Raw genomic sequence first — 529,445 nt, forward strand, 5'->3', positions numbered from 1 at the left:
CCTGCCCGGGTGGCGGCTCAGGGAGAAAGCCCCAGGGGATGGGGAGATGGCATGGCCAGCTGTGCTTAGATACACCCCCGCCCCAGGTCACAGAGGTCGGGCAGCTGCACCTTCCCCCTTCCCCCCCCACGCCTCCTCCACCTCGGGCAGCCCTTTGGTGGCCAGTCAGGCTGGTGTCGCCGGGAGTGAGGCGCACGTGGCGAGACGCCCCCTGCCTCCTGGCTACAGAGCAGAGGGGGCCGTGCGGGGAGCTGACCGGCGGCTCGGCCGGGGTGGGGTGGGGGTTCTCACTTCCCCTCCCCAACGGCCGCGGGTGCAGGTGCCGCAGGCCGTGCCCTGCAGGCGGGGCGGGTCCTGTGGACACGCCCCCGCGGCCGGTCCTCGCAGCCCGTCGGGAGGAAGCGCCAGAGCCGCGGCTGGTGCTGCGCGGAGCCCGGCGCCGCTGCTGCCCCGCGCCCCGGGACGCCGCCGGGCCCGGCCCCGCGCACGCAACGAGCGGAGCAGCTAAGCTGCGCCCCGCGCCATGGCAGCTTCAGGTGCGTAGGCGGGCCCGGGCCCCTCTCCCGAGCCTCCCCGAGGGCGCGTCCCCTCGCCCGCCGCAGCTGGCCGGCTCCCGGCTCTGCGTCTTCCGCGCGGGATCTGTGTGCTTGCTGCGCTTTCCCTCTTTCCCGCTTCCCCGGCGCAAACCTCCCTCCCCAGCTTTCCCAAGTCCCCCTTCCCAGCCTGTCGCGCGATTCTCTTCTGCCCCCGGCTGCACCTCCCCTGTCCCCTATCTTCTAAGTCTCCTTTCCTCTCTCCGACTGGCTCTGCTTGCCTTTGAGGGTCGTTTCTCCTGTTCTTCCAACTCTGAACCGGGGTCCCGTGGAAACAAGGCCAAGAGCCGACTTGTCCCCTCCTGGGAAATGCTACTCTTAGGGCCCCATTGGACCAATAGGGGGCGCTCAGGCAGTCCCAGGTGGGAGCTGGGTGATCGCCGGCGGCACTTGGGCCACCTTCCTAAGTCCCCTTCCTCTACCCATCCTAGGCTTTGTTTTTCATCTAGAATTTCGATTGAAATCTAGGAACACCATTCCGTTAGCTTTAGTTTTCTTATGGCTTCTGCAGAACTTTGGGGAGTGGGGATAAGTGAAGGCCACTGGGTAATCTACCCATCGAAAGGTGCCAGGAGTCTTTTTTGATTAGTCTTGGGTTCTTCTTTGGTTCATGGTGTGTACACTTGCCAAAGTTACTGTCTGAGATCCAGGACAAACCACGTAATAATGATGATAATAGAAACAACTAAGGAGCACTTACTATGCGCTATAATAGTTGTTGTGCACCTACATGTGTTCTCAGTGGTGACCAGGACAGCCCAGTCAGTCTCTGCTCTTAGGGAGTTTACAGTCTTGTGCAAGAAAGCGATAAGTAAACAGGGAATTACTAGGTGAGAAGATCAGAGTTACTGTATTTGCAAGTGGGTTTACTTGTATTTCCTCACTCATTTTATGATGTTTTAGTAGAGATAACATGTATAAACAGGATGTAAAAGCCTCTTGAAAACTAAAATCTCGTCAGCCAGGAGAAGATACTGTTCTTGAAGGATGTGGACAGATGCTAGAATGAGGAGCCAGCTGTCCCCATATGCCCTGAGGTCTAGTTTCCTAATGGTGCTTTGGAAGCTGGGGTGGGGTGGGGGAGTGTTGGGGGGTGAGGGGTGGAGGGTGGAGAAGGTCAATGGTAAGAGTTCTATTAGATTTGGTAATACAGGCTCATTCTTTAAAGGTAATGGGAAAGTAGCTAGCTTTAGACTTGTGGCTCTCAAGTGTGGCTCTGGAGGTTAGAAGAAGCTGTATTGTGGTAACAGTAGGGTCATAGTCCACACGTTCCCTTTGAAAGCTGAAGCAGAGTTATGTAGAGGAAATTCATTCATTCAACAAATATTTATTGCATGCCTACTGTTTCTAGGCACTGTTCTAGGTGTCAGGTGTATATTCAGCAATCAAAACAGAGACATAAGCCACTTACCCATGGAGCTTATAGGATATGGGGGAAGGCAGGCAATATGCTTGAGAAAGAAATTCATGATAAGATAAACGCATTGGGAAAACAGTAGAAGGGGTAGAGGGGGGTGGGTTTATAATTTATTTTTTTGTTTTATTTTTTAAAGATTTTATTTATTTTTATGGGAGAGAGAGAGAATGAGAGAGAGAGAGAGAGAGCAAGCACAAGTGGAGGGGAGGGGCAGAGGGAGAAGCAGACTCCCCGTTGAGCAGAGACATGACCTGAGCCAAAGGCAGACACTTAACTGACTGAGCCACCCAGGCGCCCTGGGTTTATAATTTTAAAGGAGGTGACCAGATTAGACCTCGTGGAGAAAGGGACATTGAGCGAAGATCTGCAAGGTCATGTGGGGGAGCAGTGCTCCAGTCAGAGGAACAGTAAATGGGTGTATATAGTGTATTTAAGGAACAGGGAGCAGGTGGTAGAGTAGGTGGGTGATTGGGGGGGAGGTAGGAGATGAAGTCGGTGAAGCTCCCACCTCTTTCCATGGCTGAGAACAGGCTCTGGACTGTTAAGTGCAAGAAACAGCAAACTGGGAGAGCCTTTGGGCAGAGGAGACCCAGAAAACCACCCTCGTCTAGTGTCCTGGGTGCGTAACTCCAGTAGGGCATGGCGGATGAGGCTAGAAGAATGTCCTCTCATTCAGATGGGACTCTAGCACAGTGGCCAAACCTGGGGCTATTTATGGGCTCTATAGTGGCTTCTGCAAACATCTGTAATGGTTAGGGCTGTCAGACCCTCGCTGTCAGCATGTGCTGTGGTGAGACACCACTTCAGGTCCTGCAAGTGGGAGTTGGGCCTCTGAGGTCCCTGGGGCTCTCTGAGGTCTGGAGGTGCAAGGACCCACAGTGGCAGTGAGAGTACCTCTTGACAAGATAAGATAGGATGTGGAGTCACCTAGGCCATTCTTCCATGTGACCTTCTGTTTCTTGCCTTCCCCCTCCCTCTTCCCCCCTTCCCCCTTCTCCTCCTTTTTCTTATTTTAAACAGTTTTGTTCAAATATAATCCACATGCCATACAATTTGCCTATTTAAAGTATACAATTAAAGAAAAAACAAAAAACAAACAGAAAGTATACAACTCAGTGGTTTTGGTATCTTCACAGATAGGTGCAAACATCACCATGGTCTATTTCAGAACATTTTCTTCACCTCAAAAAGAAACTCATTTTGAGAAATGAGTGAAGGGGTATACATTTATGAAATAGAAATTTTTTAAAAAAGAGGAAGAAACTGTGTGCTTTGGCTATCACCCTCTTATTCCCTCCTCCTGCCCAGCCCTAAATTTTATATGTGTCTGTAGATTTCCCTTCTCAGGACTTCCATATGAATGGGATCATATAGTGTGTGGTCTTCTGTGTTTTCTTTCACATAACATAGTGTTTTCAAGGTTCACTCGAGTTGTAGCGTATGTCAGCACTTCATTCCTTTTTAAGGCTGAATTGTGTGGTTTTTAAAAATTTCCTCCTGGTGAAGAGTAAGCTTTCAGATTTTTTTTTTTTTTAAAGACATCTTTGCTTATTGAAATCAAGGAGAATCTTGGCTCCCTGTTTTTGAAAGAGGGTGGGAAGCAAGATAAAATGAAAGGGAATCAGCCTACCCTGGAATATTCTCTAGGTTCCTGACGGCATCTCTCGCATTTACACATGAGAGAGAGGAGACGAAGAAGCCTTAAGTGACTTCCCCAAGCGATGGAGTCTGGCTGGTTGAAGACCAGAACGCTTTCCTCCATGTGTTAGCCCTCGGATCTTGGAAGAAAGCTTGCGTACCTTTTCTTGCCCTTTTTCTCCAAGGTTTCTCTTATCTCCAAATTTTTCTACCATCCCTAGACTTAGAGGAAAATAGGGTTTGAAGTTACATTTAATTTTTTTGTAATCTTAACTCCCATCTGATTCTTGAGGACCCTCCATACTCCTGTCAAGTCTCTACGCTTGAAATCTTCGGAGTCTGGAAGCCCCTCATGTGAGCATTACTAGACCCCTCCCTAAACTGGGCACCTTCCCTAGTGCATCCACTTCAGTAGGGTGCTCAGAACAGATGAATGGGGAGCTGGAGTCGCCTACAGATTAAAGAAATGGTCTGGGCTGGGTAGTTTGAAAGGCTGCTCGGCATTTCCTGTTCTTTTCTCAGGTGGATTCTGATTCTTTCTAAGGAAGCTCTATTTCAGTCACTGTCTTTCTTTCTTTCTTTCTTTCTTTCTTTCTTTCTTTCTTTCTTTCTTTCTTTTTTTTTAAGATTTTATTTATTTATTTGACAGAGATAGAGACAGCCAGCGAGAGAGGGAACACAAGCAGGGGGAGTGGGAGAGGAAGAAGCAGGCTCGCAGTGGAGGAGCCTGATGTGGGGCTTGATCCCATAACACCGGGATCACGCCCTGAGCCGAAGGCAGGAGCCTAACCGCTGTGCCACCCAGGCGCCCCCAGTCACTGTCTTTCTTAACCACGACTGTCACTCCTTGTTGCCACTCCCCCCTCCACCCCACGCTGTTACCCACTGCTTTCTCTTACTGCCCAACCTGTTCTTTAAGCTCTACAAGGACAAAGGCCCATCCTCATTTCTGTTTAGGATTTATTGACGCCTGTTGGTTCATGGATTTCATTTTTCTTTTCTTTTTTTTAAGGTTTTATTTATTTATTTATTTGAGAGTACAAGACAGAGCATGAGCGGGGGGAAGGGGCAGAGGGAGAGGGAGAAGCAGACTCCCCGCTGAGCAGGGAGCCAGGGGCTCAATCTCAGGACCCTGGGATCATTACCTGAGAGGAAGGCAGATGCTTAATGGACTGAGCCACCCAGGTGCCCGCATGGATTTCATTTTTCCTTTTTTTTTTTTAATTTTAAAAATTTAAATTCAGTTAATTAACATATAATGTATTACTGGTTTCAGAGGTACAGGTCTGTGATTCATCAGTCTTATATAACAGCCACTGCTCATTACATCACATGTCCTCCTTAATGTCCATCACCCAGGTACCCCATCCCTCCAGCAACCCTCAGTTTGTTTCCTGTAATTAAGAGTCTCATAATGGTTTGTCTCCCTCTCTGGTTTCATCTTGTTTTATTTTTTCCTCTCTTCCCCTATGATCCTCTGTTTTGTTTCTTAAATTCCGCATATCAGTGAGATCATAGATTTCATTTTTCTTAATAAACAAACAAACTGGGAGACTTGATTTGGCACATGTGAGGAAATGATCCATGGTTACAGGCAGGGATTTATCCTTGGCAAAAAGGGGTGTCCCCATTCAAGAGAGAGTTGCTGACAAAGTGTTTGGTCCTGTGTTGTTATTCAGCATATCATGGAGGAACTTTAACTTCCACTTTGGAACTTTTTTTAGAATTTCCCCAGCTTTCAGTTTCCCCAGCAGAGCAAAATTCAAGAAGGTGATAGATTTCATTGTCCTCCTTTACCCCGAGGCAAAATTTGCTTAGACTTCATATACTGGTCTCGAATCCCACCACAAGTAGGTGACCAAGTAGGTTTTGATATTCATAAGTCTGAGACACTAACCACTTCGTTTCCAAGTACTTGTGCTCAAAGGAGTTTGGGGGCCATATCAGATTTAACACCAGGACTCCAGGAATGAGGGGCGCCTGGGTGGCTCATTCGTTAAGGTCTGCCTTCAGCTCAGGGCGTGATCCCAGAGTCCTGGGATCGAGCCCCGCATCAGGCTCCTCCTCTGGGAGCCTACTTCTTCCTCTCCCACTCCCCCTGCTTGTGTTCCCTCTCGCTGGCTGTCTCTCTCTGTCAAATAAATCAATAAAATCTTAAAAAAAAAAAAAAAACCAACAAAAAAACTCCAGGAATGAGACGTTTTCAGTGTTTTCCGTATAGAAGAGGCTAACCCCTAAAGTGGTTTTTAATTTAAATTGTATTTTAAAGTTTTTATTTTAGAAGTTTTAGTTTTATTGAAAAACTGAAGATACATAGAGGTCTCATTATTCCACACCCGGTTTCCCTCATTATTAATATTTGCACTCTCCTTGATGACTAGGGTTCTTTAACGCGCAGCAGATACCATGTTGTGCTGTTAACAGAGAAACGGGTCATGTTGAGGCAGGATCCAGGGTGAAATCAATACCCACTCCCTCAGTGACCCCAGGACTTGTCACTCGAAATTGTTGGTTTGCTTTGGGTCGCTGTCTCCTCATAAACGTGGCATACATCACTCCTGGCCACGTGTCAGGGCATTCTAGAGTTGCTGCTTTCCTGCTAAGTCAGTCATTGTTCCAAGATCTGAGTTGCCTTCTTAAGAGGACTTATTATGCTCTCAGAAATACTCTTCTTTCTTCCTTATTTTTTCACCATCTATTGAAAACATCACCAATGGCTTCATCACTAATGTGTGGGACCACAGCCAGCCTTCCCCGAGATCTGTTCTCCTTTTACCCCATTTGTAAAAATTGTTGACATGATATTTGCTAGTGTATTTGTCAGTATAGTTGGGGGTGTTAGTGGCTACTGCTTTTTACATTTGCACTTTTAACTGAATTCTGAGCACAGATTGCTAACGTTTGATTATTATTATAATGCTTCTATTATAATGCAGTGTCAAGTGTTGTACATTGCCTACCTGGTGGGCCCTGCTCACGCACACTCATATGCATTACAGTTTACGTTTAGAGGAGCGTTCCGCTGTGACGATAAGCGAAGCGTGTAGAAAAGAGGGGCGGCAGGAAGGTGAATGTATTCTGATGCCTTAACTCTACTGCTTTCAGTGCGCTCCATGGTTGTGTGGCTCGGCCAACCTGACTCCTTTCGTAGCCCTGGAATTGTTTCTCCATTGAAGTACAAAGAACTGTGTTACACAGGGAAAAAAAAAGATCAGCAAAGATTTTATGGAAGGCTGCAATACTGCCTTCTGTACATTAACATTTTGCCTTTAGTCTGCTTAAACTTTGGGACCAGTGTAAGCAGACCCAAAATGGACTGTTTTATTTACAGTTGAGGAACGAGACCGTGCTTAGAACTGAGTTTTCTGCAGAGGCACAAAGGTCCACAGGGTGTCAGAATTGCTGACCGCCTTCCCCACCTCCTCCCTCCTCCCTTCCCCCCCATTGCCTTCTAAATCTAACTTCTTTGAAAATTTGCACACCTCCCTTCAGAAGTACTCCCTGGCGGATCAGTGCGCCCCTACTGAGCGCCGGTTGGGTTTTATACCGGTACTGGATTAGGGCTGCAGCAAAGCAGAGACTCCAAAAAGACTCCAAAACGAAACTCCAAACTTTTTCTTTATTTGCTGTTTTTAAAAATTTGGTAATATTATCCCTGGGGAAATCAGAACTGTGTTGGGTTTACCTATTATAGGTCATTGTTTTTACTTTGAATGTGGTGATGGATGGGAAGGTGGAGTCCTCCCATGATGTTTTCAGAGTTTACAGCCTCAGGTTTTGACCCCAGTCCTGCCTCTGACCTTTTTGCCAGGAACCACTCAGTGAAATGTGGTCTAGGGGTGGTGTTTAATTGTGACAATCCACAGCTTTTCATGATTCCCAAGCTCCCCCAGACTTGAGTAGTTTCCTTCTCTGAGTGGGAGGAAGGACCCCTATTGTATTGTGCTGACGCTTGGAGACTACTCCGTGCTCACCCCTCCAAGTCACGGAGAACAGTTTGCTGAGTTAGTGGGGGATGAGGCCTCCTCTAACAGTAGTAACAGGTGTGCTAAGAGCCAAGCTTCTTTGAACTTTGATAATTGGAAGATATGCTTTATTTCTTGTTAGATTCTTGACCGAATCCCTGATGGGAGGCAGCAGGTGGACTGGTGAGAGGACTGGACAGGGGACCAAGGGACAGCCTGAGGTTCAGTCCTGGCTTAGTGACTAGTTTGCTGAGTGTGACTTTAAGCGAGTCCCTTCATCTTCCCAGATGAAATGTTTCTTTTATCTGTAAATGAGGAGTTTGGGCCAAGTGATCCCCCAAAGCTCTTTTTAACTCACTGCTTCTTGGAGGGCCCGGTTCTGGGGCCAAACTGTATGAGTTCAAGTTCTGACTCTGTCATCATGGGTAAATTACGCCACCCGCCACACCACCGTTTTCTCACCTTTAAAATGGGGCTACTAGTATTCTCTACCTTATGAGGTTGCTGCAATGATTAAATGAGTTTACTAGGCAATGTGCTTGGAAGAGCATCTGGAACATAGTAAGCTCTATATAAAGTGCTTGCTCTTGCTGTTGTCATCATCGCGTCGTTGTCATCGCCATCTTCATCATCTTATACGGTATCAGCTGTGGTTGGAGGAGCGTGCCAGCAGAAGTGACAGCTCGTGTAAAGTTCTGAAATGGCATGGTATCTTGGGGCAGAGACAGGGAGACTGGTATGGCTGGAACACAGCCTGGAAGTAGGGGAAGAGGTTTGACGGCTCTGCTAGGGGCCAGACTGTGAAAGATGGTGGGTGCCAGGACCCCTATCTGGATGGTTTATCGTGCAAGTCATGTGAGCCCTAGAAAGGGCAGGTGTGTTAACATGCTTCTGTGCCTCGTTCTGGCTCAGGGGCGGTTGGAAGATGTGATATCCTCATCGTCTACAGCCCGGATGCTGAGGAATGGTGCCAGTACCTCCAGGACCTCTTTCTGTCCAGCCGGCAGGTGCGGAGCCAGAAGACGCTGACTTATAGGCTGAGCCCTGATGCCTCCTTCTCGGCCAAGGACCTGAACTTCTTCCTCAGCGCGCGCTGCGTGGTTGTGCTGCTGTCTGCCGAGCTGGTGCAGTGCTTCTGCCAGCCGGCCCTGCTGCCCCTGCTGCAGCGAGCCTTCCACCCTCCCCACCGCGTGGTGCGGCTGCTCTGCGGGGTGCAGGACGGCGAGGAGTTCCTGGACTACTTTCCAGATTGGGCGCACTGGCAGGAGCTCACCTGTGACGACGAGCCCGAGACCTACGTGGCAGCGGTGAAGAAGGCCATTTCTGAAGGTAAGGGTGTCTTCTCAAGGAAACATAAGCAAGCCCTAAAAAAAAAAAAAAAAGAAAGAAAAAAAGAAGACTCATCCAGGCCGCAGGCCTTTCAGGTGAGACAGCTTTCCTGCCTGTAAGCCGCTTCCATTTTATCATCATGGACCTTAAGATTTTTATGGAAAATGTGTCACTTTGGACAACATGTTTATAGAGAAGTACCCTTCTCTATTTCCCACTAGCCGAGATTCTGTCTTTTGCTCTGTTTCTCTTTTTAAAGTGGGAAAATTCTGCTCCCCTCTGCCAGGGCGAATGACTTCAGTGGCCCCAGGAAGTGTGACATACACTCTGATGAACAGTAACGGAAGATGCGTTCTGGGATGGAGGCATGTCACAGCTCTTCTTCCTCTTTTGCTTTCTATTTTTGCCTCACTGTGGGCTATGAGTGGGCTATGTGTTTATCACTGTTCTCTTGCCATTTGAGACCTTATATACCTGATGCCTGCAAAGAAGCCTGGACAATTACGGGTTGATTTCACTGTGCTCAATTATCCCTGCTGTGACTGGGCTTTAATCTGGCTCAACCACCTGGTCTCATCTGCTGAGTTGAGTCAAGAATTCACTAATTTTCAGTGACCTTAAAAATCTGATATAGCCTCTTAGATACTTTTATCCAGCGATAGCCTGCTCTAAACCAATAAATATGACCAGATCTTTTAACATAATGGGATCCTGGCGAATTTGTCATATAGATGACTAGTGTTAATATAAAAGGTGTCTCACCTGGATAAGAAATTCTTCTAGGGTTTGCTTTTCTTTACTTCAGAAGAACACACTGATAGAAAAAGCACATAATCCAATCTTGGATGATTGCTCTTCATTGCTTCGAGGGAGTTTTGATCTGCCTACACTTAAAAAGAACTGAAACACAAGTAGTTATTTCTGTGGATGGGCTTATGTCACTGCTGTGGTTCATTATGATCTCGTGGGCAGGCCACTGTGACCCACCAGCCCGTCATTCAGGGCTCCATGGATATATTGTCACTGTACTGGCACCCCACGCTGCATGATCTAACAGATTGTTCTTTAAAATATTCCAGTGGTGTTGATAGAAAAAATACATGATAGAAAGTATTCTTTTAATTTTGTTTCAATGCGTCCAATGTTTAGATGCCTGGATGAATCGACTGCCTATAATCATTTACTTTTTACTAAGGACCCTGGCTCCGTGCACTATGAGCCTTTAGCTTCAAGTGGTTCTGAAAGAATGAAGTGTTTCACAGTGGTGTTTCTGTTCTGAGAACAAATCACCTGTCATCAGAAAGAGGTTATTTTAATGAGAGATTAAAATAAGCTTCTTAGTGGAAACTGCAGTTTGGAATCAATGGATAGGTAGGGACAAATGGAGTTTTAGGAAAGAGAAGGAAGAAGGATGGCTTATGGCTCCAGTATAACTTTTTTATCTGGTGTCGGACTTGTGGACTTTGGGATTTGAGGGGTCTTTGTGTGCCAGGATGGCTTAGGTTTACTTTTCAGGTACCCATAGCCAGTGCCCTTGGTTGGCCCAGTAATGTGGTACTATATCTCCGGTTTTTATGCTGGGCAAACATCCTTAACAAACTCCAGACTCAGAGTCTGGCAGTAGGCCAAACAGAGCATTGACCAGGGATAGGGACACTCCATGGCGCTAACTGGGTGCCCACTACTGGGCAAGTCACTTACCCTCTTTGGGTTTCCGTTTCCTTCTCTGTAAGAGGCCAGATTAAGACTTGATCTGAGACACTTTCCAGGGTTGATAACCTATGGTTCCCAAGGCCAGAGAGCCTAAAACACTTCCGAAGCATCACCTTCCTATCATCATTTCATTCCTGCTTTGACTCCCAGGACGCTTAGGGTTAAAACAACGTTTAAGAACAGTACTATTCCAAACTAGGTTTCTGATATGATTATGCCCTTATTTTCTCTATAACGTGATAATTTATTTTAATAGTCCTCTTGTACACATGAGGTTTTCCTAAGGTGCCTCAAAATAAAAGCAAAAAATAAAATTTTCATACACCCCACTACTATAAGGTGCCCTACTCTCATAGAAATAAATACATAAATACATGACACTTGTATTTTTGACATTCTGTGTTAAGAAAGAAAATCCCAGTGGGAAATGTAATGGAGAATTGATAATGAGGTTGAATTAATGGTAGGGACAATAATTATGGGGTTTCTGATTGTAGGGTTGTTGAAAGTTATAGGGAGACAAATTTCAGGAAACCTTTCTAACAGAGCGTGCAAAGATGGAATGGATTGCCTTTGGAGGTGATGAGTTCCACAACCCTGGGAGTATATGAGTGGAAACTGTTGATGTGGCCTAAAAGGATTCAGCTTTGGAGCCGTGGGTGGACCATGTGACCTTCAGAGCCTCTTGACCATAAAATTCCATTACATTAAATTCCTCTTTTTCACCGGAACACATTTCCTCTTCTTTTTTTTTTTTTTAAAGATTTTATTTATTTATTTATGGGGGCGGGGTGCAGAGGGAGAAGGAGAGAGAGAATCCCAAGTAGACACTGCGCTGGGTGCAGAGCTGGACATGGTGCTTGATCCCACGACCCTGAGATCACAACCTGAGCTGAAATCAAGAGTTAAACGCTTAATGGGCTGAGCCACTCAGGCGCCCCGGGAACACATTTTTATTGTGACTCTAGTCTTTCTCCTTCAACAGGTCTCCCTGGGGCTCTAACTTTCCTCTGAAGAAATATTGGTCATGTTCCTACTATGACCTCAGCAGAAAATAGCAGGAAAAAAAGACCTCAAGTTATAATCTATGTAATCCTTTAAAGGATAAAGCTCCCAGCATATTTGTATATATATATATATTTTCTTAACATTGAGGTACCCTTTGAAAAAACATGATTACTTGGTAAGACATTCACTGAGACCATTTGAAATTTAGGTTAAATTTTAGACCATTTAAAACTTAAAATCTTAAAGATCAAAAGCTTTAGAGAGCAGAGCTGGTAATAAGTTTCCAGAATAATTCCAGAAACTTAGAGTAAATGGGGTTATAGGTAGTCAGTTACACTTCTTTTGCTGGTATGTTATTTAAGCAAGTGATTCTCAAACTTCCCCGTGTTCAGGAGGACCTGGGGATCTTGTCAGTATGCACATTCTGACTCCGTAGGTCTGGGTGGGGCCCAAGAGTCAGCATTTCTTTTTTTTTTTTTCTTAAGTTTTGATTTATTTATTCGAGAGAGAGTGAGTGTGTGTGTGAGAGAGAGAGATCACAAGCAGGGAGAGGGGCAGAGGGATAAGCAGATTCCCTGCTGAGAAAGGAGCCCGATGCAGGACTTGATTCCAGGACCCTGGGATCATGACCTGAGCTGAAGGCAGATGCTTAACCAACTGAGCCACCTAGGTGCTCAAGATTCCACATTTCTGACAAGTTCCCAGGTGATGTTGGTGCTGCTGGTCAGGGGTCCACTGGGCATGTGAGCAAGGGTCTAAGCCACCCTTCCTTTACCAGGTCAGGGGTCATGTCCCTCTGTAGTGCATGGACCATTTTCTCCAGTCTCCACTTTTCTGGAAGTAGAGGCGCAATCGCATCAGGGTGACTCCTAGATACCTGTCAGTTTAGGTATAAAACTAGGCCAGTGTTTGGTGCTTAGGCTAACAGACTTCAGGGCTGAGTTCCTGAGTTCTCTTCCTCTGCCCCTACTCACAGATTCTATGTGTGAGCTCTGGCAACTTTTATCTCAGTTTTCCAGATAAAAGTGGTCCTGACATTAGAGTAGAGTTACACTTCCATCACAATCCTTACTGCTGCTTCATTTGATAGGCCTGCTGGTCATAATTACTATTCCACTAAAAAGTGTTTTGGAGGTTTTATTTTATTTCCCACCCCCTCTCCAAATTTGTCAGCTACCTTGAAATTGAGCAGATGTTTTAATTAGAGTCTTTAGTGTGTTGGAGCAGGCAGTTTGCTTCCCAAGATCTTCATCTGTAAAATGATGGGGTTGGACCAACATGATTTGGAAGGTTTCTTCCAGCCCCCAGCACTGTAATATATCATTATAAGTTTTCCAAGAAGATGGCAAATTACTCAGAACACTTGAATTGATTCTGTTTAGTTCCAGAAGTCTGCAGTGATATATACCCAGTGCGTAGAACACGGTACTATTGTTCTGGATTTTTTTTTTAATTTGTCGGGTGATTATTTTAAAATAAGGAAGTGAGAAAAACCCAGGTACAGCATAGAAATTATTTCCTCTTTTTACTGGAGCTGTATTCTTTGTTGCAAATCTCCCTGGAATACAAAAATAGATTGTTAGTCTGTGTGGGAAAGGACTTGTTAGGTGATGCTGAGTTTTATTTCCAAAGTTCTCATTGTGTGTGTGTGTGTGTGTGTGTGTGTGTGTGTGTGTGTGTGTGTGTGTAGGGAGAAGGGAAGCACTGAACCTAATTTTTCTGATACTGTTCGGTATTACACTGGAGATCTCACCTGCTTCTTTATCCGCGTTGTTTTTCCTTTGCCTCCCCCATCCCTCCTCATGCTCCTTGTACTTCCGAAGTTCTGATGGTGCCCAAAATTACAGTGTATTTTGCCTTTTGTTCCCATGGGGAACATTTAGAGGGATATGCCCACATCTGGCCTTCCTTTGTTGATATGAATGTTCTAATCTGAATATTATACTGGAGTTTAGAAGAAAGACAGATATTTAAAAATGCTTTCACCTCATCAAATGGATTCCAAAATCTTTTCCTATATTTAAAAAGGAACATTTTTTTTTTCTGAGATAAAGTAACATAGGTTCGTCATAATGTTTAAAAAAATAAGAAGATACCGTAGATTATTGCCAGTTTCCCCTTTTTATAAATAATGTTGCAACATATCTTCCTGCAGCTTTGTGCCTGAATCTTTGTGAATCTATGGATTTCCCCAGTCTTATCTCTGTAGAGCTCCTGGAGATAGGGTGACATCACTGCTCTGTGCATCTTCCTACTGACTCCCCATAACCTCTATCCATCCGTGGCCCCTCTTACTACAGTTTGTTGTTGTTGTAATGTAATTTTTTTTTCCCCGTATGCCTGATTAAATCAATTATTTACATGTACAGTTTTTCTTGCAGATACTCATGTGGAGAACTGCCCGCACAGAAAGAGCTAGTAATAACATGAATGCTTTTTTGACAGTCGTTAAGAATAATGCAGTGGACACTTTATGTGCATTTGCTCCCTCGTGACCCTGAGTAGGTCGATGGTTTTATTGCCAGTCCTCAGATGAGAAAACCAAGGCTCAGAGAGTGTAAATGACTTTCACAAAGACGGAAGCAGCTCTCTTTGGAACTGAGGGCCTTCAGGCTCTAGAATGCTCTCCACGCGTTGCCTTGCTTTCCCCTAAGTCTCCTCTCGCTGCCCTTGTATTCCACGTGGAGACAAGAGGAATGAGGAAAGCTTGTGGAAGAAACAGGATCAGGGAGGAGGGAGCTTCCCTGAGTTCTCTAGACCACTTTGTTTCAGGGCAGGTGTGTGGGCTGCCATCCCAGACCTACTGAACCCGAATCTCGGGGGGGTTAGTCCCAGGAAGGTGAATTTCCATAAGCCTTGCTTTTGCTTCTGCTGCAAGCTGTGTTCTGGGGACTCTGCTCCTTGCCTGGTGCCCTGTCCCTCGGCTTTCTGCTTAGAGGAGCAGGCAGCAGCTCAGGCCCTGTGGGCTGTGATGAGGCGGGTCACGGGGCAGAGGTCCCAGAGGCTTGCAGCTTGGCCACGGCGTGACTCGCTTCCACGTCACAGGGAGCAGCCCTCAGAGAAGGGGGGAGGGTCAGACCCTTGTAGCAAAGGGGAAGTCACTGCGCCCTCCTTGCTCCTTTGTGCGGTGGCCAGACTCATGGTAAGTCGTTCACTTCTGGGGCTTCTATGTTTGCCTGCAGAGGCTGTGGGGAGAATCTGAACTTTGGCCTCTTGAAATGGACTATTTTTGATCTGCTGCTGTCCTGCCTCAAGGCTGTGGGTGTTTGGATCTGTTCTTTCTCTGCTGTGGGTTAGCCACGCTGTACTTGGCTCCTGAAGGCTCCTTAAATGCCCCCTGCTGAGGGAGGCTTTCTTCAGCACACTTTTATCCCCTTTCTGCAATAGTCTTTGATTTGGAGAAGAAGGTGCCCAGCTGGGATTGCTGAAATCCATCCTGCTGTTCACCAAAAAGCCACAGCCTGTCCCAGGGTCCTTGGATTTCCTTGCTAGGTACCCTGACAGCCCTGTAGAATAAGGTAAGTTCACCCTCCTGGCTGAGCCTGCAACAGTTAACAAGGGTGAATAGATTTTTGGGACTGTGGAACTTTCCGCCCCCCCCCCCAGGCCTCTGAGGCCCCCAGGATTAAGAATTTTCCCACAGAGCTGTGAGCCCCAGGTGGCGCAGTACAATTGGCCGCTCCTACTTGGTCAGCCACCCAGAGAAGGCTGTCTCCTCCCAGTTCATTAGCTTTTCTGTGGCCCCTCGAGGGAGGTATCTGCAAGTCCCTTTGTCAGCTGTGGTTGGTCGGTGAGATGCAGTGAAGAGGGAGTGATGAATGTTCAAGTTTCCATTCCTGGGAGAATCTCCTTTGCACCTGTCCTTGTCTCGACTTTCTGTCATGCACTGGGATGGAAATACTAGATACAGGAATTTCACTGGTTAGTTTCTTGCCCTGTTCTTTCGGTATTTTTTTTACATCTTGCTTCTCCTAGGACTGTTGGTAGTAGAGAATACTAGAACTCAGGAGGAACCCGACATATGTTTTACCCATTTCTGTAGACATTATTTCGTTTGGCCCATGAAGTTTTCCTGTAAGGAAGACCTTATTTTTATGCCCATTTTAAAGATGAGGAAAACAAGGCCTAGGCGGGTTCAGTGACTTGTCCAAGGTCACACAACTGCTTGTCCATCCATAAAAGGATCAGGGGAAGGGCCTCCAGCCATGCAGTCCAAGGCCTACTCATGGCCTATCTACAAACCACAACCAGCTCTTCATCTGGTACATGTTCACTGGGCATCTACTATTTCCAATGCCCTGTGCTGGGATAGAGCAGGGGAAGGGCAGACATAGTCACTGCTGTAATGCCTATGTTCTAGAGCAGTGCTGTCCAAAAAATGTATAATGTGAATCACATGTGGAATTTAAAGTTTTCTTGTAGCTGCAGGAAAAAAAAAAAAAAAAAGGAAACAAGTGAGTTAATTTTAATAATATGGTTTACTTAAGCCAATATATCTAAAATATTGTCATTGCAACATATAATCAATATAAATATTATCAATGAGATATTTTACATCTTTTTTTTTTCGTACCGGGTCTTTGAAGTCTGGTGCGTAGTTTACACTTAGAGAACACATTGCAAATTTCAGGAGCCACCTGTGGTCAGTGGCTACCATATTGGATGGTGTAGATCAAGAAGGGTGCTCACTTTTTGGAGAATGGGGGCCCTGTTAGTTAACATTTAATATGTTGAATGTCATATGTGTTAACAATATGCCTATCCTGGTGTCTCCATTCATTCATATATTTGGTCAGTCAGTCATTCAGAAAGTATTGAATGAGCATCTGTCTGCCAGGTGCTGGCCTGTCTATAATACCTCTTTATCTTTTTGCTTCCTTTCCTCCCTTTCTATATTTTGTTAGCTGTTCAGCTGTATTCCCAGGCTCCAGAAGTTCAGTGTCCAGTTAAGACAAGATTAGCTTTGATTAATAAGAGGATTTCTGTCCTTGAAATGACCCGTTTATCATCTGGACCAGTGAGACTGAGCTCTGGGCTACCTAAGTGGAGACAATCAAACCATGGTGCTTATAGATACATAAAAGTTATGTTTGTACCAAATATGCATAGAGAGCTTTTTTTCCTGGAAGGATACACAAGAGATTTTTGATAGTAGTTGCTTTTGGGTGGATGGAAGACTTTGTCTTAGACATTTTGGTGTTTCCCTTTTTCTACCACATTCATGTTTTACTTTCACTTAGGAATTTTAAAAGAGAAAAATAATGGAGTCATGGAGATTTCAAGGATCTAGAGGAAGAAGTTGGGCTTGTACTTAGCTAATGCAAGTAGGTTGAATTCAGATTAAATTCCTTTATATAAACTCCTAGGCCCTTTTCTCAGCCTCATGGGACTGATCTTCTGGGTAAGGGGGAGCGATAGGGTATTGGTCTGTTTATTGCTGTGATGTCTGCACCTTCACTCACTCCATATAAGCTAATGCCTGTTACTTATCATTGAGTCATATTTTTACTCTTGTCAAATCAAATTTGGGTTGATGTCTTCTTTGGGTGCTACAATCTTTATGATAAGAAGTAAGAGAATATGGGTGTATATTTCACAGACTCTAACACTAACTGCTTTTGCCACCTTGGGCAGGTCACTTGGGCAAGTCACTTGGGCATATCCGTTCTTGTCCTTTTTAAAAAGCTGGGAGGAATACAAGTTGACATCTGAGACTCTTACGGCCAGTGAAATTCCATGTGGTTCTACTGTGTGTGGTTTAACATGGCTTACATTGCATTGCTGGGTCCTAATCTGACAGTTTTCAAAATTTTATCAAGGTATAGTGTTTTATTTCAGCTAACAAGTTCTCCTTCACAATAGAATTTTAAACAGAACCTTAAATGACATCATAATAGCTTTCTGTTTATGGACATTAACCCAAGTTAAGTCCTGGGAGAATATAACATGATGCCATTATCTGGGTAGGAATGAAAGAACCCACATATTTAACATTTTACACGTACTGTTTATTATGGTCTGCGTGTAGGTTTATGAATATGGGTCTATAGGAAGATAGTGGGGCAGGGGAAATGGGGGAAATATGCGTGACAAAATAGGTCTGTTAATTTCCCTATTATTACAGGATGTTTTGACAGCTTTTCAATTTAGTTTCCACTGCCATTCACATGACTGAGAGTGTGTCTGAGATGGCCAAGGAAATAGGATGATTTGTGCTTTATATGACTATTCATCTGCCTGTTGGAGAAATTACTGAAACCACAGTAGTCTTGTCATACGGACTTTCGAGAGGAAGAATTCCTAATTTAGCCATTTTGGTATAATTTAGGCAAAGAGTGGTTGATTGGTTTTCTAAGACACCGAGACATGAGCAAAATCAATAATTGATAAAGTTGTCTTTTCTGTGGGGAAAAAACACTTGGAGGCTATTTTATTTTCACTGTGTTTGTGTTTTTTAATAAAATACTGGTCTCCGCTGCTGATGTTTTTTCATGACAAATAGAATACAAATTCCCCATCACTCACGAGGTGCCTGGTACATGGTGATTGGATGCATGTCCCCCTGTGTGGGAGCATTCATGGATTGTTGTCCATTTTCCTTACTCTTAGTCCCGTTTTTAATGCTTCCATTGGAGAGAAAGGTATCCCTCTCAGGAGTATCCTTCTTAGGGGCCTGTGCTGCTGGTGGTATTTGGATCATCAACCATTTCCATGGAGCAGGTTTGTCTTGTGTCCTGTAGTCAGCATGTATCTAAACAGAAACTTTAAGCTGATTTAAAGCAAGACAGGATTGATAGAGTACATCTTTTTTACCGTGTCCATACTTAAAAATGTACCAGGTATGACGTCCCAACCCACAGAACAATCAGTATGCTGTTGTAGAAACTAACAATCGGAATTGTTTGCTCCATGGGGGGTATGGGTGGGTCTGTTTGTAGCAGAGATTAAATTGGGTGTGTCCTCTTTAAAGGAGATCATTAAAGTGAAGAGGTCTGTAGAGTTCAAAAGAGACCTCTAGAATTGGCTTAGTCATTTTGGAAATTCCTTGGTACTTTTTCTTCTGGGTTTATGCCTTCTGCATATGTGTATCTTCCCTATCACTCTTACAAGGCTAGACTCATACCAGGTTCTTATTTAGAAGAATGCTGGTTGAGCATACATATTTTGTCTGCCAAGTTGCCAGTTTCACAAACAGCCTCCTGGCTCTCTCTCGAACATCTGATAACACAGGAAATAGAGGGGAGGCTGATGATGAAATGAAAGTGCTCTAATTTTAAAATTGGACTAAATAAGTTTCCTTTTACATGCACAGTTAATGTTTGAGGCCATAGTTGTAGTTAAGACTTGCAGAAAGACAGACACCCGTCAAAGCTAGCAGATATATGTTAGCTGCTGACCCATTTTTTTGAGCGTGTAAAATGTGGGGAAACATTTCTGTTGTAGGTTACGGATTTAGCATTCCTGACGGAGTCAACCTGTTATTTCTTCTGAAACAGATGCCCCCTTTCATTTTCTAGAACTTTCTGAATATCCTTTCTCAAAGGCATGGTGTGTAGCCAGAGGTCTCTGGCTGTAATTGTACCCTCATTGTTTGGCCCTCCTAATGGGCCCTCCTAAATGTTTATTTTTATTTTCTATTCACTTGGGAATCAGAGTCCCAGAGGTTGTAGAAAGCCTTCATTCAACATTGTTTCACCCCAGTTCCTTCCATGGTCTAGGGTGTTCATGTGGTTATAACTTGTCCATACTCTGGAAACTACCTAGTCTCTGATGGAAGAACAGGGACAGGGAGCTACTGAGATCACCGGATGGAATATTAACATGAGAAAAGGAAATTTTGGGATTATCCGGCCCAAGCCCTTTACTTTAAAATGCACAAAGTAGGACCCAGAGGAATTAGAAGACTTACTAATGTTACACAGTTAATAGCAGAGTTGAGACTTTATGTTTATATTCAACAAATATTTATGGAGCTATGGAGTGCCTGTCATGGGCCTGGCACTCTGCAAGGTCCTGAGAAGACCTGACGAAAAAGTCAACTGAATACCTGCCCTTGCAAAGTTTCTGTGCCTGAAGGAGAGGGCCATTAAACCACCATTTGTCCCATTAATTACTTCATGCCAGGTATGTCCAGTGTTATGAAGCAGAAGTCTGAGAGCTCCTTACGAGTAATAAGGGGACCTGAGATATCGTAAGGGCCTCTTTGATAGTTCCTCAAAGCATCCATTAAGGAAAGAGTGAGTTTCCGGAGCATCCACCTTGGAAAAGAAAAGAAAAGAAAAAAGAAAAGAAAAGAAAAGAAAAGGTGTGTCTTCCAGGGACGGCAGAAGTTATGCATATGTGGGGTGCTGGGGTGGCTCAGTTGGTTAAGCTTTTTGATTTCGGCTTAGGTCATGATCTCAGGGTCGTGAGACTAAGCATGTAAAATGTGGGGAAACATCGGGCTCTGTGCTGGGCGTGGGGCTTGCTTACGATTCTCTTTCCCTCTCCCTCTGCTCCTACCCACCCCCCTCTCTCTCTGCCTATCTCTAAAAAAAAGTTATGCATATGGTTACCTAATGATAACACAGAGCCCAGTTAACCATGGCTTTCAGGCAGGGTAGTCATTTTTCTCAGAGTAATGGTTAGACTGTCTAAAATTTTAGAGTAGCTTTATTCAAAACACTCTGTTTTAAAATGAACATTTTGCTTCTTTTCTTAAATGTGAAGACAGCAGTGATGTTATGTGTATATATTAATATGTTCCCACAATTTGAAAGTTTCACCTCCTACTTCATCTAAATGTGTGTTGGTTAGACGGGTCGGCTAAAGAGAAGTTGGAAATTAAAAAGGATCAATATAAAATTCAGCACAGGGCCCAAGGAAATAATCGAAGAGTTGTATGAAACAGAGTGAAGGAGTAAATATTTTAAGAGTAGCATTTGTAGGAAGATCTAGTGGTTTTAGTTGGAGGCAAGCTAAACGTGGTCAACAGAGCAACGTCACCTTCAAAACCAGTAAATGGCCACATGAAGATTTTTGAACAAGAATATTGGTGTCGGAGGAGAGGCTCCTCTTCTATCCTGTATTAGTCAGCTGACCTGGAGAAGTGTTTACTCTTTTAATGGGAACATGTACAGATATTCATCCATCTATCCATCCATTTTGTTTACTGTCCCTTCAATAGAATGTAGGCCTTAGGAGAGTGGGGATTCCTTTCACTGCTGTATACCCAGGGTTTCCAGCAGTGCCTCTCACGTAGTAGGCCCTCAGGAAACTGTTGAATGACTGAATGGAGTGAATGAGATAATTTCAAATTCTGTCCGAAGATGAACATTTAAAGGAAGTAAGTTTGTGGAGAAAAGAAGTTTCACTGGAACCATGGAAACTGTCTTCTGAGTTTTGAAGGTCACGTGGGAAGGCAGAGGGGTGAGGCTTTTCTGTTTCTGTGGTGGGTCGAGGCAAGGAGCCACAGCTGAGAGTTGCAGTGATGGCAATGACGTGAGTTTAGTTCATAATCCAAAGGCAGGTGATCCTGGGAAAAGGTCAAGTCAAGTGGTAAAGTGGATAATCTTAAGCAGAAGTCAAAATTTTGTAGTAAATACTAAAAAAAAAAAAAATAATAAAAAATATTGGTCTTTATTTTGAAAAGCAAGACTAAACATTAAGAAAGTAAGTTAATTTGATCATATAACACAGCTTTGATTATAATTTCAACTATATGCTAATTATTAAGCCACACAAAGACTGAATCAGCTGTTGCTGGGTTTTATGCAAGGGGGGTTGAATATAATTTTCTGACAGTTTTATGCTAGCACAAGATAACATTCCTTGGTTCACATTTGACTTTTTAAAAAAATACTGAAATATAATTGACTTTTACTGTTTTCAAAGCCTCCTCTCAATCATTATGTATTCTTGTAATTCACTTTTGATTACTGGGCAGCATTCCTGTGGGCTTTTTCCTGTGGGTTGGTACCCTTGCCAATAGACAGTGGCTTTACGTGTGATTCAGTTTTCCAACATTACGTTCATCAACCTCATAAATTTCTGCATCTTTTGCAAAATCTAGAATAACCCAATATAACAAATCACATTGCATTTATAGTTTATTGTAGAAAAATCCTAAATCTGAATGAGAACAAGTAATAAAAATGTGACTTAATGGATGAGAATATACACCGTGATTAAGCAAGCAGAGATATTTAAGAGGAGGCCAATTTTGTAAATGATCATTTTGTTAGTAAATACTTTTATGTTATAAAAAATTGAATTTCCTGTGTTACCATAACTATGAAGACTTGAAATAGGAATACTCGGAAGATGATAAGACTGTCAGAGTTGGAAGCCCCTAATGTGGGTTCAGAGCCCCAAGCTTTGTTCCACCAAGCAGATAACTGAGGGAATGAATATTCTGGCACATTTGTAACCCATTCCATTTGGAAGACTAGTTGGGAAGCTTTGCTATTGATGATAGAATCTTGAGACACAACAATCTCGATTGGCGTGAACACTGGCCCCAAGCCAGCAAATGATCGTTAACAAGGCTAAGTGTTTGCAATTAGGTCCCAAACCTCATCCCTCCCCCCTACTCCCACCCCCACAACAAAACAAACTGATTTATTCAATTGTAGCGTGGCAGAGAGAAAGTCCTGGCTTCCTTGGTTTACATGAGAAAGAGCTGGGGGTTTGAGGTGGCCATGTGCTCTTTGTGAATCAGCAAGGTGTCACAGCTGCTTTAAGATGAAGTCTTGAGCTGCCCTTCTGAACAGTGGCCAGACTGGACTAAGTGAGAGCCCTCCAGATTCTACTTACCCATTTGGAGTCACTGTTGGCAGAAGGTGGGGGAGTGGAGAGTTAGGTGGTGGTGGGGGGTATATAGGGAGAACAGATAAGCCAGAGCTGTCTTCATTTAAGGCCAACTTAGAAAGGTGAGGGGATTACTCTGGACTTGTTTGCTTGTAAGGAGAGAACCGAAGTTGGACAAAAGAGGAATTAACAAAGAAGAAGGGCAGGAGTGTAGCTGGTCCTCAGAGATAACCTAGAACCAAGAACTTGAACTCCACATTACCTCTTCACCTCTTCTTCCTGTGTCTCTCTGCTATGGGTGTCATTTTCTCCTTTTTTTTTCTCTGAGAGAGAGAGAGAGAGCAGTTGCATGCAGAGGGGTGGGGGGGGGTGAGTGGCAGAGGGAGAGAGAGAATATTAAGCAGGTTCCACCCCTAGTGTGGAGCCTGATGCAGGGCTTGATCTGACAACCCTGAGATCAGGACCTGAGCAGAAATCAAGAGTTGGATGCTTAAACGACTGAGCCATCCAGGTCCCTAGGGCATCATTTTCTGATGAGTCCTCTCCAAGGAGAATTCCACCCCCTAGGAGCTGTCCTACCTCACTCCTTCCAACCTCAACTCCGGAGAGGAACTGATACTTGTTCTCTCTGGTCCAGAATTTAAAAATCCCACAGTTGGGTCTAATTCGTTGAATTTGGGTCAGGTGCCTAATTCTAGGCCAATTAACTGTGCCCAGGGGATTGGAGGACAGTGAGTGGCCCATATTGATAGCCCGGGGTGTGGGTTTCTAAAGCCTTGGCAGCTTCCATTCAGACCATTTGGGGAGAGAGAACGGATCTAGAATTCTTCCAGAGGAGGCTTGCTGCTCTGTACTTGTGGAGCAGCGTGGAAGACACTGGCACCCTGAAGCAGCTGGAAACATGCCCGAGGACTAGGACTAAGCGGGGGATATGGAGTCCCAGAATTACAGGATCGGGGGTGACGGTGAGCTGGAGGCTCAGCGCTGTCAACTGACTTGCCGAGGGACACCCAGCCAGTGAGAGACAAAAGCCCAGGCCTCTAACCCTGAACTCAGAGTTCTATCCGCTGTACTTTATTGTCTCCTCAAAGAAGAAAACGCCAAGCCATGATGACTGTCTTCAGAAGTCTGAAAGACGGTTATGTGGAAATAAGAAATGTCTGATGATGCTCCAAAGGCAGCTGGGGGTTCATGGACAGTACTGACTGACAGCGGAATCCTACTCGAGTTAAGGAAGAAGGTCAATGCCTGGACTGGCGGAACGATGGAACAGGTTGCCCTGGGAGGTCGTGGCCAGAGGCTCTGTCCCTGGAAACCTTCAGGCTAAAGTTGGATAAATATCTGCCAAGGACGCTGAAGGAAGAATCCCTCAAGTCCCTTCCAAACCAGAGGCACCAGAAATGACACCCTGGGCCCTGGACTATGCTGCTTTTTCCTGTTTTCCTCCAGCGTCCACCAGTTGTAGAATGCTTACAGTGCTAAATGCTATGCTGTTTTCCCGTGATCATCTCAGCTAATCTCCATCTATGAGAGAGACACTATTATTATCTCATTCTGCACATGAGACACAGAGGCATTGCCATTTTCCCAGCGGCATATGGGAACTTCAGGTTTGCTCCCCAGCTTCTAGTCTTAACCAGTTCAGTGGCTTCTCAAAAGCGCGATGTTTCCAGTCCCATGTTCACAGTGTCTCTTTCAGGTGGTCTTGAAGTGTGATCCTCAGAATACCTGCGTCAGAACCATATGTTTTTGGTTTTGATGCAGAACCAAATATTTTGAACCTCATATTTTTATAAATATTCATATTCCGCATATATTTGAACCCCACATTGTATATATTCACGTACCTCAGCCCCCTCCCTGTTACCCAATGAACCAGAATATCTGTGTGGAATGGACTGGGAATATGTATGAACAATAATGAACCTGGTGGGTACTAAAGTTTGAGAACCACTGGTCTAGAGCTTTCGGGGGAAGACTGGAGGGGAAATCAGATGCTGAAAACGCTCATATTTATCTAAACAGCTGAGACTTTGCTTTGAAGGCCGTGGGGAGACGTTGAAGGGCTGAATGTTGCTGTCTGACATGATTGGAATTCAGTTAAGTTCAGTCTGGTGGCTGTGGGCAGGGCCGGAGGCTAGAGGCTGGGCAGGAGGTGAATGGAGCTTTGGGCTGGAGGTGAGTGGAGCTTACAGGGGAGAGGGGAATGTGGGCCTGAGCTGAGCAGACGCAGTGGGGGTGGAGAGGAAGGGACACTCTGGAGGGGTGGAAAGCAGGCAGATCCAGAAGGGCTTGGTGCTTGATTGTGGGATAAAAGGAGAGGAAGTAGCTTAGTGTGTGAGTTCACTACACAGGAATGAAAGATGCCAGCATATAGACTTACAAAAGTAAGAAAGCACTTTCAGTAGGTGATTAGTTGAAAACTTTATGGAGGAGATGGCACTGAAATAGACAGTTGGATTTTAGGAGAAATTCGTGAGAATGGGAGGGAATTAGTCCCAAGATGAGGGAGCTCTATGCACAAGGCAGAGGGGTATGAAAGCACAGCATGTGTTTGAATTTGGGCTAAGAAGTGGTTGGGGAGGGACAGTGGGGAAAAGGATTATAAAGATCAACTGGAATCAGTGGGATAAGGGATTTCAATGTCAATATAAAGAGCCTTGGGGCGCCTGGGTGGCTCAGTCATTAAGCGTCTGCCTTTGGCTCAGGTCATGATTGCAGGACCCTGGTCCTGGGATCGGGCCCCGCATCGGGCTCCATGCTCGGCGGGAAGCCCGCTTCTCCCTCTCCCACTCCCCCTGCTTGTGTTCCTTCTCTCACTGTCTCTCTCTCTGTCAAATAAATAAATAAAATCATTAAAAAAAAATATAAAGAGCCTTGCCCCTTTTGTCTCGGCTTTTTGCTCTTGGGGCAGCCGTATGACCAAAATGACATTTGGAGATCGTTTAGCCCAGCTAAAGGACCGACCCTAGTTGTTTGTTTGTTTTTAATTAAAGCACAATTGACACACAACGTAGCATTAGTTTCAGGTGTACAGCATAGTGATTGACAAGTCTGTAGTTATACGGTGGTCACCACAAGCATAGCTACCACCCGTCACCATACAGCACTATTACAGTCCCACTGATGCTATTCCCTATGCTGCACCCTTCCTCTCCATGACTTATTCATTCCATAACTGGAAGGCACTCCCCTTCACCCATTTTGTCCACCCCCCCTGCCCCCTTCCCTCTGGCAACCATCAGTTTGCTCTCTGTATTTATTATAAGTCTGTTTCTACTTTTTGTTTGCTTATCCTTCATTAAGGGCTGACCCTAGTTTCTGAAGCAGCCTTTTCCCCAGTGTCAGTTACATGTAGAGCTAAATGTAAATAGATTCTACTTAAAGGAGAAATGGAACCCTTATTACAACCTGATTTTCTGATGAAATATCAGTACATTTCCCGGGCGCCTGGGTGGCTCAGTTGTTGGGCGTCTGCCTTTCGCTCGGGGCGTGATCCCAGAGTCCTGGGATCGAGCCCCACATCAGGCTCCTCCGCTGGGAGCTTGCTTCTTCCTCTCCCACTCCCCCTGCTTGTGTTCCCTCTCTCACTGGCTGTCTCTCTAAAAAGAAAGAAAGAAAAAAAAAGAAATATCAGAGCATTTCCATAAGCTCATATGAGTATTGTATTGAGGTAGAATCAAGCGCTAATTTCCTCTGATATCTTATCCTTGTCCTCTGACTCTTATCACCAACCCCCCTTTACTGTAGGTAGTTACGTCTGCTAGAGATCTCAGGTGGTATGTTTATAAAAGGCTTGGTCTCTGGCGTGTGTGGGAATGATGGCTGGCTGGAATGAGCAAAGACCCAGAAGTGCAATGTTGCCTATTGAGCAAACAATGGAAATGCTAAAGGGTGTTGGGGTGGGGGTGGGGGGTTGCTCTTAAATTTGCAATATCTCCTGGCACATAAACATACAGAGAGGTAGTCAGGATATGAAATAGTCCTGGCCAGCAGCCACTTCGTTTTGGGGAGTGAATAGCTTGAAAACTATGGGTGCTCTTAGGGGTACTGTGGAATGCCATTATGTTCCCAGGAGGCAGGGGCTAGGGAGGAAGCCCTGTCTTTTTTGTCTCTTCTTTACCCCATGGCCCAAGTTGCTCTTCCTTAGATTCTAGTATCCTTGGTTTTCCCGTTCTCTGGACTCCTGTAGAACTCATTTGCAGGACATCCATAAGTAATACTCATTTATCTAATCGCTTCTTGAATTTCCTGTTTGCTTGTGCAGCTAGTGTGTAAATTCCTTAGGAGTAGGGCCCATGACTGTCATTCCATGGGATTCTCCATTGTGCCTAGCACCGTGTGGGCACACAGAGATCTTAGTAAGTACTATTTGCTTGGTTGGCTGTTTGGTTGAAGTGTTGGAGCACAGATATCATAGTCTCTTTTTAGCTGAAGGAGCTTTATGACAATGATTAAATTACTCTCTTAGTGGGGTCACAATTATTAATTGTCACAAATGTGCATTGACTGCCTACATCCTGAATTGTCGGGGGGAAAATGCTTTCAGAGCACTCATGATCTGAATAAGGACTCAAATGCAGTTTCACCATTTGCTTTGGGTGACCCTGCTGACCTCGCATCAATACGTAGTTATTGAACACTCAGTGAATTTGGTGAGGGCTTGTGCTCTACCAGATGCTGGAGAGGCATTACAGAATCTGTAGAAAACACAGGTCCCGTTCTCAAGAATCCTCCTGAGCTAAGCCGGCCAGTGGGCATTCATCTGTTAAAGGTCACTTTCGGCATCTGGGACTATTTATTCCTTTTTTTTTTTTTTTTTTTTAAGTTGGCTCCACACCCAATGTGGGGCTTGAACTCACGACTCTGAGATCAAGAGTCAGATGCTCTACCGACTGAGAATGGGTGCATGGTTCACCCTTGCCAGTCTCCTCATGACCCAGCCCGTGTTGTCAGAGCTAGCTCCCTAGTGCCTTCCTGCTGCATCGGATGAGGACTTGTGTGCAGAAAAGGCGGTTAAGGGGCGCCTGGGTGGCACAGCGGTTAAGCGTCTGCCTTTGGCTCAGGGCGTGATCCCGGCGATCTGGGATCGAGCCCCACATCAGGCTCTACTGCTATGAGCCTGCTTCTTCCTCTCCCACTCCCCCTGCTTGTGTTCCCTCTCTCGCTGGCTGTCTCTCTCTCTGTCAAATAAATAAATAAAATCTTAAAAAAAAAAAAAAGAAAAAAAAAAAAGAAAAGGCGGTTAAGAGGGCCGCGGATATGAAGTAAATCGGTGTCAGCGTCAGGTGGGTGGGAGTTCCAGTCTCTCTGAGCTCTTGGAGGCTCTGTTTTGTTACCTGTAAAATGTGGTGGAAATGTGCACCTCACGGGACTCTCAGGAGATGTAACTGAGAGGGTGAATGGAAACAAGGCTCTCTATCTGCCCCCGCCCCCCAACCTGCCCCACCCAGGCTCACGTGCACTCTGTCCGCATCTTGTTCCTCGCTTTCTATTCTCATGGCCACGGCTTTGGTTTTAAGTCCTGATCATTTCTTGTCACAGAAACTGTATCTTTCATTTTATGGTCATCTTTTATTTTTTATTTTTTTATATTTCTTTTTAAAAATTATTTAAATTCCATTAGCCAACATATAGTACATATTTAGTTTCAGTTGTGGTGTTCAGTAATTTATCAGTTGCGTATTAACACCCAGTGCTCATCACTTCACGTGCCCTCCTTAATGCCCATCACCCAATTTATTTTTTAAGTTTTAGAAATCTCTTAAAAATGATAAAGATCGGGGGCGCCTGGGTGGCACAGCGGTTAGACGTCTGCGTTCGGCTCAGGGCGTGATCCCGGCGTTATGGGATCGAGCCCCACATCAGGCTCCTCTGCTATGAGCCTGCTTCTTCCTCTCCCATTCCCCCTGCTTGTGTTCCCTCTCTCGCTGGCTGTCTCTATCTCTGTCGAATAAATAAATAAAATCTTTAAAAAAATGATAAAGATCTTTATCATTGTTAGAAACATTAAAACATGTTTCTAACAATCAGAAGTCTACAGAGGAAAAAGCAAAAACTTCTGTCTACTTCCCCAAATCTTTGCTTCTATAGAGATAACTGCTGTAAGCAGCTTGATGTGTGTCTTTTTAGAACATTTTTATAAACTTATAAAACACACACAGGCCTTTTTTTTCAGTACAGACAGAACCATTGTATACATACTTTTCTCCAACTTGATGTTTCAATCAATTGATCCTTTTCCGTGAATTTACAACATATACATGCATGGAAATTTTTTATAAAGTAGATGATTGTGTACATTTTATTTTGCAGCTAGCCTTTTATGTTAGCTCATAGACAACTGTCTTCTAATTGGGCTTCTTGTTTCCATCTTATACCACTCCAGCAAAATGCCACAATGGTTTTCCTAAAAACCCAAATGGGGGAACCTTTGACAATAAGATGAAGTCCCGACTCCTTAATATGACAATTCAAAGCTCTCTGCCATCTCACACCAGCTGATTCACAATTTTTTTGTCCTTTGGAAAAAACCTGAGTACACCCCAGTGTATTCAACAGGTAAACGTGGGGCTCCTGAGGTTGATGGGGGGTCTCCAGATCCCAGCCTGCTCAGGCAGCGTTTCCTGTCTCTCAAGACTTGTTCTCTATCCTGCTCTGTATTCTATCTCAAGGGATGTTAGTATTTCTTGAGATCAGCCTCAAAAATTCAGAGATGTATGCAAACCTTCTTAATTTGTCTTTATGCATTATGGGCTTGCAACCAATACTTAAAAACAAACAAACAAAAAAAACTATTGGAAGCTTTTTGTTAACCTTCTTTCCTAGAGGAGATGAATCTCACACGCTTATTAACTCTTTGTTGACATGTCTTGAATGATTCCACTCTGATTCTGAGATGCCCTGCTTCAGACATCAAAATTTGGGGAGCCAATTTTGAAGAGCTTAGTTTTGTCGCTTTTCTGTCCTTTTGCCTGGTGAACATATTAGGTATTCTCCTATTGCTGACCTTTTTTCTTTGCCCCAGAGTTATTACTATGTTTAGATAAACATGATCCAAAGACTGTGAGGTCCTGGAGGATTGAAGCAGGCCGACCAAGTAGATGATAATTGTATTCACGAGCTGAGATAGAAAGCAAGCTGCAAAACAAAACGTATCCAGGTGGGTTTTCTCCTGTATCTCGCCCAGTGCCTGGCACACAATGAACGCTCGATAAACTTTTCATCCCTAGAACGCGTGTCAGGTGTGACAATTCCATCTGCTATTGGGACAAGGAAGGGATGAAGTTATTTCCATTGCAGGGGATATGGGCCCATCATTTGCGGTCAGTCTGACTTGGGAAGAGGCCCAGGGGAGCGTGCAGGTGAGGAAGGTCAGCATCCATTCTTGCTAAAGCACAACCTGGCAGCCTCTGCTTCTCCTTGGTGCAAGGACCTGACCAGAATGGGGAAGACTGGGAGTATTCTTTCGTTGCTTAATTCACACCAGTGATAGGTTTGTGCATCTTGAGTTTGATGACCATTGAATGACCACTCGATAACCACACTGGGATCATTTTAGATTCAATGCCAGTTATCTAAGAAACTCTGAAAAAAATCAAGACTTAAATAACTCATAAGCTGAATTTGTGGCTTTTGTGGATATATTTATTTATACTTTTCAAAAGCAGTAAGTCTACAGCTCTAAGACACTCAAAATGACATTCTTTGCTTCCTTTGACCACAGAAGCCACACGTCTGCGTCATTACCAGGAGGTTGTGTTGAGGAGGTTGTGATCTTCCTACTGATTTTTCAAAAAAGCAAAAACAAACGAAAAGCCAAAAACTCTGGTGTTGGTTGCAATGCATATATCAGTTAGGTTCTTTAACTCTCACCAAAGGATTTTTACCTTATTCTCAGCTTGTCTTGTTTCTTGGCAACATGGTGGATCTATCAGAAGGTGTCACCTCAAGTGCTCTGATCTCTGATTTCTGTAATCATATTTAGGTTTTCCTTTTTTTAATGTTCCTCGTCACATTTTTTTCTAATATGGCTATTTGGTTGGCTCTTTGCCAGCCATTTGGAAGGTACCCATTCTGTCTTAAATTATGCCAATTGTGCCTCAAAGGTTTTTTGTTTTTTTTTTAAAGATTGCTGACACAGGTTCATTGGTCTTTGAATGCATTGGGGTTTTTAAATTATTATTATTTCTATATATTTTCCCAGGTAACTCAGTAGCATGTATCTCCTGACTCCCCCTCCAGCATAGCCTAAGCTCCCCCTCCCATAGTCTATGTACCATGCAGACTGCCTGATCCCAGATTAGACTTTGCTAATGGATCGTGGTAATTTTTCTCACTGAGCTGGGATTGGACTCAGCACTGGCCTTACTCAGGGTTCTAGGCATCCACCCCCATTCCACTGGAGTCGACACTTAAGATGAAACCAGTATCCCGTTTCTGCTCTAGCACTTTTCCTAGATACCTTATCTTAAAATGTAGTATTTTTCACTTCTAGGCCTATAAAATATTTTAGTGACTATTTGAAAATTAACTCCCTATCTCCCTCTTGCTCAAGTTGCCTAACTAGCTCTGCCATTAGTCTTGCATGAGAAAGAATGACTGAGAACGCTTAAGCCCTGCCTTTCCTTCCTTCTCACACCCAACTGTTCATTTGGGAGAGACTTCGTTATCATTTGGGGTAGAATTCAGCCATATCTCCTAAGTGTCAAAGTTGCATCATTTTTAGGTTCAGCAAAAGTCACAGAATTTTCAGAAATAAATGAATGTCCTCTGGTGAGTTCTACTAGGTGTTAGTAATAAAAAAAAATCAGTGATTAGCCATCAGTATAGTTTCTGGTATCTAGACTGGGGTCATTAAAATAAGTGGCACAGGCATGGGATGGGCATCACCTCCTATATATAGATACAAACCTGAATGTTCATTTTGAGAAAATGTGTTAAGATTTCCTTGACATTTTGGCTTAAAACGTCTGCTATACAATAGAATTAGAAAAGTATAGATCTTGAGGTCTTGGACAAAGTCTCCCTCATCTTTATGAGATGCAGCTCTCTGCATATGGTGGCATCTAGTGCTCAATAAATATTTGATGAATGAGTCAATGAATGATTGGAGTATCATACATTATGGTTTGGCTTTAAATAAACAAGGTCAAATTATTTGGCTTATGGAAAAGGGCTTAATTTTATTGTCTCAATTGTCAGTACATCCGAGTTGCCTACTTTCTGGGACTTTAAGTAGTAAGACAATAGGATGGGTAGCACGGGTGGGATGGATGCTCACTAATTTGTTAGTGGGGCTAGTGTCATAAGTAGACTTTTTTTTTTTGTCTTAGTAAAATTTCGGAAAGGTCTCTTTTCTTACCTTTTCCTTAATCTGAAATATATTTCTGATATCTGCAAATATTCAGGGCCTCTTGTGGCATTGTACTCTAGAATAAAAAGTAGGCCTCTTGGGTGGGGACATACCTTGTTATCTCTAGCTTACTCTCCAGTACCTTTGCATTCTCCCTCATGGCCTTCAACCACATTCCCAATTGAGTATCTGCTTTAGTCAACATGTGAATCTTAAAAATCTCAGATTTGCCAATTGTACATTAAATAGTCAAACCAAACATTTTATTTAAACATGATACACATATCCCTTTGGAAATTAGCAGAATTTTCTGCCGAAGCTCATGGTTGTTATCTTGGGACATCTTTCAAGGAATGGTTGCCCCATGAGTGAAGCCTTGTTTTGATTTTAACAATTCTCAGCTTAGGGCTGAATCCCTGAGACTTCAATGTGCAACCATCAGTTGAGGTAGAAAGCATATGGTGCTTAGTGTCTAGAAACCATTTCAAATGCCTGTTCTTAGAACCTTATTGCAGTCTGTTTAAATGTACTTTTTCAAAATAGATTTTTAATGTTTATTTTCTGAATAGCTTGGATTTGCAACTGAAAAGAAAAGCAGCTCTTAAAAAAAAAGATTATATCAGAGCGGGAAAAGTTGCATCTAATGCTGTGTGATGGTTGCTATGGTGATGATTGAATGTAAATTTCAGTTTATGTAAAACCCTGCTAAGGTTTTGATTGGAGACCTGAGGTGAGGCTTGGTGTCAGTTGGTGAAGTGGCTAAAAAGCATCCATTAATGAGGGGGGGAGGGAAAGATGGGATCACACAGCTCTGTCCCCACCCAGGTATCATGTTGTCACAGACTAATCTCATAATAGTGACTGAAGCAGTACAAATTGGAGCATGGAGCAAAAAAATGGTGCTTCTCTTCTCCCTTGACAATTTCTTCCCGGAGGAGAGCTTCCTTGGAGAGGAGGCAGCTCTTGCAAAGTTGAGCTCCCAGGTGCCCGTTTCATTGGTTTTAAGTAGGTATTTGATTGTGGGAAAGGTGATTGAAACACCAGATTGAGGAGCTGGGCTGAGGACCTTTGTAGACCTTCTAGCCTCAATTTCCAATGTCTGAGGACTTGCACATAGCAGCAAGAAGGGGGTGGGGGAACAGCAGAGAGGTTAATCGCATCATGTTACCCTAAAGCTTTCAGGCATTAGAATTGTAAATCCACCTGGAGAGCAAGCTTTTTTGCCTCTTAAATTAAGCAATTTAATCTAAGAAGGAACAGTTATGGATCCGTGAGTAACCAAGCTGGTTACAAACTAGCATTTTTTTCTCTGAATCTTAATCTTTAGTGCTACCTACTTAAATCTTTAGCGTTTATGTGTATTTGCTCTAACAGTAACCCTCCCATATATTTATTTATTATTTAAAATTGTGTGTGTATGCTTTTTAAAGAGGATAAGATTGAGAAAGCGTACCAGTTGCTTTCCATTCAGCACATCTGTAGCAACCCGGTCTTTAGGTCTCTGGGCAAAATGCCAAGTTATCACTGCCCACCTGGCTAATTGCCGACCAAAATAATGAAGACAGACGTAGATGATCTGTGCTATGAGGTTCAGGATAATTTTCAGTGTAGGGATTGAAGGTGCTACTATGCATGTCCTAAGTAAAATTGGGAAATAACTGAATTTGCCTTTTGATAACCTTCCGGCTCTTTTTCCTTCAACCTGCTCCACAATACTTCTGCTCAGCAGCCCCCTTCATATCCAAAGTCACCCATTCTGACTGTGGAAACACCCTTGTAGAGCCCTCTTTTTTTGCTCAAGTAGAAATGCTCCAATTTCCGGAACAATCTTTCTCTGCAACATTCTCTCAAACCTTGTCAAAATCCTCTCTCCAAAATGAGAAGGTAACTGAAGGAATGGTTATTCTTTAATGGTCGTCATTGAGGAGTGGCTGCTAGATTTTCAGAGCCTCTGGTTTTAGATTTCCTGTCCAATTTTTCTCTAAACTTGAGGTGTATACAGACATCAAATTTATTAGGAGTTCAGTTATTTCTCCCCCAGATTCATTTGTTGAAATCCTAACTTCTAGTGGCTTGGAATATGATCGTATTTGGAGATAGGGTTTTTAGGAGGTGTTTAAGGTTACAGTAAAGGCATCAGGATGGACTCTAATCCAATATGCCTGGTGTCATTATAAGAAGAGGAGATGAGGACCCAGATATGTGCATGCACAGAGTAAAGACCAAGTGAGGACACAGCGAGAAGGTGGCCATCTGCAAGCCAAGGAGAGGGACCTCAGAAGAAACCAAACCTGCCGACCCCTTGATCCTAAACTTCTAGCCTTGATCTTAAACTGGCAGGAAATAGATTTCTGTTGTTGAAGCCCCTTGGCCTGTGGTGTTTTGTTATGGCAGTCCTAGCAAAGTGTAGTGTAAACTCTGACACTTTTTCTTTTCTTTTTTTTTTTTTTAAGATTTTATTTATTTATTCCACAGAGATAGAGACAGCCAGCGAGAGAGGGAACACAAGCAGGGGGAGTGGGAGAGGAAGAAGCAGGCTCACAGCGGAGGAGCCTGATGTGGGGCTTGATCCCAGATCGCCAGGATCACGCCCTGAGCCGAAGGCAGACGCTTAACCGCCGTGCCACCCAGGCACCCCTCTGACACTTTTTCAAGTGCCTGATTTAAGCTTTGATTGCAGGCATCCATTTCAAAGAGGCATCGACCTCAAAGATAGCCATATGAAATAAACACACTGTCGGCCACAGGACCAGATAAAAAGCCACCTCCTCACGCTGAGGCTCCTTTGTTTTAAAGATCTTGGTTGATTTTTGTTAACTGACCGTTTGGGCCACTTGCCTTTTTTCTTCCTGCTTTAAATGACCATTCTTTGGTTTTAAATTCACCATTAAAGAGTAAGTCTGCAAAACTCCAGTGCCCCATCTTCAACCCCAGTAAAAGAAGAACCCCGGGCCTGTGCCGTCTCTCTCTGTCTCTCTCTTCCCATGACCTCACTGTGTGGCCACAGGTGTGCTATGTAATTTCCAGGTCTTGTAAGTAATAAACGTTTATTTTTTCAAAGTTTCCTTCTGGCCATCGCTGAAGGGCATCTTGTAATCATAATAAGAACCACAAAGATTCATCTAGTTGTGACATTGGTTTGGAAAGAGAGAGGTCTGTGGCAAGCTCCTGGGGCCAGGTGAGTGCCCCCAGGCCTTTCTAGCTGATAGCATTGCTGTAGCTAGGCTGAGACCAGCACAAAACACAAACTAATATAGATTTATAGACAGATAACATGTGTCGATGTCTGGGTAGTTATTACATTGGGTGGCAGAAGCATTATTCAAAATTATCTTGGTGTAGTTCAGTAGGGATGATCCTAAGTTCTACTCTTAGGTCCATAAAAGCAGTTTAACTAATGCAGCGTGGCAGAAATCCAGCGTGGCAATAATTTGTGAAAATAAACTGCTGGTTGCCGTTGACTCCTGACTGATGAGGAAGCAGCAGTATGACGTTGCCACTAAAAGCGATCACAGTATTAAGCCACCGTCCTACAGCTCCCCAGTCTTGGAGTATTGGGATTTCACTATATTCCAACAAGGATGGTGTTTCACTCCGGGTGCCACCCTTTTAGGGGGAAACTGGCAACTAGAAAATGTCCAGCGAAGGACAAGCCTGGAGTTTGGGACCCTGGATGAGCCGTTCCATGGAAGGGGGTGTAGCTGTGTTCTGAGTTGCCGGAGAACTTTGTTTGAGGTGGAAGTTGCTGGCAGGCAGGAGGGATGGATGTTATGGTGGAATTTCCAACATTCTTTCTGCCCTGGATGATTAGTGGAGCCAGTGAGTGGATGGCATTCCCCCGTGACAGGTTTTATGCATGTGATAGCAGTCGGAACAGTCAGAGTCAGGGTAAGAGTTTATATTCCATGCTTGGGGAATCTTTCTCTCTTTTCCTCTGCACCTTGTTGTGGCTGAAATGAACCCGTGGACACCACAGCTGTCATGCTTCCAACCTGAGAATGAGGCTCATGCTGCAGGATGATAGGATGGAGGAATGGGTAGAACCTGGGGTCTTGATGATGTCGCTGAACTCTTCTCGGGGCAGCCAACCCTCAAATCTGCCCCGACTGCCTGGCTTTCTACTCTGAGAGAGAAATGTCCTTACCTGTTGAAGGCTTTTGAGTTGGGATTTCCTTTACTTGCAGTGAACCATCTTAACAGACTGTGCAGGGGTTGGGCTGAAGGTAAAGATGAGCTTTCCCAGATAATTTGAAATTCCCATTAGTGAAGTAGACAAGAATGGAGCCTTTTTCATTGTAAGTATTCAAGTAGAGGCTGACTCTGATTTTTAAAAAATCTATTACTGAGTAGAATTTTGATCTAAATAATTCTTCAGTGTGTTTCAAACGTGGGTGATCTAAGATTCAAAAATAATTCTCACTAAGGTGTGAGTGATCGTGAAGCTGAACCTTTCCTCAGGACATTTGCATTATCCCCAGTGTGATAACTCAGATGAAGTTTTTATTAGTAGAATGTGGAGGTGGGGGAGGTTTTTGTGCATGAGAACCTTCCAGGTGCTCCTTGCCCACTTCAGATGAGTGAGCATTCTTCGCTGTCCCTACAGGGGGCCTGTGTCTGCCACCCCCATGTTTGGAAGATTGCTGAACCCTGACCAAAGGGGAAATAAACCATATTGTGACTGCTGGATTTGCAAAACACAACATACAGAGGGCCTACAGTATGGAGAGGAAAAGTGAAAAAGAGCAGGGTCTGGTGGCCTGAGAGCTTCCAGAGGGAGGGGCACTGGGGTTGCGTGGCATGGCGGAGTGTGGACACAAGGGTGCGTGGATTTCAGCATTTTTCTATCTGTTGGAACCCCTTTTGACTTCTACCTTCCATAGTTCATATTATAAAAATAACAGTTTTATTATTTTAAAACATAAAATTGTAATAGAATGTTGACTGTGCTTTATTTGTTTTTTTTTTTTTTTTAAAGATTTTATTTATATGACAGAGAGAGAAGAGAGAGAGAACACAAGCAGGGGGAGCAGCAGGCAGAGGGAGAAGCAGGCTCCCTGCAGAGCAGGGAACCGAGTGTGGGACTTGATCCCAGGACCCCAGGATCTGACCTGAGCTGAAAGCAGACACTTAACCTACTGAGACACCCAGGCATCCCTTGACTGTGCTTTAAAAGCTACACGGTTTCTCCATTTGAATTTATCACCCCGGCAGGACATTTGTAAACACTCCTGCCTCCCCTCTGAGAAGATGTGAATCACTTGGGTAGATTTTTCTGGATTCTGATCCCAATGTTGATTAGGTTTCCGGTGGTTTCTGTAATTAAACATAAAATAATGGTGGAAACTGTATTTTGCTCTTATGCCTGTGATTCTGAAGCAGAAAGTGTGCTCTTAGGCTGTGTATCTCCGAGTCCTGCCCTTGCCCGGACTGGGCTTGTTGGGGAGAAATGTTCCCAGAAGGTCAGAGGATCACATGGCAGGTGAGATGTCACCCAGAGTGTCAGGGTTGGACAGGGCCCCTGAAATCAAACTGTGTTGTCCACTGTGTCTTAACACAGAGGCGGACAGCTGGGAGTGGGAACGCGACTCACCGGGGCCAGGTGGTTAATGGGTCGTTGACCTGAGGGTCGAAGTGTGCGAATGCCCAGGTTTTACTTCAGGGTTTCATTTTTCAAACATTTCGATTTGCGAGGAAACCAAATGTGATTGATTTTTCAATTGGTGAGAGGGATCAATGCAAAGGCAATCAATGCAATGCGGGAGGCAAAGATGATGCGGAGAAGCCAATTACTAAGCTTGTTAATATGTTTATGTTTAATGGCGGCACAAGATGGCCCAGCCAGCATTTCTCCCTGGTGGTGGGAATTCTCTGTCCTGGACATTGGCTATGTCTGGTGTCAAGCTGGCCCTCGTGCTTTCCCAGTCTGGTTAGGGAACCAGAGGAGAGAAAGAAGCCGCATTCAGAGCTGGGCTCCGTGTTCATGTTGGAGTTCATGTGAGCAAGAGGCCAGCCTGTTTACTGCTGGGAGGCTTTCTTTCCTTCCACTTCACAGAGTGACCTTCCCTTCCCTCAGATGGAAAGGCCGGGAAGATTCCACCAGTTCCTTTATTTTGTGCCCTTGCCTTTCCAACCTCTGACTGAAACAAGGCGGCCTGTGTTGGAATCCAGCTCCAACACAGAAAGTTAAAATTTCTTGAAAAAGTTCCGGTAAAATGGAAATTCGTCATTCTGGAAGATACAGTTTGAGCAGCTCTGTCAAGCTGTTAATTATTAAACAAAATCAATATTTTTTTAGTTTAATTTTGACTCTTTAGTTAGAAAAACTGAAGGTCATTCCTTCAAAGACAATCCCCCCAAGAAAAAAAAATCCCAGTGTGTTGTCGGTGACCTTCTGGGAAATGGGGGCTAGGCAAAAAGGCCTCTGAAGTGTTGGTAGAAGAGGTAAGAGTATGTTTTCCCATTTGTCTGGGGGCTCTTTTCCCGGTTGGTTCTTAGTTGGTACAGCCACCAAAGCCTGAGGGCAGCGAGGCTGGGAGAGACCCAGGGAGCTGAACTGGGGCCGTCACGGCTGTGAGTGCTCGAGGTCATAGCCAGCCCAGCAAGTGGACACCCTGTGACTCCAGTCAGATGGAGGGGCCAGGAGCCAGCGGTAGCCAGGCAATGACCGCTACCAGAAAGCTGGCCACGGCTGTAAGAAAACAGTTAAGGCCCCAGAGACAAAGGCAAGCAAACCGTCCCCCCGCAGGTACTCAGAATGCCTGTGGCACTGTAGAGTCCTGTCTCTCCGAGCTCAGGGACGATCCTGTTCTTGGGGGGGAAGGTGTGCTGACGACGGCTTCCTTAAGAGGCAGATAGCTGGCAGGGGGCAGGCTGCAGACAAACCACAGCAAGTGGAAGAGAAGAGGAGGTGTGTGTGGCCATAGGTGGATTCTGGCACACTACAACCCCCCTTGGCCTCCCCTCCAGGAAACAGCCAGATAGGGAAGTCCCCTGGGACCTTTCATTTGTAGACAAACTGGTTTGGTTGTTTAAATCATGATACCGCCTAACCCTGGTTCAAGGCTTAAGTCCTTTGTCCCTACAGTAGACTCGCAAGACTCAAACGCAGGTATGCAAGCGTGGGAGCTGTTTTCACATCCTGATTGCTAACAGAAGTGCTTCATTATTCATATAAACATAGAGAAATGGCAGCTGCCTCTTAGGAAGCACTTACTATGTGTCAGGCGTGGTGTGTACAACAGCAACAATCCTGAGAGGTCGGAATTGTAATTTCCATTTGGCAAAGAAGGAAAACGAGGCTTTGAGAGATTGCACAACTTGCCTAAGGTAACCAGCTAGTAAGAGGTGGGAGTCAACCTAAACTATCTGGACCCGAAATCCAGGGCTGTTAAGGACTACCGTATATGTGGCTGCCGTGAAAATGCGCCTGGCAGGCCTCCGGCTGAGTGGAATTGACCAGGTGCCCCAGGGCTACACTCCGAACCCAAAGCAGCCTTGGCCCAAGACTCCTGCGACACCAGCCCCCCCCCCCCCCCAGCTCCCAGCCAATGACTGAGCATGGCAGGGCTACTGTAGCAGGCTGGCTCCTGGGAGACATGGGACTCGTCTGGTGTCCCCCTTCAGCTTGAGAGCTCCTTGAGAGGCTTGCGGCACTTCCCTTAGACCGCTCAGTGGTCTGGGATGCTCGCACCCATCCTCCCTCCCCCCTCTTCCTTTTTTTTTATTTTTTATTTTTTATTTTTTTAAAGATTTTATTTATTTATTTGACAGAGATAGAGACAGCCAGCGAGAGAGGGAACACAAGCAGGAGGAGTGGGAGAGGAAGAAGCAGGCCCATAGCAGAGGAGCCTGATGTGGGGCTCGATCCCATAACGCCGGGATCACGACCTGAGCCGAAGGCAGATGCTTAACCGCTGTGCCACCCAGGCGCCCCCCTCCCCCCTCTTCCTTATCTGGCCTCGGACCATGTGATGGTTTCCCTGGCTTTCTTCCCCGTTTTCTGCCACAGGTACTTTCCCTGATGTAATCCTTGCATGTTTAATTCCATTTTGGTGTTTGCTTTTCAGAAGACTGGACTAACACAGCGTGTGTCCCATGTTGAATTTCCAGGGCAGCTTGGCTCAGCCTACTGGCTTACGCCGCCCGCTGGGGAGGTCAAACAATTTCCTGTTTCTCTCCAGACGCCCACTAAAAGCCCCAGGGCACAAAGCCCAATGTTGTTCCTCCCTGTTGTATTTTCTCCCCGGTAGTTACTCAGGTGATCAGTCTTATCTTATTCATCGATTCATCCATTCATGTAAGAAGCATTTATTGATTTTCACTATGTTCTAGGCTCTGGGATCAAAAGACGAATGTCAGGGAATCTGCCCTGAAAGGAATCACAGTCTAGTGGAAGAACAATTTGGTCGACAGATCAACAATACTAATTGCTAATGACTCCCCTGTGCTTACTCTCTGTCGGGTATTCTTCGAGTTGTTTTATAGGAATCAACTCGTCATATACTTAAAACTACTGTGGGAGATCGGTAGTATGATGATGTCCCTTTGCACACGGGGCAGCTGAGGCACACACAGGGAAGTGGCAGTGTTGGGGTCTGGATGCAGGCAGAAGAGCCCTTGCACTTGCTGCTCTGCTCCCCTGGCCCTGACCGTGCTGCCTGTTCTGAGTGTTTCCAGGGCTGGGGACGCATCAATTGCCACACGGAGAACCATCTCACTGGATGATCTGGCGGGCCCAGGACGCCTCTTTCGTTGTGGAGAATCACGGCTTGCTGCCGGTGCCTGGGAGTAGCCTGATCTCTGTTGTTTCCTGTCTCCTTGGCTACCAGGAGCATCCTGGGCCGTCTAACACTCACTTCCTGGGTCTGGCTCTGGACAGATGAGAGGTACGCGCCTGCCCGTTTCTACACGGGCACTCGTTTTGTCAAACTCTCATTCGGTAAATGAGTAATAACAAAAACAACAAATACTTAACTTTGGCACTTTTCAGTGTTCCAAGGGCTTCTGCGTTTGTCACTTAATCCCAGCAAGCCTGTGCAGCAGGCCAGGCAGGTATATAAATACTCTCATTTTAAAGGAGAGGAAATTGAAGCTTAGGAAAGTCATGATTACCCAGTCAGTGGTAGTGGTGGGACTTGAATCTAGGCCCCTGTGGTTTTGCTGACTGCAGTCTTCCAGAACCCCACCAACAGGTGCATTTATGTCGCTAGAAAATAGGATCTAATATCTACAGAGCTTTGCCTTTAGTGGTGCACGTTTTAATTGCTAGGGTGGTAGGCAACCAGCAGCCCCTGGGTTAAAGGAGTTTCTATTTTGACCCGTAATTATTTAAGCAATTTGGAGTGCCGTCTTGTTGTTCTGTATCTTTTTAAAGGCGATCACTGAGGAGAAGCCTCACCTTGACCCTACTGTAAGTCCAGATGCAGCCTTTCAGGTTGAGGAGGGAAAGTTACGCTTCCTAAAAACGGAAAGTGAAACTGACCAGTCCGATTTCCAGTTCTAACTGGTAGAATGCTAACGGTCAGCCCCAGCGGGAAAAGTAAACCTCATCTCAGCCTTTCTTGTAAGTGTGATGGCAGAGCGGTAGAGGGGAAAAACAAAAGTTTTCTTCACAATTTCGTAAGCTCATTTCTATTATCAAGGGGCGCTTGGGGGGCTCAGTCGGTTAAGCGTCTGCCTTCAGCACAGGTCATGAACTTGGGGTCCTGGGATCTGGTCCTGAGTCCGCTCCCTGCTCAGCGGGGAGTCTGCATCTCCCGCTACCTCCCTCCCACCCCCGCTCGTGCTCTCTCCCTCCCTCTCTTTCTCAAATAAATAAAATCTGGAAAAAAAAAAAAAAAGGAAGAGTTGCCTTTGGCCTCTGAGTTCTTGGCTGTGTGAAAATAAACGGCATTTTTGTGGCCTGCCCCAGACAAAGCCCATTTGTCTGTCCTCACACCAGTAAATCCAGACGTCAATGTCTGTTTAGATTAAAATTGATTCCTGAACCAGGAAACTCAGAAGAGGCTGTTTAAAGGGTAGTTATTAATGGCCTCATTACAAGCCCGTGTCCTGCCATTTGAACGAAATTTACATAGAGAGAGGAAGCACATTTATAAGTATCGGAAAGAGATGAAGAAAGAGGAAACCTTCATGGGGGCTGTGGTACCTCCTGCTTGGTTAGCAACACTGGGGTTTCCTGAACGATGAAACAGGGGCCTGCAGGCCTCCAGCCCTGAGAGTCCTGGTAGAGACCCTTCTCCTCAGTGTCGCTTTTGGAACACAGGTATGGACAGTGCCTCTTAAGGATCTTGATGAACTTGGCCCCTGAAAGCAGTGTTTGGAGCATTCCCAGAGATGCTGGGTCCAGGGTAGAGGTGGTCTTCTGCAGCCCTTCCCAGATTGATGTCAGAGACTGGTTGAGAGAACTTCTGTCTGTAGCCAGGAAACAGCTAACCTGGAGGAATTATTTCTCCACTGGGGTCCTCTTTCTTGAGATCAGCCAGTCCTTCAGCCAGGGAACTGGTTAGGAGATGGGAACCTTGAGTTCTAAATGTGGTTCTACCATTAAACCCACTGCCGGCGACCAAGGGCGAGTCCGTTCACGTCCTCGTGCGCTCTGTTTGCCATCTGCAAAGTGGGAGATAGTCACATTGGTCACAGGTGCCTAAGGCCACTGAAGGGAAGAAGTGAGAACAAATTAAGCCCTTCTGAGGCACTGAGCAGTGTAAGAACTCCAGATAACCCCTGGCTTCTTGGATGAAAATGGAGCAGGTTGGCTCGAGCACTCAGGAAGGTTTTCTGGAGGTCGAACTTGGAAGAGGGCTAGAGAGGCCCAGCAAGGCTGGGGGGTAAGAGTGCTGTTGTCAGGGTCTCTTCGGTTGTTATGGCAGCCACAGCTGTGGGGCTATTTTTATTCAAGCTGAAGTGCAGGTAGGGTTGCTGTTGGGGAGGGGAAGGGAAGAGCCGTCATCTTTTGCTTTAAAGCAAAACAAAACTAACACTTTGAATAGTTCACTTAGAGCCACCGGGTGGGGGTTAGATAGAGATCTGAGAGACCTGAGGTCTCCTCTCCTCCTGCCCAGCTCCCTTGTCCTGAACTTCAGATACTTGGAGGAGGGCCAGAGGAATTATCTGGTGAAGGAAGGAAAAAGGATTCCTGGTCCATGTGAGTTGGAAAAGACTGGCGTTGATGTATAGTAGAGTCCAGAACCCTCTACCTAGCGCTGCAGACCCACTGATGTGTAGTGAAACCGGGCAGCCTCGGGTACCTGCAGCTGGCACAGAACATCTGGATGGCAAAGCAGGTTGGATGTGACAGGTGAGCTGGCGAGTGTTGGGAAACTCAGCAACACTGACTACCTCGGGCAGCCAGCCTGGGCTTGTGGGAGGAGTGGACTCGTTCTTGCTCCCCCTTTCTAGTCCTTTCTTCTTGTTTCCAGGGAGGCAGAGTGGCCGCCATGGCTTTATTTAAAGTCAAAGTTGGGGATATGCCTGCAGGACTCTGCCTTACCTTTTCGGCATCATGAGGATAATGATGGTGATGAAGGTGACAAGGACAACGATTGATGTCACTTTAATGAACCACACTAACACCACTAAATAATCCTTCCGCCCCTCTCCCCCCACCCCCCCACTTTAATGCCAGTAAGATATGTGGTGGGTAAGGCTTTCCTCTGACTCTCCTACCATCGTTCTGACTGATGACTGTGTTACTTTGCCGGGGTTGGTGACTTGCGGCTTGGGTATACTTGTCACCCTGTTGGGAGCTTTTTAAGTGAAAGGAGTTCATCGGACAGGAAATTCAGTACCCATTAACCAAGGTGGGTAAACAAGGGGGGAGAAAGACCCATGGGTGATGACTAAAATGAATAAGCAGTCTTGATGTTTGCCAGGAAGCCAGGGGGGTGGTATTGAAACTCAAAACCTGAGTCCCACCATCGCAAGCGTCTCACTTCACCCCAGAGCCCACATGTTCTTGCAGGGAGGGCAAAAGCTCCTTCGTTTGGATCCACGCATTTGGAATTTGGGGATAAGGCCAGGCCCGAGGTCTCCCTTTGCGCTTTCTAAGGACGCAATAATAACCATGACACTGATTTTCTAAGCTAATAGCTTAGAAGCAAGATACATGGTGGGAGAAATGTTTAGTCTACTTAAGAATCATTTTTTAAAGCATTTTGTGAACCCTGCTTGTGGTATACTTTCAGACATCGGGTTAATTATAGCATCTCATTTGCTCATGAAAGCAGATAGAGCAGGATGTTGGCTGGGTAACGTTAGCCACTAGTTTATGTTCTTATATATTTGGAGGCACTGTTTGCTCCAGTTTGTTTGTTATATATTTGGAGGGTGTGATGGGTGGTCAGCCACTCCCCTTCTCGATTCTAAGATTTACAAAAAAGCTGACATATTCTGCTTGTGTCTCTGGAATTATTTCAGAAAACAAGCAAAGTTCTTCCACTTTTAGAAAAATAAAGCTATATTTTCAGTCTATATTTTATAAGCTTTCCTTTTCTCATGAATAGTGTTTGCTGACAGGTCTTTGATACACAACTAAAGTCCTTGAATGGCATTCAGGGTCCTCTCTGACCCTCGGGTGCCCTTTCCCCTCTCACCCTATATACAAGGTGCCCCCACGTTGCTTCCTGTAGCTCAAACACATCATTTGCTGTCAAGCCTTGTGCCTTTAGTCATGCCCTCACCTCTGCCAGGAAAGTCATTCTGACCCCATGTCAGCATTCTCTGTGCCTTTCAAGGCCTTACTTGCCATTACTTTGGGGATGTCCTTCCTACTCTGGTCCTCTGGTGGCCATAAACTGTGCTTTATTTATAAATTCCTGCTTATCTCTCATTGTTTGTTTGTTTGTTTGTTTTTAAGTTATTTCTGTTCTCATTTGTCTCTGGAAGTTGAGAGAAGCTCTCCTGTGTTTCTCGCCTGTGTGGTCTCCCTACTGTCAGGGAGGCCAGAAATGTTCTCACCCCCACATTTCTTAGGGGTCTTAGGATAGGCTTTGAATATTTGTTATTTGTGGATAGGCAATGAATGTATGTTGAAAGAATAAAGGAATGAGTTATGATTTATTTTATGAATTTAAATGGAAATGTACTGGGGCGCCTGGGTGGCTCAGTCGTTAAGCCTCTGCCTTCGGCTCAGGGCGTGATCCCGGAGTCCTGGGATCGAGCCCCACATCGGGCTCCTCTGCTGGGAGCCTGCTTCTTCCTCTCCCACTCCCCCTGCCTGTGTTCCCTCTCTCGCTGTCTCTCTCTCTCTCTGTTAAATAAATAAATAAAATCTTTAAAAAATAATAATAATAGATGGAAATATACCTTTTTCATCATCCAAATGCTATTTGACTCAGTGTAAGTTAACTTGCATTCTTCATCCTTCAGGAAGTTTTTTTCAACTTCCTGAACTTCTGTTCTATTTTTCCTGTGCCAGCACTTTTTAAACACTTGGAAACTTACTTCATTGAGGTGCAGTTATGGTCTCACCACACAGGCTGGTGTTTGCTGGTAAGGGATTCCGTAGTTCTCTCAGGTTTTCCACGAGGAGCCTCCTCTTTCCAGTTCAGCTGCTGCTGCTGCTGCTTCTTCTTCTTTTTTAAGATTTTATTTATTTGAGACAGACAAGAGAGAGAGAGCATGAGCAGGGGTGGGGTGGGGAGCAGCAGAGGAAGAGGGAGAAGCAGACTCCCTGCCGAGCAGGGAGCCCGAAGCAGGGCTCGATCCCAGGACCCTGGGATCATGACCTGAATCGAAGGCAGACACTTAACCCACTGGGCCACCCAGGTGCTCCATCAGCTGTAAACGTCTTAAGGCCAATCTATAGAGCACTCACTCTTGGGACTCCCCAGGGGGTCCCATGTCAGACATATTCAGTAGGTACTTGCTAGGTGATTCGGAAGCTTGGGCTTCAGAACGTTTTATGTTGGTCTTTCAGATATCTTTGTTTTACAGTTTCATCATGGTGGCTTAGGTAGGATGGGTGAGAATCGTAATACGTGAGAAGTTTCATCCTGAGTGGAAAAGCCACTGGAAGTTTCTCCAGACATCAGGCAACTTTCTATATTCCTGCTTCATCTGTGTGATAGTTAAATGTGGGTCCCTGACCCAGGATGCAAATGCAGAGGGAACATGGCCCCTTTCTTCATGGACCCTGCCACCAAGGTTGCTTGGCTCTTCATTTCTGTATTCCAAGAAATCTCTGACTCTTCTTCACTTTTTCTTTTATCAGCTGCACTAGAAATCTTGGACTCAGTTGATGATCTTCTCCTGTTTTATTCCAGCTCACGGATATACATTTCCCAATGATCCCAGTTGGACCGGCCCCAAGGATCATTTTTGTTTCATTCCATTTGGGGCGAGATTGTTACAAAGTTCTTCATTCTCTGCTAAAATGTGTCTCCTTGATTTCTTTTTTGTTCACTTTCTTTTTCCTTTTCATCTTAAACTTGAAGAAAATAATTCAACATGTTTATGCTACAGGCCTTCTTCCTCTCTTCCTCCCTTTGCTTTACCTTATTTTAAAAATCACTAGTAAATTTAGCTTAACATAATGGCAACAGTATAGCATAATTCAGCTTTCCTCAAACTTTGGTCATTTGAGAATCATCAACATGGTTTTTGGTTTATCTTTTTCAACAGATTTATGTATGTACGTATGTATGTATGTATTTTATTTACTTATTTATTTTGTTCTCCTTTTTTAACAGTTTCATTGAGATATAATTCATATGCCATGCAATTCACCCATTTAAAGTGTAAAATTCAATGTTTTTTTTGGTATATTACATAACCAATTTTTTAAAGTGTGGCAACATATATATTTGTCATTTTAACCAATTGTAAGCATACAATTCAGTGACATTAATTACACCCATGGTGTCACACAGCCTTCACCATAGTCTATGTCCATTGTACTAGCAACCATATTTTCTTTGAGTCATTTCATGGTTTTTTATTTAAGTAGATTTATTTTAAAAGGAAACTGTGCCACTATAATGGAAAACCAGTTATCTCTAAATATAAAAAGAAGGTAACTTTGAAAATAGAGACAATAAAAATCAAACAGTGATATTAAGTTTTATAAGTGGTATTAAGTACTATATAGCAGTGGTATTTAGTAAATGCCAGTAAGTTCTGCTGGATACTCATGCTTACGGAAAGAAGTCTGTGGGGTTAAGGCCTTGTTCTTGCCATTTGTACAAAGGGAGAAAAAGAAAGCCATGTGAAAGCGATATTCAAGGCATCCTCTCACCATACCAAGCCTTCTTCTCGATATAAGTGGGGTTGAAAGAATTGAAAGGGGGTTGCTTTCTACCATGTGGTTCAGTGTTACTGAATATTTGCTGTACGTTTTGGAATCATCTCCTATACAGCACGTTACATGGTTCACAGTGTGGAAAACACTACCAGAGTGCGTGAGAGCATGGATTTGGGGTTAAAATTTCATACAGGAAGCTCCTATGTGATTTGGACAGCTTGCTTAAATTTCTGTGCCCCAGTTTTCTCATCTGTGAAATGGGCAGAATCATATCAATCCCTTAGTGATAAAGTGGAATCATTTATGTTAAGGGTTTTGCCTGCTTCCCGGCGTATAGTAAATGCTCAACAAATGTGGTTGTTTTAATGAATGATCCTTGTTTATAGTTTTCTCAGAGCTTAGCATTACCTTACAAGACAAGTTAGCTTGTGTATTCTGAAAAAACTCCAAGATCAGCAAACACCATTCTCTGGCCCTCCTGCAGGCTATCAAAAAGCCGTGGTCCTGATTGATTGCCAGACAATGCGCAGGAAAAAGACAGCAAACTTAATGGTCTGAAAACTTAATTGGAAAGGAAGAGAACGCAGCCTTGGGTCAGAGGCCCCTCGAGCTCACAGGACCCCGGCTGGTTCTGCTGGTGTTCAGTGTCTCTTGACTTAAACCCCATCCTTGGGATGTGCCTGTTGGTCCCGGTGGCAGGTTGCAGCACCTCTAACCCAAGGCGTCATGGCTCAGAACAAGGCAGCACCACCGGGCATTGGTGTCTCCTGCACTGCAGCCACAGACCCACACCAGGAATAGCAAGTGACAGCTGCTTCCTGCCCTGGACCCGGCCACAGACCAGGCAGGGCACGGACCCCTGGGCGCGAATCCCCGCTTGCTTGCTTCCTTCCGTCCTTCGGGCACAGGGTTTCCATCTATAAAATGAGAGTACGATATTGATTCCTATCCCCAGCGTTGTCGTGAGTATTAAATGAGATTAAGACTGTCAAGCAGTCACCACAATACTCAATAAATGGTAACTTCTATTATTAGTAGTAGGGAGGAGTCTGTCACCAGCGCTCTCAAGCTGCTGCATGGGGCATGGTGACGGTCCGGGGGCACACATGCGCGTTTCACTCATGGTTCAGAGTTTGTCGACCCAAGCACTATAGACACTCGCTCATAAAGGAAAAAAATTATGAACCTTTAGTGCTGACAGATTATTCTGATGTTTTTAAATACACTCAACTCCTTGTGTTTGGTGTTCTTTCCCAACTCTGAAAGCAAAACATGTGCAAGATACCAATCTAGGTATGAAATAAATAAAAGGCGAACGGACTAGGTTCGTTTTGCCAGATGATGCTGGGTCGTCGAAGCAGCATCATGAGCATGGCACGAGGCTGTGGTGCTCACTCAATCCATGGGGGGGCTAGCTGCAGCTCCCCTGTGTTATTTTGGACCATGGATCTCCTACCACTTTTCTCTATATGAAGTAGTGTACAGGGAAACCTTCTGGTGCTCCTGTGGCACAAACGCCTCCTTTACATATCGCCTGCCCCCTCTCTTCTTTCCTCCCTGGCCCCTGACACCCAGCGTAGCACCACCCAGCTGCAGACACACTCACACACGCGTGCACACACGCAGGCTCCACAGTCCTGTGGCAGGACCCGATTATAACATGGTCATCCTGATAATCTGGAAATGTCTTTCCATCTTATTTTAGGGGCACTTCATCTAAATGAAACCCCGAGCCCAAATTCCCCTAAGGACTATATCTGAGGCCTTTCGGCAGATGCCAGTTTGAGAAACAGGGATTCACACCTTGCCTAAATCCCGAGTATCTGGAGCAGCCTCCAAAATGAAACACAGTATTAAAAAAGGACAGATAGGCAAGACCAAGGCCCTGGATGAGAGTGTAGCAGGAGTTAAGAACCCAAACTGTCACTGAATTATCTGGCAGCGAGGGCAAAAGGTGAGACACACAGGGTTGCCTGTTCTTGCCGTCTAAGAGGAGGAAACCGCAAGTTCTCTGAACAGATGGACTTCTCCTGCCTCTGAATCCAAGGAGTATTTGCCACACGGGTCCTTTATAGATGAGACTTCGGGGAGCCAGATGGACCAAGAAAGTCTTTGCCTAGAATTTCTCCAGAGTTCCTGTGGACCTCATAAGAGCTGAGAGATTATTGTTCAGTTTTAAAGCAGTGAGGATACTATTGGTGTCTTAATAATACTTTACACTGGGGGGATCCTCAAGGTTTTCAGGGTGCCCTCACTCAAACATATCTTATTTGAGTCTCAGAACAGCACGCTATCTTCAAGGTGGGGGTATCTGCACCCTTAAGTGGCCAAGCTTGGTGCTGTCTCTCTCTGTCAGGTGGGTTTCAGTGGTGCTTACGTCTGGGTTAGAATTTCCTTCAAGGAAACCTAGGGTTTGCTGAAGTGAGTGGTGGGGCGGGGTGGGGGGGGGAGGCCCAGTCTGTAGCAGGCCCTGGAAGAGGCAGCTCTGGGTAAGTGGTGGTGGTGTTAGCCCCTCGAGAATCAGCCTCAGGATGAATGGCCTCCTGTCTGACTTCCTGAAATGAATTAGCTGCTGGGAGTGAATTCATTTCAGGTGACGAAATGAATAGACCTACTGGAAGGGACTGTTTATATGGCCCATCTGAACACTGGGAAATATCTGCCAAGTGCTGCACTATTAGGGTCAATCTCATTTGTGCCAAGCTAGTGACACGATTTGCTAAAAGATTCAGTGGCTGCTTTCTCTTTACCCAACCCCCATTATCCAAGTTCTTTCTCCCTGTGTAAATTCAGAAAACGCATGAAAGGTTGGAAGGTAGGAAGCAAGGAAGAAAAGAGGGAGGCAGGGACTAAGGGCCATGCATCAGCCAAGCACAGATTTTGTTCTGACCTTTTAAATGCATTTCTCTTTATATAGTTGATACCCTACACTGTAAGATATATGGTTTTACATCCTGCTTTGTTGCTTAGCATAATGTCATAAGTGTCTACTTAAAACTCTTTGAAAATAATATTTTTTAAAAAGATTTTATTTATTTATTTGTCAGAGAGCACAAGCAGGGGGAGTGACAGGCAGAGGGAGAAGCAGGCTCCCTGCAGAGCAAGGAGCCCGATGGGGGACTCAGCCCCAGGACCCTGGATCATGACCTGAGCCGAAGGCAGATGCTTAACCGACCGAGCCACCCAGGTGTCCCGAAAATAGTATTTTTAAATGTTCTTTCATCAGACAGTGAAGTTGTTTTCCACTTTTCACTTATGGAAAGAATGATTTAGCAGACGTCTTGGTTCATTATCTTTGTCTACATTTTGAACATTTATTTTCCTACTTAAGAGAAATTTGTGGTAGAATTATGTGCCAAAGGATAGGAACATTTTCAAGACTTTCTCTGTGTATATGGACACATGCTTTCCAGAAAGGTCTTAGCAGTGTATACTTCCCCTCAGCATCAAATGAGAGTATCTGCCTTTCCGCATCTTCGAACATTTCCTAATTTGAAAAGGTAGAATAGCAATATGTTATTTTTATTTGCGTTTCTATGGTAATTAGTGATAATGAATGATGTTTTATTTATTTATTTTTTTAGATGGGGAGGTAATTTATATTTCTTCCTTTGTGAATTATCTACTTATTGGGTGTTTTTAAAGAGATTTCTGTGATCTCTTCATATATTAAGGACATTAGCCCCTTGGCATATGTATTTCAAATTTTAAATCAGTTTGTCATTTGCCATTGGATTTTTTGGTAACAACTTTATTGAGGTACAATTCCCATAACATTTCAAGTTACCCGTTTTTTCAAAATTTTATTTAAATGCTATTAATTAACATGTAGTGTGTTAATAGTTTCAGAGGTAGAGCTCAGTGATCCATCAGCTGCATGTAACACCCAGTGCTCGTTCCAGCAAACAAGTTACCGATTTCAAGTGTACAATTCAGTGGATTTTTTGGAATATTCACAGAGTTGTGCTGCTATCACCACATTTAATTCTAGAATATTTTCATACTCTCAAAAAAGAAACCGTGTACCCTTTAGCTGTCATCCCCCAAACCTCCTCCCCCCCAGCCCCCAGCCCTAGGCAGCCGCTAATCTACTTTTTGTCTCTATAGATTTGCCTCCTATGGAAATAGCATATATTAGAATCACACAGTATGTGGTCTTTCGTGGCTGGCTTCTTTCACTCAGCGTCATGTTTTCAGTGTTTAATATTTTATTCCTTTTTATGACTGAATAACATACCGTGTTTTGTCTCTCCACTCATCAGTTGAGGGACATCTGGGTTGTTCCACCCTTGGCGATTACAACGAATGCTGCCAAAGCAATATAATTTAGATTTTAGGTTTTTAAAACTTAGTTTACTAGAAGTTTTAAATTCATACCAACCCTATTGCTTGTCTAGATTGTATTTCTTTAGTTGTTTAAGATGAACAAATCTTTTCCCAAACCAATGGTAAAATTTTCACCTTTTTAATTTTTTAAAAGATTTTATTTACTTATTTGAGAGAGAGCAAGAGGGAGAGCATGAGCAGGGGGAGGAACAGAGGGAGAGGGAGAAGCAGACTCCCCACTGAGCAGGGAACCCCATGGGGCTCAATCCCAGGACTCCAGGATCATGACCTGAGCCAAAGGCAGCCACCTAACTGACTGAGCCACCCAGGCACCCCTCATCTTTTTAATTTTTTAAAAATCTGTTTTATTTTTCACTTTAGTCTATAATCCATCAAAGCTTTATTTGGGGGTATATGAGAGTTTGGAAGCATCCAAATAGTCCCTCTGTGTCTTTAACCCCACCCCAAATAGCTACATTTTCCCAGCACCGTCTACTGAGTCATTCTTCTCACCGACCATTTTCTTTATTCTATACTGATTTTTAATGCTTTCTTTATCACATATTAAATTTTTATGAGAATGAAGCTTGATTTGGGGGTTATATATTGTATTTAATTGCTGTTTAATTTTTTATAAATGTAACACAAAATAGAACTAAACTTTGTTGTTTCTTAAATTTTAGTAAGAGGCATAAAACCTGTACAAATGGAATTTTCCTCAATAGGAAAATTGGGTATTATAAAGAAGAACATTGTTGCAACTATAATTTAAAATTCAATGCAAGAAGAGGGTATGTGGCTTGAACTCTGAATTTTATTTGAAAACTGAGGAAGGTTTTTTTCCATGATAATTGATTTTGTCAGGTTTTCTACTTGGTTTGAGATGATTTTGGTACTTAATATTTTTCTATAAAAATCGTATTGAAATTTTAAAAAATTCTTAGCATAGAGTTTTCGTGTCAGTATAGTTTCTAAAATTCTTCTCCATATCTGTCATTATCATGTCTTTCTCATTGGCTTATTTGTATTTTCTCTATTCTTTCCTCAATATATTTACTAGAGCTTTGACTCTTTGGTTAGCTAATAATAGATCAGTAATTTGGGAGAAATGAGGAGTTTTTCTTTTTTGAATCAATGAAAGACTGTACAATGGGTCTGTCCCAAGGAGCTTATACTGTAGAATAACTTAGAATAGGGAATTGGCAAGAGTTGGTGCCTAGCACTGGGCTGCTCAGGGTAGTGTCTAAACAATTCTGGAGGAATTCCGGGGAACTTCTTGCAGTTTTAGGTAACTGATTGGGTGTTTTAAGTCAATGAGGTTATTTTCTTATCCAGGAAGAACCTCAGAAATGGAAAAAATGGGATGGTCCAGGCATCTAATAATAAAATATTAAAGCTTGATGTGATATTAATTATTCAGAAGAAGAATATCAATTATCACTAATCTTTTTGGCTCTTTCCTGAACAGGCTCCCTTGGTTTGGTATTTGTTGCTTGGGTGGCCTGTACAGCTCTGTCCATGGGAATGGGTCCTGGCTGTTGTAGGAGTCACCCTTCAAGGAAAGAAGGCAGCAAGGAAGGGCAGATCCCACGGAGAAAATGGCAGCCTCCGTTAACATGGCTGGAAAGCGGGGAGGCAGGGAGGCTACTGCAGTTAGCTTTTGAGGGGGATAATTAGCACTGATAAAGGAGTCAGTAGGATTGGAAAGGAAAGAAGGGCTATAGCAGATTGATGGCTCTGATGCCTAGTGAAAACCAGTATCAACCCTCCTTGGAACTCCCAGCGTCCTTGGCCTTGTCTCTTAGCCCTAAATTCTGCTGGGATTCCTGTTGTGCAAGCAAGGTCAGAGACCTGGCTGCCTCTGCCAGGGCTTGTGGAACAGTGAGTCATGGGGAAATCCCAGAGAGGGGGAAAACAGCAGGAGTGTGCCTCCTGCCTGTCACAATCTGGGGCCGTGTGGAGGCATCTGTCAGCATAGACGTCAGGCTCTAGGATGGGACCACTGTCCAAGGCTGCGGGGCTTTTAAGCTGCATATCTTGGAAGCCTCGGTCCTCTCCCCAGCCTGAGCAGGTCCTGGAGGTCGGTGCCTCACACTGAAAGCAGTAGGACACAATGGTGCCTTGCCCGCTTAGCGCAGCTCCCCTACCTCAGCCTTCATGGTCATGGGAACACAGCCTCTCCCCTGGTATGACCTGAGGTCTAATGAGCAAGCCTGTGGGTGCAGCTTTCTGGGGGACAAATCAGTGGCCTGGTGCACCCCCCCCCCCAGCATTCTACTAGGACTGAGTGCTCTGAGCTCTGCCGGAGGCCACCTCCTTCCCTGGGAGGCCAGCCTGCAGGAATCAGCCAAGAGAACCCCTGCCTCTCACTGGACCTGCCCTTTTAGAGTGTGGGTTCTCCGAAGGCAGGATTGATGTCTCATTCATCTTCATGTCTCCTCAATGCCTGACATGTTTGGCTGGCTCTGTAAGTGGTTTAGGAGTGAAAAAGAGCAAGCCCAAGAAGTGGACTGGATGAACCTTCCTTCTCTTATCCATTCTTAACCATTTTGTCCTTCTTGGGGCATCTGATGAAAGCTTTGGACTATCTCCAGAGAAGGATAGGCAAGTGCACACACGCACGTGCGCGTGCGCACACACACACACACACAGAATCTTACACACAGCCTATCAATTGATGGACCCTGGTTAAGCACCCCTGCCTTAGAGCTCTGGTTGTTCCACGTACACCATCTCAGCATCATCTCATTCTGTGCCATGCCCCGCACATCCGCGCCCCTCCACCTGCTCTGAGCCTGTGCACCACATAGGTGTTGGCTGGAGTGACAATCTGGAACCCAGTTACATTGATCCAGGATTTGTTGAGAATGCTTGCTTTTCACTGTTGCTCCAGAGTGGGTCCATTGGCTAGCCATGACCCTGAGGAATAATGGCTTCCTGGACGGCACGGGTTTTACTTGATGTTCAAAACATGACCTTTAAGTGGACAGCCCGTGCTTGACACCCCACCTGAGGAGAAGGAGCCTCCTTCCCTCGCAGCCACCAAAGCCAGCAGTGCAGGAAGCCTGGAGCTTAAGCTTCCAGAAACCTATTGGTTGAGACTAGGCTTGCCAGCCTTGGGCAATATCCTGTTTCAGACTTTTTCACTTTCTTCTCCACAGTCTTCCTCTTACAGTCTACTCTTGTGGCCTACCGGGTAATTGACTTTTTCCCAGTAGGTTGTCTTTCATGATTTCCTGAGTCACTCCCTTCGGCTTGTATTTATTTGACATTCAGAGCCATTTCCTATTTGGTAATGTTTGGGGCTTTCATGGGGTGGAACGTGCCCATCAGTTCTCCTTCCTTGTGTTCCCAGTCACTGATGCCTTTTGTTCTGTAGATTCTGGCTGTGACTCAGTCACCGACACCGAGACCGAGGAAGAGAAGGTCCCTTCCTACTTGAAGCAGCAGATCCTGCCGCTGAAGACTTCGCCTGGGAACCTGATGGTGGTGCAGCCGGACCGTATCCGCTGTGGGGTAGGCACTGCTGGGGCTGGTGGATCAGTGGCAGAATGCAGCCTTTTCAGTAGATGCGTTTGTTGTAGCAAAGGGAGCATCATCTCAGCCTTCCCTTGGGGATTCCCTTGTAGATTAGCCGCCCTGGGAATCCCAGTACCTGGGCCTTGAGCAAACCTCACGCCAGTAAGTAAGAGAGAGGTGAGCTCGGGAAGGTGTGTGTCATCCATCTAAGACTTCCAGTTTGTAGATCAGAAACATAGAACGTGTGGCAGGCATGCGCCCTACGAGACACTTATGCCAACCCTGGAGGTAGAGGTCTGGGTCTGTTCCTGCCAGCCTAGGGCTGGGAGGAAAGAGATGCGGGAGGGCATTTTGAAAGCTTGCTTCTCCATCAACTGACCACTCCCATACCCCCAAGTAAATGCCTTGAAGTTGCTCGCTGAAACTTGCCAATATTGCTTGCTAAAGGGATAACAGCCAAAGCATAATGTGACTAACATTTTCAGGGTGGGACCTATGTTAACAGGTGACTTGAATGTGATGGCCCAGTTGATGGGCCACTGTCATTTGAATTCTGTCATGGAATTGGTAGTTTTTCATTATCTTTCTTGATGAAAAATGTGTGATATTAGTTCAGAGCAGAATGCTCTGTTCTTCCCTGTGGATATGAGCCCTTTACTAAATTTGCCACTGTGGTGTCCTTGAGACAAGAGGGCGTGGGAGCCTTGGCAATGGGAAGTACTAGCTTCCTTGAACCTGTGAGTGGTTTTCCATGCAGTCTGAGGCCGCGAGGCGTTAGGCAAGGACTCCCTCCATGGGGATTGCAGACTGTGGCTAGACTGAGCTCATAGACATGTTTGGTTTAGATTGCACAGTGTTTTAAAAAATTAGGCACGAAAATCGATTCCCAGCTTCCTTTGAGTCAGAATCTGGTAATACCAGGCCTGAGGTGAGTGGCCGGGCCAGCAGCCCATTAGATGATGCATGCATCCCCTAGTTCACTGCTCCCACCACTCCCTTTTCTTTCTTCATGCCCACTTCATGCCCCTTCCTCATTGGCCATGCCTGTGTGGGCATTTCTGTTTCCAGGCTCTCCGTATGCCTTCCTGTCTTCCCCACACTCTTCTCGTCCTAAGACTGACTGGTGGGCGCCTGTGGGGGAGGGAGTTGGGAACTGAAGAACAGCGCCCTTTGCATGGCTTCCTGATTCTCCAAACTTTCGTTCTTTCTCTGGATCCTGGGGTGGCCAGGCTGGGGTTGGGTCCTGCTGTCAATAGAGAGGACATGCTCATTCTCTCTGACTCCCCATGCCACCTGCGAGAAGGGGCAGGCGGGACAGGGCTGGGCCTGCAGCCAGTGGCAGGTCCACCACAAGCACTTTCACATTTACCCTCAGCAGCCAGGGCCAGGCCTCTGCCTCACCTGTTGTGGGATGGTGGCCCTCGTCGTGGAGGGCTACTGTGAGGTCTTTATAGTATAATCTTAGGATGAACATTTGGGGATTAGCAATGACCAGAAATCTCTCCTTTCCCCCTGCTCTTTGGAAGGCTTATCCTTATCAGTTCAAGTCTTAAGAGGCCCATTCCCCCACTTAACCAGCACAGTAAAACAAGATCATCGCATGTGGCGGGGTGGCAAGAGGTCTTCAAGCAGGGTGAAATAGCTATTTGGGTTATTCCACGCCTGGGGAACATCAGTCCTCCCATAAGGTATTGGTGCCCATTCACGAACAACGTAAGCAGCAGAACCCAAGAGGGCTTCTCTAGGCTGGGATCTCTCACATTGAAAGGTGCATGTGGGTCACCCAGGGCTCTCAGTAAAATTCTGATGGTTCAGTGGGTCCAGGAGGGGCCTGGGATTCTGCACTTCAACTCTGCTTCCCATGCTGTCAGTCCACCAGCTGCCCGTCGAGTAGCCAGGCTCGCGTCAGAATAGTGCTTCTCAAACTCTGTGAAGACCCCTTTTATTTTGTTTTTCAAAATTCCCAATTCTGCCACACACCAATGCTTTTATAAAATGCCAAAAAAAAGGAATGCTATAAAAATGAAATAAAAAGAGGTATGAAATACAAGCCCCCGGATTTTAAATTATTACATTAGATTCAACAGACATAAAATTACTCCCATCAAATTGCTGTAAAGGTTGATAAACGTTCACTCTCAGTCTTTGTAACTTGTCTCTTTGGGACCCATGGCAGTCGTGCCCAGCACTGGACGGCAGACCCCCTGCTCTGGGGCAGCCTTACTGGATAGAGCTGGGGCTCGGGAAGCTGGGAGACCCTCTGCCAAGCACCCTGACAGGGCACCCGGGGGGGAGGGGACACTGACTGGTCTCCCGTTCCAGGTGGAAACCACTGTCTACGTCATCGTGAGATGTAAGTTGGATGAGAGGGTGACAACAGAAGCAGAATTTTCTCCTGAGGAGTCTCCCTCGGTCAGGGTGGAAGCCAAGCTGGAGAATGAATACACCGTTTCCGTGAAGGCCCCCAGTAAGTAGCCCCCTCTACCTCCAGAAATCAGGCATCCTGTTCAGGAAGAGGCCCACTCTTGCTTTCTTTTACCTGTCCTGTCTTTATTCAGCAACTGAGAAAAGTGACAGCTAAGATTTGGATCTGGTTGTCATATTCTATTTAAAGGAAAAGGAAGTTGCAGAAACATACATGTGCAATGCGGAAAAAAATGGATATTGTAGAATTTTTATCTTTGTGGAGTTAACATATTAAAAATTTTTGAGGGGTTCTGTTAGTTAAGCATCTACCTTCGGCTCAGGTCATGATCCCAGGTCCTGAGATGGAGCCCCGTGTCAGGCTCCCTGCTCAGCGGGAGAGTCTGCTTCTCCCCTTCCCTCTGTCCCTTAACCCTACTTGTGCTCTCTCTCTCTCACTCACACTCTCTCTCAAATAAATAAATAAAATCTTAAAAAAATTTTATTTTTGAAATTAGAGAAAAGTAGAAAAAAAGTCATCAGACTACTACTCTGTCTTTTGGTCTTTGTTCACAATTTTAAAAACAGAGTTGATTTCAATATTCTGTTTTTCTTGATATAATCTTATATTTATTCCCTCAGCATCCTTTTGGCCCATGCAGCTACATGGACTTTGTAACTTTCCATTTTATAACGTATTTTTTCTATTATAAAAGTTATGTGTGCTCAGTACTGAAAAGTTGAAGAATACAGCCAAGGTAAAGGAAAGTAAATAGAAAAATGCCCATATGCCCCAAAGGAAATCAGTGATTTCTGAATTTTTCTGCATCCATGTACATAGTTTCGTTTAGTCTCATAGGCCACTTTCGTTGCCTGGAAGATATCAGTGAGTATTTTCCCATGTTAATAAATATTCTTTTACAACATATAATGCTTAACGGTTGTAAGCTAATCCATTGTATAGATGTATCATAATTTATAAAACCAGTTCCTTGTGTTGGACTTGTATCTTATAAATCATCTTGTTTAAAGCTGCATCGTACTCCATTGAAAAGAAGTATCATCTTTTAATTTTTCACCTCCTCATTGTTATGTCATTTCATTTGTTATGTTATTTCATTTGTCATTTCTTATTGTCTTCTTATTGTTTTAAATTCTGATATTTTTTTTAAAAGATTTTATTTATTTCTTTGAGAGAGAGAGAGAGAGAGCACAAGGGCACAGAGGAAGAGGGAGAAGCAGACTCCCTTCTGAGTAGGGAGCCGGACATGGGGCTCGATCCCAGGACCCTGGGGATCATGACCCGAAGGCAGATGCTCAACCAACTGAGCCACCCAGGCGCCCCAGAATTCTGATATATCAAGCATCTTTATGCTTGCATGGGTTTAGGAGTATTTCCTCAAGATGGAATCCCTGAAATGCTGGGCATTTTTAAGGATCCAGAAAAATAGGGCTTGCTACTCCTATCAAGTTTGCCGTGTCATCATCAACACTAGGCATTATCGTTTTCAATATCTTTGCTAATTTGATGTCTTTTGAAAGAGTAGCCCATTGTTTTAATTTGCATTTGATTACTAGCCAGGCTGACTATTTTTCCATGTTCTCTACTTGTTGCATTTCCTCTTTTGTGAATCGAATGTTTGTGGTTGGTGTATTTTTAATTTTTTCTTTCCCCCTCAAAACCCCTTCCTGTGGTGGAGCCGAGGTAAAGAGCACATAGTCATGATAGCGGCAGAGCAAGTGAGTCAATTCTCCCAGCCCAGTGTCGTGGAAGCCCTAAGTCCCACCTGCCAGGATCTTTCCCACCTTGTGGCAGCCGCTGACCTTTGTAGAAAGTGCTTTAAGCTCACCTCTTCTTCCTGTTTGTCATGGTCCTGGGCCTACCGTAGTGAACAAAACAGATGAAAATCTTCCAAAAATTAAATTGCAGACCCAGTGAGGACAATTCCTCTGACTCAGAGGCCTCTCAGGTGCTAGTCTCCTCACTTCCTACTTCTACTCTTCCCCTCAACTTCTCTATCTCTACCTCCCAAACCTTTCTTCCAGCCCCCAGTTGATTTCTTTACCATTGAGGTGAATCCGTGGACACTTTCCCCTGGACCCTTGTTCTTCCCGGGCATATTCACGGTAGTTTTTTTCTTCTCTTCAGGCCTTTCATCTGGGAATGTTTCCTTGAAGATCTATTCCGGGGATTTAGTGGTGTGTGAAACTGTGATCAGCTATTATACTGACATGGAAGAAATTGGGAATTTATTGTCCAATGCTGCAAATCCCGTGGAGTTCATGTGTCAGGTAAGGATGGTGAAAGGAGGCCTGAAGTTTCTGGACATGTAGTTTCTGCACCTGGTTCTTCAGCTTCTCCTCTGCTGGATGGGAGATGACTGGATTGAAAATCTGACCTTCGGGGTGCCTGGGTGGCACAGCGGTTAAATGTCTGCCTTCGGCTCAGGGCGTGATCCCGGCGTTGTGGGATCGAGCCCCACATCAGGCTCCTCCGCTATGAGCCTGCTTCTTCCTCTCCCACTCCCCCTGCTTGTGTTCCCTCTCTCGCTGGCTGTCTCTATCTCTGTTGAATAAATAAATAAAATCTTTAAAAAAAAAAAAAAAGAAAGAAAATCTGACCTTCACTTTTGTGTTCAGGCCTTTAAAATCGTGCCCTACAACACAGAGACCCTCGATAAACTGCTCACCGAGTCCCTGAAGAACAATATCCCTGCGAGTGGACTGCACCTCTTTGGAATTAACCAACTGGAAGAAGAAGATATGATGACAAGTAAGTCAAAGTCAGGCCTCAGGACCGGCTGTGGGTTGATGCTCGTTCGTTGGTTTCAGCATCTACTCGCCCGGTGCGTGGACCTTGCTGGTCCCCGCTCTGCAGCTCATCCCTTGAGAATGATTCCTTCACTGGCTAGCTAGAGGGTCTTCTAAATTGTAAATCTGAATACCTTGACCTGCTTGCTAAAAACCCCTGTTCCCATTTGCCTTGTAGATAAAGTCCAAACTCCTTAACATGTTTGCAAGCCCTTGCAAGCAGGGGTTCCTGCTGCATTTCTGCCCTCATCTCTCTCTGCGCCATCCTGGGCTCTGCTCTACAGAAAGGATGAACTTCCTTCACCTCCTGAAAATTCTGGCCTGCCTCTTGCCACCTGAACTCATGGGAAGACAGTTTCTTCTTGTCCTCGTTGGTCGCTGTGCACCTGGTTAACTTCTCTTCATCTCTGCACGGCAGCCTAGGTAGTACTTCCTCAGGAAGACCTCTCTGAACCTTCCGTAGGTTCTGTCTCTGTGCTGTGGGCTCCCCTAGCATGGCGGGTGTCCTCTGTGCTAGTTCTCCTCAGCTGTGTCTGTCTTCTCTGCTAGGCTGTCAGCTCAGTGAGGGCTGAGGCAGTGCCTGGGTGGCTAATTGTAGGCTCGAAACAAACATTTGTTCAATGAGGGAGGAGCGGTCTCATGTGCACGTGTGACATGCTGGGAGCTGGGATAACCGCTCACGTGGGGATGGTGCCTGGTGGGCTGACAGGATGCCTGGTAGGGTGCTTCTGTGGATACCACTTTCCCTTCACGTTGCATGAACGAACCGGCTGCCCTCTGCCCGTGTCCCATAGCCAAGAGAGCCATAAGGATGGGGTTATACTACCCTCAAGTCTTGTTGCCTCTCCCCATTTTTCTACTGTAGCATGTTCTTGCATTACTTCCAGAGGTGTTAATATTCTCTGTTCTTAAACTTGGGGCTAAGGAAGGAGTTTTTCATAGCCTGCCGATGTGGGGTCCTGGGAACATTTTCAGACCCTTCATCCCAGGGATCATATCCTGGTGAATAGGAAGCTGGGTTTGTTTTACTAAAAAAAAAAAAAATCTATGCGTGGGTGTGTGTGTGTCTGTACATAAAAGTATATATCGGTCTATCTGTTTGTCACTGTTGGGTTTAGAAATCAACTTTTATGAAAACAAACAAGAGAAAGATTTGTTCCCAACTCCCCAACAGAAACATATTTATTTTTTTGGTAGAGTTTAACTTGCTGTCCCAGATATTAGTAGGCAGAGGGGGTCACAGGGATCCAGTGACCCAAAGGAGTACTTTGGGTCCCTTGAATCAGAGGGTTAGTGGACATCCTGCGGTTCAGGTGAGTTAGTACCAGCATTCAAAACCTGTCCTAAACAAAGAACTCACTGAATGCCATCTTATAATCCTCCCAGCCCTTTTGAAATAGTTTGGAGATATCTTCCAGTGCAAAATTAAGGGCCATGGGAAGGCTAATTAACATACCTAGGATTACTTGGCATACTTTATGGAATTTGGAATAAGAGCGAAGAAGATGGACTTAATTTTTTTTAAATCAGCACAAAGGAATTGTGTTAAAGTGTTGTGAAATTTGCAGAGAGGGTCAAAACATGATTCCTGTTATACTTTGTGGCTGTTACGTAAAAAATTACTTTAGAAAATCAGCATATTTTGAATTAGTGTTGTTTTTCAGGATTCTTTGATCCTTTTAGAGAAAGAAGGTAGAATATTAATTATTAGATTTGCTAATTAATTAACATATCATTTCTTCCATAATCTGAGGCAGAGTCTTCAGTTGTGCCTCAAAGGAAGCTGTCAGATCTTAGGTCAGTCAACCAAGAAGTAATGATTGAGTGCCTCCTGGATGCCATGGTAGGCTTGCCAGCTTTGTCTCCGTGAACAAGGGTGCTCATGAATTCATTTTTACTTGTCCATTGTTTTCCCGAACAATTTTTCAGATCAGAGGGATGAAGAGTTGCCCACCTTGTTGCATTTTGCTGCAAAGTACGGACTGAAGAACCTCACTGCCTTGCTGCTCACCTGCCCGGGAGCCCTGCAGGCATACAGTGTGGCCAACAAGCACGGCCACTATCCCAACAACATTGCTGAGAAACATGGCTTCAGGGACCTGCGGCAGTTCATCGATGAGTATGTGGTAAGGTCGAGGTGGGAGAGGCCCCAGGAATGGAAACGCACTATGTGCTCCTAGGGCTACCTGTTCACTAGAGACGGTTGGATTTCATCTCTGGCATGTGCCCACGTGCCTCTTCTCTGGCAGGGCCAGTATGTGTGGGCTTAAGAGATGTGCCCTGGAGTCCCACGGACCTGGGTTCACATTTCTGGGCCAACACTTGTCAGCCATGTGACTTTGGACAAATCACGTACCCTCTCTCTTTTAGTTTCCTCAAGTGTAGAAGGAAGATAATGCTAGTTCTGCTCATAGGGTGGTTTTCAGGATAAAAGGAAATAACGTATGTCAAGCACTGAGGTCCACCCTGAGAGAATTTACAGAGACATTTAAAGAGGAAATCCGCGGAAGGTTGATGCTGACCCCTCATCCCCACTCCCAGCCCCATCTCCAAGGCACTTTGGTGGGATGCTCCCAGCTGCCTTGTCCCCTGTCAGGTCCAGGTGAACTGTTAGGATGGATTCCTTCCTTAGCCACAAAGAAGCTCTGCACTTGAGGCCAAGTGTGAGGTTGCCCCTTAGGCTAATGGCCTATCTCTCTCTCTGAGCCTCTACCTGTCTTAAGAGAGCTGTGCCCAGTTTATTTGCTCATCTGGTTTTGGGCCTCCAGATCCTCCTTGATCATTGACTTCTGGGAACTGCTTTGAGTGTCATCTCATCCCGTGCTTAGGCTGTGCTCCATGCCCCAGTATCGCGTCTCTTGTCTTAGAGACTCCTGCCCTTCCTGATTCCACCCTTTTCTGGTTTTTCTTCATCTTCACGAGTCACAGGGGGACTCTCAGCCTCTTGCGTGGGGCTGAGACCTCAAAAGGAGCCATAAAGACAATCTAGTCTTGCTCTCTACCTCCATACAGGAGTGAGCCTACACTGCCCCAGAAACTTAACTCCGGGCTCTGTGTTTGACAGTCTGCAAGGCAGCGACTCACTGAGCCATGCAGGGGGGGCTCCCCACAGTCTTGGGGGTGATTAAGTGTGTTGAACGAGTGGGATAGCGTGAGTGTCTGTTTTGGGCATCACTAACATAAATGAGGCTAAAAGGTACTCACAGTCCGGGAGTATTTACTCAACTTTACTTTGAAGTCACAAATGTATAAAATACAGTGTATCATTTCCACGCCAGTAGTTTTTATTGGGGATATACTGTGTTCACGGTCATGACTACTATTTATTGAATTTATTTAATTGGCAAATGCCGTGTTTCACGTAATGCTCACCACAACCCTTGGCAGTTGACGGTATTGTTATCTGTCTTTAACAAACGAGGAGAAGGGCTTAGGAAGGCAGAATAATTGTGCCCAGGTGGCACTCTAGCAAGAGTGGAGATAGGACACGAACTTAGTTTGATGCCAGTGCTGGGGCTTGTTACTTTACTCCACGTAACAGGGAAGCGGAACGATGCCTTTTCGGTTTTCACAGAAAGTAGTCTGGTTCACATTTCTCATACCTTCTTTGCTCCCCAACCCGAATCACCTTTAGCCAGTGCGTCTTCAGCATTGCAACCAAAGGGTCCCTGCATGTTTTTATGACCTCTAAGAACTGTTCCGTTTCCTCTTTCCCCCACATCGCAACCAGATGCCAGACCTTGAGTCTCCCAACACTTCACAGCTGTCACCTGGGCCAGTCCTTCGGCCTCCTCAGGAAACCAACACACTGTGTCAATAGCAGATTAGCTCTCATGAGGCAGTGATGATGAAAATGAGGATTTTTGCGGGTTGATGCTGAAATAAGGATTGTGAAACACCGAAGTTTCTTACCAGGAAAAGTCGTGTAGAGTTTCAGAGAAGCCAGCTTTCTGGCTTCACCACCACAGGGAGGAAGAAGGACAGGGGCAGCCTGTCTGACTGCAGGGCACTTCAGCCAAGACTATCTCTCCTCTCAGCACACAGCGTATGAAACCAAGGGAGACACTTGTGAGCAGCCTGCTGGAAGGAACAGGAACTAGGCAGTGAGCTGCTGAGGGCCGTCTGACTACACATCAGGGCAAGAACATCTTAGCTGCAGTCCTGTTTAGCCCATTTGGATTTCCATCTGATTGGTCAGTAAGGGTTACAGCCTTGGGGATCATTTGTTTCCTTTGGAGGAATCAGGGTGTAGTAGGAAGGTCAGAAGGCAGGATTCCACGCCCTTGAGTAAGGCACTAGGTTTTTCTGAGCTGTGGTTTTCTCATATGTGAACTAGGGAATATTGCAGCTTTCTCAAGCAGCTGTGGAAAGGATGACATGAGGTAATGTATAGGCAAACACCTGGCATCACACCTGACCCATAATAGGTGCCCATAAGAAAGTCTTTAATTTGTGACCTCTGCTCATGGGACATGTAATGCCCGTCTCTTGTGTGCGTGACTGTGCTTAGCGTTGGGAGAAGATTCAACGGTTAAAACAGAACACACAAAACAAACAGACCAAGACTTGGAGCCTGGCCTCCAGGAGCTTTCGGGCTAGTGGGGCAGCTGAACGCTGACCCGTGTGAACCTTTCCTCTTTGCCTGTCCCAAGCGCGCCGGAGGCCTCCGTCTACCCAGAAGGCCAGAGTGTCTCCGGGCGCCTGTGAGTCCCGTCTTCTCTTTCAGGAAACTGTGGACATGCTGAAGAGTCACATCAAAGAGGAACTGATGCAAGGGGAGGAGGCTGACGCCGTGTACGAGTCCATGGCCCACCTCTCCACAGACCTGCTCATGAAGTGCTCCCTCAACCCCGGCTGCGACGAGGAGCTGTATGAGTCCATGGCCGCCTTTGTGCCTGCTGCCACCGAAGACCTCTGTAAGTCGCACAGCCCAGTTCCGCCTCCGTCCTTCTGCTGACACATGGCTTTCTTCATTCTCGGGGACTGTGGGGGGGGGGGGAGGGAGGGGGGAAGTCCCTTGCTTACCCCCACCCCACCCCAGAGAGATGAAGATCCTGTTTTACACAAAGTTAGAGCTGTCATCATGTGCTGTGATAAGCACAATCCTTCTCCAAACTTCCTCTGCTGTGGCTGCCGAGGGACTGGAAAGTGTAGGCAAGGGCCTGGAGGTCAGAGTCGACGGAGGCATTGCCTTGTGATCTGAGGGGCAAAGTCCGTGGCTCTCAGCCCTGTCAGTCCCAACGGGCCCCTGTAGCGAACATTGCATGATGCCCCCCCTTTGGTACCCTGACATGCCATTCCTGTATCATCTAACGTACCTACATGTGAAAAGATAAGAGAAGTGAAAGGAGAGGAAGGGCTCAGTATGCCTGTGTGTGAGAACGTAATGAAACAGCCGCAGGCACCTACACTCAGAGTCACTGCCAACGTCATGGCCTCAAATGCTGACCGGCCGACGCATGTCTGTTGTATCGGCGACTCGCATACCGCCAGCAACGTTGGCGCCAGTGCCCGGATTTTCCTAAATGGTAAATGATTCTTCACACCCTCCTTTCCATTTTCATACTAATTGAATTCCTGGAAAATTCTGTGCGTTTTAAAACCCTGCAGAAATACAAGTTGTATTTGTATATGAAGCAGTTTAGTTTCTAGGCTCAGAAATTTATAAGCAGATTTTTTAGGTTAGCAGTAACCTAACTTTAATAGATTAATATATAATAAACTTATTTCTAAAATACCATATCTTTAGGACAGGATTTTTCTTGTAAATTGCTTAACAAATTTTGCCCATTTTTTGCTTAACTTCTTTTTACCAATGGTAAAAGTAAGACATTCTTATAATAACTCGAAACAAAGAAGAAATGTGTAACTGAGTTATTAGAAGTCCATATGAGTCTACCCAGAACCAACCCATATAGCGCTCCTGATAGTTTGGTGGGGATATTTGTCCATATTTTTCTTTGTACCTGCTGATATTAAATTAAGAAATATATACACGTACATATGCACAGATATGTACAAATGCACATATATGTGTAAATATATATATCATAAGCAGCTTTTTTTTAACCTATATGTGACTAGTGAAATATTTGGAAGTCACGAGGGGCACAAAACACTTCATCGTCCAGGACAGCACCGCACATGGCAGACTGTCTGCATCTTTCCCGCTTCTGCTAGTTGCCAGGACGGTAGTCTCCCCTTATCTGAGGTCTCTCCTGTGGTCAGCTGTGGCCCAGAAGCAGAGGATCCTCCCTCTGACCTGTCTTCAGAAGGTCACTGCTAGCCTAACTACGTCACAATGCCTGCATCATTTATCTCATATGTAAACGTTTTATCGTCTTCTGTCGTCACAAGAAGGGTAAGTACAGTAAAATATTTTGAGAGAGAGAAACCAGGTTCATATACCTTTTGTTACAGTATATTGTTATAGTTGTTCTATTTTGTTCTTAGTTCATCTCCTACTGTGCCTACTTTATAAATTAGGAACTTTAGCATAGGTATGTGTGTATAAGAAAAAATATAGTATATGTAGGGTTTGGTACTCTCCGTGGTTTCAGGCATCCTCTGGGGTCTTGGCATGTAGCCTCCGATGATAAGGGGAACCATTGTAGGGTCCCTTCTGTCATGACAGCCTAAAACCCCTCTTAGATTTTCCAGGCCTCCCCTAGAGGGCAGTGCCGCTGCCCTAGAGAACCACTGGTCTAAATAATGTTGGACTTCAGTGCACAGTGTTGGAGCAGGAGGACCCGCAATGGGCCCTCAAAGAGCCTTTTTAATATGTCGCTACCGTTTGCTATGCTTACCGTTTGCTAAGCACTCTGAAACACTGCCTAAAACTTAGCCCTCCTTCCCTCTGGGCTGTTCAGCAGATTCAAGAAAGGCAAGACAAATACCCATCCGTGTACCAGCTTTATTGACAGAGGGCTTTCCGGAACGGGCTGGGTTGAGTATTGCCAGCCTTCAGCCTGAGAGGAAGAGGGGCTCTGGGTGCATGGTGTAGGGGGGTGGGCTTGAGTTCCCTACCCATGAACAGAAGAGCAGGTGCCAAGCAGGTGCCTTGGAGTAGGGGTGTGGGCAGGTCCGGGGCCAGAGGCAGACCCTGACACAGCAGGGCCTTTGACATGGCAGCCCCAGCACCTGGAAGCTGTGGTCCAGTTGTTAGGTGCTTGCTAGTTCGATTGGCTGCCCGTCTGGGAGCGGGGAGAATACGGGAAGGCTTGGTAGAGCCTCCCTTCCTGCGCCTGACCGGGAGGACTGGAAGTGCTGGTAGAAATTCTTCCCCAGTGAGCCACGACCCAGCAGGGGGCTGAGGAGAGAAGGCGTCCTTCCCGCATCTACATCCTCTATCTTACTGACTCCTTCAAGCCTCATACGAATGCTCTGATGAACCCGCACTTCACAAATGAGAAAACTGAGTCACAGAGAGGTTGAGCAACACTCCCAGAGTCTCACGGCAGATAAGTGATAGAGCTCGCATTTGAGTCTCTAGGACCATATTCTTTATTCCCAGCCAGAAATCTCCATCGAATGCCATAAGTGTGAGTCCTGGTTTCTTCTAAAGAAGCCATCTAGCCGCCGCAGCCCCGCCCCTGGCCTCTGGCCGCCTTGGCACCTGCACTCCCGTCTCTCTGTGGACCCAACAAGCTTTTTTGGAGCCTCTACCGTGTTTTAGCTGCTGGCCGCTTCTGGGTGTTGGGGTGACAAGAGGGACCAATACACTGTCCTTTCCAATGTGGACAGAGATCCATTCACAAAAGAACATTTGAAGGACAACTGGTACCTACTTAGGAAGCCCAAGACTGTGTATCAGCATTTCTGCCCCACGTCCTTACTGTGGGGGAGTTGAGCGGTTAAAGAATGCCCCACTTCACTCGCTGTTTCGTGTTGATGCAGAGCCCTAACACCTGTTATCCCCTTGGACGCTCCAGCCCAGTGGAAAGCTGCGGGTTATGGTAAAGGCAGCCACAGCACAGCAGTGAACCTGTCCAGCTCTTCCCAAGGCAGTGGAGGGCTATGGAGCGAGCCTGGTTTGTGGCTGCTGGTGACATGTAAGGTTACATGGGGTCAGGGGGATTCTGCTCGCTCTGGACCTAGGAGGCCACCAATAGGCAGGCTGTAGAATTTGGCTGCTTGGTGGATGGGGAAAGGAAGCTCACTGTATTTTTCACTTGCCAGGTCATATAAACTCTGAATTTTCTGATTCTAGACCTGATTTGGTTTGTGCTTCTGTCTCTGTGGTTTAATCTTGAGAAGGAGCCCTTACCTGTTGGCCCAGGAGGAGCAGGAACTTGGACCTGGGGAGGAACCTTTCCTTTTATTAGCAGTGACTCTCTAGGAGGGAAGGCAGTCTAGTTTATAAACAAGCAGGACAAATTGATAAATCTGAGATATGTATTTGCAATACCACCCGGCACAGTAATGACTTGTAACATTTGCCACCCCTTTCCAGTAAGCAGACTGCTTTTATCTCATCTGTTATTTTGTCCAAGTGTCCTCAGGCTTAGTGGATAGAATTAGCTCCATTTCACAGGGGAGAAGACTAAGGCTCCAAAATTTAGTAGCTTGTTTAAGTCCCACTGAGGGAGAACTGGGTCGGGAATCTGGGTCTGCATGTTCCCGGGGACAAGTCTGTCTGCCACCCCAGTGGGATAGAGGACTCTCCTGGCCTGCCCTCCTAAGATCTGCATTTGCCAGCCCTGGGAGGGACACTTAGACAGGAGCTCTTTCTAAGTGTCTCAGTAGCCACGTTGATCAGTGCCACCTTTGTTACCATGGAACCCTCGAGACTGAAAGTAAATGTGTTAAGGAGTGTAGGCTCTGTTCATTCCCGCCTTTGTTCCCAGGACGAGCATATGGAGTGCAGGCTTTAGGCCAGCTCTTTACCACTTCTTTGGACGTCACCCAACTGTGTTGGGACGAATCTGCCTCTTTCTGACTTGAGTTTTGGAAAAGGCTTGGGAATGAGGTCCCCTTCTCCAAGGGGAATCCAGACAACCACTAAGTGGGAAGGTTGTGAGAGAAGCGGCCCCTGTGGAATGAAGGGGGGGGGAGGCGTGATGTTGGCTTCTGACCCTGAGAGCTTATGATTCCACTCCAGGCTCTCCTTCCCCTGAAGTTGCGTGGGTGTACACACACACACACACACACACACACACACACACACACACACTCACGCACACACTCTGCCCCTCCCACTCAGGTCTTTAGTTTAGCTATGCTGCCACCAGGTGGTAAGTCCATGTCTTTGTTATCAGACCATCAACCTTGCTCCCAATTCTCTTGAGAATTTTTTGCTTAAGACAGATTTAAACCATCAACTTCCTAATTTTACTATATAAGAAATAAATCTCTTTATCAAGGGTAAGTGTATGCAGACACCAAATAGAAATGAAGGCTGTCCAGGGTTGAAACCACCCAGGGGGGCGAAGGGAGCCTGAAGGCCCTGGCTGACTTCTCTTACTTCTGTTCCTCCAGCCGTGTAGGAGCTGTGTCAGGGATGTGGGCACTTGGGGACAGCATGCTGGATTAAATGTCTTAAAAGCTAATAAGATAAAATGCCTCCCACCGGCAGTGACCTTGCTCCATCTGGACCTGGATGGCCGTGGGTCGCGCTCTCCCTGGGGGCACTGCAAGCAGACGGCTTGGCACTCTGGTTATGTACAAGCTTCTCTGGTTCCTGGCTCCCACCTCAGTTAGGAAGCGTGTGTCATCCACAGTGATGTGTGCAGTAAGCGCTCAACCGTTTCTTGATTTTGAGAGTACCAGAAAATAGAAAGTCGTCCTGGGTTTTGTGGGGTGGAGTTTTGTTGACATTCTGGTGCAAAGACTTTCCTGATAGGTGGTGGTGAGACATCTGTCAGACGGTCCAGAGCGTGGGATGTCTTGGCGGTAGTGGCTCCGCCAGGCTGCCCTTTCCCTTCCCTGTCTCCTCTAATTGCTCGTGCTGTTCCTGTTGTCTGGATTGCCCTTCTCTCTTCTCAGCTTGGAAAATGCCCGGAGTCCTTCACAAAGCGCAGACTCCTCCCTGTCCCTATTCATGTGTTTACTACTCCCTAATTTGTCCGTTCACACGTTCATTCATTCAACAGTATTTCTCAGCCCTCTCGTGTGTTTCAGTCACTGTGGCAGGCGACAGGGAGTCAGTAAACAAGACGGCAGGACCCCTGCCTCCCGGAGCTGTCCTTCAAGGGGGAGAGCTGGATATGACACAGAAACACCGCATCACTACATATATAACTACAAACCGTGAAAGTGCCGCGGAGGAAAAGGGCACGGTGCCCTGAGGGGCAGCTACAGACGTGGAGAATGAGGGGAGGAGGGTGTGTGACTTAGCAAGTCATGGTGCCCCTGCACCCCACCGCAGACTTGGCTCGTGGACGGATTCCTGCCTGGCAGAGGGTCTGTGTGCTGGCCAGGAGTGCTGTATCGAGGCGCTCGTCTGCATCAGAGATCCTGCAGACTTGTTGCTTCTTCTAGTCTGTACATCCTTAGCCCCTCCTTCTTCATTGCCCACCACTCCTTAGCCCCTGTAATTTCAGGTTGCTGTTTGCTTCCTCTCTGTCTCTGTGTCTCTCTCCCTGTGTGTGTGACCACCGCTCCCTCTCTCTCGCCCTCCCTCTGTCCCTCCCATCACTTCTCTATCAGGGCATGGGGAAGTTGGACTACCTTGCCGACATGGCCAGTGCAAGCCCTTTATTCCACCTGAGTGCAGGTAGAACCAGTCAGGATTCAGGTCGTCGTCAAATGCTTTCCCAGGCTGCTCCTTGCTCTAAGGCTCTTTTTCGGCTATAAAAATACTTGCTGAAAAGAAAATTCTTTTGGCCTGCTTTCAGGGTTTAAGAGCCTTTCCAGAAGAAGAGCCTCTCGGCATCTGACATTTTACTGTATTAGATACTCAGATTGGGTTTTGTATTAAATTAACAACACATAATCTGGATGGAGTTTCCACCACAGCTAAATGATCTAGATTTATGTCCCCTGAGGAGTATCGTATGAGCTTCTTTGAAAATTCATTATTGCTCTTGACTCATTCCTTAATTAAGTGCCTGCCTAGGCTTTCTCTCATCTGTTCAAGCTTCTTCCTTCCCAGGAATGGGTTCTTTCAGATTGACTCCCTAAATCAGGTGTAGCCCAGCTGCAGCTGGTTCTTCCCTGAAGACCGTGGCCCCTGGGTCTCCTTGTTACATACTTACATATTTTTTTTCTCTCTTTCTTTCTCTGCGGCAGTGAAAAAAACTTTGCACTTTCTCCTTAGACCAGCACGTTTCTGGGCTTTTTAGTTTATTTTTAACTGACAAGTGGTGAAGGTTAAGTGCTTGGAATCTGAGGTAAAAACCCTGAGCAGCCAGGAATGGAGGGATTCCTTTACAAAATGTCCTTTGTCTGGAAGCAGACTGCCTTCACCTGCAGAATTTTCGGTGCCTTTCAGCCACTCCTGTATGCCTGATTTGTACGTGCACTTGCAGTTGTCACAATTAGCGTCTGAGAGTGTCTTATGACTCACGAACTCCCAATAAATGGACACTTTCTTTATTATTACAAAGGCAGTGTCTGTTATACTAGGACTTACTGCCTGATACAGATATGGCAAACAGTGTTTGAAAAATAATTCCGTGTGCCAGTGTCAGTTCGTTGGTCCTGAGTGCCTGAAGGGCTGGGCTGAGGATCCTGAGGCCGGAAAGAGTGCTGTGACTAATGAGTGTTTGCCTTAACTATACGGAATAGGGACATGGAGGCCAATGTATATATCTGCTGTTCTTGGTCGAGTTCAAAGATATTTATGTTCAATTCAGTATAAAAAGAATCCTTTTATTTACAAGATAAGCGGGAAGAAAGGCATTTTTAGGTGACTTCATTTGAGGCAGTGTGTAATGCCTACATCAGGCCAGGGCTGCTGAGGCCATGTGTGGCCACGATGGACTTACTTGAGTGTGCCCTAATCCCTGTGTCGTATTGCCCTTGCCAGACCCTTACGGGAGGGAAATTTGGGGCAGGCTAACTGTGCTGATCCTTGGTTCCATCTGTGGTAGGCAGAATAGAGCCCCCGAATCTGTGAAGGGGCTTGATGACCTGGCAATAAGAAGGAAAGTTGCAGCTGGAATTAAGATTGCTACTCGGCTGGCTGTAAGATAAAGGAGATGTCCTGAATGATGAGGGTGGACTCAGTGTAATCACAAGGGTCCTTAGAAGTGGAAGAAGGAATCAGAAAACAAACCACAGGGGGCGCCTGGGTGGCTCAGTCGTTAAGTGTCTGCCTTCCGCCCAGGGCATGATCCCGGAGTCCTGGGATCGAGTCCCACATCGGGCTTCTCTGCTGGGAGCCTGCTTCTTCCTCTCCCACTCCCCCTGCTTGTGTTCCCTCTCTCACTGGCTGCCTCTCTCTCTGTCAAATAAATAAATAAAATCTTAAAAAAAAAAAAAAAAGAAAAACCACAGATGGCTCCAGGAGAAGGGCTCAGTCCGGCTAAGTTTGCTGCCTGGCATGGCTGGCCTCCAAGATGGGGGAAGAGAGCCGCGTGCCAAGGAGTACAGGCGGCCTCTGGAAGCCGGAAGGGGCAAGGAGGCAGGTCCTCCCCTAGAGCTCCCGGAAAGGAAGGCAGTCCTCTCTGATTTCAGCCCAGTGAGACCCAGTTCAGATTTTCAAACTACAGAACTGTAAGGTAATACATTTATGTTGTCTTCAGCCACTACATTTGTGGTTATTATTTTTTTTACACCAACAATAGAAAACTAATACAGTATCTAGGTTGCCTCAACATAATAATGGCATCCATTAATATTTAGTGCCTGGCACTGTTGCTGAATATTTTGTAAGCATTGTCTCCACCGGCCCCTACAGTTTTCCTACGTGGTAGGTACCGTTATTTATCCCCACTTTACAGATGGACATATACAAGCTGAGTTATCTCAGCTATCTTGCCCAAGGACATAGAGCTAGTCAGAGTCAGAGCCGGGGCTTGAACCCAGTTCTCCAGGACACCAGAGTCCATGCAGGTAACCGCCACCTCTGACTGTGATGTCGACCTGCATTGGTCACTCAGTCGGTGACCAGTGCTCTCACCTCTATTGCTTGTCTGGCTTCAGTGGCTGCCTTCCTCTGACTTACGATTGTCCCCTGAATGCAGATGATTCACTAGGCTCCAGCCCTTGTCAGAGTCTTGACTGCCGATCCCCGGGCTTTCTCCTACGTCTGCAGACCACCCTCTATCTCCTCCCTCCACCCTGCACCATCACACTCTTCCAGCCATGCCTTGCATCCTATGGGTTTAGCCTGTCTTTAGGATCAGCCTCTGCCTATGATCTTGGCAGCACAGGATGGGGCCAGAAGGCCCTGAAGAGCTACTAGAATTTCCATGTTCGTTGCTGAGCCCACGAATAAAGAACATGATGGGCCTCAGGAAAGCATAGGGTAAATGGGCATGGGGCCTCCAGCTCGGGTCTGGACTGCATCGGCAGAGCCTTGGGGAAGGAGGAGAGAAGCCTGCAGCTCTGTCCATCTGGGACTCGGTGTTCAGGAGCCACGATCCAGAAAATGCCTGGCAAGCCTTGTGTGTGAGTCAGATTTCCACACATAATTCTATTGTAAAGCATTGGCATTTGTTATCTTAAGATTTCCCCTATGCTTTAATAGTTCTTTACTAGGAATGTAATACATGTGATATTTGAGAATATGTGTGGAAATTCAGATATTAGAGTTAACCCATTAGCATTTATTACTCCGAAGGAGATTGACTTCAAACAAAGTCACTGTTAAGAATAAGTATAGGGGTGCCTGGGTGGTGCAGTTGGTTAAGCATCTGACTCTTGGTTTCGGCTCAGGTTGTGATCTCAGGTCATGATCTCAGGGTTGTGAGACTGAGCCCTGCATCGGGCTCTGCGTTCAGTGGGGAGTCTGCTTAAGACTCTCTCTCTCCCCCCTCTTGGCCCCTCCCCCCCCAAATAAAGAAATAAATCTAAAAAAAAAAGAGTAAGTATAAATTGAGTTCTTTTTAAAAAACTGTTCTCTGCTTAGGACATTAGCTTAGGTATAGAATTTAATAATAAAGACAATAGTAAATGATAGTAACAGTAATAGCAGTTAGCATTATTTAGCACTTTTCTCTGGGCTAGGCACTGTGCTAAGCACTTGGCCAGCTTCTCATGTAATACTCATGGGAAACCTATGAGATACATACTGCTATTACCACCATTTTACAGACAGGAAAAGAGAAGCTGAGAGGATTTAAACAACTTGACCCAAGATAATCGTGGGCGAAGAGTTAATGTAACAGCTATCATTTCCCCTTCTGCTCGAGAATTTGACCTTCGGTTGACTTTCCAGCTCTGTTACCCTGGTAACGTGATAAGAGTCAAATGTCAACTATGTTTCTAGGCAACATTGCCTATGATAAAAATGACCCCTAATTGGTTGGTAAATTGCATCTGGAACTGGGAGGAGCTCTGTGTGGACTATAAGTACCCGAAAGGGACAGCACACTTTGGGCTTCCCTGAGTGCAGTGCCTCCGGCCTGCTCGTGGGGACCCTGGAAGGCTGCCCGCGGAATGACCGCGAGAGATGCTGCTCCTGTGGGCCGTGAGGCTTCTCACCAGGGTGGCCTCTCCACCTGCCTGACCCGGATCTCCTCTCCTTGCCCGTGGACTGCCAGACTGGCACAAAGACTGTGCTCGAGGAGAAATGGCGCCTGGCGCCGTCCTGCTGGCCTGCGTCCTCCTGAACCATCAGATCTAAAAAGTCTGCTTGGTGTCAGACTGGTGGGTGTCATGGTCCTCCAGCCAGGAGTGGGAGAATCAGAATTGGAACCTGTGCAGTTTGACCCTAGTGCCCAAGCCTCTCATCACCCTTCTAGGGTGGCTCAGGGAGGAGAAATGCCCAAGGTCACAGGGCTGCTGTTCAGCAGATCCAGTTAAGGCACAATTACAAAGGAAAAAGATCTGTCTGTCACAGGTGGCCCATTTAGTTCCACCTGGTCACAGCACCCAATGTGCATGGCTCCCAAGTGTCACTGGAAGGTGACGTGGTCCATAGGTGGACAGGGAAGGGTCAGCATAGGTCATCCTTGGGGGCTGTGCTTTTTTAATTTTCCCATTGCATTTCCTCTTCTGCTTTTCAAATCTCCTCCCCTCCTCCTTTTTCTCCTTTCTTATTTCTTAAAAAAAACAACAACCCAGCTTTTTATTTTGAACTACTTTTAGACTCAGAGTTGCAGAAACGCTAGCGTTCCTGTATGCCTTTCGTCCAGGTTTCCCGGATACTAGCTCTTGTGTAACGCAGCATAACCGCTAAAGCCGGATCAGCGTTGGTGCAGTACCACCAACTGGGTGACCTCCAGGCCTTGTTCACATTGCACCAATGTTCCCCACCCCATAGGTAGGGTGCTAGGTGCTGATGGGGGCTTTCTTGGATGCTTAGCCTACACAGCATCCCATAACGCATGTGGTTATTTCTCCTTAGTCTCCTCCAACCTGTAAGAGTCCCTCCGTCATTCCTTGTCTTGAGTGCTGATCTCTCATTTTGTAGAAAGCCCCTCAGTTTGGGTGCGTCACATGTTTTCTGTGAGTGGACCAAGGTTGTGAATTTTTGGAAGAATACCATAGAAATGGTGTTGTGTCCTCCTCAGCGCATTGTATCAATGGATCCTGGTACTGATATGTTTTATTACTAGGGCTCATTCTATTTTTTCTGTTTAATGCTTTAACCCACAAAACCCCCAGCATATTCAGATGGGGTCATCGTACCAGAGGCAGAAGCCTGCATTCTTACTATGTTCGCACGCCAGGTCCAGCCAGGGCTGCCCTTGCTGCTGCCCGTTTCTGTCACATTTTATTTCTCTAATACTCTCTGTAGCTTCTTTAATTGTGCATCTGCCTTTTGGACGTGGACATCAGTTCTCTCAAATTGAACTTTGTTAGTGAAAACAGCTAGGCTGTTGCGTGACTGTGTTACCGTTGTCAACAGGGGTGGCTGGTTGTGAAACTTGAGCTCTGGTGTTGCCAGCCAGGGTGGTTTGGTTATTGGTGATTGAAATTGTCCTGACGCTCCTATGTGGAATTTAAGAAACAAAACAGAGGATCATTGGGGAGGGAAGGGAAAAATAAAATAAGATAAAAACAAAGAGGGAGGCAAAGCATAAGAGACTCTTAGCTCTAGGAAACAAGCTGAGGGTTGCTGGCACGGAGGGGGGTGGGGGATGTGGTACCTGGGTGATGGGCATCAAGGAGGGCACTGGATATAATGAGCACTGGGTGTTACAGGCAACTGAGGAATCACTGAACTCTCCCTCTGAAACTAATAATACACTACATGTTAATTAATTGAATTTAAATTTAAAAAAAGAAAAAGAAAAGAAATTGTCCTGGCGCTGCTCTGCCCAGGTTCTTGGAGATGCTGGAAGGCTCCGTGATTTCCTAGAGGGCGCAGCACCAGGCCTGTGAAATTCCTCCCTCCCTCCATCTCTAGGGGCGTCTGATCCAAGCAAGTCTCGGCTTTGGGATAGACTCCTCCGTATTTTATTGCTGTGTAAATGAGGAGTTTCAAAAGTCTGGGTCAGGGTCAGGTGGCTAGGGGGTGTGGGGATTGTGGTGGGGGTGGCTCCAGGGAGAGTGATACAGTCTTTGTCAGGTAGAGGAGGGTCCTATAGAATACACCTTTCTTCCCAATTTTCTAACTCCGTGGGGAAAGTGTTCCATAAAACCACAGTTCGGTGGGTTGAACAGGAAATCTCAAAGTGGAATTTTTCTGGTCTTCAATTTTTAAAGAATGAATTACATATGAGTTCTTATCAGAAATTTAATTTTTAAAATTAAACCACCTCCGGTGTGTTTCAGAATCATTTCTGTCACCCTGCTCTCTCTGTGGCTTGCGTTATAGAATTCAGCAGGGACAGGAGAGGTTCCTCATTTGGAACTGCAGAGCTTTGGACTAGAGTATCAAGGTACCTTATAGTCCATGTAACGTGTCTGCTGTGTCAGGAAACAATAAACCGAAAAGTAGCAAAGAGGAATTGGTTTTTCTTCTTCTTTTTTGGATAATATTTACGGTAACACAAACATGATCCAAACCTGGTACTTCTTTCTATTATTTTTTTCAGTAGGTTAAAAAAGCTCAACTATAGAAGGGTGAATGGCGAAAAATCCTTCTCTAGTCCTTGTCCCTCAACTTTTGAGTGCTAGGAAACCACTGATCTTAATTCTTTCCATCTATTTCCAGAGCTGCTTTGTGTATATATAAGCAAATACAAAAATAGAGTTTTCTTGGGGGCAATAGATACTATGTTGATTTTCTAAAACATTGTATTTGTTAAAGATTCTGTTTCATCAAGAGTATGCATTTCTTTTTTCTTTCTTTTTTTCATTGTCTCAGTTTTTTTTTTTTTAATTATGTATTACATTACCCTATGAATCCCCTCTGGAACCTGATTGTCCTCCCTTCCTCTCCAGAGGTAACCGTTACCATGAATTCAACGTTTATCCTCCCAGCATGTAATGTTTTATAGGCCTTAAAACTTTATATAAACCATATCATACCAAAAACATTAGTCTGCAACTTTTTCATTCAATGTTATGTGTTTTTTTTTTTTATGGTCACAAAATTTATATTTTGATTATCACAGGAGTATGGAAGTTTGCAACAGGGTCCAGTAAGAGCTGTGCTATGTAATAATGTAATATCAGGTCCCTGGGAAGTTTAAAATCGGTCATTTTTTATAATTAAAAAAATCAATTAATCTGATAATTGACAGGTGAGCCAAAATTTATTTAAAAAAATTTTTTAATAACCTGAAATTATTTTTGCTTTGAAAATCTAATTGTACATATTTGATCATAATTACTTGGATCTTTAAAAAACAAGTGTTAATAAGGTTTTTCTCATTTATGGAAGCCACAGAAGCCATTGTGGATAATTTGGAAGACAAAGAAATGTACAAAATAGAAAATAAAATGTCCAGAATCTATACTATTTCAGAAATAGCTACTATATGCATTTTAATGTATTTCTCTCTAGTCTTTTTTTCCTATGTATATGCAAACATTTTGTTTCAAAACAAGTATTATGTCATATAAAGTTTATTATCCTTCACATTACTTCACGACTATGACCTCTTTTCAGTGACTGTTCTTGGGAAATTGACATAAATAGTTGCATCAAAGTCTTCATACAAATTCACCAGATTTTATTTAGCTGGTCCCCAAAGATCGAAGGGGTAAAGAAATGGCATTATCTATGTATCCTGATTAAATTCAAACCATTTTTTCTCAAAGTATACTATTCAACTTCAAACTACATTTTTTGCCTAAGCAAATAAGTCCTCAGTAATTGTGTGATATGACTTAGTGAATGCAATCTTTGATAATATCAAAACTCTACTTTTATTTTTTATTTTTTTAAAGATTTTATTTATTTTTTGACAGAGAGAGAGAGACAGCCAGCGAGAGAGGGAACACAAGCAGGGGGAGTGGGAGAGGAAGAAGCAGGCTCATAGCAGAGGAGCCTGATGTGGGGCTCGATCCCACAATGCCGGGATCACGCCCTGAGCCAAAGGCAGACGCTTAATGACTGAGCCACCCAGGCGCCCCTCAAAGCTCTAGTTTTAATACAGGGATGAAATTTTGCTCCCAAAAAGCATACTCCAGAGACATAAAGTAATAGGACACTGTTGGTTACTCACGTTAGAATAGAAGCTACCGTGATACCTGAGTGATTTTCACACACGGTTTTGATCTTTGTGGGTTTATGTTTAATAGTGAAAACCAAAGGTCAATGTGCTTCCTCCTCATAAATAATCAAGTCCACGGGTGACCTAGAAATAGAGTTCTTGTGCCTATGCTGTTGAGATGGTACTATTCTGTTGTTGAGATGACACTATGTTGATAGAAGTGGCTCCAACATGTTCTTTTGAACTGTTGCATACTGTTCCATTGTTTGCATAAACCACAACTTATCTATTCTTTGTTATTCCTGTTTCCCATTGGGTTTTGGTTGTTACAAACAATGCTATGGTTATACATTTAAAATTTGAGCCCATTGTTTCAAATGCAAATGAGCATAATATCTATACCTTTTGAGTCCTGTGGTCCTGGAAAGGGCCTGAGGGTTGTGAATGTTGCTCTCCTTTACACCTCACACTTACAGGGGTCCTTATAAGTAGATAGATAGTTGGATGGATGGATGCATGCATGCATGGGAAGATGGATGGATTCATGAATTCTTGAATCTCTTGGTTCAATATTTCTTGGTTTGTCAAATCTTTTACATCCACCTGTAAAATCTCCTTGCCTGTGTGGAATAACAAGGTATAAACTCTTAGTTTCCTTTTCTTCTAGATGTCGAAATGCTTCAGGCCGGTACATCTAATCCAGTCCCTGGAGATGGTTTCTCTCGGACCACTAAGGACTCTATGATCCGCAAGTTTTTAGAAGGTAATATGCAACTGCGAGCGGGGAAGCAAAAAGAGGGAAAGAGAAACACATGTAAGAACATTGCTTGGTTCCATATGATGGTTGTTCCATTAAAGGAATGGGCTGCCACGCATACCTGCATATGGCGTGATTGAAGGCACTCCATCCCTGTGAGCTGCCCCCTCAGCCTGTTACAGTAGGCCACGAGTTCCCACCATTGGAGCCACTCATTTGGGTAACAAGCTGCCTCCAACAAGAGCCATTTTAAAATGCATATGCTTATTTTTATTTGACTAAAATTATTGAGTACTGACTATGAGCAAAGCACTGCTCTGGATATTGGGCCAGAGGACACAGAGAAAAATAAGATGCAATCAAGTGCCCTCAAGAGACGTCTTTCTGGTGAAGGTGGAGAACATAAGGGAATATACACAAACATGGTGGCGTTGAACTGTATTGCGTCATAGTTAAGAACATGAACTCTGATCTATATTTAGTTCCCCCTTCAGCTGGCTGGAAAACCTTAGACGAGTTCTCAACTCCTCTGGGCCTCAGTGTCCTCAGGTGAATATTGTGAGAATTAAATGAGATATTGTCTTGTGGGCCTCTAAGCAGGGCTGGACATAGAGCAGGCAGTGAAGGTTTATGATTGGTGTTGTTGTTGTCATTCTTATTATCATTGAAGGTCGGAGAGGGCGGGTATTAAATTGTGTGGCTAATTCCTTAACTCTGTCCAGTCCTTTACAATTAATGGGGGCAGGGTCTGTTGATGAAGTAGGCATAGAAAGCAGGGTGCTAAGAGGATGGGGTTCAGGATGGGAGAAGTAGTTTTGACAGTGAAGAGAAAAGAACAGTTGTGAGTAGTGGTAGATAAACCATAGCCTGGCTAGCTGCCTGTTTTTGTATAAATAAAGTTTTATTAGAACACTTTGTTGTCTCTGGCTACTTTCACACTGTAAAAGCAGGATTGAGAACTTGTGTGCATGGGGGCAGGCACCTTGGGAATCACTGTCTCTGGTAGGGTAGCCAGCAGCTCTCCCGGGACACTGATTTTGTTAACATCAGACAAGCCTCTCCAGAATTTCTTCACTCCCTTGTACAAGATGTTCAAAGATGAACAGGTGGGCGCTTCTCCACTTGTTGGAAAGTTTCTCGAAGGCAGAGCCTTGGAACTCAGAGCCCCTGGATGAGTTGAGACCCCCCTGGTCGGTCAGTCCTCTGGATCCAGGACACAAGGAAGCCAAGAGCAGTCTCCCCACAGCTCAGAAAAGATGCAACTAAAAAACTTCCGATAAATCTGGATTGGAAATCCCATAGGAAGAAGGCCCAAGCTTTATTCATTCCTGTATCTCAAACAGGCATTTAATAAAGATTTGTTGACTGTGTGGTGCTGGGGAGAAGAAAAAAGTGAGAGGAGAACACCTGCTATGTGTACGCACTGAGCTGGGTGCTTTTCCTTTACCGTCTCATTTTGTCCTCACGGTACTCCTGTGAGTAGGTCTCTCAGGGAAATCAGACTCAGAGAGGTTATGCGATGTGCCCGAGGTCCCCACAGCTCACGTGTATGAGGGGCGATGGCATACGAAATCGGGTCTGCTGAGATTCTCAAAGCCAAGGGGCCATTGCATTTGGTCCCAGCACAGAATATTGCAGCCTGTCACCAGGAAGGGGGCAAGGAAAACCTTACGGCTGTGGGACCCCAGGGGCAGAGGGGGAGCGGCAAGCTTCTGTCCTGAATCTTCCTGGTTGATGGAGGGCAGAGTGGGGGCAAAGGTTGCAAAGAAGTAGTAGAGCATGGAGGTTAAGCACACAAGTTCTGGAGCCAGCTTTCCTGGATGCCGGTCTGGCTCTACGTAACTTGGGGCAAGTTATTTAAATCCCCAAAGGCCCAGTTTCTTCATTGGCAGAATGAGAATAACGAGTGTAGTTCTTCCACAGTGTCGTTAGGCAGTCAAAGGAGGTAGCGCGGGTGTGTACTTGGAATAGCGCGGCACAGAGGGGGTGCACAGCCAGGGTTTGCTGTGCTCATTTTGATATGGGGGAGGGGATGCCGCAGCCGTTGGTGGCGAGGGCTCCTGGCCACCCTCACGCTGCTGCCCAGGCGCCAGGGGGTGGTTCCAACTGTCCTTTGACTTTGGGGGCTATGTGCTCTTTTCTCTAGTTTCAGTGGGATGAATAACTGAATCCTAGCAATAAAATTAAGATGCTAGAGGTTAGTGCTCACTCCCCTTTGCTGCATTGCTGGGTGCCAGATGAAGGTGACATCAGTGTTTTCTCAGTTGCTTCACGTGGGGTTCTCAGTGGGTCATACAGGAGACGGTCTAGGGGAAGATCTTTGCCAAAGGGCAGTACAGGACAAATAAATTATGGTCACTCTCTCTGTTCTTACAACTGTCAATCAGCTGGTTTCTTTGGCCACCGCTTTCAGGCACCTTTCTCTGTGTTTCTAGGTAACAGCATGGGAATGGCCAGTTTGGAGAGGGAGCTGCACCACGGTGGTCAGGAGGAAGATGTGTATCACGTGGTGGATGACGATGAGGCCTTTTCCGTGGACCTGGCCAACAGACCCCCTGTCCCGGTGCCCAGGCCAGAGGCCAGTGCTCCCGGCACTCACCACCTGCCTGACAATGAACCGTACATTTCTAAAGGCAAGTGTGGTAGGGAACGATGCTCAGTGGGGTCTTTGGAGCTTCTCAGTAAGAATTCCCTGGATCCTCTTAACTTCTGAACCATTGCTTGGAGACTGTCCCCTTCTGAATGGTCTCTAACCAGCCCCAGGAGATGGGGTGAGGGCTAGGGCAGATTTTGGAGCTGGCCCACGGGCCATGATCAGATTCAGTTCTGGCTTTCCTGGACGTGCAGTATGAAGACAGAGAGGTAAACAAGTTTACCTCTACTCCAAATGGCAGGAACCCTGGTAAATTTTTATCTCCTGAAACTATTATTATTATTAATTTTTAATAGTTGACATTTATTGAAATCTACCAAGAGTACTCTCTCTGGAACATGACATTTAGTCTTTACAATAATGAATTAGGTAAGGGCTGTTATCATCCCCATTGTACAGATGAGGAAAACGGAGACTCATAGCGGTCACTATTACCACGTAGCAGAGTCAGTATTTGAACTCAGGACGCGCGACTCTGCAGTCCTGGCGTTCAGCCACTATGCTAGGCTCTCCACCTACCTACAGTAACACAAACTGGTGAGAGCTGGGTTCGACGTCCTCATTGTGGTCCCTGGGACATCAGTTAGATGCTGACTCATTGTCAGTTTTGCTCTCTTTTAGGGCTTGATTGTATTGACAGGATTCCAAATACTGTAAGAGCTAAGAACTGCCAGATCTGTGTGCCTGACCTCCATTCCATTTTTAATAGTATAAAAAGGTTGTGGAAGTTGTGATAAAATGAGATCACAAATTGGGGAAGGTAGCCCTCAACCAGAGCCCCAGCTACAGGGTGACCAGCTACACGTGAATTTCAGACAAACAGCAAATAATTTCTGTCCCAAATATTGCACTCTTTTTTTTTTTTTTTTCCAGTTCTGGTTGTGGGTTGTTAAACCCGGCAACCCTGCACTGGGTGGGAGTACGGCTGAGGGACATTATGGATAGCCAGGTGCTCTCCGTGCTTGTGTTTTACCGTCCCCTTGGGTAACATCTCCTGCGGCATGTGTAGCAGACACTATGGGTACTCTGCCCACATCCCCCAGCTCTGTATATTTCTGTGCCCACTGGCTGCACCCTGCCCGTCAGGACCCATGTCTCTTAGTCTGACCGCTTTCTCTGGCAGCCGGAGCCTCCTCTGCGCTTTGGCAAGTCAGGCTGGAAGAGTTGGGGGATTAATACCCCTGAGCCCCAGCAGCCAGTGACGGGTGGGCTGGTGGCTGAGTACCCCAGCATTCCTGCCCTTCTGCTGGGAGAACTCCGAGGTGCGGGTTCTGCATTGCTTTCCAGAGCTCCCCAGCTTGCCCACCCAGGTAACTTTACTGGATACCCACCCTGTATGGCTTTATCCACTTCCCTGCCTCACCTCCATCACTCCCCATGTTGACTCCTTGCACCTGGATCCTTGTCCCCAGGGCTGCTTCTAAGGGAACCTAAATGAAGAAGCATGTGAATATATATTGATAATTCTTAAATGGCAGGAGAGTGTTAGTGTTATGGCTCACTGTGGGGAGCTGGGAAAGGGGCCTGGGTGATTCCTAAAGATCCCTGAAGGACTTGCTGGGCAACTGGGGAAGCAAAGGAAAGAGAGACAGGAGATGACAAGAAGGGCAGTGATCTGGAGGCCAGAACCCCTGGGTTCGTGTCCCAGCCTTTGCATTTCCCAGCCTGGGACGTGAGGTCAGTTGTTTCATTCTCTTTAGCTTTCCTTTCCTCATCTGTAAAATGGGTCTCATAATGATACACGTATACATCAATGCATGTATCATAATAATACCTAAAATACTCTGCAGAGCCTGATTGTGAGGGTCAGATGGGAGAATACATTTATAAACTGTGGTGCACCGTGCAGGTATCAGTCGTGTTAACCCGCATGCCGAAGTACTGCTGCGCTCTTGGCACCTGTCCCAGGGTTTTGCTAATGTTGAGTGCTTCCTTGTGCCAGGCACTGTTCTAAGCACTTTCCAGATTAACTCATGTAATCATCACAACAACTTGGGGAGGAAGGTACTATTAATCATCATCATTCTAGAGATAAGAAAACTGAGGCCGAGACAAGCCGAGCCTCTTGTCCAAGATCACGTGGCTCCCAAGTGGCCAAGGCAGGATTTGAATCCAGCGAGTCTTCTCCGGAGCCCAGGGAGCCTTAATCACTATGCATTCCTACCACCAAGTGAGCATTTGTCACTTCTCCGTTTTCCTGTTGGTTTTGGTGGGTCTGTTGCTCACGACTGACTTCATCTGAGTCCCTTCGGAGCTGTGCGTGCCTGTATCAGCCGCACTGCTCCAAGTTCTGTCTTATGGCACCCCTGATGTATTAAGTGGCCCTTCCTTTAATTCTCCAGCTTGGAGGTATTCCAGTGTTCTGGGGTCCAGCTCACGTCCTTGGTCACGTTATCCTCTTCTTTAATGATCGATCACGTCCTCTGGCTGGCTTTGTCTTTCTGGCGTTGAGACCTAGTCTGTTGGGGCTGTCTTCATTGCATAATCCTGTTGCCTCCTACTGGAGGTGTGATTTACAGAACTGCATGCAGTGGCCCAAAATGTGATCCATCATTACCATTTTTGTATAAGATTTTGGTAATTTTTCCAGTAAATATCTAAAATATTATAAAGCCCCTTGGAAAGAAATCTGATTTGGCTTTTACCTAGAATGTTCTTTATCTCATAGTTTTTGCAGAAAAAAGTCAAGAGCGGCCTGGGAATTTTTACGTGTCCTCAGAGAGCGTCAGGAAAGGTAAGCGCCACGTGCTCAGCTCCCTTTCGTTTGACCTTAACTTCCAGGCGGTAGAAGTGTTCATGTTTCAGAGATTTTCAAGGGTAGCGACTCCTTAGCATTGAAACACAGAGAGGTTCAGGGGACACCTTAGGTGGTGCTGAACTGATGGTAAGGGGAGAGGAGAAGAGATTGGGGCGCCCTAGAATAGTGTACAAATTGATCATACCAAGAACTGTGAACACACTAGAACGTGTCTGCGACAGCACACAAAGCAGTGTAAATAGTGAGATTCGTGCCAGCAGGATGAGAGTGGGCGGCCTGGCACGGAGGCTTTACCTAAGGATACAGCCCCACCATGCTATTTACTTACCCTATCTGCACTGGCTAAACGACACTTTCATTCAGCTTTTATTGAAGAGACATTTTGCTTGCGGTTGGGTAACATTTTTCTTCCCTTTTTTTCCCTCCTCAAAAGACTTTTTGAGGAAGTGTGAGGAGATAAGCACTCCTTTTTTCTTGATTAACTTCCTCGTACTAAAGAGAGACGTTCAATATTATCCCATCGATGATTCTTTTGAAAAGGAGATACGACACGATCTAAGCTTTGGAAGGCATCTCAAGGACTTGGGTGGTAGGAGAGTGGAATTGATTGGTGTATGCATTTTGTTTTCTCCCCACACCCCATCTTCCAGCACAATTAAAGACAGCCTTGAAGAAGGCAAATCTGGGAGAAAGGTTTGTGGGTGCCTATCGACAGATGAGTGAATGGTCGGGAAGAATGACAGATGGACTTCTTTGAAGTCACCTCTCTTTTTTCTTCTTGCTCTCTCCCTAAATCACCATGCCCAGATGGGGATCCTGCTAGAGAAATTTACAATCAGAGATAGCCCTACATGAAATGAGCAGTAAAATGTCAAGTTGTCCTCATAAGCCCCAATGGCCCCATTGTGTCTGCACGGAGCTCATTCTCCACAGAACTTAGTGGAGTCACAGCCTGGAGAAAGAGAGGGGTTGCCTTCATATTTCCTGAGAATCTCCAAAACAGGGAACCATGAATCTGTAATATGGAGGAGAGGTTGGGAGAGGAACAACCCAAGGAGAGCCACTGGGGACCCAGCACCTAATCTATGCCTGGTGACAGTGGAGCTCAATCATGGTTCCGTTGACATTCCAGTCTTCTTGGGCATTTCATGTCCATGGGTCCACAGTCATGGTGCCCATGCTGCTCGGGTGCAGGGAGGACAGTAAAGGGCTGGAGTGTGTTGGGGAAAGCATCCTGTGTAGAATTTTTCTGTATATTCTCTTCTCAGAGTGGATTTTAGTCTAAAGCAGTGGTTTTCAACTAGAGGTGATTTCTCCTCTCCCTGCACTGCCTCTCAGAGGATATTTGCAATGTTTGGGATGTTTGTGGTTGTCATAGCTGAGGCAGGGGATGCTATTGACATCTAGTGGGTAGAGGCCAGGGATGAGGCCGCACATCCTACAGCATACAAGACGGCCCCCCAACAACAAAGAACTCGCCAGTCCAGGATGTCAGTAGTGTCTACATTGAGAAATGCTAGTCTAATGGCTTCTCAATAATTCAGGCTTGGGGGTTCTGTTGACTTGTCCAGTGGATGCTGTTCATACCTCCTAAAATGCTATGGCCTCGTCTACTTTAGTGTAACAGGCTTTGAAATTATTAGCTGCTTCCCTTTCTCTGATTCAATGTCATATGCCCCCCTTCTCCGTTCCACATCTAATTGTTCTTTTGAGACGCGTCCTCTTGAGCCCATGACCGGCCTCATTAACCCCACTCGCCTGCCTGCCCTCCTCAGCCGGGGAGCTGTCACACTGAGTGTTGCCATCCTTTCCAGAGCCTCTCGTCAGACCGTGGAGGGACAGGCCCCAGTCGAGTATATATGACCCTTTTGCTGGGATGAAAACGCCAGGCCAGCGGCAGCTGATCACCCTGCAGGAGCAGGTGAAGCTGGGCATCGTCAACGTGGACGAGGCTGTGCTCCACTTCAAAGAGTGGCAGCTCAACCAGAAGAAGAGGTCGGAGTCCTTCCGCTTCCAGCAGGTAAGGCTCTGTCTGGTGTGTTTCATGTCCGTTTCTCTGCTGGGCCCAGTGGAGGGCTGGGTCCACGCCGTCTTGTGTGCTACTGTACCTGAGCTCCTGTGACCAGGCTTGTGACTGGTTTTTTGAGTGTCATTGTGAATCGATGTGTATGTCTGTCTGTCACCTGTCGTCTGGGACCGCGCGGCTCCCCGGCCGAGAGCTGGATGGCTTTGCTGGTTGTCGTGAGGCTAAAGATCAGGAACAAAGACTCACCTGTCAACCCTAATTTTTCAGCTACCGCTTCCCTCTGCATGTGGCCCTCTACTTTTGCTTTCCAGCTGTTTTTCTTTTCAGAGCCCTTCTCTCCACTCCTAGTGCCGGCACTCCCACAGAACTATCACACCTTTGAACTCAGAGAACTTGGACGGTTCCCAAGAAATACGATTCAGACAACAAAACAAGTCGCAGACCTAAAACCACCCAAGTTAGAGCATACTCACACACAAACTATATGTCTGCGGGCGTGTATACAAAGGCAGAGGCAAGGGTCAGGAGAGGCCACCCCGTGGCCATCCCGAGGGTGACCACTCAGGAGACTGGGGTTGAAGCATATTCATGGTCCAGCTGCTTCATATTAGAAAGAGGAAGCTGTGCCTACAGTGTTAGGAGACATATCCAAGACCACTTACCCAGTAAGTGGTGGGAAAGTCAGGACCAGAATGGTTGCTTTTTCTCTCCACCTCCCCATGGTGCTTCCCAGAAAGTGTGTCCTCAGAAGACCTGACACACCTGCTGTGGGGGGAGGGGCAGTGGGAGCAGCACCCATCTACGGCTGAGACGGGAGTCCTGGCTCCTTAGAGTGGGAGTAGGTGGTGACAAGTGCGGAAGTGAGTCATTGACAGCTGTGCCAGCTGTCTACTGACAATGCTCAGCGTTGAATGGACCTAATCTCTTCTGCTGCTCCCAGCATGTGTGCAAGAGAAGGACCATTGTTCCCATTTTACAGACTTCTGAGGTTCGGAGAGGTAGAGAGGCAGAGTCAGGATTCAGATGAGCTCCCCTTTCTCATGCCAGAGCTGGTGTGCCCTTCACTACACTTTCTGCCTTCTGAGTGCTCCCTGCAAGAGGGTCCCCTGCTCTGCCTGCCCGCCTCCCTCCTCCTGGGGATCTGATGGTGAGATGGCACTCTAGTGCTGACGGGAACCCAGGGTCCTCATCATTCGGGAAATGCAGGGAAGCTGTGGTCCTGCAGGGACAGCCTGGCTCTGGGAAAACACTGGTTTTCTTTCTCCTGGCCAGGTCACGTGCCCACGTAGCACTGTAGTTAAGAGCAGCCAGGGCTCTGGGGCCGGGCAGCCCGAGTTACATCCTTGTTCTGTCACTTGGGGCTGGATGACCTCGGCCTCTGTGTACCTCTGTTTCCCATCTCAAATATGAAGGGAGAACACTGGACAATGTATAGCACGTAAAGGACTCAGCATGCCCGAGTAAACACGTAACAGATGTTAGCTGTCCATCTCTATCTGTATCCAAGAGGCTTCTCCTGGTCCCATGAACTTGCCCAGAACTCTTGGGTGTGGCAGACAACGGGGGCTCATATTGGACATGGCAGGGAATCCCAGGCACTGGGAGCTGACGCTACTCTGTGCCCTGAGGGCCTCTTGGTATTTCTAGAGCATCCCCCATCCAGGCACCGGTGGGTGTGAAGACTGTTCCGGGGGCTGTCCCATCTTCCCTTTCCTCCACCTCTGTCCACTTCTCTTTCTCCTTCCCTTCCCCATGAGTGGGCACCACCCAGGTTCCCTTCAGATCCTTCTCTGTGCAGGTGACTCTTGAGTCCGTGTCCCCTTTCCAGTCCCACCTTTGTAGCCACCACCTGGGTGTGTCCTGCTGAGCTGCCCATGACTCACAGCATGTCCAGCAACAAATCGTGTCTTGAGGCTCCTTCCCTTTCCCGGCTCCCTGTTTCTCTCCACCGCACTGTTATCTTCCAGACACTGAGGTTGAGGCTTTCCATCCCTTGAGCTCTTCTCCCTCACTCCCCCCATCCAACCAGCTGCATGTCTTGCCTGGTCTTGCTCTCTGACGTCCTTCCTCTTGCATCTGCTCCTTCCTGTCCATTCCCCCAGTGCCAGCTTCTGTCACCTTCACGTGCCTGCCACATAGTCTCTGGGTGGATCTCCTTGCTGCCGACTCCTCTGCCTCCACTGTCAGACCTTAAAGCTGTGTCCAGCCCATGCCTTCCAGTGGTTCCCTGCTGCTTCCTGGACCCAGCTCGGTCTCAGCTATAGTCACAGCCCAAACACCCCTCCCAGTCTAGCTTATCATGGCTCCCTCATGGGACCCTTCTGGATGCCTAGGTGTTAGTCCCTGGGGCATTTTCTCTTGGGTGTTCAGACACTTTGAGGTAGTTGTTACTGACTAAAATAGCAACAATTTCGGCCGTCGCATGTCTGTTCAACATTTGTTCAATGACTGTGATAGACCCGAGTGCACGGTTTCGGAAAGCTATGAGGCCCGGTGTCTTGCCCTTTGAGAGTGTGCGGTCTCTCTGAAGAGTCAACACACACACCCCCAGAGCCACACACATGCACAGATGCACTGGCCCTGGCAGCATAGCTCAGTGCCAGGTGGCGTGTGTAGTCACTAAGGACTGCAACAGTCTTGGAGAGGTTTAAGGCAGAAGATGGACCTTGACCCAGACCTGGAACAGGCTCTTGGGGAGGAATCCTCGCCCCTCACGGTCAGAGGAATGGGATGAAAACAGCCTCAGAGGCAGATACGTGCATGGAGTGTCTGCAAACACGTATGGGACTGGCTTGGCTAAAGGAGCCTGCAAGGAGGAGGGCAGGGGGTTATAAGGCTGGGAAGGAGCTGGGAACCAGAGGGAAGGGGAGACGCTTTGTTGTGGGAAAGGGGTCTTCTCGTCAGGCACAACTTCTCGGAGTACTTGAATTTCTCTGGGGGCTGATTACAGAGGCACTCAGCCTCATTTGCATATTGGAGATGTTATTGCAATGGGATGAATCTTGCAAACAGCATAAAATCTGAAAGAAACTTCATGCCCAGAGGGTATATTTCTCGTATATACTTTTAAAATGAACTAAATTTTTTCCAGGAAAATCTTAAACGACTAAGAGACAGCATCACCCGAAGACAGAGAGAGAAGCAAAAATCAGGAAAGCAGGCAGGTATGTAACTTCTTGGGGGGCTGCATTGTTGGGGGCTGTTGGGATCTGTTGTCCCTAAGTCTCCTTTCTGCTGTGGCCTGAGTGGGCAGTGCTTGCCCAGTGCCTGTCCCCCTGTTTACAGATCTGGGTGCCCCACTGTACTATGAGGTTCTTTTGGGCAATGGCTTTGTCTTGTTTGTTCTTTTCTTTTCTTTTCTTTTTCTTTTTCTTTTTCTTTTTTTTTTTTTGAGAGAAAGAGAGCGTGTGGGGCATGGGAGGACTGAGGGAGAGGGAGAGAGAATCCTAAGCAGGCTCCACGCTCAGTGCAGATCCTGGTGCAGAGCTCCATCCCACGACCCTGAGATCATGACCTGAGCCGAAACCGAGAGTCAGACGCTTAAGCGACTGAGCCACCCAGGTGCCCCTGTCTTGTTTATTGTGTATCTCTAGCACCTGGCACATAAGACATGTCAGCCAGTGAGTGAATGGATTGACCTCTGCATCTCCCATCCTTTCACTCAAAGAGGGTGATAAAACTTTTTCCCCAGGCACCTGACTCTCCCTTTGGCATTTAGGAAGACATGTTTTTTGAGCAGAGAAAGGAGAAAATCTCATGCACATAGGCTCTGTTTCTGATTGAAGCAGAGGATGGCATCATTGGTGTCCACACCACACAGTATTTCAGAAGCCAGGACTCAGGGGTAGCAGGGCTCCTGCCGTGTGGAGCAGGGGCTCCAATAGCAGGGCCATATATTCCAGTTGTGTGCACTGAGGACCAGGCTTCTCAGCACCACTAGCCCTGCACAGTGAGGGGCATTTGCCTACATTGCATATTTCTACTGAAAGCCTCCGGCATGGTGGGTCTCTGTGATTTATTTTGGCCAGCCCATACCAAGAGCTGGCAATAAAAGGCTTTCAGAAACTCTTGGATCTTGAGTAGAGCCCCATTAAATAAAGGACTAAGTTTGTGTATAACTTCCATAGTCTGTCTCCAGCTGCCATCAATAACCTGACTTCTCATGACCCTGGCCGGGCAGGTGACACCCCAGTGTCTAAAAATGACATCTTCCTTCCACAGGCCCCTTGCTCATGCCTTTTCTTTCTCACCTGTATGAAAACTCCTGGGCTGCAAGACCCAGCTGGGCAGCCCTGCTCGGGGAGGCCTTCCTGGGCCACGCTAGGCCACTGCACCCCTTCCCCACTTGAGCATTTATAGGACCTACTATCCTTCCATTCATCTGCCACCTCTCTTTTGCTGCCTCTGATTGCTATTACTTCATTCCTGTATTCAAACCATCAGCAATTCCCAGAGGTTCTGCCTTCAGAATGCATCTTAGATCTGATTATTTCTAACTATCTCCCCTGCCACAGCTGCAGGCAAGCCGCCATCATCTCTTCCCAGATGAACAAGGAGCCTCATCAATTGTCGCCCCATGTCCACTCTCACTTCTCTACAGTTAGTCCTCCAGCCTGCAGCCAATGACCTTTTAAAAATAAAGAAATCAGATCGTGCCAGTCCCTTGCTCAAGACCCTCCAGGGGCTCTGATCCCACCAGAGTAAAATCACACTCCTCACTGTGGCCTGAGAGGCCCTATGTGGTCTCACCCCTGAGCTCACCTCCACACCCCCTTAACCCCGTGCTCTAGTCTCAAAGGACTCCTTTTTTGCTCCTCTAACAAATCAAGAGCAGCCCTCCCCAGGGCCTTTGCACTTGTCCCCCTCCACTTTTCCCACGTCTTCACTGACTGGCTCTTTCCTCCTTCAGAGTTTGCTGTAAGTTCTCCTCCTCAGAGAGGCCTTCTCCACATTCCCTCCAGAGCGGCCTTCTGTGACTCACGGTGCTTTGCCCACGCTCTTTTCACGTATCACAGACTGGAATTATCTTATGTGCCTGTTCTCATGGTTATTTTCTGGCCCATCCCCCCACCGCCACCTACCGTAAGCTCCATGAGGGCAGGAGCTTGACTGTTCTGTGCTTCGCTAAATCCCCAGCGTGTAGGACAGTACATTAATTGGGCTCAAAGAATCTCTGTTGGAATAAAATGTGTGGTAACACTATTCATTCATTCCACAAACACTTAACTGAGCTCCAGGCTGTCTGCCAGACATAGAGACCCGTAAGGCATGATCTTCACCATTGGGTAGTTTATGCGTTAGTCTTTTATTTGTGTAAGTCTGGTTTTCCCAGCTGGAGCCTGCCCGACAATGCTTTGCATGTGGTTCTAGCCTAGTGAACATTAATGATTTTGACCGTTTGGGAGAAGAGGCATACAGAGGTTATAACCATAGCAGAAGGTCAGAGAGGTCATCCTAAGATGTCTGCTTGGGTGACTAGATGTTAAATGTATGATTCCACTACCCAGGCTCACACGTTTGCCCTCCTGGCTGAAGGGAGGAGAAAGAAGAGAAGGCAAAAAATCTGGTTGAAGACCTGCATAGTCATCTTAGGGTCAAGCAATAGGTTCTAGGTGGGAAAAGGGAGGAGGTGCTTTCTAAAACTAGAGCACACGAACCCAAAGATAGAAGCCTGGATTAAATGAAACAGTTCATGCTTCTACACATAGGCAGCCTCAAAAAAGCTGGGATTTGGTGGTGCATGAGTTTTTGTGGGCCGGAGAGTTGTTGTGTTGGAGTTGTGAGTGCTGGGCAGCCGGGGCTCTGGAACTGAGCCCACTGGGTGTCATCACACCTTTTCCACCCAACCAGTGGAGATATTGAAGCAAGACACACACACACGTGCTGGGGAGTAAAAGGGTACAGACATGTGCCCTGGGGCCATCAGAGTTGGGGTCAAGTTCCTAGCCGCTGCTCACCCCTAACTAGCTGGGAACCATGGACAAGATTGGTCCCCCAACTGAGCCTCAGTCCTCATCCGCAAAGTGGTGCAAATAAAAGTGCCTCCCCCATTAGGGTTTCTGTGAGGTTCGAACAAGTTAGGGCTCAGAGCTGGGGCCTCGCATGGTGCCTGGCACATAGAAGCACTCTACAAACCGGCCACCCAGACGGCAGCTGGTGTCCTCTCAGGCAGGGCCTCCCAGGGTGCATGTACTCAGCTGGGACTCACCATCCAGGCTCCAGCCCGGGAATCCTGGGTTTTGGAACATTGTACAAAGTTCACCCAAAGCTAATCAGGCTCTGAATAAGTGATACCCAGCAGTGTCTCTACATTAGAATGGTCAAGGTCTACATTTTTTCAAAGGAACCTGGTTAAATACCCTCGCTTCCCTTCCCCTTTACTCTTCAAGAGGAAGACCCTCTGACTAGGAATTTTATCGGGAGGTGTTAAGTATTTTTACTTTTTACATTAGGGGCTTTAATTAATGTCATAACTATTAGAAAATTAAACCATATCTAATTTGACACCAAGGATAACTGGGGACCACAAGCAACCCCACCATAGGGAGAATGTCCTACCCATCAGTTTCCTTTCGTTTTCATTTTTTAAAAGATTTATTTGAGAAAGAGAGAGAGAGCACAGTGGGCAGAGGCAATGGGAGGGGGGAGGGAGTCCCAAGTAGACTCTGTGCTCGTGTGAAGCCTGATGCAGGGCTCGATCTCACAACCCTGAAATCAGGCCCTGAGCTGAAACCAAGAGTCAGACGCTTAACTGACAGCCCCACCCAGGTGCCCCTTGTTTTTGTTTTTTATTGTGGTAAAATACACGTAACATAAAATTTATCATTGGGCCTAAATGTACAATTCAGTGGTGTTAAATACATCTACAATATCATGCAACCATTACCACAATCCATTTCTAGAACTTTTTCTTCCCTGACAAGGATTTGAGAGCAAATAGCTGATGTAGACGATGATCCCAGGGAACACAGGGGGAGGAGGGAAGTGAGAAAGGGAGAGAGAGGTGGTCAGCAAGGTGCCATTACCACTGTGGAGACTGGAGCTTCTTGTCCCTGGAGACTCTGGGAGTCAATGGACAGCACCTCGAAAGGGGCCAGAGAGCTGGGGCATTTCTTCTCCAGCTCTCGTGTCTGGGTGAGGCCCACTGGGGGAGGGGTGCTTGTCATCTAGGTATCAGAGAAAGCCTCAGGCAGTCTGGAAGTTGGACCCTATGCTCCATGGGGAGACCCAAGGGCATCAGATCATCTGCCAAAGAGTGGGCATCCTTGATGGTTGACCAAATATGGCATTTTATTTAGCTCCATAAAATGTGATTATATATTTAGTGACATACTAACTTGTAATGGGCTATTTCACCCTGAGTAGCCCCAGTGCTGCTTATGTGTGCTTGTGGGAGTAAAGGGTAGGCACTGGGGGTGGGGTAGGAGAAAGCGGGGGAAAAGATTAGGATTGTGACAGGTGTAAGGCAACCTACTCTGCTTTGACCATTGTAGCTCCTTTAAAAAAAATCTGTTTTCCACATTGAGTTTCTGTTTTCACCAGAGGAAAGAAATCTGCTTCCCCAGGCACCTGTGTGGCTCAGTTGGTTGTGTCTGCCTTCAGCCCAGGTCATGATCCCAGGTCCTGGGGTCCAGTCCTGCATCAGGCTCCCTGCTCAGCGGGGAGTCTGCTGCTTTCTCTGCCCCTCCTCCCACTTGTTCTCTCAATCTCTCACTCTCTCTCTCTCTCAAATAAATAAATATAATCTGTAAAAAAAAAACCCTGCTTCATCCCCACCCCCGCCAAAAAGAAAAAGAAAAAGAAAAAGAAAAGCATTTAGAAACCATTGACACAGGGTAACATGGATCTGTAGGAAAATTAGGGTTGACAAATGGCATTTCTACTTAAAGGACCTTTTCTAGGAACAGAGCCCATTCTAAACATAAGGGCTGACTCTGTTCATTTAGAAATCTCATTTGCCTTAGGAAAGAAAAATGATAACTATTTTTCTTTAATTTGGGTTAGCATACCAAGGATAATTAAAAAGTAAGATTCTGTTCATAATAACGTGCTAGTCTTTCTTCAGCCTTGGGGAGTTGTTTTGTTTTTGCTGGGATGGTGCAGAACGTTAATGGTGTAGCTCAGAGGGGCTGGCGTGGCCTGTGACGTGTTGAACACCCCCAAAGAAGACAGTCCGGATTTGCATTCTGGGTGTGTCTGGGGCTCATCTGGGGCAGGACCAGGAGGAGCAGGCCAGGGGCCAGGCAGCCTGGGCTCCCATCCCTCCTCTCAAATCACTGCATCACTTTATGATCCAGGGCAATCCCTTTAACCACTCTGTGCCTCAGTTTCCTCATCTCTGTTTGTACCTGACTCAACTTCACGGGGAAGAAGTGAAGTTCAGAGGAGGTGTAATGACCCATGTGGGCACACTCTGGGAGAAGTACCATGCAATACACTGCTGATTACTATTCGTGGCGTTGTTTCTTTCTTTCAAGAGTATCAGGATTTTGTAGACATTTAGACTGGCTCTACTTGATTTTTTTGAACTTTTGACTCCCCATGTGTTTTTCCTGTGTATTTTACTTTCCTTCCTCATCGAACCAGTTGAGGGTAGAAAATTGCTGCATTGAAGTGAATTAAGCAGATAGGAACCTCCCTTTAAGAGAGTGTTGTTAAAAAAAAAATACTAGGTCAAAGCTGAGGGGGAAAAAAATAAAAGGATGACGCCTGTTTGGGCCCCGAGACACTCTGGGCTCACACCCACGTGCAGGTACAGCCAGCCAGCATCTGCCCATGTGGCTCCAGGCTCGGGTGGCTGCTTGCTCTGCTCTGTCGGTCGTAGCGAGGCGTGCCTGAGGGTGTGAGAAAGATCTGTCGCACGGAGACCTAGAAAGCTGGTTTAATACTAGGACCAAACACTGCACTTGGAATTGGTCTCCCCTTGAGGCACGTGTGAGGTCCACTTAAACCACAGGCCAGGTTTGTAACATCCTCCGTGTGGACTGTTTCCCACAGGCTCGGTCTGCCCTGTCCTCGAACTTCCTCTTTCCTACGGTTGTGTAGTTTCCCCATTTGCCCTTCTCAGGCCGACTCTGGCTCTGGCACGCGGAGCCACCTCTGCTCCCGGACTCCCTGCACTCCCGGCCACACCCAGCCCACAGCAGAGGCGAGGTGGAGGAGGAAGTGGTGCCGTGAAGATAAGAGCACACAGCCCGAAAGTACACGGAGCTCACACCTCTCCCAGAGGCCCTGCCCCTGGACTTGGGGACGTTCAGGGCATCACAGGAGCCCTGTGACACGAGCTTACCTGGTGTTCACACTTTCCTGGGGAGAAGGTGGGGTATGGGCACCCACAGATATTTTGTTCTGCTCCATCTAGAACCCAGGGGTGCAAATCTAGAGAGGAGTAAAGACCAACTACTGGGCAGGCCTAAGCCAGTCAAGAGACCAGTTTAGTGCTGTGCAGAGCAAAGGAATAATCTAAGTCTGTCGGGTCCAAAGCTACTGATCAGCCTTGCGAGTCTCAAAAATCTTTTATGGGGCTGATGGACCTCCTTGCATTAGCTCTCTGGGTTGTTGCTATCAGTTGCAGATCACGCACCCAGCACCCATCATTTGTTGAGGGATTCAGAGGCTGTATGAGTAGTGGTTGGGAGCCTGGACTCTGGAGCCCGGGTTCAAACCCCAGCTGTCCCACTTACCAGCCACATGCTACTTCACCTTTCTGTAACTAGTTTCTGTGGGGAATGATGATAATAGTATTTATTTCATTTCACAGAACTCTGCTTGGTGCACAGGATAACCAGTTATTAGGATCAACAGTGCTCATGAGTCCCCCCTCTGAAAGGAAAGTAATCCACATACCACAGCTGGGGAGCGGCAGAGCTGCGGCCCCAGACCTTTCCCTAATTGCGGGCTCTCCGCCCCATGTGGAAGCATCTGTCTGGCTCTCTCACAGGTCTCCACCCCTCTGCTCTGTCACACAGCGATGGCTGCACAGGAGTCAGCGGAGGGTCGGTGTTGAATTGGGCAGGGCCGCCTCCCCCTTCCCAAGCCCTCTCACTTCCCCACCCTGCCCTCCCTGCCAGGTACCCTCCAGGTTCAGGCCAGGGAGGCAGGTGGAGAGGGAGCCGCTGAGGAGTTCGGCGTGTCGCAGTCTGGTGCCTTGACGCTTATCTCTCCTTCTAATTCCAGACTTGGAGATCACGGTCCCAATTCGGCCCTCACAGCCCCTGCCCGGGAAAGTGGAGTTTGGAGTTTATGAGAGTGGCCCCAGGAAAAGCGTCTTCCCCCCAAGGACGGAGCTAAGGCGAGGGGACTGGAAAACGGATAGTACCTCCAGCACAGCAAGTGAGCAGGGGCGGGGGAGGGGTGCGCCTTCAGGGCTGCGATCCGCGGGCACCTCTGCGCTTTGGGAACAGTCTCTAACGTGAGCCCTGCACATCCCAGTGGGAGCCTGATTCGGGTTTGGGGGGTGTAAGAAATGGGGGACATTTAGCCTGTGCAGTGTACCTTTTTTCAGAGGGCCAAAGATCCTTTACATCAATATCCCCTGAAGCCAGGTTGTGTAATAATTTATTACACTGTTCTTTTATAACTAGAAAAACCTAGTAATCACACTAGTTAACATTTATTGAGCATTTACTCTATGCTAAGCCTCTTCTATAGATTCTCTGATTTAATTCTCACAATAACTCTCTGGATAGGCACTACCACCTGTATTTACCGAGGAGGAAACTGGAGTCTTAGTGCCTTGCCCTAGGTTAAGCAGCTAGTAAGTGGTGGTGTTAGGATTTGAATTCGGGGAGCCTGGATCCAGGACCCAGATTCTCAACCACTATCCTGTCTGCTTCTTCAACCATGGTAAGGGGAAGGAAAGGGCTGAAGTCAGAAACATTAGGAAACAGTGGACTCACATTGAGAATTCCAACTTTATGGATGAGTTGAGGATCCAGTTAGGAAATGTGGAAGACATTTTGGCTTGAAAGCTTGATAGAGTCTGATTGCAACAGACCACACCTGCTGATAGACACGCAGGAGGTGGGGGCTTTGTTTCCGTATCCAGGGCGGTGTTAGCGGACCTCAGACGCACCTGCTTCACCAGCAGAATAGATGAGATTGAATTTCCCTTCTTTCGTACAGTTTAGTGTTATCAAAACAGCTAGGAGAGCAATGAAAGAGTAGGAGACTCAGGACTGAATTTCAGGACTCGTGGCTCCTTAAATGTCAAGCAGAGAACCCCCAAATGGATACGAAGACAGGAAGGTCATCTAACCCCAGGGCTTCCTAATCTTTTCTGCATCACAGACCGTTTGAGAATCTGATCTATGCTCTGGATGTGCTTTGCAGAGAAATGCATGGGTGTGCGTATACATATGTCTACACAGAGGGTTGCCCGTCCATGGACTGAGGTCAAGAACCCTGGCACTAGTCTCCCTTCTTACTTTATAGATTGGGTTCTTATAATCCAGAGCAGGACAGAGCTTTGTGCAAGGTCACACAGCCAGTGAAGCCAAGGTGGGAGCAGGCCCAGGTTCCTGCCACTACTACCTGTTGAAACAGACCCAAAGCCTATCACATGACCACAGGGGAGGCCTCAACAGGGCAGAGGAGAAAACTCCTTCCATAATGGGGGTGGTAATGTGCATCCAAAACTCTCTTGAGGCAATTTAGAGAATTCTTGCAAGTTCAGAAATGGAGAGGTTTTCCCAGTGATCCCAGGTGGCTGAGGAAGCACAAGGCAGGTGGCCCGTCTCTCAGATGTGTGGTGGAGGAGAAAAGTGGTACAGATCCTCTCGGGGTGAGAGCAGGGCATTCCGGGGAGGAGAAGAGGGGAAATTTAACAAGACAAATGGAAAGGACTCATTTCAGGTTCAGATTAAATGATTTTATGTGTGTGTTTTACTTTGAGGTGAAAACGGAATGGAAAGCATAAACTGCACTTCTTACCTTATGCAATGGCTTATTGCCCAGGGATAGCGAGCTCATCTGGTTGGAAAATGTCATTAAATGTCAGACCAATGGGTTTTACTCTACTCTGTGGCTGTTGCCTGCATCCAGTCCCTGCTACACAGCTTCCGTTTTCTATTGCTGTGTAACAAACCACCCAAAACACAGTGGCTTGAAACAACCATTTATTGATACTTGATTCTGCACTTGGGCAAGGCTCCGTGGGGATGGTTCATCTCCACTCCACGTGGGTCAGTTGGGGTCACTCCCGTGTGTGTCCTCAGCTGTAAGGCCGGCATGGGTGGGACCATCCCAGGCGGTCTGTCATCCTTCGGGGCCTCTCTACATATGACCTCTAAGTCAGTAGCCTGAACTTCTCATATGGTAAGAAAATCCCGAAAGGGAACATTCCAGGAGGATAGGCCCCAATGTGCAAGTGCTTATCATGCTTTGCCTTTCATCACACTCGCTAATGTCAGATTGATCAGAGCAAGCCACATAGCTAAGCCTGGAAGGAGGGAAGGAAGGGGCTGTTCAGAGGCACAGGTCCTGAGAGGTGAAGGTCTGTGGGTCACCAATGGATCTTGGGATTGACGAAGTGATGGGAGCTGCTGCCGTCAGTCAGATGCTTCCTCTTGCTGGCCCCATGCCAAGCATGTGTCCGTATGACCTAATCCATTCCGTGCAACAATGCTGGGAGTTCTAGATCAGGATATGGACATTTAGAGAGGTTAGGCCCTGAGTCACAGGCCAAGTAGGCAGAAGGTCTGGGATTCACATCCAGATCTTTCTATGCACTTAAGCATCGGCACACACTGCCTTCCAAATAGGTATAGTCCCCAGGGCAGGGAGACAGAATGAAGATGGCCCATCTCTGATCTACCAACTGCCCTTTTCCTGCCAGGGTCACACCCTGAAAACAGTACTATTTTTATTATGATGCAACTGTCATCTCTTGGGAACCACAGAAAAACAGTTGCAGGTTAAATCTGGTCATAACTAAGATTTTAGTTAAGAATATTAATGTTATGTTTAACAGAACACAAATTTTATTACAGAAAGACTTTTAACCTTTTCGTAGATTGTCGGGTCCATGTTTCTCAAGGGTCTTAGTATATTTGGTCATCCCCTTCCCCCATTCATTTATTCACTAAATATTTGAGGTTTGCTCTATGCTTTCTGAGTGAGACTATACACTGGTGACATAAAGATGAAAAAGAAATGGAGCCCATCTTCAGGGGGCTTGTAATGGAGTAGAGAAAATATAAAACTAGCATGATGCTTGTCTGATCTTTCTTCCTGGTGACAGAGGCCTGGAAGGGGTAGGCACTGCCCTCCTCCCTCCTGGCAAGAGGGATGATGATGGGGGCCAGAGCCTCCTACCAACTATGCAGTCCAGAGGGGATGTGGGTAAGCAGGTCAGCCTGGGGAGGGGAAAGGGCCTGGGCAGACGAACCAGGGAGCCAAGGTTCAAAGCCAAACTCTGAGGGTTAAAGATTTAGGAACAGCCAGGGAAGGCACAATGGGAGCTGATGAGCGTGAATTTCTAGGGTCCTGGAGCTGGTGCCTGGACAGCTTTCTGCTCTCTCCCAGCAGACAACCTTTGGAAGGAGGCTGGTGCATTATGAGGGAGTGGGGTGAAGAGTGGTGGTGAATGACAGGAGGCTTGGCTCCACCGGACTGGGAGCCCATGGGCTGGAGGGGTTACTTCCACTGAGGGAATCTGGAAAGGTTTCCACAGCATTTGTCCTGAGCATTGGAGCCTGAGGTTTTAGCCTTGTGGATAGGGGTGGGATGGGGACATTGTTGCCAAGTGGACATTGTTATGAATGGGTAACTGAATAGAAAAGAAAAGGGTCATGTGCTCCTTAAAAAACAAACTCTGAATCCCTTGGCTTATTAAGTATTTTGATATATTATTTTAAATGTAAAAATCTACCCCCAAGAAATGATCCAAAATTATAATCTTAACTTGCTGTATTTCAGCTCACATCTGAATTAATTAGGTCAAAGTTGATACCATAATGAAGTTGAAACTAAGACTATTTACTTATAAATTAGTATGATGAGGAGTGGTTTTAAGTGGAAATTCAGTAAACCTAAGATCTGGCAATACTGCTAGTGGCAATAGTGGTAAATTAAAGTCAGTTTTTGTGTCTTAGTCAACGGACTGTTCTTCTTCTTCTTCTTTTTTTTTGCTCTTGGGTCATCACATATCTAAGCTTGCTGTAATTCTATGCAGTCCAGTATGGTAGCCACTAGCCATATATGGCTATTTAAATTTAAGTTAATTAAAACTAAATAAAATTTAAATTTACTTCCTCAGTTGCTGGTATGCACTAGCTACCAGGATAGTATACAATAGAACATTTCCAGAAAGTTCTGTTGGATAGTGCTATTTTAATAAGATAAGTCAGTGATAAATTCCCAATTCAAAAGCCTTGAGCACCTAAACTCACACAATCATAGTTCCTGCTGTGAGCATAAATTATGCTTTGGAGTTTGTGTTTTGTATTTTGTTTGTATCAAACTGGCCCCTTATTGGAAAATATATATATATCTTCCATATATATATATGTATATATATATGATTATGTGCTTGCTATAATTCCTAAATAAGTAAAAAACTTCAACAACAAGATGTTTGCATATTTTAGAAATACCACTGAACAAGTAAGAAATAGAACATCTCTGCTTTCTTGCCTGTCAAACCAGAGCGCTAATATCAGATAGGATTTTCATAGGGATTAAGTGCAGTCATGTTTTTAAAGCATGTAATATGTGGTAAGCCCTCAGTAAACGGTGACTATAAAGCAAAGGAAAAAGAAAAAAAAGGTAGCAAAAAGGTGAACCATTTCATTTTATGCTGAAAGAAAAACTAAACACTAATAAAATGGTATAAGGTGGCAGCATTTTAAAGATCCCATATTCACAGCTTATGTATTATTTCTATCAGTAAAACTGAGTCAGTGCTGGAGTTCTGCATTTTATTTTAGCCTGAGAGAATCCACAGTGCAGCTAATTTTGTTTGTACCCTTCAGGCAGTGCGAGCAACCGATCCAGCACCCGGAGCCTCCTCAGTGTAAGCAGCGGGATGGAGGGGGACAATGAGGTGAGAGCCGGGGACCCCACCCCCCATTTTCCTTGTCCGAAGGGTCATTCCACTGCAGGAAATAGAAATCCCAGTGAAAGAAGCCAGACACGAAAGGCCAGGTATTATAGGATTCCGTTTATACAAAATATCCAGAATAGGTAGGATCAGACAGAATGTAGATTTGGTGGTCACCAGAGGCTGGGGGGAGGGGGAAACGGGGAGTACAGTGTTTCTTTTGGGATGATGAAAATGTTTTTGGACTAGACAGAGGTTGCACAGTATTGTGAATGTACTAAATGCCACTGAATTGTTCACTTTAAAAGGGTTAATTTTATGTTGTGTGAATTTTACCTCAATAAAAAGAAGGCGAGGGGGAGGGGGAAGGAGGAAGGGAGGAAGGGAGGGAGGGAGGGAGAGAAATAGAAATGCGCTCTGACTGGTTAAGCCAAAAGGGCATCTGTGAGGAGGTGAGGGATGACAGGACCATCAGGGAATCTGGGGGTTGAGATCACATTTGGGGGCCTGGATCAGGAGCAGTGAGAAATGGTGGAGCCAAGGCTGCTGCTCTGTGTATCCCCAGGGCCACGTGTTCTTTCGTCTCTTTTTCCCGTGCTTATCTGCTTTCTTCTCTCCGTACACCGGCCTTTTCTGCTCTTCTGAGTGTATGGTGGCAAATAGTCCCCCGAGAGCCACAAGGCCTCTGAGGAGAGGGTGAGCTGCTGCCTTAGACTAAGGCCCAGTTTGGGTCAGGCTGTCTATTCTGATCCATTGACCAGTGGCTGGGATGAGCAGGAGGGGGTCACATGGGTCACTGCCAACCCAGGAGACTCCCTGAGGTAGGGTCCTCGGGGAGGTCCACCCCTGCAGTGAGCAGCTTATATTCATTACCCCATGGCTGAGAACCACTCACTCACGGCTCTGCTGTCCCAAAAAGGGACTTTGGTTTAAAAATAAAATTTCTCTAGCTCTATCTGGTTATATAGAGCAAGCTTCTCGAACTTTAATATGCGTAAGAATTACCTAGGATCTTGTTAACATGCGGGTTCTTTTTTTTTTTTTTAATTTTTTTATTATGTTATGTTAGTCACCATACAGTACATCCTAGTTTTTGATGTAGTGTTCCATGATTCATTGTTTGCATATAACACCCAGTGCTCCATGCAATACGTGCCCTCCTTAATACCCATCACCGGCTTATCCCAATCCCCCACCCCCCTCCCCTCTGAAGCCCTCAGTTTGTGTCCCAGAGTCCATAGTCTCTCATGGTTCATTCCCCCTTCTGATTACCCCCCCTTCATTCTTCCCTTCCTTCTCCTACCAATCTTCCTGCTATTTCTTATGTTCCATAAATGAGTGAAACCACATGATAATTGTCTTTCTCTGCTTGACTTATTTCACTTAGCATAATCTCCTCCAGTCCCGTCCATGTTGCTGCAAATGTTGGGTAATCGTTCTTTCTGATGGCTGAGTAATATTCCATTGTATATGTGGACCACATCTTCTTTATCCATTCGTCTGTTGAAGGGCATCTTGGCTTCTTCCACAATTTAGCTATTGTGGACACATCTCCAAAGGCAAGAGAAACAAAAGAAAAAATGAACTTGTGGGACTTCATCAAGATAACATGCAGGTTCTGATCAAGCAGGTCTGAGGAGGAGCTTGAGAGCCAGTTCTTGAAAGCTCTCAGGTGATGCTAATTTGATGGCCCACAGAGGGCACTCTGAGTAACAAAGACCATTAATGATAATTTGGGCGCTGTTGTCTCCTCAGTGACCATGGGTGTCAATGGAAAGCTGACCTGGTGTTTCTGGGTTCATTCTCAATTTGTGAATAACCTTTAGCCAAAGCCTGAGGAGGACTGAGGCTTTTGGGATAATGGTGTCCAGTTATGCTTGTTGCTTAATGTAACTTTCCCTTTTCTTTCTCATCTTTTTTGCTGTAGGATAACGAAGTCCCTGAGGTTACCCGAAGTCGTAGCCCAGGCCCCCCACAAGTGGAAGGAACACCCACTCTGCCCCTTGAGAGGCCCCCCAGAGTACCTCCAAGAGCTGCCTCACAGAGGTAACATTGATGATGATAAGAAATGTTTTCCTCACTCTCTGAATTCCAGTCGGGGGAGAGTAGGATTTGGGGACATCTAAGATGACCTAAGAACGAGTGCAGCGTGAACTGAAATGCCTACTTTTGATGCATTTCAATGTGGACTCTTCATTAATTTGACGCTGTATTCAAGTGCTAATACTTTAAATAACAAATGCCATATTTCATCAATGAAGTACATTGGTAAACATCAACTTTTGGAGTAATATGTATGTTTGCTTAGAATTCGGCTCCCTAATAACACATTCCCTTGGCTGTATTGTGGGGACAGTGCCTTTTGGGGACCAGGAGGTGAGAAGGAATCGGGGATGAAAGTAAAGGTGGGGGGCAGCTTGGTGTGGTGGGGAGCATGGCTCCAGTGCCACACTATCTGGGGACAGTGTCCAGAAGTCACTTGTGAACTTGGATGAATTTTTTCACTTTCATGTAAGTCAATTCTTCATCGTAAAACAGTAGACCGTCCTCATGGAGTTGTAAGGGTGGCGTCTTGGCCCATAGTAAAAGCTCAACAGAATGAGTGATTTTTCTTATCCAGGAGAAGAATGAGCCTATGGAGATTTGGAGATGGGTGATAGACAAGTCTGGAATGTTTGTTAGGCTCTGATGTCTGTCTTTGTTTATAATGGTACTCGGGCCTCTGGTAGGAACCTTTTCAAGGTCTCGTGGAGTAACAGGAAAAGTGGTCAAAGCTAGTTTGTGTGTCCGCCCAGGCAGCAAGGGGCCTTGGGAATGAAAGCCTAGGCTTGTCTTAGGCATGTATTTGTTTGATGTCTAAAACGTAATGTGGGGGGAAAATGATTAAAAGGTGGAAGCTTTTTTTTTTTTTTCAACCAGGGTTGGGTTTTCTTTTTTCTTTTTTTTATGTTGAAACTTAAATGAATCTCATCAGTGCAATTTGTTGAGAAAGTGCAACAAGGAGGCTTTTCTGGAAAGAGAAGCTGACCCTGCGCTAGGCGTCTGTCCATTTCTCCCTTTGCTGTTCACCCCCCTTGCGTGTCGTCCCAGTGACGTTCACATACTGACACTCGTTGCATGGAGCCCCCGCAGTCGCAAGCGGTGTCACGTTCCCTGGCATGTTTCCTTGGTGTAGACTAGAGGTCACATAGTAGAATGTTAGTCCTGGGAGGACCCGTAGCGATAATCTGGTCTGGTCCCCCCAGTTCGCATAATGTGCTGTTGCTTGAAAATTATTCTATAGTTGGTGACCGGGGAGAACTATAGTAATGATGCTAAGCTGTATTGAGTGTGTACTAGGTATTGTGTTCAACACACTGCATGCATTGTATCAGTTCCTTCCATAGCTCTCAGAGATAGATAGTTAGGATTATCCCATTTTGCAGATGTAGACACTGGAGCTTGGACTGGATCGAGACTTGTTCTGTGTGGCAGAGCTAGGTGTGCCCGCCTGGAGGCTCCAGTGTCCTAGTCATTTTGCGACACCTGCTCAAGAAGGTCAAGGTGTCAATAGGAGGAGATCCAAGACCTAAGACCTTTTATTCCTGAAGACTGAAGAGTTTGGAGGCAGTTAACTAATTGCACCAAGATGAAAATAGTTGTCAAGATTGAAACTATAGCTGCAAGACTCTGTGGGATTTTGTTAATGGGAGAGAAAAAGAGAACAACCAGAGAAACAGGTTCCAGAAATTAAAGGATAGAAATTGGGATACATATAAACGTGTAAACAGAGATGGCTGATGAACTTTTGGGGGAGTCTGGAAGCATGTTTTGATAAAAATGGGAGCAAAAAGGAGGAAAACACTTTTTTTTAAAATATATATTTTTTAAAGATTTTATTTATTTGACAGAGATAGAGACAGCCAGCGAGAGAGGGAACACAAGCAGGGGGAGTGGGAGAGGAAGAAGCAGGCTCATAGCGGAGGAGCCTGATGTGGGGCTCGATCCCATAACGCCGGGATCACGCCCTGAGCCGAAGGCAGATGTTCAACGGCTGTGCCACCCAGGCGCCCCAGGAAAACACTTTTTACCAAAGAAATGGTGTTTGCAAAGAAACCTGTAATTGATAGAGCTTGGCTTTTGGGTTCCTTTTTGGTGCAAAGAAAGATTTGCAAATATGCAGTTGTTTTGTAAGTATGTATGCAATTCACATAATAAAATGAGATGTTTGAACAAATAATAAGCCAATAAAATGGCTTCCATGTTTGACCTGCTGACAGGGGAGTCTGACCTTGGGGGTCTCGTCTCCTCTCCACTTCCAGATCTGGGAATCAGTAACTGTTCTTTGCCTATGTCTCCTGAGTGCCTCTGCTCTCAAACAGCACTGGGAATGCAGTGTTTGTCACCCCCTCCCAGTCCTGGTCCCTTCCTCTGCTCACTCCACATGCTGTCCCTGGGACTCGAGCTGCCAGTGAGACACATCTACCAAACCGCCACATCTCCCTCAGCCCTCTGTGTTCTACTGTCTGCTGGCGACCTTGACCCAGATGCCCCACAGACGGCTCAAACACAGCGGGTGCAAAACTGAATTCATCCCATCTGCCATTCTCTGCCCCAAACTGTCTTCTTCTGGTGAGTTCCCAGCCTGAGATAATGGCATGGTTCTCTCACTTGCCCAAGTACCAAACCCAGGCGTCGTCCTCCAACCCTGCCTCTCTGGCAGCTCTCACAGAGCATGTCTCCAGACTCTGTCCATTCTCCTGCCCTTTCGGCTCTCGGATCCACCCCGTCTCCATCTGCCAGTGCCTATGTTCATCCTTGTAGACCCACACTTCCCTCCCTCCTCCACATTGCTGCCAGAGCGCGCTTTCTAGATCAGAAATTGCTGGTGATGTCACTTCCTGGCATAAAAGCCTTCACATTTAATGCTGTAGGTTTTAGCATGGTCTAGCCGTGTCTAGCCTCAAGTCCCACCTTCTCCAGTATTCACTGATGTCCCACCCCAGCATGCCCAGTGAGCTGTGCCATTTAGAACCGTGTCTTTGCCCAATCTGTGCGTTTTGCCTGGAATGCTCTCTCCCTACTCCCTTCCAACCTCTGCTTAGAAACTTCCTGTACATCCTTTAGGGTTCAGTCTAGTCATCACCTCCTCTATGAAGCCTTCCCTCATGCAGAATGAGCCTTCTTGTGGTTTTCCAAATACCTTTATTATAATTCATTCCACGTTATGGTCCTTGTTTACATATCTGTTTCCTCAAGTGGATGGTGAGCCTTGAAAGAATAGAAACTGTTTTTGATTAAAACATGTTTTCTACAGTCCCCAGACCCAGTGCTTAGCACAGTAACTGGAACATAGTAGGAACTTAATAAATATTTATCATGTAAGCAAATCAATGGATAGATGGAGAGATTGGTACTGTTTGTGTTAGACTACTCATCTTTTAAAAAGTTAGCTACAGGTCATCTGCCGCAGGGCAGGTGGGTCAAAGATTAGTGGAAAGAGGCTTCACACCCCACCTTTAAGTTCTCAATGTGTTTCAGATCAGGGAAGGTGGATGGGGAACGGGAGCAGATGCATTCTATCTTTGCACAGCATTTCCCTTTCAGGGCATTGGTCCTTAGAGAGTGGGCAGCTAACAGTATCACACTCTTCACAGGTGAGGTCCTGCCAATTGAAAAAAAAAAAACAAAACCAAAAAAGCCCAAATCTTACTGAGCCGTTGCTGCTTTGTTTTTAAACATATCTTGCCATTTACTAGTGATTTGTCAATCACTAATAACTTGTGCACTCCCCATTAAGGCAAAGCCAAGATCCTGTTTAATCAGAACACACTTCCGGAGGCCTCCTACAGTGCCAGAAGGTAACATTTCAGATGCAGACTTGTAAAGAGGTCTGTGGAGTCCCTAGGAAGGGCTGGAGTGGTCAGGGAGTGAGGGTACTTGGGACAGAAGCTATTTACTAATAGGGAAGTTTAAAAATATTTTCAACAATGTTATGATCATACAAAAGCATACCAGCTAAATAACAGTCCTGCTTTAAAAGAACATTAACCAGCATTAAGATTGCTGGGTTCTTGAACCAAACTCATCAGCCGCAAGACCTTATCCTCAACAAGGAGGGGAAAGCAGCTAGTTCTTGGGTATCTCTGGGCACTTGTGTTTCCAACTCCAGCTTCCCAGTGTCCTGGAGAGGCTGTCTCCCTATAGACCACCCCTTGATTCTGATTTAATGCTCTTTACTTCCATGGTTCTGATATGTCTATAATCACAAATCCATTTCCCTCAGATAGGACTTCCAATCCTAGGTTGGGATTGTTCATCAGAATAAAATACAGAAATAATTTGCTGGTAGGCCCACTCCAGCTGCCTGGGCTGGGACAGCAGAGAGAGGAAAAGCGGCCAGCAGGGAATCATGACCGTCTTCATGGTGGGTGATAAATTGTAAGGTTCATGGAGCATACATGGGAAAAAGACTAAGAACAGATCTCTGTTCTTAATAATAACATTATTAGCTTTGCTTCTTGAGTGCCTACTCTAAGCCACAAACTGTGCTGCCTCCTTTCCGATGGTCATCTCCAAGCCTCGCACAACACTCTGATGGACGTATCTGGAGGTACTTCTGTTGGGCAGATGAGAAACATGCTCAGAGAAGTTGAACTTGTCCTCCAGATGTGTGCACAATTACCTTTGCTATATGTTCCCATTGGTTCTGAACTTCCTCTATCAAAACAATGCAGTGTCTCCATTACCTTCTTAGCACTGTGAGGGCAGGATCCATGTCCATTGTACTTGCTGCTATATCCCATGCCCAGGAGTAGACACATAGTAGATAAGTGTTTATTGAGAGGGAGGGAGGGAAGGTAAGAAGGAAGGAAGGAAACAAGCAAGCAAACAAGTAATCCAGGAAGAAGTCTAAGCTTACTCAGGTTATAAGTGGTATTACCTGACTGTCCTTCAGCCTTCTCCTGTAAGCCCTGCTCCATAGGGCAGGTTGGGGAGGCAGAAGGAGATGGTCCATTTGTTTTTTCTGGATAAAGAGGCAACTACACAAAACCATCTACTTCTGAAGGCCACAGCAGGGCCTCCTGAGGGTGTTCGTGGCAGTTCTTTTCTATTCCTGCTTCCCCACCTTGTTCCTGAGACAGCCCCTCTTTCTTCAACTCTTTTGTCATTTCCTTGACCTACGTAAAACTTGCATTCAAGAGACATTTAGTAAATATTTAATCATTGATTCATTCAGTCCTCAACTATGCACCTCCAGGATAGCACAGTTCAGTTACAGCACCTGACAAAGCTTTCTTTCTTGACTTATTGACTTGCTTCCAAGAGAATCAAATATTGGTTTTACAGCACACATGTGGAAACACCAGCCACAATTGTTGAACCTCTCTGTAAATGGACTCACCCAGGTCTATCTGGAATGGCATTTAGGACTGTTTAAAAACCATCCAGAATAACACGGAGGGGGGCTTCTAGGAAAGCAAATGTGGAATTGGGATAACACACTTAGTGATCCCATGAGGAAGTAGTTATGAGAAGCAGACTTTAGAAATTCTTAATTCTTCTCTCAAGGGACCCCCTCCTACAGTATGTCTCTTGCCTGGCTGCATATTTGAATCACTGGTGTTTTAAAACATAGGCATTATTATTATTATTATTATTATTATTATTATTATTATTTTAAAAATTTTATTTATCTGAGAGAGAGGGTGATCACGAGCAATGGGGAGGGGTGGAGAGAGAAGCAGACTCCCCGCTGAGCAGGGAGCCTGATGCAGGACTAGATCCCAGGACCCTGGGATCATGACCTGAGCCAAAGGTAGATGTTTAACTGACTGAGCCCGCAGGCGCCCAAGGCCTTGTTATTATTCCGGTATGGTAAGGTCAACAGATCAGGAGACAACTGCTCTTGAGAAGATAGTTTATTGTACTCATAGATCCCAAAAGGACGGGGCACCTCATGCCACGGGGGCCTGCTGGGGAAGTACCAGGTTTAGTCAGGGGAAAGGCAGTGGAGGAGGGGAACATGGGCCACAGCTTTTATTGTGGTTTCTGCAGGAGGGCACAAAGAAGGTAGGGTAAGCAGATTTAGGATTGGCTAGTTTGATTAATTTCAGTAGACTCTGGGGCAAAGGTCCCTAGTTGTCTGGCACTTGGCGCTCGCGTGATTAGGGCAGATGGATAGTGGCCCAAATGTGAGAGCCCATAAAGGAAGTGGTTGGGGTATAGGCTGGGACTGGTTCGTTTGCATACGAAAGGTGTACTCATCAGCAAGTTGCTATCTGCAGGAATTAGTTTGCCATGGGAGGGGCAGTCCCTCCAGGATTAGCAAGGCTCCAGTTATCAAAGTATCAGAAAATAAAAGACATGGTTAATGTAACTCGTTGGGGGAGGGACAATATTAGAAAGTTGTGGGTGCTTGAGCTTTATCCTCTAGAGGTTTTGAAGGAATGGGTCTAGGGGAGAGCCTGGGAATTGGTATTTTCTCAAGGTCCCCTGGTGATTCCAATGTGCAGCTAAGGTTGTGATCCACAGCCCGCAGGAATGCCACTCTGCGGTCCGAATGGTTTCATTGATTACGGAACGTGTTCTTTGCATAGTTTACCAAGTTTGCAACAAACCATGGATACCTAAGAACTAGTTAATCAAGTTCATTTTAAAATAGTTACTTTATCTTTTCTTTCAGGCCTGCAGCCAGGGAGACCTTCCATCCTCCTCCACCTGTTCCACCCAGAGGTCGCTGATCCCTCCTCCTAAAACCTGCCTCCGTCCGGACTTCAAGACTTGCCATTTCAGCCTGTTAATGATGTCTTCGTGTTGAGTTTTACAGCAGGACTGCCGACCTTAAGACCTGCTCTCATGGCTGATGCTGTTGTGGCCCTGCTGGTTTGGGCTTTCCTTGAAGAAGAGATTATGAAGGCATGAAGAAGTGAAAAACTAAGGACTTTATTCACCATCACCAAGTATATTGATTCATATCCTTGTTTGCCGGAAGGATAAAGACTGAATTGGAATACTTACCTCAAATTTGGCATGTCAGAAGCCTGAAAAGATTGATCAGAAATGTACTTTACAAGTGATTTTACTGAAACGCACTTATATTAAGCCTTACTTACTTGCTAGTCCAGACTAACTTCTAGAAGTGGTTATGGTTTAAGACGTACAGTATTTGGGTAAGGAGATCTGTTCTGATTTTTAAATGGTTCTTCAACTTTTCTGTAGGCTCAGGAGGGTGTCTAAATGCCAGGCCCGGTCACATGGAACAAACTGAAAAAAACTTTAGAGACGGATTAGTCCTAACTCCTTTTATATAGAAGGCAAATCTGAGGTTCCACAGAAGCTAAGAGTATGCAGTTGGTCAGAGGAAGAGATGTGTTTAGAATCTGGGTCTCTTAATTTCAGGTCACCACACTTTCAATCTCTAGATAACCAATCGCTCTCCATCAAGAAATGCCCACATGCAGAAATTTGGTCATGATTATTGACCTTCCAGAAATGTCCTTCTTCCCTATCTCCCAGGCATGGGACTACCAAGTATTTTTTTCAATTTGGGCATTTATACTTCAGTATGCTTTCAAAACAGTATTGTTGCCAAGGGACATCTGTAAATGGTTGGGAACCAGAAGCCTGGGATACCAATGACCACATTTATTGTTCTGCGGACTTTATAGGTCTTATTAGTTCTGGCCATAAGGAGAGAGAAGGATCTTTGACTCTTTCTCTGCCAAGAGGTCAGAAGAGAAAGGAAGAATGTAAAATAGAAACAGTTATCTATTTCCTTATTATTACCACTAGATTTGGGATATCTGTACAGAGAATAGAGAGCCATTAATGTGTCATAATTGTCATATGTCACTATGTCATATGTCACATATGTCATTAATTTTGGGTCACTGGCACAGAAATTTACCTTTAAAGCACAGATCCTTAATTTGATACTTAAACGTACTGTAAAGTTCGTTCAGACACATTTCTTTAAAAAATATCAGAAATCTGGTGATTTTTCATGAAATGTATTCTCTATTCCACACAGATACATACAAGCCACAGTATTAATGATCTATTTAAGTACAGTTTTATTGTGTTCTTTTCTAATGATTAAGGGTTGTTGTTATTTTTTCCAATTTCATTTATTGGTCCAGCAAACAAGGACTGTATTGAAATTAATAGCTTCTGGGTCGTGGATCTTTTTTCTGACATAAAATATGCTATTGGCCGTGGCTATTAAGAGAGTGTTTGTGCAAATCACCCACCACAATGCCTGGCACATAGTAGCCATTCTGCAGCTGTTCCTTTACTCTCCTTGTCACTTATTTGGGAGAAAGAGGGTAATGTGGGATAAAGGGAGAACAAGAAATTATAATGTTGGTATGGTTGTCCTTCCTCTTATTTATAGATGATCTCTTAAGCACATTTGATTTTGATAAAAGCTACACTTTTTTTTAATATTCAGTATCTCTAAGCCCCCTCTTAGATGCCAAATTTAGATTTTTGTACATTCTCTGATTAATAAGCATTTAGATCAATAACATGGCAAAACTTACTGCCGGCTAGTGGTGCTGGCCTCTTTGTATGCACATCACTGTGCAATACCGGGATATTTGATTACATTTTATTCTTCTGTGAAAGTAAGTAGAAAACATAATATTGAAAGTGCTGATTAGAAAGTTGGGTGTGACAAATGTGACACACTTGAGGCATGGGTGGAAATGGTCAGGAGTTCAGTGCACGTCCAAACTGCTCCATGTCATCAAAGAATGTCTCTAATGATGAGGTGAAATTCTTCATTTTCTGGAAACAGAACTACCCATTATACATTTATTCAACTTCCACACACCCAACTTTTAGGAATATATTATGTAACAAAACCATGGGTTTCAATAGAGTGAGGATCAGAAACTAAATTGTAAGTAGGTATCCAAAGGCACTGTTAAAAAAGTTCTCTGTATGATGCTTTGGGAAACAATTCAGCTGCCACCATCCTTCCTCAAGATTTTTTATGAGCTGGTTCAATAGAAAGTGAAGCTATTAGTCGTATTCATGGTCATTGCCTTTGCTTCTAACTGTACCACATTGTCCTCCAGTTGCTAGGCCAGTATTCTTCTTTCGTCTCCTATTAAAACCTGTGAGCAGATAACCCAACAATATAAGCAACAAAGCACGAAGACTGAGAGACTATGAACAAGAGGTTGGTGTTGCAATCAAATAATTTAACTTGACGTATTTAATGATGTGAATAATCCCTAATGCTTTGCCATAATTAGGCAAAGTGATAGTATGTAAATTACTTCAGTGAGTAGTTTTACAAGTCAAGCTAAGTACTTATTCTCCCTTCCATTTTTCTTGCTTTTTACTAAAAAAGGGAGGTTCTAGCCTGTCCTGTATCACCTCAGTAGTTGGGAGTTTTTAGATCCCTCTCCCATATCCACCAGGAAATAAGATGGTTTTCTGTGTTCCTCTTTCAAAGAATAGTGGTTTTACAGCTGGTTGGCTGAGGAAGCATTAATAACAGTTTTATTTCAGTCTGAGAACCAACTGTTGTAAGTGATTCCTTCCTAAAAAGAACTTAGGACAATTACAAAGCTTTTCCCTGCCTAGAACATTTCAGCTAGAACAGAAAAGAGAGGTACAAAGTGATAAATAGCAATGGAACTGCCCCACCCCAGAAGTAAATAACTAGAAAGACAAACATGACAAAGTAGAAATAAGAAATAGAATTTCAAAGAAAAGGTGATCTGAAACTAGCCCCTATACAAGGCTTGTCTTGGGCAGCCATAAGGCAAGTAGATCTCCTCACCTGCCCACCAGAGTCTTAAAAGTTCAAAAAGAGAGGCATATACCGCCCAGAGGGTCTCAACACCTTACTCACTCAAGTCTATGTTCTTGGAGCAGCTCCCACTTTGGAAATGGTGGGCAGAGTATATATTCCAAAGACAGGGAAGGGGGTGAGGATCATCCGACCGCCAGGGTACAGTGCAAGGGCCAGCTGGTGGTCACGTTCACAGTTACCTTCTCCAACAGTACCTGACATTGGAAATCAAAAGATATGTTGTTATTTATAGACCAAGACTTCTGAAGATCATGTTTATCAAAATAAAAGATTGAAATGGTGGGTTTCTGGATCATTTACTGGCCATAAGCCCTATAACCAACTGAGTCTTATAGGACTATCATAAAAAGGCTGTACAGCCATTGGAGGGGGAGGGTGTTCTTTTCACTAGTGTGTTTTTTCCCATCCCTTTTGGTGTCAGGGAATGGGGTTGTTAATCTAGATGAAGAAACTGGTGAAATAAGCTATAGCAATGTTTTAAACTCCCTAGTCTGACAGAACAGCCCTGATTTTTTTTTTTAAGGATTTTATTTATTTTTGAGAGAGAGAGAGAGAGAGTGCATGAGCTGCGGGAAGGGGCAGAGGGAGAAGCAGACTCCCTGCTGAGCAGGGAGCCCAATGTGGGACTTGATCCCAGGACCCCAGGATCGTGACCTGAGCTGAAGCCAACCGCTTAACCGACTGAGCCACCCAGGTGCCCAGAACAGCCCTGATTTTGATGGCGCTTCTGAGTCCTATTTTTTAGTGTAAAGTCATCAGTTTCCAAAGATATTTGAAGCCACACTCCTTTTCCTCTAGCCAGTTATTTAATTCCTATTCCTTCTTTTCATACCTACCATTATCAGACTTTTACCACCTAAAGCCCTTTATCATCATTTCCCAGTACCTACCGGAATTCCTGGCACATAGTAGAGCTTGCTAAATAGTTGTTGAGTTAATGACCCTTTGTGCTCTTCCCCACCATTAAACTTTTCCAAATACTCCACCAAACAGGGTTTGGTAGCACTCTACTTGCCCATTGCTCTTACTGCCCCTTGAACATTTGCAGAGTTGGTCACGTTTTGTGTGGTTTTTTCTTTGTACACTGTCCTGCCTGTTCTCTGTTGTGTGTGTAATTCCCTGGTTTTAAGTCTACGCTGCCCAAATGGATACTTTAAATTTTCCTTGTGTCCTCCCCACCCCCAAGCAATTGCCAGCGCAGTGCTCCCCACAACACCGCACGAGCGCTTGCAGCCTCACTCCTGTGGGGGCTGGTGATGGATGTTCACGCAAGAAACTGCTCATCCATCGAAATGCAGCACTTGCTCTGCTTGTTCTTCAGCTGCGCCTCATCACTTGATTCAAAAGCAGTGATGATTCATTCACGGAGCATTTACTGACTTTCACTATGAGCAAGTCACTTTGCTAGGTGCTCTAGGGATATGCAAAGATGTATAAGACGCCCCCTCTGATTTCTATAGCAATTACTGGTGTGCAATTCATTCAGCGATTAATCATGTACTGCCTTGTGATGTCTCGTAGACTGGCTAGAAAGTATTGTGTAAATCCTCTATGCAGTTTGACTTTTTACTTATTAATGTCTTCCTTCTTTCACTCACCTAATAGTTTGTCTATGATGTGATGAACGCTATTCCAGCAGCTGGGACAGATACAAAGATGAACAAATGATAGTCCTTGCCATCATAAAATGTCAGAACGTAGGGTCGCCTGGCCAACGGTTGCCTGAGTGTCTGCCTTTGGCTCAGGTCACGATCCTAGGGTTCTGGGATCGAGCCCTGCATTGGGCTCTCTGCTCAGCGGGGAGCCTGCTTCTCCCTCTCCCTCTGCCTCTCTCCCTGCTTCTGCTCCCTCTCTCTCTCTCTCAAATAAGTAAAATCTTTTAAAAAACAATAAATACACATCCCTGAAAACTCTACTGGATTAATAATTGTTAAAGCTTTTTTTTTTTTTTTGAAATGTCGAAATGTAGTACAGAAGACGAGATGAAAGGTAGTAACTATGACAAAACACACCGAATGCTTTTGGAATCCCAAAGAAAGGATGCTCAACTTCCTGAGGGGTTCGTGCAAGGGTTCACTGAAGAGGTGATAATTCAGTTAGGTCTGGAAGGAGTATCTAATGGTTGTCCACTTATTTGCATTCTAGGCAAAGGCACACAAGTATAAAAAACATGGTATATTTGGGAAATATAGGGATGAAGCCAGGATATAGAGATTGGTGGGAGGTAAAGTCGGAGTCTGATAAATTAGGGTCTGATTGTGCAGCTGCCTGTTAGCAGGGCTGTCCTTTAGCAAGAAATCTTTCCCCCTGATTACATACATAGCACATGGTCATTGTAAAAAACATCCAAATATTTACAGGTATGTACAAAGAGGAAACTTACCTGGTGTTAGTTGTTTGCGTCATCATCTTTCCGTTTGTTTTCTCTAGTAGACTAATATAGGACCATTTAAAATGGAATTATATTCTAAGCACTGGGTGGCTCAGTTGGGTAAGCATCCGACTCTTGGTTTCGGCTCAGGTCGTAATCTCAGGGTCTTAAGATCAAGTCCCGCATCTGGCTCCATACTCAGCACCGAGCCTCTTCAGATTCTCTCTCAACCTCTGCCTCTGCCACTCCCCCTGCTCACACAGACACACACACTCTCTCAAAATAAGTAAATAAAAATCTTTTAAAAAATAAAACGGGATTATACTCTATTTTTTCAGCATTTAAAATTATCTCTTGGCGTGCCTGGGTGGACAGTTAAGTGTCTGACTCTCGGTTTCGGCTCAGGTCGTGATCTCAGGGTCATGAGATCGAGCCCCATGTTGAGCTCTGTGCTCAGATTCTCTCTCCCTCTCCCTCTACTCCTCCTGCTCATGCGTGTTCTCTCTCTCTCTCTAAAATTAGTAAATCTAAAAAAAAAGTATCTCTCGGGGCGCCTGGGTGGCACAGTGGTTAAGCGTCTGCCTTCGGCTCAGGGCGTGGTCCCGGCGTTATGGGATCCAGCCCCACATCAGGCTCCTCCCTATGAGCCTGCTTCTTCCTCTCCCACTCCCCCTGCTTGTGTTCCCTCTCTCGCTGGCTGTCTCTCTCTCTGTCGAATAAATAAATAAAATCTTTAAAAAAAAAGTATCTCTTAATATCACTGCATGCCAGTACATACAGGTCTATTTCATTTTTTAAAATGGTCATAACGAGGTCCGTTAGTAGTAAGAAAGACTGATTCTGGAACCAGACTGCTTGGGACTGACTGCTCTTTCAGCAAGCCAGTTAACCTCTCTGTGCTTCAGTTATCATACCTGTAAAATGAACATACTAATAGGACCTGCTGCATATGGTTTTTGTGAGGATTGAATGAGTCAACAGGTGTAAAGGGCTCAGAATAGTGCCTGGCAGATGAAAATCTTAGCTGTGATTCCATGATTTATTTCAACAAAATTCAAGGAGTGTTTTAAAAATAATTTTTAAACAGATCATTAAAAGATTAAACGATTTTAAAAGATTTTTAAAAGAGTATTAATTTGAGAGAGACAGAGGGTGCATGAGCAGGGGGAGGGGCAGAGGGAGAGAATCTCCAGCAGAGTCCCCCAGAGCGAGGAGCCGGATGCCGGTTGGATCCTACCACCCTGAGATCATGACCCCAGCTGAAATCGAGAGTAGGATGCTTACTTGGCGGAGCCACCCAGCCACCCCTCAAGGAGTGTTTTAAACAAGAATATAATCAGGTTTCTTTTTAGAAAGATCACTCTGGCACCTGTTGGGGAGAATAAACAGGGAGGGAAGATTCGTGGCAGGGATCCTGTTAGACTGTTGCAATAATGCAGTGAGATGGAGGTTGGCTGTTACCGGCAGAAGAAAGAGAGGAAAAATAAATTTTTGAGGCATTTCTAAGAGACCAAACTCTACCACTTGTTGACTGCTGATGGTTGAAAGAGACGGTCCCACTACAAGTTTCAGCTTTTTGGCTTAGAGACTGTGTAGATGGTAGTGTCATATTTACAAGACGAGCATTTTTTAAGTTCCTACTAGGGGGCCTGGCACTGTTCTAGGCACAGGAAATAATGGCAGTGCACAGGATCTCTGCTTAGGCAGATTCCAAGAGGTGTTTAAGTCTGTGGACAGGAGACCAACAATATAATCGAACAGATAAATGAGTAAGAATTTCAACAAGATCGAGTAGTAGGAGCCCGATAAATAGTCAAGTGAATCTAAAACACTTCTCCACTCCTGGACGAGTCTAACAAGCTCCCATGATGATGAGAGGCGCTCGTAATTCATTCATGGCGGTGACGAGAGCCTGCAACCGGTTATTTGATCTGATCCCCCAAGCTCCAGAGGCTGCAGGTCCCACCCCATCTCACAGCCGAGGAAAATGAGGACCAGAAAACTTAGACGTTTTGGACAAGGTCACACTGCTCCCAGCGCCCGGACGAGGCCCGAAGTGCGCGGGGGTCAGGCACCGCGAGAGGCTCCATGCCGAGGCCGTGGGTGCGCGCCGCCGCTCCCGAGGCCCAGGGGCGGCCGGCCCGGGGCCCCAGCGGGCCAGGCGGGCGACCGGGCGGCGCGCGGGGCGGCCAGAGCAGGGGCCCTGGGCAACCACGGCTCGCGCCTCCCGGGTGGGGCGGCCGGCGGCGGTTGCGGCCCCGCGTCGCGAGGCACTTCCGGCGTGTGCCGGGGTGGCCGGATGACGTGGCTGAGTCAGAGGAAGAGGCTGAGAGGCGCCGGGGGGCGGGGGAGGCTCGGGAGCGGGCGGTGACGGCGGCGGCGCGGAGGAGCCAGCGGCTGGGCCCGGGCCCCGTGCGTCTGTCCGCGCCCCGTGGATGCGAATCGGCCGCGGCGGAGGCGGCGGCGGCGGCGGCGGAGGAGGAGGAGTCGGTGGGCCGGCGCCGAGCCGGTGGGAGCGCGGAGGATGAGGCCGCTGCCGGGCGCTCCCGGCGTGGCGGCGGCCGCCGCGCTGTTGCTGCTGGTGCTGCCCCGGGCCCGGGCGGACGAGCACGAGCACACGGTGAGAGGCGCCCCCGGCCGGCGCGGCCGCCCCCGGCCCGCCGCCCCGGCCCGCCGCCCAGTCCTGCTCGGCGCGGCCTGGAGGGTTGGGCGGCCCGGCGGAGCCCCGCGGCCGCCGAGGACGCCTTCCGGTTGGGCCTGGCGGAGCAGGAACCCCGGGAGCTGGGAGGAGGCGTTTGTGTGCGCTCCCGGGGCAGGACTCCGCTCCCGAGCGCCTGGGCCTCCTTGCCCAACCCGCACCTAAATGGCGCCACGCTCCAGCGGCTGGGGGGCCCGGGGGCCGGGGCGGGAGCGTGGTGAGGGTCAGCGCTCACTTCCCCGGGGAGGGGCCGCGGGCAGCCGGGCTCGGGGCTGGTGCCCCCAGGGAGGAGAGCTGTGCTCTGGCTACTGGGGGCTACGACACAGCAGAAGATGGATGCATCACGATTACCCGTCATACACTAACCAGGAAATATCCACCACTTCTTGGTCCTTACCGGCCTTTATTTTCTCTCCTGCCCAAACCGGATCAAACCCCTGGCGTGGGGACAGCATTAATAAACTTGGGGTGAAGAGCAGGTTACACGTGTACATGCATGCACTCAATCTACACGCACTCAGTTCTGGGCTTTTCTTGTTACTTTCTGCTCACCTTTTCTAGCCCCTAGATGAGGCTCCCATCCCAGTGGTCTCCGGGCAGCTTCTAGCTGTAAGGAGTCTTGGGGTTCCCAGTGTTCCTGTAGGCCGAGAACAGTCCCTTTTGCGTTTGGCTTACAATTGATTGGCTGTTTATTTAGTTGGCATTTTCACATCAAAGCGTGGATGTTAATGACTCTTCAAGTGACTTTCACTTAGGGCTGTAATTCGATGTTTTTCGGAGTGGTTGATGTGGGAAGTCTTGTAAATTGAGATGTTGCTTAGAGAGTAATTTTTTTTAAAAAATATCATAACTCATTAAGGACATGATTTTACGTGAGAGGTAGTGTATGTACTAGATCTGAAAGATTTGGGCGAGTCTTCTGTCATTCCTGATAAGTGAGGAAGTGAAGCGATCATCCTTATTTATTTGGTGGACCCTACTTTAGATTTTATTTGTAATTAACCCGATTTCTTTTCTCTAGTTCCTGGGTTGGCTGGGCTTTTATTTTAGCTAGTGAAAGCTCCAAGCTTTTGGCCATTTTACGTTAAGTCACAGCCAGAAACTTCTTCCTTGTTTTTATTTTAATTTTTTTAGAGACACTAATCTGAAATCAGTGACATGTTTTTGTGCTATATGTGTGACTTCACCTTAAGATAATGTTGTTCACAGTTTAAACAGTTAAATTAAAAAAAACTGTTTCCTGTTGTTTTCTCTGTCAGGTAAAATCTAAAAGTGTAACTGTTCATTTGCAGTGGGCATCCTTTTAGTCAATTGTATTGTCACTAATATTTTTCCAGTTTTTTGAACACTTAAGGAAAGTTACCAAATAAAACTCACAACTCTCTCTTACCATACAGGCATACAAATTTAAGATTAGTATTCTTTTGATCTTGTGTTTTATATAAACTGCTATAAATAGGGAAAACTATTACTATTTCACAAATTGGAGGTATATTAAAAAAGGCCCGAGTTTAATTTATAGATTTAAAATGTAAATACAGATTTCACTGAGATTTTATGGCTGGGAACATTTCAATTTTTTATACCAGTAATTGAATATAAAATACATGAGAAACGCTTTTTGAGAGGATAGTATGTGTGGGGTAATTGCTGGGCAGAAAGATTTAGAATCCGTATCGTTTTATTCATGTCTACATTGAACTGGTCTCACTTGGTTACCTGTTATTAATATACATTATTTAAAAAACAAAAAGGTTATTGGAAGAATAATATCAAGCTATAAGTATAAAATTTAAATCAAGTTTCATTTTTTCTGGCTATTAGCCAAAGTTTTTACTTTTCCCAAGTTTCTTAAAAATATTTCTTGAAAACCAGACGTTCACCTTAGCCAGATAAAAGTACTAAAAAGGTTATGATCAAGTGAGTTTTTTTTCCCACCAAGAGGGCAGAAGTAACTAGTGAAGAGAGAATGATATTGAAGGAGGAGAAAAATTGCCGAGGGAAGGGTGTTGAGTAGGTGTGTAATAAAAACTGTGGGATTGAATTATTAATTAAAGAGCAATTTTCAGAAGTTAGTTTGCCCTTTAGATTAACTTTCTGTGAAGACAGTTTCCAGATAGAAAAAATAACTAATAGGACTTTTGTTGGCAACATGTGCTAGGCGCTATTCTAAGTACTTTACATATATTAACTTATTTTAAATATAAATAACATTGTGAGGGAGATAATATTATGCCCTTTTTATAGATGGGGAAACCAACCCTAGAGAGGTTAAGTTGCTTGTCTGAGGCCACACAGCCAGTGGGGATGGAGGTAGGATTTGAGCTCGGACGGTCTGAATTAATATTCTACACTTTCGTAGGATATGCTCTGCAGCCCTTTATTCTAAAAATAGGACAGTAAAACACTTGGTATTAGAGTAGTTTTCTGTATTGATATTATTTTTAAGTGCTTAAAGAAGTTTTTGGGTAAGTCTAACTCCATCAATGGGTTGTTACTGAGGAGATGTTTGGATTAGCATTGAAGAGGGGTAGTGCCCACTTAATGGGCATTTGACCTGTGCAGTCACATAATTTATGCAAGCATGTGAATATTGTGCTTGCTTTGATGCTCTCCTGTCAGCATCTAAATTTTTAATAAGTTTTTTTTTTTTAAGTAATCTTTACATCCATTGTGGGGCTCGAACTGATGACCCTGAGATCAAGAGTCGCACGCTTCACTGATGTAGCCAGCCAGGCACCCCTTAAGTTTTGAACAAGGAGACCTGCATTTTTATTTTGGACTGGCTCCCACAAATTATCCCTTAAGAAGGGATAACTAGTTTATGTAGTTTCACAAAGCCCCTTATTTCTCTTATTTTACTTACTGAGTTAGGATTCAGCTGACCATTTGGCATAGTATTTTTTATGCTCTTTTTTTTTTTTTTTTAAAGATTTTATTTATTTGTCAGAGCCCAAGCAGGGGCAGTGGCAGGGAGAGGGAGAAGCAGGCTCCCCGCTGAGCAAGAAGCCCGATGAGGGACTCAGTGCCAGGACCCCGGGATCATGACTTGAGCTGAAGGCAGATGCTTAACCAACTGAGCCACCCAGGCGTCCCTTTTATGCGTTTTTTAATGCAAGGCTCTTTTAATATTCTCATAAGGATAATGAGAAAGAAATACGCTATTGACTTCTGGAGTATATACACACCTAGAATATATAAAGATGTGTCCTTTCCCCTTTCTAAAGTTGAATCATACATGGATTGCAGGACATACTGTTTGGAATAAAAAAATAATGAGCACTTTCATGAAAGACAAGCCCTTAAAATGTGATTAAGGGTCATAAGAAGGACTTTTTAGAGTGAGTGAAGGATGTAGAAGGTGTGGTTTATGCTTATTTGGTTTTCTGAAACTCAGAGAATTTGGAAACATCTATAGTTAGATTACCATGTCTCCCAAGATTCCAAAGGACTCTTGTTAAAAAGATTTCAAATTGAGAATCAGAATTTTAGAATTGGAAAGTCCTGAGATCATTTAATCCAACACACTCATTTTCCTAATGACCTGAAGAGGTCTAGTGACTCTCTAGTCCTTGCTTTTTCTACCTGTCTTGTAGGTGTTATTTCCATAGTAATACTGTGTAAAGATGTCAGCACCAAAAACCAATAATGGAGGGCACCAGAATCTTAATGCATTTTATGGTTTGTACTGTAGCCTTGGTTTTATGGGTTCTGTTTCCTCGGGATCACAAAGTCAATTTTTTTCTTTTTGTCTGTTACATACCCAGGTTCTGTGCTGGGCACAGTGGTATTTAATCAGCGCTTGTTGAGTGACTTGACTAATTAAGGAGCTACCAGGGACAAGAATATGCAGTGTTGGAAGCGTGAAACCCTATTGCTTAAAGCATAGTGAACAAATCCAGACCATTGTTCATTTAAGATGCATCGTCTTTGGGATGCCTCTTGTGATTTAGGGCCCTAATTAGGCTAACATCCCATTTTTCCGTGGCCCATTGTACCTCAGGTAGGTAATGTCAGAAGGACCTGATCTGTGCCCAGGGTAGTTTACAATCAGCCTCTGTCATAAACAGTTACACCACGGAGTGATTTTCGGAATAGTTTGTTTGCTTTCCTTTGGCAAATAGCAGCCTTTTGTCTTTGTCTTTTAGAATATAGGAACTGTTGGGGCGCCTGGGTGGCTCAGTCGTTAAGCATCTGCCTTCAGCTCAGGTCATGATCCCAGGGTCCTGGGATAGGGCCCAGCGTCGTGTTCCCTGCTCAGCAGGGAGCCTACTTCTCTCTCTTCTGCTCCGCCTGCTTGTGTTCCCTCTCTCGCTCTCTCTGTCAAATAAATAAATAAAAATCTTAAAAAAAAAAAGTATAGGAACTCTCAAAACTTATTTGAAGATTTTATAAAGAGAACAAGCTCTTACCACAGGTGAATTTGTGAGTACTTAATACAGATCAGTTTTAGGAAATGCCATTACTCGTTGTCCTATTTTCAGCTGTACTCTATGGTAGACTAAAAGTTTATTTAGGTACAAAGCTATTTTGAGAGAGAGGGAGAGAGAGAGAGCACAGTTATCTCAAGAGACTATCCAAAAATATACTTCTATATTTTGTAATTTATTTGTATTAAAATTCTGATGTGTTTTAAATAAATAAAAGGCATTGAAATTGTGATTCTGAAACACTTTTAGAACTAGATTTTGCTTTCTCAGATATGTATTTTAAAACAAATGTGTATCTTTTTTTTTTTTTAAAGATTTTATTTATTTATGTGACAGAGAGACAGCCAGCAAGAGAGGGAACACAGCAGAGGGAGTGGGAGAGGAAGAAGCAGGCTCCCAGCCGAGGAGCCCGATGTGGGGCTCGATCCCGGAACACCAGGATCACGCCCTGAGCCGAAGGCAGACGCCTAACGACTGCGCCACCCAGGCGCCCCTTAAAACAAACGTGTATCTTTTACCTCATCCCATGAAAGTGGTGGCATTTGGGTGCTTATTCTGAGCCCTTAGTCCTTGGTCTGTGTATATAAATTCTCGTTTCTTTATTCAGATTCTACATGAGTACGACAGTACCACTATCTCCTAAAGTGTTCCTCCTGAGAAAATGTAATTCATGGTCTCTATCAAGAAGGGAAACTTCTGTGTCTCCGCTTTCCCAGCACATAAATAGTATTTAAGAGAGGCTTGACATTGGTGACATCTTGAGAATAAAGGTCTTGCCTTTGGAAACTAGAACACAAGTAGTTTCTGAGGAAGGTTTTTTTCTTTAGGGCGGATTAAAGGTTGAAATGGAAAAGTTGTTCGCTATTCAGTACTGTCTTTAGTTGCTTTGTACAACTGTACTTTTGTCGTATTTTCTTCATTTAGTTTTTGGTCTTTAGTTAATGAAACTGACTAGGGATTAGGGAAAGTGTAGTCCCAAGTTTGTAAGCGTGATACTAATTAGTTGTATGATCTTGGACAAATTATTTAACATCTGTGTTCTTTAGTTTATTTTAATGTGTAAAAGGGGGAAATAATAAGACCTATCTTAAAAAATTTTGCAAGGATAAATTTTCATATAAAGACCATAGAACTATGCCTAGCCCATAGTATGTGCTTATTAAGTGTTAGTTAATGATAGTGTCAGAAAAGATGGTGAGATCATGTTAGGGATTGGTCTGTTTAGGCTTTACCTGAGGATCGGAGGGTTTGAGAAACGATTTGAGTAGTTTTGAAGGGTAAGTAGAAATTGGCTAAGTGGAGAGAAGGAGGGCATTACAGATTTGGGGGAATGGCATGAGAAACAAGGTAGAAAAGGAAAGGAAGGGAAGACCGTATTATAAGCCGTTTTGGCTGGAGTGGACAGCTCAGAAATTCAATGTAACAGTGAAACTCTTCTGAGAACTGGAAAATGAATGGAACGGTAAGGTGAAGAACGTAGGTAGTCTGAATTGGCCTCCTGTCATTTGGCTGCTTCCCAGGAAGGCCTCATGGAAGGAGCTACCGCCATGCTCAGGGATTCCCTGATCCACTGCTGTGCCTCCTTGACTTTTTTTCTCCCCTTCTTCTGGTTACACTCTGCAGGTAAGTTATAAACTCCATCTTTCTCAGTGTCATTGGCCAACTCAAGAGTTTTTCCAAGGAAAGGATTTAAAAAGAGCTTGCTAGGACTTCATGGAATGTTTTGAAAATGAATTAGGTTAGCCTTTTGGCCATAGGTAGAGAGAAGAGCCTTACCTGCTGCTCTTTTCCCACAGACTGGTGGAGGTCAAGGACTTTCTCAGCAGCTTTAGGGAAAGGAAAGGCTTTTTTTTTTTCCTCTTTAAAAAGTTGTGTGAAGTCTTCCTTTCGATATTTTCTAATTTCAAGATGTTTTTAAGACACATTTTCTCTCTTGAAAAAGAACTCTTGTCTTGGGAGCACTTACTCTCAGAGATAATCAAGAACTGCAATGAAAAGTAACATTGTAAGTTCATTATATTGACCATGGTCTGCATAAGGAGCGATGTAAAAGAAAAGAAGCATTTTTGCCTTAATATTCACCCTAACCACACCCCTTGTGTGTGTGTGTATGTATCTGTATGAAGGTGTGCATGTTACATATGTGTATATATTTCTAATTATTATTTCAGTCCTTTTCCCAGAAGGACTCTGTGGCTACAGAATGGTATAGGCTTTGTGACTGTGCAGTTTCCATCATGTCATCACAAGTCTCCTGCCCTGTTCAGGTTTCATGAATGGCTAAAATAAGTGGCTTCAGAATGTATGGGTTAACATACACTCTGACCCTTCGGTTATTTTAGTCATACGTTTCAGTTTGTATAAAATAAATGAATGCCCTATTTTAACAAGTATTTATGTTCAAGTTTTTGTGTATTTTTAAAGGAATTATGAGTATTAGAATTTATAAAAAGAGTGTTTTTGTGCTTATTTTCACAAGTAACATTTAAATGTTGCTGTGGACTCAGCAGGATTAATGACAAGGTCCTCATTGATAGGTCCTCTTGTTCATTCTAATCTTAAGTGGATGTATTTTGTTACCTCCGCTTTCTTTCTTCTCTAAAAGGGTACCATTGCAGTCAGTACACATATCAGTCAGTACACATACTTCAAGATTTTTTTTAGTAAGTCGCTAGTGAACTTTACATTTCATCATTTTGCAGTGTTTTCCCATCGTGTTTATTAAATCATTTTTGTGTACATTCTACTATGCAGAGAGCTTTCTGCCTAGCAAGCAGGTTTCATTTCTAATACCAGCTCTGGTCAGTTGATAATCGATTGCTTTAGCTCACTGCTTTGAGAATTCTTATGCTATAACCATCTCTGTTATGTTTAGCAGAAAGGAGTACCTTGATTGATTAGTGCTGTGTGACTATGAGCATTGGATGGAAGAGTGGTGGCATACATAGCTTTGTCAACTGAAAAGGGATGTATGGATATATTCAGACCTTTGATTCATTCCTTCATACGTGAAGATTATCTATAATTGTTTTTCTGAATTCACTTGAAACAGCTTGTGATTTTCTATATTGTTATTCATTCTGACTCTTCTCTACCAAGGCAGAATTAATCATTCCTTTATTGTTGCTACAATAGCCCTTTATTACCTTAATTTTAACTCTTATTCATCATTAATCATTTACTTGTCTGGCTCAACTGTGGATTGTGAACTTAAAGGAAAGGACAGTACTTTATTTATCTGTGCATTGACCCTTGAACAACAAGGGTTTGAATGGCGTAGGTCCACTTATGTGCAGATTTTTTCCATAAATACAGTACAGTATGATAAAATGTATCTTTTCTCCCTTTTAATTTTTTTTAAATATTTTATTTATTCATTTGAGATAGACAGAAAAAGCACAAGCAGAGGGGAGAGGCAGAGGGAGAGGGAGAAGCAGACTCCCTGCTGAGCTGGGAGCCAGACATGGGGCTTGATCCCAGGACATGGAGATCATGACCTGAGCCAAAGGCAGACACTCAACCATCTGAGCCACCCAGGTGCCCCATCTTCCTTTTAATTTTCTTAACATTTTTTCTTCTCGAGCTTACTTTATTTTAAGAATACAGTATATAATACATATAACACACAAAACGTGTTAATGGACTGTTTATGTTGCCGGTAAGGCTTCTGGTCAACAGTAGGCTCTTAGTAGTTAAGTTTTGGGGGAGTCAAAAGTTACGTAATGGATTTTTGACTGAAGGGTGTATTGGTAACACTAACCCTGCATTGTTCAATAGTTAACTGTATGCTTAATACCACTATGCTTGGTATGTGTCTCATATGTTCAAAAAGTAAGATAGTTTATTACTTTCTTAATGACCTGGATGATATCTTATATGAACAATGAGATTGATTATATTTGAAGACGAGGTGATTAGATCTAAGTCATAGGGTGCTGGTGACGTGAATCAAAAGGAAGAGGCAGATGCTCTAGGTAAGAGTACACAAGTCAGTGTTTTTTGGAATACAGAGGGACTTGGGGTTTGAGTCTCCTGAGAGAATGGTGATACCATTAGAAAAACAAAGATGAAAGAAAGGCTAGATTTGGGTGGGATGAGTATGTTTTTGGAGAGGTTGGATTTTGATCAAAAACATTTGTATATTTTAGATGGAGGACTGGAGGTAAGAATTTGGTAGTTTGGTTAGTTGACAGCTTCCTTTAACATGTTCCATAGCACCTTACTTTATTATAATTGTTTGTTCAATGTCCATCTTTCCTCTTAGGCTCTGAGCTCCAGTAGGGCAGGGAACATGTTTTGTTCAAAGCTGTATCCTCAGTTACAAATATAATTATTGGTATGTGGCAGGCACTCCGTGAATAATTAATTGTTCAGTGATTTAACTCTACACTACTAGTTGACTGAAATTCTATCCAGTGTTGTCTTTGATTTTTATTTCTGATTAGGATTACTAGTTTTAAAATTATTTGGGTAATTGCTTTTCATAGAATCACTGGAATTTTAAACTTGGGATCTTAGAAATCTATGGCACATCCCCCAGTTGGATGCTGGAAAGGTGAAGTCACCTACCCAAAGTTATTGGACCACACTCCAGATTTAGCTATATACGTATTTACTGATGGGGAGAGCCATAGTTATTTATTCAAAGAAATATGCGTACAGTGTATGTCTTTCAGGCTAATGAGGGGGGAAGGACAGAATGATGGCTTGAATGGACTGTGGAGATTTCGTAGTGTAGCTTTCTCTTCCTCTTGTTTAGTCATTTCTATCCTTTCTAGTACTTTGACCAGTGGTCATGGAAAAGATTAGAAAGTAAATGAAATTTTATTTGTGCTTGCTAGCAACATTAAATTTTTTAGTTTCTAATGATTAACATGAGTTTCTGGGTAAGTTTTGATCTTCTTTCCTCCTTCCATGTCCATATTAGCATGGTGAATAATGTTTCTGGGTTCATCATTATTTGATGTGCTATTGGACTTTTGTGTGCTATTGGACTTTGTTTATACAATGCCCTCTATAAAACAAAGTAAGAAAAGGTGGATCTGCCTGAGACCACAGTCAGAAGATAAAATTTTAAAACTCGTCAAGTCTCAGGGTGCCTGGGTAGCTCAGTTGGTTAAGCATCTGACCCTTGATCTCAGCTCAGGTCTTGATCTCAGGGTCTTGATCTCCAATTCTGACTTCATTGTCTACAAGTGTAAAATTCACCAAGTGTCTTTTTTAAGGTGTGGACATTGATCATCAGATTACAATAAACTTCCAGTATTTTTTTTTAAAGATTTTATTTATTTATTTGACAGAGAGACAGCTAGAAAGGGAACACAAGCAGGGGGAGTGGGAGAGGGAGAAGCAGGCTTCCTGCTGAGCAGGGACCCCCGATGCAGGCATGACCTGAGCCACAGGCAGGGCACTTAACGACCGAGCCACCCAGGCGTCCCAAACTTCCGGTATTTTATTTTATAGGTTCCCAAAGACGGTACACTTTTGTTTAGAACAAATAACAAATATTTCCTTAATTTGAATTAGATTTTTAAAAAAACATATTACGATTTGTTTTTTTGTTTCAGTATCAAGATAAAGAGGAAGTTGTCTTATGGATGAATACTGTTGGGCCCTACCATAATCGCCAAGAGACATATAAGTACTTTTCACTTCCATTCTGTGTGGGGTCAAAAAAAAGTATCAGTCATTACCATGAAACTCTGGGAGAAGCACTTCAAGGAGTTGAATTGGAATTTAGTGGTCTGGATATTAAATTCAAAGGTAAGTAAATCTTAATAGTCCTTATAACACAAGTTAGATTGAAGACCAGGGTTTCTCAGTTTTGGCACTGTTGACATTGGAGCCAAATAATTCCTTTTTGTGGGAGGCTATCCTGTACATTCTAGGATGTTTAGCAGAGTTCCTGACTCCATCCAGTAGATGCCAGTCGCACTCTCCAGTTGTGACAACCAAACCTGTCTTCAGACATTGATTGATCTTAGAGAACCATGGCTCTAGACTCTAAAAAATGTTTTAATCTACAAGTTAAGTGTATTGCATTTAGAAAAGTATGTTAGTAACAGATTTTTTTGGAATATTTGTAAAATAATAAAGTAAAAATTGTTAAGAAAATTCTACTTCCCTAACCCATTTCTTTCTGAAAAGTGATTTCTGGTAAACCTCTAGTGATTGGATATATGTGGTTGGGGAAGGCCTCATTGATTCGTAATTTCTGGAGGTTCAGGGATGTAACAGAGTATATGGGATACTTAAAATTTTTGTGTAAAGCCTCAAATCCAAACTTGTACCATTGGCTCAGAATGTATTAGTCTGCGTGTATTAATTTACTCTCTCAATTTCTGTAGGGTAGTGTGGTTTTCAATTTTAAGTCAGGGACACCTAGGTGGCTCAGTTGGTTAAGCATCTGCCTTCGGCTCAGGTCATGATCCTGGGGTTCTGGGATTGAGTCCCCCATTGGGCTTCTTGCTCAGTGGGGAGCCTGCTTCTCCCTTTGCCTGTTCTGCCTGCTGCTCCCCCTGCTTGTGCTCCCTCTCTCTCTTTTTCTGACAAATAAATAAATAAAATCTTAACAAAAAATTCAAGGCAAAGACTTGTTAAAATTGGAAAAAATCCTCATCTATTTATTATGCTGGTATCTATTTTATCAGGCCCTTTAAGTGTGTTTAAACTTTTAATTTTCCTCTGTGAAATTTGCCAGAGTGTATTTCCTGCATAGACATTTTTAACTCCACAAGCAGAAGCCTGAGTAATTGAATTTTTACAGGATCTGTGATTAGGCATCTTGATTTTTGAATAGAGCTTGGATCTTGTAATCAGGAGCTTTGAATTTTAATCCTATTTCTTTTACTGTATTGATTTTACTGAAGTTCTTTACTCTAATTTTGAGTTCATTGTCTACAAGTGTAACATTAACAGTAACTGACTTCTGGTATTTTTGCACTTTTGAGAGGAGGATGTGATTGAGAGATTTTATTGATTGATTGATTTTATTTATTTATTTGAGAGAGCGCGCGCCAGTGAGAGAGAGTGCCAGCGAGGGAGAGAGCATTGGTGGGGGGGGAGAGGGAGAGGGAGAAGCAGACTCCCCGCTGAGCAGGGAGACCAATGTGGGGCTTAATCCCAGAACCCCAGGATCACCCATCTAAGCCTAAGGCAGAGGCTTAACTGACTGAGCCACCCAGCCTCCCTGAACTGAGATATTTTAAAAATAATATTTTACAGATAATGTTTAATTTTGATTGGTTAAATTTTATTCTTGTGTTTAGAGTATTTTTTGTTACTGTTGTTGAAAATTGGTATATGTATTTGCATTCTTCTCCCCCATTCCTCTCCACCACTATATTCTTTGAAGCTTAATCATAAAATTAAGTTGTAAATTTAAACCACAGTGGCCTGGCCTGTAACTTTATAAATTATTGTGAACATGCCCTGAGGCTTGCATTTTAATTTAATCAGGTAACCTAAATATCTAATTGCAAGTAAGGGGAAAACTTAGAGTGTGGGATCTTTGAACACCTCAACCTGCATTTATTCACATAACTTTCTCCTTTTTTGTGTTTGGTGCACATTTCTAGTTTACTGAAGAGGAACCCGACAAAGCGAATAGGCAAAAACTCTTGAGTCCTACTTTTGCTACCATGGACAGATTTCAGCACTTTTTGAAATCTTCACCCTATTTACTAAAGAAGAGCTGTCTTCACCTTTTTTCTTTTATGAGTTCCTTGAGGCTGAGATGGAAAAATTGTTTAGATAGAGGGAAACAGTTTTCATGGGCTACAAAAGTGAGGTTTACTTTACTTTCGGACTGAGCACCTTTAGATGAAAAGAACAAGAACTGGCCGGGTGTTATTCCCCAAGAGCTGGCGGTTCCTTGGAGTCTTGTCAGCTCTGCACCTCCAATGCGGATATGCTGCTAAGGGAGCCGCTAAATTAAGTGGTCCAGATGAAAAAGTAAATGCTGATTAGATTTCTCTTTCTACTGTAGTCCCTTGCTTGCCCTGTTCAGACACATAGTTGATCATGCTTTGAAAAATGTTTTATGAGGTTTCCTGGTTATTTATACTGTCATAGAATTTTAAAGGTTGGATGCACCTTAGAGATTGTGTCATCTGATTTCCCCTTAGTGAGGCCCAGAGATGAAATGATTTGCCCAAGGCATATCACAGCATATTAATAATGCCACAGAAACTAGAACCTTCTGTCCCTATGTGAATTATAGAAATATTTATATTGTTAATCTTTTCATCTCTCAAGTGTTTGATTTTTAAAGGTTCTTCTGAAGGCATAAGAAAATAAAATTTTGGAAATATTTTGAAACTAGAAAATACTGTGTATATGTATACATACACACATGCGCACATAGATATACACACACACCTTTCTTTAAATTTAGTAGATTCCATCAGGCTAAATGGATTGGTATATCATAAAGTGAAGGTCACTAAATAGACTTTTAGGGAACGAATAAGAGTTTTAAGTCTAATGTAGGATGCCTCTTACTTGAGATTTTACACACCACTCTTTTCCCCCCTAATAAATATACTACCACTAGACAAAATACAAAATTGAGAACATTTAGAGAAAATTAAGAAGAGAAGGGCAGAATTAAATGGGGTATCTTTGAGGGCGCCTGGGTGGCACAGTCGTTGAGCGTCTGCCTTCGGCTCAGGGCGTGATCCTGGCGTTCTGGGATCAAGCCCCACATCAGGCTCCTCCGCTGGGAGCCTGCTTCTTCCTCTCCCACTCCCCCTGCCTGTGTTCCCTCTCTCGCTGGCTGTCTCTCTGTCAAATAAATAAATAAAATCCCAGTGCCGCCTCTGCCTACCTGTGTAGTCATGGACAAATTATTCTGCCTCTTTGATCTCATTGTCCTCATCTGTGAAATGAGGGAAATAACATCCATTTGATAGAGTTGTTCGATTTAAGTGAGGTAATTTATGTAGAGCATTTATCAAAGTTCCTGATACATAGTTCACATTTTAAAAATGGCCGTCAATATGGATACTGATAGCACATAATGTGGGTCTCTAGTTCCAACTTAATTTGTTACTAGCAATTATGAAATGTTAAATTAGTTTACTGATTTTTTATCTCAAGCTGTTGCACTAGCCCGCTGGGTACTTCAGTTAGTTCTGCTAGGACAGGGACAGTGGCATTCTTGCTCACTCTTGCATCCTTAGCTATGAAGACATTGTAAGCTCTCAATAAACTGTGTAGCACCTGGGCAGTTTGTGCCAATCTGTTCTTTAGGTAATTGGTTCGCTGTGATCTTTAGATGATCTGAAATAGTAGTTCCTTACCAGGGGCGGTCACTGTCCACTCCCCTCCCCTTCATTTGAGAATTCTTACAGTATAATGAAGGATATTGTTGAAAAGTTGATGGCTTCTAAAGGATTCTTTTCTCCCGTTTGTTTTATTGATCTTCATTTGAATTTTCTTTTCCTTGAATATCCCAACTTAACAGAGGGATGAAATTGTTTCATAAGTATTTCTTCTGCTTCTCTGGAGTGAAATGATAAGTTGAGAGTACTACAGATAGAAATGCCAAGGGCCGGTTAGAGTCCTATATATTTCGAATTCAGGGATTCTCAATCTTAACGATTTTCATCCTCAATGTTATGAGGTGTATTATCCTTATTTTTCAGATGAGGAGTTGGGCCCCAGAGGTTAAGTAACTTGTCCAAGGATTCACAGATGGAAAGTGGCAGAGTAAGGATTTGAACCTAGGGAATGCAATGCTAGAGTTTGAGCTTTTAACCACTATGCAGTGTGTCCCTCCAGATAGCCGTCTGGTGTTTGTAAAGGCCTGATGGCCGAAGAGTGGGGAAAGGGCTGAGGAAGTGGCAGGTTCTTTTCATTCAGCCTAAAGATTTTTTTTTTTTTTAAAGATTTTATTTATTTATTTGACAGAGATAGAGACAGCCAGCGAGAGAGGGAACACAAGCAGGGGGAGTGGGAGAAGAAGAAGCAGGCTCATGGCGGAGGAGCCTGATGTGGGGCTCGATCCCAGAACACCGGGACCACGCCCTGAGCCGAAGGCAGACGCTTAACCGCTGTGCCACCCAGGCGCCCCTGGCCTAAAGATTTTTATTTAAGTTAATCCCCCCACCCTGTTTTCAGTTCCTGGATTCTACTCTCCCTGCAGTCCCTAATTCTGCAGCCTCCATGGTGGTGTTCTCTAAGAGAAGGTGCCTCTGGTCTACTGTAGGGGGAGTTGAGGTTATTCATCTAGCTTTGTAATGGGTGGAGAAGGGGACTTGGACATCCAAGCCTTCCATAAACGTATTTTTATACAATTCCCCTGTGTGTTCAGCCCTACATCTGTTCCCTACTTTTCAATGTGTGTCTCAAGTGTCTCTTGTGTTCAGTGACACCAAACCCCTTTCTTCTGTTACGGTTTCCTCTGCTTTGCTATTTTCTGTTCATTTTCAATTTTCCAAAAATATGCTGAGATATTTTCTTACTGTCTTCTTCTTCTCCTTGTGTACTACATCCTTTTTATTCCTTTATTGACTTTTTAATGGGGTTTCAGGAGGGAAAAGACACATACTTGTGGTTAATCTGCCTTGTTTAATTGGACGTCTGGGAACTCGGTGCCATATTTTGTCCTCCTGGTTTTACCCAGTGTTTTAGCCAGACCAAATAATTTGAATCTTGTACGGAATCTTGATTCTAGGTATTTTGAATTCTTGGTGCTAGCAGTTCCTTAAACCTTGTGCTAACTGCAAATTTGAATAGCGTGGGCTTTTTATAAATTCTTATTCAAGCCATTGATAACATTGTTCTACTCCAGATTGATATCTATCTTTTTTCCCCAAAAGGATGTATATGTATATATTTTTTTCTGATTTTGATGTGATGATATAGGATCAGTGTATAAAATTTAGAAACTACAGAGAAATATAAAGAAGGAAATAAAAATCATCTGGATGTAATTACCATTAACATTTTCTTCCTTCCTTCCTTCTTTCTTTACATTCATCCACATTATTTAGAGTTTTTAAAAATCAGGTTCATGTTATTTATCTGATTTTAAAAAATTGGTGTAACATATAGTGTTTAGTATTTGTCAGATACTGCTTATTAACTCTTAATAAGTTATATATAAATTAGTTTTTACTCTTCTTATTTTAACATCTATGAGCTTGTCTTCATATTGTTAATTACTTTTTTAAAAATATGTTTATGTAGTATTCTATAACTTGGATATTGTAATTTTTCCCATTTCCCAGTTATAAGATAATCTGATTATTTTCCTTCTTCCTTTCCTCCCTTCCTTCCTTCCTTGCTTTTACTTTTTACCTCTTTTTCCTGTCAGAAATAATGCATTTGGCTACCCTAGCACATAAATATTTTAATGCGTCTCTGAGTCTTTTATTAGGATAAATTCTTGGAAGTGGAATTAGTGAATCAAAGAATATAAACATTTTTAAGGCAGTTCTTGATGCATGTTGCCAATTAGTCATCTAGGAAAAAATTGTACAGTATATATGGCAGATAGGTTGGTCAGTTAATCAGTACTCATGTATATGCTTAACATGACTATGCCAGATTGTCCAGTCCATTTTTTTTCATTCAGCAGTTCTTAAGTGTTTCCTGCCTTCCAGCAGCTTGGTAGACTCTCTGGATGTACAAAGTTGAACCAGAAGCTCTGGCTTCAGGGGTCCGTGGGTTCTCTGAAATTGTACGCTTAGTTTTGTGTGAATGTACATTTTAGAGGGGGCAAGGGAAATATTACTTTCATTGAATTCTCAGAGGGGTGTGTAGCCCGAGGAAACTTAACACTGTCTGTGAATGTATTGACACTTTTATTTTTTTATTTTTTATTTTTTTTTTAAAGATTTTATTTATTTATTCGGCAGAGATAGAGACAGCCAGCGAGAGAGGGAACACAAGCAGGGGGAGTGGGAGAGGAAGAAGCAGGCTCATAGCGGAAGAGCCTGATATGGGGCTCGATCCCATAACGCCGGGATCACGCCCTGAGCCGAAGGCAGACGCTTAACCGCTGTGCCACCCAGGTGCCCCTGTATTGACACTTTTAATCCTTAAAACAACTCTAGGAAGGAGAGAGCATAGATGTTATCTCTGTTTTATGGCTGAAGGATCTGAGGTTTACAGAAGCTAAATGAATTTTTTAACTCACATAGCCAATAAATAAAGACTGAAACTCTTAAGTTTCTATCTTTTTTTTTTTTTTTTTTTTAATAAATCTGTCTATATTGACTTCATGAAAAACTGCCAAGTGCTGTTGAATTTGAGGTTGAGCATTTGTGATTTCCAGTTTGGTAATGCTGTCAAAAGAGAAAGCTAATAAAGCTAGGCATGATATATTCTTAGAGAACTCAAATAATTACCACATTCTTTTTTCAATGTTTTCACTCTCTGTTTGAGCTTTATTAGTTATTAGTCTGGGATGTTATTATGAATTGATGACAGACTTATTGGCAGGTAGTTTCCAGGAACTACTCTTGCTCTCTGCTTTTGAAAAATCAGTATTAACAGTTGTCACTTTATGCCTTTGGTTTTGTTTTTTCCCCTCATGTAACGCCTTTACACTGGCGAGATCTTAATTGCATCCTCTTCAGAATTGAGAGGTGTGTGTTTCGTCTGAGAAAGGTATGCCCTTTTATAATTTTAAAGCAGTGATTTATGGTGGTAGATTTTTCAGGAGATTTTCCAGTTCTGCAGAACGCTGAATGATGATCTGGCATATTCAGGCACATCACATTAGTTACCTTCAAAGCGGCGCCCTCCCGAGAGAAGCACTGTTCTAGCTGAGCAACCAGACTCTTCAATTATTTGTGATGTTTGTATTTGCCCACATGCCTGCAAGAGGAATTTCATTAAAATATGATCAACTAAGGTCCTTTTTATAGCCTGCCATCAAGATAGGTTTTCCCCTTTGACCACATTTCTTTACTAGATTTTACATCAGTGAAAGATACTCTTCAAGACTTCTTTGTGAATCATTCTGAGATAACTCTGCTCAAAAATTTCATTTGTTTAAATTGGCATTTTCTCCTATATACACACACACGCAGACACCCTAATCATACACAGATGCATGTGTGTATACATACTGTAATACACTTCATGTTTTCCTTTGCCAAATAAATGGAAAATCATGCTTTTAAAATTTGCTAAAATTTTTTGCTTATTTGTTTAGTGCCTGTTCTGTGCAGGGTACTGAAACAGGCATAGCTCAGGGTAAAAAGGATATAATCAGTATAGACATAGCTCTCAAGACCTGATGGTCTTTTGAGGAAGTAAGATACTGGTATGAGGTTATAAGTGTTATAGACCTGGGTACTGTAGGGAGGTATGGAGAGAAAGCCATGGGACTTCAGAGAAAGAGACAGGCTGTGGGGTTGGAGAGGTGTGAGGGGTGGGGAATCAAGGATTACTCTGTGGAGGAGAGGGTAGGGGGATGGGAAGTATTTTAGGATGGGCATTTGTGGTGGACTTCCCAGCATAGGCAAAAAAGTCCAGAGGCCAGGAGAGCACAAGGTGTGTGGGAACTGCAGGTAGTTGAGTTTGGCTGGAGTATAGGGAGAGAGGATGATAGATAGTTGGGTGAGAGAGAGCTGAACACAGTTCACACTATGAGGAATCTTAAAAGCTTTATCAGGTCAGTGCCATATTGTATATCTCAGAACTTCATACATAAAACCGCCACATTGTTAATGGCGATTGTCAGTGACTGTCTGATTTTAACAGCAAGGGATTTGGTGGCTTTGCAGTGTTTCACTGTGAGGTCTCCCACAGCCGTTTGTTGCTACCGAAGCCTGGACCTTCCTGTGGTTCTCTTTTTCCCCTTGTTGCTGTAGTTGCCTGCTGCCCTTTGTGCAGTGTTGCACTCCATGGAAATCCTGTTTGGGGACCTCTTGCTACCGTTTCTCCTAGCTCCTGCTGGAAGAACCCTTTATAGCCACATTGTGGCTTAACCCTCCCTCCATTCTCTGCTCAGGCGTAGTTTTTGCCATTATGAAAATCCTAAATTCCTTGATGCCTAAAAGGGCCTTAATAGAAAGGAAATCTGTATGGGAGCCATTGTTGTTGGAGACAACAAAGTGGTTATCTTCTCCTACTTTGGGAGTAAAAGTATTTCCCTATCCCTCCTTTATGGGACTTCAGTGTTTCCTGCCATCTTCGGTGTTGTGGGCTTGGGGTACCCACTCTGGGCTGAGCTATAATAAGGGGAAGCTGTTCTCTCTTGTTGAGGGTTGGGGAGACAAGTTGGAAGTGTCTGGAGTTACAACTCAGATTGCTGTTTCTCATGGAAATAATATTGTAGTTGGCCACTAATCATGGTTCAGCTGCAGTTTATGTTTAAGAAGTTTTAATCAACATTTAAGAAAGTTAACGTCGTTTCTTGGGGGGAATCGTATTTCAAGTTCTTAATAACCAATGATACAGTACAGGAGAACTTAAACAGCTGTGCTTTCTTTTTGTATTGTTGTTAAGATTTATCTTTTATTCTCATTGTGTAAGTAATATATGAAAACAATTTAATAATTTCAGTGGACATCTAGAGTGTTGCAGGTTTTTTGGGTTTTGTTTCGTTTAGAAACTAATGACCATAAGCATATTTTTCCAGTTTTATTGAGAAATAATGACATATTTCACTGTATAAGCTTAAGGCATATAGTATGATGGTTTGATTTACGTATTGTGAAATGATTGCCACAAATAGGTGGAAAGAAAAGAAGAGAAGAATGAAGAAAAAAATTTTCTCATTGTGATGAGAACTCAGGATTTACTCTTAAAGACCTTCGTATGTATCATGCAACAGTGTTACCTATAGTCACCATGTTGTACATTGCATCCCTAGTACCTATTTATAAGAACGTTTTGAAAGCACATTTTTGAAAGGTTTATAGGTTAGAGACCATCTGAACAATATTGTGGTAGCAGTATTTTTGAAAGCAGTCAAGAGTGGAAATGACTCATCTCTAGGGGACCTTTGGGTAATTTATAAACAGTGACACCTGCTAGATAGAGGTTTGTATTTTAATCTTTCTAATTATGAAGAGTCACTGGGATTCCTCATAGAATCTGTGGCCTCTAGTGTCTTGCATTTCCAAGAATGTTAAAAATGAGTATTGATCTCAGAGATCTTAAAGCTAGAAGTTGTTCTAATTAGGATCCTATTTTTGAGTTTTTATATATGTTAAACAAAAACTTGCTTATGTATTTTAAGTGTTCTTGTTTTTGTTTTTTAAACCAAATCATCCATTTAAAATTATTTTATAAATGTTCTTATATAGTTTTCTTTATATAAAGGACAATTTTTTCATGTAATAAGATAATCTTGGAAAAGGAAGATGGTTAAATTGTTTTACTTTGAAAAAACCTTCAAACATACATAAAAAGGGAAAGAATTATGTACTGAACCCTCATATAGTTATCACCTGGATTCGACGATTATGAATACAAATTTTACCTTAAGGAAATGTTGGTTTTTTTCTTGCATTATTTTTCCTATAACTGTTTTACAAACCAGTGTGCTAATTTGCAGTTTTTATCTTATGCAGATGATGTGATGCCAGCCACTTACTGTGAAATTGACTTAGATAAAGAAAAGAGAGATGCGTTTGTGTACGCTATCAAGAATCACTACTGGTACCAGATGTACATAGACGACTTACCAATATGGGGTGGGTATTGTATGTTCTGGTTAAAGTTTGGGAATATTTGTGTAATAAGCACGACTTATGTCACCAGTCTTAAGGTGATTGATTGTACTCTGAATCAGGAAGTGTGTTTTCAGTGTTTTTCCACAGAATGATTTTAACCGATTTTACGGTCCCCTTTACTTGAAGTGGTTTTAACATTGCTAAGCCTTGTATGAAACGCCCTCAAAATATAACTTTTAGATACAACTTTTCAGATTCAAGGGATTAAAAGGTATTTTGAACAATCTGAAATAGCCTCCCTTCCCCCATTTTTTTCATATCTTACTTTGACTTATTCTGTCAAATACAAAGGAACTAGATAGGATTTTGAAGTTTTATTTTGGCTTTCTCTCATGTGGAGCTGGTGGTATGGTTTTTAGATAAGACAGTCTCCTGAATTCCTTGTTTCACTAGTTCCTATGTTATTTTCCAAAACACTATCTGTTTAAAATTTTTTTCATTTTTTTTTTAAGATTTTTTTTTTTAAGTAATTTCTACATGCAGCGTGGGGTCAGACTTACAACCCCAAGATCAAGAGTCGCATGCCCTACTGACTGAGTCAGCTAGGTGCCCCTAAAAATGGTTAATGTTTTAGCTCTTATTTATCTCTGTTAATGGAGAGGATCTATGGCATAGTTAATACAGACCTGTGCAAAATCCAAACTTTATTTGTGTTGGACATGATTACATTATTTAAGTCGTTGGTTTTTTTGTGTTTTTTTTTAAAGAATATATTTACATGTAGCTTTGCAGGAGAATGATATTAGGGAAAGGAATTACATCTGTGTACTGTTGAAATGAGTTATAAACATAGCAAGTCAGTCTAAAGTAAGTGAATATTCTAAAAGGGGCGGAAAAAAAAAAACCCCGGGTAGTTGCATACTTACTGCAATTGGCAGGGCATTTGGGGACCACAGCTGCTCTTCATCCCTTTGTTTCTCATATGGGTGACAGCTTGCAAGGCACAGAGCTCTGCCAGATGTGTACTAGTGAGTGACTGGGTAGGGAGAGTCCCATAGCTGGTTTGGCTGCATTAAGATGGTGAACTTGTTAAGAATCTGATTAAATTATTTTAAATGCAAAGCACAGCCAACTATCAGCCAGCGTGTTTGATCATATTATTCTCTTAGTTTTTTTTTTCCTTCCCCTTTGGACACCTGTTCTTTGTATAATGAATATTCGAATTCTTAAAATTGTTAGCAGACTACTACATTCATGAGCAGCAAACTGAAATACTGAAAATATCAGACCAGAGTTTAATGTAGTGCCAAGATAAAATTTGTAAGAAAGTCAATCTCAAGATATAATTGTATGCATCATTGCTACTCTGTTGCATGTTAATTAGGTATAAATAGTAAGCGTTTCATATAAATGACTGTAATTAGTATTACATTAACACAGGCATTTCTGTGATCAGCTCCAAGGGTAGCAAGAAGATGTGCTGAATATTCACTCAAGATTTCTGAGCCTGTAGTTCAGGAGAACCCGTTAGTCAGGGTTTCCTCTTTTTTTTTTTGGTGAGAGAGAAGGTTACTCCCGTGTTCTTTTCCATTGCTTTTGGGTTTCTTGTCTGGAACCTTAGGGTTTTTTCAGTCATTTCCGTGGGTCTCCTTAGCAACATGGCAGCTGTGCTTTCCTGTCCTAAAGTAAATCTTTTTTAGCCCTGGGATTCTAGGGTCTGCCATGTTTAGGAGAGTACATTTGGGTGTCCGAGAAGGTCTGAACTATGGGAATTCTTGTCAGAAAAAAAATTCTTGCTTGGCCTTTTTTTGGGGTAAGTGTTTCAGTGTCTTTTAAAAGCCCCATAGAGAATAGCTTCTTATTTGGTGTAATTGTGCCTCCACCCCCAGAGTTTTCAGTGTAGATAGGTAAATAAACCTTGATGAAATTATTAGAAGGATTTCATTATCCCTCTGCAACCTCAAACACAATGAAACTGTATTCCTTGAATTTGCATCAGTTTGAGAGAACGACTTTGGTTAATAAGCAAATAATCCTTAATAAGACATGATCTTTTTTCCCCCTAATACTTTAATGAGATGCACTGACCATAGAGGGAAGGCCCTACGTAGTTACTTGTAGTGGATAAGGCTCTTGGGAAGTCTATATGTTTGGGTAGGGAACATAGAGAACAGCTACCACCTGTTGTCCTGACACTGTTTGGGTCTTCTTTCAATATCCCAAACTATGATCAAAATGATCATTTTAGGGGCACCTAGGTCGCTCAGTCGGTTAAGTGTCTTCCTTTGGCTCTGGTCATGATTCCAGGGTCTTGGGATAAAACCCTGCTCAGCAGGGAGTCTCTTCTACCCTCTCCATCTGCCCCTCCCCTCCTGCTTGTGCTCTCTCTTTCTCTCTTTCATATGAATAAATAAAAAATCTTAAAAAAAAAACAAAACCACAATGATCATTTTAAACTAGTGCCTCATTAACATTTCTCTTACGCTCCTTTTGTTTTGATGATTTCCCAAGGAATAGGTCCAGTACTTGAAGCATAAAGAGGAGGCATTTTAAGTTTTGATACTGATACACACGTATGTGCAGCTTAGTTAGGCATATGTAGATCTTAGGTTATTAGAGAAAGTGCTACATTGGGCCTCTGGAGAACTTGGTTTTAATTTTAGTTTGACTACTACTAACTGGGTGACCATGCCAGATGGTGACCATACTTCCCTGAAATTTTCAGGTGTTAGGAAGTATACACATATAAGGTGATAATTATTACCATGAAGGTGATACTCATGACAAAGCAATGAACTTTGAGGATCAAATTAGTGATAGATTATGTTGAGCTGTTCATGGTATGACCATGGTTTATGTTGGCCAAGTCGTTAACAAAGAGTAGAAGTCTAGCCTGTACTTTTGTCCTTTTCTAACCATGAAGAATAATGGTAATATTGCTTGTTTATAAAAACTTTTTTTATGGGCTTTTAGCTTCTAACATATTTTAAACATTAAGTGATATTACCTTATATAAAGTGTTACTTCTTTTGTAGGTATTGTTGGTGAAGCAGATGAAAATGGAGAAGATTACTATCTTTGGACGTACAAAAAACTCGAAATAGGTTTTAATGGAAATCGAATTGTTGACGTTAATCTAACTAGTGAAGGAAAGGTGAAACTGGTTCCTAATACTAAAATCCAGATGTCCTATTCAGTAAGTATTAAAATAATTGTGTACAGGAAGAAGTGTTTGTGACCTAATAGCAATAGTTAAGTGTGTTTTACTACTTCAGTAAATGAAAATAGGGTGCAACAGAATATTACTAAACCTGTATTTCCTTAATGTATGTAAGTAAGCCTCCTAAAAGCAGGGAGATTTGCTTCAGGTCTGTATTAATACGATACAGTTTACGCACTTGCAGGATTTACATTGGCTTCAACAAAGTTTACCGTTGTAACTGAGCAGTTAGGGCTAAGCCAGCCGTGTCTTTTCATGGTTATATTTTTAGATTGCAGTATACCTTGTTGTTTCTCTTTCCTTTTTACTGTTGCAGATAGAGATGATGCTGTATTGAAAATAGCTGGATTGGTATAGTTTACCATGTTTTTGCTTTATCAGTTGGAATAAGATACTCCTGCAGAGTAAGAGCTAGTCAGAGCTCTTTGCAACTGTCAAGTTAATTCTGTTCCATTAGGATTAAAAATAGTGGAAAGAAGAAAAATCTGATGTAGGTAGCCTCTCTCTTCACCAGTTTTTTTCCTGATAGCTAGTGTGAATCCATTGCTAGTAGCCAGTTTTTGAAAGTTTTTTTTAAGCTTATGCATATGTAACTAGTGCAAATGATATTTATGTAACTGAATTTACAAAGAAGTTTGATAATTGTAATAAAATGAATGCAATCTAAAGTCAAAGATGGATAGATTCTTATTTTAATTGGTCTAGTTAATTCAGTTCTTATCACATTAATAGATCAGAGTATATAAGTCAGCAATAGTTAGTAGTCCTTGAAAACTGAAATGATCCCTCTATGTATTTTGGAAGTTTTGTTAATGCAGAGGAAAGTTGGTTAGTTTTTTTTTTTTTCATCTTACGTGTTTCAGCTTCTCAAATTGGCAGTAACTTTCCACCATTTCTCTAGCTTCTTGTTCTAAGTCTGTAAATCTTGCCTAATTTTGCTCAGGGCTTTATTATCAGCTTATTAATTTGTTTACCGGCCTTTATTTTTTAAGTGAAAAATTTTTTTTCAGGTGAAATGGAAAAAGTCAGATGTAAAATTTGAAGATCGATTTGACAAATATCTTGATCCATCCTTTTTTCAACACAGGGTAGGTAAATTGTGTATTTTAAGACATTCATTATGTGCTCAGTTTAACAAACATTAACAAGCATCTGCCATATTGCAGGGCACTGCACTAAGGCCGTGGAGTTGAAACATTGGGCTTGTGGTGATTTCACCTGTGAGCTCAGAGTCCTAGGGTGATAGAGAGTTTGAGGGGAGCAGTTGAAAGCCCCCTTCATCATGCCTGTGCTTTAAACCAGTTTTGAGTAACACAAGGAAAGATACAACAAACCAAAAGCCAGAATTTTACTTTTATTATTAATGATGCTGATACTGAAAAATGTGACTTATGTCTGTGGACAGGTGGCCTTCTTAATATTAAAACTCAGAATTGGGGGTGCCTGGGTGGCACAGCGGTTAAGCGTCTGCCTTCGGTTCAGGGCGTGATCCCGGCGTTGTGGGATCGAGCCCCACATCAGGCTCTTCCGCTGTGAGCCTGCTTCTTCCTCTCCCACTCCCCCTGCTTGTGTTCCCTCTCTCGCTGGCTGTCTCTCTCTCTGTCAAATAAATAAAATCTTTAAGGGGCGCCTGGGTGGCACAGCGGTTACGCGTCTGCCTTCGGCTCAGGACGTGATCCTGGCATTATGGGATCGAGCCCTACATCAGGCTCTTCCGCTATGAGCCTGCTTCTTCCTCTCCCACTCCCCTTGCTTGTGTTCCCTCTCTCGCTGGCTGTCTCTATCTCTGTCGAATGAATAAATAAAATCTTTAAAAAAAAATGAAATAAATAAATAAAATCTTTAAAAAAAAAAAAACCACCAAAAAAACCCCCCTCAGAATTAGACTGATTTCTCACACTCAGTGCTGGACTTCTGTATATGAGCACCTGCCCTTGAGAAACTTAAAATGTGGAGAAACAAAGCAGAATGTGTGAATCCTCTAGGAAGGAACGGATGAGAGTGGAGTGAGACCAGAAACTTTTGCTGGTGGAAGTCTTTCCACATAAAAAGGAACATCAAGACTGGGAAGAAATGCCCCCACTTCCCACCAGCGATGTAAGATGGAGCTCAGACCATAAGTCCACTGGCATCGTTGCTGGTTTTGTACAGGTGGTAGCTTTGGTTCTTTATAGGAAAAAATAGATTTATTTTAGTGGTTCCCTCCTTCAGGGATGGAGATGAAAGGACAACAGGCATAAGGGGATGACTTTCTTCCTGACTTGCCTCTTCTGTCTTTTGATCTGATCTTTTAGACTGGAATTCTGAAGTTTATTGGTACTCTAAGTTTTTATGGTCTAATATTTGTATCATTGCTGCCAGACTTCATCAGAATCTGTCACTACTTCTTAATATTCCTCTAGGTCCGAGCATGCTACTCCTGGACCTAAATTTCCTCCCCGGGGGCGCCTGGGTGGCTTAGTGGTTAAGCGTCTGCCTTCGGCTCAGGGCGTGATCCTGGCGTTCTGGGATCGAGCCTCATGTCAGGCTCTTCCGCTGGGAGCCTGCTTCTTCCTCTCCCACTCCCCCTGCTTGTGTTCCGTCTCTCACTGGCTGTCTCTCTCTCTGTCGATTGAATAAATAAAATCTTTAAAAAAATAAATAAATAAATTTCCTCCCCAGCCTCCACTTCCCCTACCCCCAGTGTGTTCTCTTCAGATGTAGTGTTCATGCAGTCTTGAACGTGGTTGAGGTATAGGCACAAATAACTAAAATGTTTAGATAATATTAGAAAATATGAGGGCTCTCAACTGACATTTCCTACTGGAATACCTGAGCCTGCCCTATTTCTCATGCCATTGGGTATTGATAACTTGGGGGAAAGGCTGCCATTTGGCATTTTCACTAGTAGAGAAATGTACCATATTTCTCCTTCTAGCAGTTATTAATTGAGCACCTGCTATGTGTCAAGCACAGTGCTATGTAAGTGGACTACATTAGAGAATGAAAGCAAAGATCTGCGCTCTCTTGGAGCTTATCCTCCTAGTAGGGGAGACCTGTAATAGACAAAGTAAGTTAAGGGTGTAGTGTGCTTGAAGATATGTCCTTCAGGAGAGAGCAGTGCAGCAGGAGCGCCACAGGTGAGGCTGTAGTTTGAATATGGTGCTCAGGGTAAGCCTCTGAGATGCACTGTTGAGTAAAAACTTGAAGGAGTTGATGGAAATAAGGAATATGGATATGGGGGGCCAGGGAAGAGTACTCCAGGCAGGGGCAACAGCTTTGAAAAGCCTGGGTGGTGGAAACGTGCGGTGGGAATGCGCTCGGTGTGTTCGGTGTGCTTGAGGAATAGCAAGGAGACCAGAGTGGCTGGAGCAGGGTGAGGGGAGGAGTAGTGGATGAGGTCAGAGAGTAGCGGGAGCCAGGTGATCCATGGCTGCTGTGGGGCCTTTGAATGCAAAGAGGGGCACGGTGTGTTTTCCACAGGGTAATGACAAATCTGACTTCTGTTTTAAAAGGATCATTCAGGTTATTATGTTGAAAAGAGGCCGTGTGGCGGGAGGGGAGAAGCAGGGAGATGAGAGGGTATTGCAGCAGTGCAGTGAGAGGGGAAGTGGCTCAGAGCAAGGTGTAGTGGCATAGTTGGTGAGAAGATATCAGATTGTGGGCATATTGTGAAGGGGAGAGCCAACAGGGTTTCCTGATGGGTAGCAAGATAAAGAAAGGTTGACAAGAACTCACAGAGTTTTTGACCTGAGCAACTATTAGATGGAGCTGCCATTACTGAGACAAAAAGTCTGTATTTGGAGGAGACATGGAGGGGAAGCTCAGAGTACAGCGTGGGATATGTTGGTTTTGAAGTGTCTTAAGACATCCAAATGGAGATACTTAGCACCTAGTCGAATATATCAGTCTGGGGTTCAGGAGAGAGGTCTGGGCTAGAGATACAGATTTTGTAGCCACTGGCGTATAGATGGTATTTAAAGCCATGAGATTGGATGCAATTACCAAGGCAGAGTATGTAGAAATAGAAGAGGACCAAGGACTGAGTCCTAGGGGCAGTAAGACAAGATTAGGGAGAGTAGGGTAGACCAGCTTAGGCTCTGAGGAGATCCCAGGAAGGTAGGGGGGAAAGCTTGTGTGGTGTTCTGGAAGCCAAATGAAGAAAGAGTATCTTGGAGGAGACAGAGATTAGTTCTGTTGCTGCTGGGTCAGGTGAGGTGAAAGTGACTGTCGGATTCATTTGGAGTCATTGGTAAGCTTGACAAAGCAATTTGGGGGTAGCGATGGGGCATAATCTGAACAGAGCTGGTATAAGAGCTCAGAGGAGAGGAATTGGAGGCTGCAAGTTTGGCAGCTAAAGGGAGGACAGAAACAGTGTGATAGTCAGTAGGAAGAATGGAGTCGGGAAATTTTATTTTAGATATAAAAAACTTGTTTATACGTGGAAGGGTTCACCAGCGAGTGCAAAACTGACAGTGCAGGAAGGGGGGGAGATTACTGCAGCCTGTTCCTTAAATAGGTGGGAGCGGCAGGGTCTACTGGCTAACAGTAGGGATTGTTTCTAATACTCCAAACTCAGGCTGAGGAGCTCGAGCTGGATACACACTCAGTCTCTGCCACCCACCATAACCGTGGCCACACTGCTCAGTTCCCCAGCTTCCGCCTCCTTCATAGTGAAGCAAGGATTGTGATACTGTGCAGTGTTGTGATGCTCCATTTGATAGTGTATAGAGAGCACTGAGTTCAGTGTTTGACACATAGCACGTGGCACCACTCGGGTATATATCTCTCTCCAGTGTTCTAAGATTTGTGCTGAACCTGGGGTGCTGCTTTTGGGTTAGCAACACTTAGGGGGGCTGGAGCCAGCAGTTCATAGGATTAGTAACCCCTTTGTGACATCTGGTTTATTCTTTTTAAGAAATATTTCCCGTGCTATAATACTTCCAAAATCATAACAGCATTTTGTAATTTTTGGAATAAAAGGATATTACAAAATGTCTGGTTAATGGCAGTACGTTATAATGGGTATTGGTTTAAAGTTTCTATCTTAGATTAGAAAATAGCAGGGAGCTTTGTTGAAAGTTTGCATTTCAGGTGCATTTTTCTTCTTTTTAATTTTTATCTATCTATCTATCTATCTATCTATCTATCTATCTATCTATCTATCTTATTTATTATTGTATGCTAGTCACCATACAGTACATCATTAGCATCTTTCTCATTACTAAATAGTAACTACATACAACTTCTTTTCTCTTAAAAAATTTGATAAATTGAAAGAAGCTAATTTTTTCTCTCATCCTTTTTTGGGTCATTAATTTCTTAGGACGAGAACAATCAAATCTTTGGAAAAGTATAATTATAGACTGCTTTTATAAGTCTTGAATGATACTTTAATGATAAACTTAAATCTCATATAACCCTTTTTTGCAAATATTTCAAATTATAATGCATTCATTATTTCTTTTATAATTTCAGTAGATATTCAATAAATAAATTATTAAATGTAGGAAAAAATGATTTTATAAAGAGACAGAGGCAATTGGCTATCTCCTGTTTTTCAGGGAGAGTCACAGAGTTTGTCCCTTATCTGAAGCCTTAGGGTAGGTAACAGCTAGGGCTGCCGTTCACCCCAGTGCACATACTTAGCATATTAGCCAAAGTTAAAATCTGGCCTAATTGTACAAGACAGTACGCCCTTCATATTGAATACTCTATGTATGTACCTGTAGACATGTAGAGCAGTACATCTATGAATAACGGGATATGTAGATCAGAGGTTTTATGGAGGAGAGGGTTTTCTAATTGGGCTTTAAACAGTAGATAGAATTTACAGAGGTGGATAGAAGTAGATCCCATGTGAGAAGAAATGAGAAGGAGACAGGTGGAAATGAGTGTGCTGTATTTGTGGGTCATCGAAGGAGGATAGGCCCAGCTGGAAGATAGGACATAATGGAAAGAAAGGTTGGCTAGATAAGGTAGCCTTATCTATTGGGGGCGGGGGTGTTACCATCATCACCGCGACACTAGTTTGAAGTTCTGAGAGCCTGAAGAAGTCATAGTAGAGCAAGCCTGGCGCTTCTGGAAAAGTTCACCAGGGTGGGAGGAGCAGGCACCGAAGATGGAGGAGGAGAAGCAGCAGGCCCGTCAGGGAGGATGGTGTAGTGGCAGCAGAGATGAGATGTGACGGGAGAGCAAGGACAGTGGACAGATAATTGACTGCTGAATCAGTTTAAAAGTTCATTGCAGGCCTTTGAGAGAAATTTTATGGGGCAAAGTGAGATTGTGTCGTTTTTAGGAGTAAGTGGGGGAAGAAGCAGAAAGTGTTGTTTCCTCATTTGGAAAGTATTGGCATTGAAAGAAGGGAGATACGGGGTGCCTGGGTGGCTCAGCTGTTAAGCGTCTGCCTTCGGCTCAGGTCACGATCCCAGGGTCCTGGGATCGAGCCCGCATTGGGCTCCCTGCTCGGCAGGAAGCCTGCTTCTCCCTCTTCAACTCCCCCTGCTTGTGTTCCCTCTCTTGCTGCCCCTTTCTGACAAATAAATAAATAAAAATCTTTAAAAAAAAAAAAAAAGAGGGAGATAGAAGATAGGAAAAATGAGGGGACAAAAGATCATGCAAACAGTTTGAAAGATAATAATAGAAATAACAACTTGTTAATTTTTTTAGTGTTTTCCTATGAGCCTAGGCACTAAGCCATACACTTTACGTTTATTATCTTGTTTGAGCCATATAACCACCCCAGGGTGTGGATACCATTGTAGGTGGGGACCTTTGGCAATTGCTAATGCTAGAGAAAGGTGCAAATTTAGGGGTGCAAAATGAGAGAGGGGAAAGCACCTCAAGGAATGAAAGAGATATAGAGCCTAGTAGAAAAATTGATTTAAGAGGGAAACAACTTCTAGGAGATTGACAGAAGGAATGAAAGGCTAGGAGGAAAATGCAGAAAACTAAATGAAATTGGGGCCTTGGTGAGTGAAGAGAAATTTTGGTACTATCCTTGAGGAACTTTTGGGAATTAAAATATAAAGGAATTTGAGGTCAGATGCACTGAATTCTGAGATGCACTCAGAGATACAGTGTACCTTGTGATTATGAACCAGAATCTGGACATAATTCTGGGGCATATGTGTGAGTGAAATCAAAGTCAAGAGTCTTGGGAACATTGGGACACAATGAGGTATCTCATTGTTCTCTGTACCGTGGAGAGCTCAGGTAGAAGGGAGCGGATAAGGATGGTGACAGGGTGAAGAAGATGAACTGGAGCAAGGGAAGTCTCTCATTCCGGAGGGTGGCCCAGATCCATGGCAGTCAACTATGATGGTTCAGTCTTTGGAATTTTGAGGAGGTTTCCAGGTTGTTGCTCAGTTCGAGGGAAGGAAAGTAACATTTATTGAGTATGTGCTGCCTGTGCCAGACATGGTATCATACTTTTTATACATGTTATTGAGCCATATAAATGAGGATAATATTATTTTCTTCCTTTTTGATATAGGAAAGTTGGGGTCACGTAGCTAGAAATTGGCAGAGTCTGGGTTAAAACCCAGGCCTGTTTGACTCCAGATCCCGTGTTCTTTCTGTGTGATGCTAAATAGCATATGTCATGTGGTCCAGTTGTACTTTATTTGTACAATAAAATTGATTGTGAAAATATGTGTATACGAGATCATGTTTTTAATGCATCTGAAGTTTACTGTAAAGAAAGCCAGTCTCTTTGCATTGTGAATACTCACCACAGTGTGTCTTAAGTTTTGATTTTTATGTAAAAGTTTAAAAAAAATTTTTTTTTTTGCACTGACATGCTACTGTCATCACGAAACCTATGAATTTTTTGACTGAGACTTCATGTCAGTGATATCTTATTTTCTGTTATTTTAGATTCATTGGTTTTCAATTTTCAACTCTTTCATGATGGTTATCTTCTTGGTGGGCTTAGTTTCAATGATTTTAATGAGAACTCTAAGAAAAGATTATGCCCGGTACAGTAAAGAAGAAGAAATGGATGATATGGTAAGTGAACATTTTACATTGTATTTATAAAAATGGTTTAACTCAGTGGTACTTTGAATGTTGGAATGTAGGTTCCATGAGTTTCGGAATTCAGAATTTTCAGGTTTTAGAGAAGTGTGAACTCCCTGAGGGTCTCTAATCAAATATATTAATGTTTTTACATGCTCTGATTACCTGCCCCATAATCAAATATATTTATGTTTTTTTCAGCAAAACATATGAATGTTCACCGTAAGTGAGATAAACAGTACAAATAACCTCTTCTTCACTCTCAAGTTTTGCCACCAAATAAGAATGTGTCAGACTTCTGAAACAAACTTTCGGTTTTCAGAGCTTTAGATTTCAGAATTGCAGCAAAGAAGTTGTAGACCTGTACTGACATCTTTCTAATACTTAAATACTGCAGAAAATTCGGGGAGTGGGTGAAAGGATTAATTTACATTTGGTTTAATAGGTCAGAGGGGAGCTTTGTTTTCTAAATTCTTTTACTGTATTATACACAATGTGGTAAATGAGCAAAAGTGTGTTCTGTAGAATATTAATGGCTGTTCTATGTAGATATGCTCTGTCATTAAGTAAGTTTGGAAAGGAGTTCAACATTAATATTTTAATATGCAAATGTGCATTGTGAAGTATCACAGGGTAGATAAAATATTTGGTGCTTCTCAAACACGTCTGACCAGGATCACCCCCAGCCCCTAAAAAGCCAGATTATCTTAAGGGACTGATATTTCTTAAGAACTACTGCTTTAGATACTTGCTTATTCAGGTTGAAAAGGAAAAATTGAATACTTTTTAAAAAGTGCTATAGACAGTTAAATAATATTTAATAGATAATATATAACTGATATTTTCCTCATGTATTTTCTTAGATTCCAGGGTATAAAGGACTTTTCTGCATTTTTAGGGCATCTACTACTGGCTTCAATCTTCTTTTTCTCTTTTGTTCTCCATCTGGCCCCTTGTATTTGAGCCACAGGTGTGATGTAAATGGCAAGAATAGGAATGTTCAGAGAGCCAGTGTGCTCTTCTCTCATTTTGACCATTTCTTTTATTTATTTATTTATTTATTATTTTTTTTAAATGATTTTTTATTACATTATGTTAGTCACCATACAGTACATCCCCGGTTTCCGATGTAAGGCTCGATGATTCATTAGTTGTGTATAACACCCAGTGCGCCATGCAATACGTGCCCTCCTTACTACCCATCACCAGTCTATCCCATTCCCCCACACCCCTCCCCTCTGAGGCCCTCAGTTTGTTTCTCATAGTCCATAGTCTCTCATGTTTCTTTCCCCCTTCTGATTACCCCCCCCTTTCTTTATCCCTTTCTTCCCCTACCAATCATCCTAGTTCTTATGTTCCATAGATGAGAGAAATCATATGATAGTTGTCTTTCTCTGCTTGACTTATTTCACTTAGCATTATCTCCTCCAGTGCCGTCCATGTTGTAGCAAATGTTGAGAACTCGTTCTTTCTGATAGCTGAGTAATATTCCATTGTATATATGGACCACAACTTCTTTTTTGTTTTTTTATAAAGATTTTATTTATTTATTCGACAGAGATAGAGACAGCCAGTGAGAGAGGGAACACAAGCAGGGGGAGTGGGAGAGGAAGAAGCAGGCTCATAGCAGAGGAGCCTGATGCGGGGCTCGATCCCATAACGCCGGGATCACGCCCTGAGCCGAAGGCAGACGCTTAACCGCTGTGCCACCCAAGTGCCCCTGGACCACAACTTCTTAATCCAGTCATCTGTTGAAGGGCATCTCGGCTCCTTCCACGATTTAGCTATTGTGGACATTGCTGCTATGAACATTGGGGTGCATATGGCCCTTCTCTTCACTACTCATTTTGACCATTTCTTTTTGCTCCTAGACCTTTTCTTTTTTCCATTCTTTGGTATTCTCTGAGCACAACTGGGAGCCACCTTCCTGAGCCTCAGTGAATGCTATAATACTTTGACATTATAAATTATTTAAGGCAGTGATTATTTTAAATTTGAAATGTCTTTTCTAGGTATTTTGAAACACTTTAAATAGCTACAAGTTTGGAGGGATGGAACTTTCAACTGGAATTGTAATTTTTCACTTACTTTATGTATTTTAATTTCATTCTGAATGATTTTCTCTTCTCTCTACATATATATGTGTGTAGGATAGAGACCTAGGAGATGAGTATGGATGGAAGCAGGTGCATGGAGATGTATTTAGACCATCAAGTCACCCACTGATATTTTCTTCTCTCATTGGTTCTGGATGTCAAATATTTGCTGTGTCTCTTATTGTTATTATTGTTGCAATGATAGAAGATTTATATACAGAGTAAGTACATGTATTTAACTTTGTTTTTTCTTGTTCTTAAACATTTTATGTCAATCATAATTAAATATTTGCTTATCCCAATTATCTTAGAATTTAAATAGCATAAATGTTATTATTGCAGATAAATAATGGACAGTAATCTTCAGCTAGACATATATTTTTCTGTTACATGCTAAAACTTACTAGCCTTACTCAACATTTTGGTTGGTTAAAAAGGTTATGTTCCATTAGAGGTATGAGCAGAGTTACTTATAAGCCAGTACTGTTTGACAAAATGAATAGTCATTTTTTTGAAAGCTGAAGATGCAATTACGTTTCTATAAGAAGCACAAGGATTTCACAGTTATTGAATTAGTACTTCATATTTATCTTCCAAACCGGGAGACTCTACAGAGCAGAAGAGAAATAATAATATTTAAGAAATATTTAATATTTATTACATTTATTAATTTTAATATTTAACTGTTAAGTAATAATAGTAAAAAGAGTGGTAGACAAGGCACATAGAAAAATAATTGGATGACTTATCTTACCTTTACATGATTTCTGGTACATTTTTTTCTTTGGGAACAAATTGGTTGCAAGAAAAGTTTTTGGATTATTAGAAAAAGTTGTACATTCACAAAGATCTCCCGTCCCTATTGAGTGGTCCTCTAACCTGTGCTCAAAGAGCTACAACCTCCACGAAGCAGACACATTCTTTTTTTTTTTTTTTAATTAATGATTTTTTATTATATTATGTTAGTCACCATACAGTACATCCCCGGTTTCCGATGTAAAGCTCGATGATTCATTAGTTGCGTATAACACCCAGTGCACCATGCAATACGTGCCCTCCTTACTACCCATCACCGGTCTATCCCATTCCCCCACCCCCCTCCCCTCTGAGGCCCTCAGTTTGTTTCTCATAGTCCATAGAAGCAGACACATTCTGAGCCTGGGTGGCAGGGGTTATAATTCAGGCACTTCAGACACTGCCCCGTGAAGTTCTCTGTCAGAATGACACTTGTTTCCAGTTACACCTCCTCTATTTCAGTTCTTAATGCAGTCTTTCTTATATATGCCTGGCATTTGGTGGACAAACAGTAAATTGTTGCTGAAAGAATGGCTCTTGATTTTTATGTTAAATATTTAACGATAATAAATTACTGTTTCTTCCTCTAGACCAGAAGCTCCTTGAGAGCAAGGACTCCATCTTAATTTATCTTTGAATTCTCAAAATACCTACTTAAACATGTAGAAGGTATTCAGTGCTTATAAGCTGAAGTGAATGTATTAATCAGTAAGGCTGTTTCTCTGTAGTTTCTGCTGTATTTCTTTAATGTAACCATTGCAATTTGTTTACTTTTTTAAGCTTTAAAATAATTGTCCAAAACCTAAACTTCAGTGTTCTGGTGGGTAGTTCATTTTTTAGGATACAGTATATTTCAGAGGAACTAAATCCCAAGTACAAGAAAGACATTTCAAATCTGCCACAAAGGCATGCTTTACTGTAAATACTGGATCAGATTTGTCACTCCTGAATTGACATTGACTGCCCTGTCACAGTCTTCGGAGTTACTAGTGGGCAACCTCTCCTAGAATTCAAGTTTCTGCCTTGTACCTTCTTAGATGTCAGGGTTACAGTTTTGGCAATTCATTTTTTAATGCAGAAGCTCTTTTGCTTATAGATCTTCAACTTCAGAGATAAGAAACTTTCTAATAAATGGTATTAGCAGGCAAGTCATGCACTGTTTAGCCTGTCATTATTAATGGTTTTTCTGTGTTGTGCTTATGTGAGGTGAACATACTTAATTATGTCATTAGTATTAAAGCTATGAGTATTATTTTGATATCAAAGTGACTAATGTTGAGGTTCCATTAGGTGCTTCGTACACTTTAGCTGTTTTAATTTTCATGCCCATCCTGTTGAGGGGCTATTTCTTATTTTCTCCCTTCTCCACACGAGAAAAGTAAAGTTCAGAGAGGTTAAGTAATTTGACTGAGATCGTACAACTGTTTGTAGGGGTGTTAGTAAGCTGGGGTTTGAACCTAGGCATCCTCACTCCACGAGTCGTCTCTTAATTTGCTCTGCTATGGAAATGAAAATAGAGATAATAAAAATACAAAGTAGTGAGAAAATGAAAAACCTTGCACATGACATTTCTAAGACACTCCAGAGTCAGAATGATTCTAAAACATAAAAGGCAGATAATGTAATGTGTGAACATTATTTTGTGTTGGTGATGACCATAGCAATCAGAGAAGAAAAAATAATTAGATAAATAGAGGATCAGTATCAGTGTGGATGCCTGTGAGTGTGTTATTAACTCCTGAGAACGTATAGTGTGGGAGAAGCTGTGGGTAAGTCTGGAAAAATACTGCTGCGCTATAGCTTTGGGTGGACAGTGATGAGCTGGCAAGTGTAAGCAGCTCCTTAGATGTTTCCCGCCTCGAATCTTGGAGAGATGAACAAGTAGGCGGTTCCCTATGTCAGCAGATTTTTCAGTGTAGATGAAGATGGTGTATTTTGGGTGGAAAATGCCCATAGAATATTTATGAACGAAGAGATGAAGGGTATGTCTGATTTTTAAAACGGTGATACTCACACTTCATTTAATGCAGTGTCTCTGGGGATTGCAAGCTTAAATCCCAGGTAGGCATTTTGGACTCTCAGTCACATGAGCATTCCTTTTGAACCCTCTCTGCTAATATTAAAAGCTTCTGACTGGTAATAGACTGGTCTTAGACTAAAGCAGCCTTTCAGTTTTCAGCATGGCTAGGCCAGTGTCAGGCTTCACACACCCAGTTACAGAGAATGAGTCAGATTTTTTAATGATAATCTGAAAGGAAACAGTTTTTGGAGTGCTTGAGTTGTTGAAAAAACAAATTTTGATTTTAAAAACTTTGAGATCCACAGTCTTGTAATTTTTTTTTTTTTTAAGTAAGCTCTGCACCCAACATGGGGTTCAAACTCATGACCCTCAGATCCAGAGTCACCTGTTCTACTGACTGAGCTAAGTGCCCTGAGACTCATGATCTTTGAAACATCGGAATGACATATTCTTATATTACTACCACATTTATATTTAGCTATATATTAATGGGAATTAAATACTATAATGTTTTAACTATTATGTATCCACGAAGTTGAGGATAGGTGTTTGGGCAGAGAAGTGCTACATATTTCAAGACTATATGATATCTTTGTATTCTAAATACATAGGTGTACAGTGAAATATAATAATTATTACCCAGAAGGTGGTTATTTTATGAAAATTGTATATCTTCCCAGTACACACATTAGTGTGAGGGTCTTGTAAATTTTCTTTAGAAGAATATCCTTTAGCTCAAACTGAGGTTATAAGTTTTATCTACAGACTTGACTGTACCTTCCTAGTTATGGTAAGGTTCAAAAATAGTCTTTATTGTTAGTGGTTTAAATACATTTCTATATTATGGCAAATGATACTGTCATTTATCATCTTAATAGTTCTCTTTGCAATTAGGTATTTAAAATATTTTGTTCAGTTTTATTCAACAGAAGAGTTGGTCTGAATTCTGTAGATATCATTAGTAGAAGAAGAGGTTAGAAATTGTTGATCTGAGGGGCACCTGGGTGGTTCAGTTAAGTGTCTGACTCTTGATTTCTGCTCAGATTATGATCTCAGAGTCATGATATTGAGCCCCACGTCGGGCTCTGCCCTGGTGTGGAGCCTGCTTAAGATGCTTTCTCTCCCTCTGCTCCTTTCCTTCCTTCTCTCTCCCTCTCTAAAGGAAGGAAGGAAGGAAGGAAGGAAGGAAGGAAGGAAGGAAGGAAGGAAGGAAGGAAGGAAGGAAAAGAAAGTAAAAGAAATTGTTTATCTGGGTTGATGTTGGTTTGTGGACCTAATGGATTTTTTAAAAATAATTTTTAAGGGGCGCCTGGGTGGCTCAGTCATTAAGCGTCTACCTTCAGCTCAGGGCGTGATCCTGGGGTCCTGGGATCGAGCCCCACATTGGGCTCCTCCGCTGGGAGCCTGCTTCTTCCTCTCCCACTCCCCCTGCTTGTGTTCCCTCTCTCACTGGCTGTCTCTCTCTCTGTCAAATAAATAAATAAAATCTTTAAAAAATAAAATAAAATAATTTTTAATAGTATAAGGAAAACGAAATAGGAAAAGTCTCAGTGTCATACCATTTAAAGTAGTATCACTAATATAGATTGTATTATTTCTACTTTATTTTTTATTTCTATCAGTGGGCAAAAATCTTAAGCAATTAGATTATAAAGAGGAATATTCTAATTATTTTTCTTAACAGATGAATATCCTTATCCATATGATGTGATTGGTTTACAGGGTTGCAAAACAATTTTAGTGCCAGCATCTAATATTTTTGCCAAAGAAATGTGAAATATTTGTTTAGACTGTATTATGAAATTTAACTGCAGATTAAAAAAATTAGTATCAGCCTGTGCAATTTTAACTAGAAATTCATTCACCAGGCAACCTTTTGAGATCCTTTATAGTCCAGGATGATATTTTTTGTGTTGTTAAATTTATCTTTGAAATTAAACTAATGTTAATGTGATAGACTCTATGATATTTTCTTTAAATTGTTGGCTTTAACTTATCACATATGTTGTTTCGCCTTTTTAGGAGGGGATCAATGCTCAGTACAGCCATATTTGTCTATGCTGCTACATCTCCAGTGAATGGTTATTTTGGAGGAAGTCTGTATGCCAGACAAGGAGGTAACTTCCAAGTTATCACTTCGTATTTTTAATTACAGTATTTTACTATGAGGTATTTGGAATTTAAAATGGATGGTACAGCCATTGTAAAATACTTCGTTATCCTGTTTCACATAATCTCCACCAAACCTGGTCTAAATTGCTTTTATGGAATCCTTGCATTTTATTTCTGAAAATTATGAATAATTAATAGATCATCTCCATTGTCCACTGTGAAGTTAGCCCTGAGGCACATGTAGGAAAGGGTATATTTAAGTTATTGATATTATTTTGCTTTGAGGTACCTTACTCCCTAGATGTGCTCCCTGGGAGGCCTCCACACAGAGTATATAGTGTTACAGCTGGATATCAAGGCATGTTTATGGCTTATGGATAGAGTGTCTGGACTGGAAGGAGAATAGGAAGGAGTGCTATCTATTTCTATTGACTCTTAAATGTTTATCAAAGGACCCTGCACAAAGATTTCTGTTATTCGGTGTCACAGTCTTGCTAAGAGCACTTCATCTTAAATAGCCCCTTGCTTTTTTTCTGTTGTGATCGATGAATGATGGGGGATAATACATAGATGACACTGCTCTTTGGTGTTTCTTTCTTTGATGGCACTCAAGGGTCTTCAGGTTTTTTTGTTTTCCCTGTAACTAGGGTCAGAAAGTACTGAAAGTAGTAGATTTGCGTATTTCAGTTTATGAATGAAGGGTTGTTGAAAGACCTTAAAATTATATTCCTAAGGATAGAGACTTTCTCATGGAATTTTCCCAGCTCATCTGAAGCAATGTCAGCGTTAAGGAATCCTGGCTTTTAGTCAACTAGACTTACAGGTTACTACACAGGATCATTTAAAATTTCCCCAGGATATCCTGGTTTACCATTGCTTTTTTAAATTGGTTCTACTAGACTTAATGTGGTCTGTATCTTCAGTATAAATAATTCTTTGCCTGAGGGAGTATCATTATGGAGTCCTAATTATTTTAGTTATCATTTCAGTGTCTATATTTTACCTTCAGATATGGGAAACAAGTCTTATACAGGGCTACCATCCTTTGGAAATAAGGATGCCTAAGTTAACTTTTGCTTTGAATTTGACCTGGAAACTAGTTAGGCTGGACCTTCAGAAAAGTCTTCACAGCAGAAACAAATTATTTAAAACAGGAAATTTACTCATACTTGGACATAAATTTGCTTTTAATTTGATTACAAGTTAGGACTACCCAGCCAAACTTTACTATACTTAACTCTTTTTTTTTAGAGAGCATGCACAGGGGTGGGGGTTTTGGGGGGGAAGGGCAGAGGGAGAAGGAGAGAGAGAATCTTAAGCAGGCTCCACACCCAGTGTGGAGCCCACCACAGGGCTCTGCCTCTGAGCTCATCATCTGAGCTGAAATAAAGAGTTGGACGCCTAACTATTTAGCCACCCAGGTGCCCCGAAAGGTTGTTTTCTGATTGACAGTGCCTTGAGAAGGTGTAATCATGTCCTGACATTTTGTCTGAGCGATCCCTAAAAACCAGGTTAATGTAAGAGGTCAGCTCAGAAAATCAAGAATTTTTCAGAGTTATCTCAGGACTTGAACAACAATAAAGCTCAAGGTCTGCACATTGTCCTCAGCGTACTGGATAATCCTCCAGACCCAGTTTGAAGCTAGGGGTGGCCTGGAACTTGACCACAGTCTCCAAGAGTGTGGTGAGAGCAGCAGGAAGCACAATGCAGATGTCTGGGCTACTGATTGTACCCAGTGGAATGTGTGATTCTTTTTGATTTTGGAGGGAAGAGGAGCAATAGAATTGAATATGAAATTTATGAATACATGTCTGAATCTGAGAAGATAATGAAAAGTGTAGGAAAAGAGAGTGCTAGGAAAGAGTTAGAATTAAGTAGGAAAAATAATACTTTAATTGCCACCCTTTTTGTGTTTTCAAATGATGAATGCTGAGTCTTAGTGTGGAAAGGAGGAGCTCTTTGAACTTACCTGAGAAAGAAATAAAATAGAGGTGAAAGTTCAGAATTAAGGAGTTTTTCTGGAGGAATGTCAAGATTTGGGGTAGTAATAATATGAGATAGATGTTTAAAAGAGCTTTATATAGGACAAAACAGAAGTTAGGGTATTGCTTGTTTTCTTTATCGTACTTCCTGTTTAGGTCCCTATTGCTTTTGGTTGTCGGGTTGAATTTTAATAGTGATCCAGTGTTTTTGTGTTTTGTTTCTGAGCAGTAGGCAGATGTTTCCTCGACAGTGCTCTTGCTTCTATACTCTGCTGTATTAGAAAGATAGCTCCGTGTTACTCTCCTGATCAATAGGAACATGATTTAGAATTTTTGATTACATAGTTTAAAATTGACATAGTTTCCTTCCTTCGAGTATTTAAATCACAGATGCTCACTGTACAGAATTTTGGCAGGTACAAAGAGGATACAAAGAAATAGTGAAACTGGGGTGCCTGAGTGGCTCAGTTGGTTAAGTGTCCGACTCTTGGTCTTAGTTCAGGTCTTGATCTCAGGGTCATGAATTCAAGACCCGAATTTTAAAAAAGAAAGAAAGAAAAGAAATAATGAAACTTACAGGTCTGTAGTTGTAATTGTCGAGAGAGAGCTCGTGAGATGCACTCTGTTGTTTTTCCCTTTGAAACAAACAAATTTAAATATATGTTTATAATCATAACTACAGCTAGAAGTAAATTTAAGGACCACTTACACAAGGGGTTTTTTAACTTTTTTTTTTTTTTTTTTAAAGCTTACATGAAACTCCAATATGTAAAACTGTTGAAAATGGATTTGTTCTGGTTGAAGCAGGGCTTGGGGCTCTTTCTTCACCAGTGACTTCAGGGGCATCTCTAGGAAGCTCCCAGACTCCCAAGTACTAGTTTGAAAACACCTATCTAGGCCAACTTGTAGCCCGACAAGATTGAGTGACTTACCAAGGTTCACAGCAGTTCAGTGGCAGGGTCAGGACAGAACACTGGAATATTTTACTATATAGTCCATTGCTCTTTTCCAGTACACCCACTTCAAAAGCTGTGTTTTCATTAGATATACTTGAATAGCTGGACTGGTCTTTATTAGCTGTTGTCCTGAAACAATTATTAGAATGTCAAATCTTAAGATCTTTACATTAGAATTTTAAATTAATAATTTGATGCTAAATAACAGTTTGGTACCTTATGAACATTAATATATGCCCCCCCCCACTCTGATTTTCATAGTTTCCTCTCTCTTTCAGGAAGGAGATGGATAAAGCAGATGTTTATTGGGGCATTTCTTATCCCAGCTATGGTGTGTGGCACTGCCTTCTTCATCAATTTTATAGCCATTTATTACCATGCTTCAAGAGCCATTCCTTTTGGGACAATGGTAAGTTACTTGCATCTTACTTTGAGACTGGAAAAATATAAACATTCTATGATGAGGCCTGCTATCTCTCCACAGTACCGCTTAGTAAGGAGAGGTTTGGTATATGCAGCCAGTCCCTGCCCAGTCCTAGAAAGTTAGGTGAAGAAAATTTTTTCTTGATTCTGTGAGCCAGTAAAGTGAAAGTCTGACAAGAGAATACTATACTTTTTATCTGAGTTGGGAGGAACTGGTGACTATATTGTAGAAGGAAAATAAAGAAATGAGGGTGTTTTAAGGTGATTGGTAGGTGGGTGCATTGGTTGTGGTAGGTAGTGAAGCTTGTCCAGAACACATTTTCTTTTTTCAGTAGCAGTGTACTTATTTTTAGAATCTCATTAAATATTTATATTGATAATATATGTTACTACAGACTTTAAAATCCTATTTCATATCTTACCTGTAATCATAGACTTCGAAATATTTTGGATTTTTTAACTACATTAAAACTAAAACACACATATATACCAGTGCTTTACAGAGGTAACCCACAGTTTCCAAATTTTTCCTGTTGTTACCTTTTTACTAGAAACAGAATTGTGGGCCTGGAGTAGACATTAGTTTTAATGTACACTTGTGCAGACGTGTGTGCGTACACTCATATACACACTTAGCAGGGTGCAGGGTGGTTACTGCTTTTCAGGGAGGCTGTGTAACTTGGTCAAGGTCATTCAGATGGTGGCAAAACTGTAACTGGACTCTTTCTGAATTTTAATCTTGTTTTGGTTTTCTTTCAGTTATGTGGGAGTTATCAAATGGTTTCACAAAAATTCCGGGTGATTTTGTTTTATAATCCAGATTTTTCAAAGACATTGCATATACACTTTTACTAAATCTTTGATACTTTTTAGTTAGGAATATTTTTGATAATTGCTTCAAAATTGAAGAAGTTTTTTTTTTTTGTTTGTTTTTTTGTTTTTGTTTTTTGTAAGCCAAGGTGAATGATAATAGTTAGGAAAGGGTAAAGTAATTAATTATATTCAGAACTGGAATATAATTTGCTTTATAGTTGTTCCAGGCCATCAGAAAGAATCTGTAATAGAGTCAAGGACTTCTTAAAGATGATCTGCTGAATTAATTATTTTCATAGTGCTTTAAAAATGAAAATTCAGATTCTGCTATAATTTCCTCTTGAAGTTTTGAATAGATGTGGTGAAAATTATATTTTAAAGTTGCTTCGTTGTAAATTGTAGATTTTACCACTCGTAAGTGGGGTTTTAAATGTTAATATTCATGTAATTTGCCTTTAGATAATTTAATAATAAATAACTACTATAATACAGTTTTAGGCTTTATACTGAGCAAGTTTATAAAATTGATCTTTGGTATATAAAGGACTGGCTATTGGTGTTTAACAGGCACCTATAATATCATGTTCTTACTTTGCATTCTAATTTGGAGTGAAGGAATGCTAAGTGAAAGACATTCCATTGCCCTCAAGTTTTAATCAGTTGTGTGATCTAACATCTTTTTTCCTCCTTTTAAAAGTATCAAAATTTGTTTAGAACATGAAATTTAAGAACTTGAGTGAATGTTTGACCTATCTGTTCATTAAGTGTTTTAACTACTGAAATTTGTATTTTTAGTTATTTGACTTGTTGACATTATGAAGGAAGTGGTTATATAGTCTCATAAACTCCATGGTTCTCAACCCTGGGTACATATTAGAATCCTTGGGAATTTTAATAATTTCAGTGCTCTTTCCCAGCATCTGTGAATGGATCTGTCAGCTGAAAGACTTCTAGAGTATTTGTTTCTGAGAAGTTGGGTGCCCCTACTTAACTGAACGCCCTAGTCTGAAAATCAGAGTCTTCAGATATTTCTATATGCTCTTCCCCAGGCTTTAGCTGTTTCTGTCCCCATTCCTTTGATCTCTTGGACATTGAGCCCTTTCTCTGGGTGATCTTGTCCCTAGTACTGTGTTTTCTCAGATATTTCACAATGAGGATTTAAGCCAACCTTGGTAAAAGTGACTTCAGGCTTCTGACTTGCCCTATCAAGGCACCTGAATAATAGGGATTTTGCCCGCCAGGGATCTGGAATTTTGTCAGAATACTGCTGTTGTCACCAGGACTAGCCCAAGAGAAGATTGAAAATGGGAAAGATTTGTCTTCGGACTCCCAACTTTCCTGCTCAACTCTACCTAATTACACATAAAAGCCATTAAATCCTTGTCAGATTAAACTTGTTGAACAATTATCAATCTTCTTAGCTTAATAAAGATAAACATAAGTAGAGGGTGGTGGTAATAATCTGAGCTGATATCTAGTGTCCTAGGTTTAAGGGATGATGCCTAAAGTCAAGAGAGTATTACAAGAAGATTAAGAGAGCATTTAGGGGCGCCTGGGTGGCACAGCGGTTAAGCATCTGCCTTTGGCTCAGGGCGTGATCCCGGCGTTGTGGGATCGGGCCCCACATCAGGATCCTCTGCTGTGGGCCTGCTTCTTCCTCTCCCGCTCTCCCTGCTTGTGTTCCCTCTCTCTCTGGCTGTCTCTATCTCTGTCAAATAAATAAATAAAATCTTAAAAAAAAAAAAGAGGATTAAGAGAGCATTTAAATAAAATTTGGGTTCATGGACTGTCCAGAGACAAAGATACCTGTTCCTGAAGTTGGAGCGTTCTGGCCAGAGGTCTAGCCTGGCTAAAGGGAAAGGGAGAGAATGCACTGGAAATCAGGTTGATTCTGGGAAGATAAAATCTTTTTCTTTTGGGAATTTGTTCAAGAATGATGATCTGTTATACCCAGGGTTTTTGGTCCTGTGAGAGTTTCTTGGGAATAAGGAAGGGTTTCTCAGGATGTTCTGAAAAGAAATTTTAGGCATGAAGTCTTCTGTGGGCTATAAATCTCGGATCCTAGGTATGATGTTATTGTAGGCTTTCAAGGGACAAAGAACTAGTTGCAGAGTTTTAAAACTCAAAGTTGCAAAGTAGCGTAGGAACTAATAACCTCTAGTCTAATATTAAGCTCAGCATGAACTGATTAATCCTCGGCTTATTATACTTTATTGTTTTGTCTCTCAGTGGGTAGAATAGTTGGTGGAGAAGAAACACGAGTCATGAGTGAACCATGGTGTATTTGTCATCTTCAGATCTGTTTTAGTTTGGGGGGGGGACATCTTGAACATTATCAGAAATATGCCATAGGTTTTAGGAAATCCAATTTCACAAATATTTAGGGAAATGCTCTCTCATGAGCCAACTCTTGGACAGTAACTGGGAAAATGGCTTAACAATTGGAGGCTCTCAAAAATGAAATTCATGATATGTGATCAGAAATTACCACGGTGAGGAAAAAATGGAGGCCAAGATTAATGGACAGGTACTATTTTATGATCTCTCAAAGATTGTGAGAAGAATACAGTATACTTAAGTGTAAAAGAATAATAAAGATCTATAAAAATAGTGTTAGACAAACTCTATTAACTAACCTGAACTTTTGATAAATGCTAAGGCAAGTAAGAATTTGTGAAGATATTTTCATAGCAAGACCACAGGCTCATTACATGGGGTCAATGACATAACAGAGTGAAAGAAGAATGGCTCTAACCCATTCTTTCTCTTTTTATTCATTAAATAAAATAATCTTTAAACAAGAAAAAATAAGAGGAAAATAATCCCTGATAAACGGGTAAGTGAAGCCTAGGATAGGTAGGGGGATTGATGGTACAGGAGTACCCAGCCACCTTAGCTGTTAAGTTTGCTGCTTATGTAAGTGACCCTTTAGACACATTGAGAGATCATGCTGATGAGTAATGTTTGAATAACTGTGTAAGGGAACAGAAGCATTGTAAAACTGGACATAAGCAAATTTACTTTTCCGGACGGGAAAGGAAGAAAGTGGATTCTACCTTACAAAATGTGGTGAACTTGATTAAGCACAAGATTTTAGAATGTTATTAAAATTTATTTTTTAAATCACAGAAACAATGAATATTAGGAGCCATTATGGATTTATTAAAGCAAAAATGCTAGAACAACTTGATTTCCCCTTTTTGGTAGGTTTTAGTAGACAAGAAGAATAAAGGAATATAAAGTATTGATCTTGTTGGACGAGATAGAGAAATGTAGGTGGAATAGTACAGTCAGGTAGACGTGTAATTAAATAATTATAGAATTAAAGAATTGGGATGATATTCCTGATAATATGTCACATACTCTTTTTCAGTAGACTCTTGACTTTGGCCGATTCAAGTAATTGTTAATTTGTATAAAGGCATAGTGATTTGATAATTAAAGTGAAAAAGTATGTGAGATCGGGGAGGAAACTAATAATATGGAATGGTGAAGACAGCATCTAAAATGATCTCACCTGACTGAAATGATATGCCAAATTTGACAAGATGAATTATAATAAGGACAGAGACATTTGTGTAGCATTTTGTAGTTTACAAACCTTTTTCATACCCCTTATCTTAATCTGGTTTCAGAAGAACCCAAAGAGATAGGCAGAGCTGGTGATACATGCATCATCCCTGTTTTACAGAGCAGAAACCCAGCACTCTTGCAGGGTAATTGACTTAAATCACATTTTGTTTGGGGTGGTGCTGCTGGCGATGGTGATTTGTTTTTGTTTCTTTATTTCCATCTTCTCTGCCAAGAGAAATTCTAGCTTAATCTGAGAGTGGTGAATGTAGAATGTTTTATGGTTTTTTTTGGTCTGTATATTTTTACAGCCGTATAGAGGTATAATTAATATATGATAAATTATATGTATTTAAAGTATACAGTTTGATGAGTTTGATATATGTACATATTTGGGAAACCGTCAGCACAATCAAAAAAAAGGTATTTTGAAGTCCAGAAGTTTTGATGTGTACCTTTGTAATTCACCCCTTTTATCCTCCTTTTTCCTTCCCTCCCTCCTCCTCAGGTAACCGCCAGTTTGCTCTCTGTCATCATAGATTAGTTTGCGTTACCTACAATTTCACCTAAATAGAATCACACAGTATGTTCTTTTTTGTCCTTTTCCACTCAGAAAATTATTTAAGATTTATTGATGTTGCATGTATTAATAGCTTGTTTCTTTGTATTGCTCAGTAGTATTCCATATATTCCACGGGTATACCACTGTTGTATACCCATTTATCCCGTAATGCACATTTGGGTTATTTCCAGTTTTTGGCTATTACAAACAAGCTGTTATGAGTATTCATATACAAGTTTTCATGTTGGGTATATTTCCAATTGTCTTAGACAAATAACTACAATGGAATGAGTCATATGATAGTTTAATATTTTAAGAAACTTATGCTAAAGTATAACATTGTGTGTCAACTATAGTAAAAAAAAAAAAAAAAAAGGAAAGAAGAAACCACTAAACTTTTCCACAGTGGTTTTGTCATTTTACATTCCCACTAGTATTGTATAAGAGTTCCAGTTGTTCCACATCATCTCCAGCACTTGATGTGGTCAGTTTTTTTAAATTTAGCCATTCTAGTGGATATGTACTAGTGTCTCATTGTGGTTTTAATTTGCATTTCTGTAATAACTAATCATATTGAAGATATTTTTGTGTGCTTATTTGCCATCCCTATTATTTTTTTAATGAATGTTCTAATCTTGGGCTTGTTTTTTGTAGGTTGTTATTTTGTTGAGTGGAAAAGTTCTTTGTGTATTGTAGTTAATAGTCCTTTGTCCTATACTTATTTTGGAAGTATATTCTCCCATTTTGTGGCCTGTCTTTTCATTCTCTTAAGAGTATCTTTTGAAGAGCAAAAGTAATTAACTAATTTATTGATTTTTTTTCTTTATGATTTGTGCTTTTCTGTCCTTTTGCAGGCAGAGGTCAGTAAGCTTTTCTCTTGTGTTTTCTTCTAGAAATTTTATAGTTTTGGCTCTTAAATATGATCCATTTAAGGTCAATTATTCATTTGTGGTTAATTCTGTATATTGTATGAGTTAAGGGTCAAGGTTTTTGTTTTGTTTTGCTTTTATGGCTGTTTAGTTGTTCCAACGCCATTTGTTGAAAAAGTTATGCTTTCTCCACTGAATTGCCTTAGCATTTTTGTTGATCTACTGATCATATAAATGTAGATCTATTTTTGGACTTCCTGTTCTCTTTCATTGATTAATTTTGCATGTTTTTATGCCAATGTCACACTGTCTTGATTACTATAGCTTTACAGTAAGTTTTGAAATCAGTTCTTTTTCAACTTTGTTTTGGTATTTTTAGATTCTTTTTATTTCCATATAAAGTTTAGAATGACCCTGTCAGTTTCTACAAAAAAAAAAAACAAAAAAAAAACAAAAAAAACAGCAACAAACCTGTTGAGATTTTGATTGGGATTGTATTGAACCTATAGATCAATTTGGGAAGAATTGACATCTTAACAATATTGAGTCTTTTAATTATAGAACATAGCATAGCTCTTGACTTACTTAGGTATCTTTAATTTTTCTCTGCAACATTTTGTAGATTTTAGTGTTTAAATTTTGTGCATCTGGGGTGCCTGGGTAGCGCAGTCATTAAGGGTCTGCCTTCGGCTCAGGGCGTGATCCCGGAGTTCTGGGATCGAGCCCCACATCAGGCTCCTCTGCTGGAAGCCTGCTTCTTCCTCTCCCACTCCCCCTGCTTGTTTTCCCTCTCTCGCTGGCTGTCTCTCTGTCACATAAATAAATAAAATCTTTAAAAAATAATAATAATAAATTTTGTGCATCTTTTATTGAATTTACACCTAAGTATTTTCTTCTTTTATGCTATTTGTAAATGGTATTTTTTAAATTTCAAATTCAGATTGTTTGTTGATGGTGTATTAAAAAACAATTGATTTTTGTATATTGGCTTTGCATTCTGCAACTTTGCTAAAGTCACTTACTAGCTCTATTTTCTTTTTTTGTAGAGTCCTAAAGATTTTTTACATAGATTATCATATTATCTGTGAGTAATGACACTTGCATTTCTACCTTTCTGATCCGTATACCTTTTATTTCTTTTTCTTGCTACATTGCAATGGCCAGAACCTCCAGTGCAGTGTTGAACGGAGGCAATGAGAACAGACTTTCTTGTCTTATTCTTTCACTTAGAGGGAAAGCATCCAGTTTTGTGCCATCAAATAGAGTTACCTGTATTTTTTTTTTTTTTTTGTAGATGCCCTTCATCAAGTTGGTGAGGCCCTTCTGCTCCTAGTTTGCTGAGAGTTTGTTTTTGTTTTTGTTTTTGTTTTGAATGGAGGTTGGATTTTGCAGTAGCTTTTCTGCATCTTTTGAGATAATCCATGATTTTCATATTTTAGTCTGGTAGTATGGTCACTTATATTGATTGATTTTTGAATCTTAAACTGATTTTTCATTCCTTTGATAAACCTTAGTTTGTTATGATGTATTTATTTTGTATGTTGCTGGGTTCCATTTGCTACAATTTGTTGGGTTTTATATCTGTATTTATGAAAGATGGTGGTCTGTAATTTTCTTTTTTCCTCGTTTTGGTATCAGAATGATGCTGGGTCATCAGATACATTTTTAACCTCAAATCCAGTGTTTCTTCTGTTAGAGTACTGACGTTCAAAAAAGCAGAGTGGGAAGTTACTTATGAGCATATTGAGAATAATCTCATAAAATAAATAAACTTCTTATGGGCATTTGTGTTTGAGTTGGCGATGCCCTGATTATTAGATCTTATTGTTGAAATGCTTAAACTGAAGCTCAGTAATTTTTATATAGATTTAAAGGCATAAAATGTATGAGGTAGAAAAGTAGTGATAAAAATTGTCTAGTCTAAGCAGATGTTGAAGAAATGCATAATGACTGATAAGACAGTATATTTCCTGAGAATCACCTTACCTAAAAGCAATTACTGTCTGTCACCATAAATAACATTTATATTCTTTAGCATTCGCAAATAGCTCATCTCAGAATGCATTTTCCCTTTCCATTGCAGTCACGCCATGGATTTCGTAAAGGGCCAGTCTGGAAGCAGAGCTAGAATAAATACTAGCCAAATTTTGGTTTATGACTGAGATTTAGAAGAGCTGACCAGTTGGTACATCTTTGGGATATTAAGTACTGATAGGCACTACTTGTTTCTAACTTGCTTTTATTGTAGATAGTGGAGGCCCTCAACCTGGAAAAGTCTTTCCTCCCCCCACTGCCTGTTTTTGTTAGTGGTCCAGGAACAGTGGCTAGGAGACTAGGGGACGGCCCTATATTGTTTTGAGATCCAGAGTTTTCACAGTGTATTAGACTAACGGGTTTTTTTTTAACTTTTAGCTACTAAATTTCATTTATTTATTTATTTATTTATTTGAAAGGATTTTTATTTATTTGACAGAGAGAGAGCACAAGCAGGTTGAGCAGGAGAGGGAGAAGCAGGCTTTCAGCTGAGCAGGGAGCCCGATGTGGCGCTTGATGCCAGGATGCTGGGATCATGACCTAAGCTGAAGGCAGATGCTTAACAAACTGAGCTGCCCAGGCGCCCTTACTAAATTTCATTTTTAAATGAAACTTTGTGGAAGCCCAATATAGAAAACAGATATAAGCATGAATCTTTTAGTATAAATAAATTTTGTAAATTCAGTATTTTAACATTCTCAATTTAATGAGAAGCAATAAAGTGATAAATACAGATCTAATGTAAAAGGGTATGAATAAGAGTCAGTCATATCTTCTTCAGTAACCAGTTTATTTGGTTGAATATCAGTCTTGAGAAAAATCCCGACATCACAGATGATTTAGTTCATATGACTTTTTTTTTTTAACAGCTTGCCTTACAATCTCAGAGTAATTCTTAAAGTAAACCCATCCAGAACTTAACACAAAGGAATAGAAAATTGGTTTCACAGTTCAGTCTCTTAACAGTTTCTAACAAACTGCTTACATTTTTTATCATGTATAAGAAAACAGACAAGAAAAGGGGAAAAACAGTTGATAATGTCTTGATGAAACTCTCTATAGTGTCCTCTATTGATTATTGTTATGCTTTGTACGAGCACACAGGCAATATATGCCCTCACGTCACTTGCCACTTACTGGCTTGTCACACACATGTGCTGTAGTGCATTTGCTTATACAACTTTGAGTGAACAAATGTGTGCAGGCCTGAATTGGATTGGTGGGAAGGGAGGGAGAACAAAAGACCAGTGTAGCATCATGAACCTTCCTAATCAACAGCACATTTGTAAGAAGTCCAAATTTGTACACAGAGTTGTTAGCAGGAGAAACTATTCTCAGATTTGTATGAAAATTAGTTAACCTGTTATGGTAGCTTCAGTTTATTAATATTTGGTACAGAACTCATTTGAATCTGTGTATTTTTTTATGACACTTCAAAATATTTTTTAAGAACACTTTTCAAAAGAATATTCAAATTAAATGGTTGTGGAATTCCTGAAGCTCTTCAGCAGGACCTGAGGGGTCTGTGGAACAATTTGAAAACCACTCTTCTAGACCATGTCATTCCTCATAGGAGTATTTTCTTCAACTTCTCTTCATTTCATATTTGAAATTAGAGTTCTGGTAAATTAAGAAGGAAATACATAGGTCTTATTACAGTGTGTTAGCATTTTGGGTCTTGTATACTTAATGATAGCAAATCTCAATAATAAGAAAGCTGTCAACAGCAAAAATTGAGACAATTCATCCGCCAGATATTTATGAAACAATGTATAATTTGCAATATTTTCTAATGATTAATGTATCTTAAAAACAGCTTATTTTTTATGTTTTACATATTCTTGTCATATGAGCATAAATTCATATTATTAGTAGGTCTAAACTGAGATACCAATAATTTGAGTTCCTAAGCCTACTCCTTAAAACGGGATTCCAGGGCTCTTAACTCTCATACATTTATACAAATTTTATCTGGAAGAAAGATGGTGATTCCCCTTGGCTTGTTTAAGACACACACACACACGGATATAATAAGGATGTGGTTTTATTAATGTTGCTTCAAAATAGACCCTCTTCTTCTCATTTAATAACTGTGGATTTTCTACCCCATGCTTCTTCATTTCTCTTAGTTTCTTCACAATCTTCTTTCAACTTTTCTCACTTTTACTTTTTATTAGAACCCTAAAATGTATAATTGAAAGTGATCTTAGAGGCCGTTCAGTCCTTCCATTTTGTAGGAGTTCAGAGTGAAGTGATCTTAACCAGATGCTGGCTGAAAAGAGCTTCAGTGTGTGTCCTTGAGTACCCGGATTTATATAAAGAAAAAACTCACAGAAGTAATTATTTTCCTAACTGACCACTTTGGTTCTAGAATCTCTATATGGTCTTCCCTATAACTTTAGACTTTGAACTGCTGATGGGCAGGAAAATACCCCTGCCATTTTAGTAATGACCCATCTGTGCGTAAATAGAGATAGGCTTGTGTTGTTAAGATCCTGAGGCATTGTGGAGTGGAAGTGAGCACAGTCTCTGAGACAGGGAGATCGAATCTGAGGTTTTGGTCTGGGTGCTAGCGTTGTGGGCATGGGAGGTTACTTAGCTTCTGTAAGTCTCATTTTCTTCATCTGTAAAATGGGGAAATAACATGCAAAGCTCTCTGAGCTCAATAAAATGCAACCAAGTCAATAAGTTGGTTATAATGAGAAAAGATAAAGGATATGTTAGAAACATGACAGCTGAAAGTGACATCAGGAGAGAAAAAAGGGCCACAGCAGAGAGCACATGGGAGAACGGGGAACGTGAGCAACTGTGGGAGGTGGGAAGCAGTTTGACTTGTATTTAGTTGAATTCTAATATTTTAAGGCACATTCTTTGCCTCTTTTCATTAGTGTATATCTTATACAATTTTAGCCTATATTGAACTTAAACATTTTATTTTGTGGTCAAATTGTGTTTAAATTTTTAAGTGTCCCCTTTATTTTTATTGTTATTCTGAGTAATCATACACGTTTTAATTTAATTTACAGGTGGCCGTTTGTTGCATCTGTTTTTTTGTTATTCTTCCTCTAAATCTTGTTGGTACAATACTTGGCCGAAATCTGTCAGGTCAGCCCAACTTTCCTTGTCGTGTCAATGCTGTGCCTCGTCCCATACCGGAGAAAAAATGGTAAAGAGAATGCTAAATCTTATGTCATTTTTCCTCACAATATAGAAATTCTTAAGGCTATATGTATATATAACTTTTAGAATTGGCATTTATTTATAAGAATGACTGTCTTAAGTTTGAACTTAAGAATTGTCTTTTTACTTTTTCCTTCAACCTATTTTGTAGTAGTAGTAAGCAATTACATCCTTATTTCACTTTCTGAATATTGGTGCCATTTACAGATAAATTAAATGCTTTGATAAGTACACTAGTGCATTTACCTGGGCGGGAACTAAAGCTGCAACAGTTTTGTATATGGGACACAATTGACCTGCTGCCTTTTTTTGAAAGAGGAGTTCTGTTGGCACCTACCTATGCCTGTTTGTTCACGTATTATCAGTGACGCTTTCACACTGCGGCATCAGAGACAGAGACCGTATCACCTTCCAACCCTGAGATATTTACTATCTGAACCTTCATAGAAAATGTTTGACAACCCTAGGCTTATAATTTCATTTTCCTTTCCAGATATTTTATTATTCTAAATAACACTGACACATATTTATAGCCACATATATCGTACCAGTTGAGAGATGAATTAGGACTAAGACCAGTAACAATTTACTGACTTAATATTCTTTGTCTTCACTTCAGGGATAGTATAGGATCTCTCAAATACATTCTGTCACGTTTTATGCACAAAATGTGTTCTTGAGGACCTCCCAGTATTCAAGATTAATCCTGACCAAGGATGATGAGTATTTCTGTTAAACAGCTGAAGAGATTCTTTAATTGCAGCAGTATACACATAGTTTAGAGTTTATCTGACTGATCAACTTTGAAAATATGATTCTTGATGGATTTTTAACTTAAGATAATTTGTATTTTTTCAAATTCCAGACATAAGACGGGATGTCATTAATATGTTATATTTCTAAATTTCATAATTCAAATTTGAACTAAATGTGAACTTGTATAAATATATTGCCATTTAAAATTAGTAAATTAAATGTTTTAGTGCTGATTTATGCTAGTCTGCATTCTTCATTTTCCTGATTCTTAGTAGCGGACAAAAAAGGAACAATCTTACCATATATACACTTATTACATCCTCCATCTCATAAGAGTAGCTGCACATTAGACTCTGTATATTCATAATAAGGGATATATATTGAAAAGCCTTTGTTCCTAGATATTTTACCTTAATAATAGACATAATTTATATTCAGATACTTACATATACCATGTCTTTTGTACACTTGGAGGTCATTTATAGAAATGGAGGCTGAGTAAAAATAGCACGTATAGTTTAAAGGAGGGTGATCTGTTCTAGTCTTAGGATTGTCCATGTTCCTTTTTTTCTTAGATTGGTAATTGTGAGAACTTCTGTAGTTTGTTTTTTAAAGTCCATTTTCTCTTTCAAATCAAGATTAGACTTTAGGTCACTAGGGCTGGTGAAAGAGAGGAAGGAACAACACGTGGCCTTGCAAACCATGGGTCACAGCTAGTTGGAGGGAGGCTCATGTGTATCTTTATTTTCCATATATAGTTACATGGGATCTAAAATCTGAATACTAGATCTGGCTTTCATTGATTGTGTTATCTTGGGCAGATCATTTTTTAACCTCTATGGGTCTTGGATTCCTATAAAAGGAGGAAAGAAAACTAGATTAAGTGGTTTTTAAGATTTGTTTTTTTCAGCTTTCAGACTCTTCAATTTCTTCTCAGTTTTTGTTTGTTTTTTTAGAGAGAGCGTATATGTCATGCATGCACGTGGCGGGGGGGATGAGCTGAGGGAGAGGGAGAGAGAATCTCAAGCAGTCCCAGCATGGGGCCTGATGCAGGGCTCCATCTCATGACTATGAGATCATGATCTGAGCCAAAACCAAGAGTCAGATGCTGAACTGACTGAGCCACCCTGGTGCTCCCCTCTTCTTGGGTTTTTAGTTTGTTTATGCCAGAGATAGTAGTTTCATATCTTATGTGCCAGATACTGTGCGGGGCATGGGGCATACCTAGATGAATAGCTTCTGCCTGCCAGAGTTTATAATCTAGGGAGGTATGATATGTATGTAATTACACAGTTCCAGGTAGTGTGGTTAGGTGCTGCCACAGAGTACGTTCAAGAGGCAGTGTGAGCATGGGGGAAGGACCTACCTCTTTCTGGGAGACTTGGGAAGGGCTTTACGGGGAGAATGCTGGAGCCAGGGCTGACGGGAGAAGTATGACGAGAAAAGGCATTCCAGGTAGAGAATTACCAATTGCATTAGTATGTGTTTGTTGAGTGAATGAATGAGGTTTTAATTTTATTTTTTATTCACTCTTTGGCTCCAGTGTAACCCAGAACTCATAATACCTTAATTGTTGTAATTCACAGGAAAAGAAATTACTGAACCAAGGAAAGCATGACCAAGGAGATGGCAAGGCCACAATTTGGGAAACATTATTTCAGATAGGGCTCTCAGGACTTTTCCTATGGCTTTCTATAAATAAATGCCTATAAACTTTTTAAAAGTTGTTGAGAGATGTAGAACAGAAGCAAATACTTAAGAGTTTTTCCTGAGTTTGTTGGTGGCAAGAATTTCTATTCCCCAAATTCTTACCTGCCTCTTATGCGAGAAAGAACTTTGACTGTAACCTATGGCTGATTTGAAGTGCTACCTCTGTATTGTAACCTCTTTGAATTTTTGTTTTTCTTTTTACTGGCTTGTTTCTATCCCTTAGATTATTTTTAAGTACCAAGCATCTGCTTTCTATTATCTGGATTTATATATTATAATGTGAAAATCATACTAGAAGTTTATTGCTAATTTTAATATTTTCCAGGTTTATGGAGCCTGCAGTTATTGTTTGCCTGGGAGGAATTCTACCTTTTGGCTCAATCTTTATTGAAATGTAAGTTGTGGCAATGTGTTTATGTTTTGAGGGATATGATTGTAATACGAGAATTTAGGAGTTTGAGTAGGTGTAGAATCAGTAGATGGGACGGCATCTAACAGTTAGTCTGCTAATTTCGTGGCTCCCCGAAAGGAATCTAACATAATCTACCTAAAAGCAGTTTTCTGCGTGGTCTCAAGTATTTGGGTGAAATTTATGTTTTGTATTATATTCTAGACCCTTCTCACCTAACAGGAGATCTTAGAAATCAAACAATGCATGCTAAAGACTACTAGACCAGTCTTTGATTACATGCAGATAGATGGAATTACTGATTTTTATTGTATTTTTAAAGTATTTCTGAGGGCCTGGGGAACTAGGTAAACCATTACCTACCAGTCAGTTTAGATTTTGACGTCTTCAGATACATATATTCCCGGTCTCCTTCCACTGCAGGAGTGCTGGGAAATGTGTATGTGTTTGTGGGTGGAAGATATGCCACCTGGTGCCCAGGTACTATGCTTTATACCTGCATCCTTGATCACCACTGCAAAAATTAAGTCTTTCTTTTCTCAGTTTGTATCCCAGTGTTCCTTGATGGGAATGCTCTCTGCATTTTAGGCAAGACACTTCTTTCTCAAGAACTGCAGTCATATACCTCTGGTTCTTGCCCACAAAAATGCCAGTCATTGTGACTACTCTGAACTCCCTTACACATTTCCAGATGCCCCACTGCTGATTCTTTCCTGTATAGTGGACATCTCCTTAACAGACATGATTGGATCTGATAACTGGTTAATTGAAAGTTGGCCCATGTAAGGGAATTATTAAAAGACTCATACATAACATTTTATTTTAACTTAAAACAACTCAAGGTACATCTTTCGCTCATTTTTTAAAAATATAGAGCCAGATTTTTATCTAGTCAATGTTTCCATCATTTTCCCTTTGACATTCATAATGTATCTTCTGTGTTTCCAGCGTTTTAAAAGTGGAACAAGAACATTAAGACCTATCTTAAACATTCTAAGTGCAGGAGCGCCTGGGTGGCGCAGTCGTTAAGCATCTGCCTTCGGCTCAGGGCGTGATCCTGGCGTTATGCGATCGAGCCTCACATCAGGCTCCTCCACTAGGAGCCTGCTTCTTCCTCTCCCACTCCCCCTGCTTGTGTTCCCTCTCTCACTGGCTGTCTATCTCTGTCAAATAAATAAAATCTTTAAAAAAAACAAACAAACATTCTAAGTGCAGAATCCTTCTAGATTTATACATTTCTCTCCCAGATTTTCATAGTTGTCTCACCCATACCTAATTTCATGTTGTTTTTTTAAGTGACTCACCTTATTAAATTTCTCCAAAACTTTCAACATAATGTTCATAGAAATCATGCATCCTTTTTGCTGTCATGTGTATTGGTGTGTGCCATATTCAATTACGCTATCTAATTACACTAACAAGCACAATTGACATAGATTTAGGCCACCCCTGGTGGTCACCTACCAGCTGTGAATGTGCTGTGGGTATTAGTACCATAGAGGGACTGGAGTGTGTGTCACTCTAGCTTGTGGTTTAATAAAGCCAGTTCAGGAGCCTCTTTGGTACTTTGTAGGCTTGTATCCTCACCCACTCTATTTTTCCATTCTACCCCTGTTCCCGGTACTTTCTGGATCACATCTCTTCCTGCTTTCTCAAGTACTCCATTCCATTGGATAGCCTCTCTGCTGTATCCTTAAATTCTCTTCTGTTTTGACCACCCTCAAGCCCATTCTCCTCTTGGTAGCCACAGTGATCTTTTTAAGGTGTTAATCTGATCACATCACTTGTTTATTAAAGACTTTTCTTCATTTTCATTGAGGTAAGGTGCCAACCCCATAACATAGCCAGTAAGGATCTTCATAACATAGGATCTGGCCTCATTCGCTTCTCCAGCCGCATCTCTTAGCTCTCACCCCTTCACTTGAAGTTCTAGCCATACTCAGTTACTCTGAGTTTTTCTAAATACAGTGAATTCCCTTATGTGTAAGCTTTGCCTTTGCTCTTCCTATTCCTGGAACATTCTTCTGGCTCCCCTTACCCCACATGCCTTATTTGATTCTTCTCACCACCTCTTCTCCCCAGAGCCCCACTTAAGCAAAGCAGTAAGATGCCCCTCTTGGGTGCATTGATAAAGCACGTGTCATGGAGCATCATGACTACCTTCTTACTGGTGCTGCCCTCTTACGGTAATGTCCCTGAGGGTGGAGGAGACTGTGTCATCTTCACAGTTCTGTTCTCACTGCTTCTCTGACATGTGGTAGGGCCTCTAAATAGCTGTTGAAAGAATGAGTGACAAATAAGTGAGCTAAACAGAAGAGAACAAGAAAAAGAAAAGAGGCTAAAAGACCCTTTTCTACTGATGACTTGGGGAATGGAATTAGAGTGAGAGTCTTGTTCTTCATGTAAAATGTTAATGCCACCTCTTGGTGTCCTCCAAAAATAGCAGGAAGCTCCTTTAGGCTTCTTTTTCTAATTATTTTTATTTTCGTAATTTTGTACGTTATTACTCTTTCAAACCTACTTTTTAAAAAATTTACTAAGGTGTTTTATAAAGTATAAAATACATTGCTTGAATAGTGTTACATCCAGAAAAAATGAAAGAATGAGGGAATTGTCTTTATTTTACAGATATGAATTTTTAGCTATTTTCATTTTTCTTTGCCACATTTTACTCCTTTAAGCTTCTAATTTATTCAGTTTGCTTAGAGATGAATGCCCTACTAAAAAATCTGTTCTTGAAAGATTATCCAAGAAAATATTTTTGAGAGATTTTTGGAGGATTTAATAGATAAAAAAGAGTAAGAGAGTTGGAAGTTACTTGAAAGAAAATAATTGAGAATTAAGTATGACGAAAGTGAGAACTAAGATGTAAGATTTAGCAAAAGCGGGGTGAGCTTCAAGAATAAAGCAATAAATTTAGCAATAAAGCAAAATAAAGCAAAAATAAAGCAAAAAATTGCATTTTATTTAGGTATTTCATCTTCACCTCTTTCTGGGCATATAAGATCTATTACGTCTACGGCTTCATGATGCTGGTGCTGGTCATCCTGTGCATTGTGACCGTCTGTGTGACCATCGTGTGCACATACTTTCTACTAAATGCAGAGGATTATAGGTGGTAAGTACTTAGGTTGGGGAGGAACCTCAAGGCACTCTGTATTTTCAAGTAAAATGCCATTTAAAGTGTATTAAGTAGAGTAAAAGATCTGTATAGAAATTTTGCTCCTTAAGATAGTATAGGAATTTTTTTTTAGTTATAAAAAAGATGAAGATTTTAGAGGAAAAGTATAATCAGCCAAAAAATAGTGTTTGTACTCATAGTGGTCACTGTTCTGTATTTTTACAAAGTGTTTGATGTGCTAAGAACTTTATGAGGAAGGATTGCTGCATTTTAAACAAAAGAAGACAGTTCTGAAAAAGGCTGTGGTTTATATAAGGTGACTTATAATAGGGTATCTGACAAAATTCAGGATCTCTCCTTCCAATTCTTAGGCTTTCTCCTTGTTGATATATTTAAATGCCATCTGTACCCATCTTTTAAAATATTTATTTGTTTTACAGAGAGAGAGAAAGAGCAAGCTTGAACACGGGGCGGAGGGGGGGTTTTGGAGGGAGAGGCAGAGGGAGAGGGAGGGAGAGAATCTTAGGCAGACTGCACACCTAGGGCAGAGTCCAACACAGGGCTCGATCTCATGACCTGAGCCGAAATTGAGAGTTGGCTGCTTAATTAACTGTGCCACTCAGATGCCCCTACATGCATTTGTTGTTAAATATACAGAATTTTCAAGGATGTTTTTATGAAATTCTTTGGTGTAAAGTCTGTTTCAGTGCCATTCATTCAAAAGAGTTACCTTTTTTTCAGGCAATGGACAAGTTTTCTCTCTGCTGCATCAACTGCGATCTATGTTTACATGTACTCCTTTTACTACTATTTTTTCAAAACAAAGTAAGTGGAGACATTTTCTCACTTTGTATTTAGGAAACTGAAGGTGTCATTTAAATGCCAGAATTTAAGAATACAAGGTAGAGCATGGGGAATATAGTCAGTGGTATCGTCATAAGCACTGTATGGTGATGGATGGTAGCCACGCTGGTGGGGAGCACAGCATAATGTATAGACTTGTCCCATCAAAGTTGTTCAGTCGCTGAGTATACACCTGCAACTAATGTAACATTGTGTGTCAACTAATTGTACTTCAGTTTTTAAAAAGAAATAAATAGAATTTAAGGCCCTGTGTTGAAAGTAAAAACAGATACACTATATATATTTTTTGTCTTATTTCAGAATGTATGGCTTATTTCAAACATCATTTTACTTTGGATATATGGCCGTATTTAGCACAGCCTTGGGGATAATGTGTGGTAAGTTCTGAAATTTTTGGAATATCATGAGTAAATCTGACATTTTTAGAAACAGAAAAATATAGTAGTTGAAAATTACATTCTGTTGCTTGATCAGGAACAACAAAATAAACTCGAGTTTATTTCTTGATTTCAGTCCTTTTGACTATTCCTCAAAAATTCATCATTGACTCTTTTTTAATGTTCTGTTCCTAATAATTCTGTATTGCACTGTCTTCTGTATCACAATTAGTTTCTTTTTCATGTTTAAATTTGGTCATTTTTTAAGCTTAGTGTCTTTGGAAAAGATAATGATGTAAACAGGTTAAGGTATTGGCTGAATGATTCCTGTTTGGAAGTTTCTAAGACTGTTCATAGAGATAACCATGTCCGAAAGGCAGTGTCTGGGTTTTAAGTACACACTTGGGTTTCTGCAGACTGGGCTTAAGTTCTGTCTGTGCCGCCTGTATGTTCTGTATCTTGATCCAGTTCTCCAAGCTCTCCAAACTCTGTAAAATGAGGATAATACCACTGTGTTTTGGGATTATCACAATCTTTCATTAAATAGAAGTAGTAATAGTTATCACCATATGATAGAGTCTCTAGCATGTGTGAAATACCTAGAAAATAAAGTTTGAAAGCAACCTGATAAAAGGAAAGGGCATGGACGTGATAGCCTGAGAGACCCATATTAAATCTCCCTGCTGCTTTTTTGTGGCCATGGGGAGTCATATTGAGCTCTCTAAATCTCATCTTCTCATCTGTGAAATGGGCATATCTTTCACAGTAGTTCTTTGTCGTAGTAGCGTGTGTAAAGCACAAGTGTAATGCAGGTCTGTTATCAGGTGTTAAGAGAGACTGAGTTTTGTGGGAGATATGGCAGGGATTGGGAAGAGCTGGGGCTTTTGGGGTCAGTTAGTCCTAGGTACAAATCCTGGTGCCCCTACTGAATAGCTGTGTTACTCTGGCCAAATTATTTAACCTTTCTTCCTCAACATTCACATTTGCAAAACAGAAGTAACACCTACCTCACAGGGCTGTGTTGAGGCTTCAGTGACTGGATGTGGGTAAACAGGTAGATGGCAGATGCTTAGTGAGTGGTGGCCGCTGCTGTTCTATACTGACGAGGGCTAACAGTCCTTGTGCTTCTTCTGTTCTGGGATTGTGTCTCTGTGTCTGTAGGTTTCTACACCTTTTGTTTCCACCTCAGAACAACCTCATGACACTGAGTTTAAGCAGAGGTACCTAAAGGGAAATGCATACAAGTAACTTACTTTTCTTCTGGTTCAGGTTTTCACTTCATAAATGAGGCTAATTCCCTAGTTACCCCATAGGAATGATGCAAGGCTTAAGGACTAATCACTGTGGAAACATTTCCAGATAGTTTATAATTCAGACCCTTCTCCTTTCTCTTTTATTTGCTGTTGACTTTTTTTTTTTTGGTAGTTCCATCTTTAGCTATAGGGTAGGCAATAGAATAAGGAAGATATAATCTTGTTAAAGGCTAGGTTCTGGTATGACATTTGTGGCCCTTTGGGGTACCAAGATTGCTTTTTTCCTCCACCAAAAGAGTGTGTTCTATAGGTTGGTGGTTACCCAGAAGCAAGGGGGCGGGTGGGTGCTGGAGGATTAGGAGTGTGGGCAAAATGGGTGAAAGTGGGCAAAAGGTTAAACTTCCTAGAGTAAGTTCTAGGCATGTATGGTGACAACAGTTAACAATATTGTATATTTGAAAGCTGCTAAGAGATTAGATCTTAAAAGTGCTCATCATAAGAAAAAAATATCATAACTATGTGCTATGAGAGGTGATGATGTTAATTAAATTTATTGTGGTGGTCATTTCACAATATATACATATATCAAATTACTATGTTTTACACTGTAAACTAAAACAAATGTTTTATGTCATTTAAAATCTGTCCCATATATATATACCGTGTACATGATCATGTGCGCGTACACACACACACACACACACGCGCGCGCGCGCGCGCGACATTGACTATAAAGTCGTAAAACTAATTCCACAAGCTATAAGGAGGGACAGTTCTCTATAATATGATCACATATTTTATTTGTAGATGCTGTGATGACCTTTCCCTGTAATAATTAGTTAACCAACTTTGAGGGAAGAGGACTAGGATCTGCAGATTAAAACTAGATTTGTGGGGCGCCTGGGTGGCACAGCGGTTAAGCGTCTGCCTTTGTCTCAGGGTGTGATCCCGGCGTCATGGGATCGAGCCCCACATCAGGCTCCTCCGCTATGAGCCTGCTTCTTCCTCTCCCACTCCCCCTGCTTGTGTTCCCTCTCTCGCTGGCTGTCTCTATCTCTGTCGAATAAATAAATAAAATCTTTCAAAAAAAAAAACAAACTAGATTTGTATCACATGGGAACATCCTTGTGTTATCGCAGGCAATCAGAAGTTCCCTTTAGGGGCTCCTGGGTGGCCCAGTCGTTAAGCGTCTGCCTTCGGCTTGGGGCGTGATCCCCGGGTCCTGGGATGGAGTCCCCCATCAGGCTCCTCCACTGGGAGCCTGCTTCTTCCTCTCCCACTCCCCCTGCTTGTGTTCCCTCTCTCACTGGCTGTCTGTCTCTCTGTCAAATAAATAAATAAAATCTTAAAAAAAAAAAAAAATTCCCTTTAGTATTATTATTAGCCTTCCTTCCTTCAGAATGTTGCTCCTCGAACTCCTCTTTATTTAATATGAGTTCTTTCTTGATTATCACCAGCATTCAGTGGTGTATAGAATCGTGAGATTATGCAGAGGGTTAAATTTTTTTTTCTTGATTGAATATGTGATCTTAGGAAGACCTAGAGAGATAATATCTTGACATTTACAAAGAAAATGGAATTGAACTTAGCTAATTTTTTAGTGCTTTTCCTGTTGAAATTTCATCTTGCTGCCTGAAAATCTTGGCACATTTACAGTTCCCTGCTGTTCTGGCAGTGTCCCAGCATTTTTTCTTTAATGGGTATATGTGCCTTCAGTGCTAATCTATTTTGGCGGGTTTGGGGGGAGGAAATAGTTCAGATGAACTGTTTAAAATGTCATCATAATACAAAAATTGTACATGCTCATCAGGTATTTATATTGCTAAAATGCTTTTTTAGTCAGTAATTGAAAGAAAAATATTTATTGATTTTTTTTAATGTAGGAAAAAATGTGTTAAGGTGGAAATAATTAGATTGTTATAGTTTTCATATTTTTATCATAGCATTTTAGTTTTAAGGAAATTAAGTTTAAAAGTGTATCTCTATTATTCTCAAGACATTTACATTTCTAGAGAGCATATTTACTATCTTCCTTTTATAAAGTCATATTTTTATACACTTATTCTTGAGATACTCATAAGATTAGGAAAAATGATTCTTTAGGTTGATACTGTTTTGCTTTTAAGCATATCTCTGCTCAGAGCGGAACAATGTTTTATAAGTCTGGAATATTAGATTTGGTTATTGGACTGGTGTGATGTTAGGCCAGTTAAATTTTTGATTCTAGTTAAAATTTTATAGATTTTCTTATGTTCTAAGAATTTAGGTTTCTGTTTACAAATTGAATGGTCTTTTTCCTTGCTTTGTAAGGACTTCTTTTATAACTATTTCTGAATGAATTATCACTATTTCCAAGTATAATTGTAATATAACTACTTAATATTATAAATATTTATTAATTGCAAAAATAATTGGAAATAGGTTTGCTTTGTTTCTTGGTGGGTTTTAAGAATACTTTTATGGGCACCTGGGTGGCTCAGTCTGTTGGGCGTCTGCCTTCGGCTCAGGTCATGATCCCGGGGTCCTGGGATTGAGCCCTGCATCAGGCTCCCTCCTCAGTGGGGAGCCTGCTTCTCCCTCTGCCTTTGCCTGCTGCTCTCTCTGCTTGTGCTCTCTCTCCTTTCTCTCTCTGTCGTATAAATAAATAAAATCTTTAAGAAATATTTTTAGTATTTAATTATGGGAAATTTTCAAATATATGCAAAAAGAGGGACAATTATATATATATAATGAAAAATATGTAAATACACTGAGTCCTCATGTACCACCTAATATCAGTAATTATCAGTTCATGGCCAATCTTGTCTTATTCATAATCCCACTTTATCCCTCTTATTCTGATATAAATCTTGGGCCTCATGTCATTTTTAACTGTAAATATTTCAGTACATACATATGTGTGTGTGTACATATATAATAACTATAATGTAGTTGTATAACAATTATATACTTACATAATAATATTTATAATGATATATAGTTATATAATAATTACGTTTCAGTATATACATGTATATAATTCCTTCATGTGCTCAAATATTCAGTTAGTATTCACAATTACCCCACCCATCCCCATGTCTTTTTTAATACAGTTGTTTGCATCAGGATCTAATTAAGGCTCATGCATTGCTTGGTTAAAATGTTTTTTTTTTTTCAAGTAGGCTCCATGCCCATCATGGAGCCCAACATGGGGCTTGAACTCACAACCCTGAGATCGAGACCTGAGCTGAGATCAAGAGTCAGACGCTTAACCAACTGAGCCACCCAGCCCCCTGGTTAAAATGTTTCTTAGGGTTCTTTTTTTTTTTTTTTAATGATTTTTTATTATATTATGTTAGTCACCATACAGTACATCCCCGGTTTCCGATGTAAGGCTCGATGATTCATTAGTTGTGTATAACACCCAGTGCACCATGCAATACGTGCCCTCCTTACTACCCATCACCGGTCTATCCCATTCCCCCACCCCCCTCCCCTCTGAAGTCCTCAGTTTGTTTCTCATAGTCCATAGTCTCTCATGTTTCATTCCCCTTTCTGATTACCCCCCCTTTCTTTATCTCTTAGGGTTCTTTTAATCTACTGATGTTCTCTTTCTTTTTCCTTGTAATTTATTTAAGAAACTTGAGTTTTTGTTTGTTTTAATTTCTACAGTGTTTTCCACACTCTGGATTTTGCTGAAGTGTCATTTAATGTTTCTCTCTGTGTTTCTTCCCGTATTTCCTCTAAAGGGGTAGGTAGAGCTATAGGCCTGATCACACTCAAGAATACTTGTCCAACAGTACTTAATACGGGTTTGTAAACTTACCAGGAGGCACTGGTTATTTCTGTGAAGTTAGCAGCCATTGATAATTATTGCCTAGTTCAAATAATGCATTGGTGTCTATAATCTAACTCTATTGTTCCTTTTATATTTTTTGCTGGGGTACTTCTATAAGGTGAAACTTCTTTTCATCAGCCATTTGGTACCTTGAAGTACATATATAGGAAAGGCAGAATAGACATTTCTTTCCTTATATACACCAGTTGGGTAAATAAGTGACTAATTAGGGGGGTGTGTGTGTGTGATTATTAACTTATGGAAGATTTACTTTTGGGGTTGGATGGTAAATTTCTAAATCCAGTGGAGAATCTTCTCTATGACTTGATTGACTAGCTGTCTTGTTCTGAGAATCCCTTAGTATAATTTGCAGTGAAGAGCTATCCAGTTCATTCATTCATTCAACAAATATTTATTGAGTATCTTATCATGTGCCAAGTACTCTCTAAGGTATAGAAGACAGATACTTAATTTAACAAAACAGACAAATCCCTTGCTTTCTGGTGTTTTGAGCCTCATTTGAGGCTAATTATTCAAAACATTTCACAACTCCTGACCTACCTACCTGTCTCTTTCATCTACTTCCTCAAATATATCTTCTTTTTACCAACCACAGAGCTTCTATAATTTAAAGATTAAAAATTCCACCAGAAAATGCCTCTTTAGAGCTTCAGATGCCATTGGGCCATGGTTCTTAGTCCTTTTCTGAGAGAATCCCATCACTTCTTACTTCCATTAGGTATCATATGATTTGGAGAACATGTTAAAAAATGGCTTAAATGACCTAGAATAATTTATGCTCAAATTGTAAAAATACATGTTTTTTGCATTTAACAAATTTTTATCATTATCAAATTATTCTTGCTTTGTAAGTGATGTATTTTAATTCATATAGTTATTATACATGTAATAACTGATAACCTAATTATAAAAATATCACATCAGGTCTAACTTGGTATATGACAATAATAGGTGATGTGCAAAACAAATGATACAATTTTAGTAAGTTCAGAACAAGTACTAACATAAAAGATGTTATCTTGAAAAAAGAATAACTTTGCAGAGCAGAGAGCATTTAATATTTGTAAATGATGGATCCTGCCCTGTGTGTATTTGTTTCCAAATGTCTTATTTTATCTTTGCAGGAGCAATTGGTTACATGGGAACAAGTGCCTTTGTCCGAAAAATCTATACTAATGTGAAAATTGACTAGAGACCCAAGAAAACCTGGAACTTCGGATCAATTACTCTTTCATAGGGGTGGAACTTGCACAGCAAAAAAAAAAAGCGCAAGAAGAGATTTGGGCTTTCACACTGGGTACTCTGTGGGTCTCTCTTTTGTGGATGGCTTAAAGTAACATCTATTTCCATTGATCCTAGGTTCTTACTGACTGCTTTCTCCAACTGTTCACAGCAAATGCTTGGATTTTATGCATTAGGCATTACTACAGTACATGGCTAATCTTCCCAAAAACTAGCTTATTAAAGATGAAATAGACCAGCTCTCTTCAGTGAAGAGGACAAATAGTTTATTTAAAGCATTTGTTCCAATAAAATAAATAGAGGGAAACTTGGATGCTAAAATTACATGAATAGTATCTTCCTGGCACTTAGTGTTTCTACGTTATTGAAAAATGATGTTCCAGAAAGATTACTCTTTTCTCTTATTTTTACTGCCATCATCAGCCTATTGTGGGACATTTTTATATATGGAATCTGGGTTCTTTTTGACCTGTTTTTTTGTTTTTCCCAATCCAGCTGCATCCTTTTTTTTAAAAAGAGAATTAAAAAAATATTAAATCCTGCATGTAATATATCTGCTGTCATCTTAGCTGGACCAACTTCCCATTTATTTATCTTAAAACTACTCAGTTCCATCTTAATTCCATCCAAAGAAGATACAGTTTGAAGATAGAGGTGTACTCTCTACAATGCAATTTACTGTACAGTTAGAAAGCAAAGTGTTAAATGGAGAAGATATTTGTTTTTATTAAACATTTTGAGATTTAGATAAACTACATTTTAACTGAATGTCTAAAGTGATTATCTTTTTCCTTCCCCCAAGTTAGTCTTACATCTTTTTTGGGTTTGAATGAAGGTTTTACATAAGAAATTATTAAAAACAAGGGGGGTGGGTAATAAATGTATATAACATTAAATAATGTAACGTAGGTATAGATTCTCAAAGGCATTTGGATGTACAGACTGACTACGGAGTACTTTTTTCTGATGATGATTGGTGTAGAAATGTGTGAATTTGGGTGGCTTTTTACATCTTGCCTACCACTGCATGAAACATTGGGGTTTCTTCAAAATGTGTGTCATACTTCCTTTGGGAGGGGGGATTGTTTTCTTCTGTTTCTTTTCGGAGACTCCTACAGGAGCTAAATTTGTAATTTAGAAACATTTAATTTTGTTAATCCTGTCTGGGGCACTTAAGTAACATCTAAAGCATTACTGCTTTAGGGTGTTAAAATAAACTTTCCTGACCAAATTGTTTTGTGAAAATAGATGTGTTTGCAATTTGAAGATATCTTTTCAAAAGGCAATATTACTGAATGCAATTTTTTAAATATAGTGTAAACTATGCTTTTCTAATACAGGAGATCCATACCTTAAAATCCCCAAACTTGCTTACATCTAGATTATCCAGTATGGTCACAAAGTAAACGATAAGCCTTTCGAATTAGATTGCGGCACAAAATCTGTTCAGGTTGGTGTACTGTGTAAAGTGGGGGTGGGGTAAAAGTGGTTAGCTTTACTATTGGATGAGCAAATAAAGGTTACAGTTTTCTAAGAGAAGTGATTTAATTTTGAATACATCTTTCTGGAACTATCCATAATGTGAAGTTTTCCTAGAACCATTGAGTTTCTAGTTTAATAGTTTGCTATGCAAATGACCACCTAAAACAATACTGTATATTGGTATTTTTAGAAAGACTCAAAACCGCTGTATTTAAACTTTAATGTGAAACTGATGCCATTTATAGTTACATAAGCTGTTTTCATTACAAAATATGTTTCTATAAATTGACTCTGCATCCTATAATGTGGTATGTAAGGACTATAAAGAGTGAAAAGTTTGATTTCTTACCACTTAAGTATGGCTGACATGAACAAACAGGATTTTGATCAGAAGCTATAGGTAAATCCTTCTTCAAGCCAGAATGTTACATTAAATGCAGTCTGCTGGTTCTTCCATTTTCTCTTCTTTCTCACCTGCCTATAAGATCTTAGAAGAAAAGAAACTGAACGTCAGTATTTAGTGGCTTACATAATGTAACGTTTTAACTACATGTAAAGTAATTACAACAACATATAGTCTATCTGATGGAGTATCAATTGGACAGCAAGCTTTTGTCTTAATAAAATGAAATCTGTTTCTCATGAATCTTGCAGGCAAGGTGTAAGGTTTTAAAAAAATAAGTGCTTTAGCTGCTTTCAGGTATACCAATTCCTTTTACTAAATTGAGCTCTATTTCAAGTCCTTTGGAATCTTAAGTGAAAAAAAGTTTTCTAATTTCCAAATATATTAAGTGTCATTAAAATGAATACAAATTTCCTTGAAGTTCCTTTAGAAAACATGTATTGGTTTATGCCTTCATGGAGGGGCTGGCCATGTGTGTGTCTTGAAGAAGACATAATCCACAAACGGTTTACCTCTGTAGGCCTGAGTTACAGAGTGGTAGAATAAAATACTAAGTTAATTAAAGGGTGAGGTTCTTCCACTCCATTAATGCTGTGTATCTGTCTTTCATTTGTTAACATTATTTGCTCATCTTATCAACTGATGCTTTGAACAGTATCGGAAACTAAGGATAAACTTCCTCCTTGTATCTGTAAGCATACTTCTGAAATTTAGCTACAGTACAAATTGGCCTCATTATTCATCTATCCTAGTACCAGGGTAGGATAAAGTGGAAATGGAATGGCTGGAACTATGGTGAAGCATTCTTTGGTATATCATGTTGGGCTCCTAATTTGTACGAAGTTTAACCACAAATCAAGCCCCATCTAGAATTCATTGTACTGTGCTGATGATATCTGAACCTAGTGAATGGTATGATCGGGTGTTTTCCATTGACAGTGGATGGGTCTCTTTATAAGGGTGGTTGCTGCAAATTCCAGTTCTTCCAAAATCCATTTTATTTAGGGTTTATCCATAAATTGTATTCAGTTTGTTAAAGCTTTTGTTTCCTAAATGTTTACAAACCACCTTATGCCAAATGTCTTGCAAATAATATTCCTTTTAAGATTTCCTTGAATTTTTACAAATGTAAAAAAGAAAATAAATGTATTAATATAACTTGTTCAGGAGAAGCTACATACTGAAGAGCTTCTGTATATAAATTCTGGCAAAGAAAAGTATTTGTAATCTATACACTGCAATTCCATCTGGGTTTTAAGTTTAGATTTCAGCATGTCTTAGTGTTTCAGTCTATTGATTTATTGGAACATGTAACAAATAGCAGTGACGTATGAAAACGCAAGTATTAGTTAATGTTTTGTATCTTCGTAAAAATCCCATGGTTAAGAAGCTATATTTTAGCAATCAGGATGTTAAAGAGATCAGAGCTGTGAAAATTTACAAAGATTGTTTGGAAGTGTGTACAGAAATAGACTAGATTTAGAGGTAGGATAGATCAGAAAGTGAACATAAAGCTGCAGAAATTTTATAAGATTTAAACTCAGTATGAGGAATAACTCTAGTTCTCTCTTATGAGCCTCTTCTGAGAGCCGTCTGAGTTGACATTCTTATTGGAGCTGTAGGTGGAATTGTGCAAAGACAAAAGTAAAAATTAAGTTTTTATTTTACTGTGTCAGGAAATGGGAACTAAGAAACTGGTGTGAAAGGTGCTCATGTGTATTGGTGAACTAGGCGTGCAGATAACTGACAGACAAGGCAGTATTTTGTGTGTTTACCTCAGTTCCTCAGGTTGGGTCATTTGAAAGTTATAAATGTTCTAAGTAAGATCTTTAAGGCAAGGAGCAAATAACATGGAATTCTGCTTTGAAGGACAAGAGAGTATATGCAGAAAAGCAGTCCCACTAGGGCTTTTCATCTGTGTCAAATTTGAACCTATAAACCCCCACAGAGCATGGGCAGTTGGTACCAGTGGGAAGGAAACCGTTATTGCTTGAGATTACTTCATTTTGTACCCACCTTTGGTTTGGGTAAGTCATACTCCAACTGGCTTTTTAGTAATAGATACCCAGCATATATACTGTATCAAATACATTTGAGGTTCTAATCTAGTCTGTTAATCTAACTGAAGTTGGATTTTTAAAATAATAAAAAGTTAAATGTACTTTCCTTGGATGCTTTATTTCTTTCCTTTTTGAAACAAGTGCACCAGGCATAAGGAATAACCCATTATTACTGGCATGCATTTGAGGGGATTACTGATAGCCTTCCACAGTTAAACAGGAATCCACAAACTCTTGCTGTAAAGTGCAGATAGGAAATACTTGAGGCTTGGAGAGCCAGATGGCACTACTCTACCATCGTAGCACAAGAGCCAGAGTAGCTAGCACGTAAACCAGTGAGCGTGGCTGTTTTCCAAACCGACAGCAACAGAACAGCCAATGGGCTACAGTTTGCTGACCCCTGAGATGAAGGATTCAAAATTTAAGATTTGATTTTTCCCCCAACTTACTTTGAAAAAAAAATTACAGAAAGTTGAAAGAACGTTACAATGAATAAGGTTTGTCTTTACAAAATTATTTTTCTCTTTTATTTTCATTCTTTTGACTTCTGTGTACAAGCTCTGGTTCCTACACTCAAACCCCACTACCCCCATGCCTGTCGTTCTGATTGGTCATGCATTGTCTAGTCAAAGCAGTGCCACCTGTGTTCCCTCACAACCCTTCTGTGAAGCCGACAGGGTAGACCACTACATATTCTAGAGAAGAAGCCAGAGCAGCCAAAGAGTATATTATTTTAGGCTGGAAGTAATCAGGATTAGATTAGGGTCCTCTTGACCACTGTCACTGTGAAATGGGGATGCCACCTCTCCAGCCTGTGGAGCAGATAATAAAGACCACACTGAAAATGAGTGCTCTGTACGAATGCGAGGGCTCATCTCTACTGCACTATCTCAAGATCAGTAGTTAATTTCTCCAGGTCTATTGGTACTTCTGTTTTTCGTCTCCAGCTTTAACTAGTTACTTAAATCCTTGTCAACCTTCTCAGTTCAGTTCTTGCCCTGATTTTATTAGCTGCCTCACTTAATACCGATACTTGACAATTCCTGTTGGGCAGATCGTTTAAGTTAGTACAAGTTTGGATTACTTTGGATCTCTAATGAACAATTTTTATGTGGTTGGAAAATTGGGAGTCTAAGGGACCCTGTTATACAGCCAGCTTCTGGATTTCAAAGTGAGAACTATTTTATTAAACTGTTAATCTACAGTTTAATATTAGAAAAAGGGGGAATGTGCCTCCAGTGGGACATGTGGAGTCTGGTAATATGGTCTACAAATGTATTTTAAGTCATTTTAAAAACTCTGCATGTTTAAGGTGATACAAGTTTCAAATTTACAAAGTGGAGGAGTTGGTTGTAGGGAGAAGTTGATGTAAGTCATTTTAACTGGCCAATGTCATGGTTATTCTTCGTCTCAGTCTAAACTACTAAAGATTATGGGACTTAACCTTGAAGGTCACTGACAGGAGGGAGGGTCGAGAGAGTGAAATATGGAAGGTGATTCCAGGTTGGAGTTGGTTATAGGTCAGTCAGGTAGGACAGACATACGTAGGTAAGTGTCATTAAGTGTGGTAAGCTATTATAATAGGTGTTGGCGTGAGGATGCAGCCTGTGTGGTTATCAAGTTGTCTCCGGTGGAAACATGGAGGTGTGGAGCATCAAGGCTCTGTTAGGGTGACTGCAAGGTGTTTAATGCAACAAGAGTGGAGAGTGTACAGAGGTGGAAGGAGCCAAGGCTGGAAGTGTGAAAGGAAGGCCTCATGGTGGGTGGTAAAGTCTGGTGTGTCAGAGGAGCTCGGATAAAGGTTTTGGAGAAGAGCTACAATGGGTTTTGAACAGCTGTTAAAGATTGTAACTTAAATATTGTTAATAGCCTGGAAGGAACTCAGAGTGCCTTCTCAGTGGCAATGTAAACAAAGGAATGAGCCAGCAGATGAGAGTGCCTGCTTTATTCTAAAGGTTCTGCTCCCTACCTTGGAGGAGATGATGATGATGTGGAGTGGCCTGGAATGGTAGAATGAGGAGAAAGTGGCCTGTGTGGAGCAGTTGAGGATAAAACTTAGGGGTTGTGGAGGGGTTTGAGAGCTGCTGCAAGAGAACTGGGCTGCTCTGGGTATAGGGAAATAGGGGGAATGAGTTGGGTGGAGGATAGACATCTGACTAAACGGGGAAAAGCTTGTATCCACTTGGCAGGTTTTCCACAGGACCATGAGCTATGGGGGAGGAAACCCACAAAAATTATGAATGATGATGTAATGAAACTACGCTGAGCAGCTTTAGAGCATAAAGCCTTTTATTCTAAATCTACCTCTAGTTTTCCCATGGGATTTAAATTTAAAAATACATATTTTAAAAATTGTGTGCATCCACAGAGTTTAATATATATAAAAGTAGTATGTGAAATCAGGCACTATAGAACCAATAAAAATTATTAACCATCCCTTTTCAGTTCTTCCTACCTAACCTCTTAATACTGTGATCCAAATTTTTGTTGCTGTTTGTTGATTGAGAGCCAAAGTAGCAGCAAAACAAGGCTTCTGACATAAAACTGCAGCCTGCTCATTTAGGAGCACCACTGTCTTCAAAATATTTGGGCAGAGACTGTTGGTGAGAAGACCTGGCAGCTACTCACCACGTGGGGACTAGAGGCAATAAAAGCTCACAATCTCAGGGCTTGTACAGGAGGTCTCCTGTAATGTCCTACTTTCCAGAGGAATTCCCTGCTAATGAGGAAGCCAATTGGCTGTTTGCCTAGTGCCATCTGGAGACCTGGAAGTGTCACAGAAGTTTGTTAGGCTTTTTAGATACTGACTTTGTGGACTTGTCTACTGACAGGTGGTGACCTTCACTGGGTTCAATGCAGGGAACTGTGGCGTTGGGTTTGACTCCTTCTAGCATTCAGGCAAAAATGCCATTCAACCCCTTCCCACACCTATTGCCTGTTTAATGGCCACTTGGCCTCTTCCCTGCCATTTGGTGGCATCCATTCCCCCCAGATCCTTCTCTCACTTAGGAGTTTCAAATCAGATCTTCTTGCCCAATCTGGCTCCATTCTGTATGTGCCCGTTCGATGATGAAACAGGGTCAACTTGGATTTCTTTCTAAGGGTGAAGACAAATTACCCAAAAGCCACCTTCCAGCGGTTAAGTTTTAAACCTTTACTGGTTTGGAGGACTTGTTATCCTAGTTAATAGATGAGACATTACCATAATGCAAGAAATTAGAGTCTTGTATGTAAAGCCCAGCTCTGGACTCGCTGTCAGCTAGTTCTTCATTAGTGACTGTGAAATCATGTGGAAACCCAAAAGGAAGTTTAGTTCATTTTTTGCTTGCAGTTTAAATGAAAAAAGATTCTACTGCGTGTGATGCTGAAAAATCTCTACACATTGGTGTGTTTTACTTGATTAGGACAATTTTGCTTGCATAAAAAGTCTTTGAAATGCCTAATGGTAATAGTACTTTTTACGTCTATAAGCCAAAATGGCTCAGTTCTGACAATTTTTACATTTAAGGTACAACGTGGGAGTGGATTTCAAATATCTCTTGATTATTCTCCTAAGTTATTTGGGCATATGTTTTTAATTGGCAAAAAATAACCAGACTTCAGAAATTGGTCATTTTTATTCCATCAAGTTAATGGTGAGTGGCTTATTTAATAAAAACATGTCTGTAATTTAACACAAATAGCACATACAGCTGTTCATTTGTCAATCTTTTTGCCTGTATGAAGCATCTTAAACAGTTTTGCTAAAAGATAGGGTCACCAAGAGGGGAAATCTGTCATTTAAAATAATTCTTCCCCTAAGGCATTCGTATCACCAACCGCTATGTTAGGTGAGGCGGGTGCTGCAGGAAGCGCCCTTCATGGCTGGACGAGGGATGTTGAGAAAGCTGAGAGAATCGTAATATTCGATTTTTTTCTGAGCGGAAAGCTAACCAGCGAGAAGATAACTTCATTCCTACTGAGAAACGATTGTCCGAAAGCAGAGAGCCGATTGGTAACGACGCGGACCGCTCACACCCGGCTCCTGGTCCAGAGCTCGGAGCCGCAACCCCTGCTACCTGCCTTCGCCCACGTGTGCATCATGGAGTTGTACAGTGAGTTATGCCAATAAAACAAGGCGGGAAGTCCAGCCTTGATATCAGGAGCAGCGTTCTCGGGGGCCAGAGGCCCAGGTGGCGCCCGGAAAAGGGCGCCCTCGGCTCCATGGGAGCTCCGCGGGGCCCCAGTCCTTGCCTTCAGCATCTTCACCTCGCTCGCCTTCCTCGAAGTTGCGGAGGTGCCGGGAAGAGGAGGGGCCTCGCCTCGGGCGCCCGAGTGATTGGCTGCCCGGGGCCCCTGGCGAGGGCTGTGTGGTCCAGCCCGGGTGGAGAGGGGCGGAGCGGCCACTGCTCCAACCACCGCCACCACCACCACAGTCGCAGCCGCCGCAGCCTCGGCCGCCTGGCAAGTAGCTCCGAGCGGCGGCTTCCTGGGCGCCCCGACGCGGACCGCGACGCCGCGCTCTGCTCGCTCCGTGCCCGAGCCATGCCGGGCAGCCGCGCGTAATTGCCGCGCCGCCGCCGACTTGCCCCTGCTCACGGTCTCTGGCCCGAGCGGAGCTTTCCGTGCACGCAACTCCCTCGGTCTCCGTCGGCCCCTCGCAACCATGCCCCGGGCGACTGCTCTCGGGGTCCCGGTGCCACTGCTGCTGCCTCTCCTGCTGCTGCTGCTACCGCCGCTGCCCCGCGGCGCTGGGGGGCTCGCGGAGCTCCCGGACGCCGCCCCGGACTATTCGGCGCTGGAAGGCGAGGAGGGCGCGGAGCAGCAGCTGGAGCATTACCACGACCCGTGCAAAGCCGGTAGGTGCCGCCGCCGCCGCCGCCGCCGGGAAGTCCAGCAGAAGTTTGCCTTTGAAATGCAAATGAGTTGTGGGCAAGCCTGCGCTACCGTCTGTGGGGCGGGTCTCCCTCCCTTCCCCCGAGATTCCCCGGCTCCCCGGGAAAACAATGCACTCCGGCTGGGACGTCCCGGCCGCGGGCCTGCGGCGCGCCCCGGGTGGCAGCCTCGGGAGCGTTCCCACAGCGGAGGAGGGCGGGCGCCCCGCCGCCTGACAGCCAGGTGCTCCGCACTAGCGGCCGCCGCACGCGCCGGGCTGGGCGCGCCGCTCCCCGGCTAGGAGGGAGCCCTGGCCCCGGTTTCCCCGCGTTTGCAAGTTGTGCGCAAAGTTTCCCTAGATCTCGTGCCTGCTCTTGGGAAGAGAAGAACAAAACCCGAAAAGCTGCACGGCGGGCACAGGGAAAGTGGTAGCTGAAGGAGAATGCGCGTGACCCGAGTTCCGCTAAGTTCCCTGTAGCCCCCTCAGCGTAGTCCTGGCCTGGGGGTCGCGGAGATGGAAGCTGGCAGGTGCTCTAATCCCTCAGGAAGCGGCGCCCCGGGACGCGCGGGGCTTTCTGGAGCACATTCGGCCCGGGCGCCGGGGCTCCCTGCCCCGAGCCACCAGCCGGCTCCTGTGTCCCGAGGGGCGTGGCCTCCGAGCCGGAGCGCTCCGGGGCGTCAGCGCCGCGAGGGCCCGAGCGCAGGTTCCAGAGAGTCCACGAGTCTGCGGAGCTCCGAGCCGCCGGGACCGAGGGGAGCGTGGGCTGGAAGGCCCGCTTCACCGCTCCTGGCGGGTAGCCGGCGGCCCGCAGAGATGACACACGGAGTGGAGAGCGCGGCCTCCCTCCTCTCCCAGTGCTGTGGTCTGTTGGGACTGGGGGAGCGCCGTGGACAGTGGCCCCACTTCTTCACTCCCTGGAGACCTCTGGTAGTCTCAGTTCCCTCATCTCTAAATTGGGGACAGTAATTATAGGAGGTCTCATGATTTGAGGGGAAATTTTCTGCAAATGGAATAATGAGATGGTCCTGTAATGATCCGTATTGTTACTGCAGCGGCTATGGGCAAGGTTGGGGTCGGACAGATCAGAACTCGGCGAAGTCTGGGGAAGACCAGGTCGCTAGGAGGTGAGAGGGCCCAGAGGCTGTGAGACCTGAGAATCTTGTGAAGGCTGAAGTTCAAACCAGGCTTGAGGGGCCTGGTCTTACCCTGCAGGAATAGTCCTGCAGAATACCCACCTACTGCTGCACCTGGTGGGGCTCTGAGTTAGGAAGGTGCGCAGAAGTGTTGGTTCCTGGGTCATTTGAGAAAATGCCAGTAGGTACCATTTCCCGACTGAGGTATCTCAGTTCGTCATGGGACCGAGCCCATGACCAGGGAGAAGTCTCTGGAGCACTGTTGGAATGCTGGTCGCCTTGCCTAGAAAAGACAGACACTGAGGCTGTGAAAATGGGGCGGGGGCCAAAGGGGATGAATCAACCATCCCGTGAACCTGTCAGATCCTGAGCTCTGCTGGATGTGTGCTGGGGCCTCTGGGAAGCAATGTGGGCAGCTGGGGCCTGGATTCGGGAAGCCATCAGTCTGTTCAGGGATATAGTGAGCACCTCTGGCATGCCGGGTGCTGGTCTGGGTGCTGTAAATCCGGGTGAAAGAGGCATAGCAGAGCCCCCCAGCTCGCAGTCTCAGGTTTGCCTCTTGAGGCCTCGTTTTTGTCCAGTAATTTTGCAGAACATGCTAGATAAGCAGGGCGTGCGTGTTCTGTGACTCTTCACACACAGGATGGGATGGGCGGGCAGGGCTGGAGAGCAGAGGACCTCCAGAGCTGGGTTTCAGCCGGCTCCAGGCATGCTCAGCAGCCAGCCCTGATGTTCTGTGGCCTTGGCCTCTCCTGAAGCTGTGCTCATTCTAAGAGTGGCCAGAAGAGGGCGATGGCAAGGGAGACCTGGGGAAAAGGTCACATCGCAGTCTGTCCATAACTTCTGGAAATTCCCTGAGCTAGGAAAAGCCTTCTGGAAGGACAAAAAGCAGTTCACCAGGGCACTGAGATCTCAATGGAAGGACATGCCTGGTGGCTCAGGGGGAACACTGAGTTTCCTGGTTCCACGTTTAAACGAAATGTTTAGGAGAAGCCTCTCATCGTATCCCAGTCAAGTCCTGAAACTTCTGGCTCCTCTGCCTAGAAGGAGGGCTTCAGGGCTTTGAACCTAAAACACCTCCCACCTACCCTTTCTTGAGCGCGGGCCTCCATTACGCTCCAGACACAATGCAGAGAGGAGAGTCTTGGATCTGGTCCCGGCCTCTTGGAGCTGTGTTATGTCAGACAAGTCCCCTCCTCTTTGGGTCTCAGCTGCTCTCTGCAGGATAAGGTGGTTAGACTTGTTAGGGTTGCAAACCGACAGGCCCAGGGAGCTGGTTCTCGGGGTCCACATCCGTCAGCTGTCTTGCCCTGTGCCCACTTCACACCTTGCCGGCGTTTGAATTTGTGCCCCTGGCTCTTTCCTACTTAGTGTTCTGTGGTTCTACGACGTTTGCTTCCCCTCAGCCCCTCAGAGGCTGAACAAACTAAGTGTTTCACCATTTACTATTTTACTATTTACCATTTCACCACTTTTACCATTTTTATTTTTTTATTTATTTTATTTTTATTTTTTTAAAGATTTTATTTATTTGACAGAGAGAGGGACAGCCAGCGAGAGAGGGAACACAAGCAGGGGGAGTGGGAGAGGAAGAAGCAGGCTCCCAGCGGAGAAGCCTGATGCGGGGCTCGATCCCAGAACGCTGGGATCACGCCTTGAGCCAAAGGCAGACGCTTAACGACTGCGCCACCCAGGCGCCCCCACCATTTTTAAAACCATTTTTTTTTTTACCATTTTACCATTTACGAATTTTATCATTTCCTCTGCCGTTTACATTCTGTGTGACCTTGGGCAAGACCCTTAATTTCTCTGTGCCTTAGTGTCCTTGTTTATAAATGAGGATGATTCCTAATAGATTAAAGTGCTTAAAGCAGGGCCTGCTATATATTTAGGTTCTTTACAAATAGGTTTTCTAGAAACTTGTTAAAAGAACATCTTCATGTGGACCTTTGAAGCAAGTTTAAAACTGTAACAATTAAATTTACTAATAAACAATCTACTTAATGCTGTAAAAGGGGATCCTTTTCAAATCAGATGCTGGTGGAGTGGGAGTGAATATGTGTGGTCCTCCTGGCCTGGGGCTGGTGAAGTACACTTTCTGGGCACGGTCTCTGCCTGGCAGTCCACAGCTCTGCTGTTTTGTTTTTCATCTGATACTGTAAGTGCGGCCAAGGGTTCAACTGACAGTGAATGGTAAGACAGCCTCCCAACCACTGTGCCTCTGAGAGCAACCTTTGCAAAGCTTCTGAGGGCTTCTCCTGCCTGTTTGCACTCACCCACAATTCTTTAGATGGATTCAGAACCAGAAGGCCTGGGTCCTTATCCCTTTTACTCCCTGTGTGGCCTTATGTAGGTCACTTCACCTCTCCACGCCTCAGTCTTCTCATCTGCAAAATGGGGATGAGAATAAACCACTTGCCTCATAAGGCGGACCTGCGGCTAGTTGAAGCTGGATTCCTCAGACAAGGACTTGTGTGTAGATAGTTCTTTTGGGAGGTGATCCCAAGAAGCAGGAAGAGTAGAGCAGGGAAGGAGGAAATCCAATGAAGGGAGGGAATTGAAGTAGCTGCTTTTGTCGATGGAGTCTTGCACCCACCAGGACCTCTGCAAAGCTTTCAGAAAGTCTCGTAGAAGTCCTTGCCTGTACACTAGGGGGCTGGAGCATTTCTCCAAAGGCTGCTGTCCTTCATTGTTTGCTCCCCGTTCTACTGATTCCTGTGTAAAAAACCACCCAAACTCAGTGGTGTAGAACAACAACCACTTTATTGTTTTGGTGATTCTGCAGGAGTTTAGAAAGGGTGCCGCGGAGGTGATTTGTTTCTGCTCCACAATGTCTGAGCCTCTGCCGGGAAGATTTGCAGGTGCTGGTGACTGGAAGGAGGGTGACTTGACAGCTGGGGGCTGGAATCATCTGGAGCCTCGTTTGGGAGCCTACAATAGCTTCTCTATGTGGTCTCTCCATGCGGGCTAGTTGGGCTTCCTCATAGCATGGCAGCTTGATTCGAAGTGCTCACATTCCAAGAGAGCCGCATGGAAGCTGTATTGCCTTATGTGACCTTGCCTCGGGAGCTGCATATCAGCATTTCCACCATGCTCACAAGCCTTTGCAGATTCCAGGGAAGGGCCCTAGACCTAGCTCTCCATGGGAGGAATAGCAAAGTCACATTGTTAAAAGAGCTTGTGGACCAGGGGGTATTGTCTCAGCCAGTTTGGGAAAAGAGGACCTGCTGTGCTCCTCCAGGCTAACTTTCCGGTATGTGCAGCCTGCGTCTGCCTGTGCAGGCGCCATGGTTGCTAACAGATTCAGAAAAAGTTCTTAAGCAGAAACGTGGAGAGACAAGCAGTGCTGCAAGGAATGGCCCAGAGTTAAGCTGAGGATATAGGACTTAGATCACCAAAGTTGTCTACATGAGCTCAAATGATGCAAAAGTGCTTTGTAAACTGTAAAGTACTGTGCAGCCTTTTGGATTTATTAAACCCAAGGAAACTGGCCGACAGCCAGCTTTCCTTCTCACCTGGTGGCCTTGAAATACCAAGGCCTTCCCCACTACTCCATGTTCAAATATGATAAAAGCATATATTGCTACATAAATTAATATAGTCAGTGGTCCCTGATGGCTGATGGCTAATGGCTTAGGAGCCGGTGGTGAGGGTGCTGGTCTGGGAGCTACCCTTTCCTCCTGAGGAAGTTCGCATTCCCTTCCCACACTTTCAGACCTTACTTCTGCCTGAAATGTGGGGCCATACTCTAACTTGTCATTCTCTCCCAGACACAGTGACCTTACCAATCAGCTCCTGATTTTCAGAGCCACCCAGGGCCCTCAAGGATAGTACTTTGTGGGGACAGCCGTTGCCAGCAGCCCTCACATTACCGATGCAAGGCTGGAACGTCCTACGCTGTGAGGTTGGGGATGTTTGTCTGTGTTGGTCACTGCTGTAAGCCCAGCGCCTAGAGCAGTGCGTGGCATGTTGTGGGGTACTCATTGGTATTTGCTGAAGGACGGAATGATGATTTTGGCCCTGTGTGGATTGGGTCTATGGCTGAAGGGACCTCCAAGCTCACTGTTAGCCTGGAGAGTAGTGACGCAGACCTGGCCCAGTGGGCTGCAGCCCTCCCAGGAGTGCTTCAAGTTGGGGGGTCCTGGGGTCCTGGGAAGTGCTCCCCCCGGGTTTCCACCCTCATGGCAGTAGTCGGTGCCGTGGTTTCTTAAGCACAGTCATGACGTTTCCATGGTGCCTCCCGAAGGCCTGTCTCCCTGGTACCCCTACTCTCTCCCGTCAGACTCCCACCCCCACGGGCCACACTCAGGGAAGGGCAGCTGGCATTTTACGACTTTATTTTCATTCCTACTTGTTCCGGTGTCCTTGCTGATGGGCAGGTGCTGATCTGACGGAGGCAGAATATTTCAGGGCTGTATGGAAATGGAAGTTCATTTTCCCACTTCTCCAGGAAGGAGCAGCATCTCGTTCATCTCTTTCTCATCTGTTGCCCCCTGAAGTGCACTGGGACAGGCCCTGGGGTGGTTAAGAGCACAGGCGTTGACACCTGACAGACCTGGATTCAAAATCTGCCCCCTGGGCAGGGCTTTGTGACCTGGAGTAAGTTACTTAACCTCTCTGAGCCTCCATTTCCTCACTTGGAAAGAACTGCTAGTATTCACTCCTAGGGCTGCTGAAAGGATTAGATGATTCAGTGTCAGTCAGGAGCCTAGCACGACCTCTGGCAAGGCGAGTGCTCGGCGACTGCTGTGTGCACCATTGGAGCATGGAGCAGGTGCTCACGACTCCTTCCTGAGCTCTTGGCCGACGTGCTGTAGAGGAATTTGAATTCTTGTTATGAACAATTGATTTCATGTTAGTGTAGTTAGGGATTCTTAAATTCAGACCTGATAATTATTGGTAAACAGTGTCTCTACAGTGTCTCTTAAGTAGTTGAAGGGTGAATGTTATGGTATATGAGTTATAGCTCAATAAAGATTTTTTTAAAAAGTAAGTGAAGGTGAGGACGGACCAGGGCTGAGTTGGGGGAGGAAATGCAGGGTCTTGACCCCTGAGTAACTGTCACACAGAGACACACATACAGAGACACATCAAGCAAGCAGAGCGAGTGTGGCCCTCAGATGCCCAGCAGAACCCAGCAGTCCCAACAGTAGTCCAGACTCACACTGGGGCAGGCAGTGTCTGGGAGAGGAGAGGCCTGGAAGGGGAACATATTGGCCCCCTTCAGATGAGCATGGTCCAAGAGCTGAGTGACAGCAAGAACACCACCCCATTGCTCTTTAACCCAGCCCCAGGAGTAAACAGTCAGTGGTGTCGGTTCCCATGTTGCACCTGGGGAAACTGAGCTTCATGCCCAGACCTTCTGCCTGACATTGATGGTCCTGTGACTTCCGGTGTTGTCTTCGTAGACAGAGCTCAGGTTCTGAAGACAAAGTCCTCAATGATATCATCCAGCATGGATCCCCAACTCTGACATCAGCGGAGCCCATTATTCTCTTCTTTCTCTTTGCCAGTCCTACCGAGATCAGTGTCTCACACCCTCTTCTGGGAGTGGCACATCTGTTGGGAGCATATCCTCTGTCCGGTGAGACAGAGAGGAGGGCAGGAGCTGCACCACAGGCCATCCACAGCAGCCCTGGGCCTTCAGGGCACCCACCAAGCTCAGGGCTGGGCATGTCCTCCTCAGCAGGAAGATGCTGCTGATCAGAGTGGGGTGTAGACAGGCCAGCAGGCTGCCCCATTCAGCAGCACCTCCCGTGGCCAGTTCAGGACCTTCCACTTTTCACTCCTTCTCCAGCCACTCTCAGGACAGTAACCGGCCTGGGCAGGCTGCTCTCCAGCCTGCTGGTTCTGCACCTAAGCTTTGGAGCACATGGAATCATTCAATACATGTGAAATATTGCAGTAATCTTGTGGCCCTTGAAGAACCTGACACACGCAAGAAGTGTGTGGATTAAATTTGGTCCCATGAACAGCAGCACCTTCCATGCAGTGAGAGAGCCTGGGGGCTAAGTGGGCAGACTCTAGAGACAAAGGGCCCACGTTCGGATCCTGGCTATACCACTTAGTGGCTGTGGGACCGTAAGCCACCTGCTTAAGCCCTCTGAATCTCAGTTTCCTCAACTATAAAATGGGGATACTAATATCTACCACCTAGGGTTATTATGAAGATTACATGAGTTAATATAGACAAAGCCTCAGAATAGTGCCTGGACCATGGTAAATATTCAGTAAATATTATTGTTTTTATTACTATCATCTCACAGAAATTCAACAAGGTTTCCAAGTGGCAGGAAACCAAGTATCTGAACAACAGAAGCCAAATGATGTTTCTAGAGCTTTGTTTCCTGACAACACTGAAGCTGATTTCTCCTCTATATCCAAAGACCTTTGTGTGAAAACAAATGTGCCATGAATGTCATTGGCTTCCTTGATATTATGCTGAGACAGGGATGGAGGGGTGGTTCCGTGCTCTGCAAGCCAACCAGGTGTGTAGGCCCCACTGAGAAGCAAGCCCCTGACTCTTTGCAGTTGTGTGAGTGGTGTTGGGCCTGAGCCTCCATTCAGCCAATGGTTCCCCCCAGCCACTCCTCTTTCTGAAAGCGTTCATTCCTCAGGGCACCTGGGTGGCACCTGGTAACTGTCTGCCTTTGGCTCAGGTCACAATCCCAGGTCCTGGGATTGAGCCCCACGTATTCCCCGCTCAGTGGGGAGTCTGCTTCTCCCTCTCCCTCTGCTCTGCCCGCCCCCCCCCCCCACAGCTCATGCTCTCTCTCTCTCTCAAATAATTAAATAAAATCTTTAAAAAAATAAAAAATAAATAAAAGCATTCATTCCTCCAAGTTGCAAATAGCTGAGGTGCAAGCAGGATTTGGGCCCACATCAAATTTGCTGGGCCCATCACATTCCTTCTGCTGTGGACACCTAGTCAAGCAACCTGAATAGAGGATGTAACTTAATTGATCCCCAAACGTTTACCTTCTTACCCCTCACCATACTTTTCAAAAGGAAAACTATGATATCAACCTTCACAGTGGTTACAGCATTGCCTTAGAGCTTTGGGCCATGCGTGATGGTTTTCAAAGCTCTTTTCCTCCTCTTCTCTCCACTGGTCTCTCAAATAGCCAAGAGATGATCTGAGCACTCATGGGAGATGGTCTGGGCTCTTATGATCCGTGAGCACTGGGAGATGTGGTCCAGGTGCTACACAGGGAAAGGCTGGGCTGGGGCGGGCATGGGACATTGAACTCATATGTGGTGAGACAAGGACCTCCAACCCCTGTGGTCTTCCCTAAGCACATGGCCTCTACAAACCTGGAGCCACTTCCCTCCTCCTGGATCCCTCCACGCAGTCAACAAGCACTTCTGTGCTGCCAGGTCTGAAGGTCACGTGGGTGCACTTGCTCCCCAGAGTACCATAGCCTCCTCCCTACTTTTTTCTCTATCCTTGGCTGGGACTCCAACAAGGATGAGACAGTTCTGGCCTTCAAAGTACTCTTAGTCCCAAAGCAAAGGGGGGAATGATACACAGTTCCTCTATCCCTTTCCCTGAAGGCCGGGGGCAGTGCATGGTGTCAGGTTGGTTGAGGATGATGCGTCCAGTCACTCTCTTCACCCCGGAGGGACAGGACTTAGATGGCTGATGTTTCCCAAGGAGGCTCTGGGTGAGTGGCCGTCTGGGAGACAGAGAAGATCAGTGAAATGTCATGTTTAAGATCAGGCAGCCCATGGCATGAAGCCTGCCTCTGTCCTCACTACACTTGTGGTTTTGACCAAGTTTCTTTACCTCTCTGAGCCCGTGTCCTCATTTGGAAAATGGGAATGATATGAAAACCCATCAGATAGGTTTGTTGGAGGATTAAATGAGGCAGTGAACAGAAGTGGTTAGCAAGCAGTTATTCATTGTTGGCTCCTCTCCTTGCTATGGTTACTATTACTCCTGTTATTGTTCCCCATTTAAGAATTTCTCTCTAAGTGACAATCTCTCTGTGGCCTATGTATGCTTATCTCTCCCTCTCAGGGCTGCAGAGAGTTCTCTTGGGATCCATAGCATGTGGCGAGTGATAATTTATTGCTCCACAGCTCTCTCGCTCTCATCCATGAAGCAGAGGGAGGATGACAGATAAACCAAATGCATATAAGCAGGTTTCTCATGGCATCCTCTTAGCCTGCTCATAATACAGTTCTGCCTGGATGCAAACATAGCAACAGGAACCGAGCTTTCCTGCTGATTGGTTACGGCCCTATCTATGATCACGCCACCCTCTAACCACTCCTGTCAATTACCAATAAATATTCTCAAGCGCGCCTGCACGAGCACTTGAGTGTTGACGTTCAGCCCCGAGTCTTTGCCCGCTCCACCAGCTGGGCCACTTATCTCCCAGCTCATCCTGCAATTTGCACCAAGCCTCCTCCCCTTCCTCCCACCTGGGTTACTGGCCTTGAGTTGATGTGAGTCCTGCCTGAGCCAGTTTCCCACAGCAGCAGGCTACCTTCCACCCTAACTTTTTTTTCACATTCCTGGGTTAGTTCTCCTCCTCACTGAGCTGTCCCTGGTTTCCCATCCTCTCACCTGGGCTCAGAGTCAGCTTGGCTCCCGAGGGCTGGGCTCCGTGGTGTCACATACCATGTGGTGCCAGAGTCCACCCAGTTGCTTCAACCAGAGACCCCGGTGTCATCCCGGAGAGCTGTCTCTTCCTTACCCTCTCGTGCAATCCAACCTAAGTCCTGCCAGTCCCCTTCCCTCCATCTCCACTGCCACCGGTTGGTCTAAGTGGGCTCCCTGCTGGGCTAATTGCGACAGTGCTGGACCTCATCTCCCTTTCCTGCCCTTTCCTGTGGGAAGCAAGCCCCACTTGCTTCCCACAGTCTCTTTTCCACGTTCTAGGCGGAGTGCTCTTTTTGAAATGCGAGTTTGATCATGTTTACACAATCAGATCTGCTTAGGACCCTCAGCTTACATATTGTTCTCCCCACTCCCGGCCCTCCAAGGCCTTCCTAGGCCCTGATCTCGATAAGGACTTCTCTCTTAAATCTCTCATCACCTTTGTTTCCCTGCATGGCACGTTCACAGTCTGCTACTGGGTATAGTCATTGGTGTGATTATTTGCTCAATGTCTGTCTCTATATGCGACAATGAGCTCCAAGCATAGAAACCAGACTCATTTGGTTTCCCGGTCATCAGCAAGTGCCTGGCACATGGTGGGGGCTCAAGCAGTATTTGCCAAATGAAAAACTGAGCAAATGAGATACCAGAGGGATTTGGAAATGGTAGCCACTACCATAAGAAAATCAAGGAACTCTTCCTTGTAAGCAGGAGTGGTAAGCCCTGATCTTGGCCTAGAAGGATGGATGGGACTTGAAGAAGCTGGGGTGCACATTGGAAATTGAGCCAAGGTGAGGTAGCAGGAGTGCTTTTGATGTGTCTGGAGCTGGGGGATTACTCTGGTTTACTTTGCAGAGTAGCAGAGACAAGACTAAAAGAAGCTTGGAACAGTGGATGTCAAGCTGAGACATTTGAAACATGTCCCTTAAGCAATGAGGAGCTATTGATGTTTCTGGAGCAGAGGACTATTATAATGAAGACATATAATGCTCAGGATCTGTAGAAGCAGGAAATAGGAGGACCACCAGGAGGTCTAGGCCTAGGAGCATGAGGACCAGACTTGGGCTACAGCCTTGGGAATAGAAAGGAAGGGAAGATGGGAGGGAGATCGTGGGGTCTGTATGTGGGAGAGGTCCCAAGCTGAGCTGTGTCTTGAGATCAGAGTCGGAACATGAATGAGTTCATCAAGGCATGCTAAGAAAGCATTGAAGTGTCCTTGAGGTGGGCAGGAGAGGGAGATTACTTTTTAACGTAAAACAGTTTTCTTAATTACACTGCTAATACACATCCACCGGAGAACACTTAGAAAACATAAAGCGCAAGCAAGAGTAAACATTTCTGGTAATTCCATGGCCTAGAAGTAATTGTTAACATTTGGTTGTATATTCTTCCAAAAAGTTCTTATGGGTGTTCATGTTTTTTCTTTAAATGCTCTACATGCTGCTTTGAGCTCGCTGCTGCTTCGTTTTCACTTAGTACCATGACCCTCCTTCCAGGATGGTAACGCTGCCCATGTAATAAATGTACTTCTATAATGTTGATTCCAGTCGTTCGTACATCACTGTGTAGCTGCTGCATAACCTGTTTAGTCAATCCCCTATTGTCGGACATAGAGGTTTTCCCCACTCTTTTCTTTTGCTTTTATACACAGTGATGTTGAAGTCATTCTCGTTGCTAGATTTTTATGTGCATTTAACATTATTTCTTTAGAAAAAATCCCTCCATGTAGAATTGTTGAGGCAAAAGGGTAAATGCTTTTAGGGCTTCGGATTCTTCTTTTCAAACTGCCCTTCACATTTTTCCATTCCTTTGAACTTCCAGTAAGATTAACATTCTGTATTCTAGTTTTAAAAATCTTTGCTGGTTTGATAAGAGAAGAATAATTTGCGATTTCTTCAATTTGCGCTTATATTGTAATTGTGTGTCCTTTACAAACGATGTTGAACCGGTAACAGCTTATTTTGATCATTTGTATATCTTTTGCTATGTGCATTTCCTCTCTTGGCTGCTTATTGCCTGTTGTTTTCTTATTTATGAGCTTTTTTCCCTTCTGTTCATGCTCATTTTTCTAATCGGATGGTCATTTTGTAACATTTTTTAGAAAGTTAAATTTTAGGAACTTTAACCTTTTATCTGTCATGTTTGTCAGAAGTAATTTTTGGACAGAAGATTTTTAAAAAGCAGAAAGTTTATTCTGAACCATATCATTCACTTCTTTCATGGCGATGATTACACGGCTGTATCAGTTAAGATTTGGGGTTTGCTAGTAATGCACCCACATTAACTGGTTATGTCTGCCGAGGTCCAGTTGGGAGACTGAAATCACACCAGGAATTTGATAATTAAAAATTTTAGTATAAAGGATTATAAACTAGCAAAAGGGGAGCAGCTACTGGAGAACTCCAAGGAAGACAGAAACAGCAGAGGTGGGGAACAATTACTAGGGAAGAGTGAACTTGAGAGAGGCCGCCTTCCCCACCCAGACTGGACTTCCAACTTCACAGGAGAGGGTGTGGGTGTGGTTCCCGAGAAGTTGGGGAAGCTCACTGAGGTGCTACGGGAAAAGACTGGTGAGTGGGGAATCGCCCTTTGGAGTATGGGCCAAACAAGGGTGGACCCCCGTGGGTCTCCAGAACACTGCTGGCAGCCACTCCATAGGAACAAGAAAGATGAGACCCCCAGAACCAGGAAGAAAAATCCCTTCCTCTGGCACTGTCCCTCCAGCAGTGTCCTCTACTGATAAAGCCTAACGTCATGCCAGGTGGCAAAGGAGTAATGGTTCGAGGGTCCAGCCCCAGAATCACAAAGCACGACACAAAAGGGTAGATTTAGAATTGAGAAACAGCGTATTGGTAGCTGGAACATTGGTTACACAAGCTAGAAGTTTCTTTCTCACATCAGAGTCTGGAGTTTCTATAACGCAGGGCCAGCCAGTATGGCTTCTGCTCCAGGAAATCCTCCAGGATACAGTCTCCTTACAGCTTGCCCCTCCGTTCTCCCGAGGTTGAGGCCCGTGTCCTCGTGGCCCAAGATGGTAGCCAGAGCTCACACCATCACGAACACAGTCTAGACATGGGAGACATGGAAAAGAAAGAGGGACCAAGGATGTATAAGAAGAAGTTTCGCAGGAGATGCCATTTGCCCGTCGGCTTCTATCTCATTGCTCATGTGGCCACAGAAAGCTACATGGGGGTCGGGGATGTTTCTTCGGGAAGGCCTGGAACTGAAAATCGGAGGTTCTATTCTTATGGAAAAAGGGAGAAAAGGTGTTGGTGGACCATAAGCAATCTCTGCCACAACAGACTAAACTTCCTGGACCTTTATGAAGAAAATTTAGTCACAGTGGTGATAAGATCATAACTGTTACTGAACATTAACCAGATATGCAAGGCAAGATCTTAGAGTAAAATCCTGTAGAACGTTACGGCTAGAAGGAACCACTGGGTTTATTTATTCTAAGGTTTTCACATTTCCCATGAGAACTCTGAGGGCCTGGGGGGGGACAGTAACTTGCCCAAGGTCACATGCACCGCCGTGGGCAGTTATGGCCTGGAGGTGGACGCCAGGTCTCCTTTACCCTCTGCCTGGTGTATCTTTCCATTCTCTGCACTACTTAGGGTCTCCGGTGGGCCTTTGTCTTCAGAACGAGTCCTGCATAATTGCGCTGGTAACTTGTGTCTCTATGCAAGATCATTCCACAGTGGAGATATTAGGGCTTATGAGATATTCCTGGTCCTGGAATCGGGCACAGAAGATGCAAAATTATAGCCCAAGAAGCTTCTGGCTCTTAGGACCTAAACTGCACCCTTCTCTCCAATACTGAGTGGAGGCCTGTGAGTTCCGGCCGTGGGAGCACAGCGAGTGTGAGTTAGCAGTAAGTCATATTCTGCTGCAATGAAGCAGTGAAAGTGTGCTCTGAGGCCAAAGTAGCCAATCACCTTACCAGTCCATCATCCCGTTTAGCTGTGGATATAATGGAAGGATTTTCTTAGAACAATGTGAGCCAGGGTCTCAGCAGGAAACAGACTTTACCCCAGATGTTTCAATCGAAGAGACCTTCATGAAGAGACTACTTACAGAGGCAGGGTTAGGGGACAAAGAAGAGCAGGAAGCACCCAGAGGCCAGCAAGCCACCCCTGTGGCTGAAGGAATGGGGATGGGGCAGTGTGATAGGAGCTGGAATCAAGCAGGAGGGGAAGTGTCTGAGGGACGCACCTGCTGTGAGAGAAACAGCACCAAACCGGGGGAGAAAGAAGGGAAGAAATGCCTGTGTCTCTCCTTCCTCTTCCATCACACCTGCCAGGGTCTCCTCCTGCTTGAATGCCCCCAGAAGCCGGAGAGCAGGGGACCTGGAGGATGCAGTCCCCAGGATCAGCCTTGCTGGGCGCAGAGCAGGGCAGAGAGGGTGGAGAGTAAGTATGGAAAGAATAACTCATCACAGCTCAAGGACTTGCTGCAGATATTCTTTTACATGGATGGAAATATTTTTAGTATCTTTAAAACATGCACTAGCAAATGGCCAACATGTGGCACCTAGGATACCGCTTCCCACCTGTGCCAAACGCAGACGTGGCTAATGGACCATGGTGCTCTTTTCTGTAGGCCCATGAAGTCACCCTATGATGCTCCAAGAAACATGACCAATTGAGTGGGCTTGGTGCATGAGATGAAACCTGTTCTGAGCTGTAAAACTTAAGTAACCTTGCAAATATGGCCTACCTTCCTGATCCTTTCTTTCTGGGAAATAGCCGAGCTGGTATTTCTTAAGCCAAGCGAGTCCTGTGTGGAAAGTGCAGGTGTGGCGTGGCTTCGAAATGCGCTGGTGCAGCCGTAGTGGGATGCAGATGCAGGGGCGAGGCAGGAGGCCATATCCGCCTGGAGCAAGGTGCCCACCAGCCCAGGCACCAGCTGGACTCCCTTGGTTCATCTGTAAAGCAGGACCTTGCCGACCAAGGCAGAAGGCAGGGCTGGGCGTTCTCTTGAGGTGGAACCAGCCTTCAGAGCTCAGCCACTGTATGTGGTGCTCTCCTCGGTCCTGACTGACCTTTAACATGCAGAGCCCTATGGTTTCTAAGGCCCAGCTGTGTTTGTGCTACGAACTCTCAGACTGCTGAGTTCAGGCTGTCAGTGGCTTTGAATAGAAAACCCTTAGCTGGAACCAGTGGAGAACAGGTTATGAACGTTGTCAGCATGCTGTAGCGTGTAGATGGCAAATGGGTCCCAGCTCGTGTGCTGTCTCTCAATCGTGCTGGCCCTCTGCAGCACTGTGTTGGGATGGACAGGAGGGCCATGATTAGGCGTATCTGCAGGGGAATGGGGAGCACATGTTATCTCATATTTGCAATCCCTGGTGTAAATGGAAAGAGCCCTGGTTCAGAGTCGCAGACATAGCTTCTGGATATGATATTTTGAGCACGTCATCTAAACTTCCTGGACCTGTTTCCTCCCATGGAAAACAAGGACATTGCTTAGATGACTTTTAAACTCTCTCTAGCTTAGAAATTCCATGATTCAGACCAGTTTTTTAAAGCATGTGAAACTTGCAAGAAATCTGATCCAATTAAAATGATTTCCAACTCCCCACTCCTCTCTGCCATATGCTTGACTAACTAAACTATCTGTCCCTCGTGAGGGCCATTTCCCCAAGCTGGAGCAGCTGGACACCCTGAGACAGGAGGCCTCCCATACTAAACAGACCCTACTCTTTAATCTCGACCAAAAGATCCAGGAGGCGTGATTCACATCTCGCCCCGTTTCCTCTCTTCTGTCCTCCGAGAGCCTGAACCTCTCCCCTCGTGCTCTGCAAATGTGCCTGAATGCAGAGTCCTGAAATTTAGGTTCATGGTTTCAAAGTTCATGGTCCTGAGAATAAACAAAAAAACTATTGTGGTTGCATAGAGCTGTGGACCCCATTAACACCGCCCCATGAATATTTATAGTGTGAAACTACAAAAGAACATAGAGGCCATATTGTATTTCCTAGAACTTTCTTTCCATGGGGTCCTTTCTCTGTGGGTCACTTTAATGTAAGCTTTGCTTATTTAGTTGCACACTTTAAGCCGATTAACTTTTTACTAAAAAAAAAAAAAAAAAACCCTCCCTGTTTGTTTGTACATACACTCCCTTGACAAAGATTCACAGAAAACTGCTTTAAACCTGTTAAATCCCTCTGCTGGAAACTTGAAGTGAACCAAATGTGTCTCTGGGTAGGATTTCCCTGTAACCGTCCCCGCCTTGGGCCCTCGCACCCTACCTCAGCCTGTTTGCTGAGAGGAATTCCCATGTGAGAATGCGCTGCGTTTAGTTCCTCTGATAATCTCGGCTTCTCTCTAGGCAACTCTTAAACGGAGTATTAGCGAGATCCTTCCTGCGTGGCTTGTCATCGGGATGACAAAGGGCGGGCCCTGGGTGGCTGGATACAGAAATGGTAGGGAAATCAAATAGCGCTGGAGGGACCTCAGAGGCAGTGGACTCTGCTGGTCTCCAAACTTCAGTGAGCGTCAGTCACCTGTGTGTGGGGGCAGGGGCATGAGGTTAAAATGCATATTCCTGGGTCCTGTCGCCAGAGATTCTGATTTCATAGGTCTGGGTGGGGCCTGGGGGATCATCCTATCAACACTGTCCTTAGACGCTTCGAACCCAAGCGGCTTGTGGACCATGACTTGGGAAGCACCGAGCGGGTTCAGCTGTCTCCTTGTATGGGTGAAGAAAATGCCACCAAAGGGAAAAGTTATTTGTCCAATGTCACACACAGCCTCCAGACTCCCTCTTCTATACTTACAGGTTTCCTATAGTATAGATGATGCCCGCGGCTCCACGCTGCCTTAATCTGGGCTGGCGTGTCCTGAGATGCAGCTCTGCACTGGAACATGTGTGATGAGGTCCCTATGAGGGAAGTCGACTGAAAAGTAGACCACCTCTTAGCTCAGGCCCAAGTTGTAAGTGTCCATATGAAGGTGAGGAAATGGCCTGGTTGGTAGAGGGGAGGGTGGGAAGGTGAGCACCCGTGGGAAGTCACTCTCACGGGATAATAGATCCAGGTCTCTGTGGGTTTTGGAGTGAGCCCCAAGGTGGAGCAGGGCCTGCGGCCAGGGCGGACTGGGAAGGTCGGGGTTATCCCCAAGCAGTGTCTGCCCTCTTGGGCTTCCCACTCTCAGGGTGCCAGGAAACAGAGTCTTAGGGAGGGTGTGGCTGGTGACAGAGGGTGATGGCAGAGACAAAGGGGTCTTCTTCTGACTGGCTGGGTTCTGCTGGGCTCACGGGCTTTCCAGCTCTGCAGGCCCCAAACCAAGGACCACGTAACACCGCCAGGATCCCCCCACCAGACTTTCAGGATCTCAGGTGGGAAGGGGTGTGCTGGAGTACCCTGGCCAACCCCTCTGGCACTCTGTCCCCTTGAAGAACCCTTGCTGGGCTGTGTAGCCTTTGTCAGGCCAGCAGCTCATCTGGAAACAGGGCTCTTACTGCTAACCATGAGATCAGCCCCCACCTGGAGCCCCAGTTCGAGAAATGGGGTCCTGTGCGAGGCAGTGAACTGACCTCCAAGTTTGGAGCCAAAAGATCTGATTTCAAGCCCTACCCACTTCTCACAGGTTGTAAACGTGGCCTAGTTGTTAACCCCCCTAAGCCTTACTTTCCCCCATAAAATGGGGCTCAAGGTTCTGGCTCTGCCTTCCTCTGTGACTTCAATGGGGAACGTACACGCCCTCACTTGTCACTTATAAACACGTTCTGAAGGCCCAGAACATGGCGGGCTCTGAGCTAGCGTCTGGGGTGAGTGGTGGGGAGGAGAGCACAAGCAGGGACTGTGAAGGGCTGTACCAAAGTGAGGGGCTCCTTGTGACCAGGTCCACTGTGGGTGCTCTAACTGCCCCAGATCCTGTTCCTGGTGTCTGGGCCTTTCTTCCCCCATGGCCAGCCCCTCAGTTCCCGTGGCCTCACATCCTGCCTTGCTCTTGCTGTCATTGACAGTTCACATGAGTAGGTCCCCCACATCAACCAGGCTCCCCTCATTGGGCCCCTTCTGCTCCTGTCCTGACACTGCCTTGCTGCTTCTCACCACAGGGCCTTTGCTCATGCTTCTCCTTTGGCCAGCATGCCCTTTGCTCCTGTTGTCCACTCAACAAACTTCTGCTCATAAGTCATCCTCCTACTTAAGTGTCACCCCCTCCGTGAGGCCTTTCCTGATTCCACCCCCCAGGCTAAATTAGTCCCTCCTCTGTAGGCTTCCCTCCCTCACTGAGCAGTATGGATCATTTCAAGGCAAAGATGGACGGCAGTTGAGAGTGGACTTGAGAGGTGGCCCAGAGCAAATTGCCTAATCGCCTAAGCCTGCTTTTCTCATCTGAAAAATGAGTGTGATGATGTGTATTGCATGGAGTGCTGTCGGCCGGGTTAGAGGAGCGTAAGAGCTTGGCGTCTGGCTGGTGCTCAAGAATGATCAGTCCCTTTCTCTTCAGTGCCCTGCTCCTGAGAGAAGAACTGAGACATCAGATTTGGGAGGAAAAGAGAGAGCTGATCCAAGATAAAGGGGGATGTGTTGGAAGGACCTCAGCTCTGTGTCACTGGAAGTGTATGAGAAGAGGCTATTCAGGCATGAGTGGATGGGTTGGACCTGAGGACCAGTAGGGCCCCTTCTAGGCTTCAGAGTCTATAACTCCTGGAGGATTGCTGAGCAGTGCAACAGTCTCCGAAGGGTGTTCCTTAGATCAGGATTCAGTGAAAAGAGATTCCAGGGAAAACCACATTGGGAAAGGCTGCATTCTCTTTCTCTTGGAGACTCGTGATATTTGTTAGGGTTGTAAAGGCTCTGAGAAGTCCTGCAGTAAGGAAAGCTATTTAATGCCATATTCTTATTAGAATGTGAAACTTTGGGAAAAGTGGCTTGGTCAGGGAGAAATCTGACTTGGGAATCGGGAGGCCTTGGTTAACTTAAAACATCCGTGAAGCCTCATCCTGATTGCATGACCTTGGCCAAGTCTTATCTCCTCTCTGGTACTTCATTTGAGGTTGATGTATAGAATGCATTTGGCCTGGTACCCGAGACAGAGTGCTGTATGCTTCTGTTGTAGATGGGGAAAGACAGGCAGGGCAAGATGCTGTGAGAATCCTGGGGTGGGAGCCTTTCCCTGCAAGGCTGACTCATGGTCATCTTTTGCAGCCTTGAGGGTCAGGCATACACATGGAATCAGATGGGAAACATAACATTAAGGATACTCATCATTATTATTACAGTAGTGTGCTGGAGCTGGTTCTTACCTGCAAGCTTTTGAGAGCCCAGAGTATGCTTCTTTTCCCAACACCATGTTCTGCCACCTTGAAATCAGCCATGGTGGGAGTTACACCAGGGAAATCAGCAAACGCTACAAACCAGGGCTCTCCCTTCCCCTAGCCAATCGTTAATTATCAGCACATCACTGATTAGATATCATTAGAAAATATTTAAAATTAGTCTCCTTTTATATTTGCAAATTTCTTATATAATAACTTTAAAACTGTATCTGACTACTTTAAAGATTTCTAGTTTTGGTTTCTGAAAAACATTTTTCCTATTGTATTTCATTATCTGTTCCGACATAGTTACTAGCCAGAGCTTCCTAACAAAACACCACCACCTTGTGACAACTCCCTAAATTGCAGGCTGGAGTTCCAGTGGGGTCAGCCAAGACTGAAGCCCATGGCGTTTTCATTGATGTGCATTTTAGATGCTTCCTCTGGCCTCTCCTTTCCAGTTCTGTAGTTCTGTGAAGAATTACCCTGCTTGACCTCGTCGTTACAGCCATGACAAGTGTAAGAGGGGTACAGGGGAGCCTGTGCCCCCAGGTGCGTGATTGATTGAGGCAAAATCTCTGGTGCCTTGGGTCCGTTCTTCCCAACGTTAGTGTGCATGCGCTCTCCCTGGGAATCTTGTTCACATGCAGCTTCTGATTCAACAGGTCTGGTGTGGGTCCTGCTCTCTTGAATTTCTGTGGAGCTCTGAGACAGTGATGCTGCTGCTTGCCTGTGGATTACACTTTAGTAGCCAGGGTTGAGGGGGCAGGGGAGAAAAAGTTTACCCCAGTGATGGGAATCCTCCCAGAGCTTCTCTTAGGAGATTGCCATGGGCCGTGTTTTGCCTTTGGTAAGAATTCAATAGCTGTATGTTTTGAATGCACAGACTTAGCTCATTTGATTCTATATATTGTTCAGCCATTTTGTTGATTAATTTTTAAATTTTAATTTTTTTTTACTTATTTGGAATTTATTTTGGTGTAGTGTAAGTTCAAAGCCAACCCGATTTTTCCTCCAACAGCTAACCTAGTTGTCTCAACATAATTCATTGATTAGTCCCCCTCTTTCTACAAATTTGTGAGACCTCCTCATTATGAATTTTGTCGTAGAGCCAGAGATTGCTTCCAGACTATTCTATGTTTCAGGGTTGTTGTAGCTTTGTAACATATTTTAATGTCCGATGAAGCCAGTCTTCCTTTGGTACGCTTTCTTGACTGTTACCACCTAATTATGCAGGTGAACTTTAATATCAGTTTGTCAATAATAAAAGCATTATTGGGATTTTGATTGAAGTATAATTAAACCTACACATTAATTTGAAAAGAATGAACGTTTCAGGAACATAGTGTGTTTTCCTTTTCATGTCCGTCACTTTTTGTAGCTTTTAGTAGAATTTTACATTCTTGACATAGTATCCCACTTTTTTTAAAAAAAGATTTTATTTATTTATGTGACAGAGAGACAGCCAGCGAGAGAGGGAACACAAGCAGGGGGAGTGGGAGAGGAAGAAGCAGGCTCCTAGCGGAGGAGCCTGATGTGGGGCTCGATCCCATAACGCCGGGATCACGCCCTGAGCCGAAGGCAGACGCCCAACGACTGAGCCACCCAGGCGCCCCTGTATCCCACTTTTTGTATCAAGGTTATTCCTAGATATGTGTTGCTTTTTGCTATTTTAAATATAATTTATTATTTTATTTTATGTTATTTTATTTATGTCATATTATATACAATTTTATTTTATATTATTTATATTATATTCATAATATGGCCATTAACTATCTGTAGCAATTTAAATTTAAGTTAATTACAATAAAATAAAAGGTAAAATTCAGTTCCTCAGTTGCACCAGGCATATATCAAGTGCCCAGTACCACATACTGAAGAGCTCTGCCACCATTGCAGAAAGTACTGTTGCACAGTGGTGTAGTGCAAATTATCGATCCATCATTTTTTCTTGTGTGTTGTGACAGTAACTTATTTTATTTGGGAATGCTTTTCAATCTATTCTTTTAGATTTCTAGGAAGAGCAGTTGCTTGTATACCACACTCCTGGTTTCTTTTCTGCTGCCCAGATTCTCTTCCTAAAGATGAAAGCCGCCAATCCGAGGGCGAACACACCCCCTTGAGGGTAGCCCCTCCCACACTTGCCCGTGGCAGACATCACTAATGCATCACAGCACTCTTTGCTGTTCCCTGAACTATTGTTGTTTTCGAAACTGACATCATGGTGCCCTGCTCTGCTCTGGCTCTTGAGATGGAATAGGATGCGGTGGCAGGCCACGAGGTGTCTTCCCCACATGGGGGTTAGAGCTCTCCAGAGGAGGGCTCTGATTCCACCTCCTGTGAGTAGTTCTCCAATCATCTTTTCTCCGTGGCCCTCAATGGCTCCATTCAGGGGGGCCTGTCTTTTCTTTTCCATTATTCTCAATGGCCGTATCTGAAGAGGACCTCTTTTTCAGTCCACTTCCTTCCCCATAGAAGGTTGGGGGCCCAAGGATCATTTGAGGTCATTTTAAGTCTAAAACAGTCGCAGTCTCCTGCAGGCCGTGCTAGTGACTCTTCTGGGACAATACTTTTCTGAAATGTTAGTCATCTTCCTGTTTGATTCAGCTGCACGTGCGGTGGCCACACCACGGTTGTTTTCTAGACATGCCTCTCTCTCTGGACTTCGTTGCTGGCACCTGGCATTTGCTAGGCCTCTGTGGGGAAACCATGCTTTTGGTGTCCTGCCCTTCCCCATTCTCCCACTGAAAGAATGTACTGGGCACCATCTTGATTGGTCCTTGCCGTAAAGTTGAATGTTGGTTTTTTTTTTCTTACACAGATTTCTTGAGGTATAATTTACATATTATATAATTTACCCGTTGTAAGTGTACAATTCAATGTTTTAGTAAATTCATAGTTGTGCAATCATCATCACAATTAAAATATAGAACACTTCCAGATCTCAGTAGTCAGATCTCAGTCCTGCCCTCAACCCTAGCAATCACTAATCCTTCTAGCTCTATAAATTAGCCTTTTCTAGACATTTAATATAAATGGAATCATGTAATATGTAGTCTTTCCTACCTAGCCTCTTTCACTTAGCATGAAGGTTTTGAGATTCATACATGTTGTAGTCAATACATACATGTGTCAATAGTTTGTTCTTAATTGCTAAATAGTTTACCATTTTATAGATATACCCCATTTTGTTTATCTGTTCAACAGCTGATAGACATTTATGTTGTTTTCAAGTTTGGGACTATTATGAATAACGTTGCTATAAACATTCGAGTTTATGTCTTTGTGTGGACATATCTTTTCATTTCTCTTGGGAAGATTTCCTAGGAGTGGAATTGCTGGGTCTTATGATAAGATTATGTTTAACTTTTTAGGAAACTGCCAAATGATTTTCCATGGTAGTATGCCATCTTATCTTCCAACTAGCAATGGATGAAGGTTCCCATTTCTCCACACCACAAAGCTAAGCCTTCGTTACTCAAAGGCCCTTTCAATTTTTCTTTTATTGTTTAGCGATGAGAATAGGTTGGCTCTTTTTGAATTTCTGGACTCTCTCGCCTTTTCATTCCCAGTATAAATCGCCCAATTCTCTAAAAAACCTTCTTCTTTCTTATAGTACCTTACCAAACACAGCTAGTAGCAACCAAGGCATGCTATTAACATTCTGACTCTCGATCTTTTCACCTAAAGCTGTAGCTCATTCAGCTTATTGTCTGCCTTCCAAGTGAATGCAGGCCAATATTTTTACCAGGTACCTCATCACTGCATGACATAGGTCACCTCCTTCCAGGCTTCAGTAAGTTTCCTTGACACCCACTGCCTTGCCCAAACACAGTGGATTTTTGTTACAGCAGCACATTACCTCTGATAGCAATTTCTGTATTTGTCAGGATAAAGGGGTTGTGTTCTAGTAACAAATAGCCCCAAATCTCACAGACTTGTAAAACTAGCAGTTTTTATTCTCCTCTTTCATGCTACATTTTCATCCTGATCAGCCATACCCCTGCTCCACATCAATTTACTCTAGATCCTGGGGTGATAGAGTTACCCCTATCTGGAACATTGCTTGTCTTTTGGGAAAGGGAAAAGAGGACATGTGAATTGTGCACTAACTCTTAAAGCTTTCTCTCACATTTATTTATCAGGGAAGGTGAAGTGGCCGATTCTGACATTAATGGAGCAGAGAAATATAATCTTCCCCCAGGGAGGGGCAGCAAACATTGTGAATAATAGTATCATTTATCACATTATGCTTTTCTTTTATATCCTGGGGACTCCGGAGAAGAAAGAAAGAGCTGTCTCTGTGTGGTGGTTTTGCCCAGAGCTGCTTACAGCTCGAGTAAGACAGGGTGCCCTTTCAAAATACCTTACAGACCTAGGCCTTGATTTTCATGGTGATTGGGGCCAGGCCTGTGGCTCTGATACACAGAATTATTAAATGCCATTCTTCTGTCTCTACCAGCCCTATGTGTTAGGTTCAGGCAGAGATTTGATTGGATGGATTGTCATTTCTAGAGTTTGCTACCCAACATCCCATGTCCTCTGGGGCATTAATAAATCCAATTTTTTCTGATCTCCAGCTTAAATGGATCCATTTATGTCTTTTCTCTCCAGCTGTCTTTTGGGGAGACATTGCCTTAGATGAAGAGGACCTGAAGTTATTTCACATCGACAAAGCCAGAGACTGGATCAAGCAGTCAGTAGAGGAAGGGGGACATAGCACAGGTACGTATTGTGTCCCCCATTTTCTTTCTCTGGGGAGGGGGGTCAGGGACCCTGGCAAGGGTGGATGTGGACTACAAGACATCAGTATTTGACCTGTCAGCCCCATGCCCCCCTGTCTGTGGAAAACCAGAGGGGTCACTCTTTCTGCACTGCGGGCTGTGGACTAGGAACCTCCAGATTGGCTGATCCTTGTAAGAGATCTCCATTTGCCTCTTTATCTGAAGGTTCAGGCTCCAACTCAGAGGGTTCAGACTTGAGCTCAGTGTGGGCTCTCAGGACGTTGGCCTCCGGGTGGGTCCAGCACTTCCCAGACTGGAGGGAATGACTACATGGACTCCATTTCGGGCATGTCTCTTGATGAGGCTGCTAATGCCCGGCACTGGGGAAGACGTTTGCTCGCGGGGCACTGTGCACTTGTCCTGCAGACAAACCAGGAGACCGATGGGGCCGGGAAACACGATGGGGCTTCAGGCTAACTACTCTTCTCCCTCCTTGCCTCCACTCTGGGGGGAATAGTAGTGGGACTAGTCTCTTGAGTTCTCAACCCCCCCCCGCCCACTGGGCTCAGACACCTCAGCCCTGGGAATCCCCGTTCTTAGCAGCAGCACAAGGGCTGCACTGTGAGGCTGATGGGCCAGTGTGGCTAGCCATGGCTGGCTCTTTAGTGACCAGGGCTCATATTGGCCCCCTGCTACGCTGCCTTTGCCACCTGCCGCCCCTCCCCCACCCTCTTTTCCTTTCTTTTGAGACTTTTAAAACCTTATTGTGGTAAAAACGCAAGATCTTAACAAATTTTGAAGTGCACAAATAGTATTATAAACTATAGGCTCAGTGTGGTATGGCCGATCTCCAGGGCTTATTCATCTTGCATAACTGAGATTTGTACCCTTTTTTGGGGCACCTGTCATGGCCAAGTGCAGTGCTGGAAAAAGAGGAGGAAGATGAGATCCCTAGCCTTCAGGGAGACCATTCACACCAGGCAGACAGGATGTAGACCTGGGCAAGCTCTCTAACATCTCCAAGGTTGAGTTTTCCTATCTGCAAAATGGGGATGAAACCATCACTCACACCACAAGGGATTGGAAGGATCAAGTCCCAGGGTCCTGGGCTAGCCTGGGCCTGGCACATAGCAAATTCTCAGGCAATGGCAGATATTATCACTGAGGTGCTCCTCTCTAGGGGAATGAGACTGACAGGTGAAGAGATAAACGGCAATTCCTCACGGCAGGGGCTGTGATGAACCAAGAGAAGTGGGAAGAGAGAAGAGTGAGGGAAGGAAATCTAAGCAGGTGAGCCAGGAAAGGCATTGTGGGAATGGACCCTCTTGCATTGTGTCTTGAAGGATGAGAATGAGTTCTTGAAGTAAAGAACGGAGAAAGGACATTTCGGGCAGTGGGGAAGCCACATGGGGAGTATGAGAGGGCCCCTCTTTACTCGGGGAGCAGTGGTAAGATGTGAGTCCCTGGAGGGTAGGCTGTGGTAGAGAGACACACCTGCAGAGGTTGGCGGGGTAGACGGTGAGGGTGCCTGTCAGAGGGGTGGGTGGGAATGTGCCCAGAGTGAGGGGCAACTCCCATGGCTTACGAGGAATACAAGCAGCTCCAGGGACGGGCCAAGTCCAAGCTCCCCCCAGGGGCTGGGGGATGAGGGGAGAGCAAGAGGGCAGAGGTTGTCAGGAGATCAGAGGGACCCCACTGCCAGGGGTTGGGAGGAGGGAAGAAGAGTTTAGTCCTTTAGAACTTCTTTTTGGTGTCTGGTTCTATAACTATAATTTCTTAGGAGTTTTGAGGCCTCTTGTGTGGTTTGAATAGTCTGTTCAAATTCTAAATGGATTTTTGCAAACCAAATTATTTTTCACACCAACATATATGACCTTAATTGAGTTCTAACAAAAGGAAGCATCTCATCATAATTCTACTCCAACTAACCAGTTCTTACCTGGAGGCCTAGAGAAGTTGAACTGATTGTAATCTCTGTGTGGTTAAAATTTTTAAAACTTTTTTTTCAATATTACTTAAAAAGTGTAAACCTCATATATCTCAAATATACAGGATGATAGAACTTTTACCTATGTCTACATAAACACCACCCAGACCAACACATGGAACATTTCCAGAAACATAGACAACTCCCTTGTGCCCCCTCGCAGTCAGTACCCATCCCACAGCAGCCACTAGCCTGGCCTCGGTCACACAGACTCATTTTACCTGCGGAAATAGAATCACACAGCATGTATTCTTTGTGTCTGTCTTATTTCATTCAGCTTTTTGACCTTGTTGAGTGCAGTAGTTTGTTCTCTCTCGTTGTTGTGTGGTATTCTCTCACGTGGACTGAATGCTAGCTTAGTCGTCCTTAGACCATTCACAGTTTTGGGCAACGATCAATAAAGCTGCTACTGACGTTCTTATACATATCTTTTGGCGGACACGAGCACTCCTTTCCACTGGGCAACCAGGAGTGGGATTACTGGGTCAGAGGCTACGTAAATTCAGCTTTAGCACATATTGTCTCTTCTCCAACGTAGTTGTACCAGTTTACATTCTGTGTGGGTGCACGCTGATTCGGAAGGCAGGAGTGGTGTCCGTGCAAGACCGGGTGAAGGCTTTGGGGGTGGTCTGTCTGGCTTGGGGACGCTTCTCCCATACTCTGGACCAGCTCAGCGGTTAGTTGGTATTCATCCGCCAACACGAATGTTCAGGGTCACCCGATCAGGTGACCTGCCATGGCACGGCATGGGGCTTGGCAAACGTAAGTGGGAGACCCCAGAGAGAGGCTGGCAGTGGCCAGCCACCATGCCAGCTGTGGGCCAGCTCCCGGAGAGTTGCCTGCCCAGAAGGTTGCCCCAGGATGCTGCAGTGAAGGGAAGCCTAGCAGCCCTGCCTTTGCCTCCCTCACGGCACTCCCCCGAGGCCAACATGGTCAGCCTCCGGCCTAAGAACTTGAGTCTTCTCTTTCCTTCCTTCCTGCGAACTCAGGGCAGACCCTGGAACCATCTCCTATGGGCCTAAAAGCTCAAGAGCTCCCACAGGGCTTTGCTTCCAGAAGAGTGGTTAAAGCACTGGTTATAGTCATGGGCTTTAGGATCAGACTGTCTGGGTTTGGATCCTTGAACTGGGCCTCAGTTTCTTCATCTATCAAATGGGAATAGTAATGTTATAAGGATAAAAATACATATAAAGTGCTCGGCACAGTGCCTGCCTAATAATAAGTGCTCAATAAATATCAACTCTGCCACCTCCTCATTGTTAGTAGTAGTATTTGCAGAAAGCATGCTGACCTGGGAGGGTTTAGGCTAACGTGGAGAATGGGGGAAATTTGCTATGTGCTGGAGGGAACACTGGCAGCTTGGGTTTGAGGCCTTTGAAACATATACCTACCTGGTGTTTCCTCCTTCCCAAGCTTGGAATGTATTTTCTGGTGTGCTTTTATGGCAAAGTGATTTTTACCCTGATCACTTTTTTCTGTGGGCCAATAGTACTTTGCATCCATCTAGAATAGTTATTTTATTTTCAGAATGGGAATTTTTTTTATTGTTTTTGCTGATGAAATGAATACTGCCAGTTGTTTAAAAAAAAAAAAAAAGAAAGTCCAATAGCTCAAAACTGTACAAAGTAGAAAGTAAAAATCTCCTGTTCTCCCAGCCCCAGGGATCCGTGTCATTATCTGTTTGCTGGATTCCTTCCAGCCTCACTGGGCTCAGGCTGTGTGCATAAGAGACTTTTGAAATATAGAAGGGATTTTTCTCAACACCCTCTTGTGCAACCCGCATCTTTCAGTTAACACCACCTCATAGACATCTTTTCACGCGGTACATTGTGGCCTGTCACACTTATGGCACAACTCTGCCGTCATTCATCAAACTAATCCCGTATGGATGACATGAAGAGTGTTTCCCTTTTCTTCCTGTAATTTTTTCCTATTAGAAACAATGGTGCTGTGAACAACTTTGTGCAACGATCCTTAAACATTTGCTTTGATTAAAAAAAAATTAAAAAGAACCACATCTTTACTCCATCTTCCTACTTCCAAATGTGTGAAAGGATGTATTCTTAGATTTAGGTTGTTTCATTTCCAAGCTTTGGTTAGTGCCCCTGAATTTGAGGGGAAGGAAGGAGGTTCAAGGGGAAGTGGGGCTGAATCCCTGGAGGGGGATCAGAGCAGGGAGCGCTCAGAACCCTGCAGTGTAGCCCCAGAGGCCTTCTTTTCCTGTTTCATCCTGTGAGTTTGGAGCTGCTTTCTTGGCTGCAGAATGAAACAATGCCCTAGAGATGACCAAAGTGGCCTCATTCCCTAGGTACGCCCAATGTCCTAAATTCAGTGAGTGGCAGAACCAGGACTAGAACCAGCTTTCCCAGCTCCCATGTGGTCCTCCACTGGACCAACCTGTCCACCATGTTGCCAGTTATAAGAAACAGAGAACAGCAGAGGTGCGTGTAATCATTCCTTTGCCATCCCTTGGAGGGTAGGCTGGAGGCTTTCTGTGCCAAAGGGTGAGCAAAGACCTTGTGCCTGGGTTGGTTTATGAGCTCATGCGGGCTGCTGCACTGGGCACAGAGCAAAGCTGCGGGGACCCCAAGCAGGGAACACCCCCGTCATTCACTTAGAAGAATCAGTCTCACATATTGCACTGGGTGTTATACACAACTAATGAATCATCGAGCCTTACATCGAAAACCGGGGATGTACTGTATGGTGACTAACATAATATAATAAAAAATCATTATTAATTAAAAAAAAAAAAAAAAAAAAAAAAAAAAAAAAAAAAAAAAAAAAAAAAGAAGAATCAGTCTCCCTGCCTCTAGTCCCTCCTTCCCCATCCTGCTTCCAGGTGATCTTCCTGGCCCTGACCTTGCGACCACGGCAATGTCCCCCCAAACTCATGTCTACCTGGAACCTCAGAATGTGACCTTGTTTGGGACTAGAGGGTTTGCAGATGTAATTAGTTCAGGGACTTGAGATGAGCCCTAAATCCAGTGATGGGAGTCTTTATAAGAAGAGGAGAGCACACAGACACGGCGAGGAGGAAGAGAGTATGTGAAGAGGGCAGCAGAGACTGGAGTGAAGCATCTATAAGCCTGGGAACACCCAGGATTGCCGAAGCCACTCCTGGTTAGCAGGAGGCGAGGAAGCCTTCTTCCCTAGAGCCTTCAGAGGGAGCATGGCTCTGCCAACACCTTGATTACTGGAAAAGGATGGATTTCTGTTGTTTCAAGCCACACGCTTTATGGTGCTATGTTAGAGCAGTCCTAGGAGACCCACACAACAGCTACACTCCTTGAAATCCTCGGTGGCTCCCATCACTTAGCAGTAACATTCCTGAGTCTGACCTTGGTCTGGGCTGTCCTTGCTCAGTCTACAGCCTACATATCCAGCCCTCTTCCCTCTCCTTGTGCTCCAGCAAAACAGAATGCCACTGTGTCTGTACAAGCCCCTTGCTTCTCTCCTTTCAGCCTTCTATTCCATCTCGGCCCTCTGCTCCAGGTCTCCATTCTGCAGAGAAAGAAATGAAAGCCCAGAGAAAGCCAGTGACTCCTCCAGGGCCCTACAACTGGTACACTCTCATGACACAACTTACTCAGCACGGCTGCCAGCTTGGAAGGCCACCTGGGTTGACGGTGCTGTTAAAATTAGCCTCATGTTGTGCTTGGGATGGAAAGCGCTCTATTTTCTCCCCATTTTCAGACAGACCCCTGCCCCTGCCATGGGAGCTGCCAGAGGAAGTGGCAGTAGCATTTTGGATGTGTGTGGGGCAAGGAGGCAAGAGCGCATTCTTTGGGGAGAGAAAGTCCTTCTGTGTGCATTTTATTTGCAGAAAGAAGAATGGGAGCTCTGAGCAGCCATGGGCCAAGCTGTTCTATGAATGGGACCCTTGAATTAACATTGCAGAGTTTCCTAAAGCTGCTAATCGGATTAGCTGTGTAGTGAAGGAAGTACTTAGCAGGACACACACACAGACACACACGCAGGCACACACACACTCCCCGACCATCCTGCATCTTCTTCGATGGGGTGGGGCAGAGCCTGATAGCCCCGTTTCCAAGTTCCGAGACACCTGTTCTGCTAACCACACAAGGTGGAGGGCAATGTGGTTGATGTTTTGGACTTTTGTTTGTTTGTACCTTCCCTGAAGAGTCCAGGAAGCCAGTGTTTCACATTCTTATCTTTGCAAATACCTGGAACCTGGAGACGAAGTCTCGCCTTGTCGTAACCTCCATCCAGATGATGGATCTGATTTCTTGGGCTTTGTTGTGAGGACTTGGAAAGGGGAGATGGTTGTAATGACTTATTGGCTCTGATGGAAGCTGATGGCCCCGTCTTGTCTATTCTGAGCCACTGGGCCATGTCGAGCTCTATTTAAGAAACCAACCTGCCTCTAAATCCTCTGTTCCTAAATTCCTGCTGTCTGTGTGAGTGTCTGCATATGCCCAGTGTCTTGGGCCCTGAGCGCAAAAGAATGAAATAGCAGGAGTGCACGATGTAGGTCTGGATACCTTGCCTGCCCTCTCTGGGCCTCCGCTCTGAATCATGCGAGCCCTTCCACCTGCGAGCCCCTTCAGCGCCTGGAGTTCCTTTTCTCACTCTGCCCAGGACTCGGAGTGGCACACGCTACCGTCACCTGGTCTCAGTGCTCCCATCGAATAGCCACATCCTCACTTTTTTCAAGCCAGTTTGAGCTCTGGATTTGAACTCTCATGTTTGGGGCTAGAGAAAAGAGGGGACGCAAAGGCCATTGGGCATTAAGGGCAAAATTTAGGCATACAAGGCTAATGCATACCCACCAGGTACCCACGCATACTATGAGGGTTTCTGGGCTTTGCCGTCCAGGGTTTGAAGCTCTAAAAGGAGGCCCAACCTGTCTCTGCTCCCAACACGTTTTTAGCTTGGAGACTTTTGAGAGGGTTTGTGGGTGGGGTTGTTTTAAGCAGCCCCACTGACAGGCTGTGATTTTCAGCCTCTCTTCCTGTGGAGACATTCCCTAAACTTTGCAGATGGCTTTACCATCTCGTTAATTTTCTTTAGCGGGGGTGGGAGTGTCCAGGTAAGAACTGGGGCAAGGGGTGGCTCCCTGCGACGTCTTGTAGAAGGGACAATGTCCTGAGTCATGGGTGTATGCCAGATCAGATTCTTGCTGGGGCACTTTGTTGGGTTCAAGTCTGTCCTCCAGCATCGTGCAATGCCACATGCCGTCTTAGCAAGATCTGGTGGCCTGTGCTGCGGGCGCCGCTGATCTTCCTCATCCTTTCCACCAGATATCTCCTCAAGAGCTTTGGAGGAGGGGATGCCTAGAGAATAAGGTCTCTAAGTATATTGTACGTGGCATTCGGGCTTCGTAGGCCGGCCCCTTTGAGAGTCTGGTGAGCGTGATGAGCACTTCTCCGAGAAGAAAGTACAAACACACACACACAATTTCGCTACTCCACACAATTTCCACTCCTCCACGGATCCCAAGTTACGAAACTGGTGCGTGGTCTACCTTTTCTGTCTACTTCCACCCTGCTGGAGATGTTCTTCTCGTGTGGACATCCGGACCTTGCAGAACTGCAGTGTAGAAAGGATAGTGGAGTCAGGCGGGCCTCGGTTTTCCTCTCTGGCTCCGTATTGATTAGCTGGGGGACTTAGGGTGACTCATCCCTTATCTGTAAAATGGGATATTAATGCCCGTCTTGCAGGGGGATTGAAAAGTGTGATAGGTAGAGCCCTTACGCCAGGGTCTGAGCCCTGGTAGGTGCCCCGCGGCTGCCCCCGTGCTGGCTCATCTGTCTTCTCTTTTCTCTGGCCCACCTCTGTGTCTCAGACTGCACATCACCCTACGCCCCAGAATCCATCTGCATTGCTCTGCATACTCTGCAGCACCTTGCTGGGGTCTCTGGAGCTGGTCCAGCACCGCTGCCATCTGACACCCACGGGACCGCTCGGTCAATTCCCTAGCCTTCCCCGGTCCTCAGGAGTCAAACTCTAGGATCGCACAGTTGGCCAGAGAGAGACCTGAGAATGGATCAGATGCTGGTAGCAACAACAAAAAGAATACTATTAGCTAGCGTTTGCCGCGAATGTCTTACAGACTCTCAACACAGGGTCTCATTGAACCTTCACACAGCAGTTCTACAGGGTAGGTACTGTGGGTGTAGACACGAAGGCTAGTGTTCAGAGAGGTATGTAACTAACTCTGATACAGTGGATTCCTGGCAGAGCCCAGATTCGGACTTAACTCTCAGGTGAAAGGCCCTACTTTTAGCCTTTACACTTCATTGCTTCTAGAAGCAGCTGCTGGCATCACCACTGACACTGTCCCCATGAGCCGGGAAGACCTGGTCTCCCCATCAGCACCCCTGAGAGGCAGTGGGGAAAGATGGGGGAGAGTTCCAGGCACCACCGGGGCTGCACCTCATCGTGCCCTCTGTTGTCTCAGGTCACATTCAGTGTGTGCCTTGCTACACCCCCCAGCCTATCCCAGCTGTGACTCGTGTTTCATCTTGGCTCGTCCTCTTTGGTTCCAGCATCGGGCTAGGCCTGTGAAAGATTCCAGACAAACACCCGTGGTCTGTGAATGGGGCCACGAGTCTCAGGAGAGCTTGGTGGCCTCCATGCTTCTCTGCTCCTCTGCTCCCCCAGAGGTCAGTTGGGGTTAGGACTGTTTCCTTGAATGTAGGATGCATCTGATTGTGGGGTGCCACCAATGAAAGAAATGCTTAGGGGGTGGTGCCCTCGGGCTGGGCAAGCCCCAGTCACTGTGCAGGACGTGTCTGGAAAGGGCATCCTTTGGCCATGTGGCCAAAAGCTTATCTTTACTGGGCCCCTCACATGGATTCCCAGATGAAAAATGTGGTCCTTAGGTCTTTTCCATGCCAGAGAGGGAGTGCCGGCATTCCTACTCACTCTTCCAGGGCTCCTTTCATCCCTTCCCTCCCCAGACCTGTGCCCCCCACCAACCCCCAGCTCACTGCTCCCATCCCACCTCTGAGAATTCTCCTTGCTCCTGTGGTGTAGAACTTGATCTCTGCTTGCTGAACTCCTCCTCTGGCATGTGTCTGCCTCACAGCTCTGCTGACCCTCTGACACCAACATTCCCTTCCTCCCACCTTCCTTCAAGTGACAGATGCTAATTGGGGACCTCTTCTGTGCTCAGCACCAAGGATACCCACTTTCTCTCCTGCCATTCAAGAGATGGAGCTTTAATGACGGATGTGATTATGGTCATGTTTCAGAGTATGGGAGGGATGGGGCAGCTTGGAGGGGCGGGACCTGGGATCCAAAGCCCCTGCTGGTGTGGGGCAGCCACCAACCTCCCAGAGGAGGTGTGGTCCAGTAGACAGAGGGAAGGCCCCAGGTGACAGCTGTCATCCAGGCAGGACTTGGTGTTGGGGATCCAGCCTGGGGCACAGGGCCTGCCAACGGGCAGAACAGGGCCACTGGGAGGGCAAGGGCAGAGACCCAGGCAAACAGCATCAGAAGGACCTTTAGTCAAACTCACAGGAAGTTCCAGTTTTGTGCTGCGAGCTTGGGAGGACAAGGCAAGGACCCCCAATACTTCGGGGGCATGGGTATTAGGGAGGACAATAAGCTGGAGACTTGGCCTGAGAGAATAAAATAAAGGTAAGGGTCAGAAATTAGGCAGGAGCACGTAGATCCAAACCGGTCAAAGGTGAAGTGCTGCTGAGACCCTCCCATGTTGAGCCTAAGCTCCCTATATCCATCCCCTACCCCCCGACCTAGGACGGGGCGGCCACAGTGTCACGGCGGGCTGAGCCCAAAGACCACAGTCAGCAGCCGGGAAGGGAGGACAGTGGGGCAGGAATTGGGCAAGGCCTGGCAGCTCTTCTGCCCATAAAGTCTTCAGTTTAGTAAGACGATTTGAGATGATAAAGAGGCATCTGATAAAATGCACATCTGTTCTTTGGGAAGGAAAAAGAATGCAACATAAGGATTCTATCATCTCATTCCCTGGGGCCTTATTCAGAGGCTGACTTATACCTTGGATTGAAGCCAGAGTTCTCTATGAACTTGAAGTGTTGGGAAAAGTAAATTCACCTTTAGGTTGATTTTTGTTATGACTGCATTTCTCAGAATCTGGGGAAACTGGGCGGGAAGTCCACTTGGAGCCACAGTGGGTGCAGAGCTGGGTGAGGGAGGGGTGGTGACCACCCTCGGGCATTCATCCAGGGAGTCACAATCCTGGGCCCCTCATGGACCTCGAATCCGGGAGCCTGAGTCAAAATTAGGAGATTAGCTTTAGAAACCCGGACAAACAAGATTTAGCACCTGGCATTGTAGGCAAAGTTCTCTCCGTTTCAACTTACAGTATCCCGCTCAAGATAGCTCAAGTAAAGAGTTTACTTAAGAATATATTCTCAGGGCCACCTGCAGACAGAAACAGAGAAGAGCCAGCCTCTCGGGGACTGGACTAGGAATTGGAGGGAAAGGAGCAAAGCTGGCCTCTCCTCTCAGGAGCCATAGAGTGCCTTATTTTTGCTTTTGCCTCTTCTTGCACCTGACCCGTCATGGCCGCCATGCCTCAATTCCCATCATGATCCTCAGCTCGAGTGTTCTCCGCTCGATGCCTGCAGTGCCTCCCTAGGTAGGGTGCTGTGCAAGTCCTAAGAGTAGCAGGACTGTCCCAAGGAGAGAGTATAAAGTGAGCTGACCAGACAGCTGACAGCAGAGCCCCTTGGAGGCAGGCAGGGGAAACAAAGTTATACAGAAGCGGGTGGGTCTGCGTCTGTGGCTCCAGAGAAGAATGAATGATGGAGCAGCCTCCGCTTTGAGGAGGTGATGGGTGAGTGAAGACCCCCAGGCGTGCAGGTGTGGAGGTAGTCCCTTTTGGGTTAACTTGATCTTGGGGCCACACCTCGTAACTTCACACCCACTTTACCGTTGATATTATTTCCATGGGAAAATAGTTCATGAGTTTCCATCAGCCATCTTAATACACGGGATCTGGGAACACAGCCTCACAAGCGCTGGGGATGGCCTGTATCGGACGAGGACCCAATCGGGGCCCCTCGGCTTTGGCTCACAGAAAGATTGTGCCTTACCTCCCCAGACATCATTCTTTGGTCCTTCATAATCTGATTCCCTTTCTCACTGCACTTTAACTGGGTATGTCTTTGTGTTTATTGAATGGAATTCTAGGTTTCCTGTTCTTAAATAGTAGATCTCTAGAGCAGAATGAAATGAAATAAACCATACTTGAGGCTTGCTTATTTATGCTGCCTTCCAGTCCATTGTTCTAGTATCAGTGGCCCAGATATAAAAAATATTCCCCATCCTGACTTAACCCTGTGGTGAATCCTTTTTGATAAAATAAAGGATGCGTTTATCCAATAAGGAATCACCCCCTAAATATTTTGAACTTAGTATTTTCAGTTTTCTTAAAGCTACACACCTTTGCTTTTGTATTTCTTGGCCCTTCTAGACGTGCACATTTTGTCACAGCTGGAACCTGACCTCTGTCGCAAATGCACTTTCTCAAGTATTTTCTTCCTGGGTGTGATAATGAACTCAGTTGTTTTTGGACAAAACCAGTGCCACAGCCCTTCAGAGTTAGCCACTGCATGACAGACCTTGGCCATGTCACTTCGCTTCACTTTTCTTATCTGTAAAATGAAGGGTTGTGCACTACGCTTCCTGAGGGCCAAGAAGCATCCCTTGGTCCTTTTGCCAACGATAACCCGGAAGTGTATGGAGACTAAATGTGTGGTCTCTGCTGCATGCACAGTTGATTAGAGAACCACAGTACCTGTGGCTCCTCCTTCATTTGATGACTCCTGGAACTTCAGAATGTTCTGCTCAAATTGTATCTAACCTGAGACCCTCCAGTGGGCTCGCCTAGGTGTTGGCAGAAACCTGCCAGGCCTCCCTTCATCCTGTTTTAGAAAAAACACCACGCAACAATGGGCAGGAGAGAGAAGGTGAAGAGTGTGGAGACTGCCTCCCACCGCAAAGCCACTGAGCACCAGTGACAAGTGGGCTGGGCCCCGAGAGCTGGAGATGCAGACTGGTGGTCCTGCCAGTGTGTTTGGGATGAGACTCCTGTCCCATTTCCACTGTGCTAACCTGTGGCCGATGTGCAGAGTGGCCAGAGCAAGATCCCATGTCTTCGGGGGCTGTTTACAGTGACGTCTGTAGGTCATTATCTCGTGGTTTCCAAGGAGGTCCAGGGAGAGGAGGTGATGATGGTGGGAGTTGCCAGTGGAATCTCATCCTGTGTTCTGGTCATCTTATTTCTCTTCGGTGTCCTTTAATGAGCTTGTTTGCCCACAAACAGTGAGAGAAAAGCCCCTGCTGGCCTTGGCACTGAGCCTCTAACTCGCTTCTGCTACTCCTTGCTTTCTGCTTCCCAGGTGCTCTTCTCCCCTCCTGCACCCCTAGACCTGGGCTGCCATGCCATTGCCTGAGGAAGGAGCTCCTGTCTTCTCTGATGTTGGCACCCCCTAGAGGCATGGCTTTCCCATTCACTCTGCCGCCCAGAGGTCCTAAGCGGTCAGCCCACCAGCCAAATCTGGTCTGCAGATGTGTTTTGTTTGTTTTGTAGTGCTCACATTTTTAAACTTGCTGCCAACATTTGGGAAAAAAATCAGATTTCTCATAAAAATCCGGAACTAACTCTGGCTTCTCTTGAAAAGTTGGGAGATCTGGCCATGCTGGTCCAGCGTTTCCACATGGCAACAATCAACGGAGTTGCATAAGGATCACTTGACCTGCAGAGGAGTGCGTGCTCTGTGGTTTGCCGCAGACCCCACTAGCCCTCTTTGTCTTTCACAGCCAGCGTCTTGCACTCTGATGTGTTGCTTGCCTGCCCCCCAGCTCTAGCATCTGAGTTTGTGTGTTGGGCCAGTGGGGAAAGGATACCATCCTTGGGCCCTAAATTAGTTCCCATGGCACTGGCCATACCGCTTCTCTCTTCTCCACCAAGGGAGGAGGGTCCCAGAGCTTCAACTGTTGCCTGGTCATCTGAAAGAAGGTCATCTTCTGGAGGCTCTTTTCTTTTTTTTTTTTTTTCAAAGATTTTATTTATTTATTTGACAGAGATAGAGACAGCCAGCGAGAGAGGGAACACAAGCAGGGGGAGTGGGAGAGGAAGAAGCAGGCTCATAGCAGAAGAGCCTGACGTGGGGCTCGATCCCAGATCGCCGGGATCATGCCCTGAGCCGAAGGCAGATGCTTAACCGCTGTGCCATCCAGGCGCCCCTGGAGGCTCTTTTCTTGAACTTTCAGTCTCTGGCACCAACTTGCAATACAGCATGCTGTGTCTGGGGCTCTGCATGGCACTGGGGAAGAAACACAGAACAAGGCAGACCGGGCACACTCAGTGTCTTGGAGGGCGTGCTGGGAGGGCCCAGCAAATGCACTGGCATCAGAAATGGGCCTTTGTGCCCTAGTGAATCAGTGGGACGGGACCATTAATAGATATTAACTTCTCTGAAGCAAAGGGGCCATTACACTTCACTGACATATGCCATCGCCTAGAAAAACCCTAGTCACATTAACCTCTTTTTACCTCTTAAAGGTGAAGCCATTGCTCTGCAGTTCTCCTTGAACAGAGCCGACTTCTCTCCAGAAAGGTCAAACAAAGACAGGCCATGGAGCTCTGTGATCCTTTCTGCTTCTCTCCTCCAGTTCCCTGGAGAGGGCTTGGGTTGGTCTTCCTTTCTTTGTTTTCCTGAGTTCCCTGCTACTCTTTCTGTGACCCAATCCATGGGGCTTGCTCTTTGAGACCTCTGTAAATCTTTACCGGTCATTTGGTCATCTGTGCAAAGGCCATGTGATAAAACCCTTGTAAGATTTTCTATGAGGACAAACGTGTGTCTCTTCTGAACTTCTTACTTTATAGTGGGAATCCTACCCCTCAAGTCTAGGTAACCCTTTCTTCAGTATCTGGGGTTTTCCCTTCATCCTCTGCTCCTGTCACATAGTAAGGGACAGAGCCATGAGGCAAAGGCCGAGAGCTGGGGGTTAGACCCTCCCAGCTCTGCTGCATACCAGCTGGTGACCACAGATCAAGTGCTTTACCTTGCTGAAACTTGGTTTCCTCATCTGTAAAATGGGGACAACAATTACAATACCTCACCCCACACAGGGGCAGTGAATATTGGCTGGAATAATATATGCCAACATTTGCCAATCCAGTTCTGTCCAACTTAGATGGACGTATTTGTTAAACATGTGTCACGAACACTGCACGGGGGAAATACACAGAGTGCTATCTCTGGCCACAGAGTTAAGTGTCTCGTTAGGGACAACAGACTTGGTTCACAAATAGTTATACTGTGGGCGTGGTATGATCGGGCCCAGGAGCTCCTTGAGAGGAAGGACTGGGTCTGGTCTGTTTTTCTATCTCTGGCCGCTGGTACAATGGCTGGCACAGAGAGGTGCCCCATAAGAGCTTGTTGAATGAGGGAATGAATGAACGAATGAGTGACTAAAGCACCGTGAAGGAGATGTAAATGAAGCACAGAGGAGGGGATGCTTCTGGAGGAGTGGAGCTGGGCGTTAAAGGATTTTGACTAGGGTGGTAGCTGGAAGGATTGTGCGTTGCAGGGGGAAGGCAGAGCTTGAAGGCAGTCATGGAGGAGGAGCTTGGCAGGGGGACCGAGTGGTTCGGGGTGGCTGGAAGGTCGGTGGGACGTGGCAGGTGGAGGAGAGAAGCTGGAAAGACGCATTGGGATTACACTCTGGGGGGACTTGGGCTGAGGACTGTGCCCCCATAGGCTGTCCTCTTCTCTGCCCCAGGGCCTGCAATGTCTTTGCCCCTCACCATCTGCCTTTCCCTCAAACTCTGCCACCCCTTCTCTGGGAAGCCCCACATGCCCAGATCTCTTCCTTTTCTCCCAGGCTGGGCAGTGAGCTCTGTGAACCATCATGTGTCTGTGTGCTCCCAGTGCCTAGTCCTCTGATGCTCGCCAAAGTTGCTCAGTAAACAATTCTTCACAAAGGGAAATTTCCATTTCCCCCAGACTCCACACAATTGTTACCATTAATCTCATTATTTTGCTGCTTAAATAGTTGGAAAAAGACACCCCATTTTGCTTTTATTTTCATTTCTTGGGGTAAACTTCTATATAATTACCTACCAGTTAGATTTTTCTTTTATGATGTATTCACCAACTTCCTTACTCCAATGGCTACTGGATAGAGTTTTTCTCACTGATCTGCATGGGCTATTTGTATAATATGGATAGTACCCATTGTTACCCTCAATGCAGACGTTTTCCCCTATTTGGGTGATTTGTTTCCAGGTTAGGGGATTCATCTTTCTGATACACAAATGCTTTAAAGTTTTTGAAATTGAATGTGTCAAACCAAATTTTCTTTTTCTTACGCTTCTGAACATATGAAATTTTTCCTACTGTAACTTTGGGAAATAACATATTTTTTCTAATGCTTTCCTATGGTTGGTTTGTTTACACTTCACTCTTTCTATCCAGTTGGATTTTCTTTGAGGGTAGGGTTGATACCCCTCCCCCTAATTTCTGAATAATAATCTTAACACCATCTACTGCATATTCTTTCCTAATGGTTTGGCAATGTTCCTTTATGATGTAGTGTGTGTTTTTATCCTTCATTCACCTATGTGTCTTGCCATGTTAGTTTCTTCATGTGTTTAATATTTGATGGGCTGCGTCCTTCCTCATTGCCCTTGCTCTGGGTTTTTTAAGAAATGTCTTGGATAATCTCACTTGTTTATTCTTCTAGGGGAGTCTAGGAATCACATTTCTACAAAAATCTAAGAGGATCCCAACAAAATGTTCTTAGAATTTGGATCATGGTTGCGTTAAACCCTTAACTTCCTTTGGAGAAACTGACCCATTTATATCATTTACTCACTCCTTCCAGGAACGTGGAATGCTTCTTCTTCACTTACTATTATCTTTACAAATTGCAATAAAATGTATAATTCTCCCAGAGCAGTTAGACACATTTCCTGTTAAAGTTACCCCAAGTCTCTTATGTTAACCATTCTGATGGGTCGTCTAAAATGGTCCTTTCCACTGGCATATTTCAGCATGATGACTGTGGAAGGGAGTGCCTTGATCACATCTCAGAGCAGACTCGGGCTTTCCTCCATCCCCTTCTCTTAGCTAGCTGCACACCGAACATACTAGCTTTAGGTCACCATCACCTAACGAGCTCACCTAAGTACCCTCCTCTCCATCGCTATGGTCTGCCCACTTTAGGATGTCATCACTTCTTGTTTGGAGTCCAGCCTCCATGTCTGCTGGCCTCTCTTGCTTCCCTGTCTGCCAGGTCCATCCCAGGCCTGGCGATATCTCATCGAAGAAGATGGAGCTGGTGTTTTAGAGGGTGTCATGGGGGCAGGCAGTTAACATGTAAGCACGTAAACAAGGTCATTGCTGATAATGCTCAATGAACCCTGAAGGGAATGAATGGGGACTGAGAACTTTCTTCAAGAATCTTCCTTTTATGCATTCAGCTTATAAGTCCAAATTTTGGTTCAAATTTCGGCCCTCAGCATCTCAGGAAAGGATTTAATTGGTGTTCTACCATGCTCCTCAGTTCTTGCTGCCTCACCATCAGCCACGAACACTGTGGGTCTGAATTTTTACCCCCGTGTCTCTCTAGTGTCTCACCACTGCCACACCTGACTACTCCCTGCCTTAGAAGCACACCCCTTCAGAAGCTTCTAGAAATCTGTGTGTGGGAGAAGCCCCAAATCGCCCTGTATTATAAAGGCTGTCAGTGGAGGCACAGGGGCCTGGGATTACATCTGGGTTTTGCCTCTTACTAGCTGTGTGACTGAGGATGGATTAGAGTCAGTAGTGATAATAGTAATCACAGTAATAGCTAACTTGGTGAGTGCTGATTGGGGGCCGGCATTGTTCTATGCCTTGCATGTATTATCTCTCTTAATCTTCATAGCAACTTTATGAGGTGAATCCTCTTATCCTCATTTTATGGATGAGGACTCTGAAAGAGAAAGAGGTTAAGTGACTTGTTTAAGTTCCCACAGCTAGGAAGTGGTGAAGTAAAGGCTGAATCCTAAGCCCTCTGACTCTGGACCTTGGCTGTAGGTCCATCTTGCAAGCCACCTGATTTGCTTGAATCTCAGGTAAACAGAGATCAGGTAGGTGGTAGGTAGGATGTTACGTTCGTGCTCCCTGACAGACCTCACCCGCACAGTCATTCCCTGGTACCGTCCTCTCCCTCCATGACCCTGGGCTCGGGTATGGAACTTGCTTTGGCCAGTAGAACCCTAAAGAGCATGATGGAAGCAGAAGCCTTTACAAAGAAGTGGCACATTGGGACGCATCGTTTCTGAATGCTGCCTCTTGGAAGCATCCTGCCATTAGGAAGCCCAACAGAGCCATGCTGTTAGGAAGCCCAAGAGGGCTTGTACGTAGAGGCCACGTGGAAAAGGGCCGAGGCCCCAGACATACAGCTCCATGTGAGCCATTGTGGTCATCCCTCAGCCATCTGAGCTCTTCCAGCTAAGGCCCCAGACACTGTGGAGTAGACAAGCCAGCGCCATTTGTTCTTTGCCCCAGTTCCTGGCCCACAGAATCGGAAACAAGCCTCAAATGATTATTGTAAGTCACCCTGTTGCTGTGTAGTTTGCTACACAGCAATGAATGATGGAAACAGCCTTTGAAGAAGCCAAGGCCAGGCTGGGTGTGAAAGACGTGGGCCACGTGTATTAGAGTCCCTGGAGGCCAGGCTCAGGAGACCACTGGAGGCTTGAAGCCAGGTGAGCAACAGGGACTGCTTCAAGATCATGCCTAAGCAAAAGGTCTGGCATCGTTGTAACAACAATCAGGGACCAGGAAAAACACAGGTGCAGGCATTCAGGACAGGTGGAGCAGAATGGATGTCTGGATGGAGGCTCTGGGAAGAGAGCACTCCAATCTGCATGATTAAGAAGCCTCCCATGAGCTTCCCCCTGGATTGGGAGCAAATTCTGAGGCCTCATTAGCCAGTAGTTGGATGCGGGTGGGATCCAGGTAACTGGTTGGAGAAGGGAGGGCTGGATCTGGAAATCACTTACCCAACACCGTCTGAGAGAAAGTTCTGACTGGCCCTCTCACTTCTCGGCCATGAACTTTCCTGCCTTCCATCTTGCCGAGGTGTGGACTCATTACTTTTTCTTTCCGTGGTCAGAACTGAAAAGCAGAAAAAACCGACTGGACCACGATGTTTCCATCTGTAGAAACACAACTATATTTCTTGCTTTCCCAGCAGAGAAAGGTTTTCCTGGCAGCTACCTGTGTGTGTGTGTGTGTGTGTGTGTGTGTGTGTGTGTGTGTGCACATATGTGTGTATACGCCGTGTGTGTGCACGGCAAAGTGCAGAGCACATGTTCATAGGCAAGTGTGTGCTATAATCTAGCTCTTTTTTGGGGGGGAAATTCCTTTATTTCCTGATTATAAAAGTAAACACAATTTGGAAATTACAAAAAGTATGTAAGAAAATAAAATTCACCCAAAAATCAACCAGAGATCATCACAACGAGTATTGTGAGTATTTCCATCCAGCCTTTTCTCCCCCATCTTTTCTGTAGATGCTTTTTCAAAACCGATGGGATCATACCCAGGTCTGTTGGAATCTCCCTGGGCATTATTTCCTTATCTGTTTTTTGATTTACAATATGAACATTTTCCCACTTGGTAAACTCTCTTCTAAAACAGTTTTCGAGGTTACATAGTGTTCCATTACATAATAATTCATTTTACCACCCCCTATTGGGGGTGCGGCTATCACAGTCTTTCTTATGAAAATGTGGAGATGAAACAGTCTTTTGTCTTCATTGTCAGTCAGTTCCTTAGTGCCAATATTCAGAAGTCATATTCTTGGGTCAAAGTCATTTTACTGCCTGTTTTGATAGATCTTGCTAAATTACCTCATAAATGTTACCAATTTATATTCCTGCTCCACCAGCAGTGTATAAGAATTCCCTTTTTATTATACACTTGCTGATATTAAATCATTTCATTAACAAAAGCTGGCAATGATCTCTTAACTCATTTCCCCTTTCCCTTCTGTAGCATTTAAAATTTGGCATAGATATAAAATTTACTTGGCACTGATTTGCTTAGGATTACGCGTTGATTACCATAGTGGTTGACTAGTTCATTCCTAAATCAACCTGTTAAGGGGGCTTGGCCTCCTTTTTTTTTTTTTTTCCTAATGAATACTTAAAACCTCCACTGAGCAGGTGTTTCATGCCCTGACCGAGGTGGGCAGATATGTCCTCCATCGGCCTGGCCTGAGATGCTCTCTCAGACCACACTCGAACAGGTGTGGGCTAGAGGGCAGGGAAGCACGGGTTCTGGAGTCAGATGGGCCAGACTGGGAATGCAGAATCCGTCACTAACCAGCTGGGTGACCTCCAACAACTTACTCCTGACCCTTTGTTTTCTCTTCTGTAAAAGAGGAATAATATTACTTATTCATGGGATCACGTGCATATTACATATGACCACAGGGCATGGCAAATTAAGGCTGCTTAAGGCACGGTTGTGAGGATCAGACTCGACAGCGCTGCACAAGCCAGCCGCGCGTTCCGCAGGCACAGCTTCTGCCACGCTGCCCTCAGCCCTGGCTCCAGCCAGCGGGACTCATTTTCCTTCCGCGGGCTGGTTTTACCTGCTGGGTTTTTGTTTGTTTGCTTGTTTTTGCTTTTGTTTTGTTTGGTTTTGGTTTTTTTGCTAGAACGCTCACCCCAGAGGGACATCCTTCTTTCATCATTGGGGTCTCAGCTCAAATGCCATCTACTCAGAGGGCCCTCCCATCCCCCATTGCTCTTTCATAAAACCGTTCTAATTTCTTCAAAGTGCTTCATCCCTCCACGGAATGATCTCATTGTTGATTGTTGATTTTAATCCTCTGCACGAGAGCCATGAAGGCACCATGAAGGGAGGCGCTGGCTGTCCCGTCTTCCGGAACGTGGCCCAGCGCTGCCCAAAGCAGACCCTCAACCAAGATTTATAGAATAGTAAGAAAGTAATTTTTTGGATCTTGTGCTAGAGACCTTTTTTTTGTTTTGTTTTTAAGAGTAAAACAAAGCAGCTTCATGATAGATTTACTACCTCTGGCAGGTCAGAGCTATAAATACAGGTGTACTAAAAGTGAGTCGATGGAGGGGCGCCTGGGTGGCTCAGTCGGTTAAGTGCCGGCCTCTGGTTCAGGTCATGATCTCAGTGTCCTAGGATGACGCCCTGCATTGGGATCCCTGCTCAGCGAGGAGTCTGCTTCTCCTTCTCCCTCTGCCCCTCCCCCCCACATGCCCGCACACCCGTGCCCTCTCTCTCAAATAATTAAATAAATAAAATCTTTAAAAACAAATAAAAGTGAGTAAGTGGAGAGTGCAGGTTGGCCTGGCAGATTTACTTCAGTGTGTGACATAGATGAAAAGATTTGACACAAGACCGTCTGGAGAGAATCTCAACCTTTCTACCCAGTGGCTGTGTGTCTCCAGTGGTATCTTAATTGCTCTAAGCCTCAGTTACCGTGCTTGTAAAATGGGAATGATATCCACCTCAGATGGCTGGCTTGAGGATTAAAAAGATTAATGTATGTGTAGTACCTGAAAATAATCAACACTTTAAAAATGGTAGTTATTCTTGTGTTTAAGAAAACCAAGGGCTAAATATGTTAGGCTCTACGAATGAGGAATAGAAGGAATAACTGATATCAGGTGATTGTTTATAACACCATATTAGTGAATACTACTTCACAGTCACTATGCGTGAGCATATATTCAAATGAGCAATATCCATCTATGGAACAAGGCTCTGTCCTCTTGGGCTTTGGAAAAGCCTATCTTTTTCTGCCTAGATGTCTTTGGACGTATATAGTTAATATTTCATTAATTGTGGTGGAGGAGTGTCGTGTATACATCAATGTCTCATATGATGCATATAATTAAGCTACTTTTTGTTGGGAGCGGAAGAAAATTGGGCTTTCCCAAAGAAAAGCAGCTTGCTCCCAAAGTTGCTAACAGATTGCTTCTTAATTGAACTTGGGAGGTGAATTATATGGTGAATTAGAAAAAAGAACAACTCTGAATTTAGTGAATTGTTCCATAAAGGAAACTGTGGGATTGAATTGCAAATGCTGGATAGAAACATTTCAGCCTGGCCCCATGCATCACGGGCCGTTGACCTCTGCTGTGTTTCAGTGAGAGCGTGAACAGTCCTGTAGCTCTCTTTTCAAGGCCTGGAGGGCATTCTTTCCCAGAGACCAGCTGTAAGCCTGGGTTTCTTATGCAAAGGAGACGTTTGAATAAGCCCCTGTGACTAATGAAATCTACAAGGTCTTTGCATATCCTCTCACTGAAGAGGTAATTAACCAAAGATCAAATACGGGCATATATATGTATTTTTTTCAAATATTTTTTTGTGTTGCAGTTACACCCAAGGACAAATATATCCCCACATCCTGAATGCTCCCTCCCCCATTGTCCTCAGTCTTTGTCTGCGGAGGGCTCTATTTCTCTTCCTTGTTTCGTGGTGCCCAGGCTTCAGATCCAGCCACAGTCACACCTGTCTTACTCATTTGCTAGCTTTTACTGGAAGAGAGCAACATTTTCCATTGATATAGATGTGAGAAATGACTTTTTTAGTGTTTGATGTCTGTTTCCAGCTCCACATCGTTCATTCCCAGTGAGCTTGGGAAGGAAGAGTTTGGTTGTAAGAAAATATCATAAGATAAGGCTTCCTCTTACGGGTTTTCTAAGTAGTGAATCTCAACTTTGCCTGTGCGTTCGAATCACCTGAGGAGCTTTTGAAAAATCCCGAGGCCCAGCCCAGGCCCAGACTGATGAAATAAGAACTTCCGGGGCGGGGGGTGGGGGGGTGGGGGGGTGGGGTGGGGGCTGGTGTACCAGGCATCTGTGTTGGTCTAAAAAGCTTCCAAGGTGATCCCAAATTGCAGCAAAGGTTGAGAACCATTGTCCCAAGAATATCTGCTTCCCTCTCTCCATGAAAGCTGATGGATTTTCTCTTCCATTAGGCTGAGTTAGAAATGATTGAGTTATCTTTCTAAGCACTGTCTACCTGACTCGTCCATCCATCATCCATCAGTCCATTCATCCATCCATCCCATGTTTTATTGAGTGTCTGCTATGTGCCAGACACAGTGCTGCGTGTTCACTGTTGGACATGACAAGGGCCCTTTCATCAAGATGATAAAAACTAGAAACCAAACTGAAGGGTCACCTCAATGGACTGGCCGATACCTTGTGGTAAGTTGTGTGAATCAGCCCAGGCCCTGTATGTGCAGGCAGAGCAGGGTGCTTCTTACCCGGAAGGAGCAGTGAGGCAGTGTCCCAGAGGAAGTGGTGTCCCAGCTGAAACTTAAAGCACCAGTAGGATTTGGCCAGGTGAAGAGGTGGGTGTGGCTGAAGAAAATAGGAATCATGGTGCTGTGGGAGTACCTCGGGGTGGCCGAGTGGGAGGGGGGAAAGTAGCAGGAAGCCCCAAAGCACCAGGTGGGGGAGGCCTCAGGGAATTAGAACTCATCCCAAGGGCAGCGGGGAGCCTCAGGAAAGGCTTCATCAGGGAGACTGGCCAAGCCACATTAACTCCAGCGAGATCCTAGGCTCAGCAGTACTGTGAGCATGAGATTTGCTGCCCTTCTGAGAAAAAAGGACAGTTTTAGTCTCTTGCTGGGAAGGATGATTGAGGAAGGATTTGTGTTCTTAACTGCCCAGGGCCCTAAGCTCTCGCAGGCCTCCTGGAAAAATGCCGTAAATCCCTTGGGAATAGCCAACCTTTCCCAGGCACCCCACTTATTCTTGTTCTTTCTGGTCCTGAGGCTAAGGGGAAGGAGCACAGATTTGGATGGTCAGATAGGACCACCTGCAGCTATCCCCATTGCTAGCCATCTTTGTACCCTCGAGACAGGCAAGTCACTTCACCTCTTGGGGTCTTGTTTCCTCCCTATAAAAGGGGGGTTGTTATGGCCCTTTTGTCATTTTGTCTTTGTGAGGCTAGAATTATTACACACAATGCAACAAGAGCATTTAGCGCTGTCCTTAGCACATGTCCAGCTTCATAGCTGGCACTTAGCAAACACTGATTCTTTCCCCCCTCCAGCTACTAGGGAGCCCTTGTTCTCCCCTCACCTCCAGAGCATGAGCTCCTGTTACAGCTCCAAGCACCAGGGGGCCAGGTGGATCAGAAGTCCTCCACCCTGACCCTCCTCTGCCTGCTGCAGAGCTGAGTACCAGTGTCTCCTGGCCTTTGCTCCCTCAACCACAGCCTACAGCTGACCTTGAACCCAGGCTGTGCTCAGGTATCCTTACAGGTTTAATTTTCTTGCCTCCCTTGACCCCTTTTGCAGGAGCCAAGCACGTCTAAACTAGCAACCCTTCATGCTGGACTAGGGCTATATGGAATCCCCTTTCACATGCCAGCCCTGAGGCCCGCTCCTGTCCACTGCTAGTAACCCTGGTTGTATTCAAAGCTGGTGCAGTTACAGAGCCCTCTCCTGTTCTCTGGCTCTCGTCTAGATCCCTTGGAATAAAGGCCAAATCCTGAAAATGGTGCCATAGGAGCTAAGCCCCCAGACCCTCCACTAACCTCTGGCCCCGCTGCGTACTACTATCTCTCTCACCCATTCCATTCCAGTCATACCGCCTCCCTACCCGCAAGCACTCTCCCATCCCAGGGCCTTTGCACCCGTTGTTTTTCTCAGTTTGAAACGTTCTTCCCCAGTCTTCTGTAGACTCTCTCCTTCACTCTCTTCAGGCTTCTGCTTTTCTCTCTCACATGGAACAGCAACCCCGTATCCCTGGCATTCACTGTTCCCCTCACCCTCATTTATTTTCTATGTAGTGCCTATCGGCAACTTACTTAAATATTTAGTTGCCTGTTTGCTTATTGTTTTCTCCCCTACCCTCCATCAGAATAGAATTTCCATGAGGTCAGGGTAGAGTGTGTTCTGTGTTGTATCCTGAGCCGCAGAAACAGCATCTGGCGTGTAGCAGGTGTTGGAAAAATATTTGTTGAATGAGTTAGTGCCTAAACAAACCCATTACCTCATTTGGTCTTCAAAACAAACAGCCCATTTGACAGATGAAAGATACAAACGCCCAAGGTCTTAGCCACAGTGACGCAGCAAAGACAAAGCCGTCCCGAGCTCTGGCTTCAGGCTCCCCTTGCTCCACACATGCCACATTCCTCTGCGGGCCAGAGATTTTCATACCATCAGGATTTCCCCCGACCTTTAGCCCGAGAGGAAATGATACCGCAGCTGGAAGAATACCCAGAGGGCTGGGAGCTGGCAGCCAACGCCCCGGCAGCTGCAGGGAGTGTGTGAGTGGATTCCGAGTTGGCCAGAAAGGCAGCAGAACGAGCGGGATGCAGGCACGCAAAAATGTCAGCGCACGCCTGGTCGGCCGCCAGGGTCATCAGCAGGAGAAGGAAGGAGGTGGGCTGCGTGTTGGAGGGTGGGCTTCGGGACTCAGGGCCGGCTCCCTTGGTTCTCCCGAGCCAGGTCATTGGGTCACCTGTTTGGGACCCTACCTCGAGCATTGCTGGGAGCCTGTGAGCTGTGGGGCACAGGAAAGATCCTCGGGCTTCTGACCAGGAGACTGTGTCCTGAGCATGACCCTGGGCTAATCATGTTGTGTCTTGGTTTTCTCCTCTGTAAAATGGGGTTACACTTTGTCTGCCACGGAATGTTCTAATGAGGGTCAAAGAAGATATGGGGAAACAGCTCTGTAAGCTGAAAATTTCTAAACAAATGCAAGAAATAATTGGGTATAGGTCGATTGTCCTGTAGTTGCTTTGATGTGGTTTCATATGTACAATAGTCTCTCCTGGACCCAGGCTCTGTCCTCAGATTTGCTCCCTGATGTCACAACCCACCCAGTTGTTCAGCTCCCAAATGTAGGAGTCATGGGGAACCCCTCTCAGTCTCCCTGCTTCCCTGCCTACAATTATATTCCTAATATCCCTGTGGATCCGGCCCCCTCTCTGCCTGATTCCCCCCTGCCCACCACCACCAGCCCCTCCGTGTGGCAAGCTCATTCCCAATCCAGATTCTTGCCCGATCCTGGCCCAGATCTCTGTGTCAGTGGTCAGGAGAGGCCCCTTCTGAGCGCTCTACCGCATACTGCATTCGATCTTCAGATTTTCTGAACCCACAGTGACTGTCCCTTAGTTTTCTTTCCTTGTGTTTATTGTCCAGCCGCACATTTTACCGGTCTGTCTTGCTCACTGCTGGATCCCCTGGTGCCTAGAACTGCACACAGTTCCAGCCACCGTGCGTCTAATACTGTTTGCTGATTGACCACTTTCCTGGTGGGGACAGATGCGAACCAGGTTTATACACAATGGCTACTAGCAAACAAAGACAAGCATCACTGTCCTTGACCGAGGCTGTGTCTGCAGAGTCTGATACATAAAGTCAACAGAGCAATTTCTAAAATGAGACTCACCCCAAAGAGAAAACCAAAATGCCTACGTAAGCCAAGGCAGTAACTGACCACATCACGTATTTAAAAGCATCACTGAGGACTTCTCCCTGCGTTCCACACCAGGGGACTCCAGAAGGGAGTGTCCTGTTTACATTCCGGCTTCCTAATGCGGGTGAAGGTGAGGAAGCAGACTTCCAGGTTGACCTTGGGATTTGCCTCTTAGCTTTGTATACTTGACTCCAAGTACCCTTGACCTGATGGAGGAGAGTAATGCATTTCTAATTTGTGAATTATGTGTGTGGTTATGAAAAATCAGGTTCTTTTTCGCTCTAGCATCTAGAATAGCGCCCGGCCCGTGATAGGTGCTCAGTCAACCTGTGTTATCAAATCTTTACTGATCTGTCCGGGATCCTGGTCATCCCCCAGGTGACTAGGTTTGCTCCCTTACCGCTTGGGGCTCCTACAAAGAAGGCCGATGTGTCCTCACATTTCTTTTCTTTCTCGTTCCTTTAGGTGGGCTGGAGGAGCAGCCATTTGAGAGCTGGGACAATGCAACAGCCACCAATACCAGCAGCGAGGAAGCGAGAAAGGGTAATGCGAGGCCCTCCCAGGCCTTTGGGTCCTTTTTTTTTTTTTCAGTTGTGGTAAATTTCACGTAACATAAAATTTCCATTTCAACCATTTTAATGTGTATAACTTAGTGGCATTAAGTACATTCACAATGTTGTACAGCCATCCTGCTATTTAGTTCCAGAAAATTTTCATCACCCAAAGGAGACCCCATACCCACTAAGCAGTCATTCCCCCTTTTCCCCCTGCCCCTGACTTTGGGAACCTCTTCTTCTTCTTCTTCTTTTTTGTTAAAGATTTTATTTATTTATTGAGAGAGAGTGCATGAGCAGGGGGAAGCACAGAAGGAGAGGGAGAAGCAGACTCCCTGCTGATCAGGGAGCCCAAGGGCAGGGGCTCAATCCCAGGACTCTGAGATCATGACCTGTGCTGAAGGCAGACTCTTAACCAACCGAGCCACCCAGGCGCCCCAGCTTTGGAAACCTCTTATTCCACTTTTTTACTTTCTATCTGAGTGGACTAGGAGCACCAGTCTGTGGGCATGAGGGAGTGTGTCCTTTTGTTGAGGGTGGACTGGCTGCCAGGGAAAGCCACAGAAAGGTGTTTGGCTGCTCAAGGACCATATGGTCTTCAGTTAAATTCTGCCATCTGGTTTGACCTTTCTTACCGGTGCTTGCCTTGTGAGTTGCAGCCCCCACGGGCTGACAGGAGGGATCAGGAGGAACTAGGGTCGACACAGCAGGTGGGCACGGGAGGCCAGGATGGAAGGTAAAGCTGGGATGGGGGCTGGGGAGGAGCGTGTAGCTTAGAGACCTTGTGGGCTGCTGGGGGACGGGACAGGTAAGGTCGTGGCCATCTGCGGGCAGGGCCACAGCATCAGCAGGTGCCTGCCTGGAGTGCCAGCTCTGCCTGTCTGCACACTGATGCTCACACGTGTGCGCTTTCCCAGTTCTAAGAGATTCTAGGCTGGAGATTAGGGGTGGGGGGGGGGCGTCTCACTGGAAGCATCTCTGTCTGGAGGAGCTTTTCCCATTCAGAAGCTGTGCTGGAGGAGAGAGGCTGCTGGGCTTCGGTCTGGCCCGCATCCTACAGGAGTCAGGGCTCACTGCCTCCAATGACGCTTCTATGTAAAACAAATGCAGAGCAGAGGGAATCTTTTTTTTTTTACTGAAGTGTAGTTGGCACACAGTATCAAAGGAATAATTTTTAGTATCTTCCGATCTGTAGTCAGATGCATTATCCATCGCACCACTGGCCCTGTCAAAAAGGAATAATTTTTAAATGCCAGAATCCTTTTTTTCAAGGATGCCTATTTAGGGATAAGATAGAAATCATTATTTGCTTTATGTTTTTGATTTAATGCTATTTTATATTTTACACATACATATGCATAAATATAATTTCACACAGGTGCATACATGTAATGATATCGTCATGTCTTTTTTTAATCGTTTTTCTTTTTTATTCTTTTCCCTTTAATTTGGCTAGCTCCCTCCCTTCTTTTTTCTACATATCACTCCTTTGCCCTTCCCCACGTAACGCAGGCTGATGGCTCTGTGCGCACCCTTCCGTATTTTTCTCCATGTACATGTGTTCACACAGGCACTTCTAGAGGGATGTAAACACGCATGCAAGTATAAGCTTCATCATTTTACAAAACGGGATCATATTCGATAAGTGCTTTTTGTGAATCCTGCTTTTCTCACTCAGTAGTACGTCATGGGAAACCCCTCTAGTGCACTTGTGATACCTTCAGTTTATTCTTTTGAATATCTTGCAAGATATTCCTGGCATATGGGCCGTAATTGAGCCAGCGATTCCCTTATCAATTAGCATTCACTTCGTGTCCGGTTTTTGCCATCACGAGCAATGCTACAGTAGACGTTCCTGAACCTAGATCCTCACACACTTGGGATGTTTTTAACAGGTGCTCCTGGAATGCGTTTCAAAGGGTAAAACCATTCACAGTTCCAGCGAGACTTATGAGTGCGCCCCTTTCACCACATCCTCTCCAGCACTAGGTGCTCTCAGTGTTTTTAATAATGTAAACAGGAGTTCATTATTACTGACTTTGAATTACCCTGACTGCTGGTGACATTGAGCACCTTTTCCTGCCTTTGCCAGTGGTGTAGGGGTGCGCTTCTGTGACTTGTCTCTTCCTGTTTTTTCCCGTTTTTCAGTTGGGCTGCTGATCCCCCTCTTATCAGCTTGGCCTCTTTCAGAGAAAGGCGGATTCAATAGCTCCCACGCCCCCCCACCTCCTTTGACAAACGTGCATTTGCTTGTCTGCCTCATAGCACGTTTCTGGGACCATGTGCAGGGCTTCCTTTAAAATCTGTGGTTTCCTGCTTTGCTTTTTCAAAGTAGTTTGACTTGTGCTTTCTTAGACTCCCCAGACATCTTGTGATCTCAGTGGCACTTCATTTTGGCCACAAACGACCAGCCCTACATGCCAGCAATGGAGCAGAGGGTGTGAGATTGAAACCAGAGGGGTTTGCCAACACCCCAGTGATGTAGATGCCACACCTGATTTTTCCTTCCTAAGTGACTTATTGCTGCCTAAAAGTGCTCCCAAACTTGTTGACTTCAAACAGTAATTTGTTATCTTTCATGATTCTGTGGGTTGACCGGGCTCCGTGGGGCGTTTCTTTGGCTGACATCGGCTGGGTCACTCACTCGCCTGCACTCATCCAGCAGCTGGGCTGGCCTGGCCTGGTTGGTCACATATGCCTCCACGTGGCTCTTCTGGCCACGTGGATTTTCATTTAGCTGTCTAACCTGCGATTTTTTACAGTATGGTGGCTGGCTTCCCAGAGGGAAGAAGCAGAAGCCACCAGTCCCCTTAAGGCTTGAACTCAGAGTACCCAGAGTGCTACTTCCGCTGCATTCTTTCCGTCAAAACAGGCTTCCAGAGGAAGAAAATAGATTCCACCCCTTAATGTGAAAAGTGGCCTGAGCTCACGGAGATGAGAGCTGTGGCCATATTTAGAGACCAGCTCCAGCCTTCCCTCATTGCCTCTTACCTGCCCACCAGCAATAGACATTGTCAGGATTCTTAGTATTTATTAGTTTGTTGGTGTAAAATGACCCAACCAGATAAATTTGGACCATCAGGCACGCTTGGGTTTGCACCTTAGCTTAGTCACTTAGTAGCTGGGACCTCAGATAAGTGTTCACATGAGGTTTGGAGGATTTAGGAATAATACTGATGCAAAGTGCACAGCCAGGTGTCTGGAATTTAAGAGGTGCTCAGTGAATATAGTTCCTCCACTTTTTCCTCTCTACCTCCACCTCCAAGAATAATATTATCCAGCATTGGAAGTCATCATCCACCTCTGGACTGGGACTCCGCAGCTGTTCAACAGCTGCACAGGAACACAATTAGGGGAGACCAGAAAGAGTATGGCTGCTGCAGCTCATTAACATTCTGCCTCTGGTAGGTTGGCTTGTGCATGGTACCCACACAGCAACAAGAGATCTTCTTGGGCTTTTTAAGGAGGACGGTGAAAGCACTCCCCCAGCCACCATGCCTCACACCCCTACAGTGGGCTAAATCCAGTCTGCAGACCGTCCAGTGCCCCTGGTGTTTTGGAAGAGGATAATGTCAAGGCTAGGCCAGTTTCTCCGCTCCATACTGCCTCAGCAGACGGGCAGGGCTTTAAGCGTCCCGGGCAAGCCTGATGAGGACGGAGACCCTTGGCACCCTCAGAGGGGAGCTGCGGGCAGGCTGTCCTAGCCTGTCCCCCCAGTCTTGCCTCGATCCAATTCATCTCTCCGGGGCCATGTCAGACACCAGCGTGGGTGCCTCCTGTTTTTGTTTGAATTAAAGGTAAGACAAGTTGCGTCGATCTCAGATTCCCCTTTCATCACAACTTGACCCCCTCCCAACACCCCCAGAAAAAGAGACCGCCCAGGCAGGATAAAAGATCTGAGGGAAGCCACCCCCCAACCCCAGCCCCCTGACTTCAGCAGCAGGTTTATTTCCTGGCATTATGTGGCTCCCCTCAGCCCTGACGGCAGGGATTTGTGCTCCCAGCTTTGGGGAGGGCTGGGGGGCTCAGAGAATCGCTCACTCAGCATCCCCCTGGCAGACCGTTGGGTCCGAGGAGTCTCCCTCCCCTGGAGATGAGCGCTCAGCATGCATTTCAGGATTGCTAATAGGATTAATGAAATGGAGTGTGTAGCCGCTCCTACAATGAAGCTGTGACTGTTTCGATGGAGCCGGATTTCCAGAACCATATTCATAGAAGAGAATGGACCTTTCATTCCCAGTAACAGTTCCTAAGGGTTTGTGCTGCAGGAAATCACAATGGAATCTTGTTTGCACCAGAGACCACAAACTTGGGTACAAATCACTGCTCAGCACCTGAACCCCTGAATGTCACTAATGTCAGTGTATCTGGGTGTAACCACTGAACCTAACTTTAGGCATTCTTTCTAGCCAGTCCCCAAATGCAGACCTTGCTAGCGATTACTGAAGCTTGCATCGAGCCCTTACCACGGCAGGGCATTTGACATTCATTACCTGGTTCAGTGCCCACAACACCAGCATGCAGCAGGAAAGAAGATTCAGACGGCAAGAAGAGTGGCTTATCCAAGGCCACACAAGTAGCACATGGCAGCATTTATCTTGAGCCTAAGTCTCCCACCCTAAACCTCCTGCTTTTAACCTTTGGGCACTATCAGTGGTTCTCAAACGTCCCTGTGCTTTGAAACTACCTGGGAGCTTTAAAAACTCACATGCCTGGACTCCACTCTAGTTTGATTGAGTTGCAATCTCAGGGCAGGGGGTGGACACCAGAATTTTTAAAAAGCTCCCCAGTTGATTTCCATGGGCAGCGAGGTTTGAAAACCATCATGCAGAATAATCCAGTCTCTGCTTTCACCGAGGGGCTACTCTTGAGTCTTTCAAGGTTCGCAGGCAAGGTGTGATGTTGCCCACCACCCTGGGGTGGGGGCTTTGCAGATGGCTGGCCTCTCAGGATGTTTGCTTCCAGCGTGGGGCTGACCAATCAAATCATAGAAAATTCCCAGTGCCTCACTTGAGAAGGCTGGGGTAGGCCTGGTTCTGTTTATGACACGCCTGGGCCTTCAGCTGGAGATGGAACCTTGAATAGCTGTGGCCGCTCTGCTTTTCCACAGAGGACAGGGTCCGCTCCCAGAGCCAGAGAATTTAAATGGACTTTATCCCCCAGCCCACCCAACCCCCAGTGTGCTAAATCCTTTCAGATGCCCCTGAGCTCCTCTTCAAATGTAGGACTCTTGGCCATAATAAATAATTACATCCTTCTATGTGGACTCTGATTCCAGATAGTAGTAATCCAAGAAAATCCAATAATGACAGTTGCATTAAGATCCTTCTTCCAGGCTAAGCAGAACATCTGTTTAGACATATTTTTAATCGGCAAATGCTTCCTGTGTTGAGTCCTCGGCAAATTAAATTTCTCACTGGACCGAGGGGGAAGCTGTCATTCAATAACCCATCTCTGGAAATTACACCCCAGTCTCTCTCCAGGTGCACTTCAGATTTTCCCACGCTGACTCGGCTGCAGCCCGGCCCTGACCACATCAGCCCACATGTATACACAACACAGCTTGTCTGAGAAACACGGGCTGTCTCAGTGTTGGTCCCTCGAATAGGGAACTATTTTCTGCCCATTCTCCAAAGGAGAGTTGGCGGCAGAAGAAAATTAAGAGACTTGTTGAAAACCCTATGGGAAATGAATAATAAACTTCCACTTGCTACATCGCTGCCTGTGATTACTTAAGATGCGATGATTCTCAGGGTTTAAATGTTAAGGGCGTTAGGGCTGCCAACATTTTGGAGGAGTTTCCGTCACAGAATTGTTTGGACTGTTGGGCTGTTTATTTTTAGAATAACTCATCCATTCTTTAATTAATTCATTCAGACTACAAAAGTGGTGAATACTTACCACCAACCAGCCACTGTGCTGGGTGTGACTAAAGTGGTGAGCAGGCCAGTTACAGTTGCTGCCCCCCATGGGGCTTCTCCACCCATGGGGGCAACTCACATTTGAATGCAGTTGGATGCAATTTGTAGTCTAGGGTTGGGTTAGCCAGTTAAAATATCTGCAGAGACCCAGCAGGTAATGTCAGTGGGGGAGATGGGCTAGATAGGCCGATGGGAAGTGGGGGAGAGATTCTGACAACCAGGACAACCAGGACAACATGTACCATGCCTATGGCGAGAGATACTACTGAACTCGAGTGGGTTGTAAATGATGGAAATGGGCCCGATGTTGCCACATCTTTCTGTCTTTAAAGAAAAACTAGAAAATCTGGATTCTGATGTGAAATGCCTTGATTTTTAGAAGTTGGCTTCTAAAGCAATATTGAAATAACAATAACAACACCAACAAAAAAAACACAGTGTGGGCCAAAAGTGTCCAGGCCAAGCAAAGCACATCTGTGGGTTGGCTTTATCCCAAGAGTTGCAAGTGTATGACTTCTGATCTAGAAATTCTACCAGTAAAACAATTATTTTCATGTTTAAAAACTGTATTACATGACAGCCTTCTTGTTCATATGACCAACTGAATTAGTAGGAAACCCTTTACAAATACAGAACCGCTGAAAATAATATATAATCTTCCCATAATCCCAAATGAAAGATACAGAGTTAAGAACAAAAGATAGAAAGGGAAATTTCCATGATCAGAAGAGAATAGGGAACACAAATCCATAGAATTAAGCTTCACATGGTGGCAAGAAGGTGCAGAGGGCATTCAAACTGGGTTAAGATTTGGAGGACGGGGTCTGGTGTCTTCATGCCTATAAATACGGGAGATATGGCCTTGGTCCCATGTGAAGCAAGAAGTGAATGCTGAGATCTTGCATAAAATGAACACCCTCAAAGGGCTTCATACTCATTAAAAGAGAGAGAGAGAGTAGAAAAACTCTGCCCCGTGGCGAAGAAGAGTGGCAAGAAATCTTGCTATCTTTCTTAGGCTCTAAGTGTGGGTAAAAAATATATCATCTATGAGAAACTGAATCTGAAAGCCTGTTACCCATGTAGGTATAAGTTCTCAAATTACATTTCCTAAATATGGAAACCCTAAACTTAGACATTAACATAAAAATTGATCTAGGACTCTAGAATCCCAAAAGCTCCCCCCCCAAGAAACAAAATATAGGGTCATACTCATAATTGATGGCATATGGGGCTCCTTTAGAAAGATGCTCTCCCCTAAAAATGAACTTTAAATAACAACATTAGAAACACAAAGAGTTAATCCATGGAGGAGACTCAGCAGAGACAATAAATTGGAGAATTAATACCCAAAGGTATAGGAATAATAAAACCATCTGAAGGAGATTAAATAAGTATGTATAACAAAAGAACCAATGGAGGAGTTCAGAACTATAGTAAGGAGGAAAAAGAACAGGCCGATTTAGAAGCCACTAGATAGGGCTTTTAGAAATGGTGAGTATATTGTTGAAACTGGAATTGGATAAATAGTGTATTGAACACAACTGAAGAGAGAATTAGTGAAGTAGAAAATTGATCTGAGGAAACCACACAGATTTCACCACTGAGAGATAAAGAAAATATGGAAGAAGGTAAAGGGACAAAATGGATGAAGTGAGACTGTTAAGTGCATAATCAATAGAAATTCTTGAAGATGAGAGAACTTTCATAGAGAGACTGGGAAAGATGAGGCAGTGGTCAAACAGATGAGGAATTAGGATTTGCCACAGTTGAAGGAAGAATTGTACTGAGTCCCAAGCAGAGAATTCATATAAATCATATCTAGACAATTACAATGATGCTGAGAAACACCAAAGACAAAGAACAAAAGGAGAACAGAACGAAAGATAAGACAGATAACAGGTGAAGGAGTGACCATTAAACTATAAGGCTACCTCCTGTTGGTAACAATGAAGAGCAAAGGACACTGGAATACTATCTTTGAAGTGCTGAGGGAAAATATCTGTCAACTTAGAATTCTGTACATTCCCAGCTAAACTTAGTTTTCAGAATGTGGATAAAATAAACTGAGTGAGGATGAAATAGATTGAGGGTAAAATAAACTGAGAGAGTTTGTTTATCATCGTCAAAAAATATTAAAAGATGCATCTCCAGGAGGGAGATTTGGGGTGCAAGAAGGAGCAATAAGCAAGGAAATGGTAAATATGAATGTAATATTAATCTGTACTGCAAACAAATCATTGAGAATAGTAACTTATTTGGGGTCTTAAAAGCAAGTAAACAATAACATGAAAAATCAAAAGGTCTGTTTATAAATTAAAATACTTTAAGATCCTTGTATTCCCAGAATGAGAATGGAGATTCTGATTTCTTCAGATCCATCTTGTAGTTTGTGAATTCTTTGTACTTTGTTAAGTCCAGTATGAATGTTAAAAATTAAAATCAATACTAAAGGATAGAAAGGAGGTAATGGAAATAAAAAGTAAACATGGAAAATATCTTAATCCTACAGAAAGCAGTCAAAAAGAAAAAAAAAGCAAAGAAAAAAATGGCAAATAATGCACATACGCACACAAAGAAGGAAATAAGCCCAGGAATGTCAGTTGTAAAATAAGTATAATTCACCTGTTAAAAGAGAGATTCTCAGATTGAACAACAAGAAAAAAAATGTAGCTATTTGATGTTTATAACAGATATACCTAAAATCTAATTACAATTATATGCAAAAATCCTCAACAAACTATTAGCAAATCAAAACAAGCAATGTATAAAAAATAATTATACACCATAATCAAGTGGAATTTATTCCAGGTATGCAAGGCTGGTTCAACATTTGAAAATCAATCAATGTATCCTTACCATATTGACAAGGTAAAAAAGAAAAATCCCATGATCATATCAACTGATGGATAAAAAGCATTTAACAAAATCTAACATTTATAATAAAAACACAACAAGTCAGGAATAGAGAGAAATTATCTTAACTTGATAATGAGCATCTGCCAAAAACCTACAGCCAGGCTCCTAGGTGGCTCAGTCGGTTAAGTGTCTACCTTTGGCTCAGGTCATGATCCTGGAGTCCCAGAATCGAGTCCCACTTCAGACTCCCTGATGAGCAGGGAGTCTGCTTCTCCCTCTGCCCTTCACCCTACTTGTGCTCTCTCTTACTTGCTCTGTCTCTCTCAAATAAATGAAATCTTTTAAAAAAATTTTTTTAAAACAAACAAAACAAAACAAAAACCTGCAGCTTACATCTTACTTAATAGTGAAAGACTGAATACTTCTCCTAAAACCAGGAACAAGGCAAGGATATCTGCTCTCATTCTCTTATTCAACATAGTTCTGGAAGTTATAGACACTGCAATGAGGCAAGAAAAAGAAATTAAAGGCATGAAAATTGGAAAGGAAAAAATAAAACTGTTTCTATTTCCAAATGACTTGTCTATGTATAAGATCCCAAGGAATCTAAAACAAAACAAAACAAAACAAAAAAAGCAAATGCTAGAACTAGTAAGTGAATTAAGCATGGCAGATACAAGGCCAAAACCCCCAAATGGATACAATTTGTAAGCACTCAAAGAAAAGGAAATGCCTATACACTTTAAAAAACATGTACAATATTTGTATACTAAAATTGCACAAGGCTGATGAAAGAAATCAAGAAATAACTACATAAATGGAGAGACATACTATGTCCAGGGATTGGAAGACTGAATATGTTAAAGATACCAGTAATCTCCAAATCGATCTATAGGTTTAATGTAATTCCTATCAAAATCCCAGCATGTTTTTTCTTTGTAGGCATAGAACAACCTTGTTCTAAAATCTATATGGACAACCATAAAGTTTATATGGAAACCTAACTAAAACAATTGCGGAAAAGAGGTCTAAAATGGGAGTAATCACTCTCCCAGATACTAACGCTTACTATATAACTACAATAATCAAGACAATGTCATATTAGCAGAGGGATAAACACATAGATCAATGGAACAAAATACAGAACCCAGAAATCAACTCAGCAGTAGAACCCAGCAGTTCCACTCTTGGGTATTTATCTCAGAGAAATAAAAGCTTATCTCTACACAAACACTCCTATATGAATGTGTATAGCAGCTTTATTTGTAATAACAGGAAACAACCCAGATATCTTTTCCTAGGTGAATAGTTAAACAAAAGGTGCTACACACATACCATGGAATACTACTCAGCAATAAAAGGAAACTATTGATACATAAAACAACTCAGATGGATCTCTAAGGAATTGTGCTGAGTAAGAAAAGCCAATTCCCAAAGGTGATATACTATAAAATTCCATTTATATAATCTTCAAATGAAAAATTTTCTAAATGGAGAACAGATTAGTGGCTGAGAGTTTAGGGATGGGTGAGAAGAGAGGGGCAGAGATGTGGATATGATTATAAAATGCCAACATGAAGGATTCTTATGGTAATGCCACTGTTCAGTATCTTGAATGTGGTGGTGGATACACAAACCTAAACATGTGATAAAATTCCATACAACTACACACACACACACACACACACACACACACACACACACACACAAAGTATACATGATGCTGGGGAAATCTGAACAAAATCAGTGGAATACATTAATGTCCATATCCCAGCTGTGATACTGCACTATAGTCTCATAAAATGTTACTATTGGGAGAAATGGAGTACAGGGTACACAAAATCTGTTATTTCTTACAACTGCATGTGAATCTACAAGTATCTCAATTTACAAAAACTATTCTATATACAATAAAAAAAATGTGAACCTCAACAATGTGACCATTGAAAACTTCCTTTATAGTTGTGGGAATTGTAATTTACTCACAGAATAATGCCTGTTGAATGACTCATTTAAAAAAATATAATTACACAAAAAGATCGAAAATGAGTGGGAAAAAAGCTCTATGATGCAAACACTAATCAGAATAAAACTGATATAGTAATATTAATATCAGCCAAAATAATCTTGATCATGGATGAACATTATTACAGATTAAGAGGGTCATTAATGATGAAAGAAATAATTCACTGGGAGCATTTAACAGTCCTTTACTTGTATTACTTAAACAACATAGCTTTGAACGATGCAAAGCAGAAATTAAGAATAAAGGAGAAAGTGACAATCCACGATCTTAGTTGTCAGGGTTGTTTAAAGCATTTTTCTCAGTAACTGATACACCAAGGAGCCAAAATAGTTGCAGAAAGAATATGTGAATAACATATGTAGCATCCTTTAACCATCAATTATGGAAATGGATGCACATTATCCCAAGGACATATGGAACATTTATAAAAACCAATCACGTACTGGGCTGCAAAGGAAGATTCAAAATACCAAAGAATTGATACCTTGGAGCATGGGCTAGTCATCTACAGCCAGGAGGCCAAATCCAGCCTGCCATCTGTTTTTGCAAATAAACTGTTATTGGAACACAGCCATACCCATTCATTTACATATTGTCTATGGCTGCTCTCGCACTACAGTGGCGGAGCTTGTTGGTTGCAACAGAGAATATATTAACCACAAAACTTAAAATATTTACTATTGTCCTTTTACAGAAAAAGTTTGCTGACCCCCACCTTGGAGAATGGGTTCTTGGAACACAAAGCAATGTTAGAAATCAGTAACACCCACAGAGAAATAAATATTTAGAAATTAAAAATCACACTTCTAAGTAACTTAAAGATCAAAGAAGAAAGTCTAAATGGAGCTAACAGAATATATCAGTGTCTAACATTGCAATGTACATGTCAAATGATGAAATGCAGATCACAAGGAACTCAGGAAAATTTTAGCCTTAAAATGTTAATCATAGAATATAAGAAAAATCGAAAATTATGTGCCTAACATTCAGCTCAAGAAGCCAGAAGAGAATGGCTAACTGATTTGTTACAGGAGTGCCAAGACAGTTCTATAGGGGAAAAACTAATCTTTTCAACAAATGGTGCTGGAAAAACTAGATATCCACAAGCAAAAGAATAAAACTAGACCCCTACCTCAACACCATATGCAAAAATTAACTCAAAATGATTAAAGACTTAAATATAAGCACCAAAACTATAGAGCTGTAGATATAAATAGATAAAGCGTAGATATAAACATAATTATAAATCTTTGTGAAGTTGGATTAGGCTGTAATTTCTAAAATATGGCACAAAAGCATAAGAAACAAAAGAAAAAATGGATAAATGTAAAACTTTTATGCTTCAAAGGATACTATTGTAAAAATGAAACAACAACCTACAGAATAAGAGAAAATATTTATAAATCATATGTCTGATAAGGGTCTGGTATCCAGAATAGACAAAGAATAATTATAGCAGTAAAAAGACAGCCCAATGAAGAAATAGACAAAGGATTTGAATACACATTTCTCCAAAGAAGATATGCAAATGACTAATAAGAACATGAAGGGATGTTTGGCATCATTAGTCATTCGGGAAATGCAAATCAAAACCACAACGAGATGCCAGTTCACACCCATTAGGATGGCTAGAACTAACAAGCTTGACAGTAACAAGTGTTGACAAGTATTTGGAGACACTAGAACCCTGACACATTGCTGATGGGAATGTAAAATGGTGCAGCTGCTTTGGAAAGCAGTCTGCTAGTTCTTCAAAAGTTTAAATATAAAGTTACTACATGACCCAACAATTCCAGTCTGTGGCATATACCCAAGAGAACTGAAAACATATGTGCGCACAAAAATGTGTACGTTAATGTTCATAACAGTATTATTCGTGATAGCCGAAAAGTAGAAACAACCCAGATGTCCATCAGCTGAGAAATGGATAAACAAATGTGGTAGATCCATGCAATGGAATATTATCTGGCCATAAAATGTGACGAAGTACTGCTGATAAATGCTACGACCCAGACAAAACTTGAAAACATGCTAAGTAAAAGAAACCAGACACAAAATGCCATATATTGCATATGAAATGCCTTGTCTAGGCAAATCCATAGAAACAGAAAGTGGATTACTGGTGGCCAAGGACTGGGGCAGGGGCTAGAAATGGGGAGTGGCTGCTAATAGGTTTCTTTTGGGGGTGATGAAAATGTTGGGGAGTTCTATAGTGGTGATGGTTGCACAACTTTGTGAATAGACTAAAAACCACCAAATTGCATACTGTAAAAGAATGTCTGTTATGGTGTGTGAGTTATATCTCCAGTTTTTAAAAAAGAAAAGAAGATAGAAAGGAAATATCAGAATAAAATAAGTGAAATGGAAGTAATAAAATAAATTAAATTAATGAATAATAAAAAGTGAAAGGGATCTACAAAATCAAAAGCTGATTTTTAGGGAAAAGATATAGAAACTGAAGCGAAAATCCTCCAAGTGAGAATAATGAGGGAATCTAAGCAAGGAGACTGAAAACAAAAACTGACGTCTGAACGATGACTGAAATGAACATGGATTCGGTTATGAGTGTGCCATAGGTTCGAGCGATTCTGCCCCACCTGTCTATCTCCACTATTTCCGGGGCCACACCTTGAACACAGAACCTTAACAGGGCCTCCACTTCTTTTCCACATCCCTCCCTTAAAGGTCCAGCTGTGCTGACAGACTGGGAAGAGCTGGGGGTTTTATGAGGCTCTGCTTTTTCCAGGGTTTATCTTGCAACGAGTTTGTTTTGCCAGCATCACAGACTGGTTCACTTTGTCAGACTGGCCAAATTATTTTCAACATTTGGAACATTGATGTGAGGGCAGGGGATTGGCTCAGTAGGTTCCCTCAGAGGTTCCCAGCACCGAGAAGAGAGCACATCCCTGACTCAGCTCCATCCCAAAGGATGCCTTGTTGGGGCCTGGTTGATTCCGGGGATCTCGGGCTGCAGTTGAGCCCCACAGGGCCTTGTTCAAGGCTTCCAACAAGCCAGCCTGCTTCCATCATAGCCCTGGCACCCTTCCTAACACCCAGGGGTTCAAAACCCTGAGCAGACCAAATACCCCTGTTAGAATACATGTTCTTAACCCCTTCTTTGTGGATTCATGGATAATATAGTCTTAACCAGAACATACAGAAGGAATTAAAGCAGAGTAAATGGCAGCGTGTCTCTCTTGCAGATGGCGAGGAGAACGCTATGCTTTTGCTCAGCCCCAGGACCTCGGATGCCAGATCTGAGACCTTTTCTCCCCGTGTCCGAAGAGCCACAACCTCGAGGACAGAGAGAATATGGCCTGGAGGAGTCATCCCCTACGTCATCGGAGGGAACTTCACTGGTCAGTAATCCCAGAGGAGGCCTCCTCTAGGGCTGGGGGCTTTGTCTCCCTAGGTTGACAGTGTCCTCCCCGGGGTGGGGCAGATGCTGGGGCACGGCAGTCCTACCTGCTAATACTCCATGATGCCCTCAGGGCTGGTGCACTAAGCCTGGCAAAACTGCGGTCTCTGCTGGGGCTATGTCCTCAAAGGTGGTCACCTAGTCCGCAAGCCTTCATGCAGGGGGCGACATATGATCCTGGTCTTGGAATAGAGACACGGTTTGCACAATGGGTAGGTGAGCAAAGCCCTCCAGGCAGAAGGCAGCTGTGAGCAACCACACAGGGTGGCTGACCTGTCTTCTGCGTGGGTGCACACCCTGCCCCGGTCCCCACCCCTGCAGCAATACCAAGGTAAGCAGAGTGGGCCGTTAGAGGTGGCCAGTCCTGGCTGTGGTGCTTGCCAGCAGTACACCCTGGGGCAAGTGACTTAACCTTGCCAGGCCTCAGTCCCTCTTGTGTAAGTGGGGATGATTATATTTTCTAGTCCATACGGTTGTTTTGAGAATTAAATGAGTTAATTTAGATAAAGCACTTGAATAGTGCCTGGCCCATAGTAATCAGTAATTATGTGCTATTGGTATTATTATCTTTAAAATATGTATGTCAGCCAGTAGCTTCCCATCACTGCTAGTGAAACTGAAACTCCTGACCATGGCCTCTGAGGCCCTCCTCCAGGCAGCCCTTGCCCCCTGTCCCACCCAGTCTCCTACCCTGCTCCTGCTCTCTTCTCCCCAGTCCCTGTGTGCTGGCCTCACAGGCACCTTTCCCTTCTGGAACATGCCCAGCTCATTCCTACCTTAACACACCTGCACCAGCCCTCTGTCTGCCTAGAACATTCTTTGCCCAGACCTTCTCATGGCTTCTTCTTATCACTGCCATCTCAGATCAGATGACATGTCCCCAGAAAGGTCTTCTTTGCCTCCCTGATACCCCCGATATCCCCACTGGCCACTTGCTCTCAGCACCCCACTTTCTTCTAGTCTTACAGTACTTCCCATTACCTGAAATGCTTTGACTTTTATTTTTGTTATGCCTGTTTTTTGTCTCTGCCCAAGCACTGTGGGTGCAGGGATCCTTTTTTTTCTGTCTTGTTTTCGTTCCTATACCTCCAACACCTAGAATAGTGCAGGGGCGCGTAGTAGATGGTCAACAGTTATGCCCACCGCAGGCCTGTGGCCAGTGTTAGTCGAATGCCTCAGTGAAAAGCCACAGAGAGCTGCCTCTTCCAGGCTCTCAATTCTGACCGCGTGCACAAGTCTGCCTCGTCTCTGCGGCTCTGTGGCTTCTATGAGAGGCAGTTGATGAGGCAGATGTCCCCAAGCCACGGAAAACCACTGATGAGTAAAGGCGCTGTGAAGATGTGGACGAGAGGACCTGGGAGCTGGCCGAGAGCATGGAGCGCCTCCAGGCCTTCCCTTCTGTCTCCCCCAGGCGGCATCACTCCCATGCCATCAACCCAGGGCTTTCTCGTGCTGGATACTTGATTAGGTGCTGGTGATAAAAAGATGACCAAGACTTCACCTGCCCTCAAGGAGCTCCTAGTCCTGCTAGGAGAGAAAGCAGTGTGCCTAAAGAATTGAAACACTGGAATTTTAACCAGCTACTCACTTTTGTTCCCTGGCGCTTAACCACGTTCTTTCAGATCTGGTGTGCTTTTCTGACCAAAGATTTATATAACCTTCATCAAAGTTAACTAATTTTATATAGAAAACTTTCTTAACATTGGTGGTTTTGTTGTTCTGTAATGAATGGGATTGCTGTTTAGGTGAATGAGCTATAAACGATTTAAACTAAAAAATATCAAGACGTAAAAAAAAAAAAATGGACAGCTCAGTTACTCTTTATTCTGTATGTATGTTTTTGGGGACCATATGACCTCACACCCATGTCTTCCAGACTATGATGGAAGCCTCCCCAGTGCTTTGTTTGTTTTTGGCAACGAGGTCATTCTAGAACTCAGACCCCACCCCCAACTGTCTTTTGTATTCCCCAAACAACTATTTTTCTAGATCCTTCTCATTGTTTCTAGCAAAATCAAAATAGTTCTCTTTATCTCAGATTGATAGATTTTTTTTCTTTTAAAGAATACTTATTGACTGTAAGTAACTATTAGCCAGAGCTTACAACTACTCTGTTCTTGCTCCCAGACGTATTGTTCTGTTTTTCAACACATTTCCACTTAAGGAAATATGAAGACATGTTCAGAGAAAGTATGAAATCCACCCGTTTTCAAAGGCCTTGTAGAAAATGAGGCTCAAGGATCCACCAGAAAACACTGCAGCCCCATGCAAAAGTAGCATGAATGTACATGAAAACAAATTTTTAGAGCATATGGGCCCACGCTTCTGTAGATATAAAATAAAATAAGGCTGCAGAGTGCAGTGCTGGTGAGCCGCTTCAAAAGCCTAAACTTTTCAAGTTGAATAATCTGGGTAAGGTCTGTGTGTGTGTGTGTGTGTGTGTGTGTGTGTGTGTGTGTGTAAGTTTAGAAAAAGTACTCTCCATTCAAAGGAAAAGCTGGAGAGCCTGGGATATTCTGAAAATCTATGTTTACGCTCTTTTCCATTCACACACTCTTCCTCTCTGAGTTTTGGTAATTCAGGAAAGTTACATTCTTCGCAAGGGAAATCCTTATTCCTAGTGCATTTCTTTTCTGGGTCACCCAGCGCTCATGGGAACAAGCATCGTTGTAAGTCAGCATGCCTTATGGCATCTGAGGGAGGCATGGACCCATCAGTCCATCGGGGCAGTGACGAGACCTGCCCTGTCATTTCAGGAAGCCAGAGGGCCATTTTTAAGCAGGCCATGAGACACTGGGAGAAGCACACCTGTGTGACCTTCATAGAAAGGACCGATGAGGAGAGCTTTATCGTGTTCAGTTATAGAACCTGTGGGTAAGTACGCACGAGCAAGGCCACAAGCACAGTCAGAGCCAGACAAATCTGATGGCTCACGAGTGCTGTATTTTCTCTGTAAAACCAAGTATTTCCAAAGAGTTGTGATAAATAATAGCCTAGGGTTTGTCAGAAACTCCCCTCCCCCCAGTGAACTCACAATCCAGTGACAAAGTAGGCGGGTCATGAAGAAGACTCTAGAAAGGCTAGGGGTCTGGATCTTCTGTCATGGGAGCGATTGAAGGAATTGGGGGTGTTTCATGTGGAGAAGTGGGTCTGAACCAATTGGAGGTCAGCAATCCTGCTGAGAATCTGACAAAGCTATGGCTTCCTCATGACAGATATACATTTATGCAAAAATTCTGCATGTAATTTTATCGTCTCCATGGGCTAACAGACTTCCTCCAGAAAATATAAACAAGAAGATGCGTGCATTATAACTAAACTTATCTGTTATGCCAGGAAATGTAAGTGTGATGTACTGTCCTACTGAAAGACAAAGTTTCCCATACTGGTTCAACTACTTCAACCCAACTACATAGCATATGCATAAAATGACTACTGAAGAGAATGAAAGAGGAAAGAAGGCACACAGGCAAACGCTAACAACAACAAAACGTTGGGATCATAATTTTAGTTATAGACAAGGCCTTTTTTTGTTTCATTCCTGTTTTGTTTTGTTTTTAAAGTCAGAAAGTGTTTTTAAAAAAAGGTGAGACACTTTATAATGAGAAAGAGTCCAAGCTACAGTGAGAATATAACCGTCATAAATCTTCATGCACCAAACAGCATAGCATTCAGAGTCATAAAACCAGCCCCAGGGAATTCAAGGGGAAATCAACAGAAACACCACCAGCAGGCAACTTTATTTCATTTCTGTCAACCCAAGGAGATCAATGTCAAGTTCACCAAAAAATAAGTAGAGATTTATAGAGGATTAGAAAAATATAACTAATAGAGTTGATCCAATGGGTCTATCAGATTCTGCAATCTGATAACACATCTTTTCTTTTTAAGTGTGTATTGAACATTTATAGACATTGTCCATCTATTAAGCATGAAGAACACCTCAGTGGACTCTCAAAGGCAGAAATAGCATTAACATATTCTCTGATTGCAAAGCAATGAGACTGGACGTCATAACAAGAAAGTAGAATAAACACCCCTGCATTACTTAGCAAGTTAAAAGCTCCATTTTTTTGTTTGTACAACTCTTAGGTCATAAAGAAATCAGGATTAATATTACAAGATATCTAGATAATAAAAGCCCTACAATTCTAAGGTGAAGAGATATGGCTAAAGCTGCATATGTCATAAGTCATAAATCTTTATGAATATATATATATAGATTCATAATATATACATACGAATATATGAATATATACATATATATCAGGAATAAGTCGAAGATGTTCATGATCACCACAATTATTTTACACATTTTGGGGAATGGTAGCTAACATAATTAGATAAGAGAAGGAAATACACATAGTGAGTATCGGCAGGAATAAGGCAATGTTTACATTGTTTGAAGTTAATGTGACATGTACCCAAAACCGCAAAAGCAGTTGAGAAACTATTAGAAACAAAAGGAGACCCTGTTAAGGTGACTGATTACAAATGTAATAAACAAAAAATTAATTTCCTTATAATGAAATAATTTGATAGGCTTTTATAATGAGGGAAAATATCACTTTAATAGAAACATAATAAATAATATATCTAAGAATAAACTTAATAAAATTGCAAAAATATGCCAGACCTGTAGGAAGATAATGCTAAAATTCTAAGGAAACCTAAAAAAATAAAGTAAAAATGGAAATGCTTACCACTTCCTGGTATCGGGATGCTCAACATACTAAAGATGTCAGAACTCCCTAAAATAACCCATAAATGCAAGCCATTGTGATTAAACATCTACATTTATGTATATGTAAGTATATGTGTATATATGTTTTTAGAACTTAAACAAATGATACTAGAGTTTATCTGGAGGAATGACCATGTAGAAATAACCAACAGAAAAGGAGAGAGACAGAAGCAGAGGCAGAGAGAGAGGGAGAGAAAGAGAGGAGGGTGGAGAGAGAGAGAGACAGAGAGCACAGGGACAGAGGGATGGAAGTAGGGTGGGGATTATGGGAAGAGGTCTGATGGTCTATTTAAACATCTAGGGTTTAAAATGCAAGTGAAGATGATAATAAGACCATTTGGAAGGTAACAAAGGAGTCTAAAATGAATATACCTATACACAAATTTAGGTAGCATTTTAAATGAGTGAGAGAAAGCTGAGTTAGTCATTTGGGATACTTTAATATTGGGGTAGAGAGGTCGTTGTGAAAAAAATAAAGCTGGATTCCTACCTCACTTCTTAACATCAACATGATTCTAGCTGAATCAAAGATGTAAACATTTTTAAAAGGAAAAAGAAAGAAAATAAATGAAAAAAGAAATTTAAAAAGTATTAGAAGAAACAAGAGTGGATTTTACTTATAATCTCTTGGCCTAGAGTTGCCCTTTCTAAGCAGGACATAAGAAAATGAAGACATTACCTACATTGAAATTTTAAAATTCTATATGGTGAAAACAAAACCAAAACAACACATAAACAAACAAACAAAAACCCAAATGAGAAATAAAGTGAGAAATTCACAAAGCGTTCTTACGTATCAATAATAAAAAGATGGACCTCAAGAGAACATAGGGAGATGATGGGATCACATAGTTCACAAGAAAGAAAAATACAAATGTCATATAAAACATGGAAAACTGTCCAATCCCGATATAGTGCAATACCATTTTTCACCTACCAGTTGACAAAAAGAACTTGATAAAACCAGTGTTGGCCAGGTTGTGGGGAAATAAGGCTCTTAAATATATTATTAGTGGGCATATAAGTAGACATATGTTTGCAATTTGGTAGTGTCTACTGAAATCTCAAATGCGTATACCCCTTTCTCTATCAATCCCAACGCCTAGGAATTTACCCTGCCATGAACAAGAGTCCAACCATTTCTTTGTTTTGCTTGTTGTTATTTGTTTGTTTGTTTTCTCTTCCTCTCTCATGAGGCTTTGTTTAAATAGTAAAAATTAGAATCAACCTGAATGTACACTAATAGGAGCCTGATTAAATGAAATTTAGTACTATGTTACTTTGAAAAGAATGGTCTATATGCGCTGTTATAAAAAGATCTCAAAATCAAGGAAGTAAAAAGGTAAAAATGAAGGACAGTGTACATAGAGCATTTGGTAATTAAAAAAATATGTATATCTAATTTTTCTGAAGGGTGCCCAAGACTCTATTAACAATGGTTATCTTTAGATGAAGAGATCAGAGGGGTGAGAGACTTAATACTTCAAACTTTTGAACATGTATTTCTTTTAAAGACTTATTTATTTGAGAGAGAGAGAGAATAGGGGAAGGGGCAGAGGGACAGAGAGAATCTCGAGCAGACTCCACGCTGAGTGTGGAGCCTGACGTGGGGCTTGATCTCACGACTCTGCGATCACGACCTGAACTAAAACCAAGAGTCAGGGCATTTAGCCAACTGAGACACCAGGTGCCCCTGATCATGTATTTTTTTAATGTTTGATAGAGGTTATCTGGGTGATAAAGGTGGTGGGATTGTGGACCATTTTAATTTTTTTTCTTATACCTTTCAGTATTAGGAATAATATATAATAATATATTAGGAATAAATGTTATTTGAAAAAATAATTGTACCCAGAAGGGGAATCATTTCCAAGGCTCCTCTGATGAGGGTACTGAGACTCATGCTTTACAGAAACTCAGCTGACACCTTTCATTATCGCTTTTCCTTGTCATTCAAGATGACCCAGCAGGGCACTTGGAGGTACAGGGATTGGAAAGGGTATGCGCTTTATTTCAGGAATCTAGGCCTTATCTTGCTTTGGGTTCTCCAGTGGATCCATGACCACCAAAATGGCGAACCATTTTTTTTAAAGATTTTATTTATTTATTTGATAGAGAGAGAGCACAAGTAGACAGAGCAACAGGCAGAGGGAGAGGAGAAGCAGGCGCCCCACCGAGCTGGGAGCCCCAATGCAGAACTCGATCCCAGGACCCTGGGATCATGACCTAAGCTGAAGGCAGATGCTTAACCGACTGAGCCATCCAGGCGCCAAAGGGAATTTCTGTATTGGTAGGGAACTTGGACAATGAAAGTGCTTTCAGCTCTGAAAGTCTGTTTCTTTTACACACACACACATTGGGGAGGGCATTAGACTCTTCCTATTCTCTGACCTGCTGATCTGGTATTTCTGCAACTGTCCAGCTGTTGTTCCTATGTTGGGCGCCGAGGAGGAGGCCCGCAGGCCATATCCATTGGGAAAAACTGTGACAAGTTTGGCATTGTAGCGCATGAGTTGGGCCACGTGGTTGGGTTCTGGCATGAACACACCCGGCCAGACAGAGACCAGCATGTCACCATCATCAGAGAAAACATCCAACCAGGTAAGGAACCAGTATGGAGTCTGGAAGCCACCGGCCAGGAGGGTGGCACCCACCGGGGCAGACAGGTGTGAAGGAGAGGGGTTTCAGGGAGCCAACCAATGCTCATGTGTTAATTAAGGAGGCAGTGACCCTATCCTGCAGGCGTTTGTCATGAGCACTGCCACTGTCATCTATGGCCCTTCCTGGGAGGTGTTCTTGCCATAGCTTGTAGGTTACAGCAGGAATGAATGACTTTTCACGTTGTGAAGGGCAATGTTCCTAACAGGAACAGAATGGACCGGAACCTTGTTGCAGCATCAAAGCTGAGAAGCCAAAAAAGGAGTTCTCCTGGTTGCTTTTATAAGAGTCCCTTTTGCTGACTTCAGCAGCACGTCTTTTTGAAGCTGAAATACAATTAGGACACGAGTCCATGTAAATGCAGTATTTCTGCCTGGGAATGTTCTGCCCCGAGGCAGATAGAGTGTCCAAATTAAAACAAAACAAAACAAAAAACCCCCAAACTTCTCATGTTAAATAATTTTATATAGAAGTCCATAATGAGCATGAAAGTAGCTGACCGAATAATTTGGTTGCCTTAAAATGCTTCCGAGAGTCTGAATTGTGAATTATTTGGGATTGAACTTAACTCTTTGATTTTTCTTTCAGTAGCAACATGAGAGATTTATTTGTTTTTTAAGTTTCTGAGCAATCAGATCGATAACGAGCCTGTCTACAAACTTAGTATAACGGTTTCCAGTGGCACTTGGGGAGGGGTCATTGGGTGGTGGGGTTGGGAGAACCTAGGGCTGTTCGAAGTTTCACATTTCCAGTCTGTTAAAAACGAGAACCACCACAACCCTGCTATTTGATTGGGCCAACCGAGCTCTCAGAAGTTGCTATGGGCCCTCCTTCTCCCCCTCTGCCTCCTTTCAGGTACCTGCCTTGGTTTTCAAAGGCCTTAACAGAGTGTTGTGTCACAGGTCAGGAGTATAATTTCTTAAAAATGGAAGCTGGGGAAGTGAGCTCTCTGGGAGAGACGTACGACTTTGACAGCATCATGCACTACGCCCGGAACACCTTCTCAAGGTCGGAATCTATGCTTCTGCCTCATCTGTGTTTTATTGTGGCTGCCGCAGGCGTGGGTCGGATTCCTGGAGGTCTGCGGAGAGTGGGTCTCTGCATGCTCCTCGCACAGTTGGCCTGTCTGTCCTTGAAATACAGTGGCCTCTGGGCTGCAGTGAAATATAATCTAATCAGGTTCCCGCTAATAAGATTGAATCCCATTGTGAAGCTGGTGTTCCATCATGCCCTAATGTCACAAGCAGCAAACTGGAAAGGGGAAATTATCGAGAGGTTGGCCGGGATAATAACTTAGGGGCTCTGTGTTAAATTTCCAGGGGGTGGGGGAGCCTTCTAAAGCACGTCCTTGATGTAAGCCTGGTGGCACTTACCGATTCTCTTAAAGAGGTGTGGTTTATTGGCAGCTAGACTGTATGAGAGCTGGGAGGGTTGTAAATCATGGATTCATTTTTGAGGTGAAAAAAATGAGGCTCCAGCCAGCTTGAGGGCACACAGGTAGCTGGGGTCGGAGTGAGAACAAAGATCCAGGTTTCCTGCCTTCTGGTCACGCTTGATGGTAGCCGGTGTACCCAAGTATGGCCAGGCCGGTGATTTACAGCTGGCATCGGCAGGATCTGTTTTGATGAGTTATTGCTGTGCTGGACTGGGTGTTAAGTATTTCCAAAATTGCCCTTCCTTCTAGACCATATGAATGTTTTGTATAAAGAAGTTTTCTCTCACTAGTCCCAGTGTTGTGGGTCTCTCCACCCTTGAGTTAGAGGAGACACAGGGCAAATATTTTCTCTCTTCACACTTTCTTCTCAGTTTCCTCTTAAAACTAGCTTGTTTGCTTTTTATTTATCTATTTGATCACTGAAAAAAAAAAGATTTGAAATGGGTCCCAGTGTATACATGGGACAAACAAGAAACAAATAAATGAGGAAACTTGAGGATGGGGAGGGGAAAGTAAGGGTAGAGAGCTACACTGAAGCTTGGAATCAACTGACTATTCAGAATACATGCCATAAAGTCATGTACATTTTGGTGGGATTGGCAGCAAATCCTGCCTGTGCTTCTTAGCAGTTATAGCAAAGACGGAAACGATCCATTTCATGAGTTGCTATGTCCGTAAAGATCAAAAGAAACCACTCTTTCAGGAGACACACCACTCTTGGGAGTGAATGGGGAACTGTGTACCCAGGGCTCATTGGCTCTTGGGTAGGGCTCCTGGAAGCATGCTGTTGATGAGGTCACAGAACTGGGGGAGAGATCCTCCAAACCACATCCCAAGTTCTCAGTTGCAGAGGGAGAGGGGTGCTGTCCCTCTGACCATGCAGCTGATTTAGCTGTGATTTCCATCCTGCACGCACCCAGGCGGATCTCTCCAGAGCTCTAATGGGTGGAGTTTTGTCAAAGTCAGCATCTTTGAACAACTGGCATGGGACTGACTGACCCTGTTCTCATTACTCTTCCCTGGCTCCTTATCAGAGAATACAGGGGGCACATGTAATGAAGAGACCACTGAATTGAGAGTCAAAGACAGGGTTCCAGTCCTAGCGCTCTCACACACTGTGCTACTGAGGAAGGTGTAGACAGTAATCAGGATAGCTTTGTGCTGGGTCAAATCTCCAACTCTCTGGGCATCAGTCTCCTCATGAGAGGCCTGGACTAGATGTTCTCTGAGCCCCTTCCAGCTCGAACATTTCCTGTTGTGATTTCTTAATCTGGTGCAGATGGGTGAGGCACTGACAGACGGGGTCGCCTTCATTGCCACGTGGACATTTGAGGCTTCCTCTTCTACACTGGGAAACAGAGACTTTGGAGGATCTACCCTGGGGGTCTCCGGGGGCGTCTCAAGAAACAAGGCGGGGGTGCAGAATGAGATCCCACCCAGTAGAGGTCAGAGCGGGATGCTTGGCTGTGGGTGCTGGGCTGACTCACGGGTTTGGAAAATGGTGTAGGAAAGGTGTGGGTCACACCACATCAGCCCAGGGGTTGGAGGCTGCTAAGTAGGGACAAAGTATTGATTTTGTAGAGAATCACTGTCAAGTCGGACCAAGTGATAAGGTTGTACTTTGGGTCTTGTTTCCATAGCTGTCCTAACTCTTCGTATTGCTTTATAATTTGTCTGTTAATTATTATTATAAATTCATCCTCTCCTATTTATCTGTTACATCCCTCTCTCCCTAGACTGAGATCTTTGAGGGCATCCTCTTCTAGTTTCCAGCACCTACCATGGTGCCTGGCACAGAGTAGATGTTCAATGAATATTTCTTAAATGAATAAATCGATGAATGAATCAAAGGAGACAGGGCAATGCTGTGGGCTAGGTGAGGGAAGAAATTTCCACTATCCTCATGCATTTCTGTCCACATATCCGCAGATGCGGTGTCACCTCATAAGGAGAATCTACAGGCATCTCCTGTGCAGGGGATTGGCGATAAATTACTTCCAATGGGCTGTAGGAACTGCACTGCCTCTCTGGTGCCCGCTGGGTGCCAATTACTATGAAAAGCTCTGAAACCAGAGGCCAGAGAAAGAATGCAGATAGTGTCTTCTGGCACCAGCATTTATTTTCTTGTGTTTTTTTGGGGGACGGGGGGTTAAGTAGGCTCCACCCCCAGCATGGAACCCAACATGGGGCTTAAACACACAAACCCAAGATCCAGACTTGAACTGAGATCGAGAGTTGGACACTTAACGGATGGAGGCACCCTAAGGTTTTATTTAAGTCATCTCTACACCCCATGTGGGGCTCGAACTCACAATCCCGAGATCAAGAGTTGCATTCTCCACCAACTGAGCCAGCCGGGCACCCACTTTTCTTGTTTTTCTTTTAAGAAAAAGAAATCTTGGGGCACCTGGGTGGCACAGCGGTTGAGCGTCTGCCTTCAGCTCAGGGCGTGATCCTGGCGATCTGGGATCAAGCCCCACATCAGGCTCTTCTGCTATGAGCCTGCTTTTCCTCTCCCACTCCCCCTGCTTGTGTTCCCTCTCTCGCTGGCTGTCTCTATCTCTGTCGAATAAATAAAATCTTTAGAAAAAAAAAAAAAAGAAAAGAAAAAGAAATCTTTATTTTTTTCCTGTGACCTCTAGCTCAGAATGCCATCCCTTTTGTCCCTCAAGGAGATAATCATTATTAACACTGTTGTCAACATGGAGCGGTTTATCAGCACAGACCAGCGGAAGCCCATGGACCAAACCCCTGAAATAATAGCTCCCCATCAGGAGTACCCAGAACCCCTCAGAGGGAGATGGGTGAGCGGACAGCACATGGGTGCTATGGGCAGCCGGGTAGGAGCACAGCAGCTCCCCTGTAGGCCTTGAAGGGAGGCAGATGTCTCCTTCTGCCACCATGATGTCATCAGTGCTACAGAACAGTATACCCCCAAACTAATGGCTCACAACAACTTATTTTTTGTGACATTGTGGGTCATTCCGGTTCATTCTCTGATTTTGCCTGGGATCATTTCCATGGCCATAGTCATGTGGCAGCGCCACTGGCGCGAGAAGTCCAGGATGGCCAGCACCACATGTGGTCCATGTGCTGCCCGTCCACCAGGGGGCCCCGCAGTTCTCCTCCCTGGCCTCATCCTCTGGCAGGCTAGACTGGACTCTTCACTGCATGGGGACTCAGAGTTCCGACAGGACAAGCTGGGAGGCTGCAAGACTCTTAAGACCCAGGCTCTGGAACTTGCAGGATATCACTTTCTGTCTCATTCCATTGGCCAGAGCAAGGTGCAAGGCCAAGAATGTGGACAATAGGAGGCGCAATTCATTATTTTAACACTCTACCACAGCTACTTGCTTACCCCTGCCCCAGAGTTTGGAACAATTCTGGCAACTCTATTTTGTGGTGAGTAGATAACTTCATTGTCCTTTCTGCCAATTGTCTGCATGGATTTTCAGGAAACTACTTTGTTCAGTGGGACATTTATCAACAGCCTCCTTATTAGGATGGTCTTTCCCGGCCCACTTTTTGTCAAGTGTCGCACCCTCTAACTCCATGTCATTACTCCCGGCCACACATGCCCTGGAGCTAGGCTGCACATCGTCTTTGAGTCTGTTGAAGAGAAAAGTGGCCTGTAGAACATTTGCTCATCTGGAGACATGTGCCCTTCCTGCTGATGGGAAACTAAATCTTCGTGTGTCTTTACAATTGATCTGTCTCCTTCCAACTTCATTTTCTAGTTTCCTACAGGCCCTCCCTCCTCCCCTTTGGTTGGACCCAGGCTGTGGGGAGTGATGTCTTTGCAGGTTTCACTGGGCAAGGGTCCAGGAGCTGAGGAGACAGTTCTGGGGTACAGGGGCGTCTTTGTTTGGAGAGCTCAGAGCTGACAGCTTTATTCCCTAGAGCATCTGCCAAAGCCTTTCTTGGTTTAGCTGAATGTCAGTGCTAAGAGTTGTCCTACATAAGAGGGTGTCACTGCAGCAGTTCACGCAAGGGACACCTCTTGTAGTAAATATCTTCCAGAGCCCTCCGCCTTGCTGGCAGCTCAGGGACAAGTTGGGGAGGGAGTCCCACCCCCCAAAAGCTGTCTGAGTGAGGGCTGATGTTGTTCGTGCTGTTTCGGTGTTTGAAGTCTCCCACATTAAAGCCGACTATTTCTTGGGCAGTGGGAAACCCTGGCTGGAAGGAGGAAGGGAGGGAGATGGGCTCCAGGCCTGCCTGGGTTCCAGGGCTGGCTCTCCACGACTAGCTCTGTACTCTGGGAGAGACACTTAAACTCTGCAGGCTTTTTCCTCACCTTTGGGGAGGAAGCCCTAATAAGCATGGCATCCCCACGGCATGCCCCTGGCAGAGTTCCCTGTGTGCCGTGGGCTTCAGCGGGGTTGGCTGGCCGGGGTTGCTAAGAGATTGTGGTGAGTTTTACATTTTGTGCAGCAAAATTTCTTCCCTCAGGGGAATCAAGAAAATAATTACAAATGGACACATTTTATGTTAGGGCAGAAGGGCCCCTTCTTAGATTTAGTAGGTGATTGAATTCAGAGTTTTATGGAGAGTCATTACTTGTGGTTTAAAACTTGGCAAAGTCAGTGAGGGAAACCAAGGATTCCACTCAAGTTTCTCTAGAAGGCTCTGGACCCATAGATGAGGCAACAGGAATTAGAGAAAGACAAGCCAGCTGGTTAAAGTCTAGGGATAGGGATGCCTCAAGGAAATCGGCAGATGATCTAGGCTCCTGTGTGCTTCCATGGGAACGAAAGCTTGGAGTCTGACTTAGAAAAAGTATATGCCAAACCAGAAAGATAATCAAACATGTAACCAGCAAGAAATAGGGATAATGTGTTTTCCAAGGTAGTGCAGAGTTTAGGGGAAAGGAAATGTTTGAGAGAGAGAGAGAGGAGAGAGGACAGTGCAGCTAATATACAGGTAACGTGCATTTTCACATTTCCTTCGGGTATGCATTACTTTGCAAGATTTTTTGAAGACACTGCCCTACCTTGGTTACATAATTTAATTCAGAAAGCATTTCTTGACCTTTTATGCTCCAGTCCCTGGAGGTCATAGAGGGCATAGAGATGAAGGTCTTTCGTCTCTCTGCTTGAGGAACTTACTATTTAGCACAGAGACACATACCTTCATCCTTCAACAAAGACACTGGAGTATGAGAAGAGACTGGATAAGGCCCAGGGATAGCCCAGAGAAAGGAATGAATAACTCAAGATGGGAGGGACAAAAAGGGCTTAAGAAGACTGTTAAGAGGGAAGGCCCTCTGATGGGGTTTCGGTGAATGAACAGGAGTTTGCTAGTGGACAAGAAGATGGGCAGTGTGCAGCCTCAGCGGAGGACAGCCTGTGTAAGGGCATGTTTGGGGCTAGCAGAAGATTGGCATTGCTCAAGATACCAAGTGGGGTGGAGGTGTCGGAAGTGGCTGGAGAGGAAGGCAGAGGCCAGTGAGCCAAGGGCCTGGGGATCCAGGTGGTGGTCGGAGATCAGTGGAGGCTTCTAAGCAGAGAGGACACAAGCCTGCCCTTGCATTTCTGGACTGTCCCGTTGCAGTGTTAGAGGGGGCAGCACAGGGCTGGCTGAGGCTACAGGGAGGGAGGCCACTGAAGAAGCTACCGGGAAGAACTCAGGAAGGGGATGCTGTCTGAGCTAAGGCAGTGCTCTGGAACGAGGAGGAGGGCATGGATTCAAGGCACGACAGAAGGTGCCATGGTGCCTTTGGATTCCGTCTTGGGAGGCAAGGTTCATGGGATGAGCATGGATATGAGACCCAGGGGACAGTGCAGTAGAGGGGTCACCAGGCATCTGGGGCTTAGCAGGTGTTTCTGGGGGTCAGAATCAGAGAATTCTCTGTGAACCTTTCCATGGTGGCTAAAACCCAGAGAAGCTGATGGAGCAGGAGAGGAGGAAGAAGGCACAAACTCCAGGAAGAGCCCAGAGGGGGAAGCAGAAGTGGACGTTCACTTGCTGCTCAGAGACAGTGGTGCCCTGGGAGCCAGGGGAAGAGAGTCTGGGGGAGGAAGGAGCAGCACAGTGTCAGTGCTGTCAGAGAGGGCAGGTGGGGGTTGACAGGTGTCCATTCGAGTCGTCAGTCAGTTGGTGACTGCTAATCATTGCAGTGCAGTCTGACTGCAGTGGCATTGAGGAGTGAATCGGAGGTGGGCAGCCAGACAGAATGGAAACAGTTCTTTCTGGAAACCTGGTTAAGAAGGGAGGGAAGAAACAGGTAACTGGAGAAGGAGCTGGTTTGGAGGGAGGCCCTCCCTACCAGGAGAGGCTCCGCATCGGGGGTCTGGAGGCAGAGTCGGATGCTCAGGCAGGGGTCCATCAGGCCCACATCATGGAGGTGTGCAGCTGGGCAGCCTGCTATCTGATCCTCTGTTTTGGTCGTTTTCGATTTCCTTCATGTGGGAATAGAATAAGATGTTAGAGCTGGAAGGGACTGCTAAGTGTCCAGGCCACTCTCTTACTGTTAGAGATGTAAACTGAGGCTCAGGGAAGGGAAGGGGCTTGTCCGAACTCACCCAGGTGGCAGAGCCAGGCTGTACATGGAAATCTCTTGACCAGGGGCTCTCTCAGTTACCCTTTGCTCTCTGCATTCATCTCACTTTCCATCTGATCATCCCCATTGCCAGAAAGGCCCCCCAAACCCCAATTCCCATTATCCATCAACCCATCAGCCAGCACCTACTAACCAGCCCCTGAGAGCCTCACACTGTGCTGGCTCCCAGGTGCTCTCTGGAGCCTCTCCAAGACTTATCCGTGCTCAGTGGTGCCCGTTGCACAACTCTGGGGGGCTCCACGCACACCTAAGTCTCTCTGACTGGTGCTCCCCACAGTTGTACGATGCGGCGGCCTGGGGCCTGTGGCCTGGGCCTGTCAGGGGCTTTGTGGTAATACTCAGTGCACATCAGTGAGGAAGCCCCCAGGCCAGTGGGCTAGAGCAGACTGGCAAACCTGGCAGAGTCATTTTCCCATCGGAAGTGAGTAGGCAGCTCCTGAAATGGAATGCCCCGATGCCAGGACGAGTGAAGCCAAGCTCTTTGGTCCTACGGGTCTGCGGAGAAGCAGCCCAAGGACTAGGGAGGTCGATGTGGTTATGGGCAAGGAAATAAAGACTGTACATCCCAGCATGGCCAGCCGGACAGCCTTGACTCTTCTTTCTCCGTTCTCTCTCTTTTCTTCCTGTAGAGGAGTTTTCTTGGACACCATCCTCCCCCGCCGAGACGACAATGGCATCAGGCCAACCATTGGCCAGCGCGTGCGGCTCAGTCAGGGAGACATAGCTCAAGCCAGGAAGCTGTACAAGTGCCCAGGTAACCGAATCCTGGGGAGCCCCGGAGCCTTGGTGGCCCCCACAGAGCGTGACTCAGCCACCCTTTGTAAACTTGCCTCCTCGCCGGGAAAGCAGCCTGGGGGACCTGAATCAGCTGCTGTAATTTCTGGCGTGCTGCTCTCGGGAAAGTTTTAGACAGTATAGGGGCCCAAATGGGGGAGGTCATTGCCGGTAGTGACACAAAGAATAGATCTGGGAGCTCACAGCTTCATTTGTGGGAATCTTCGGAATTCTCTGGCACAGCTCTGATATTCCAAAGAGGAAGAAGCCATAGAGGAGCAACAAAGAACAGAGGCCCAATGCAGTGTGTACCCCACAACCATGAAAGCCCCTCCCCTTCCTGTGGGAGGAGGAGATGTGGGTTTGGCGAAACAAAAACCAAAGGTTTTGCGGGAAGACCGTGAATGCAGGAGAGTGGTTTTAGAGGGATGGGAGTCAGCCTCCTAAATCCTCAGTGCGGTAAAGGAGGTTGTTCCGATGGTCTTGGGGCTTTCCTAGCCGTACAAGGTGTTGGTCATTGGCTAGAAATCTGCCCTCGGAGCCTGGACAATACCCTGGGGTCTGAGGAGACGTCTGCTTCTCCACCTACCCACGAGCCCCCTCCCTTTGAATGTGCCCTCTTTGCCTTCCGTCCCCTTGACATCAGCATCATCTTCCCCCCAACCTGCTGCCTTGGGAGGGAGCTGATGTTGGCCCCTTAAGCTGTTGAGCTTCAGTGCGAAGCGTTAGTTACAGCAGCCGGGGTTTACCCTGATGGGAGAGAACACAGTTCAGTAGTGTGGGGAAGAAGAAGGAAATTCATTACCCACAGGTCCAGTAACATTTTCCAAACCCCAGAGCAGACACACAGTTTGATCATGGGAAATAGGGGCCATCTTAGAAAATCTAGGCCCTACTAAGTGGGATCACAGAGCATACAAAGGACTCTGTGGGGTTTGGTCCATCACAAAACTCTAGGAAATATGTCCATCTAGCTATTAGTCATGTGGGGGCGTGTTAGGGCTGAAATGCAGGACACACATATCATATAACCTTGCTGAATTGAAAGAGAAACCTTATAGCATTCTCTGGGAAATGCCATAGTATTTATTTAGTTATAATGTATATGCCTCTTACTTCCCCAAAGGATTGGAGGCAGCTGGTAAATACCATGGAGCCATATAGTAATGTATCTATCCTTGTAGAATGTTGATGATTATTCTAAAATAATTTCCATGGAACCCTTGGGGGTGTTGACTGCCAGGCATAATCCTCATGATGCCTGGCAGTTGTTCGGTAACATGATATTGAAGCCCCAACATCCAGGATTTCCTGAGGCTGATGACGGGCCGCTCTCCAGCTATTCCTTCCTGCAGCTCACAAACTGCAGCTTTCAGTAATTTCAAGTCGTAACTAAAGGCAGGGCCGTTGCCGAGTGGAGGTTGAATTGCATGTAGGTAGATATGGGTAAGGATGCTTGCTTCCCACACTTGGGGGGTGACCCGTGAGGGGAGGGGCATGCAGCAAACCAACGTCTTTGTCTTTGGGGTCTGGGTCCCGGGGGGTCAGGAGGTAAGGAGCTTGTAGCTCCTATGCTTACTCATATGGGTACCTCTTTTTTTTAAATTTATTTTTAAGGACAAATTAGAGGAAATATTTTTCACATACATAAGGACTAGGTTCTAGACTTACAACAGGCAACCCTCAGACATTCAAGGGCGGAATAGCCTTCTGCAAAGTGTTCCAGCTTCCCATACCTCTGGTCATTTTTGTGTTTTCTTGACTGTTTATTTGGTAGCAGAGACAGGTAGCAGAAAAAGAGGCAAGATTCAAACTAATGAGTTTCTAATGAAATGAGTTTCCAAGTGTTTCCTTTGTCTTGTTGCTTCACCCACTTGTACTTTTCTGTGGTCACTGCCACAGATATTACTAGTCGTAATTATAATGGCCACTATGTGTGGAGTGCTCCCTGTGTGCCAAGCACTGAGCTGATCCATGTCATTCCCCCTTCGGGCAGCTCCTGCCCATTTTACAGACAAGAGAACTAAGGCCCAGCAAGGCTGGGAAACTTGCCCACCATATTTGAGGCCATGCTCAATCCTGAGAGCCTCAGAAGAAGCCCTTGGGTATTACTTTTTGGTGCCCAGGTCCTATTTTCACTTTTATTAGCCAGAAAGAATTGTCATTCTCCCTGACATGCTTCTCACTGATGCATCCCGAGGGCTTCGGCTGGTCAAGGGCTGTTGCTTGCTCAGCAGCCTGGTGCAGGGTGCTGCTTAGGTGGGGAGCGTCTCTGCCGGAATCACAGTGGTTGTTTTCCTTGTGCAGCGTGTGGGGAGACCCTGCAGGACACAACAGGAAACTTTTCTGCACCTGGTTTCCCAAATGGCTACCCTTCTTACTCCCACTGTGTCTGGAGGATATCGGTCACGCCAGGGGAAAAGGTAGGTGTGAAACCACCTCAGGGAGTGACATAGCTTTCTTTGAGTTGGGTAAGGTGTGGGAGATTGTACTATTGTTAGTAGTAGTAAAAACAGCTGTTGTGCTGTGAGCACCCACTGTGTGCCAGCCGCCGTGTGCTGTGCTAGCGTGCTTGACATTATTTCTGGACTTTCAACCAGTATCATACCAATGGAGGCCTAGAAGCAAAATGTCCATGTGAATGATAAATCAAGCTCACAGCTTGTAAAACAAAGTAGGCTCTATCCTTCTTCCTTGAGTAATACGCCATCAGAATGCCTTGGAAGGCAAGGATCCAATTTAGAATTCCTTGACCCCTCAGAGTGTTGCTCTGGAAGGTAGCCATGTGGGGCAATTAGCCCCCAACCCACAGCTGGCTCCTCCTTCTCAGCCCCACATTCCATCTCAGGAACACCAATAGCGAACCTCCAGCCTACTCTCCCACCTTGCAGAGAGCTAGTCCTCCAGTAGAAGTGGACTGGTTAGATGGGCTGTCTACCTCTGGGAGGGTAGATTCAGGGCACTGATCTCTGCATGCTCTGGAAGTGGGCTCAGGACCATTGGGACAGGAGCTCCAACATCCTGGGCACCTGGAGTGAGGTCTAGGAGCTATGCAAGCTCTGGGTGAGCACAATCCTTTGGGTCTGAAGATTCCATGATTCCCTGCAGATTCCCTCTGGAACTGAGCCAAGGTAGCTGCTTCTTTAGTCCTGGTCCAAGGGTGGTGTGTTCTCAACTCTACCGCAGGACGCATCTCTTCACATCCATTATATGGGTTAGGAATTTGAGGCTCAGACATTCAAAAAATTGCCAAAATTCACAGTAAAATATAGAACTGGGACCTGGGGCTGCCGCACTCCTAAAATGTGTGTGTGTGTGTGTGTGTGTGTGTGTGTGTGTGTGTGTGTGTGTGTGTTTTCACACCTCCCTTCAAATCCAAGGGTTCTTCAGACTAGACGCTGCTGTCTTTGAGATGCCCCCTCTATCCCTTGGGTGAGGCTTCCTACAGTCATCCCTGCCATGGCTTGTCTCACAATATCATGACTGCTGGTTTATTTGGCTGACCCTAAACTCATTGAGGACAGGGACTGTTCCCCCCTAGATCTCCAGTATCCAACATAGCCCATGGCACATAGTCACACAAAAAGTGTTTGTTGAATGGGCATGTGAATGGACAAGTGGCCAAGTGAAAAACCTGCAGCTGAGGGACCATGGGGGTGATGGATTTTTGGGTGCCTGTAGTCAACCGTCAGGTATTCCTAATTCATAACTGTTAAAAATTTACATGTTTTCTATGGTCTGGGTAGTAGTCAGCATATTATATGGATTATCTCTTTTAATCCTCAGAACTTCATGTGATAGGTGCTATTAGCACATTAATTTTTCAGGTAAGGAAACGGACTTGCCTAAGGCTACTCAGTGTATTGCAAAGTTGGGATCTGAACCCAGGTGAAAACCTGGATGCTTAGCCATCAATCCCATGTTATTTCACAAAGGGGTCAGGCTAATAGGCATTGAACATGCATTCACAACCACATGGTCATGTATGCATGTGGTAACACACAGCACCCACATGCAACTCTTCCTCTGGGTCGAAGCATTTATGACAGCATGGCTGTCATCTTGAGCCTGAGGAACTCCAGGCTTGTCTTCCTTGGGGGCAGCTGCTATCTCTGTGCCTGCTGGAGGCATTAATGAGAGGGAGGCAGGAAGAAGGAGGAGGAAGAGGAAGTGTTCTAGCAATCCCTAAATTGTTGAATTGCCCCACATGGCAGAGGCTATGTGATATGTTTGAACTGCGTAAGATTCACCAAACCTTAATTATTATTGCTAACTGGGGGTCAGGGAGAATATACATCATTGAAATTCCTATACCAATTATTTCCATTTCTGCTTCACCCAGCCTTCCCCAGAGCTGCTAGTAATTAGCAAACTTGATTGCTTCAAGTATCACCTTTTGTTTATCACCTCTTCTCCTATGGTCTTTATGGTTCCCTAACATATTTAAAATAATTAGCCTAAATAATTATCCCATTCATTTCGATCATGAATGTGTTACTAAGGAAGTTGTAATAACATTTTCTTTCTGAAAATTTGAAAAGCTAAAGAATTATCTTGCAACCAGCTAGTTAATATGACTGAGCCCTTCTGGCTGAATGTGAGCACTGTGGGAGATACAAAAGACATCTAATTTACAATCCCTATCTTCAAGAGATTTAGAGTTTTGTTAGGGTTCCCCACCCCTTACCTCTAGAGAGTCTGATTTCATTGAAGGAGGGGCATTTGCTTGGCCCAGTATTACTTTTTACACTTTTGAGGTGTTACTAATCCACAAGCAGGGTTGAGAACCACGGGTCTAGTTTGAAAGAAGAGTGACATCTCACACACACACGCGTACACACACACTGTACAACACAGGAGGTGAGCTGGCCTATTATTTTCTGTCCTCCCTCTTCATTTCATAGGAGATCAGAGGGCTTTGTGGAAGAAGGTGCTGCTTGGCCTGAGACCTGAACATTGGTGTGATCGGCCCAAAGGAAGGGGTGGGCACACTCAATGCTAATTAAGACGGGGAGCCTGTGAAGAGCACTTAGTGTGTCGGTTTGTGGAGCACTAAGTGTACACTCAGTGTGGCTTGATTTGTTTAAATTGCATTTATTGAGTGCCTATTATGCATCAGACATAGCATGATACCCTCAATATACAGTTTCTCGTGCAGCCCATCAATAACCCAACGGTGTGCGTGTTGTTCCGCAGAGAAGGAAACTAAACATCCGAGCGGGCGAGTGAGTGGTAGTAAGAGCTCAGAGCCAGTAAGGGGTAGAGCTGAGAAATCCAGATCTGCCTGACTCTAAAAACACCTGCCCTGCAGTCACTAGAAGAGGGTGAGGAGGGGGTCCCAACAAGGGACCGTTCGGGCAGTCAGAGAAGGACTCGGGGTGGAGACAGAGGGCACTGGAGCTGGGCCTGGGGAAGCTCCCGTTAGCACGGGTCCCTCAGGATACATGGGGAAATAAGGTCACATGGGATGGATGCTGGAGGCTCTGGAAGGTAAGCAGAGAGTTTAATTTGTGAGATAGGGGCAGGGGGAGCCACTGAAGTTTTCTGAGCATAGGAGGGGTTTGACGAACATGAGATGGAAGTGCAAGATTGATCTAGGAGCCCTAGTGCACAGAAGGGGCAAGGGCATGGCAGGGAGGAGTTCAGGAATCATCTCAGCAGGAACAATGCAGACAGGGCTGCTGAAGGGGCAGCCAGACTGGTTTGCAGCAGGGGACACAGACATCTTAAGGGAAGGAAGTCTGTCAGCATTGGGGATAAACAATAGGGGCGAAGTAGAGATGACAGCAAGGGGCTGCACCCCGGTGACTGGTGTCACCTGCATATAGGGAAGCTGGAAGGGAAATGCTGCTGTGTTGAGGAGCCCTCACAGTCACTGGGGAGCAGGGAGGACAGGAGCCAGCCAGAGAGCAGCAGAGAGAGGATAGGTGTGCTGAAGCCCAGAAAGAGGAGGTTCAAAGCAGAGGAGCCATGAAGAACGGGACAAACGAGTAACAGTCCTTTCGATCTGGCTGGGAAGACACCAGAACCTTCCAGCCTGAGGCTTTGCTTAGAGGCAGAGGGACCTGGGGCTGCCTGAATGCAGAAGGAAGTGGCCAGTGGACAGGGGAGAGAGATGAGCTGGCTCAGGGCAGGGGCCCTGAATGGGATAAGGCCCAGGGTCAGAGCTGCAGTGGCCAGGCAGGGCTGCCTTCAGTGGGCCCCTGGTGAGTGAAGAGAGCGGAGAAAGGATGAAGCAGAGACATGCCGAGCATGGCAGACATGGCGTGGGCACCCTTCATGGCAGGGCTTGATGGGCGGGATGAAGGAGGGATGCCCGAACTCTGCTCTGGGTCATCTGCCAGGGATGCCCCAAGCTGAAGGGTAGCAGGTTTGTGGGAGCAGTACCTGTGTGCAAAGTCCACAGGGTCACCCAGCCCCCTCCACGGTTTATGGGCAGGGGCATCTACTGAATGGCCTCATTCCTTCCTAGTCCATCTGAACCCCCAGCTTCCCAGCCTTCACTCCTCTTCACCCCCCTGCCTCCCCATTCCAGACACACACAGCACAACCTACACGGTTCCCCAGACTCTCCTTGCCCAAGCTCATGTCAGTCCCTCTCACCAAAACGCCCTCTTGCCCTGTGTCTCTGCCCACTGGGCCCCTGTTCCCCTGAGGTTAAATGCTATCTCTTCTGAGAAGCCTTCCTCAGTATCCTGCAGCATCTATTTCCCCCTCCTTGGGGCTGCAGGATTCCCTTCCTGTGCAGCCCCCTCTTTCCAGCATTTATTCGAGTGTTCTAACTGGCCTGACACATCTGTGTTCTCTGAGCTCCCTAAAGGCAAGAACCTTATCTTGCTGATCTTTCTCAACTGGCCAACACAGATGGGCACATGGTAGGTGGTCAACTAACAGTGGTGAGGTGAATGAATGCATGAATGAACGAATGAACAGACTAACTATGGGAAGGCTGTTGGAAACACCACGTCTCAGAGCAGTGAGGTCATGGCCGAGGGGACACTGATCACCGTGGTGCTCAGATGCACTCAGGCTAACCCCAGGCCCTTTGGAATGATTGATGATGTTATAAGATCTTTTCGTATCTCTGAACTTCACTGACCCCTTACCTCCTTCTAAATCCCCAGGCTCAATGCATCCCAGCCCATCTTCTTAATGCATCCTGTTTTCTATAAACCACCCAGTGACTTCAAAAGCTCAAGTTATTCCCCAGACAGAACTAGAGGACCCATCTCCTCTGTTTACTCCCCATCCTGCTTAAGGTTTATTATTTAATGTCACAAGGTTTCCTGTGAGCATGTCTTTGCGAGGACGCTCCTACTGTGGCCTGAGAGCTCTGTATGCTAAGAGGTAATGTGAGAACACAAGCATGCAAGATGTGTCTTCAAAACTCCTCGGGCTCTGCTGCCAAAACTCACTTTACGGTCACTCATTACAGATCGTCCTCAACTTCACATCCATGGATTTGTTTAAAAGCCGCCTGTGCTGGTACGACTATGTGGAGGTCCGGGATGGTTACTGGAGAAAAGCCCCCCTCTTGGGTGAGTTGACTTGCGAAAGCCTTGAGAGAGGGGCGATGAGCCGTTCTGTGTGATGCCGTTAATGCATGGAAGGGCCCGTCCTGACAGCAGTCACAGGAAGCTCTCAAGGGCCAGTGTCATTGTAAAACTCCAAACACTCCATTTGGCAACACATGTTAAAAGCTTTTAAGACGGAGACTGCCCTTCAACCCAGTAATTCTGCTTCTTGGAATGTATCCTAAGGAACCAATTAAGGAAGTGTGCAAAGTTCTAGCTATGGGGATGTTCACTGGAGCAGGGAAAATGGAAAACGGTTTAAATGTTCAACAGTAGGGGTTCGCTGAAAAAATTGGGATACACCTTTCCAGGGGAAAACTGTCCGGCCACTAAAAATAAAGTTGGAGGTGACTACTTATTGATACAGAAAGGTGTTCCTGTACGTTGTCACGCAAAAAGGTGTTACAAAATAGAACATGCAGTTGAATTCCATTTTAATAAAAATACATGTATACGCGTAGTTTGCAGGCTTTGCAAACTCAGAGGCCCTCAGACATAGGGCATACATGAAGGCGATGGGGTTGTCGTAATAAACAGAGGAGGGGTGGGGAGTGTGGCAAAGTGAACAGTGACTGTCCTGACCAGAATTACTCTAAACAAAATTACTTAAAACGTATACAGGTTGGATTCAACTGGAAGAAACCACTTTGTGATCTACAGTATAAATATCAAGTAGAATTATAAACATAAATAAATAACATATAGTGGTTATTTCAGGATGATGGAGTATTTTTTTAAAAAATTTATTCTGGGGGCACCTGGGTGGCTCAGTCGGTTAGATGTCCAATTCTTGATTTTGGCTCAGGTCATGATCTCAGAGTCAGGAGATCGAGCCCTATGTCAGGCTCTGCTCGAGGGATGGAGTCTGCTCAAGAATTCTCCTTCTCCCTCTGCACCTCCCCCCCCCCCCCAAATGCTCTCTCTCTCTCTTAAAAATTTTTTTATTCCGTTTTTCTTGGTTTAGCTCTATTTTCTAATTTTTCTACAATAAGCATGGACCCTTTCTGGGAGATGCCCAGTGCATGAACTCATATGAGGCACTGGGCCGGTGGCATAAGGAGAAAAGTCAGTTCATTCGGGATTGGTCACCAGAAGAGTGATTTCCCGTGGGTGACCCAAAAAGATGAATGTATAGAGAACCAATGGCACGGTGTCCTGGGAACGGACACAGGGACTCCTTTGGCTCAGGAATAGCAATGGTGGAGCCAGACAGGAATGCAGATTTACGAGGAGCCCGATGGAAGGGTTTTGGCTGATAGTGGATTGTCCTCATTTTTAGAGCAGTAGTAGTCTGGGCTTCCAGCTTCACCAGTCCAAGTCCTCAGTGAGATCTTTGTCCCTGGCATATCCTCATATGGGCAGAAAAGCCACACCGGTTATGCTGTGACTAGCCGGCCTGGGAGTGAGCTGCCGTCTCGGGACAGCAGACTAGAGATGGAAACAGGAGAGGGAGAGAGTTAAGCTGGGGGGTTCCATGGCCAGACCGAGCCTGACTTCAAGTCAGATTCCGGGTAGGTCAGAAGAGATAGGGATGGAGGGTCTGGCTGAACCTGAGGGGGCCTGGCAGATATTAAGCTCTGTATGGCCACGGGTCTCAGCCAGGTCAGCTTTCATTGGGAATAGCACATAAGCCCCTTCTGTCCAGAGGACCGTGAGTTTAAATTCCTAGAGGTACAAACGGCTAGGAATTTGTGTCCACTCACGCTCAGGAAAGCAGCCATAGCAGGCTGTGAGTGGGGTACCAGCTTACCACCATCATCAGTGGGGTAGTTTGCCGTCCTGGTCAGTAAGCCAAGCACAGACAGGAGCATGTATGCTGTAGGACAAATGGGTTTGGTTACCTGATGGCGAGGTGGAGGCTGCCTGCCCTGGATTTCTGCTTCCTGTCTCATGTGGGCAGACACAGTGCATGCTAGGAGCCAGAAGGAGGCATGGCTTTAGGGGTAGTACTGGTTGGGTGTGGCAGACAGACTGAGGGCTGCATTCCTGAGACTGGCTGGACATCAGCATCTGCCGGGAAGATTTCTCTAAATACAGATCCCGGGGAGACTACCGAATCAGAATCCCCGTGAGCCGGGTCAGGGAATGAGCCTGCTTATTGGTAAATGTATGTGCATGGGTACCCGTTTAGCACCATATATGTAGAAGGGGGACCGTAGGGTGCTCATCAAACAACTGAAGCTGGTTACCGCTGAGAAAGGGAGCACAGAGGTGGTGGGCAGCTGGGTAGTTTGGTTTGTATGCTTCTGGATTGTTCTACATCTTTTATAAGGCATTCAGGTAGTATTTTATAATTAAACTAATACAAGGGGCTGTGTGGGAGGAGTTTCAATGACAACGTGCAATCATGGACCCCTCGACCTGGCAGGGGTCTTAAAGTCACCAGGAGAACATAGTCTCCAAGAGTGGACCAACTCGCTCTGTCCACATAGCCAGCCAGTGGCTGAGATCAGACCAGAACTCAGATGTCCTGGTCGTGGGGAGTGGAGACTGCTGCATCTGAGAAGGGTATCCTGGTAGGACTGTCAGATAAAATGCATGATTCACTGTTTTTCTGAAATTCAAATGTAACTGGCCTTCCTGCATTTCTATTTGTGAAATCTGGCAACCCCAACTGCCCCCCGAGGAATGTGGTCGACTCAAAGGGCTCAGGGGAAGGAAGCTCTCGGTAACTGAAGTTCCCCAGAGAGGGCCGAGACACACTTCTGAGAGTGGGCACAGCCAGAGGCATTTCCAGTGATTCCCTTTTCCTGAACTTGAAACAAGAATTTTCTCACTGCAGATCCTGTGTCTCTGGCTATACTTTCATCAATGAGATGTTGTTGTCAGTGATGGTTTGTTTTGTGTGGGTTTTGTGTGGTTTTTTTTGGGGGGGGGGACTCATATTTTACACACTTTTGCAGTGTGTGTGTGTGTGTGTGTGTGTGTGTGTGCTGATGAGTGTGCCGCAGCCAAGGCATGGCCCAGTGCCTGTAACCGTCATTCTTCGTTTGCGGGAATTCTCCTTTGCCAACTATTTGGCCCTGCTCTGATGTTTCCAAATGCAGTTGTTAGTGCACTTTTGTGTTTGGAACAAGTGCATTGTGTGGGCCGAGCTGGTCCCTGGGAGGGGTCAGTGCCATGAAATCTGCTGGGAGGAGGCAGGTCAATGCCCCTTTGGCAGGAGGGAGAGCGGATTAGGGCGGATTGTGAAAGTATGCATCTTGCTCTGAAAAACTGTGCATTGCATATTTTCCCAGGGCAGTGTGTGAAAATCCAGGCATAATGGACGCATAACTTTTTATGAATGAACCCTTTATGACTCCCCGTGGAGCCTACTTGTAGTGTCCTCATCTGCATTTCCTCTTCTTGATATCCTTATTAAGCTCCTCCTCCAACGCCAGAAACCCGCTTCAGTTTAGGGATTTGCCACCTTTTCTCTAGTCCAGTTTCTGCCCAGCCTGTTTGTTTTCTTGGAAGGGGGCTGTTCGGGACCCACTTCTTCACAAAGTGATTAAAGAGAAGTGTAAGTAGAATGAGAATAGTTCACAACTGGTTACAGGTATCGAATTGGTTTTTCAGTTTTAGGGGTCACTCATGAGACTACGCCTGAAGTGGGGAGGAAAGGGGTGCCACATAGAGAATTTACCAGTAATCTTAAATACTGTCGTGTTCATTGGATTCCCCTCCCTTATTTCTGCTGGAGGAATTACTTGAACAATGCACTTTTGTATGCAGAACTGTCTTTGAGCATTCTGTACCGCAATGCACACAAAAGCCCCTCTCCCCGCTTTCCCTGAAGTGGGGAGGGAAGTTCAGAAAGGCCAGGCTGGCCAATCAGTGTCGCGTGGCCCCACTACTGGGGCTCCCTTGGCAGGGGCAATCTCCCAAATGAGCAGAAATGATAGCGGGAGTCAAACAGCCAAGGCTGGCATCGCCGCAAGCTCTCTGTATGGTTGGAGGCTTTGATCTTCATTCCTAAGTGTCCGTATCCAGTCTGGGAACGATGTGTACATTCCCAGAGAGCACATTTCATGTCTATTCGTCTGAAAGTGGACCGTGTCCAGAATCACACCTTAAACAGAGAAGTTCCTTCTGATGGTGGTGGCCGTGGTGATGAAGTAGGAGGTGACATTGTTGATGAAGGTCAAGATCCCAGACTGCCATGGTTCAAATCCTGCTTCACTTACAACTTTGAGTGTAACTCAAGGTGAAGGTAACTCAACCCAAATTCTTCAATCCTCGGTGTTCTCATAACCTCGATTACTAATAGTTCCTAATCCAGGGGTAGCAGGATGCAGTCAGATAATCTATGTAGGGTGCTCAGGACAGTGTCATGCTCACTAACAAAGGGCTTTTGTTAGAACCATTATGGTGGAGATGAGAGTGTTGAGAAAACAGGGGACAAAGTAGAGGGTTTTAGGTAAGAATTACATGGTAATTGGGGGAGAGAAGTTACTTAGAAATCATCTGTAATTTATGCTACCAAGTCTGGCTTTGCAGGAATTCCTCCCTCCCCCAGAGTTGTGAGCAGACCGGGGTTGTCCTGTGGCCCCGCGGTAGGTGGTTCTTCTCATCCAGTTGGGTCCTTAGGCAGCAAGGCAGGCATGGGAAGGCCCTCCATTTTTTGGCAACAGTCTCCAGTGGCTGTGACAGCTGGGGTTTTACAAGAAATTTGGACTTGAAACTCGGTTCGGCTAAGAAGGAATTCTTTTTGTGATCCCACGTTGCTGACCCGCTGTTCAGCAGCCTTGTCTCCTCACTGGTAAGCAGTACTTCCCCATGCTTACGTGTTGTTTGCCAAGAATTAATTGACACTAATTGGCCATGCCAGAGTAACCATTACTGAAAATTTATAGGCTTCTGATGGATTGTGCCTTGCCAAATTCCTGGCAGAAGTTTCAGTTCATCTCACTTAATGTTAAGCTCACCAAATCCAAAAAGCTGCAGGTGGCCAGAATCGGAAGGAAGCAGAAGGAAATCAGCAGCTTCTACTCCACGTCTCCCCAAAGAATGTATCCACAGTTGGCCATCAGGACATGTCCACAGTGGCCCTTATTCCTCTCCGAACCTCACTCCCCCCATTTCTCAGAAGGGAAAGGAGAATTATAACTTCAAGTAGTGTTGGATAAGGGAGTGCCCACTAAATATCTGTTGAGCAGACATAAAAAATATTGAGATATAATTCACATATAATACAACTCACCGTTTAAGGTATTCAAGTCAATGATTTTTAGTATGTTCACGGAGTTGTGCGGCCAACCATCACCATAATCAATTTTAGAGCATCTTCATCACCCCAAAAGAAAACCTATACTCATTAACAGTCACTCCCTGTTTCCCCAATATTAAGTGGACTTTTGAGTGACTCATGTAGTCAGTGCTTGAGAGAACTATAACTTCCAGTCCAAATAGACCTTGACTGGTCTGTGTTGTGAACTGATCAGTACAACTCAGCTCATGTCCCATCCCATCCCCATTCCTATCCTGCCGCAGCTGCCATCTTTAGACAGCATTAGGAATTGTGGGGTCAGGGGTTACCACGCACTGGGAAGGTGTGGCCCTCCGCCTCTTCCTCTGTAGAAGATCCAAATTTCAGACTTGGACCCAAGTGTCTGAGGAATACACATTTGTTTGTATTTTCTCAATAACAGAATTTCAGCAGCAATTATGAGCCCCCTTCTGTCAGGTAGCGTGAAGTTAACTTCAGTCAGATTGTGTTTTCTTCCCTCAAGGTGGGGGTCCGATAAGGGATATACTTTGTGCCAAGGCATGGTGGCAGGGGAGGCATCCATATTGCTATCCATGCTGGCCTTGCTGGGTGTCCTCATACCTGGTCTCCAGCCCTCTGCCCGAGCAAAGAATCCTAAGTGGCTGCTGTGCCTCCTCCTTCTCTCAACTCTAAGCCAGGTCAGGTCGGTGCCAAGTCCACATCTCCTTAGAAGACATTCAGTGGGTCATGTCCTATGGCTCCCCACATCCTCTGGACTATGGGAAAGTCCCCTCCATACCCGCTTTGGCTGAAGAAATCTGCATGCCGGTCTCCGGCCTAATGTCTGGATGAACTATGTCGATGAACTGGGTCAGAACTTATTCGGACCCCAGGTGGGGCATGGGGGTGTAAGGTCATGTTGCCCCTCCAGGCTCTGCAGGGACGGGGGGCACAGTTCTGTTCTTCTCCCAGATCCTTTCTGGTTTTATTTGTTTTTATTATTTTTTAAAGATTTTATTTAAATTCAAGTTAGTTAACATATATTATTAGTTTTAGGAGTAGAATTTAGTGATTCATCGGTTGCATATAACACGCAGTGCTCACCCAACAAGTGCCCTTCTTAATGCCCATCACCCATTTACCCCCATACCCTCACCCACCTCCCCTCAGCTTGTTCCCTATAGTTAAGAGTCTCTTATGGTTTGCCTCCCTCTCTGTTTTTATCTTATTTTATTTTTCTTTCCCTTCCCCTATGTTCATCTGTTTTGTTTCTTAAGTTCCACATGTGAGTGAAATCATATGGTATTTGTCTTCTCTGACTGACTTATTTTGCTTAGCATAATATCCTGTAGTTCCCTCCACATCATTGCAAGTGGAAGATTTCATTCTTTTTGATGGCTGTGTAATATTCCATCATATATACCACATCTTCTTTATCCATTCCTCTGTCAGTGGACGTATGGGCTCTTTCCATAGTTTGGCTATTGTGGACATTGCTGCTAAAAACATTGGGTTGCAGGTGCCCCTTCAAATCATTATTTTTGTATCCTTTGGATAAATATCTAGTAGCACAATTGCTGGATTGTGGGTAGTTCTATTATTAACTTTTTGAGAAACCTCCATACTGTTTTCCAGAGTGCACCAGCTTGCATTCCCACCAACAGTGCAAGACGGTTCCCCTTTCTCGGCATCCCTGCCAACATCTGTTGTTCCCTGACTTGTTAACTTCAGCCATTCTAACTGGTGTGAGGTGGTATCTCATTGTGGTTTTGATTTGTATTTCCCTGATGATGAGTGATGTGGAGCATTTTTTCATGTATCTGTTGGCTATTTGTATGTCTTCTTTGGAGAAATGTCTGTTCATGTCTTCTGACCATTTCTGGATTATTTGTTTTTTGGGTGTTGAGTTTGATAAGTTCTTTTTAGATTTTGGGTACTAGCCCTTTATCAGATATGTCATTTGCAAATATCTTCTCCCATTCCATAGGCTGCCTTTTAGTTTTATTGATTTTTTTCTTTTGCTGTGCAGAAGCTTTTTAAATTGATGAAGTCGAGTAGTCCATTTTTGCTTTTGTGTCCTCCCAGATCCTTAAATTCACTTGCGGTCTCTACCATCTTTTTCCATCAAGGGTCTTAACTCAGGGTGGGAAAGGTATGGGGTCCTTCTAGAAGGTCCATGGTCCCCTCTCTAATCCTCTCTCTTCCTAGGTCCCTCACTCATCTGTCCTAGCAATCTTTCTAAAACTATAAGGGTGAAAATGGAAAAATGTGCGCTTACTCATTGAGTGTTCTTCCAAACCTTTGTAATTGTGACTAGGCTTGTGGAATTCAAAAGCCTAGAAGATTTGATTTTTGTATGTGTCATATGTTCTCTGGCATCCCTTTTCTGAGGCAAGGAAAGCAGAATGTCTTCCCAAAGGCATGCTGCCCCCAAAAGAAGGGCATCTATGTAATAGGAGGTAGCGAGGGAGGCAACATTCACGGCTGTCTCAGACCGTTACCGCCACACCTGCAGCACCTGTACCAGACCCACTTGGCAGAGGAGGGGGAGCCCAAGCTAAACTCCGGGTACCTTGATTGACTGGCGTCTGGAACCCTCTTGAAGTCGGCCTGGAGGAGACACCTAGGCGGTGTGACTGCTTCCTTCCGTCCTGTGTCCGGCCTGCGCTGCAGGGTGAACCGCCGCAGTTAAGGTTACCGCCCGCCCGGAGCCACACGGGGAACGCTGCTCCCTGTCTGTCTGTAATGAGCTGCTTCTTGCCGTCTGCCGGCAGCCTCACCCATCTTCTCCACTTCCCAGGTCGGTTTTGCGGTGATCACGTCCCAGAGCCCCTCACCTCCACGGACAGCCGGCTCTGGGTGGAGTTCCGCAGCAGCAGCAGCATCTTGGGCAAGGGTTTCTTCGCGGTGTACGAAGGTTTGTTCACGGGAGAGAAGCCCCCTGGGGAGCTCCGGATGTGCTCTGACCTTCACATGCAGCCACTGGCCCTCTTGCACCCAGGCTCGTGTGGCAGCTGCCAGAGCCAGGAGGGTCAGGGCAGCCACCACAGGGGCTGGGCGGAGACGTCCCCCTGGTCCCCTTCCTCCACGCTCTGGAAGCGGAGAGGCCAGCTGTGCCTCCTTCAGGACAGGTGTCGTTTACCTGTCACCATTCTGCTGAACTCCGTTCCAGTGCAGCTGGGGGCCTGTCCGGGGTAGAGAGCCCTGAGCGCATGAAAGCAGCCTCCAAATAGCTGTGTGAGCTCGAGCAAAGGACCTAACCCTCTGGGCCTCTGTTTGTTTCACTGATGAAAAGAGGACTGTGGGCAATATCAGGATATGTACAACCACAGTTCTTGAAAGGGTCTCCAAGGCCACCATTGGTGGTTGAGTTGAGGAAACAAATAGGTCTGGGCACTAGGCAGCTGACCCCAGGGCATTTCTGCTAAAGTTTGTTCCACATATTGGGTAAATTGTAATTTTGAAGAGGCCAAGGTTTTGTTTTTATAAAACACATAACACGTGTATGCACGTGTGTATGTGTGTGCATGCACATGCGCACGCGTGCGTCCCTCTGTACCAGCGGTCCCCTACCCTCTACTTTAGAATCACTTGGGGAACTCAAACATCGCTGCTACTTGGAGCTCCGCCAGGCCCCCTGGCATCAGAACTTCTAGGGATGTGGCCCCTGCTTCCACATCTCAAAACATTCCCCAGGTGATCGTGATGCACAGGAAAGGTGGAGAACCACTGCCTTACCTGGCTGTTCTGTTTATATGAAAAAATCCAGAGTTGGAAACAAATGACTTGTGCCTTTCTGGAGGCACAGTCTCGGTTGGATGGAGATGAAAATGTTGCCATGTGGAGCCACCTAGTGGTGATAAGTGTGGCCATTCATTTCCTTCCTAAGGTCTGACCAGGGACCCCATTCCTCCTCTCCTGGCTCTCTTTCTAAAGCTACGTGTGGGGGAGACATTAACAAAGATGCTGGTCAGATTCAATCTCCCAACTACCCAGATGACTACAGACCTTCCAAGGAATGTGTGTGGAGGATTACGGTTTCGGAAGGGTTTCATGTGGGGCTTACCTTCCAAGCTTTTGAGGTGAGTACTGCTCAGGTTTTCTTCCTGAGGATGAAGTGAATGTCAACGTCTACTGGACACTCTGTGCTCCATAAAGATGGGTTTCCATTTTGTGGATTGCAAACGGAACCTAAGAGACCATTGCAAGCTCACGATGCCTTGTACCTGGACATTGGGCATCAAAATCTTTGCAAACTCTGAAATCGCATCCATCCCCTTTCTGATGGCTGCCAGGGGGAACTGAAAGCCTAGGATGGGATCCCAGGAAGTTGTGTAGAACCGTTCTTCCCCGTGTGTCATCTCTTAGTCTGCACAGTTTTGTTCTCCCTGGGCTTCCATAAGTAGGGACAGCTTCCAGAGCCCAGGACACACTTGGGTCCTTCTGCCTTCTGGTTAGATTTTTGAGAATGTTATTTAAGTTCAATTCTTACATTAAAAAACAAAAGCCTTAAAGCCAGACTATCTGTCATCTTCCACGTTGCCTTTGTTTCTCTGTTTAGATCGAAAGGCATGACAGCTGCGCATACGACTACCTGGAAATCCGCGACGGCCCCACTGAAGAGAGCACCCTAATTGGCCATTTTTGTGGCTACGAGAAGCCAGAAGATGTGAAATCGAGCTCCAACAGAATGTGGATGAAGTTTGTGTCCGATGGCTCTATCAATAAAGCGGGCTTTGCAGCCAATTTTTTCAAGGGTATGAATTAGCAGTTTGTTTCCATTTTTAGTCACAGGAAGAGGGATTGCCCCCCTGGCTTAAAAATCACAAAACCCATATGGAACCTTTGCAGCAAACAAGGCTCCCTGCGGGGAGAAGGCAGTGACCCATTTTCGAGCTGCCTCTAACCGAGTTCACCACTGACTCGGGAGCAGCCACGGCCTGGGCTGCTTCATGGCAGAAAGTTCTGCCGCTGCACTTGGAAACTAGATTTAATAAGTTTACCAGGTCAGCTTAGTAAACCTCACGGAAACTGAGCGTTGATAATAAATATTCGTGAAGTCACTCTCATTAATTGAGCACCTACTGTGTGTCAGGAACTGTGCAAGGTACTTGGTGGACATGATGTCACTTAATTCCCAAAATTGCCCTTCGAGCTGGGTTTGGATCATGTTTGATTAGGGTTGAGGAGGGTTGCTTGGAGGTCACTCAGGTAGTTAAGTGGCAGATCAAGAATCCAAGTGCAGTCTGACTCCTAAGCCCAAACTCTTTCTACAGTGTTGCCTTGCATTCCCTGATGTGGGCCAGAGAGGCAGCGTCCCTCTTCAGCTGCTGACGCACCACCCCCCCCTCCCCGGCCTACAGGTCTCCCCCCGAGTGGGTGGGGGCGGGGAGGAGAGTGAGGGGGTGCTCAGGGAACAAGCTTCCGTGTGGTCTTGGGGACCTGCTGTGTTGCAGAGTCTTGATGAAAGCTACTCAGAGTGACATGGGAAGCCCAGCATTCCCGGCCCCAGCAGAAGGGGCTTCTCAGGTCTTCCTTCCTGCTGTCAGGGCCCCGGAAGCCCCTCAGACCACACTGTAAAGGGAGGCCTGGATATTCCCCAGCTCATCACATTGTGATCGGGCGCCCGGCAATGTCAGCAGCCACTGAAGGGTGTTACCTAATCCACATCAGAGGTCTTTTGGTCAGTGGCACCACTCATGTCCAGGAGGAAGCCGCTTTCCCCTCCCTCCCTCCTCTCCAAGGACTCCTGGCTGTGCCAGTCCAGAAATCCTGGTCCCTCTCTTACTCCCGCTCTCGGCATCTGCCCCCTCTTTAGCCCTTTCTCCCAGGTTCTATGTAAGTGCATGGCTGTCAGAGGAACCCATTTCAAGCCATGTGAGCCTAAGCACGCAGATCTTTGTCTTTACTGAAACTTCAGGTTTCCTCTCTGTAAAACGAGGGGAAGGAATCTGCCCATTTTACCTAACCCGTTGTGAAGCCCACCAAATGATGGCTGTGGAGACACTTTATAAGCTGAAAAGTGCCTCACAGATATGTGGGATTCTTCTTCTTTTGTCTCGAGGCCTCTGGAAGAGTGAAGCCCAAGCAGAAACAGACCAAGAATCAAAATGCTGTGGATAATCAGGGAAAAAAATGGAGTCAGTTCTTTCCCCAGCAAAAAAGCCAGGCTGTAGGCAAATGTATTTCCAACGCAGGTGAGCTTGTGGTTGAGAAGCCCGGAAATTCACAGTCTGCGCCCCACCTGGCCCAGACCACGTGTGACATAGCAGCGACACTCGCTGGGTGGCCTTAAGCAAGTGACACAACCTCTCTGAACCCCAAATGGTCCACTTCTAGAAATGACATACGAGGCTATTGCGGAGCTGTCAGGAGAAAATGAAACGGTGTGAGCGAATGCACATTGTATAATGTTAGTCCCGTGAACTGTCTGCTGAAGGAGTCTCTGAAGTGGTTATTGTTATCTCTGGCAGAAAAGAAGTGGCGATCTCTTCTTGCTGTTGCCATGTATCAGTTTCTTGGGGCTGCCGTAGCAAATTACCACAAACGTGGAGGCTTAGACCAACGCTTTATCATCTTCCAGTTCTGGAGGTCAGAATTCCTTGCACTTTCCTGCGTCTCGAGGAGGCCCCCGCATTTCTTGGCTCAGGTGCCCCTCCATCTTCAAGCCAGCGCTGGCCAGTTGAGTCTTTGCCATCGCGCAGTCTTTGCTGCGTCACGCACCCCTGCGTCCAGGGCCGCGCCTCTTTCTCTGCCCCTGCCTGTCCTCTTCCCTCTTTCAGACATAAGGCCCCGTGCGGTGAATCGGGCCCACCCACAGAACCCAGGATAATCTCCTATTTCAAGATCCTTAATTTAATTGCATTTGCAAAGTCCTTTTTGCCAAGTAAGCTAACCCATTCGCAGGTTCCAAGGACCAGGACGTGGACGGCTTCAGGAGGCCTGATTTTGCTTAATCATGACTTAATCATGTCACAAATGATTAGAAGGATTTATTCTAATTCTGTCCTCCTCCTCTGACTTCCACCCTCCGCTCTGTAAATTAGGTGTTGGGGAGGTAGTAATCCGTAGCACCAACCCACCCACACCTCATTCCTGGTGCTGCAGCTAATTGGTGATGCATGGTTTTGAGAGACCGACTAAAGCTGGAGATTAGGGTCACCAGATTAAAAAAAAAAGGGGGAGGATGCCCAGTTAAATTTGAATTTAAGATGAAGAATGATCTTTTAGTATAAGCATGTCCCAAATATTGCACACGTTGCTAAGACATAAGAAATGTTCATCTTAAATTCAGAGTTAGTTGAGCCCCCCGCATGTTTTTGCAGCAACCGTACTGGTGAGGCCAGGCGAGGCCGCGGACAGGCGGGCATCCCTCTGTGAGGCGGCGCTGGCGTGTAAGGCACCGAGCCAGCTTGCTCTGGGTCCCCACGATAGCCAGCTGCGTTTGCGGGTTGGAAGATACCATCTTCTCCCTCTGCCACAGGCAGCATTCATTCAGCAGTGATCAAGCCATGTGTCAGGTGCTGTGCTCAGGGCTGGGGACACAGAGGAAACCACAGGCGTCCTCAAGAGCCCAGGCTGGCGAACGAGGACTACAGGCAAATGGGCGGTGGTCCGGCCACAGACGTGCGGGCCTCGGAGGTACTCAGCCTGGGGGTGGGGCCACTGTGCCCAGCCTCACACTTCAAGGGCATTTCAGTTCTCAGCTTGCAAACATCTCTTTAGATGCCCATGAAGGTGTTAACTGAGGCCCTTCTACACTAACTTAATGCACGGGCCCTGCTTGATGTCTCTTTCATGTCAGTGAGCTTGACCCTGAATCCTAAAAGAGGAACCAGGACTGGTGGAAGCCTCGGGGGACCTCTTAGAGGGGAGACAAAGGACTCTAGTGAGTGTGCCAGAAACCGCGTGAGCGATCTCACTTTCTCCTCAGAACAGCCCCGTGGTGGGCATTAGTATTACCCGTCCCTTTCACAGTTGAGGAAATGGAAGCTCTCAGGGGGCGGAGCGGGAACAGTCCCAGGATCTGCAGGCCCCACAGCGCCTTCTTCCCGCTGCAGAGACACAGGAGTCACAGGCAAGTCAAGCGAGGGGGGTTGACTTTCTCATTAGTGTTTGTGATTTGATTCTGACACTTGTCACCTTTCTGCCCTCCGGATACCACGGGAACCTGGGGGAAAGGGCCTTGGATGTGGCATCCGAGCTTTGGATTTTCGTCCTGCCTTCCTCCCTCACAGGTGTCTGCTCTCAGGCAGGTCAGTTTTCCTTTCCGAGACTGGGTCGTACCTGCTTTGTTCTCCCTGTACTCCCAGCGCCTGGCCCGCACCGGGCCCCATAAGTCCTCCTGGGCCGGAGATGAGTAAATGAGGCTCAGGTTCCTCACTTGTGGGCTGGGCTTCCTGCTGCTTTCTCTGCCTCCTTTTCGGGGTTCCCAGGAGGAAGAATGAGGCGAGACCACAGTCTAGAGCAGTGCTGTCCGACAGAAATAGGAGGCAGGTCACAAAGGTGAGCCACCTATGTAATTTTAAACTGTCTGGCAGCCACCTTATCCCCTTCCCAAAAAAGAAACAGGTGGAATTATTTGAATATATCTTATTTAACCCAATATAATGTACCATCACAGGCAATATTGTCATTTTAATAGTAATTAATATACACCACATTAGTGGCATACTTTATGGGTTTTTTTTTATTCTAAGTCTTGGATATCCAGTGTCTTTCTACACTCACAGCACACCTGAATTCAGACTAGCTACATTTCAAGTGTTTAACAGCCACACGGGTTGCTGGAGACCACGTTGGTCAGTGCAGACCTTGGGACTGGACACAGCCAGCTTCCTCTGCCCAGCCTCTTTCGAGAAACGCCATCAGTAGGCTGTCCTGGGAACACACAGTGCCCAGTGCGTGTGTCAGGACTTCTCCAGTGAAAGAAACTGGAAGGTGAACTACAAAGTCCATCACAAGAGTTGGACCAAGCCAAAGAAACTCTTGCCTTGGTGCCAGTTGGCAGGAGGCCCTGCCCAGAGCCCAGCTGGCGCATGGCACTGACCAAGGTGCCAACTGGCTTCTGTATCCCTCTCCCGGTGCCAGATGGCGGTCTCCCTCAGAGCCCTCAGGCCTGGCAGCAGGCAGAGCTCATCTCCACTTACTTCAGGAGATGGCAGCATTGAGGGTTGGCCATTTGGGTCTCACACTCCTCACATAAGAAATATGGTTCCCACCTTGACCCCTTCAATCCTCTTTCCCAGTGCCCATGGACCACCGTGGGGTGTTGATAAGAGGGACTGGCTTCCCTCAGGTGTTTCTGCCAAAGCTTAGGGATGTGCTCTACCTTCTCATTCCTTAACTCTCTCTGAAACAATTGTCATCCTACCTGAGCCATCTCATTAAGCATGGGATGGTTCCTTCTTTTACTAATACCGCTCAAAGAAGGCAAAGAAGACAGAGCTACCACTCTGCAAGGCTGAGCCCTCTCTCGTTCAGCTTTTTCTCCTACCCCTCACACTCTCCCAGATTTTTCTAGGAGGCTTGGCCTTGACCACCGTAGCCCGGAGCAAGTGTGAATCTGTGGGCTTGGAGCAGATGCTGTTCTAACACTGTGTGGAGGGGATTCCAAGGGCACCCAGGCTCCCACTGAGAGTAGGGCCCCTGGTGCACTTCCATGCCATCCATCCAAGTTGGAGTAGGGTTGAAAATGGCCAAACATCCCACTTCTCTTGCTGGAGGGAGCTCAGATATAACTCTGTATCTTTCACCCACCTTCCTGGGCCAAACATCCCAACCTTCTAGTCCCTGGAGGAACTATATTCCCTTTGCTTTAGTCCCAAATCCAATCTACCATCCTTTCTCCCCCCACACATTGTTAAGATGGCACCCGGAAACTTGCTCATATGTGGTCTTCCCTTTCTTGCCTATGACAAAAGTATGTCCTTCCCATAGCTCTATCGTCTTCCAGCATCGGAGTCTCCCCCTTGCCTCCGACTTGATCCCATGTTTATCTTGGTCTATTTTGATGGGCTTTTTCCATCATTCTTTTCTGCCCTCCCCCGCACCCACCTGCCAGTTTATTGACTCTGCTGCGCTACCTTCCTGCCCATCTCTTCCTCCAGTGGCCCATCTTTGACGCAGTGTCCTTCTTTCTGTTTCTGCCTTGTCTCTCTCCCCTCCTCAGGCCTGTACTACTCTGCTCTCACCTGATTCAGGTATGCCCAGGTAACCTTATCCTTTTCACTGCCCTCATCATTGTGTTTTTCTACCCTCTGGGATTTCGAAAGCAACCCGGCTGTTGTCTGTAGTGAGAGCTATGGTGGATTGGATGTCTGTAGGTGAGGGACTTCACACACATCATTTCAACCCCCACAACCCTAAAAGCAGGTACGATTCTCATTTTAAAGCAGGAGGAAGGCTCAGAAAGGTTAAATCACCGAATTTGTTGGGGGCAAGATCCAGTATGGATCCAACTGAGGTCTGTCTGGCTCAGTCTAGAAGCCTGGATTCTTTCCATTTTCTTCTTATTGATTCTCCTCCTTCTATACTTTCTAGCAAATGCCAAAGAAAGTACTTTGCCTGTTGTAAAGCAATAAGTAATTGCAGGATTGTTACTATTTTAGCATACTTCATACTTGTATTTATTCGAGGCCATGGATAACGTCAACCCCCTGCCTAAAGCATGTTTCCTACACTCAGTCCCCCTACTGGCCAATTTATTTAAGCTTTGGCTGAGCCCAACAGCACATCACTCTTAGAATTACCCAAGTTTATTGCCCACTGTGTGAAATGATGGGATAGTCACACACTGTTCTTTAGTGAAGAGCGAGCAGGTAGACAAGACCGTAGATGAGGAAGACTGGAAGGAAATGGGTCTGCGTGAGTGGGGAAAGGGCAGCACAGAGGGAGCCAGCCCGGTCGAAGGGTTTGCTTGTGCTGCAGGACCAGTGGGATGGACATTGCAAGGGACCAGAATTTTGACAATTCAGACTTCAAAGGATAAGAAATACTTCTGAAAAGCAGTGAGAGTCTTATTTCTGGGTGATTGATTTCCAGCAGGGTCTGCAAAACCATCCATAAGAAATGTTATTAAAAGGATCGCTGTGTGAGGGCAGGACTGGGGGTTCTTTCCAGGACTTTACCAGCTCTAAGATGTCCTGATTTCTCTCATTTTGTGTGTAATGTGGGCTTTGAAGGTTTTGCGGCCAAGCCTGTGCCTGCTCTATTCCTACCTTCCGTGGGTTATGAACCAACGCCACCCCACCCTTCCTTCCTCCCAGACTGGGCTTTTTTGGGTTTGTCTTGTTTTTGGAGATGCCTCAGGGATTTGTTGTGCCTTCGCTTGGCTCTCTGGCTCAGTGAGGCCACAGTGTCTCCTCTCAGGGATAGATGCAGCAGAGCGTGGCAACAAAAACGATGAGTTTTTCCTTTTCTTTCCGATCCTCTTCTTGGAGATGCCCACAGCCTGGGTTTTCTTTCCTCCAGTGATGCACGGGCTGACATTTCCAGGCAGATTCTCCAATGATCCCGTGTTCTTCCTTAGGACGGCTCTCCTGGCATCCTACCTTCAATTGCCCCAAACATATCCCTAGACACTTGTCAGTGCCGAATCCCATCCAAGTCCCCTGCTAATACAGTCTCACTGTGGCCTGACCTAAGAGCTCAGCCTTTTTTGTAACCTTGAAGATCTCCCTGGGCACACCATTCAGATTATTTCTAAAATATGAAATCACAAGTTCTGGTTCTATCTCTAGAAAATACGTCTACGTCTTCATCTAGAAATGTGTCCCTTTGTTCTTACCCTTCGCTTAATGTCCCTATGATTCCATATTTGGGGAGACCCGCAGGTGCATGGCATTAAAACTGATGATGGTTTTGGTGTGGGACCTCTGAGATTTTTAAAAAATCACACTGTATACCCTGACCGAACCCTTCCAAGGATAAAATTATCCAGGCCTGATCTCCTCCAGAGGAGCCCTGCTTCTGGCTAACAAGTTACTCTTATGTTCTCAAGACCTCCGCATTGGCTAGAGCTGCTGCTGGTTTCTGAGACGTGGACATGAGCCTCCCGGGGAAGGGGTCCCCAGGAGCCGTCCTTGTTCTTAGAGGACATCTGCTGGCGCCCCTGGGATGGGGCATGGGACGGGGAGCAGACCAGGCGGCCCTGCAGTAATTTAGCCAGGGTCCCTTCCTCTCCAACAGAGGTAGACGAGTGTTCCTGGCCGGATCATGGCGGGTGTGAGCAGCGCTGTGTGAACACCCTGGGCAGCTTCAAGTGCGCGTGCGATCCTGGCTACGAGCTGGCCGCCGATAAGAAGACGTGTGGAGGTTGGTGTTGGGCCTGCCAAGCTAGAATGGGAAGGGACAAGGGACAAGTGTTAGGAGAAGTGGGGAGGAGACGGGGCCATGGGCTGGCTGCGAGCTGACGTGATCTGTGATGGAGGGCACCCCCGGCTCTTGGAAGGACCAGCAACTCCATCAAGTCACAAACGTTGAGAGGGCTGCCCAGATTCTAAGAACTCCACCCGAGACACTGCAACTAGAGTCACGCTTTGTTTTCCTCTGCGGCTGTGAAAAATTCACACGATTATTCAGATAAAAAATAAAAGCACAGAAAAACTATGAGCACTTTCGTGTGATACAACGAATGGCTCATTTCACTCATTCCATTTCTGCGGGGCTGGTGTTCCGTGTTCCTTGCCCACCTGCGTGATGCGGCTTGTTCACGTAGCCAGGTAAGGTGCATGGCTTGCTGCTAACATTCCTCAGTCTCCTTGGTCCAAGTCATGGGGAGCCCCCAGCTCGGCCACTGAGTGACAGGCAAGCCCAGAGCCATTGTCGTCATTTCACAAAGCGGTAAAAACTTGTCCTCAGCGTCATCCATCAAACCCTCAGCTGAAGCCAGTCAAGACGAGAAGAAAGGATGCTGGATTAATCAGTTCAGATTGTCAAACTTTTTTTTTTATTATTAAAGAACAGCAGGGCTTATTGCTGCTTGGGGGAAATCGCAGTCACTTGGAACTAAAACCAAATGAACTTTGCTTCTGTTTCTCCCGTGCAGTGGCCTGTGGCGGTTTTATTACCAAGCTGAACGGAACCATCACCAGCCCTGGGTGGCCGAAGGAGTACCCCACAAACAAGCACTGCGTGTGGCATGTGGTGGCCCCTGCTCAGTACCGGATCTCCCTTCAGTTTGAAGTGTTTGAACTGGAAGGCAATGATGTACGCTTCTGCGCTCTGATTGTGCTGGGATGTGGCTCAGGGCTGCAAACCAGCGAGGGGCTCAGCAGGCAGGGGGAGCTTCCTACAGTCGTGGACTCTTTGCAGGGCAGAATCTGGGGAGAGTTTGGTGTAGTAGTTTCAGCTGCACACCTGCTGCAGACACAGTGCTTTGCTCCTCTTGTCACTGATAAGTCCAAGGAGAATCGGGACCAGAGCGGAGGGGGCAGGTCTTGGGGGTGGAAGGTGGTCCGGACAAGTCTGTCTGTCCCCTGGAGTAGGAGTCTGGGGGTTAGTGTCCCGCTGAGGGGAACGGAGGGGATGAGATGCAGCTGGGGACCGGGATGGTATGAATTGCCTGTCCCGTCCCTTGGGCAGTGGTCATGGGATGACCAAGTCAGCCAAGGCCTAGGTAGAGCCCCCCCCAGCCAGAGTGCTAGGCATGAGTGCCCCATGTCTACACCTTGGGCCAGAGGGATCCCAGTAAGAGTCGAGAGGACCACCGGACCTGGCCGAGCCAGTCTGGCCACTGGGCAGGGAGTGGCTGTAAGGAAGGGGCTCCTGCAGGGAGTCAGGGGCGGAGCCGTGGGAGTACCAGGGGGCTCCCCACGGCACTCCCTTGCAGGTCTGTAAGTACGACTTCGTGGAGGTACGCAGCGGCCTATCCCCTGACGCCAGGCTGCACGGCAAGTTCTGCGGCTCTGAGATGCCCGAGGTCATCACCTCCCAGAGCAACAACATGCGTGTGGAGTTCAAGTCGGACAACACGGTCTCCAAACGCGGCTTCAGAGCCCACTTCTTCTCAGGTGTGCGGGTTTGGAGGCAAGGTCACGGGTCGCCATGGCTGTGTAGGCTCTCAGCCTCTGGGGCACCTGCCCACCCCTCTCTGCCCACCGCCCCTACCCTCACAGTATTTTGCCTTGGAGGGGGCATGCCTGGATCTGAGATTTTTTATATTGGTGGCTATATTATTATTACAGGGCTGCCATAACACCCTGCCACACAGTGTGTGGCTTGAAACAACAGAAATGTATTCTCTCGCGGTCGTGGAGGCCGGAAATCTGCACCAAGGTGTGGGCAGGGCTCTAAAGGCTTTGGGAGACTCCTTCCTAGCCTCTAACTAGCTAGTGATTCCTGTGTGTAAGTATTCGGTGGGCTTCACCTCTTTATTCCTTAAGGTCTCTTCGTTGTCCTCATGAAACTAAGACCCAAAGTGTTCGGTGTCATGTTACCACAGGGTATGGTGAGGGTGGGTAGACACACTGGCCCCCAGAGTCATCCCGGTGTCGGGGGCCGGGGGGGGAGGCCGGTCCTCGGTTATCGCAGGAAGAAGCTGGCTGGAGCTACAAGAACCACAGTGACAACAACAGCTGGGACTTGAGTTCGGACATCAGAACAAATACAGGCTAACGCTTACTCTGAGCTGGACACTGCTCTAAGTGCTTTCCCTGTACCGATTCCTTTCCTCCTCGCAACAGCCCCTGTGAGGTGAGGACACCTGTACGGGCTCCACTTTACAGGTGAGGCAGCTGAGGCACAGAAGTCAAGGACTGCCCAAGGGCACAACAGCTGGGAGTGGCAGAGCAGGACCATCGCGTGGCCAGATGTGGCCCGCACGCTTCCCTACTCCACAGGCTGGAGGTGGCGTGTGGTCAGGGAGGAGGAGCCCAGGCTTCCGAGTCACACAGGCTGCTCGCTCACTGAGTGGCCCTGGGCATTTTAGTGTCCTCAGCCTCAGTTTCCTTACCTGTAAAATGGGGGCATAGTCACCTGGCTCCTCAGGTTATATGAGAACAGACTTAGACGCTGTATAGAGCATGCGTCAGGAAGTGCCCATCACATAAATATTCAATATGTTGCAGTTACTTTTATTATTGTTACCAAGACTATTCTTAATAGTGGTCTATCCTTTAAGGAGCTCCTTGTTTTGGCGGGCAGCAGGGTTAAAGGACGTACAGGTTCATTCAAGTGCTTTAGGCGCATGCGGAATTCAAATACAGCAGGACCAGGTACCATCCGACAGGTGCTGCCCCCGTCCAGCCCAGGAAGGGGATTCCCCACATCAGGGCAATCAGGGAGCCTTCCTGGCAGAGGCTACTTCTGAGTGGAGTTCTGAGGTGTGAGGGGTTTCCCAAGGAGGCGTTTCCCCTGAGAGCCTGTCGATCTCCGCAGACAAGGACGAGTGCGCCAAGGACAACGGCGGGTGCCAGCACGAGTGCGTCAACACGTCTGGGAGCTACCTGTGCCGGTGTAGGAACGGGTACCGGCTCCACGAGAACGGGCACGACTGCAAGGAAGGTGAGGCTACACCACGGCTGGGAGGCCAGGCTGGCCGTGGCTGCCAGAGTGTGCACCTGTGCAAGAGTGCCCGTGAGGGGCCCTTCTGGTCTGCCCTCCCTCCTGCCGAAGCGCGGTATTCCCCAGGGCAGCTCCCTCCTCCAGGAGGCTTCGGTGCCCTCGAGTATGCTCCTGGGGTTACTACTGCAAAGTGGGTACACCCCCAGGCTCCAGAATCAGACGACCTGATTCTGCTACTTACCGGCTGTGTGACCTTGGGCAAGTTACTTCACCTCTCTGAGCTTCCTTTTCTCTTCTGTTTAAAAGGAACCAAACAGACCCTCTTCTTAAAGGTGTATGAGGAGTAAATGAAACCATGCCTAGAAAGTATTTCAGACAATCTGGCATCAATTAAGTACTTGACATGTCAATACCTATCAACCATCTATGTCATAATATTTATTATCATATGCAGGTCTAATAGTGAAATAGAATTTTGAAAGAGATTGCTCCCTGCTTCATTTACTACTGGGAGTTCAAGGTCAAATACCTTTGAATGTCCAGTCATTCTGGAAAGAGCCTCCCTCTGTTCTCACCCTGCCCCGTGAAGGGAGTTTGAGCATCTCTGATAAGCACACAGGCCCAGCACAAGGCCCTGCAGAGGTCAGGGGAAGGGAAGGGGTCAAGACCCCACACCCCCTCTCTGGGATAAGCATTTCAAAGTTCGGAGACTTGACAGGGGTGCACAGGGTCTGATCGGGCCTACCTGGCGTTTTACAGGAGGAGCTAAGACAGCAATGTGCGGCCACCCTCCAAGCCCAGGCCTGTGACACAGATATGGTTGTTTTGGGTTGGTTGGGAAGCAGGTTGGAAGAACTTGGAAGGACACATCATTCTGGAACTTCAAAGTCTTTGTCAAACTCTGTGAGGTGGGCCCGGGCCAGAACAAGGCTTGCTTCCTGTGGTGTGGGGGAGGCTAGCATGGATTTAACCCCACTAAGGTCCCGCCAGCCGAACAGTGGTGGCCTTCCTACGGGCTCCTCCAAGGGGTGGGGTGGGGGTGTGACAGCAACTGTCCCAGACGCTGAGCCCCTGTTGGCATTTGTCCTGTGTGTGGCTGCAGAGTGCAGGCAGCCATGAGCAGGGACGTCCCTCCAGTTGCTGCCTACCCCCTCCCACTTCCCCTGACCCACCCTCAACTGCTGCCTGTGTCACCTCGTCCTGCAGCCGCAGGCCAGAGTAGGCGATGGGGCTGGGGGTGGGTCTGCACACCCTCAGCTCCCTCTGTTTCCTAATCATTTACACCAAAGGCAGGCCTGGGTTCAAGATCCAGTCCCGCCCCTTCCCAGTGAGTCACTCACCCTCTTTAAAGGTATTTCCTCATTTGCAAAGTGAGAAGGATCAGGTAAGGGAATGCATTCAAATGCTTAGCATCGAGCCCAGCACACGTTCTAGCTGTTGACCAAAACGCAGAAAACTGAGCTAGTCGTGGGATCCCTCTTTGCTAACAGCACCATAACCAGGGCAACACCTGTAGCCTCCGAATGAAACTGCTTTGAAAACCTAAAAGAAATATACATGGAAGGCGTAGTGATGAAGACCTTCCGTGGCACTTGCTAAGCCTTTTACATGTATTATCTCATTTAGTCCACATATCCCCCTGCGAAGTTGGCACCCCTCTTACAGATAAGGACACCAAGGCTTAGGAAAGTGCCCAAAGTCCCACGGCTTGCAGGCAGTGAGACCAAAGTCCATTTGACCCCAGTGCCTGTGATCTCAACCACTAACTACCATCTTTGCAACGATAACCATGACGTGAATAGTAGGAGTGGGAAAAATGAGCCCCCTGAGCCGCCAGCAGGAAGAGAGCAAAACCAAATAAATCAACAACTCTCTAGCCGGAGGACACTTGACTCAGGCTGACCCCTGCCCCCACATTTGATAATGACCCCATGACAAATAAGAATGAGAGACGGAGACTCCCCCACAGGGCCTCTGCTGCCCACCAGTGAACTGCTTCTCTCTGCATGTGTCTCCACATCCCCCTCCAGCTGGCTGCGCGCACAAGATCAGCAGTGCAGAGGGTACCCTGGCGAGCCCCAACTGGCCCGACAAGTACCCCAGTCGGAGGGAGTGTACCTGGAACATCTCTTCCACCGCGGGCCACCGGGTGAAACTCGTGAGTCATTTTCATAGTTGACAGACTGTAGCACACTTTGGTTTCAGACGGACAGGGGGTCGAGTCTCTGCTCTGCCACTTCCCAGCTCTGAAACTGGAGAAGGTTATTCAACACTTCCAGAACTCTTTTCATTATATGGAAAATGAGGATGCTGATGAAGCCTCCCTCGTGGGGCTGCTGTGCAGAATTCAGAGGTGGGGGTAAGAAAAGCCCTCTAAATAGCACCTGTTTGCAGAGGTAGCGGTCCAAGGGGAGCATTCACTGCACAGATCGGAAGAGCTGACATTCAGTTGTTTCCAGTTGTAATTTGTCACAGAACAATACATTCTCAAGGTTAAAAAAAAAGTAACCAGTACAGAGCATTGGAAAGTGGAAATCAAAATTTTGTAAATTCTACCAGAAATTTCCTATGCACATACAATAATGTAGGTACAAGCATGGGAAAAATATATATCGTTTTTCTTGCCCAAACTTCTCGAATGGACTCTTATCATTCATATTCCTTGATAACTTACATTTTAAAAATTAACAATAGGAGGTTAAGTTATTTATGCTAATTCTCTTGAATTAAAAAATTAAAGTCTCTCATGCATATGATTATAGGTGTGCACATCACCGGGCATGAGTCTGGTGCAAGTCTCATTTCTCAGCCCCAGAGACTCCCGGGTCCTGGAGTGTAAAACAAACCCTCTTGCCAGCTGGAGAAGGTATACTCCAGACAGACATTTTTAAAATAGGTCCTTCTGACTCTGGAGATTTGTAAGCTCTCCAGAAGGCATATGGATGTTCCTCTGAAGTATGGGCCAAAAATGCAGGGAGAATGGAAGAGAACAAAGGAGAACGTAATGATAAGCAGACAATGGCCCGGGGGCTTGCCAGGGTGTTTACTGGCGGGTGGGAGCCGTGAGCAGGACAGGTGGGTGAATGGACGCCCACAGCAGAGCACAGGTGCTGGTGTCTGGCTGTGCCAGGCCCGGGGCGGCGAGGGGTGGCGAAGGCAGAGCCCATGACCACAGGGTGCTCACAGCGGGCACCTCATATGCACGGCTGCCCATGTGGGAAATGCTTTCGGCGGCTTTTCTGGGTGTCAGAACAGCCTTGAATCTTGGTGAGGGTGAACTTAGTGCTCTCCCGCCAACGCTGCCCTCTGCTGGAGAAGGTTCGCAATGGCAACGTACATCTCCGGCGTTGGCGGAGGAATGGCGCCCCGCATCCTCCCCGCCGGAGGAATGGGGGTGGGAATGAGCAGCCTGCACAACTGGAAGCCGCGCTTTCTGTCCAGAGGCCTCAAGATTTGAGTAGTTGCGGACCGTCTTCCCCTTCTTTACAGTGCTAAGGAACTAAAGCAGCTGATCACAGGGGCCAGAGTTAGGCCAGATCTCAAATTTATAGACGTTCGTACTTGCGTGTGCTAGTTTTTAAAAAAACTTCCTTGGGAAGTGCATGGTGGGGATCTTGGTCACGCTATTTTTGCTACCAGAAAATGTGAGTTGAATACTTCCCAAGAAAATGGTGTTTCACTGTGTGGGGGCAGCTACAGGGTGTCCCATGGGTGTTCCTCCCATTGCATCATCCACCCTGATGCTGCTGGGCTACCCTCCTGCTCCCGCCCACTGTCTATACCACCGTCAAACCCAGCTCCCCTTCTATAAGGTGTGAAGAGCTTTGCCTGTTTCTACTGTTTATCATTCCTGTGAAAGCCTGCACTGCTAATGATCTCCACTTCCATCCCTATCTTGTCTCTCCAGCAACTCTCTTATGAACTCAGACCCCCCTCGCCCCCCCACTAATGTCCTTTCTTCCTGCTCTGTCATTTGGTCCAAGCCTTCATTTAACACTGTCCCCTCGCACCTTGTCCCATCTCCGTGGCAGCCGTGGGCAGGCCACCAGTCATTCAGCTGCCCAGTCCCTAAGAATACATTTGGGGTTGTGAAGCTTGGTGCATGGCCTGGAATGGAGGGGCTCCCCTGGCCAGCTTTGGGGGACAGGGAGGAGGTGGGCAGTATAGCCTGGTGTTGGTTAGGAGTGTGGGCTGGAGTCAGGCTGGCTGGGGCTCAAATCCAGCTCTAGCCTCCTCTAGCTTGGAGGAGTGAGCTTGGGCAAGACATTTCTGTAAGACTCAGTTTCCCCTTCTGCACATTGGGCCTAATACTAGCTCTTCCCCCACAGCATCATCAGAATTAAGTGAGAAAATGTTCATGAACATTTGGCACAGGACTCTGCATGGGAAAAAACTCTCCTCAAATGTCAGCCACCATGAGGATATAGACGAGGAACAGCGTGCCCTTCATACAGCCTCATCCTATCATTTGTGCTCAAGGATCGCACAGCACAGAGGTTGAGGGCGGGGGCTCTGCAGCCAGACCTCCTGGTCATGGCCCAGCTCTACCAGTGGGCCAGTCACTTGATTGGGCAAGTTACCTGATTGCTCTGCACCTCAGTTTCCTCATCTGTATAGTGGGGATGGTAGCAGTAGACACAGCACAGGGGCCTGAGGATTCTATGAGGTTATACTTGTAAAGCACTTGAGACAGCTCCTGACCCGGAGTGAGTGCTTGGTCTTTGCTGCTGTCGTCATTAAGTGAGAAGGAACCTTGTGATGGGATAGGGGAGCAGGGATGACCACAAGCATCTCAGCTCTGGGAACCCGGCCGTCTCACCTGCAAAGTGCTCATAGCAGCAGTCGCTCATGTGACTACCTCGTAGGGTTGTTTGGGGACCAAGAGAGAGTGTCCTGTGTGCCCCGTTCTCTCCCAGCCCCCGGAGAGGCGGCCCTCGCCCCGACTGAGCACCAGGCCCCTGCCTCACTTTCGGCTCTTCTACCCCAGACGTTTAATGAGTTTGAGATCGAGCAGCACCAAGAATGTGCCTATGACCACCTGGAGCTGTACGACGGGCCCGACAGCCTGGCCCCCAGCCTCGGCCGCTTCTGCGGCAGCAAGAAACCGGACCCCGTGGTGGCTTCAGGCAGCAGCCTGTTTCTCAGGTTTTATTCGGATGCGTCTGTGCAGAGGAGAGGCTTCCAGGCGGTACACAGCACAGGTTCGGGAGCCGGGGTGCCCTGCGGCCCGCTGAGGCCCACGGGAGCTGGACGTAGATGGTGATGGACGCGGGAAAACAACCGCCACTCCTGCTGACACGGGGGGATGGGAGGTGGGCGATCAAATGTCCCTTTAAAAATGAAACGTGGGCAACCATAGGGGGAAGCGGTTTTCTTTGAATGTCCTTAACTGACGACATTTAAAGTGGGCCACACTTTGTTGGTGCCACACCTCTTTCTGCCCGCCCTTCCTTCCTCCCTTCCTTCCAGCCTCTTTCCAAAACTTGTTTGTAATCTTGCTGGTCCATGAAATCCCAAAGTCTGGGAACTGAGGGGTGGGGAGCAGCCCATTACCTCCTAAGGCCCAGTTCTGGAAAATGGAAAATGTTTCTATTACGCATTACTTTTCCTCCACTTGACATGTCACATCTCGGGGACTTGAAATTTCCCAAAGACAGCTCAGACCTGGAGGAAATTCTCCAGAAGAGCACATGGGGTTAAGAGTTGGCAGTCAGGCAGCACTGGGGCCAGCTGGGCCTGACAGTGTCACTGGGCCACAGAGAAGCCACACCGCGGGGAGCTGGGCCCCTTGTGGGTGTGGAGCACATGGAGGACAGGCAGTGGAGGAACTTGCCTTCAGAATGTCTGGTGCTCTCTAATCTGTGATCACTCTCATTTCTCCATTTATACTATGTGGTCTCTAGTGGCCTAGACAAGATAGGGTGAGACCCAGGCCAACCGGATTAGGGTCTCTAATCGCTCTCTGGGGTCCTAGTCACAAACTCAGAAGCCAGCGCTACAGAATACAAGCCCAAAGGATGAGGCCCAGGTCACTTGTGACACCCCCGGGAGCCTCAAAGTGAGACTACTCCGCACTGCCAGATGCAGAGCAAGTCCCTCTATAATCAGGTTTCTGGGTTTGAGGGATTACCAGTAGTTCTATGTGCTTTTGGTGCCCTCTGTTGGCAACAGTGACAAATTACAGTTAGTAGCTGGGGCTCGGGAGCTTCTCTGTGCTTCCAGCACTTCCAGGGAATTAGGTGGTAGAGATCCAGCCAGCCAGCTTTTTTCAGTAGCTTGCTCAGGAATTCCCCAGAGGCCTTATATGACCCAATCCAGGAACATAGGGCCTTAGGTGGGAAGGGCCAAAGGGGACCCCCCAGTAAGCCTTGAAACTCAGACCTATAGGCCTCTGTTTACTCCTCTGTAAAATGGGATGATGAAACCTGCCAGACTTTCCCACAGGCACGCACAAGGCCTCGTAGAGAAAGCTGGCAGGCATCAGGGTGTGAAGAGAGAAGGCCAGGGCTGGGAAGTGGGTGGAGGTGGCCCACGGGTCTCTGTGCCAAGGGGACGAGGCGGCTCTCTCTCTGCTCCAGAGTGCGGGGGCAGGCTGAAGGCTGAAGTGCAGACCAAAGAGCTGTATTCCCATGCCCAGTTTGGGGACAACAACTACCCGAGCCAGGCCCACTGTGACTGGGTGATCGTGGCAGAGGACGGCTATGGAGTCGAGTTGATCTTCCAGACCTTTGAGGTGGAGGAGGAGGCCGACTGTGGCTATGACTACATGGAGGCCTACGACGGCTACGACAGCACGGCGCCCAGGCTCGGCCGCTTCTGTGGCTCGGGGGTGAGTGCTTGAGGTGCCAGCCAGGTCAGGTGGAAGGCTGAAGACTCAGAGCGTGAGACACACCGTGCTGGGGCCCCCACTGCTGGAGCCCTGCTGCAGTGAACTGGGGAAGGGGAGAGGGGGCCGGAGAGGAGGCGGGGAGTAGCCTGGGAGCCGATCAGGAGGGCCCCCTTCTGATGCAGGCTGTGTAAGCGCGCCTTCCTTGAGGATTTTCCTCCCATGTTTGCAAAGGGTTCCCTGCCTCCCCCTCCATTTTTATTTGGCCTTGAGGCTTTAAAACTTGTTTTAAGTCATGCTTTTGTATATCCCATATATTCACAATTCTCTCCCCGGGCGACTCCAAATGCCTACGGGAATGACGAATCTCACTGGAAACACAGACTTAGGCTCCAGGTCCTCAACATTTTTCTCATTGTCACCTCTCTCCTCAGCCACTTAGCCCGGACAGGGCCGCCTGTGTTGTTCACTGTTTTCCAGCACCTGATGTAGAAGCTGGTATACAGCTGGCACCCGGGGCAAGTGTGTGGACCGGCCAGCACAGGGTCCTGGTCACGCTCGGCCGCACCACGCTGGGCGCCGCTCCCACCGCACCCCTGTCCTGTCCTTGTCTCTGCCTCCGGGGCTATCGCACAAGCTTCTGTGCTGTCGGCTGAATTTATGTTAGCTCATTTTGGAGTCACTTGTGCTTCTCGTGCTGATCAGAACCTCAAAATGGCATTTATATCAGTCTCTGAATAATTTCCCATCATCTTCCCTCCCGAAAAGAAAGGATGACAAAGTGTGACCTAACCAATGCCATGCCTTTGATAAAGTCTTTCAGAAAGTGGGGCCCACACGCAGAGGAAAACCTTGGAGAGTCCCGAGCAGTGAACTGTGTGGGAAGCCCAGTTGGGTCCCGCTGTGCCCTGGCAGACAGCAGCCTCGGAGCCTGGCTCCCCTTCATTGAGCCCTTGGCGAAACCTCTGTGACAAATGTAGAGGCTCTGTGCCATGTTTCGCCTTGGACAGGACATAAGCCTCAGGCATGGGCCTCGGGGTTTGGTCCGCTGGGAGATCGATCCCAATGGTGACTTCACAGTCAGAAAGACCTGAGCTTGGGTCCTGCCTGGCTGTGTGAACTTGAGTTTCGGTTTCCTTTCATGTAGAATGGGGACAGCACCCCCCTTGTCAAGTTTACCTGAGGTGAGGTCTGAAAGCACTCGGAGTGGTCCCCAGCCCATCTGTGCCCTTCGAAATCCATAGATTCCATGTGAGCTGCATGTCTGGGACTGTCTTTGAAAATGTAGGGCCTGGGGAGCTTTTCTCTGGAGCAGAACTGGCAATGTTTTCCTTTGAAAAGGAGCTGTGTCACTGCCCTACAGAGTCTCTGGTGCTAGGGACGCCCCGTGGCGGCACTGGCCTGCCTATGTCCTCATGTAACCTCTGTCTCATCCTCTGTGTTTAAAACTCCAGCCACAGCCAACTCACCTGACGCCCCCCTGGTTTTCTTTTGCCCTTTCCTCAGCCATTGGAAGAGATCTACTCTGCAGGAGATTCTCTGATGATTCAGTTCCACACGGATGACACCATCAACAAGAAGGGCTTTCACGCCCGGTACACCAGCACCAAGTTCCAGGATGCCCTGCACATGAAGAAATAACATCGATGTTCGTGAAAGACAGGCACTGAGAATGTGTTCTTTAACAATAGCACCTTGTGAATCTGCCCTAAACCAGTGTAGAGGGTTTTTTTTCTCAAACAAAAACTCAAAATCTAGTCTTGGAGGTATGTATCTGGTGAAGTTCCGCCAAAAAGGAGGAGGGAAGATGTTTCTTTGATTCTGGCTACAGTGTTATCCACCATGGACTTTGAGAGAAGATGAAGGTTTTGAAGTCACTTACCACTCAAGCTATGGCTGGTCACACTGATTCTCCTTGTCTGCTGCTCCCATGGGGCAAAAAGCCAGCCCTTGGGTTGGTCACTCCTCTGTTTCTGGACGTGCTTTGGTAGGTGCCTGGCAATGTGATCGTGTCCTGGAGACTCAGGCTGTCTTCTGTCCACATTGAGCCATGAGGATAAATTCTTGGCCATGGCTGGAGACTTCTGCTTTCTGTCTGCCAGGGACATGTCAACCAAGAAACCTGAGAACACGGATGTCAGGCCTGAAGAGGAACCCGCAGGAAGCAGTGTGCACAGGGAGCCGGAGTGAGCGTCATTGTCACCACACTAGCAGACATCAAGCCTTCCCTCTGTGTCATTGGTCTCCTTGCCACTTTGGGTATCCCCCATACCTACTTGCAAAGGAGGCTAGGGCATCCACTGTGAATTCCAGCAACACATCTGCTGATGAGAGTCCCCGGTGTGCCGAGAAGGAAACATCCTGGCTCCTCCTGATACTCCTTTCCTGGCTGACTTGAGAAGACCCCACCCCCACCCCATGCTTGGGATTCCATGGGCTTAGAAGACCATTTCCTCTTCCAGCTTTGGAGGCATTTTCTGTGGTTGACCTTGACTTCCAGACAACTGATTCAAACTGCATTTGCAACATGTGCAAAGACAGCCTCTGAGGGACCAGCTCAGGACCCTCGTGGGGCGAACCCTGTTGAAGACTGGTTAATTATAAGTCATGTAAGAATCATCATCAGTGGGATAAGTCAACCTGTGACTAACTTCCTGTCACCAATCAGGTTAAAGAGTGCATGGGTAACTTCACTCAGGCTAACTGGTAGTCAGTCACCTACCTGCCACGAGAATTCACCATGCTAGAGAAGTGTAGAGGATGTTGTTTACATAATTTTAGAACCTCTCGGTGTACTTTAAACAGTGAGGTAGTTTTGAATGGCATTTCATTAAGGCATCTATGGGCATTATGAGCTAAAAGCTGTGGTATGTTAGCTTTAAAAGAGTATTTATGTTGGAATAATTTTAAATGATGTTTACATAAGTCCTGTTGGGTTGGTATTGAGCACAGGACAGCACACGAGAGTATTTTCCGTGTGAGACCCGAGATAGCTCCCAAGCACCAGAATTCCTTTGGGGTGAAGTGACATCATTTTAAACAAAGTATTTGTAAAAGCTTAAAAGTTATATTTTTTAAAGATCAGAATATGCCCGCAGAGGACTATGTCTAATTAAAATGATGGCTGGGAGTAAAACAAACGAAGGATAATACGAAGAAAGGTAGAAGAAGTGCATGGAAATATTTTTTCCTTAAAACAGAAAAAAATTCAAAGTATGATTATTAATAATAATATATGTCTGTATATATGTATGTATGTAAAGGACCAGCTGTCAGAGCCTTAACCGATGCAGTGTGACAGATGCCGACCCGCTGACTGTAGTAGCTTTACTGAGCAGGCCTCCTGGAGCAGCCCTGCATTTTATGTGTGTCGTTCGCCAAGCCCTCTCTTGGCCCTGGATGGAGATTCGGCCTGAGTTCTCCCATCGAGACAAATCCTAGGCCCTGCCCCGGGGGCCCTCGGACTCAGCAACGGGAGCCCCTTGGCTTGTGGTCCAACCTGCCTGCTAAGATGGATCCCAGCTCTCAGATTTTTGTATTTTCTGGGGTTTTACTTTGTCTCATCATATCTGTCAACACGGAAGCTGAAACCAGAATACATAAGGCTATTAGAGGTCTTTGTTCAACGACAGGAAAATTCTGTTGTTTCGACCCCTTAAAAGCCTGAATAAAATCAATGAAATCCATGGAAAAGTGGGAGACAGTCAGACACAGAGTTGGCTCTGCCCCAGCTTTGGCCGCCCCCGTGAAACAATGGTACTTATTTCTATCTCTGTAGTATGAGTATTTTCAAAAACACCCAACTTGGCCAACTTGAAACAATGGGACACTTATGAAAACCTTTATTTAGGCCTTCTGCGAGTGACGTACTCCCAGACAAGACAAGCCCTGATTCAGCTGGGGCCGGCCAGACCGCACCCCGGGAAGCTCGCTCGGGGATTGATGCCCTGGCTTGTGGAGAGAAGGTCCACTCGCAGGAAGACCCAGGCCCCTGGCCAAAGCTCCTCACAGGGGACCTTGCGCCAGGCTGCTTTGTCCTTTAATTGGGTGCTAGGCCTTGGGGATGTCACAGAGCTCTAAGACTAGCTCTGGTTCACAGAATTACTTCGATGACCTGATGAAATACTTGGAGTCTGGGTCATCCGCCTGGTCCAATTCTAGTGTGATCTGGTCTGGCAGAAGCTAGAGCCTGAATCCCAGGTCAGGGTGAGGGTCTGGAACTAACTTTAGCCTGTGGAGTTTCTCCAAATGGAGAAGACGAGGCTGTGCGTTGATTCACTATAAAACCATTTTCTTCTAACGTTAAATTTCATCTTACTCATGAAACGCTCAGCCTGTTTAAGTCGTTTGTAAAACCCTATTAATGAGCAAATTCACTCTGGGATTTGCCATTGATCAGGTCCATTTGATAAGTCTCAAATAATTCATGGTATTGTTGTCCAGTTTGTGAACAAATGTTCCCTTGGCTTCAGCTCCCTTGTTTTTCAAGTTTCCTTGGTAGACCAAGCTTCTGAAAAATAATCCCAAATGCCTAAAAGGTTTCTTTTTAAAAAAGAAAAACTGTTTAGAGTGCTATCTATAAATATATTGTACTTTTTATTTTGTGTAATTTTACATTTCATGAAACGTTAGTCTCAAAGAGAAAGTGGAGAGGAGCTAACTCGTCTGTCTAGAAAGAATTGTTTCATTAAAGAATGTGGATTTATGGATGTGTCCTGGGTTTGTATCACTGGTTCAGACAAGAGTGGTCCTCTTGGAGATAATTTCCTCTCATGCTATAAGACTTGAGGATAGAAAAAGGGGGATCTTCTCAATGGCTTTCTACTCTCTGGTGAGTACCCAGTGCCTGGTTCAGAACAGAGCTCCTATTGGACCCAGAAAGTCATGAGCAAAGCTAAAGATGGCTTCAAAGTTGCCCCCTTTCTTGAATCCAAACTGGCTGGAGAACTGACCGCATACTTGTTGTGGAACTGGTTAGTGTGGTGACCATGCTCCATGTGGTAGACGCCGTCGGTCTGTCCCTCAGCACCTCTTTCTACTTGTCTCCACCTGTTTCTGTGCCTGAGGACCACAGGTGGCATCTAAAACTCAAGGTCACAGCTCCTGTAAGGTGGCCTCTCCCTCTCTGGGCTCTGGCAGCCAGTCCTACTCCCCGCACAGGCCTAGGGGTAGAAATGACACCCAGCTGGTGTAATCCTGGGGCGCTGCATTAACCCCCAAGGAGGACCTTTATAAATAGCACGTGGAATAAGCCCCCTTCAAATATAGCAAATTGAATATCTCACTTATTTCCTGTGATACAGGCTCATTTTTAACCCAAGGACAGAGATTCCGTCTAATCAAGGAGAGTCTTCTCAGGTTGACCAGTTGAGGAGACCTTGGGGTATGTTTAGAATGTTGTGGGTCCTATCAGGGAAGGGTAATAAGGAACCGTGTTTTTTAAAACGCTCAGATCGGTCTTAATGCAAAATTACCTAAATGCAGAGCTATTTCTGCAACTGTTTTGTGCCGCGTGTGGTGTATCAGGGTTTTAGGACTTCTCTTCTTGCAGTCACGTAGTCTCCAACGGGAGGGCGTGGCCTCCTGGGTCACGTGACCCAAGCCAGCCAGATCAGATTCTCTTCCTGGAATGGAAGTCTTGATCAAGGGGCAAAAGGGCTGAGATGTTCTGGAGCTCATTTTCCCTGGGAGGCTATCCTGAGAAGACGGTGGAAGGGTCTCTGCTGCTGAAGCCTCAGGAGCAAACTCGCTCCACCTTCCCAGAGCCTGCTTCTTTCTGTGAGCTCTGCTATCCCCAGCCAATAAAGTCCCCTTCTTAAGTTAATCATAGTCCATTGTGACCAGAGAACCACGACTGGCCCGGATACTTGGCCAGTGGACCACTGACTAGAAGCCTTAGCAATTCTCCTAAAGGAATCATCTGTCCATGGGAGGGAGAGGTGGTGGTCAGGGGTTGTAAAGTAAACAGTCAACAAGGACCTCACTGGCCATAGCCACCACAGACAGCCTAGCCAGAGGGGTGGGGTCCATGCCCTAGAGTCCCTCGGTGCAGCGCCCAGGGCCAGGTGGGGTTCTATGCCCACCCAGCAAAGTTAGAGGCACATTCCGTACCAGCTGTGCTGATTTCACTAGTCATTATAAACTTTATTAGCCCCACTTTACAGATTGAGACCGAGACTGGAAGACGTTACTTTACTTGCCTAAGACCATGCGGCGTCCACAACTGCAGCTAAGGCGTTGAACACGGGCCTGTCTGAACTCTTGTCTCCATGACCTCCAGACAGCAGGACGTCGGCAGAAACATCACCATGGAGTCTTGGGAACCGGAAGCCCCGTGAAGCACAGAGCACAGGCCATGTGGCTCTTGCTTGGTACGGTATCCTCGGGCCTGGAGCCCAGCACCCCACATCCATTTTTCCAGTACCACCTGCCTGCACACACAGTGCCCCTGTGCCTTCCGTGAGCCAAGCCCCAAACCCCGGAGTCAGCTTCCTTCTGCACATTTTACTCCACTGTCAGATCTCACCACCTCTACTGCACAGTAAGTCACAAACCCATTCACTGCTCTCCATTTCCCCTGCCCCTGTCCCGGGGACATCAGCGCTCACTCGCACGCTGCCGCCGGGCTCTGGGTTGACACCCTACCCTTGTAAACCCGGCCTTCACAGGGAAGCCAGGCGATCCTCGTCAACATCACCTAGCCTGCTTGCACTTAGACTCGTGAAAGACGTCCCAGTGCTAGACGATGGAGATCTCACCATGCCCTGCCATGCTCGCCCCATCCGGCCCCTAGCTCACTCTGTCTGTTGTTGTTGTTAAGACATTCTGTTTGCTTATTTCCAGTGCAGTTAACATACCATGTTATAGCAGTTTGAGGAGTACGATAGAGCGATTCAACAATTCTGTACATCACTCAGTGCTCATCATGGTAAGTGTGCTCTTAATCCCCATCACCTATTTCACCCATCCCCCACCCCCTGTCCCCCAGGAGCCACCAGTTTGTTCTTGATAGTGAAGACTCTGTTTTTTCATTTGTCTCTTTTTTTCTTTGTTCGTTTGTTTTCTTTCTGTAACTTACTCCTTTTGACGTCACTCTCCTGGTTTATGTTGCTTTAGGGACACACACATCCTTCCGGGCTGTGCCTGCTTCAGCCCTAGAGCTTTGCATACACTGTTCCCTCTGCCTGGGACCCTCTTCTCTTTCACACACATCTTAAGTGTCATCTCTCAGGGGCATGGAAAGCAACAGTTTCCCCATCATTCCGATCACTCCGTCTGCTCCTCTCCTAGAGGGTCTCATGTGTTCTGATTGGGGTCCACCTGCACTTGCTGGAACGTAATACACTCACCAAGAGCTGGGGCCTCGTTTGTCTTCATCGCCAAGGCCCAGAACCCTGCCCAGAAAACCACTTGACATATAGAAAGTGCCAGAAAGATTTGTTGAATCATGATGAATACATTCATTTAAGTGATCAGATTTATCAGTCATAATTCTGTTGTTTTGTTGACACAGGACTCCGGTTCCCTCACTGTTTTAAAGAAGGAAATTGCTAACAAAGACTTCATGAAAAACATAAAGCAGTCCCTGTCAGCGGCTTCCTCCAGCTCTACGAGGGTCCGCACTCAAAATGTGAGAACAGAAAGGGGGTGAGGCCAAACTCCCCGGCAGGCAGCTCATGGACCAGGGAGTGTGTTCACTGGGGCAGCCGCAGCCCTGCCTCAAGCGCAGAGCGGGCTCCAGCACCCATCACGCAGGCATCTTCTGTGTTGATGCCGTTGGTGTGCTGACCCCGCGGCTGCAGGGACCACGGTCCACACGGAAGCCAGCCGTGGGGGAGGGTGCGGCCAGCCTCAGCCTGTGAAGCCCATTGTTTCTGAAGAGCTGCCGGCCACAGAAGCCACCAAGCTCTCGAGCCAGGCTTGGGCTCTTTGCTGAGATGGCGGTGTAGCTGAGGAAGGAGCCTGGAAAGTAAGAGGAGAAAAAGAAAACAAAGAGGATAGGTGATGGGGCCATCCGCAGTGGCCGTGAAGCGGGGCACCGTCTCCCTGCGGGGTGGGCAGACGACTCGGCTACTCCCCTGACCATAAATGGCTTGGCCAGAGCTCTCATGGAGCCACCCCTTGCCATGTCACCCTGGCTGTCCCAGCTGGATGCTCGTACAAATGTGAGACACAAGCCAACAACGCCTGCAAGAAAGGAGCTCACTGAGGGCGGTGTTTGGAGAAGGTTCTTGGGAGGCTGTCAGAAATGGTGAGTAGGCTAGTATCTTTTCTCACCCTAACCTTCCATTCTCGCTATAAAAAACAACTCCCCGGCATTTAAAGTTCACATCTCCTCACGCAAATGCGACTGTACTGTCGGGACTATGACTTCAAGGGGCTTGGTTTTTTATTATTATCCTATATGCAAAATGCTAATCATTGAAACAATTCTCATCTAATATTTGCTCATCTTATCTTTTATTTTAATATTAAGGTTTTGTTTTTAAAACCTCACATACAACAAGGGCGCAAAGTAGATGTTTCGGCTTATTCCATTTCCCCGTTGAGGCAGCGGGTGTGATCCACGCCTTTATCCTCATTTGCTCAGTCCGCCTTCCATTACGCGATCAGCAACCTAGATACTCAGAAGTTGCATTGGAAACTTTCCGATTTTTTCTACTGACTTGTGACACATATTTGGGTGTGAATCCAATGAAGTTTGCTAAGTTAGAAGAGGCTTCTGAGGTTCCTTTATTAAAGAGATTATGAGAAAGAGTTGAATTCCGGCTTTGGAGTTAGGAAGATCCGTGATCTAACCAGACCCAGACCACTTACTAGCAGCCTGTCTTGCTCTCAGTCCCCACACCCACGATGCAGGGATGATAGCAATCCCGATTGGGGCGGTCATGCATGCGGTGTCTGACACACGGCGTCCCCTCAGTCACAGTGAGTAATTATCCTCTCTCTTCTGCCTTCCCCTCGCAAATGGCAAGCTCATAATGAGGGACACTTGGCCACTGAGATCCTCACGTGCCTTTAGAAGTGTTATGTAGATATGAGGTCGTGCTTAGACTAGCAAGCAGTGTATCGTAGCAAATCCCGTACTTGGAATGTTGCCAATCTATGCACGAAAATCCATCCATAAGAACCTCCCAAGTGGCTTCCTTGTGCCTTTGCTCCGTGCTGGCCGGGCCACGAAGAACATGACGTCGTGTGACTCCCTTCACACACCCCTGCACACCTAGAATAGTTTACAGTTCGGAAGGAGCTAGATGTTGTTCCCTTTGGGCTTCTGGGCAGGGTGGGTTAACATTATCCCTGTTTTGAGCCTGGGAAAACAGATTTGCTGCAAGGAAATGGGGACCAGAGACTCTGAGTCACTTTTCCAAGGCCACACAGCTCTTAAGTGACTGGGTCTGGACTGGAATCTGGAGCAGGTGACTCCAAGCCCAGGGCTGCCTCACTCCACCCAGCTGCCTCTCTAAAGGACACCGCCTCCGATTCTCCCTGCCCAAATTGATGTGATGTTTTTCTCTCCACGAGAGCACTGGAGCGTTATTTCTACAAAATATGAATGTCTTTCTGAAATTGGCCAAAATCTTCGTCATCCAGATATTGATAAACAGCACATGCAATGGCCCACTTGTTGCCTCTCCCCCTCTTCTGCTGTCCCCCCAAAGGGAGCTTTGTCTCGGGCCTGCTGACATCAGTACCCAGTATTCACGGATGAGATAAGGCTCTGGGCAGCTGTGTTCCATACAGTGACCACCAAGTGTCCTTGCAGCATCTGTGGGCTTGGTTGGTGTTAGCACGAGGGACAGTGTTTGGGTCCCTTGAGCAAGAAGCCCCTGACCCAAGGTGGCCCAGATATTCCTCTTGCTCTAACATTATCCTAGAAGACTATCTATCTTGGTGTCAGTAAAGAGCAGCCTGGGAAGAGTGGCCTCGGCTAGCCCAAAATGTAGTGACGGGAGATGGGGACAGGGAAGAGGAGGGAGGCCCCGGAGGCTCTGCGCAGGCTAATGATTTGGTGCCCCATGGAGCTCACGACCTTTCAATATTGACTCCGTATTTGGGGGAGAGGTGAGGCTGGGTGCGGAGTGAGCTCCAACAAGAACACCTGCTCCGAACCCCCTCCCAGGAGCGCGGGCCTGAGAAGGACAAGGCTTCTGTGCGTGCTGAGTCTGAGACACAGGCTCCGGGCTGGGGCAGAGCTGTCAGGACAACAGAGGAGAGGGTAACCCTCTACAGAGGACCCCTTGTGGCCCTTACTTCCTACCCCAAGCAGAAAGTACCAAATACTTCTAAACTCTCACCAGTCCCTCCGTCAAAGGAGTTCTGGGGAAAAACAACTTTCAGCCCTTTGCTGAATGTCTAATGCAGTCTGGGTTGGGACCCGTCAGGCAATCACTGGCTGGCCCCTTCACCCGGCCCTGGCTGGGGATCTGAGGAGGGGAGAGGGGCCGAGACTGGGAGCAGAGGTTGGGGTTTGACTGAGCCTGTGGAATCAGTGAATTTTCCTATGAGCCTCCAGGGTGCGTGTCATTTGGGAGAGGGGTCAGGAGCCTGACTGACCATTCCCAGAGCGTTCATGTTTCCTTCTCTCCTCCAGAGTTTCTCCCTGAACTTCACACTGCCGGCCAACACGGTAAGTGCTGCAGGCCCCAGTCACGGGGCAAGTCGGCCACTTGCCTGGGGTGGGGGGTGAGGATGAGGCAGCAGAGCTCCTTCACTTGGACCTCATGCTGAGGGCTGAGTTGCAGGTTTTCAAAGGCACTCATGAACAGTTGTGGGGGGAAGGTGCTGAGACAAATGTTTTCAATTATAAAAATTATAAATAAACATTATGAAAGTAAAATAGAAAAAAAAATCAAAACACCTAAACACCGATCAGCAGAAAACGCTGGTATCGCTCCTTCTAGTCTTGTTTCACTTTATGTGTATTTTGACTTCACATATATTTTGACATTTGTTGTCTCTGTACCATTGTGTTCTTATTCTACATATGATCTTATATAGATTTCATGATAAATATTTTCCATCAGCCCTTATAACCATACTGAGAATAGTCACATGGTATTCCTTCAAGTGAATTATTTCTTTAATCAATTAGCCACAATTAGAAATAACTTTGAGATAAAAATAATTATAGCTAAATCCTTGTCTGCATTTAAGGTGATTTCTTTAGTCCATGTTCTAGAAGGGGCGTTGTTGGGTCAACAAGAATGGACATACTAATGCCTTAAGTATGGCATTTAGTCCCAAGTCAGATGGAGACTGTCACTTGCTGAAGGCAGAGAGTTTCCGTCCATAGCTGATCTTCTGTTTTCTGCTCTCATGTTGTGTAGAGATAACACAGCCAGGTGGTTTCCTGACCCGTAGTGCTGCTATGATTGAGCGAGGCATTTTCCTGGCTCGGCTTTTTAGTGGGTTTGGCTGTGTTACATTGTTATTCAAAGACCATAGACTGAACCTACCTGGTAGGAGGCTGCCTAAGTCACTGATTACATTTTACTCGGGGGCAAAGTCCTGGAGAGAGCAGAAAGGGGCCACCTTATGACTCATTTCTGCCTCTGATGCCCACTGCTGGATGCCCGGGATCCCTGTCCCTCCACTCCCCTGGCATCCCCTCCACCCTCCAGGTAGAGCCCTGCCTTCGGAATCTCCCTGGCTTGCTCTCCTCCCTGCTTCAGCCTCCGACTGTTGTCCTCACACCAACTCCCCTATCCTTCTCTGTACCTGTCAAAACCTTTTGCTATGGTCCCTGCAGGAACATTCCCCCTGACTGCTTGAACTCAGCAGGTCTGTAGAGACCCCAGGTTCTGTCTTATCCTGGCTTGGCCTATGCTATGACAGTAACTCAGAGAAGCTCAGGGCAGCAGAGGTGAGCGGGGATGAGAGGGAAGCCCCTATGATGCTAGTACATCACCTTCTGTAATGCCTTCTCTGTTAATAGCCCTTTTCTCTGTGCCCTCCTCCCTTTGGACCTGTGTAGGGCAAGCAACCATCCCGATTTGTCTGGGACTGTCTGGTTTTAGCAGCACACATCCTATATCTTGGGCAAGTTCTCTGGATGGTTGGTCATCCTATCTGGCAGTTACATTCTACTGCATAACCCTTCCCTTTTGGGGACAGCTGGGTGGCTCAGTCAGTGAAGCGGCCTGCCCTTGATTTTGGCTTCCGTCCTGAGATCGGGCCCTGGGTCAGACTCCACGCTCAGTGGGGATCCTGCTTCACGATTCTCTCTCTCCCTCTGCCCCTGCCCCTGCTCGCTCTCATGTGCTTGCTCTCTCTCTGAAATAAATAAATGGAACTTAGAAAAAAAATAATAATCCTTCCCTTTTGGTACAGCTGAATGACCGGAATGCCGGTGCCCTGGGAAGTAGGAAAGAGTTGAATACCTGGCTCATCAGAGCCTGTCTGCAGGGGGGTTTGGAACCAGGGTACATATGCAAGTCGGTCTCTGCTGAGCCATACTGAACTGTCAAGTACAAAGACTGGGTTGGCATGCTGCATTTGGTAACAGAAGGTGGTATAGACCACTGGTGAAGAGCGTGGACCCTGGATCCACCACTTAGGGCATTTAGGCATTATAGCTTAACCTTGGACGGGCTGTTTGTATAATGTGCACTGTGTGATTTTGTTTTATTAAGATGTTCTTTTTCCAAACAGACTTCCTCCCCACCTGCTACAAGTGGGAAAGAAGCAGTAAGTATATCACCACATTATGAGCCTTGGTTTGGTCCTACCTTAGTTTTGAGGAGTTAAGTTCAATACGTGAATTGTCACCAAACACAGAATCTGGCTCAAAATTATTCTTACGACCAACTCAGCTCAAAAATGAGGGAGAGCGTGCAGAAATCACAGGCAATTTTCAGAGTCTTAAGCAGAGAAAGCTAGATATAAAAGAGTACATACTTTTCATGTCCATCAAGGTGATGCTGGAAAACAAAAACAAAACTAGTCTACGGTGACAGTTCAGGACAGTGGTTACATGTGCCGTTGCTGGAAGGGAGTGTGGGACAGCTTCTGGGGTCCCGGCCATGTTTTGTGTCTTCATCTGGTTAGCTACATGGGTTCCACATGTGAAAAGTCACCCAGCTATATATTTATGATTTATATACTTCTCTGTATGTATGTTATATATGAGAGTTGAGCGTTCGTAAGGATTCTGCAGATTATCTTTGATTTTTCCATGTAATCTACAAATCTGAAAATTTAGGTGGAGACAAGCATGGCTGTTTCCACTCAGATCAAAGCAAAATGGAAATTGGAAAATTAATTGCTTAATGCATATAGTGCAAATAAGTGTAAACATTCACATCAAAATGATGCGGGGTATAACTTTTTACTTTTTGCCAAACTGATAGGTTAAAATTGTATCTAATCATTGCAATGAATTGTTTCTTGGCTTTTGGTATGTTAATGAGACATCTGTATTTCTGTTCATAGGAATGGCCTGTGCATATCTTTTGCCCATTTTCCTACTGGATTATCACCCTTTTCCCATTGGTTTAAACTATGTAAATTAAGTCTTATGACATGAATCATTTGTCATGTATATTGCAGATATCTTTTCTTTTTTTTTTTTAAAGATTTTTATTTATTTATTCGACAGAGATAGAGACAGCCAGTGAGAGAGGGAACACAAGCAGGGGGAGTGGGAGAGGAAGAAGCAGGCTCATAGCAGAGGAGCCTGATGCAGGGCGTGATCCCATAACGCCGGGATCACGCCCTGAGCCGAAGGCAGATGCTTAACTGCTGTGCCACCCAGGCGCCCCTGCAGATATCTTTTCAATAGTATTTTATTAATCCTTTGATTTTGTATATGACACTTAGAGGCTATGCAGTTTTTGTTTTGTTTTATTTTTAATCAACTGAACTTTCCCTTTATTCTTGGAGAACCTGACTCTGTCCTTCTCTCTGTGCCAGGACTGTGGGCCCTCTCTTGGATTAGCAGCAGGAATCCCGTCCCTGGTGGCCACAGCCCTGCTGGTGGCTTTACTATTTACACTGATCCGGCGAAGAAGAAGCATCAATGAGTCCACCGAGGTGATTAGCAAGCTCCATTGGGTCTGGCTGTGTTGGCAGGAATCAGTATTTCAGTGAACTGGCTTTGGGCTGAGTGTGTCAGGATCTGAATCTGTTTCCCGGGGACATGATAGTGGACGTTCCTACCCCTCAATTTCTATCTCAGACTCATGATACTATACTCCAGGCAGAGCTGATCTGTCACCCAACCTTCACTTTAGGAGATCCTGTGGCCACAAGGATGGTATTTGGGGGTGGCAAAAAGTGGCCGTGGAGAGGAATGGGTGTTACCATGGCAAATGCACATCTGTAATGTGGGTGTGTTTTCTAAAGTCAAGGAGAAAAGGGCCCAAGCTTCCTAAAGAGAGTGGGGACAATCTCAGGAAAGGTAGGAGACAAACAGGTGCTGAGGGGTCTATGGTGGGGATAGGCCCACAAGTATGTGGCTCTGTTTATCTTAGCCCTTTCTCTACATAGGAACACAGATTGGTCACGAGGGAATCTACCATCCCCACCACTCCAAATGCTGGATTGCTCTGGAAACCAGGCTTAGAATTCAAAGGCCACCCAGACAATATCCAAGAGGTTTCTCTAGTTGTAATACAACTGTGTTGTGTGGACTCTGGGTTCTAATTCTATCCTCTATGAACGATCCTGGTTGTTCTCATAGTGATAAACATTAACGGGAAATAGACAACCTAGGCTTTACCCCTGGCTCTGCCACTTGATGATTTACATGATCCTGAGCAAGTGACTTCACATTTTCTGTGCCTTGGTTAGTTCTACTCCAGAATAGGAGTCATAAAAACTACCCTCCCTATTTTAGGAGGTAGGGAGGATGTACTGAGATCATGGTTGTAAAGACGTGTTGACAAGCTGTAAACTTTAAGCATATTAAGATGTACTGTGGTTGTTGTTGGTGTCATTTCTTTAAGTCATAGTTTCTTAACCTTTGGTGCACTTTAAAAATCATCTAGAAAGCTACCAAAAATACCGGTCACCAAAACCAGTTACATCAGTATCTCTGGACAAGAGATCTGTGGCATGGAGAATTCAATATGGCCAACCTCATTTGATCCCTACTCCTACCCACTTCTCCCCACTGTCAATCCTGGATTATTTTTGAAGTAACTTACAATGGTATTTCTCATTTATGGATTTTTGGGGGCGTAATTATTATCTGTTTGTTTGCTTTGTTTTGTTTTTAAAGCTTTCTAGTGATTCTTATGTGCATGCAGATTTAAGAACCACTGATTTTAATCATGGTCAAGGGCAAACGTTGTGACCCTTCATTTCTTCTTCATTTCTTATTTTTACCAACTTAGGAAAGTGAGAGGCCATGTGAAATTTCAGAAATCTATGACAATCCCAAGATCGCTGAGGTAAGAACTCTTGGTTAAAATCACTGTATATCAATAGGGCCCCTTGGTGGCTCAGTTGGCTTAGAGTCTGACTCTTGGTTTTGGCTCAGATTCTGATCTCAGGGTCATTCGTGAGATCGAGCCCCACATCAGGCTCCATGCTCATCGGGGAGTTTGCTTGAGATTCTCTCTCTCCCTCTCCAACTCCCCCTCCTCACTGTGCTGTCTCTCTCTCAAATAAATAAATAAATCTTTTTTTTTTAAAGATTTTATTTATTTATTCGACAGAGATAGAGACAGCCAGCAAGAGAGGGAACACAAGCAGGGGGAGTGGGAGAGGAAGAAGCAGGCTCAGAGCGGAAGAGCCTGATATGGGGCTCGATCCCATAACGCCAGGATCACTCCCTGAGCTGAAAGCAGGCACTTAACCGCTGTGCCACCCAGGCGCCCCTAAATAAATCTTTTTTAAAAATCACTGTATATCATTGATAAGTGAAAGCTAAGGGTTTTTAAGCCTTCTATGTACAGGAGAAGTACAGTGTGAACACCTGTGGGAAAGAGGCAACCCAATGAAGCTCAGGCACAAAGGAGGTTCTCACTATTTTTAATTGATTGGGTAGGAATCCAAGGTTGATTTAATATTAGAAAATCAATTTAATATTATTTATTTCATGGACAAATTAAAAGAGAAAAATTGTGTGACCATCTCAACAGGAGAAGACAGTCTAAAAAAGTTAAACAGTCACTTGTGATGTGAACTCTTAGCAAACTAAACATAGAATAGGAACTTCCTTAACCTGAAAGACGACATCTTTTTTAAAAAGTTACAGCAAACATCATACCAAAAGGTAAAATGTTAATGAATTCTCTTTAAAATCAGAAACAAAACAGGATACTTTAGGTCCTAGTCAATGCAGTACGATAAGAAAAAGAAGTAGAAATTAACTCAATAGGGGAAATCCTTTCACACTGTATATGTATAATCATATAATCACATCATATTCTTTAAGCATCTTATAATCTTATTTGTCAATTATACGTCAGTACAGATTAAAATAAGAAAAAGAAGAAGAAAGTATAAGATTGGGAAAGAAGAAATAAAACTGTAATTATTTGCAGATGATATGCTTATCTACATAGAAAAGCCCATTATCTACAGATAAATTATTAGAATTAAGGAGAGATTTTAACAAGTTTCCTGCATATGATAAAGTAGTTTGCATTTCCAAAAATTAATAACAACCACTTAGAAAAAGTAATTTTAAAAAATACCACTTTGTAGTGGTAGTTAAAATATGTAGAATGCTAAGGAAAAGTCTAACAAAAACTGTAACCCCTTTGTAGTGAATAATAAAACTTCAGTAAAAGATATGAAATAAGACCTAAATCATGGGAGTTACATGCCAAGCTCCTGGATAGGAAGACTCAAGGGCATAAAGATGTCAAACAACCTCACACCAATCTATAGGATAAATGCAATTCCAATATAAATCCCAACAGATTTTTTTCATGGAACTCAATAAGATGCTCCTAAAATCTATATGGAAGAAGGCAGAAAACTTTTTTTAAAGTAATAACAAACAGAACAAATAGAAAACAAATAGGAAGATGGTACATTTAAACTCAACCATATCAGCGACTTCATTAAATATAAATTGTCTAAATACCCCAATTAAGAGGCAGAGATATAAAAATCAAAAAAGTTTTTATCAGTTTGGATATAAAAACAAGATCCAAGTATATACTGCCTGCAAAAACTCACTTTAAATATAAAGACACTAATAGATTAAAGGTAAGAGGAATGAAAAAGGAACACCACGCTAACATTCAACAGAAAGAGTGGAGTGGCCAGAAAAAATCTGCCAAGGCATTAAACTTGGCAATCGTAGGCCTCCCCTCATTTGTTTTCTGTCTCTCAAGGATTACATCCTCCTTTGCCTGATGTCCAGTGTCTTGAAAACTATTGTTTTAAGTGGTTTTTTTTTTCTGACTTTTGGTTGTTTCAGGTGGGAAGGTAAATCTGGTTGCTGTTGCTTCATTGTGGCCAGAAGCAGAAGTCTTTGCTTTAATTTTGAAAAACCTGTTTGTTTTCTCAAGAATCCTAGGAGGTCACCCACACATGAGAAGAATACGATGGGAGCAGAAGGAGCCCACGTGTATGTGAAGACTGTAGCCGGAAGCGAGGAGCCCATGCATGACACTTACCGTCCTACTGTCGAAATGGAGAGAAGGAGGGGATTGTGGTGGCTTATGCCCAGACTGAGCCTGGAATGATGCCGTTTGGTCAAGGAGCAGATCTAGAGCTGGAACAGAGCTGAAAACCCAGGGATCTGTGCTCGGAGTGAGGAGAGATGTCAAGCCACTTCTTAATCCAAATTTCCTTTGCAGATCTGGAAAACTTTTGGGTTTGTTTATCTCTGTAGATGACAGAGCTAAGGGTTCATTCCAACACTCAGATCTTGTTGTTTAATAAGCAGCGAAGCACCAAGTGGGGTCCAGAAGGAGCCCTTTGATCCTAGTCTTGACCTATACTTTTCTTTATGATTTTGGGAAAGGGGCTTGATTTCTGCGTGTCTTGCCTTATCATCTTTTTTCCACATCTCTTTTCTCAAAAAAAACCCAAAACCCATCACACCTGGCTTCCATGGGAAGGCTGGCCAGGACTAGCATGGTGCAAGTTGGGATATAAATAAAACTTGGAGGGGATGTATGAGGGGAAGCAATTTCTTATTTCTGAACATCTCAAGGTAGAGATCATGGGGAGTCATATGTCCCCTGACCGCAGGGGTAGCACATAGCTGATCATTCAGGGCTCCCATTTGTGTCTGTGACCAGAGAGTACTCAAGGAAGGTGATTCTGCAACAGACTGTGTGTGTTGAGGGTGAATAGGGTGGAGCGAGGGCAAGGGTTGTTCCAAGAGATTATTAGAAACTAGGGCTATATCCACTTTGTGAGAGTGGAGAGAAAGGCCTCCAGTGCACTCTCCAGGAAGAAAGAGCAAGAAGACCCTCAGTGGCTGAACACAGGACCAGAGGGGTGGGCTAAGCCGCAATTCCTTGCCATCTGAGGAAAGTCTGTGCACAGCACCAGCTGGTTCAGGTCAGGCCTTCACGATTGCTTCTGTGAGGAGGCTTCGAGGAGTGCTGGTTCCCTCATGCAGGGAGAGCCACTGCGAACAAGCAGGGTCTCCTAGTGGGAGAAGTGGGTCCACAGCATCTCAGGAGCCACCCACCAACTCCACTTTCATACACCATGGAGGCATTTCTTTCTCACATCAGGGCTCTGATTGCTCAAAAACATGTCCCCTCTTCTTCAAATAACTAAGAACAAGTTCCACGAACCCAGTCAATTACTGCCACCTGCCCACATGTGCTCTCAAAGCTGCCTCCCTTACCTTGGGTGTCCTAAGATGAAAAGACCAAGAGAGAGCATCTCCCTGAGAGAGAAAGGGCCACTAAGATCCAGAAGGAGTCTGAGAGATAGCAAACAGGGGAGATATTCCTTTGGCATTTAGGAAATTGTACTTCTGAGTGAAGGCAGGGGGAATATACCCCATGTGTGGCCTTGTGCCAGGATGCCGAGGGAACAGCTCCATGGGGACAGGGAGAGCGGACTATGACCTGAGCAGAGTGGGTCAAGAGTTAGTACCCCATTCTCCAAAAGCTCCGGAAGGGACCCAGAACCCCCTCCAGAATCTCTGATCTTCTAGTTAACCTGTTTCTGTCCTCGAGATAAATCTTCAACTCTTCATTTTTTCATTTTGTTACATTTTTGTTTAGAATATTTTATAGTATTTCAGTGAACAACAAGACTCCACCATCTTGTTTCCTCCTATTTTTATTGCAAATATACAGTATCTCAGCTACATTGTGGGCAAAGTGGGCTCTGATGAGCTTCCCTGGATACAAGCCACCAATTTCAACATCATTTCTATGGAAAAATGCATTGTGAATTCTAAGCAACAGTCATATAAATGGCCTACTCCTGGAGCATAACCCATTACCAGGTGCTGCCTTATCACGTTTCCGAAACTATTTCTTTTTTTTTTTTTAAGATTTTATTTATTTACTCGACAGAGATAGAGACAGCCAGCGAGATAGGGAACACAAGCAGGGGGAGTGGGAGAGGAAGAAGCAGGCTCATAGTGAAAGAGCCTGATGTGGGGCTCGATCCCATAATGCTGGGATCACGCCCTGAGCCGAAGGCAGACGCTTAACTGCTGTGCCACCCAGGCGCCCCTCCAAAACTATTTCTAAAAGCAATCTGCATTTCAATAAGGCTTAAAGAATCTCATAGTTTCCTAAGGCATCTTTACTATAATATGAAGTATAATTTATTCAACCTGGAAAAAAAAGAGCTGAAAAAAAGTTGACAACTTTTTCTAGGCATTTCTTTCCCATGGTTCAAGGTAATCCAATCCCAGATGTGCAAAAATTTCTTCTTCACTTTCTGCTTTGAGGAATATTTTCTGAAAATATAAAAAGAAATATGTGCATTCAGATATTTTTAAACATCTCAATGCTGACATAGTGAAAGTTTTACTTGTAAATTGTCTTGGCGAATGGATTACTACCAAAACATAATTCCCTGCTTCTGAGTATAAAAAGTCATCTTAATGACTTTTTTTTAATCTTAACTGACTTTTGTAATTTCTATATTTTCCCACCCAAAAATAGAATATTTCATAGACTAAGGTAAAATTATGACAACCTTACATATTTAGCTACAGGCATTTGGTATTTTTCCTATGAGTCTGTTGTTCTTAACCACAGTTGTTCATTAGAACCACCTGAAGGGACTTCTAAAATACACATTGAAGCCTAAGCTACACCCCAGTCCAGTGAAATGAGAATCTCAGGAGGGGTCCTATCACCAATCTATTTAAAGGCTCTGGGGAATTCTCCTGTGCAGCCAGAACGATGCACTGCTCTCCGGGTGATGAGGAGAGGCAATTATAGGGAATATGTTGGGTTCTCCTTCTGGCCTTCCTCACCTGTCCCCCAACTCCCCCCCCCAGGCTCCCACCCCATGACCTCTTTTAGGCCAGGCACCACTTCTCCTTCATCCCTTCTTGCCTACAGCACAGTGTGGGGCATGTACAATATACTCCGTTATGTTAAACTATTTAGAATGTGTGCATTTTAAGTATTCCTGAATCGTGTTATGTGACTCTGCCTCCACTCACATGCTTGGCATCTAAAGCTTTCCTGCCAATCTACAGTCCTCTCATCTGATAGCAGCACCTTGATTTTTCTTTGGAAAACCACCCTTCCCTCCTCTCAGTCCATGTGGATCAGGTGGGGCTAATTCCATCTCCAAGGAGGGCCACATGATCCAAGTCTGACCAATCAGAGCCACAGTAAAGGGTTCAGGGATGGGCATACGGCCCAGGCCTGGCCAATGACTATCAACTAGGACTCTTGCCGGAACTATTAGGAAAGAGGTTCTTCTCTGTCAAGTGGGAAAGATGGGAATTGTGGCAAAACCATGCTTGAGAATGAAACCAACACTGAGGAAAACCTGCATTAGCTGCTGGATGCAGCCATACCTGCAGCCACACCTGAACACCCAGAAGCTGCAGTATACAAGCCAAGCACCGTTGTTGTTTTTTTTGCTATGCCATCTTGGATTGGGCTTCTGACTTGTAACTGAGATAGCTCTAACTAAATACAGCTCATTTAGACTGTAAGCTCCTAGAGCATAAAGATCATTACTTCTAGTTATTTTGGTTCTTATTCCCGTCAGAGCTTAGTTTATTGTCCTTGATCACTCTAAGAACAGTAGACCTTGGCATGTAGATTTAACAGATGAATATTTAACTCTTCATAATTCATACCGTAATTTATCGTTTTGCTGAGGCATGAATTTGGATCATGACCTGTGTAAGGCTGGCATACCAAGTGAATTACATAGCTGGTGAGTGAGCCTCGCTGACTGCTCATCTACGCCTCAGGGCGGCTCTGTTGCTCTCTCTCTTGCAGTACACTCTCACTAATGACCTATGTGGTCACTTAAAATGCTACTGCTCATTGCATTTAAGGGGTACTTGAGTGTCTTTATGATTTGGGGGAATCCTTGGCTTCCTTTGGGATTATTCACTAAAAATACAAAAGATATACCAAACTCAATTAATGTCCACTGCCGGACTGGTTCTGAGGGCCCAACAAGCTCATCATCTTTGAGCCCAAAGCCCTTGAGGTACCTTCTGGGCCAGGTGGGGACCGTGCTCCCAACAGGATCTTTCTAGCTGCCCTCAACTGTGATCTGTGGGAACAGGACGCTCAGGGCAAAGGAAACTGAACCTGGACAGTAAAATCAGTTCAGGAAAAATGCTCAGGGAGCCAGCCATGGGGATGAGGATCAAAGAAGCCCCTGCTGGGTAGACAACTCTACCTTGGTCTTGTCATATAACGCATGGTTATCCAGCATCATCTTCCGCTCATGCGTGGCATAGCGTCGGAGGTCTCTCTCAAACTGCTGGACAACATATAATTAAGATAAGTTACTAGCAAGTCTAGAATGTCTTCAGTATTATGTGTTTAGAGATATCATCCCTACGATGAAATATCTATTTATCTCCACTAAACATTCTCAAAGCAATTTTCTCCCCGAGGACGAAGGTCCTTGACGACAGAGCCCTATGCTTGCACCTGTGCACTAGAATGTACGTATGCTCCCTGAAAATAGGAGCCCGACTTGTTCAGGACTGTATTCCCTTCATTAGTAGTACCTGGCACGTAGAAGATGTGCAGCAAATGCTTGTTGAATGGATAAATAAATGTTGTGAGGATTGTGTCCAGGATAATACGTGGCCCCAAGTAAATGCTGGATAAATAGTAGGGTTTTTTGTTTTTTGTTTTTGTTTTTGTTTTTTGTTTGTTTTATTTTGTGTTTTTTGTTTGTTTGTTTTTTGGAATATCACTACTGTAGGAGAGGATGAGGAGTCAGGAGACCCAAACTCCAGCCTGGATTTTGTCCCTATTTGGCTGTGCATCTTTTGGCAAGTCACCCAGCTTCTCTGAATCTCTACTGGTCGAACAGGAGGATGAGGGAAGTGCGTAAGTAAGGTTGCCTCTGGCTCTAACAGTCTCTCAGATGAGATTCTGTAAAACTGATGGTTTGAGCCACCTGTCCCAGAATAGCATGTCCTATGCTGAAGCCGCAGGGAGTGAAAGCTGAAGCCTAAGCTAGAGGACAGTTGCCCTTCACGTTGATTTTCCCCGAGAGAAGCACAGATTAGAAATGTTGATCCTGAAACATGAGAGACTATGGACTATGAGAAACAAACTGAGGGCTACAGAGGGGAGGGGGGTGGGGGAATGGGATAGACCGGTGATGGGTAGTAAGGAGGGCACATATTGCATGGTGCACTGGGTGTTATAACAACTAATGAATCATCGAGCCTTACATCGAAAAAAAAAATTGCAAAAAAAAAAAATTGTGAAGTAGAAGACAGTTACATTTGATTAAGCAGTTTTTTAAACTTCTAAAATAAATGAAAAAAATGCAAAAAAAAAAAAAAAAAAGAAATGTTGATCCTCCCTTGTGAGAGTAGGAGGAAAGCATGGGATAATGGCGCCTTCTAGTGGGAGGAGCCATCTCCTACTTTAGGAAAGCCGGTTGACGCTGGGACCTTCCCCAGCACCGCCCCCTGTCTAAGAAAACAAACTTTCCCAACAGAAGTCCTTTATGATGTGCCAGAGGGGAGCCAGGGTTGTGGACAAATCAGGGTGAAGCAGATTCTGGGTGCAGTAGCTGCTGGTCTGTGAAAATATAACGGTGTTGCTTGGCACTGTGCTTCCTCCCAGCCCTGGGACACTCTTCTCATGTCCGCCCCCCCCAGGATTTAGAGCAATGGCTGCTCACACTGTGTTGGGAAAGGCTGGGGAGGATGGGGATAACGGGGACAGTGAGAGACTGCCCTTGGCTCGCCAGTTCTGTGTGGTGATAGATATATTCCTAGACCCCTCTGCTAAAACCTCAGAACATTTTCCCATAGACTGCAAGAAATGAGAATGATATATTTTATTTGGAGAATAATAATTTTTACCGAACACGTATTTACTGAGCATCTGCTATGTGCCAGGTATGTTCTATGTGCTTGGACCATAACATGTCTACCCTGGTGGAGCGTGGGTTCGAGCAGGGGACACAGAAAAGACACAATACTGGAATAAATAAATTATAGGATATGTTGAAAGGTAAGTACTGTGTACAGGGCAGGCCTCACTGAGAAGGTGGGGATTTGAGCAAGAAATTGAGGTAAGTGAAGGAGTTAGCCAAGTAGACCCTGGCGGTCGAGCTCTCCAGGCAGACGAACAGCTAGAACACAACCTTAGCTTGAAGCGAGCCTGGCCCGTTTAGGGAGAGAGCAGTAGGAGAGGAGTTCAGAGGCATAAGGGGATGAGAACATCATGCAGGGTCTCAGAGCCACTGTAGGACCTTCCACATTTACTCTGAGTTAAACGCGAAGTCTCTGCAAGGTTGTGAGCCAGGGAGTGACCTGATCTGATTTATAACAGGATCACTCAGCTGTACCGGGTGAGGGCAGAAGCAGAGAGACCAGTCAGGAAGGCCACGGCTATAAGCCAGGAAATAATATCCTTCTCAATATTTACCAAGAGCTTACTTTGTGCCAGGCACTGGGCTGATTTCTTGCTCTGTGTTAATTTTCTGGTCTGTGCTATTACCACTAATATTTAACAACTTCCCTTGAAGGGAACAGTTTTAAGTATACTGTTGGACTCAGAATTGTGCTGAGATGAGGGCATTGTCTCATTTAATGTTTATTACAATCCTGTAAGGGTGGAGCTCTTATTAGCCCATTTTTCAGATGAAGAAAGGATGCCCAGAGAGCTTAAGTCATTTACCCAAGGCCACACAACCAATGACAGAGCTAGGACCTAGACTCCTGAATCCCAAAGCTCAGGCACTTTACCTGAGACAGTTGTGCCTTCTGCTTTAAAACCTCTTTAGTTTCTCACAACGGCCCTGTGAAATAGGCAGGGCAAAGACAATGTCTTGTGTTTCAGATGAAGAAAGCTGAACAACAAGCAGGGGTGATGGTATCAGACTGGCTGCACTACTGGTCAAACACACTTCAGGGATTGGCCCACGGATGCTGCATATGGTTGTGCAAGTTGTGCACTGCAAAACTCTTGAGGGCACCATTCACATTTGCAGGCCCCAAATTGAGGTGAGATTAAAAGATGAATTGTGTTGAGAATAATTCCCAGGCCCTGAAATCTTTGGGTAAAAAGGTGAAATTGAACTTCTCACCTACGGAATTTTAGACTAGAACTAATTCTGTTCACCCACCAATAGGTATCAACCTGGAGACAAAACACACCATATTCAGTGGCTACATAAGGAGGGCATAATGATAATAACACAAGTGGCTACCATTTGCTGAACACATGCCACGTTTAAACCCACGCAGCCTCTCATTTAACCCAAATGGTGACGTTAGGAGATGGACACCACTGTTACCCACAACAGAGATGGCACAGTTGGGGCTCAAAGAGGTTAAATCATTTAAAGTCACCCAGCGGAAAGCTTAGTGTTCTATCAGCATGTGCAGAACCAATGGCAGTAATTTCCAAGAACTCTGAGAGAAGAGACTAGAATGTGCTGGAAACACACAAACAAAACAGACAAAAGGCAACCATTTCTGCCAGTGATTCCTAACTGGCCTGACCTTGTATAACCTTGGACTCTTCCTTTTGGAACTCTCCCCTTTCTCAACAGACTGCATTCCCAAAGATTCAGGTCTGTCAAACAAGCTGCATTTACCCATCAGTTTTTCCAGTTTTCATGAACAAAAAATGTCAGTCGATATCCAGATTCCTGGGCACCATCCCCAGAGTTTCTGATTCAGGAGGTCGGGCGGGGGGCTGAGGTGGTGCGATGGCGGGGGCGGGGGGGGGGATTTGCATGTCTAATCTGCTCCCAGGTGAGCTCCTGCCAGCCCAGGACCACACTGTTCTAAACTAATCAGATTCACTTGACCGTGTGCAGGTAGAATACCCCGATTTGGGGGTTTCTGGGCACTCCACCCTGTCACCCTGCCTGGGCTGCCGTCTCTCTCCTGGGCCCCGGCAGACTGCCCACATCTTTTGAATCCACATAGCACTTACCCGAGAACCGGTCCAGCCCAGCAGGGCAAAGGCACGGCGCTCGTAGGGGCACATGACGAGGTCCACGCGGATGGCCTTCCAGGTCTTCCCATCCTGCTGGCTGCACTTGCCACTGTCCACTCTCTGATGATGCAACTTTAAAATCAGAAAGCATTTTTGAAAATGATCTAAAGCATCCACCTTCCTGCTAGGTATCTTTAACTTTTCGAATGTCGACTCCACAAAGTCACAGTATAAAAGTAATCCCTGGAAACAAACAGAAAGTCATCAGGAAGACTCCCCAGTGGGCAGGGTCTGCCATTTTATACTGGGCTCTTAACGAATGCTGTCAATAGAAACTTCACAGATTTGAGCATAACGTGGCAGTGTTTTGCCCCTGCTGTGTGAGCCCACCTGGCCACACTGGGAGAGGAAGCCGGGAAGTGGATGTATTAACCTCTCTCTGCTGCAGAGGAATTTGGCAATTAGAGAGGCCAAGCTGCCAGAGAATCCCTCTCATTACTTCCGAATTACAAGTCAGTGCTCAGAAACTTGCCTTACCCCTTGGAGGACAAAGACTGTCACTCTGTCCGCCTTGGAGAGCGGGATAATGTTAGTGATGGCTGTCTCACTAATGTTGCTGAGTCAGAAAGATAAATGATTCTAAGATGTGCCCAGCGATCCTCCAATTTGTCTGCTCTGTGGGAATTCCTCACAGCACAGGGCAGTTGTGGGGCAGGGAGAGGCGGTAAACAATGCTAACCCGAGCGTCCACTAAAAAAGCAAATAACCTCAAAAGAATTCAGTCATAGCTATTAGGGTGTGTGATTTGTTGTCATGTGTTCCTTAGGTCAGATGTTCTCGAATTTTATCATCAGAAGCATTTGGAAAGTTTGTCACAGCAGAGTTTGTACGGCCCTGTCCCCAGGGTGATTCAGTGTCAGTGTGTGTGTGAGACTCTGCGTCTCTAATAAATTCCCAGGTGATGCCGATGCTGCTGGTCCAGGGACCACACTTCGAGCACCACGGGTTCTGTTTGTTTTGTTCTAAGGAATGGTTTCTTCTGCAGCCCTCCAAGAGACATTGTTTCAGTGCAGCCAAACTTCGAGGGGATCCTTTTCCCGACCTCAAAAGATGGAACTCTAGCCCTTCAGTGGCTCCCCCAGAAAAACGCTTAGGAAGAACACAGCGTTCGAAGGGGCTGGGAGGGAAGCACCGATGTTCAGGAGATCCTCTCTGGGAGGCGGCAAATGTTGCTGTAGAGCATCTAATCACCAGCCCAGGAAAACACAATCCTGCTTTTTAATGAAACTTATAAAAATGCGTATAGTATAGCAGCCTTTCTTGTGAATTTGAATTAGGTACATTTGAAAAGTGAGCCGTTAAAATATTAAGAAGTCTTTCTTTGAGGTTATATTTGCAGTAACAGCCACCTCCCCACCAAATCTACAAAGCTGTTCTTCCTCATAATTGTAAGCTGTGTTTGCACTTCTGCCACATTGGCTGGGCACAGACAATGGGCCATTCCTGGGAGGGGTTTGCTTTGAATCTTGCAAGGTGTTGCGGGATGCATGCCTGGAATAATATGCTGCTGTCTGAGTATTCAGGCACTTCTGTCAGCTGCAGGGCACGGTTGTCAACACACACACACACACACACACACACACACCACACAGCCCCTGATGTTGCTTCCTGCTATCTAGCCTGGGCTGTCTGGGGACATCTCTGTGTTCTACTGTTTCTTTCCTGTTGTTCCCCATTTCCCCTTGGGTAACTTCTTCCCTTCTTTGAACATTCCTTTTAAGTTTCGTGCTCTGGCTACCCATCAACAGCCACAAGGTGACTACATTTCCTACCAGCACGTTCTTTTCTTCCTAAGGGACTCCTGACAAGGAGGGAGTGGGAGGCCTTTCCCTGTTTCTCCCTCCCCCGGGGGTACTGAGCAGTCCACTCTCAGGTGAATGACACGAGGCAGGAGAACTGTGCTCAGCTCTCAGTTTTGCTTCTCACAAAGAGGCAGTCTCTGTCGCCCAACGTTTAGTATCAGACTCCCCAGCGGAGCAGGGAGGGTTCCAAGGCTGCAGGGTGAGGCCCTCCCCTATTTGAAAGCCAGGATCCATCCTCCCCGCCCTTCTGTTTCAATGCCCTGCAACCCCTTCTCAGAAGACCCTGCATCTCCTATTCAAAGTCAAGTCTGTTTCTCAGCAGGAGCGAGTATGTTCTTTACTCTAAAGAGTGTAAATACTTTCAATCTCTCAGCCTTCCAGGGACCAGGGGTGTAGCCTGGCAGAAGAGTGAGTGGCCTTGACCAAGGTCCCAACCCCTTGGGCCGAAGCCCACCACCCTCCGTTAGCCACCCCGCCCCCCGCTTGAGCTGTCGTAGCCAGGGAGACTGCATGCTGAAGGAGCCTTGGGGACAGAGACCTCCCCCACAGAACAGTGCTCCAAGCTCCGGTTCCTCCCTTTCTGCTCCCTGACCAAGGCACCTTCTAGAAGGCTCACATTTAGATCCGTGGCTGGGCGGCTCAGCCCGGCCCCGCCCGGCTGCTCGTCACGCCCACGCCCACGTAAGGCGAGCGTGCAGCGTGGGGGGTGCGCATGCGTACGCCTGCCTGCGAGGTCATCCGCATTATCTGGAGAATGCGAATTTTGGTAAGAACGAAGGGCTGAGGAGCGAGGGAGAAGTGGAAGTTCACAGCCAAGATGGGAGGGGCGGGTCTAGGGCCGCAGGGGTGCAGGCAGAGCTGGGACACGCAACTGCCCCTCAGTGTCGCCTCGCTGAGGTCCTGTTTGTCCGCAAGTGAAGAGGAGCAGCTGTGCCTGCTCACGCCTGGGTCCCCTGACCTGGCGCCGGGCCTGGCCCTCCGGGGTCATTGTGCAGGTGCTCAAGCTGACAGCCAGTGTTTAGTAGGCATTTGCCGTTACCAGGCACCGTGTCAAGCGCTTTATCTAATTCTCCGTTGATCCTCCCCGTTAATGAAATGAGAGAGCCTTGCGATCCCTGTTTCATGGATGAAGAAGGATTAAGCAAAGCGTCCCGGCTCATACAGCCAGTAAACGGCAAGGCTGTTCATTTAACGTCCCAAATAAAACCCACGGGCTTAATACTGGCCTCCACCCGTGCCTGCCCATCTCTTTGCTTGGAGAGTGGAGGTATGATTGCCTCAAACGGAGGAAAAATGAAAAGAAGGAAGGCTCCTTGTCATCATGTCCCCACCCCACCATCCCTGTCTTAGTCCGGGACAGTCTCAGGGCCTGAGGAGCATGGTGCCTAAAAACCAAGGCTCAATAGGCCCATCCTCACAGAGACCCCCGGCCTTGCGGTTGCCACCGGGGCTTTAGTTAGTGGGTCCATGAATTGTGCTGTCTGTCCATGAGACATTCCCACCTTTCCTGCTGGAGCAGAGCAGAGGGGCCCGTGTAGGTGGGGCTAACTCTTCCTCGTCCTGCCTTCCCCTGGTTTGGCCTGTGAGATTCACTCTTGGGGTCCCTGGCCGCCGTGGGTCCACTCTCCTGAGAGGGACAGAGGGGGCTGGGGATGGCCTCACAGGTGAATTTGGATCTGGTTCCTACGTTGGGTCCTCCCTTCTGGTGCTCCTGGTTCCAGGGTGCTCCTGTGTTTCTGGCTCTTATTTTCACTTTATCTGAGGTTTCTCTCTCTCTGCCATATCAGGGAGCTTGGCCCCCACCCAGCAGAGGCCAGGTCATTCAGGAAGCATGAAGCTGTGCCAGAAAAACACCAGGCCCAGGCTGGTCAGCCCGCCAGGCCTGTAGGTCCTTGGGGTGAAGCCCTCTGGTCTCTTTGGGAAGTGGAGCTCTCACTGGAGTGAACGTGAGTCGGGGCCCTGCGGGCAGCTCTGGCTGCTGCTCCTCCTTCACCTCCTCTGCCGGGCAATAGGTAGCCTAGGGCAAGTCTCACCTCCTCAGTGGGTGGGGGCTTCTGAGCTCAGCTTGTCCTCATGAGTTTCCTTCTTCCCATCTCAGCACAAGGTCAAGGTGGTTGTGGACCGGCAGAAAGTTCCAAGCACCAGCAACACCACCTGGCTGATTCTACCCCAATCCTAGCGGTCCTGCCCCACCCGTAAGTCTGCTGCTGCCGCTCGTCTCACACCTCCCAAGTCTGCACGGCGCATGTTCTCCATTTCTGTAGGGGATGGATGCTCCTGAATGTTCAACACAGAGACATACCACCCTTGGCCCCTTTGGAAACAGCACAAGTGTGTATAAGCAAGATAGATATTCACCACATGGACTCTAGAACCCCAGGCGGGTAAGTCTCATTGCCTGCCGTGTGGCATTGTGTGAGCTGTTGCAAATCATTGAGAATCAGTCAGATGGTCATTACACAATTATGAGGTAAATAGTGTGCAAAATTCAGTGGTATTAATGGAATGCTTGAGCGTCCAAACATCTACTTTTGATCCTTCTTCTTACCTTCCTTTCCCATAAGTTTATCACTTTAGGTAAAAGTTGTTCCTCGTCTTCGTCTGTTGACCCGGGGCTGGTAATTAAAAAATCTACATCATGCCCAATCTTCTTACCTCTGATCAAAAAAAAAGCATAAAATGGAAATGAATTAGATTTTTAGCTCACAATTTTTAAAAGTCACCTTTGTTTCTATGCCCTATGCTTAAGGTTTGCAATACAACATGCTCATCATAAATTTTTTAAAAATATCCGTGGTTATAAAACTCTACTCTTTGCAGAAAAACTTTATGGCAGAAAAAAAAATGACACGTAGTACTTATGTGATTATATACATGTGGGTAAAAAATAACAAAGGAAATTATTTCTTCTGCACTCACACGTGCACACTTACCCCACACGTCCATACAGAGACAAGCATGGTGACAAGCAAACCAAGAACTACATGCAAATGATACAAGGGAGGGCTCTCGGAATTATGACACTGACTGAGGGCATTTTCTTAGATTTGATCTTCCTCTCCCACTTGCTCCCTCAGTTTACACTTGGCTTGCCAGGATGGCCAATGGCAAGCAGTTTAGAGGGCCACAGGGAGAGCTGGAGGAGTGGAGGGGTGGGAGGGAAGGAATCTGTTTCTGGAAAGAAGGTCTCAACATCCAACAATGGCATACACCTCTGTGAAGAGTTCGTTCATTCTACTCATTGATTCGGCCAGTATTTCTAGAGTACCTGTTTTATGCCAGGCACCTGATTGTTACAGAGCACTAATGTCCACAAACTTCGTGGGGGAAAGGATGCATACAAACAAATTACTTGGCAGGTAGCACTGAGGAGGCTGCCTGGCCAAGCCTGGAGGTATCTGAACTGAATCTTAAAAGAGGAGAAGTCAGCCAGGTGGCAATTTGAGGAAAGCCAGTCCAAGCAGAAGGGTCTGACTGTGCAAGTCACAGAGGCATGAAACAGCTCTGTGTGTGCAAAGACAAGCCATTTGGGGTTGCTGGGGTGGAAACACGAGGTACAGGAGACGAGGCCACAGAGACAGGCTGGTACCAGATCACCAAAGGCCTTTGTGCCAGGCCCAGAAGCCTGAACTTCTGAATATGGGGAGCCACTGAAGGTGTTAGAGCAGTAGAGGCAAGAGCAGCTGTCATTATCTACCTCCGGAATCCTCCTGTCATGGTGACGAAGGCATCAGGCAGAAATGCCCAGACGGCCTCTTTAACCAGCACGCCGACTGCCTCTGCTTCTGCCCTGGTCACACAGCTGACGAGGTCTTCATAATAGAGGAATCCTGAGGGGCCGTTGAACAGGTCAGTGGAGAGAGTGACACATGAAATGACCAGCCCTCTGTGGGAGGGGCTTCTGCCTCCAGATAGAGCAAACATGACCACAGGTATCACCAAACTGTTTCCCCAGAGATGAATGTATTCTCTATGCTCTTGGTTGTGAATTGTTCATGGTGACGATGACTCTTTGCTTTCTGACTTGTAAGAGACTTACAATTTCCTCACTAAGAAAGAGACTATATTTCATATCCCTCTGGAAAGCAAGCTGTTCAAATAGGACTTTTTATTGAAGAACCAGCCTTCTTGATCAATAAACTGTGCCCTATAATTCTTCAAAGATAATGTGTTAAGATTGAGAATGGGAAGATTCAGAGTTGGGAAGTGGTGGATGGAAGCTCAGACACAGTTGTGATAATGACTTGGTTATTCCCACAGACCCATGGAGGGAGCTTCCTCCAAAAATTAAAAATACAACAACTATGTGATCCAACAGTCCTGCTTCTGGGAATATATCTGAAGAAATGAAAATGCTAAGTCAAAGGGATTCACGCACCACCATGTTCGTAGCAGCATTATTCACATTAGCCGAGACATGGAAACAACCTAAATGTCCATCAGTGGATGGATAAAGAGGGTGTGTGTGTGTGTGTGTGTGTATGAATATTATTCAGCCACTAAAATGAGGAAATCCTGCCATTTGCAACAACACAGATGCACCTTGAGGCCATAATGTTAAGTGAAATAAGTCAAGAGAAAGACAAATACTCCGTGATCTCACTTATGTGTGAAATCTAAAACCAAAAACTCATAGAAGAGCAATCAGATTTGTGGTTATCAGAGGCGAGGGTGGGTGCAGGAGGAATTGGAGGAAGGTGATCAAACAAGGACCAACTTCCAGTTACACGATAAATAAATACCAGGGATGCAATATGCAACAGGATGGCTGTAGTCAACACTGCTGGATGGGGCTTGCTCTTTCGAACTGCAATTTTATCATATTTCTACTGCATGTTAAAAGTAAATGTTTAAATTTTTGACCCTTTCTTTGCATTTCTTCATTGAAAAAAATTCACCAGAGCCCTCCATAAATGGAAGCGCCCAAGCCACCACCTTCAACCTGTGGGAGGTCCTGCAGGGCTGCAGCTGTCTCACCACAGTCTTCTCTTCTCAAGCTGCCAGGTCCTGAGTGGGTAGATCAACCCCTGTCTAGATTTGCACACCTTCCCTTATATTTCCTGGTGTCTTGCAGTTTCTAAAGCAGATCCACATTTGTGCCAGCGTGACTCTGGTTTGCTCAAATATTTTTTACTCCTCAACCTTCATGTGACCATTTTCTGCCCTTGACTCCTCACCCATGCCTCTCCTGCTCGGAAGATGGCCAGGACCAAACATCTAGAGCCAGTTCAGTAAGAACCAGACCAACGTCACAACCGGTGTGACACCTGGATGCAAGAATGACAGCGGCCATCTTGCAGAGCGTCTTTGCTCTATGCTGGGCACGATGCTAAGGACTTTGCCTGCATGATCTGATTTATTCCCCATTAACTAGCGATGTTACCCCCCTTTTATAGATGAGGTAGCTTAGGCTCCAAGACTTGAACAAGCTTGCTCAAGATCATGTAACCGCCAAGTGTTGGAGTCAGGATTTGGATCCAGGTCTGTCTGATTCCAGAAGCTTGTGCTTTTAACCATAGTACCAACAAAGAGCACAAAGGAGTGACCCAGCTGGCCACGGCTGGAGCTGAAATTCAGCTGACTCAGCTCTGCCACCACCTGGCCGGCCCTGGCAACAGCAGGAGATCTGTAGGAGAGACAATTTACCTGCTTTCTGCATTGGTGTGAATTTCAAGGTTTTGTCCGACTTTATTTTACTCAGGGTTCTGAAACCCATCCTGAACCATTTCTCAGATGTCTTCAATCCCACTCCAAACACAGAAGTAAAGAGCTGAAACAGGGAAAGCCATGCCTTTAGTTTCTAAAATGACCATTATGACAATGAATTGACACTTTTCAAGGTCAAGGGCTTAGGAAAACGCAGCAGGAAATTTCTGACCCAGTTTCTCATGAATATGACAAGCGGGTGGGTGATGGTAACTTTGGACAGAGCTTTTGGTTTCAGGAGGGTCCTCTCTTGACATGCGGTGTTACGAAATGGAACAAAGTGCGGAGGCGGGGCTGGCCCTCCGCTGAGGCTTCTGTGTACTCTAATGGTCGTTGTCTGTGCCTTCCACGTGTGACAACAGCTTTCCCTGCTGGGCACTCCTCTTGTCCCAGGGTCCCTTACACGTGCTCATGCTCTGCATATCCTAAGAGGGATCCTCATGTAGGTTGCATGCATTCCCCACCATTGCCCAGCTGATAAGTGGCAGAACCCGAACTCGAATCCAGGCTGTCCATACTCCAAGCCTCGGCTCTTGCCCACAAGCACCTTTTAGGCCTGTGCATCACTTTGGAACTGAAGGGATGGGCCGAAATCCCTGCCATCTGCAATTCCAAGGTGGGGAACATTGGGAGGTAACAAGCCCTGTTTCGATGTAGAGCGGGAGGCAGTGGGGAGCCTCCAACACAGGTTTGCTCTTTAAGAGCAGGTTTGTTTTGTCCCATGGTCCCAGTGTCCCTGTGATATTTGCACCCATGAGTGACAGATGCTAGAAGATAATTTGTACCTCATCACAACATAGCAAGAAGCTCACGCATTCATCTTTATTTTGGTATCTGCTTTCTAGACCACAGTTGGGACTGATTGTGCCCCCTCCATCCATATGTTGAAGCCTTAACCACCATGGTGATGGTATTTGAAGATGAGGCCTTAGGGAGGTGATTAAATTTAGATGAGGTCATGACAGTGGGGGTCTCACGAGGGGATTAGTGCCTTAGTAAGAAGAGGCACCATGGGCTTCCTTTGTGTGTGTGTGTCATGTGAGGGCACTTGAGAACGTGGCCATCTGCAAGCCAGGAAGAGAGCCCTAACCCGAACCCAACCATGCTAGCACTGGATCTCAGGCTTCCAGGCTCCAGACTGTAAGAAAATAAATATTTGTTGTTTAATCCACCCAGCCTGTGGCATTTTGTTATGGTAGCCCAAGCTGATACGACCCTTAGAATAAATAATAGGATTACGTGGAAAACCATTTTCATTAAATACATGTAAAATACTTACTTTGAAAGACTGATATCGTTCATCATTTAACACAGCTTTAACTTCAGAACTTTCTCCATCTTCAATAATTTCCTGCATGGACAGTTGAAAAATATTTTCCTGTTGAACAATCACAGTCTGGGGCTCTCAAATTCCCAGATCTAGTAGCTTGATTGTTCAGGAAATGTACGCCTGTTGCCTGCAGGATGCTTTTCTAGCCAATCTGGACAAAACGAGACATTTCCTCTAATCTTAGAAATCCCAGCTCATTCTGAGTACTCCTTTACAGTCCTCAGGGACAAAGGCACAGAATGATCAGGGTCCGGCTCCACAGAACACCAAAACAAAATATACACCAACAATAGTATGTCTAAATATTTGTGATAATTTTCTTTTTGATGGATATGAACTAGCTGAGACAAAAGGACTTCTCATCTGAGCAGGTTAATTTTGGACCCATTGAAAAACCAATCCAAGCTCAAGCTCTTATGATGTCTAACTCTGAAGAGAGTTGAGATTATTTTCCTTGAATACTTTAGTTCGCACTTAACGTTGCTGAAACTTATTCTTGGATGACTAACTCACTTTGCTGGGGAATCCTTAAACATCATTATTACATGAATAATCCCCCATCCCTGGCTCTCTTGTTGTGACACACAGGTAGAGATGCAGAGTCAGGTTCACTGCCTGGTCACTCCCACCTCTATTCTGGAGGGCAACGTCCCCTGAGGGGAACTGAGGTCCTTCACACAGCCTGTGTTTGAAGTCGAACCATTCCCTGTTGTCAAGCTTTTAGACACTGTGATTAATAATAATACGGGAGAGTTCTATTTCCAGTAGCTTGCCCCATGTAGCCCCAGTTGTGGGAATACTGGGGTATAGATTCTATCCATCCATCCGTCCATCCATCCACCCATCCCACATCTACATAGTTGACAGGAAAATCTATTAACTGCATTTACTTCCCCCTCCTCCCTACATATTAGGAAGTAGGACAAATCACATTTTGCCCTTACCTCTATGACACACTTCACTTTGTCCCCCAGGCAGGGAATTCCTTCTGTGTCCTTCATACTGATGATTGTGAATGGCAGGGACTTAAGTACAGAAGCCGCTCTCATAAATGCCAGGCAGAAGACTTCATTTTCTCTAAACTCATAGTTTTCAGCCAGTACCTCAAAGGCATCCTGAAGAATGAAACCAGATAAGCAAACCGTGGTCTGTTCCCAGCCCCTGAGCTAGCAGTTGAAATACCTCCTGACAGGTGAGATTGGGTCTCCCATATCTTTGCACCCCTCCCTTGTTATGAGAGGAATTGAATTGAAAAGACACGTCACAGAGCGCGTCCTAAGGAAACTTTGAGTTCGATGCCATTCAGTATTCAGGAATGATTTAACCAAAGCCTGATCTCATGCTTATTGCATCTACTAGTCATCACCCAGCAAGACCCTGCCCTCTTTCCTTACAGACTTGCCCACCAGCCTGTGGCCAGGATTCTGCCTTGATCACCGGGTGCTTTCATCGCTTCACTTGGACGGAAAACTCAGCACCTAACATAGGCTTATTGAATGAATGAGCGGATGTGATCGTAGTGACACAGACCCAAGGCAGGTTGTTTAAGGTAGGGTGCATTTGCATTTCGGTACTGCAGCTGTGTGGTATCATGCCCCTGTGCCCAGTACTGCGGTCGCCTGGTCTTCCTTGCACATGTGGGGTGGAATTTTGTATTTGATACACTAACTGCATGTTTTAACCACCTGACTACTTTCTCTAGGGTGGAGGACTAGCAGCTTGGAGCTTGTTAGGGTCATTTGAAACATAATTGCCAAACTTCAGGGCTGGGTGGGGCTTCAGAGACAATCTAGCTAAGGATATTGGAGGCTCAGAGAGAGGAACTGACTTGTCCAAGCTGGTTAAGATCAGAAAGGTGATAATTCACATCTGCCGTCTCTCAATCATTTGGTTACCCAGGAAGGGCTGTTTACGCATTATTGTTGTTCCTTTGTAACTTGCTCTTACTATGTTTTGGACTGATTACAGTATTTGGTTTTTCTGAATACTTGCCTTTGACAACTGTTGTGCCCAAAAGTGTCAACTCTCAATAAATAGTAATTGACCATCTCTAAAGAATATACGTATATTTCCGAATGTATTTGTCCATTTCTATGACAGAAGTAGATCCATTCTTGACAAAAAGAAGAACCAGAGATCAGGCGAGGGGGGTGAGTGAGTGTGGGAAAATCGTTCCTAGATTTTTCAGAAAATTTCATAATTGGATTTGTAGATCCATGGAAAGAAGCTGCAAGCCCTTGGTTTGCTCTGCATGTTGTTGTAAAGCCCCTTACCGTGAAGATGTGGTTACAGTTGTTTAAAGTGGTTCTTCTCTGACATGCGTATTGAGAGATCTTTTTTACAGCAAGTGGGGGAGTCTTCTGGAGCTCTGGGTTAGGGCTAGCTGAATAGTCTCTTCTCACCTAAACAAATGCATAAGCACCCACTTTTAGTAACAAGTGATAGTAATAATAACATATTATGAAGAAAAAATTGGCAGATTAATGGCAACTGTCTCTGGAGAGAGGATAAAATTATAGGAGAGTCAAAGTTTATGTTATATGCATCTCTAATATTCAGATTTGCTACAGTTAACATGTCATATTTTTGCATCAAGAAAAATAAGCCTGAAAAAGAACAACCAATTAAGTACCATTTTCCTTTTCCACGAACTTACGTAGGCATGGTCTGAACCTTCCTGACGGTTCTAGCATTAATGGCGAAGGACTTGGAATTAAGAGTCCAACTTCCCTTATTTTTCCTTGTGAATGAGCATAGTAAGAAAAAAAAAATAGGAGCCCTCTACTTTTCTGGCTACCAGAACATCAAGGCTTCCACATTTTTAAATATTTGTGTATAGTTTTGCTCATAAAACTAGCTACCATTTCTTAGGTGCTGTAGATCAGGTTCTGTGGTGAACACGTTGCATTATGTCCCTCATTCTCACAACCGTCTTGTCGGGTGGGTACTATTGCTGTCTTACATTGTAGAGGAGGAAACGGAAGCTCAGAAAAGCTGAGTGACTTGCCCGAGGTCACACAGGGAGTAAGCAGGAAACCTGGGGTCCAACCCAGGTCTGTTGATTCCACAGCCCATGTTCCTAATCATCAAGCGAGGGGCAAAGAAAATCACAACCATAACACTTACAAGCTGGTGTTTCCCAGTCATCTCCACTGGTTTTCCTGCTCCCATGGATTCTATCAGCCAGGACACATCGAGGAGTTCTAGCTGTGAGCTGGCTTTTATATTCTGTACCTGCAGCCACTCCAGGACCTCTGAGCCAGAGTTGTTTTCTGCCACAATGTGGGTGATGGAATCACTGCGGAATGCAAGACAATGTCACCAGTTAAATTTCAAAAGGAGAAGCGCTCCTCTTTCCTCGAGGTGTTCAGCACATTCTGTCTGACGAAGAAAAATGCATGCAAAAAGCATGCTAGACCTGATTGTAGGCACAGAGAATTTAGGCCTCCATGAAAAGGAATTCTGTATTAATTAGTGCAGCCACAGTGGTCCGTGTTACATGTCGGAAGCAAGAAAAATTAAGAAAACATTAATAAGATTGTGGTGTCAACGGGAAACCAAAGTCCAGAGAAGGTAGGAGATGAAACTGCTCATAACGCAGCACCAAGCCCACCACATGTGGCTTTGTGTGCTAGTTCGTTTTCACTTGCAGAGGGCTGCAATCTGGTGCCTCTCCCACTGTCTGACTCTGCCGCACAGTGAGAAATACATTTTATATCGTGACTTAAAATAGAAAGAGATACATGTAGATATGCTTGTAATGACCCATTAAATTGATCTCACAACCCACTAACAGATGGTGACCCGCATTAAGGAAATACTGCTTTACGTGGTTTTCAAAGCACAGCCTGGTGTTGGAAGGTAGGTGGGAAGATTTCCCCCATAACCACTGAGCACATGCCATGTTTCAGCACTACCCCACTATCCAGGTCCCTTACACCCATCAGCTCACTTAATACTCCCAAAGCTCCTCAAGGAGGTGTCGTGTAATTCACACTTCAAAAACGGCGACACTGAAAGCAGAGTTTACATGACACTCTGAAGGTCACACAGCTAGTAAATGATATTTATCCTTTTTGATTGTCTCTTTCTGGGTCAAGGATGTTATTTCTGATTTTAATAAGTCTTCACAGTTAGCATCATATCATTGAAAGCAATGTTTTTTAAGGCTCTTTCCATTCAAATAATCTATGAATCTGGGAGATAGTAAGATGCATATCTAGGCATCCAAGAGAAAAATAGAATTATTTTCTCTTTCCCACTTCTCTTCCTTGACTTCCTCTTTCTCCTTCTCCTTTTTTGGATTGACTCTTGGATTCATTGGGTATTTTTGGTTCACTGTTACATTCACAGCCCTAGCTTCCTTGTGGTGGTGGTGGTGGCGGCGGCAGCGGTGGTGGTGGGGGAGGTGGTAGGAAGTTGGGTACCGAAGAAGAAAAGGGAAGTTTCTGGACATTAGTGTCTTACGTGAAGAAGACAGTTAACGATATGTTATGACAAGACACGAGGCACGGACAAGATCTGTAAACGGTATGCAGAGAGGGAGAAGAGCTGGTATGAGCTGGGAGAGGCAGGATGGCTTTGTGGAAGGAGGGGTTTGTGTCCAGTCTTGATGGATGGGGAGGAATGGGGACTTGGAAGGCAGAACTTTGGGCCTTCCTAGAAGAAGAGGTTCAGAGGCCAGAAGGAAAGTAGGAGAATGGCCTGGATCAGAGTGAAGAGTTTTGCTGGGAAGCAGTTGTAGATGTGTCTGAATTGGTTGGGGCAACCATGTTATAGAAGGTCTAAGAAGCCTGGTTGAGGAGGTTGGATCTTATTTTCTGGGGTTGTGGGATACCTCTTATGAGCAGAACCTGTGTAGCCTTACTGTGTCATTTAAAAAGGCTAATCTGGCCTACACAGTGATTTGGAGGGGAGAGTGATGGGTGGGGAGGGTTGGGAGCTACTTAGAATGAAACCATGACCACATGCAAGATGATTCTAACCCAGTCTGGCTCCTGTAGCACCAGGAAGGAAGGCAAAGGAGATGTAGGAGGGGCCTCTGGCATTAGTTCACCTGTAAAAGCTGAAGCAGAGAACAAATATTACTTTCCCATATCTATCACAGTAAAGAGCGCTTTTAGTAGAAATAGGGATTTAAGAAGTTGTCTCTTTGGGGTGGGGAGTGGAAATGAAATTTGTTTCAGGCATGCTGCATTTGAAGGGTGGCAAGAGGTCCACGTGAGAATGTCCGGTTGACGGTTGGGATGTGAGGCTGGTGCTGGGAGAGAGCTGGGGCTGGAGGCCAGAGCTGAGACATCTGGATGGCAGGGCGTGCAGCGGGCCAAAGCAGAAGAACTTTGTGGTGAAACCACATCTGACAAGAGTTGGGGGAAGACAGCTCCCTGTGTCCCTATTCCAAGTCCTCATCATGCCAAAAGTGATATGTAATAAGTTTCTTGAAAGGTTCTTTATGTAAAGACTTTAGGAAGACAACAGAAGGATTAATAGAGCTACAGAGGAAGTGTTATTCCCTCTAGACTTCTGCCCTTTGGAGGGAAAATTTATTATTATATTAGTTATGACATAATACTTGGTATTACAGTTAGTATTAAGGTTCTGTCTTAACTTCAGGGGAGAAGGGTGTGCTGAGGGGGAGCTCTGGGGCTCAACTTCCAAATTCAAGCCCCTCCCTATCCACTGTCCTGCCATCCCCACCCCCACTGTGGCTTCCCCTGGGACAGCATGGCAATGTCTGAGCTCACACTATTGGATGAGAACCACATGCATTTTTCACAGAGTTCATTTAAGCACATTTGCAAATAAGCAGGACATACATCCTGTGGAAGAAGACTCTGATTTGTACTTCCAGCCCCTGGTCATTAAGCAATTAGCAAACCAAACAACAAGAACAATAATAGAGCACACATACAAAATCAAACAGGACCTCTTCAGCCATCCACATGGTGCTACCCAGAGTTCAGTACTGCTTGTCCCTGGTTCCCACAAGGTAAGCACAGGAATTGAAAGTCAGCATTTAGACACTTTCATTGTAGCTTGACACCATCACAGTAGCTTCTTGTTTGTTGTTTTTTGATAAAAGCATTGATCCGTAATGAAGTTTTTGAAAACGGATCCTTCAGCACAAATCTTCAGAAACATTGTCTAGAGAATAATCTCTGCTCTAGCCCAGTCTACATTGCCCATCTTCTTGTGTTGCCTGAGTTGGGCCAATGGGCTCCTGGTGGCCAGCTGCATCTGGACCACACTGTGCTTCCTGCATCGGGCTCGCCACAAGCCCTTTGCACACCATTCACCATCTCTGACTGTGCGTTTGCTCACTTTCAGCTCTGGGCCCTTAGCAACAGCACTACTAAGGAGAGCGGCTGCCTCCTGTGTGTTCTGCTGACAATTTCCTAGTGCCCTGTTGTGGCAACTCTTTGTCTTTTTGCTGCTAGAATAATTTTCTCTCTGCTCTAAGCATGCCAATACTGGAAATATAAATAATATGGGAATATCACAATGTGCCAGACCCTACGGTAGGTACATTTCACGCATACCCTCATCTAAGTGTCAGTAATGCTGTGCGATAGGTATTATCACCCCCATCTAACAATGAGAAAAGAGACCTTGGAGACATCAAAAATTCACCCAGCTGATAATTGGTGGAGCAGGGATTCAATGCGGGTTCTATGTTAATCCAAACCCTGTGTGCTGGGCTAAACTGAGCTACCCCGCTGTGACTCTGTGCTTCTTCCACAGTGGTGGAGAGTGTTGCTCCTTTCCACAGGAGGAAGAACATCTGGAAGGGTAGCATCATGATAAAAACCCTGATTCCCTCCAAAGGGCAGAAACAGAGACCTGGTACCACTTCCTATTGGCCACACTGTCCCTGCTGCTGCCACGTGAAATTTGTGTTTGGTATTTATGTCCAATAGCATGTGGACATCAGTAAGACTGCAAGACACAGACAGCTGTCCCAGGAAATCTGAAAGAACAGTTGCCATAGCCACACACCAAGATGGAGAAGCCATAGGGAGGCTGTCAGGCTCTCTGAGCTCTGAATTTTACCTAAACCTTGCAGAGAGGCAAATGTGCTGAAGCTCTGGGGCTCATCTTCCCAATTCAGGCCCTTCGCCATCCACTCTTACCTCCCCTGCCCCGCCACCACTCTCTCTTCACTGGGGATGTCTCTGGACCCGGCCCTGCCTCTTACAGAGCAGCCAGAACGCCTGGGGACGCGGCGGGGGTGCTGTATAAGGCTCCGCCACCAATATAATGTACCCAGAAGGCATACCCAAAAGAAAAGACCCGAGAAGAAAACTCCAGAATACTCCAAACTGCTAGAAAAAATACACACACACACACACACACACACACACACACACACACACACACACATACGTGTGTATTCTTACTCAGTCCTCACAAGTCTCAGGGTGATATCATTTCAGATGAGAAAACCAAGGCTCATGGAGGCTCCGTGAAGCCAGGATTCAAACCCAGCTGTGCATGACTCAGGCAATCCCTTAACGTTCTACTAGACTGTGGTTAGACCCCTGAGTGAGGTGTTGTTTTTTTTAAGTTTTTTTCTATGTTTTTCCATTTTCCATCATGAATCATCTATCATCACTTTCTACTTAGTGGGGAAATACACATGAATGTCATTTTTAAGGGCAAAACCTGGGTCTGGGGCTGAGGTGGTACCTGCCTTGGCCCTGGAGTCCTGGGCTTTTTTCTTATACTAAGATCACAGAAGCCCCAGGCAGCAGCCCTAAACCTCTCTCAAAGACCCCAAGGTGCTGCAGAGATGGCTGTTCCCAAAATATCAATGGATTCAATTCCTTAAGTGCACCTAGTTTCTTAGCAGGGCCAATTACTGATGTCTTGGACTGTCTTGTTTGGGAGGGCTTGAACCAATTATAACAATTCCGAACTAGGATTTGTCTCTCAGCTTCTCACAGGGAAAAAGATTCCGGGCCTTCTCCTTCAACTAGTGCTCAACTGAAACGTGCTTGGCGTGGTCCTTGGCATCCCTGAGGGCAGGGACAGTGTTGTCATCTGTCTGGTTATCGTCTGGGTGATAATTATGCCTGGTGCTCAGCACATGGCCAGATTCATAGCAACAGTGAAAAGATAGACCACTGGTGGAATGAATAAATGAATTGATCAATAGCTCTAAAGGAACTATACTCTAGTGTCTACCAGAGACACCCAAGAAGCTGGATTAAAATCCAGGTGCCTGGGCCCTGTCAGCAGAGATTCAGATTCAATAAGTCTTACCTAGAGCCCAGGAATATGCTCCCTTGTTAATTCTCACATAGTCCGTTCTAGTTATTCATTGGTGCATAACCAACTCTCCCAAAATGGCTTAAAAAGAGCAACAATTTTATTATACCTCACAATTTTGTGGGTCAAGAATCCAGGCTGCTGTTGGGTATGGTACCGATGGAGGTATGACACTCCATATGGTTCAGCATGTCTGGCATTTGGTGAGGATGGCAGGGAGGCTGGGTTCCCACATCTGTCAACCTAAGCACTTTCACGTGGCCTCTCTTCAGAGGGACTCAAACTTCTTATGGGAGGCTGTGAGATCCAGGGAGCAGCAGAAGCCTCAGGGCCCTTTATGACCCAGCATCACAAGTCACATAGTGTCAGTCTATTGGTTGAAGCAGTCACAAGCCCTCCCAGATACGAGGGAACAGGGAATAGTCCTTGCCTCTCCTTGGGAGCAACCATATTTCCAAACCACCCCACAGCCCAAGAACTATACTTGGAGAAATGCTGCTGTAGAGAAAAATCTCTCTTGAACTGCCCCCGCACTGGACTTTCGGCTCAATGGCAGCCATGTTTCCAACATTGTACTCATTTCTCTGTAGGTACATGAGATCATTTTAGTGGGTACACAGCTGAACACTAAAAAGGCATATGTATTTATTTATATCTACATGTTAAAATTATGCATATCAGACCCATGGTTTTTATGGGTTTCACAGTTTTTTTTTTTAAAGATTTTACTTATTTATTCGACAGAGAGGGAGACAGCCAGCGAGAGAGGGAACACAAACAGGGGGAGTGGGAGAGGAAGAAGCAGACTTATAGCAGAAGAGCCTGACGTGGGGCTCGATCCCACAACGCTGGGATCACGCCCTGAGCCGAAGGCAGACGCTTAACTGCTGTGCCACCCAGGCGCCCCGGGTTTCACAGTTTTTATATTATTCCTTAGGACAAGGCTAAATTATTTTTAACAATTCATCTTAGAGATAATTGAAGGAAACACAGTAAGTCTATAATAACACATCTGGTGAAAGATATTATAAGAATCATGAATGTGGCATTCACATGTCCAGAAAGCCCTGAGTTAAATTAACTCACACATTTTGGTTCTGCTTTTTTTTTCTGATACCTGTATCTTCACTGTTCCTGTCTTTCTTTACCTAGTTGGTCCTGCCTCACAGTACAATTAGAAAAATTCTTCATGAAGAAAGAGGCAGCAACCTCTTTGCCTGAAGACAGATCGACCCCCAATCTGACTTCCCCAGCCTTCCCGGATGGTCACCTGCTTTTATCTTTGTCTTTAAAATGGTTTTCTTTCCCAAGAGAGATCATCCCCAATTCTTCCCCTCTGATGTAGGACTTACCCTGTAAATAATGACTTTAAATAGTAATTTACAGTTAAACCGAGCTGTTTACTGTTTAAGAACCCTCCTGCCAATTTCCCTTAGCAACTGATTTGTTTCAGAATCCCTGACATAGAAGAATCAAAGCAGTTTTATTTGGTTTTATCTCACACTTTAACTAGCACCAATAGATAGGTTTCTATTTCCAGCTCTGACATACCTAAGAATGAGAGGGTCTTGCCGTAATTTTTTTGTCCCACCTTAAATGAGATTATGAACATTAACTTAAAGTCCACAGATTTTGAAACATGAAGTAAGTTGGACCAGAGAAGGACTAGAGCTTACAATGCATGTTCTTGAATTTATAAAGTCTTTTATTATTTTGCTGATTATAAAAGTAATACTGGTATATCATAGAAAAAAATTTAATTACAAAAATTAATCTTGGTAATCACAAGTTCCTTTGGCTGGTTTTATATTCACCAGATAAATCATTCTTTCAGCAAATATTTCCTGAAGCCACTATGTATAACAAAAATGTCAAAGGTCTAAGGTTGAGGTCTACAGTATGGCCCCCATGATGCCCTTGCCCTTGGGGAGCCAGGGAGGAGTAACTGGATGAGGTTAGAAGTAAAACCAAGTGGCAGAGCTGGGGCAGCCCTATGCCATGGATTACATCCCTGTACTGGGGAGGAAGTTCCGTCCTCTAGGAGGGCTTCCGGGGTCTTAGGTCTTAGGCGCAGAGAGGTATAGGGAGAAGGGATTCAAGGTTGGGGTACATCTTGCTTTTATCAGACAGTATGTTCCAAGGGTACTCTTGTGGACGAATTAAGGAGACAAATGTGTGACTAATGACACAGAAGTGTCGTCCGGTGGGTTTCTATTGCTCTAGCAGCGGACCTGAGTGAGTGTGAGGCTGCTGGGCGGTGCACCCTGGGTGCCACCCTTTCTAGCCACAGCTCTTTCTTCTTCGACATCAGTGGTTTAGGTCAAGACATAGTGGGTTTCACTACTGTGTTCATAGAGGAGGGTTGATGACAGAGCTTTAAAATAGCTCAAAGTGCTGAAACCAGGGATGAAATAAGAACATGGCAAGCACTAGATTCTCATCCTTCTCTGCCTTGACCTAGATAATTTGAGGATTATGAAGTTGCTCTAAAATTTAGAATGCTGGCCATGGAATAAAATTCAGTATCCTTTTCATGAATGTGCACGCCTCAAATGACTTGACATCTCCCCTGATTTCTGTTTTAAGACCCAGCTTCCTATGGGATATTGACTAGCATGTCTTCTGAAATATAACATTAATATAATGTAAGTGAAACCAATTCTAAATATAAGATATAGTGTGCATATGCTGAGGAATGAAATAGCTCCAGATAGTTCAGTGGATTCAGGTGTACCATTTTAAGCTATGGGTTCAGGTCCAGGTAAAAGTAGGAGTTACATTTTTCCTCAAATGTAATGCTCCTGGCAGCCAAAGAATGTTCTGGAAACTATAGAGATTGCTGCCCATTTTCAGAGCACATATATATTTTTAGCTCCTCTTTCTCTGAATCTTATATACTAGAAAAGGAAGGTATAGTCTTCACTATTGAGAATTATCCTTTCTTTTAGATATCAACTTCATTTTTATTTAAAATATACACCTATTGTAAAAAAAAAAATTGGAAAACACAGAGAATAAAAGCAATCCCTTCCTCACAAAATAACCACTTACAACATTTTGATGGGTTTCCTTCCTGTCTTTGTTTTGTTTGTTTTTATCATCTAACCTAGTTCATATTGTAGAGACAGAATCCTCTCATTAGGGTTTTGCTGTAAGGGTGAATGGATCAAGCTCTTTAACAAGAAGACAATCACACTTTACGTTGGTATAACTTTTTAATTTACCAGAGCACACTGACATCCATCGTCACATTTGGTGATTACCTCAGATAGGACCAACTGTTTTTCAGAAAGCTAAGTTCAGAAAGTGGGGAGGGGGTCTGGCCCCACACTACATGCTGGGAAGGGTCAGAGCCAGAATTAGAGTTCTCTAGACTTCTTATCTAGAGATATTCCCCTACCACAATTTCTATTGCCCTTTCCAAGTAAAGTCTATGTATCTATGCACACAAATTCCGTTTGAGAGTTGGGACTTCTGCTTCCTGTGGTTTCTTTTTGAGTTGTCATACACGTTTGTATTTAATGTGTCTTCTGGGCTGTCAGCCCGGGAGCTCTGCCACCATCATACGCATGGCAGCCGTTTGCTCACCATGTATCACTTTCGTCTGTAGCCTGAGCAGCTGGGCTTGGTCCTTAGCAGTAGGCACCGGACAACCAGAACCGCCTCTCTGGCTCTGTGGCCAAAAGAAGAAACCTGCCTCCCGTGTGTCTACAAGTACCTGCCTCAGCCACCATGTCTGTATTTGTAGTGGTGCCTGTAATTATTCAGCCCTTGCTGGAAGTGTGGACGTTTCAACGAGAGCTTTCTATGTAAGTGGTACCTTGACCATCTGGCTGTGTCGCCTTCCTGCCTGGTGCTTGTCAAATTTCTTTACCACAAAAAGCAGTTCCATATTTGCTGAGCCTTTTCATTTCTTCTTTTTTAATTTCCTTTTTTAAAAATTTCTGGGTTTGGCCCTCTTTACCTATGTCATCTTTTCTTCCCCTAATTCCATCATTTTACGTAAGTCTGTGAGATGAGTTAGATTTAACAGATGAAATCTACAATTGCATGGAAGGGAGGTTGAGATTTGGGGCTTAACGTCCCAAGTGAGATAAGGGGTTAAAATGAAAACAAGAGGCAGAGAGGGGGAAAGGAGAACACACCAAGAAAAATCAGATGGGGGAGAGACCCCTGGAGACTTGGGAATTTCTGAATAGGGCATTTTAGTAAAAAAATAAAATGTTTCTGTGACCTTGACTCTTCATATGAATTATGAATATTTTGAAAATCATAATATCTTATTATTGACTTTTGACCCATGTTTCTCTAGCAATTTGAAGCTGGCATTTCTTCAGCAGGAAATGCTTGTCAATTTTATTTTTAAATATCAAAGACTTTTTAAAATAAAAAAATTTATTTTCACATAGAATTCTCACAGTTTTTCCTGAGAAAGTTGTGGTCAGTCTATTCCTTGGACAATCAAACCCAGCCACTTACACTGACCATCCTTTATCTGCTGCAAGCCCCCTGGCCATTCTGTTTGGAACTACTTAGGTCAAGGTTTTAATAGCATTTGTTTCTGGATTTTGTTTTGCCTTCTCTTCCATCCAGTGGAGACCAGTGAAGAGCTAACGTAGCAGTCAGAAAAACAACCAGGCTAATTGCTGGGATGAGTGCGGTTGCGAGTGAACGAGTCTAAGTGGCCCAAGACGTGGCTTCGGTTGCATTTTTGTCTGGGCTCTGACCTCATCACTCTCAGCACCATGTCTACCAGCCCTGCACAGAGCCATCCCTGAATCTTTAACCAGCACTCCTTGCTCTGAGAACCCCACAGGACTGTTCTTCAGAAAAGCATGATCAAGGCCACATTTGGGTGCCTATGGAGACCCAGCCACCGTCTCTCATCCTAGCCCATCACAGACACTGGTCACCTCAGCACAGCCAGGGATTTAGTTTAATTGCCAAGAAACCAAACCATTCTTTCTGCCTCAGAGTAGCTGAAAATTTTTGATTGAACTCAGTGGGGTTTTGTCCAATTTAGTCAGGAACAAAATTAAGTGGTTTCAGCATTAAATTTTCCAATTTAGCTTCTGTTATCATCTCTGAATACCTCATCTCATAATGGTGAACAGCAAAACAACAACAACAACATCAAAACAAACCCCCAAACCTTATCTTTTGGTGCCAACTAGTTTTAGCATAATTATATTAGTCCCCACTCATCTTATTTCCCTTAATTAGTTGGCTCGAATGTGTTCTTTGATTTCAAACCCATTTTCCCAGTGGGAATATCACGTCTTCTGTATATGGAAGAAAACATAGGTTCCTTGGGTTCCGAAGAAGTTGATTTCACAAAGTGAAATCAGTGGTGTCCTACCTGAGTTCATTTTCAACCCTGAATCCTTTCCTTCGTGCCAGCTCCATGAGGAAGGCTCTGCGGGTGGTTCCCATTTTCTTCTCCAAAATATAGAGGACCAAATCCTGAAATTTGATGTCATGGGGAGGAGAGACCATTGAGGTGCCCATTTGCCTGGGCCTCTTCTTCCGAGGGCCCGAGTGGACCATTTGCAAAGGATCCATGGGAAGAGGCATCTGATGCTTCTATCTGTGCCATCAAGCGGCGTCTCCAGAAGTGAGGGAGAGCCTGCCCTCCGTCATGAAGAGTTCTGATGTCATCTTATAGCCATCTTAAGATCAGGGCCAGGTTTCCTGGGCTCTGCCCTGCTGGCAGCTTTCTGCTGAAGAGCAATGGGGAATTTTTATCTCCATTCAGCTCATTTGTTCAATGTGGAAATCATAATGGAAACAGTAAATTAACTTTGCTTTCCTGTGCATAATCTTACCAGATCCTCAGAATAACCTCATGAGGAAGGTAAGGCAGATCGTTACTCCCATGTTAGCATCTGTCTATCCATTTATTATTCATTCATTCATTTATTTATTAAGGCCCCTTTTATCTTTTTTTGATTCCTTTTTGAGTTCTTTCTTGCATTCTCTTCCAACTTGCTTGTATTCTCTTCCTCTCTTAGGCAATCATTATAATACACTGGATTTCTATCGTTTCCACGGGTGTTATATGTTGTGTGTAGTTGTTTTGATTTTACATAAATGGCATTGTTAAATTTCTCATTCTGCTAATCACTTTTTTATTGAAAAAAGTGGATCAGATCCCTCCACATTATTTTATGTTCTAATCTGTCACCTCTAATTGATCCACAGTAGTTCATGATGGACATTTTAGCTATGTTAGTGCATTTTTGTTAAGTGAGGAAACCAAGGCTCAGACAATTTACTCAAGATCACAGAGTAAGAGTCTGGACCAGGTCTTAAACTCAGGTCTTCAGACTCCAAATGTTACATATCTCAGTTTTCTCAGTGGACTAAGGTTGCCTGGAGAATAGTCTATTATGTAACTCTAAAATTGATCTTTTGGGATGGAATAGGATGATCTTTAGATAAGAATTACTGCCATAAAAAGACATTTTCACAACTTATATGCAAAATAAAACTAGTGCCTCTCATCAATATACTTTATAGATCTCATTTATTGAACATCTACTATGTGGTTGAGGCAAGCACCTACAAGCCTTAGCTGACTGAATCCTCGTAATGTCACTTTCTGGTAGGTACTAGCATCCCCACTAAGGTAAACACTTTGTGCAAGGCTGCAGAGCTAGTAAATGGTTATAGGTAGAAAATGATCAAGCTAGGACTGGAACTCAGATCTGTCTGCTTTTAAAACCTGTGCTCTTAACTGCCAAGAAGCCTTCCTCTGTGCATGTCTACTCCAATAAAAATCAAAGTTCTGCTCACCCGTTTGCTATATTATTTGAGAATTTTGCTACCCCCAAAGTCACATGAGCTCCTCACCACACTAGGGAAGAGCGATGTGACGGTTGCCTTCAAGCATTTGTAAAGTTGGGTTGTCCAAGAGAGCAAGATCAGAAATCTTGGGTGGAACTTATAGAGTGGTAGATTTTAACTCTCTGCAAATAAGAACTTTTTATTAACTAGAGCTGTCTGAAGATACAGGGAGACTGCATTATACAGTGGGATAGTACAGGTTATGACAAGTGTTCAAATGCGATCCAACCAATTGTTCATTGAGATGTTACAGAGGGACTCAGACATCTGGTAAGGATCTTTCATGCCATTCCAGTATTCTGTGATTGTTTGCTAAAGACAAAAATCTGGGGGCCTAGAGCCCATTTTGGACCTCACTGTTAGGAGTCTGGTTACTGACGTGCTGAGCGCTCCGCGTGGGAACATAGTCTTTAACTGTCAAGTGGCCCCACAGCATGGAGAAGCAAAAGACTCTTGCAAGAGCCTGGGGCTGTTATGTTTATCCCGATGGCATGGCCAGAGGAACAACAGGTGTGTCACCTAAATGGCAAAGGAGATGGGGAACCAGCACAGAGACATGGCTGAGAGCTCAGGCTCTGATGGCAGTCTGCTGGCCCAAATCTCACGTCCATTTTTTTGAGCTGTGACCTTGACCACCGTGCTTCCTTCCCCAAGCCTCAGGTTTCCCCTCTGTAAAATGAGGGCTAACCGAGATAACCCACACAGCCTGCTGAGCAGAGTGCTTGACACAGAGGAAGCGCTTCAAATAACTGTCGGTTGTAATTTGGTGTTTTGTTTTTAGAGAAGAGCCAGTTGGATCTGAAATCAGATCTTTATGTTTTATAAAACTACTAAATCATCAAAAGATGTTAACCAATGTCTTACTTAGTCTGCTTTGAATCACTGGTTTTGAAAAGATGACCAACAAAAATTTAAAATGTGATGATGGCTGTCTGATTATCAGGCTATTGTCTCTCAGCCCTAAATCTACCTTTCTACGGTGGGCTCTCTGAGGTTGGGGCTGGGACTGTGCAAACGCCATTTCTCCTCGTCAGCTGGCTCCATGCCAGGCTCTACCAGTAGGGGGCACTAGAGGGACACTGCAAAGCTGGACAGAGGCCAAGGTCACGATCCTTTGGGTTTGCTTGCTGATACACTCACAGTCTTCTCAGTGATGGTTTTTCACTCTGGCTGCAGCAGGTGGTTCCATTATGCAGCATTTTTTAAAAAGATTTTATTTATTTATTTTGAGAGAGAGAAAGCACACACACGCAAGCAGGGGGAGGGTCAGAGGGAGAAACAGACTCCCCACTGAACAGGGAGTCTGACACGGGGCTTGATCCCACAACCCATGAGATCATGACCTGAGCTGAAATTGAATCCGTCACTTAACTGACTGAGTCACTCAGAACTTTTTTTTTTTTTTTTTTTTTTGTGGCAGAAGCAGTCATAGCTTCATCATGCCCTTCAGAGATACCAACACCAGCCAGGCACATGTCCTTTTCAGGGGTTGGAGTCTTCCTATGAAGTACAGCACAGCGCCCCCTCCTCAGAGATCTGTGTTGCAGCTCCATGGAGACTCCCTGCTCCACATGCGAGGTTCCAGCAATCCCAGCTCGGGCCCCTTTGTCCCCATAGCCCTAGGGGTGAGCCATGCTTTCTGTAGTTACTCTCTGACTTATCTCAGTGTTTTTTTGCTTTTCAGTCTTCCCATGCCTGTCAGACCAATCCCTTATATCAAATTCTTTCTGTTGAAATACCTGGCTTGTTTTCCTTTCTTCTAACTGGACCCTGACTGATACACTGTCCAGTGAAAGTGAGGCATAGGAAATGATGGCTCACCTACACTTCTGGAACATACTCTTTCTAAAAGGAGCTCTGACAAAAAAATCTTTAAGACATCCAAATCCCTGAACCAGCGTTTCCATTTTTTTTAGGAAAGAGAGACAGATAAATATGAATGCACTAAGATGTTCATTGCAGCCTTTTGCAGAGAAAACTTAAAACAACATGAATGTCCAATCACAGTGGGGGGGGTTGATAAAGTATGATAGAACACCATGCAACCACTAAAATCACATCATGAGAAAATACTTTATTTTTTTCTTTTTTTCATAAGAAAATACTTTAAAACATGAGTAAATGTTCGCCATCTAATAATTGTAAAATCAGTGTACAAAATAGTAGTCACCGTATGGCATCAATTTTGACAGAGTAGACTAGAAAAATATATGGCAAGCCTGATATAATAGTAGATATCGCTGGTTGTCAATTTATGCATAATTTCTATTTTTGTCTTTGTGCTTTTCTGTATTTTACAAATTTTCCATAATAAACATGAATCATATTTTCCACCACAAAAACAAAGGACTTACAAAAGTTACCTTGAGGTGACCCATGTGGCTTTAGTGAAAGCTGTGATTCCAAGGTAGCGAGGTTGCTCAGAGTAAGCTGGGTAGCAATGAGCATGTTTTCTGATAATTACAACACAGGTCTGAGCGACAAACACTTTCATATTTTGTGTGAAAGTCCTATCTCACCGAGGAATGGAAGGGGCTGTGTAATTCTGCCTGGTTTATATAACTTACTGAAGTTGACTCTGGGGAGGGAATCTGTGGCTTCTAGGTCCTCTTTCCGGCCTCTGAGGGTCATTTTCAGTGGTATCATGTTACCTGTGCTAGGATGACAATTATGAGAGCTGAAGCCATTGTCATAGCTTGGGGAAGGGAAGTGTGAAACCCCTAAGCTTCACCTTGAAATGGATCTGAGTATACCAAAGTCTTATTGTTATTTCAGGGATTAAACTGAATCATCCTTGTAAAAGTGCCTGGAAAATCATGAACCACTGTACAAAGGTCAATTGTTCTTGTTACTCTCATTGGCACTGCTGCTAATGGCAGGAATTAATTAATTTCCTCTTACTGAACCACCATTTTCTGGAGCTATTTGCACCAGGTGTTGAGCACACCCTTGGTCCTGTATATGGGTCAATCAGCCCCAAATCTTGGTGGTTTAGCACAACAGAAGTTTATTTTCTCTCGTGCTACTTTTTGGTAGAGGGCTCTTCTTCACTCAAGACTCAGGCTGATGGAGGCTTCACAGTTTTGTACCTGCCTGGATAATGAGGTTGTCTTGATCACTGTGGCAGAGAAGAGGGCACTGGGGGGATCTCGCATCAGCAATTAAATGCTTTGTCTCAAAAATGATACACATGACTGCTGGTCATAACCCATTGGTCAGAACTAGTCACATGGTTCCCCCTAAATACATCAGGGCTTGGAAACGCAGGGGAGCACTGGGAATGTGGATTTGGGGGGAACATTCCTGTTCCTGCCATGCCCAGGATCAAGCTAAGTGCTCATTGATGGTTCTGGAGACGCCTAGTCAACGGGATATTACTGCATCTACACTAAAGCCATGACAGAAATTAGGGAGGACCAGAACCCTGCACTTCCTGGAGGAGAAGCTCAAGAGAAGGACCACACTGTCCAGTAGTCAGGCCATTCTAGTACCTTCCTAGAATTCCAAGCTGTTGGTGTGGTCCTGGGGACAAGAAGATCTGATCTCTCCAAAATACCTCCATACCAACTGTTCCTCCTTTCAAGCAGTATATAGAGGGGGAAGTCCTTTATCAAGTGTCAAAGTCTATCGTAAATTTGGGTCAGGTGCCCTCCCTGCTTGCACAGTCTTCCATGCCTCCTTCCCACAAGAGCATGTGTCAGTCTGTATGGCACTGCTCTAATCCCCTGCGTGTACCTCCTACTGGACCATAAATCCTGTTGGTGCAGGACTCATGTAGGTTGTATTCACACCGGAATCCCCATTATGTAACACAGTAACTTGTATAGTAGACACCAGTTAAAGTAGAAGGTAGAAACCAAACATAAGTTGATATTATTATTAAACTTCTATGCTGTTTGGGTAACTATGATATGACTCTTCTGCCATGACCACCCTTCTCTACTCTACCCATTCCCAGCTAAATGTCTCTTTAGTATGAACAAGTATAATACAGTTGTAAAGGAGCCAGACTACCTGAATTCAACACCCAGACATTTATGAGCTGTGTGACCTTGGGCAAGTTACCAAACCTCTTTGTGCCTCAATTCCCTCATCTGTGCAATGGAGGATTATAATGATTTCTACCTTACAGGTGGTTAGGAGGACTAAATAAGCACTTCAAAGAGTACTGGCATGCGAAAAGTCCTCGGAAGTATTCACTGTTCCTATAACAGCCTAGCCTTCTTGTTCCCCTTCCCTCCTCTGTCCCTCCCTGTCCTTCTCCTCGGTCCCCATACACTTGAGAGGTATTTTCTCAGAATACTTCCCACTGGCCTTTTGATGTCCCTAGACTCTTCCACTAGTGGTGTCAGGCCCACTCAAAAACAGACTCAGATCTCAAAGAGACTAAAGGAGTGCCTGCCATAATTCCCAACATGGGTTCCGAGGAACACTAGTCTTGTGAAGTGTTCCAGGCAAAACAAAAAGTTCGGTAGTGACTTAAGTTTAGGAAAGCCAGACAAATTTTATACAATTTGTTTTAGAACGTTAAAGTTTTTGAGAAAAACTTGCAGTCAAGAAACCTTTTAAATTTTGTTTGGCCCATTGTATTCCCAATTCGCTTGTATTTTTGTTTGTCTGTTCTCTAGAACACTTGCAGCATCTTGTTGAATACAACAAGTGTTGACAACCGCATACGCATGAAGCCTGGGGTCCTGGTAACCACCTGCCACTCACCAGGTATGTGATGTGGAGCAAGTCACGTAACCCATGGGATTCTCAGCCTCTGATTTGTAAAATGGCAATTGTGGTGCCAACTTCATCGCACTGTAAGTGAGGAATAAGAGAACATAAACATACCCGCCTGGCCCACTGGGAGGCTTGTCCCTATTCTACTCTTGCCTTCACCCTGCCTCTCCCAGGTGCTGGCGGACATGGCCAGTGCACATGGCTCGGGCAAGCAGTGTCAGGCTGCCCGAAGGAAACACACCTGTTCGTTGACTGCCATTGTCACACCCCTGTGCAATCGCTGCCGTTCTTAGCTTACCGTTGACTTGTTCTTCCATTTTGGATAATACTTGGTGTCCTTATGATCATTCTAGACACCTTTATGAGTGTGAGCATATGAGGCAGGAAAGAAGGGAAAGGGTGGCAGGTTTACCCTGGTTTGGCAGAGAAGTGGGCCTCTTCTCATCAACAACATTATTTTTATCCCTAGCAGTCCCGTTGCTCTGTTGTTGTGCTTTAGAAGAAGTCAGTTTGCGAGAGAAAACTTCTGCTTCCGGTAGTTTGATTCTCTTTTATATATCAAATATCTTGTATCATCTACTCATTTCAGCTGTAGATCTGGGAACTCTGCCATCCCCAAATGGGCGGCAGCCTTTTGTTTTGGTTTGGTTTTTTACCGAGCACCAGTTTCCTCTGCTCCCTCAACGGCTGCGCTTGGTTCTTGGCAGCAAATGTTTTCTGGAGCTTCGAAGTGCCTCCTTGGGAAAACTTGTTTTGAGTTTCTTGAATGACAAAAATCTTAGAAAATGTGCTTCTTGCCACTGAGGAGCAATCCGTAGCTATGGGTCCTTCATGCTAATAAATACAAGAAAACTCTATATTTCAGTGATGACTTGGGGCTTCACCTTTGTCCACATGGTGAGAAAGGATGGAAAGAACAAGGAAGTTGATGGAAATGGCAGCATATTTGTTCTAGTATTTACTCAAAGATATTAATTAAATCCCAGCTGTGCACAAGGTGGTGACTGAAAGCATGGGTATCTGGCGTGGAGGGAAGAAAGTACGAGTACTTGCCTCAATGGAGAGTTTGAAAAGAGAGTTGGGATTTTATTGGCAAAGAATTGGCAGCTGTTTGACCAAAGGCAGAATGTGACAAAATGGTGCCTTAGGAAAAGGAATCAGGCAGTAATGAATGGATGAATGGAAGGGAAGAAATTTGTAGACATGGGGATAATCTAGGCACAAGGCAATGGACGACTGAACTGGGGTAGCCGAAGGAAGCCTGAACCGAGCCTGAAAGGAGAGCCACAGGAGCCGATGGCTGCGCCGTTGGCCACTGGACGGGGTAACCGGGGTCGGTAATGGCCCCTGGACACCTGGCGAGAAGTCCACCAGTACTGCCAGTCCCCGGATGATTTCCAGGCCTTTATCTCCAGCCCATTCCTCTCTCTTGAGTGCCAGGCCCATTTAGGTTCTTCTTACGGGTCTTACTCAAAATGCCTAAAGTAGAACTATAAGCCCACACTCCCCAGACTGCTCCTTCACCTCTTCCCCAGATCCTTTGAGTTGTCTCCTTGTCACTTGATGGTGTTTCTGAGGTAACTGATAACATCTCTGTCCCCTCTGCATGACACACCAGCAATAAGCACCAGGGAGGGGGAGGCAGGGCGCAGATAGGCGGCCAGGATGAATCTTAGCCAGCCGCAAAGTTCCAGAACATTTAGCCTTTGGCTTTTGTCAGCGGGCGCTGGCTCCACCATGCCAAGTGACCTGAGTCACTAGATGAGCTTTGATTCTTTAGCTCCTACCTTCGGGACACCTCTAATGTCATTGAGAGGTTTCATGCTATCATCACATTATGATCATGGGGTAGCAATCACCGTCGTCTGTGTCAGCCTTCATGAAGGGCTTCAACAGCCATCCTCATGCTCGCTCTTTAGAGTACCTGGAGGACATTCAAGCTGCCCCTCTTACAATCCCCCCCACTGGCAGAATTTGAGGAAGAGGGGAAGGGGAGGCGCAGGAATGATGCATACAGAGGACGGAGCCCACCGTTCCCGGGTTGGAGGGATGTGCCAGGTCTCTGAGAGCGCTGAACGCCTGACTTGGCACCAGGAAGCTGGGAGGGCTTCTGAGCAGGACAGTGGCAGGAGCAAGTCAGGCCAGCAGGGAGTTGTAGAGCACCCGAGAGGGGCTCCTCAGGCATGTGGGACCCAGAGCTCTGACTCCAGCAGGTAGAGAGCTGATGAAAGTCGAAACTGGGGCCACTCATTCATTCATTCATTCACCAGTATTTATTGTCTGGCTACTCTGTTCCAGGAACTCTTCTACTCAATAAGAAAACAGAATGAATAAACCAGACTATCCCTGCTCTCATGGAATTTACTTCTATTAAAGAGAAACAGACAGTACATATAATTAACAATGAACTAGAGTAGGCTAGATGGTGGTAAGCGCTATGGAAAAAATCGAATGGATGGGGAAGGAGGGGTTGGGATGGCAATTTTACCTAGGAGCATCAGAAGGCCTCACTGAGGAGGTGATATTTGGGCAAAGGCCTGAAAGAAACTAATAGCAATGGGGCTAGAGACGGGGTAAATGGGACAGGAGGAGGCAAATCAGGAAGGAACAACTTTGAAAACAAAGGATCCGGAGTAATTTAGACAGTGAATTGGAGGACAATAGGATCACAACCAAAACTGTAAATGGGTAGAATTAAACCAAATTTGAAATGTGTTTGGACTTTATGTTTGAAAAGAGTCAGTTGAAGAGTTCAGTTATTCTTTACCAGAATTTATGGGGCCAATTCTATGCTGTAGCGGTGTTTGTAACTCTAGGGGTTTGAGATGGTCTTACGTCAGAGGAGAGGAGAAGCGGAGGCTGATGTTAGTAATATGCTTCAAATTCCTGGATGCTCCTTGTCCCTTAGGAATGGACTGTTGCATCCTCCTGCTGTAAACATTACCATGGTCACTCGCAGATGTCCCTGCCCTGGCTGCTTGCTGTGCTGCCTACAGCCCCCTTTCAGGATTGAGTCACATGTTTCCTCCCCTGCAGGGAGTGCTTCGAACTGATGGCTCACTGCCAAAGGGAGCCACCTGGCCTAAGGGCAGAACCCTCCCCTCCCTGGGGAGACAGCCACATCCAGTTACTGGTGGCTGGGCGGGGGCGAGGGGGGGTGGGTTATGAAGGCCAGATCATCTTGTTTCAAGGGGTGACAACTCTGAAGTCGCCCCCCTGCCCCAACCCCAGCTCCAGAGCATTCTGTGGGATCAGCTGAGGCCTGGGTTGTGTCTACACTGTGGAACAACTCTTCCCTCTACTTGGGTCTCTTCCTTTACCCCCAACAGACATTGATCCCACAGGCACCCCCGACAGGCTTCCTGCACACAAATCCTATTTCAGGATCAGCTTCCCACAAACTCGTCCTAAGAACGCACCTTTGACACCTAACCTATTTTGATTGTCTTCTACCTACCTTTCTTCAAGACAAGCTGTGCTTGTCTTCCTACTGAGGTTGTAACCTTCTTGAAGATCAGGAGACCACCCTTGACCTCTTTGTATACCCTAGGGAGCGTAGAACTCGTCCTTGTATAAAGGTGACCCTCCCTAATGATAGGCTTAGGAAGCTCTCTGCTTCCATCCAGAGAGGCCAGTGAGAACTGGTACACAGAGGAGAACAACTCCGGCCCACATGTGTTTGTGCCAAACCAATTCTCTAAAGCTGGTTTTGCTGGGGGTGCAGCTAAAACCCTTTTATTCCCTGCCAGGAAGTGAAAGTCTTTTATCACCACCTGGGAGGAAAAAGGGGTTCAACCGCTCAGGCTCAGTAGAAACAATCTCACATTGGTGAATAGGGTATGAAACTCAGTTCTGGATGCAACAACTTTGAGAAATTTATACCGAATGTGGGTTTCTCAAAGAGAATAATTTAGGGGGAGGGGAGCAGGCACTCACTTCTGCCGTATTAATCTTTTTTCATGAAGGTTTGTGAGCAATTGTTTACTTTCTAAAAATAGCGAAATTTTATATTCAATGTTTTGATATTACGGAGACTACAGTTTAGCTTCTAGTTATTTGCTCAATGACGTGATTATATTTGACCAAAGTGTTTTAACTTGTATAAACTTGATGCTATTGTGTTGTAAAAGAACCCGGTTCCTTTCAAAAGTTTTCTCAAGTGGCAGGTTACTTAGTCTCAGAGGAAATAAACCTCTGTCTGAGCTCCATTTAAAAAGGCAGAAGAGGCGGGGCGCCTGGGTAGCGCAGTCGTTAAAGCAGTCTGCCTTCGGCTCAGGGCGTGATCCCCGCGTTCCCTGATCGAGCCCCACATCGGGCTCCTCCGCTGGGAGCCTGCTTCTTCCTCTCCCACTCCCCCTGCTGTGTTCCCTCTCTCACTGGCTGTCTCTCTGTCACATAAATAAAATCTTAAAAAAAAAAAAGGCAGAAGAGGGTCCAGCCCAGAGAACCACAGTTGGAGTTTGCTTCAGACAGTTTGGGAGGAGGACATGGGGAGAGAACAGGGAGAGTTTCAGAAAAAATCCAAGAAAAGCCCTGCAGCTCTGAGAGGAAAACTCACTAAATTCTAGATGTTAGAGTCTCCTGGGATACGGGGGCGCGGTGAGTGTCTTAGTGAATTTGGGCTGCTTATAGTAAAAATACCATAGGCTGGGCAGCTTAAAAAACAGAAATTAGTTTCTCACAGTTCTGGAGGCTAGCTAGAAAGTCCGAGATCAAGGTGCTGGCCAGTACAGTTCCTGGTGAAAACCCACATCCTGGGTTGCAGATGGCCACCTTCTCACATGGCAGAGAGATCTCATCTCTCTCTTTTTAATAAAAAATTTTTATCATGTTATGTTAGTCACCATACAGTACATCATTAGTTTGTGATGTAGTGTTCCATGACTCATTGTTTGCGTATAACACCCAGTGCTCCATGCAATACGTGCCCTCCTTAATACCCATCACGGGGCTAACCCATCCCCCACTGAAACCCTCAGTTTGTTTCCCAGAGTCCATAGTCTCTCATGGTTCATCTCCCCCTCTGATTTCCCCCCTTCATGTTTCCTTCCCTTCTCTTAATGTCCACATATAAGTGAAACCATATGGTAATTGTCTTGCGATCTTGTCTCTAGTGTCTTCTTATAAGGGCACCAATCCCCTTCATGAGGGCTCCATCTACATGACCTAATGGCCTTCTAAAGGCCTAACCTCCAAATACCACCACAGTGGGGATTAGGGCTTCAGCATGTGAATTTTGGGGAGACACAAACATTCAGTCCACAACAGTGGGTAAAAACCAGAAGTAAAACCCAAAAAAAACCACCGTTTACTTGTTACATGCAAACATTGCTACATATTTGTTCTCTACTGAGAACTTTGGTTCACATCCCTGGCTACAGGGTAGAACTACCTGAGGTTTTATTGCTTTTCTTTTTTTAAAGATTTACTTACTAATTTAGAGGGGGGGGTGCAGAAGGAGGCAGAGTCGGCACTGAGTGCAGAGCCCAAGGCAGGGCTCGACCTCACAACCCTGAGATCATGACCTGAACCAAAACCAAGAGTCCAACACTTGACCGACTGCGCTACCCAGGCGCCCCGACCTATCTGAGTTTTTAAGTTATCAGGGACCTGGTCCATCCCAGGCACATGGAGGCTGAATCTCAGAAGGTGGTGGTGAGGCTGAGCATCTGTGGTTTTTACCAAGCGCCACAGTGAGCCTCCTGTGCCGCCAAGGCTGGTGCAGCTGCTGGTTTAGAACTTCACTGCGGATGGCTGCCGTCGCTAACTCTACTTTGCCCTCCTTCGTAGGAACCTAAAATGATATGGAGACACAGACTCCTTTCTTACTCCCCTTTGATATTAGGATTTGCTAAATGAAATCACTACCTTTTGTTTTTCTTTTTTTTAATTAACATATAATGGTTTCAAAGGTACAGGTCTGTGATTCATCTGTTGCATAGAACACCCAGTGCTCATTCCATCAAGTGCCCTCCCCAATGTCCATCACCCAGTTACCGCATCCCTCCACCTCCCCTCCCCTCCAGCAACCCTGTTTGTTTCCTATGATTAAGAGTCTCTTATGGTTTGTCTCCCTCTCTGATTTCATCTGTTTTACTTTTTCCTCTCTTTCCCTATGATCCTCTGTTTTGTTTCTTAAATCCCACATATCAGTGAGAGCATATGATAATTTTCTTTCTCTGACTGACTTATTCCACTTAGCATAATACCCTCTAGTTCCATCCATGTCGTTGCAAATGGCAAGATTTCATTTTTTAATGGCTGAGTAGTATTGCATTGTATATATATATACCACATCTTCTTTATCCATTCGTCTGTCGATGGACATCTGGGCTCTTTCCATAGTTTGGTTATTGTGGACACTGCTGCTATAGGGTGGACATTGCACCAACGGGTGCAGGTGCCCCTTGGAATCACTATGTTTGTATCCTTTGGATAAACACCTAGTAGTACAATTGCTAGGTCATAAGGTAGTTCTATTTTTAACTTTTTGAGGAACCTCCATACTGTTTTTCCAGAGTGGCTGTACCAGCTTGCATTCCCACCAACAGTGTAAGAGGATTCCCTTTTCTCTGCATCCTCACCAACAATATCTGTTGTGAAGTCATTACTTTTAATGTTTTCCTCAAATTCCTTACAACTCAAACTTGCTCCATCCAGCACTTACCAGGCGGCATCAAGCAGGACTTTGGGAGAAAGCATTGTCATCCTTTGAGTCATAGCTCCATTTTGTCAGCATCACGTGAGATAGTGCTCCCTGATGCCACAAGGGCACATGGCCACATGCTTCTCCCATATACCCAGGCGCCATCTTGGGAGTAGTACATTTTCTGGAGTTATCCAAGTGAAAAGAGAGTTACTTAATGGGACAATTTAAATTGGACTGAAATGGCCAGATGGGACTAAATTTTAGTTCTTTTCCCACATTCCGGCAAGAAGAAAGAAAATCAGCTCTTCTATAGACAAAGTAACAAAGCTCACATTTTCTCTGTACACACAAGGTAAGTGATATTGTGTCCTGACACATGGGCTTATAAACCCTCTTGCATGTGCCCCTGTGTAGATACACATCTGCACACTATAAGACAAGCTAAGGCAAGGCAGGGTGAACAAGATCCTACGAGACCAGGCCAGCAATGGGCAGCCCCTGGCTTGGTCTGGCGTTCTGGCGTCAGAGAAGGTAGTCTAGCTTCTTGGAGGCAAATCCTGACACACGTATGTGAAATGCTGCAAAATGAAACCTGTCCTTGGTGCTGTGCGCAAGCCAATTTGCTGGGAGCTCCCCCAGCTGTTCAGTGAGCTGACCAGACACCTCCGGGCTTCATTTCCCAGGCCCATGCCTGGAAGTTCTAGTTGTTTCCACTTGGTGTCAGTATTTTCTATCTTAGCAGGTCTCTGGGTAAAAATTAAGCAAAGTTCCTGTTGAAGAAAGTCTGGAGCATTTGGTTGTGAATAAATTACTTTACTTAAAAAAATGTTTCGTATGCGTCCCTGGTTTCTCAACTTTGGCAGTGCAGGAGGGTAACCGTGGTGCTTGGGAAAACCAAGGCTGCTCAGCCCTACAACCAGCCTCTGAGATTCCGCCGCCCTTTGCCTGCGATGGAGCTTGGTCCCTGATGTTTTAAAAACTCAGGTACTTGCTCTGCGTAGCCAGGGATCTGAACCAAAGTTCTCAGCAGAGAACAAATAGTTATGTAGCAGTGCACGCATGTAGCAAGCAAGCAAGTAGGGTTTTGGTTTTGCTTTTGTTTGTTGCCTATTGTTATGGACTGAATATTTGTATTTTCCTGAAACACACTCCTTCATTTCCTGCTTTGTAATTCTTTTCCTCTGTGCAGAGAAAGGGCAGCATCTTCTTTATCTGCCAAGGCCAGCGCAGGATTACCCCATTCATTCATTGGATCAACAAATTTTAAGGATCAGCATCACGTCACATGGGTCACTCCTTTTACGGAGCTTTTGGGATTGTGGATGGCATCATAAAGGCGCAGAGGAAGGTGCTGGAGACAGTGGTTCTGTAGGGAAAGAGGGGGCTGCTGGCTTTGAGCCTGGCTTTGCCACTTAGCAGCTGTGTGGCCTTGGGCAAAAAACTTAACTTCGCTGAGCCACAGTCTCCTCATACATAAAACATGCATATTATACAATGTCTTCCAGTTTCCCATGAAAGTTAAGTGTTGCTTGTACTCACAGGTACTCACTGAATTTCTGTTTAGCACATAGGCAGGGGCGGCTCTGGCCTTGGACTCCTCCAGCTCTGGTGCTGAGAGACAGCAGGGGTTTGGAGCCAAGTCGAGGTTCACCATCCACCCTTGGTGACAGGTAATTGGCTGAAATCCTCCATATGTGCATTTACATTTTTATAGATCTTGCCCATCTGCAAATTGCTCTCCCTTGAGGATGTACTAATTTACACTTAGATTATACAACAGAGAGGTGGGAATGGACCCATTTCCTCATCCTCTTAACACCCAGTGTATTATCAGACTTTGGGATCTTTGCCATCGGACTTGCGGGAAAAGGTATTTTAGTGGAGTTTTTATTTGCATTGCCTTAATATGAGTGAGCTCGTGAAATTTTCCATCTCTTTAAGGTCTCTGTCTAATTCTGCCAACCATCCGTTTATATCTGGTGGCCATTTTTCCACTGGGTGTGTTGTGTTTTTCTTATGGATTTCTGGGGTTCAGTTATGTATTACAAAATTAGCCTTTTCCTGCATGTAGGTTGCAAATACTTGCCCATATTTGTCCTCTGACTTTTTATTTGGTTAATGGTGGTGCTTTTTAAACATACGGATTTTTTTTATGTAGCCAATATATTGATCTTCTCTATCATAGCTTCTACATTTTGTGTTAGACTTGGAAGGCCCTTCATGTTCTCCTTTGGGTTTTTTTTTTTTTTATGGTTTTATTTTCATGGTTACATCTTTAATCTGCTTGGAATTTATTTTTGTGTACAAAGTGGAGTATTGGATCTAAGTTTCTTTCCCCCAAGTAGCTTCCTAGTTGTCCTAGATTCTTTTATTAAATAATCCATATTTTCTCCACTGATTTGAAATCTACTTAAGTTTTGAAAGAAGGTCAGAGACTTCTAAATTTGGCAGCAGGAGGATATCCAAGCTGCAAGACTTTAGACTAGGCTTGTACTCTTTCTGAATTGTGACTCTCGTCATTTGGAAAAATGAAGAAATACAAGTGCATTGTTCTGAAAATGTAGTTCAACAACCAGCTGTGTGGGAGAGTAGAAAGAACACAGACTCCCAGGTCAGAAAACCTGACTTCACTTCTCCTGTTGAGTAATTGTGGGCCAGTCACTTAACTGCTCTGTGCCTCAGTTTTCTCCTCGTAAAATGGGTCTAGTAATAACATCCATGTCATACTATATTGTGAATTCAAGTGCATTAATATATGTGAAAGAGCTTTACAAACTACAATGGTCTGCGGGCACATTTGTTATTTGAAGTTTTACAAGTTGGTACAGCATTGCCGGTTAATTTAGGCAACACAATTCTAGATTTTTAAATTTATTAACTTTCTGGAAATCCTTCCAACTTCTTTGGAGATGGTTAGCTTCTTTCTCCTTGCTGGTGAGTGCTGTGGGTCTGTCACTTTTGTGCTTATTAGTCTGTTTTCTGACAGCATCTGAGTAGAGGAAGGAAGAGAAGACTAGGAAGTTAGATCATCCATTGGTTTTTGAAGGAGAAGGAGGTGAATCAGCCTGGGAGCTGGTGGGGGGGGGGGGGGACTTGGTGGAGGGAGGGAAAACCAGAGGGAGAGTGAAGGAGTTTATTTGCAATCTTGTAAATATAATTATTCCCTAGAAAATGTTAAAACTTGCTGCTTTATCATTTAATTTGCAGCAAAGTTTTGTGGGTGGTACAGAATAAAGGCTGAGTGTCAGGTAGTACAGGGTTGGGTCAGAGTCCCTTGTCTTCCTAGTGTCCCCAACTTCCTCATCTCTGGAGCAGCGACACTCATAAATGCAAGCCTCATGCTCACGTGAGACTAGGTTGAAGATTGGAGTAGGCAATTGAGGAAAAAGTGTAAATATATGATGGTGGCTGTGTTTGCCCCCAGAGAATGCAATCTGCATTGTCTGCAACCAGTCCTGCTGGAGACAGGTGTGCCTGGAGTCCCAGCAATGACCCTTCCCTGCTCCTGGGGACAAATGCCCCTCCCCACTTTGAAGCCAGCAGAAGTCTGGGCAGAGGAAGATGCCACTGCTACCCTGACAAGTTTGCAAGAAAGGACATGGGACAGTGACTCCATTATCACAAGGGGAAGAGAGATTGCCCAGGAGGACAGGGGGTGGGAACACTGGATGGGGACTGGGTAGGGGTTGGGGGGGGTTGTAGTCCATGAGACCAGGAGCAGAAGAGCCAGGATAGGATGAAACTACCATTTGGGTAGCAGGTGTAGGGCACTTAATGAAGAAAAATGTGACTGTGATTGAAGTTGTTGCAACCAGAGAAACCTGTTCTTCAGAATGCACTCAGCTGTAAGCCTGGCTTCACCCGCCCTTGTGTTGATCAGTTACGGTGACGCGGTGGCAAAGGCGGACCCGTGGTTCCCAGCCCACAGAGCTCTTCCACATACCTTATTACAGATGCTTCCAGCCCCGGGGGAAGGGTGACTTCAACGTTCCTTCCATGCGCTCGCTTAGGCAGCACATATACTGAGACCGAACGATACAGAGAAGAGTAGCATGGCCCCTGCACAAGGATGACTCGCAGATTCGTAGTGTTCCATATTTTTGAGAACACAAATGCTGCAAGTCCCCAAGGACAAAATTCCTTCCGTGTTTAGCACATTTTAAGTGTATTTTGTTACGTTCTATAAATGTGAGAACAGATCACCCAGAATACCTCACTCATCTGTTGGCCCAGGTGCTGTAACGAATCACAGTATTTTCTCTGTGTCAGTCATTGTAAATAAGTGAATTCTCGGGAGTGGACTGGAAACCACCACAGCATGTCTGCACTTTTTTGTGAGGTCACACGATTACATTTTCCCTGTGGATTTCTGGCTAATTCTGTACCAGCCTAGGGAACCGTGCCCATGTCTGTGCATGTGCACACTCATTCATGAAAACCCTCCAGCAGGGCCAGCGCCACAGGCATGTATGTGGCTGTGTAGTCACCTAGAGCCCCACCCTCAGAAGAGCCCTCTGCTTGGCTCAATGTTCTGCTGTCACTATCTTGAAATTCGGAATAATTTTTGAACAAGGAGGCTCACATTTTCATTTTGCACTGGATCCCACAAAATATATAGTCAGTCCTGCTCACTAGGAAGTACTGGACTTTGTTCAGAAGGGCAAGTAAGTTTTTTTTTTTAATTTTTAATTTGGTAATTACCAGTATTTTTTTTTTTAAATGCCTACCATTCAGAGAAAGGGGAACCTTCTTACACTGTTGGTGGGAATGCAAAATGGTGAAGCCACTCTGGAAAACAGTATGGAGTTTCTTCAAAAAGTTAAAAATATGACTACCTTATGACCAGCAATTGCACTACTAGATATATAACCAAAGGATACAAACATAGTGATTCCAAGGGACACATGCATCCCAAAGTTTATGGCAGCAATGCCCACAATAGTCAGACTATAGAAAGAGCCCAGATGTCCATCGACAGATGAATGAATAAAGAAAATGTGGTATATATATATACAATGGAATATTACTCAACCATCAAAAAGAATGAAATCTTGCTATTTGCAACGATGTGGATCGACTAGAGGGTATTATGCTTAGCAAAATAAGTCAGTCAGAGAAAGACAAATACCGTAAGATTTCACTCATATGTGGAATTTAAGAAACAAAGCAGATGAACATAGGGGAAGGGAAGGAAGAATAAAATAAAATAAAAACAGAGAGGGAGGCAAATCATTAAAGACTCTTAAGTATAGGGAACAAGCTGAGGGTTGCTGGAGGAGAGGTGGGTGGGGGATGGGGTAACTTGGTGATGGGCATTAAGGAGGACACTTGATGGTATGAGCACTGGGTGTTATATACAACTGATGAATCACTAAATTCTGCCTCTGAAACTAATAACACAGCATATGTTAATTTTTTTAAAAATGCCTACCATTCAGGGATATAGAAATTTACACGGCAATGTTTATAGGGAGAAAATGCTTCATCATGCCGGTGTATAGACAAAGGTATGACTCTTGAATAAACAGCAGTAAATAAATGGTTGTGAAAGAAAAAAAAAAGACATGGTTGGAATAACGTCTTCAGTTCAGGAGCATTAATTTCAACCACATCATCCCCTCTACTTAGAGGAAGTGAGAGAAAAATAAAGAGGCTGAACAGAGAAGGTCAAGGGTGTAGCAAAGAGCGGAAGCAAGGGTGGGAGAGTGAAATGAATCAAGTATTGAGCCCAAGAGTCTTCTTTCAATGCAAAAAAGCAATTTGCGTGGTCCCCCCTCTCTGATGCATGCATTATCTGATGCTTTTGACTTCTCAGGGAGACAGACTGTGTGCTCTCTTCACTGTGTGGTTTAGAAATTTTGGTGTGTCTGGACTTGCTTTGCAGTGGGCTAGCAACCTCATCTTGGCGATCTCTAGACTCAAAGTAAAACAGCTGTTCGTGGCTTTGACACCTCTCTCTCCATGTTTGCAGATGCCTTGCTGTTTTGCCTGAACCTGTAATAATAAAGTTAAAAAATAAGTTAGTCTTTTTTCTTATACTCTGCAAACACATACCTCTCTTCCTAAATTCTCAGCATTGCTATATTATATTTTTGGTCCCAGCCATTTCTTTCACCAAGTTTTCCCTTAAATGGATATGTGTTAGCCCAAGAGATGATTCTGTTGCTTTAAGAGGGAAAAAATGTCACACTTGGTTGGTCTGAAAATGTAGCACCTGGCCCCCATATTTAGAAATGTTCAGACACACACACACTTACCAGCCTTTCGCACTGAAGTGTGCAAAACATCACAGGAAGCTCATTGAGTTCAATCATTTATTGTAAGTTGGTTGTTTGGAACTTGAAAGCACTTTTTCCCATAGAAGCAAAGCTATTAATGGGGCTTTGGTCCCCAGGCTCGAAAGACTGTTGCAGAAATGTCTGCTGTGGAGATACAGTAGTTGAGCCAAAGAGAAAAGCTAAAGAAGTAAAGCTTGTTTCCTTTGTGCTTCCCTGGAAGAGGAACGGGTTTCCTGTAAGGAGGTGGTAGAGGCAGCTGGAGGCTTCCGAGGAGCCTGGAGGGCAAGTCAGTGGCCCAGACTCTTTGTAGATCCACTTTAAAGCCCGGGTGCTCTTCCTCCCCCGTGCAAGGGTGTCACTCCCATATGTGAGCTCTACTTTTGGCTCAGAACAGAAAGGAGAGCAAGAGAGAAGGGGAAATTTTCTTGAGGTATCTGGAGTTTTGGGAAAAGGGCAAATGAAGCTGGGTGACCTTGTGGTGCCAGAGCTCATGTTGTTCCCTTGGAAGAGAAAGTCCCTCTGTGCTCCTCTTCACAAGCTTCCTATTTTGTATGGAAGGCTCCAGCCCACAGGTCCTCTTCTCTGGGGAGCTGTCCCCATTTTCCTAACTCCACACTAGCTCTCAGTGCAGTGTGGATAGATAGATAGATAGATAGATAGATAGATAGATAGATAGATAGATAGATAGATATCTGTGAAAGCACACTTCACATCATTCATAATTATTTGTCTGTATGTCTCCCCCATTTGATTAGGAACCCTTTAAAGAAAAAATAATTTAAATTCATTTTTAAAAATCTCAGGAACCTACACAAGAATGTATGTCTCCTTTGTCTATATTGGAAGCAAACCATGAACAGTAAAAAATGAGACTGGGGAAGTTAGTGGGGACATCATCCACCACAGGGGAAGATTGGAGACTCTGGGGAAGAGGTCTCAGATCAGAACCTACTCATCTCTCCCCACTTACCAAGAGCTTCATTAGTCCAGAACCACTTGTCTCTTGTCCATGATGAATGGAAGAAGAAGACCTTGAGGTGGGTTGGGGACAGAGATACTAAGTGTAAGCTACTGCTTTACAAGCTATGGTGGCTATATTTGGAGGGTTCACTGGTAGCCCTTCTCCCTTCTTCCGACGACAGCCCCTGACTTTCATGTGGGGGTCATGGGTGGACCTCTGACCCAGCTCCAAGATGGAGAATGGGTACCACTTTCTCCCTGGTGTTGGCTCTAAGAATGCAGATGTAGCCAAAATATTCCACTTGGAGTGGACCTTGCACTTTTGAGGGTGGTGTCACCATCCCATTGTACTTGAACCTGAGGCTCGAGCAGCCAAAGTGATGATGTGTTGGTGAATGTTTAATAATTAGCTTTCAAACAAAAGCCCAAATAGCCCTGATTTGTAGCGTCTGCCAACTCCTGTGGTGTAAATACTTTGGCCATGGCTGCTTTCAAGCCCCAACAGTGTCACTGAACATGGAGTTGGGAAGAGATGTACGGTGGCAGACTGCTATGTTGTCTTCTCACCTTAGAGATAGATACCACAGGGGTGAGTAATCTCAAGAGCATAGCTATCAGCAAAATGTATTAAAATAGCCAGAAAGAGATGAGTTTTGAATATCTATTACCTCTGTTTTAAATATAACTTATTTAATTTATTTTTCAAATAATGGCTATATAAACAACAGGTTCACAACATTTCTGAGAATTTAATTGTCTTCCAAGAGCTGGTGTGACCTAGATCCTGCAACCCACTGAGCCAGAGCCACCTGGCCACCCTGAGTGTTACTACAGTATTGTTAGATGATTACATCGTTTCTAATTCTGCACTATTGTAAATAACTCTACACCCAGGACAAATTTCTAAACTTTTATTTTATTCTTTTGAGCATAACATTTTAAGATTCAAATTGCCTTCTGGGATGTTTCTTTCAATTTGTAGCCCTGTTTGCCACAAGGGTACCCATTCAACAGTGCCTTTGACAAACGTGAAGCTGATCACTTCTTAAGAGCTGAACCAATTTGATAGGTTAAAAAGATGGTACTTACGGGGCGCCTGGGTGGCACAGCGGTTGAGCGTCTGCCTTCGGCTCAGGGTGTGATCCCGGCGTTATGGGATCGAGCCCCACATCAGGCTCCTCCGTTATGAGCCTGCTTCTTCCTCTCCCACTCCCCCTGCTGTGTTCCCTCTCTCGCTGGCTGTCTCTCTCTGTCAAATAAATAAATAAAATCTTAAAAAAAAAAAAAAAAGATGGTACTTAGACTTGCTTTAATTTGTTTCTTTGCTTTAGTGAGATTGTGAGCTTCCTTACCAGCTATTCCACCTCTTGTCTTGTGAGTTAACCTTTTGTGCTCTCTGCTCACTCTTCTCTTAGGGGATTAGCCATTTACTTATTGATTTGAAAAATCTCTTTAGATAGTAATGCTGTAGAACATACATGAAGATTTCTTTATATAACGTGGCTTTCTATAAATATTTGTTACATTTTACATGAGGGGTCCTCTGACTTACAGAAGAGCAAAATGTTGAGGGGCGCCTGAGTGGCTTAGTGGGTGAAGCGTCTGCCTTCGGCTCAGGTCATGATCCCAGGGCCCTGGGACTGAGTCTCACATCAGGCTCCCTGCTCAGCAGAGAGCCTACTTCTCACTCTGCCTACCTCTCCCCCTGCTTGTGCTCTCTCTCTCTCTGTCAAATAAATAAAATCTAAAAAATAAATAAATAAATAAAAATAAAAGAGCAAAATGTTGAAATCACAGGAGACAGGAAGTCATGCTGTGGGAGGATGATAGTGATGCGTTGAGTTTTCTCATTACAACTCTAAGACTGGCACATGCATGCTTGGGTGTTCCCAGTCTGTCAATCCTTGGTATGCCATTTCTTAAAAGGGAATTTGAATTCTTCCTTTCAGGTAACCTAAGGTTGGAGATGGGAAGATCCATTTAAGCCACTTCACTTTGGGAACAAAATTATTAGGTTAAATAGAATAAATAAATAGAAAAGCACGTACGTTTTCTCATAAGCAATCTGATTCCTTGCTCTGATTCAACATGTCTTAACCACAGATATTGTTGTCTTTGCAAAACAGAACACTGTACATCAGTTGGGAGTAAGGAGATCTTCGTTCTTTCTGCTCTTGCTTTTTTTCTGGTTTTCTGGGGTCTTTCTCTAAAATGGACTTTTCTTCTTTTTTTTTTTTTTTAAAGATTTTATTTATTTATTTGATAGAGACAGCCAGCGAGAGAGGGAACACAAGCAGGGGGAGTAGGAGAGGAAGAAGCAGGCTCATAGCAGAGGAGCCTGACGTGGGGCTCGATCCCATAACACCGGGATCACGCCCTGAGCCGAAGGCAGACGCCTAACCGCTGTGCCACCCAGGCGCCCCTAAAATGGACTTTTCTAAGTCAGTTCACCGTCTGGGTGATTCTTCTTGATTTCTTCATCTTAAGGTTGCTAGATAAAATACAGGACCTGATGCCATATTCGGGACGTGCTTTTACTAAAAAGTATCTGTTGGTTATCTACAATGATCTGGGCATCCTGTGTTTTTATTTGCTGAATCTAGTAACTCCCTCTCTAAGGCCTGTTCCAGACCTGACAAATTATGATTGAATGTAAGGCTGTGAAATATAAGCCAATCTCAAGGCACTTTGCAGTCTGGGTAATCTGGGTCCTGCACTGCAGTGGGATACCACTGTCCGGAGGAACCATCCCAGGGACAGCAGGAAAGGAAATGTTGAGGCATGGGGAGGCCAGGGCTCTGGGTGAAGACAGGGAAGACATACAACTGGGAGCAGAGCAACAATGTGCAAGAGAGTGTAGGACTGGCAACCGCTGATCTTTTTACTCTCTCCATCATTTTGCCTTTTCAAGAATGTCATCTAGTTGGAAGCATACAGGCTGTAGCCTTCACAGACTGGCTTCTTTCCCTTAAGGATTTCAGGGGCATTTCAGGTCCCTCCATGCTTTTTCATAGCTTGACATCATTTCAAAAATCCTCATGCATATGTTATTACTCTAAGTAAAAGGAGTGAGCGGAATTTGAGATTTCTTTGCAGTTATTTTCATTCTTGGAATATATTTTATTGAGGATGTACAGAGGACTGGGTTCAAGACTCAAGATAATCCTCTTCTCTGGGATATGTCACCACTTACATTCATTTGTTTCTGTTTATTTTCATAGGTAAGGTTTCCTTTTAAAAATGTTTGCTTTTAGGCTATGTCTAACCTAGTTTAAAAGTCAAAACTGCATAAAAAGATTCAGAGAATCTATATCCATCCTTATCTTCTGCTGTTTCCAGCTCCGTTTTGCCTCCTGTTGGTGATGATGTTCATTAGTGGCTGGTTTATCCTTCCCATGTTTATGTTTATTTTTGCAGTAGGTGTATGTATATAAACTTCCTCTATCTTCTTGTTAAGGAAAAAAAAAAAAAGCAGCTGACACTGTCCAGACCTCGCGTATTCTACTACCAAATCCTGGAGCTCACACCTTTTTTGTACAGCTACACTGAACTCTGCTATAAAGGTGGACCAGAACTTATTCAGCCAGACCCACTGGTAGCCATTTAGGTTTCCCGATCTATCGCTGTTGCAAGTACAACTGTGATAACCGTGTGCAGATGTGGCGTGTGTGTGGGGACGTGCATGTGTGTTTCCACAGGGCAAGGCCCTAACGGTGAGCTGGCTGAGAAGGAAGGTCAGTTCATGAAGTTTGTTCAGTATGGCCAGCGCCCCTGCGTGAGGACTGTCACGTGCTGTCAGCAAAGGGTGCCTGTGTCCTCAGAGCACCCTATCGTCACGCTTTTAGATTTTTGTCAGTCTACTACGTGGGCTATTTCTTCATCGTGGTGATTGTCTTTCTTTTCATGGGAGTGTGAGTGAGCCTCTTTTCTTCCCTTCAAAGACCTCTTGCTGTTCATGGTCATGGTTTTTGGCAGCCTTTTGTCTTGGTTTTTCTTTTTTCCATCTCAATTTTCAGGAGCTCTTTATCTATTAGGGATACATATCTTTATTATCTTCTGTACATAGTATTAATGTTAGTATTGTTTCTAGACATCTCTATATTTGTTATCTGTGTTGCATAATGCAGCACTTTACTCCCAATTTGTCCTTTGTCTTTTGATACTGCTTATGATGTTTTTTATGCCATGAAAAATTTCTTTATGTTTCTCTGGTTAAATTTATCCGTCTTTTCGTTTATTGTCTCTGGAGTCTAAGTCAGAGAGAAGGTTGTCAAATTTAACTATGTTTTCTTCATTCTTACACTTAACTCTCTGATCCACTGGGAGTTGTTTTTGGTAAGTGGTTTGAGATTTGAATTTAGTTTTATCTTTTGGCATCATATTGAATTTATATACTAATTGGAGCTAATGGACACCTTCATCATATTGAGTCATTCTACCCAAGAACATGAAACGTCTCCCCATCTGCTCAAGTCTGCTTTTGTTTTGAGCCCTGTAAATCCAGGTGGACTGCCTGGGTTGGAAGACTAGGAGCTAGTCAAGTTTCACTCTCTAAAAGATAACAGAAAATTATAATCAATCAGAGCATCTGCTACCAAGGACTTCTGGCCTCTGGGAGCTCAGCCCCTGGAGGATGTGAGCCTTACCTTGGCTCTCCACATCTCTGACACTCCCGTTCCTTGCACAGAACACTCTGCAACCCCACCCTCGCCTGTTCTCTGATTTCAACACGGCCCAACTGATGGGAACAACCTGGCCCCCTAATTGCCTCAGACTCTTCGTATCTGCCTCCCACCCTGTTCCTGGCTGGTGGCTGGGCTGTGTGACTGATGAGGAGAGAAGAGTGTTTGGAAAGCCCCAAAGGGATGCTCCCCTGCTGGGATGTAGTGAGGAATAAGATGGATCCTGAGGCAAGACTCAGTCACTGAGGGCATGAATGACATTCGTACTTGGTTCTAGAAGAAAAGCCTCTGAAATCCTTAAGAAGAGTCATCAGCTGGGAATGTGGGCTGGGAACGAGAACGAGGGTGGATCTGGCTACCAAGAAGTCTTAGGAGGCCGAGCGGTAATCCGGGCGAGGGCCCAGGCTGGCATGAGGGCGGGGTGACCGTGCGCATACTACAAAGGAGAATCTGGTCAGCAGATTGGCTCTGACGGCTGGAGGCAAGGGAAGGGTGATGGCACGTGGCCCAGGAGTTGTCCATCCTGACAGCAGGCTACTGTAGTGTCCCTGCCAACCAGGGACTTGGACGATATGAGAAAGGCTGTTATGGTCCAAGCTAGTCTCCTAGTGAAACAGATGTTGCCCTCCAGGCCAATTTGACATATAGAACATCGAGATTACTGAATGGGTAAAATAGAGAGCAGATTTGTCTCACAGAAAGTGGAGCCTTGAGCTGCAAAGAGTCTGTGCCCATTTGCTCAAGTCACCTATGTGCTCTCTTCTTCCTTCTTTCTCCCTTCTTGACCCCACTCCCCACAAAGGAGGAAAACAGACTGTCAGCATGTACCACACTTCCTTTTCTCTCTTTGCCTTTTCTGGCCTCTTCTGCTATTTTTCCCCACTTGCTCTCTGTGCCAGGCTTCCTCCCTCAGCTTCCTCCCAAACCTGCCTCCATCTGGATCCTCCACAAGCACTGCCCAGTTAACCACACATTGGCCTGACCAGCAGCGACTTTGGCCTGCAATGTCACAAAGCTGCTAGGGCCACTGTTCTTACAGGACACCCACCCCACTCCACCCCACAAAAGAGGGCCAGTGCAAGAGAGGAAAAAAGACTGAATGGTTTGGGCATTAGGGGGCCTGGCTTGGGGAGCAGGAAGACCAGGTGGCCTTAGGTAAGTTATGTCACCTTTCTGAGGCTCAGACTTCACGTCAGGAATGGGAATGGGAATGGTAGCCCCTCTCATAGTTGCTGTGAGGCTGACCATCGTGGGAGTAGATTATGGGTAGAACCACAGAACTGGGGCACCTGGGGAGGCTCAGTTGGTTAAGCGTCCAACTCTTGGTTTCGGCTCAGCTCATGATCTCAGGGTGGTGAGATCCAGCCCCGTGTCAGGCTCCATGCTTAGTGGGGAGTCAGCTTGAGATTCTCTCTCCTTCTCCCTCTGTCCCTCCCCTTGCTTGCATGCACACACTCTCTCTCTCTCTAAAATAAATAAATAAATCTTAAAAAAAAAAAAAAAACCATACTGCATAGTGCCAACATTGCCGCTTGCGTACTTTGGCAGTGTGTCTAAACCAGCTCTAGCAGGAGAAAAGCCATCAGCAGGTGGGTGGCAGAGCAGAGTGGCTGAACTTTCAGTTCCGGTAAAGACTTGGACTACTTCCAAGGCTCTGTAAACTGCCACAACCACCTAGTCCCTCACTGGGAAGCAATCTAGTAAAGACCATCACAGGCTTCTCTTCTGGAAACTGTGAGGGTGTTTCCATTGGTGGAATCCAATTTCTGGGCACATGGGCCAGTGTCCAGATGTCATGTCGGAAGTAGCCTGAGTTCTCCTTAAACCCCCTTTCTGTTCTCTAAAGATGAGAAGTTGAGGTCAGGGAGACTAAGTGATTCACCCAAGGTCATGGATAAGTTGGTGCCTCTATGTCAGAGCAGGACCCTCAGCTGAATCAGTGACCTCTCTTGTGATGGCAAAGCCCTGTGATTCTCAGCTTAGACTACAGAAACAGGCTTAAGTTTGAGTCCCAGCTCTTTCATGAATGAGAGGCAAAAATTTGAGCCAGTTACCTAATCTCTCTACAAATCAGTTTCTTCCCATGTGAAATGGGTGTCATCATATGGAAACATGGAAAGCATTCAGTAGCCTATTGTTGTTTATTGTCATTCATAGATGCAGTGAAAGACCCAAGAGAAACCAGGGTTCATTGGGTCTCATCCCCAAGCTCCAGTATAGTGTGTCTTCTTGTTCTCAAGTCTCAGCATCTCACAGAGCTGAGACTTAGGCTGTCCTGGCTTTGCCCCATAATTCTAGACCATATCTTCTTTATTTATTTTTGTTAAATATTTAATACCTACAGTAGGTACCTATATACCTGCCACTCAACATAAGAAGTAGGACACCACCATTGCCTCTGAAGCCCTGTGTGCCCCTTCACTCCAACCCCCATCCCTGTGACCATTCACCTGAATCTTACATCTATCATTCCTTCCCTCTGTTTGACCATATAGATGTGTGTCTTAAATAATATATTAGTAGTTCCACATGTCTTTAGCCTTAATATAACTGGAATCATGATGTGTGGTCTTCTTTAACTTGCCTTTATTGCACAAATTATTTTTGTTATTTATCCATACTGACACAATTGTACTTCACTCATTGTCACTGTTGAATAGGACTCCACTGCGTCGATGTGCCACAATTAATGTATTCTTTCTCCTGTTGATGGGCAGTTGGGTTATTTCCAGTGTTTTTAAGCTTTCTATTAGAAAGGGTGCTTCCAAAACAATTCTTGCACATGACCTTGGTGTACATGGTATCTTCATACTGCTTTGTCATGTCTATGACCCAAATTACTTTGGTAACACCAAAGTGTTTCCAGAGTGATTGTGCCTACTTGAATTTTTATCAACAGTGTATAGAGTTCCAAATTTTCTCTAAGGTTGGGATTATCATTTCTCATCTGTCCATCTAGAGATTAATTTTCATGTCCACTGCGCTGTGTAAATTGAGACTGTTTATGATGGTACATTTTTCTCCATGTGCTGTGGAAGCCACATTGTGTGGCCTCATTCTTTCTACGAGTCCTGAGCTAAAGCTTGGTATCCTTGATCTCCAGGCTTACACTGACTTTCTTGGGAAGCTGGTTACAGCTGCGGCAGCACGCTACACACCACGTGGAGCAAAATGTCCAGTCTGGAAAAGCAGACTCTCATTTTTATTATGTCAGACTAAATACAGTAAAAAAGAAGAAAGACAAGTGGCTGTAAAAAGAAAATGCGGAAGTGTAACTCCTGCCCCTGCTTTTTTTCTCTGGGGAAATAAGAAGTTGCCAGTCCAGGTGCGAAGCAGATTTGTTGGTTGAGAGAAAGATCAAGTGGCTGAGGGGGTGCACTTTACAATAATTTAGAAGAAACAGGCTGGCTCTCATCATCCCAGTCAGTGAAGCTTGATTTTCTTGATCCTTGATGACATTGTAATAACCTTCACCCTTCCCGTCTACTGGTTTCTTTCAGTTAAGAACTATGGCAAGAGGGTGGTCGAGGCTCTAGAACTCCTTCGGGATGCGCTGCAAGATACCCAGTGTAGAAAATTGAGCTTCTTGTTTGGGGAAAATAAACAATTGGAAGAGGCAAGAGCTTGCATTTTTCTCATGAAAGATTGCTCCCTCACAGGTCTGGCCAACGTGGTGGCTTGGCCAAGCAGAAGGGCCCCACCCTTTAATAGCTCTGAGGACTCTGCTCCTGAACATCTGGTCGAACTAGAAATTCAGAGGCAGCACATGAATGTGAATAATCCAAATTTACCTAGAGAAATACAGAACTTCTGTTTGTACAAAGAAGAGATGCAGAGGGGAAGAAATCATCTACCACTTCCACGTCTGCCAGAGCCACTACTGCCCCCCCTTCCCCCTCTCCTCCTCACTCCCCCCCACCTCCTTCAGGTCTCTCCTTTTGTCTCCTCCTCACATCTCCCCCTCTGTATTCAGCCAGACCTGGGTCTCTAACAGGAGAGGTGACTTGGAGCCTCTACTGTGTCCTTTCTATGTATTCCTCAGACCCAAGAGAGGGCTGATCACCTAAATAAATGTGGTAAGTGTGCACCTGCTTCACAAAGGCAAGCAGCGCTTTCTTGCTGGCCACAGGGACGTGTGCCCAGACGTGAAAGGAACTGTCCCTCTCATTTTCCTCCTTCCTGACCTTAAACTGCCTTCTGCTCTCTAAATGACAGTACAGAAATGCCATTTTCGTATCATGGTTCTTTAAGTGGAAAAGTTTATCCATGGATTTATGCAAATGAACAGAAAGTCCCCAAGAGACCTTCTGATGGAATTGATTATTCTGCTTTTCCTCAAGCCCAGGAAGCTACTGGGGACAGAATGACACCTGCTGAAAACAGGGACTATATGTGTTTGAGACAACAGGAAGTAGTGACCAGCCAGAAGCCAGTCCTGGTCTGGTTACAAATCTGGTTATAAAAGAAAGCAGCTGCAAAGAAATTTGCATGTCCAGTAGGTTTCACTATTAAAGTTTACACAACGTGGAGTAATCAGCCAAGCTGGCTGGCTACCCAGATCACATGATTATGTAGAAACATGAAACTTGACTATGTGCTCGAGCAAGTTTTACTTCTCCCTAGTGTAGGGTGTTTGCCAGCAGCCTGCACTCTCGGAAATCAGACTCAAGTGACTGGGACCCTTGAGATCAAAGGCTTACCATGCTTCTCCCTAGGAGGGCCAGGGACTGCTGACGTGACCACTGACGGTTATTTGTGGCTCTTATAATTAACAAAAAGAATGGACAAGCTTAATAAAATAACTGTCCCTGCCAGTCAGAAGTTGAGGTAAGATTTTCCCCATCCAATACTTCTCCTTCTTCTGCTGCTGCTTCTCCTTTTTTTTTTTTTTTTTTTAAATGATCTTACTGCATCTGAGAAATCCTGAAATCCTGGAATACTTTGCTAGTTGTAAGGCAGTGGGTGGCAATTGCTATAAGGAAGTAGACTGAGTTTTTAAAGAAATATGTAGGAACAAGTGGGCTTATTCTAGCTGGCTTTTACCATTGAAAGATTAAGGTAGAAGATTCTGGAGAGACAGTTAAAAAAAAAAAAAAAAAAAAGCCAAGGGCTAAGATTCTGCTAAAGGTCGGCTTTCAGAGTCTGAATACAACAAACTAGTCTAAGGAAGGGTTTATCTAATCTGAATCCTCAACCATTTCATTGTGGGTCACTATCGAATGCTTAATGTTAAGGAATATTGTAACCATTTGTGTTTGTTGTGGTTGTACTATCTCTTATTTATTTTGTGGGTGTATATCACAAGTGCTTGGGGACGTGAGATCTGTTTTTCCAGTGTTCTTATGTCAGTATAACAATTATCTATAAAAGCTACTTAGAAAGATAAAACCAGAAGTGGCCCAAGGAACAAGAATCAAAAAACTCCTCTGAGCTACGGAAAAGACAATGTCCCAAATTTTGATTTTGAAGATCTTTTTGTCTCATTGTAACAGCATCATAGTTTCTGGAGACTGAAACTTTTAAATGTTCAATGAGTGTTTTACATTCCAACTACTGAAGTTCAAATGAACTTCAGTTTTTCATGGCTGATGTGACACGTGTAGCAAGTATGTTTTCGCAAACAATAAGGAGCCAGAGAATTAGAGCTCTTGAGGCAAAATGTGAGAGATATTAGTCTGAAATTGGCAGTGAGACTGCCCTTCACAGTGAGAATATGGATCTTACACCTGGTAGGTGCTTGGTAAATGGTGGTTTTGAAATGAACTGCTGATCTGGGACGGGTAGACTCTGTCGGCGCAGTCAGCCATTTCAAGGGTGTCTTGGTGAATGCTGTGGTATGACCTGACCGACAGGCTACAAGAAGGTACCTCAGTCTTTCCCTTGGTCTCGAGTCGCTACTCCCTCCTGGATGGGGGTGGGGGTGAGTCAATGAAACTAGTAAGTGACTGAATGAGTATAAGAAAGGAATTGGAGTAGCCGGAAAAGTTTTCATGGAGAAGATGTTTCAAGAGCTAGGTTTGAGAGGTGGGTAAGACGAAAGTAGTGTGAGAACTGGAGGAAGAGCAATGAGCTGGGAGGAAGGAAATAGAGAAACTGACACTTGGGGCTGGCCTTGAGTACAGTTCATTGGTGGGATGAGGAGGAGGGTGTTCTGTCCAATAGGGACTATGGAGTAGGGTATATGGGACCAGAAGGTCCTGATGAGGTAGGATGTGTAGGTTGGGGCCAGCTCACAAAGGACAGTGAGGGCTCTATCCATGGGACATTAGAGAATGGTTTACAGGGTTAGAGATGTCATGCCAGCAAGCTTACTAAAGGGTGACAGATGAACTAGAGGGGGAGGGAGTTGGGGGCAGGGATACTCTGTAATGGGGGCAGTTTAGGAACCCGAGAATCTAGGGTTATAGGCCTGGACTTGGGGCACAGCAGTGAGAAGGGAAAGGAAAGGAGTGGTAGGAAAGACATGCCAAAGAAACTAACAAGGCATGGATATTAGGGCTTCTCTCAAATGAGCAAGAGGGTTTTACAAAGTCCTTTCCAAACATTCCATAACCTGGAGCTATAAGAAGCCTTAGAACCCCTTTTAGGAAATCCAGATGGGAATTTAAATGAAGAAAAGCAATAGAACCTGAATCACTTTATGATCCCCACCCCCCAGCTGCCTCAGGACAAAGTCCAGTTTAATCACAGAGTGGTGGATAGGCAATATGCAACCATAGATTATAGGGTAGAAAACCAAAATTATATTGTGGATAATCATACACTATACTCATCTGCTTAGGCAGAAATAACTTTTTTTCCACTTGGCTACTCAGTTGTCTTTACAGAATTGGCCTGTTTTGGTAAAATGTGCACTGTTGACGTGGAACTTTTCAAAGAAATGAAATTGTAAACACAATGGACTTGAAGCACCATCTTAAATCTTTTCTGTAATTAGATGGGATGGCGAGGAATAGGGAAATGAAGTACTGGATCCCTGTCGTTTGCGTCCTCTGTCCTGACTAGTTAACACCAGTTCAGAAGGTTGCCTAACTGCAATTATTTGGCGCCAGGTGACAGAGTAAGTGAAGAGTTGTGTTTATATTCTTAGGTTTATCGAAATTTATATGAGAATTTGCTTAAATTCTTAGCCACAAAAATAGATAGTGAGTGTCCATCAAGGGCACATTGTGATCCTGACATAACAATTATTAGCTTAAAAATGGTAGTCATTCATATCATTGTTATTCTTTCTTATTAATTTTGTAGGTACACAATTGATACCCTAACCATTGATCCTTGATAAAGTTTATGTTCATTTCAGTTCTTCTTTTTAGCTCTTTTGGTTGTGTTACTTGTTGATTGTGACAGCAGTGGCATTTAACTTTGCAAGGACTGCAGGCGTGACAAACACCCCTCCTCCGCCTTAGCCTAAGTGGCTAATACAACTGTTGAGTACAACAGAGTCCTGTCTTGGGTGTCTGGGTCTCACCGCTAGGACTTCCACTTGGAGACCTAATTTCTGGGACATGACTTCTCTTCTCAGGTCTTGGAATCCTCAACTGGAATTTCCAGTTACTTGATTTTTTCAAATTCAGTTCTTCAGAAACAAATTCACTGGGGTGTCTGGCTGGCTTACTTGGTAGAGCATGTGACTCTTGATCTCAGAGTCGTGAGTTTGAGCCCCATGTTTGGGTGTAGGAATTACTTTAAAAAAGAAAAAGAAACAAATTCACCTTCTTTTCACCTTTCTGCCACTAGCTCCATCTCTGATAGTCCCTGTTCCTATCAACGGTATCGTCATCAGCCCTAACCGATTCATCCCTGTCTGCACCTCCATTCACCTACCACACCCTGTAGTCTATCTTTTATGATGCTTCCATATATTCTACATATGGTTTTTCTATCACATCATCCTGGATAGGTCCTCATCCCCCCTCTGTCCCCCAGTTTGGACCAGACAATTTCCAAAGTCCCTCTCAGCTCTGATGTTCTGTGATCCTTTAGGCATGGAGACCATTCTCTGACCCCACTGTTTAGCGATGGGCAGCTTTCAAAGATTTTATCCCAAGGCCCTCAGGAAATATTTCCTGATTGAATCATCAGTCCTTAGCTGATGCCCATTCCTTAACAGTGGGGTCAGAGAACACAACCAGACAGCAGCCAAGGAGGTCACCTAGAAGGTTGCTGTTATGTATTTAGAAGGACAATGCAGTCGGAGCCCCAAAAGGTCGAATTTCAATTGCCAATTATTAGCTATGGGTCCTGAGAAAGTCACTCAGCTTCTATAAGCTTCAGTTTCCTCAACAGTCAAATACAACTAGAGATGCCCTCCTCACAGGCTCATTGTGAACACCAAGTAAGACAACATGGGCTGAATGTTATTTGCCTCATGATTAGTATAACAAATAAATAAAAAGGAAACACAATAACCAGTACTTCAATCCCCACATCATGAGTGACCATTTGGTGTCTCTCTTCCCACTCATAGTAATGGATCCAACCCCCTTTAACTGAAGTGGCAAGCAGAGCAGGAAGCTGCCCAGGGGCTCATGGTGGATAGAGTAACTCTTGAATGTGTATGTGTCTGGGAGCATTTATCTTCTCATTCTTTATAAGCTTAGGGTGAGGCCAGTGGTGATGTGGGAGGGCGAAAAGAAGGCACAGCCTCTAATGGTAGAGATACGATAGACTTTCTGGGAAGTATTTCTCTTCACCTGCCCACCTGCATTATGTCAGCTGAGAATCTGCTCAGCTGGGACATTCATTCTGTGTCACACCAGTGGGTAGAATCCTCAGACGAGACCTCTTTCTCCTTGTGGGCAAGCTGACCAGAGCCACATCACTAGAATTTGTTTAGTGTTTGTACCTTTCAGGATCATCAGCTAAGAAAGCTCAAGGCACTTTACCTCACCCACTCTGGGCATGGTTGTGCCAGGAAAACCCTAAACCAGAGTCCACACATCCAAGGCATCCTCTCTCCTGGATCCAGTGGTTGCCTGCATGCTATGGCTGAACAACTCCCTTCTTTTCATGCAGCTGGCCTCCCAGCGGGCTGTGATACTCTCAACCAGGTGTTCAAGAACCCAACCACGATTACACTGTAGCCAAGCCTCCTACATCAGTGGACTGGAGGAGCCTGGGCTGGTACCAGACGTTTTGGCCACACGTCTACAGATAATCTCTTGATTATCCCCCACGGATGACTAGCCTTGTCTGTTTGGTGGAGAATCTACTCTTTGGTTCATTTTCAAAGAGGATCTTACTATTGCCAAGCCCATGCAGTGACAACAGAAATCTAGGCTTGTCAGAGAATACGAATAAGAAAAATTGAACGGGGGCGCCTGGGTGGTTCAGTCGGTTAAGCGTCTACCTTCAGCTCAGGTCATGATCCCAGGGTCCTGGGATCGAGCCCCACATTGGGCTCCCTGCTCAGTGGGGAGCCTGCTTCTCCCTCTCCCTGCTGCTCCCCCTACTTGTGTGCTCTTTCTCTGTCAAATCAATCAATATTTATTGATCTTTTTTAAAAAAAGAAGAAGAAAAATTGAATGACAGCTTGCTGCAGGGAAACCGAGAGCTCTCTGTGGCTTTTTTAGTAACCCTCTAGAAGCATCCTTCTGCTGTCCTCCCAAAGGCATGACTGCGTCATTTAGATCAGTGCTTCTCCACCGGGGGCACTTTTGCCCTCCAAGGGACAGCCGATGTCACCACTGGGGAGGGGAGTGCTACTGGCACCGAGGAGGTAGACGCCAGGGGTGCTGCTAAACATCCTGCCTTTACAGAGCAGTTCTCCCAGCGAAGAATTACCTGCCCCCAGATTTCACTAGTGCTGCTACTGAGGAATGGATTCAGACCGATAATGAATTCTGTCTGGGACTGGAAGCACTTCTTCATTTGTATGTTCTTACAGAGACGGTATGTAGTCAACGTTCAGAATATATATCTTTGCAATTGATGGGCCTCTGCTCACTGGGCTGATTTTCCTATATCCGGGACGTTTTGGGTGAGGGGTTGCCAAGAGAAGGGCTGGAGGTGCTTGGGCCTGTATTTCAATGAGTTGTTGCTGTTGTTGTTGTTGTTGTTGTTTTAATTTAGCGTCAAACGAAACTAGATCCCACGAACTCTGTGAACCATGGGGTGTACACTGTTCCCTCCTGGGTAGAGAAGTAAGAGGAGGAAAGATCTCCAGACATAAAGTCATCTTGGAATAGTCTCTGTTTCTACCTCTGTAAGCGGACTGGTAAACCATGAGTGGAAACCCTTAGACTTGGGATAGAAAGCAAATTAAGTGATAACATAGCTCTTAGGCAGTCCAAGGGTTTATGGATCTGATCCTATGGCCAAACTCTGCACAGAGATGGGTACACTGTGCTTGTCCTAGAGCAGAATGTGTTGCCCTGAGGTCCATGTGCAGAGCATTATGGGATAAAAGACAGATCAAGGGGTGGAGGGGAGATGATGTGTATCTGTCCACCCTTTAACGTCTTCTCGGTCCCATGTGAAGATCCTGCTGTGCAGCACGGATCGGAATAGCTCTGCCGTCACCTGGGATAGTTTCTCCGGCTGCTGCAGTAATCCCCCTTTCTTGCCTGGTCTCTCCCTGGGGCCACTGGTATAGGTTTTGTGAAACTGATAGATGGTTGTTGAGGAGGCAGCTTTTCTTTAAAAGACTTTATGCCAGCCCTATTATGAAGCAAGCCTATATCCAGCCTCCCATGACTCTTTAGGTTGGTGTCGATTTAATCTAGAGGTGAGTAGGTTGCCCGATTCTCTCACACTATTGGGAACGGTGAGAGGATATGTATGCGAGGGACCCAGGCTGGCGTGGGGCTGCTGTATGTGGTAATGTCAGATGCTCAAGGCTCCTGGGGGACCCTACATCCTGCTTCGGAGCCAAAGGGGCGACGATGCTCTTGCCCCCTGTAGATGGGACCTGAGAAAGGGTCCCAAGGATGGGACCAAGGAAACCACCTGAGTCAGCTTAACCAGACTCTGCCTCTGTAGGATAGTGGTCAGAGGGGCTGCCACAGTCTCCCCATCAGACACATCGTGTCTCTTGCTTTGTGATTCACATCTGTCAGCCCCCCTTAAATCTCACTGACCTGGGGTCATTCTGCTTCTTCCACATGATCCTGTGTCTCTCTATTAGCTCAGGGTTGTTGGTGTCTAAGCCTCAGGGACAGCTTTAGCTTTCTCATTGCACACACTCGCTGGGCTTCCTGGGCCCACAGGGACCAGCACACGGTCAGAGGTTCAGAGGATGGCACACCTGTTGCTCCAGAAAGGGGCCCCACCTGCTGATTGGGTAGAATTCCAGCCGCCGTGTGAATCTTGTCTCCAGATCAGGGGAGCGGTGAACCCTGAAGTGGGACTCTGGCTTGCAGGCTCCCTGGTCCAGGGGCCTCAAGGCTCCCAGCACGTTGTAGGGCAGTGGTTTCTGATCCAGGCTCTGATGCTGGAGCGCGCACGACTTGCAGTGCAAACCCTCTCTTGGGGAGCTGTACCTCAGGTCCGTAGCTTCTGCTGTGCACGAGCCTCCCTGGTGGCTCGTGTGTTCTCATACCCAGTTCTACACATGTCCATGAGCAGGCTAGTCTTCCTTCCCAGCCTGTACCCTGTTCTCCCACTGAGGGCTGGCAGCTCCCACGAAGCTCCTCCTGGGTTGGACCCCCATCCTCCTGCCAGTCCTACCTCACCTCCCTCTTGAAAGGGCATCTGTGGGCAGCTCCACCAGCAGGCTTATTTTTGACTTGATGTTTTTACAACCCTTTAACAGCATTCTGGTCTAGACCCCCAAATAGGCCATGTTCCCCAGTTCAGCGTGGCTGTTTCAGTGATCACTTCAAAACCAGACAAGGAAGCAGCTTAAGGAGCACGTTGCTTCTCCTCGATGAGCCACACTTCTCTGGTGTGGCCACTTTGCTGGGAAAGGACCGCACTACCCCAGGGGCGTCCTTGTCTCCCACAAACTAGCTCTCAATTTTATCCCTTCCTAACATGGAGGGAACGTGCAACAGAAAGCCCTGAGCTCCGGAGGTGGGTGGCCATGCAGCCACCCAGGCCCCATTCTCCCAGAGCCCCAGGCTTGGTTTAACGCTCTGCTCTTGCAGTCCTATAAGTCTTAATAATTTTGACCAAGGGATCCTGCATTTTCATTTTACACTGGCCCCCAGAAATGCTGAAGCCAGTGCTGGCCATAGGTCCCCTGAGCCTGCTCCCCCTGCTCTCTGTAAGGACACACATCATCAGTGCAGAAGCTCCCACCCAGATCACAGAGGTCTCCTGGCAAGGACCTGAGAGGCCATCTCTTTTGCTCCTTTATTTTGGAGGCAAGAAAGCTGAGGCCCAGAGACGTGAAGTCACGATCCAAGCTCACAACAGCAGAGCCCACTCCAGGACCATATCTCCCTGTTTGCCTGTGAGGAGAAGGGAGAGCGCCCACCCACCCCACCCCTTTATTAGCCCGGTGTCCACCCCCCTTTATTAACCCTCTGTCATGTACTGGCCAATAAAGCTTAGTCTAGCTTAGTCTGTATTCTATATTTTCCCTAAGCATTTTTTTTTTTTAAACTAAAAGGCAACTAATTCACTGGTGAGAAACCCCAGTGAAGTCCCGCAGAACCATGCCTGTCAGGATTTCAAGCTTGTACGTGTTTCCTGGTCCAGACTTGAATTCCATGCTGACCCAGCACATCTGGTATCTACAGATACATAATTTTCAAAGAACGCTCCCACAATAGTTTATGTCATCTGAGAGCGAGTTGTAATTATAAAGAGAAGAGTTGGTCTTACACATAGAGCACAGAGGACCCATGTGGTATAATTGAAGAAGTGCTTGGAAAGGTGTTTTTGTTGTACTGGAAAGAAGATGATCTTTGAAATCAGGCAGGCCTGGGTTTGAACGCTTCTCTGCACTTCCTAGCTCATGGTCTTTGAGAAGGTCACTTAATCACTTTTCACCTCAGCTTTTCCATCTGGAAAGTAATGTCCTCTATCATTATAATAATATATAACATAATAGGGGTGTTGCAACAGTGAATGTGTTAGAGAGGAAGAGCTCAATGGATGCTTCCTTCCCCCACATCCCACCCGGCTGGGGCTGTCCCCCAAATTGTGTCATTAGAAAGGCATCCACGTGGGATAAGGCAGTGTGTCTCAGAGTCTTGGCTCAAAATTAAACCTCACTAAGCATAATAGGTTAAGGCATTAAAGCACTATCTGTCCCCAGCACCCCTGCGGGCTGGAGGGCTGATGGCTGGGCTCTTCTCTCCCACACAGAGGTAGCTCAAACAACAGTTGTTGGCTGAGACGATGGAACACTGTTCAGGAAGGAACTGGTGATAAGAAGGAGGGAACGGTCGGAGGAGGGAGACCATAGCTAAGCAAAGGGAGTTGGGGGTGAGCGGCTGTGGCTAGGGGTGCTCCCTGGAGGGTGGTGACCTGAGCTCAAAGGTGAAAAGAAGTGTCCTCCCCGTTGAATTTGTTGTTGTTGTTGACTTTTTAACTTCACTGGGTTCAAAGTGTAAAAAGCTGCAAGTAGAAGAATAATCTCTTAAGCACTAAAGCCTCGTGATGTCCACAGCAGATCCCTGCAAGGAAGGAAGCAGGCACTTTATTCTAGTGCAAATCACTATGACAGAATAACATACAAACATGAGAAATACACTTCCAAAAAGAAAAGGCCAAATGTAATACCAAATCCTTGGAAAACTGGGGCCTCGAAGTCTATGTGACCATTTTGCCTTTTAAACTGTCTTTACAGCCTTTTCAGGGTCAAAGTCCTTTTTTTTATTTTATTTTTTCACAATAGAAGGTCTTTTCATTTCTTATCATCTCCACATTCAAAAATGTTCACATTTGCAAACCAGTCACAGATGACTGGACCTAATATACCTGACGAAAGCCAAAAACAACCTTTTTACGTGATTAAAACGAGCAATTTGGGCAAATACCTCCAAATAAAATGGGGGAAATCTGCTTTGAAACTGCTAATGACCATTTTGTGAGGACGAGGCTCCCTTTGCGGTGACGCACACCTTCTGCAGCTGGATGAAGGTCGCTGCAAGCGTCCTGAGTGTCCTGAAGGCTGCTGACTTGCACGCTTTGAAATGGTTGAAATGGTGAATTTTACATTAAGTGTATTTTACCACAATAAAAAAATTGATAATGAAATTATTTTCCATACTTACTATAAAATATTATCTTTCAGGGACCCATGATCATATTTTTATTTGACCAATTAGATATTATTTCAAAGTGTTTTTTAATATATTATTAATAAGCACTTCTGGATGGTTTTTAAGAATTGCAATGCTTTTTTTTCCACTTCCATCCCTACCCCTGATATTCCCCAATATCTCTTTTTACTCAGATATCAGTGAAATGAGCCTGAGTCTAATTTTTTCAAGGAATTGGAAATACTGTTCTCAAAATCACACTTTACTCCTTGAAAATATCTTTGCTCTTAGCTATTGAAATGGATGCCCAGAGAAGTGGGTGACAATATTATATTGTACCATGTAGACATAGGCAAGACTCATTTTCTTTTTTCCCATCAAGGTTAATCTTTAAAGGAACAAGCTCAAATTCTTAAAAACACATTCCTTCTCTAGAATCACGTAGACTTACGTTTTCGGCATTTTCCAAAACAAGATTAGAATTACATATCAGGTCGCCTTACAAATTTGTTGTTTGGGAGTCATCAGTCCCACATGGTAATTTTCATGCTGGTGGAGGAGAGACCGTGAACATAGCAAAACTTCTGCCGTGTGCACCGTGTTAGAACCAAGAGTATACCGAAGCTGAGCACAGTGTCAGGATTAAATAACATGACGTCTGGGGACTCTACCAAACCAACAGTCTGTCATCTGTGGATACAGGAGCCTCCTGGAACTTTTTTGGGTTTTGCAATTTGCTTGTGTATCGATCGTTTTGGGGAAGAGATTTCCCTTTACCCAAGCCCGTCTCTGCTGCATGACTGGCTGAGCACAGAGACCAGCAAGGTTGCCACGGTGCCCAGAGGAAGGAAAGGGCTGCCTCCCTGCAGGCCCCGCAAATCAGGTAGGGGGAAGAGCTGTGACAGATTCTACTGTCACACCAAGTGGCAAATCTTCTAAGATCTTCTTAAGTTTAGCATATTTTCTTTGCCATCTCATCAGTCTCGGGATGCCGCGTCCCACGCCTAGCTGCCTCTGATAGGGTAAAGCGTGCCAGATTTTTTTTTTTTTTAAAGGATTCAGGGTATTAGTAGGATCATCCCTACTCCTGTTTGTGCCAAGTCAGCCCAGTTTGTGTCTGCTTATAACCCAGATCAGCACTTCAGACGTGCCAAAGACGACCACAAAGTACTTGCAGATCTTGGTAGGAAAAAAAAGGAAAGAAATGGTAGAGTGTTTGGAGAAACTTGCAAGTTACTTTCTCTGGTTAATGGGTGGTTAAGAACCCTGACAGTGAGATGCTTGCAGGTAGGGGCACGCAGTCCTCCACTGCAGGGCTCCCAGGTGGTCTCTCTGACTAGGGTGCTGAGAAGGGACCCATGGCGACATGGTGCTCCGGGCTCTCTCCATGAGTCCAGCCACTCTGCTGCTCAACATGTCCCAGACCCCAGAGGGCACCCCAACCACGTTCCCGCCCTCCCCTCACCTGCCTGCACTACTCTCTCCCCATTCTCCTACCATCTGTCTCTTCCTCTTTGTTCTCTGCCCCTCCCTAAAGACAGAAAAAGGCCCCTAGGAGCCCGCGCTCCCCTTTGGCAACAAGTCAGCTCTTGGGGCCAGCAGCAGGGCAGTAGTGGGGCACAAGTGTCCCCAGTAAAACTGCTTGGTTGATAGGGGGATTGGATGTCTTCTCCAGGGACGGAGAGACAGAAGTGCCCAAAGAGGCACTGCTGAAGCCCACCACCTGCCCGGGGGACGGGTCAGGCTGCAACAAGCCAGTGCAGGTTATCCAGGGGCGGGTGGGTGCAAGGGCTCTGGACTCAAAAGCCCTGGTTTTGAACCCCAGCTGTCATTTACTAAGTGTAGGACCTGGGGCAAATTACTTAACTTCTCTGAGCAAAAACTGAGATCATCACAGCAATGTGAGTATACAATGTACATGTGAGTACACTACAGATCTAGACACTCAGAAGTAATTAAGATGATCCATTTTGTGTCATGTGGTTATTTTTTTTATCACAATGAACAATGAGGATAATAGAAGGACCTACCTCACAGGGTTGTGAGAGTTAACTGAGGTAATGCGTGCAAAGCACCTGGCACATAATACATGCTCACTAAACGCTGGCTTCTGTTGTTGCTGTCGATTATCCGAGTGACCACCGGCACAGCTTCCTGGCCTTGGACTGTAACCGTGGCTTGTGGCCTGTGGCACAAGAAGGTAGAACAATCCCTGCCATGGAAAACCTGAGCTTCTGGCAGGAGCCTCGAGCCGTGTGTGGAAAGGGAAAGAACAGGGTGTGATGGAAAGAACCGGGGAATCTTTAGCTAATCAATCTTGGGGCAATGGCAACATTTCTCTAGAACTTAGTTTCCTCCCTTATAACAAGGGGGGATTGACCCAGGATATTCCTAAAGTCTCTCCCGCTGCCAAATATCTGTGACTACCTTAATGACAGGCAAACCTAGGAGTTGGGTTTCCAAGCTGTGTGGTCTGAGACAAGCTTCATGATCTCTCTGGGCCTGGGGATCTACATCTGTGAAATGGGGCAGGGGTGCTAACTCAGCCTCAGGAGGCTTCCTCCACCATGGAAGGGGCTTTCAGAACTTCCGTGCCATCTCCAGCAAGAGCTCACTTTCTAGAAGGAAGAAGCCCCCTCAGCTGCTGAATTTGCAAATCTAAATATAGCACCAGTGATGCCACAGGAAGGAGGGGCATGAGGAAGCTGAGCAGGGCTGGGAGAGGCTGTGGAGAGGCAGAGGGGGAGCCCAGATTGGACAGGCTCTGCCGCACGCAAATAGCAGAAGAGTCAAGAAAAAGTGGCATTCTGTTTCAAAATGATGGTTTGTAATCAGAGATTTGAGCTTTGAGACAGAAATTATCCAAAAGAAAGATACTTCGTGTGAATCAGAGAATCCCCCAGTCCTCTGGTTTCACATAAGTCAGAAGGTTTTTGTCACTCGATTAGGGGGGCAGAAGGGACCTCTTCCCTGCATTCCCAGAGGGAAGGATTTGTGTTCAGGTTCGTTAGCTCTGTCCTGCACGTGCCTTTCTCTGTGTGTATTTGCCGAGTACTTGTGGACTGAAGAAAACAAATACAGGTCTTGTATAAAAACAAAAAACAAGCCATTAAACTGTAAGAGTGACCCTCCCCCATCAGTAAATGAAGGTAAATAGTATTTTAAGATAATATTTTAAAAATCAAAATTAAGGACCAAAAACAAAAAAAAGTTCATGATGAACAATATGTTAACAATTTAAATGAAGACAGGACCAGTATTGCCAATTTATTTTGCCTCAGGCCCCAGGACAGTCCACCTTGTAGTCATCAGTTCTTTCTTCTGCCCAGGTGAGGCCCTAAAGGGCATCTTGATGTTATCCCTCCAGTATCCCCCTACCTTGGGCTGGGCTTTCCTACTGGTCTTCCGGCTACCAGTGTCCCCAGGCCGAGGCCCTCCTCCATTCTTCCCCGCTAATCAGGACCCAACTTTGAGGAAGGGTTTTCACGGGTTTCCTGCTGCCTATAACCCATCTCCTTGGCCCGACTAACAAGGCCCTTGACTCCCTGTCCCCATCCTCCAGCCTCATTTTCGACTACACCCTTCCCCAACACCCCATATCCTGCTACTCTCAGCTTTTCACCAGACCCCAAACATCACAGCCAATTTCATGTCTCAGCCTTTGCCGTTGCGGTTCCTGCACACGGCTGCTGTTCCTCACTCTTCTGCTTGGTGGATTTCTGTTTTCCCAGCAGGATCCAGCTCCCAGGACACTTCATTTTCAAACCTCAAGTCAGCCACTCCCTTCTAAGGGTCTCACAGCCCTCTGATCCGCCCCGTGCCCAGCAAAGAATACTTTCTATTTTTACGTGTCTGTATCATATGAATTTATAGAGATCTGCCTGTATTCCTTCCATAAACTGAAGAAACAAAACTATTTTGAGTTTAGGAAAGAAAGTTTAAGCTACAGCATAGAAAAGATGTCCCCATGAACCAGATCACAGTTCAGAAGTGGCAGTTAGCACTGGAGATGAAATGACCAATCCGTAGGTAGGGCTGCTGGAAGTGTTATAAATCCAGGGTAGACAGAAGTAGAATGCAGAGCCGAGGAAGACCTGAGCGTCCCTGTAATCCAGTCTTCTCAGTTTACAAGAGAAAATGAGGCCCTTAGTGACAGCAAGAACTGCTCAGATGGTCAGAGCCAGGAAGCAGTGGAGATTAGAGTAGAATCTACCTCTCTGGACTCCAGTCCTAAAGTGGCCTCCTTCCTGTGCCCGAGAAATTATCTGGAAGAGGGAAGGAGCCACTTAAGCTGGGCCTTGGGCTGAGGGGATGGAATGAGAACAATTGTGGGTTCATAGCAGTGGGTTAATTATGTCTAAAAATGTCTGGTTGGGTCCAAATTCTGAAGGCCTTTGAATGCCAAGCAAATGAGTTTGTACTTTATCATGCGGGAAACGGGGAGACCTTGAAGACTCTTCATTCGTGGGGTGGCACGATGAAGAGGGGTAGTGCAAGAAAATGCATTTGGAGGAGGGGAGAGATGGAAGGAGGGAGACCAGAGGGGCGGCCACACACCTTGTCCATTGCCCGCCAGATCACAATGGCTGTGACAGCAGGAGCGGGAACGAGGAGACAGAGACAGGTAAGGTCATCTAGAGGTGAACTGCCACAAGTGATGACAGGAGACGAAGAGTCAGACAGAAAGAAAGGGTCCAAAAAAAGCCCAGAGGTTTCAAGCCTGAAAATCCAAGGGTACCAGATTCTAAATTCTGTTGTCTTCTTATTCTCTTCCTTATCAGAGGTCTTCAACTTTCTATAATATGCTTGTGTTGAAATTTTAACAGCAAAAATAAAATATACTATAGAAATGATGAGTAGCATCCTAAAAAGAATTCCAGAGTCAATAATAGGAGATCATTTAAACACCTAAGAAAGGAGAAAGTCAGATAAAGGATCAGCAGACCTGGTGATGATCGTTATGTTTTTAAAAATTCGTTCATCGTGTAAAGTAGTTAAGAGAACAGATGACTTCTTCACTTCTATATATATACCAAGGAAAATGTTAGAGAGATTGCTACTCCAGAATGATCTTAGGAACATATATGTTGGAGGTACTGGCCAGATGTGAGAATACAGATGTTCTAAGGTACCAAACCAAGTAGATGTAGGTAATTCACAGGAAAGAGCCGGCTGTCAGGGGGGTTCCAGGAGCTCAGAGTGAAAAGGCAGGATTATTCGGGAGACAGCGTGGAGCTGCTGCAGGCTCTTGAGGAGGGTGTGGCCTGGTGCAAGCTGGGGTTTAGGAACAGGAGTGGAGAAGGGCCCTGACAAGCCCTCACCCACAGAGGACCAGCCCCACGGATCCCGAAAAGATAAAACTCCAGCCCCGACCTTGGTTCAGATTTGGGGAGGAAGAAGAAGGAAGGATTTATCTGCTCTTTTGTTTGCAAAGGCTCTCTTTCGTCTGAGACCCTCTTTAATCCATTCCTAAATCCAGATTAAACAAGGATTTTCTCTGATTAACACTGCTTTGCATTCCACCTTTCCTGGAAAGATCAAAGTGCAAAACCCCTCTAAAACCTGCCTTTCACTGTCCTCTGTGAATGCATCAAGGAGCTAAAAGGAAAGCAAAATGTTCTCTGATCCTTCTATTTTATTTCTACTAAATTTCAAAAAATACACTTCTTGCAGATAATACCATCTTTTAAATCATCTCCTGTGTTTAATAAAAATTACTGGAAAGGTATTTTGTAAAATAGACTCGTTTTTGGTGATCTGGCCAAACCATCCATGTGCAGCTGCCTTCCCAGTGCTTCCTTGGTGCTGATTGGAGCTCTGCATCCGCCAGTCTACCCTTCCTGCATCTGCTCTGTCCCTCTACATCCCGGGGCTGCCCTCGGCCTGCAGATACCTTTCTGAAGGGCCGTCAGCATCTATGGATTCCTCTCCTCATGCTCTCTTAGCCGGTGGGTCTTTCCAGGGGAATCTACAAATGGCAATGCTGCCAGTGGTGCTCAACCTTGGCCACGCATCAGAAACCCCTGAGAGCCAGTGGTGTGGGGGGAGCCTTGGATATGAGGATTATTCAAAGCACCCTAAGTGACTCTAATATTTAGCCCAAATCAAGACCTCCTTCCCCTCCTCCTCCAAGAAGATGTATAGAGACTGCCCATCAATGTAATCTCTTACCTTCAATTCAAAAAATACTCATTGAACAAGGCTGAGCTGTTTGTGTTCAGCTCCAGGAGCTGGGGACCCCACTCTGTGCCAGGTTGCCAGGGAACAGAAGGCAGGCAGACAGAAAGTATCTCTGTGTCAGATTTGTATTGATCTGACCCTACGTGAAGGTAAAAGCCTGGTCGTTGGCACCCACAGCTCATTCTTTCTGCCCTTTTCCCTGTTGAGAGCAGACATCACACCCTTGATTAAAGCTCTTATTTGCCAGTATGTTAATTTCCTGGGGAGAGACAGTGTCTGCGCAAGCCTTCAGCATCCCACTAGGGAGTAAAGTTTTGCCGTTAAAGATATCTCAGCTATAGAGGCAGGTGGAAAAATACTCTGGCAGTTGGGGGGGCCTTCTTTTGTGCTCTTTGTGATTAAGCCTGGCCTAGAAGCAGATAAACCCGCCGTGCTTCCTTTAATAAAGATTCTCAGCCTTCTGTGTGCATAAGAATCACCAGTCCCAAGAAGCTTGTTAAAATGCAGATTGCTGGGCCCCACCTGGGATTTTTTATTCCATTGAGATGGTCGAGGGCCCAGCAATCTGAATTTTTGTTTTTAATGTAATTTAAGTTTTTGGCAAGCACAGTATTTTTACTTGTACTAAACTTAGTGTTGATTAAAATGCTCTCTTCTTACACTTGAATACAGCTAACTATATGGAAGCATTTGTCAGTACTAAAGGCACCCTAAGAACCCAAAATAATTCATCTTTTTGCGAAAGTATTTCTGTAGGTTAGAGATCAAAATGGCACTCATATCAGGGCACATAAGTACCTCGTTTTATGCAGAACTGTGGTTAGCGGGTGATTCCCACATGCTGGCGCCAATCAGCCACGCCAGGCTGGGGAGTGACCAGCCCTCCCTGCCACCGCCCATCACCCTCCCCCCAAAACAAACAAACAGAACAACAACAATAACAGAGACACCGCACAACCAAACCCAATTCTGGAGCACCTTCTGGCCTGGAGGAGATCAACCCCGGTGGGAAGGTACCCCCTTCCCATCTCTAGTGCACGTCGCTGACAGGAGTTTTGTCCTGGTCTAAGTCAGTTCCCAGGATCTTCTGCAAGAAGAGCCACTATGATGAACCAAAGAGGCCGGTGTGGGCAGGCGCTTTACATCCATTATTTATTCTCTTCATAGCAACTCCGCGAGGTAGATATCTTCATTTTACAGGTGCTAGAGTTTGGTAGTCTTCAGACCACACGCTAAAAAACACTGTTTCAGAGAGTGATCTGGGTTTGAAGGAACAGGAGGTTCAGAACCTGAGATGGACTCTCTCCTGCCCCTCGGGCTCAACCCCCTGATCCAAGGTCCCCAGAAACAAGGCCTCCAGCGGATCTTCTCCACACCTCTTGATCCTGGTCTGCTCAGGTCTGGTCTGGTCTTCTCTCTCCCCTCCCTCAAGTATAGGGGCCCTGACATTTCACGGCTCCCTGTCACACCCACCCAGATCGGAGTTTCGGCTCATTAAAAGCCCCTCCGTTTGCAGGGGGAGGAAAGGTACAGGGAAAGACTGGCTGGCTAAGCAGACAAAGCCTCAGGACCATGCTCACTTATGAAAATGTTTGAGATCTAAGTGGAAAATGCAGATTACGAAATATCAAGTATGATCTTAGTTATGTCAGATCTATACCTTGTGTAGCAAAACACTGGGAGGCTGGTTAGTTAAATGTTAGTAGTGGAGGTTGGAATTAAGAGTGGCATTTAGGTATTATTTCCAAATTTTGATACAATGAACATCTGTTATGTGTGGCCACTGTGATAGTATTGTACAAAAATAGTTTCACTGCCCTAAAAATCCCCTGTTCCACCTATTCATTCTTCCCTTCCTCCTCCCAAACTCATGACAACCACTGATCTTTCTACTGTTTCCATAGTTTTGCCTTTTCCAGATTCCAGTTGGAATCATACAGTACGCATAGCCCTTTCATGCTTTCAGGATTGATTCACTTAGCATATATTACATTTCTTTTTATCAGAAATAAAGTTACAAAATTAAAAACTGTACAACCTATGTGACCAGCCACTCCTTACTTGGGACTCCAAAGAAAAAAAGGTCACATTCCTTTTTGCCATTCAAAATACAGTACCCCTTATCCCACTTTTACCAGATTTCCTGACGTTGGCCTTCTGGGAGTCCCACGGTTGCTTACACATCCCACACTGCTCCTTCCTGGCTCGTGCCTGTCTCCAGATCCAGGAGCCCCTCTTCGTGGAGCCATTTTCCCCCGACTCCTCCCACTCCCACCCCCACCCACCCCCCCCCCCACTGTGGTGAAGATGGCATCCTCCAGGCTCCATGTGGATTTCTGAGGCTCTTTCCATTTTCGGCCACAGACCCTTTCCTCATTGCCGCACAACCCAACAGACTTGTTAACACATAGTAAGTCTGTGCTGAAATTTGGGGAATAACAGAAGGGAAGCACAACACAGAGAATGATTTATATTCGTTACTAGACAAGGCTTCGCTCAGCCTCCTGGATCCTTCTTCAGGTCTTCCCAGCTTTGCTCCCAGCCATAGACCATTCCAAGGGCCAGCTCACCTCTGCATTTTAGAAATCCTTCTAGAGGTCGACCTGTGAAGGGACCAACAACCAGGAGGCCCCAGCAAGATGGGAAATGCACAGGTAGCAAAGCCCAAGGCCTGTCTACCACATGCTCAGCTTCCTCCCTTCCTGTTCTGGAGAAGAGTCTTTGCAGGCTGAGTGACAGCCCGTTTCCCCAGGCAGGGATATGGTCATATCTTAGTCCCAACGTCACCAAATGGTCCTGACCATGTGGCTCTATGCCAAGCAGGTCCAGCCCCATTTTCCATTGTTGCAAATGGGAGGGGCATGTTCACCTGCACCCCCCTCATGGCCACTCTGCTGCTTTGGCAGACTGTGGTTCAAGAAGAAAGCACATGACTCTAAAATAAATGAAAATGTACAGGCAGAGGGTAGTCTAAATCCACACAGAGAAAAGCTGAGAGTCCCACAAAGGAGGGGCAGCCCAGAAAAACCCACGCCCCAGTGAGGCTCACCAGTGAGGTTGTTGAACTGACCGCTCAGCTTCGTTGTCTGAAACTTCAACTTCATCGTCTGAAGCTTCCCCTGGGATTCAGGAGGACTCCTCGAGTTTTCCCCAAGCATCTATTTGCTTAACTTAGGCACAACTGAAAGGCCCGCAGCACAAAAAGGTGTTGTGCACAAAAGGGTGGTCTCTGGGCCAGTGAAGTTGGGAAGCAAATTGTTAGAAATGCAAATTCTCTGACCCACTCTGGACCCACCCAATCAGAGGCTCTAGGGGCGAGGCCCACCTTCTGCATTTCAATAGCCCTCTTGGTGATTCAGGTGTAGTTGAAGGAGAGAAGCCACTTCTTTGAAGGCAGAAAACTGCTAGTAACTTTCAATGATTTGTCCAACTCAGAATATATGGGATCTAAATCTTTTAAGATCCAGGCTCAGCCTGGATCACACTACTTCAGGATGTTGTTAAAAACCTAAATTTGTTGTCATTAATTCAAAAGCTTGGAAAAAAATTTTAATTCAGTGACAAAGGAGTGAATGTATAATTTGATTTGGCTTATATGAGTAATAATTATAATTATTTGTATAATCTGCTTACCATTTTAAAATGCTGACGTGCCATGCTACTTAAAAGTATGTATTAATGTCTTTTTTTTTTATTTTTTCAAGATTTTATTTAAATTCAAGTTAGTTTTAGTTTCAGGGGTAGAATTTGGTGATTCATCAGTTGCATATAACACAATACCCAGTGCTCATTCCATCAAGTGCTCTCCTTAATGCCCATCACCCAGTTACCCATCCCCCCACCCTATCCCCTCCAGCAACCCTCAGCTTGTTCCCTCTAGTTAAGAGTCTCTTATGATTTGCCTCTCTCTCTGTTTTTCTTATTTTATTCTTCCTTCCCTTCCCTTGTGTTCATCTGCTTTGTTTTTTGAATTTCACATATGAGCGAAATCATATGTTGTCTTTCTCTGACCAGCTTATTTCGCTTAACATAACAACCTCTAGTTCCATCCACATCATTGCAAATGGCAGGATTTCATTCTTTTAGATAGCTGTGTAATATTCCATTGTGTATATATACCACATCTTCTTTATCCATTCATCTGTCGATGGACATCTTCTCATATTTCGACTATTGTGGGCATTGCTGCTATAAACATTGGGGTGCATGATCACTGTGATCACTTGGAATCACTATGTTTGTATCCTCTGGATAAATCCCTAGTAGTGCAATTGCTGGGTCATAGGGTAGCTCTATTTTTAACTTTTTGAGGAACCTTCATACTGCTTTCCAGAGTGGCTGCACCAGTTTGCATTCCTACCAACAGTGCACGAGGGTTCCCCTTTCTCCACACCCTTGCCAACATCTGATGTCTCCTGACTTGTTAATTTTAGCCATTCTGACTAGTGTGAGGTGGTATCTCATTATGGTTTTGATTTGTATTTCCCTGATGATGACTGATGTGGAGCATTTTTTCATGTGTCTGTTGGCCATTAGTATGTCTTCTTTGGAAAAATGTCTGTCCATGTCTTCTGCCCATTTCTTGACTGGATTGTTTATTTTTGGGGTGTTGAGTTTGATAAATTCTTTATAGATTTTGGATATTAGCCCTTTATCTGATATGTCATTTGCAAATATCTTCTCCCATTCCACGGGTTGCCTTTTAGTTTTGTTGATTGTTTCCTTTGCTGTGCGGAAACTTTTTATCTTAATGAAGTCCCAGTAGTTCATTTTTACTTTTGTTTCTCCTGCCTCTGGAGACATGTCTAATAATAAGTTGCTGTGGCCAAGGTCAAAGAGGTTGCTGTCTGTGTTTGCCTCTAAGATTTTGATGGATTCCTGTCTCACATTTAGGTCTTTCTTCCATTTTGACTTTATTTCTGTGTATGGTGTAAGAAAGTGGACCAGTTTCATTCTTCTGCATGTGATTGTCCAATTTTCCCAAAACCATTTGTTGAGAACACTGTCTTTTTTCCATTGGATATTCTTTCCTGTTTTGTTGTCCCGAAGATTAGTTGTCCATATAGTTATGGATCCATTTCTGTTCCATCAATCTATGTGTCTATTTTTGTGCCAGTACCATACTGTCTTGATGATTACAGCTTTGTCATACAGCTTGAAGTCCGGAATTGTGATGCCTCCTGCTTTGCTTTGCTTTTTTGATATTCCTTTGGCTATTCGGGGTCTTTTCTGGTTCCATACAAATTTTAGAATTGTTTGTTCTAGCTCTGTGAAAAATGCTGGTGTTATTTTCATAAGGATTGCCATATTAACATCTTTTTAAAGCATATATTAGGTAAGTCTCTTCATTTTGTTTTGCGATGTGAACATGGCTGTGTCTTCACAATTTTAAAAATTAAATTGTGATCCTGTAATCCTTCTGCCATCTATGGAGGAATATCTCTGAAAGGACTAATCAAAGAGAAGCTGGGTTTTTTTGGTGTTTTTTGTTTTTTTTTTTTTTTAAGATTTTATTTATTTGACAGAGAGCAAGAGAGCACAGCAGGGGGAATAGCAGGCAGAGGCAGAGGGAGAAGCAGGCTCGCAGAGCAGGGAGCCCGATGCGGGGCTCGATCCCAGAACCCTGGGATCATGTCCTGAGCCAAAGGCAGATGCTTAACCAACTGAGCCACCCAGGCGCCCCCAAAGAGAAGCTGTTTTATGCTTATTTTCGCCTACACATGACTTATCACAGTGAGACAGCTGGTATTTAAGTCTGGGAACAGTCCAGCTGTACATTCCTTTTGCATATGCTTTATGTTGTAGTAGAGGAAAAAAGTGCTCCAAGGTGGGACAGACAATGCCAGAGAGGAGGAAAGCTGTGCATCACACAGTGTGTGAATAGTTGATAAAATGAGCTGAGAGCGTCATCACATCTTCTTGGTTTGGGGGAACTGTGTTTTTCCAGGTAACAGAAGCTTGGTGGCTCTACCTGAGCAGTCAGTCTGTGGGATCAGGATTTGGGTGAACGAGAGGCAGAAGGAGAAGAAAAATTTTGTACACAAAATGTATAGTTTATGAAACAATTCAACGATGTGCTATAATTATATATTATGATTATAGTTATTTTAACAATCTATAATGAAAAGAAATTAGGAAAGGCCAAGAAGCATCAGATACCAAGTTGAGCAAATGACAAAATTACATCAAAGTCATTTGCAACAGTTTACATCTGTTTATCTATACCTGCAGCAAAGTTGCTTATACAAATCAGCCCCTGGCTCCCCCTTACTCTGTCTGTGTCCCACTCTTGACAAACTTCAGCCAGCATCCTTTACTCTGGCTCATTTTGTCCTTGAACCTAGCTAAGAATTAATTCAGCTGAAGGCATTCTGTTCAATTTCAGTCCGCTTACAGCCAGAGTTGCCTTCCGCTCTGCACTGGAAAGTATTAAATTGCCTCCCAGTCAAACCATCCCAGCTACTCTCTCATCTCTCCTTCTCTCCATGCCCAGACCTCTTATCTTTCCTTTTCCCCACTTCCTCTGTCGCAGAGATCCCCTGGAGTTCTGCAGGAAAAGGAGATAGGAGCTTGGCCCAGGATATGTCTGAACAAACTCTAGAACCCTGTGGCGTTCTGAGGCAACTCAAAGGTCCAGCTCTAGGGACCCTCTGTATGTCTTATATGGGCAGTGGTCTCCCTTCTCCCTCATCTGTTCTTTCCTCTCTGCTGCTGAGCCTGAGGCTTTGCTCAGTTCTCATATGAATGGAATCAGCCTCCCTAACTAGGGATATAAAATGTGGTCTCATTTCCTTTGTTATCCAAATTACCCCTTGGCACCGACCTCTCCCCACATCCCAACACAGGCCTCTCATTGGGTCGCCCAGTTTTGTAGACAATTCCCCAAGATGCAGCCTTAAGGTTGTCCTGAAAGAAGTTTCTCTTATCCTTCTACTCCACCCTCCAGCCTACCTTCCCTCTGCGCTTCGCTCCTCCAAGTCCATGGAACACACCTTTCCCCACAGCCCAGCTGAGGCCGGGCTACAACGAACAGCAGGATACCACTGAACATTGGGGGGCAATGGAGAGGAATTCTCTAGTTGCAAATGGGTAGCAGTGGTGCCGGGTAGGGTTCTTCTCAGAGCTGGAGCCCGAACCCAGCCACTCCTGTATCCCTCCCCATCTGTCCTCCAATGAATATCCCTCAGGTTCGTCTGTGCTCCTCAGGATTAGCTCCTAACAGTCGTTAGACCTGGAAGTGGAGAGAGCCCCCTAAACTCCCCAGTGCAAGTTCCCATTCCTTATTTGAGAATCTTCCTTTTCCCAAAATGGTTGAGGGGAGGAGGGTCTATCCGTACCCAGTAAATCTCACTCCGCCCCTCAGTGCCCAACGGCTCTCAGTGAACAACTACGGCAGAACGTCAGCCTTGGTGGGTTAGTTAGCCTTAAATTAACCCTTAGCGGCGATGCCAGCAGGCAGGCCCCGCAGAGCTCCTCCAGCAAGCTTCCTCTCAGGCTCGAAACTGCTCCACCCACACTGAAGAGCTTTGCAACATACGCGTCCTAAATCCAAGCAGAGCCAGAGAATATTCCTCCAGATTCCCCCGAGTCAACGGGGTTTCATAGACCTCTGCCAAGCTTACTTGTGCACCACTATTCATATGACCTAACGCAAGGCGTAGCTCCCAGAGTCAGAGAAGTCTGCGATCAGGTTTATGGGAAATCACAATTTTCTCCAAGAACGATGACTGTGTACAAGATTTACATTTTGCTAACTATAGGGACCAGTCATATGGCTTCCTCAGAACAAAGGAAAGTTTGCCTGAAAAGTGAATTCAACTATCTTATTCTTTGAGGACAGAACCGTGTGAAATTATAAATGTATAATTTATGTATATATAAATATAAATAAGAAATATGTATTTTATATATTTATATACATCATTATTTATATACAATATAAAATATAAATATAAATATTTCATACATAACACGAATATATATTTACATGTAAATATATAAATATAAGTATATATTACTTATATATTAAATATATATTATATATTATATTATTTTATATATTAAATATAATATATTATATATTAAAATTATTTGATATATAAATTATATATATTAAAACTATTTAATATATTAAAATATAAATATATGTACTTGTATATATATAAGTAATATATACTTATATATATATTTTAAGTCAGAAAGTTATTATGAAAAGAAAAACCATGGCCCTGTACTCCAACCCTGTTAACATTTTTTTCTATATATGTATATAAAACAGGTAATAGAAATGATATATGCACAAGCTATGAACATTCAAATAATATAGAAAAATCTTCATTGTGAAGAGAAAGTCTCCTTTTTATAAAACGGAAGCCCCCATCCCCGCTCAAGCCGCCAGCCTTCACTACACAGTTGATACAAGGACACCCAGCTTTGAGGACAAGTAGAAGCTGAAATCTATTCCTCGACGGATTGCCAGGCTGTGCGCCTTGCCACGGCTCAGGTGTTCACCCAGAGGAAAGGGGTACCTTTTCCTAAGTTGTATGAGAACACTCTATTGCCTCTGAAAACAATCTTTGAATAACTGCTTGCATATCCTTCTAAAAAGCTAGGCACATACTGACTCAGGAATGTACGTGTCCTTTCTCATTCCATAGAAAAAATATGTGATTCACATCATTCTGAACTTCCCTTCCTTTCTTCCTTTTTTTTTTTCCCTCTCCTTCATCATTTCTGTTTAACTTAATATGTGTTGGGGATTTTTATGTGTCAGCAATACAGGTGTGTGTTTCTTTTTTTTCTTTTTTTTTAAGGGTCTGTGGTATTCCATTGTATGGCTTTATCAAAGTTTAAGTAACTAGTTCCCTTTTAATGATTGATGGGCATTTAGGTTGTTTCCAGGTTTTTTAGGAGGGAAGCAGGAAGGATTAGGGTTATTACGCAAAATGCTTATGTGTACATAATGGCATGGTTTTATGACCATGTTTATGATGGCAAATTCCTAGCAGTAGAATTTCTGGGTCAAAGGCATGAAGGTTTTAAAATTTAACAGATACTGATTGTAACAACGTGCATTCCCAAGAATATCTGTATTGTTGTACCCCATCTACCCCGGGTGTTATCATGTTAAGCTCTGCCGGTCTGATAGGTAGAACATAGCTCATTGTTGTTTCGATTTAGATTTCTTTAAATATAAGTAGTGTTAAATATCTTTTCATTAGTCTGTTGGCCACTCGTTCTTTTCTGTTAGCTATGTGTTCACATCTTTTGCCCATTTCCTACTGAATTATTAATAATTATTTTGCTGAGCCATAAGATTTCTTTGTCAATCAAAACACAGAATCATCATTATTATTGTGTCGCCAATATTTCTACCAGCACATCATTTATCTTTTGATCTTGTGCATATTACTTTTTGTTCTACAGAGTTTCCAAGTGTGTATGCAGTCAGATTCATTAATCATTTTCTTTATGGCTTCTGTGTATGTACAACTTTTTGGTGACAGTTTTTCTAGATTCTACCTAGTAAAGTTCACCCTAAAAAAATCTTGGACCTGATTTCAGCTCATGTGTCCTTCAAGGTAGCTCCATCTTGCAATGTGAATGCTCTAAGAACAATCATTGGTGAACAGTGAGGTTTATCAGAGGGCTTTTGCCTCACCTGTGTCCTCAGACTCGGCAGATCTAGAAATCACAATTTCTCTTCAGAGCCTGAGCCTGGCCCAGACATCCAATGGACAGGGACAGGGACATGGCCCAATGACCACGTTCCTTACAGAATCAGTCACACTTTCCCTTCACTCAAGTAGCAGAGGGCCAACTTAATTAAATATAATACGATTCATGCTGTTTGGGGGGTTTATTGTAGGCCTTTTTTCTCTCTTTTTATATTCAGGAAGGACAGAAAACTTTTTAAAAAATCAACCTAGTTATTAATATTTTATGTTTAATTTTGTTTCTTGCAGGCAGCTTCAAAAGATGGTCCATGATATCAAGAACAATGAAGGTGGAATAATGAACAAAATCAAAAAGTAAGTTAAACTCCATAGCACTGTGTAAGCATTCATTTATATTAATAACACATTATTCCAGACTGTGCTAGGTGGAAGAGAACAAAGTGCTCTGTTACGCAAGTAAGGAGTTGCACCCTCTTTAGCATGTAACCCTTTCTTACTCACGGCTAGAGTCCATGGTGATAAGATCCATATTCAGGAAACATGGCAAATGAATGGAGTGACCAACTCAGGGTACTTTGCTTTTCCCTCTCACTGCAGTAAAAGTGAGCTGTACCACTCAAGGTGCCAGCAAATATCAACAAAGATGTTTACAGAAACAGGACAATCAGCTTCTATAACTGCTTAGTTAAAGTCCACTAGGACACACTTAGAGAAATCCAAAAAAGAAGTTATAAGAACATAGTCCTAGCATCTTTAGGATGCCATGCCTGTTTTCCATATTTCAATTTTTGCTCTTTCCATTACCGCTTTAAAATAGTGTTTTCAATTTGCACTTGGAGAGAGAAAGCTAGAATTTCTAAGCTTCCTGCACATCAAAAACTCTTAAGATTTAAAAAAAAAAAGAAGATAAAAATTATACATACTTGTATTTGCCACTCAAAATCTAAGTTAAGAGGAGAGAAGAAATCGTATTCCATTAAATTTTTGTTTAAGTTCTTTTATTCAGATAATGAAAGTAGTAGAGATTCCCTAGGGAAAAAAAAATCAAAGAGTTCAGAATTGCATAAAGTCAAAATCTTCCACTTCTCCATATCTCCACCTTAACCAACTCTGGGGAAATAGACATTGTCGTGAGTGAGTCTGGTATATATATCTGTATGTGCATGATATAGTACATACCTATACACACATACATTTTCATCATGAATGGCATCATACTTCATAAACCATTCTACCAACGTGACTTTGCTTAGTGGTTTTACTTAATGCTATGTCATGGACATCTTTGTTTGATGGCATGTAAAAATAAGGCATATGCCATTTTGAACAGCTGATTAATAGTCTGCTATAAATATATTATCATTCATTTAACCAGCTATGTATTGGTGAACACCTTTTAAAGGGAAAGAGATGTGGGAGTTTAAACTGACATATTCTTGGAGGGCAGTCCGATAAGGTTACTAAAAATATTGTGGCCATTTCTTTCAACTTAACTGTCATAAATAATATTTTGATAAATAATTTTTAGAGATTTTGAGTATGCCAGAAAGCTAAATTCCTAAAATGAAATTTCTAGATGGAAGAATTTATGCCCTTGAAATTTTTATTGATATTACCAGATTGCTTTCCAAAAATTTTGTACCATTAATATAGTGTATAAAAGTTCATTTCCCTATGCCTTCAGAACAAAATGTCTTCGTTCTTTTTGGTCTTTGTTAATCTCGAAAGTACGAAATTGTGTTTTATGGTGTTTTTAGACTATAAAATGCAAACGAGTCTCAGTATGTATAAGTGATTATCATAAAATAGTTAAAATGGTCTTCTGCTTGTGGGGCATCTCCTAGAGGAGGAGGATTTGTCCTCATGTTCTGTCCCGTGGTGGAGAGAGGTGTGTGATTGCTCTCGTTCAATATTTCTGACACATGCAGAACCTCATTGACATGAGAGAACCCTGCTAGTCGTTGTTTTAATCAGTAGTGATTCTAGATTAATTATCCCACAGTTGTCAGTTTTACAACACACCAGTTTTCTCAGTAATACGAAGCTTCTGTGTAAAACGTCTCTCTGTTCCGTGGTCAAGCATACTTACAGTAGCCATGGAGCTCAAAGTTTTTCAGACAGTTTCTATTTTATTATGCCCATTGTTCCCAAAATACACTTTTACTTGACAAACGATGTTTCTTCTCAGCTTGGAAAATATGGCTGCCATAGTCGTTACCCTGGGTGAAGTCAGTGGCCCTTTGGTTCTGAGTGACCTGCTGTTACGCTCTTACTCGTTGCCAGGCAACAGGTGCTACCTTGAAAGGAGGAAGCACGGTTGAACACACTGGTTTCCTAACACAAGACCGTGACAGAGTTGTCACTGGTCCATGGCCAAATGAGAAAATAAGGACCTTGAAGCACTGGGGGTTGGCATGCAGCTGCCGGCTGCTAAGTGAGGCCCAAACCACAGCTCTTATTCCTGGTCGGTGTTCAGTAACCACCAGCCCCTTCCTGAGTCTGTCCTTTATCCCGAGATGATAACCTCCAGACATTTTGGGTGTTAAAATACCCCTTCTTTTCTCTTATGAAATGATGACAATAACTGGTAATGGTTGGTTTGTGTTTTTCGAAATTTTACTGGTCCAAGAACAGACCTGGAACCATTCCTTGTTTGGTTTTGTGCTTTTTTCCCCCTATAACACCATGGCTAATCTTTCTCTCTGGACCTCATCAGAAGTCTAAAGATATTATCTCCCCAGCACATGCTGGCTTGCCGTGAGAATTGGATAAAATAATAGATCTGAGAATCTTTGGGGAAACAAAAAGCAAAATTTCTATGCAAATATAAGTATTGTTATTTTTGCAACATCACAATTCTGGTTTATCGGGCTAATTTTTTGTAATCAGACATGAATTTCTGTACTGCTTTTTTCCACAAGAAATGAAATATGTTTTGCATGTAATGGTTACCTTATGCTGCGCTTCTAAAAAAGGATGTGATGTTTTAGTAAATAAAGGCTACTGGATGTAGGTTTTATTTATATATACTTTAAATTTCATTAAGCAAATCATTCTTAAATAAAATGGGCAACTATTATTAAGAATAGTAATTTACTAGAAAACTTACCCATTTCAAATAATAGAATGGGAGGTGTTGTCACAATTTATAGTAAGCCTAAAAATTGGGATACATTTTTAAAATGTAATTTTAATTTTCTTCTTTTAGTGAAGGGGGAAGGATTGTGAATATTCAAACATTTTATATATGCATGAAGATACTAAAGTAGTTTTGGGAGTGCTTGAAACAGTTCAACTTCTCAATAGGCTAAATATCACAGTGCCCAACCTGCAGACGCTCACTGCTCACTTATTTGGCACTTTTGTTAATAGTGCCAAAGTGATCTCAGCCCAACCTACAACCCAAGTGCTCTGTTAAAGCTCCTATTTTTCTTGATATTTAAGGCATTTATTAAGTTATTTATTAAAATAGAATTCATCTTCTCTTACCGTCCTGTCAACCAATCAACATTTCTCTTCCTTGAACCTCTGAACTCTGTGCTTGCTAGTATTCTGACCTCTGAGAACCCTTCCACCACTGGACTTAACCTTTGCCAAGTCACAGCCCCGTTACATGCTGGGGAGATGAGGGAGGTGGGAGACCTCTGATTAATGGCTTTGCTCCATTCACAATACATTTAGGCTTTCAAAGTGATGGGTCCAAAAGAAGCCATTATGCTGTTAGTTATCTGTCTGTTATCTCTACATGTGCTTCTATTATGGGCCTTGACAATAGTTGTCCTACTCACTGACCATTTGTCTAATGGTTGTTATCTATAGGCTGAAAGTCAAAGCACCTCCGAGTGTTCCTCAAAGGGATTATGCCTCAGGTAAGAGTATTCCTAAAATACTTGGACTCTTGACTAATTTCATGTTCATATTTACTTCTTGAAAAGGGAACTATGTTCTACTCTTTTGAAAACAAGAGTGCCCATCCTAATTTTAAGAATGCCCAAATCTGTTGGGCATATGACTATAGTAGAGGTGTAGTATTCCATCCATCCATCCATCCATCCATCCATCCATCCATCCATCCATCCACTCATCTATTTATCAAACATTTCTAAAGTATCTTCCATGTGCCAGGCACATACATGGTTTTAAGTAGAGATACAGTGCTGAACAGGACAGATATAGTCTCCACACTCACGGTATTTATAGTGAAGAAAAGAAGATACAATGATGTAAAAGCAATTGGAGTTCAGGGTTATGGGGAAGCACAAAGTTCTATGAAAGTCCATACAGCAGTGTCTAATCTAATCTGAAGTGGAGGGTGTGGAGGAAGAGGGGAAGGGAAGGCTTCCTGGATAGAGAATTGTTAAAATGGATACTTGAGGGTCAGTGGGGGTTGGAGCATTGGGGGGGGGGGATAAATTGTTGATGGTACATGGTTACCCAGTCCTCTCTGACATTAGCCCTGCTACCCATTCCAACTAGGATCAATTTTGTCAGCGGAGAGTAGTTAGTCTTGAGATTGGTATTGTTTATGGCAGTGGTAAGCAAAATAAATTATCCAACATACTTCCCTTTTCTAGAAGAAATGCCTTGGGAAGATAGGTCTAAAATCTCTTTCTACTGGCTTAAATATAAAGATTTCCTGGACATGGACAGACCTATATAGCCCTTAATGAAAACCACAAGGCTACAGACATCAATGAAGTCTCTTCCTCTACAGCACAACAACTAGAACCAAATCGCAACCTTAAAGGATGCTTACTATATATTTTTTTCTGTCTCTGATCAAGATAGCAATAAATCAGACAGTTGAGTTCCTCTTAGGCACTAATTAAATCTTATCACACTAAGAAATGCGGACCAACATATCAAGTCTGGTGACTGACCTGTTGGACCACTTTCCAGAACTTCTAGGTTACAGAGTACTTATTGACCTCACCTTGCCAATCAATCAGCAAGTCTCAACAGTTGACCAGGAGATTCCTTTGCAGTGAAAAGATAAAAATAAATTAAAAAATAAAGACCCTGTCCTGACCTTTAAAATCTACCTGATCAAAAGCCAAGGGGGAAAAAAAAACCTCAAGCAAGATGCTTAGTTAATAAATGAGAACAAATTCATCCTTCTCTCCCAAGTTCTAAAAAAGAAAAGAAAACAAAGCAAATGACATCTGCTAAGTACCCTGAATTTTGATGGAAAATTATGGAATCATGGAGTCCCAGGTCTAAAAGGAGACCCAAAGATCCCACAGCCTAATGTCCAACCCAGTGCTTACCTCCCCTCCCCCACCAACATGCATCACAAATGAGGCCCACTTTCTGTTTGGACATTTCCTGTGATGACTTCCCAATCCTCTTTGGTCCTGTCAAGGACAGACAGGCCTGGCAGGACAGAGATACAGTCCATTTCCTAGTGGCTTCCTAAGTCTGTCCTCATAGCCACATAGCACAAGTCTTTAGACATTCAAGAAAACAAAGATAGAGTTGTTCTGTGTAACTCCAAGGATAAAATTAAGAAATTATGTCATTTGAATAGTTTCTTCTCTGGAATCAGTATCTCCAGGTGCTTCTGCTGTTTCACACATTCTTTGACTCATTTGACAAATATGACACAGTACGTCCTGTGTGACACTCACTCTACTAGATATGGAGTAGGGAACAAAATATAGCCCCCGACCTCAGGTGCTTCATGACTAGTGGGAAGTCCAATAATAAATGAGAATGCCAACAGGTCAGTGTTTGCCTAAGGTCACACTGTTGGTGGAGGGACGTTCCACTGGCCATCCACACACCCCTGAGTGGTCAGAACTGAACGAGGCCTCTCTCCTTGGACCCTTGGGCCCTAATACCCAGAGGCTGTTGTAATAAGCACAGGGAATCCATAGCAACCCTCCATCCACTAAAGAAGCAAACTATAACACTGCTTCGCCCTTGCCCTAGTGTCCTTACTGAAGCCAGCATTCACTTGATTTTTTGTCTCCCTGTCTCCACTCTGACTCATGATACCAGCAAGGCTGACACGGGGAGAGCTGCATTCACCATCAGTCCTGCCTCATGGAACTAAGAATAGAGGAATGAAACTTGGACTCGAAGGTATTTGAAAACCTGGAAAGTCCTGAAAGACCACTCACCCTTAGCTTCTCGTGTTAGGGCTAACTGGAGACCAGACAGGCCAAGGGGCTGCCTAAGGTCATACAGCCAGGCAATGGCCAAGCCAGGACTCAGTTCTCCCACCCCCCCGTTAATAAGGCTCTGAGAAGGGATGAAGGGACACGCAGACAAAGGGACTTTTTAAGATGTGAAGTTTTTAGATGCAAATCACCTCTCCTAGTTAGCTCAGTTCAGCTCCCCACACGGTCACATCCCTTTCTCCTCTTGGGGTGTTCCCAGGGGGACTGTCCACAGGCTGCCTCCCCCGCAGCCTCTGTAGTTCTGCTTTCTGTTCCTTCCTTGCATCCGCCTCCACCACCACATCTCGCCCAGCCTCTTTCCTTCTTCCCTTCCTGCATCCCACTGCAGCCGTCGCACTGCTTCTCCACATCCCACCACCGGCTCTGTAAGAGGAGAAGCCGCAGGCCCAGTGGCCTAGAGCATGGCCTCCAGAGCTGACTCAGGGCCACAACTGAGCAGGTGCCAGACATGCAGTGTGGAGGGCACCCCGCAACGCCCAGGGTCTCTGGTGCTGCTCATGACCCAGGACAGAAAGGCTCCATTCACACCCTTGCTTTCATCCCTTCACTCAAGCTCTTGCCACAGACTCTTTTACTCTCCTCCCAGCCATCCTTTCCCAATCCCGAGGCCCTGGTCTGGTCCAGCCTTTGTCTCTTCATGCCTGAACTGCTCAAACACCGTCCTTAGCAGCCTCCCCGCCTCCAGCTTATCACTGGGACGCACAGTGGCCTCTGTGGCTGGAGCACCCCCTTGACTGGCAACCAATCTGGCTTTGTTTTCTCCCCTGACTCTCCAATACAGCGTGTTCGTTCCAGGCACATGCCTTATGGATGCCCCTTCCAGCCATCAGCTAAACCCTGCCTCTAGGGCTGAGACACAGGCCTTAGCCTTAGGGGTTGGAAGGAGGATGCCCTCCTTCATCTTTGTTCTCTCACTCGAGTCCTGGCCATCCTTCAAGGCCCCATTCAATCCCACTTTCACCACACAGCCTCATGCAAGCCCTCGGCCTTTGCTGAGCACACCCTTAGCAGAACTTTCCCAGCACCTGGCGGTGGTTCCAGGTGTTGAGACATTTGTCAGGAAAGCTTACACTGTTCTGGATTGTCCTCAGTGTGATACATGGCTGTTCTTCTAGACGCTAGGTCTGTTACCTCCATGGCTGGGTGAGAAGATCTTGGACTTTGGGGTCCCGGCTTTGGTCCCTAAACACTGTGAACCTAGAAACGTTTTATAACTTCCCTGAGCCTCAGCTTCCTGCTTGGAGAGGACAGTGCTGATCTATCCTTCAGGTTGTTATTGAAGTAGATTAATAGTAACCAGCAGCATCCATTGAGCTCTTACTCAATGGATGGATGTCAGGCGCCCTTCTACTCACTTTCCCTGGGCTATTTCATTTCATTCTTGCAAAGCCCCATGACACAGGCTCTACTTATCATCTATTTCCATGGTTAAGAAAACGGATGCCCAGAGGTTAAGCAAATTGCCTGTTCAAACTGCTAGCAAGTGGCAGAATCAGGATTTTGATCAAAGCAGCTGACCCCAGAGCCCAAGCTCCAAACCCTGGAGGGGACACTGAGGTGGGGCCATCGTGGCATTCCCACGTGCCTCACAGTGCCAGCTGCTGTGCCCACAGGCTTGGGGAGGCACGTGAATCACAAAGCTTGGGCTAGGCAAGGGGAGGAGCCCCTCTATTATGGGCATGGGATTGTGGCACTGTAAATGGAACATAAGCCCCAACCCAGGTACATGCCACAGTTGGAAAGGCTCTCCCTAATAAGGAGGCCCAACCAGCATCTCAGCTTTCTGCCAGGGACGTGCAACCTTATATCCCAAGTTAAACCACCCAGCTCATATTAAACTTGAACTTGCCCTCCTGAAAGCATCACCCTCTACACTAGAGGCTCTCTTGGGTCTATTTCTTTATGGTAGCCATATTGTGTGGTTGCCATTAGCATGAAATAGAATTGGTATCGTTTTGAGGGTTTATTAAGACATTGTCAATACCCAAGACAATGATAAGTAACATTAATACAGCATTTACTGTGTGCCAGGCTTTGGGAAGCACTTCACATGTATTGTATTACTTGATTCTCATAAACACATGAGGCAGGCACTATTCTTACCCTTGTTTCACAGGTGAGAAATTGAGCTTTACACAAAGTCCTGGTCCACTGCCAAGCAGGAAGTAAAGAGCAGAGCCAGGATTTGAAGCCAGGGACCTGGTTCTAAAACCACAACCCACTCACTTAGGAGGCTCCCTGGGATGCTGGACGAACACCCAGTACTTTGGATCTAGTACTCTGTTTTTGTTTTGTTTTGTTTTCAAAGTATTCTTATCTTTCATTTATTTTTTAAAAGATTTTATGTATTCATTTGACAGAGAGAGAGAGAGCACAAGCAGGGAGCAGAGGGAGAAGCAGACCACCCAAGGAGCAGGGAGCCCCATACGGGACTCGATCCCAAAACCCTGAAATCACGACTTGAGCCGAAGGCAGACAGTTAACCAACTGAGCCACCCAGGCGCCCCTGGATCTAGTACTTTGGACAATCATGCTTTTTAGTTTGGGAAATGGCCTGCAGGCTGTGACTTTAAGAGTAGGATGTCGTGAGTTGCTTGTAGGACCAGGAGATGGGTGTAGCTGGGGGAAGGAGGGGCGCCATCAGGCAACTTCTACCACAGGGTGATGCTTTTTTCTCTTTTCTGCCTCAATGCTCCATGAGGCCTGGATTGGGCCGTTCTTGTTTTTCCTAGGTTTTATCTGAAGGCTCAGTAGAGGGCCAGGCAGTTTACATGAGACTTCAGCTACAAGGGCAAACACAGGTAGCCTGGCCTCCAACCCGCCCCCACACTCACCAGCCATGTGGCCTCAGACAAGTTTTGCAACGTCTCTTAGCTCCGGTTTCCTTGACTATAAAATTGAGATCATAACGGCACCTACCACAAAGCACTGTTTGGAGGATAATTGAAAAAATACACTCATTTTAGCCCTGAGCACATAGCAAGTGTTTAATAAATGGAATCTATTATTGGTATCCTAATTTTCGTTCCTTCAACTCATTTGTTGGCTCATACTTTTATTACTGCATGGATTACAAATGTCAGATGTCATCCAGATACAAAGATAAATAGGCCTTGTTTTTCATACAGAGAGGCACAAACAAATGGTCATAGCACAGGGCAGAATGGACCACACGTGCCGTCAGGGTGCCAGCAGCACCTACAAGGGCCCAGAGGAAGGAGTCATGGATTGGAACCCGAGGGGCTGGGGAAGACCGTATGGTAGAAGTGTAACAGGGATTGCCACACAAAGAAGGAAAATGGGCCAGGGCAATAGCCCGGGCAGGGCAGAGAACGATCAGAAGTGCAGGCTGGGAGGAACACGCTGCCCAGTATCACTGTCAGTGAACATGGAAGACTGCAAGAGAGGTCCAGGGAAGGACAGGAGGGGGCGGCATCCAAACGTGTTGACATAGAGCCTTGACTTTACTCCAGAGGGAGCCACTGATGATTCTTGAGGAAAGGAGCAGCATGTCCAAACCTTATTTTAAGAAAATCACTAGAAACAGTACAAAGTATGTGTTGGAGAGGAAAGATAATGGGGACAAGAAAAGTAGTTACACAGCTTCTGCAAGTACTTTCAGCAGTGACCAGAAAGTGGGCCCTGGCTTCCTGAGAAAAGGCTCCACAAACACAGCTGACCAAGGCAGGGAAGTGTGTTTTATAAAGGTATTTTATGAAGGTTTCTATTTTAAAGGTTGAAACAAAAACATCTTGCCACCTTAAGTGCTGATCTTCAATTATCCCCAAAGTTAAGGTATTAGAAATGTATCGTCCTCTGTACCAGGTATTGGTATATTGAGAAGAGGACTTACCTAGTCTTCTTGAGTTTCTTGGAAAACCCCAGTGATTGCAGTACACTCTAATTCGGTATAAGTTAGCCCAAATCATAATTTAGTAAGAATTATCTTCTGTGAATGTCAGAGTTGGGCCCATTATTTGGCTCATAAAATAAAGCTCCTTCTTAGTGCCTATCATGTTTTTCCCAAGAGAGGGCGCTGTTGCTGCCATAACTTAAAATCTGGCCACTCTGGTCTAAACCCCTCCTTCGGGCCACCATTTTTTCTCTTCAATTCTTTTCCCTGTGCCTCTTTGGACTCCCCCTAGAGCTGGAGTCAGTGGTTTGCCATAACAGAGGCTAGAAATGGCAAGAAAATGTTCTGTTGAGGCCCTGGAGGATTCAGGGACCATCCACTGGGCCCCCTCACTGTGGCTGCTCAGGGGGATGGGAGGAGAGCCAGGAGCCTCTCTGGTACAGTTGCTGGAGCCACTCTGCCACGTGGACCTGTGCCTGGTTGATCTCCTACATGGCTGAGTGGATTGTATTTAATCTCTAATGTCAGTTTATGTGATGGGATGTATGCTAAGCTTCTCATACTCTAAATGTGTTTTGGAGAAAAGGGAGTCAGATATTCTCTTTGGCTGTCTGTAATTCAGATCTTTTTCATTCTTCAAGATCCTAAGCTCCTCGAGACCTGTTATAGACATTTTTATCCTGCCTGCAGAGCCCAGGACAGTACCTATACCCTGGCATTCAAAGGCAATGAGGTAGCCTGGCACTCGAATCCAGAACATGCCCTTGGAAGTCAGCCTGCAGGGTTCAACTCCTGGCTCTATTATTTGCTATCTGACCTTGGGCGAATGACTTATTTTCACTAGGCCTCAGCTTCCTCATAAGGTTTTTGAGAGAGCTACCTGAGTGAAAAATTCTGATGATATTGTCTGGCAGGTAGTAAAGCACCAGGTAAATGCTTTTCAATAAGAAAGTCAGAGTTAGAGCCACAGAGAATCCAGAAGTGATCCATCATCTTACAGACTGAGGCCCAGAGATGGTAGCTGTCTTGCCCATTCTCCGACGAGTTAGGAGCAGAGCCTGCATGGGACTTTTGGTCTATATGACTCCGTGTCCATTCCTCTTCTACTACACCATCCACGTATTGATTCATAGCAATCTTGAGAAGCAACATGGTATGAATTGCAGATGCCTCCTGGATTATTCTAAAGTCCCCAAAATGCTCCTTACCAAAGACAGACATGGCTCAGATGTACCATGTCTCTGCCTGTGGGACTTCCCTTTGAGAATTGATATGCTTTGAGAATTGATATTTTGAAAAAAGAGGAGTTGAAAGTGGATGAACATGAGATAAGTGTGATAACTGTTCAAGGCCAAGTAAACAAGACCGGGGAGCCCAAGGGCGAGGAAGGTGGGCGTGGGATAGTGGTGGACAGGGTGGGGCTGGCCGGCTGAGATTTATGCTTGTGCCCTCTGCTTCCCACGTGCCATTGCAGAGAACCCTGCTGACGAAGAGGAGCAGTGGTCCGATGACTTCGTAAGTATTTGCTTCTGGGACCCGGAGGGTGTTTTCCATCGGGGTCAGTGGGAGGCCTTTGCAGAGGCTTGTTTCTGAAGGACATGCTGGTGGTCAGCTGCACATCACAGCGGGGAGCTAGCTGGGCTGGAAGGGTCACCTGCAGACAAGGCAGCAAGAACCCCATAGTGGCTGACCTGACCTGGCACCACTACGTCCCAGGCTAAGTGCTTCATCCACATTACCTCACGTAATCCTCCCACAGCACCGTGTGTAAGCATTCTCATCCCCATCTTCAGTGCTGCTGTTCGGAGTACTCGCCAGCACAGCCAAAACAAATATGAAATGTTTTTAAATATTTCCATATCAGTTGACAAAGTCCTCTGCCCTGAATTCCCCAATGCCCCATCATTGCCTAGGTTTATCTAGGAGCCCTAAACAAACCAGCCCCAAAGAGTGAATGCCTAGCACAGCGGGGGGCCTCTGGGCCACTCTTTAGGGCCATGTCAGGACCTGAGCCATGCTAGTTGTCAGACATTTTGAATATCAGCCCCGCTCATTTCACTGGTAAAGAAACTAAGGCATGGAGAGTTTAAGTGACTTGCAGTTTCAAAATTCAAACGCAGGCCCTCAGATCTCAAAATCACGCTTTTAAACTCCAAGGTGCTTGCTGTGACCAAGAGGATTGTAGCAGATCCTGGGGACCACAGAGTGAGCGAGGGGCCTGGCCATGATGACAGAGGGTGATGTGTCAGAGTCAACCATCAACCTCTTTCAGGTGGCTCCGCAGCCCACAGGGCCCCTGTGGTCTCTTCTTTCCTGGGTGAAGTCTTGTAGGGACAAGACATCCTAAAAACTTTTTATACAACAATTACCCTTCATTTATATCAAATTCATCCAGAATGTTAGCCTGCTCCACTCTGTTTGTTTTATCTGGACAGGATCCAAGAGGGCCTCCACACAGCCACACACCCCATTTTACAGATAAGGAAACCAAGGCTAAGAGAATGAAAAGCACTTGCCCATGGCCACTCAGTTACAAAGTGGCCCAGTGGAATGAGAGCACAGGACTCCTGCCCACTGGGCCTGAGCCCAGCTCCACACTGGGTACGCCACATGGAGTTTATTTGGAGTATTATGAGACTGGAGTACCTCCCTTCTCAACTGCAGAGAGAAGATTTGTAGAAAGAGGGGATGAGAAGTCCTCTCTGCAGGTCACTTGGGTGTGGAGTTCCTCCCAGGGCCTGGCAGCCACGGATCACTCAGATGCGCTACAGCGGTGCCCCCTGCTGGCTGCCCGCGCCCAGCCAGCGCTGAAGCAAAGTTGAGAGGGGTTCTGCGTCCAGAGAGGCCATGAAAACTGAGCTCTCTAGCTGGATAAAAAGAGCAAACAGTGGGGACTTAGAAAACGCAAATAAAATCAGCCTGAAGAGGAGGGGATGGCTTGTATCCCAAGGCCAAACATCCAAAGTTAAGGTCCCAGCTGTAATAAAGATTGAGTAAACCTTCACTCACAATTATTTTGACCTTATTGGAGAGCCATTGTACACAGAATGAATTCCAGGCCTGTGGCCTCCAGGCCAGATGGACCTGTCCAGCCTTCCTCGCAACCCCTAAGCAGGGCCTTGTCTACCACGGCCCAGGTGCGCAGGTCTGCCCTCAGTCCTGTCACAGGTCGTGGTCTTGCCTGCTCGGTGATTTCAGACTCCTGGACCTTGGGCGGGTGAAGGAAGAAGGGAAGAGAGGAGAAACCAAAGAGCATCCCCATCCTTCCTCACTTGCTCTGCTCCTTCTTGTCCTTCAAGCTTGGCTTCACTGTCTCCTCAGGAAGGCCTTTCCTCCTCACATTGCTCTCCGTCTCAGGGCCCTGAACATTTCCTCAGTGCACCTATCACGAGTGCTAGCTGTTTTATGCTTGATTATCGACTTATTATCTGTTCTTCACTATTTATTTACTGTTGGTTTCCCCTGCTAAAATGTAAGTTCTATGAGGGCAGGGACTGTGCTCAGCATGGTAGCTGGCATACAGTAGGTGCTCAATAAATATTAACTGATTAACTGAATGAGTGAATGAATGAATGAACAATTTAAGAAGGTTTTTGCCTGATCACAAACCCCCTTCTTCAAAGTTTCCATCCCACTGTCCAACATACTGCGCTTGCTCAAGGATTAAATGAATGAATGAAAGAATTTTGTTTGTCAGAACAGAATAATTTGAGGGGAGGTTTTTTTAAAACCGTTCCTTCAGAAGTTTGAATAGACTCCCTTCTAATTCCCTTGATTAAAAGGCACTCAATCATTTCACTACGCTGGAAATAGGAGGGGCTCATAGTACGCATCCCACAGAAAAGATCTTCCAAATGAAGGGCCAGCTCAGCACTTCTGAGCACCTATTTCCTCCTCCTCAGTCTCTTCCGAGTCCAGGGCAGCAGCTCAGCTCATTCATTCATTCCATGCCGGGGCCTGGACACCCCGTCTCAGCCCAGGTCTCATGGGGTTACAGTCTGGTAGGCAGCCCAGGGTCAGCGTTGGGCTACCGGGAGCAGCTGACGGGGAGTTGCTCTTCCTCTACCTTCTCTGCCCCTTCGGCCAGCCTGGTGCTCTCAGTCAAGCTGCTCTGCCCAAGGGGCTGTGAAGACCCCCGGGTCCTCCCCAGGATGCACACTGCTCCCCAGCCCCCAGGTAGTCAAGTCTAGAAAGGCCCATGCCGGCTCCACGAAGAAAACTGACTCAACGTGGGCACCCAAACCGGCTCCCCGCTGGCACATGCGTCTGGGGGCCTACTGCTTCTTTTGGTTTCCAGTTGCTTAGTAAAGCAACCCTTTCTCAGTACATTCACTGATGTCTCCCTGGGATGCCGAAATACAGAGATCAGGTCCTTCTGTTGGCCAGGATGAGGAGGGTCCCAACAGCCTCAGGCTCTCGCCCTGGGCCGTCCTTTCGTTCCCGCTCCACCTTCTGGACCGTCTGTTTGAGAACAGCTATGGCTTCTCCAGAACACAGATCACAGACTCGAATTACACAACTCCTCCTGCCTCAGTTTCTCTGAAGGCTTAAAAAAGCTCCCAGGAGATTGTGGTAAGGGGCACATGAGGTAGGCAGTGCACAGAAATGTCAGTTATAATAATTATCATTGCCATTATTCTATTCAGCCGAACTTCATAGCCACGGTCAAGAAGGATTATTGAGCCTCCCTATCTGCTGTTATCGAAATTGGGAAAATCCCCCTACAAGGCTTTTCTCACCTTGCCCCTCCCTGTCCCTTCCTGACTCTTGGGGCTTAGGACAAGGACAGGAGCTCCTTCTGTTCTCTCCCAGTGCTCTTCTGCCACCTCAGGGAAAGCTCTCTTTTCAGTGGCCTTTCTCTGCCCCTCTCCTGCTATTCACCGCACTCCTCCCCTCTCCCCCATCCCCCACAGACTGAGCAGGGGAGCAGCCCCCACTCCCTCACGCATCATTCATTGCAAACATATTGCGCTCCCCTCCAGTGCTGGCCCTGCCACAGGCCCTGAGGAGACAACAGTGAAGCCAACACTGGGCTCGTGCCGCACTACCCCTGCGGTGGTGTGGGATTGCAGGGGAAGGAGAGCAGCAGGCAGGCAGGTGCACCGTGCATTCACTGGCAAGTCCTGTGTGGATCAGGCAGTGTGTCAGGCAGTGTGGGCAGAGGACCTCTTCAGTCCTGATCAAACATTTCCTGCACATGAATGTATGTACATGTGGAGTATAGCTAAGTGATCTCTGAACAAAGTGCACGAGAAGCTCGGAACGGTGCCCCTGGGAGGAACTGAGAGGCCAGGAAGGAGACTTTATTTACATCCTTTTGAACTGTTACTATGCCGATGTATTTTCAATATACACTGAATATTCAATATTCGATAATTTCAATACAGACTTAAATACAATTTATATTAAAAATGAAAAATAAAAAGGAAGAGAATGGACTCTGGGTCAGACTAAAAGCCTCGCCCCTGCAGCTTACCAGCTCCGTTTAAAAACACACAAACCTCATCTCCTCAAAGGTATCTGTGTACTCTGTACATCCCCTTACCCTCTCATTATTAATCTTTTCCCTCAACCCTCAGCATTCATGATAAATGAAACCTGTTGGTTATTCTATTTTATTGGGTCCTTTTTCTGTCTTCTTAAAAATGTATTTTATCTCCAACTGTTCTTCTTTGCAGACACACAGAGTTTCAGCCACCCTTCCTGTTAAGTGGCCCACATGCTCCCCCAGGATAGTGGTTCAGGTGATAAATTCTGGAGGCAGGAAGGCCCGGCCTCAACCCCAGCTTTGCCTCTGATGGCTGCCCAACCTTGCTTAGCCAACCCTTCCAAGCCTCGCTCTCTGGTCCCTACGCTGGGGGAGCAGCTCCCATCCCCTAAAGCCAGAGCTGTTCTGATGACCGAGCACAGATGGGGCACTGAGCATGGCGTCTGCACTTGCAGGACAGCGACTATGAACACCCAGACGAGCACTCGGACTCAGAGATGTACGTGCTGCCCGCCGAGGAGACTGGGGACGACAGTTACGAGCCGCCGCCTGCCGAGCAGGAGAAAAGAACCATGCACCCAGCCCTGCCCTTCGCCAGGGGCGAGTATATAGGTAAGGCAGCCCCCCAGACCCTGGGTGCTCAGCCTGCCAGGCAGGGGAAGGGGGACAAGGCAGGCAGGCAGGACGGCGGGCACCTCACACTCTCACCACCTCCACACTGGTCATCTGGTCATTCAGAAACCACATGCCTCAAATGGAAAATGGCAATGTTGAAAACAGGTAAACGATAGAAGGAGCACACACCGATGGTTGCTCCCACCCCTACCCCACCCCAACTCCAGATAGTCCCATGAGAAGTCAACCCTGCTGCTTTTTGGTCTTCATGCACGAAATGTTCTGGAATTTCTCTTGAGATGTCCGTACAGAACAAGGATGATCTTCAAGGATCCCAGTGTCTGCTGATGCCCCTCCTTCCTTCATGCCCACCCCTTCGCAGGCAGGTCACACTCTGAGTCTAGACTGTGGATTTTCCACTGGGGGGTGGGGGTGAGGGTGAGGAGCTCCAAGTCTGGAATTGGCTGTGGGTTAAATGGGCACAGCTCAGTTGTAGCCTCCAGACCTGAGTGTGGTTTTTGACGTCCCCCAAGAAGCCTGTGTTGCAGGTAACTAAGTTCAGCAGAGATGGGGGGGGCATGTCGGTGATGACCCTACGTGTAAAGGGCTCCGTGTCCATTATCATTGCCACTGACTGCCTCCTCACAGGGCACCAGGCATTGCCTCTTGCTTCATGACACAATTAACCTATTGAGCACCTACTATGTGCCAGAGCTATGCTGAGCCTGGAGCATTCAGCAGCAAGACAGACAGACTCCCAGAGCTTTTATAGTTCATAGCACAGTGCTTTACAGTCGTGGCCTACTTCACCCTCTCAAGAAGCTTATGGAAGAGGTATTCATCCTCACTTTACAAAGGAAGAAGGTGAGGTGCAGAGGAGGGAATGAACGGGACCCAGCTCTTGTAAGTGGTGGGTCTAGGCTGCACGCTGGACTGCTCAGCCCCTGAAGTCCATGCTCTCCACTGCTCTGCTTCACACACCGCCCAGCAGATTGGTGACCTCGTTCAAGCGTCACAGCCCCGGGAAGGAAGGGGCTGCAGTGGGCCCATTTTATAGGCTGGGAAACTGCCATTCAGGGTGTCGCAGCAGCTCATTCAAGGCCATGCTCTTCAAACCCTGTCTTCTGTGTTTTGCTACTTCTGATGGGCTTAGATCTTACATTCAGAAATCCCGGTAAACTCCACAAGCTGCAAATAAAACTAGAAAGCCTGACAGAGTTATAGGCACAGCAAAGCAGATGCCCTGGAGCCTGAACGCAGCTCCACCACCCGACAAGAGGCTTCCCAGGAGGCATCCAAAGTGAGGTGAACCACACACCTTCCACAAGGCAGGAGCAGGCATCCGGGGGAGAGCAGGTGGGGCGTGGCAGGCGCAGCAGTTGCAAGAAGCTAAGGGTGTGGGGCGGGGGCAGTGGGGGGTGCAGAAGCCAGAGTGAGTGCCCGGGCTGTTCCCAGGATGAGGACGCCCAGGTTACTCCTATGCTAAGGTTCTCCTACACTGTGTCAGTCTGAATCCATGCTCAGCTCCCCCTGGGTGCCCCCCTGTTGCCTGGCCCTGCACCATGTCCCATCCGTATGTTAGTCCTGTTTACTTGGCACCCACTCCGCCAGACACACTGCTCCACTGCTCCCACTGTTTTCTTCCTACTCCCTACAAAAACCCTCTAAGGTGGATATTATGATCTTCACTTTAAAAATGAGGAATGTGAGTCCTGGAGAGGTTGAATCATGAATAACCAGCCCAAACGAGCGCAGCCAGTGAGAGGCAGAGCAAGGGACCCAACTCAGAGCCATTTAGCTTTGGAGCCTGCACTCCAGAGAGGGGTAACTCACGGGCTCTCCATGATTTGAGGGAAATCACTGAGGGGAAGAACATGTAGGTTCACTCAGGTGAGTAGTTGCAACTCTGAAGACACCTTAGAATAACCTAGAAACTTTTGAAACCTATAATGTCAGGACCTTCCCTACAAGTTCAAACTAGTATGTCTGGGTGGGCCCTGCGCCTTGGCATTTTCTTAAAGTTCCCCAGGTGGTTCTTATGGGTAAGGAGGATTGAGACTCACTGCCGTTAAGTATTCATGGAGCAGGCCTCTCTGCTGTCAAGGGCATCCATTCACTCTGTTTAGCAGAGTGCTGGGCTGTCGGCTCTCCTGAGTCCTCGGGTCTCCATCACTCCCCTGGGAGAATGTTTTTGATGACGTTCTGTTGGTTTTCATAATGTAAGTCAACAGGCAGTTGATTTTTTGCCAAATATCATTTTACACTTATAAGGAATGCCCCGATTAATCATTTGTGACTACGCAGACACGGAGGGTGGTTTTATGCTTGGCTCAGGGAATGATCCAGAGCTCCTTTCATCTTACACTTTGTTGTTGTTCCTTTCAAGACAATCGGTCAAGCCAGAGGCAGTCTCCACCCTTCAGCAGGACGCTTCCCAGTAAGCCCGACTGGCCTTCGGCAAAAGCAAAAGCCAGGCTGACCTCCACTCTGCCGACCCTGACTTCTCTTCAGAAACCTCAAGTCCCACCCAAACCCAAAGAACTTGAGGATGAGGTAATGTAAATCTGTCCCAAAGGCTTCCCAGTCCAGGTGGAAAGCAGGATGCAGGGGGAGGAGGAAGGGGGAGGGGGGAGAGGGAAGAACCGGGATGGTCTGGCCGCCTCCTCCGTGCTCCTCTCTCCTGGCCAGCACTAACCACCCACCCCTCTAACTCCCCACTGGTAAACCGAAAGGAGGTTTTTCTCTCCAAAAAGGGCATATATGGCCTTATTGTAAGCATTTTCACTTCCAGAGAGTGTGGGTAATACCCATACTGGACCTGTGCCCCTCTTATTAGCCTCCCTCTCTCTCTTTGGTTTCCTGCGAATCTTCTCCTTCCTCCCTAAGAGATTTCCCTATCCTTATTCTCCTTTACTACTCTGCCCCATCTGCCTTGCTTTCTTTCCTCCACCTTCTTTTCTCCTGTGAGATCCAGAGGTGTGCGCTGGGACACGTAGGGAGACCCCTAGTGGTAGGGAGGCCCTGCACAGCCCGTGGAGGAGCTGGCACCTCATTTCCCTTTGGCACCTCCTGCTTCTCACTCCCTTTTCTCTCAGCCCGTGCTATCCAGCGACCCACGTTGTCACACTGTCCCGCACTCCACTCTGGGTTTATTTCGTCATCTCCGCTCTGTGAGCTCCCAGGTTTTATGAGTCTCATTCCCTACGGATGAGCTGCCATTTGAAAAGGAACCGATAAACTCCTTCAGACTCTTGTAGGAATGACTGATAAGGCCTAATACCTAATACCTCGCAGAGGTACTTGCATTTTAAATAAGGACAAAGGCAAGCCCTCGAGCTCAGCCATTACAACAACCCTGCAAGTATAACGATCTCAGAAGCAAAATAACAATAAAGGCAACACTTAACCATTCCTGGATATAATCTTACCACAGCTTTTGAAGAAATAACTTTTTTTTAAAGATTTTTTTTTTATTTATGTGAGAAAGAGAGAGCACGGGGGTGGGGTGGGCGCGGGTGGAGCAGAGGGAGCGGGAGAAGCAGACTCTCCACTGAGCAGGGAGCTGGACATGGGGCTCTATCCCAGTACCTCGAGATCATGCCCTGAGCCAAAGGCAGATGCTTGACCAGCTAAGCCACCCAGGTGTCTCCAGAAATAGCTTGTTTCTGAATGCCTATAGATGACAAAACCTATAGTGTATAAACGTGTTGTAAAATGACCCACCTTTCCACCTTAATATAATTTGTAGCCCAGCAAGAGATGAAAAAGAGAAACTTTTAAATAAGATAGAGGCAGCATTTAGGCCCAAATTCCTGCTTTGACCCTTACTAGCTGTGTGACTTTGGGCAAACCAGATAACCCCTCCGAGCCTCAGTTTTTAATCTCTTCAGGTTATTTTAAGGGTTTAGTAAAAGAACAGATACACTGGACTAAATACAGTGCCTCACACGTGGAAGGATTGGCGTGTCATATGTTCCTTTCTACCAGATTCTAGATTTTTACAAAATCCCATTTTCTAGTTTCTCCTGAAAACAGAAATCTTGGCAACACAGAGCCAGTCATGGCCTCAAAGGAGCTGACCCTCATGGCAACCCTGCAGCTCAGCTGTGAATCCATGGCCCTTGTTTGCGCTGGTCATAGTCCCCAGCACTCGTAGAAGGCGTGCACCCAGCCTTCCTCCACACTTGTCCCCATAGCTGTGCCCTGCCTGCTTCTGTAAGTGTTTTCGTTTATGACTTTACTCAAGGGCTAGTTTCAGTCAAAGTCAGCTGACAAGAAAGGATGGCTGGCCAGTCCTCTGTCTGTCTGAGAGGCGATGCTGACCTTTTGGGGTGAGAAGAGGTTGGCAGGAAGAAGCTGAGCTGGAGACAGGACGTGGAGACCGGCTGTTAGCGGCTCACTGTGAAATCCTTCAGCATTTGGCAAATCTATATGAAGATATAAATTCAGACACGGAATACAAATGAATATGGTGCGTTATATAAGGCTCTCCACTTCCGTGAATAGCTGCGAGTGGACCCCTGTGGGGAGAGGCAGAGTTTTGCTAATAGCAGCCTTGTGGAGGTGGCTCAGGCAAGTCTGAACCAGTGGGGAAAGGAGAAGTATGGAGGAGGCTGCATTCTGGAATGGGCAGATGGACAGTCAAGATAAGAAAGAGGTTAAAAAAGAAAAAATAGGCCAACATTAAGATCTGGCTGAACCATTAGATAGGAAAAGAAGAAGTCAAGCACAAGCATAAATAACTAAAACTATTTAGCTCTGCTGTATAGGTTCCAGGAAAAGCATGGGGGTATAGACTAACCAGAGAGTTGGGGAGGGAGCAAAACCTAGGCGGAAGGAGCATCTGTGCTATAGGGACATGAGTGGCGGGCACGTGACGAGTGCTAGGAATCAAATGGTGTTCTGAGGACTTTGTATTTACCCCATTAAGCCCTCCCAAGAAACCCTATGAAATGGATGCTATTTCATAGTACTATCCATAGTACCCACTTTACAGATAAGGAAATAGTACAGATGAGGTGCAAAGGGGTTGAAAAACTTATCCAAGGTCACAGAGGCCAGGTTTGGAGGTAAAGAAAGAGATGAGAGGGGCACCTGGGTGGCTCAGTCGTTAAGCGTCTGCCTTCGGCTCAGGGCGTGATCCCAGGGAGCCCCACATCAGCCTCCTCTGCTGGGAGCCTGCTTCTTCCTCTCCCACTCCCCCTGCTTGTGTTCCCTCTCTCGCTGGCTGTCTCTCTCTCTGTCAAATAAATAAATAGAATCTTAAAAAAAAAAAAAAGGAAAGAAAGAAAGAAAGCGATGAGAAATAGCAATTAAGTGAAGAAAGGGTAGAGATAAGACAGAAAGAGGCAAGGCAGGAAGGTCCTAGAATGTAGTGGCGAAGAGTATGGATCCTTGAACTGATTCTTGAATCCCAGCTCTACTACTTTTTAACTAGGAGGACATGAGCAAGCCACTCCACTTCTCTGTGCCTTGGGTTCTTCAAGTATCTTCATCTCGATGTGAAGCTGACAATGGCACCTGCCTTATTGGGTTGTTGTAAGGATTGAATGAAATAACACATGGAAAGTACTCAGATGAGCACTTGCCAATAAGTGCTCAATAAATGCTTGGTTTTTGTTTCTCTAGAATCCATCTGGGCTACCCACCAAGATGGGTTGCAAAAACCACATTTGGGATCTGATTATCTCCTTTGCTTCCTAGCAATGTAAAATCACTTTCTCCCCTAATTTATGGTCAACTGATTATTGACAAAGTTGCCAAGACCATTCAGTGGGGAGAGAATCGTTTTTAAACAAATTGTGCCAGGATAAACATATATCCACGTGCAAAAACAGGTGGGTGGACTCCTCTCCCGCCATAGACAAAAACTAACCAAAAATGGATCCGACACCTAAATGTAAGAGCTAAAACTATAACATTCTTAGAAGACAACAAAGGTATAAATCTCTATGACCTTGCGTTAGACAGAGGTGTCTTAGGCACCAAAAGCACAAGCGACAGCAGAAAAAATAGTTAAAACAGGCTTCACAATGTCAAACTCTCGTGCTGCAAGTGACACCACCAAGGAAGTAAGAAGACAACCTACAGAATGGGAGAAAAATTGTGCAAACTATATATCTGATAAGAGGCTTCTATCTAGAGCATTAAAGAACTCTTCCAACCTAAAAATAGAAAGACAACCCAATTAAAAATGGGCAAAGGAGTCAAGTAGACTTTTATGTAAAGAATATATAAAAAGGGCCAAGGAGCAAACATAAAGGTGCTCAACGTCAACCACCAGGGAAATGCAAATCAAAATCACAGTTAAACACCACTTCCCGCCTCAGGAGAGTGACATTCAAAAAGACAGACAGTAACAGTGTCGGTGAGGATGTGGGGGAATTGGAGCCCTCACATGCTACTTCTGGGAATGGAAGAGGGGGCAGTCACCTCAGAACAACGGTTTGGCTGTTCCTCAAACCTAAACAGAAGCTACCGGGTGACCCAGCAATTCCACCACGAGGTATATTCCCAAGAGAAATATACATCTAGACAAAAACATGTACCTGAATGTACAGGTTCCTAAGCTCATTTCTATCACCAAGGGACGCCTGGGTGGCTCAGTCGGTTAAGCGTCCACCTTCAGCTCATGATCTCGGGGTCCTGGGATCAAGTCCTGCTTTGGGCTCCTGGCTCAGCGGGGAGTCTGCTTCTCCCTCCGCCTGCTGCTCCCCCTGCTTGTGCTCTCTCTCGCTCTCTCTCTCTCTGTCTAATAAATAAATAAAATCTTTAAAACAAAACCGAACAACTACTCCTTCCCAGACAGTAAGCCCAGAGTGGACAGCCTCCTCCTCATTCACGTCTGTACTTCTAGGTTGATTACGTGGTCCCCGTGGACGATGAAGATGAGAACTACATTCACCCTACAGAAGACAGTTCACTCCCAGCTGAAAAAGGCAAGAGTTTGTGGTTTTAAGCACCTGAAAATTGTGGGGGGGGGGGGGTGCGGCACACGGGACTATTTGATAGCAAGCGGCAGGGGGCGCACAAAGTCCAGGCCCGGCCTCTCTCTGTGGTGGCAGCCTCGGCCTCCCTGGCAGGGGCAGAGAGCGCCCGTGAGAGCCCCATCTCAGTCACGCCCTCCTTCCTGCACCCGCTCCCGTGCTTTAACACTCCCATCTCAAGGTAGGAGAGCATCTACGTTCTTATTTAAGTGTCCTCGCTTAGGATGGATTCTCATAAAACTTAATTCTCACAAAGCCACATGCCACTGTGTTGGCCTCAAAAATATTGCACGGGAATGATGTCCGCAGAGGAGAGAAGACAGGAGAGAGCGAAATACGCTCTGTGTCCTGACTCTAAATGTAGTGCTACCTCAGGCGAAGGGAGACGTGTTGTTGGTAAGCGCTCCGTGCAATAACAGACTGACAAATGACCTTTAAAAGCCGGTGCCACGTACCCTCAGAGCAGGAATGGAGCCCAGCATGTTCACTCTGGATCGAGCTGCTGTGGAGAGCACGATCCTGTAGAAATGACTCCTCGTCAGAGCAGCGTCACTCATGTCACACACTGGAATCTGAAGTAGTCATACTCTGTTTTTACTCTGCCGTTCTGCCCAACCCTCTCCCGGCCTCCCCAGATGTCCCCAAGCAGCTTCAAGGCCCGCCTGAATTCATCGGCCATCCACACCATGAAACCATAAATAGACATTAAATTGCTACCCACTCAAAACCCATAAAATCCAAGACAAATGGTGTGTATTGCATGTGGCGGGAGAGGTGGGAATTTGGTCCCTCCACTACTGGCCCGATACACTTCTCCTGATGAAGAAGACAAAACTCTTGCATCTTCTAGACCACCAGTCTGGCCAATGAAATTCCAAGCCAGTGTTCACTTTCACAAAATCCCTATCATAAAATAATCTGATTATCCCTTTAATCGTTCATATTTTTATTCTAAAGACCTTTCTTCTGAGAAGGCTTCTTTCATGGCTTACGTATTTAACAAGTGTGTTTCCCATACTTTACAAATTCCCTGGTCTGACCCATCATTTCCATGATGCATTTTTTCCGTTAAGTGTGACTCTCCCACGGTAAACTGTATCTGTGATTGTTATGTGCGTGTACATATTTGTGTGTTTAAGCTCCCATGGTGAATAGATCCACCAAGCCAAGTAACTCCTCAAAGCCAGCCTCTCCTCCGGGGACAGCTTCAGGTAAAGTACATGCAGGATTTGGTGTTTGGGGTTTTTGTGTGTGAAGTGGTTACGTTTGGGGGCTTGGTTCTTCAGTCTATTCCAAATAAGATAAACAATTCAGACTAAATATTAAGAAATAGGGGCGCCTGGGTGGCACAGCGGTTAAGCGTCTGCCTTTGGCTCAGGGCGTGATCCTGGCATTATGGGATCGAGCCCCACATCAGGCTCCTCCACTATGAGCCTGCTTCTTCCTCTCCCACTCCCCCTGCTTGTGTTCCCTCTCTCTCTGGCTGTCTCTATCTCTGTCGAATAAATAAATAAAATCTTTAAAAAAAATTAAGAAATAATCACTTGTCTCTCCAAATTTCTTAATAATTGTGGCAAATTTCTTAATAAATGGTTGCCCCTATGTTGAAGGGACCCTGCCCCCACACCCCTGGGCCTCTGTTAGCCAAGTCCTGGTTTTCCTCCTATCTCACTGGGTGCTTTGCTGGCTTCTCCTCCTTCTCCCCTGCGCTGATGGAGGGTGTCTGTACCATTTGGTCCTCAGCCCTCCACTCTTCTTTCGGAATGGTGCGGTGGTTAAGAGCTTGAGATTTGAACCAGTCAGACCTGGGTGGAATCCCAGTGCGACCGGTTGCCAGCCATACCATTTTGGGCCTGTCCTTTGCCTCTCCACTCTTCAGATTTTCTCCTCTGTCAGTGGAGATACGAGTACCGGCCCTGTGACAGGAGAATTCTGGATTGTGCATGGGAAAGCTTTCATGCAGTACCTGGCACAGCAGGTGCTCGGGCAAGAATATTATCTTTCACGTCTTTGGGGTTCATCCATTCTTCTGGTTTTACTTCTCTTGTCTAAGCCAATAACTCTGGTGTCCAACTTTGACCTGATTCCTCTTCTGAACAACTTGACGTTCCCACGGACTCATGCTCAATGCATTCATGGCCTCCCTCCCCGTGGGCAGCCCCATTCCTCTGTGCCTGTCAGCTGGCAGGCCACATGTCTGAGGGCCTGTGTTCTTTCCAAAGCCTCTGCTATGTCCTTTTCCTGAATCTGCTCTTCCATTTTAGTTGTGAGCACCCTCGTCTATTACGTTGTCACTTCACACCTCCTATCTCCTGTCTTAGAGAGTCTGCTAGCCGTATCCTTGCCTCTAGGCTTTCTCCTCTGTCACTAAGATGAGCTTCTGAACCCCTCCGAATGCCAGTTTTATTCCATTTCAAAGTTAGTTTTTACCATGTCACTCGTATCCTAACCATGAACAACCAGTGGTTCCTGGTTGTCTGCCATACAGATTGGCAGCCCCGAGGCCAAGGCCTGCGATGCTGAGTGGTGCCCACCCCCACCCTGTTCCAGCACAGAGAGGACAGGAGCCTCCTCTCCAGCCTTCCTTTCTTCTTTCCCCACTAGGCCCGTATCTATCACACACACACACACACACACACACACACACATGCACACACTCCCTTCCCTCCCAGCACTAAGGGCTGAACACAGATATTGGGAGACTGAGCTCTGCTTCTAGGGACATGGTCCTTGAGAGAAAATGAAAGGAAATTATTTTCTTTCTAGGTCACAGACTCATTTCTCGAGCAATTGTTCACCTTCCTCAGAAGTTGTTGTTTATTCTCTCCCTCGAAAGCCACAGGCTCTTTATGTGTGGGGAGAAGAGGTCAGAGCCACCTTATCCAGCTCATCTTAACTTCTGGGAACAAATGTCAACACAACAACCTAAAAGGTCATGTCAAGGTTGCTTTGGTCCCAGCTGGAGTGGTGACGCCTGACTCCTGATAACTTGGGAGAAGGGTTTCTATGACCAGAACAGAAAACCTTTCCCTAAACATACATGAAGGCCTAAGCCCTCCTTTAGAATGATAGCTTAATGATCTCTGGTGTTTCCATCCTAAAATTTTCCTCTACTTTACAAGGACCTCTTCTTCCTAAAACACACCTGCTACTCCAAACAGCCTGTTCATCATGGGTTGTGTTTTTTGGTCTTGGTTTATGTTCTCACTTTCATGACACCAAACCCTACCCATCCTCACGGCCCAGCTTGAGGTCCCCCCTCTAGGGAGCCTCCTACGGTTTCTGCAGCCCGCGGAGAGCTCTTCTTTGCTCTGATGTCCTCCCATCTACGCTCAGCCCATGCCTAGTCTCTGATTATGCTGGGTCTCAGTCTAATCTCCGCAAGTACATTACAAGCTCCTTGAATGTGCCGCCTTAAATCTCACGTGCTCAGGAGGCCTTTCCTGACCTTACATGGGGTAGACCCCTTTGGTGTGCACCCCTGTAGTACCCTGCACTGCCCCTTTATCTCTAATCCCCGTGAGATCTCTCCCTGTCGTTCCTATAAGACCCTCGGCTCCATGTCTTGCTCATAGCTGTGTTTCCAGGGCCTAGACAGGACCTGGATCAGAGTGGGTGCTGAAATGGTGGTTTAGTCAGTTGGTTGAGAGTGAATGAGTCCCCCAGTACTGGCTGTGTTTAAGGAATCACACGGCACTGTCATGAGGGCATGAGCCCATTGGATTTACTATTCATTGATTTTTCTATTAATCTAGCATAGCTATATTTTAATACTAGAGGCGTCAGAAGAAACCCAACCTGAAAAAGAAAATAATCTCCTGGTCATGTGATTGTTGCATACAGATGGGAGGAAGTATCGGAGGAGGGAGGAGGTGAGATAATTTGGAAGGGACAAACCTGAACAGTTAGAATGAGTTTCTGAGTGTGCAGTTTCCAGAGGTGATTTTTAGAAAAGGAGTAATCAGACAACTTGCCCATGTCTTTGCATAACCATCTACTAGCCTTTAAAGACTTCAGGCAGTGCCTGGATAGGCCTCATGAAAGTGCTAAGGCCTCCGATCAGTGTTTCTGTCAGAGCAGTGCACCGTGACCTGGCCTCTGGCTAATGGATGTTTCCTTCCGCTCCGTGGTGGCTCATTAGGCGCTTGCCGAAGGATTGCACGGAGGATTAGGTGCAGGGCGGTCTCTCACTCTGCTCCTGCTCCACACGGAGAAGCGGTTTCAGGATCGCATAGACTCCAAAGCCAGAGGGCTTGGCTCTGACACGGCTGGGTTCCGGGCTCTGAACAAGCTGAGCAATCTCTCTGTTTCTTTGTCTCCTCCTCTGAAAACATGGAGAAGAAATGCCGCCTGTGCCTTGGAGGGGAGGGGATCAGGTTGAGTAAACATATAGAATCCCAGTCCTAAAGTGATAGCCCTTTGTGCCATTATTTGGAATCCTTTGTTTTGCATGCCTTGATTCATGACCAGTCTGGCAGAGGGCCCTGGACACATCCCAGGGGACAGTTGTGTCTTCCTTTCCGCATAGAGTTTTACCCTAACTCAGGGTGTCTCGACCTCTGCACAGCTGGCCTCTGGGGCTAGATCATTCTTTGTTGTCCCGGCTGTCCTGTGCACTGTAAAATGTTTAGCAGCACCCTTGGCTGTCCCTGCCCACTAGGTGCCAGTACCAACTCCTCCCCAATAGCAATAAGCAGCGATGTCTCCGGACATTGTCAAATGTCCCCCGGGGTGCGGGGTACAAAATACTCCCAGTTAAGAACCACTGTTCTAAACAAACTGAAAGACTGAAGTGTTTTGGTGATTTATCTCTAAATGTGATTTGGAAGAAAGCTGTGCGGGCCCTGGCTGATTCATTTGTAGCTTCTGTCAGAAGAGGGTAGACGGGGCATGCATTTCTGAACTTCCTCTAAGCAGGTAGCATTTAGAAAGTGTTCTCTCTCCTAAAATAGGGGAGGAGTTTGGGCATTTACAGTTCGCTGCTAATATGCAAGTTGAATTTTACCTGTAAGCCAAATTGTTCCGAAGCTGTTAGATTATATCTCTTTATTTGGTAAGAGCTCACACAGTGCCCGAGCTGCTCCAGCTGCGGCACAAGCCCCACTAATAATAATAGCTTCTAGAACAGCTAGAGGAGAGTGAAGTCCCAAGGGCTTACTATGCCAACATTGACATTGTTAAGGGTAAGGAAACTCACCAACATTGTATGTAAAACTGAAGAGAAGATGATGCATAAAATATATGTGGTAGAAGGAAAAACGAAGAGTAGGTCGTTTTCCTAGTTGAGAAACTTTGGTAAACACCAGCTGTGCAAACATTAACATCATTTTTCCTCAATACAATTAAAACAAAGCTGATTTTTCTCTTTTATTATGCTTTTGGACACATCTACCTTTATCGCATTCCCAATTTCTCCTTTGGAGTATTCCAGCCAAGAATTTGGCTCTGCCAGAAAGCAAGGATCCTGGTCACGAAGAGGGGACGAGGTTGTCTTAGCCCAGCTGTGCCCCTGGGTCTGACTTCAGGCCCAGAGCAGCAGAGAGGGCCACCGGCCCATCAGATAAGAGAGTCATTCTCCATCTTCCGATGGGAATCCACAAAGCCCTCTGTTTCCCTAATCCTTCCCCACATAAAGGAGGAACAGCAAGTGAATCTGACCTGCCAAACCACACCCCAGAGTAACATTAGGAGGCATTGGCTGGAGAGGAAACTGTCCACCTGGCTTTAAACTCAGCCTTGCTGTTCAACCACAGCCCTGCCGCTTAACGTCTCTGAGCCTCCGTTTGCTCCACGCGGTGTTATGTGAGGCTTAGAGGTGGCATTTGTAAAGTACCCGGCATAGAGCGCAGCACCTGGACACACTGTGGTGGTTGATAGCAAGATGCTAAAACAAAAATAGCGATAATCACATTTACGGAGATCCTCTAGGAGTTATAATTTACATATCCTAAAGCTCACTCGTTTTACATTTATAACGCAGGTTTTTTTATAAATCATTACATTTACAGAGTTTTTTCACCACCACTACAATCGTTTTAGAAAATGTCCGTGCCCACCCCAATTCCCAAAGACCCTTTTTGCCGGTTTCTGGTGACTGTCCTTCCCGCCCCCAGCCCCAGGCGACGCTGCTCTCCTTCCTGTTGCTATAGATTCGCCTTTTCCGGAAGTCTCATGTGGATGGAAGCATACTGGATCAAGCCTCCTCCATCTGGCTCTGTTCACTTAGCATGTTTTTAACCTCAAATACTTCAGTCCCTTTCCAGCAATATTAGTGTATATTTGGCTAATTCTTACATTTTCCAAGTTCTCCTATAGTCTTGAAACATTAATTCTGAGCTAGGGAAGGTAGGTGGTTGTGTCCCCATTTCACAGAGGTGACGAAGAACAGTGGCTTTTAAGAGGCCACCCAGCCAGTTTGGTGGCAAAGAAATAACTAGAACGCCGTCTTCCTGATGAGAGACCACGGGTTTTCCACCAGCTCTTGGATGACCACCACAGAGGAGGGCGGCACACCCCTCCCTCTGATCGCAGAAGTGATTTACGAGCAAGGAAGGGGGAAGGAACATGTGGGCTGACTGAAGATATGAAGGGAAGGGAAGCTTAGTAGAGAAGCCAGGCAGTAAATATGACAGCAACAATGTACCCAGGCCAAATGAGCCCGTGGCATCGAAAAAGAGGAAAAACCCCTGGGAGGAAATTCTGACTTAGGCCTTCTTTCTACTTCCTTATTTTTCAGACAAGGGTGGTTTTCCCCCCCTTCCCTGAAATCTTCCATCAAAATCTATGAGTCGCCAAGGGTATTTTAATAGGGTCAATCAGGTACTAAGGCCTTGAAGAACAGCATCAGTTTGGTCCACTAGCCGATGAAACACAGTTGGACTCCGACTCCAGATGACATTTCAGTTCATTGTCATGTGAAATATTAAAAATTCCAAATGTAATCTCTTTTTCAAAATGTTTCCAAAATGTTTTCCAGAGTCACATCAAGGTCAGGTAACACCTACATGGGAGTCACTTGGAGGGGCCGTTCCCTCACGGGGTGCTGGGGAGGCAACACCACACACTCTTGGCTGTTCTTCTCATTCGTGAGCATTCATGGAAATTAGCCCCGTGTAAGAACCGAATGTAGGAGATGAGTGGGTGGGCTCTGAGTGAAGGCCTAAAGGCCTCTCTCTAGTAAAAGTACGTGAGAATGAGCTTTATGACTTCTATTCTTAATAGTTCTTGAGGCCCTTTTCTTGGGTTTGGGATAGGGGGTCTGTCAGATGAGGTGGCATGGTGTGTGCGTGTCCTCGAGTTATAAATTCTGAGGGGCAGAGGTGTATCTTGCTTCCCCATCTCTTGCACAACCCCTAACACAGTGCTCTTCACCTACCAGGATCTCAGTAATTCTTAGTAAATGAGGATTCCCTCCGTGCTCGCCCATTTGTGCTTTATCTTGCAAACTAAAATAAGACATACTGAGGGCAGGTCCAACCTATATTTACAGTATCCCCTATAGGTCCAATAGGAATTGTGGGCTTAGAAATGTAGTAGGTTCTTAATAAAATATATATTCAGTTCGATATAATTCAATAAAGAGCCTTTGTCTCCCTGAGCCATAATGTGCCGGCAGGCGAGCGTCAGCCTGAGAGGAGGCAGGCAGGAGACGCTGAGGGCAGCAGGCTTGGTGTCTGGCTCTCCCCCTCGCGGCCTGCTCTGTCCCAGCGGGGAAGGTCTTCCTGTCCTCAGTTCTTCCCTCAAGATTGTCTGCTTTCTGTCTTAGGTAGCCAGGGGGGAAATGAGGTACAGTGGGCAAGGCCCTCTGGGTCCCTTCTGTGACTTTGGAAGATGAGATTTGGGCAGTAGCTTGTCATTTGTCTCAGTCTGCTTGTCTGTGCAACGGGCAGAGGCCCTGAGAATTCCGAGGTGAATGAACAGCCGCTAGATGTGAGGGTAGGTAAGTGTAAGTCAGGGTGATTATGCAAGAGCGTGCCTGTAGGCACGTAGCAGGAGTCTGTGTCTCTCCGTCTCTAGGCACCGCTGGTGCGCACATCTGTGCGGCGTTCGTAGAGGCAAGTGTGTGCTCTTGGCTCCCTCCCGTAGGAACCCTGTGGGCCCTTCACCGAACCCGCAGAATCAGGGGGCTCTGCACTTGTCCCATGGGGGAAAAGAGAAAGTCATTTAGAAATGTCAAGATGGAGTCCCTAATTCACATCCTCGTTCCGAGCTTATAAACTGACATTATTTAAATATATCATCACCTTTGCCTACAGATTTTCCCCAATAGCATCAATGTAACCACCGATACGTGCTTAACTGAAAGAAACCAAAAATGCGCCTGTATTTCTGAGCTTCTCGGGAAGGCCAGCCTCACTGTGACCATCGGCCGCAGGGTCAGGAGTTGGGGACTAACCTGTGTGTATGTTTGTGCAGGTCGTAACAGTGGGGCCTGGGACACCAAGTCGCCTTCTCCTGCTGCACCGTCCCCACTGCCCAGGGCCGGGTGAGTACCTGCTGTGCGGTGTGAGCGGATGGTCTCCACCACTGTCGTGGCAGGGCCCGCGGGAGTCCACGAAGAGGCCCTGCCTGAGAACCTGGGGGGAAGCGGGTGCTTTTCTGCCACCTCCATCCAGAACAGCAGATACGGGTGTGCCTTGTGTCACAATAGGTGTGTTCCTGAAGAGTGTGCAAATGAAGGCCCTGCTCTGCTCTCCTCCACCCCCGTGGCATGCTCCGAGTTGGACGAGGGGGTCCCCTGCTGAAATTAAGACTAGCAGTCTTTCCTCCCCTAAATTTTTAGTTAAATCTTGAGTTCAGTGACTTGTGTTCCAGCAGACAGAAGCTCCAGCACCTGAATAATTTTGAGACCCACGAGCAGGTTGCATCTTCACTTTCTACTCCTCCACGTCTCTTTCAAGTAGTTAGTGATCTATAAACAAACACCCAACCGTATACACTGGATGGTTTGATCCAAGCCACACTGCCGAGGTTCCTTTCAAAGGTGAAATAAGAGAGTCATTCTTTCTTATTGAATTTAAAAGAGCTTTGTAAACTGTTAGGAGATGTAATAAATATCACAAACAGTGACCCCATAATTTTATATTGATTCAATAGGATATTTTAAAAGCATGCTTACATATATGCAAAGCCGGCCTGCATGATTGTAATCTTAATTCTGCTTCTGTGTAAAGCAAAGACTTTTTTAAAAAAGATTTATTGATTAGAGAGAGAAAGAGAGAGAGTGCCTCAGGGGGAGGAGCAGAGAGAGAGAGAGAAACTAAAGCAGACTCCAAGCTGAGCTTGGAGCCCGAGGCAAGGCTTGATCTCACGACCCTGAGATCACGGCCAAGATCACAATTCTGAGATGATGACCTGGGCCAAAACCAAGAGTCAGACACTTATCCGACTGAGCCACCCAGACGCCCCAAAGCAAAGACATTCTTAAGGTCAAGGGTTTATTAACCCAAATTTCTCCCTTGGCTCTGCTTTATCACTTTGGGCAAGTTACTTAATCTCTCTGAGCCTCAGTTTCCTAATCTCTAAAATGTAACAATAATATCCATTTTAAGAGGTCACTGGGAGGTTTAAATAACAAATGAAAAGCTTAACCCAGTGCCAGGCACTTAGGAATTGTTAGTGTTCTTCTCCCAGTCTTCCATCTCAGCCAAAAACAAAGCAAGAGAGAGAGAAGGTGAGAGAGAGGCTTTAAAATAAATACAGAAGAGAAGCATATACCCTTAAAATATTAGATTACAGTCTCTATCGGAACCAAGACAAATCAGAACGTTAGCTCAGAAAACCCCCTCAGGACCACAGATCACCGTGGTTCTCACACTTGCATTGGTCTTGGATTTCTCTGTTCGGGATGAAATCCTAGGCAGATGTCTAGTAGAGAAGAAGTCACTTGAGCAGGGCAGCAGTTGGCAGGGGAGGTGCTGGGGGCAACCTCCTCTACCAGGCTGTCCTCCTATCTCCACCCTTGGCCCCAGGCAGTAGCCCGAGGGTGCCGTTCGAGACTGGGAGGGCTCTGCACTCACACTTTGAAAATACTGACTCTAGTCCTCATTTTACAGACAAGGAAATTCAAAGCTCCAACAGGCCTCCCAGGCAAGAGCAAGAGGCCTGAGGTCACAGAGTCCTGAGCAGCAGGACTGGAAGGAGAGTTCAGCGCTCCTGATTCCCTGGCCACTGGCGCTCCAGTTTATCCCCAGTTAGCTCTTTGCCATCTGTCAGTGGACCCTGTGTGCTGCCAGGAGGATCCCGGCTAAACCCTCTATCCAGCCCTCTCTGCCCTTCAAGGACAGTCTCCCATCACACTCCTATCACGTTAATGATGCTAGTTGAAATTCGAGAGTAAAATGATAAGTAGTCCGCTCCGCTTTACTTGTGATGTTTTAACAAAGCCCCATCTTTTTATCCCCCAGGAAGAAACCAGCCGCACCACTGAAGACAGTAAGTTCATTTTGCATTTAAATGGGTCTCATCTGTCCGGCAAGGCTTATTCCCTTATTTAAAGCTGATAACGCTTCCAAGCTAAGGTGAACGCAGCAGTTCTGGGCAGAAAGTTGCTGCCCAGACTGTCCAAGAGAAATTCTGCGCTCTCGGTTTGCCCGCAAAGATGCCGCCTGGGAGGGGCTCCTCCTCACGTGACCCAGCGCGGCTCCACGGAGCGGGAGTGGCAGATCCGGGGTGGAAGCCAGGCTCCCTGCCTGCCCCGACATCTGCCTTCCCCACGGGGAGCCCCTGTGCCTGCTTTTCCATCTGCTGGCCTGGGAGCTAGCACAGAGGCCTGACGAAGCTCCGATTCTGGCCGGAATGCGGGGAACCTGGGCCAGCCCACTATTTGAGGAAGCCCACCGTGACCCGGTACCTACTCCGTAGCCTGACATTTATAGTCACTTAGCAAACACTGAGGTGGGGCCCTAAGACCAAAGCCAGATGCCACAGACCTACGGCCAGCAGCTACGGGGGTCACAGTATCCATCAACCCTGTTGACAGAGCAGGGAAGTCCCTACACCAGGATGACACTGATCCTTCCATGACCCACTTCTAGTCCATTGTCACATAATGCAAACGTTGGGCTGGGAACTTGGTGTTTTTTATCGTTGTCCTTGTGATTGAAAGAATAGCTATGCACCAAAGAAATGTCCTCCCCAAATACTTATTTTAATAATATTGCTTTGACATTTATTTCTACATTCCTCTGTATTGAATATCCTTGCCTTTTTTTTAATAGATTCCAGTTGCCTGCCCACAAAGTGCCTCAAGTGTTTGTGAAGGTAAATCTATATTATTCTAAAGGATGAGTATGTCCTCTTAAAATTATTTGAATTAAGCATTTGTACATAAGTGTATTTCTAAATTGCTTTCACTATTTATAAGGCAGTTGTATATTTGAAACTCAGTTTTCTAAACAAAATGGCCTTCACTTTGCAAAGAGTAGTAAGGACCCGAGCTTTTGTGCCAGTTTCTTCGGAGCAAGGCTATGGTCTGCATGCTCCAAACCTGCCTGCTCGTAGACATATAACTTGCCAGAAATGGTGCCATGGCCACAGATAGGAAGCCTTAGTCAGAGCTATTCATGCATCCTAGAACTAATAGCTTAGTTAGGGTAATGAAATTTTTAAAAATCTGTTTATTCGAACAAGTTCTTTTGCTAAGTGTTCAAAATAATGTTTTCTGAATTCAAATATCTGTTTTAGTACATCTCCAAATGTTTTCCTTTGTCTTATCATAACCTAAAAATCTTACATATACTTTTAATTAGAATTTTCCCATTAAAAAAATACTTGTATTTGAAAAATACTGGGAGGAAAAAAAACCCAGAAAGAAGTAAGAATTACCCATATTCTCAACACTTAAAACACGATATAGAAGTTAGAGTCCTGAACCCATCTAATTCACAACGGGAGCTACCCAGGGTTCAAGCCGAGTGAGTGTTCTCCCTGTTTCCTGAGTTCACGTGGGCACATCTCCATAAAATGTCCTGGTTTCTCCGATGATGAATGGTGGACATTCTCTGAATGTGTCCTACAACTTGCCTGTCTGCTTTAACTGCTGCACTGGGTTGGTTTTTTGTTTTGTTTTGTTTTGTTTGTTTTGTTTTGTTTTACATGTGTTTCCCACTTCTTTTTTCTTCCAGGCTATTTCTGAGGTATCCCTTCCTTTCTGCTGTCTTCCTTTCTTTCGTCTGCCTGTCCGTTGAGGCTTTTGCCTTGCTGTCCTTCCATTCCTTAGAGTCTTCCATGCTTGTTGAGCAGGGAATAGGCTCAAGGAATAGTGGAGCCTTAGGGTGAGCCTCTGCAGGAAGTAAGCTCAACCCTGTCCAGATTCCATTGGCTTCAGGGGCCTTTGAAAACCAGCAGAGAAGGAGCCCATGGTGTGCCCCATGCAGCATGGGTCTCCTCGTTGCCAAACAGCTCCTAGGGCAAGAGCTTGGCATACCATCTGTTTTGTGACTTGTTTCAAGAACAGAGGCAACCATCATCCAAACCCAGTGTGGGTAAACAGCCTCTTCTCATCTAGGGAAGGAGGGAGGGAGGGAGGGAGGGAGCCCCCAGGACCGCAGAGGCAAAGCAGGTTGGTCAAAACTCAGCAGGCTGTGGGAACCAGGTGTGTGTATTGTTGCTCCTTCTGAAATTACCAAGCTGTAAAACCATGAAAAAAATATCTCACATAATTGCTCAAAGTAACTTGCCATAGACTTGAAACATTCTTCAGGGATTCAAGGCTTCCGAATTTTGCTGCATTACAAGAACCCCCAAAGTCTATCTTACCATATTTGAATCTTTGAGTTCACACTAGCTTTATTCCTTTTAGGTTCCTGTAATGGAAGACCAAGACCTTTCTTCCATGTGGGACACAAACCCATAGACATACCCAGATTTTAACACACCCTGGACCAAATTTGAGGAAGAATAAAGCATTAAAGTAATTTATAATCACATTTATCAGTGGTTCAGCAGTAAATTTCTTACTGTTCAATATAAATTTCTTACATTTCAGGTTACACCCATTTTCCTGTGTACTAGTTTTAACTCTACCCCTTCCTCTCCCACTCAGAAAAACACAATGAAATGCAAGTGAGATTAAATTATAGGGATGACCTTAGTTTTTCAAAAAGAGTAGATTATTTGCAAACTCTGATATTTTACCTTTTATCAGTAAAAATTACTTATACCACCACTTATGACTGATGACGATACGCCAGGGTGCTGTAACACCTGTGTGGGGGACGCCGGTGTGGTTCAAACTGGTTTGTCTCTGGCTGCCACCTGTACTCACACACTTGAAGGTCGACCCCATAGGCTCGGTCCCCATGGATATTGCTGCAGAGTGGTAAGGTGTGCCTAACGCTGCTGGGTAGGAGTCCTGGTCCTCATCATGCAGACACATCACCAGACTGACAGGTGCATAAACAGCATCCTGGTGAAAGACATGTTCATGGGAAGACATTGGACCAAACCTGGGCCTTCTCAGTTGATGTTGCTGGGTTTGGACAAGGAGACAGACGTTTCATTCTAGCCTAATATGAGAATTTTCTTAATGCAGAAAAACCTATACCTGCTGAACGCCACCGAACATCCAGTCACAGACAAGAAAACATGCAGTCATCAGCGTTTCCTCCTGCCCAGAAGTAAGAACACTTTCCTTTAAAAATAAGTTTCCCCGGGGGCGTCTGAGTGGCTCAGTTGGTTAAGCAACTGCCTTAGGCTCAGGTCATGACCCAGGGTCCTGGGATCGAGCCCCGTCAGGCTCCCTGCGCAGTGGGGAACCTGCTTCTCTTTCTCCCTCTGCCGCTCTCCCTGCTTGTGACTTCCTGCTCTCTTTCTATCAAATAAATAAATAAAATCTTCAAATAAATAAAGAAATAAAATAAAAATAAGTTTCCCTAACACCTGTATTGTCACACTGCACAGTGACACTGGCTTGTATTGTAAAGATCTGACATTTAATTGCATTGCAATTAAATTTTTTAAATTTTAATTTAAGCTAATTTACATTCAATTAACTAACATATAGTGTATTATTAGTATCAGAGGTAGAGTTCAGTGGCTCATCAGTTGTTTATAACACCCAGTGCTTGTTAAATTTTAAAAAGTGTTGAATAGGACAAAAGCTTTAGAAGAACTGCTTAGAATCACAAAGACCTAATATTTGGGTTAATTATTGGTCTTAACTAAAATCTAACACCTTAGTCAAGTCTCTTCCTTTTTAAAAACCAAAGGGGACAGTTTTACTTACCTTGAAGGCTTTGATGCCTTTCCTCTCTTTAGATAGGTTTTATTGGCCATTTGTGTTGACTCCTTTATGATGTGTCTGCTCAGAGCATCTTCCGTGCAAGCAAAATGTCAAACTTATTCATCTTGTGCTTTGCCTTTTAATTAATCTGAAATTCTTCCTTTCAGACAAATCCATCACAAACCCATACCTCTGCCAAGTAAGTACAGTGAAGTCATGGAAAGCACGATCAGGTTGTGGGTAAGGCTGGCTCCTCGTGTCTCAGCAACATGTCTGGCTGGAGGATGTTAGTTCCTCTCTGGCTTGTTTCCTTTTCTGTTAAATGGAGCCAAGAATATTTATTTCACAGAGTTATTTTCAAAAGTAAATAACTTTGGGATAATTTTTACTTTCTTCCTTTTTAATATTGATTGAATAGTTCACTGGTCATACTAGTCATCTTTTACATTCAATTTTTTAATAAAAACAGTACAACCGTTTTCAGAATAAGAGGGTTAAGTACCTGATATAGTGCTTTGAATGCAGAAGGTCTGCAATAAATGATAGCTATTTAAGTTAAAGCTCAAGTCATGCAAAGGGGTCCACCAGGCCCTACATATCTGGTCTCTTCCTTACCTGCTGGCTGATTCCATCCCTTGTTCTCTCCCTTTCCCTCCACACTCCAGGCACAGTGGCCCCCTGTCTATCCCTCAAATATGCTAGGCCCTTGCATGCTGCTATTACTCCTACCTGGAACATTCTTTCCTGAGATAGTCACATGCCTCCTCCTTCTCTTCCTGCAGATCTTACCCGAGTGTCACCTCAGTGAGGCCTTCCTGACCAGCCTATTTAAACACACTGCTTGTCCAAGGCTAGTCCCCAGCTCCCTCCCTGCTTATTTTTCTCCATGTACTTATGACTCTGAAATATTGTGTATATATTTACTTATGTCTTTATTATCTATTTTTCTCACTCCATTAAAATTTAAGCTCCAGGAGGGCAGGGCATTTTGCTGTTTTGTTTGACTGCTGTATATCCATCCCCAATGTTTTGATCCGTGGCAGGCACACAATGATGAACCAATGAGTGAATGAATGCAGTGAAGTATTTTCTCTGTTTCATGTGTCTCCACATACAGACTCTAAATTCCTTGAGGAAGTTCATGCCATAAGGCAGCAGTTCTCAAATGTTTTGGGCTCAGGACCATGTTAACACTCTTAAAATCATTACAGACCCAAAGAACTTTGGTGCACACGTTTCTTTCTATTGATATTTAATGTATTAATTAAAAACAGACAATTAGGGGTGCCTGGGTGGCTCAGTCGTTAAGCGTCTGCCTTCGGCTCAGGGCGTGATCCCAGCTATGGGATCGAGCTCCACATCAGGCTCCTCCACTATGAGCCTGCTTCTTCCTCTCCCACTCCCCCTGCTGTGTTCCCTCTCTCGCTGGCTGTCTCTCTCTCTAATAAATAAATAAAATCTTTAAATAAATAAATAAATAAATAAATAAATAAATAAATAAAAACAGACAATTAGAACATTTATTAATCCATTTTAATTGAAAGTTTTATTTTTCATTTAAAAATATTAAATTTATTACGTGTTAAATAACATATGTTTTATGAAAAATCACTATATTTTTCAAACAAAAACACTTTTGTGGGAAGAGTGGCCTTGTTTTATATTTTTTAAATCTCTTTAATATTTAGAGTAACAGAGACAGCTGGATTCTCATATCTGCTTCTATATTCAAGCTGTTGCAATGTTTTTCTAGCTGAAGTATATGAAGAAAATGGGGCTTCACAGAGATAAGGATTTGGAAAAGACCTCACAACCTCCCTGAAAGAATCCTGGGGATTCCCAGGGCCCCCAGATCACGCTTGGAAAACCACTGCTATTAGGGATTTTTTGTCATGTGTGTGATTTTTCAGTGCCTGTGTCCCCTGCCACACCTAGCACAGTGTTGAAGTATAGGCACCCTGACTGCTCAAGATGCAATGAAGACCCATTGATTTTTCAAATCCCTTCCAGGATTTCCAGAAGGGGGAAGCTCAGCTGTGGATGGCCTATTTTCATCTAACCCCCATTTGTCAGAACAGGTATGAATAAACTGTTATTGTTACCATTAAAGTGCAGGAAAGGGAATGTCTTCTAATTTCTTCTTGTAAGGGGTTTGGGGTGAAGCTTGAGGACAGACTATATTTTAAGTCAGCTTGCAAGTTGCCATTTGCTGATGGGTACAGAATGCATTTTGTTTTCACGAATTAAGACCCTGCTCCATGTATTCCAATTTGTATTCCAGATGCCCTAAGTAACAATTTGTGTTTCTTCAAAACTAGCAAAGAAGTGTGTTGTTTTATTGTTCTTCCTCTCACATAGATTCTATTTAAGCTGTGCAATTTTCTCAGAATAGATCTATGGAGGCATATGATATTAAAACACATAAAGCAGCACAGTTTTTAAAAAGACAGAGAAAGAACTCTGTATGCCCTTGGACAAGTCTCTCTAAGCTTTCTCAAATGTAAAAAGGGATGAGAGCATGTATCCTTCTTGCCTTCAGAATAGTTAAAAGAACCCAATAAAATAACATTTGGTAAAAACACTTTGGAAATTAGAAAGCACTCCACAAAGCAACTATAGAAAGATCATGATAGACAGGGAGCTTACAACTTATTTAGGAGAAAGGAATAAATGACTCCGGAATCTAGCAAGACTGATTGATTGATTGATTGATTGATGATAATGCTCAAGTACTAAGGTTAGCAGCTAAGGCCAAATGGAAAAAAAGTCAGTTATATAATCCTGTGATTGATCAAAGGAAGCAGAAAACTTACTTTCAAATTGCTCCTCCAGATATAGTTAGGTCTGTCTTGGTAATGCAAAATGGGACTTTGTTTCCAGTGCACAGAAGGTGCCCTGTTATTGAAGGACCATCTCGTGCTTAGCAATACCCTCCATTTCACAGGAAGCGGACTTTCACTGCAAGCCGTGGTATGCTGGTGCCTGCGACCGGAAGTCTGCTGAAGAGGCTTTATACAGATCAAACAAGGTCTGACCATTTTTAAGTCTCATATTCTGCTCTCAGCCTATTATAGGCACAGCTGTCATTCCAACAATTTGCTGACTAAAGAATTGCAACAATTATGGATGCAGGGATTTTTAAAAATTTACTTATTCAAGAGCAATTGCCATTCTCTCCTCTCCCTCAAGCATCTCCCTCTTTGTTCTTCCATCTCATTTCTACTGTCCTTTCTTTGCAAGGATCCATAGGCTCCACTGTTCTCCAATCAGTGGGAGAGAAGAAGGCTCCAGGGGGAGATCTCTGTAAGGTTTGGTGCTACATGAGATCCATTCAGGAGTGAGAAGTAACAAGCTATTTTGGATCAATGCATGGGTTAGAAGATTGAAGTCAAGACGGCAAAAAATACCTGGAAGTAAATTTTTGGAGAGTCCAAGCCCAATCATATAGGAACACTAGGAGCAGTTTGGAAAATCCAAAGTTAAAATGCCACTTCTCCTTTTCTTTCTCTTTCCTCCTCCTATTTTCCTTCACTTGCACCCTACTTTGTTGGAATATATAACATTTACTTACTGCTTTCTGCTACCTTTGCTTTCATCCTAACTCTACAATTAAATATGTTAAATGCTTTCCCATCAATCCTTTGCTGGCTTCCCCAGTTATCTCTTTTTGTTTGACAAAGTTCACCTTGTAATAGATTCTCAGGAAGGACTATATTTACATTATTCCCTGAGTTCTTCCACATTCAAAGCTGTTTATAATCTGATAACCTGGAGGATATCTTGGCTGGTTATAAAATCCTTGTCTTGAGTTTTTAAAAGTGTTGCTTCACCGGACTACCTTATTTTATAGGATGCTTTTGAAAAGTCTGATACTAATGTTATTTTCTTGCCCTTATATATAATTTCATATTTTAGTCAGAAGACTCTGCAGAACTTTTGTTTATAAAGTCTAATAGTTTTCCAGAATGTGTTTCTGAGTTGACTTTCAGGCCAATTTTTTCAGATAGATGGAACCCCTTTCAATATGTAGATTTAGTTACTCTTATTTCCAATACAGTTTCTTAAATTCCAGTCTTAAAAAGTAGTTCTGTTCTATTATTTTATTTTTCTTTAAGGACTCAAATTACATGCATTTTGGACCTTTTTTGTCTTTCTTTCATTCCAACCACTCTGACTGTATTGTATTTCTTTTTTTTTAATCTCCTTTCTCCCCCCCCCCCCCCATCTGGGTTACTTCCATGCCTTCCTTCAGTCATTTATCATATCTTCATTTAAAGGTATCGTCCCTTGGGCATCTTATAATTTCTTCATTTCTGAGGTAGGTTTGCCTTTCTCTTCAGTTTCCTTCCTGAGTTTGATCAACTCTTGTTGCATTTCTTCTTTCTGCTTTTCACCCATATTTTGTTAATAATTTTTTGATTTATGATTCTAGAACATTCAGTCATTTTTCAAGTTTTTAAAATCATTTATTCATTTTAAGTAATCTCTACACCCAACAGGAGGCTCGAACTCATGACCCCAAGATCAAGAGTCACATGCTCTTCTGACTGAGCCAGCCAAGCACCCCTAGAATATTTTATAAAATATTTAGTTTAATTGGTATTTTGTGTTATTTTTTTTCTGCTTCAATATAAGTTTTAGGGAAGAGAATTTCATCAGCTGAAATGTTTTGATTCCCAATTTCAGCTTTCTTCTCATAGTACTTTTGAATGGAATTTGTCTCATATTTTTTTTATTCATAGGTAACCTGTAGACATGGTTCCTAGTTCAAGAGTGCTCTCTATATTTAATCTTACTGTGTCCCTTCACACATTTCTAAATATATAAACATAGCATCTTATTTCATGCATCAAAAAGCTAGCATAGACTTCACTCAGGATTTTCTGTGAGTATATATTTTACTGAAGTATTTTCTTGGAAAATAATAAAACAAACTGTTATCAATAATAAAAATCATATAACTCAATAATTACCTTTTGCATATAATATAGGTATAAACTGATTTATAACCTGTGAAAACCTAAGTAATACCATAATTGTGTTTTTCTTTTAATAAACAGGATGGATCATTTCTTATTCGGAAAAGCTCTGGCCATGATTCCAAACAGCCATATACACTAGTTGTATTCTTTAATAAGCGAGTATATAATATCCCTGTGCGATTTATTGAAGCAACAAAGCAGTATGCTTTGGGCAGAAAGAAAAATGGTGAAGAGGTCAGTAACTTCTCTTTTAATCCAACTGTATACTATGTATTGAGCACAATGGTATCATAGCATATTAGGTGCTAGAGATGAGGAGAAAGGATACAAGAGTACTTGGTGCAAACCTTGCATACATGTCATGAAAAGAAAAGAGTACAAGACAAAATACTGTGTTCAGGCAGCATATTCTATGAGAAAACAGAAAGGAGGGAAGACTTGTATGACCTAAAGGCTGCATCTTAGTCACTTCATCCTGACTTAGTGCACTCTGATTCAGTAGTTTGGTTCAGCAAAACATAGAAATCAAAGTTGAAGTGTCAAGTAGAATCGATGTCAGTGTCCAGAGCTCCTAAGTCAAGAACTAGGATCTCAACTCAAGTACCAAAATAGATGACCAGGGAAGGAGCAGAGGAGTGCAGCAATTTGTTTTGAAATATTATATTAGACTATAACCCTTAGACCAGAATGAGCTTTTGGGCCTGTAGCAAGAGAAAAGCATTACAGTACGTCTTGAATACTAACCAAATATGAAGCCCAACTCCTCTTTAACCTGGAGCAAACTCAGTGCTTACCGTATCTCTGTTTAGCCAGCTTGTTTTTATAAGAAAGCCCTGAAATATGGGCTGGAATAATCCATAAACAAAGGGAGTGACACTTGTTCTTGCCTTGAATGATAGATTGAGTTTGAGTAAGTAGAATGAAAGTTAAAGATGAGAAGGAGAAAAGTGGAAAGAACAACCTACACAGAGAAAATAGCACTTAAAAAAAAGTTAAGAAATACTTCTTTTCAATACTCTTTCAGAAAGAACTATACTCATTCCAAACCCAGCACTTGTTAGAAAGCATCTGAATTGTTAGAAAGTATCATAATTGCTGAAGTGTTTGTCCTACTAGATGAGACCAGGGACTAGACTAGGTCTTGCTCATCTCTGTGTTTCCAGAACCATAGAAGAACAGCTGCCTTCAGTGGATACTTGATTAGTACTTATTAAATGAATGAATGTATTTGTTGATTGAGTGATTACAGGCGGGAGAGTTGCATTTGTAAAACAAACTGGTAAGGTCTTCTGTCAATGAGTGTATTATTTTGCTTTTTTTTAAATTGTGGTTAAAAAAAACTTCATATCCTAAAATTAACCATATTAACCATTTTTAAGTGTACAGTTTAGTAGTATTAAATATATTTACAACACTGTAAAACAGATCTCCAGAACTTTTCATCTTGCATATCTGAATTCTATGCTCATTGAAAACAGCTCCCCTCTTCTACTCTCCCAGTCCCTGGCAATCACCATTCTACTTTCTATTCCTCTGAATTTGACTACTTTAGATAGCTCATAAAAGTGGGATCATACCATGCTTGTCCTTTTGTGACTGGCTTATCCATGCAGCATTATATCCTTAAGATTCATCCATATTGTGTAGTATGTGACAGGATTTCTTTCTTTTTTGAGGCTTCATAGCATTCCATTGTACTGTACACCACATTCTGTCTATCCGTTCATCTGTCAATAGACATTTGGCTATTGCTGATGACTATTGTAAATAATGCTGCTATGAATGTGGGTGAGCAAATTTTCTTTGAGACCCTTGCTTTCAGTTCTTCTGGGTATATATCCAGAAGTGGGATTGCTGGGTCATATGGTAGTTCTACCTTGAAATTTTGAGGAACTGCCATATTGTTTTCCATAATGATTGCCTCATTTTACAATCCTACCAACAGTGCGCAAGGGTTCCAACTTTTCCACATGCTTACCAACACTTGCTATTTTCTGGGATTTTTAAATAGTAGCTATCCTAATGGGTAAGAGGTGATATCTCATTGCAGTTTTGATTTGCATTTCTCTAATGATTAGTGATTTTGAGCATCTTTTCTTATGTTTGTTGGCCATTTGTATATCATCTCTGGAGAAATGTCTATTCGAGTTCTTTGCCCATTTTTAAATTGGGTTATTTGATCTTTTTGTTTTGTGTTGTAGGAGTTCTTTATATATTCTAGATATTAACCCATTATCAGTTAGATGACTTGCAAATATTTTCCCCTGTTCCACGGACTGCCTTTTCATTCTGTTGATTGTGACCTTTGATGAATAGAAGTTTTTAAATTTAATGTAGTCCTATTTGTCTATTTTTGTTTTTGTTGCCTGTGCTTTTGGTGTCATACCCAAGAAATCATTGCCAAATACAGTATCATGAAGATTTTCCCCTGTTTTGTTCTAGGAGTTTTATAGTTTGCTTTTAATAAACTCTAAGATAATTATAAAATGCAAAACTCTTGAATCTGAAAACACAAAACATGGATCAAGACCAAACTTGGGTTTTAAAATATAGATTGCATTATCATTTAATACCAATTAAACTTTAACAGAACTGTCTGCCTTTCCCTACCCACAAAAATCTTCATTCTCACTGAAACCTTTATCTGAAAAATCTTTTAAGATAAAACTTCTTCAGGAGTAATCAGTGTAGGGGCGCCTGGGTGGCACAGCGGTTAAAGTGTCTGCCTTCGGCTCAGGGCGTGATCCCGGCGTTACGGGATCGAGCCCCACATCAGGCTCCTCCGCTAGGAGCCTGTTTCTTCCTCTCCCACTCCCCCTGCTTGTGTTCCCTCTCTCGCTGGCTGTCTCTATCTCTGTCAAATAAATAAATCTTAAAAAAAAAAAAAAAAGGAGTAATCAGTGTAATAGATAGTGGTGATCCTCATAGGACAGAGTGAATTTGGATGGATGGTTTCATTCTAAGCTTCCCCAGGCAGGCATCCAGTACTTTTGGAAGAAGCTTAAGGGTGGGAGAAGGAGCTGTCCTGTTATGAGGTCCTGAAATTCTCATAAATTTTGAGCTTCCATAGGGGCTCTGGACTCTTTTGTCCTGCTAAGGAAACTCTGGTAAACAGGGATTCCTCTTGGCCTAAAGAGTCTTTGTCCCTACCTAAGGATGAATAGAACAGAACTTCACCCCACTCCCCACATATCCAGCCTATAGATACCAAAATGAATAGCATACTATTATAATGGTATCTGGAAATGCTGACAGAGTCCATTAAAACTCTTACTTATCTATAATATATATATTATATAAGATTATTTCTCCCATAAACTGAACATCCGAATGAAAAATGAAAACTCTGGTTACATGATATCAACAATGTGGATATTGTGAAAAGTCTGTTTGCCTGTATTTGTGTTTGGGTGTATATGGGTAGAAAAAGAAACCAACTGATTAACTGTTTAACTATTTTTACAGTTGTTTTGGCATTATGTAGATACGGTATTAAGTAATTTTATAGCTTTGATATCTGTTTGCTTTATTTTATGGACCATGAGATTTTGAGTTATCAAACAAGTTGTTTTTCTGCCCATGCATGAATATCTCAAATACAATGAATTACTGTAGACATTCAAAAAAAAAAAAAAAGGGAAGGGAAACTGCAACTCAGTTATGCTCAATTCTACATTCAGTATGCCTCAGCTCTGCTCCCTACTTCACACATTTCAACTCAACTGAACTCCCTATTTCAAACATTTCAATCCACAAACACTCCAACAAAGAAATACTCAAAAATATTCAGGGACTGGAATGACAGGATGAGATGTTTGTTTGTGTAAATATAGCAACTCTCTACTGTGTTTCCTAGGTTCAGAAAACACTTTTTCACTTGGAATCCACTTCAGAGAGGCCATGGTATTTCATTTCCTGGTTCTTTAGTCCATCAATTTAACTTCCAACTGCATTCAGGTTAACAACATGCTATCCCAAGCAAACAGGATGAATGTCTTTATGAATATCATAAAAGAATTTCATTGGCAATTGCAAAAGGGCTGAATGATTGAAGAGCAAGTTAAAAAATTGAGTAAATATACTTGAAGGTCCCTGTCTCTAGTCTCTCCTCCCTAACCTAATATTCAGATAGCCAATTATCTAAAAGACAATTGGTATTTCATTTGAAAAAGTTGACCAGTATTCTGAATATTCAGTATATAGATATTTGGAAGTTATCCAAATAATTAATTAAAAGGCTTAAAAAACTTTTATTCTAGATATTTGTCTTTATATGAAAAATTAAAAGACAATAAATCAGTTGGTGATAATTGCTAAATCTATGGCAGTGTTGCAAAACAATTACTGCTTTTTTGAAAATGACTCTAAATGCATTTATTTATGACTATGAGCTTGTAGCAGTGAATTAAATCAATGCATTTCATTTCCTGTTCTGTGTTATATTTATTTTTTCTTTCATTTAAAATTTTGATAATTTTTCAGAATATTTGTGATAACCTTAAATTAAAATCCATAGACAATAGGAATTAGCACACAGGATAAATATGTACAGAAGAGCCTAGCATGGATTCCATTATTAATTAACTCTAAACTAATTATTAATTAGTTCTGGGAGCTAGGGCAAAAATGGAAATATGAGAATTTATAAAGCTTTATTTATTCAGAAAGGAAAACAAAAACCAAGCATGAATTAATCTTGGAAATAACTCATTTCTGACACTAAATTCTAGGGTAAATTTATTACATCGGTTCTTATATCTAAGACTTGTGCAACATAACAGATAATCTATGCTTCGTAAGGAATGTACAGAAACTCAGTGTGTGACAGTTTTACAGTTGTTACTAAATAAAAAGTCATTAAAATATTACATCATAACTCAATGAAGTAATTTCTCTATGTGGTTACACTAATTGAGGCTGCCAGTGTTTTTAATGTAACTGAATATAGGCAAGGCCAGAGTCTGCCACCTCGAGGATAACAGCCTTTGTTAAATTAGACTTTTTTGGGTAGAATGTCTGCTGAGACCTAGTAACACTGACTACCTTGAGAAAGTGGGAGAAGATTGGCGGAGAAGAGCTCAAAGTTAACATAAATTCCAATGTTTAATTCATCTATGTTTTCTTGCTCTAGTACTTTGGAAGTGTTGCTGAAATTATCAAGAATCATCAACATAGCCCTCTGGTTCTTATCGACAGTCAGAATAATACAAAAGACTCGACGAGACTGAAATATGCAGTTAAAGTTTCATAGATTTTTTTGAAAAAGGTAATCATCATTGCTTCAGACATTTTCCTTATTTCTACTTTTGAGAAAAAGTCCCCAAACTTCATATTTTGGATTCTGAATCATCCAATAATAAGATAGAAGATGGAAGCAGCTCCTGAAGTGGTCATCCATTTCTTTATAAGAAGCTCACACGGACTGGTTCTATTCCCTGACCTGATGAACTGTGAATATTTGGTGAGGTTGAGTTATCATACTACTAATATTCTCCAAATAAACGTCTTTATTTAAAAGAAATAGGTGTAAAGTCTTTTTAGTCATGTAAGAAAATAACACTCTATTTTCAAAATACGAAAATAATACTCTTGGATTTAAAACAAAGCTGCTGGAAATTTGGGCCACCACAATGGTCACTGGTACACTAACGTAATGTCTACTGCCAATGCTTGACAATCATGTCTTGGTTGAAATTGTAATGTGTAGAAGATAAAATATAGACAATGTACAATACTTATAAGTACAGATTAAGGGGAAGTCTATTTTGTGAGTGGGAAACTGCAACTAAGCCATGGGAGATGTATATACCCAGCCATGGGAGATGTATATAGATATGAACTTTCTAGAAGTTCTTGTCTACAATTATGTTATTAGCTTTGGTTATTAAAAATTATACCCTCTTTGATCTGCATGTCTATTAAATGGGCCCTAAGCTTGATATGAGGTTCAAAGGGGGATGAGAGCAAAACTAGGGAAACACCCCACAGAATAAGAGCAGAAAAGCAGACATTGATGGACATTGATGAACAGAATGAAAGAGATACCATTATGAACAGTCATATCCAATGTCTTAGATCATCCCAGAAATGTAACATACTTTGTCATATCAAAGCTTTTCATTCTGTGTACTTTAAACAGGAACTTAAATGATAAAGCAGCTAATTAAGATAAATCTAATAATTAAGTGAGAAATAACTTGATCACTGAATAAGATAGTGAAATCTGAAAAGATTTTGAAAGGCTAGAAGGCAATATTTCAGAGTAACACAGAGACCCACTTGTAAAGATAATTGTATTTCTACCCTCTAGAACTGAGAGACAATGAATTTCTGGGTTGGGGTTTTTTTAAGTCATTCAGTGTATAATACTTTGTTAGGGCAGCCCTAGGAAACTAGTACAATCTATATACATTTTTGACAGTGAAATCAAATATAAATGGGTTTTGGAAATTTTGTATGGAAAGGTTCATTTTTCCTTTTAAAACTACATGATTCAGTGGGTTTTACTATATCGAGAGTTGTGCAACCATTACCACAATCTGTTTAGAACAATCTCACCTCAAAAAGAAATTTCATACCCATAAGCAGACACTATTCTCCATCAATCCCCATCATGGTTAACTTCTAATCTATTGTGTCTTTATAAACTTGCATACTTATGACATTTCATATGAATGGAATCATACAATATGTGGTCTTATGTGACAGCTTTCATGTAGTGCATTTTCAAGGTTCATCCACTACCAATACTCCATTTCTCTTTATCTCTAATAATATATAATACAGATATACCACATTTTTTTCATTCGTTGATGGACATTTGAGTTGTTTCCACTTTTTGGCTATTATGGATAATACTACTCTAAACACTTATGTACAAATTTTTAGGTGAATATGTTTTCTTTCTTTTGGGTATATATCTAGAAATGGAATTGCTGTGTCATATGGTAACCATGTTTAACAGTTTCAGGAATGCCCAACTATTTGCCAAAGCACCACTTTACATTCTGACCAACAATTTATGAGTTTCGGTTTTGCCCCATACTCATCAGCACTTGTTATTGTCTGTCTTTTTTATTATATCCATTTTAAAGGGTGTGAATTACTATCTCATTGTGGTTTTGATTTGCATTTCCCTAATAACTAATGATGTTAAGCATATTCTCATGTGATTATTAGTTATTTGTATATCTTCTTTGAGGAAGTATCTATTCAAATCCTTTGACCATTTTCTAATGTAATGGTCTTTTTATTATTGAATTATAATCATTTTAATATATTTTGGGTACAATTCCCATATTAGATATACGACTTGAAAATACTTCTTCCCTTCTGTGGGTTGTCTTTTCACTTTCTTGTGTTCTTTGAAACCCAATTTTTTTCATTTTAATTAATTCTAATTTCCAAAAAAAACCCCTACTTTTTCTTGATTTCTGTGCTCTTCATGTCTTATTTAAGAAACTGTTTTCTAACCCAAGATCATAGAGATTTACACCTACATTTCTTTTATAGTTTTATCTCTAACATATAGATCTTTGATCCATTTTGAATTAACTTGTATGTACAATGTGAGGTAGCATACAAATGCATTCTTTTGCACATGGATATCCAGTTGTTCCAGCAATATTTGTTAAAAGACTATTCTTTCCATATTGAAATGGCTTGGCATTCTCGTCAAGAGTCAATTGACCATAAATGTATGGGTTTATTTCTGGACTCTCAATGCTATTCCATTGATCTACATGTCTATTATGTCAATACTCAAATGTCTTGATTACAGTAGCTTTGTACAACTTTTCTATTCAAAATTGTTTTAGCTATTGGTTATTCTGAATCCCCTGCATTTCCATATGAATTTTTACAATCAGTTTGTCAATTTTTTCAAAGGCAGCTGGAATTCTGGGAGGTATTGTGTTGAAATTGTGGTCAATTTGGGAAGTCTTTGAATCTTAACAATATTAAGTCTTCTGATCCATGAACATGGGATATCTCTACATTTATTTAGGTCTTAATTTTTTTCAACAATGATTTGTAGTTTCAGTGTAAAAGTCTTGCATTTCTTTTGTCAAATTTATTTTTAGTACTTTAGATGACACTCTAAATGGGATCTTTTTTTCTCTCAATTTAGGATTGTTCATTGCTAAAATCTAAAATCAAGTAGAACTGTTTTTCTACTGATATTGTATTCTGCACCCTTACTGATCTCATGTATTGATTATAAAAAATTTTTAGAGGATTCCTTAGGATTTTCCATATACATGATCATGTCATTTAAAATTAGATATTTTTAATTCTTCCTTTCCTATCTGGATGTTTTTTCTTTTATTTGCCTAATTGCCCCCACTCGAATGACTAGTATGTTTAATGGAAGCAGTGAGAGTGGACATCCTTTCTTGTTCCTGATCTTAAGGGGAAGGTTTTTCAGTCTTTCATCTTTAAATTTGATGTTAGCAGTAGCCCTGAAGATAAAAGTCCCATTCCTGGCAATAGATAGAACAGACCTCAATCACAAAGAATTGTAATCATTTGTTTTGACTAGTCTGGTGGCTTCCTGGAAGACTGGCTTTTGTCTGACTGAAGTTTGCCTGGAGCTAAAGCTGCTACCAAGGGGCAATGTTGAAACATTAACAAGCAAATGTTTTGGTTACTGCTGCCTGAGGTAGCATAACATTTGAGGCAAGCGACAGACTGACCAAACCTAGGGAGGACAGGCTGGGGAATGAATGATGTCCATAAGGGCTTTGTAAAGTTACAACATACTCCTGGGAATCTAAAACACCACATGCACAGTCAGGGCAGTGTGCGCACTAAGAAAAGCCCTGAGAAGGCCCCACGCTGTCATCTCTGACTGACCTGGAGGCTTTGCCAAAGTAGAAAGTGGAGGCTGAAGCACAGTTGTAAAGCCTGGCTGAATATTGGAGGCGCACCACAAAAACACACACAGTCCCTGGCAAATACTGGGAAATTTTTTCATTCTGGGTGTTTAAGGAAATGTCTGTCCAAGATACTTTCATGGCCACACATGACAAAGAATACAGACTCTACAAAATAAGTTCAGAAAAGTTACTAGACAAACTACAACAAGCAGCAACAACAAACCCTGGGATGCAAGAGGGGATGGAGAAGCTGATTTTCAGAGTTACCACATTATAACATTTTCTTAAATGTTCTGTTTTCAACAAAAAATTACAAGGCATGCAAAGAAAGAGAATAGTACGGCTCATACACAGGGGGAAAAGCAATCAATGGAAATCCTGAGAAAGACCAGGCATTGGATTTTCTAAGCAAAGACTTTAATGAAACCATGGTTAAAGAATGAAAGGAAAGTATGTCTCAACCAAATAAAGAATATAAATAGATATAAGTAGTGAAAAGAACATTTAATTTTAGATCTTTCAATTATAGAGTTGAAAAGTATAATAACAGAAATGAAAATTTCACTTAAAGGGCTCAGCAACAGATTTGAGCAAGCAGAAGAGAGAATCTATAAACTTAAAGATAGATCAATTGACACTGTCCAGTTTGAGGAACAGAAAAAAAAAAAAAGAAAAATGAACAGAGCTTAAGAGAATAGAGCCAACAAGCATAACAGCATATACATAATGTGAGTCTCGGGGAGAGAAGAAAAAGAAAGCATTAAAAATATTTGAAGAAAACTTCTTAATTCTGATGAAAAATATTAACCTACAAATCCATGAAACTCCAGGAACTCCAAGTTCTCAAAGATATGTACACCCAGACATATTATAATCAAACTAAAAAAAAAAAGAAGAAGAAGAAGAAGAATCTTGAAAGCAGCAAGAGAGAAGTGACTCATCACATACAAGGGGTCCTCAATAAAATTAACAGCTGACTTCTCTGCCAAAACCATGGAGGCCAGAAGCAGTGAGGATATAGTCAAGATGCTGAATGGAAAAAACTGCCAACCAATTTTATAGTCAGCAAAACTACCCTTCAAAAAGGAAGAAAAAAATTAAGACATTCCCAGATAAACATTTCTAGCAGACCTGTCCTACAAAGAAACACCAAAGGAAGCCCTTTAGGCTGAAAGGACACTAGATGGTAACTCAAACCCCCACAAAGACAGAACTGATAATGATAATTTTATAAAAGACAGTAAATGTATTTTTTATTTATAACTTTTTCCCCCTCAACTTAAAAAGTCAAATGCATAAAGCAATAATTGATGGGCACCTACCTTATGATATAATTTGTGATAATAACAGCATGAGGGGAGGAATGAAGTTGTGTAGAGCAAAGTTTTTATTATTGAAATTATTAAACTAGATGAAACAGATCACCTCAATCTCTTCTAATAAAAATTGTTTTAAATTGTCTATTTCTTATTTTTTCATTTGTAATTTTGGTGTCATATCTAAGAAAACTGCATAAACAAAGGTCACAATACTTCCATGAGTTTTATAGTTTTGCTTACATTTTGATTCATGATCCATTTTGAGGTGACTTTTGTGCATGTAGTGTGAGGAAGACTTTTTTTTCACTTTTTTTTTCCATCTGTGCTTCAGATTTGGTAATCTCTCTCCATCTATCTTCAGGTTTCCTGATTCTTCTGCCAGTTCAAATGTACTGTTGAGCCTCCCTAGCAAAAGTTCCACTTTGGTTATTGAAATTTTCAACTCTGGAATTTTCATTCAGTTCTTTTATTTCCTATCTTTTTATTTTCATTTGATGTGTCACTGTCAGCATACTTTCTTCTAATTCTTTAAACTTGGTTTCCTTTAGGTCTTTGAACATATTTACAATTGCTGCATAACACTTGTCCTATATCTGGTATCCCTCAGAGGAAGTTTCTATTGCTTGCTTTTGCCCACGTCACACTTTTCTGTTTCTTTGAACATCTCATAATTTTGTGTTGAAAACAGGACATTTTAGGTAACATATTGTAGGATTTCTCCATGGTGGTTCTCCTGACCACTCTGGGCTAATTTTTATTTAGTGACTCGTCTGGACTAATTCATGAAGTCTGTGCCTCTGATGTTACTGCTCAACTTGTTTCTCCCTCATTTTTAAGACTGACTTCCTAGGGGTTGCTTCTGAGTCAGCATCATTTAATGACTAGCTACTAATTAACAAGACGTTGTCTTTAAGCCCCCTGAATTATGGATATTTACACCCTTCACCATTGTGTGGGGCTTGGCATTTTTCACTATTTAGGGAGTTTCCAAGTTTTGCCCTACATTCTGTCAGGGACTTGTAACTCAGACATTTCCCCTCTCACTGCCCCTATGCGGCTATAGCCTTGAACCTACACACATTATTTCTGATCACGAGGGATGTCTGTAGTTTTACCCTCTCTCTTGGTCTCTCCCCCTGATCTTGTCTTTAAGCTTTCTGGCTGACATCTATTGGTATCACCAGCAGCTGTTAGCCTCTATTTATTGGTAGCTGATTGTCCTATAGTTTTCAACAATATTCAGGGGTACAAACTGCTCCAGTCTGTTCTAGGTAAAGTTAGGTCCCTGGTGATGGCAAGTGTTGTGTCAAGTCTTTGAAGCTCACTCAAACCTTCCCCTGAACAACCCCTTTGCCTTTGTGCTATGGAGCATGTGGGGGGGGGGGGTGCAGTGGAGTATGGGAAACCAGCTTTGTTGAATGTCTCCCAGATCCTCCCTGCAGAGCAGCTGTGTTAGGGGTTAGAGGAGAATCTTCTATCACCTCCCAGTATGGATCTTCTATAGCCCAAAATCAGGGAGGATGGAATCTGCTAATGTTCGCCAGCTGCAGAATGTACACAGAATAGCTCTTCTGTCCCCAGAAAGCTGGGACAGATGTAAGCTACCATTTGGACGCCAAGCCCACCAGAGCAGGTCTCTTGCAACACGGTCTTGTGGGAAAGGGGACTTGCACTGTCAGAGTAGCTGTCCTGCCCTGATTCTCTTATACTGCAGGATTTGGGAGGCATACAATGGGTGCCACTAATCAGCAGCCATCTTCCACTTGATGTAAGCCTTCTGTGGAACATCTGTGTGGGAAATGGGATCTACCAAATAGAGATATATTTAATCTTACACCCAAACTGTGTATCTCCCAGTTAGGTTTTGTGGTGTTTCCTTTGGCAGCTTCACATAACTTTTAAAGTTATTATTTTGTGGCTCTTACTATAAATGGGTTTTCTTTTTATTATTTGCCAACTGATTACTATTAAGTGTTCAGGAAAGCTAATTTTCACTGTACTCTGGATTTTCAAAATATTGAAATCAAGTTATTTGCAAATAGTATTTTGATCTCTATCCAAGTCTTCCATTTTGTTTTCCTATCTTTTTACATTAGTAATAACTTACGAAGTAATTGATGACAGCAGCAGGCACCTTAACTGAAAGAAGCAATTTCAGTCACAACCCTGAACATTACCTTCACTTTTGGTTAAAGGACTCTAAAGTATTAAGGAAGTATTCTTCTAACATATTAAAAATGACATTACTAGGAATGAGTATTTTTTTGGTAAGTACATTCTTAACATTGACTAAAATCACTATTTTTGAAATTGATTTACCTAACATTAACATTCTTTCTACACTACTCAAACACTTACATTATCACAATAATGATATGTACTTTTTAAAGAAAGAAGATTTTTAAATTTGGGGCACTTATTAACAGAAGCTCAAAAGACAGAACTAAAAAATAATAATTCAAAGAAGACTTTGTCAAACACCTCTTCCAAGATATTGACTACTTCTCAATTATCCAATTAAGAGCATACTTAAATCAATGAACACCAAAATCAACCAAACTGATCCTATTTTAACTCTGCATTATAGGAACATTTTTCTGCTACTGCTACATTCTCAAGTAGCAACAAATAATGTCCTGAAAATTCCACCAGCAAGTTTCACTAGATAATATCCTCAATGGAGTCAAGGCACTTGGCTGAAAACAAGAATCCTCACAAATTGCTATGCAATTAAAATGGGACATATCCCAAGTTAAATAACCAGATGCCAACGGTGGGAGAAAAAAAAATCAGTAAAATTAGCTGTATGGAATTAATATTGTCTTCACCTCACCTCCATTCTCCCCCAACCCAAGAACTTTTGTTACTTTTCTTAACAGCTATTTCAAATCACTTAAAGAACTAGTACCTATTTCTCATCTAACCTGGACAGAAATTCCCACAGTACCTGTTTCATTTTTAATCCCTCCATAAGATGCATTACCCTTTGCACACAAAAGACCCATCTATTTTACCCACTAATCCTTTTCATCACATTTACATTCTTTTCACTTCTAAATACATCTACACTGGCAACTTATATGCATATTTTAGTTTTCATACTTTGTTTTATACAGCTGGTACACATCACAAAAAAGACTATATCAAACTTGTTTTTAATTTAAAAAATCCCATTCCAAGAGCAGACCTTTGAGAGAACTAAGCCAAGGGTTAGTAAACAATATGGTGGGCCAAATTCAGCCCAATGGCTCATTTCTTTAAATGAAGTTTTATTAAAACATAGGCATACTCATTATGTACTGTCTAGGGCTGCTTCTGCATTGTGGTAGAATTAAGAAGTTACGACAGAGACTAAATGGCCTAGGAAGCCTAAGTTATTTACTAACTTAACCTTTACTGATAAACTTTGCTCATCCCTTAACAAAATCGCAATTTTTCATTAAAATATACATATATATCACACTTCAATCTACTGAGTGCTTAGTAAGAAAGGTAAACTTTTTAAAAATTAAACTATTTTTTTAATTGAAAGCCAAATAGAGAGGCCCATTTCCAATGGAGATGGACAAATAGGAAAAAAATGAAACACATTCCTAAGAAGTTGGATTGCAAAAATAAAACTCTTCCAGTTGTAGTAACAACCTCAAACTACTGAATATTCATATTTTAAAGAACCACTTTAGTTCAGTTTCAGCCAGAAGAAAAAAAAAAGGATGGAGGGTTTTGGTTCTGGATTTTTCACTCTGGCAATAAAGAGGCTCCAAGTAGGTCTGCCTTCTTTAGAATAACCTAACTAATCAGAAAATGTACTAACCAGAGTACCTGGGGCATGAATCTTTTTAAAATGGCTTTTAAAACTTTAAGGCAAAAAGTATGTATCATAACATTAAATGCATTTTTACTGGTATAGCTATTCTGAAATCTATTTTTATAACGCTGCCAACATTGGCAAGATTGTTGCTTCTCTCTCTCCATTCACGGAAGGCAAGGAATTATAAATCTACCCGTAATAGCAGAGCCCCTCAATTTTACTGCTCTCAGGGTACTGAAGAGCATTAGCCTCTCTCTGACTTTCCTTATCAGCATAACTACAATAACTTCATGATAAGTGTTACCCTTCTCAAACAAAATTTCAAAATTTCACCTATGATTTTGGGGGTAAAAATCCACACTTTATTTTACATAGTTCCCTAGCATTTAAAGAAAAAACGTCTTTGAAATATAAATATTTCCCATTAGAATAAAATTCCCATTTGATTTTAGTACAGTAAAAAAATTATTGTGTAAACACAAACTTAAGATAAATTTAATTGAAGAAAATGTTCATTACAGAAATTAACATTGCTTACCATTCTTTAAACACCATATACATTATTAATATATACTGTATATTTCCAATCAACTCCATTCTTAGGCTCAATTTAAGAAACACAATTGTAACAGGTTTTATACAAAAAATACTTCACTAGGAAAGTAGACAAACTGCACAAAAAAAGTACATGTATAATGTGCATAGCAAGATAGCTTGAAGCATCTATGTATGGCTTTCTTTAAAATAAAACTTTTGGGGGAATGGGCCCATTTGGGACCTACTGTTACAGTTGACATATGTAAACTGTTTCACATCTTTTAGGCACTTGCTAACAATAGTGTTCAATCCCTGAAAAATGAATTTACCCAAAAAAAAAAAAAATTCTACATCTAAAATAAAAACCAAGAAAATAACATGGGTAAAGTCTTACATAGTCCTTTTAAATTAAACAACCAGTTTTATTAGTGCATGCACAGAACTAAACTGAAAGAAAATAAACCTTTTATGTCAAAAATCTTCTGTGCAAAATTTACATAACTGAAAGATACAAAAATATGTACAGGTTTAAATTCTTTCTTATATACAGAAAAGAAGCCCTGAAGTTTTCAATCAATGAAAATGTTTAACACTTGTAGTAACAATATAACAAAAATTATACAGTAATTTGTAATACAACAACTCCATTATCCAATAATCCAACAAAATTTGATCCAAACTTACACGGTGGAGTTTCAGTCGATGATTCTGTTGTCATGAAAATATCCATTTTAAAACTCTACCTGCTGGGTATATCCCCTAGGAATCTGTCCTGAAGTTTCATGCCCTGCCACTGAGTCCACTATTAATGCTTCTTCATTTTCAACTGCCAACACTCGGTAAAACAATCTGCTTTGGGTTGTCAGTGAGACTAAAAAGGTGCTTACAAAAATGGTTTGTCCCAGTGTGTACATGTTCAGACACCTAACAGTAATTAAACAGTAAAAATCTGATTTGCTTTGCTAATCTTGCTTCAAAATATTGTTCCTGTAGAGTGATTCTTAATTTTCAAGAAAAGCCATTCCCTTGGAAGTGCTTCTATGTTCCACTTTTTAAATGGATGGAAACCAAGATAAAAATTGGCCATTTGGTTTATGGGGGACAAACAATTTAAATCAAATAAGCATAGTTCTGTGCAAGAGAATCACTGAAGATTATCACCAAATTCAGAAAAATGAGTTCAAGTTCTTTAATCAGACTTTAAACTGGACCAAGAGAGTTTAATTCTTCTTTTGAGGCCGCCCGTCTACTGCAATGCTTGACAAAGCCATTTAGAAAAAGAAAATCACCTTGGGAAGGTATTCCAATTCCTGATATGGGACACAGCGTAAGAGAAAAAAGATTTGCTTATGAAAAACTCTTTTCAAGCATCATGAGGTGTAACTGTAGTTAGTTAAATGTACTCTCAGAGGAGCCTAATACCCTTCAAAAGAACTACATTTAGCAGATGTAAAGTTAAGTTCTTTACTCAAGCTCTTAGTGTATCTTCACAAATGAGGAGAAACTCCTCCAGCTCCGTGGTGAAAGAGCTCCCCGTCTTCAAAGGAGCTACACTTATCAGATTCGTAAGGCTGGTGGAAGAAGAGAGGGAATGGAGCTGTCAGCCGTTACCCTCTACCAAGAGTCACTATATAACTAAATTGGGAAAACTGTTTTATTGAAATGTTCTTTAGCCCTAACTTCCCAAGGACACATTTTTAAAAATTAAATCAAGGTACATCTGTGCTGCAATTAGTTTCTTGCAAAACTTGTGTGTGCAGTGATAGCATTTTCAAATATCACACATAAGCTTTTTTAGTCTCCCATGGAAATACAGCCACTTTTCAGATGCTCAATTTTAGGTACTATATTGAAGTAGAAAATGTCTGCCTTAAGGTAATTCACACCATGTTTTCTTCTAAGATAATTTTACTTTTCTTTTCCTTGGTAACTACAGTAAATTATTCTAACATATTCCAATCACGAGTGGCTTCCATTAAATGTCTCTGCCCATGACCAGCCCAAGCATCCTGATTGTCAAATACTCTACCACAAAACCAACAGTTAAATTTAGCTTTCAGAACATTTTCAGAGGTAGTTTTCACAATCTGATAATTGTTTTTGCTTGTCTTTTTGAGGGTTAATTTTAGCACAAATCTTTCTTTCACAGAACTAACAGGTTTCAATGTTTTATGCCTTTTGGAAAACTCTTCATAAACTGTTTTTGAGGCGTTATCACAAACTGGCTTCAGTAAAGCACTGATAGTTCTTTTTGACAATGAAACCTTAAGTACACGTCCATTAAATTTAGCGATAGTTTTCATTACACTTACTACTTCTGGTGCATCTGCATCAGGATGATTCAAAACTACAACTGGCTGGTTTCTCCTAGGACATTTCACAAGCTGTTTGGAACTAAAGGGGAAAAGCCGCAAAGTTCTGACTGAATCTTTGGAAAGCCTTGGTGTGCTAAATCCAAAGGATTCACGGGCATCTTCAGGTTTAGACTTTTCTTTACACTTTCTATGTAATGTTGCTTTTTTTCTTGGAGGTTCTTCGTAACTATCCCTACACTTTCGTTTACAGTTTCTGTTTCTAGATACAAAGGCAGTGTCAGAATCTTTACTTCTTACATGAGTTTTTATTCTTGAAAATTTTTTTTTTGAAGTCTTTTTTCTATTGAAGTTTTTCTCAATTGTACAATTTGTTTTACACCTTAATACCCTGGTGTCTGAACGGTCAGTGAAACACACAGGTTCCTCAGAAGGTTCTGGGCATGTTGCAGTAGAAGTTATCACAATTTCATTTGCTGGCATCATATCATCTAGTAAGAAGGGTAAGGCATCTCTAGAAGATTCTGGCTCTCTCTGCTCTCCTCCTGTAGTCTGGTTAGATGGTACCCTGTCTTTCTGCAATGAGGATGCAGAGGTGCTTACAGACAGATTGTTAGCAGCAGTCACATTTAAAACAGGGTTAAAAATTTTCAGCAATATTTTTTGTGGTGTTCCTTCAGGTTTCTTTGGCTGTATGTTTTGATAATACGTACTATTTTGGACTATTTTAGGCTTAAGCAGCTCAGTCTTATTTGGCATCACACACTTTAAAAAAACAGCTTGTTTGCCATCAGGCAAGAGGGTATAAAGAGGTGGTTTTGGAAAAATCTCATTCTGCTGTTTTGCTGAGTCCAAGATATTCAACTTAGTGCCCTGATGTTCAGACACTGTATTAGGAATAGGAACAGCTTTCACTGAAGAATTTGCTGATGTTTTGATAATATAAGGGCCTTTTAATGGTAAAGTGTTTTCTGAGCTACTTTTCATGCTCAAACAACTGCCAATGCTGGAACAAAGTGCAGGTGTCAAACAATTACTGTTTGGTTCTACCTTTAAAAAAGGTGTTCTGCAAGGCTCCTTAGCTGTTGTTCCACAAGCTTGAGCACTCTCAGTTTTGACAGTGGAAACACCTTCGAGTTTCCCATTATTAAATGTTAAAATCATCCCAGGTTTCTTGTTTAAAAGAAGAGAAGCAGGTACACCTTGTGTATTAACCAATGGAAGTGGTCTTCCTGAAACAACATGCAATCCAGGCTTGTTAGCAATGTGCAATGGTACAAAAAAGCCTTTTGGAGTCTGAACAAATATAGCCTTTTTTGGTTCTGAATTCAGAAGTGGGCTCTGCCTATATAAAGAACCTAAATTTTGTGTAGTGGCTCGTAGTTTATCTTTTACGAGCTGCTGTGTTATTATTGCATCTGACTGAGTCTTAAGTAATGTGCCAATACCTGAAATTCTAGGTGTCTTTTCTGAATCTCTCACATCCTGTGGTATTGACAGATTTTGTTTTTCTTTTCCACATTTTAAACTCAGATCATTTGCAGGCACATTAACCCCTGTACTACCGCATGGAATTGGAAAGATGCCATGTACTCTGAAGTCTTTTGGAGATTCAACTATTTCGCCTTCTCCCTCAAGCTTCTGAAATGACTGGTCACAATGAAGTGGCAAGCCTTTATCTGGAGTGTTACTATTACTAGAGTCTTGTTTTACCTCAGATTTTGTTTTTAATCCATCCTGAAGTAACTGGTTTACTTCAGGTGGCAAAAATTCTGATGCTTGTTGACTCTGGAGAGAGAAAACAGATGTGATTCTAGGCATCATAGGTGACTCAACATTAGAAATGCCATCCCACTTCGATTTTTCAGTCATGCTCTCTAAATTTTGATTTTCATTAGTGTATAAGTTCTGTCCATCAATGTTTTGTCCTTTTTCTAAAACACACTGTTCTTCAATTTCAGCTTGCATTTTTAAAGTTCCATCTTTAGTATTTAAAAGGCTAATAGATGCTAACATGCTATCTGGATTTGAGCTCTCCTTCCTCACCAGTGATAAAACGGATTCACTTATTGGATGCTGAACAACTGTCTTGCTTGATGAAGGTTCTTTTTGAGGGTTTTCACACGTTCCTGTTCCTGAAAACCTACGACGTTTATAAGAATTATTTACTTTTGAGTAATTATGAAAGGGCAATGATCCTTGGTTGGAAGATTCAGCAGGTAACTCAGAGTTGACATAATTAATGCAATAGTTATGCATATCTCCACTGTTGTATGCATTTTGTTTGGTAGTAGAGTTGACTTTATCTGGACTTTTAATGGCAGCACCTGATATCTCAGGGTGACTATGAGTAATATAACTTCCCCATAGGTCAATATTATCTTTTGTTTCAACTTTTGTGGTCAAATTCACTGATGCTGAAACCAATTCTGATGCTGACAAAGACACGTTTTTTTCATCATCCATTGTTTGAAGCATATTACTCGTTTGAGATAGCAAAGCCATTTCTTTTTCTGACGTTACTTTCCCTGGAAGTATAGGAGGAGATGAACATGAAAATGGAGTAGCTGCTTTCATGTAAACGGTGTCACTTAATTCAGCTGTTACTCCTGCTAAAAATCCAGCAGTGTCCAAAGTCTGGGGCTGCAAACTGGCAGTACTGTCCTTTGCAGCATCTGACTGTAAGCCTGGTGAATATAAACTCTGTTTATTGGTAGGTAACAATTTTATTACAATATGTTGTTTTCCATCCACCATCTTAAAGCCCATAAAATCAGCGCTGTAGTTAGCAGGAATTGTTATTCTATTATTTTTCACCATTAACACCGTAGGTCCTTGTACAGCAGTCTTCAAGAAACCTAGAGTAGAATTTGACCCCTCTTCAGCTCTATTACAATGCCCAGTGGACAGAAGACTTGGCTTTTCTGACTCTGACTCTGCAGGTTTATCATTATTCTCACAGTGTGGTCTTTCATCCTTTTCTTCATTTAAATGCTCTTGAACAAGATGGCTCTGGTCTTCAGATTTAGCCGGTGTTTTGTTCACTTTTTTAAGCACTGGAGTGCTTTTTTCTATACTTCTGTCACTTCCATTGTTGATCTTCTTGCGTTTCCAGAATGTCTTCCTTGATGCATCTATTCTGTATCTTTTCAGAATCAGCTTAAGTCCTGCTGAAGTTTTTGCCATCCTCTTTTCATATTTGTCTTTTTCCAGTTTTTCTTTCGCATATAAGTGTTCCTTGTGCAAAGTTATAACATGTCTTACCAGGTGCTCTCTCCTAGTGGCACCATAGCTACAATATTGACAAGTGAAGGGAAATGTACCAGAATGAACATGAAGGTGCTTCTGAAGCTCTCCTTTGGTAAAACATACATGATGGCACTTACCACATTTATAATGTATTTCGTTATGTCTATGAATGTGCTGAACAAATGTGCCAACATCCTGGGTGGAGAATTTGCACTTTTCACATTGAAAACTACCATTTACACAATGCGTGGATGCAAAATGCTTTGTCAAGTCTAATAAAGTATATACACTCTCATTGTTACAAATGTCACATTTTACTAAAGTGCTTCTATGTGTCCATCTGTGTTGTTTAAATATCTGGAAGTCATTTGCTGAAAAACTGCACATTTCACAAGGATATGAAGGTAATTCACCACGGTGCCACATTTGAAAGTGTTTCTGCAAATCATTCGGACTATATCGAGTGCTATCTCGGCATTTTAAACAGTTGAAATTGAGTATTTTTGCAGACATTTTTAAACCCTCTTCTTCAACTCTCTCAGACTTATGGAGCAACATACACTCCTCTACACAGCTTACAGTCTTTACACTGACAGATTTTCTTGCAGTCTGTGGTTGACGCTGAAATAATTTTCTGTATTTGTCAACTTCATGTTTCAAAAAGACTTCATTTGGAATATTTATCTTCGGCAAATCAATTTTCACATTTTTTAGTTCATAATGAAAACTACTTTCTGAAATTTTTGGCCTAGGTACTGATCTGAAAGTATCCACTATCTCATTTTTCACATCATAATCTTTTCTTAAAGTAGTTTGTTTTTCATCAAAAAATAACGGTTTCTGTTCAGATGGCATGATTTTACCAAAAAATCCCAACTTCTTTTTTCTCTAAAAACTGAAGTTACTTGTAATTTATACAGGAAACAATACTGTGCCGACACATCTTCAAAATACCAGAATTTTTCCCACATTAACTCACCTAAAATCAAACAAAGAATTGAATTTTCATAAGCATCAGTAAATTTCATATTTTAAAGTTCGATACAAAATAGGAATGCTGATCAAACACATACATAAAAGATATAAAGGACCTGTTAAGTATTTTAAGAACAGCTTACCAAGAAGTAATAGCTTGAAGTAGAAATAACACTAATCTGGAAGTCAAGAAATACAAGTTTTACTTCCGGCTCTGCTCTCTGACACTGGGCAAGCTTCAACTTCTCTGAACCTCAGTTTTGTCATCTAAAGAAAACCACAATTGGATAAGCACCCTTAAGCTCTAAGATTTTTATATTAAGTTGATATTACAATATTTAAGCAGGATTTTAAAAATCTTAATGAAAACCGTAACAATTTAAGTTACAATTACACAAACGTCTCCAATTACACACATGAACTATTAACTTCCTCACCTCCTTAGCTGACCCTATGACTATTACCTTGTGAGACATTCAACAGGCTTCTCTCCAGATTTTCTATTTCCTTAGTGCTTCAGAGATAATTTATATTTAAAATAAGTTTCATTTATCTAACAACAACAACAACAGAAGACATTATCTGGTCTTTCAAGTTATCATTACTAACTGATAAAAAAAAGAAAAGAGAAAAAAGAAAAGAAAAAGAAATGAAAAGGAATAGCACATTTTGCTGGGATACTATTAAAGTCTACCTACTACCTTCTTGGTTCCCAACCATTTTGGCTATTTGGCTTTTTGTCCGTAGAACTCAGGCAGAAGGCAGCAAGGAAAGCTCCTGGCTTATGAGAATGCACCCATTACTATCTGCCTCCATTAATTTCAACACTTACTCATTTGTGTTACTCTAGACAAGTCTGAATCTCTGTCTTCGTTTCTTCATCTATAAAGTGAAAAAAAAAATTAGTACTTTCCTTACCTTTCACAGTGGTTATTGTAAAGATTAAATGAGAAAACATATGAACAGTATCCTATAAAGTGCTCTATCAACTGTAGCTATTATTACTGTATGTGATCACCATGAAATGACCCATTATGAGTTAAAATGCAAAGGATTAAAAAATAGTAAAGTAATAAGATGTGAGTAATATATTGCTGAGATTGGAATCTGAGTACTGCAGGTTCAGTAAAATATCAAAATGTGTATTAGAAGAATTATATTTTCTTACTTTTGTGATCTTAAATATATATGTATGAATAACAGACAAAATTAGATAAGCTAAAGAAAATAAAGTATAAATCAAATTGAGCTTCATCTGTAATGTCTAGTCAAAGGTCTCAGCTTTAAATTTCAATTAATCTAGGAGTGCCTGGCTGGCTCAGTAGGTAGAACATGTGACTCTTGATCTTGGGTTTTGAGTTCTAGCCCCACGCTGGGCAAAGATTGCTTAAATAAATAAAAACTTAAAAAAAAAATAAATTTAATGAATCTAAGTAACTAGATACTCTACTGTGTCAGGAAGGGAATATAATTAAAAGCGAAATTACATATTAAGAGACTCTTTTTATCTCACACTCAGTAATTTTGGTTGGGTCTAAAAAACACACTCTTTAATAGTCTTTAAATATATATATGCTAAACTGATAATGAATTCATTAGCAGGGTACCAGTTTACTGAATTTTTTTTTAGTAGTTAGAAATCACAATTTCATTATTCAGTGCCACACATTGTGCTCTGACTCATATCATTTCCTCAGAGTTCATCTGCAAAGGGTGTTAGGACTCTCAGGAACTGCACAAAATATGGAATGCTTCACAAATTTGCATGTCATCCTTTGCACAGGGGCCATGCTAATCTTCTCTGTATTGTTCCAATTTTAGTATATGTGCTGCCGAAGCATGCACTGGTTTTACATAACTATGTCTAATTTAGTAAAATATTAAAATTTTTACTTAAAATGTTTTATTATATTATTCAAAGCAAAATGTAAATACTTTTTCTTCAAAAGTAAGAAAAACTAAATAACTGGCTAGAATAAAGCTCAATGACACCTGGTGGACATTCCATACCAACTGAGAAGATTCCCTACAGAGTTTCCCATTCTCAACAGTGACAACCATCATAATCACTGGTGGAAATTTCACCATACCAGAATCTGAGGGTGAGGTTCAAAGAGGTGAAACTTTTAAGCACACCTATAATGGTTCTCCATTTGTCTGAATACCATATTGTGGTCATTCTGGATTATCCATACTCAAGCCTTTCTATTATACATATAATCAAGAAACTATATCATGGGTTTTATTACAAAAGGGAAATTGCTTCTTGCAGTAATATTACATGAGTTCAAAAATATATGTGTAATGCTAAAAATAGATCGATAATATTTCTAAGTATCAATTCCATTTCAAAATACCTACACAATTTAAATTTTTTAAGATAACACATACCCCAGAGTCTGACAACCAGTGTAAAAATAGGAAATAACTCAATCAACTACACTTACTAATAAATGCCTACTATGAATGTCAGTCATTTTGCTGGGTGCTATGGAAAAATTAAAAAACATGGTCCCTACCCTAGTGCAGCTTACAATCTGAAGGAAGAGAGGCAGGACATTAATACACTGCTTATTCAGAGTTGGCCACTCAGCAACCTCACCCTTCCAGGACGTGAAGAATAGAAAATAATTAAGTAGGATGCATGGCAGCTAAAACAGATGTTACAAAGTTCACCCATTAAAGTGTATGTCTTTTCAACACAGGCAAAACAGTGTTAATAAAATGGACCTTATAAGAAATCCACTTAGCTTTTACTCAACCTTGCTAACTGCTAAATAATTAATATTGAACATCAGTGTTTTTTTCATTTAATGAATGGCATGTACAATACAGTATTGGGGAAGTTTGTATATCTTAGGTAGTTTGGGGTTTGTTATTCACCCTCAAATTTTAAATCTGGAGAATCTATTTTGTCTCCAACCATGTTCAACCTGTAGTATGTGCAAACAATCAATGATTGTAGCAAATTATACTAGGGTTGCCACCTATGCGCAAAAAAATGTGTTGGGTGTTGTGTATTTCTCAGATAACATGAAAGAAGGAAAAGAGAAATTTTACTCTAATTTTAACCTTCCAACTAGCTAATGCTCTTTTCACTATAGTTCAATCTTTACCCCACCAACAAGGATTACTGATTTTAAATCTCCCATTTAAACTACTGCCCTCTCTCTACATATTATTACCTCATAAGACTTAACCAACATCTCCTCAAGCCCTGAAAGAATACTATTCGCATAAAGTATGCCTAGCGCTTTCAAGTAACCTGGAGAAGTGCCTGCATCAACGTGGCAACTTAAGCCATCTGATTTTCTTCTTCCAACTGCCCAATGAAACACAAACCAAAAAATAAAGTCCTACAAAATGACTAGAAACAACATTCCATACACGAATTGCAAGGTGTGTGGTAAGAAACAGTTCAGAGAGAGAAGAGTGAAAACAAATGCTAACCCACTGCCAAGTACCACTTTTAAAGAGGAATTTGCCTAGGGGACATTCATTTAATAAGCATTTAATAAGCATCTCTTATGCCCTAAGTAAGAAAGTAAAGGACATAAATCTGCCCACTTCCTCCCTGAACATACCTTGAGATTCTAGAAAGTGAGGACTTGAGAAGAAGATCATGTGGTACCCTTTGGGGAGACAGAAAGCTTAGGCTGAGGTATGGGAAGGAAGAGAATGAATCCAGAGTTTTGAGCTGGGTCCAGGGGTCGAGTTGGGACTTGTTAGCACCAGCTGTTGGAAAAGAGATAAAGAGGAAATTATTTCTGAACAAAGATAAATCTTCCTATATCCATGCCTATCTTCTGTTTAACAGTTCTGTCCTTCATCCACGTAAGTAAATTATCTCTAAGCTGTCATGAAAAAATTACATTAACTTCCCCCCTTCCTTTTAACTAAAAAACTGAAAAAATTTTGGTTCATTCTTTAAGAATTCATCTCAACTACCAATGCCATCAAAAATTAAGTAGGCAGAAACATCACTAGCTGCAGCAGGTCAACAAAGAGAAAATAACCTGAACACTTAGAGAAACCTCTCCCCATTTCCCCATCCAGCAATGAAAAACAGTAACCATACAAAAGTTACTACTACCGGAAAAAGGAGAAAGCTTAGGGGGGAAAAATTAAGTAGTTATTGGCAATTTCAGTAAGACCTGAGATAATATACTAAAAAAAAGAAAACTAAGAACATACCACCATGAAAGAGAGAACATACCACCATGAAAGAGAGAACAAAGTAGATGGGAGAGAAATAATGATTTTGAAAACAAGAAAAAAATAACATTCGAGTTTGGGTTTTTCTCTTGAAGACGTGAATTTTCAAAATCAAAGGCTCCTCAAATGCCAGAAAAGATTATAAGTGAGAAGAGAATATAAGACTCAATGTTTACAACTTATCCAGTCAAATTTTTGAGTTTAGAAAATAAAAATGAAATGCTACAAAAAAAAGGTAGAGAGGGAGAATTACCTAAAAAGGTATTCGATTTTTCATCAGCAATGTCAACTTTAATCAGAAATCAATATTAATCAGACATTTTACTCACAATTCTAAATGCTAGAAGACAATGGAATGATATTTACAGAGTTCTGAGGAAAACAGATTAACTGAAGAATTAATTCTATACACAGGAAAAATCATATGTAAAGGAAAAACACAATTTTAGATGTACAAAGATTTAGAGACTATACTACATATGTACTCTTTCTGGAATAAAGTTTCAAGTAAATACTTTAACAAAATTAAATTTCAATCAGAAAAAAAAGACTTAAAAAAGGAAATAATGTGTTGTTACAGAAGAAACATCTGTCAACAATAAAATCTATGAAACAGAAATAAAAGTAAATATTTTGTTAATACAGTTAGGAAAAGCAGAAAAGATTGCAGAAGGAGAACACTTATAACACACTAGGTCCTTAAAAAAAAGCAAGAGGTCCTTAAAAAAAAGTAACAACAGGAAACAGGAGCTATGACAACAGTAACAAATTTCTGATGCTGGAAAGCAGATAAATTAGTAAATGACCCTGCAGACCCAAGAAAACTTAATCCCAGAGTGGGGAAGGCTAAGAACTAACCTATTTTACACTCTGAATCTTCGAAAGGCTTAGGAACTGGCAGTACCAAGTAACTATGCAGAAAGGAGGAGAAAGCTAAAACAAAAAGAAATTTGGAGAAAGCTGCTTGAGCTCTGGTTAGATGCTAAGATTCCCTTCCCCACTCTATCCGCTAGGTCACTGCCATTTCCCCACCACAGCGGATGCCTGCAGGTTTATTCTCTGCAGAAGAAAACAGACTCTCTTCAACAGGGGCTACCAGACACAGTTGAGAGTGGGTACCATACCAAAAGCACGAGAATTAAATGACCGTATATGGAGGAGACACAAAGCCCACCCCAGGCCCCTTATTCCCCCTTCTACACTGGTTCCTACGCTAAAAGAGTGCTACTAAAAATATGGTCTGCTGACGGTCCATGAAACATTAGTCACCAGTCCATAACAAGTATGTACAGAAACTAAGAGTTAAGCATTTAAAAACTACTATAGCAACTTTACAGAGTTAAGTTTCTATCTGCTGAATCGAACAATAAAAATGTGGACTTTTATTTTGTATGCCTTCATTTTTAAAATTTCATTTTCTAGTAATAGAGGCACTATGATACCCTAATGATACAATCTTTATAAAGAACAGTTTGCTATATATATTTATTTACATTTACTATAACATAATTCATTTTATGTTATAATTACATATATGATTATATATATAATATAGTATATATTTTATGATACACAAAATATAAATCTATACATGACCAGGAAGAAAGTATATAATTTCTGATTTACTTCTAGAAATGTATCCTAACGGTAATAATCAGGTTCACTGAAGCACTGCCTACAAAAATCACAAAATCAAAAATAACAAAATGTCCACCAATAAATAAATTATGGTATTTTCATTCAATGGAATATTATTCAATTTTAAAAACAATACTGTAAACCTACATTTATTAATAGGAAGATATCCAAGATACAGTCAATGAAAAAAACAGAAAAACAGTAGACACATGAGGAGTTAATTTGTTCAAATACTGATAGGTGTATAGAGAATAGATGGGATAAGCAAAACACATGGGCCCACACAAACTTCATAGTAAAAAGAGTATGCATATAAAAATGTTTATAGTGATTACTGGTTATCCTTAGGTTAGTGTTTCTTAAAATGTCCTTGGATCACTACGGCCTCCACACTAGCAAACTTCCTTATCACAGCACAAGCAAACAGCTTACATTTGGATGTAATGAAAATGACCTCTTTGCCTCTAGACCACACTGTTACAAAACTTTATCAAAAAATGGCATGAAGTCGTGAAAATTTTGAAATTCTCAAGCAAAGTAAGTGAATTCTGTGGTAAACCGAGTTTTTTCTGAACTTAAAATAGTAAAACTGATGCCAGCACAAAGTTGAGAAATATTGACACTAAAGGCAGAAATCAAAACAAAATAGGTATCATTCAACATCGCACTCCTAGCATCAGTACACAGGTACCCAATCACACCCATGCAGAAAAGACTGTACAACAGCCATAAAGTTATTGGCAAACACTATACTCTGAGAATAAAAAATTAAGCTATGTTACTCATATAAATTCATGCTACTGAGAGGTAATTTTTTTGCTTATTTAACAGTTAATTTGTGAGCCATGAGGTTACCTTAAAAAGTAAGTAAAGGAAGTTGGCAGCCCCAGAGTAAGTTATGAATGCACTGTTGTTATACAAATACAAAGCTGTATTTTATATAGAAAACAAATGGTATTCAACTAATATGCTTCCTGATCTTAGTACATTGTTACAAGAAAAAAAAATTTAAATAAGGTAAAAAGAAATTAAAACTTAAAAAAAAAGATAAATAGGAAAACTGTAACACTGATCTCAATTTGACTATTATTTTTGTATACAGGTATCCCCTGCTTTCTGAAAGTTTGCTTTTCAAAAGTTCGCATTATACCACTTCACTTACAAACCTACGTCAGTAAGTTTTTTGCTAACCAAAAGAAATCCAAAGAGGGCTTCTGTTTTCATAAAAAAAAGTGAAGAACAAAATCAGTGTTCAGCCTTTGTTTTGCAGCGATCTGTTATAGAGGGAGCACGCAGCCCAAGCAGTGAGAATGGCATCACCAAGCTCCTTCCCAGGAACTACAATTCACTATGTCAGCATCAAGAGGCCATAGCTTCAAACTGTGTCTGTGGGCATCTGTGCTTTATCTCAATTATTTTGTGCCTCCACCAGCAAGATGTGCCCCCTAAGATATCAGAAAAGCCTAAGACTAAGGTTATTTTTGGGGTCTGAGAACACTCAAAAATTTCCACATGAATTAGCGGTAACTGCTTCTTTGCTTTATACCATTTCAACTTACAAAAGGTTTCATAAGGATGCTCTATTTTCAGATAGTGGGGGAAACCTTTATACTACACAAAGAAACAAACAGCAAGGATAATGGTGAACTATTTTTATATCAGTTAAGCATATTATTCTTTAAAGAAGTACTGGTTTTCATCTGACAAAATTTTATTCAGAATTTTCCTTTTGGATGCTATCTTTAATAGTTTTAATCCTGGCATTATGGAGAATACATAAAATGAATTGGAATAATTTCCACCACTTCATCTCCTCCAAAATAGTTCACTTAATCATGAGAATTGCCTACTCCTTAAAATTACACAACTGTACCAAAAATACCATATGGGCCTGATACCTCTTTGGATTTTAGGCCTTACAAACCTTTGTGCAAGCTCTTCTATGGTTTCTGGGCTCTAAAGGGTTTCTACTGCTTGACTTATTTTCTGCAATTTACATTTTCCTTGAAAATAACCAATTTCCTTCACATTGTCTAAGTATACTTCCATAAACCTCAATTTTAACAACCTATCCTACAGAAATAAAAGCACAACATATGTAATAGTATCATTTAAATGTCCATGAGTTGGAGAATTAAGTAAATTATGGAACAACCACCCACGTGAAAACATTATAAACAAAAAGGTTTATGTATTAGATTTCATTGTGAATTTTTTTTTTCATTTTAAAAAAAGGAAGTTACAGATGAAAGCATGTAATACATTTTTATATTAGGAGGAAAGATCCTCATTTTCATGTCAGGAGCAAGATACTACAGGGCTACGTTTGTATAAGCACAGACAAGTCTACAGTAAGATAAATCACCCAAACTACTGACAAAAAGTTAATTTTCTTAGGGAATGACAGCACAGCAGAGCAAAAAATAAACGTACCCAAACAGCAGGTAGAGAATCATCAACCCTTCTAAGTACTCTCGAGTGAAACCAAGAGGACACTGTTACTACCACAAGTCTTTACTGAGGCTTGAGTCTATTCCTGCCCTTTAATTCTAGGAAATCTTACATCCTTAAAATAATTCCTCCTTTTCAGCTTATCCTGACTTATAGTACTTTAAGCTAGTTCTATTACTTGTAACCAGACTCTTAAGACATTAAGCTGACAGATCAATGTTGACTGCATTTAATTCACAAAAAGGTAGGTTTTGTGATGATCCTTTAAAGAGGAGTAGACTTAAACTTGCAAAAATGGAGCAAAGGCTATCTAGACCAGAAAAACAGAGTAACACTGGAAGAAAAGCATTTTTCTCCCATGGCACTGTGGGATCTAGATCACACAGAAAATGTATAATGGAGAGGTTAAGTGAGAACAGACTACAGAGGACAGATTTGAACTTGAAATGAAAGGTAACCAGGAGCCATGGTGAGTTCATGAGCAGAGAGAAGTTATAAAAGCAGTATTTTAGAAATATTATTAGAATAGTACTAGAAAGCAAGATACATTAGAAACAGTAAAAATAGAAGTCAGAAAAGTAGAGGACTAACTGACAATCCAAATAAAAAGTGAGGAACCAGAGAACTGGCAATGTTAGCATAGGTTAGGAATCACACAGAGAAATTTTAAAAAGATGATTCCCAAAGTAAAATGCCAAGGATAAGAAACACCTGAATAGAGGAAAGTAAATCAAAAAACACCATTCCTAGAATTTTGTTTGCTTTCTGCAACAGATTAAAGAGCAAAGACATTCTACAGTCTTTAGCTTTACTGAAAGGATATAAAAAGAATCTGCATGCTCTTTATAAACATTCCAGTTGCTTACGCATTAAAGAACTAAAAAACTCTGATTTTAGCTTCCCCTCATTTCTAACTCAGCATGTACCTCTGTAACCTAACTCGTCACATCACACAGAAAGGCTAATATAATTAGTCATTATTCTGTATAACAATTTCATTCCTTGAGTCATCGAATTTTTTTCTACAGAGATAACTGAATTCAAAACAGTATATGAATATATAACTAGAAATAAAACAAAAGAAGCATGCAGCAAGAAGAGCTTACTGAAAAAAACCCCAAGGTTCTGCCTAAAAGGGATCTAAAAGAAAATTACATAAAAACCTAAAACTTATTTTAAAAACAGAACCTTATAATGCCTTCAAAATAATAATCTTTTCATGACTTAAAACACAAATTCTGGGCTTACTTTTTTTGTAGCTGCTTTAGGTTTTTAAAAAGTTTACCTGTAGGGCTAATAACTATCGTATTTTAAATAAGTGAAAGAGTAAGTTTTGTAGAATATATAAAATAAAAGGCAGCTGCCTCCAAATTGTGGCCTAATAAGCAACTTAAACACAGAAAAGAGAAATGAAGAGTTAAATATGCTAAGGTAATTAAGATACAGAAAGATTCAAAATGCTAGTATACATGTGAGCCATGTACCACTCAGGTAGGTTGGTGATACTGGCTGGTATACAATTATGAAGGAGTCCAAAATCAAAAGTTAAAATACAGAAGCAGTTCCTGGTTCAGGTTCATCTTCTTTCTTATTACTGACATGACGACTACATACGTAATGTACAGTGCCCAATATCTAAGATGCTTTCCGCCCCCCTACCTACACACCTTTATTTATTTGTTCATCCTGTTCCTTTCACCAGGCTTGTCACCCCTTCTATCTTCTCAGTACTGGTCGAACTTCCTTTCTAATTCTATCTCCTATAGGGACATGAAACCTGCAATACACACTAATCTCTCCCTTCTCGGAATATCCATTTAAAGTACAGCCATTGCTCGCCACTTCATTACACTGCTTTATAGTTACATCATTTCATGTTTAAGTTTTACCTCCCAAGGTAATTCATAATCTTCTTAAAAACAAGTTCTATTTTATATTTTTCATTCATCCCTCACAAAAAACAAGATGATTGGTACACAGGGTCCTAACACACTCCTGACTCATTTCGTCTTTTATTTGCAACCCAAATATCTGACTTCCTGTGATTTTAGATTAAATTACTTTATAGCAAATGCTACAAATCATGTAAACTTTTTTCTGCAATGGAATTTTATTTAAAACACACACACACATATGCTCATGCTCAGAAATCACATTTTCAGAAAGTGGAAATTGGGAGAAAAATCAGATCTACCCAAAGTGAAATAGAAACCACTGAATTTAGTATGGGAAGGAGAAAGATTATTTCATCTCTTGTTCTTTTGTTCTTTTGTCATTTTGCTGTGGCAGTGATGTAGATTAGGCAGATTTTACTTAAGATTTTGGAACACATGGTGTGGGAGGAAATTAAAAGATTTATGGCTACTTGGGGCACCTGGGTGGCTCAGTCGTTAAGCATCTGCCTTCAGCTCAGGGCGTGATACCAGGGTCCTGGGATCGAGCCCCACATCAGGCTCCTCCACTGGGAGCCTGCTTCTTCCTCTCCCATTCCCTCCTGCTTGTGTTCCCTCTCTCTCTCTGGCTGTCTCTGTGTCAAATAAATAAATAAAATATTTAAAAAAAAAGATTTATGGCTACTTGATTGGGACAACATGCATCAACATGCAACCCATTTACCCTCGGTTTCCCAAACTAATATAAACTATTCCATTTTTCTCTGGCTCTATAAAAAGCACTTGTCTATGACAGAAGCAAATTCTACTCCCCAGACTTCCCCACCTTAGCAATACTGCACCACAATCCATCCAGTTACTCATCCCAGAAATCAAGGACTCATTGTGCATCCTCTTTCCCCTGCTCCCACACTAATCCATAAGCAAGACCTGTCAATTCTATCTCCAAAGTACATCCTGAATTCTTCTCTCCATCTCCACTGTCATCTCAGTCCACTGTGATCTATAACTTGGATTAAAATAACCTTCTAACTGGCATTCACGCTTCTCTCTTGCCCACCACATTCCTCTGAATCCATTCTCCACACAGGAGCAAACGTGATCTTAATATAAAATAGATCACAATGCTCCCTGCTTTAAAATCTGCAGTGGCTTCCCAAAGCACTTCAAATAAAGTTCAATCTCTGCCAAAGCTTACAAGGAGCAGTGACATCTGGTACTGTACTTCTTTCTTAAACTTCACCTCACACCACTCTCCTCATCTGTTAATATACTCCAGCAAGCTACCATAGATAGTCTCTCAGTTCCTCAAATACTCCTTCTTCCTTATCTCAGGCATTTGCACCTGCTGTTCCCTGCTTGAATTGTTCCTTTTCCTATTCTTCAAATGGCTAGATCTTTCTTATCTTTTAGGTCTCAGCTCAAATATCACCTCAGAAAGGCCTTCCCCAATCTATAAATCATTACTTCTCTAACAGAAAAAATTATTCTCTAGCTAAACCCCTGTATTTCTTTTTTGTAACACTTTGGCAATATTTTATGTATTTGCCAATTTATTTTCTGTCTCTACCAATGGAATAAAAGCTGCATAAGCATAAGGAACACATCTGTCATGTTTTTTGCTCTATCACCAGCATCTGGCATAGTGCTGGGCATGTAGCTAGCACGAATCTGTGCCAGTCTTCGTTCTAAACACTGAGAATACAGCGGTGACCAAACCCCCCCACCCCGTGGACATAACACTCTGCTAGTTATTTACATGACAAAGTAAGTAAATTATTTAATATATTCAAACACCACAAGTGCTGCGGAGATAAATAAAACAGAGAAAAACAGGCAGAACTAGAGAGTTGCAATTTTATTTTTATTTTTATTTTTTTTTTAAAGATTTTATTTATTTATTTGACAGAGAGAGACAGCCAGCGAGAGAGGGAACACAGCAGGGGGAGTGGGAGAGGAAGAAGCAGGCTCATAGCAGGGGAGCCTGATGTGGGACTCGATCCCGGTACGCCAGGATCACGCCCTGAGCCGAAGGCAGACGCTTTAACGACTGCGCTACCCAGGCGCCCCGAGAGTTGCAATTTTAAATGTGAAGTCAGGTAGCCCTCATTTGAAAAAGTCTTATTTGAGTCAAGATTCTAAGAAGTGGAGGCAGAAAGCGTTCCAAGAAAAGAAATAGTAAGTGCTAACACCAAGTACAGAGCGCGCCTAACATGTTCAGAGACTAGAAAGAAGAACGTCAGTATGACTGAAACAAAAAACACCAGAGGGAAAGCAGCAGGAGATGAAGTTAAAGATGTAATGGAACCAAACAAGGCCTTGAGGGACACCAAAAGGACTTTGGTTTTACTATAAATGAGATGGGAAGCTACTGGAGCATTTGGGGTAGAGAAATAAGTTGAGTGATTTTTTAGAGGATCACTCTGGCTGCAATGTTAAGAACAGAGTATCTGGGAAGGAGGTAAAAGTGAGAGCCAGAAGACCAATTTGGAGATAATTACACTACAACTGCCAGGAGAGAGATGATGGCGACATGAGACAATGGTGGAGACAATGAGGCATCGTTAGACCATGGATATGTTGTGATGACAGAGCCAAAGAAGATGCTGATAGACTGTTTGGTCTGTAAAGAGAAAAGAGTATGTCAAGTGTTAACTCTAAAAGTCCTATCCTAAGCAACTGGAAGAAATGAATTGCTATTTATTAATATAGAAAGACTGTGTGGGGGGCGCCTGGGTGGCACACCAGTTAAGTGTCTGCCTTCGGCTCAGGGCGTGATCCCGGCGTTAGGGGATCGAGCCCCACATCAGGCTCCTCCGCTGGGAGCCTGCTTCTTTCTCTCCCACTCCCCCTGCTTGTGTTCCCTCTCTCGCTGGCTGTCTCTCTGTTAAATAAATAAATAAAATCTTAAAAAAAAAAAAGAAAAGAAAAGAAAAGAAAGACTCTGTGGAAACAGTAAGTACAGAAAGTATATCAAGAGTTCAGTTTTAGCCATACAGAATTTGAGATATCTCAAATTGATATCCAAGGGGAAAATATGGATATGTAGCTGAATACAGAATACAGAGATCTAGGGGTAAAATAAAAATTTGGGAGTCACTGGTGTGTGTATATATTTATGCATACAGAACTGAATGAAATCACCAAGGAGTAAGTACACAAAGAGAAAAGTCCAAGGCCCAAGCCTTGAGATACTACAACATTTAGAGTAAAAAGAGGAGGAAAAAAACAGCTAAGCTAGTAAGAATGAAAGGAATGACCAGTGAGGTAAGTTAGGAGAGTGGTGTCCTGAAAGCAAAGAGTTTCCAGGATCAGGGATTGATCAACTCTCTCAAGCAAGATTAGGACTGAGAACTGACCACTGGACTTAATGTCAAGACCACTGGTAACACTGATCAGCCCCATAGAAGGGCTGACTAGCACGGATTTAAGAGGAAATGGGAAGAAGAGAAATGGAGAATGTCGTACAGACAACTCTTCTAAGGAGTTTTAGTATAAAAGAACAAGAGAAGAACTGAAGTAGAGTTATTTTCTTGTTTTGTTTTTTTAAAACTGGGAGAAATTACAGCATTACTGCATGCTTACAAAAATCATCCAACAAAAATAGAAAAATTGATGATGAGGGAGAAAAAACAAAGAGATGCAGTAGCAATGTCCTTCACTGGGTGAGAAGGGGTGGGATCTAGTGAACAAGTCGAAGAGGTGAACTTAGAAAATAATAAAGATAACTGATCTATAGTTACTAGAGAGGAGGATAATGGGAAGGTGTGAGTAGGAGAAGCTGTGGAATAAAACGCCTCATTAAATCTATGATAAGTGGTCCACAGCCAACAGCCTGTGGGCCAAATGTAGCCTGCTGCCTTTTTTGTAAATTAAGTTTCATTAAAACATAGCCACATTCGTTCATTTACATACTGTTTATGGCTGCTATCATGTTACAACAGCAGCTGATAGGTGCAAAGAAACCATATTGCCCACAAAGCCTAAAATATATACTATCTGACCATTTACAGCAAAAGTTTGCCAACCCTGGTATATAGGAATGCTCAAAATGTTAATTCTCTTGAGTTGAAGATGAGCTAACTGGTTACTGAAGAAGGTTAAGTAAACAACAGCATTTAATGAAAGAATTAACCTATACATCATTCCTAGTATCTGAAGCTCAAAACAAATATTATGTGCGTAATCAAACATTAATTTCATTCCTTATCTTTCTCAGAATGTTTTTATATCTACTGCAACATTAGTTTTGAACTGGCTGTATCTCTAGAGGAAGGGTATGGTTTTGACACCGTTACTATGAGATCTCTCAACAAAGGGGGAAATAAGAAGAAACTAATTTTATATATATGTATATAACATGTATAAAACAGAACAGCATTGCAGATTAATGACTTGTTTTTAAAAAAATTTCAAGGCAGAGGAATATAACAAGATCTTTTCCACAACTAAATTTCCATCACTTGATTACACTTATTTTGTATCTTAGCATCAGACGTGGCATCACACTAAAGAAATATAAACATTTAATTCAAAGAAATCCCCACCTTAGCATAAAATAAAATGTGTTTGGCTTTCCAAATGCCTCATACATGGATTTAAAATACTCAACCTTATATCTCACTTCCTCTCATTCCCCAAAATACAAATTGTTACAGTCAAACCAACCTCCTCCCCATCTTGGATCAGCCCTATTTTCAATTCCATCCTTTCCTCCATACTTTTTGCCTAACAAAACTGGACTAATAAGTTAAAATCCATTTGCAGTGGTACCTCCTTCAAGAAACCTGCCAGCCCTAATTTCCTTCCTATCAGAACTCAGACTTAAAATCCATACCACACAACTGCACATTCATTTATCTGCTGTTTGTATTGTTTCATATATGTTAATCTGGATTCCTTATCTAAACTACAAGCACTTTGAAGGCAAAGAATTCGTTTTATTCTTTCCTATTACTAAAATACTGAGCACAGCACTGATTATTCTCAACACATTTTTATCGATCAGTGTAACCTAAACATATAAAAATATGCTACATTAAAGGAAGTCCATCATCCACTCAGCTAGTAGGTATAATCCTTGACTATCCAGACAGTTGCACATACTTGTACATAGTAGACACTCAACAAATGTTTGTAGGTTGAATGAAGGACTGAATGTATATATGAATGATGAACAATGGGCATCTTTCATAAAGTGGAAGAAAAGGGCAAACTGTAGATGGATGTGATCAACTTGAAGCTATAGATACTAAATTCTTAAGGTACAAATATCCATCAGAACATTTTCTGCTGCAATCCAATTCAAACTCATTTGTATACAAAATTTTGACACATGGGACTGGGAAGGACACCAGGGTAACTGACAGGATCAAAAGAAAACCATGGATATCTCTTACCTTGGTCCCTAGAACTGAAACTGGCATGCTATCTCCACCCATCTCCAATTTAAATATGGCTTCACTTTCTCCTGCTACAGATGGGGTTCTTATACATGTGGGAAAAAATGTCACTAACACCCTACCGGATTAGTAACTTTAAAGAAAAGGGAGCATGTTTCTCCTAGCATTCATATATCAATTTAAAAGGATTCTTGATTAACAAGATTCTGCTTGTTTAACAGGCAATCACTGTTGCAATAGGGATGACTAGGCTTGGGTTATAAGACTATATGATTGGTCTAACCACTCATAACAGGGGAGAGATGGCTCCCCAAACGAAGAGATATTGAGTTGACAAAATTAATATACAGCTGGCCCTTGAATAAGACAGCTTTGAACCATGAAGGTCCAATTACACATGGATTTTTCTGATACAGTACTGTAAATGTATTCTTCTCTTCCTTATGATTTTAATAATATTTCCTCTTCTCTAGCCTACTTTATTATCATTTGTTATCAAGAAACAACAATTGCTGGAGAGGATGTGGAGAAAGGGGATCCCTCCTACATTGTTGGTGGGAATGCAAGTTGGTACAGCCACTCTGGAAAACAGTGTGGAGGTCCCTTAAAAAGTTAAAAATTGAGCTACCCTATGAGCCAGCTATTGCACTACTGGGTATTTACCCCAAAGATACAGACATAGTGAAGAGAAGGGCCATATGCACCCCAACGTTCATAGCAGCATTGTCCACAATACCTAAATCGTGGAAGGAACCAAGATGCCCTTCAACAGATGACTGGATTAAGAAGTTGTGGTCCATATATACAATGGAATATTACTCAGCTATCAAAAAGAACGAGTTCTCAACATTTGCTGCAACATGGACGGCACTGGAGGAGATAATGCTAAGTGAAATAAGTCAAGCAGAGAAAGACAATTATCATATGATCTCTCATCTATGGAACATAAGAACTAGGAACATCGGTAGGGGAAGGAAGGGATAAAGAAAGGGGGGTAATCAGAAGGGGGAATGAAGCATGAGAGACTATGGACTCTGAGAAACAAACTGAGGGCTTCAGAGGGGAGGGGGGGTGGGAGAATGGGATAGACTGGTGATGGGTATTAAGGAGGGCACGTATTGCATGGTGCACTGGGTGTTATACGCAACTAATGAATCACTGAACTTTACATCAGAAACCAGGGATGTACTGTATGGTGACTAACATAATAAAAAAACATTAAAATAAAAAAAAAAAAGAATACAGTATCTAATACATATAACATACAACATGTTAATCAACTATTCATGCTATCAGTAAGGCTTCCAGTCAACAGAAGGCTTAGAGTAGTTAAGTTTTATGGGAGTCAAAAGAATACATGCAGATTTTCAATTGTGTGGTGGGCCAGTTTCCCTAACCCCTGCATTGTTCAAGGTCAACAAATACATTTTTTTTTCTACCAGCTACAACCTTTAACAATCCAATTTTAATTAGGAATTAGTGATGATTTTACCACACTGTGAAATTATTTGACTTTCCATGAAACCAATATTTTTCAGCTATTACCATTTCTTGAAATGAGACCCATGTAAGACCTACTTAATTATCCTAAGCTTCAAGTCATGCAACTTCATTCTGATATTGTGATATCTGTTTCATGCAGTCATACCAATCGTGATTTTAAAATTTAGTCAGACTTTGCTCACAATTTTTCAAGATGGAATAATCCAAATCATTTTGGTCAGTCATCATATAGCAGCCTCTTGTTTACTTCATTACATTTGAAGTTTTCATTCTTCATTATATTACTTTTTCTGAGAATTTTGGATCAAACACAGTAAAGAAAATTCTTAGCACTCAGCATTTACTTTATTCAGAACAACACAGTACCCATGTGAATCTAATTCAGTAAGAGGACAACAAATGTTATATAGGAAGCAATTACACATATAAATGAACATTAAGTAATTACCCAGTATCTAAGCTTTGTTGCTCCCTACTCACTGTAGTTGTTAAGACATTAACTTCTAATAAAATAAAACATTCCTGCCTTTGTGAAAAATGGCCCTGAAATCAAAGCCATCTACTAGTAAAACTCATGGTAAAACATGGTTACCATTACTGAAGTAATAATTTCAGTTGGTATAGTCTACTTCAGCTATTTTAGTAGTTATGTACATAATCTTATCTTTAATTTAGGGTTAACTTACGGGTATACTTATTGTATTTGGTGAGGGGAATTAAATGATACTGTGGTATCCCAGTACCTATCCAAAACAAACAGTAAGAGACACTCATGTTTCAAGGGTAGATAAACCATGTTTTTGTACAAGGGTACGGTATTTTCCGCTGAATTTTCAAAGCTTTCCTTATAATACCATGGATCTGATGGCAGATTTTTTTTTTCCTTCTTTTTGTTCACGCTAGGATATTCAGAAGATTGTCTTCAGGAAACCAGTCATAACTCCACAGTGATTCTCAAGTACCTTTTCTGATTCATAATGTAGATGCCATTAATCATGATATAAGTATATTTCAGTTTTTCTTTAGGTGCATTACTTTGCACTTATTAGAGCAAAACACAAACACTCTTCTGGTCATTTATACAACTTCAAAACATCTTCCAACCATATATAACTCCATCATTCATTACCCAGAAGCCCTTAATGCTGTCTTTATGTTTAGAAGAATATAGTTAAAATTATCTTTAGATCACTAATAAAGTATTAAATAATAAACTATGAAACCAAAATGACCTTTTTTGCTTACATTAAAAGAAAACCTGTAAGTATTTTATTTTATCTACGCCAAAAGTAAAACTATAACTTATGAAATCTTATGTATACATAACTATTTTACTTTATTTTGTCCAATATCAAAACATATTAACTTACTGCTTAATAAACTACATGCTGTAATACTTCAATCTTTACCATACCTCCTTCTTCAAGGAACAAAAGGCACGCAATTTAATGCTTGGACAAAGCCACAATCAGGAACAGTGATCAAAAGAAGAGACGATATCTGGAAATGAAGACCAAGATTTTAAAACTGACTGCAAAACCTGTTAGTAAAATGTTTTTATACTCTTGATTCAATTATGCTTCATATTCAACTTATGTGCTTAAATTTAAGAGGAAAAAGAAAACCTCTCTGCACTTTTGGCAAATAACCCAACATTGCTACTCCATGATAACATGTCATAAATTTATAAAAATCACAAAACTCAAAGCTTAGAAGGGAGCTTAGGCTCAATATAATTCACTTTGTTTATTTCAAGATCAGGAAAATGAATCTTGCCAAAATCAAAAACCTAGAACAATCTAGGTCTGATTCCAAGCCAGATACCCTACTACCACAATATTACCTCTTTATACTCATTTGTGCTAACATCCCATGAAAATTGCTCACTGCATGAAGCCAATACCCCCATACAGAACTGAAACACTCAGAGCCTACACACCTGAAATCAGATAATAAAAATTTCAACTTCATTCCAATTATTTTCTTCTACTTATAGTGCTTTATCACAAAACATTTAGTAGAGTCCCTGAAGGAAACTGAGCAAGACTCAAGTCTTTTATCATCCAAAAAAAAAAAAAAAGAGTTGTATTAAGTGATCTAAAGCAAACAATGCTTCCATAAGAGCAATTCCAAACAGAAAAGTAAACAATGGAAGTATATTAAAGGACATGTTTAAAGTATAATCTAAAGACAAATTGTGTATTTATGCTAAAATATATCCTCTGGAATGCTTCAAGATACAAGAACTTGGGACCACATATACTATTAAGAAAGAATAGGATAGGATTTAAAGTGTGATAATGATTTTAAAAAAAACTCAACCATTTAAAAGCTCATAATCAATGCACATAGTAGGTTTTCATTGTGGTTGTTACCCTTTTACCCTTCCATAAAACCAGATATAGCGTTCTGAATTGATATTTATCCTTACTTTCACTGCAACAATTAAGGAATAATTTGGATGTGCAAAACAGGTCGGATACCTGCATTTTACCCCTCCCTTCCCTTTTGTTAACAATTTTCTAAAGCTGGGGCTCATCTTATTTATAAGAATTTTAACAAAAATGAACATGGTCTACTATGCTTATCATCCTCATGAAATGCTAACGCCCTGAAAAATGTTAAACACAATGCAATGTTTTTCTTTATGAATATCAGAAACATAAACAGTTTTGCTAAAAGATAATGAATCCATTTCTATGGATTTGCAGTTAAAACTTTGAAAGATGTCAGGGTATTTCACTCCGTCAATTTAAATGGTTTCTATCTGTTCAACCAGAGAATACTAACTTTAAGGTACACTTATATCAGATCCCTGGCTGCATAAAAAACAGTAAACTAGGCCTAACACACAGTCACTTAAGTTAATGAAATTCCTACCCTGATGTACAGTTTGGTGTCTTGTTTCACCATTGCTACAAACACACAAAGTTCAGCATTCTTACGAATTCCTTAAATATTGACTTATTTTATTTTTCTGGTGTTTTTTAGACTTTTGATATCAAACACACTCAACGAATGTTTTGGCTAAAATAGTTCACAAATACTAAACGCCCCCAAATTTAGACCTAAAAAGAAAACTGAACCTAAACTTTTGTATTCTGAACCTTAAAGCTACCATATCTGTTTTGTTGGTCTACTTAAACGAGTTACGACATTTTACCTCATATACATTCACCCTATATATTTTCCATTACCATATCCATCTAGGAATAGACTGTCTACTTGACAATGAGGACACCATGTTAAGAACAGACTCAAAATGGACCCTACAAGTGAGAAAGCCAGTTACAAAGAAATCCATCTGCCACTGGGTGTGGTTGGGGTCTGCAAGAAGGGCGCCTTTGGCCAACTCTGTGGAGGAGGGAGCGCGCGCCAGAGAGCTGAGCGTATCTGCAAAAAAAAAGACCTCCAATGACCAGAGACTGGACCCACAATGGGGACGCCGTCGAGTCGGACTGCCGTGGGCCTGCGAATCTACAGCTCGAGGGGTGCGGTCGCAGCAGTACCCATGCTCTCTCCACCAGCCCCGGAACGCGCCGAGTGCGTGCTTCGAGCGCCGCGCGCCCCGCTCCGTCCCAAACACCGCGCCCGATCCGCCCCTTCCTCCGGGGTTCGGCTCCCCTCGGGCGCGCGGAGGCACACTGTCGCCGCGCTCCCGCTCCAGCTTCTAGGCTGTGGGAGAATGTAGAGTTCAAAAAGCCCGAACGTAGTGCAAACCCAGCTAAGACGCGGAAGATCAGCTCTAGCAGCCTGCAGGAGCGCCGAGTAAAAGAACCGACTTCTCTAGAAAAACTTTGCGGCAAGTTAGGCGGAAGCGCTGAATAGCCGGGACTATTTAGCAGGCGCTTCCTATCACAAGAGGCGGATCCCTGAGCCGGTTCAGGGGACCCTGATACCCCCACAAACTCGCATTTTGCCCCCTGGCTGGCCATCTAGAAGTCCCGGCATCCTAACAAGTCTGGGCGGCCCCGCTCATAGGGAATACCTGTCATGGTCCCCATTGCCTGCGAGTCCCTGATGGCGGCCATTACGCTTCCATCCGGGTATTGCCGAAAAGCCGATCTCGGCGCTACCGGGAGCGCACGCTGCGGCGGAGGGATCCGCCGGGCTGTACCTGAGGCGAGCGGAAGAGGACGGAGGCCGGCAGGGTCCGCCCCTCAGCCTGGCGAGACTAGGCCATTGAGCTGGACTCGCCGCTGACCTCTCAAATTAGCGCGTTTCCTCGATGCCCGCCACGCCAGTGACTCACTCTCCCCGTGTGCTCTCCCCCAGCTGGAGAGATCCTACTGCCAATGTTATGGTAGACAGACCTCTACTGTATGGTCTTCAGAGTAGACACCAGAAGCAGGAACTGTGGTCTTGGCAAGCCCTTACTGACTGGGAATGGTCTCAACCCTGAGATTTTAATCATTTCCGGCTTTGCAAATGGCGTCTCCCCCCACCCCCCCGTTGCTTTTGACTCCCAGGTTTTAGCTGCCATTGCAACCCACATCAATGAAGGAAGCTGCCCCAAGTCCCTCAGGAAGACCTACTGAGCCCCAAATGTGTACATATTTAATAACTGATCTGAAACTGTAGTTACAACAAGCGTGGCTTTCATCCACATCAAAGGAATCCTTCCACAACATCACAGAACTGGGTTGGACAAAGAGGTCAATTAGTACTATGATTGGGTTTCTCCCAAAGGCCAGTATGACTCCCCTTCTCTCTAGTAGAGCGTTTCTGGAAGCCAATCTATTAATGTCACTTTTTACATACTTTTCATATTATATACTTTCATATGTATAAATATGGCAAAAACTGTGTTAAAAAACGACTGGGGTGGAGGGTTACATTATTAAAAATGAAACTATAATCGAGTTTTTGTCTTCACTTTTTATGTGTTATTTTCTTAGGGAGTATATGTGGTGTTTATAATTGAAAAAGAAATGTAATGCTTATAAACATTTTTTATTGTTTTAAGAGTATGCTTTTGAAAATGTCAACCTGTACCCAGACACAAGATTTTCTGCATTCTTTAATAAAAAAGCGCACTGAGAAATCCTCACTGTCCTTAGAGAGCTCTCATCACTGTGTCTATTGGTCTACACGATGCCTCCTGGAAAAGGCAAATGAGCGGTAATCCACATTGGATGTATTCCTATATCTTGTACTCATATGTCTGTATAAAATACACAAGGAGAAATCTTCTGTAAATACCAAAAGGGAGGGTATTATAAAATAAAATACATGTTTACAAAATGGATTTTATTTTGCGTTAAGCATCATCCCCCTCTCTCTGGTCTTCCTTTGCATACAAGTCACACACACACACACACACACACACACACACACCATAGGGTAAAGAGAGGATACGAGCTTGTTTTGTTTTGTTTTGTTTTGTTTTGTTTTGTTTTGTTTTGTTTTGTTTTGTTTTTAATAGCAAAAAAGAAGATGATAGTTAGGAATGTGGACAGAGTTGTTTGGTTTGTGTTTTGATGTAATTTTTGTTTTTTGTTTTTCAGATTAAGAAATTGCACCGCTCTCCTCCACAGTATTTGCATTATAACTTCATTTTTACTTATACATATATGTTCACCTAAAACATTACAAACCTGCATATATGATATGGAAGAATTCGAGTGTGTGGGTGGTGTTGCGTGTTTTTTTTTTTTAAGCAAATAGGTATTATTCAGCCACAAACTTCTCTCTTCCCTCTTTTCTTCCTCCACCTTTTTCACACAACCTCCACCCACTTTCTTGCCCTCTTTTTGGATTTTGAACATTAGGTTAGCACAGAAAAAGGGAGTGAAATGGAAAGGAAGGAAAGAAGATGTTAGAAGAGAGAGAAAGAAAAAAATACAAAGGAGAAAAAGTGAAATCATAGCTTAAGAGGATATTTTGTACTTGAGAAGGATAGTTAGTGGGGATACAGCACCTAATTTAATGCTTTAAATAGTTGATTCCTCTGAACACCTGAATCTACTATTTACTAGCTAAGGGCATTTAATCTCTGAGCTTCACAGAATTATGCAATACATAACTAACAGTTGATAGATTGTAGAGAGTAATCAACCCCATTGCACCCACAGTGTAAATAAATGGTAGAAGTGATGATGATGGTGATAGTCACAAAGTTTCCATCTTGATTACAAACCTCTTTCTCCTTTTCAATATATAATTCATGGTTATTGTACCATGAAGCAGATCACTTCAAGACAGTGAAATTTTCTCCTAAAAATAACATAAGTGGGAATTACATTTCACTCTAGGGATTCACACCTCTGAATCATAGGTAACACCATATCATAATAAAGTTACAACAAGCCTATATATACATATATAACATTTGTAATATTTATTATATATTTACATAAATATATATGTCTACAAAAACAGCATACTTTTACTCATAGCTTGGTATACTGTAAGTATTATATGATATTATAGAGATAACTGTTACAATCGTAATTAAAGAATTAAATGATTTAATTTGAAGAGTAAGTTTCTCTGAAAAATGTCTCTCTCCTTTTTGCTGATCTCTCAACTCAAGTCCTGACTTCCTACTTCCAATAATATAATCAAGTACAACCAAAATTGGAAAAATAAAGATACCAAGAGCCTGGTAATCTAGCTTAAAATGGTCCCACTTCTTGGTCAAGATACTATAGGTTGATTACTCTCTTCAAGATATCAAACAAGTGTTAGTTGAACATGAGCTTCAAGAACTATCCTTCCCAATGTCCTCTGCATGGATGTTTTTTAATATTCATTCAGAAGACATGTTCTTGAACACCTATTATGTGCCAGAAACTGTGCTAGTAATAAATAAGATGTGAGCCCTCAAGAAGTAACTAGTTCGATAGGAGATTCTTAATATCTAAAAGATTTCATATTCAACAGAGCAATTCCAAAAATGGGATTTTAGACACTGTAACAGGTGATGAGAAAGTTCTTTTTAGGATAGGTATCCCTGACAGTTTCCTCTCAACTCAAACTTCCTAGATGATTAAGACTTTAGATATGCTGCTATTTTTATTAAGTTGTTATTAAAGATATAGTCACTTTCTCTTAGTTCTTTCAGCAGATACTATATTCAACTCTGAAGAACATTAAACTATATAAACTATATTGACCTTCCCTAAATATTTTAGGGTACCTCTTCCTCTCTTCAGTCACATCAAATTCTTTGTAAGAATCCCTGTATCCAGGACACCTGGGTGGTTCAATCAGTTAAGTGTCTGCCTTCAACTCAGGTCATGATCCCAGGGTCCTGGGATAAAGTTCTGCATCGGGCTCCCTGCTCAGCAGGGAGCCTGTTTCTCCCTCTGCCTGCCATTCCCCCTGCTTGTGCTCTGTCTCTCTCTCTCTCTGAAAAATAAATTTAAAAAATTAAATTAAAAAAAAAAAAGAATCCCTGTATCCTGAGGGCAAGAGAACAGGTGGCACAGATAATTCAAGTCCTTAGAAGAATAAAAAGAGGGGTGCCCCTGAGTGGCTCAATTGGTTAATCATCTGCCTTCAGTTCAGGTCATGATCCTGGGGTCCTGGGATTGAGCCCCACGTAAGGCTCCCTGCTCAGCAGCGAGTCTGCTTCCCCTTCTCCCTCTGCCCCTCTCCCCTCTTCCTCAGCCCCTCCCCCCTCTTCCTCTGCCCCTCCCCCTCTCGTGTTTGTGCTCTCTCTCAAATAAATCAATAAAATCTTCGAAAAAGAAAAAGAAGAAAAAGAGGAAATGTAATCCTTGCTAATTCTATTTCTTTTAAGAACATATCTGGTACACATATATGTTATATATACTTTTTTATATACTCTTTCATATGTATAGTACATTTCATTATTTGACGTTTTAAAAGGATAAAAAAGTATAAGGCTTTTGTGTGTGTGTGTGTGTGTGTGTGTGTGTGTGTGTGTGTGTGCGTGCGCTATTTGAGAGTAAATGCTACCTAAATTGATTTGATTCTTTTGGAAAGTTTTTTTTAAAGGGTAACTCTAATTTCTGTGAGACCAGTGACATTAGACCATGTTAATATCCGTAAATTACACTGAAGAACTTGTAAGAGTAGATCATTATGGCTCATTATTCTACAGTTTCCAAGTTGCATCCACCTGCAAATTTTTCGAATTTCTCCCTTCAAACAAAAACAAAAACCTAGATTTTCTTGTTTTAAATAATCATATTCCTTTAGTACTTCCATATATAGTATCTCAGAGGTCCTGAAGTTATATTAATGCTGATGTTCATGTTTTGTTAATGTTGTTTGTTGGGGGAGTGGGAGGTAAGGGGATATACAGGTCCCTACATTATATCCTGCGATGCCTGATGTAATAAATGAGAAACAATTATGAAGTAGAAAAGAACCAACAACCTGTTTCATTTAGTTTCACATGCCTTTTTACTGTTGATGTTAGGATATTTCAAGGCAGTGAGGCAATCCTGGAGGGCCAGGATAGACTAGCATTTAAGGATTTACTATAGCAATAGGGAGAGCATAACTTGTTCAAAAGGAAAGTATTAAATGCAAGGAAGAAGGGAAAGCTCTATTCTAAAACTTTATAGATAGATACAAGGTTTCAATTGGAAGCTGAAAACACAGAGGAGAGCATATGGATGAATATAAAGCTACACAAAAACACAGCTAGGATTGATACGAGAATAGATTCAGAATGCCTCAGAGAGATGGAGGAGACACAATTTATATCACAATATAAATTACAAGAGTGGCCCAGAGTTCAATAAACACTTTGGAATGTATTCTAAGTGCTATAGGGTACACATACTTGCCACTGTCCTCAGACATGAGGTTTATTAATGTTGAAGAGAGGGATCATGCAACTCAGTTTGCCAAAAAAAAAAAAAAAGCCCTGATTTATACCTGTTTTCCCTAGTTCTTACTTTTTCAGTCAAAAGTATCTCAATTCAGATGATAATTGCATGATCGCTGTAATGATAAAAGAAAACTGATAGAAATCTTATCTGTTAAAGGCAAGTAATCTCAGAAATGTTTGTCTTGCCTTGCTCTTGCTCAGAAAAACTAAACAGTTCTTTAATAGTAAGAAAGAAAGGCAGTAGCAAGAATTATTGTGGTGAAGTTAAGGCTAATCAGCAAAAAGGAAATAGTTGTTCATGATGTAATGGACTGAGTGGGTTGGCAACAGTGCTCAGCAGTGGCTTTGGGCACCTGGTCTCTCAGCTCTGGGGTTCTTCCACTCCTCTCACCTTAATTCACACAACAAGGGACACTCACTAGTGGAACACATTAACTAGAGCCTGGTTTTCAATCTGATCCAAATATACATCACCTGAAAGGGGAACATAAGCTCCCAAGACTTGTGAGAAGAAAAATTAACACAAAGAAAGGTATCAAACCAAATAACATTTGCCATCTGAAAAAGAATAATTAAAACAAACTAGACTTTAAAATAAACATGCTAACTATATTTAAAGATATGAGGGACGTTAATATACAAAGCAAGAACAAGAAATCATTGAAAAAATGTAGAAATATTAAAAGAAGCAAAAAATTTCTGTCTTCTCTTATCAGGGAGAAGAATATCTTCCAATAAACTTCTTAGATTTCATTGGCCAAGATTGAGTCACATACTGCCCTTTAGAGCAAAAGGAATGACAAAGGAAAACAGGACTGTTGTGATTGATTTAAACCAATCATGATTTATACTCTGGGACTGGGTAAATTGCCACTTGAGAAAAAAACAGTAGAATTCTGTAAGTTTAATACATACAATAAAAGTGCTTATAGCATTATATTTCTACATTTTCCAGAGTAAAGCTTAAAGTTGGCATAAAGTGAAGAGGGGGAAACTGAGGAAGACCCATAACCAGCCATTTTTTATTTAACACATTTCCTAACACGCAAGGAAACCTAGAGGGACAACTGGACCGCAACAGAAAAGCGAGACACTATCCTTACAGTTTTGCATTTACCAAATAAGTCAACTGAAAGTAAGAGATGTGTCCCTGGAACATAGGTCTTCACTTTAACTAATCCTATCACCAAGATGGCCAACGTTCCTCAAACCCAAGAAACCAAGGATATGCAAATTGACTCTCAGGACAAAAGGCAAAAATCCAAAAGATTTAAATGAAAAAGATACCCATATGAAATTATACCACTGCCTTCTTCCTCTCAGGTGAGATGAAAGAATTCAAGGAAAATACTCACATCTGCCAATAAAACTCTAGGACTCCACAATAAAGTCCGTTAGTTAATAATCAATCCAATCAATGTTTAATTAATTGCCTCATTTTTAAATTTAAACTGTAGGGATCCAAGGATAACCAGGAATTCAAGAAAAGGCTCTAAAAACTATACACTTTTTTTCTGTAAAAAAAAAAACAAAACAAAAAACCAAGAAAGTAACTCTGAAGAAAGTTGATGCAGCAAGCAGAAGAAAGCAAAACAAAACAAAAACAAGTATATCCCCAGAGAGATAAGAAAAGATATTGCATCTATGAAAGAAGAACAGAAATGCTGTGAAAAGGGGATATCCTGAGGCTAAGAAGGAGCTCTTGAAAATTTAAAGTATGCTGTAAAATAGTCAATAAGCATTTTTGAAAACAAAATTGTAAAAAATGTCTCCCCAAAATGGAAAAAAATTCAGAGTTAAAAAATAGAAAACATAAAAAATTAGAATCTAACACTCAATTAAGAGGAGCTCTAGAAAATGAAAAAAGAGAAATAAGAATTATTAAATAAATAATACAAGAAAATGTCCCAGAACTGAAGGACATGAATTTCCATCCTGAATTTACTCATTAAATGACCACCATGATGACACACCAAGATATATCATTGTAAGATTCAGGATATAAAAAACCTAAAATCTTGGGGCGCCTGGATGGCTCAGTTGGATGGCTCAGTCATTAAGGGTCTGCCTTTGGCTCAGGGCGTGATCCCGGGGTCCTGGGATAGAACCCTGCATCGGGCTCCTCCGCTGGGAGCCCGCTTCTTCCACTCCCACTCCCCCCTGCTTGTTTGTGTTCCCTCTCTCGCTGGCTGTCTCTTTGTCAAGTAAATAAATAAAATCTTAAAAAAAAAACAAACCTAAAATCTTTGAGAGAAAAAGCAGTTCACATGCAAAAGATTGTGAATAAAAAAATAGAATCAGAGTTCTCAACAATAACACAAATAGCTAGTCCACAATGGAGTAATACCTTCAAATTCTAAATACCTTAAACATTTTTTTTCAACACAGGGTTCTATAATCAGGCACTCTATCAGTTAAACGTAAGAGTGGAATCAAGACATTTTCAGAAAGGCAAATTCTCCCAAATTTACCTCTCTTGTCCTCTTTACTAAGAAAGCAATGCCACACTAAAATAATGCTTCCTCACAAGAAAGAGGAAGACACAGAAACTAGGAAATAGTAAGTGTACATCAGGAGAAAGAACAAGAAAATCCAGGAAATCCCAAGAACAAAACAAAACCATCCATCGGCTCTGTGGGGAACTGTGATAGCCTCAACTTACTCTGGAACAGAAGACCTGCAATCTGTAATATAAAATCTTGTTCACCCTGTGAGCCGGGATAGGCTCAGAAAGACAACTTCAAAATAACTAGACAGAGGAGAGGGAGAGAGAGGAGAAGGAAGGGGAGCGGAATAACAAAAGATAAACTTCCCACTGATTTAAATTAAATTCTAAATTCCATAAAGTAATCTAATGCTATGACATTAACCTACAAAATCAAAATTCACTCTGGAAGGAAATGAACTGCCTCACAAAGGTAAACGAAGAAATGATGTTATTAAAAAGAACAGGCAGGGGCACCTGGATGGCTCAGTCAGTTAAGCGTCCAACTTCAGCTCAGGTTGTGATCTCAGGGTCCTGGGATGGAGCCCCACATCAGGCTTCCGGTGTGGGGCTCTGTGCTCAGTGGGGAGTCTGCTTGAGGTTCTCTCACCCTCTCCCTCTGCCCCTCCTGCTCATGCTCTCTCTCTCTCAAATAAATAAATAAATAAATAAATAAATAAATAAATCTTTAAAAAAAATACAATGAGAAAAACCTGGAACAGCCACTGAAATAATATGTTACAGCTAAAGTCTACAGTGGCTACAACAGAAAAGAGAATAATTGTGAAGATAGCCCTGAGGAATTTTCCCAAAATGCAGCAAAGGGAGATAAATACATTAAAATACATGAAAGAGCAATTAACACACATGGAGATAGATTGTCTCCAACAGGGATGCCTGGGTGGCTCAGTGGGATAAGAGCCTGCCTTCCGCTCAGGTCATGATCCCAGAGTCCTGGAATTGAGTCCTACACAGGGCTCCTTGCTCAGTGGAGAGCCTCCCTCTACCTGCATCTCCCCCTGCTTGTTCTCTCTCTCTCTCTCTAATAAATAAGTAAAACCTTAAAAAAAAAAAAAAAGATGGTCTCCAACGTACATCTATTAGAAAAGTACCAGAAGTATGCAAATGTGTTAGTGGTGGAAAAGCAGCATTTGAACAGACAAAAGCTAACCTTTTTTACTTTTTAAACTAAAGATATCTAAGAGTCCTTCATTTTAAAATATACTACAAGAAGTCAGTAGGATAAATAAAAACATACCTAGGCACACCATAGTGAAATTTAAGAATGTCAAAAGTACAGAGAAAATTGTTTAAAATTTTCAGCTAAAAAAGATAGATTAAATATAAATGACAGACTAAAAACAAACTTTTCAATTCTGTAGTAGATGCCATAAGACAATAGCTTAATCTTTTTAAATATTAAGAGACATTGACTATCAATCTAGGGCTTCATAACTAGGTAAACTATTATAATGGGGGCAAAATAAAGATAACTGCCATCATATGAAGATTTAAGTTAATTTACTTCCCAAAAGTACTATTCAAAGAATGAACTTCAGCCAGAAGGTAAGTAAACTAGAGAGAAGTTGTGAGATTTAATAAAAATGGGGAGTTCTGAAACTCATAAACTATGTCTGTAAATTAATGAACTCTTCAAAAACAACATTTTCTTATCTTTGAAAAAAAGTTGAAGCGGAAAATTTATATAACAATTACAGGCTTTGGAGCTGGATTTGGTATTCAATGAATAAGGTCATGTTGTATTCGGAAGATGGAAATATTGAATAATTACAGACATTGTCAGAAAATTCTATACATATGTATGCACTTTTAAAAAGGCTACTATTAAAAGAATAGACATATATGCTATAGTTTCCAAACCAAGAAAGGAATAAAAAGACAGTAAATTTTTTCAATCCAGCATAAAAAAAGAGAGAAACAATGGTAAAAGTTGATCAATAGAAAATGCAAGTACTAGGGTAAACTAAAATAAGTCTGAATATATCAATAATCATTTCAGTAGATTAAGCTTAGATATTGGAAGACAGATTTTCAGACTACATCACAAAAATAAATTCCATCTCTGTGCTGTTTACAAGAGAAAACTTAAAACCATAAAGTGTGAAAGTAGAGAATAGGAAGATACACCAAGAAAATACTACAGGAATATGGGTTTAAAATATCGTGCCCAAAATAGAATTTAAAGACAGAAGCTATAATAGAAATTTAAAAGTCACTAAATATTAATAGTAAAATGAATGACTATCAAGAAAGTATCACAATTCGGAACTTACTTATACCTAACAACATAAGATTAGAATTTATAAAGCAAAAACTAACAATTAAAAGAAAAACATTGAGTCAGAGAAAGACAAATACCATATGATTCCACTCATATGTGGAATTAAAGAAACAAAACAGATGAACATATGGGAAGGGAAGGAAAAATAAAATAAGATGAAAATTGAGAGGGAGGCAAACCATAAGACACCCTGAACTCTAGGAAACAAACTGAGGGTTGCTGGAGAGGAGATGGGTGGGGGAAAGGGATAATTGGGTGATGGACATTAAGGAGGGCACTTGATGTAATGAACACTGCGTGTTATATGTAACTGATGAATGACTAATTCTACCTCTGAAACTAGTAAAAATAATAATAAAATCAAGGGACAGAACAAATAAAAAATAAAAAGAAAAATAAATAAAAGAAAAACATCGAGAAATCCACAATCATAGAGGGAGGTTTTTATACATCTCTATCAGAAACTGATAGGGCAAGCAGGGTCTGGGTGGCTCAGTGGGTTAAGTGTCTGCCTTGGGCTCAGGTCATGATCCCAGGATCCTGGGATCAAGTCCCACACAGGGTTCCTTGCTCAGCAGGGAGCCTGCTTCTCCCTCTGCCTGCTGCTCCCCCTGCTTGTGCCCTCTCTCTCTGACAAATAAATAAAAATCTCTAAGAAACAGATAGGACAAGCGGAAACAAAATTAGTAAGGATATTAGTAGGCTTGATCTAATATATACATTCCTGCCCTTAAAAGCTAAGAATAGACAAATGGAGTGTTTACAAATCTTGAACACAATTTAAGGCATAAAGAAAGTCCTAACACATTTCCTAGAATCAATACCGCGCAATCTAATGATTCCAAAACCAGGATAAAATGACCCTATAAACAGGATTGCATTTCACTTCACATAGTATTGAAATATGAGTACTAGGATGAGTATTTTCCTTAAAACTTTCAAGATCGGGGCGCCTGGGTGGCACAGCGGTTAAGCGTCTGCCTTCGGCTCAGGGCGTGATCCCAGCGTTATGGGATCGGGCCCCACATCAGGCTCCTCTGCTATGAGCCTGCTTCTTCCTCTCCCACTCCCCCTGCTTGTGTTTCCTCTCTCGCTGGCTGTCTCTATCTCTGTCAAATAAATAAATAAAATCTTTTAAAAAAAAAACTTTCAAGATCAATAAAATTTTGAAAACAGGAACATCGAATATTAAACATATATCATGTTACAAAACAGCATGCAAAACACAATTTTAAAAATATATTAAAAATATATAAACAGTAAACCTGCCTATCATTTGGATATAAACTTTGAGTAGTAACTGATAACTGATAACTGAAAAATACCTAAACACTACCCCAAAATGGATAAAATTTGACTTAAAATGAAAAACAGAAAATGAATTAATGTTTAATGATTTTTAGAAAGCGAAATCTTAAAAACCATGTGTCAGTGGTGCCATCATTAGGTTGTACGTTTATTTTGTATACATTTTTTTCCAGCTGCTTAAATATCTCTGAATTATATAAGGATGGGCAAATAGTGAGAAAGTTAAGTTATAAGTCATCTCAAATCTTTCCTTCTATCCTCTTACATTGCCAAGTAATTCCATCTCTCTTTGATGACTCAGACTGTATTCTTCATTAGTAGTAAACTGCTACAGTCTTGCTTCAAAGAAAAGACTTCCAGTAAGTTTTAATATTCTTTAATTCATCTCAAGTAAATAAGATTCCACAGAAAGGTAACTATATCCATTTTAATGCTGCCCTGTTCATATTCCAGTTGTTAGAAAAGTCTCTGGCCTGGAGTAATAAATGATCTTAAAATAGAAATTTGCTTTGATAATTGTCTCTTTCTTTCTCCTCTGGAGGAATATGGAGACTACAAAAACATTTATTTAATTCAATATCTTATTGCAGCGTACATGTCCAGAAAGAGAAGACTTTTGCAGAGCCAGTGTTCTCACTCTCATCTTCATAGTCACATGTGTAGGAAGAGTTGTGTTTTGATAAAATCATGCTTTAATGGCCAGCTTTTCTGGAAGAAATACCAATGTTTTCATAAAAGTAACATTGAATCTGGCTTCAGAGAAAATAGACTGTTGAACTCAAATAATTTAACATCTTCTGAAACATTTTTTGTAGATTATATGTGTAGAGAAACATCTCCCAGTACCATCTCCTGAAAAATGCTACTTGGATTTCAAAAACATTTTTAAAATATTGGTGATCTGATGGAAAAGTAAGAAACTCAGCTGGAGACCAGGGAAAACATGATTCCCCAGGGACAAGCAAGTAGCAGAGCCAGCAACTATTGTCAGGGCATCTGCCATAACATAGCTGCCAAGAACTGGTGTTTTCATGTAGTTGTTGTCCTAGGAAGAGTGAGTTCATTTAAAACATTTTAATGAAATGTTTTTTCTAATATAGAGAAGTGGAAAAATCGCAGATGTATAGTGCAATGAATTTTCTCAAAGCAAAAACACCCATGTAATCACCACAGAAGTTAAAAAAAAAAAAAATTTCAGCATCCGAGAAACTCCCTCATGCCCTCTCCCAATCTCCATACACTCTCCCCTCCTAAGAGGTAATCACTTTTCTGACTTATATTCACCATAAATTAGTTCAGCTCATTTTGTAACCTTATATAAATGATATCATACAGTATGATCTGTGCTTGTATTTATTCATTCAACATGTTATCCATTTTCTTGTGTGCAACAGATAATAATTTTTAAATAACTGTGAGGTATTACAGTGTATGAATATATCATGTTATATTTATCCTTCTTCTTGCTGATGGACAGTTAGACAGCTTCCAATATGGAATAATCACAAATAATGTTGCTATAAACATTCTTATACATGTCTTTTGTTGCAGATGTACATACATTTATGTTGGATATATACCTAGAAGTGGACTGGCTACGTCATATGATTGTGTATATTTATTTTTAGCATACTTCGCCAAATCATCACTAAATGATTCTACTAATTTGCATTCTGACTAGGAATGTATGAAAGTACTAGTGGTTTCATATATACACTAATACTTGTCCTTGTGGTTGGATTTGTATTCTACTCTTTAATAATTTAATAATAAAGATTGAGCATCTTTATATTTATTAGCTAGCTGGATTCTCCTTTATGAGGTGTCTATGTCTTTGCCCACTTTTTTATTTGGTTGTATGTCTTACTGATTTATAGGAGTTCTTTAGATACAGTATTTTGGATATGAGTTCTTTGTAGATTAAATGTGTTATAAATATATTCTCATGCTTCATGGATTGTTTTCAATCTCCCTTTTCCCACAGCTTTCTTGAAGTATGACTGGTGTACAAAAAACTGCATACAACCTATGTATACAATTTGGTGAGTTTGGACATATATATACACATGTTATTATCACCACAACGAAAGTAATAAACATATCCATCACCTTCAAAGGTTTCCCTATGTTCCTTTGTGGTTTGTTTTATTTTATTGTAAGAACACTTAACATGATACCTACTCTCAACAAATTTTTAATGCCATATTGTTAACTATAGCCACCATGTTGTACAGCACATCTCTGGAACTTACACATCTTGTATAACCGTATAGCTTTGTACTCATTGAACAACTCCCCCATCCCATGGTAACCACCAATCTACTGTCTAATTCTGTATTTTTGACTGTTTTAGATGTCTCATATAAGAGGAACCATGCAGTATTTGTCCTTCTGTGACTGCTTTATTTCACTTCGCATAATGTTTTTCAGGTTCATGTAGTCCAGTTCAGGTTCAACGTAGTCCAACTTACTGATATTTTTTTTCAGAGTTTTTGTCTTTTTTATGTTGTTTAAGAATTATGTGAGGATGTAGAAAAAGAGGAATACTAGTGCATTGTTGTTGGGAATGTAAATTGGTGCGGCCACTGTGGAAAGCAGTGTGGAGGTTCTCCTAAAAATGAAATACAGAACTACTATATGATCCAGCAATTCCTCTTCTATTTATCTGAAACAAATGAAAACATTAACTCAAAAAGATATCTTCAACCTCATGTTCATTGCAGCATAATTTACAATAGCCAAGACATGGAAACAACCTAAGTGTCCATTAGTGGATGAATGAATAAAGAAAACATGGTATATACATATACAATGGAATACTATTCAGCCATTAAAAACAAGGAAATCTTGCTATTTGTGATGACGTGGGTGAACTTTGAGGGCATTATACTAAATGAAGTAAGTCAGACAGAGAAAGACAAATACTGTATGATCTCACATGTAGAAAAAAAGAATCCATCGAACTCATAGATAAAAACAACATATTGTGGTTGTCAGAGATGGGGGTCAGGGGTTGGGTGAAATAGGTGAAAGTGGTCAAAGGGTACAAACGTCCAGTTAAAAGATAAATAAGCCCTGGGGATGTAATATACAGCACGGTGACTGTAGTTAATAATACTATACTGTATATTTGAAAGTTTCTAAGTAGACACTTTAGATCTCAAGTTTTCATCAGAAGAAAAAAATGTGTAACTATGTGTAGTAATAAATGTTAATTAGACTTATTGTGGTGATCATTTCACAATATATACATACATCAAATCATTATATTGTACACCGGAAACTAACATGTTAAGTGTCAATTATATCTCAATTTTTTAACAAAAGAATTGTGTCCCCACCGCAAGAAAGAAAATGTTTTTCATATATTACCTTCTAGAAGTAGGTACTTCCTTTTCACATTTAGAAGTAGAAGTTGTTTCATTTGTTTGCCATTGAGATATCCAATTTGCCCAACATTATTTATTGAAAAGACAGACCTTTCATTACTGTTCTATAGAACTATTTTTTTTTTCATAAATCAAGTGTCCACATGAATGTAGTCTATTTTCAGACTACCTTCTAGCCAATTGGTCTATTTCTCTATAGTTACATCAATAGAACGCCATCCTTTCTTTTTTTTTAAGTTGGCTCCATGCCCATTGTGGAGCCCAATGCAGGGCTTGAACTCATAACCCTGAGATCAAGACCTGAGCTGAGATTGAGTTAGACAATTAACCAACTGAGCCACGCAGGCACCCCTAAACCTTGTTTTAATTATCGTAACTTTATATAAGTCTTGATCTATCGTGAGAAATTCTTTCCACCTTTCCCTTATTCTTACAAATTCTTGCGGATTCTCACAGTCCTTTGCGAATTTAAATCTACCACGTTTTTGGTTTTTGTTTGTCCTACCTTTTCTATATTCCCTTTTCTCTTTTTCTTTTCTTCTTTTGAATTATTTTTTTCTCTTTGTTCAGCTTGGCATTTGTTTATTTTTTATCCTTATTTAAGTGCTTTACCTATAGCTTATTTTATTCGCCTTGACTTATTAATGTCTACTGTATATTAGGACTTTACCCTTTTCTTAGACAATGACTAGAGAACATTATATCTCAATTTAATCCCATCTCTCCTGACTTATGTGCTATTTTTGTCCATATATTTTAATTCTCCTTATACTTTAAAATAATATATTTTATAATTGATTCAAATTTCTTGCTTTCTAATGTCCTGCAACTCCAAGCTTCTATCTGGGATCCTTTTCCTTTTGCCTAAAAGAAATACCCTTTATTATGTCTGTTAAGTGGATTTGCTGGCGACAAAATTCTTTCAAGTTTTTTTTTATCCTGAAAATATATTTATTTCATCTTCTTTTTGCTTGGTATGGAATCCTAGGTTGGCCATTATTTTCCTGCACTATGTTGAAATTATCTTTATGTGGTTTCTGGCCACCATTGTGCTGTTGAAAAGTCATAGTATCTATCCAATTTTTGTTCCATTGATGATAACATGTCTTAAAATCTTTGTAAGAAGATAATTTTGCTTGAAAAAACTTTCCCTTTGTCTTGGACTTCAGCAGTTTGGTTCTTATGTGTTTAGTATGATTTTCTTATATTTATCCTGTGGAGGTTTTTTTTTTATTATGAAAAAAAGCCCCTCACTTTTGGAAATTTTTCATGTTTTAGCTATTTATAAATGCAAGAAATTACCCAAAGCTTAGCAGATGAAACCAAGACACATTTATTATCTCCTACAGTTTGTGTAGGTGAGGGATCTGCGAGCAGTTAAGTTAGATGTTTCTGGCACAGACTCTCACATGAGGGAGCAGTCAGGATGCCAGTACTGCAGTCATTTGAAGGCTTGACTAGGGATAAGGGTCTATTCCCAGGGTATCTTTCTCAGATGTTTGGTGACTAAATAATGCTGATTATTAGCAGGCAACCTCAATGCAATGTCACATGGACCTGTCCATAGGGCTAGCTTAGTGCCCTTCCTGGCGTGGCAGCTGACTTCCACTAAAGCAAGTGATCCAAGAGAACACAAGATGGAAGGCAGATTGCGTTTCATGACACAGTCTCAGAAGTCACACTTCCTCATTTCTATGATATCCCATTGGTTATATATTCAACTATATTCAATGAGGAAGGGCACTACACAAGTGTGTTAATACTAAGAGACAAGAATCACGGAGGCCATCTTGGTGGCTGGCTACAACATTCTACCCTCTCCCTCTCATATGCAACACACACTCATCCTCAAAAGAGTCATCCATTACAGCATGAGCTCAAAGTCCAAAATTCTATACCTAGATCAGGTTCAGGTGTGCATGAGTCTTCTTGAGTGTAGGTCCTTAATAAAATCCCTTTGAGTACAGTTCCTTTTAATCTGAAGCTATGTGAACCAAAGAGACAAATTATCTGCTCCTTCCATGCCAAACATAGAATGGTTGGTACAGCAGAGGCTAAATGCTATAAATGCTCTTGTTCAGAAAGGAGAAAATGGGCACAACACACGATTCACAGCAATTCTGAAATCTGGGCAAAGTTTAGAAGTTCTCTGATAAGAATTCATTTTTACTCCTACGAAGAAATGATTCTCGTGTTTCATGGCTCCTGCCTCTGGGATCTTGCCTCTTCTACTTGAGTTATCCTTTCTTTTTTATAAAACATACCACTGTTTTCAGTTGCATGATTTTCTCAGCTTGCTTCCCACTTGTAGAAGTTTCAGAATCCAAAGCCTCTTTTCCTTGTTACTGTCTCTGATTCTTTAAGTCCAAATTAGTGGTGTTTCTGCCAATACGAATATCTTTGTAACTTTGTGGATATGCTGTGGATGCTATTGGAGTTCACTCCATGAGAGAAAGGACACACCACAAATATCTTTGAGGTAAACCCTTCTTTACCTTGGGCTTCAGCTGATACTGCTGAGGAGAAACACACTTAAGCTTCATTTAATCCCTATTCTCTGGTTGAATGTTACTAAGACATCACCTTGGATCATTTTGAGACCTTCAAAAGGATTTTACAGTAATAATTTTTTTAAAAAGATTTCATTTATTTATTTATTTATTTGAGAGAGAGACCAATAGAGAGCATGAGCAGGGGGAGGGGCAGAGGGAGAGAGACAAGCAGACTCCCTGTCAAGCGGGACTTGATCCCAGGACCCCGAGACCATGACCTGAGCCAAAGTCAGACACTTAACTTACCAAGCCACCCAGGCACCCCTTACAGTAATAGTTTTAACTTCATTATTAGATCATGTTTCCTGAAAGTGCCTTGAGTTTGAACTTTGCTTGGAAGCGATTTCTTAATTTTACCATTATGTGTCATTTGGAGAGGCTGGGAATTTTTAATTCAATGATTTCTGACTCTCTTCACCCACTTTTTAAAACAGTTTATCTTTGGCTTATGTCTCCCCTTTTATATTTTACTATAAGAAAAAAGAAGAAATAAGGCACTCTCAACACTTGGCCTGAAATTTCTCCTTAGCTGGATCACCCAGCTTATCTGATATGTTTTCTAATTTCCATGTAACTACAGGCAACTGTTTGCTAAACTTTGTTTCTCACAACTAAGATCCACTTTTTTCAAAATTCAGTAGACTTCAGGTCACTTTCGGTTAAGTCCTCATCTATTGTCTCTGTGAAGGCCATCAGGCTTCTATTAACAGACACATAAAGGCTCTTCCTGCTTTCCCTAACCCAGGTACCACTGACTGCCTAGCTCCAAAGCCACTCTATGTTTTATGTTTTCATTACAGCAAAACTCCACTTCCAGGCCTCAGCAATCTGTATTTGTTGTTTGTTTCTGCATAGCGAATTACCCCAAATTTAGTGCATAATTCAATCAACATTTATGATCTCATATAGTTCATGTGGGTGAGAAATCTGGAAGTGTCCTAGCTTGATGGTTGTAACTCAGGGTCTCTCCTGAAGTTAAATACAAGATGTCAGCCAGGAATATGGTTATCTGAAAGTTTAACGAGGTCTGGAAGATCTGCACCCAACGTAGCTTACTCATGTCTACTAAGGGGTCATTTTTCTTTTCTCTAAAGAACTCCCTTCAGTCTTTCTTTTGGTGAAAGTCTGCTTGCAATACACTCTCTCAGCTTTGGGGGAGAAAGGCTGAAAAAGTCTTTATTTTGGTTTAATTTTGTTTTTGTTTTACTTTTGAAGGATATTTTTGCTGGTTATAGAATTCTAGCTTTATAGACAGTTCCTTTCAACAACTTAAAGGTTCCAATCTATTTCCTGCTGACTTTCATTGATTCCATTGAAAAGTCATTTGCTGCTCCTTTGAAAATAACATCTTATTTTTCTCAGATTGCTTTTAGGATTCTTTCCGGGGGGTGGCAGGGGTCTTTCACTCTGATGATGCCGGGTATTATATTCTTTGTAATTATTCTACCTAGGATTCTTGGAGCTTCTCAAATCTGTGATTTAATACCTTATACCAATTTTGGAAAAATCTCAGCCAATATGTTCTGAAATATTGCTACTATTCTATTCTCTCCTCTTCTGAGATTTACACCCAAGTTAGAACCATTCACCATGTTCTATGTATTCTTATCCTTGTTCTGTATTTTTCATTCTTTTCTCTTTGTACTTTAATCTTGATATTTTCTACTTACATGTCTTCTAGTTAACCTGTTTTAATGTATTCAATCTCTTATTAATTCCATTAATTTATTTCTTAATTTTAGTTATAATTTCAGTCCCAGATCACCAATTGATCTTTTTAACAGGTTTTAAGTGTCAGTTGATATTCTTAATATTTTTCACCATTTTCTTGGCTATATTAATTATTGTTATTTTAAGCTCTCTAATAACTCCAATAAATGAATCATCTGTGGGGATATTTCTGCCATCCGTTTTTAATCTGTTTTTTGGTTATGTGGACCCTTTTATAACATGCCTCATAATTTTTACTGGATGCCAGACATTGTGTATTAAAAATGTAAATGTTTTGAATGACCCTATCTCTTTCTTAAGACAGTTAAGTTTTCTTCTTGCAGATAGATATAGTGCAAGTAGATCATCTTAATACTGTCTAGGGTTGGTTTAGGCTTTGTTAAAGATGATTTACTTTTTTGTCCTTACTCCTTGGATATGGCTTTCCTGTGGTTTCTTCTAAAAGTTCATTGTATTTAGATAGTTTCTCCACATTTGCCAGTCTCTAACTCCATCCTGTCTCCCTAGTACTCTGCAGCTTCTGAGTCTCTGTTCAGCTCTCTCTCTCTCTTTTTAAGATTTTATTCATTTATTTGAGAGAGAGAGAATGCAAGTGAGAGAGCAGCAGAGGGAGAGGGAGACACAGACTCCCCACTGAGTAGCAAGCCTGATATGGGGCTTTATCCCAGGATCCTGAGATCACTACCCGAGCTGAAAGCAGTTGTTTAACCAACTGAGCCACCCAGGCACCCCTCTGTGCAGCTCTTTAGCCTCAAAGATGCTTATACCTTTCACAACTTACAACTCAAAATGCACAATAGATCTAAATATACAATGTGAAAGTACAAAAACTCTAGAAGATGACCAGGAGAAAATCCAGTTGACATTCGGTTCGGCAATGACTTTTAGATACAACACCAAAAGCATGATCCATGAAAGAAAAAATTGGTAAGTTGGACTTCATTAAAATTTAAAACTTCTACTCTGTGAAATACACTGTAAAAAGAATGAAAAAAATCCACAGTCTGTGAGAAAATATTTGCAAAGTATTTGCCAAAAAATTTTTGTAAAAGTCTGATAAGAGATTTTTCTCAAATATACAAAGAAGTCTTAAAGCTGAACAAGAAGAAAACAATTCAAATAAAAAATGAGCTAAAGTCTGAACAAATATCTCACAAGAGCAGATATACAGATGGCAAGTAAGCACAGAAAATTTTCAACATTATATGTCATTAGGGAAACACAAATTAAAACAATAATAAGATACCACAACATGCTTATTAGAATGGCTCAAATCCAAAACATTGACAATACCAAATACTGGGGAAGATATGGAGCAACAGGAACTCTCATTTATTGTTGATGGGAATGCAAATAGCACCAAACAAGACCATTTGGCAGTTCTTTACAAAGCTAAACATAGTCTTATAATATGATCCAGGAATTGCCCTCCTAGGTATTTGCCCAAGTAAATTGAAGAGTTATATTCACACAAAATCTACACTTGAACGTTTATAGTGCTTTATTTATAATTGCTGAAAACTGGAAACAACCAAGATGCTTTCAAAAGGTGAGTAAGCTGATGAACAAACCATAATACATTCATGCAGTAGAATGTTATTCAGCAATAAAAAGAAATTAGCTATCAAGCCAGAAAGACCGGGAAGAATTTAAATGCATGTGAAGGCAATATGAAAATGATTAAGGTCTCCAGTAGAATCTTGAGTAGTAGTGGTGGTAAAACAACAGCAGCAACAACAACAACAACAACAACAACAACAACAACAAAAGCCATCCATATCATGTCTTAACTTTGATGCAAATACTTCTAAATGTAATCATTAATATTTTGGGGGGGGGTTGCACTGATATCAGTTCCAACATTACGGAGTTACCTCTTTATACTACTTTGCTAAATGGTTATTCTTTTTAAATCATGAGTAGATTTTTAATATTGTCAGTTTCCTTCATTCATTGACTATTTAAATGGTCGTATTTTTAATTTGATTGGTTAATATGGTGAGTTACATTGATAGAATTTTTAGTTGTTGAACCATTGTTGAATGTCTGATGTAAATGTGGTCTGGGTATATTTTTTAGTATGCTGTTTGATTCAATTTGTTGATATAGTGTATTTACACCCATGCTTAAAAGTGAAATTTGGCTATAATCTTTTTCATTGACTTTGTATGGCCTCGTGAATACTGAATAGTTTCCTCTTTTTTTAAAAGTAATGTTTTCAATAGTTTGTATAAGACAGTGATTAGTTGTTCCTTGAAAGTTTGTTGGAATTACTTTAAACCTACCTAGAAATGTCATCTTTATTGCAGAGAGAAGAAATTTGAATACTGATTATGACTTTTGATTGATTATTTGACCAGATTTTTTAAGCTTGTTTGATGTATATTTTTCTAGAAAATAATATATTTCACATAGCTTTTATAAATTTATTGAATATAGCCATTCAATTTATTCTTCTAGGACTTTTAGCTCCATTATAGCTATGTTTTTTTTTTTTCATTTGATCCTTTATCTTTGCCCCTCCTCTCTTTCTCTACATTTTCATATGGATCTATTTATTATATTTCAGAAACCTTCTGATGGTATTATTTTTTTCTCTTGTCTTGTTAAATAATTAAATCCCACTTTCATGTTTATTATTTTCTTCTATATTCTCTGGGTTTACTCTGTGTTATTTTTAGCTTTGTGAATTAAGTGTTCACTGTATTTATTTTTCGTATTTCTTGTGTTGTAATATGTAAAGACCATAAATTTCCCTCTAAGCTCCTCTTTAACTAGCTGCATCTCACTTTATTTATAAGTAGTGATTTCATTTCCATTTTGATTTCTTATTTGGACCTTGGGTTGTTTAGAAGTGAGGATTTTGTTTTCCAAATTAATTTTTAAACTATCTTTTTGCATTGATTTCTAATTTCACTTCATGTTGGTCAGAGAACATTGTTTCCATATTATTAGTTTTTAAAGTGTTTGTTGAAGATTCTGTTGTGTCCCAATATATAATTTTTGTAAATACTTTGTGCATGCTTGAAAAGAATATATTTTGTATGTTGGATTCAAAGTATTACATATATTTATTTAAATCTACATACAAATTTAGATCAGCATTTTTATAACCTTTTTTTTCTGGCTGAGCAATCAGTTTCTGAAACAGAGTATGTTAAATCTATCCGTGGTTTGAAATTGCCTATTCTGCCCCTTAATTACATCAGTTTTTCTACATGCATGTGGAGTTAGAAGGCTGGACAAAGCAAAGGGCATGATTTTGATGATGGATTATTACCTTTATCATTAAGAAATTATAACTCTTGTTAATAATTTCACACTAAACTATATTTTGTCTGATACTATCTTTTGCTAGACTAGATCTCTGGTATATTTGTTATTATTTCTTCACATTTAATCTTTCGTTATGGTTTTTTTTTTCAGATGTCCTTATAAACAAAATAAAGCTGACTTTAAAAAATTAAATCTGCCTCTTTTCACTTAATAACTATCCTTAATTATTAGACACTTTATTAAGCTTATTCTTTTTTCTATCATGCCTAGAGCTCATCAATATTTATTTCATTCCCCCAAAATGACAAAAAACATATCATGCTTTTACTTCCCTCGCATCCTTTCCCATATAGAGTACCTACCACACTGGCTGTTTCAGTTGCTATGACTATGAAAAACTTACCCTCAGAACATAATGTTATAAAACAACAAATTTTTATGTTTATGACTTTTGTGGTTCAGAAATTCAGACAGGACACAGAGGGGATGGTTTGCCTCTGCTCTATAATGTCTCATGTCTCAGTTGGAAGACTCAAAGGCTGGGCACTAGAATCATCTGATGGTTAATTTATTTAAAAGTCTGGTGGCGGATGCTGGCTGGGAGGTGCACTGCCTTTGCATATTGGCTTCTCCATACAACCTCTCTTTGTAAACTAGTTTGGGCTTCCTCGCTGCATGGTGGCTGGTTTTGCCAAAGCAAACTTCCCAAAAAGAGAGAGCGAGGATAATGCTCTATCCTTATGACCTACTCTCAGAAGTCACAGAGTATTACTTCTGTGCACTCTGTTGGTCAGAGCAGTCACAAGCCTGCCCACCTTCAAAGGGAGGGGAAATAAATTACACCTCTTGATGAAGAGTGACAAGTTTCTGGAAAAGCACGTGGAACTGAAAGCATTCCTATGTCCATTTTTGGAAAATACAATCTGACATCCATATCATTTAGAGTATATATGCCGAGTACTACTGAGAAGCATTTTACAAATAATATTTGCTTAACAATAAATTTTACCAATTATATGTCCACCTCTTTTCTTGTATTTCACTGCCTTCTCTTTGTAGAAGCGCTCCTTTGGCAGTTTGCTCAGAGAGGATCTCTAGGTGATCAATTTTTGAGTTGTTGAGATGTCTTAAAATATTCTTTTTTAACCACTTCCATTTGGAAGATGCTTTGGTTAACTATAGAATTCTGGGTTCAAAATTCTTTTTCTTAACATTTTCAAGATATTCATTTTTTTTTCTTGATTTCAGTATTGCTGATGGAAATCTGACTTCAATGATTCTCATCCCTTTTGTAGGTTGTCTCTGATAACTTTTTCTTTTCCAAGATTTACTGAGGTATAATTGACAAATCAAATTGTATACAGTGTACAACATGATGTTTTTATATATGTATACATTGTCAATTGTTTACTACAATGAAGCTGATTAACAACTCTATCACCCCAAATAATAGGTACCTTTTTTTTTCCTGCAAGCACAATTAAGATCTACTCTCTCAGGATTGTTTTTTCATTCTTGAGTCTCTAAAATTTCACTACAATTTGTTCAAGCTTCACCATACTATGTTCAAGTCTCTCATTTATTCTACTAGGACGGATGCTTTCGATTTAAGGATCTGTATCTTTTATCTGTTATTTCTTCCCCTCTATTCCCTGTATTCTCTCCTCCCAGAATTCATGGATGTTAATGCTTTTGGACTGATCCTTTATGTGTCTCAATATTTCATTTAAACATTCCATCATCTCAGTAGAGCCTAGTGTTTAAAAGACTCTGGAACCAGCCCCTGGGTTCAAAGCCTGGCTCTCCTAATTATTAGATGTGTGACATTGGGTGAGTTATAATCCTTTCTGTGCCATATGTTTCTTATCAGTACGATGGGAATAATCCTACTGCGTTCCTGACAGGCTTGTTATGAGAATTATATGAGTTTTAGATCTGTAAATAGCTTGGAACAATGCTTTGAAGACAGTAAGCACTATATATAGTAAGCTCTTCTTATCTTATTATCATTCCCTCCTGCTGCCCAATGGACCAGCTCGCTACACCAATCTTCAGCTGTGTCTACTCTACTGTTCAGCCCATGTACCAAGCTTTTATTCTCAGCAATTATATTTTTCATTTCTAAAAATCTTTAAGTATTTTTTGAAAAGTCATTTGTTCTTGCTTTATGTTTCCAATACCCTCTTATCTGAAAATATTAATTTTACTTTATTAGTTATTAGTTGTTTCACTGAGTGTAAGTTTTCCTATTTGGTTTTTCTTTCAGAGTTTATAGTCCTTAAGTAGTTAGTGATAATTTAGTATGAACTCATCCTTGTGGTTATGATTTCCTGCTAGTTTTCACTGTAGCCTTCTTGGTAGGAGAGATGAAAGCAAGTTGCTCAGGGTTATTGTCTGTGTTATACAAAGGGCCGTGGGGTGAAGATGGGCTGCCAGTTTTGGTGTCTGAGCTCCCTGTCTGTTTGCTCCTCACTCTTACCCAGTAACATCAGACATTTCCCTCATCTCAAGACCTGCTCCTGGAGAGTAAACACCCATACTGTAGCACCTGACTTTTCACTGTATTTTATTACTCTATATTGTATCTGTTCCCCATTCTGTACCCAGGGTCAAACACAGTAGTTGGCACATAGTAAATGCTCAGCTCGTGTTTTTTAAATGCACAAAGGAAAAACAGAAATTTAATTAAATTTTAAAAGCTGCCATGGCTTGTTTTGAGACTTTAGGGCAAGTTACTTTAGCACACATTTATTACATGCCTCTGCTAAATATTTTATATACATCATCTAGTTTAATAATATTCACCACAATTCAAGAAGTGAATTGTATTCATTAGGGTATAAGTTCAGCTTCTGTTAGAGACCCAGGATACAGCAGCCTATACTTGATAGGAATTTATTTTCCCCTTATGAAACAACCTAGATTTAAGCAACCTAGGATTGGTATGGTGACTTACAGTGTTAGGGAACTAAACTCCTTCTGTCTCATTGCTCAGTCATTTTGAGTTTGCTACCCTTGGTTTATGGCCTAACATGACTCATCACTCTATCTTAATTCTAATCAGTAAGGATGGGAGAGGGAGGATAGGGCACTACTTTTCCTTTTAAAGGCATGACTTGAGATCTGCACACATCTCTTATGCTCATGTGTCATTGGCCAGAACTAAGTTACATGATCTAACTGCAAGGGAAGCTGAATCTTTATTTTTGGCAGTCTTGTGCCCTACTATATTTGAGAGTTCTGTTACTATAGAAGATAGTAAGAATGAAGATTTGAGACCATTATTGTTTATATTTTAAATGAATGTAAGAATACAAAAAACCACTTCCAATTCAATTGTGACTATATTTTCTTATCATATAGAATTGTTATTGTGTATTTATTGAAATACAACTTTTTTATTAATTTAGACATGAACCAAATTAGATATTACTTCTGTCCATATATAAAAAGGGATATGTAAGCAAAATAAATCATTTAAGATATTTAAATTTTTTCTTCACATTCAGAGTCTATTCTCAATCCCCTTAACTCAGAAGTATAAATATCTGAATTTTTCTACACAGTGTTATCCTCTATACCATAAAGAATGCTTGTGATGTAGCATTTCTTTAAAAACAGCCTCACTATTTGGGGCGCCTGGGTGGCTCAGTCGGTTAAGTGCCTGACTCTTGATTTCAGATCAGGTCTCGATCTCAAGGTCGTGAATGCAAGCCCCGCATTGGGCTCTGTGCTGGGTGTGGATCCTACTTAAAAAAAAAAAGTGCCTCACTACTATCTCTAGTATTGTCTTAACAGGCAACACCCATTCCGTACGGTTTGATGCCGACTATGACTAAGAGAAGCTAGTAACTTAGTACTCATTCTGGACAGCCATGGATCTAGCTAAAAATTGGGGTCTTATGAATATAGAAAAAGGGAAGAATGGATATTGGGAGACAACTAGCAGTCTCAGCAACAGGGTTATCGCTTCCACACAATATATACAAGGTAAATGAAACCCAGGGAGTGGACTAATTTGCCCAATGACACACAATTACTAAGTCATGGAGCCAGAGTCAAGCCCAGGCATATCCAACTTTACAAAACTACTCTAAAACAAAAATATGGAATTGACGCAGCTTTAAGGAAATTGGCGTACTTGTATACTGTGTTGTGGTAGTGTAAATCACTATCACATCTTAGGGAATGTGATTTAGTAAAAAAAATAAAAATTAAAAAAAAATTTAAAAATTACATGTGCTTCTGTTTAAACCCAACACTTCCAGGAATTTAGTTAAAGAAATATCAGTACAAATGTGCAAAGATACATATATAAGGTCTACATTAGTGGGTCACTTCTATAGGCTTTAAATTAGACACTGGTACTGCAAATAAGGATACGGGGTTGGTGGCAGGGAAGTTTAAATGTCAGAGCCAGCAGTGGTTAATACTGGCCTCGGTGCAAGCCACAGTGTCTACAACCAGCAGTCACAGCAGCAAAGGCCCCACTAGACCAGTTCTATGGTGGGATTTTGGGAGTTCATCTGACCAGATAGTCTCCAAGATAGCTTCTCTCGCCATCCCAGAGAGTCTGTGAGTTGCCCTGTATTTTTCAGTGAATTCCTTTTCTCCTTAAACTGTTACACTTGTTTCTACTGCATGTACCTAAGAACTGTAACTGATACAATGGCCTCATTTCTTTTCCTGCAAATTGCCAAGTTGTTATTGCCTTAGGACCTTTGCTCCTGGTATTCCCACTGCCATGATCTCACAAGGCTGGTGGTTCCTTTGTATCCCTCAGGATTTAGGTCAAATATCACCCTGTAGAAACAGCTGAGATTCCCCCATCTAAAGAAGTTCTACACCCACACTTTTCATTCTTTATCAAATATCCATGTTTTATTTTCTTCGCAGAACTTACTACTAGGTGAATTATTTAGTTCACATGTATTTGTTTTCTTGTTTATTTTTTCTCCTCCCCATAAAAAGAAACTGCAGAAATTACCTTGCCCAGAAAAGTGCCTGGCACATAGTATGGGTACAATAATATCTGCAAAATGAATGAAATAATTTTATATCTTTGTCTTGTAATACTTACAAAATTGGGAACATTCTTTGAATAAACTGGAGCACACCATGCAATAGAATATTATATACCTATTTTTTTAAAAGATTTTATTTATTTGTTTGACAGAGATAGAGACAGCCAGCGAGAGAAGGAACACAAGCAGGGGGAGTGGGAGAGGAAGAAGCAGGCTTCCAGCGGAGGAGGCTGATGTGGGTCTTGATCCCAGAACGCCGGGATCACGCCCTGAGCCGAAGGCAGAGGTTTAACGACTGAGCCACCCAGTCGCCCCAAATATTATATACCTATTAAAAAGATGCGGTACATTTTCTCTATCTTAACATGGAAAGAATTCCACAACACTGCTAAATAAAACAGATGTAAATAAAAGTAAATATAAGTTGGTATTTCATATGTGTAAAATACCTAGAAATAATCTGGGAAGATACTAAACCAATTGTTAAGAATACTTAACTCCGTGTAATGGGAATTCTAAGGTAGAAAGAGAACCCCCTGCCCCCGCTTAGTTAATTATTGCAACAATCGTGCATGCATTGAGTCTTTCTTTTGATTTCAAACAAACTGTCTGAAAAAATAGATTTATTAGAAAAATATTAAGGTTTGATATCCTTTGTAATGAAAGGAAAAGTTGAACACACAACCACTGACAGGACAGAAATGATACTGGGTCTCAGAAACTCCCAGAAACAGAGAGGTAAAAATTTTCAGATCTCTTTCCACAGTCTCTTTTTTTTTTTTTAAGATTTTATTTATTTATTCGACAGAGATAGAGACAGCCAGCGAGAGAGGGAACACAAGCAGGGGGAGTGGGAGAGGAAGAAGCAGGCTCATAGCAGAAGAGCCTGATGTGGGGCTCGATCCCAGATCGCCAGGATCACGCCCTGAGCCGAAGGCAGACGCTTAACCGCTGTGCCACCCAGGCGCCCCTCTTTCCACAGTCTCTTACCTCAGCTTCTCTAAGTATCTCAGCTTCACTCTATCTCACTGCTATACTTCTGCTCCCCGAGTCTCAAGCTGGGGATGGTGGTTAAACATTAGAGAAAGCTGCCCCTTTCAGCTTTATCGAAGACTTCTTAGAACCATCATAGAGCCTGTGCACTTACCTGCAAGTTTGTCCTAGGTGAAAGAGGAAGTAGTAAGGGAGATGGTTTGTAAAAAACCACCTATATGATATTCAAACTGGTGCTCTGAATTCTCTTGCCTCTGCAGAATATATTTAGAATAACGTAAATGATGCAAGATTCCAGTGTTGGACATACATGGTGAGAACTTTCACATTGTCAGTAGGGTAACTGACTCTGTCTTCTGGATCACCCATGTCTTTATCTTCACAAAATCTATAAGCAACAGCATCTTTAAGCATTGCTGAGAAGCCTTCCACAGATAATTTGGGAGTCATATGTAACTCTGAATAGGGACTGCCAATAGCTGCGGTACTATATCATTTCTTATAAACCTTGGTTAAATCCTAACCACATTTATTTAGATCGTTGATATTTTTACAAAATATTTTTGCCCAAATCAGTCAGTCCTATCAAAATTCATAAGGTAATGTTTTAAAACTGTTGATGTATTAGAATAGATTACCTGCTGGTTTGTTTTTATTTCAGTGTCTTAAAAAGACTAAAGGATTATTGCTTTCTCAAAGCAACTCAAATGTCAATTAACTGATGAATGGATAAACAATACGGGCATATCCATACAATGGAATACTATTTGGCCATAAAAAGGAATGAAGTACTAACACATGCCACCTTAAAAACATTATGTGAAGTGAAAGAAGCTAAGCACAAAGGAGCACATATTGTATGATTTCATTAATATGAAAAGTCTAGAATAGGTAAATCTATAGAAATGGAAAGTAATTAGTAATTGCCTAGGTCTTGGGTGGGGGTCAGAAATGGGGAATTCAAGGACAACAGCTAAGTGGTGTGGGTTTCTTTTCATGACAATGAAAATGTTCTAAGTTGATTTGGGAGCTAGATGAATGATTCTGTGAAGATACTGAAAACCAATGAATTGTACACTTTAAATAACTGAATTTTATACTATGTGAATTATGTATCAATAAAGCTGTTTTTAAAAATGTATCCATACAAAATATAGAAAGAATGTATAAAACTCAACACCCAAAAAACAAATAATCCCATTAAAGAATGCAGAGGACACGAGCAAACATTTCTCCAAAGAAGATATACAAATGGCCAACAAACACATGAAAAGATGCTCATCATCACTCATCATCAGGGAAATGCAAATCAAAACTGCAGTGGGACATCACCTCACACCTGTCAGAAGACCTAAAATCAACAACACAAGAAACAAGGTGTTGGTGAGAACCCTCGTGTAGACCCTTGGTGGGAATGCAAACTGGTGCAGCCACTGTGGAAAACAGTATGGCAGTCCCTCAGAAAGTTAAAAATAGAACTACCCTATGATCCAGCAATCGCACTACTGGGTATTTACCCAAAGAATACAAGAACAGTAATTCAAAAGGATACATGCACCCCTATGTTTACTGCAGCATTATTTACAATAGCCAAGATATGGAAGCAGCCCAAGTGTCCATCAATTAATGAATAGATAAAGAAGATGTGAGAGACACACACACACATACACATATACAACAGAATATTATTCAGCCATAAAAAAGAATGAAATCTTGCCATTTGCAAGGACATGGATGGAGCTGGAGAGTATAATGCTAAGTGAAATAAGTCAGTCAGAGAAAGACAAATACCATATGATTTCACTCATATGTGGAATTTAAGAAACAAAAGAAGAGCATGGGAGGAAAAGAGAGAGCCAAACCAAGGAACAGACAGTTTAACTATGGAGAACAAACTGATGGTTACCAGAAGGGAGGTTGGTGGGGGGATGGATAAAAGGTGAAAGGCACTAAGAGTACACTTATTTTGATGAGCACTGAGTAATACACTGAATTTTTAAATCACTATATTGTAAACCTGAAATTAACATAACACTATCTGTTAACTACCCTGGGATTAAAATTTAAAAATATATAGAGTGTTTAAACAAAAAACATGTATCCATAGACAATAGGTAAAATTGGCAGAACTGTGTTTCAATAAAATTTTATTTATAAAAATAGGTGGCTGGCCCATAGGCCATAGTTTGCTGATCTCTGTTCTAGAGTAGTAAAATCTCATTAATTTTAGCTGGCTACTAACCTACTAGGAAAAAAGGTATTGCCTTTCCCAGCCTCTCTTGTAGAAGCTTGTGTACAACTTTCGGGAATTGTCCTTAAACGGAAAAGATGTGCTACTCTTTACATATCTCCATCCTTCTGTTCACTAGAAGACTAGAGCTCTAGCAGCCATGTTGGACCAGGAAATGACTTTGGAAAATAGAAACCACACACAGTGGGGCAGCAAGGTAGTAGGAGCCTGGAATCCTCACCCCATGAATCACCGTTCTAACCCCAAGTTAATTTTACCAGATATCTTGAAAGAAAAAAATAAATTTATATCATAAAAAAACATAATAAATAACTTATTTTGGTGCTTTCTTTACTCTGTGCTCACAGCTAAACCTAGTTCCTACTACTAAAGCTTTAAGGAATTAAAAACCAATTCTGGGGGCGCCTGGGTGGCACAGCGGTTAAGCGTCTGCCTTCGGCTCAGGGCGTGATCCTGGAGTTATGGGATCGAGCCCCACATCAGGCTCCTCTGCTATGAGCCTGCTTCTTCCTCTCCCACTCCCCCTGCTTGTGTTCCCTCTCTCGCTGGCTGTCTCTATCCTGTCGAATAAATAAATAAAATCTTTAAAAAAAAAAAAAAAAACCAATTCTGCTTCCTAAACGGATCCAAGTAGATATTAGGGACATCCAATATCCAATTCTATGAACATTATCATCCAATTCTATGTGTGTGTTTTTTAAACAACATTTCATTCCTACATGTGCTCTTAGCCTAGAGGCTAAGAATTGATTATAGCACTTCATTCTGATTTTACTGGCCTTTTGATGTACTGTCTTGCAACTATTTGGGTTCATATCTGTCAGAAAGATACAAGAAGATACATTCTCTGATTAACCAATCCTTTGTAACTTTTTAAAAAATGTCAAATGTCATAAATACAGGCAGTACCATATAGAATAGTTCCACTGTTTATTCAATCCCTGTTTCATCCAAGTCCTGATTTTGGTGTACACAGGCTATTGTGGGTTTCTCTGTGGGTCCAGTAATGTGAACATTAGCTTGGCATTTCCTCTGCTCTACAGGATGGAAAAAAACAAAAAATCAAAAAATACCCCCCAGGCCTCTTGTGGGTTCAGCTTTACCTTGACATAATTAAGATAATGTCTGAAGAGCTCTAAAATTGTCACAAATGATCTCTAAATACAATATAATGTTTACTTTTGTTCATAAAAAGATAAAGGGCTTCAGAGTCACTATAGCTTATCTTCTCCATAAGGGTATGAGGCATGAAACAGACCTAATATTTCAGACCTAATATTTTCATGATCCCCCCCCAAACCCCTTTAAAAAGTATCTCTGTGTTCCAGAGTTACCCTGGTATGAACTGAATGTTTGTATCCCCTTAAAATTCATATGTTGAAGCCCTCACCCCTCAAATGTTGCTATATTTGGAGATAAGGTTAAATAAGGTCACAAGGGTGGGGCCCTGATCCTATAAAATTAGTGTCTTTGTAAGAAAAAGCATCAGAGATACCTCTGACCCCCTCCTCTCTCCTCACGCAGGCACCGAGGAAAGGTCATGTGAGGATATAGGAAGAATATGGCCATCTGCAAGCTGGGAAAAGGGTTCTCACCAGAACTTGAATTGGCCAGACCCTTGATCTTGGACTTGTAAGAAAATAAAGTTTTGTAGTTTAAGCTACCCCATCTGTGATATTTTGTTACAGCAGCCTGAGCACACTATACACACTCCGTAAGGATGGTGTGGAAAAGAAGGTCCTGCTTTAGCATCATTTTCCCATTACCTCCTGATAAAATCCACTTTAATACTGACATAATCATAAGCTGGCTTCACATATTCTGAACCTGCTTGATATTTCAACTTGACTCTTGTTCTCATGGGTGACTTGGCAGATTTTGGAGGTTCCCTGCTGGAGTGCCTTCTGACTACAACTCCTGTGACATGCAGAATGACCAACCACCCTAAGTTGCCTGGGACTGAGGGATTCCTGAGACTCATGACTTTTGGTGCTAAAACAGGGAGAGTTCCAAGCAAACTCGAACAAGCTGGTCATCCTAGATGGGCAACATTCTATTTCCCCAGTTACTGCTCCTTCTACAGCTACAGATTTTCTGATCATCCACACCACACAGACTCTCTTGGTTGGAGCCCCATTTCCCTTCTGGGAAGTCCTGTTGGACAAGAGTCAAAAGAGCTCCAGGCCAGCACTTTCTCTCATGTGGTACACATTTGGTGCACAAGAAACACTCCAACATCATTTGCTCTGACAAACTATGGGAGTCATAGCTGATCTCAATATGGCAACTCTCCTTTACTCCTCTGCCCAAACTTCTCACTGGCCTATTTCATCTACCCTGGGATTTCTCAGATGTGGGTTGGGCGCTATTGTACTTCTGAAAACCCAAGGGACACATATCAAGCTCCCTGAGTAGTGCCATTGAAGCCCCACTCAGTAGCCTTAAAGGGGCGTAAGGAAGCTTAACAATAAGCAACATAAAATCCTCCTCATTAAATCACCTCTTTTATAATCTTCTGCTAAGCCTTGAAACTGGTGAAAAGCTCCAATAATTGAAAAGCCAGTTTTGGACTGTGGTTACCAAATATAGGGAGAAAAATTGCCCAAGGGCCCCAGATGCTGCTGCACTCTGAAATCTGCTGCCACGTTTGCACCAAGGATCAAGCTTTCCACGGGCTGCTCTGGCCAGTGACTTGAGTGCAGCACAGATAAGGCAAGCACCATCCTAGGAGGACTCCTCTGATGCCAATTTTGGTTTGAGCATTCCCAGCAGCCCTGCCAAATCTTCCTTAGACTGTACAGCAGTCTAGGACACTTCCACCAACCTCTCTCCACC

General features: G+C 43.6%; 7 protein-coding genes, 1 long non-coding RNA gene and 2 other non-coding genes across 27 annotated transcripts; 6 read left to right on the forward strand and 4 right to left on the reverse strand.

Moving 5' to 3' along the window:
* Positions 1-379: 379 nt before the first annotated feature.
* On the forward strand, positions 380-114,089 carry PIK3AP1 (phosphoinositide-3-kinase adaptor protein 1). Of its 2 annotated transcripts, XM_045784979.2 has the most exons (17): positions 380-536; positions 8,526-8,942; positions 54,753-54,889; positions 57,215-57,359; positions 59,445-59,587; positions 59,936-60,068; positions 62,036-62,232; positions 64,833-65,022; positions 79,430-79,525; positions 81,955-82,152; positions 84,841-84,906; positions 86,745-86,950; positions 90,048-90,120; positions 97,133-97,288; positions 101,929-101,999; positions 103,924-104,042; positions 110,662-114,089. In XM_045784979.2, exons 1-17 carry the CDS (start codon positions 524-526, stop codon positions 110,717-110,719), a joined length of 2,418 nt encoding a protein of 805 aa, XP_045640935.1. In that variant the 5' UTR covers positions 380-523; the 3' UTR covers positions 110,720-114,089. The 2 variants fall into 2 exon arrangements, with proteins under 2 accessions (XP_045640935.1, XP_087718975.1); XM_087862849.1 differs by lacking the exons at positions 380-536; positions 8,526-8,942 and adding an exon at positions 14,775-14,805.
* On the reverse strand, positions 110,903-118,481 carry LOC123783975 (uncharacterized). Its single transcript, XR_006777349.2, has 2 exons — positions 116,189-118,481; positions 110,903-113,999 (listed from the first exon to the last, which is right to left on the reverse strand). It is a non-coding gene; the product is annotated as an uncharacterized LOC123783975 (long non-coding RNA).
* Positions 118,482-118,549: 68 nt separating this feature from the next.
* TM9SF3 (transmembrane 9 superfamily member 3) lies at positions 118,550-189,188 on the forward strand. The gene is made up of 15 exons (XM_045784980.2): positions 118,550-118,796; positions 128,872-129,067; positions 138,841-138,963; positions 141,978-142,138; positions 143,173-143,250; positions 150,020-150,151; positions 152,311-152,477; positions 157,094-157,188; positions 160,400-160,530; positions 171,419-171,558; positions 174,364-174,432; positions 177,419-177,565; positions 178,310-178,393; positions 178,733-178,809; positions 185,025-189,188. Exons 1-15 carry the CDS (start codon positions 118,701-118,703, stop codon positions 185,090-185,092), a joined length of 1,764 nt encoding a protein of 587 aa, XP_045640936.1. The 5' UTR covers positions 118,550-118,700; the 3' UTR covers positions 185,093-189,188.
* Positions 189,189-193,497: 4,309 nt separating this feature from the next.
* TLL2 (tolloid like 2) lies at positions 193,498-313,787 on the forward strand. The gene is made up of 21 exons (XM_045785077.2): positions 193,498-193,925; positions 217,568-217,678; positions 243,570-243,647; positions 257,665-257,820; positions 260,636-260,753; positions 265,046-265,224; positions 266,184-266,289; positions 273,905-274,029; positions 276,357-276,472; positions 281,485-281,587; positions 289,615-289,731; positions 290,751-290,896; positions 291,376-291,571; positions 299,004-299,129; positions 299,863-300,023; positions 300,646-300,826; positions 302,193-302,318; positions 304,349-304,476; positions 307,306-307,519; positions 308,897-309,147; positions 310,651-313,787. Exons 1-21 carry the CDS (start codon positions 193,733-193,735, stop codon positions 310,783-310,785), a joined length of 3,066 nt encoding a protein of 1,021 aa, XP_045641033.2. The 5' UTR covers positions 193,498-193,732; the 3' UTR covers positions 310,786-313,787.
* Positions 313,788-317,301: 3,514 nt separating this feature from the next.
* Positions 317,302-326,876, forward strand: OPALIN (oligodendrocytic myelin paranodal and inner loop protein). 2 transcript variants are annotated; one of them, XM_045785078.2, is made up of 6 exons: positions 317,312-317,395; positions 319,739-319,774; positions 321,799-321,834; positions 323,059-323,178; positions 324,483-324,539; positions 326,616-326,876. In XM_045785078.2, the coding sequence occupies exons 1-6, from the start codon at positions 317,393-317,395 to the stop codon at positions 326,790-326,792; spliced, it is 429 nt and encodes a 142-aa protein (XP_045641034.1). In that variant the 5' UTR covers positions 317,312-317,392; the 3' UTR covers positions 326,793-326,876. The 2 variants fall into 2 exon arrangements, with proteins under 2 accessions (XP_045641035.1, XP_045641034.1); XM_045785079.2 differs by lacking the exon at positions 321,799-321,834 and having other exon boundaries at positions 317,302-317,395.
* Positions 326,877-328,557: 1,681 nt separating this feature from the next.
* Positions 328,558-357,438, reverse strand: DNTT (DNA nucleotidylexotransferase). Of its 2 annotated transcripts, none has more exons than XM_045784983.2 (11): positions 357,184-357,438; positions 346,683-346,854; positions 345,830-345,958; positions 344,501-344,671; positions 343,506-343,577; positions 342,167-342,290; positions 340,218-340,350; positions 339,069-339,177; positions 334,656-334,901; positions 330,913-330,993; positions 328,558-328,987 (listed from the first exon to the last, which is right to left on the reverse strand). In XM_045784983.2, the coding sequence occupies exons 1-11, from the start codon at positions 357,396-357,398 to the stop codon at positions 328,901-328,903; spliced, it is 1,539 nt and encodes a 512-aa protein (XP_045640939.1). In that variant the 5' UTR covers positions 357,399-357,438; the 3' UTR covers positions 328,558-328,900. The 2 variants fall into 2 exon arrangements, with proteins under 2 accessions (XP_045640939.1, XP_045640938.1); XM_045784982.2 differs by having other exon boundaries at positions 330,913-330,996.
* Positions 355,542-461,407, forward strand: BLNK (B cell linker). Of its 9 annotated transcripts, none has more exons than XM_087862852.1 (19): positions 355,542-355,633; positions 412,269-412,334; positions 415,800-415,849; positions 417,981-418,064; positions 423,490-423,530; positions 427,694-427,759; positions 427,959-428,115; positions 430,505-430,671; positions 434,975-435,056; positions 436,244-436,315; positions 443,520-443,589; positions 445,511-445,538; positions 446,324-446,366; positions 448,639-448,723; positions 449,496-449,527; positions 451,339-451,406; positions 452,273-452,356; positions 454,389-454,544; positions 459,442-461,403. In XM_087862852.1, exons 1-19 carry the CDS (start codon positions 355,557-355,559, stop codon positions 459,559-459,561), a joined length of 1,548 nt encoding a protein of 515 aa, XP_087718978.1. In that variant the 5' UTR covers positions 355,542-355,556; the 3' UTR covers positions 459,562-461,403. The 9 variants fall into 9 exon arrangements, with proteins under 9 accessions (XP_087718978.1, XP_045640943.2, XP_045640944.2 ...); XM_045784985.2 differs by lacking the exon at positions 355,542-355,633 and adding an exon at positions 386,546-386,794 and having other exon boundaries at positions 459,442-461,399; XM_045784989.2 differs by lacking the exon at positions 355,542-355,633 and adding an exon at positions 386,848-387,830 and having other exon boundaries at positions 459,442-461,401.
* On the forward strand, positions 374,046-374,149 carry LOC123784010 (U6 spliceosomal RNA). Its single transcript, XR_006777359.1, has one exon. It is a non-coding gene; the product is annotated as a U6 spliceosomal RNA (small nuclear RNA).
* Positions 461,408-469,248: 7,841 nt separating the features above from the next.
* On the reverse strand, positions 469,249-496,588 carry ZNF518A (zinc finger protein 518A). 7 transcript variants are annotated; one of them, XM_087862851.1, is made up of 7 exons: positions 496,479-496,588; positions 493,905-493,990; positions 492,673-492,780; positions 478,974-479,124; positions 476,222-476,271; positions 475,533-475,656; positions 469,249-475,393 (listed from the first exon to the last, which is right to left on the reverse strand). In XM_087862851.1, the coding sequence occupies exon 7, from the start codon at positions 475,267-475,269 to the stop codon at positions 470,794-470,796; it is 4,476 nt and encodes a 1,491-aa protein (XP_087718977.1). In that variant the 5' UTR covers positions 475,270-475,393; positions 475,533-475,656; positions 476,222-476,271; positions 478,974-479,124; positions 492,673-492,780; positions 493,905-493,990; positions 496,479-496,588; the 3' UTR covers positions 469,249-470,793. The 7 variants fall into 7 exon arrangements, with proteins under 7 accessions (XP_087718977.1, XP_045640951.2, XP_087718976.1 ...); XM_045784995.2 differs by lacking the exon at positions 492,673-492,780; XM_087862850.1 differs by having other exon boundaries at positions 492,673-493,990.
* On the reverse strand, positions 477,127-477,234 carry LOC123784007 (U6 spliceosomal RNA). Its single transcript, XR_006777356.1, has one exon. It is a non-coding gene; the product is annotated as a U6 spliceosomal RNA (small nuclear RNA).
* Positions 496,589-529,445: the final 32,857 nt, after the last annotated feature.

Source organism: Ursus americanus, chromosome 6 (genome assembly GCF_024610735.1).
Source record: "Ursus americanus isolate L20-20 chromosome 6, mUrsAme1.1.p, whole genome shotgun sequence".
Lineage (NCBI taxonomy): Eukaryota > Metazoa > Chordata > Mammalia > Carnivora > Ursidae > Ursus > Ursus americanus.

What these genes read in the sequence shown, in the direction of transcription:
- PIK3AP1 (XM_045784979.2), top strand. An exon ending in GAAGAAGGCCATTTCTGAAG is followed by an intron (nt 8,943 to 54,752) that starts GTAAGGGTGTCT and finishes TTTGTTCTGTAG; the next exon opens with ATTCTGGCTGTGACTCAGTC. An exon ending in GGATGGAGGGGGACAATGAG is followed by an intron (nt 102,000 to 103,923) that starts GTGAGAGCCGGG and finishes TTTTTGCTGTAG; the next exon opens with GATAACGAAGTCCCTGAGGT.
- TM9SF3 (XM_045784980.2), top strand. Translation starts at nt 118,701, where the DNA reads ATGAGGCCGCTGCCGGGCGCTCCCGGCGTGGCGGCGGCCGCCGCGCTG. An exon ending in AAATCCAGATGTCCTATTCA is followed by an intron (nt 142,139 to 143,172) that starts GTAAGTATTAAA and finishes ATTTTTTTTCAG; the next exon opens with GTGAAATGGAAAAAGTCAGA. An exon ending in TACTATTTTTTCAAAACAAA is followed by an intron (nt 178,394 to 178,732) that starts GTAAGTGGAGAC and finishes GTCTTATTTCAG; the next exon opens with AATGTATGGCTTATTTCAAA.
- TLL2 (XM_045785077.2), top strand. Translation starts at nt 193,733, where the DNA reads ATGCCCCGGGCGACTGCTCTCGGGGTCCCGGTGCCACTGCTGCTGCCT. An exon ending in CCACGACCCGTGCAAAGCCG is followed by an intron (nt 193,926 to 217,567) that starts GTAGGTGCCGCC and finishes TTTTCTCTCCAG; the next exon opens with CTGTCTTTTGGGGAGACATT. An exon ending in CCAGGCGGTACACAGCACAG is followed by an intron (nt 307,520 to 308,896) that starts GTTCGGGAGCCG and finishes TCTCTGCTCCAG; the next exon opens with AGTGCGGGGGCAGGCTGAAG.
- OPALIN (XM_045785078.2), top strand. An exon ending in TCACACTGCCGGCCAACACG is followed by an intron (nt 319,775 to 321,798) that starts GTAAGTGCTGCA and finishes TTTTCCAAACAG; the next exon opens with ACTTCCTCCCCACCTGCTAC. An exon ending in GCATCAATGAGTCCACCGAG is followed by an intron (nt 323,179 to 324,482) that starts GTGATTAGCAAG and finishes TTACCAACTTAG; the next exon opens with GAAAGTGAGAGGCCATGTGA.
- BLNK (XM_087862852.1), top strand. Translation starts at nt 355,557, where the DNA reads ATGTCTGTATTTGTAGTGGTGCCTGTAATTATTCAGCCCTTGCTGGAA. An exon ending in AATGAAACTTGGACTCGAAG is followed by an intron (nt 418,065 to 423,489) that starts GTATTTGAAAAC and finishes GTGCCATTGCAG; the next exon opens with AGAACCCTGCTGACGAAGAG. An exon ending in AGCAGTGGTCCGATGACTTC is followed by an intron (nt 423,531 to 427,693) that starts GTAAGTATTTGC and finishes TCTTCTTTGCAG; the next exon opens with ACACACAGAGTTTCAGCCAC.
- DNTT (XM_045784982.2), bottom strand. Translation starts at nt 357,398, where the DNA reads ATGCCTCTTCCCATGGATCCTTTGCAAATGGTCCACTCGGGCCCTCGG. An exon ending in AACGATATCAGTCTTTCAAA is followed by an intron (nt 342,291 to 343,505) that starts GTAAGTATTTTA and finishes TCCCTGTTTCAG; the next exon opens with CTCTTTACTTCTGTGTTTGG. An exon ending in TGGGCTGGACCGGTTCTCGG is followed by an intron (nt 330,997 to 334,655) that starts GTAAGTGCTATG and finishes TATGTTGTCCAG; the next exon opens with CAGTTTGAGAGAGACCTCCG.
- ZNF518A (XM_045784995.2), bottom strand. Translation starts at nt 475,269, where the DNA reads ATGCCATCTGAACAGAAACCGTTATTTTTTGATGAAAAACAAACTACT.